The sequence below is a fragment of the Ammospiza caudacuta genome, chromosome 5 (assembly GCF_027887145.1).
Source record: "Ammospiza caudacuta isolate bAmmCau1 chromosome 5, bAmmCau1.pri, whole genome shotgun sequence".
Taxonomy (NCBI): Eukaryota; Metazoa; Chordata; class Aves; order Passeriformes; family Passerellidae; genus Ammospiza; species Ammospiza caudacuta.
The window spans coordinates 68,357,062-68,933,578 of NC_080597.1; the positions used below are offsets into that span (position 1 = coordinate 68,357,062).

Below are 576,517 nucleotides of genomic sequence, written 5' to 3' on the forward strand. Positions count from 1 at the left end.
GATATTGGTAAGGTCAACTCTGAGAGAAAAGGTGTTTGATTTCTGTGAATCAGATTGCATATTCTAAGAAGAAAAGGGCCAGAGAGCAGAGAAGGAGAGAGAAAGAAATAAATATCATAATGAAGTTATCTTCTGGATAATTTCTGTAACAATTTAGTAGAGGAGATGAAAATAACAGCATGTCCTAACAGCAATACCAGTACTGAGTTTGCTTCTTTGTGTATCCAGAAGAATTATGAATCTCAGCTCCCAACATCACTGAAAAAAATATGATTTGTCTTTTCCTTGTAAGATAAAGTCTTCGAGATCAGAAATGAAGTAATTTAACTTTTTTAGAAATATTAATCTTTGTTATATAGCCTCTTACAGAGGTTTTGGAGTGTTCATCCAAACCCAAAAAGAACTGTGATATTGTAGGCAATTTCCAGTACAGACAAAATTTCATAGGCTCGCACTGATAGAAACTGAGAGAACAGAAATGCTGTATCATGGAAGGAGAAATCCCATTCAAACTTTTGCCACCAGACTTGAACATTGAAATAATACACGGGGAACAGTGAGCAAAATAGTTTTCCTCTGTCAGTCTGCAAGGTTTGGAAAGGAGTTGGACCTTCACCACTACAGCTTTGGGAAGGTAAGAGAGCTGCAATGCCTGAAACAAAGGACAGAAATCCAGATTCCTACTCACACTTGAATCAAGCTTCAGAGGTGTCATCCCATGATTCATTCAGATGCAGACAGTATTAAATTCAAAATCTTGTTTAGTGGCAAAGAAGAAGCATTAGATTAATATAGAGGCATGAATTTTTTTTTTTGTGTAAACAAAATCTCAGAAGTTTAATTATTATTATAATAGAACCATAGAATCATTTCACTTTCATTTAAGTTACCAGTGGTGAGTTTTGAGCTGCACAGAGGTGGTCTCAAAGGTAACAAGAGACAAAACTAGTCTCTTCTTCATAGAATGGTTTGAGTTGAAGGACCCTTAAAGATTACCAGGTTTCAACCCTCCTGCCATGAGCAGGAGCATCTTCCACTAGAGCAGATTGCTCAAAGCCCAATCTAACCTGGTCTTGAACACTTCCAGGGATGGGGCATCCACAGGTTCTTGGCACAGCATGTTCCAGTGCCTCACCACTCTCTGAGTAAAGAATTTTTTCCCAACATCTAATCTAAATCCCTAACCTTTTAGTTAAAGGGTTAGTTAAAACTGTTCCTTCTTGTCCTGTCACCAGCTGTCCTTGTAAAAAGCTACTCTTTTTTAAAGCCCACTTTCAGTACCAAAGCCTTATCTTCTCCAGATTGAACAATGCCAATGTCTCAACAATGTCTGTCTTCACAGAAAGAGCTCCAGCCCTTTGATCATCTCTGTGGCTTCCTCTGGATTCACTCCAACAGATCCACATCTTCCTTGAGCTGAGGACCCCAGAGCTGAATGCTGTAGCTCAGGTGGGTTCTCAAGAGGGCAGAGCAAAGGAGCAGAATCACCTCCCTCAGCCTGCTGGCCGTGCTATTTGTGATGCAGCCCAGAATAAGGTTGGCTTTCTGGACTGCAAGCACACATTGTTGGATCATGTCCAGCTTTTCATGCACAAGAACCCCTAGGCCCTTCTCCACAGGGCTCCTCTCTGGGAGATCAATCTCATGCCTGAGACTGCCCAACCCAGGTGCAGCACCTTGCACTTGGACTTGTTGAACTTCATTAGGTGCTCATGGGTCGACTTCTCAAGTTTCTCCAGGTTCTCTTGGATGGCATCCCTTCCTTCTTTTGTGTCTACTGTACCACTCAGCTCCATGTCATTGCAAACCTGCTGAAAGGTCACTTGACATGAGTGTGTCATGGATAAAGATATCACAGAGCACCTGTCCCAAGACAGAGCCCTCAGGGGCACCACTCACCACTGGCCTCCACCTAGATATGGAGACATTGACCAAAATTCTCTGGCTGCATCCATCCAGCCAATTCCATATCTACTGAATAGTCCACCCTACGAATCCATGTGTCACCAGTTTGGAGATAAGGATGTGTGCAGGTTTATAGAAGTCATAATTGATGACATTTGTCAGTCATTCCTTGTTAGCTGTGGCAGCAACTCTTTCATAACCCAGATCTAATTGTAAAGACAAAGAGGAATACAGTTAGAACACAGAAAAAAGTCTCAGCAATAGAAGCAGAACTGTTAACATTGTTATATATGTGCTTTGTTTCTACCCCTTTCCAGATGTGTTGCTCATCCTTACCCTGCTCTTCTGCCTCCTGGGGCTGGCAGGAGCTTTAGGGAGTGGAAGGCAGTGAGTTGCCAGCATCTGGAGTCCTTTGTCATGGCAATGGTTTCTTCTTCCTCATGTAGGCATATTGGGAGCCTTGTGCCAGACTTTGAGGTGGAGGAGATGGTGACTTGGAGCAGGCCATGTGTGGCACTGCCACCAATTTGGCTTTGCCTTTATCTGACAGTACAGCAAGGAATTTCTCATGAGAACATCTGTTAGGAACAGAGTTGTTTCCTCAGAAGAAAATTATATAACATCTCAGATGATCACAAGGGAAAGCTTCTCTCAATGGATGGGATTTGCTTCACTTTTTGCAGCACTCTGTGGGAAAACCCATGAGGGATCCATCTGAAGCTGTACAGATACAGGCTGCCCAGCTTCTGAAATCTGAAGGGATTTGTGCCCTCTCTGTAGTACTCTCCTTATTCTGCCTTATGAAAGCAGTCAGCTTATTAAGCCATTTATTTTCAGGTTATACTGAGGTTGTTACATTACCCATCAGGTGCAGGATATGAATCCATTTCTAAATGTTTACTAACATCCATTTGCAACTTTCTGTCTTCATTGCTCTGCACTTCCACCTACACATGAATTTACCGTGTGCTGTGATCTTTGTCTGTGTTAAACAAAAAAAATACTAGATTTTTCTCTTTTCCTTGCTACCTTTAAGATCACCTCTGGGCAGCTCCAAACTCACCACTGGTAATTTAAAGTTGTAGGTCAAGGCAAGCCAGGGAGACAGGACACAGAAGCCTCAAACCTATACCTTTTAACCTTAGTAAAAAGTGTTAATAAGCTTCAATACTGCCTTTAAGTATTTCTAGCAATTTCTCATTAAAAAATAGACAATTATTTTTTTATTTACAAAAAATTTGTTGAAATGTAGGCTTGCGATATGTAAATATAGTTCTTTTCAGTTGTGAGAATATACTCAGAATTATCACCTGGATGACAGAAAATTTTTTTATATAAAAGAAGTCTGTGGATAGGTATCTTCAAGGCGTTTGGAATTTGTTACCTCAACCCTGTCAATACATTAGATTTCTGACTTGGGTCACTGGTTAAAAAAAGTGAAAGAAGAAATCATGGTAGATGTAGAAAATGGCATAAAAGGCAAAATAAATTTTGTAAAGATGGATAAATAATTTTGGGCTTCAGTGGACAGTAGATCCTACTAATGGACGACATGAGAGAAGGAAATATAAAACCTGGATTATGCCCTGAGCAAGATTTCATTTGAGTCAACCATTTGAGTTCTGGTAGGGAAAGGATGTTCTTGGTTGGTCTTTGAGTTTAGAAGTAGTAGAGACAAACCATGCTGCACCCAGTTTGGTGGTTTATCCTTGTCATCAAACATATGCTTGACAACCTGGGATTTGTCTTAAAAGGGATTTCCTCTGGCACCTGCTAAAAGGCAGCCGGAGTCTGCAAATAACCTGACCTCAGGTGGGATTCAGGTGATGCACATGGACATTTAGGAATGCATCCTTGCAGTGCTCCAGCTCCTCAGGACATTCCCATGTCTGAGCTTAAACAAATTTAAATCTAGAGCTCGTTTAATCTTTGATCTAGCAATATCCTTTCATGATCAAAATAATTTATCCTAGAAAATTCTCAGTTCTAAACAACAAACTGAAAATCAAAATTGAAAATTTCGGATGTAGGTTGTGCAGAAAACATTTCCAATTCTGCTAGTTATGAAACTAACAGAACTCATGTCAATTAAATGTGTCTCTTTCTCTCAAGTTCTGTAACATATAGGTAAGCAGGTTGTTGGTTTTTTTTTAAGGTTAAAATGTTCCTAAATGAACAATAAAATGAAAGGCACAAGGAAAAGAACTGAGCATGTTCAATTCATATGGGCCATTCTGATTTGGTGCAAAATGCTGGCTTGAAATATAGCTAGATTTACAGAAGAGGGAGATCTGTAATGATCTCAAGAATCCCAAATCAGTTTTGTTTTCTCTTGGTGTTTTCAAATCAATCCTGCAATCAAACATGTTTTTTCTTTTATCTATGAATGCAAAATACCTGTCTGTTCTTTCACTAGCAGTTCATAACAGCTATCAGTATTTAGATTATCTCTCTAGATGTAGTTTCAATATATTAATTAATTAATAAACTTCCACATTTACTGATGTAACCTAAGATAAAGAACAAACCAAGCCAAATAAACTAAACTCTGGATTATGTTCTGGGCATAATTACCCACATGACTAGTTTCCTATAGATAAATCAAAGAACAAGCAAGCAAACTCCCCAAACCAGAAAAATTTAAGAAACATTCAAAACTGCAATAATTTTGGGGCTCAATACTACATGGGTAGATTTTAAAATTCTGTATAGCATTGTTAAAATTTGTATTTCTGCTTTCCTGTTGAAACCACACATCCACATTTTATGGAGTTATGTCACCATCTCCTGGCAAAAAGGAGTGTTTGCAAGTAACTTTTATAAATCCAATCAAACACAATCAAAAACTCAAAATGTGTGCTTCCCCTGAAGTTCCCATCTCCAGCTCATTTCAATTACCAGAGCTCCCAATTGCCTGAGGTACATTAATGAGGGCTGGAGAAGCAGAATTATACTATCTGCAGATTTTTAATTAAAAAAAAATTAAACCAGAAATAGAAATATTAAAGAATTTGTGAAGTGTTTCAGGAACAGTTGCACTTTGTGGTCTGTGAGCAGAGTGACACATCCTCTTATTTGCAGTGTGTACAACGTTATGGTGGAATCCCCCAGTGAGAACAAACAGATTTTTTCCCCTTTTGCTTCCACAGTCAAACCTTCTCTTCTTCCTTCATGACAGCATGGAAGAGTCCAATCCACATCCAACAGCCAATGAATGGGTACAGAAAATCAGTTCTGAGGTTAGAAAGTGAGTGTCACAAAGATTTCTGGAGTCCTTACTGTTCTGCTTCTTGCTTCAGTCCCCACAGTGCACGGAACACAAGGCACAACCTTCTAAGGTCCATTCTGGCAGAAATTTTCTTTTGATCCTATGGATCCTACAACAGCATGATTCTACCAACTTATATTAAAATAATTTCTGAAGTAATTTACTTGCTTATAGATCTGAGGAAAAATATTACAGGTGTACATAAACACAAAGAAATTCATGAGGGCCTGGTCTTGGGTTAATTTTTCAGACCTAGAGGTTGCTGGCAATGTTTTGTCACATCTCCACAGACACCAGTGGTCTGTTATCATGTCATGATGATACTTGAATATAAATATGCTGAAGGACTGTCTGAGGATTTCTTCTGCTCTTTTATCTGGGCTTTGCCACAAGAGAATGAACAGCTGGTGTTAGCGATAAAACACACAGCAGGGTCAAGTATCTTCATGGAAACTACCAAAAATGCTTTTTCATTTGACTTGATTATGATCATTTTTATTGACTAGATTATTAGCAAGCAGTTAATGTTGTAATGATAATTTTTGAAAGGTATTTCCCATTATTTCTAAAACCTGATTCAGTCCTTCCAAAAATAACCCCTTCTGTGCCAATGATTCATAAAAAAAAATCAAAAAGTATCAGTTGAAGTTCAGCAGGAGTCCTATAGAGAGGTTAGTTTTGTTTAGCAGGTTAGATTTTTAACCAGCAGGTTAGGGGTTTTTTTGTTATTTTTGGCTGCACAGCCTAGGATTTCAAGAGGAGATCCCTGCACATTCCATAGGTCTGGAATTCTATAACATCACTGTTGAAAATCTTGGGCTGTCCACAGCATGTCAAGCTTGTATAATGAACATTATATGCTAAGAAATTACCTCAGAAATACATCAAAGAAACTTGTGTACTGATTACATCTTATTTATGCTAAATCCTTGCCTCAAAGTTCTTGGTGTAATGAATTTCTCGCTTATTTTAAAGACAAAGGTTTTAGAGGAAAAAAAAAATAGAGAATTAGATACACTCATAGCCTTTGCTACTTTCTAAACCCAACATTTCCTCAGCACTGACATGGCTAAGAGAACATTTGTAAATATATGTTTCCGCATAACACTTTATGTTATGAAGAAATGAATTTTTATGCTTCTGTTTAATTTTTTGCCTTAGAATTAAGGTTCAGCCTAATTAGAGTTGTTTTTCCCTCTGAAGAGGGAGAAAGTTTTAGAACTACTGCAAGTTCTAAAACTTCTCTGATGGCACTGCTGCCATCTGCTGCTGACTTTAAAATCCACAACCTTTAAAAGTCAGGAGAAAAAATACAGTATCCATTTAGGGTTAGGACATCTGAATTTCCCAAATTATAATAAAAGGTGCAAGAACTACAGCTTACAACCTTATTTTAAATAACATATAAAAATTATTTAACTGGTCTATTCTATGCAGTCACATCACTGTCATTAATATTTAAAATCTGTGGAAATTAATAGACGTTTTTGCACAAAGAAATTTACCATTAAATGGTTATTAATGTTTATTTTTAATTTATAATTTTAGAAAAAAAAATCTGTTCCCTTTCCCCCCCTAAATTTATCACAATATTTATATATTTAAAAGGTAGTCTTACTGTCCTCACCTTCAACTGATGTTTTCTAAAGAAAAATGATTGCACATATTTGTGAGGAATGCCCCAGATTTATGTAGCCCCTGGGTTTTTTTCCTCAGAGATTTTGCTCACTTGTTTATTCCTTATGCTTATATCCATGGGCTCTTTCCTAGTCAGCATTCTTCATATTCTTTTGAAGTTTGAATCAACGTTTTCAAAGACTGGCTGAACTCTATTTGATACTGGAAATGGATCACAGACCCAAGACTACTATGATTAAAAATTAATATTGAAGCCCAGAACACATGGGAACCTTGGAAATGATTAATACAATTTTTTCAAGCAAAAATAGCTATCTAATATAGTTATCATTATTGTTCAGGTTAGCACAGAATTATATCAGCAACTTCTACACAAAACCTGAACTTTCCATATACTTGCTTATTTTTACTGTCATCTATAAAAATGTGAAATAGTAAATTCTTGAAAAATATTTAAAATTTTTTACAGTAACGGTTAACATTCAATTCTGACAAAACGAATTTGCAATGTAAAAGTTTTGAGACAGATTAGTTCCTCAGCTAGCCTGGATTTTGAGCCCCATTTTAAATGCCACAGGCCCTGCTGACCTGAGAAGTTTGAAATAGGTGCTGCCACATGGGCACTGCCCCATTGCATTAATTCAACCAAGGCACTTCAGCCACTCTTCTTGGCTTCTGTCTTTAATCATCAAACTCAGAGGTTTGGTGAGCAGGATCTGCATGTTACACGCTGAGCTGGACTCTGCAAAGGATGTTTGACAACAACCTCTATAAACACCTTTAACTTTAAAGAGTAATAATTGAAATTGGAGTGACTGGAAAACACCAATCTGGTGAGTCATGTTTATGCTGCAGGAGTGTAAAGAATCTTCCCAGACTCAGCAATGCTGCAGTTCCCAGAAAGGCATTCAAAAGCAGTGATTTCTTGCCTAGCCCGTGTATAAGGCCCTGTGCCCACCCTCAGTCCTGCAGGAGGCCAGACCAGAGCACTGGGGCACAGGGCAGGGCAAGGGCCTGCTAAAGTCACCAAAGAAGAACATTCTATTTTTCAGACCCCCATGAGAAGCAAATAGGAAAGAGGTGTATGAACCATGACCCTTCACTCTTCAGATGAGTGCCTGGTTGTTATTGAATGAATGAAATAATCAACTTCTCTTTTTCAGTCCACTGTAGGTGCTAGGACAAGCAAAAGATTTTTAATTTTTACTCTTGAAGAAGAAAAACTCCTGTCACAGACATCCTTTATGAAAAACCCTTTCCTTAGGATTTTTCCTCCTGAGAAGCTGAGAGGCCTCAGGAACAAAATGCAAACAATGATTATCTGCTGCTGTGGAATGCAACAGGTGCATCTGTGATTGGCTCATGTGGTTGTTTCTAATTAATGGCCAGTCACAGTCAGCTGGCTCGGACTCTCTGTCCGAGATACAAGCCTTTGTTATCATTCCTTTTTATTGCTATTCTTAGCTAGCCTTCTGCTGAAATCCTTTCTTCTCTTTTTTATTATCATTTTAATATAATATATATCATAAAATAATAAATCAGCCGTCTGAAACATGGAGTCAGATCCTCGTCTCTTCCATCCTCCTCGGACCCCTGTGAAAACAGTCACAAACTGCCTCCCTCCAGCCTGTAGTTTAGTGCCTTAATCTTTCAAATGTAGTAATTGTTTGATAATCAAGGAATACAGAGTTTTTTAAAAAAATAAATAGTGGGGTTCTCTTTCTTTTGAATTTGAAAACATGCCACCATTTTTTCAAGGTTTTAAAATAATGTTTTATTTTATAGCTCTTCATATTGATCCACACAGAGCTTCACTGGGTTCTATGATTCCTTCTTGAATGCTTGTAGACAGAATGTGTATTACAGCCATTAAAATAAAGATTGAATTTTTGTGCAATTGGAAAATGGCATGAAACCACTAAGGACTTGTAATTACTGACTAGATTTATTCCAAGGAAAACAAGTCACTGGTGCTGTCTTTTTTTCCTGTCTATAAGCAGAGTACAGGAGTACAAGAGTAGTGTGACACCGGGGTTCCTAAGGGCAGGGATCCAAATCCTCTCTGCTGTACTGCTGCTCACTGAAAGGATGCAGCTCTGAGAGCTGGGCAGAACCTGGCTCAGACACAGCTAAGACAGAAAAAATGTAAAACACTGCATGAAAAGCACCCCATTAAGCATGGAAGCACAAAGGGGATAACGAGAAGGCATAAAGGGCAGCCACAGCCGCTGCAGGAACAAAGCAGCAGCAGAAGAAGGGGAGCAGGATCACTCCACTCCTGTTTCTCAGGCTAAGGATGCTGCCCCAGTGGCTGTGTGCAGCAGCTCCTCCTCCTCCTCCTCTTCCTTCTTCTCCTCTGATAGAGAACCACAGTTTCTCTTTTATTTCCCATTTCCAATATTTTGCTGCTGCAACTCAGCAGTCATCTCCAATGCCTGTGTAACTAGGTTAAGGATATCAGAATTTTAAACAGGTGTGTGGGCATGTGTGTGTGTGTGTTTTCTTCTTCAGCCTCCCCACACAGTAAGGTGACAGCACAGTGCTGAATCAGAGCAAACTTGGATACATCAGAGCTTAAATGAAGTCAGACAGCACCTTTAAAAATTCTGCTGCTTGATATTGTTACTTGGTGTTGCTATAGCAAGAAGAGTTTTAAGAGTCTCAGAAAAATAGAAAATACTGGTGATTATTTTCACTTGCTGCATTAGTGTCTGTCAGAGATATTAAAAACTGAAAGCATCAGTTTGAAACTTTCAGCTCTTGATGTTCTTTTCCCAAATGCTAAGCACCTTTGCAAAAACAAAAATATATGTAACATGTTTTACAGAGACTATTTCTTCTGTGTGGAACATGCACAAAGATGTGCCCATAAAATTTTTTCAAGGTAATGAAGGGATAGAAGGAATCATTTATCCCACAGGCATCAGACTTTATAATATTGTTACATGGCTCCTTCATTAACATTATAATTAAAGATTCTTTCTGTTTCTCTTGACTCTTATGTTGACCTATATACTAACAATTACTTCATTATTAATCTGATGATATTATGTGATTAAGCTTTGCCTTTGAGAGCTTTTTATAATGATAAATATTACCCTCTGGAGTTCTGTGTGGGCACATTGATTTATTGTGCCCTCAAATATTTACTATACCAAGATGCATAAAATAAGCTTAATGATAGTGATAAACCTAATTGCACCCTCACTGACACTTTTGAGAAGCTTCATGGCAGTAAAGCAACATACATAGTCTGTAAAATTGTGTTGAACTTAAAGACCTTAATAAGCATTGTGGTAGGAATGAGAAAATTGCCCTTGCACCAAACACTAGCTTTCACTCAAGAAAATCTTATGTAGTTTTGAAGCCTGATTTTAATAAGCTTTTATTGTATACAGGCTACTTTTTTTCCCCTCTAACACATCATTAGGAAAGCACAGACTTGCTTTGCTATTCTCATGTAAATTGGTGTGCAAAACTTGCTGTGATCTACATCACCAAACACTGCTCTTTCAGGGACTTTAAGCACATTTCCTTGGCATCCATGGACTACCTATTTTTTAGAGGAAAGTAATTCAGCAATACAATTCTTTCTGGGAAAACTGATTCCAGAGATAGCAATATTCAGTCATTTAAAAAAACATTTTTACTGTATATGAAAAAACATTAAAAGACATGGCCTGTTTGGTTTTGTGTGTGTGTGTGTGTTTTTGAGATATTAGAGAGTACTTTTTAGAGTATTAGAGAGGTGCCTTTTTACTATACTTGGTGGTCTGAAATATGCTCAGAATTATTGAATTATTGAAAACCCATAGACTTGCTTATCAGTGAAAGTCTGGCCTTTCAGGAACACAACAGAAAGAGATTAGTTTCAGATAACTTTGAGTGCCACAGCAATGCCCTGAATAGCTCAGATCAATCATTTTTTTGTGAGTGGTGGTAAGCAAAGTCTGTCTGTAGCTGTGGGGCTTTTTTCCCTAAAGTAACAACATAGAGTATTGATTAGTGTGCCTGTCATGAACAGGGGATTTCAAACTATGTACAGGATCTATTTTCATTAAACCACATCACTCTTTTGTGCTTACAAGGCACTGTTATTCCTCCTAAAACTGCAAACTGCTTAGCTTGAAATTTTGTGATGATAGTCACAACTTATTTTTTTTTTTACCTAAATTTAAATTCCTACAATGCAGGAGTCTGTGCTGCTCCTCTGTGGTTGAATATTGAGTTAATCCAAGCTAAGGAACTGGAGAACCATCATAAAATGTTTGTGGGAGACAAGGAGTGAACTAGGTGAGGGGATCCTGTCTGTGTGATATACACCACACCTAGGGAAAAAAACTCTACTGAGCAACAGAGCAGAAAGCACCAATATTAGCTGAATAAAGATGACATCAAGTGAACTTTGGTAGAGAGAGGGAGAGCTCTTAAAAAGTTTGCATGCCTGCATCCTTTAATCTGTAATGCAAAAATGAAAGAAGACAACAATACTGAATTCTGCTGTGCCCTGAAGTCTTGCTAGATGAAACTGAGAAAAGAATATAGTTCTAACAAAGTGAGTTTTGGCTTTCAGGAAGGTTTTTTCCATATTACATCTTCTGAATGCCGAGGATGAAGGAAGAATGAAGTGCCTCCAGGTTGCAAAGCCTTTGAATTCTCAAAGCCATTAATGAAAATGACCCTGGTATTACCACAGTGAACTAGAGCAGAGATTGCAAGAGGCTCTGAGCAGTTGCCCAAATGTGTTCAGCTCAAATTTGCTTCAAAAACAACATGAAAGCTCCAGATGCTTACTGTCAAAACAGCTGCTTAATGTCCTCTAGTTGTAGCTGCTGTTCCGACCTCCTCTCTTTAGATATACAAAATTATTCTAAGTTTATTAATTTGATTTTCAGAACACAGAGTTGAAATGTGATTTTCTTTTATTTGATTTCCTCTTCGAGGAAGAGACTAAATAAGGCCTATAATTTACAAAGGACGCATGAGCAAGTCATGATAACTTGAAAACCTTTGTAAAGAGGCTTGTAACTTTCTTCTGCTTCAGCTCCTCACCTTTAAAAACAGGAATAGTATTTCCCTACCATCTGTAGATTGAATTGATGAAATAGATGGTAAATTTTTGGTAATAATTTTTATTGTTCTTGAAAATTGGTAAAAGATAACTTTCTGAGAAATTAGATTTTCTCTTGTATTATCATAAAGATACAGAAATTTCTTTGTAAGTAATTATCAGGATTACTTTCAAATGGCCTCTGTCCATCGCTATTACAAAAGTCTAAATGTACGACATTTTGATTCCTTTATATTTTAAAATGACAGTCAAGAAAAATTAATTTAAGTTAGATATGGAAGAAGAATTGTGTATGCAAGACATTAGAGTTCATTCTTGTTGCATTTGCAGAGAATGTCTAAAATCATCTGCAAAGCCTTAAATCCTCGATTTAATAGAATTTTTCATGATAAACTGGGCATCTGAATTTTTAGTCAAAATCACTAGTAGTGTGGTTTCATTAAGCATATGCACATACAGTAATTTCAAAAAATAATTTAATAATGCACATTAAATTTAATAATTTAATGGATTTTTTTAATTATAAGGAATAAATCTATCAAGGACTTGCTATGTATAAGAGCAGTTAGAATCGCAACACAGTGGAAAGACCACTTTTAGAAAGTCTCAGAGAACTTTCAGTAGGTGTGCCATTGTGTCATTCCATAAATATTGCACCTTCTCTCATAAAAAGAGGACTAGAGGAGTTTTTGCCCTGCTCACCATAAAGTTGCAGCTCTTCTTTCTCTGCTTGACTTTTTCATCCCCCTTGTAGCTGACTGTCCTGCTGTCTGTTTATTCTTGGCTTAAAGGCTCCTTGGGCAGGAGAGGTGATGTAGGGCTGAGCAGCACCTTGGATCTCTGTGCCTTTGCCCACCAGAGCTGTTCCCTGAGGCCTGACCCTGTTTTGGAACATGGCTGGCCACAGCCTGATGCATCAGATTATTTAATATCAGATGTAGGACTTCATATCTGCCTTTTTGGACTGCATGAGTTTACATCAGCTCATTTCTCCTGACTTTCAAGGCTCCTCTAGACAGCAAGGACCCTACCAACATTCTATTGATCCCAGCTGCCAATATGTTGTCGAAGTCTTCTATCTTTATTTTAGCTGTGGCTGCTGAACTGCAAACACCAAGAACTTTCTGAGATTTGACAGTCTGTGCTGAGAAAAAGATTATATTTTGCTTTTTTACTTGTGTTTAAAAATCTTACCTGATATTGTATCACCCAAAGATCCTGATATATGAAGGACACAGCAATACAGACCCTTTGAAAAGGTCAAAGTAATGACCACTCTATTGCAGCAAAATGACCAACTTGCTCAAATTAGAAGCTATCCTCCTTCTGTCAGACCTACAGTGTCTGAGTTCTTGTCTGTAAACATACCATCTTAGCTATGCTGATACAGACTAATCATCCAACTATTACTATGTGCTTGGGGTTTTTTCCCAGTTTAAAGTGATGCATACTGGTATGATTTGGATAATTTGCTATTTTTTAACTGCTTTTTATTACATTATTTTTATTAAATTCATTAACACCCTTAACTGACAGACTGAATTTTGTGTCATGTGCATGCTTATAAAGTAGGACTGGAAAAGAAGCACTATGTTCTTTCTGTATCGTGTGTGTCAGGAAAATCACCTTTAAAAAGTAAGAGGAGTTCCCTAATTTCCCTTTATAAATATCCATGACTTGAGAGTGGTTCTGGGCACAAGGATTTGGGGTCCTGGTGGTTAAAAACTGGAGGTGAGCTGGCTCTTCAAAATGCAGTTTATTGCATCCAAGATGTTGCAGCAGTCCAGGGTTGTGGGTGACAGAGCCTGTGCCTGCAGCTGTCAGCTCCAGCTGCAGACAAGCCTGCAGACCCTTAGTTTGGGTTACAATGCATTATAGACTTTTCTTTGCTGAGCATCTTAATACAGAAGAACCAATCTATACCTTAACTTTTACCTGTAGCCTATCATAACTACTGTAATTACCATATTCATTCATGTTCTCCAATTACTTAAAGTCAGTACATTACAGTTTAAGCTAGAAGTTGCTTTTCAGTTTTCTTGCAGTGGAAAATTCTGAGACCTTTTTTCTACTTGCAACATTGGCAGTCTTGTTTGCCTGTGGTATATTTTTACTTGGTAAAAACATCTTCTTGTTTGAGGTGGGTTTATCCTTTGCTCAAAGTCATAAAAACCCCTTCTAACTAACATACCCTTTGCCTTCTTAGTTATCCACTAAGACTGGCTCAGCAATTCTTTTCTTCTATATCAAAAATTGCTTTCATTTTTATTCCTTCTTCAGATTCTACATTCAAAAATCTTTCTGCCAAAACATACATACCTGGGAGATTTTCCTGTTAAACTTTCATCCTTCCCAAAAGAAACCATTTAAACTAGGAAATAAAAGGATAGATAAAAGGAAGAATTTTTTTTTTTTTCAGTAAGGGAGATGACACACTGTAACAGTTTGCCCAGAGAGATGCTAGATGTCCCACCAGTGGAAATATTGGTCAGATTGGATGGGGCTCTGAGCACCCTTATGTAGTCAAAGATGTCCCAGCTCATGCCCCTGTCCCCTATCCTGCAGGACCTTGAAAGGTTTCTTCTAATGAAAATTATCCTATGATTCCATGATTCTATGAAAAACATAAAGCTGAAGATATATGTTGAAGATACTCTTGCTGGAGTTCCAGAGAGAGTTGTCCTCACAGCCAGAATGCTAAGCTGAACCTCCCTGTATGATTTTCAGTAACTTCTTTCTCTATGAATTTTAAGTCCAGCCTATTTTAAAAAACATTCCATGAACTTCCCAATTCCCAGTTTTACATCATAGCTTCTAAGTTAAACCCTACAAACAGCAATCTGATGAAACAGCTCATGCATACTTTACTGCACTCTCTAAGTAAGTAAATACATATTTTTTTTAAATATTTTTAATTATTTAAAAATAAGCTTATTATTTAATCATTCTTTCTGTGTCTGAGAAGAGACACAGGGATTTTCTGTCTGTAAACTAGTTTCCTAGAGCTAGATTCAGAGAAACCTACAGCTTCCACAGCAGATAATTCCAGCCAGCTCTCTCTCCCTTAACACTTCAGGAATGTTTTCTAACCATTTCCAGAGGGCCAGTGTGCCGAGCAGGAGCTCCCTCACCAAAATAAAAGAGGATGCTAAAAATTTGGGCTGAGTTTGGGGTGAAGCATTTACTGTGATCATAAGTATTTTCTCAGAGATAGGCACCCAAAGTGCCTTGAACTCATACCCTAGTGATTGAGGCTGGCTCTGGGAAGTTGAGTTTCTTTCCTGATGGGCATTAACAAAGTCAGCCTTTGTCAGTGCTGCAGTGTGAAAAAGGGCACCTCTGCTCTTGAGGCATCCTCAAAGTTCTTGTCTATTTCTCATTACATTAATTTCTGAGAAAAAGGCATCAACTCACAGAAAATAATTCTAGTCTATATGTTCTGGTGCCAGACTAAAACAATTTCTTTCACTCGGGGGACATGTTTGGAGGTTTTTAAATTATTTCTATCAAATAGGGACACTGTGCAAATATAATGAATATAGATCTAGACATGGCTCAAAAATACAGTCTCAATGGAAAAGCATCACAAATGTTACACTAGTCAGGTAAAATTCAGTACTACAAAAAATGATTTCTTAAAGAAAATTATTTCTTTTTTATTATAGCAAAGTCTAAAATATATTGTTCCTGGAAACCTTTCTGGTGGAGAAAAGAGCCAGAGAAAATCTTTCTAGGGTTTATCATATCCTTTCTTATTATGTCTCCATCAGGTACTTACAAGGATACAGAGTATAACTACATTTTTTTATTCATCTTTTCTTCACATTGAGGAGACAAACCCCTGGATATTCCTAAACTGTGCTGTTGTATGCACATATATTTGTTGTCTATATAGGATGCCAGAGCTGAAACTGTATGAATAAGCTGAATGTGATTCTGGTTCTGACTTGTTTGGAAAAAAGCTCTGATGTACCAACCATTCTTTATTTCCAAATGAAGTGTGGGAGATGAGTTATACCCTGGGTGGTTTGCTAATGCAGAAATAGGATAGAAGAGTATAGGCAATGTGCACAGCAGCACCAAAAAACCACTGTGGTCAACAAATGGGAAATATAAACCAGCAAAACAGGTTTGCATGTTAATGAGGAAAAAGAACCCAAACCACATATTTTAAATATTTATTTGTCAGACTGGGATAACAGCCTTTATAGAGCACAATTTGCATAAGTTCTCAAGATACATCCTGTATACAATCACAAAACCATGGCATGGATTTATACATAAAGTGAAAACTGGGACAGATTTACAAGCATTTTTATACAATCTCATACTGCTTTTGTTTCAGTTTTTACAACTTTTAGAACGAGTCTGTTTTCATTTTTTCTGATGATTCTGGAAGCAAAATGAAAAATAAAAAAAATTCAAAATGAAATGAATATCAACAAACCACTACCTATGCATGCAACATTCACTGTGGAAACATTATATTTGCCCAAGGACTATTCTTCTTTTTTTGTTGTTTTTTTTGCAGGGGTTCTTTTTTTGGTGTTTTTTGGATTTTTTTAAACATTGTGTCTGCTGTACATGTTGTCTGTAGCATGACAGCACACACTTTAGTCACCCATTGTTGAGCACCTGAGCACATCACTGAACATCTATAAGATACAATCAAATAAGGACACACTCACATGCTTGGATGTCAAATGGAGTTAATAATTGAAACTTAGTTTGTTTTACAAAAATGTATATTTATTTACAGGGTAACAAATTAAGAAAATGACTCTCATCAAATCATCTAGTTTTAATTATGGATATCTATATATATTATAACTTTTGAGCTCATCAATATATTTGCTTATTAATTTTTTTCAAAAGAATAAAACAGAACATATAGAAAACATTAAAATGCTTCTTATGGTTTAAAGAGAGAGTATCCGGTCACTTATTCTTCCTATTTTCCTTCTAAAGGCAATATGCATTTATAAAGAGCATTCATCCTACATGCCAGGTGTACAGAAAATTCACAGGGCATGTAGGACTAGTGTTTAAATATAATGTAGGTGGATACTTATGCTAAATTTCCTCTCTGTTTAATTACCTTTATAAGTTACACTCACACAAATTTTCTCTGCTATTCACATAGGTATGTACATATCTAGATATATACTCAAATAATGAATTTGGGACATTCAACATCGTAGCAATGAAAATAAACTAGTTAAAAATAGTGTCAGTTATGATTCAAATAATAATTTAAAAAAATACTATTAACATCTTTATGATATCTCCATGAAACTAAATCCTAATTAAATAATCTCTATTGGGCTCACACTAGCTTACAATATAATAGATGTCTTTTTCTTCATCATCATTCTCAAAGTATGAATCAATATCAGCTGGTTACCAGCTACCATATCCCACAATGTAGCCATGCAAACATCCAGCATCCAGAAAAATAACTCAAATATTTCCTAGGTCTTGATTTAAAGCCAGTTCAAGTCAGCAGATTGATTGTGACTGATTTAAACTGGTTTTTGGTTTTTCCATACAGGATCCATGTAATGTAAAACTGTGGGTAATAATAAAGAAGCAGCAGTCATTGCCCCTGGATACTATCCCTTTAAAGTGTAATGATAAAGAACTAGCTCAACATTCATCATAGAAACTCTCATGTCTTGTTTTAAACTGGAAAAAAATGAATGGCTGTTTGCTGCTCATTTTATGCATACTAATAACAATGATAATGCTATAAATCCCTGTCATTTGTAAACACACACACTGTGCTTTTGCTCATTTTTCATCTTGTTTCCACTCTACAAGGCTTGAACTAAGAAGCAGCTTCAATTTCTGTTTTCTCAGAAGATTTATGAATCAAAAGAGTTAAATGTCTGTGCTATTGCCTCCCTGCAATATGTATCTTCAAAGCAATCATAGAAATATGTGAACTCATTAATAATCAATCACTCAGAAATGATAAAAGCTGTTGCCACATCTCAGCACATTTGGCCAGATAAAATAAACAAAAATTAATGATGAAAAAGAAAAAAATACTGAGATATATACAAAAGCAGTAAAAAAATACTGATAGTCCTTGTTTGATTGTTTTTTTTTTTAAAAACATTGTCATGAGAGTTTTTCCTGACTTCATTAATCAAACAAACAAACAAACAACAAAAAAAGAAACTATGCATTCAAACATGAACCAGTGTTGCATAGAGTGATTTCAGTACAACCTAGAAATTTGGTCGAAAAAAGGAACTTGGCACACTTTGGTGGCATTCTCTGACCTCTGCATGCCGCTGCCTCAGAAAGCCGAGTGTGTGTGCCCAGGTGTGACACACACCCACCCCAAAGGAGCCCATCCCTGCTGCAGCTGGCCAAGGCTGTGCCACATTCCTCACAAATTCCACTCTTTGTGTTCCATGGCAGTTTTGTGTTCCAAAACTGCCGTTTCAACACGCAGAAACATTTCTGGGTGTTGCCCAGAGAACCAAAGATGCTTCAATTAAACCAGTGTCCGACAGCTGATTAGCCTCAAAGGCAGCTGTCCCCTCCAGCCTCACTCAACAAAAGCATTGAATAAAATATTGGGCACATTTGTAGGGGTGTGAGAGCAAAGCACGCCCGGCCGCGTTCTCAGTCACAGATGATGGTTACAGGCAGCCACAGACTGCTCCTTCCTCTCGGAAATCTCCATAGCAACTGCCAGTGCCACTTGCTGCCTTTGTAGCAAATCTTAGCAAGAGCAAAATCACCAGCAGTTTGCACAAAATTGCACACCTCGTGGCTTGCACTTCACACAAAATTTTTTTTTTTTTTTGCAGATTTTTTTTTTCAAAGTACGAACACAGTATAGTCATCAGGAATGCAAGATAACCCACCAAGAGAGCAACGCTTATGTCAAATGTATCCACACAGGATTTTTTGTTTCAGTCGGGGATTTTTTCTTTGAAGTATTTTCTTATAAAAACAGATACAACATCAAAACATAGAATTTTTACAATAACTCCAGAGGACCGTTCTTAAAATATATGAGAGGTAGGGTATCCATATACTGGTGAAAGCATAAAATTCAACATTAAAGCACACACCCTACTCCCACTGTAAGTGATGTTGTGTTTTTAAGACAGCTAATAAGATTTTGGTAAGATTGCTCTGCTTACAAGTTAAGCAGGCTACCAGCAGGTTATGAACAACAGGAGTTTCCTTGGTGTGTGTATCATTTATATAATTTTTATGTTTCTTCTCACATTCCTGTTCCATGCTGATGTTTTAAGTTGATAAACATAAACCAAAAAATCTATGTGGGAAGTGTTACCAGATTAAATAGTGTAGCTTTTTCACAGTCAATCCAGTTGCTTAATACCCTAAGCTTTATATTTCCCCTTTTTTTTTTTTTTTTTTTTTTTAAGCATATGATATTTTCCAGAAGAATATTTTCAGCTGGTCTTGCACAACCAGTGGAAATGTACTACGTATATCCAGAAAATATAAGACAACGTACGTCAAATAATATAATGAAAACTGGAAAGTCTTTTATGGGCCAGAAAAAGAAATGTCTGACATGCAGAAATTTGTTAATTTTCTTTTTTTAAGTATGCAAAGGTCATGAGATCATATTTCCAGGGAAACTACTTTTTATTGAAGCTGTGAAATATTAAATGACTTCTGAGTAACATGGGAGTTAGTACCATTGATTCTTGGGTTTTAAAAAACTTGCCATACTTTTAGGAACGAGAGAAAAAGCTCTCCTTTCTTCAAACATGCCACAAGGGAAAATACAGCAGCCAGCCTAAGCCATGGCAGGCAGCAGTATCTTCCCAAGTGAGCAAAGTGCTTGGCTTCAAACCCTTGAAAAAGGGACTTGATGCTTGGAAGTGCTGACACAGACTTAAAAGTTGCAAGTTACCTTCTTATTTATTTCTTTCCTCACCAAGAAGCCATGCTGTTGAGTGGATTATGCTCAGACATTCACCTGAGATAGCAAGAGGATATTTTTCATTCTGATGCAGCAGCATCCAGTCAGGAGCTGCCCTGCTGTCCCTTCCCCTTAGATTCCAAATGTGTCACTAGTGTTGATACAGACCCTGCATTGAGAGGGTCACTGTTGGCATGGTGGGGCTGCTGCTCCCAAGTGCCACAAAATAGCCTAAAATTCATTGTCTTTCTACAGTTTCAGAGCAAGATTGGTTGTGGAAAAATGTGAGGATGGGTTGAAATAACTGCATCAGTCCCAGTGCCTAAGTCCCTTCAATCTCAAACTGATTCAGACCTTCTGACTCAAAGGGTGGGGTGAAACACAGTGTCACTGACATTGAAACAGCATTTTATCTTTCTGATGTAGTGTAGTTTCTAACCTGTCCTTACTCTTTATAACCACATCCCAAATTATAGACCATTTATATCATTTTATTCATCACATTTTAGGACAGTGGTTTATATCCATTGTTAACACACAGAAACAAATGAAACAATCAGATCTGATTCTCCACAGCCTAGTTTTTGAAGGAAAAAAGAAAGAAGGAAAAAAGTTGTGAAAAATAACATTACCACTCTTGCAAACACCTTGCAGTTTGTGTCAAGTGGCGTAATCTCACTACAGCAAATTATCAGAGATCCTAAGGTGCAGAGGAGCAAGTTTTACACTTTCAATAAGTGAGATTTTGGAAAGTCAGTCACCCTAGGTGGTTTTGCATAAAATGATCTCCTTCTGGTTGCACAGAAAACCAGACTGCACTTCCCATCACACTCCTCCAGCTGCAGCCGAGCTCTGCGTCAGCGCCTGCCTCCAGCCTCCTTCATTTCCTTCACACTTCCTCTCTTCACAAAGAGTCCAACAACATGGAGCCCTCTCATCAGTCTTCATTTCAAACAGCCTCACTTTAACTTCTGGGCCCAGATTTTCTTCTCCTTTTGCTGTGTTTTGCAGCAAAAATAAGTGTACTAGCCCTCATTTAAGTGTGCTTTGTAGCCCAGAGACTGCTTTTATTCTACTTTGTAATCTGAAAGACTAGCTAAACACAATGATATCAAACTATATTCTTGAAGTGATTCTGTTTAGAGCAGACTCTGCATGTTTTGTGCCCTAAGCAGACAGCTCTGCTCAGTGTGTTTGTGTGGAGCTGACCAACAGTTTGTGCCAGTTTACTATTCTTTTCCTTAGATCCACTTTGTCAAGCCAGATATAAGCTTCCCCAATCAGTGTCTTTTTCATAAACTTTCCTCCATTGGAGACAAGCAGAATCTGTGAAAATAATAATGATCATCATCATCACCAATGTGCACAGTAACACAATACTAGCAAAACATTAAAGATTCAGGATATCGGGCCGAAATATGCTATGCACAGAAAAGAAACATTGACCATCACTTTTTAGAGTCACCTTTCCCTTCACAGAAAGCCCTGTGAAAATTAAATCTTCTCCTGCTTCTCTTTCCTTATCCTTGGGCATAGCAATTAGAAGATGACAATCTTGAATGTTAATGAGCAATTTGTTCACCTGCTGGTTACCAAAGATGAGCATAAGGTCAAGTTTTAAGTTACAAGATAAAGGTTTGTACAAGTGAAATAGCAGCTCCTGTTAAGTCAGTGGAACTGATGCAGATTGGATGTACAAGGCTTTCTGTGAAATGTCATCCAAGTACATATTTTCCAGCCAAAGAGGCTTGTGCCATGCAAACAATACTTTCCTGAATGGCTTGTCTCATTCTGTGAATCTGTGAATCTATAGGTTCATTATACATGTTTCTAGGAAAATGCATTTGATAATATGTATAATTCATGGCGTGAGTTATAGTTACATATTCAGAAAAAATTTTAGCATTTCTTAATTTCTAAGTAACTAAATTAACCAGAACAATGTGGGGGATTTTTAGGTTTTGTTTTTTGGGGTTTTTTTTAACTTCCTAAGTTTTTCAAAAAGAGAAAGAAATAATGAAGATTTGCATCTCCATGGCAGCATTAGCAGCGGGTTTGTAATATTTAGTTACTGAGCAGACCTCAACAAGCAACAGGCAAGGGAAGTAACTGATTACGGGAGAAGGCTGTCACTCTCCATGTGAACCAGCAAGAGAGAAAAATGAGCATTTTGTTGCATGGTTTCAAAGATCTATGCTAGAAGAAAAATTACAGAACACAAGGGTTTTGTACTGTGCTGAAACCACAAGGCAGTAGAAATGTAACAGGTCTGTAGAAGAACTAGGGTAATCAAGAATTTCACAATTTTCAAAAGGTTTCCATTCTGATTTGGAAAGCAATGTAAAAAATGCAAACTTCACAAATAAATTTTAAAATAAATTTCAAAAGGGAAGTAATTTGCAAAATGTTTTTCTGAGAAGGCTTCCTACTTCCTTGTCCAGTTTTGATATCAATCGGCAACCTGGACAGTGTAGAAACCTAATGGCTACTAGTCAAAAGGTTTGAGAAGGGAAAACTCTTAGGCATTGAACTGTAGGAAATTCCATTCATAAGAAAATGTGTCCTTGAGGAAAATAGGCAGCCTGTTCCACTGCTGATGGCTTTCTAGGTCCCTAGTTTTGGTGTTTGCTGAAGAGGGGACTGCCCAGAAGCTGGAAAGCCAAACCAGAACATCTGTGAAATTTGTTCTTCTGGGTTTTTCTGATTATCCTTGCATAGGACATTATGTATTTCTAATTGCAGTGAGCCAGGAGCCAGAAGCTTAGTGCTTTCCAGAAGGGTCCCAGGTGAGCAGCCAAGGAACAGGGAAATCAGAGAAGCAAGGAAAAAAATGCCAGGGGCTGAGGAAAGTGCCTGTCTGAAAACTGACAAAATGTTTTCCACAGAATGTTTACATTCTGAGAAAATTAACAGTTTTGGGACAGAGAAAATTTTATCCAATTTTTCATTAGTTCTGTCCTTGATCCTTCTCCCGACTCCCCCCAGATGGAACCCTAGGACCTATCTTCTCTAGCTTTTCTGTCTCTCATCCTTTGTTCTGCTGTGTTCCAGGCCTTAGATTCCAGTCTTGTTCTCCTGGATCGGCTAGTCTTAGTTTTTAATCCCCAGGGGTTTTGCTTCTTATTTATTCCCAATACTCTGTACCAGACAATTCAAGTTTTCTTAATTTTTTTTCTTTTTTCTTTTTCCTCAACAGCCTATGGATTCATTTTTATGGCAAATATTCACAATTCTTGCTGTTGATTTTTAGACTGCCATCCCTTGTCTTAATTTCTGCCTCTGGTTGATTCTCATCACTCTTTACATTGTACCTTTCATTATTATCATGTTTGATCTCATCTTACTCCCTCTCTCTGATCCTATTTTCTCCCATCATCTTCCAGTTCCATTTTTGTTCTATAAATTCTGGGTTGTTTAATTCCTCTCTCCCCTAAGTCTCTTTGGACTGTGTCCATCTCTTTGGCCCTAAATGTTCATCACTCAGATTCAGCATTCAAATCATCCAGCTTCATGCTTTGCCATGGGAACAAATAGACTGTTGAGCTTGAAGAGCACATAAAAACAGATGCATTGAGTCAGATTAAAGCTCTCCCCCCCAAAAAAATAAGTGCTTGCAAAAGTGAAGAGGGTAGTGTATAAGGTAGAATATAAGGACAAAGCAGTTAAGTAGTTTCACTCATTCAAAATACCTACTAAGCTCTGTGGACCATCCTGACTCACAGGCAGTAAGTTTGTATTTAAAAGAATTTGATGTCTTTCATCTGTAAATTTCTTCTATAATTTTTTCCAGGTACGTTTTCTCTGAAATTATTTAGTGCTTACAATATATAAAGGTAATACATTTTACAGCTCAAACTCCAATTCTCATGAAGCAGAAACACTTTTTCTTTGTTTTAAACTTTTTCCTTGATAACTTTACAGGATATTTTTATGGCCTTCATTCTCTTAGTTCTGGTATGCAGCATCAGCACATATCATAAAATCATAAAATTTTAGAATATACTGCGTTTAAAGACATCAATCAGGATTGTTGAGTCAAACTCCTGACCCTGTGCAGGGCACCCCAATAATTGCACCATGTGCCTGAGAGTGTTGTCCAAATATTTTTTGAACTCTGTCAGGCTTGGTGCTGTGACCACTTCCCTGGTAACCTGCTCCAGTGCCCAGCCACCCTCTGAGTGAAAAAATTTCTCCTGATGTACAACCTAAACCTCCCTGACTGTTTCAGGCTTTTCCCTTGAGTCCTGCCATGGGTGACAGCAGTGAACAGATCAGTGCCTGTCCTTCTGCTTCCCCTCAGGATCATGTTGAAGAACACAACGAGGTCTCCCCTCATCCCCTCTTGTCTTTATATCACAGAGTTCCAGAGGAAATGTCAAGTCTCATGCTAACTGTTATGGATATGTCACTCATTATCTCTCTCCTTAAAACCTCATGGATTATTTTACCATAGGACTCTCTGAGTTATTCTTTACTGGTCTACCCTATATGGTTTCATCTTCAAACCCCCACTGAAAGCAATTTTTTTATGGGAGCTCTTAAACTTTGGCAAGACTTTATTGATAACTTTATAATTTCCCAGAAAATGTCAATTCTCAGCATCTGAGATGATGACTATTGTGTCAAATTCTAGGTATCACAACTTTTAAAGAGGTTGGAGAAATTAAGGGAATGATAAAATGATTAAGCATTTAGGCAAAAGGACATAGCAAGAAATTTGGTTGACTCAGCCTAGAAAAGTAGAAAGGATAGGTAAGATAACAGCCTTCTTCTGTAAATCCTAACTTTTTTATTAAAAAGAAGGCATATCAGTTTTCCTCTGTACTTTGTGAGGATACTTAAGGATAAGTGAGCTTAGATTAAAAATATGACATATTTGATTTTGATATTGCACTAAAATTTCTAAATACATAGAAAACTATTCTTGGAAGGCATGTATAACTCCCTTCTCTGGGGGATTTTAAGAACAGATCAAGCCTAAACTTTTCAGGCCTGATCTATAAATACCCTTCCTCAGTGTGGTGTGATAGAGTAATCCATCTTTTAATGTCTCCTCTAGCCTGATATTTTCATTATTACATAACTGTGTTAATTTATTTGTAATTTTCCCTTTTCAACAAACAGCTGAGGTAGTAGATTGAGCTCAAAAGCCCATAGCACTGCACAGACAACATCAAAAATTAGGATTTAATAAAATGCAGAATTACCTGAAGAGAATGCCCAGCAGGACTCAAGCTAAATCTAAATGTTTCATTGAACGAAGGCTCTCGGTCATGCCTGCATACCCGGGTTTTCTTCTTAATTACTCTCTTTTGGGTCGAGATATTGACAACATACAGCTTCACATACAGGTCTGGGGAAAAATAGTTCAATGAGTTAAATACAGGAGCTTTTAAATCATCTTTGTTGTTAATGATTTCAGCAGAGGGAAATTTTTTGTGAAAAAATTATATTCTACAAAGTCATAGTCTGTTCTCACTCACATGGTGTAAAATGTGAATCCCACATCACATCCCACTAAATCTAAAGGAATTACTTTGAGTTTATAATACTGTAATTGAAGGGAAAAATACCTTGATATCTTTATCTATCTATGAAAATATCATTATGAATATGAGATTTTTGTTCGCAAAAATACAATCTTCTACTATTTATACCTGCTCTTTTATAACCTAGGGATTTATAATTTTTACGAAGTTAAAAATAGATTAATTTTTAAAAATAAAAAGTAAACTAAAAAGAAGATTAACTTCTGAGAGTTAATTTGCTTCTACAAAATGTTTTTACTTTCATTAAAGTTGGTCATAGGAGAAAATAAGTACTTCAAAAAGAATCCTGTAGCATATGTCATCCTGGCAAAGTAGCAATTTTCTGTTCCATTTTAGTGATGATGTTAAATGACTTAAGATACAACCTACTTAATGTTTTCAAAGTATCATGAAGGTGTTTTCTTAGTGATACCTGGAAGATGATCTGGAGATTTAAATTTGTATGTGATATTCCTGCACTGAAGGATTTCTACTATCAGTTGTTCTCCATCTGTCTTCATTTCCTTCTTTAACGCAATCTTGATTTCACCCATAACTTGTGTTTTACCTGGAAAAGCAGAAAAAGCAACCCTCATTATTGTGAGAGGAAACCAAATGTATCTTTCTAACTTGGAGAGAAGTAATATTTTAGGGTTTTTTTTCCTGTTTTGTTTTGGGGTTTTGTTTGATTTTTGTTTTGTTTTGGTTTTGTTTGCTTAATTAAGTTTTGGTTTTGGTTTGTTTGTGTTTTTTTCCTTATAATTTTTATAGCTATACTTATAGCTCAGTTTTCAGTCAGGAATGTAAGGAAAATGTATAGCTTGTATGAGCAAATGGTGGGCACACACCATACACTTGTATAACTAGATTATATGCTTCAGAATGTATTTGCCTCAGTGGAGCTTTTTTCCCAAGAATAGAAATTTCTCGTTATAAGTCACATAATGGTCACTGCAATTCACCTTTACAGAAACATTTACTACAAGACTCTGAAGTTATTTTGTTTAAAAAAGAAAAAAAGGAAGCAAGAAAAGAAGAAAGAGAACTTTCAATAGAGTGTTAAAAGTAAGATATTCAAAGGCAATGAAATAAGGCTGGTGAAGTCAGCATTTTATTTCACCTTCCTATATACATGGAGCAATATCATTCACACAGTTTCAAGGGAAGGGATTAGAATGACCTTTAAAATTAAAGGTAATTTCTCTGCTTATGTGGGTAGAAATACAGGGCCATTACTTCTACATTTTATGAATTCCTCTCTAAATCAGTTTAGAGATGGAGAGAAGGCACAGAAGGAAATGTAGACAAAGCTCTTTTGCCTTTCCTCTGCCTGTCCTCCCACAAGGCTTTAGAGAAGCCAGGCAGAGAGGAGCAGGGCTGTATCTCCTAAATGTGTAAGGGGTGGGAGCAGAGCATCCCCAGCTCAATCCTCTCCATGCTAACATCATCTCAGAGTGGGGGTTGTGCTTCTAAATCTATTGCCCTGCTACTGAAAATATTATTTCACCTTTCTCTTCACTTTAGACATTAGTTCAAAAGAAATCAAGCCATAAAGCAGCTGGGATTCTTTGTTACATAGCTTCTGGTGCCAGCAGGATTTAACACTTTACTGGACATTCCAGAAGCTTGTGCCAAGATGATGTAAGGTACAAAGCAACTCTGCAGAATATAAACAATTATACATGTGAAGAAGGTTCTCAATTAAAGAGTGTTAAGTTGCCAAGTGGCATGCAAAGATAACTTCTTGTATCACAAATGTATAATTAAATTTGAATAACACCCTCTAAAATGAGAGCTTCTGTTTCACAGATGTAAATGCTATTTTTTTTCTACTTAAAATAGTTTGAGGGATCATGAGTAAAAGTGTAATAAGAAATAATCACAGCTGTCCCCCAACTCCCCTCACAAACTGAAGGTAGAATTTAATTTAGTTACAGTCCCTAATGAATTTGTAATTCAGCTTCAGCTGAACCAGCACTTCTATTATTTCTAAGGTGGGAGAGGACCCTTTATGAGGCAAGTGATTTTTTCACAATATTTAATAATCAAAAAACCATTCCTATAGGTTTGAATATGCAATAATAGCATCTTTTCCTGCTACATGGTTAGGCAAAGATAATGAAGTCTTCATTTTGTGATGCCAACAGAAAAGATCATTTATAGCTGGGATCAAACAAGGAATGGCCAACAATTTCCCTGTAATTGTTCATTATATCCCTGTTCTTAAAATGCCCTTTCCCTGAAAAGATTTGAGTTTCCACTGGGCCCATCTTGGTTAAATTATGGATTTTGAATGATTTGAAAGATATACAAGACAAAATTATAACGCCTTCTTTTCTCTGCAGATAAAATTCTCAAACAATGGATGAAGATGTGACACACCTGAAAGGTATTGCTTGAATCTGAATTTGTGATCAGTATTGGTTTCTGCACTGACTCCCAGAAACATGAGAAAAGGCCCAGCGTGGAAAGTTGCAGGACAAACCTAATATTAGTTTCAGGCAATTTTTAGTGAATCACAGGCTTTTCTGGAAAATGTACTTGGTTTATTTTCTTTATTCCCTCTCCATCCTTTAAGCTCTATTTGCATTAGTTGTTAGGACCTCATCTTGATTGCCTCAGTGCCTCCTTTTTCATTTAGGGTGCATTAAGCTCAAGATGAGATGAGGTGGTTTGGATGCCACTTGTGATGCTGTGAGCCAGAAAAAAAGGATACATTCTTCCAGCAAGTTATATTTAAATAATCCAACACTATTTCTCAGCATCTGGGAATTTTCCATGGACTATTCTATATTGCCAGATAGTCTTTAAGACAAGCAATCCTGCTTCACCATTTAAACATCATTGTGGGGAAAACAATGATCTACAGCTGCAAACACATGAAGCATAATAGCTTTATTGTGCTTCCATAATAATTTTCATTTCTCCCACAGCATGAGTGAAGGAGCCTTAACACCAGGTTTATGAAACATTGCACTAAAACAAACAAACTTTAGAACCCATGAGAGTTTTGTAGACTCAGAAGGGATTCCTATTCCTTCTATTGCTTAGCTTTTTCCCCTTTCTCATTTATAAATTTTCCCTTATCATTTATAAGTTCCATACATCTCCCCTTATGTGGTGTGCAAAAATAGAGCATACGTGCCTTGTTTTGTGGAGTTGAATATTTAAATGAAAATGAGACATGAAGGGAATAGTTAATAGTGAATCATCTTAGAGCTGGTGAGAGTTCACAGTGGGCTGAGCTGGACATGAATGTGTCATGAATGTCATGTTTGGTGTGACAGAAATAAACTTCCTCAGGGTGTCATGGGATTGGATAACCTCAAGGGTTGCATTAGTGGGAATAAAACAAAATATACAGCACCCAATCACAATGTTTTGCCTTCTTATATAAGTTTAGAAAACATAAATCATAAGTGATATGAGAATGGAAATGATTGCAGGTATTTTGATACATTGGATGATGATAAATGCTACAATTCAACCCTGAAAAAGAAATAGCGCATATCATTTTAGGGAAGTACTAATATGGTTTCCCAAAGAAGTGAAAAACAATTTTTAACTTGAGTAGTAACATTTCCCTCAATCAGAATTATTTTCAGATGAAAGAGGTGTAAACCAGGATTAGCACAGTGGTAAGGAACCATATAGTAAAGCACAAAAAAATTATTGTCTAATTTAGCCTAGAAAACAAGGAGGGAAAAAGAGTTGTTCTAGAACCATATGCTAGAGTAAAAATTGAAAGGGATAAGAGATATTTAAGCTGAATTAGTGTGATATTTTACCTGTTTCATATGTATCAAGCACACACTTAGTGATATACCACATGAGGACCACATTCATGAACAGCATCACTGTGTTCACCTTTGCAACTTGCCAACTGTAGGCAACCAATTCTTAAATATATCGATATCTATACAAAGGATCAAAAACATTCATGCCTGGTTTTTTTAATGACTGTACACCTCTTTTTAGGGGACCAGATTTATTAAAAAATTATTACCAATTAAAAGTAGGTTGTCATTAACCAAATTGCTGCAAGGTATTTTAGAAGTCAAGGAGTTTAAATTTGCTGTAGTGATGGCAACACCAAAGCTGTTGTTCTAGTAAAACTGTCACACTCTGCATTGTGAAAGGTTAATTAGTTTTGCTATTAGTTTTAATTGACTGCTGTTGTAAATCACAGGATGTGTCATCTGCACTGCAGTTGTCAATTCCAGAGAATGATAAGTATGGATTGTGCTCCCATTCCTTTCTAATCAAATGCCTGCTGTCAAACAGAATTACCCAAGACAGAAGTAGCTGCCTCCCATCATTCTGTGTTATCAAGGCCAATTCAGCAAAGCATTCAATGAGCAAGTAAATCTCACTGCAGAATGGCAGGAATTTTATTCAGTTCAATTGTCCAAATGTAAAGTTTTGAGATAATTTGCACTTTTATCTTAAAATACGTTGAATGGCTTCCTGATGTTGACTATGTATTTTCACATAGATGGATAATGTATGAGTAGGTTAAACTTGGAAATTTAAATATGAGATGCCTAAATGCTGCTGCTTGATAAACCTCATACTTGAGTAATTTCCTGAGTGGATGCCAGATGGCCAGAAAACAGAATCAGGAAAATACATAAACTGACATTTTGTTTCATAATTGTGTATAAATTGGTATGGGCTCTCCTGTTCCAGAAGAGTGACTGGGGGGTGCTACAGCAGGGAAATTAAATGAAATACAAGGGAAAAAAATTAACAAATATTTCCCAGCATTCATCTTTTCAAATGAGGTTTTTAGATGAAATTATTGTTTATAAAATAGGTAGAAAATGCTCTTCTGGAGCTTCAGGAATCAGACACTTTAAGGTGAAAGATTTTAAATCAGAGGAAGATTTTTCTAAACAGCTCTCAGTGATATTGGCCTACTGAAGAGATGCATAATCTCCTCAGGTCTTTATCTGTTTTGATACACTAAGAGATTAAATTAATGTACCTCTGAGGGCTCTGTATAGTGTTTATTGATAGAAAAAAGGAATTTTTTGGATGTCCTTAACTACTATTTGTCTCATAGGTATTTCATGACTTGGACTTGGATAGTTATCTCTAACATGGTGTAATGAGAAATAATATATTCCAGAATAAAACAAATAAAATACTCCTATGTAGCTGTATTTCTTAAATAAACAAAATCTTGAATTCAGCTATATTTTTGCAATATTGAGAGAGTTAGAACATATAGCAGCATGTCATAAAATCTAAGTAACCTGAGATTCCAATCCATGTCTCAAAATCTTGAATTAAAAATGGACAAAATTACAGCTTTAAAATACGGGACATGATGAAAGACAACAAAATAGATGGGTTCAGCCACAAGACCAATGTTCCTTAGTAGCTTTCTGATCTCAGATTTCATCTCCCTGAGATGGAGTTAATAACATCTCTTAGAGTTGTTTGGGTTCAGTAACTGAGACTGGGTTTCCTGTGAGGAGAGGGACTTTGATCATGTAAATACAGACAGGACTTTGGAGTGTGATCCCAGGGGAGAACACAAAGTCTTAGAAAGGGTGATGAAGACCTTGTCACTTGTCAAGAATGTCTCCACAGTAACCCATGAATCTCGTACAGACATAATTTTCTGTCTAACACACTGATGATTTACCAGGAAACATGTTTCTGCTGGATTTCTTTAACACTATTTTAAGAATCACATGTTCATCCTCCAGCAGACAGCTGTGCTTCAGAAAAACAAGATAACATGATCTTATTGCAATAAATAATTCAGTATTACTGCAAGTAATAGGATATATAGATTAATTTATAGTATATATATTTCAGTATTAGAGCTAAACAACTCCAGCTGAAAATAAATCAAAAATATTCAGTATAATTTTAAACATACATATATCAAGAAGTTAAAATGCCAGACAAAATCTTGCATTCTTTTTTTAAGCAAATCTTTCTCGCTCTCTCTTTCTTTTTTTTTTTACCATCACACAATTTACTTGCAGTACCAGCTGTTTGTATTCATGCCTTTCATCATCTTGCTGGGGCATGAGCTACTGGCAAAGATGCTGAAAAATAATGATTAATAACTTTTATAAACAGCACATCTCAATTTTTACAGGCTTCAAATTTTTTTGTCTTTATGATTATTTTTTAAATTTCCTTCTTTTTGTCTTTTACCTTTTGCACAGATATTTCTTTCTCTATGAAAATTGCCACAGTTTTTTTTTTTCTACAGTGAGAAAAATCAGACATCTAATACAGTTTTAACAACCACTTCCTTCTGTCTCATAGTGCTTTAAATACATGTTGGGATTGCTACCATGGATTTTTCTCAATAAAAATGACGTTGAATATATTCTTAAATTTGTTGCTCCTCTCACAGCTGGATACTCAGTTTGCTCTTCACAGTGCAATCAACAGCTCATGGCACAAACTAAAGCTCAGAGAAAGAGGAACTCCAGCTGCTAAGGGTCCCTAATTTGTGTTCAGATTCTTCTCTAATCTGCCTGTGGAAAGGTTATATGCTGTTACAAAAGAAGGGCTGGGTGTTATTATGACTTATTCTGTCCCTTACCTGGCACAGGCAGGGACACTGTGTGCAGGCAGCCACTCTCCTCTGGGATGGCAAACTCAGATAAACATCTCTGGGAACAGGGATGCTCTGTGGTGGGAGCAGACAGGAACCCAAGGAGCTCCTCTCTTTTCTCCTTCCCCTTCCTTACCTTGCATTGTGCACTGCTGAGGACAGGCTGTATATTATGTATATTATACATTATGCATAATATATATTATATTATATTACATTACATTATGTTATGTTATGTTATGGTAATCTTTTACATAATGTACATTATAATTTAATATATATTATTTATAATATATATTATATTATCTCACTATGAGATGAGCAAAGAAGATCTTTCATTAATGTCTCCCAGTGCTCTCAGATGTGATGCACATGCAATTGTGTAATGGGGGAGAGGAGCAGAACTCAGCAACTTTGCTTGCAGCAAACACAATTTACAATTTTGTGGGCACTGAGGGTGGCTGGATTTGAGGATCAGGCATATGAGCAAGCTGACAGCTTTACATTGTGACTCTCAGACCTAGCAGGCTCACTGCTGAGAGAAATGTAAATATACTTCTGCAGAAATTTAGCCTGCATGCCCCAAATCCTTATTTTAAGTAAAAAAACAAAACAAAAACAAAACCCTGTTGTATGAAATATATTTTGAAAACAGAGAAAATATTTTGCCTGTTGAGATGTGAAATAGTTCCCAGAAAAAAAAAAAAAAGTAAGCTCTGTTCCATTTATTGGTCATTCTATGTGTGCCCCTATTTTGTAGGTTTTATTCGTCATTTTGAAAGATAAAAGCAAAACAAAACAAAACAAAACAAATAAACGAAACCAAAACTCACTTCTGAGATCAACTCACTTCTGATATCAACGTATAGCCAGAAGATACCATATTTGGTAAAAACTCTTGATCTGGAGTAATGTGATGTGTGGGAAAATAACACTGGTACTTCACAATATGCTCAAATATGAAAAATAAAGATGTACCCATCTACTTTCAACCAATTTTATTTCTGTTGTGTGACTTTCTAAAGTGTTGTAGGAAAAGTGAGGTGGTGGGAAGAATACAATGAAGGAATAATGTTAGAGAAGGTGAATCTGATGAAAGAGTTTCTCTAGTACCAGGAGCTGCCCAAGACAGTACCCTAAATGACAGTATAGAGAACCAGAAACTTCTCCACTAAGATTTTTTTCCAATAATCTAGCCAGACTTGTTCCTGTACCATAGAGATATCTGGAATAAATAGAGGGAAAATAATAAGACCTGTAAATATCAAATTTAGGCGATCAGAGATTACTCCACAGGTTGATTTCAACACTGAAGATGAACACAGGATACCTGTGTGCATTTGACTGGTAGTAGCTAGAGAAAGAAAGAAAATGAAGTGAGGGAAGTCAAGATATTTACACAACTCATAGTATATCCTACTAGATTATCTCTTATTTATATGCTCCACTTCTGTGGAAGGGAATTCCTGCGTTCAAAACTGATAATTCTATCTACACGTACCTCAAATACCAGATTTCCCCAAAATTTATCTCTGATTTATAATTACAAACTACTAACAGGGTTAATCATAAGGAAATGTTTATGTCTAAGGATAACTCCCTGAATTTTGTTAGCAGTAGGGATAATACCTTTATAAGCTTTTATTTTTTGGATGGATAAATGCCTTTGGAGGTAATGCCTGAATTTTTAAAAGTGTTAGTGCAGAGGCAAATTATGGCTTTCATTTAGAAAACAGATTTTTAGCCAATGAAACTAGGCTAAAAGTATCAAAATTAAAATATACAGCTCCATAATTTTCCATAACTTCAGAGAAAGCTAAAACTTGAGAGAAAACTAAAATGATGGTTGAAATTATTCTTGTGGTTTTAATTGAACTTCAAAGATAGGTGCAGCCTGAATCTGAAAGGGGAAACTAGGCAACCTCAGAAGGAAAAAGCTCTTCAGCCACCTTTGTTCCCTTTCATCCTCACCATAAATCACTGCCCAAGTCTAAATATCTATTCATAGTCTTCACAATTTTAGCATCTTACATAATGAGACATATCAGAGGCTGCAGATTCAGTTGCATAAAAGATGGCTTGCCACAGCACATCTGAAATTTTGATGATGAAAAGCACACTTTGCCCTGGCTTTTTAATATAAAAAAAAAACTTCATAAGGGAGAAGAAAACTAATGCTGTACATACAGAGCAACCCAAACCTTGATTATTTAAGCTTATTCTACTGCAGCTTTACTAAGGAGAAAATGTGTTTCTAAAGGGAGAAAAAAAATTTCAAACTTCCTGCAAAAGTCTGAATTTGACATAACAACAGTTCAGTTAAGTATTTGCACAATGCTACAATAATCTTTGTGTAACACGGCATAAATATTTTATTAAAGTAGGATGACTGAGTCTGCACCTTTTTCCCATGTCAGTATGAAAACACAAAATGGGTCTCACCTATACAAAAACAGGGAGGATTTTGCTAGATTTGCTTGGGTTCTCAATAAAAAATGATAGATTTTAAGCTACTTTCCCTCTCTCATGATAAAGACATTTTTTATCTTTTCTTAGTTTTGATATGCAAGATTTTGAGAGTTCAACAACATAGTCTGAAATGACAAAATCCCTTCTGAGACAGCCTTCACTTTCTGTGTCAAAATAATGAAAAATTTTACACCTGCTCACTCTGAATATACATATGAAGTTGAATATCACAACAGATTTATTTATTCATTGTGTCAGCTTGATTTTGAGAAATTAGACATTCTGGCTTGAAATGCTAGAAATTCTAGGAAATGGTTTAAAGTCCATTTGTCTTATGTTAAAATACAATGGAAGTACAATAGAAATAATGTGAGCACTTTAAGGGGAGAAAAATGAGTCACGTGGATAGTAGCAAGAGATAATGGAAAATGTCCTTAAAGATATAATGAAGAGGATAAAATAATTAAAAATACAATTCAGAAGTCTTATGTAGCATAAGGAGACGAAAGACTAGATTACCAAGTGGATTTTGCATTTATTGTATTCACTTTTGGGAATCCAAAGAGAGACAAGTAAATTGAACAGAATATTTTGTACTTGGGATGTAAACAAATATTCACCAACCTAATGTTAAAATACATGGAGTGCTTAGAAGATGTTGTAAGAACAATGTATTTCCTAAATAAAACCGGCTAAAACTGAAAACAACCAAAAGAAAATGTTTGCAGGTTGCATTTGCAAAAACTAGTTTTCTGTTAGGAAACCTTCTGACCACTCAGAAGTGGGAAGAATGACATGAAAACAAAGTTTATTTATATCATGTCTGCTGAACTTGTGGGTCAGGCAGAAGCAAAAACAGTCATGTTGCATTTGAATGTAAACCCAAGAATGTGTTGCATAATAGGAATACCTAGGAAATTCCCTATTTGCTTTGGCAGAGGGCTGTTTGAGCAGTGATTTTTCACTCCTTGTAATGTTTTGGACATATAGTCTAATGAAAACAAAAACAACAACAACAACAAAAAAAACTTCAAAGGCTGATGGATAAAATTAGATGCATGTCTTAGGAGAATTGATTTCATTAGAAAAAATAAATAGAAAACTGGTTCAAAGGTAAAATTCTAACTTCAGGAGTAGATGTTACCTAAACATCTAATAATCTAATACAGGCTTAGTTTTACTGGACAGACTGAAGTTTTTAAAAGCAGTAATCAACCTAAAAAAAAAAAAAAAACAAACCACTGTTTTCTGACTAAAAAATGCAAACAATAGTATATTTTGATATTTTCTGTTTGTCCAAAGCTGTCCTATCACAGGGATGCATACAGAGTGAAAAGGACTTGGTGTAAGAAGCACATATGATGTGGCTTCGTTTGGAGAGTGACTCATCGAACATTTACTGCACAGACAATAAGCACTGAGCCTGCACTGTTAGTGCAGTGGAACAAGCTGTTTCATTTCACAGCTTGGCCAAGTCATTTATAGCCCACAAAAAAATTACTTAACACATGGTGGCATACGTAACTTAATAAGGCTTTCTTTGGGAAGGAGGTGGAAGATGGCATTTGTATACACAAATACATCCATACACATACCAAACCTAACACAATATGTTAGCACTCTTTTGTGCTATAAACCTAGTAGGCACACTATCATGATAGCTGGAGATGAAAATTTTTGGTAAGAACAAGCCTGTTCACTCCTCACATCATGATTTCCAGATTCCCCCTCAGATTTATACTGCAGCTCTGAGGCACTTTCAGTGAAATATGCTGAAAGTCTTGCTCATACCTCCCTGGAGCTACACACTGGAGAGCACAGCCGTGTGTGCTGCACAGCTTGGGCACCAGAGCAAAAGCTTCTGCACTGACTGCTCATGTGGAAGACAGGTATGCTCTTATATTAATAGATTTCCTTTTGCATACTTACATTTCCTGGTGCAGTGGTAGCAGCTCGCTGTTGAGATGCTCTTTGTTTTGCATTAAATAAAAATGATTACTGAAATTATTGTTACTAATAGGACTACTAAGTGTAAGAGATGTTGCCTATTCTGTGTGACAGTAAGAGCTGTGATAATTCTAACAAAGCTCATTGTGACTAACATAGGAAAGAAAACCAAATCTGTCTTCCAGGACCATCAGAGCATTTTGGGGCTGGCTGTAGAGAACCTAGGAAATTTTAGCATAAGAATGAATGCTTGTAATCTCTACTGGGATTCTACTACCTGCATAATCTGCCCAACAGAGCAATGGAAGATGATCCTTTCCATTAATCAGGATTAATATGGAATCAGCTCAGTCAAAACTAAATAAAAACACTTGTTAATCCAAATTTTGCTCAGGAGGGAAGAGCAGAAATGGTCTGCAGAGCATTCTATAGTATTATTCAGAGTTCTATAGTCTGTGGAGGACTGATGCTTGAAAACATATCTTACAATAATATGGGCATAGTTCCTAAAGTTGCCAGTCTGGAGAAATATCAATTTACCTTTTGGCTCTTGCCTGGAGTTTTCTATTAAATGCCTTTTATTTTTTCTTTTGAGTTTTTAACCTTGCACCAGAAATCTTTACAGACTAATGTACCTGCATTTTGTTTGAATGCATACTTTACATTTTCCCTCTCATTCAGCACTCAGCAGTGCCATTATTCTTTATTTCATGCAATGCTGGTTCCCTCAAGCTGCTCTAACAGGCATCCTAAAGTTGCCATTTCATTGCACTGTTGAACTGATGTGTATGGCTAAACTCCACAGAGATATGTTTGAATAAAAAATATTATATAAAAACCTAGAGCAGAAGGAAAAGTACAGGAACAGTACAGCACTCGTGCAAATCCACTCAGATTTGTGATGAAGACTGAAATGATGGAAAGAAAATGAGAAAGGGAAAATGTGTTTCTATTAAGAGTGTTCATGAATTGGAAAGAAACCAGTTAACAGTTAATTCCAGCTAACTGGAATTATATGTAATGTAAAAAGCAATGGCAAAAGTCAACATTTTAAGTCCACATTCCAGGTGGCAAAATGATGTTACAGAAGAGGTCACAATATTCTGTAGAGGTGAAAATGCCACAAATGTTTCCGAGTTTCTGAACTTCCATGGGAAATGGGAGAGACAGTCAAAGTCCTCTCACAAATAAAGGTGACCTGGGAATCATGGATTTTAGTAAAATAAAAGGGCCTGATATTCAGGCATGGGAGGATCTGATAGATTTGTAGCAGAGATGATTTACAGTGCAAGACTGAAAATTTTCAATATGATCATCTAAAATATTTTTTCAGGACGTTTTAGAGGAAAAAAAAAGTGAGAGACTGATTTCTCTCAGATGCTGTGACCTTTCTCTGGCACCACACAGAAAAGAGGCAATCCCATCTTGGAATCTGAGGGTGTCCCAAATGACAGGGTTTGAGGTTATGATTTCTTGGCCTTCTCCTGGATTTTATATCAATTCCACCTGCAACTGGAAAACTTTACTGATGAAAGTTTTCTCAAAATGATGTGCACCAGAAAAGGTGAATAAGAAAACTCACATAGGTTGGTGTTTATATCTGTCTGGCTTAGAAACTCTCTCCATTTTCTGAAGTCACTGAAGCATACACCATCTATCTGTAGATAAAAAGAAACTCAACTATTTTGTAACTAATTGAAAATCCTTTTCTGCTCTGGGCAGTATGCATTCAGTGGAACTTTGATAATTAGCTGAATCTTTGCAAAAATTAATACAAAAGAGGATCTCATAGTGACTAATTCTCTGACATCTGTAGATTTACTTTCTGGCAACTGAAAAAGCTGTCTCTTGTTTTGAGAGTTAATACTTCACAGAATTTATGCACTGAGGCCAACTCTCATGATTTTGTCAAGAATCTATGAGATTTAATACTTCCATTTGAAGATGACTGTTGAAGTCTTGCTCATAATTTACATTTAAAAATTAAAGCTGTGCATATGGGAATTGAAAGTAAGGTTTTGCAAGACTTCACAAACAGAAAGTGCAGCATAGATTCTTTGCATGTTATTAAAAATATGTATGGTGAGTTTTGAAAAGTAAAATACCTGGGACATGGAAAAGAACCCAAGCTATTACTGTTATGTATTCATTATTAATTTGTAATAAAGTACAGCATTGCCTTTGCAATCATCATCCATGAATATGATGCCAATACCTGAAGAAATTGCACAGACTGTCTTTACAATTTCAGGGAATATAGAACAGAAAATAAGGAGTGTGGGGGGGAGGTTAAACTAAAACCAAAGACAGATTTAGAAAACCAGAACATATATTTTCCTGGATTTTTAACTTATTCAGAAAGATTTTCATACTGTAAGAGAGAAAATTGAATAAAAATCTGATATACAGGTTTATTAAACCTCCAGTTTAGGTGTACATGAACTGAAGAAAGATACTTTCCTCCCAAGAGCCACCGCAAAAGGAGTCTTGATGAAGTAAAGAATATTTAAAAACTCTAGAGCATTGCCTTTTTAGATACCCTAAAGAGACACAAGATGACTACTGAATATCTGCTTGGAATTGGCTCAAACCCAAGAAAATGCACTGTCCCTCAGGGTAATATTCATGAAGAATGATTTGCCAAGCTGGTGCCTGCCCATGGTTAGATACCACACCAGCTGGACACAGCACCACCAGAGAGAACCTTGCAAAGAACAGTAAAGCACCAGATCAAACTCCTCCTTCCTCATCACATAGAAAAACCAGTGTCAGGTTGCAATTTCAGTGCTATTTGTGAGAAATCTTATGCCCAACAAATTTTTTCTGCATCTGTCACAAAAAACAGTCTGTGATGTATATTTTCTCACAGAATATAAGTCTCTTAATTCTAGGTCAGAAAAAATATTATGAGCTGCATAAAATCTCAGAAATAATTTTAACCGATTAAAGGACATGCAAAATATTAAATGATTGAGTAGTGAGGAAAAAAAAAATTAAATACTGATTCAGTAGTTCTCATTAGGATTTGACAGTATTAATGACTTGAACAGATTTTTACTGAGTTCCCAACGAAAGTAAGAAATCACTGAGTACATAAGCATAAAAATAAAGGCAGAAATATTTAAATATACAAATATTGAGGTAGCAATATAGATTAGCTCAGGATCATTAATAAAATCACTAAAAATCAATTCAGATTATGATCTAATGTAAGTAGGAAATATTTTGCTAAAATCTATGAGCCAATTTTCTCAAATTCAAAGTATGATATCTAGATTCATAATGTAAAATTGACCTGTTTTTTCTTCCCTGAGAGCAGGATCAAGTTGTCCATCTGATTTGGAAAATATGACATGTTCATACTCATATGAATTTAAATGGATTTATTGATTCGTGGTAGTGCTAATTATTTCTCTGTTGTGATTATCATTGTGAAATACAGGATTTCATGGCCAAAGAAGCTGAAGACTATGTTTTATCATTGAAGTTATTTTATCTTTATTTGTTTTATCTTTGATGCCCAATTTTACCCTCTCCTTACTACATGTACCACAAGTGTTCCCTTGCATGAGGTTTCAGAAGCAAAACTTTGTGGATCCCTTGCTGAACCACAAGTCTCTGAGTGCTGTTGGACTCACGTTCCACTCAGTGTTGAAGTCACAAGGTCTCTCTGTTGGTATCTCTTCCAAAGAAAGAGAAGCTTTATTTACCAGAGAAGCTTTATTTACCAGCCTAACCTACACATTTTACCATCTTCATGTCTGAAATTTGAGTGTATGTATACGTTGTAATTAAGGCGAGCACCAATTTAACTTCTCTGGACATTTTCATTCCTCCTTCCCAACATAGTCTGGCTGCAGGAAAGAATGCAGACTTTTAAGTCCATGGTTCTGATCAAGGACCACCATACTGATGTGGGAGACTGCAAACTTGCTACTGAAATGGCTCACAAGACATCTAATTTATCCTGTGCAAAGCACTCAACTTCCAATTTCAAAATAAAATCCATACAATACCATTCAGTAGCACAACATAAACAACCTCTACATTAAACAGAGCTTAGCCTGAGATGTCCATCATACTGTAAGCTAATAGTCACAATTTCCAGTAAAAAAATCAAAATTTCTGTCTCAGACCTTTTGTGATAAATACTTTCAACAGCTTGCACTACTTCTTCTTTGTAAAATTTTTGGGTTTATCCCTTAATAATAATAATGCTAGTGGTATTTACCAAACCCCTAAAATTGAGAAAGGATAGTGAGACTACTATTATAGTAGATAGTGAGACCAGTATTATATATTTAGAATCATTATTTTCACAGAAATATAAGTAATTGTAAGCAGTACTTCCAATCAGAAAGGTGAGACAACTACAGTTAAAGAGAGTAATGACAACTAAATATACATTGGTAATCTTCATTACTTTTGTAAACTATCTCAGAGAAGCATATAGAGGCAACAAGATAACGAGCTTTCAATTCATGCTGAATTTACTGCCTTTTTCCATGTGACATATAGGCTCCAGCAAAGGAGTATTTTTTTTTATCAAAAATGTTTCAAGAAACATAAGGCAAGTCTGCTACCCCACTGAGTACTGTGCTTTCTGATTTTGAAAGCTGTTTGTTATGCTTTGAAAACAGGCACTAGTAAAGGCAGAATTAAATCCTCTGCTGTCAAATGACAAACTGGTGCAATTTTTTTTGGCATTGACCAAAAAAAAAAAAAAACCAAAATTACTGAGTTTTCCTAAGTCATTTACCATAAAACCATCATCCTTTCAGAAAAAGAATGTGCAAAATAAACAACCTGGCTTGGATTTTTTTTTCTGTTATTTAGCAATTTTGTTTTTTTTAATGACCCCTTATTTACAAAGCCTCTGATCAGATATTCCAGGTCTTGTTGTCATTAGGGAAAGAAAAGAATACATTAATTGTAGGCAGTTGCAGCAAGGAACATCAAGCAATTACCCGGGAGGAATTCAACCAGCTCAGTGGTTATGAAAAACACTGTGGAGTTTTTAATAAACAGTTGAAGCAGATTGCTGCTTTAAACTCTTTCTGATGAGATGTTCCCCTAAAGAAAATTACGCCATCCTCAGCACCAGTCTAGCTGAAAAGATTGTTACCTGTAACTAATCACCAAGGCTTAAAAAGCCGTGAGCAGGCGCTGGTGGTGAAGGAGCTCTCTCCAAATTCCTGCTCATTGCTTCCCACACAGCGTCCCTGACTTTGTCTCCTGTAGCCATAGCGTTTGTGCAGCTGCCTAATGAGCTCCTTGGCAGAAAGGATCCTGTCCCCTGTAACCTCACCCCCTCGCCGCCCCACCCCAGTGTCTGCATTTTGGGTTAGTCACCCAGCCTGAATCAGTACAAGCCTTATGTCATCAGAAAAGGAGAGATGAGGTTCAGGGAAAGGAAAAATGGCATTTCACAGACATAATGCTGGTTTAAAGCGTGGTTTATGAACGAATTGTAAACTGATAGAATGATTCACAGAGCAAAGGACTGCTGGAGCACTCCAGTCCAACCTCACAATCACCGGGTTAACTTCCACATTAGATGAGGCTTCTGTAGACTTTTGTAGAGAAAAACTTTATTTTATGTGCTTTTATTGGGTTTGTTGGTTTAGCTTGCTTTTTATTTTCCCTTTATTCAGTTAGAATTTCCTTTTCTTCAGCTTGTGAATGTTATCTATTTCCTATTTCTGACTGCTGAGCTCTGAGAAGAGTCGGGCTTCATCTTCTTCATACTAACCAGCACCCAGTGGAGGGGAAGAATCCTTTCCTATGACCTGCTCCCTGCATATTTAATTTTAAAGCCCTGTTTGCAAGTAATAATTATCACAAAGACATTTTCTAAATTAATATTGTTTCAAGAAAAATTGTTGCTTTCATTTTACAAATGACCTTCTTGGAAAAAAATCTGATTTGAAGAGTGTTTTAATCTCTGTTTGGAGCAAAACAGAGTGGACACTGCACATTTTGCTATGAAACCATGAAAAAAATCTATTGCTTTGTGGGGAAAAGACATTGTCTCCAATGCCAGGACTTTCAGCATTTTAAAAATTGCTTTGGGCACCAATAGCATATTTTCAGTTTTGCTCATTTTAAAGAAGTCTAAAGAATATTGAATCTGTTTTGTGGTCCTTGCATTATTTCCCAACTGTTTGAAAACAAAAATCTCTTTTTATAGCCCATCTATTTTACTGTCAGCAATAAAGAAAATTTGCCTCAGGAAAAGAGCTTTAAATATAGCTGTGGTGCTATCAACAAGTTAGCACTTCTACATGAAAGCAAGTCCAGTTCATTCCAGAGTTTTGCTGCAGGAGATAGAAATCAGCAGTGCCATAGCATGAATGCAAGCTGAGTTCTTCATTGCTCCTTTTTGCTGGAGGGAGCTGGAGAGCTCAGATGCATTGGACCACCTTTCTGTCTGATAATGTATGGCTGGGTGTGCTCCATATAAGTTGAAGGTTGGTGGTGAATCCCAAAGCTTTTTAATGCTGGGAATGAGTGTTCATGAAGTGTGCTGGACTCAGCTGAATGTGGAGTTTATCTAAAGAAAGCTTAGTTCTAAGAAGTGAGCAGGTTGGCTTTTCTCTTTGGCCCAACTGTTAGCCTAAAATCAAAAGAAGGAATGTAACAGCCTGGGAACACCTCAGAGCTTAAGGACACTTCAGTCCCTTGTTACTCTTCACTACAAAGAAATTTATCCTTTTCTTCACTCTTGTTTTGACAGACATAAGCCAGATTTCCTCATGGGCTGCCCACTCCCCAAAATTTCAGTCTGTGCTTCCAAACAGGCCCATGGTGTGCAACATTAAAATTATTGTATGACCTCTGACAAGTTCCCACATCACCTTTGTTCCCTATTTTCCAGTTTCATCTTTGTTCCTCTAGGATTTCCCAGCGTTTATTAACTTCCACCTTTCCAGCTGGTGAAGGATCCTTTTCTTCCTTCCATTAACCAAGAGTGAGTTAAAAGTCTAAATACTAAATACAGTGGGTTTTAAGCTCTGAAGAAATCACTGGAGCATTTGAAAGTAAACTTTCCTGAACTGTTGATATTATTTCCATGCCTCTCCTAAGGCCTAATTCTAAAATTATATGATGTATATATAGTTCAAATCTGAGATAGATTGAACTGTCAGTGATGATAAATGTTAGTGACACTGTCTAAAAAAAAAAGAGGAAGTTACTTATTCTATGTGTTGTGTTCTAATATAATCTACTTGTGTTTTCTGTTGTGATTTTTGCCTTGAGATTGTAACAGATTTTAGCTCTGTCTGCTGTGATTCTTGGTGAGCTGCAGGGAAGTGAGCAGGGACAGACCCCTTATCTCCACAGAGGTACAGGACTCAGAGAAGAGCTCATCTGATCTCTTTAGGCACCCAGAGCTTCTTGCCAGACTTGTCAGAGGTCAACAAGGGAATCTGCTGTCTGCTAATGTCTTTTGTGGGTGAAATTCTTTCAGCAAATACAACCAACTCCTCTGAGAGACAAAAAAAATCTAGGAGGCATTCAGTAACCGTAGATCTACAGAACTCCAGATACAGTGAATCAGGAATGTTCCCACTTCTTTCTAATGAGTTTTGTGTTAATAAATGAATCTATGGAAGAATTCTATAGGATATAATCTCTACAGTGCTGGGTTCATTTTTTAAAAATTTTTTCTAGGGAGATTTGAAAGGTGGAAAGAAAAGAGGACTAGTGTGGGGTTTTCCTCAAGAGGAGCCAAAAGAGAAAATTATTGCGAAATTGATCACTAATCCTGGCAAAATTCCTTTTGCCTTGTTAAAAAACCAACCAACCAACCAACCAACCAACCAACCAACCAACCAACCAACCATCACAAACAAACAAACAAACCCCAACCAATCAATAGAATAAATAAATAAACAAAACCAAAACCAAACAAAAGCAGCCCCATCAGACTGGTTAGAAATACTGAATTCTAAGAACTGAAAATAACAAATTATATAAATGCAATTAAATAAAATTAGTACTTGTTATCTACAGATGCACAAAATTGGTAGATTTTTGACCTGATTCAGTTTTCATCCTTGTTCTCTATAACAATTATATGTCTATGATTTCAAAGTGGTTATGTTGTATCTGAGTAAATTGTTAACCCAAAACTTCTCCCCTATTCTATTTTTCATGCCCTAATTAGAGCCTTTTCTAACAAATAAAACAAAAAAAAAAAAAAAAAAACAAAAAAAAACACCAACAAATTGACACCATCTCGTGGTTCTTGTTAATTCAAGATTAGTATGGAACTTAACACCCCAAATGGTAATTGCACTTAGTGTTGAGCACAGCACTCATTTTAGAACTTCAGACCAAATCAAAATAGCATTTTTTTAAAATAAAGTTAAATGTGCTTAAATGTTACTTCTTGATGGATTTAGAGTAATGTTTTACAGTGACTGCCACCTAACATCTGTTGGACATTAGGTAATCCTGCTGCTAGGATTCATCTGTCTGAGCGTCACTGTCTTCATATGAGGGCTTGTTCATCTAGAATGCAGTTGGTTTTACTTGCAAATAGAGTTCTAAAATAGGTCAGATTGATTGTACCTTCAGATTGGTTATTTCATTCCACTGATTATCATTTTTTTATTTAATTGGCTGAACATCCCGTAAACCCCATGATGAAATTTCTCATTGTATTACCTATTTCAGAGGTACCAGCTGTAAAAAAATATTGAAATAGGGCTTTTTATAAATAGTAGACAAAACTCCAAGTTTTGAATTAGGTAATTAACATAGAAACAGAATAAGAGACTGAAATAAAACTTTTCTATTCAGCGAAACACCCAAACTACTTAAGCAGGTCCTGCTTGCAAAATATTAAATATCAGATCATAATTTTCCTTATCCATTATATAAGATTCTAAAGAAATTTCCAGTGAAATCACTAATCATCAAATTATTGTAAATGTTTATAATAAGGAAGACCATTACAATTGATAGGTAAAAGTCAATTGTAAAACTGAATATTAATATGATTTGTTGCCTTTTTATATCAGAGCCACTATGCAACACAGGTCTAATCTTTTTTTGTTATCCACTGCAGTTAAAAACAGTGATGTTCATTCTCCAGATTACAAAAGCTAATGAAACAAAAGCAGTATTTTGAATAATGATGAATACCACAGACAGAGATGAAGCATTTCATTTAGAACCCAGGTTTGTTTTTTATTTCCAAAGAGGTAGGTAAAAAATATTATGTTATATATGTGTCCATATGTATGTATATATCTATGTGAGATTCAATAACTCATATATGTGTACATATATGTATATATACCTGCATGTGGTGGTGACTGCATTTCTATTTAATATTTCTCTCTCCTCTCTCTGCCCTCCCTACCACACATCTATTCTTTAATAAAATCCATGTTCCTGACATTGCCATATGGTCTCATTTGCACCTTAATTTGGGCAGAAGCATCTTTTGATGAGATTCTAACCCATGTGTATGAATATATGGCCCTTTGTTCAAATGTAAGCATATGAATCTACCTTGCCTCAGCACAAAGTATTTGCTTGTTGAACCAATCAATTATAGATATTTGGGCTCAAATTTAAGTTTATGAAGTTAGAGTTATGAAAGTTAATTTCAAATTGCTGATAATGGTTTTGATCCTATAATGTAGCATTATACAAATTTTCCATTTGAAATGGTTCGTAGATCCTACCTTCCCTTTCACAATTTACTGCAATAAAAAAGGAAAAAAAAAGACACAAAAATGCCATTAGTGTCAGTACAGAAACCAACTAGAGGAGCAAAAAAAAAAAAGCCAACTAGAGGAGCAAAAAAAAAAAAAGGTTTGGACATTTCTGTGAAGACAAGACAGGCTATCTGACTTCCAAAAAGTTTGTGTCACAAAGGATTCCTTACATTTATGTAAGCAACTTTCTGAAATATAGTTCTGCTTATTTAAAGTAAATACATTACAGTGAATCAGCCCTGTGATAACCTGGGGAGCTGAAGAGCACCTATACATTTGGACAAAAATGTTTCTACTCTAACTAACAGAGTAAAAGCTGATGAATCTTAGCTCAGGTTTCCTCAATGGACAGACTTCCCACCTTCAGTAATCATTTGCAGAACTTTAGTTGCTAAGTCATCTAAATGCTTCAAATTTTTTTTTTTTTTTTGCATTCTCCAGCAGCACTCCTGTATTTTTCACATACTTGAAAAATTCTCATTGTGATCCCTCTTCTTTCATGCAACTATTAGGCTGCTGAAATTTCCATGACTTTCATGAAGTGCACCCCAACCTAAACTGTTAAACATTATTAATTTAGGCCACTACATCTATTTGGCTGTTAATGTCATCTATGTGTGTAGTGATCATGTATAAATTTTATCTAATTCATACAGAAGTGAAGCAATGTTTCCTGCACAATGCAATGAAATATATTAATTTGTTTCAGAATTTATTGCAGAACTCAAATGGGGCAATACCGAATTCCAGCAGTAAAGCTTCCCTTAATTCACTGAAGGCAGCCTCTCCTGTCACAAGCATCACTTGAATTCCAAAACCTGTCTGGATAGGTGAGGGGAGAGCAGTGGAACGTTGCTCACCAGACTTCAGTAAGGTGTTTGATGCTATCTCCCATGATATCCTCATAGACAAAGTCATTAAGTGAAGGCTGGACAAAGGGATGGTGAGATGGATGGAGAACTGGCTGAACAGCAGAGCTTAGGGGGCTTTTGATCAGTGGCACAGAGACCTGGATGAAAACCTGCAACAAGTGGTATCCCACAAGGGTTTTGATACTGGGTCCAATCTTGTTCAACTTATAACTTAGATGAAAGGGTAGATACTTCCAGCAGGTTGGCTGATGTCACAAGGCTGGGAGGAGTGGCCAGTACCCCAGAGGGCTGTGCAGCCCTTCAGATGGACCTCAACAGGCTGGAGAGTCGGGCAGAGAAGAACCTTCTGGAATTCAATGCAGGGAAATGCAGGGTCCTGCACCTGGGGAGGAGCAGAGATTGCACCTGCTGGAAGGCAGCTCTACAGAGAAGGAACTAGGAGTCCTGGTGGACAATCAGCTTTGCATGTGTGGCCTGGTGCTAGGAAGGCCAATGGAAGAGCCTTCATTGCCAGCAGGCTGAGGGAGGTAATCCTGCCTATCTACTCAGCCCTGGTGAGGCCACATATGCTGTCCTAGTTCTTGCCCTGTGCCTAGTTCTGGGGCCCTCAGTACAAGAGAGACATGGAGACCCTGGAGCAGGTCCACCAAAGGACCATAAAAATGATTTCCTCTCATGAGGAAAAGTTGTGAGAATTGGGCCTATCCAGCTGTGAGAAGAGACAACTGAGAGAAGACATCACCAATGTCCGTCAGTATCTGAAGGGATGGTGATGGGAGGATGGACCGAGCTCTGTTCAGTGATGCTGAGCAAAAGGACAAGAGCAACAGGCAGAAACTCCTGCACAGCAAGTTCCACCTGAACATGAGGAAGTACTTCTTTATCTTGTGGGTGACCAAGCAGTGGAGCAGATTGTCCAGAGAGAGTGTGGAGTCTCCTTCACTATTTAAAGGCCATCAGAACAGATGGAAGGACAGAATGCCCAGTGTGCATTATTTAAGGTTTCCAGATAGAAGCTCCATCTTTCCACTTAGACTGATTTCAAATGATGTGGAAACCTTGAAGTTCCCCTGCCAACCATCAAAGGTAACATGGTACCATAAAATAAACCACTTAAAACATTTCAGTCAGTTGAGAATGTATAAGAAATCTCATTCTATCATTACAAGGGACTGCATTATAAAGATCAGGTTATTAATTCAAAAGATTCTTTAGGAAATTAAGGAAGATGTCAATTTTATTCATCTCTTCAGGAAATTTGTTGGGATTGTTTTAATTAAACAGTTAAAACTTCATCAAAACTTGTAATTTCTTTAGGCAATTTGCTTAGATAATTTTTAGGAACTTTTTTATGAAAAAAATCTGCAATGGTGTAATTTGGATTATTAACATAAAAATAATAATGTAGATAAATGCACAAAATGCATCCAAAAGTTCTGATTTCCTTTTTTACTTTAATCTGTGATCATAACAGACATTTCTTTCCTCAAGAAAGAACTTTCTGCTCAAAATTACAGAAGAAATTGGAATAATTATTACCGTTGTTCAGTGCTTTAAATATGTATCCACATATTCAGATAATCCCAGAGAGGGGCAGAGAAAAAAGGATGTGTTTGTTGTTTGTGTGGGTGTTCTTTCTTTCAGGATTTGCATCACTTCCTATTATATCCATTTTTCAAGCTGTCTTCAATTTAGAATCCTTAGCCAGTGGCAGAAAATTGTACTTGAAATAAATTAGTCAGCTTTGTTCAACAAGAAAACAGCAATATTTAATTTTGGAATTTTATTCAGAACAACTAACATAAGGGCAGTAGATGCTGCCAATAAAGAGGGAAATGATTTGTCATATTATAGTTGGATGTAGCTATGATATCACAGTGGTTTTTCCTTATAATGTAAGAAGGCAGGTAGCCAAAATAATGAGACATTTTTGGAAAGGTTATGGCCTCTTTACCTTTCCTCCTTGATAGATCTGTACTTGCATACAAGAAGGTAGATTGGACAAGACAATTTCAAGAGTCTGGGTAAAAAAGCAGTGCACAATGACACATTAGTTGCTGAGGTATTTTTTCCAGAGAATGAGAAATGTTGCTAGAAAAACTGGCTTTGCCTCACTCATGCTGCCTTTCTGCTTGCTGTTGGAAAACAGTATGCTTTGGCATTGTCTCCACTACTGAAGACAAATTTTAAAAATCTATTTCTCATGCTGCAGGATTTTTCCAAGTATAACCATTTTCTGAAGGTGAGTATCTTCAATATATCATTTTCTTTCTATAATTTTGCATATCTGGAGTAGCTCCTTTAATCAGTGGAACAACATCTAGGTAAGGTGTGGTTGCTAGGAGAGGTGAAGAGCATCTCCTAGGATCTGCTTCCTAAATTCTGTTTAACTATTGCTATGAAAACTCCTTTTGTGTCCAAAATGTTCACCAACAGGGGGAAAAACTTCTCATGTTATTTTTCTTTTATTCTTTTTCTAACACTGTTTAAATTCCTTTCTTTGGAAATGGCAGCTTTCATGTATAGATTTATCATGGGCTTTAAAAACCTGTTGTTACACTGATAGTTTCTGAATCATAATAATCTGTATTACAATTTGACAGGAATTTAGATAACTTTGCTTTGTGGATGTGTTTTAAAAAGATGTATCAAGTAGGAAGGAAGATACTCAGCGCAGATATTGTGTAGACTTCACTTTTTCAAACATAAAAATATGGGGGAAATGTCTCTATAAAGTTTGAGACTAGCATACTGCTTCAAAATATAAATGAAATGCAAAAAAGTCTTAAAACCAACATATAAACAATGAGATAAGGTGTCTTTTTTGTAAGTCTCACAAATGTCCAGAGACAGGCTGGAAAGATCCCCTTTTCTCTCTTTTACTTGCCAAGCAAAAGGAACTTTTCAGACGATCAGACTAGTCAGAAGGGCACAGCTTATAGAAGAGGCAAATAATTGCATACAGATCAGTGGGAATCCAATTCCTTCAAGAATATAAGAGAGTGTTCCACGAATTTGAATGTGTTTCTAAAAAGCTAAACACCCAGCCAGGCACAGCCAAGGCAACCAGGAGGCTGGTGGATAATGCTATAGATATTGGACGAGCAGCAGGAGGAAACAGCAAAAATCCAAAGCACACTCAGCAGGCATCAATGCAAGTTACACATGGGACTGGTAAATCACCCAAACTGACTAATTATTGTAGGCAGCATGTTAGCAGGCTTCTGAAAAGAATGTGGACTTGTAGGTACTGCAGCAGTGTGAAACGTGAAGGCAGGTGTAAGAATCAGATGTTTGACCCAGCTGATCTGCAGATTTGTGCATTTTCCAAGGCATGCAAATTCAGTCATGTTGTTATCACATCACGATCAGTCAGAGTGCAAAGCCAATATGGCAGACAAAAAAAAAAAATATCTAAAGAAATATTAAAAAGAAGGTATGACAGAAAGAAAGCATACCAAAGGGTGTTTTCAGAAAATAAAGACTTCTGCAATGGATGGCATCACCACACATGCTACCCAGACCATTTGGAGCACTAAACTCATCTGATATGGCCCACTTAAGCATTAGATAAGGAAGCTAAAATAAATGCTTTAAATTTTCATTATAATATTTTGGCTCCTAACCAAAGGAAAAGGACTGGCTGATCTGAAATGGCAGATTTGATTAGGAATCTATGGCATACCCATAACTTGCTGAAACAGTAACTGGTTTGAGGCAGAAAAATTGAGTATTTCAAACAGCAGAATACACCTATGCTTGAAGACCCTGAATCCCTTTGCAGATAAGGATAAATAAACTTTGTCTCAGGTTCTACACACAGAGTAGGTTACTTTTTACTAGATTTGTCTACTCTTCTGTCCATTTGATTCCCTTCCAGTCATAGCCTAGTAATGTCAGAATAAATAATGCACAAAAGGCAAGACCAACATGTAACAGCCTAACGAAATTACAAATGCCTTCACAGGACACACTGTTAGGAATTCTTTATAAGAAATACCCACACCAAATCCTTCCCTTAACAGACAAGCCATTATTCACATACTGCAGCAGTGGATAACACATTTCATTAGAGCTGCAAGCCTGTAAGACTGCTATCATAGGATGCAATAATGAACACTATGGAAAGCAAATTAATCAGAAAATTAAGTGGGGACACAGCAGAAGTTTCTAGCTATAGACATGAAAGCACACTCTCAACTACAAGACTTGGACATATCCAGGCATTGTCATCATAGGAAAGATTTATATTCATTCTAATGCACTGGTTTTTTAAAGCCTTCTCTCTTGGAACACAATTCACAGTCCAATAATTTTGAGGGCTCTCACATGCTAAAATGAAGATCAGCTGAAGTTTAATTTTAGTTTGCCATGTGATCCCACCTGGAAATGCTCTAAATTTATTTGCTTTTAAGGAGCATTCCAAAGTAACAGTCTGAATATCAGTCCAAAAAAGGGGTTGTATTCAAGAATATGAAGGGGTAAACAAAAAACCACTTTTCTAAATCCCTAGGATAATAGTTTGATTTCTAAGTTATAAATTAGCCTAAAAAAACTTTAAGAATCCTAAGACATTAAGGAGCTATAAAGGACTCTCTAGTATAGAAACAAGTTATGAAAATCTTGGTTTTAGGTTTCTGTAACCTTTCAAATAAATACAGCAAAAGTGAAGTTCTAATACAGAACTATTCCATAGGAACAGCTGTGTTATCATTTGTAGGCAAGCTTAGAATAATCCATTTACAGGAAGTGCTTTATAAAATATGCTATATTTATGAATGAAAGATCTTCGATTTGGATTCTTATTTCTGTCCTTGAGTATTAATTTCATCAAGCAACTGGACTAGAACATAGGAAAAACACATTACTGTTAAAGATAATCAATCAATATAACAGATAATGAAGCTGTGATGTCTCTGTCAACACTAAGAATTTTTGGCACAAGTTAAAAAAGCCTTTTAGGAAAATACTGTGCTTGAATCATTGGGATGACCTCTTGAAGCCCCCTTAACATCATTGCTACTACTGAATAGTCTATATGTATTTGAGTATTGAATATTATTGACTTTATAACAGATCTATTTTACTTATATTTTTCCCCTTGGAGCATGTGCAAAATTAAAGATCCTAATCATAGTGTTAAAAAGAAGAGATCACCTGAATTTTCCAGGAAACTGAAATTTGAAAGCCCTACTTTTTAAGTCCTAGTTTCAGTTTCATGACAGAAGAGAAACCATTTAAGATTTAGCAATTCACCTTCTATCATATTAATGCCTCAACCTGACTTTTACTGATCGTAAATGAACATTTATCCTGTAAAGTGACTCTGTTTCTATTTTAAATTTCTCAGTAGATGAAGCAGCCCTTCTTCAGACATGGCTCAGGTTCAGCTAAACACACTCCAGCACTTTCACCCTCACTCAGTTTTGGTGGGGGGATCCCTTTGCTGGCTTTCCAGTGCTGACAGTCTTCATTATTAACTGGTTATTTATACTAAATGTGCCAGGTAGTAATAAATCAGATTTCCTTCATAACCACATCTTATTAAAAGAGATAAGTTCCAGAATTCTACAGATATTTTTTAGTTCTGAAATTAAACTATATATATTTTTTAAATTTTTGATGGAATTACTAGCATTCTGATTCCAAGCGCAAACATCCTGAGCTCATTGCAACTCCAAGAAATCACAAAAAGAAGCTTTCTAAAAGTTCCAAAAAGCTTTATGTTAAGAGAAATGTATTTAAGAGCTAGGGCAATAAAAGTTATTAATAATATTAAGCAAACAAATTAACTTTCCAGGTGATTACTGAAGTATCACTTCAAAGGTGTGATATTTCGGTTTTCAGAATAAATATTTGTGCTTTTCAGATTTTTTGTTGCTTCATTTGTCTTAGCAATTTTTTAAAAATTAGATCCCATGGGAAAAGCAGAATTTTTAAAACTAAAACTTTAAAAAATCACTTTGTTTTATAATTATCTTGAGACATAATTTAAGTTCTAATAGCCTTTTAGTCAAAGTTATACAGAACTCAGAACTGCAGACCAGCTACCAGTTAAGCACAGACTCCCTGGATTATTTACTTTTGTTTTGATGACACTTTACAGTGACAGTTCAGAAATAGATTGATTTGTAACACTGTAAATTAATGCTGTTTGTGATGTTGATACAATAATACAGAACTTGTCCTTATTTTCCTCTTTTTTTTAATCTCTGGCTGTAAACTTTTTTCTTATTTAAATTCTTTCTGCTTCTTTTTAGGAAAACCAGCTGGATTATACTGGCAAGTACCTCAGGAAGGCAGAACTAATTGCTCCAATTATTACTGGAGAGTCAGGTGGGAAATTAGAATGTGGGGCCAATTGGGGATAGATAAAAAATACTTCTCAGAATTTGGAGAGGAAGCTGATAATGCTTTTGGTTTATAAGGCTGCTGTTGTTTATCTTGACTCAGTTTTTAAAGTTTGGGTTTTAGGCATTAGTAGTAAGGCTATTCCTAGCTAAAGGGGACATGTATAAAATATAGATTTCTTTTTAAAAAACGAGAGAGGATAAGGACTTCTGTCAGTGCATAGGCCTGACTCATTGCTTAAGGATCCCTTGTGACAGAAAAGTATATCTGATCTTTTAAATTCTTAAAATCAGCAAAATCAGGCTATCTGCAAGTGCTTTCAGTACTTGCTTTCTATTCCCTTATGTCCTTTCTTCTGCTCTGTAAAGTAGCAGCTGCTCATGTGAGAAATTACACTTGCTGGCATTTTCTGCTTTAAATTTTGTTGGCATTGATTAAAATTATGGTGTCAAGTAGTAGATGGCAGACCCTTGCTAGAAGATAATGGCAGAAAGCAAGGTTCTGATTTTATATTAAAGACAGTTTAAACAAAGTTAGGTTGAATTTTAGACTTTTTATATATAGGGATAGTTGAGACCTTTGGCAATTTTTCTTCTTCTTTCAATTAGATATCTCCCTGGGAAAGGATTATATTTTAATCAGCAATATTTTATTTTGAAAAAAAAATGTTTCCTGCATCTAAATCAGAAGGGCAATGGGACTACAAAAGCAGGTATTACAGACACTAAGAATGAGTTTTTAAAAATAGATTAACATGTTTATATTGCTCTTGAGCAAAGACAATGAGAATGTGCAGCAATTTCTTTTGCTATGTACATGACATGAACTCAAAACTAAAAAAATACAATTCAACCACTGTTCAAGTCAGTGGTAATCTGATGATAAAATGCTGGTAACATTTCAGATTGTTTATATTTCTCTTTACATCCATGGATCAATATCCATTAGAATCAAGTCAGTAGTCTCATACTCAATCAGTAAAAGACTCTGTTGATTAAAAAAAAATACTTGCAATTCCAGACTTTTTCCAGGTTCTCGTACATTTTGGTATATGTTAGGATTAAATGTGCAAAAATCCAGAATTATCTGAGTAGTGGGAAGGTATAAAACATCAAAGATAGTATTTGACCTAAATAGATGATGCTTCCTGTGGTTTTGAGATACCAATCTAAAAAGGCCTTAAAAAGAATTGGTTTAAGTCTTCGTCCAGAAACATAAAACTATTTTCCACCATGGTGAAAGTCACTGCTTCTGACTTGGTCATTTACTGCTGCTTTATATATTATTCTATGTCTGTTCTTTATACTGCTAGGAGTCAGGAATCATGTTACAGAAAATAAAAATTTTCAGCTTAGTTCAATTTAATTAAATTTAAGAAAAAGAAATGTGACTAGTTTATGATCTGTAGGTAAATTGAAGACTACTCCAGCATGTGAATTCACAGTTCCTCTGTCTATTCAGTCACTTCCTGACATAAATATAGAAATGAGCCATTGTATGTAAATATAAGCTATGTAAATATACTTGCAATTTTCCTTGGGAATAACAGTTCTCAGATTCTTGCTACCCAGTACTGTACATGTGACATTCTCATGTTGCTTCAGTAGTTGAAACAATGAAAAGAAACTAAAAAGTGGAATTTTCCTGGCACAGAGTTGCTGACCTATCTGTTCAAAACAAAACACTGGATGAAGTGTGTGAAATGTGGGTGCCTGATGCTCCTAATGAAAGGTACAGAAGAAGGAGAGAAATGTTTTTACTTCTGTAGCTGTCAAACACCTGAATGTACAGCAGCTCCCAGAACACCTCTCACACCAAGCAGGCATATCTGCAGTTTGTGTGTTGAGCCCTTCAAAAATCTTTGTCAACTCTTTCATAGCAAAGAGTCATAGAATGGTTTGGGTTGGAAGGGATCTTTAAAGATCATCTGCTTCCAACCCCTTCCACTAGACCAGGTTGGTCAAACCCCCAGTGTTCAACCTGTCCTTGAACGCTTCCAGGGTTAGGGCATCCATCAGTGCTCTGGGAAACCTGACCCAGTGCCTCACAAATTCAATGTAAATCTACTCTCAGTTTAGAACCATTGTCACTGGTAAAAAGTTTATTCCTTTTTTTGTAAGTCCCCTTTATCTATTTCAAGCTACAACAAGGTTTCCTCAGACCCTCCTTTCCTCCAGGCTGGACAACCCCAACTCTCTCAGCTTGTCTCCATAGGAGAGGTGTTCTGTCTCTGATTATTCTAAAGTAAGAAATTTTCTCAACTGTAGTAAACCTGCTATTTTTAGCCTGGACAAACCAGACATAAAAGTATAGATTTGTGCATTTAGAAAAGCATTTGCAAATCTCAGTAACTGTATCATAATTATCTGTTAATAACTTTCTTCATCTACCCTTTTTCTCCTCCTAAAACTTTCTAGTTGAAGGTCCAATATTAGGGCATTTTTCTCTGAACATCCTCATAAGGAATAATGTTATACTTCTGATATTTCAACCTTTGGATTTAAAAGAAATCAAAATGCTCGTTTAAGGTGTGAGATGCAGCAAGCCCTCAGCCTGTTCTCAGTCATAGTACAATGAATCCTGAGATTTAAAGAGTGTTACTCTAGCCTAATTTAAGAGCAAGTAAAAATGAATTCTTTTCTCTGAGTTTTAATTACTCTGAAGAATATGGCATTGGTTAGCTGTGCCTATTCTGTCAGTTTGTTTCATGCCTTGTTTTACTCAAGAGAGCTAATCCACTTATCACTCCTGGGTGCTCCTCTTAGGAGAAACAGTGTGAAACAGTTTGCACGACAATTTGCTCCAGGGTCTATTCTGTGCAGAAAGGATGGATGAAAATTTGACTAGGGTGGTTCAAAAAGCTATAAAGGAGCATTTACAAGCCAAATTATTCCCAGTCAGAGGGTCATGCATCCTTCCAAAATCTTATTAAAATGTCTTCCCAGCATGTTTTAAGCTTTCTGTAGAATTTCAACAATATTTGTCATAAATAAAGATTAGACTGCCTATATTAATAGAAATACAGTGATAAGAAATTAAACCATTCTGAATTTCTTTGTTTATTATTTTGGCTGATGAACCACAGAGCCAAAATTAAGAAAAAAAGGGGTTTTTTTCATCTTAAACTACTCTGAATAGATGCAATTAAATCTACAGTAAAATTTGCCTGTTAGAATATGATCACAAAGTATGTTTGGGGCTTCTTCTTTTTGTGCTTGTTTTTTTTTAATTTCTTTTAATCTCTAACTTAGGCAAATTACTAGCATGACCAAAAATAAATTTAAAAAAGGAAAACTCCTGCAAGAGTTCACCAAAGGTTATACTGAATGAGAACATATCTCTAACATATAATTTTGTAGAAATTCAGTAAATATGTGTGCACCTTTAGATTTTCAAATAATACAAAACTATTCCTTCTGTTGTCCTATGGGAATATATTTACTGTGCCTTTACTAGAACATTCTGAAAATTTCTGTTCAGGTTCAATCATCTGTAGAGGAAGACAGTTTCTTACTTAGAGAACTTTGTTCAATTACATTCAAAGTATGAGGCTCAAAGGACCATTGGAAAGGTCATAAAGTGAACCTTTGAGACATGGCTGGACATTGAACAGAAGATTTTGGTATTCAGGACATGGACTGGAGGGTAATAAAAAAAAGGAAGAAAAAAGAAAGGTAGGAAAATCTTACTGTCTTGGAAGATTTGGGAGAGGTGCTGCACTGCTCTTGTAGAAAGATTACAATTTTCTGACTGAAAATCCTCACAACAATAAGGCAAGGCACAGAGGATGACAGAAGCACTGTGAGTTCTCATTCACTCAAAAAACCCTGACACACTCCTAAAGGACTCTTTGCTTGAGATGAACCTCAGTGGTTGAGGACTGAGGAATGATTGAGGAATGATATTTTGCATGCATACGGAATCCTCAGCTGGAGAAGATACAACATTTCCATGACAATGCTATTTATATCTATATATCTCTCTCCTATTAGAAGCAATGGCATCTAGGGATTACTTAGCAAATTCACACTTATAAAATGTATGGAAATATTTTCCCCATATATTTTTTAAATGGATAAATGGTTGGTAGGTGGAAAATACCATCTGGAGCTTATTGAGCACCTGAGCAACTTCATAGGACAGATATACCAATCATGATCTACAACTGAATCAAGATATTAATCATGTGGTTTTAATTGTTAGTTTCAATCTTTACATGGATGAAATTGAGTTTTTTATAATGTCTGTAATACTTTAACCATGTTATAAGAAATCTTTGAACAAGGTATATTGTACTTTCTGAAACAAATACAGAAGTTGGCTTGCATAACTTAATGGAGACCACAATATGTATAATAAGATTTACTGAAGCTTAAGAAGTTGAAGTATTTCATCTGCTCAGGGCAGAATGCCCAGAGTAAGATAGCATGCAACAATGCCTATCATAAAAATAACTAATACAGTGTCCAAGAACAAAACTCTGATTTTTTTATATTATTAAGTAATACAGACTATTAGAAGACAATATATTCAGAGAAACAAAGATTATCATAGACAGAATCACAGTTGTTTATATTGACCATTTGGTTATGCCAGCAAAGTAATTAGCACTGTTGTCCAGTATTTACTTAAAACTATCCTGATATATGTTAATAGCACAAAAACTATTCCCAACAAAACATTAACACATGTGGACAAACAATTACAAAATGAGCATTTTTTCCCTGGAGATTCCACTTATGTAAATGCCTGAACTCTGTTGTCATATCCCCATGAGCTGAACTCAAGCCCTGTTGCTACAGTTCTGTTTCAGGCACCCAGAAACCAATTCTCATTGTCATTTTAGGATCTCACTTTTCTTTGCCTGCATCTACTGGTCTTAGAGATCCTCTGAGTCCCCTGCCAGATTTGTCAGGCCTGTGAATTACTTGGATGACTAAAACATTTCACATAGCAGTAGAACTTCACACTCAATTAACTAAATTTATTCTTCACCAAGGCTACTTTTTATAGAAGTTATGCCCTAAGAATGTCTGAAAATGTAAAAAAAAGAGTACCAGTATGAAAAAGCTTTACATGTAACTCTAAGTCATTATTTGCAAATAAGAGTACAAATGCCAGCTATGGGAGATTCAACAGTTAATGAAAAGTGGGAATGAATATTTGCTTCCACTTAACTCCAGAGCTCATCTGGTCCACAACACAGGTAAGTGAACCACAGAAAATGCATGGTTTTAAGATTGTCATTCTCTTTTATTCATCTATAGAAAGAATGCCACAATAAATCTGTAATACTGAAGTAATTCTCAGGTAATCTTGAGTTCCTCTAAATTCTGAACTACTTTCCCAAAAGATAATTACATTTACATGCTGAAACTCAAATGCTCTTGAATTGTTTTCCAGCTTTTAGTTTAATTTATCCTTTGACACTGACATTTCCCCTCTTAGTCAGCTGGAAATCAGACACTGAAATCCAGACTGCCTGCACCGGCCTCTCTCAATGGCAAAAAACACTCAATAGGGAACCAGTCATTTTATCAGACCAGGAGCTGTAACACTTAGAGCTCCCAAGGTAGCAGAGGTGAATTGCATTGTAAGAGAAAATCAGGGAATTGCAGCTCTTCAGTCATTTGCAAATTTTGAAGACAAGAAGAAACATCTTTGGAAAGGTAATTTCAGACCAATAGTTACACACACATCTTTCAGAATGTTTCAAAAGGTGGTTTGGGTATTATTTGGTTTGTTATTACTTGCATTTGTTTGGGTTTGTGGTTAATTAATAATACCAATAAGAAAAAAAAAATTCTATTTGTAGGCTCTGAAATTTAGGATCCAAGACATAACCTAAGGGGCAACTTATGATGAACAAAATAATGAAGATATATTTTTTACAGTTATAAATCTGTATAAAACTCATCACGATAAAATAAAAATTAAAAATTCTTGACTTCCCATTTTCATCCCACCATTTCTCTTTTAGAAAACAGATTTTTTAAATGCTTAAATATACTATTGAAAAATTCAATTTTGCTAGGAAGACTATCAAAGTGTTTCATATTTGATATTTTATAAAGCAAATTATTAAGTATTTTTAATGAGTACTATGTATGGAAATTTTTAGTAAAATGCATATACATGGGTAAGAATTCTTGTTTTGGAAAAGAGAACTTTACAGATCTACCTGTAAATTCTAATTTGATTTCTTCAGCTCTGTGGAACATTAGATTTCTTTTACCTCAAATATGGAAACAGCAATTATTTCCTCATGTATAGAGATTCTGGAAACCTGAAAAATGCTGATTTTTTTAAATGACTAAGCTTAAGGTCCATTTATAAATTATAAATAAAAATTTTGATTTATTAATTAATTGATCCTCAAAGCTTAATTGAAATGCATCTAAATGAAAAAGGTCTTATTTTAATAATAAAATGAAGGTCATGATAATTAAGTTTTATATTTGAGGTCAATATAAACATACACTTGAAAGAATATACCTCATATGTAAAGGGAAATGTAATTTTCATAATGTGTCCTTCAGTACAAAATATTTTCCATTTTCATGTGGTTTTCCATTATTACACAAGAAAAAGATAATCTCGTTCCTTATGAAATTATGAAAGTCATCCTGTCTGGTGCTTTCCAGCTCCAATATTACAGTGTCTTTTTCTTTCTCAGCACCACATTAATACCAAAACAAAATCACTCAGGATTTACCAATCCAATAAATGTTTCATTATAGTTCATCTGCATTAAGTGCAGCAGTCAAACCTGCTCAGCTAATATCTTTATTTTAAATTAATGTTTTATGTAAACACTAATAATTGATTTATGAAGCAAATATTCTGAAATGTTATAAAAATAGAGCCTGATAGGCATTAGACCTATTCTTCAAATCCACTGAGCACTGACTCTGCTCCATACTTTGTATGTTTTATCTGAAAAGCAATGAACATCAGAAGACAGATATTACTGTATATTATTCATTGTAATCTACCTATTTAATTACTTTAAATATACAGGTAGGACCCCATTCTCATTTAAACTGAAGAATCATTACACTGGTGTTCTGTGTAAAGGGCCTCTAGAGAAAATGAAGTTCAGGATTTCAATCTACAATACAAAGAGAGCATAGACTAATTTTTCATAGCATGACAAGTCAAAGAAATGGGCACATCCTTCCTAAAAAGATGGGGCACCACTGTGGAGCTGTTTGTATTTCTTTTTACCTTCTGAATCAGCCGCTCCCACTCCCGACTGCTTCACTGGTTCTTGTCCATTCTGGCTCATCTTCCCTCTGTGAAAAGATATGGTTGCTGTTGTCAATAAACCATAGAAAGATAAGAGCTAAAACAATGATATATCTAAGCTAATGAGGCTTGGTTATTTTAAGAATATTATATTTTTTCTCTTTTGAAGGCAGCTGCAATCACATCTTGCTAAGCCTGTACATCTTTACAGAATGGATCCATCAGGTGCTGTCTCCTACCTGCCCCACATCAGTCTGGGGCTACAAATCTCTTCTCACTTTATCTTGTCATAGTCAAAAGTGAAATATATAATAAGCAGTCATAAAAATTGATATTTGTTCTACCATACCATTACTTCAAAGGTAGGGCATACTTGTGGTTGTCACCTTCTTAAATTATTGTTTTACTTTATAGTTAGATTTAGCATACGAAACAATTCTGAAAACTCAACATTAATCTTAAAGAGAGTGGAATAAATCATGCCCTAGAGTTCACTATTTTTCTGCATTTTATGTAGAAAGAACCTGCATAAGAATCTTAATGTCTATTTTTACCCAATGAAAGTTAGGTAAAATATAAGCTATCTTTAATTATACTTGTTGCAAGCTCGAAGGCATGATTAAAATCACTCTCAAACATTTTTTGCTTCTAGTTTCCTTTTTGCCCTAAGACTCTGACTGCTGTGATAGAGACTATAAGGCATTATCTTCAGTTGCATGTGATTCCTTGGGGGTTAAAGGGTCAGCACTGTTCTTTTCTACCTGAGTAGAAAAGTGTCAACCTGTGAGAAGAAAACTTCATGTCTGAAGTTGCCAAAATTCGCAGGGAACTAAAAAATTAGTATAAAATCAGTTTTTCAAGTGATTTTACATTCAGTTTTAACTGAAAGCTATTATTTCCTTCTTCTGTAGATAAAGCTTCATAAATCCTTACAAATATGATGCAAGAATTTTTTGTCCCAAGGGTTATATTCATTATACATCATTAAATTGGTTTTCACCTTTGCATTCAAAAGGAATTTTATTTTACAGCCAATGTACTGCTATAAAGTGTTACACAACACAAAAGCATAGAGAACCTGGTCTTTATCAGAGATAAGAACATGAGTAGCTTTCGAGAATATTACAACTGGATAATAGGAGTATTTAAAAAAAAACAAATTAGAAAGACTTTACAAGATATGTTCAGATTTATATAACTGTATATAATCATTAATTTCCCTTGATAGTTATAGCTACTTAATATTGGCAAGTATTCTAATTAGTTACCTCATCAAACAATTCCCATGGTGTCATTATTTAATTAATTTATTTTGGTTCAAGACTAATTGTTGCTATGGTTAAAGCACTTGGACTAAAACAAAGAGTGTAAAACTCAGCATATCCAACAATTTCTATTGATAGACCAGAAACTTAGTCAAAGCAGAGAGCTTACAACCAAAAAAGAATTTAAATGCCAAGATGCTTAAAAATATTTAGCCTTCTTAATACTTCACATCCAAATTGTAAGCTGTGTGCTTATGGATTTGCTGAATTGGTGTACAAGGTCAGAGTCCCTGAAGTCATTATCAAGCCAGTGTGAATGCAAATGATGAGTAGAATTTCAATTATACTTATATTCAGATAAATAAGAATTTTTATACAGAATTTAAAATGGAAACAGTTATCTATTTTAAAGATTCTCTCCATGAATGATCTGATGCTAAACAGTTATTTTGTCATTCATTTTCCTTACAGTGCTATGTAAAGCCCTGGGGAACTAACATGAAAAATGAAGCAGGTCCTGTCTGTAAAAACTTTCTGTGTAATTTTAAATACTCTGTAAGCATATAAATAACTTAGTTTAAAATGCCATAATAAAAAAAAAAAAAGTGGCCTTACAAAAAATGAGACGTGGATGTATTTTATATACTTAGGTATAATTCATGAGAACAAATTTTTTATGAGAAAATCTGAAGCTGTGGAGTCTTCCTCCTGCTTTTCAGTAGAAGTGGGGCTGATTTCAGGCTTAAGAGACCAATGAGTCTGTCAGCCAAACAGCAAGGAACGGTAGGTACTGTCACATTGCCAGTCAATACACAGTAAGTGATGTTATTTGGACTCAAATTTGGCATGTGTGAACAGAACATTTCTATTGAGAGCTCCATCTTGTGTTATTGTGCACAAAGATTTTATGTATCTTTGCTTTTCTCACTAGGAATGACAGCCCAATATTTTTCTTTTTCTTTTGATCTTGTCAAAGTCCAAGTTTATCTTTTTTTCCCCTTTTAACTTAGAACAACATGAGTGAAAAATCCAATGCAAATCAAACAATTAGCACCCTACAATCTAAGCTCACATAATCCTCCTGTGAGATTGAAGTCTTAGATTTATCTCTATTTTCCCTTTAGTTACTGACAAGATGTAGACAAATACCATTGTGCTATATTTATTAAATGATAAATAGTCAGAAATATCACAGTTCTAGAGAATTTTCACTTCATTCAAGTTTTTCTAGGAAGCTTATCTCTTTTGTATCTTTTTGTTCACAACTTCAAGGGAAAAGCAAAATTTTTTTGTTCCAGAGAAAATATTGAACAACTATTGCAGACAATGAATCAATATTGACTACCAACTAATATTTTGAGAACAGTCAATCTGTAAAATTTTCAGGACAGAATCACTTAGTTAATTAGAACTTCCTTTGTCCTATTAAGGAATATAAATGAAATTCGTAAATGATGGTGCATGCTGACAGAGGAGGTGAAAAAATTCTGGCAAAACTTTTCTCTATGGAGTACTTAACTGGGTAAGAAATTTGTAAAATTAAATCATTTTATAGGATCATTACCCTGACAGTAGCCTGATAATTCCTACAGGGACTCTGTACCAAAAAGCTTTTTCCAGCCAAGAACTGAGAAATTCTTTTGAAACTCCTAAAAACTTGGGAAAAGCTGGGCTGTATCCAGAATATGAATTCCCCTTGCACTAGTAGCATCTCTTTACAGAGGGAGGAAAATCTGAAAACTTAACCTAAGCTTTCTCAATCCTACAATAATTGCACTTTTAAAACATAAGCTAAGCCCATCTCTACACACATTCATCAAGGGCTGAGACCAGCACACCTCCTACATGACAGGAAGAAATTCACAAGGTTGAGGCAGAGGTTTGATTGGTTATTAACAATTCAATGCTCAACAAAGCAGAATAAAAGTGTGAACTGTGGGGAAACCCCCCCTTTAGCTGCTCTGCTACTGCATAACTCAAGTCTGCAGAGGAAACTGCATAAGAAGATGAGTGGCACAGTGAAAGTGCTGTAAATTCTGCATGGAGGATACAATACAGGAATGGAAAAACCTTACATTCTGGGGATGGGAAATAGATTATTCTCTCCCGTGGCACTGCTGCTGCCTTCACTGTCCATGCTGTATCCACTGCCAAAGCTACTGGCTGATGAGCCAGTGGAGACAGAGCTTTCTGCAGGTCGGTGATTAGCAGACCTTGCTGTACAGGGCAGGAACATTTGGTTACCAAAAACTTGTAAGACATCAGTAGCACTGACATGAAGAAAAAAAAAAAAAATAATATATCAAAATCACATGCTGCAAACACTTTCCTTTTATATTTTACATTCAAATATTGTTTTGCAGATGAAGTTTGTTTTTATGGAGAATCAGATGCTCTAAACCAAATAATAGTACACCACCATATTTTTTTTTCTCCAGTCATGTTAATAGTTCAAATCAACAGCCTGAAGGAAAAAACAAGACCGGGATAGAATGGTTAACACTGCTTTTCTGATTAAAGTGTCAGAAAACCAGTTTTTCATCCTAAATATTTCATACAATAATCTTGTAAAAATGAAAGCCCCAGTGGGGCTTCCCTCATATTCTTTATGAAATGTTGTTTGCATTAGGTGATTTTGAGGAGAGGAGTTTGCAAAGATGTGTAAGCACAAAACCTATAGTCACAGAGAATATCCCCACCCCTCTTCAGACATAACACAGCTAAGCATTATATTTCTCAACTGCTCCTACCCATCTGGATCTCTCTTACTATGTGCATAGAATTTTAATGAACATAATTTGATGGGAGATGCCTAAATTGAATTTTATACCATTTGGTGTTAGAATACCATATGTTAGTTTTACTTCAGATTGCCTTATTTTGTGTTTTGGACATTACTGCACTACATGAACAAATCATCCAGTATTTTGCATTTTGCAAGTTGAGAAATACAAAGGAAAAAGGACACAGTGACATTACACATAGTAATTAATACAGGAACAATAGAGTAGCTATTCTCATATTGAATAACACAATTGTCTGGGAATATTAATACAGATTTGGGTTGTTGTTTATTTTTTTCTAAATGTCCTCTAGTACATCTGCTATTTTCATGTTTCATCTATTTCAACCTACTGAGCATATATACTGAAGATAGAAAATAATGTTTTGCAAAGTTATTTTTCTATGAAGACTTAATGAGATTTTATGTTATTTTGCTGAACTGTGAAACTCCTTTAAAAGTAGTTAAAAGAAATTCTTCTTTAAAAATAAATTGGACAAGTATCTAACTGGAATTTTAATAAGAGCCAGAGCCCCAACAGTGTCTTACTTTAAACTGGCAATCAATATTTTTTATGTCTGACTAACTGAATAATATTTTTGATGAAGATCGCTGCATGCGACCTGATGTGGGAACAGGAAACTGAGTGTAAGTCCTCAAACATAATGCAAAAACAGGTGAGTAATTTGAACTATAATGAACAACAAATGAAGCAATTCTCATGTCATCAATCCTTGAACAATCCCAAGGAATTGGGATAAGGAATCCTTATTCTCCGTGGTGATTCTTCACTGGTAAACCAAGTTGTCACATAACTTTTTTATCATTTCAACTCTATTAATCTCCTTTGTTCCACTATTGCCCAGAGCCAGAAGTGGAATCTGTCAGTCTACTTTGTTTTCAGATAAAATTATTCTTTAGCCCTATTCCATGACTTTACACATTGATCACAGGCTGCCTTCTTGGATGTAAACACAAAGGAATAAATTTTTAAACCATGGTGTCATTAGCAGATACTCTCAATATCTCACCTGGAGGAAAGGCACCCATGTTTTTCCAGAGAGAGCCAGGTGGGGTGGCTGTGTGCAGTGGTTGCTCTATCTCTTTCACCTGGTGGTGCTGTGAGGGAATTCCTACACCTGTGGTGTCATGTCAGCAAAATGCTGCTGAGAGGTGCTGGGCAAGAGTGATGTTTCAGAGAGGAGAGGTCAAACTCTCTGTTATAACATATCATTGCCAGTTGCCCTGTATTTAACAGCCTGAATTGCGGCTCTCTCATGCCTGTCCCAAACTGATTTATTTCCTCAGTTCTCATTGTCTTTGCAAGACCTCTGTGTCTCCCAATGTTGTCTGTTTGGAATTCTGAGTGTTCCTTTAGTTTAGGTTGTTTTGTTGGGTTTTTTTTTTTTTTTTGTGCCATGGCATGAGAAATGCCTCAAAGGTGAGTACAAATGGGAGATCAACACGTCTGCAAAACCCATGGAAGCCAAAACAATATTGTGCCAGCACAGAAAATATTCTTCAGTTCTTCCCTTAGGCATGAATTTACTTAGTGTAGCATAAATCTCCACCATAACATATGTGGCCTGAAAGGATCTTTCATATCTAGGATTTGGGTTTTTTTTACTGATTTTGCGGTAAAAACCAGTATTTCTTGTATCTTTACTGGTGGATTTCTAAAACCAGTAAGAACCTAGCATTTAGTTCAATCCAGAAAAGCTTGAATAAAGCCTTTAGAAATGGGTTAGAAGTTTTGCTTAATCTATTTATAATCAACGCATAGCTGTTTCTTCTGAAACAGCTGTACCCTGATTACACATTCAGTATGCTGTATTTTTAGTTTTTCTACTGTTTTCACCAATTTACATAATTTTCCATATTGATGTTTTTTTCCATAAGGTCACTTCACTTGGTGAATGGTTATAATGGATCCAAGTTTAGATTCATGACTGGATTTTGAAAATTCTAAAGTTTAATGTCATTCTTTTTTTTTTGCCCTGTCTGCTCTATGAAAGTAATGAATCACAGTGTCAGTTTGTGACAAGATATGAAATCCACAAATAGATTTACAGCTGGTTTCATGACAAATTCAGAATCTGGATACAGAGATCATCTCATAACTTGTGAGACACCCACATTTTCTACATGTTGGGATTTTTACAGATACATCTACACCTCTAAGTTTCTGCTGGTTATGTACAAAACTTTGGAGTTCTGATGATGCGGCAATGCTTGCTGTTATGCAATATTTTCCCTGAGAGTTAGTATAACTATGGTTATAGTTCTACTCTATGTGGAAAGATAGAACTAGTTCCATGCTCTTATATTTAAGAAACTAGTATGCACACTCATTTGCAGTCTTGCCCTTTCTTTTTGAATACATGCAAACATCATCTTAGAAACTTTAGCAAGAAAGTCAGATTTCATTCTGTTGCTCCTCTAGTCTTACCAGTCTATGTAAGGTCTGTGAAGTCCTGTCAGACCAATTTCTACCTTGCTTGGTTAATTGGGTTCATATCCACATAAAGGATAGACAACTATTGCATTATATTTAGTTTTAATTTTACTTTTAATTATGGTATTAAGGCAGGTTATGAGTTACAGAGCTTCTGCTTACATCTGCCTATGCTAGAAAATTCTTCAGTCCATGGATGTTGACAGCAAAATTCTGGCAGGAGATGCTTTGGTCTGTAGCATTTGAACAGTTTCATATGGATTCACTTGGGTCCAAAGATTAGATATTGTCATCTGGTTTCACACAGGTGCCTGAAGCTACAAGGTGCAGTCTTGCTTTACAGAAATCTACAATGTTTACCTAAATAAGAATGCAGGTGAAGGCACTTTTCATCATTTGAATATTAAGTACCCCGAGTGTTTCATTGCTTCCTTGCCCTTTGATTTTGCAAATTATTCTCTGGCTCTTAAGTGATGCAACCCCCCCCCAACCACCCCAAACCCAACCAACCCAATAAAAACCTTTTAACAACTCTTAGAAAGCCTAAAAAACTTTAAAAATACTTCCCAAAGGCAAGCTTTTTCTGTCAATTGCATATTATTCTTAAAACTTTACATTTTTAGATAAAAGACTCTTCAGGTCCCAGCAGATGAAAGAGACCAAACTTAGCTGAAGGTCATTATGCACCTTCATTTGGCCTCTCTCTGGGAGAAAGGAGATATCCCTTTGCCCCCTCCAGCCCTATTTCTGTAAACTTTTTACACACTTTATCAGGTGCTTGGCAGTTTCTAAGCACTGCAATATCATCATATCTGGGCTGCCCACCCATTTAACTGTGAAGAATAGAACTATGAAATGAAAGTTTAAAACCCTAATATGAGCTGGTTTCTCTGAAATAGGGCACAGATTTTCCTATTATAAAAAGTTATTGTTGTGGTTTGGTTTAATTTTCATCTGTTAATCCTATTTTAGCCAGTAGTTCCCTCGATGAGATGAAATGTTCTCTGCTTGGAATGGGTGTTAATGGATACATATGTCACATTTAGTGGTTTGAAATGTGGTGTTAATGCTGCCTCTGAGTGATTCTGTTAAACTGCCTGTTTTACAGGCTCTGGCATGAGCAAAATTTCAGGTCAATGATTCTAGTGAATAATATATAAATGAGTTGGAAAAGTTCTCAACTGCTTGCAGTAATTATTTCAGGTTCCAAGAAAGTGGATGATAATTTTATACCTGGTGTAGGACCAGGCTTTTAAAAAAAAATTATAATGGTTAGACTGATGCCTTTTGTACTCTGCATGGTTTACAGGAAGAAGAAAAAAATTCAACAGAATGATGTTTGAACATAATAAATTCAACCCTTATGCCTTTTTGGAAAAGAATTGCTGATTCAATAAAATGGAGGTTGGCACTGACTATCCACTATCCACTCCATCTTTTTACTTCTACTTTTTAAAATTATTATTAGTATGGAAAAAATATGTATTTGCTTATGCTTTGGCTGACTGACCCAGTTAGAAAAAAGACCTTTAGAATCAAGAAAAATGCATAAGTCATGCCTTAGTATGAAGAATATATAGTATTAAAATCAGTAAGAGAGGAAAGCTTGGAAGGCATATGATTTCACTTAATGTTTCAGAAAAGTCTTTTTTCGACAGACAACAGAGAAGATCCTTTGTTAAAACTTAATATAGGGAAGATTGATCATTCACACAAGACCTATAACCAGGAGCTACTAAATCAGTCAGCAGGAAAATGGAAACAATCCAGCACTCTCAGCCACTCCAGCCATTCAACAGTGAATGGATGCTTTTTTAAGACAAGTTGACTTTACAGTTCTGTGCTTCATATGGAGGAACAACAGACTCAACCAGCACTTTCTCCTGGTGAATAAATTTTAGATGTTCCCTTTTCCAGTTTCTGTCTAGAAACAGAATTACACAGTCTAAACACATTGGGAATGATGGTTCTGTTTGTGAACCAGACAGGAGGAGGGAAAAAAGCCTTCAAGTGTGGATTCAGGATTAAGTTTCCCCAATTGCCCTCTAATTACTTGAAAGAAATTGTTCTTTTAACTGTCCAACTTCTGAGAAACTCTGGGTGACAAAAAAGGCTGAAAGCATCACTCTGAGTCTTCCCAAAAAGATGCAAGCCCATGGGAGAAGGTGAAAACACCCATTTGCTCTGTGTAACTTTCTGATGACCAATAGACTGGGCATCTCATTCAGTGTCTTTTGGCAGAAGCTTGGCTGTCCTTCACTCTCAGTAGCCTTGTGTTTCAAGTGCTCCAACCTCAAAGTGCCCCAAAGGCCAGTTTCAAGGGTTCAAAGTGCCCCAAATGCCAATTTTCCTATTTTCATGAAGTGTTTGCTAGCATTAAAAGCAAGAGCTGCTCCAGCTAGTTCTGTTAGGGTAAAACTGTTGTTGGAACTGCTTGTCGCATCTTTTGTGAACTGGCAACAGATTGGGGATGCATAAACAACTGGTGATCAAACACATCCACCTCAGGTCAGCAGAGAAAGTTTATTTTCCTAATGGTCCCTCATACTGAACAGGACTTTAAGCCATGGTGTCACCCATCTCAGCCACAGCTGTATGTTAGACATGGATTTGACCATATACTGAGCAGGGATACTTTGTGAAAGTTCAAGACAACCCTTTACAGAGAAATTTACCATCTGAGATGAGTAACAGAAGAACAACACATTTCTTAAACTGTACTGAAGTAATTTCTTTACCCAGGAAAGCAATTTGGATGAAATAACTTTCCATGCACTCCGTAGGGTTAGTCTACCCTACAGAATGTTGAAAAAATACTTTTGAAATAAGAGTTATCAAATGAAGAAGCTGAGCAATTCTCTGAAATTGCATGTCAGTTTAAAATGGTGAAAGAGTAAATAGCAGGAATAACCAAAGCAAAATGGGCCAGCTATTAGATTGGAACAAGGTTGAAAAGACACTCTCTGCTATCTGCAGAGATTGGGGACAAACTGTTCTTGTTTTGATAATGATTCTTGGAAATGGGTTATTTGGAGCAATATGAAGGCCCATTTAACTTGGAAATTAAGAAACTAGTGACATGAGTCACTAAACAGCTTTGGGCTATAAATTATATAAGTGTGAAGGAAATATCCTAAAATAATGTAGGAAATTAAAACATGGCATTGCCTATTAAATGTGTGAAAATGGGTACAGACCAAAAGGGATCCCAAATTAGTAGGTATTTGAAACCACAATCATATCCAATTCAGAAGATTTATGTAACCTAGGAATCAATTTCCTTTCATTCCATTGTTGCTAAAGCCAGCAAATAGAACTTAGTGATAAGGAAAATTCATATAAATTTTAATTTCTTGCAGCTAGGTGGCTAGAAATTACACAATTCTGGCTCAGACTTGTATCATGGGTTGTACAGTGATGACAATGTCTTGATGCAAGCACCACATTACATTTCTGTGTAGCTTTAACCTATTATGTTGACATTTAAGTGAGCTTGTGTGCAAGTTGTTGGTTCAAGACAGTTATAAGCAGATGTGCTGCCTTTTGAACTAAAGTGTTTTAAACTGGAATTCTTTGAGATGTTTAAATTGATAGGCTTAATTGGGTACCATTCTGAAAATGCTGATGTGGAGTTTTGAAACTGGAGGTATTCTAGCTAACAATATCATCTCTGAGAGTACATCTCCCCCCAGCCAGTTAAATCCCTTGACATACAACTGTTTGGAAAAGCTGTTGTCTCATGATGGAAAATGCATAATGTAAAAGATGAAATATTCTCTATGAAATTCTGTGGGGCTCCATTTTCTCCCATCCTCCTCACCCCCAGCTCCCCCACCCCACCATTTTCAGTGACAAAAACATATAATACCAGGTACATGTGTCAGAGGATGTTTTAAGGAAATGTAATTTTAAGTTGATAGAGGTTTGACCTTGAAAAACTCTTTCCATTATTGAAAATTAGACAGAAATTCCTGTAGAATTATAATGCTGGTATTACCTTAAATTAAGAGGGATGCTTGGATCTTTGAAACACATAGCAATTTTTCTAGATCTTTAACATTTGCTACCTAGTTCAGGTGAGTATAGCAGTATTTTTATTGTGGCAAGTTGCTTCCTTTTTTGGTTGGGTTAATGTGAGCCAAATAGAAGAGAAGTTGCCTATGGCTGCCATCAGCAAAAGATATACAAGGAATGGGATATTGACTTGTAGCTTCTTTTTCATGAGTGTCTGTTGGAAAGAATAAAAAATGTATAGGCCTACAATGATGTTGAGACTTAAATTCACTTACTGAGCTATTTACTATTTAAATATTAATTCACTGTTCTTCTGTGCTAGGAAGGTTTGAAATAAATTTCTAGAAATTCTCTTATTTGGTCATAAAGTAATGGGTTTTTTTCACGCTTGGATATTCTAATGTAATAAAGGAATTGATTTTTCATTGCACAATCATTGTCCTTTAGGGGAAAAGCTGGCATCTTTTTCTCTGCAAAGGACAAACCAATCAAGTTTCTACTATGGTGAGGCAGAGGTAGTACACATTTCTGCTTATCACAGATGCTGAAGTTTTTTTTCAGATCTTGTCTTTCTTATTTACTTTATTGAAAGGTATTAAAACTAAAGAATGTTATTAATTCCTTTAAATGTATAAGCTAGGTTTGAAAAGACTTTTTATATAAAATCAGTAAAAATTGTATTCCAAATACACCTACTGTTTCATATGCATGTATCCAGAGAACTGGTGGTGTTCTGAATAATCCTCCAACTTTTCAAGTATCTGAAGAATTCTAAAATAATTTATTTTAAACATAACTGACCTACCAAGAAAATTCCATATAATGAGAAGATTCTTTTGTGGGATAAATTAGTGACTGAAAAGGTGATGGACTGATTCACACTGTTTCCAAAACTGACTCATCTGGTGGATAAACTCTTAACACACAAATTTATGTTGAAGGGAATGAGCTTAATTTTAAGTGAATATGTAATTGGGAATGATTCATATATTGCACAAAACCTAAATCAAATTAACTCCACCCGTCCTCTGACTTGGATCCCTTGCAACTTCTGCCTTCAAAGAGTTGGATCTGAAATGTTATTGCTCCTCTCTGAGGGATGTGATTGGAAATTGTAGCATGCAGTTGGTTTCTTTGTAGATCACACTCTTATCTCTCATGGGCAATGACAAAATTATACTTCAGGGTTTATTTTTAATTAACTGCTGTAGCTGACTGTTGGATTTTACAAAGGTTCTCAGCAAAACCTAATGTTTTTGTTGCATCTTTACCTTAATTTTAAAGCAGATTGACTTAAATACATTTTTTACTCTGTAAAAGGAATACAGAAACAATTCAATTCAAAAAAAAACTGATGAAAGACTTGTTTTTACAAAATATGCTATTTATGCTATAGGTTCTGATCTTGTTTGATTTCCTTGTTATTTCTCAACAGACACACAATTGATAACTGACAAAATAGACCCAATAGAAAGGGTCCTAGGAATTAGAACTAGAGAAGGAATTATCTGAGACATTGTCAGAATGACAGGATCCTTGTCTTGCTTGGTTTGTTGTTTTTTCTAGAGCCAGATCAATTCAAGAGAAAAAATGGAGCTATTGAGAGGCAAGATCAAAGGAGGACACTCTTTCTGAGGATTATCTTAGGCAAAAAGGACTTCACACACAGAATCATTTCCAGCACCTTTGTGTACTTAGCCTGAAAAAATCCAAATAATTCTTCTAAAAGGTGCTGTTATTTAATAAATACACAGAGAAATAGCTGTGGCAAAAAAATAATAATAATTTTGTGTATTATCTGTAATGGCTTCCTTAGTAAAGGGCTTTGAGACATAGTAACAAAAATTTACTAACTTGCCAAGATGACTGTTCAGTCATTAAAACCAGTTCCTAACATGTCCTTTTGCAGCTACAAATAACGTAGGGTATAATGGAAGTGAGTGCCATAAACATGCATCATCCCTTTTTGAGAATGGACCTGGAAACTGACAATGCCCTGATAGTCATAGTTCACAATGAAGGGGAAATCTCTCCTTTATTTATCATCTCTTCGTCCCACAAAGAAGTCCATAAGTTGGAAGCTGTTTTGAGTATCTTTGGCGCTTTTTCCATTAGAGGTTATAGGCTCATCTCATTTTGCTATCACAGTCCACAAAACTGCTGTGAAATCATCTTGCTTTTCATTCCTGCTAAAAGCCATGAGAGTCATTAACCTCAAAATGGTAACTAGTGGCCCACCTCATATGAATAAATTTGGACAAACTATCTTTGGAACAATAAAGAAAAGCCAAAACATCCCACAGGTCTGAAACCAGACTTGTAAACATTGTGGAAGTGACCAAGGATTGTGTTTTATTTGTCAGAAGTAAAAAGACAGAAGTACTACATGTCTTCATAACAATTTTAACCTTTTTTATATATTATTGTGGACTCTTATAATTATAATGTGGACTCATTATTTATAATGGGGACTCTTATTCCCATAACTCTTTATGATGTTTCCAATATTGCTGAGCCAAGTACATATCAGTATATATTCTTTTTTAAATTTTAAAAATAAAGAAGATAGAATAACAGTTTGTTGGCATAGGCATTTGAAGCCAACAGACTCACTATTTCTTTATTAAAGTATATCTGAACTTTATATATTCAATCTTATATCACAAGCAAAATGTTTTGCATTACCTATCTATGTGAAAAGGCATCACCACAGGGCTATGAGTCAGTGATAACACTCGACAGACACAACACCTCAAAAGATCATAAGTCATTTAGATTTGAACGGTCTACCCCCCAGGAGTGGCAGGCAGCTTTCAGACATGATGCTGAGCTTGTACCACAGCATTCCCTGGTTCTGCCTGAGCTGAGCGTCCAGATTTGAGCCATAGAGTTATACAGTGGGTGTGTGTGTGTTTGTGTGTAAATACCTGGATTTATGGAAGAATTCTAAAGGCTCTCCTAAGAGAAAAACGTTCATTTCTAAATATGCTTAAAAAGGCCTGTTACTTTTGCCCTGTTTATTTGTTGTTTTAATATCACAGTAGTTGTCTGAATGACTTGTTGCCCTTAGAATATATTGTCTGAAGTACCATTTCCTCCTTCTCTCCTGCACCCCTCAGCCAGTTTATATTGCCCAATGTGTGCAACGGTGTTGACAGAAAAACCTTCAATGCATCTTGAGAGCTTAGGAAGGGATTACAGCACAAAAGAACATCTGGGAGTTCAGTCAGTACATTTATTTGGATTATCCCTCAGATTCCATGGAAATAAACAAGATGCTCCAGAAGTCAAAAGAACAGTGGCAATTTGAACTGATTGAGATTCTGGCTCTTTATTTGTGATGAGGGAATAAATTGATGATATGTGGTATTACAGATGCCTACAAGTAGAAAATAATTTTTAAATATGCTGATACGAAAATTATCAAGAAATTGAGCTATACATGGATCAAAACTCCTTTCCTTTCCACTGGTGGTTTGAAAAATTATCTATGCTAACGACTGTTGATATGACAATTGTGTTGGAAGAGGAAACAGGAATTGTTATTGTCCCAATTACATTTTTAGAAACAAAAATGTGCAGTTAGGTTTTTGTCACAGTACAAGAAATGTCCAATCATGCTTAAGCAGACCAGCTTGGATGCATGCTTTTTATTAGGCAACAACATGAGCAAAGCTATACTACTTTTCAACAGAATTCAAAGTACTCCAGTGGAATGGAAGTGCACACATTTGTTGTCTCATAATGTTTCTTAGCACAGTTATTCATGATGGATTTATGTGCTGATAGGTGGAAAAATCAAGCAGAGTTCTTGATTCATGTTAACATTTACAGCACTTAATGGAGGGATAAAATAAATAATTAAATATCGCAATGAATTAGTCGACATGGCAAGAAGTATTTGGGATGTAGTTGGTTTCTTAACCATGTCTTTCTGCTCACCTCCTTCAGGCTTGACTGGTCCATCAGACATCACTTTCCTGAGGGCTAGTTGGCTTTGGTCTTTGTTGTCATTGGCTGGTGGAGGCAGATTGTCAGACTGAGTTCTTTGAATAGGGAGGACTCCTGCTATGCTGTGTCTGTGCTGCTTCCTGGCATGATTAGACTGACCGCTTTTGTGTGCTGCTGTGGCAGTGTGGGTGAAATGGAAACCCAGAGTATGTATCCTCAGATGGAACCAGCTTAAATGTTATTCATGCAAACAGAAGTGGGTTTTTTTTTTTTCTGTATTTAAGTAAGTAGTGTTTTCAAACACCAAAGAGACACCACATGCACAGCATTAAAGAGTATCAAAACTGGCTGTTTCTGTATTAATGACAGTGAAGACAAGGGAAATAATTTTCCCCCAGTTTTGCATTATACCATGGTGAGTTTATGGCATATCAACAAATCCTAAAGACAAACACAATGACTTCACAGTCAGAGAGATTTAATTTGCCATCAACTAAACCCTCAGCTAGCAATCAGATGATACTGGTCTGAAGTATACTCTGGAGAGTAATCTTTTTGAATGGAATAGTTTTAATTTATTTTAACCTATTTGAAGTCATCAGATGAAATCTACCTTGACCCTTAATCAATCCACGGTAAAAATCTACTTAAAAAATTGAACTCTGACACCTGACTTAGCTCTCAACTCCCTTTGAGTTTGCTAACTCGACAACATTGTTGAAATCTGGTATTGTTACTGGCTCTGTTATTCTGTGTTTAATGGTTTTGCAATTATTGTGTTTAATGTTTTTATTGTATTTCTGTTCTGCTCATCACTAACACAGTCCTATCTGAGATATAAAGAAAGTTGCCTTATATTTCCTTTCAAAAAAAAAAATAAAATAGATATTTACAGTCATGTTTCAAAAATAGAAATCTCAGCCATGTAGTTAAAAAAAAGTTTCTTTAACTTCAAATCTTCTTTTGTGTGTATAGTACTATCCTTCATGCTTGCTACTTATAGATACATCCTGTTATTAATGTGGTCTCAGTCTTGTATGCAATTTGAAGAGCTGGCAGTTGCATCTCTGCAGATTTTGATTATTTCATTGGTAGGTATTTAGTGACACCAAAACACAGTGGACTTCTCTGTGTCATGCACAACCATGGAACATCATGGACCATGAGTGAAGGGACTGATGGAGAAACAGCCAGTTTCACTGCAGTCTTTATAAAATAAACAGATAACTAAATAAACAAAAGACTTCTAAATACAAGAGTATATTGTAATTATATGTATTCACACACAGGCACACAAAGAAAGACATTGAACAGAGTGAGCACAGTGTGCCAAGAACAGAAAAAATAAAAAAGGAAAAACAGCCGAAAAGGGAAGGACAGCAGGGAAAAAGGCAACAGATGAACATTAAGCTGCCATGCTGAGGAATTTATTTGCGTCTTTTACTTGGTTGAAGGCGGAGCTGCTGCACAGCTGCTTCAGCAGCGGCGATGGCGGCCCCAGCGTCTTCCAGGTGCGTTTGGGTGACGCTGGTTTTGCTTTGGCTGCGGGAGGGACCGTGAGAGCGGAGGTGGCCTTCGGAAGAAGACTTGGAGCTCCCTGGGCTGCTGTGGGATTTCTCAATGGTGGGCACCTGCATGTCTACCAGGGAAACGAAGAAGCACAACTCTTGCATTTATTAAAAACAGACATTTTCATTCTCTTCCTCATGACTGGTCTCTCTAGCTGAATTCCAAAACAAGGAATAAAGGTTAAGCTGTGCCTTTCCATTTAAAGCATCAGGATATATCACAATTAGGAAACTCTTACAAAGCATTATTTTCTACTTCCCCACTGTTACCTGGCCCAGAGAATAATTAATTTAGTATTAGTTTGTTTATCACCTGTGAATTAGACCACCTGTGCTGGTTCAAACTGGAATGATGGAGTGGTGTTTTCCACTTTCTCTTCTGTAGTATGTTGAGGCTAAGCAGCATCACCTACACCAGCACCAAAAACTTAGCAAATACAAGTCATTTTGTCCTGAATAATGCCATCAGGACAATCACAGCCTAACTTACAATATCTTCTATACTTACCTCTAATTCAGACAGACATCTTATACAGACACCAGTCCCTGGCAAAATGTTAAACAGAGAAATAGAGAGGAGATGGAGCAGAGTCTTGTCCCCCTGGGGCACTCATTTGGATTGTAGATGGAGTGTTTTTTGCTTTGATAGGACACATAATGTGTTTTAAGAGAGCACCTGTCCACTGACTACTTAGTATAAAAAGAAGAGAGATAAATTTCTTGAACCAGGAGACACTGAGATCAATTCTGCTTTTGTAAACATTAACATATTTCTACTGTATCAGCTCCACTGATTTCCAATACAACTGAGATGTGCTACAATCCATTATCACTGACTGGAAATGCATATGCATTATTGTAGCATAATTGTTGTTCTATAAAATATTAACGTGGCATTTTCAGAAAAAAAAATCCGTAGAATATTTAAGGAACATGACAAATAGAAAGCTAAATATGTATTTAGTTTGCCCCAGCCTATCAAGAAAATCAAAAGGGCACAGAATCTATAGCAGATGTGCAAAGCACATCCAGAGTAGTAGTAGAGTCTGTATGCTGCTGTTTTAAGGACATAATTGCTCAGTAAGCTGGCTGACAAGATTGAGACAACTTAAACTTTGTCTCCAACTAATTAATCACAGAGATAAATGCATTTTAAATAAAAATTTATACAAACTTCATACCAGTATCTTTATTTTTCTATTAGAACTTACACATAGCAAAGGTTTACACATCATCTGGGAAAACATTTCGTATCAGGTGCACCAAGTCATTCCTACCCTTGGAGGGGTCCGGGAAGATTCCATGACTTCTGCTCTTGATGACAGATGGTTTTGGAGATTGCTGGCTACTCTTTTCAGAATGAGATTTCCCATGATCTATGTTTTCACTCTGTTCTTTAAGAGGATACCACCGAGGAGTGTTGTCAAGCTGAGAGATGCTGGATAACTCAATCAATACCTACAAATAAATCAAAGTATGATATATGGCCTGTACCTGACCTATTCATGATTGCACACATCAGGAGAGACGAGCTCAGAAGTTGCAGTCAGGTGTAAGAGTGAAGGGTGTAAGGCTTTGTGCTGACAGATTCAGGACTCCCTGGGCATGCTGTGACCCCAAACCCAGATTCAGTAGCATACTGATGTGCCTGAACCAATGTCTCCTCACCAGGACCTCAGTCAGGACTGTGAGCTGAGTCCCTTGGCTGTGGCATAAGGACACAAAGATAAATGGGCAGTTCAGAGGGCAGCTTGTGAGCACTAGCTTGACAGCTACAGTAAAAAGACATTAAAAAGACATCCAGCCATTCTGCCTCTGTAGAGACATTTTCTAATAGGAGAAGCAAGCACTATAATTTCCTGCCTTTTAGCAGTGCTTTTAAGGGGGGGAAATAGTTGCATATTTGCTTTTATTGAGGTCTTCAATAATATGAGGCTCATGCTTCTTGAGTCTTTAAAAAATCCACATATGCAGAAGTAGCAACAAAAAGAAAAAAACAGGGTTACTCTTGCACTTCACTAAAATAATAGAATTCAGCTGACCATTCAGGCATCCAAACATTACTGAGGGAAAAAACAGGAGGTGCAATAGTAATGTGGGAATGAAACAAATAAACTGGCTAAAAAAAGCTGCAAACATTGTAGACAAAATCTGCTCTAAGCCGCCTTCATTGTTAGCAGGACTTTGGTGAAATTTCTTAAAAAAAAAAAAAAGAGCATTGGACCAAGAAGACCCTTACTCTCTTAATAAGCTTGCAGTTGAGAGGGCCCAAGGGATGTAAAGTACTGAAATTCATCACAGAATCTTGAAGGAAGGAAGGTCAAAGATAGATTTGCAACTGGCTCTAAAGTGAGAGGGTTAAAACTAATGCCAGGTAGGGAAGTTCTAAAACTGCTAGACAAACAAAGTGTGCAATTACCCCAGGGAACAATGTTTTTGTCACATTATTACAAGACCCAGAATTAAAAAAAACCTCTTCAAGTACAGGGATGGGGAAGTCTCCTAACAACTAGATGGTTTCTAGGTTAAAACCTTTTGACTTTTCTTTTTTCCTTTCAGTTTTATCGCTTGACTATGATCTGGCTTGGTCTTTCTGGTTAGATCTATAATTAATCTTAACAGATGAATATTTAGCATGCTCCCTGTTATGGTTTTAAGTCAAGTTTTAAAAATTACTTGGAAGAGAGCATGGCTGAGGATTTTTGCCAAAGGGCAGTGCAGGCTGGGGGCTCTGTTTATAGGAGGAGAGGCTTTCCTTTTTTTCTGTTTCACTTTCCATGGATATGGACCTTGATGTGCCACATCTGATGTTATGGGGCAGGATTCCTCTGGACATCCTGATGCCAAGATACACTGGATAGTATTTTCTGTTCCTTTTTCCCTTAAATAACTGCTTTCACAATTTAGAAATAATAATTAAAAAAAAATTCTAGAGGTTGAAGAAGATTTGAAGGGGAGAGGTTTAAATCTTTATGTAGAAGCAGTTGCAGGAGCATCCCTTTTCTAAATGTCATAACAAAAACAAGGATGTAAATATTCAGTAAAGCCCTGCATTTGGAAAAACATGCTGAACTCAACAAGAATATGGACACAGGATGCAGGAAATAAGTAATCATGTAGCAGCTTCCTATACATTTATTTTAGTAATTGTTCAAATAGTGACACTGATTGCTCAGTTTGGTAGTTACAAAAGGGGAACTGAAGCTGAACTCTGTGACTTTTTTGCAGAATTCAAATGTAGAATTAGCCCAGATAATCTCAGTTACTCTGCACAAGAGATTGATTTTCCTGGGCTTCTGTTTTTAATAATAATCTTTATTTGTAATTACATCTTTAATTATTTTTATTTCATATTTATTGCTGGTAATTCTGTATTATATGTGCATATGCTTGTTTATTTGTTTTTTAAAGAGAAAACCTTTTTCCCATGAGCACTCATCTTATTTATTATTAATTATAAGATTATATTTTGCCTTCATTCATACATTCATACCAATGATATTACTTTTTCAGAATGTTAAAAAATGAGACTGATCAGCGAGACTAAATTGGTCTAATATACTTGAAGATACTTGTGCATGTGTTAAAATATGGTTTGATGGCAGAATTTAACCTTTAATCATTTACAAAGACTAATACCTCCTCAACCTTCCTATGTTATGGTAAAATCAAGTCAGGCAGCTTTCAGTCATAAAAAGAATTTCCCCTGGAGTCACTTTGAATGTTTTTGCTATCTCGCACTCAAAAAAAGTATTAATTTTCAGCAAATTAACAGTTTGTTGGGTCCTAAATTAGCTTGCCCCCAGTTAATCAAGATGAAAGGGATTTATCTTTCATGTCTAAATTAAAGAAATCATGACCATTTGTTAAGAAGACAACAGTAAAACTGGGATGTAAAAAACAGTTTTACTTAACACGTGTACCATACCTTGAAAGAGAACATCTCCACATAACAGCCTGCAGTTATTACTAGTAGAGAGGAAGAAATAAGGTACTCACTTCACCGAGGAAGTCATTTGAAGAAAATCTATCATAATCCCACACAGTCACTTCCAGCGTTTTCTTTTTCAGCTGCAATTCAAGGAAAAGGATAATTAAATTCATAAACTTCAGATCAAGTCTTTCTGGTGGTTTCTACAGATTATTTCCTCTTTCCTCCTTACCATGAAAATATCTTATCCTTTTTCATAGGATAAGGTATTTTCATGGTAATTTTCACCATTTCATCAGCCTTGTTCTGAGAAAAATAATTTGGCACTATTATTTGTTATCAATCCAGATGGGCTTGGCCCTATTTTAGGAATTCCCACAAGTTGTTTTGGGCAGAATTTATGTCCACTACAAGAGTCAAACTGATTCTTAAGGCCCCATTTTTTGTTCCTTCAGCTTTTCTCATCACCAGATCTGTCTGAACGCAGACATCTGCCTGAAGTGCATTTGAGTGTGAATTTCAAATGTATGATATCAAACACCCTATTTACATAACCTCATCTGTGAAGAGCAGGCTTTAATGCCTGCAGAATTCAGTGTAGTCAGTGAGATTCTGCAAGTGATCCAGGCATGCACAGTAGTTGTACTGTTGGGTATTGATGGCAGCTGTCAAAACCCATTATCTGCAGATCTTGTTCGGCATGGTAGCTGTGCCAAGCACTCTTCTGTAGGGCACAGTAAGAAACAAGTGATCTTTGTATGACAAGAGACAACAAGACAGAGAAACTGTTGACCAAAGCAGCTGACCTTATTGTAAGGACTGACCTGAGAATTTTTCCAGGGGTCTCTGAGGACATGTAGGGGCAGGATTGATTACTGATTTTGTGTGCTAGGACAAAAGGCTATTAGGTGGCTGCAAAGGCAGTAATAAATTCATGTGGCTTGAAAGAAAATCCTGCCGGTTGTAGGGTGTCTGCAAAGCCAGGCTGAGAAGTTACAAATGAAGAATGGAAGCGTTAGTGAGGAAAAGAGGACTCTTCACATACTTGAATTAAAGAATTCAGATGAATTCTTATGTGATAGTTGAGGTTATCATCCTCACAGAAGCATCCTGTCACTCACTGCTCTGTTAATTGGCTGCTGGTCACAGAGGGACAGCAAAGGATCAAGCCATTGCTCAAAATGATAACCTATGCCAGTCTTTGTACATATTGCATATACTTGCAATGAAAGCACTCTTGGCTATTTACAGAACCACGGAATATTCTGAGTTTAGAATGACTCACAAGAATCATTGAGTGCAACTCTGAAGTGGATGGTCTGTACACCCAGGATTGAACCCACAACATTGGTGTTATTACAATCATCAATTTCCCCCCATTGCCCCTTGTCTTCATCCAGAATAAAACAGTTCCTAGCAACCTGCAATTGCCTTTAAGTGATAATTTAATCTCATCATTATGTATTCAGAATATCATCTGCTCCCAGCCAACTTTGGAAAAATGCACAACTATGCAAAGGCAATGTCTATGAAAAGAAAATTTAAATTAGCATATCCTGGGAAACCCACACAAAGGGGAATTAAACTATTTCTAGCATCAACAATGTACTTTTTAAGCACACAACAGCACGACTTGATACCTAAGATTTTAAAAAAAAATATTTGAGAGCAATTCTTTTATTTTCCTGTTTTATTCCTACATAATTAAGCAATATTCTTCTTAAGCATTCGTTTAAGAAATATCCTGCAAGAATGAACAAAAAGATTATTTTTTGAAAATTTATTATCTATTATTTCTAAAGCTGATTTCCTTGACTGAATAAAATACCTTTTCTTTGCTGTTCCAAAACAGTATTGAAACTGCAACATGAAAAATAACCTGAAAAAGTGAGCTGAGCACCCATTGGTCCATGATGCTTTTGGCTTCCTGGATGATACAATTTTCTGCCAGGTACTATATTAAGTATATGTATTTTTACCATTTAAAAGAGATAGCACAAATACTTTTCAGAAATATATTGTCACACTTGTTGCTATTTTGAGAGATTTCTTCTTGATGACTGTGCAAGGACAGAGAGAAAAATGTATAGTTGCAGGAAATGGGGAAAAAACCCCTAAGGTTTGAAGAATTTTTGGCAGAAAGGGGAAAAAAGACAAGATTTTCAAGTGACTGGAGCCATGCTTTGCTAGCTTCTTTGCAATAATGTGATAATAAAATTGTGATGAAAACTTACAGTACTCTATACTTTTCAAAATCTATTTTAAGCCTTTTAGTTTAATAAAGCTTTTATAAAATATTATGACAATGAAAAACCATGGAGAGACCTTTGTGAGGCAGAGTGCATGAAAGGAGTTTCAAAGCAGAGGCAAATTTGCTTCTCTGAAGATTTAACTGTGTGCCACCATGGTGGCAAAGGGCACTAAATGGCTGCTGGTTTTAAAAGCAGCCATTTCACCATCCCAGTTCTGCCTTACTGCATAAGGGCTCTGCCTTTCATAAATCAGTTTTAGGATGTGAATCCTGAAGTTCTGATGCTCATCAGGAATATGACAGACAGCAATACTGAACCCTCTATCTGTCTGACCATGGCTTTCTGCAATGGGCAATGCACCAACAGGAAAATGAGTGCCACAAAAAAGAAGGAACACAGTTTCCACATATTGGGAATGTCATCTGAGCCCCAAACATACTCTGAAAAAAAAGTGCTACCAAACAATTTCAGTCTTAGCATTGTGGAAAAAAAAAAAAAAAAAAACAGCAATAAAATAAACTAAATAGAAATCCACCTAGAAGCACACTACTGCATGTGAACTCCAGTTAGCTTTAGGCTGAATAGGGACAGCCATATGTTAAAGAAAATGAAGGAATTGGCAGAAACAGCCAATGTGAAAAATATGTCTCTTTTGGAAGGCATAACCAACCCCACAGGTACAGAAGGACTTGTTCCTCATTGCAACTGTCTGGATGTTATGGATAGTGTCTGCCTGTGTAGCTAAATATGCACTAATTAAAATATTCAACACATATTTCTTGACAATTTCATACTAGGATTTGCCTTAGGAAAGAAATAATTTCAATGCCGCTAGTTCTTTCCTCTATGTTAAAAGCATACTACTATATTTACTTCAGAAATAATACAAAATACTGTAATTTCAGTCAGGATGTTTGATGAGTAGAAATTAATGTATTAGCTAATCCCTTACAGTTATTTTTCTTACATTCATATTTAACATTTTATTGTTCTCTGTATTTATGTACTTTGCTACATGGGAGTACAAAAAGGCTTTTTATAGGTCACTTAGGAACTTACTTTCTTTTGTCCTATATATTAAGTAAGATTTAAATACCAATACCTTACTGATTCATAAAAAAGATTTCCTTACTTTTGGAAATAAGACATAAGCTTCCACATCACTCAAAGATTTTGAAAATATTACTCTTTCTAAATATATTACCTTCAAATACAGACATAAGTGACAGCAAAACTATTTGCTTTGTGGAATTATTTCATATAAGTAAATGCTTTTATTTGCTTTCTGGCAAGTAAGAAGTTGAGGCAAAGAAAGTCACAGCTTACAGCGTGGTCATACAGTATACCAATCGGGTCACCAGCAACAGAACTTACATCTTTTATCATCTTCTCCTTAAATCATTCTAATGCTTTCTTTCTTGCTCTGAGTAGGTATTGGACTTGAGTTAGCAATTACTGCACAACATTTGTAATATTGTACTCAGCCTTCCTCTCAAATTTTAATTATTTCTACTTTATTCCTTAACAAAACCCTTAAATTACTAAATATTCACAGTTTATTTTTTCTGCAACTGTCAAAGCAAAATTTGCTATCTTTGTGATAAAAGTAATCATTCTGACCTTGAACAAGTCTGTTTCCTTTCAAAGAGTGATCCGTTTCCCATAATTATTTTCACTTTAATTTCAACTATTTTATGAAAGAGAAAGGGAAAATAAAAAATTGTACAACCAGCTAAAGTCTAGACAGTGACGTTAAAAGAACTATATTAGGAAATATTTAATAATGCTTATTTGCTGTCTGCAAGCAATGCTTGCTTTGATGGAGAGAAAAAAGCATGGGGGAAAGGAAATATTTCTTTGAAGAAATGCTGTTTATAAAAATTCATGAATTTATGTTTGAATGTGACTGTTAACTCTGTGTTTTACTTGTTTGGTGAACAGAACTCTCATTCTCAGTCTAATGCAATTATTGGCTTGTATTTCTATTTCTATCTGTAACTATTTTGAAATACAGATTTGTGAGCGTTATGAGTGCAAATGATGGTCTCTTACGTGGTGAGAGTTCTTCAGATTGTAGAGGACACTCATCATCAGCATTGAAGTATTTGTGATTTAGAAATGTGCTTCACTGTAGGTTCTCTAAGGCAGGGCATGGAATTTTGTAGGAGAAAAGTCTCACACACTGGTGTCATAGCATGGTTTGTCTACTTAGCAGTAAATACATGTCATGGAAAGGTATGGAAGGAAACAGTGTTCTCTGCACACAGTTCTGTGTGACAAGATGCTTGAATATAAAAGACATGTGGTTCTAAAATGAAGTTTGCACATTTAAAAACATAAACACCACATAAAAGTCTCAGAGGAAGGCAAAAGAAGGGGATTTGCAAATAGAAAGCGAAAATGCAAAGTATTCAACATGCAAGCTAAAGGCATATTTAATCAAATAATGGTCTGAAAACTGACATTAAAGATACAAGATTTTTTCTTGTCATAAAAATTAGTGTCTGGGAAATCCTATATTAATATCATTATCTATTTGCAAAGCACCAAACAGCCCCTGAATTTACAATACTCCATCACTCTTAATAACAGGTCTGTGAAATGTCACAGCAGAACCCCCAAGCAAATTAAGAAAACCCAAGAATCTTTCCTAAGTGAAAAGCTGAGTTTGGAAATATTGTAAAGACTTACCAAACCCTTTTGCCAATTGAAGAAAACTTAGGGTTTATATTGCAGCCAGGAAAACATCAGTGTGGTTTAATTGTCAAATAGCTACCATTTATAAAAGCCTGCATGAAGCAGTAAGAAAATCTCATAAACCACTACCTACAACAGGACACCTCTGAAGCAAATCTGAGCTACTGCTACTAAATCTACATGTGTAGATTACATGAGCAGCAAGGCAATTCCCTCTTTGGGAAGGGTTTTGTTCCATGCAAAAATGAGTGTTTTAATCTATGTTCCTCTCACTGGACAAGAAGAAAGAAATCCCAAATTCTAAATTGGGAAGATTGTATTGAGGTCTTGGGGCTGTGATGGAGAAGAATATTAAGAGCATTGGGAAATCTATTCACTCAAGAGCCTGGTTATTCTGGGCTTTTTTACAAGTACTGAAAGATGAAATGGCAGTGTAAAGTGAAGTTGAAAGTATCAAGAACAAAACAGAAAGAAAGGCAGAAATATTCAGGACTGCATTAAAATCCAGTACTCTATAAAACATACTTCATAATTCTAAAAAAAATGAACTGATCATTATTTTGCCAATTATATCTTTTTTCAAATTGGTTAAAAGTCCTTTATGAGAAGAGATGGAGGAGTAGAGCACTCAATTGCTTCACACTGCTTCAGAAGCACAGCTGGAGTTAGGAAGACACCAAGAAACAGAGAGACTCTGCAGACATCCTTCCCAGATGTGAGTTAAATCTTTCTATGACAAGGAAATCAAATATCTTCTAATTTTTTTCATGTGATTAATGGAATTAGTGATAAATCTAAAAATGCATATCTACATTTTATACATATTTTTAAAATAAAAATGGTAGACACTGTGGTTTGTGTTAGCTTGCATGGCTGTTGGAACAAAGAGTGACTATGATTTCTGCATCTACTTCAGAAACGTATGTCTTAATTTATTACCTTATTAATGTATTCCATTATCATTTAAATTTATTTATTTAATTTTTCACATCTGTACTTATGAGTGTAATCCCCACAAATTGCCATGTTAATGAGCAGAAGGGCAAGAAAATAGGATTTCCATAGGACGCTCTATAAGAGGCAAGGGAAGAATCTCAAATTCTAAATCTGGTAAGATTTTACAGGGTTTCAGAGAATTGCCAGTAGCACTGCTCCCTTCACAGTGAGCACTGCAGACCATGCAGACAATAAAGCAGCAAATAGCACAGAAGAGCAGCACCAGTCACGCACCTGCTCCACGGAGATATTTTTGTAAATGACTGTCTGATTCCACTCAGGATTCAGGCTTTTCTGTATGTACTTGGTTCTCCGCTTGTACTCAGCGCTGCGTTTGAACAAAGGAACGAAACATTACATTAGTGATCTTTTGTTTCTTTCAGCTCTAATACAGAAGAAACCCAAAACACCCATAAACCAAAAACCAGAAAAAGAAAAGAGCTGTATCTTTTGTTTCTGCAGCAATTCAGGGTTACGAGAGGACAATGAGAGCCTTTGGGATGTTTTCTTTGGTATGCTTTTATGAGATGGTCTTTTAAAACATCTCCTGACTCTTCAGCAGGCTTGCTCTGCCTTAAACCATTTCAAGATAAAGCATCACTCAGCACATACACATAGGACTTTGTCCTCTCATTGTAGGTATTGGGCTCTGATTCTAAATTGAGGTGATAATGCATTGATTTCTTTTCCACGACCATCCCATTAGCACTTTTAAAGTAGCACAAATTCATTATATTTATAGATTGCAATCTCTAATTACAGGAATCCCATCTCACAAACAAATTTAATGAATTCCATAAAGTAACTAATATCCTGTTAATGATTGAAGAACTAATTTCTTATTGATCATGTTCTCTGCCTATACCTCTAGCTGTACTGGAAAGAAACACAAAAGTGCATCAGGATCACTTTTTTTCTTATGTCAATAGCCAAGAACAAAGGTTTGGCTGCATAATCTGTTTTAAAAATAATTCACTAATGCTTTATATTGTACTTTACATTTCCTGAGTGTTGAGAAAGCAATACACTAATCTTAAAGAGAATATGGATTCATCTAGCTCTGTGAGCTTTGATGTTAGATTTGCTTTCATTACAATTTTAGTTTAACATAAATTTTAATGGAAAACTAAAAAACTTGGGTAGGAGAACATAAGAATCTTTTAATACTTTGAAAAACCCACAAGATTTAAGGAAAATAAACTCTTTCTGTATATACCTGCTACCTCTATTACTAAACAAAATGTTCTCAGTTTTCCAGCACTAAGACAAAATGGCACAACATAACTTGTATATGTCATATTAGACTCTTTTATGGCTCCCCTACAATAACTTTTGTTAGTGTACTATCCTCACTTCTGATTTAACTGTTGTGGTTCACACTGTGGCATGGTCCTAGACCTAATGAACTAATTCCTTTCATATGAGATTAACTGAGAAGGATCACTCAGGAACACATTTAATCAGCCAGTCACTAATGATGCACCATAGCTGGTACCAGGTTGGAACAGTTCTGATTTATGGTTATATGAAAGATACATGTGCATTACTGGCACACATATGTTGATGTGGGGACTTCAGCACCAGCAGTTTCACTCTATAAACTCAATTCTGCTGTGCAGTGATCCCATCTAATTAATCTAGTTTGCAGGGTGGCTTTATTCTCCAAAATGAGGTGGCTCCATCCAAGCTGCCTGCTAGCCTGATATCTTGAAGTGAAAGGGATTTGCAGCTATTTTTCCTCTCACTTTTTTCTCTAGTCATTCTATGTATTTCCACATATTTTCTTGGACATCTTGCTATCCACTGTCTTTCGGTTTATTGAAAAATGTGAAAGGTTTTGGGACTGGTTAAACAAAGTGTCTGTTCACTTCTGCTTACAAGAAGAAAGCAGCAGCTCTCCAGAGGTCAGGGAGTTCTATCAGCCACAGCATGGCATGGCAAGGGTGATTTAAATCTAGGGGGGGCAAAAGCATATGAAAATGAAACTCACACAAAGCTATTTCTTTGCATATCTTGGTAAGAAAGCTGAAATACAGAATCTGAATCCATTTAGAAATGAGATTTCAATGGTAAAAAGTATTAAGTATTGCAGTTAAAATTCTAAAGCACCTCAGTAGCTTTCTTTTCCCACTCTCTGGTATGAGAAAAGCATCCCCTGCCTAGAACATCCTGTTGAGATGTCCCATGACCTACTGGTTTCAGGGAACTGATTTACTTTCATTTCTTGAAGAAAGTGGGAAAGAATCCTTTGCGCACTCAGCCAAGAAAATGACACCGACATTCCCTTTCCTTTCTTGGATCTCCTTTTGCAACAGTAGGACTTCATCACCTTCTCAAAGTTTCTGATTCTTTTTTGAAGTGTGTGAGAAGGTGATTCATGCAGTGTTGAGTTCCAGAGCTTGCAAAAGATGAAATTGCTGTTAGCATGGCAGCTCTGAAATATTTCCAGTGAAGTCCATGGAATATTTGGATCTGTAAAGGGTGAGCTGAGCCCACGCCCATGTAGTCTATGGTCTGTGTCTATTGCAGAGGGAGGCAGGAGACCCTGACCTCCTCCAGGGAGGTGCAGAACCAGGCTAAGCTGGATGGAGATGGGGTTTTCTAGGCTTCTGAAGGGAAGGATCTGGCAAACATATTAAGTTCATACCCCTGATGCACCTTCCCCACAACAATTAACAGAGCAACAATTACCAGATTAATAGATGAAGATGCGTTTATAAAATGCATTCATTAAACCAGTCACTGGTATGTCACTGATTGTGAAATAATTTGCATTTGAAATTCAAAGAGTATTTCTGTGTGAAAAGATACAAATAGCATACCTGAATTATAATTTATTAACATATAATAAAATTTATTAAGTATGATGAAAAAAGTGTAATAGAATAACCATGTTAAAAAGTGTAATAGAATACACATATGAAATGTGTAATTTTAACATATTAATTGAATAATTTCAGTAATTTAAAAAGAGACAGATGATAGAAATCTGTTTATTGAAATTATTCTGCTCACTTTTTTAGTCAGGGTATTACTTTTAAACAAATTTAAAATCAGGGTTGGAATATTTATGTTCTTAGCCTGGGCTGATATAAGAATATCTTGAGAATTGAGCTTTGCCTTATTTTTCCAGGACAAACAAAGCACTCCTAATTTCAATGATTATTTTTTTAGTTTGTTTACCACAAATAACCACTTATGTGGTCAAGCAGATTTAATTATCCATCTGGGCAATTATCTAGAATTATACCTGGCTTTAATATCTATACACTGTGCAAGACAAATAGAGAAAAATATTCAGTTTCTTTACCAAAAAGAACCTGTTTCTCTTGGCTCTTGGCAGTAACACCGTTTAAAATCTGCATACAGGTTCACAGTTAATTATTTTTCAAATTGCAGTGACTGAGAATGAAGTTTTAGATATCTCTGAACTAAATTCTTTTGGACTTCAAAAGACATTTTGCTTCTTGTCAGAGTTTGGTCTCAGAATAACACTGCACAAAGGAGCTTTAACTACTTGTTTCCAGTTCCTGAAATGACCTAATTAGTAAATGAAAACCAAAACCATACCACAGTTTCATGCCATCAGAACTCACGAGAACTCTGTAGTTCAGTGCACAGGCTCACTGTCTCATTCATGCATACAGAAAATGAAAGAATAAAGTTGGAAGATAGTAGACTCTACCTGGCGTTTTGGACAACCATGACTTGTCTGCACATCCAGAATTTACAGAGTTAGGAACACAGAGGAAGCAGCGTAAGAGAAAGTGAGAACAGAGATGGAAGAAAACATGAATAATGGGTAGTTTCTAGTATCAGAATCAAAGAAAATAGAGGTATTAGGAAGAATAAAAAGTCTAGCATGGATTTAACTACAAATTAAAGTTATTGAGTAGCAACCCAAGTTCCTACTTTCCAAAAAAAGTCAGGGACTTTTAAGAAGCTCTTAATTTTCATTATTCCCTAAAGGCCTAAGTTACATGCAAAACTAAAACAGTGGAATGCTTTAAAACGATAAACCCAAACAAAACTAATATCCAATTCTTCATAACTTGGCAACAAGTTTAAACTGATATGTCATAGGATGAACGTGCCTTAGTTCAGTGTCTTATTTCCATATCAGTGAATGTACCTGCAAAATTCCCACTAAGAGTGATTTGACAAACATTTTATGAGACCCTGAGGTTCATTTAAAAACTTCTCAAGCTTTAGCACATCTTCCCCTTACATTCAGTAATAGTTTTTGGCCCAGTGCTACTGAACAATATTGAATACTGCATAGCTGGAATTAGCAAGCCACAAAAGGAAATGTTTGGCTTTATTTGTACCACTCCTGCATATGGGTGCTTGCCCATGTGCCACATGGTGAGCTGTGACCTGAGCATCCACTTTTCTGTTAGTCTGAGTAGAACAGAAGTACAGATTTTTATTTGCATTGCTCTATCCTAAGAGTCTTTTAGTATGAGCATTATTACACAAGCAGGGGAGTTTCCACAAATCTGTCTTTTCAATATAGAGTCTGATACATCAGCTTCTTTTATATATATCCATTGTGTCACTGAAGTCAGCAGCAATATTATAACCATGCATTCTTTGCATTCTCCATATACATATGACATTCTGTAAGATTAGGGCAAAAGAATAATTATAATACTGCTGATACAGAAACATATATTTTAAAAGAACTAATAATGAGCTATTTGTAATTACAGAGTCAAAAAAAATTAATGAACTGTGAAAAAGTGACTAGTGACTTGTATAGTATTAAATAAAAAATTATCAGTATTTCTAAAACCATATTTTCACTCTTTAAAAAAAAAAGCTCCATAAAATACTGATGGAGAAATTTATTTTAGGACAAGTATTTCTTGGCTTTTTATTATACTGCAACCATAAATCTATCTCAGGTACTTTAATTTTGCTTTTTTGCAAATGAATTCTAAATTCAGATTGTTTTGAGATGAAGCAACCATTCCATGCTAGACTTAACATGCAGCTTGCTGTATTACAGGAAGTATTGTGTCTACTTAGCACATTTTCATTGAGACTGTTGTTATTTTAAATATTTTTACATGTATTTAAATTTTTTAAAGGAAACACAACAAGAACCACAAACATATACCTACAGGAATAATCATAATTTTCCTAAGGTCATTAGCAAAATATGTATAGTCTCCTGGGAATAGGATCTGACCCTGTATTAAAAATCCACCCCTTTTGCTGGTGTTGAACCTGGATTTTCTATAGCAATAACTCTTAGTTTTGTTTCTTAATGCCACATAGCAAACCTAAACTGAAAGAAAATTCAAGTTAAAATTTGTCCTACACTTACCCTCTCCCTGGAAGAAGATAAACTTTAACAAAGGGGTCTGAGTAGCCATTGTTGTCTCTGGGAGCAAGGTTTCTTGCCTGAAGGATGTGGATGATAAGGTTGCCAAGGTGTTTGTCATAGTTGATTTGAAGCTATTGAATGCATTAAAACACAGTAGGGTTATTTGTTACTTTTAGTTTCTGAGTGATTCAATATCTCCTAAACCCTTTGAATGAAATGAGTTTTAGACCTCTATGTTCCCTCCAAATAAACACATTCCAGAAGTTTCAGTCTCTCTCTCCTGACTAGAATGAGATGCTAGATCATCATATTGGACCTTGAAAACAAAGGGAAACACCCATATTCCAATCAGGAAAAAGCAAAGGAAATTTGAGCCCTTGATATTATTCTGAGCAATAGCCCAATTTATTTAGCGTTAATTACACACATCCTATCTACCTGGAGGCCAAGTCTGACAAGGATGTTATAATACTATGGAAAGAATCTTGGTACTAATATAAAAGAGAGAGGTTAATCAAAGGGGAAAAATCCCCCAGAAATCTATAGGAAGTTAGGCTTCAGTTGTTTCTGCTGTTCTCTTTTTGAGTGTTTTAAAAGGCTAAAGTAAAATTACATAATTTACATAGCATAACCATAAACTTGGTAGGGCATGGAAAGACACTGCAGTACAAGAACCCCACAGCAATTCTTGCTTCAATGGAAACAGACTGGAAATTTCTAAGGAAAAACCACAATAAGTGGCCAAAGATTAAGGATAAGAATGAATTTAACTATACTTTTAGTCCCTTTGGGAGCAGCAGCATTTTCCATTCTACTGGTTTTATTTCATAATCCAACATTAAAGACGGGTGCAAAAATCAAGCACTGACTTACATTAGTGACATCAGAGAAAGGGATTGGAATTGAATAAGAAATAAGGGATTGGAGTTGAATAAGAAATAAGTTATGGAGATATTTTTGTGCAAGCTTATTTCAAAGAAAAACACAGCCAGTATCAACAACTATCTACACAGCAAAAACTACACATTTACCTGTATTTCTCCAGTGATTGGATGGGAAGCAGACTTTGTAGTGTCGGTGGGCTGCCAGATTAAAAATAAATAGATTTTCAAAGTTAACTTTTTTAACAGATGGGGCTTATACTGCTGCATTGCCACAAATTTTTTAAAAAACTGTCTCCAGTTGTCATAGTCAAAACTAATGGTTATAAATTTCAACAGCACTTAAAGTCCAGCCCAGCCCAGCCATTTTGATCAGCTTTTATGCAGGTACAGAATCAAACAACTCTAACACCAAATATTTACAGTCTGAGCAGACAAGGAGACATGGGGAGAAAAAACCACATAGCATTAACCCTGCCTAACATGAATGCTGCCAAGGGAAAGAAAGGACCATACCACATAAACACAGCAATATATTTCTGTCAATGTGAGAAAGGCAGAGAGAGGCAAAAGTTACTCTAATTAAAACTGAGTTTAGTCAAAGTGGGTAAAAAGAGTGAAAATGGTACTAAAACTAAGTGATGTATATTAAGTGGATTACACAATTGCAAGTCACCTCATAAAATGTCTTTTACTTTATTCTGTGTTTTCTGATAGTCAATTCAGCTACAACACTTTAAATTCCTCACCATACTTTCTGTGACAGGAAATTTAAATTTTCTGTCCTTGCTTTCCTCTCTCCATTATCATTAAACTTGTCTAAGTTTTTGACAAAAAGCAATAGCATCCTGAATATTTCTCTCTGCCATTTTTTCCCCTCCTGTTTGTTTGTGGAAAATAATATCACCACTGGATTAGAATCCTGAACTCACAAAAATATGCTGTTCTGCTCAATGTTGGTGGCCTCTAGACACTCTGGAGCAACCTCTAATCTGCAAGCCATCAGTCAAGCAAGAAAGCTCTGTTTCAGTAGTAGGATTTGAATATTTTTGTGTTCTCTCCATATCTTCTTCCTTGGTTGGTGCAGCAGAGAGCAAATGGTGCAAACAAGGACAAACGTACTGCTCTCAGGAGACTGCTCTTGAAGCTGTCACATCCTGTTCCTCCAGATGTGAGCAGCTGCCTGGACATTATGCCATGTAATTTGTATTTCTATCATTTTCTAGAAGAGTAAAAACCACCTGTCTCTTTTGTGCTGCCAAACACTCCAAGAAAACCCTTCAAGGCTCTTTTAAGATGTTGGAAATCAACTGCTTTAAATTAGGCCAATGAAGTTAAGGTGATGCACTGGCCTTTTCAGGTTTGTGTTGAAAAAACATTCTCTCAATCAGTCAGATTGAGAACTAACCAGAAATATCCCAGCTAAACACTAACACAATGAAAACACAGGAGAAAACTAGCCCAAATCTGCCTCTTATATGGATATATTCACAGTCTTGTTGCCTTATGCACAAAATTTACCAGAAAAACAAACAAACAAACAAAAAACAAAACAAAAAAAACCTCCAAAAACTAAATCAAACTTGATTTGTCTGTAAATGCATTTGCATCCAAGAAATAATTCTCATGAAAAATTTTATAATCAGCTTCTCTTAGTACCTTACAAAGCTTTTAAAATGTTTTACTCATCCAACGGCTAAAATAAGTCAGCAGTATTCTATAAAATGTTCTGAATCTGAAATTAGATTTTAGATTGATAGCAATATACTCCGAAAATTTGTTAGGTCCTTGACAAGACTATTCAGAGAGTGAATTTCACTGATTTTGCCAAAGACAGGGAGCTACCTGAGCATCATGCAATCTTTCAAAGTAGGGCATAAATGGCTTATATTTCTCATACTTTACCTCTGCAAATGGATTTTATTATACTTAATAGTTCTGACCTCAGGCTGTACTAGCACTGACAATACTGACACTACCAAAAATAACATGGAGCTAGCTGTGCTGTGGCTACAAAATCACTGTCAAATAGTCTAAATGCTCTCATTTTTAATAAGTTGGAACAGCAAGAATAATGATTTTGTTCTCTCTGAATGTCATGTAATATGGAATGTATGAGTATGGATAATGTAGGAGGAGTTCATAGAGAAGGGAAGGGGCGTGATGAATTTGTATTGAGACTTCCAAAGGTGGTTAAGCTGTAGTTTGTAAAGTGGATTCTGTAAAAATAAATGTGCACTTTTATGTTTCTGTACCATTGTTGAATCACTGTATCATTTACAATATTGTGATTCAATACATAAAACATTCTATTTTCTCTGATGTCAGCAGACCTAAAACTGATAATGAAGAATTACCCAAATATTTAAAAAAAACATGAATAATTTAGGCTGAAACAAACCTCTCAAGGCCATCTGGTCTAACCCCCAGCTCAGAGCAGGGCCAGCTTTGAAGCTGGTTCTGCATTGAGAGGCAGAGATGCAAATAAGGATCTCTCTTTATCATGGCCTCAGTGAGGATTAATTTGTAAAGAGGGAAAGTATTTCAGAGTTGAATTTCAAAGGCACTAAAGGATCTGAGGATTTAGGGGAAAAAAAAGAATCCATTCTTCATATTAAATGTTTCTATAGGTCATTTTTATCCTGGATGGCATCTTCACCATAGAATGATCATGCATTTACACTACAAAATAAACATGTCTGCACAAGATATTGTCAGCTCAAGGGTTCCAAGGGTTAAATCTCTCCTGTCATGGTTAATCACTTTCTATCTAATTACTGGTGATACTCCCACATGCACTCACACACATCCTGTGTAAAATATGGTATTTTGTCATGCCATCACACCTGCTCAAGGAGGTTGTATGACCATGACATGAAACTGATTAATGCAAGGCTTTGATGCACTATGCACTATCACCTTCTCTAGCAACAATAAATATGAGAAAACTGGCACTGCAAAATATGGCAGAGACCACAACAACATTTCTAGAGTGTTTATTCTATACAAAAATCCTCTTAAAAGTACTTGCTAAAAATAAAAACAGCTGCAAAAACAAGATCTAGGCAGTTTGGATATTTAGTCTGTCATGATACTTTGGCAGGGCTGCGCACAGCCTGCCTAGAAATGCTGTCAGCCCAAGGCAAAGAGCAGTTCCAGAAAGGATGAGCTTTCTCTTCTAACAGAGCTCAACACCATTATAAACTTGGCCTGAAGTCAGTGAACAGAAACTATACAAGTCAACAAGAGCTATGCTTGTTATGAAAGAAATGCCCCTGACCATGATTTTCACAAAAGAGCAAAGAATGTTTTAGATATTTACCTGACTAGTTCTGACTTTTGCATCTCCTACATAAAGGCATTAGTTCTAATAATTTTTTGTTTCATCTTTATAAGCCTAGAGCTGAATTTTCATAAAAGAATCCTAAATCCTCTGTGAAGCAGGAAATTAAATTTATGCATCTAACTTTAGGTGACCTGCTACAGTGCCAAAGCTGGGAACCCAGCCTCCTCAAGCAGACAGAATGGGGCACCTCTCCAGGATATACTGCACAGCAAGGGCTTATGGATCTCCATAAAAATATGAATTTAGGAGTGTGATTCATCCCACCAAATGTGAGATCTACATTTCAGTGAAGATGGTGGCATGTGCACTAAGAACTCTGCTCTCTGCATGCAGTGCCTGCACTGGGATGGCAGATTTCACCCAGGAACAGTGGGAACTGTACTTCAGAAACTTATTATTCAGTGGCAAAAACCATGCATATGTAAATGTATACAATATCCAGAGTATTCTCTAGTGAATCTAATTATTGACCTAAGGACAAGCAATTCTGCCACATCCCTGAATATCCATTAAATATTGGCATATGGATGTAACTTCTGCATCACACACCTGAATTGGTTTGTAGAAAGTCTATGGGTGTTATGGTAAGACAGAATTACTATACAAAGCAAGCTGATCAATAAATATCTTTCCAGTTTGTACTAAATTGTTGGATGAAAAAGATTTTTATTTTTGTGTTTCCTCTCACATGAAAGTTATGTTGGCATATGGAAGAACTGTCTGAAATGAGCAGACACCAGCTGCTGGTTTGTGCAGTACCTAACTCACCTGTCCGAATCACAGACATAATTTCAACAGCACAAAAATAAAAATACTATAATTACCTACTATAATGCAGTAGGAACCTGACAGTCCCAAAAATGAATAAAGGTGCAGAGTAAAAAAAGTTTAGAAAGCACTTTGCAATGTGAAGCACTGTAAGTGTGTCAGAAGCTGGATATTCAGGATAGCAATCAGCAGTCTTGCAAACTCCTTAAGCAAGTGCAGTCTTCAAAGAACTGAGTTTCACTTCAGGTCTTGACTTTTTTGACACAAAATGCAAAAATTTGACAGATGACTTATGATCTACTTTTCAGTTTTAACTGTGAAAAAATGCTACTAAATTCCCACTCTTCCCTTTTTAGGTGTGCAGATGCACAAGGACTTCAGCTGAGGAATGGACAGGATATGGCAAAGAAAATGAGAAATTATGCTTGGCAAGTTCACAGGAATTAGCTAATGACAAGACACATTTTAATGGTAAATTTTGTTTTCAATCTTTCCCTGGCTTTCAGAGGCATTGCTATGACATCAATATTGCTATGATTATTCATAGCTTGTGGCACTTTAAGCAGTAGTTTAGTACAGAGAGGAAAAATTATAGTCCCAGCAATATCAGCTTCTTCAGTGGAAATAGTACCTCACCACCATGCAGGATGCACTTAAAAAGCAAGAGCAACAAAGGCTGTAAAGGGCGGTTTAAAAGTTTAAAAACAGTAATACAAGGTTATTTGTTTTTTCTTTTTTAAGAGGGACAAATCTCTTGGATAAATCATGTAATCTTTCATTATGTCCAGGTTCAATATCTGAACAGTGATATTAATTGTTTCCAGGAAATGAGTTTCCCAAGATGTGCTGGGATTTCTTGCTACCCTAAAGGAGGTAAAGAGGCAGTTTATTCCTGTGATCAAAATGTTCTTGCTCTAAAACTTGTAAATTTCTTACCTTGCTGCTGTGCCGCTTTTTGCTCACTGAGGGAGAGCCGGGCTGACCAGGGCTGGGAACAGCACTGGAGGTGGCAGAAGTGGTTCCAGAGTGGGCATGAGATCCCTTTTCCACTCCTGAAGCAGCAACCAGAGGCGACTGCTGTAGAGAAACCTTTTGGAGCTCTGCAGCCAGCTGCTTGGGATCGACCCCCGGGGACTTCGCTTTATCTACTGCATTGAAGAAAGAGAGCCCTGTATTGATAACAGCCAGCACATCCAGATCCATCTTGTCATGCTACAGAGACAACAAAACAATCCTGACAAGTTTTCGTGTCATCTGCCTGTGCACTTTGAACATGCAAAATGCATCCTATGAAAAATAGATATCTCTCCCACAGCATCAACATCCCAATTCCAATCTTTGTGTGTTAGTGCTACTTATTAGTGCTCTTTACCTTAAAAGCTTTCTGAGGAGGTACTTCTAGGTGAAGAAAAACAAGCCTTGCTGATAATTTTGAGTCAAACTGGAGCAAATTACAGATAGACTGTGCTATCACTCATTGTTTGAAACTGGTCCATTTTCACTAAGTATCTGAATTTTCTTGTAAAAGTTTAAATCTCCTTTTAACTTTTTTAAAATCATCCTGGACAGAACATTGAACAGAACAGCTCCTGAGATAATTTACACAAAAATATAGAGAAAAAAAGCCTCAAAACTTTATTACCACAAATTATTCACAGAAGAAAAAATGTAAACAAATGAAGGCTGAAAGCCCTGATTCATCTTTCCTACATTACTCACACCTTTGTGAGGCATCTGTAGTAGGAGTCTGATTGCCCTCCCTGATGACCAGGAATGAGTGGGAGGAATTTGCCCTTTGGAGATAGCAATTTCTATCTAACACAGAAATGAAGTCAAGTAAGCTTCATATCTGCTAGACTGAAGAGAGTTAAAAGGATGCTAGGAACAGCTGGGTCCCAAGGTTCTCAGAAGCAGGAGAGGTTTAAAACAAAACTTCAGCTTTATCATGCCTGCTTGGCTAATTCATTTTTCTCTCAGAGAAAATAGAGATTGCTCCCTCCTAAAGCACAAAAACTCGGCCAAACCTCAGAGGTAATGGCAATAACTCAACAGAGTTGTTCCAACTTAGAAACCACTATAAGATTGCAAGACTAGGAGGAAACATGCCTGCAAGAATGGAAAAATTTTCCTTTATTTCTGTTCCTTCTCATTTTGAGTTTTCTTCATTAACAAAAAAGCTGGTTCATTCTAGTTTTTGTTCTTTCCAAAAGTGATTTCAATGCTTTTTGGTGTTTTTTTAAAAAAATGTGGGTAGATCTGCTTCAAAGCTCTGTCATACTTAGTCTTTCAGTTACTATCAATAACATCAATTTTCAACTAAAGGTAATTTGATAGTAAGTATATTAATAGCTAGGAAATTTTACATTTTTAGAAAATGGAGGACTCAATCCAGGTAATTTAGGTTCTGGTTGATAAAAGAGCAGCCACAAAACCACAGAACCCAGAGTAAACCCATGGAATGGTGAGAGAAGCAATCTTAATCTGCACTGAGCTTGCTGAGGGGGTGCATTACCACTAAAATTGTGGATGTTGATTCGAAGTTAGCTTAGATATGACTGATACAACGACTGAAGCCTGCAGTTGTGGCATTGATTGAACAGCAGGAAATCCCCCCCAAAAGCACTGCCATCATAGAGCTCACAAGACACTGAGTACTTGCTATTGCATCCCTCTATCCAGAAAATATTGGGTTTCTGTCACTTATAGCAGGCCACAACCTTTTATTAATTTAACAGGTATTTTCATTGAGGCCTTTTCTGACATTGACAATTCTACAGATCTATGAACATAGGCCTTAGGACCTGTGTGTTTTCTGGACTTGCTGCAGTTTGCTGGGAGCTTTGTTTTGGCCTCTCTGGCTGCAGTTGTCTAATGACCAGATGGCTACAACCTAAATTTGTCTGAGTTACACCTCACCTTGTACAGTGGCGTGGTATAGTGCCTATTCTTCATTATTTGCTATAGAAAGGCACAGATGTAATTGCACTGTGCAGACTGAAGTATTTATGACTCCAGATTAATAATGCAGTTTATTATTAAACAGGAGCAGAGGCCTGGGGTGGCAGCAGAAGGTTTGGACACAGAGTGGCAGATGAGGCCATGGGGACAACAGCAACTCCCTGGCCAGGTACTGACACAGGTGCAAACCCAGGGGTTTTGGGCAAAGTAAACTTTAGGGGCAGCAGAAGGAAAAAGGACAACAACACATCACATGTAAACCTCACAGCATTCAGCACCCCCGGGTTCTTTTCCTCTGGGCAGCTTTCCAGCCCCTCTGCCCCAGCCTCTAGGGCTGCCTGGGGTTGTTGTGACCCAGGTGCAGGACCTGATATTTTCTCTTGATGAATCCCATGCAATTTGCCTTGGCTCATCAGTCCAGCCTGCCCAGATTCCTCTGCAGGGCCTTCCTAGCCTCCAGCAGATCAACACCCCTGCCCAAACTGGGGGTGTCTGCAAATTTGTTGCGCGGGCACTGCATCCCCTGGTCTTGCCTTTTTATATAAGGCATGGTTGCCTTTCTACCCATGGAAATATTTGGGATGTAACACCAGAGCTTACAATACTAACATACTAGCTTATATCACATGCAATTTTCAGCTGCTAACCACCAATATCAGACCAACAATACCAAAGCAACTTCTTGTCTCTCACCTGCCCTCACTGGCTCGTGCAGCTCCAGGTGCTGGGGATTCTCAGAGTCCGAGAGCATGTTCAGGTCCCTAAAGAAAGCAAGTGGAAGCCTGAGACAAAAGAAACTCTTTCCTCATACCCTCATTACTGTATTAAGTAGGTAAATGAATAGTGGTTCATGACAGAAAGCAGCTCCCAAGCATGGTCCCTCCTTAGCTGATATATATTTGCAATGCTGTTAAAGAGCTGAGAAGAAAAGCTTCTTTTAAGGTGAAATCTTTAATGGATTTAATGCAAGTGTATGCATTTCTCATGATGCTTAAATGATTTTCATCTAAAGGATACAGATTTCACTAGTAGTCCAGTTATTACTAAAATACCTTCTTTTTCTAACATCAGTAAATTCAGTGAACTGTATGTTTGTCATGAGAGGAGATTGTGACCTGACAATGGAGTTATCATTGTTTATAAAAGCATAATTACTAGCATCTGATTCAGTTTATCTCTCCTTCTGACTTTAAGAGAAAAACAGAATAAAAGGGTCTCCCACAGTCACAGTGAATTCTTGCTTATTATTACATTGATGTTTTGTGCTAACAAAGGTTCCACCTTAACAACTGTAAATTAAAATTAAAAAAAGTTTAAAAAAAACAAAAGCCATGAAAAGCCAAAAAGAAATGGAAACAGAAAGATGGGGAAAAACTCACAGTCTTACACATATTTCTGCTTCCCCACTCTGCTGAATTATAATGCTCTGAACCTCTTCATAAGTTTTCCCAGTCAAGGGGATGCCATTCCACTCCAGCACCTGCATTCCTAAGAAGACAAAGCAGCAAGAGGTCAAGGGCTCAGATTTTGACAAAGGCATCAGTTAGATCCTTCTTGCCTTGCTTTGACAAGACAATTTCATGTGGCGTTCAGTGAATGTTGCTCAAATGGCACCAGACATTAACATTTTCACTTCACACAGATTAGATTGCTGAATGTTATTGTCCCTTCAGCTATAACTTACCTGCTAAAACAAGAAAGGAGATTAATTCTCTCTGTTTCAAAGTTTGCATGCACTCTCCATAGTCTGGGTTGCATGATATTGAAAAATTTTTCCAATATCACAACCATGCACACCTACCAGCATGGCAAGAAAGCAAAACACTCTATATACCTTCCTGGCCAGCCATGGTCTTGGAAGATAACTGTTTTCTACAGTGACAAATTGCTGCTAAGAAGCTGAGCCTCAAAATGGAATAATTTGTGAATGTGATTAGATAATTCAAATATATTTCCTTTACTTTGTCACTTACAAAAATACAAAAAAGAGAAGGCTGTTAGATTAACTATTTTTAATGAAAAACATGTGCCTCCACATTTCAAACACCAGCCTGGCAGTATTCAGGTTTAAATTTTTCTTCTGTACCTTTTCTCATTAAAAATGGACCAAACAGATGAACGTACTTCATTGTGGAAGATATAGACAGAACTATATTAATCAGGCTGAACAATACTGAATACTGATCTGATCTGCTGTGTCTTCCAAGTGTCCCAGGACTGAGTCAGGAGACTCAATATGGTTCAATGTATCTGTACAAGGAACTTTTTGCAGAGTACTTGCACAGTATTTTACTCAGTATTTGCAGAGTCAATCCCCCTATAAATCATGTGAGGTATATTCTGATAAGAAAATTTTTGGTTAAGGTGAAATGTTTACACAAAGCAACCCCTAAATTCGTATCTGGGTCTTACAATTGAGGTCCTGAGAACAGGGTTCAAATTTTGAATTAATTAGTCATAAGAACTCCAAACAGATGTACAACTGTCAAAATCCAAGCCTCTGGCTCTAGTGGGAAAAAAATTGCTTAATGGGACAAGATAATGAATTATTAATAGTCCACTAAAAGCAATGCACTGCAAAACATCTGAAAACCACATCACCCACACAGCAAAGAAAACCACAAACACTTAGCTTGCTACCACTTACACAGATAAAACCAAGTCTTCACCTGGGTCATATTTTAATCTCAAAGTCCTGTGCTGTTGCATATAACAAATGGGAAAAATAATGAAGTGAAATGTGGTGATAAACTCATATAAAAGCATGCTGCAAAATAAAATATAATGAAAAAATGTAATGGAATAAATCAGACTGAATTATTTGACAATGAAAGAATATGAGAAATAAATATACACATTTGTATTCCAAAATTTTCCACTGGATTCCTTGAATTAGGAGTTGAAATATCAGAATTGCTCATAACTGTTGTCAGCCAGAATTTATCATTTTGTTTGTAGAAGTTTACAGAAAAACAAACTTTGCAGAACGACTAAAAAGCAATGCTCAGAAGGCAGTAAAGCCAGCTGCCTAATGTCAAAATAGATTTGACTTTTCCTAAAATTTAGCCCCTTTCATTTACCAGCCATGATTCAAAAACATGATATTGCTTTTGCTTGTTAAAGCAGATTTGATTTTAAACTCAGTTCCTCTGGAATAAAGCAACAGTAATTATGAACAAATTCATTTCCCCCTGATTTTCAGTCATACAAATATAACAGCATGAGCAGGGTCTTTAGGCTTCTAGAAAGGAAGGAACTGAAGTTATTTTTGTCTTTTTTCTTTTTAATGTATGCCCTCATAATGCTATCATGGCATAGGATGTAATGTATGACATTATGAACCTCATGATTAAGAAAAGCAAAAGCCCCATTTCCATGTAGTGGCAAGGAACAAGAACAAAGGTTGAAAGATTTAGGTATTTGAGAGAGCAGCTAACATCCTTTTATTACCAAAAAAAAAAAAAAAAAAAAAAAAAAAAAAAAGCTTTTCCAACAAAATACTGTGAGTTACTTTATGAGTTACTTGAGCTACTATTAACAACTCACTGTTGGGAGAGCTTAGCTGAGTGCAACTGCAGTGCCAGGATTTGGGAACCAAGTCTGATTTCCACTGGTGAGAGTTTCAACAGTGTGTGGAGCTGTGCCACCGTCACTCACTGGTCAGAAGGGCCACACACCCACACACAAAGCAACAAACTGAAAGGAAATTGAATTTCAGCAGCCTCAGCTAACACACAGATCCATTTAGGTTGTCAGCTCAGGGGTATTTTCTTTTTATTGTGTGCCTTGTGGATCCATGAGTGTTTAAAGCAAGCAACTTAAACATGACTGAACTGATCAGACCGATAGCCCTTGGGTCTAAGAAAAAAAAATGTAGGTGAGAAGCTGATTTCTCTTTTCTCAGCATGTAAGTGCTATACACATTTTGTTAAAAAAAGGTAACATTACAAAGAAGACTTTAGAAGCAGTGCAAGTCTAATTAACAAAAAGAGATAAAAAGTATTGAGAAGTTACAAGAGACTTGGGATAATTTTTTTTTCCTAAAACCAATCACATTCTGTCACTAGTCATTGGTAGTCAGGAAATGATAGTCAAATTTCCAAAAGTTTGTATGCTTCAGGTCATCAGTACAGTAGGTAAGAAATAAAAAAAACAAAAGGAAGATGAGAAAAACCTGCATTGCTCCATGGAAACTCTGCTGACTGAGGAAGTACTGGTAATTGCCCTGATAATCAAATATATTATTTCTTCTAGCATTTTTCTTTCTTTCATTATTATTTTACTGGGTGAGCAACAACTTAATTTTAGCAATATCAGCTCCCACGCTCTCAATAAATATATCTTTCACTCCATCACCCGGGTGATAAATCTGTACTGTTTAACTGAATGTGGTTGTAGATATAACATTCCTATTGATAAAACAGCATAAAACAAATTATAAAATATGCAGATAGAATAGGTCTCTGTATTACAGTTTCTGTCAACTGGAAGGCACAATATTTTTCTCAGTTTTCACTCATATTACATGATTTCTAATATTTTCTCTCCTAAGACTCATCTTTCAGACAGAAGCTAGCAACATGATTAAAGTTGAAATGGAAAGGAATCTGAAAATCATCCAAGGGTTTGATTACTCTAAACACAAGTCTTGACATAGTTGATTCAAATACAGAAATATTAAACTGAACCACGGAACATCTCTTGAATTTTGTTCCCCTTTGTAACATAATGTAAACTATTATAAAGCTAATCTCAGTCACTTTTAATGCACTGTTATACTTCAGCTTCCCTTATTCAGTATACCCAAGGCACTCAAGAAGTGGAAAAACTGTTGTTTGCTGTGTCCCTAAGAGTTTGTAATTATTTCCAACTCTACTTGTGTATAAAACCTATTAGTTTTCCATTCATTTTAAAGTCTCAGAGCTGCTGTCCTACTGGAATTTAAAAATATCTAAATATTACAATCTCAGAATACAGCCTCTGATTTTTGTTGCACCATAGTTATACCCACAGATTGCTGGGGTTCATTCTCTGCTTCTTCATAGTCTGCATTGTTTATTCATATACATAATAAACATGTCACTTTGAATTGCATTTTTCACTGACCTAATGCTCATGAAGGAAAATTAAATTGGACTCCATAGATTAGCAATTTCAATCAGTAAAATAAAAATCAGTGAATATTAGTATTTTTCTATACCAAGTAAAAATTGAAATTCAGAAACATTACTTTGAAATCCCAGAAAGTGCTATAAAAGTTAAATGTGCACTCAGAATAAGGAGAAACAATATAAACCTGCATTCTAATACTCAACACTAAATTACTTTATGGTCTATGCTCTCCAGTTACTTTTCTTTTATTTCTAAAGTTTTTTGATGGTTCAAAATAGATTGATGAAAGTCAATGTGTTAATGTATTTCCCCAAATGGAATGAATCACACCAAAACTCATTATTTTCTGTTGGCACCTTAACTACTTCTTCCATTTGTCATTCACACTCAGGCTGAATATTTTCCACTTATTACAATAATTATTATATAGGCAACATTCACGATTCTTAGAAATGGATATGTTCTTCATCAAGTAGAAATTATATAATGGACCCTCCTATACCTTATGGCTGCTATACTACTATAAAATGACATTTATAAAAGTATGGCCAGAGCAAAAGAGGGGTTCTTGTATTTGAGGGGTACTTGGCATTTTTTGGCAGCTATACACCCCACCACTGTCTTCAGATTTAGATACGTGCTGGCACATGATTCCACAGGTCACCCTTCAGTCTGAACTATGCTAGAGCAACAAGTGATGATCTGCTTGTGCTTGTGTGACCTAATTCAAGTTCTGGCAAGTTAAATGAAGCTTGGAGTTACAGTTTATGAAAATAAGTATGATACAAATGATAAGTTTATAGTGCTTTCACCATTACTACAGCCTCAAAGATCAGTTTACATCAGAGTTGCAGACAGATGATCAGTTATACCACGCTGAACAAAATGTTGTGGTGCATTATAATTATTCAGTGTTTTAGAAAAACAAGTGGGGTTTTTTGCAGCATGGTGTTCGTCACAGTATATCACAGGAAAAGCTGGCTCCTACTGGGTAATTAACATGGCTATAAATAAGAAAGCCAACCAGCCCCTGGGTTGACAGACAGGAACCTCAACCAATTACATTCAATCCTAAGCTGCTGACATTTCACTGTCAGGGAGCTGGGTGGTGTCAAAGATCAATGAGCTACCCAGGAAAAGTCCCTTTTTAAAGAGGGGCTCAAGGAATGAGCTCTGTCTGTGGGCACATGAACATCAGGTGAGTGCTTGTCTCTGTCTCCAGACCACTCCTCTGCCTCCACAGTGTTCCCTGAAGCTGTAGAGCAGTGTATTTACTTTGTTTTCAGTAACATCATGTAGGAGATGATAATGATTTTACCAGAGAAATTACCTTCCTGTAAAATGCTCTAATTGACTTGAAAGTCTTAAACATTTCATTATTAGGCTGTATTAAAAAAAAAAAAAAACTACTCTGCTTTTAAAAGCAGTTTACTATGAATTCAGATTTTTTTAAAATTATGTAATAATATGAAGAATGAACAAGGCTGTTAATTCCAAGTCACCTTAAGATCTTAAGATTCACCTAAAGATAGTTAGCATCAAGGCTGTAGGAATTTCCCTTTACTGTCTCTTTCATGAATGGTAAATAGCTAAAACCATTATTTTCCTGAGATTTTAATGCCAGATGTGAATTTAGACTAGTATATCCCTGCCTGCATTATATATTTACATTTGTGAGTTCCAAATTCAGTGAGGTTTTTTTCTGTTTCTCTTTTTGAGGAATAATTTATTCTTCTTTACAAAAGTGCAGTTCTGTTAGTCATTTCTTTCAGTTCCATCTGTGAATGGAGTGATACTTGGGTCTGAAATTTTCCTTTGAAGGGGCAAAAATGACATGCCATGAGATGCAAACAAACAGTTCTTGTGGAAGTTACAGCGTATGTCTAAAGAATCGCTGTCTCTTTATTAGTCAGTTTCTGTTCTGCCTAAGAATTTAAATTATGACAGCAAACATTTCAAACAAAGTCTATGTAAAACACCACTCTATTGTCATCATGAGACCTCTATCAAAGATTTTTCAGTGGGCTTGGGAGTCTGAGGTCACTTGGTTTGTTCTGCCTGCAGAAGAGGGGACTGAGGGGAGCTGCAATCGTGGTCTGCAGCTTCCTCAGAGGGGAAGCGGAGGGGCAGGTACTGATCTCTCTGGGCACCAGTGATGGGACTCCAATGAATGGCACGAAGCTCTGGCAGGGGAGTTAGGCTGGATATTAGGAAAAGGAGCGGGCCTCTCATGGAAGTGGTCACAGCACCAGGATTGCCAGGAGCACTTGGACAAGGCTCTCAGGCACATGGTGTGATATTGTATTCATGGAGTGCCCCGACGTTGGAGGGCATGATGAATCTGACTCCGTGTTCTCAGAAGGCTAATTTATTATTATTTTATGATACTATGGTATATAAAATAATGCTATACTAAACTATACTAAAGAATACAGAAAGGATACTCATAAAAGGGTAAAAAGATAATAATGAAAATTCATGACTCCTTCCAGAGTCCCGACACAGCTTGGCAGTCGTTGGCCAATAAGTCAAAATAATTCACAGAAAACCAATGAAACAATCACCTGTTGGTAAACAATCTCCAAACACATTCCAAAGGAGCAAAACACAGGAGAAACAAATCAGATAATTATTGTTTTCCTTTGTCTTTGAGACTTCTCAGCTTCCCAGGGGAAAAAACCTGGGTGAAGGGATTTTTCCAGAAAATGTGAATGCCACATTGTGATGCTTTGGACTCCCCTGTGCAGGGGCAGGCATTGGACTCAATGATCTTTCTGGGCCCCTTCCAGCTAAGGATATTCTGTGATTATATTCTGTGATTCTATGAATGAAATATGAGTGGGAATTTATGTATGTAGAATTTTGCTGGAAGAAAAGAGTGATTCGTGGCACATAGGTTAACATGTCATCAAGATCCTAACTCATTAAAATGCAGTTTCAAAGGACACTTTGCTCAGGTAAGGAAAAGTAGCTTTAAAAAAGACAAGGCAGAACTGTATTTAGCAAAGCACTGTCTAAATCAAAGTGCAGCCTGAAACTTTAAAAAAGACTGGCAGGAAGATAAAGAACAGGGTGGTGACCCTGAGATAAGAAAAAAAGGACAAAGAGTAACCCAGCAAAAATTTCCAGTGTCTCTCAGGGGTATTAGGTAGAGAAACAAAAGATAACCATCAGCTTCTGAAGGTGTGCAAAAGGCACATCTGAGACCATCAGATGGTTGTCAATTTATGATCCCAGAGGGTGAGAAACAGGCTCAGCAGTTGACATCCCTTGCTCTCTGGACATAGCAATTGCACAGACACATCCTGGTGCTTGGGACAGAATGGCTATATTTGAAAAGGACAACAGGGAAAGAACTAATGCCAAAGTTACTCCTAAATGAGGACCCCCAGCATGCAGAGTCTCTTGGGGCTTCCTGCAGAGTCTTTCCTCACGCAGATCAGGGGGTCTCACCCTTGCTTGGTGAATTCCTGGCTGGTTTCCAGCAGTGTCACCACTAAGGAGCTACAGAGACCAATTCAGAAAATAACGGAATAATTAGGAATAATTAGGATAATTTAAATACTGAAAGCCTGCTAGGAATGAGCAAAGGCCATGGTTATGCATTGCATGCCAATGCTACTTAAGGTCATTTAGAAACAAGAACAGAAAATGTTTGTGACTCACAGTGAGCAAACACCACTGTTAAAGCAAAAAGTCAAGTCTTAATGAGAGTGGCTGAAGACCTTAAAATGCCAGTCTGTCACATGGCATAGAGTGAGAGCCTTACTTGATGTGTTTTAATAGGAGTCACTCTGTCAATAATCATCCTCTGTACCCTGGGAGTAATTTTACAGTTCTGACATTATGTGATTATTCAAATATAAAGTCGAATTTACACACTATTATCTCATTTGTGAGACTCATGTAACCTGAAAGCTGAGGAAAGTGAATACAAATTTCTGGCCAGTGCTATGCAGTTCTCATCTCCTGTATGTATCTATTTTTCATATAATGCATAGAATTCTCCTTTTAAGAAAAGTTTTTTGGAAATTACGCTCTTTATAATACAAGATAAAGTAATTCCATGATATTACCTCTGAATCAACTTGTTTGTGTTCTAAATCAAGCTGAGCTAAATTTTTCCATCATTGGAATGACTTCATTTAAATGATCATGTTTTATGTTTCTCTTGTAGTATCTAAATGTATGCTTGTACAAATTCCTGACACATACGTGTCCATAGCTGTAGAAAGTATGCAGAAAAAAACTGTTTGATTATTGGTTGGTTTCAATGGACCACAAGTGAAACCACAAGTGATAAAAGATATTTTTTATTATTATTCTAATTTTGAAGAGGTTTAGAATAATAAATAAAAGACCATGGAAAGCAGAATGTATGTCTGCAGGGAACAACTGTCATGCACACATGCATACAGCTGCTTTGGTTTTACCTTCTTTTGGGATTAGACTCAATGTACCAATTTTTGGCTGTAAAAAGGTAGGTGTCTTGCCTCAGTAGCTGTCTAGGAATTTTGAGTAGTTAATGAATGAAGAGAAGCAGGTTCCTCTTAGGATGGCTCATCTCAGCTGACACCTTTTTGGAATGAGATGAATCACATCCCTTCTTCCACTTATGGTTAGAAAAACAACCCATAATACAAGGTGAGGTAAGATATTTACTTTCCAGACACCTAAAAATATGTGTATTGATTCCCTCCTTTGTCACTTAAAGTGATAAATCTGTCCAGGAAAATGAAAAGGACTTTTTTTCCCTCAGTTTAGCAAACTGACAGCTGTACCTTATCAATGAGAAGAAGGAACTGAAAGACCAAGTGCATAAGAAATCTTACTAAGAGTAGAGTTGTAAGAGATAGTACTTGTCAAATAGTAAGGACTGGGTACTAACTCCCCAACTTCTGTATGCCTGTAACTCATTCATAAAGGGATTTAGTAATAAATGTTAGGCTTATGCGACCCTAAGAAGTAGAGGTTCCATATGTGCTAGAAAAATGAGAGACACTAATAATTACCTGTTAGAACTAACTGTCATTTTAACAGGAAGTTGAAAAACTGCAGAATTTCAGTTCTCAATAATTACTTGTTCTTCAGAGTTTAGTGATAAATGTGGGCACAAAGCTCATTTTTAGGAACATCTGATTAGCAACATTAATGGTAGTCCTGCATAGTTTCGGTGCTGCATTCAGAGCAAAAATGTTCCCTCATGGTGTTGAGGCTGCTCAGCTCAGCCAGGATCGATCAGAGATCCCAAGGTAGCCTTTCCTCAAAGCTCAAGCCATGTCTTGCACAAACTGAGTTAGGAACTAAAAATCAAAACAAAATCTGATTTGGTTAAATGTGGTTTGTGAGTAGCTTTTATGAGTAGAATCAGAGAGATCTAATCAATCTAGGTATGAAACTTGTGCATGGTCATATTTAAGAGTGCAGTTCAAGTGGCTGCACTGGTTTTGATGGTATAGAGTGATTTCTTCCCACCTCACGGCAGAGTGAAAGGCTGTGCAGGGTGTAGCTGCCTGCCAAGGTAAAACCACACTTACAGAACTACAACAGGAATTAGAGAAAGGAAAGTGAGCCCTTGCAATGACTGTCATACATCTCAGTGAGAATAGTCCATGATACGCTACTAAAATTGTCTTAAAAATAACAATATAAAAATATTTACATTTAATTTCAAATTAAATAATTTAGAATAATTTATATTCTTCTCAATACCTTAGAATGTAATTCTGTTGGTGTTTACACATCTTTAACATACTTGTTACTGTCAGCTGAATTTTTTTAATTGCTATCTCTTTATGCAAACTTGATCAAAGAGGTAGCATTATTCTAACAAATAGGTTCATTGTAATAAGCGTAGGATTCATGCATGACGAAAGAGCATTGCAAATAAATTATGCAGGATTACACCCACAGTTTTGCCATTCTCTGTAAGGTTCTTTAAAAGAAATTTGAATGCACAATTACTGAAGCTATTCTGTACATGCAAGGTTGGATGGTGATTATCTGGCAGCTATATACCTAATCAGCTTCTATGAATACTCACATGCATACTGATTAGCAGCAGCTGCTATTTCTTCTCATTATCTACACTAAAACAAATGATCTCTTACAGCCAGTCCCTGTGTATTTATGTGTTTCTTATGATAACAATTAAGGTACTGAATTCACCGTGAAAGCACCCGAAAGACAAGCAAAACAAACTTATGATACCATTCCTTGACTGATAGCTACAGTTGTAGAAATTAAATTTGTGCCGCTCCAGGGAAAGCAGTTTCCAGCCTCTGTGGCCCCAAGCATGACAGCAAACACAGGAATAGGAATGCCCTGCAAGGCCCTGCTTGCAGCTGATGACCACCCAAAGGAGGACAGGGCTGGTAGCTCAGGGCCCACCTTTCAAACCTCCTGAAGGCACACAAGAGCTTTTCTGCTGAAGCAGCAGCATCAAAACTCCTAAGGAATAAAACTGCCTATGAGATGTGGTTTATGGTTTTGAGATGGGTCAAAAAGAGGAGAGTTGGGCTTGATGTGGAACTAGGTGATGGAAAGGTAGGAAAGGTGCTGGAAAGATGTGTCTGTCCCCAGCCTGAGTGCTCTGTGACAATGGTGTGGTGCAGGTACTCAACCTACTGCTCCTGCTGCTGCACAGCAGCCAGAAACTGCTGCCCAAACAGGCATCGCCTTGTCCTGTAACGATAATGGCAATAAATCTGTCCGCTTTGATGCTTCCATGGCCTCCACTTAGCAATTACACTCCAGCCCTAAGACAAACTGTCCCTATTTCTTCAAATTTGTGTGTTTTAATTACATATCAAAACCACATTTAAAAACACTGAACTATTACCAAATTCCAAGCATGGCATCCTCACATTAAGTTTACTGGTACTGCAGCAGCTTATTCTCCTTCAAATATATGTCCAAGTGAGATATTGAGCATTATTTTTTAAACTGCCAAATATAAATGTTAAACTGGCATTTCATCTGTAGACTCAAGCTCAAATATATATTATGGGTCAACAAGGACAAAGGAGTTGGATCACTTCACTGCTTAATCTTTTAAGACTTCTTTCATTTCACCAAAGGTATCGAACTTGTATTTTTCCCAGGTGTCAAATATTAAAATTATTAGTGTCAAACAGTGTACAAGATTAAAACAACCATCTCTGTTTTTTCAAGTAAAACCAATAAATATTCTTTCCCAGGCAAAAGGAGAAAAAATAGCTGCTGTAATTTACAGAACAAAACTTACATATTTTCTTTATTTTCCAGAAAATTTAAGTAAAAGGAGCCTCCACTCAAAGCTGAGCAATTGCATATATAAAATATTGGGAATCAGTAGTGCAACAATAGGTAAAAATAAGGCAAAAATAAATGCAAGAAGTAAAAAAAATGTCAACTGAAACTGCAAATCCCCCAAACACACTGAATACAATAAAGAGTGAGTCACAAATGATATTGTATCCTTTAGAGATGAAAATCTTTGAGCAATTTTTCTTTGGTGAAAAGTATCCAAGGAATTGCTAAATTGCCTATGAACTCATCCCATTTCAAAGGCATTTCTTTATCTTCACCACAACTAATAATTACTTTCTCCTAAAGTAACAAAACAGATAATTTTATTTTTTTAATAGATGAAAATAAATACTGTATTTAATTATTGAATTATAATATCATAGAATGCTTTGGGTTGGAAGAGACCATTAAGATAACATAGTTCCCAACCCCCTGCCATGGGCAGGGACACCTTCCACTAGGCCAGGTTGCTCAAAGCCGCATCCAAACTGACCTTGATATATATAGAATATATTTTAAAGAAAATAATAAAAGTCCAATCCCTTTTCCCCTGTTCATTCCAGTGAATGGAAGCAATAGAAATACAGTTTCCAATCTTTTTCCTTCTTTGTTCTTTGCTTGGAGGCCTTTGGGAACACCCCTAATTCTACTATGTCTCTCTTCAGAGGCAAGTGAGAATAACCAAACCCATAATCTGTCCTGAAAATCTGCAAATGTAAACTGGAGATGGAAAATTGGTTTCATTAAGAGATGCATCTCTTCAAAGCATGTAGTTTTACAAATTAAAATTCATCAAACTGACTTTACTTGTACCACTGAATTCAGTGACAGCTGAGCACAAAGCATGATGTTCAAATTGCAGATCTAATACTAATGCTCATGTTCCAGCTAGGGATGATGCTACTGGGAGGGCAGGCTCAAACAAGGAAGAGGAGATACTGCATCTTGCTACATGTATAAACATCTATTCATACATCACAGATAAATATGTTGAATTTATCGTATCTTGTGGCTCATCTGATACAAGAGATATACTCTTATGTTTTCTTAACCTGTTTTGCTTCCTGAAGAACATGATATACAAACAGGTTATACCTAACAGCTTTTTCAGGAATAACAATTATTTGCAGTATTACTCTTTCTGGCTGTCATTGTAATAGTCCATAGTCTAACTAATTTTTGCTAATATACTCTGCAAGTGTACAAGTGATATAAACCCCTTGGACTAAATATTTAGTTGATGTAGTCAACGTTTCTACTGAAAGAGACAGCAATGTCCATGCAGCTGTAGCAGTAAACATGCTTAAGGATGGTGTAGAATAATTTATGTGACTGACAGAATAGCTAGTTTAATTTCACCCATAAACAGATCAGAACACTTAGGTGCAGTAATTTAGTTTTATGTGTTGCTATATTGCTGCAATTTAGGAAACTGTGAGATGACCCCAAGTCATAAATTTAAAGCCAGCAAATACAGAAACCTTTGTATTACCCATGGGGCTTATTAAGTCTTCACCTATAAAAAATGCATATTTCATCTGAAGATATGTGATTAAGTACGCTGAATGAGAAATTCTTCATGTGAAACATTAACAAATATAGGGAGATCCTTTTGTAGATGCCTTGCAAAAGAATCCCTGTAAAACACATTCAGAATTTGGGAGCTGGGGGCTGTCCATTAGGTGGCACCAAATTTTTTCCACATCTATGAAAAGTGTAGGCAGCAGAGAAGTGTTTATCTGCTGTAGCTGTCAGGTGCTCTCCCAGCTAGTCTCCGTTCAGAGACAGAACCTCTGAGGCAGCATTGCAGCCCGTCCATGTGCACCACTGAAGGGTAATCATCCAGATAGAGGATGCTCATGCTCATGCTCAGTAAAGCTGTTTTATCATATCTGCCAGTCTGCCTACATCATATTCAACAAGGATCACTGTTGTGCTTTAAGGTATTTTCAGTTCCTTCTTTGGATCTTCACTCCTTCCAAAACAGTGGGAAATGTTTTTCTTGTCTCATGTTCTCTACAGCTATTGAATCAGAAGAAAGCCCCTGTTTTGTAACTAATCAGTCAGCTCCTACTGTGTGAATTGCAGAGGTATTACTATCACTGAGATAGGCTGATATTTCTAAGAATACTACAGTGGTCTGTGAATAAGATGATGAAAGATTTATCTTTTCTTTCTTTAGTGTCTAAGATTAAAACTGTTTCTACCTCCCCATTAGCACCAGTCATGAAAGTACTTTCCTAGAATTTTGATTCATTTTATCCTCTCTTTCACACAGGAACTCTCAGTTCTTTCTATTCAGTGCCTTCAGACCCATCTGAAAAGTGTAATCAGTTAATGTAATACATAACTTTGCTTTAGCTAGACATAAGTCAATGCTTATTTCTACTTAGCAGTTCCAAAGTTGCCTGTATGAGCAGCAAATGTATGAATTATATGGATTGATTCCACTTCACCCACACTATGACAGAACTCATTTAGCAAGTGTAGAGCTCACACAATGATGAGCATTGCCTGGAATGACTCATTTCCTTTTGCTGTCATCTTAAAGGTTAATTTCATGGGGTGCTGTTCAGCACATTATCTATTTATTAGGAAATAATGAAACCCTCTGTTCATTGGGGTGACTGGTCAGCATCTGCCAATGACCCTGTCATTGCACATGGGCAGGTAAAGGGCACTCATCTTGCCCATGAAAATAGATTCTGTTGAACATATATCATGAATAGAAATTATGAACATGGGAGTTTGTTTTTCACCACACTGCTTTCCTCTGTTTTTGCCTTTCATTTCCTCTAAACAGATCATGCTAATGCCCTTTTTCTCTCCTTCCTGCTCTTTTTCACCTTTTGCCTGCCCATAAAGTGCAGCCTACCCTTCCAACGCTGGCCTGTCCCATATTTATTGTGCATTTTGCAATGCAATCTGACTGCACATGAGCAGTATCAAGTTCACAGGCCTGGGTTGAAGCAGCTTGGGTGCTGCTGTGCAATACAGGATCTGTTAGCTGTCTTCTGGCTCTGATGAGAAGTGCTCAGAAAGAGGAATTGCCTCTGAAAAGCTGAACCCTCATAGAACAGAGCTTGTGGGCAGTACCAAAACTAACACTGCTTTTCTGGGTATCTTTAAAGGCTGTTCCAGACATGATTCCTCCTGATGTGAGCTGTTTTGGAATGGAAAGTTAGCACATGAGCATGCAAAAAGATTGCAAATGTTTTCCCTGTGTCTGTAATTTGAGTTTCTTTTAGTAGATGTGTATCACTGTGTCTCTACTCTCTCCTTACTGATCTCTTAGCAATAAATTGATGAAAAGGAAAGAAAAACAAATCAAGCCAACAGAAAATCCTTTACTCTTCTGAAGACTAAGGAACCACTCTAGTAGAAGCACTACTACAGGATGATTGTTCTTTATCATCAAATTACCTGTATCATCTTGAAGGCCTTATGGACTTTTTAAGATTTAATATTTCTTGGTTATTGACATGCCCTTTTGGTTTGGCAGCAATGAGTCTCCAGGGAAAGGTTCCTTACAGTCAAAATGCAAAGGTATATGCACAATATTACACAGGTAACTGGATCTTAAGTGTAATTCTTGGGATTCAGAAGTAGACATAGAGCTTTAGCCTCATTATTCAGTATCTTTCTACAAACTTTCACTGAAATTGCAAATAACTTTTTTCTTTACTTCCATACTATCAAAAGGCAGACACTTTTCTCCCATGTTTTCCATGTGAAGTCTTACTATTACTCAAAAATCCAATTTAAGGTCTGAATGAAAGTATAGAGTTCTTTTATACATTTTATTTTAGACTGACACTGCTTACTTCCAAAGAGAAGAACATTTAACATGTTATAAACGTAGGAATAATGTACTTATAGATATAAAAGGTTTGTGACATAGCAGTACACTAATGAACCATCCCTTTTGTTAATGTAATACACCAAAAAAAAAAGAATCAGTTGGAATGAGGATCACAATGCTATGACTGAAGCATTTCATGGTTCCATTGGAAATAATTCTTAAGAAAGCTCCTATTTTCATAACTACATGGTTTGGGGAATAACAGAAACATGTGCAATAATGCCAGGGTAAAATGTACATGAGATCAAGAAAAAGTAACTGTGTTGCACTTCTGTATAATATTATGACAAAAAAGTACAGTTCCCAGAAAGTACCTAAATTGCCACACCAAATAATAACTTAGGCCTTATAATTTGGGAGATGGACTAGTTGGAAATCAGGAAGCAAGATCCAAGTAAAAACAAAATGGTCCCAACCACTTGTTTTTAATGAAATTCAGTGGTAAGCACCATTTCAGACACAGCTCTCCTTAGAAGCAGAAGTATCTGAGCAACTCAACATCATCTGTGTTGGGGAAGGCCCAGAACTGAGGTTTCTTCTTCCCTTGGCAGGTACTGAACCTCTGCATTTCCACACAAAAGCAGTCAGGATCAGCTGCACCATATATATGATGGCTTGGAAATATTCTACATGTTTCAAATGCAGTGTGAACCTCTGCACAGCTGCTGTGTCCTTCCAGAGGCTTCAGCAGAGCTCAGACCCTGGAGAACAGAGCTGCTACCTGCCCATGTCTGCCAGACACTAAGGCTGGCTGGCTGAAATATCTTTGCCTTCAAATGTTTTGCATTTTACATTCTAGTCTGATTTTTTGAAGGAAAATGTCAGTACATGCTGACCTAAAACTGCTCATTCCGCCACATATCATTCATGAAATCTGAGCTCCAATATGCAGAGGAAATAGCTATACTATAAATTATTGTCATCTTACTGACTTGAATTAAACTGTTTGCAAATCCTTGCATTTTCTAATCAATTAGATCCTCCCCCAACCACACCAATAATGACTAATTCAGTTTTTCCAGAAGTGATAATAAAGTACCAAAAAAAAATGTTTGAAAAGTTGCCTAGAACATGTTAATGTACCTATAAAGTAACTTCATAAGTCCTCAAATGAACCATCTTTTTAAACATTAAATTATTAACAACTCTTCATAATGATTCTTATGGTCTTGGAAGAATTTGCACACACCTACCTAGAAAGTACTTTGAAATAACAAGTGACTAAAGAAATTCTGCTTTCTGCAGTGCCTAATTCACAGGCAGAAAAATGAGCTCTCTGTAGTCCTGTTAGCTGCTGAGAATTGTGGTTTGCAAACAACATATAGCTCTTGAGAGCCACTGAAAGGGGCTGTCTGTCCACCTGAATTTCAGCAGAACAGACCCTGAGTGGGGACAATTCACCTTGGGCCCTGAATCTTTGTTATGTTTTACATCAATATAGCATTCCATAGAGTGGCCAGGCTGGCCTAATATTCCTGGAGATTCAGATTTCAGGAATGAGATTGAAGGTTAAAATTGCTACATGTAAACAAAAAATGATTCAATACACTTTTTGGAATCCAGTGGCAGGAATAATTCTCCATAAGGACATAGCTTTATTTAACCTGTACTTCAAGATGACCCTCACTTGGATTTCACTAGATTTTTTTTTTTTTTTTACTACAATCACATCAAACTGCTAGTCTGCAAGTTTGAGCCCACAGCAATCTGCACAATAGGAAATGGAATTAGGGTATTTTTAGCTTCCCAGTTCACTGAAAAGTCACTATCAGTGGTTATGCAAAAGGCTTTTTCACACTGTAGAAAGATGTTTTTTGGGAATGCCCATGTATGTGAGCCCAAATAGATCTTGTCCCTTATAAACAGCAGATAAAAATGTCCTGATTTTGTTTCATGAGATGGGGCTCAGCATGCTTGAGGTAAGCCTATAAAGTCTTAATTTTAGGTTATTAGTGAGAGACTTCATCTAAAAAACATACCTAATCTCCCTGCAGAGTGAATTGAAATGGGAGGGTGTGTTCGATGACTTCCACTGGTAAGAAAGATTTGCCTCAGTTTAGGCACTGAAGGATTTACATTTGTCTGGCTTCTTTGTAAATCTGCTGCACAGAAGCTGGTCCTTGAAAATGAAGACAAGAACCAGAGCAATACAGGCACATATCTTTGATGCTCCAGGCTGAGATTCAAGTCCCTATCATCAGTCTCAGCAAGCAGCTGGGCACAGGGGCAGGCACAGTGGTTTTATGCCTCTGCTTGTGCTATTTGCTATCAGGTATAACATGATCTAGAAAATATCTATTTTAACAATCCCAGGGAGATTTTTAGTCTGTGTTTGACTAAAGATGCAGGTTTATCCCTGAATATCTTGGAAGCAGTAACTAAACCCATCTTCTCTCCAGCATTGCCCAAACCAGAAAAGCCACACACCTCTTGCCACCTCTGCCAGTGTGTATTGGGAGTCCTGACACAGGAAATACACCTGCATCTTCTGAGGAAAACACATCCACCTGGTTTTAAAACAGTATCTTAAGAATAGTGAAAGAAGGAATTAACTCTTCTGTGGAGACAAATGAGCCTTAAAAGTACTCACAGTGTAAGAATATAGCAGAAACAAAGTATTGAAGAGTAAGACAGAAAGAGTGGGACCACCTGGATGGGTGGTATTTGTCAATGTCAGAGGAAGAACCCCAAAGCACCTGTGATGTGTGTGATCCCAGAGGACAGCAGAAAGTTGGTCAGTGCCAGCAGGAGCCAAGAAAGCTTCGTGGGCAGCCTGAGACAATGCTGCCTGCTGCTCTACCTGCTCTGCTCAGAGAAACGGCTTCAGGCACGTTCTCTGGAAGCATGGATGGTTCTTTCCCAGAAGTGGATATTCTTTCTAACAGGAACTGTTCATCAAGGTCCTGAAAAATAACTGCTGCCAAAAGCTGTGCATCTGAAAATTACAAACTGCATAGCTCCACATAAGTACGTTACAATAGCTAGTAGTAGTTTCTAGTACAATCTTGGTGGAGTGTTATTGCAAGCTAGTTATGACAGCAATGGCATTTAACAGTGATCTTCCACAATTTGTATTTAAAACATTTGATGAGTGTTTTTCTCATGACCTTTGTGATGGTTCTTAACTTCATTAGCTCTGGAATATCTAGTGACTGTATTTGCCTCTTCCCTCTGATTGAAGCATCCCAGTTATTTTTCTTGTTTCCATAAATCAGACTTATCTATTTAAGACTTAAGAAACGCCTAGCCATACAAGCGTTTTGATAAAATTATTTCTTTGTTATTAGGAATCCAAGTTCCTTGTGCAATTTGTATAATATGCCTTTTCTAGCAAAATTGATTTTCATCAATAATTAATTGTTCAAGTTATTTTCAGAATTGTTGATCACAAACAAGGTATAAACTATAGTAGTTTATATGGTTACATAGCAAGACTAAATGCAGGAGTGAAAAAACTGGTAGCTGGCATTATGCAAGGGGCCGTATTGTTACTGGCCATAATATGTTTCCATTTAATGCTTCTTTCCCATAGCTTTACAGAATTTATAAGTACACCTTAAATTTTGCGTTTTGCTTTAGATTAAATAAATAAAAAATCCTAACAGCTCAGTCCTTACAGCTGCTCAACTACTTCCTAGATGCTAATTACTCTCTAACATCTCTTAAGTGCTGATTTTGGTTGCAGAAAAATCAAGTATACAGAAATTACATTCTGAGCATAAACATTACAATCTCATATTACTTGTTTTATCTCATTGAAACTAATATTTTAAGTATACAAGAACTTTTCTAATCAAGTATCCTTGTAAAACCTCAGTTATATCTTTCTGACACCATAAGATTAAAATTCCTTAAACTATATGTTCTATATTTTCTAAAGCCAGGGAAAGTGCTATTTTCTAAGTGTGTTTCAACCACCAACAAAGAGATTTAGTAAATAAAGCTGTGCAGTGTTAGAGTAACCAGCTCTCAAAAAATTTCCAAGTCAATTGTTTATATCACAATTATTTCTACATTCACTTCCTTCTGTAAGTGCCACGCAAGTACTGAAGCAATTCTCATTCCTTCTGGTAATTCTCATTTCTTTCTCATATCTTAGCAAAAGGCCAAACAAAACTCTCAGAGCAGCTCAACTTCTGCCATATTAAGAATGGAACTGAGACCACTGTCAGTGGGACAGCATAGGGAACAGCCAAACCAGTGCGATGAAGATTTCTGCCTTTCTTTTTTCCATTCTAGCAGATATTAAGTTAATTCCAACATGTTAAATGATACACTTTGGCAGGGTGTCCTTTCTACTAACTTTATTTCCTTAAAAATTTAATTTAAAAATATTTAAAGGCATTTTTTGTATGTTGAATATCCATTGCCATACTTAACAAGAATAACCTATAACTCTGATTGTTACCTTTATAAAAGAAGTACAAGGCAGAACAAAATACATGGATGAGAGGAGCAAAACTATGTAAGTTAAGATTTACAGCTGAAGGAAGGTATTTTGGGTTTGTTTGTTTTTAGATTATGTCCTTTCTGAAGAGCTTTAGGGCAAAGCTTACAACCAAACAATGGCACTGCCTGTTATTGGATTACCTGTATAGGTTGGATATTAGGAAAAAGTTTTTTACTGAAAGAATGATAAAGGACTGGAATGGCCTGCCCAGGGAGGTGGTGGAGTCACCATTCCTGGGTGTGTTTAAAAAGGACTGGATGTGGCACTCAGTGCCATGGTTTAGTTGAGGTGCTGGGGCATGGGGTGGACTCGATGATCTTTAAGGTCTCTTCAAACCCAGTCATTCTGTGAATGCTGTGATTTATTTTTTTCACATTGTCTTTGATAAAGCCAGTTTTTGCTGGGGTAGAGAAACCTGAGCCTGTAGCCCAGGGGAGACGTTGAGAGCAAGCTCTCTTCTCTTCTGATCCAGAATAAGCACAGACAGCAAAATAGATCACGAAGACTAACACTTCAGGGAACAGGGTAAAGTTAATACTTTTTTTTCCAATGCAGTAATAAATTAAAGCAGTCAAACTGCAAAATGGAAGTAGAGGATGGAAAGATTATTGGCATTCATTTAAGACTTTATCCAGTTTTTTTGAGAATTTTTCCTTCCCTTCCTGTACTCCTTTTAATTTTGTTTCATCATTTTCCAGCTTCATTGTGCTATCTACTTTTTGCCAGAAATGTAATTATCAGAGGGACTCAAGAAGGGATGCTGGCTCTTCACTATCTTTGCTTCATGGGGACTGTAAAATCTCTTTCCATTGCGATGCTGCAATCAATGTTTCCAATTTTAGCTGTCTAAACAGCAAGCAGTGCTCCCTACACTATTTTAAAACTCAGGAAGACCTATTGCACTTCCCACAAATAGATGACCAGCCAGTGACCGATAAAAGATCAGCCAGAGTTACACTTGTGCTCATCTATAACTCAGGGCTAAGAGGGAAGCGTGACAAGGGTAGAGAGAAGGATAGTGACTTACTGCTTCTGTTCTGGTTTTCCAGCTATTTAGGTGCCCATGACCATTCCAGTCACGCTGCATTTTCCAAGCAGCTTGCAAAGCACGTCTGTGATACGACAAGAGACAGCTTTGATAAGATGGACAGCCATTACACCTGGAGTGCCTTTGAAAAAGACCTTCTGAAAGTCTGGCCTTGCTTTTCAGCACTTGATGCTATCCAAAGTAGCCAAAAAAAGTATCAAAGAACTTGTTAACAGAAAATCTATTAATATTTTCTTTATAATCTTTTCATGGACTGGTCAGTAATCCCATTGCATCCCCCTGTCCTTGTGAGAGGACTTGAAAGAAATCATGTGTTTCCAATGCCAGTAAATAACAAGCTTTAAGATGACAAGGACTTGAAAAGCTATGATTGAAAATTTATTATCTGAAAACACATGAAGGGATACATTCCCAGGGCATGGCTGACGTGAAACAGGTTCTGGAAACTACCTAGTTGTCACTTTTAAATGGAGGAGTGAGAAAGCTACCTGTATTCAAAGATGTCATTACCCAGAATTCAGAAAAATCTTTAAACAATAATTCTAATATTCCAATAGCCTCTACCCAATATTGATTATGGCCAGATTCATCTTACTTATACTAGACAACCAATGTACAGATAATCATCTCCCCACATTGGCCATCTCCTCTCTAGTTTATTCATTAGCCTTATTTACATTCTCCTCAGAGGAAGAACTATAGATAGTATAAATACTCTTTTTCTCCACTTAATGCAGACTACTTTATGCATGAGGGATTGCTTAAACACCATGAACATGTTGGCTGTCTTTCAGCTTCCATGTGCAGCCTTCCCCAGATTCAAAACTGCTACCAGAGGCTCTCATATTTCTTAGTCTCTCATATTTCACTCTCATTTCTGGGTGGTCAACTGATTGGTATTTTGTAGTAGATTTTCACCTAACAATGCAGCTGCTCTCTTTATCATCGTATATAAGTCCTTGTATCTTTATAATAATTTTCCTTTTGATTTACTGCCTGTTCTGGAAATAATGAAGAGCTGTGCTAACCATATTTGGACACATATAGAAAAGAGTCCCACTGAACCCTGACTTTTTCTTCTCTGCCTTTGAAGAAACTCTCAGTATACACTCTTCCATTATGAAGTGTGATACTTGAAGTGAACTAGGTCACAAGCCAAAGTCCACACCATGGGTGGGAGCTGCAGACCATTCTGGTTAAGGCAGGGTTCTCACAGGGCTTCCTGGGTCTGCCTTCTTCCATGAACTGAAGGTGGGGAGCTAGACTGCTCTCTGATGGAGGTTATCCAAATTCCTCTTTTTTTCCTTTCTCCTATCATATTTTGCTTTGGGTGGAAATCACTTCCCACTGGTCTAGATGTGGCCCTCTTTTGCCAGGAAGAGCATGTTTTTTGGCACACCCTGTTCATCTCATGTGTCAGTTTGGTGTGGAAAGTTACTTGGTGACAAGCAGTGAACATGTTCTCTCTACTGGCTCCAGATTTGTGAGAAAGTATTTTTGTTGACACTGTGGCTATGGTCTGTGGATCCAAGAGGTCATAAGCTGTGCCATCCCATGAAAGTCCAAAGAAAGGCTCTAAGTCTTAATATGAGGAATGATTCCAGTTTTATTTGACCCCATATTAGGGCATTAGAGAGAGTTAGCTCTATATCAAAAGTCTTCTTCCAGAAGAAAATTGTGACAATTGAAAATATAAGAATATGTACAACTTTATACATGAGGGGAAAAGAAACATGAATAAATATGGATAGGAGGAAACAGGGAGACCTCAATTTCATTTCCTGAAGGCATCCTCAAGTTCTGAGTTTGCAGTTTTCTAAAGATGAAAGAGATCTCTGGCATTCCCAAAGACCCACTCATTTAGAATGCTTTCCTAAGGGGAACCCGCCATGCGGCCTGGGAAACTTTCAGCACAATTAAAGGCAATAAACACATTTAGAAAAGCTGACCATCTCTTTCTTAGCAGGTGAATCAAATTCTAAAAGGTGCTGAGCACATTTAGGAACTTATCCTCAATATTTAGACTTTGTTGCTGAGGACATTGGATGTGCTTTTACCTACTCTTGAAGGCAGGTGGCTCTGACAGGACCCTTACAGTGTTTTCATGAGCAATGTTTCCTGCATCCTGAGAAAAGTAATTATTAATTTAGATAAAAATAAGTGCTAAAGGATTGGACTGAGGGGAGGGCACCATTAACTAAGATCACATCTAAGATGGAACTCTCCAACAGCAGTGCAGTTTCTCTGCTCTGACCTACTTAACACCTTTAATAGGTCTCATTATCTTTCAGTATCTTATGTCTATCAGGTAGTTTTTCTTCCAGGAAGTTCTATTTCAGTATTTTTCATGACAAGATTTTTGTCTTCATATATATTATTTTCCTGTTTTTTAAGCAGGATAGATATATTTTAAATGATCCATACATATTAAAAATAGACATGCACACATAAGCGCTCAGGACAGGTTAACAGAAGTCTGACTAATGCTGCTGAGTGAGGTATAAGCAAAGGCAGTAAGATCACCACAAATCAAGTTCACCATAAGTTTTTTACAGAGCTGGTTTACCAGAATTTCTAGAAGACTGGAAAGTCAGGGAATGTCTTCATCTCAGTGAGCATCAGATGACCTAACCATTGCAACACAGCTTGTCTGGATTGAAAACTTGAAATAAAGACACCTGTTATCAGTTCCCAGTTCTCTACTCAGCCTATTGAAATGGTCCAATCAGAAAACTGGAATGCCAAGGGTACCCAGAAAACTTGTAAGTGTAGGAAACACACATAAACATTTCATTCCTGCTCCTTACTCCATGTTCTTCTGTTTCTGAAAAATGCTGGCTGAAATGCCACTCACTCAGTGGATTCACCAGGTGGAATGGAACTGAACTGTTCCTGTCAGCACGAGGGGGAGCACAGACACATCCATCAAACTGACACAGCCCTTGCACTTGATGAGCTCCGTGGAATGAGTCCTCCACCCACAGTTTTTGTTACGCCAATGAGTGATGAATCAGAGATATTTTTGACATTTGAAAGCAATTCAAGGTGAGAGAACCGAGAAGAGTGGTATTTGCCAGTCAGGACTATAAATAAATTTTTCAGCACTAAGACTCCTCCAAAGCTTTTTAAATAGGCTAAAATTTTATGTTATTCCCTAAGGATAGGAATGCTATCTCTGTGTCATTTATTTATATGCAGTCATACAGAGAGCAGGTAGGAGTTTGTCTTCCTTCATAACCACAATAAATCCAACCTTGTTTCTTCAGCCTTGTTTCTTATGCTATTGGTAGGATTTTCAGACTTAACCCAGTGTTTTTAGAATTAGAGGAATTAATTAAGTTGATGGGATTTTTCAGAGTGATTCATGTTCTTAGAAAGGCTAATGAGTCAAGATACTAACTTGTAGTGACATTAGTAGATGTTTACTTGATGACTGTTTATACTCTAACTTGCAGTCACACAGCATTTCATCAGGAAAAGTGACTCATGATTACTGAAAAAAAAGTAATTCATTTACAGATAATGACATGCAAAGTTTTCTTTATTTTTTCTCTCTGTGGTGTGAGAGACAGCAAATAACTTGAAAAAGAAAAGAAGGGCAGCTTCTATTTTCAGAGATGTTGGTAAATCCAACAGTCTGGCTGGATTTACCCAGATCAATATGGGAATGATTGAAGACATCAGTGGATTTTAGCTCTTCTGAGGGGTAGAGGTTAAATGGGCACCAGCCACATTTCCACTAAGCCAACCACAACTCACAGTGAAGTAGAAAAAATTATTTGTTGATCCCTGATAGCCATCTAAAATAACATAAAAAGTAAACTAGATGTAAAGGCAAGACCTAAAGGTGAATGACAGTGAGAGGAAATGTTTTTCTTGTATGTCATAGTCAAAGTGCATTCTACAGGAAGCATTTTTTCTCTCTGAGAGAACATTTAACACATCAATACTGAAACACATTCTGAGACATTGTGTGGACAAATTCTACAGATGAAATATAGGGATTTTGATGGAGTTGATATATGCCAACTTATCCAAGTCTAGGATACTTTTATAAAGGTTGGATCAGAAACATGACTGAACATAGGATGGGAGAATGGAACAAAGGAGTAAATATTTCACTCTCACATTCATCTTCCTATAATATAAGAATAAACCTTCAAAATATATTATGTGAACATATTAAAAAGTAAATTTCTATGTCAGGTTTCTCCTGTAGTTATTGTAAATCCAAGATGTTCTTGATCACTGCTGAAATGAACCAAATATGGTGAATAGAGAACTGTTTTAAACTTCAATTTCCAGAAAATTTCTTGGTAAAATAAACCAAAAGTTTACAGATAATTCCAATCTGTAACTGCTCATTCTCTTTCTTGAAATGTCCAGTCTTGGGGAAATGTTGAATAACCACATTTTCCTCTTTACTTGCTTGGTACTGAAACAAAGCATGCGTGATCTAGCACAGTTATGAAAGACCTACTTATTTGTACAGAGGGAGCCAAAACAAATACTTGATTCAAAACACACACAATTAAGGTCAATTCTTTCATCATTCATGCACAAAAATAACACTATTCTATCATTCAATGAGTAAGATACTACCCATTAAAAATTAATATCAGAATCAACTGTATAGGCCAAAAAGAAATATATTTCTTTTTAAGTTTCTGTTTAATTTCATTGCACATTGGGGTTTGTGTCACTTTGGGGTTTTTTTTTTGTTGTATGTCATTAACATTTTGGCAAAGAAAGCACCAAGGATGTAAAAAGCTACCGGGTGAATGCAGGTGATACTGTTTTGTAATACCCACAGAATAATAAAACTATTCCTTATAAATACATTTTGTAATCAATTTACTAAGTTTTTCTGCCTGCAAAGTACTTTTGATTAAATCATGACTTTTTTTTGCTTGTTTACCATTCAGAAAACTTATGTGAATTTAATTCTGCCTGGAATAACTATTTTTCCTACTTTTCTTCTTTTGTTATTTTTCCCACTTTTCTTCTTTTGTTATTTTTCCCCGAGTTCATGCTTTTATTTAGGAAAAAAGAAAAAACATAAAAGAGTTTAATGAGTTGTACACAAATGTACTCTTTTGTTGTCTATGGACAGACTGACACTTCAGGTGCATACAGATTTGTAAAAGGGAACTAGAAAATAGCTATAAAAAGAGAAAGTTATAAAAAGAAGGTGGTATTCATGTAATCACAGAAATAAATTGTTAGATTGATCACATTGCAATAATTCTAGAAAATGTATTGATAATGAAGTTATCACTCCGTCTAGCTTTGATAACCTAAAAAATGATGTGAAGTTGAATGCAGTTTTCTAAAAGCCAATTAAAGGAGGAAGACGCTTTCAGTTCTTGAAACAGAGGTCTAAGTTAGGTGAAATAACTGCTTTTCTCTGGTTACTTCTTTTTCTCTGTTGCCTGTTGGGGCAGGTTGGATGGTTACCTTAAATTGGACAACAAACATTAGAAATGACTTATACGGGACTAAAAAGAAAAGTTTGTGCATGTAACTGGGAGACAACTGGATCTGTTTTACCTGTGCAACTAAGAAATACAATTTCAAATAGAAATTAAGTCATATAAATAATATATGAAATAAAACTAAGAAACAAAACTAATTTCCAACAAGGATACTTAGATGATCAAGATTAAAGGTTAAAGATCTTCACAATCCATGTCCATGAAATAGGATGAGGACATGTGGCCATGCAGACATCATGTTGACACATATTACTGAAGACACGCCCTAATAATGCTCATTGTGGCAACTCTCTTTGGACATAGAGGCCATAAAATCACTTTCCATCAGGCCTTTTCTGCTTTAAGCATCATGGAGGTGTAGCTCTCATTCCTTGCACAAGATTGCATCCGTTGCGCAAGAGAAAATGTGTGTTATAAATAATCATAACAAAATCCCAACAGTCCCATGGCTTCATATTTTAATAATGCATTTATCTTACCTTCTATAAGCTTCCCTGTCTGCTCTGCATTGCCCCCAGGCAAGATCTTGGCAATGTAAGCTCCAATTTCCCCACTGCTTCCTGGAATTTCTTTCCCACCTACAACTCGGATTCCCAGTCCATTGCCTGTGATCAAAAGAAAGAGAAAACTTTGAACAGAAATGAAGCAATGAATAATTCACTGGAAGGAAAGGAAGAGAACAAGACATCAGAGGTTACTGAAGATGTCCCAGATAACTTCTGTCTGTAGCTGGGAGATCAGGGTTAACTGCAGTCACATCTGATGCTCTTCTAAAGACTTAAATTTGGGAATATCTTCTTGAGCAGCTACTGCATGACTGACATAACACAAACAACTGAGTTATTAAAAATTACATTGAAGCTTATCCTATCTTCTTCTGACAATCTATTTGCAATATTAATAAATTGAATTAAATTGCTAGAAATACAAAAGAAGGGTGGATTCAAAGGATAGCCTTATCATATGCCTACAACATGCATGCAATTTAGCTGAGAAATTATAATATCTGAGCTTTTAGAATCACATAATTATGGAGACATTGACAGAGATCCTTGAGCTTGCTTTTTCAAGCAGCAACGCATGTACATTTACATGAACCTATATTGGGCAAATGCTATTACTTTTTTTCAATATTTGCTTTAAATTGACATCTTTCACATCAAAGGATGTGCAAATTAATGGTGGAAAAAGCAGACAAGAATTCTGTGTAAAGCATCAATAAATCACATATTTTCTTCCTTTTAAAAAAAGTAGAGAGATAAACACATTTTCATCACTCATTGTTTTAGCTGGAGAGAAGCAGATCACTAGCCTCTGTACAAAATAATGAGGGTGAAAAACAAAAGCTCAAAATATAAAAAAATAAAATAAAATAATCTTATGCATTGCAAATTTTTTGTGTTATTTTGCTCTTAAAAAAAAAAAAAACAAAACTTCCTAGTTAAACTATTAATTAAACTATTTTTTTCTTTGAAGAAAGTTCCATATGAGATGATTTACACTTAGGTCTGAGAATTAAAAGGCAGATTTACCCACCTTTATTGTGATGGCTAAAAATAATATTTTTCAATTGATTAATTTCATAAGCCAAACCTGCTGAGTGATTAAACTAACCAGCTGTAGAAAGGTCACCACACCACCAAAGCAAAGCTTTGTCTTTTTGGATTAAGGCTTTTCCTTTTCATAATGCTATTAGTGTTTCATAAGTCAGCCCTGAGTTTCTTTCAGTAAAAGGATTACCACATTGCATTTCTGACAGAAGAAAAGTTTCCACTGGTTTTTCTATCGCAGTTTAGCTAAATCTATATACTTTTTGACTCAGCTTTTCTCATAATTAGATATTTTCCAAATTTTTTCTTTTAGGAGAGTGATTTTTCCATTTAATTGGAACAAACTGTGTTAATATTTTAAGTTAATTACCTTATTTCAGTGCAAATTGGAACTTTTGCACTGGTAGGTAAAGTATATTTTTCTTAACTTGATATGGAAAGAAAAAAACACCATTCTAAGGATGACCCTCTTTAAAAAAATTAGACAATTCAATTTTTAAAAAATAAGTAGCTCATTGCATAAAGTGAATGCATACACCTATAAAAACATTTAAACATAAGTCCATCCTGAGAACTTAGGAATTCGTGTGGGCTGCACAGGCAACTTCTGATCAAGCAGAATGAAAAGAGTCATTAATATGTTTATAGATCTAAAGCTCACAGCTGGGAGCTATTGAGTTCAGCAAATCCAAGGAGCAACTATTCTTGGTGCGTAACACACACAAGCAAGGACACAGTATCTTAACTCACACAGTCAACACATGGAATTTTAATTACATTTTTCATCACAGATGGCAGGAACTCCTTGGAGTCAGGATTTTATCATGATGCACAGTATTGGCATTTCTACTTCCCATAGGTTATTGGTGACAGAATGGCAGAGAAGTAGTTTGTCATATAAATGAGTGCACACTTGATTTCAGAGGCATTCACATGGATACCTACGCTAGGGAACTGAAAATCTTGGCTGATACATTTGCTTAGTTTTTGGAGGGTTTTGTCCATATTACTGCTAATAAAAGAAAGTACTTTTCATGCTATTATATGATGATTTTTTTTTGTTTTATTCTAGACACTTTGAAAGTGCTTGTATTTTATGTTTGCAGGTTTTAGAGTCAAATGTATGACTGACCTTATGGATAAAGTAGAGATATGCTTGCTAAGGGACAATCACAGTAGTTGGTGTGTGAGATTGTGTGTGTTGCAAAAACACTACTAGAAAATTATTTAAATTACAATTTAAATTAAGGTTAATTACAAAGCCTTCATTCCTGGTAGTTAAAATGAATGAGCTCTAAGTGCTCTGTTCTGGTTGACAAAGAAATATTGCTTGGGTCTTGCTGTATTTTTTCATGTAAAGATGGGATTTCAAGCCTATTTATATTTTATCCATTGAAAATATTGAGCTTACTACTTCTGTTTGAAATTACATTGCCCAGTTTATAACCTTGACTGCAGATAGTTTAAAAATACCCATCAGACACCTTCATTTATGCTTTCTTCGATATCTTTTCCCTTGTTTTTATCGTTGCTTTTATTTTTAATTTTGAGTCCTAATTTCCATTTCTTCAGCTATTTTGATATAACCATACATTAATCTTTCTCATTTATATTTCCTGATTGATAAACTTCTGTTTTCTTTAGAAGACACAGAACCAGTAAACCATCAAAAAGCAAATCACTGTGATTTGAATAAGAGAAGGCACCTTTCTGAATTATGAGTATTGATTTCCATGAAAAATATATTCAGGAGAACATCTCTTCAAAGGGAATTTTGCACCTAGAAATCCAATCCTTTTTAGGATGCTTCAAAGTGAGAAGACTGGTAATTAATTAAAACAGTTTTTACTGATCTCCCAAGGCTGTGATCCTACTCTCCCATCTAATCTTAACTAAAGCTTTAAGATGGAGCATGCTAAGCTAAAAAGACACTCCAAAACCCCACCCCAGCCAAACCAAATATACAATAAATTTTATAATGCTAAACTTTGACAAGGCTGATCATGCAATTAAATTGCTTTTATACATTGATAAACAAACAAATAAAAAGGATACTAAATCGCTACAGTTAGCTTGTAAGCCTCTGATTTATACAGCTGAAATATGAACAATCAGAGTTTGAAGCTTTAGATCACCTGACCAGTGGATGATGGGAAGGTGCTGGATGTAATTTTTCTGGATTTTACTATGCCTTTTGATGCTGGATCTCACATCATCCTTAGGGATGAGCTGTCCAGCTGTGGGATGAGTGGGTTCACAATGTTCTTGGTGAAGAACTGGCTGAAGGGCAGAGCTGAAAGGACTGTAGTGAATGGAATGACATCTGGCTGGGACTGGACACTAGAAGTGTTCTTCAGGGATCAATTCTAGGCCAGATTTGTTCAATATGGGTGTCAAAAATCTGGATGCAGGAGCTGAATGCACCACTAGCATGTTTGCTCATGACAAAAACTGGGAGGTGCTGTTGACAAGAGGCCTTTCAGAGGAATCTAGATAGCATGGAACACTGGGCTGTGATTAATGGGATGAAATTTAACAGGTGGGAATGCTGGATCCTGGACCTGTGACACTGGGCACAAGTGTAAGTGGGGAAAGCAATGGCTGTAAATCAGAGAGGGATCTGGGGGTGCTGCTCAGCTGCAGCTCGGTGTGAGTCAGCCAAGGGGACAAGCCCTGTCCTGGTGGCACCAAACACAGCATCACCAGGCAGTCAAAAGAGCTGATTGTGCACTGTGCCCAGCATTGGTTCAGCCTCACCTTGAGCTCCATGCACAGCTCTGGGCCCCACAATTTGAGAAGGATTGTCAAGGTCCTTGAATGTGCCTGAGGAGGGCAGTGAGGCTGGTGAAAGAGCAGGAAGGAATGTTCTGTGAGGAGAGTCTGAGCGCTTTGCGTTTGTCAGGTTTGGAGAAAAGGCTGTGAGAAGCAACCTCGCTGTCCTCTACAGCTTCCTGAGGAGGGGAAGGGGAGAGGGAAGTGCTGAGCTCTTCTCCCTGGTATCCAGTGATGGACCTTGTGGGAATAGTTCAAAGCTGTGCCAGGAGAAGTTTAGACTGCAAAGGTGGTCAAAGACTGGAACAGGATTCTGCAAGAAGTGATCAGTGCTCCACGCCTGTCAGGGTTTGAGAGGCTTTTGAACAATGCCTTTAACTACTTTAAGTTTTTTTCCACCTTGAATTGGTCAGTAGCTAGGCTATAAGGTTTTTGTAGGTACCTTCTGACTGAAATAATGTAATTTGTATTTTGTATTTCATTGTGTTCCTTTCCGTTCCATTCCATTCCATTCCGTTCCATTCCATTCCATGCTAGCAAAGACTTCAAGTGCTTAATAACTGCTGAGTTATTTTTGTGGGAAATCCATTTTTGGCGGAAAAATATTGAATGGCCTTTTTTTGCTTTTTGGCAATTAACTAACTCTGACTTTCAAAAGGATATTTCACCTATCATTCCATATCCTTCCAGACACTATAAACTGTTTCAGTCATGCATATTCATTATGTGCATTTATATATATGTATATAGATGTTTATATTTGTATATATATTATGTATGATCAGTAACCAAGAATCTGCTACTAATAAATTGTGTCACTGGTGACCTGGAAAGCATTACTGCAAAAGCATTTTCAAAATTCATCACTCCTTATTTCTTATTTCCACCATGAAGTACTTTCTGTCCCTTTAGATATATTTATTCTGAATTTCTGTAGCTCAAAGTGTCTCAAACACTATGAAATCCTATCTCCATGTATACTTCATTGTGTCACAGTAGCAATACAGCAGAAAGACTGTAATTTACTTTGCTGGAATATGCTGACTATAACCCGAGCTCTGCAATTACAATTCAGTCCTTTTTGTCTCTTATGGAGATAATAAAGATCAGGCTGTAGCCAATCTGTCTGTTGCTCTCAGGACACAGAATATCATGAAATTTTACCATCTTTTCTCTGCTTTGCTGAGCAGCTCCATTGTAGACATTAGAGTATAAACAGTCTAGATTACCTGGAACCATTTCAGCATCCAAGCCATTATTAGGCTTGCCTTTACAAACAATTGCTGGTAACCCCATACAAAAGTTAAAGGTTAAAGGAAAGGAATAAAAAAACAAACAAAAAAAATTGAACAGCTCAAGGCCCAGCAGGGTTTTGCTGGTGTTGATGATCCTGATTTTACACAAAAGGGAAAATTAATTTTCCAGTGATGTTTTATCTCATGAAAGTAAATAGCATTATAGCAGCAAATACAAGGACTGATTATATTTAATCATCATACAGGTCCTGTGCAGTAGCAACAACTTCAAAAAATGCAGGAGAATGCTGGCACGTGACTCAGAAGCTCTGTGCAAACATTGTTCATGTGTTAACTCAAGCAAATATTTCCTCTGGGCTAGTTTTTGAAAGTATGAAACCATTTATCTTTCTAATTATATGAACAAGGAAAGTAAAGAAGGAATTAGAATGTACAACAGATTTTCAGTAATCACACGTGTTTGTGCAAACTGGCATAGGAAATTGTATGAGTGTCACCAGCAATCTGAATTTGTCACAGTTACAAATAGACCTATGTGAATTTTTAATAGACTTTAAGTGACTGAACTTTAAGAGAGATATTAAAAAAGTGCTACTGATTTTGATTTCTGAGAGCCTTAAATAATACCCTTCAAGATGGTAGCTGAAACTCACTATTTCTGTAAACCCATGGTGATTTTAACACCTTCAGATATTGTGTGCTTTGAAGTTGAAACTATACAGAAGTAAAATGGGGAAAATTGAAATGGGCTTAAATTGCAAAATGCAGGGCTACAGCATCTATCTCTGAGTAGGCTGAAATGGGAGATATGTTTAAATTTCAAAATAGAGATTAACTGTTGTGTTTCAGATCCAGGAGCCAATGCACAGACTTGTTGAAATATGTTTTTCATCACTTTCTAATGATATAAAAAAACCCCCAAACCAGAACAAAACCACAATGGTGAGTTAGGGCAAGGAAGTACAAGGGTGATCTTTTCTTTAGTCAAGGTCCTGTGGTAGCAAATGCATGAGAAGAAAGCATGCAAATGAGACATTAGGCATGAAAGACTTTGCAATGTGCCAATGTACCACGTTTTAGCAACGATCAAACAATGTGAAGCCTTTCAACACTATTTGGCTGTGAATGGAGGCAGAACATACCTTCCTCCTGTGTTCATTTACTAGACTTTATCTCCTCATTCCTCCTCCAGCCTTATCTAGACCAGACATATGCTAGGGTGCTGGTAGGCCCTTATCTGCTGGAACGATTTTACACCCTGTTCCATTGTCTGTGTGGAACAGAAGGCTCAAACACATTAAAAACATCAATGACTTCTCTTGGAAAGGTCAGAATTAAAAGTACCATGAAGAAATGCAAGCTATTTATTGAGACATTGTAATGGTGATAAAGCAATCTCAAAAGTCTGGAGAGCAGAGAGAAAGGAAATATGACAAAGCAAACAAAACCAAGTTAACTCAGGAACTTAAAAACAGCAGGAAAAATAATGTGTATAATGAAATCCAGCCTAAAATTTTATTTACATTGTTATTCTTATGCAATTCTCTGGAATACATAACATGATGATCCATATCACAGGTTGGTTGTCTATATAGGTAGAGCATTTTCAAGAGTGTCCTCAGGAGAATGGTTTTGGTGCTTCTAGCAAAATTAGCTTCAATGAAGTTGTTTCCTAGAAACATGATTGTATCTACTCAGCTATTGCATTTTTTGGCCATTGGCAATTAAGACACAAAATACACATGAAGTCAAATCAGGAGCAGATGAAATTCAGATATATTGCAGTTGTTTTAATAGCACAGCATTGATTTATATCAGCTGCAAATCTGCTTCATGCTGATGTGCACACTGGTTATCATCCTGAAGGATCATAAAGTGTTTTATGAATTAGCCTCTTGAAGCATTTATCACACATACTTGAAAACAGGATAAAAGTCTCATCTTTTTGGACAATCTGTCACATCGGAATCTATGGTGCCATCTGTGGTAGAGTGTAGCTTTAAATCTATACAATCTCTTGTGGGTACTGAGTTTAATTTGTGCTTACTGATAGACACCAATGGCTGAATAGGTGCCACTGACTGACAGCTGAACCTCCATGGAAATCTGGGGGTTTTACTGAACTCTAACATTCAGTGTTGCAGTGATCTGTTTATGCAGCCTTTTGTGCATGACAGCTGTGAAAGCAAATGGAACCGTAATATCCAAGAGACACGTTGCCCTCTCAGTTACCTCCACTCCAAATCTTCAGCTCTCTTCTTCTCAAAATCTCAAGTGTTCATATACTGCATGCACAAACAACTGGACTGCCAAAAAGATTTCGTGGAAAGTATTTTAAATACATACACTAATGCTATTCAAATGAAAATAATTTGTAGACAAGAGACATAAATGGAATATATGGTCTGTACCTCTACAAAGTGTTTCTAGCACACAGAAGAATTTATTTGTTTCTTTGGTTTTATTTAGAAAAGTTTAATGGTGCTGAGTTATTTCTAAAATTGATATTAAGACAAAACCAGACATCTCAAATGTGCTTTTATTTCCAGTCCTGTCCTCATTTGCTACCACGTGACTTCCCAGGAAAATCTCTGATGTAGCCTGACTGCAACAGCTCAGTCCCTTTCTGTTTATGGGTTTTACCTTCTGTGCCATGTCTCTGGTAAGGAGTGAGTGTTTGAGGGAATGATGACCATTAATTAGTGATTAAGTCCTTCCCCACTGACAAGGGAATATTAGATGAGAGTATTGCTTTTTTGTGTAAAGTATTATCTCAATTCTTCCCAACATTAAATGAAAGGAGTAGGATAGGTAATCCTCTGAGAGTATGAGGACAGGAGGAGGGTTGCAGTTCTCTCTCTGACTTCTCACATTGAACATAGACTGTGACTACATTTAACATGTTTTTAACTGATTACTAATCACATATTCATTGCCCCTTAGTATTTTTCTGTAAGAACTAATTTTTATAGTAGTGAGGTCTTGATACAGGAAATCTCTTTGAATTCCCTTCCTCTCCATCCAGATAAGCACTGCATGAGCTGGCACACTGCAGAAACAGCACTGTAGTGTTGTTTGCAGGAATTAGCAATCCTTAGGGAGAGTGTGAGGCATGTCTGACGTGTGCGCAACATAACAGCCACCCTGCAATTCTGCTAGCAGTTTCACTGACATCACTGCTGAGGCAGAGATTAGGGATGCGCTCTTCTTCCCACCAGCTAATTCTTTGCTGCACTACAAAGTTTGCAGATTTTTCTGAATCGTTTCTCTACCTCTTTCTTTTTTTCTTTTTCTTTTTTCTTTTCTTTTCTTTTCTTTTCTTTTCTTTTCTTTTCTTTTCTTTTCTTTTCTTTTTTTTTTTTTTTTTTTTTTTTTTTTTTTTTTTTTTTTACCAGAATTGAAGAGGATGTTCCCCAACACAGACAGTCTGGCTGCTCAAAGGTACTTTTTTTTTTTTCCTGGAAACACAGAACATCCCTGCTTTCAAAAAGAAAGAATTGCTTCTGACTCAGCCTATGTGAGGTAAAGGAGTAACAATTACTTTTGTCTGAGTGCACTCATTGTACCTGTAGACCTACTGAGATGTGTCTGCCTTGTTGGATTTTCCCCCTGAGTGTGCCTAAACATCTTCCTGATCAGGAATAACACAATGTAAGTTACCTTTGCAACATTTCCAAAGGTATTGCCAGTGCTTTCATTGCCTTCAGTAGCCACATCCTTAACTCACTTTTTCAAATATAATGATGGTGTGATAAAAAACAGAAGAGAAAATTCTGGCAGCATAAAACAGCACTTATGCTGCCCTGCTAAAGGATCCAAAAGGAACAAGGGGCTCTCAGTGAAAACAAACAGTGAGCTTCTGGAGCATTAAACACTGCTATATTATCATTCACTGAGCACTGCCCTCATTGCTTTGGCACATTAGCACATCTGTGATGCCAATTCCTTTTTTTTTTTCCCTTAATTGCAAATTATTAACCAGTTTTTTGCAGAGTTAATCCTGGGAAATTCCTTCATACCTCTCGTTGTCTGAGGAGGGGACACTGCTTATCTCAAAAAGTAGATCTGCATGCTTCTAGATTGTGGTATATAATAAAGAAACAAGAGCCTTCAAGAGATCAGACAGTGAGCAAGTATATAATTATTTTTCATTCAGCACTACTATTCTCTTGCCATCACAATTTTGGCTTGGTTGCTCAATCCTCAAACACCTCATTCACATGCCAAAATTCACATTATATGCTTCTGTGTGCAAAATTATGCCAGGTTATGTAAGAGGCATCAAAGGCATCTGTACCTCAGAGTCAGTTTTCATTAATCAAGAAAGCAAATGAACCAAATACATGCGCACGTAATACATTGTGGAAAAGCCTGAATTTTACAATATTTGGGATTAATCTTATTATTGATATTCAGAATACGACAATTTTTGCATTCATAATCAGGCAGCAAATTCTACTGTAGTAAGATTATTATGAGACCTGTGGAATTTAACTTATAAAGCTGATATTAGGATGAAATCTTGTCCTAAAATTACAGCTGCTGTGGTAGAGTTGGTTATCTGGGCTGAGCCAGCACACTGAATCATTAATGCCCAGGCTGGCCCAAGAACTCCAGTGAGATGAGATGACATGAGGTGAGATGAGATAATGGGCTGAAGCACTGGCCAGTTTCCCAGCAGAGCAGCTGGTCAACAGCTACAGGAACTCTCCAAGTGGGAATTCTGCACAGTTTAGGACATTTCCCTATGTAACTCCTGCTGTGCATTCCCCAGTTAGGATATACTGATTGTACACTGAAGGTGTGTTCATGAATGCCCTGAGGAGAATCTGTCAGCCTCAGGCATCTCCACAGACAGCTCCTTCAGAACTGACCAAACTGCACATAGATAATTTAAAACATAAGTATAAACTGCTCTTGGATGTGCAGAAATCATCACATAGGAGAGGCTTTTGTGCATAGCCAAGACAGAGGAGGTTCTGTATGCACTGTGAGGAAATCTGAGACAATGGATGGTGCTCCCACTGTTGTGGTCACCCAGGACCACAGGCCAGCTGGCTTGTAACAATCCAGCAACACAAAAATTCAGCTGAAGATGCTGCTCAAAGGGTGGTTTCAACAGCGACTGCTCTTCTAGAAAGATCTGACTCCTCATGTGAGCTTTTCTGAGGATTGTGGTTTTTAACAAACACTTCCTGTGTTGGTGCAAGTATAAATGCAGACAAAATGAGGCAAAACCTCATTTTGGTACTTTTGAGAAGAAAGAAGGGTAGGAAGAAAGAAGAGCAAAAAGAGACAAAGGGAACAAATAAAAACAAACAAAGAGAAAGAAACCAGCTGGGGAAGAAATCAGACATGCAATCTAGATGAATATCCAAAACTCTTGTAGTGAGACAACCGTGATGGTATAAAGGTATATATTTTTTAAATTTACTGATATTTTAAGTAAGTTTTGCTGCATTATAGACTTCTATGTCTTCCTCTGGTTAATAAACACAGATGTTTACTATTAGTTTGCAGATAATGTTTAATAAAATTTAAATATTTAAAACCATGTGCCTATCTCTGTTAGAGGTCATTTGGAAAGCTGAAGGCTAAGCATAATGCACTGCACATTTGAAGAGAGTTTTCATACAGGTAAATCATTCAGACACTTTAGAGAAGGAAAGGAAGGGAGGTACACAGTCAAAGAGTTATGGTACTTCAAGGATGTGTAAGGAGTGAAAACTACAACTAATTCTTCTGTTTCAGGGCCACCCTATTCTACCTTTGGCTCTTTTTTGGACAATTTGCATTTAGGCCTTTAAATACTTGTAGGGAAATCTAGGTATGCATCATACAGAAATATATCTGTGCAGGTCTCCAAGCATGTATCTGGACTAAAACAAAAATATGACTGCAGCTTGTAGACAGAGCCAAGCTTGCTTTCTCCAATTAGAATTTAAGCACAATATTATATAGCTATAGCAGTGAGAAATCCCAGTGTGGGCTCTACGACCTTATCAAGACTCTGAGTAAATTTTTGATCCTATGTGACCTCATTTATGCAAGGCATTAGTCAATGAGACGTCAATATCTGCACCTTGGGTTTGCACATCACTGCTCACAAGGCATTCTCCCTGAGGCACAGTGTGCTGCTGTGACTGCCAGCATGAGAGTTAATCAAGAATTTGGAATAGGCATTTCCCTTTGCATAAGGGTGAGTAATTTTACATAGGAAAGCAGGCTTCAGCAACACTAAATCACGAGCTTTACACTTGCGTGGTTGTAATTCCTCTTATTTCTGAGTAAGACAGCAGCTTGGATCACAGCATTACTCATCAGCCCGCAGGGCAAAGATCCCCACAAGGATGCCAAGGAGTTCCTGTGGACTGGGAGGGCCTGGAGCAGCACAGGCTGACACACAGCAGAGCTGGCAGCTCCTTTCAGGCTGGGCTGTGTGGGTGGAGGGGTCCTTCTGCAGCCTGAAATCATCGGTGGGTGTTACGCTGACTAACAAGAAAATACCTCGTCATGCATACAGAGCATTCATTTAACACCCTAAATGTGAGGTGGGTACTGAGGATGGAAATTATCAAGACTTTACTGCCAGAAGCCCTGTGAAAACAATATTTAGCAATTCAAGTAAGTTCATGCCACTTTCTGCTTAATGCTCGAGGGAACACCAGGGCTGGCAGTCAGTAATTACTTCTGTGCAGAAACAGAGTTTGACACACACTATTAGAATCTTTTAAGCAAGTTAAAAGAAAGTCTGATGGTTTCACGGAAAAACCACTTAAAGCATCTACCTCTGAAAGAACAAAACCAGTATATTGAAATAAGTTTGAGTTCCATATCAGTATTAAATGTGAGAAAGGGTGCAATTCCAGAAGCTCAGACAGACAGACAGACCCTACCTGTGCCAGGTCCTGTAGCTGGCAGCCTTTTACAGTTTGACACATGAAAATATTACTCCAGCTGTGCTCCAGGTCTCAGCCTGGGAGGTGAATGAACATCACCTCTGCTACTTTCATCTCCTTGGCAAGCAGACTCTGACTTACATGAACATTTATGTCAGTGCTAGGGAAAAAGAGGATAAATCTGAAGTCCTGTGATAAATGTCTCCATGTGAAGATATCACAGAAAAACGGGATCTGACTGTTCTCCTAACCCCCTCTATGGGACGAATGGGGAGGGGGACCAAGGGGAAGAGTTCCAGAACAGAAAAAATAAAATTCTCAGTTCTGTACATGTTGAACACCTACACAAGCTTATTTTATAAGGACTCATGCAGAGAATGTAGAGTTACATAAAAAGCAACAGCAAAACAGACTGTTCATATGATAACACAACCAATTTTCCTCTGTTTCTAATGTCTGTACAGCTTATATATCTTGAACAGATGTCGTGACCTTTTTTATGCACTGCTGCTTTCTGTTATAGCTGATGAGCAAGATTTAAAATGACCACTGAATTTCCTGCTGCATAGACACAGGAACTATTTTTAATACTGGAAATCTGTTGTATAATTCATGCTAATCAAATTAATTATCATGACTGATAGAAGGTTTTTTACCTGAAACTGTGTGGTCCTTTGGGTCTCTCAGTAGTTTGAGCCTTGTATGAGGGAAAATGTACTGCAGGGGCTTCCCATTTATCTGAGGAACACAAATATGCATGTCATAAAAAGATAAAGCAACAACAATTGCATAAATAATTTCAAACAGTTGAAACAGAAACAAGCAAACAAACTTATTTCATCCAGGGAAATATCACAACTCCTCAATTCAAAAACTCTCCCAAGTTTAGAGACATTTGTCAGACTGCAAATTCCTTTCACGGGGTAATGAATATTTGCTTTCATAACTCCAGATTAATTTCAAATATGGCTTTAGTTATGATTTTTCTGAGTGACTAGAAAGTGATCACTCTCTTCTGTAGCTTCTTTTAATTTTAATCCTTTATTCAAGCCATATTTAACATAAGAGAGAAACAAAACATTATTCTTGTATTTTTATAAAATTCTTTTCTTAGACATGTAAACAAAATGTTTGTTTAATGTGTTACCATCCATGAGTTACTGCTTTAGTTTCAGCAAAACCACATGGCCCAATGTACCTCTTGTCTTCAAATCCCAAAAGCCATTTGAAAGACCCAAACTAAGACTCGCAGGACTACATTGTCTGAAAATATGCAACATTTACCTGGGCTTATCCAAGAACACATCAAAGCTGAAAGTAATGCACTCTACAACAAACTCTACAGAGCCAGATGTCCTGTTGAAACGATCCCACCTGCCCTATGGTTAGGGCATAGGAGGGGCCAAGCTGCAGGGACTGACTCACCTTCCAGGGGTGATTGTCCTGAGCCCACACCAAAACCCCTCTGCAGAGTGATGGCTGCAACACACCCCCCACAGCCATCACAGCCCCCCTTTGCCTGCAGTTTTGGTCTTTTGGTAGCAAAGTTGTGTAGATGCCATGGGACAGAGAGAGAGAAACGGCAAGCGTTTCTCACAGCGGCTTGTGAGAAATTTTAGGGAGCTAGAAAGATGTGATAACCTGTTGACTATAAACAATTTTCAAGTGCTATTTTTTTTACTTTATTTTTCTGTTCCTCTCAAGGACAGTGTGTAAAAAGATGTTTCTGTTAGTTAGTCAATAGAATAGAATCTATCATCCCACTCTATAAAAACTGCGCGGTTCTTTTGAATAAAGCCTTCTTTGCCTTTTCTATGATCCTGCCTCTCGCCTGTTCCTACCACGACCCCGGAGCACGAGTGACAAAGCTGAACCCATCACTTCCCTGCCTCTGCATGTTGGTTCCAATCCTGGTCAATGCACCCAGACCAAGAGGAGGGAGCATGACTGAGCCTGCTCCAGGATGGGACCTCAAGGAGCCAAGGGGGACAATGCTATTCAGCATGGCAATGCAGCAGCTTGAGTGCATCAGCAGCCTGCTGCCAAGGGTTTATTATTATTATTTAAGTAGCATTTAAAGGGATTAAGCTCCTCCTGAGCCAAGCACTTCAAACCTAGTTCTGCCCTGGAGAGTTTGTGAAGTGAATGGATAGCACGTATAAATGATGGGAAGGGAAACTGAGAAGTCAAGGGACTTGCTTAGCTCAATCCCACAGTCAGCAGAAGAGTTTATACATCTGTTATCATAATTCAGTTACTTATCCAGTGAATGATGTTGCATCTAGAAGACTCAAATCCTGCCCAAACACAGTGAGAGTAATATTGATTGTAATTAATGTCAGACATAAAGGAGATCATGGATTTGATATCAGACAAGTGCTCCAGAATAAATCAGAACATGTGATCGGGCAGACATTTGAATTTATCGTGGAATTGTGTCACAACACAGAGTCTAATACTACCAGGAGTGTATAAAGTTCTATGAGGCTTCCACACTCATTAATGGCTAGGGAGAGTGTTATGTTTTAAATGACACTGCCAGAAGTGTCAAATTTTATATAACAATAAAAGTTGTATTCAGCAAGTTTTATATAACAATAAAAGTGATGCATTTGTCACAGGTATCTTACATAAAATTGTAAAAAATCTGGAATAATGCATCTAATTTTATTTTGAATTAAATTTTAAAAAATGAAATATTGCAGTTTAAAAGTGTGTGAACACATTTGAATAGATCCTTGGCTGGGATCCATTTTTGTGGGAGTAATTCAATTTACCTGAGGAATGCTGCAGCTCTTAAACTTCAATTAATATTATTTTACTTGCCCTATCTTATTAATTTTTTTAATAAATAACAATCCAAGAATATTCAATGCCATATTGTACATGACTGCTAACAAATACATCAGAAAATATAGACTGTCTCCTTCATTAATCTTACTTCCTCATTAGTTCCAGAACTTTATGAGAAGAATAAATCTTTGTGATTTATATAGGTCTGAATAAAAGCATTAAATTTTATTAGCATCCAGGGTAGTATATTATTTTTTATTGTTGGTAGCTATCAGTACTTAAATGGAACATGTCATTAGGCCTTTATCTTCAGACAAGAACATTTCTGAAAGCAGCAGAACAAATAGGAAAAAAACAGAGCTTGCTGTAAATAGATAATACCAACAGCAATTAAATTGTTCTTGATGTTTTGCTTTAATCATCAGTGAGCATATTTATCTGAAATTTACACACATTCTGAAATTTATCTGAAAATTTATCTGAAAATTTACTAGAATATTTCAAAACCTGTAGATCACAAATTATTTTGTGTTTCCAATTGTTCACATCTTCTTACTTCCACTAGAGTTGGTTTCCCTTCACCTGAATATACGCCAGGAATCCCTCCAAGCTGACTCAGTTTCCCCGGGGAAGGCAGAGAGGGACCCCACTGAAATCACCCAGCTGTGGCAGTGTAAATCCAAACTGGTGCAGAGGGGCCAGCCTTCCACTGCACAGCTGCAGGAGTGGAGAACAAGTCCACAAGCCCAGACTGAGGGCACAGGGCAGAAGTTGACTTGATCCCACATATTTGGTACAAACCCCAGAGATTTCTGCCAACTGTCCCTGTCATCCTTCCTCACCTCTTTGGGAGCATTCAGCACACTTGATTTGCAGTTCAGCACTGGCATATCACCCTCTTCCTCAGGAAATGTAAGCTCTGGTCATGTGTTTCATGTTATTAGTCAGCTCAAAGGCCCTCCAAAAATGGAATGAATGGAAAATAATTGGGCTGAGGGCTTCTGATAGAAGATGAGTTTAAAAATGCGTTTCATTTCCCGTTGTCTTTAAGTGTTTTGTCTGATAAACAAACACTATTGGAAGCCTCATAAAAGGCAATATTATAAGTTAAAGAGGATAATCAAGAAGAAAAAAAATTCCCTAGTGCTGTATTTAAGTTTAAAAAATAAAATTAATGAAATGTATTTTTATTTTCCAGGCCAAAGCCACACCTATAATGTATCAACTGCTTTGGATTGGATCAACAAAGTCGTTCCTGGTTTTAAATGTTGCCACATCTCCTCTTCCAGCGTTAGACAGGGCCTGATAAGGCGACTCTCAGCAGCTACAGATGGTTTTCCTCAGGGAAATACCATTTTCAAGGCAAACTTTACCTCAGGTGGATATCCAGGAAGAAGATGGTGCATGCTCAAGGTGCTGGGTTAGGCAGTATCCGTCCTCATGTCTGAATACCACACGGACTTGCATGAGCACACAAGGCCTGTGCAAGCTGGTACCAAGAATTTCTCCAGTGTGGTAATTCTGCACCTTTGAACCTCTAAATTTCCTCTGTGCAGAGCACAAATGTTGAGTTGTCTCAAAATCCTCAAGGTGGAAAGTTCTTTCTGCTGGTAGATCCCCAGTGATGGAGATAATTTCCAAAACACACACTGGATAAAAACTTAACAAATATGACGTTCCTGCTCACTAATAAATTGCATAATGAGTTGCATTTTCTTCTGCAATTAGGTAAACGCTGACCTTTGCTCCAGAAGTCATTCTGGCATGCAGAGATAAAAACATTTCTGAGTGACTAAGAAATGAGGCCAGATAAATTCCTTTGTGAATTACAGTAAGGGGGTGGCTAACAATGCACTCTTTAGATTAAATATTTCAACAATTATAGTAAAGTTGGAAATTTCAAATTTATCCTCATATTTCCAGAGAATCTCAACCACAAAATGTCCCCCCCCACCCAAACCAAGTCTCTAACAGAAAACAGTTTACTAAAATTCAAAATAAATTCTCCTCACTAGTTGGAAAACAAACAAAACCAAGTAAAATGTGGAACAAAAGTTTGCAGGTAGCCTTCTGAATATCTGTCACAAATGGTATTTTCTCATTTTAGCCCCACTACTCCCTTTTTGATCCATTTTTTTTTAATTTCTAATTTTCCAAGTGCCCCTTAAAAGGCTTGACTTAAATTTCAAGAAAATGGTAATAACTCATGAATGAAGAGAAAAGCATTTTTTTTTTTTTGGTGTTTAGAAATAGGGGATTGCATTCAAAAAATTTCATGTCTAGGACCCTTGCCTTCTTTCTGTGATTAGAAAACTGTTGCCTAAGTGAATTGATAGCAATATACTGCTATTACAATGAATTTATGGTTTTATTATTAATTTAGGGCTTAAAAGGACCCACCTATAATCACTGGAAGTATTTAAAACCCCGCACTGAAAAACTACTTATAGCCTCTGAATATCCTCTCATTGTCCATGCCCTTGCCATGAACTTTTACTGCCCTGACATTTCTCCTACTGTTCTTTCCCAAACTGTTTCTAACAGCCAGTTTAGTTCAGGATATGCAAATAATTTTCACAAAAAATAATAAGAAAAAAAACCCTCTTCATGTCAGGAGGCTTAAAGAAGTTTCTGGTGAACTGGAAGTGACAGCAAACTGTTGGGGTCAGCAGAGATCAGTGGGAATTCTACAATAGATTATGTATTGATAAGGTTTTACCCTCCTCAGGGAAGCAGTCCAGAGTCAATAGATTGGGAAATGGCTATTAAGATATTTAACTGAACTGCAATTTAACATGATTTCAGAATACTAAATAGCACCACAGAAGTTGCTATAGAAACAAATATATTTTAATATTTGTAATACATATGTGAGCTTAATCTACTGGGCTATAAGAAATCCATGGAAACCTGGAGGCTCAGGGTTGTCACTCCACTGCATTCTTGCTTAAAAAGCTCAGGGTTGTACTTTATTTATTACCTTCAGTTATACAGACTCTGTGGGATGTAATCAAGCAGTCCTGATTTCATCTAGTAAGAAAATGGATATTTCACATGTGTGAATCAAAATTTTCTGGAACACATGTATTGCAGTGGTCATTAAAAGATTTTCATTTTTTAACACAGAAGATCCTAAAAATAACAAATTTAGAGCCAGCAAGGGTATTTGGAAACACTGACTACAAGCAGATTAGTGCTATTGATGCAAATTATTCTTTCTGTGGCGGGTTTGTGCTCAGTAAGGGATATTAAGGGCATTGTAATGGCTTAGTTCCTGTGCTGACCAGGAAACTTCCCTCCTAACTAATTTCAGGAAATCATCTGCAGCAAAGGAAGCTGTGGGTGAAGGTGGATATGTTCAGATGGTTCTGGATGGAGAATTACTTGCCATTTTTTTACGTTTTGGGTACATCATACTTGGGCCCTACAGGTTCCTGTGCAGTACTGAGGTGTGGATACAGGAGACAGACAGCATGGCACAATGAACTCAGCAACCCTTTGATTACACCCAGGGCTGAAAAAGCCCTTAGGGAGTGATTAATTGGCCTCATCACTCTCATTGCCCTGATATGGTTTATTTGCCTTCATCACTTGAAAATGTAATATTAGTGCTAAAAAATAGAGATGTTAACAGTGATTTACTTTCTTCTATTGCTAAATATTTCACAGCTCATCATGGAGCTAATGAAACTTTTTTAAAATATCTCTGGCCCTTTTTATCTTGTCACAAAGCAATTCAATTTCTGTACGTGTCTGAAAATATTTTTAAGTTATCTTAAACAAATGTTCCCAGAAGACTCTTAATGTACACAAGCTCTGAGTAACATTTTGATTAGGTAGATGATGTGGAGTTGGTGTGACCTGGCATTTCTGCAGAGTAATTGACACTATTTTGTACTGATGTGTGCCTGACAGTAGCTAACCTGGATGGAAAGAGAAGAAGAAGGAACTGTTGTAAAACTTCTCCTCACACATCACTTCTCTTCTGCTGAGGCTTTACATGGCATCAGATAGAATTATTTAGAACATGTTCACTCTCCAATTTACATCCCATATTTCATAAAACCTTAAAAAAAATTCCTTTGGCAAGATTTTGATGCTGTATCTCTATTTCCATATAAGCATGGGGATATCACAACAGCTTGAGGGAGAAAAAAAAACAAACTATTTTCTTCCTGGAAATATCCAGGAAAACAAGAACTCCCAGGCCTTTCAACCTTCCTGCTGAAATTTTTGAACAAATTTTTTCAACCAGTCCTGGTGTAGTGCTATTTATTTGAGGGAAAAAAGCAAAGATCAGATCTCTGTGACTAAGACCTTGCCTTGAAACTGTTTCCCAGGACAAAAGCTCTGGAGCTCTAAAAGTTAAATGTATCTTACTAACCACCTCCTCATCACAGAGCTCAGGGTAAGCAGTAATTCTTTTGGACAAACCTGATTTTCAAGGAAAATGTTCCTTTTTACCTCAGAAAGCTGTACTGGTAAAATACAGTTATGTATTCTTAGAATAATTAATGCTTCTCATGATGATTAAAGTGCTCAGAGAGACAGGTTTTTTAACTATTGCTAGTGATATTAAGAGATGTTAAGACTCAAAAAGATCCTTTATTATGCAATTAAATTGATTCATAGAATCATAGATCTATTTGAACGGATAGCTGTAAGAATTATATCATGTAAAGCTCTTTTTCTCAACAAGAAATGAGTAGGCTCAAGTACAACCTAGGGTGTGTAAATCTCAATATATGCTAGGGATAGAAAAGGAGGGAGAAAAAATGAAAGCTTGGATTGTAAGACATTTTAACACTTCATAAAATCTACACTGTTGCTTCATAAAACCTACATTTAATTGTCAAATGAAATGTCAGTGAAAATGCTCACCAGCATAAAACTTTTTTTGAAGAAAGGCTTCATGACAGAGACATTCCTGTGTTGTATGCTATCTGACAAATTAACTGAGCAATTTAAGCTGTTAAGTATCACAAAGGGGCCATGCAATACCTTCTCTCGGAATCACAGGATTGTAAATATCTTGGAAAAGATGTCTAAAGTGATCAAGTCCAACTGTCAACCCAGTACCACCACCATGCTCACCACAAACCATGCTCCTCAAGTGCCACATCCATGTTTCTTGAACTCTTCCAGGGGTGATGTCTCCACCATTTCTCTGGGCAGCCTGTTTCAATTCTTGACCATCCTTTCCATGAAGATATTTTTCCTAATATATAATCTAAACCTCCCCTGGTGCAACTGGAGGTTATTCCCTCTTGTCTTGAGGAAATGCACTCACTGATTTAATTGGATCTCATGTAAAAATGTAAACTAAATCAAAACTTAAGAATTTGTCAGGATATAATCTAAATCAATCAGTAAAAATGACAACTAAAACAAGCAACTGAAGACCTTAGAGATTTGAAATATATAAACTTTGTTAATAAAAAGTGGAAATAGAATGGTACCCTAAGATAAACTAGATTTTAAAACTGGCAAGCTTGAAAAAGCAGACTATGGTATTTTTCTTTCTCTCTCTAATAAATGAAATATTTTAAGTATTTGATTGATAGAGTCTCTGATTTATTCAATAATTAATCACAGAATTTTGGGATTATACTTACCAACTGAAAGTGGAAAAAATGTCAAAAGGATAAAGGAATTATTTCCTTCAACTACTAAAAGAAGGGACTTGAATTTGGATGAGCTAAAGCTGGTAAGGGAAAATTAGACTAATTGTTGTCTTTTTTTCTTTTTTTTTTCACCAATAGGAATACTTGAGGTACAGATATTTTCAGGTATATTTCAGAAGTCAAAAGACAACCTGAAAAATTAATACTGAATTGTAGAGGAAAGTTAATCTAATTTCACCATCAAATGTTGATGATGAATACAGGTTCAACAGCACTTCAGCTGAATGCAGCTGGATTTTGAGTAATCCTGCAGTTCCTATGGGAACTGTTGGACAGCATGATTAAATTACCAATAATTTATAAAACTAGAGGCACATCTTATTTGACAGCTTACTTGATCTTGGTGTTGACTTAGTGGTCGAGAGTGTGGCAGCTTCTCTGGCAGCCTTCTGTCAAGGATGTGTCCGTTCTCCAGACGAGGCTCTCTGGGCTTGTCGAACCAATCTGTTTCTTCCCGGCGGAGATGGTAGGCTTTGAAAACCAAGGACAGGTCAAATGCTCTGGTCCAGTGCTGGGCAAAGGGCAAGAATGGGCATTGTGCATAGCAAACATGCAGAGTGGTTACTAATTGGCCATGCAGCTAAAGCAAAGTTAGAGGTGAGACTTGAGACATTGAACTTGAGCGTTATTTAGCTGTGAGACAGCAAAGGGAGAAGATTCTGTTTATGTCAGAACTGTGGGTATTAAATACAGGAGAAATCTACCAAGTGCTATAGCCACTCCCTCCTTCTGGCAGCTAAGAAATACACTGCAGATTTCACATAACTCTAAAATGTTTGTTGAGAAAAATTTAGTCATATTCTTCTTAGACTAAGAAGAAACCCCAAACTCAGAAAATCCAAATCATAATCAATCCTCAAATTGCAGACTCCACTAATTCCCAAATTTCTGAACTGAGTACTGTTCAAAATATTTTGGAAATAATCTGGAACTACATATAAGAAAATGACAACCTCTTTATGAAATTGATATCAAACAAAATCATAGAAAATAGGGAACCAATCTATGTAACTGAAATTCTAAACAGAAATATTACAGGTGTTCTCATTTTTAATTCCATCCCCCGATTTTACAGTACAAACCTTTATGTATGGATTTTTAATGTTCTTTCTGCAAAAATTCTACAAGACTAATATTACTCTTCACAACAGTAAATGTCATGTTAGGCATCTTTTGGGGATCAAATAACATCATTTCACTGAAATCAATTTTGCAAATGGATATATTTATGCTTACTGACTATTGGGACATGACTGTCACTCCTTTGGGATCAGAATCATGTCCTGTTTTCTTCTATGTTGCCAATCAGTGTAAACCAGGTAATTCAAAGTAGAATGTAAGGAAAGTTTGAATTTTATGCATTATTAAGCAAAATAAATTTGGAAATCAAAGGAAGAGAATATTTGTTTCAGCGAAACCACAAGGAATTGCAAAACTTAAATAAAACCAGTTTTTGCTATAATAAGAGTGAATGAACATGAAACAGAAAATAATTAAAAGGGAAAATGGTAGTGTTAATAATCTTTCCTATTTAGTTGTGAAAATAAATATTACCTATTTGGTTTAAGAAATAATTTTAAAGAAATGTTAATGGGAAAAAAGGAAGCTGTGTTTTTTCATTACTATTTTTTTAAAGCTTTCCAAAAAGAGGAAAAATATATATGCAGGATTTTTTTTTAAAGAATACATTGTATGTGGTAAAACCAACATTCTATATAATATAATAAGCCTTCACATTTTTTTAAATCTTGATTAATATTATGATTGATATTATACAGTCTCTTCCTTCATGACTGTGCACCAACTTAATCTAACATGAAATGGTTTATTTAATATTATTTAGATAAGAATGTATGAATTACCAGAAACATTATTAGAGGTTGATGCTTCTCTCACTACTGATTAGTTATTAACTGCTCTCAATAACCCAATTGATAGCAGTTATGATCTAGCATGCAAAATTTCATGCTTTACACATTTATGCCAGTTGATCAGTACCTGCACAAAGCAGGCTTCTCCATAACTCATCCTGACAGAACTTTCTGAAGCTTGCATGAAGAACCTAATACATATTCCTGACCCTAGATGCTAATGCTGGCTATCACAATCTGTGTCATCATCTGAGCAGATGAAAGAATGATTTTGTTTTTCCTCCTGCCTCAGTTAAATAACATTTCCTGGATTATAACTCTTAAAAATGTAAAGTTCCATACTGCAGTTCAGACCAGCCTATTTTTCTTTTTCTTTTTATGAAACTGTGATGAATGTGAGTATTTTATTGAAATTTAGGAAGTTATAAATATTTATTTATACAGACACAAACACCCCCCCCCACTCACATGTCCACACACACCCCATTGGTTTTGGCTTGCACAGCTGGGATTTGTCACAGCTGGAAACCTGACAGCAGCCAAGATGAACCACTGACAGAGAAGTCATCCTTTTATTCTAAGGCTATCAGAATGCAGCCAGGTGGTTCCAGCCAAACAGATGAACCAGGTGAGATTGAACTTCAGGCCGTGAGATCCAAGAAACTCAATCAGAGAAGTAACAGTGATCACTCTAAATCCCACAGATAAAAACTTACAAGGAATCAACTGTGTTGATATCTTGATGTCTTGATATCTCAATTTTAAACTTCTAAATTCTGCTGAAAAATTTCCAAATTAGCATATAAAAGAAAAAAATATACTTGAGGTGAGAAAAGGTACATTTTATACCTTCTGAACAGCAAGGGCTATTTATAGTCATAAAATTGAGTACTAGCTTCAGCCTTGAAAATTATTATCTTCAGCATAACTAAAAATGTGTGGAAAGTGGCAGCTGTGGGGTTGACAGAGATCTGTTTGCTGGATCAGAGTTTTCATGGTACTGGGAACCCCGAGAAAATCCCAGGTGTTTCAAGATCTCAAAATGCTGTTTATTTTCAATGGGCACCTCTGGACATTTTGCTCTTTTGACACTAAGGCTTTTTTAACCTGTTTGAAGTTTGGAAACCCAGTGTAATCACTACTTATGTCCTGAAGCATGGTTTTAAGATTTGTTACAGTATGTACTTAGTGAAAAACAGAAGGTTTGGACTCAAAGTCCTATTTGCATTCTCTTCTAGTATTTGTTATGGGATGTCACCTATAAAAAATGAACAGAAAGTCGTGAATTTCTCTGAATTTGAACAAAAGAAAAACAATTCAAATTTAACATTTTAGCTTAAATTAATTTTTAAATGTCTTTTAAGATGATAAATCAAGTTATAGCACAAGAAGATTTTTCTTAAGACAGTGCTTAAGACTAATTTTTTTAAATGAAATGTCATCAAGACCACGCAGCAGTTGCTTAAAATAAAGAGAAGCTGCAAAGCAAATTGTGCTAAAAGGCTGGACGAAACATGCCAGAATAGCTGTCCACTGTCTGATCATCAGATCACTACAGAGAAGAGTGCAGTCCCTAATAAAGAAGGCCATGAGTTTCTGTAGAAATGTAATTGCTTCTTTTGAAGACTTTTTATCTTATATCCAAATTATATTAATAATTTTCAATACAGGTTACTTGCGATTAGACTGCATATTTGAAAATAATGTGATGAAGCGTTTTGGTTTCCCAAGAAATGGGCCATTTGTGAAGATAAAATTTGATATAACTTAGAAAAAGGCTGCTGAAAGGGGAAGCCCTGAGTGACATATCACTCTAATACAGATTATGGGAATTGAATTACAATACACCAGAAAGGGTCTAACTAATCAGAGACTGATTTAAAACTGAAACATGTTCAACTTGAAATGTTGCATGTATGTCTTGTACAAATATATATGAGAACTATAATGCACTGTAGGGCAGATATGTAATTCCCTATGACCTGTTCCCATGCAGTAGAATAGCATCAAAATGGATCTTTTTGGTTCAGGTTGGTTCTCCTCAGTTTTCAGCAGGAAAAGTCCTGTATCTTTCACAATGTGACTCTAGAATGACCGACAGAAGTCACAAGCTGAGAGGAGACAAGATAGCATCTGCTTATTTAGGAAGAATGATATGAGTTTCAGGGAGTTTCTCTCAACTGCTTTCAGATTTAATTATAGGATTCTGTGTGCTAAGAATGGAAGGACAATAAAAACTGTTAAACTTCCAATAAATATCAAAAAAAGCTGATGACCCTGAGTCTCTCCTGAAACACAGAGTTCATGAGGGGGTTTTAAATATCTAAGAAATATAAATAAAAGCTTAGAGAACAAAGTCCTTAGTATGAAGTATGAGAAAGGCAAAAAGATAATTTTTTCTAATGCTTATGGAAGATTTAGTATGTGTAAAAAATCAATAATGCAATAATGAACGGAGGTTAGTAGAAATGTGAAAAATAAACCATACTACTTCATAATCATGCAAATATGTCTTTTGAGACAATCATTGCCATTTACAGACAATAGAGCGCATGCAAAGTCTCTTTTATTGTGCAGTAAATACACATAAGAAAAAGTTAATGGAGTGCATACAATTTTGAACATATTCATTTCATTTGCCTTCAAACTGTCTTTATGATTTTTAAACAATTTAGAATATATTAATTCTGAACTGACTCAAACAAAACTGATACATAATTTGCAATTATCAACTTAACATCAGCTTTAACATTCTGCTGTACTTATTCAGAAGCAGCATTTTTAATTGCACTATTTATAATACATCAGAAAGGTTCCTTTCATGAACTTAAGTGAGACAAACTCTTGTGCTTATTTGGCAGACGTGTATGGGGTGCATATAAAACCAGCTACGCTGCATAACCCATCAACAGAAGTAAAATACTTTATGTGTTTTATTGAAGTATGAGATTGTCTTGCACCATTCAAGGACAAATTATCTTACATAATCACAATTCTGAATGCACAGAAGTCCACATGACAGGATGCTTTCAACAAACCATATGTAGAATGTTGTTTTGCTATCACGTTAAGCTCTATATGGTTCTAACATATGATATGTACTTAATGAACAGACTATTTCTATATAAACACAGATCTAAATTGGTGCATCGGGAGATGGAATTATAATTTTTTTGTGTTCTATCATGAAATTTCATGCACATAAAATTACTGGAGTTTTTTAGAGATTTGGGAGATTATTTCCAAATCCCAATAAAAACGATTGCAAATAAGTTCAATGATTCACAGTCACTGGAGAGAGCTGCACATAAAGACTGATGGTAGAGTCTGTGTTGTACATGGAATGTTCTACACAGTATCATTGAAAGGTAGACATAAACAAGTGAAAAGGAAAATGCATAAGCAAACCAAAAGGAAAGCAAATCAACAACAATATAGTAGCATGCAATAGTAGCTTAACACCATTCAGAAACTGTTAGGGTAAAATAAAAAATATCAAATATGACAAAACAAATCAACCCCCAAAAAATGTAGATACACAGAAGATGCACCAAGGAACAGAAAAAGAACAAGTCTTTGAAGTGTAACAAAAATCAGACACATGCATAGAAATGAGGATTTGCGTTGTGATAGTAAGATACCAGTCTGAGGCCTAATTTACCTTCACTGTCTGACATGGCATGCTGGAAGTCATCCATGATGAAGGCTATATCTCGATCATAGCCTCGAGTCCGTGACTCCTCCCTCATATGCTGCTGGACCTCAGGTAATGAATGGCTCGATCCAAACTGGTCCCTGGTATCTGCAGATATTGGTGGCAAGGGTCCAGCTGCTGCTCTTGCCATTCCCATTGGCTGTCCAACAGGACTTAGTGGGCTCTCCTCCTCTGAGTTCTGTGCTACTATTGGGATCCTTCCCCTGCTTTGGCTAATAGGCAGACTGGTGGGTTTGGTTCTTCCAGAAGGTGCTGCATGGCTAAAGGAAACATCTAAAGGTTCAGCTTCTTGGGCTTTCAGTCTTAAAGAAGAACTGGAAGAATCCCTTTTCAATGACAGATCGAGCCCGTACACTGAGGAGGGCCTAGATGAGGGCCTAGATCTACTACCACTGCTATAGGACTTGTCTGCTTCATCTTGTAGAGCAGATCTCATTGTTGGGCCTAGTGCAGTCCCAAGGCCTGCTCCAATGGATGACGTCAGTGGTGGCCCCATGTACTTCTGTTGGTCACTGATGTTTTTTCTAAGGCCATAAGTGATATCATCCTGAAGAAGCCTTGCCCTAGTAGTGATTCCCCCAAGTGTTGAAGTGCTAGAAGTCATATAGCTTGAATAGTCAGGCTCAAGGTCTCTGCTTTCTTGGATAGGTGAAAACTTTGTAAGTTTGGGGTCTATCAAGGCTTTCTTGTGTTTTGACTGTTTCTGGTAAAGGAGGGCTGCTGGGAGCTGCTTAGCAGCCTGCTTCTCAAGAGTAAGCCTACCTATGCTGTATTTTTCAGATTTTGGAAAATGTCTGTAGCTGCCCTCTCCATGGTAGTACTGTGATAGACCAGCTAGATGATCAAGACTTTCTGCACCTCTACGGAACTCTTGCTTTATCTGGTGTTTCAGAAGTTTGAGCTCATAAGGGTCCTCCATTGGGTCTTCATCAGCTTTAACATAGGAGTGTAACCTAGAGGAAGTCTGCAGTGGTGCCAGGAAGTCTGACACTTCTTGTGCTCTCCTGGCCTCAGTTGTGCGAAGAAGTCGATCTGTTTTGGTCAGATCTTTCTCATGGAGGCTAAAACTGGAACCAAGAGCTCCTGTTCCTTTAGTAAGTTCTCCTATATCATCAATCAGCACATAATTTCGGGATGTATGGTGGTGGTCTATATCTGCATAGAATGAATCTGCAGATATGCTTGATATAGGGCTGCTTGCTATGCTGTTTCTCTCATCTAGTCCTATCCTCAAGTCCAAGGTAGAGTATTTACTGCCCAGCTGGGAAACTGCATAACTATTGTCAGTTGACACTGGTGCTATCATGAGAGGCTGATTGCGAATTACATCATAGTTTGTTGTTATCTTAGGCTCCATGTATAATGTGGTCTGTCTTGGCTTTGGCTGTATCACCATCATCTGTGATGGGAGTTGATAGGATGGCTGTTGAGATGGTGGAGGTTGAGCCTGTGGGGTAAAGGACATGGTGGCTCCTGTTTGGAATGCTGTCTGGGTCTGATAGGGTGAAACCTGCTGGTGATACAAAGGCTGCTGTTGTTGGTAGTGGGACTGCTGTGTGAACTGAGTCGGTGCTTGAGTTGGCAGGGCAGGAGATGAATACTGATATTGAGCATATGGGCTTGTAGCAGGGGCAAACTGTGTTTCTGGCTGGGTTTGTGGTGGCATAAACTGGTTAAATTCTGTCTGGGGTGCAGTACGTGGTCTTTCCAAGCCATGCTGAGTTTCTATTCTGGTTGACCTGGTATTATTAACTTCACTGTCTGACATATAATCACGTTCTTCGGCTACTCCTTGGAGATAGGCACGCTCTCTCTTTTCTCTTTCTTTTAGCAGGGCTTCTTTCCTCCTATTAATGCCCATTTCCAAGTATCTCAACTTGGCATCTATTTCTTTTTCCTCCTCATCTAGCTCTGCTTGCTTCTTCCTAAGCTTGGCTGACTCACGTTCGACCAGATCCAATTCCCTGTCTATATCCTGAAGAATTTTGGCTCTGGCCATAGTGGTGGTCCTACAAATCCTTCTCCGTGAAACTGATCCCACAGAAGCATATGGGGACTGAGTTCCTGCTGTGGCTTCCTCTGGAGGTGGATTGGGCAGAGTCCTCTTCACCTTCTTCTGAGTGCTGGATGGAGTCAAGCCTGAAGAACCTTTTGACTGCAATAGAAGAAACAAGGCTCAATCACTATCCTGAAGGGAAATTAATCACAAGTTATTTAAATTTTTTCAGGGTATGGCTTCGTAACTTAACCACGTTTTCTTTAAGACAGAGGAAATTTTATATGTGTTATGAAGCAGCAGAAAATAGAAAGGAAAATGGCCATCAGTCTACTAAAAATGAGCAATCTAATGCAAAAATAAGGGTGACACTCACTAGGACTTTGTTTGGCCTAAGTTTAAAAAATCTACCTTATATTCCTAAAGTTTAATCTATAATAATTTATTTTTTTTTAATTTCTACATGGTTATACATAAACATAATGCATATGTGTGTGGGAGGGGAATATATGTATATATACACCTCCCTTTCATATAACATTTAATTTAATAAAAACTACATATAATTATAAATGTACTAATGTACTTATATAAGCATTCATAATTAAATTTATATATAATCTGTACAGTCAAATAGATTACTCTGAGCCAGACACTGAATGCATACCCATAAACTATAACTTCTATTGAAATCCAGACAACAAAGCAGAACTTTCTAGTGACAAGGCAGATAGTTCTTACATGATCTTGTAATTTTTTGCCTCATAGTTGATGCTATATATGCTTTTTTTTTTTTCAGGAGATTTTCTTGTCCTTTACAAAACTGGTGTAAGCTTTCTTCAATTCACTGAAGTCTTTCATAAATGAAATTTGTTCCAGTTAGGAAGCTACAGTTTAAAACTTGAAAAAATTAAAAAGTATAAAATTACAGCAATTTAATTCCACCCAGATGTCCAGATTTCCCCATATGGTAGAAGAGTGATTTATCCTGATGTAGAACTATCTACCTTAGGCTGATAACTAATTTTTTTTGAGGTGCCAGTGTCTCTTCATCAGCTAGGAAAGTAGACAATGCAAGTGGTTAGATGCAATTCAGTTTGCATCCTAAATCACTAATGTTTTTGAAATATTTTTTTAGTTTTCAAGTTTAGGCTTCCACACTATGTATACAGATTAAGAAGTGGGACCTGAATGATTTTGAAATTATATCCTATCTCCCTTAAAGCTTCTTAGAAATCTTGCCTTAGCAAAGGAAAAGAGATTGATCTACACACATACACTGAAACAAAAGAAAAATCAGCTCAGTGATTAAGAAATGCAGACATGTTATTACCAATATATGGAAACATTTTAGCCCAGTTTAATAGAAGAATAAAACCAATTTGGATCAAATTAACTCTCCTGCCTCTGCAGAAAAGGAAAGCATTTCTGCAAGGATTAATGGCTTTTAATTAAAAATGACATTTATTTTGAAATAAATGCTACTTCATTCAGATAGGATATAAATAATATTAACTTTAAGTAGGAGTTTATAAATCAGTATTTTCTAAGTTTATTTTGATATGGCATCAATAAACTGTACAAGTTTTTAAGAAGTGTTGACAATTTCCTTTTGCTGGTCCTCTGTTACCTAGCTTTGAAAAATTGCAATAATCAACACATTGTTTGGCACAGATCTTTAAGGAAACATTCACCACCTTTTCAAGTGCCATTTAAGCTCTTTTATTCTCCTCATCTAAATTCCATCAACTTTTGCATGTTTCAGATTTCAATAAAAGCGATTTAATCTTTTCAGCTTCCTGTGGCTATTTCACAAACCCATGTTGTGCCAACAAATCAAAGGAGCTAATTTTATCTTGCTCAGTGTGCACTTATAAGCAAAGACAAATTAATCATCTACAGTAGGTCTAGTTGGCTAATATTTTATATTGTAGAATCAGTGTAATACCACTGATATTTCCCCCTCCTGAACTGAAATTGGGATCACAGATGGTGAAGCAGTCACAGATGGTCACTGGTATTGGGAAGTGCTATTAATAAAACAGTCATTAAAAGGTCTACAATACTTTATGGAATTAATATTTTCAGATAATAGTTAAATTGCTGATACATAAATCTCAGTGGCAGATTAGTATCAGTTTTAACAAAAAAAAATTGCTTTTAGATCTCTCTGTATATGAAGAAGCTTAGACTAACAGATATTATAGGAAGATGTCACACTTGCTTTTGAAAAAGTATTGATAACCTCTAGCTTTAGCTACTGTTCTCACAAAAGGAAGGCTTAATTGCTTTTACTTGAGATTTATACTGAGACAAGAAAAAGAAAATTAGTTCTGTGATAAAATGTGTGTCTTTTTCTTGTTCCTGTATATTTCCATCATCACTTATGTTAGCATGCTCCCTGGGAACTGGGAATTGAAGGAAAGTTCAACTACAATATTTTGACAGAAAACTTTTAAGTAACTCTTACTAGTTTTTGCATTTCCTTTGAATTTGTTAAATAGCATAATAAAAAAAAAAAAAAGGAAAGCTAGGGCTGATCTTTGCCAAATTCTAGTTTCTTTATGAAAAAGAATTGGGAGGGGAAAGGGGTAATTGTGCTGTCTAGTCCTATCTCTGTATTTTTGGTCATTGTCTCATATTTCTGATGTATGCTCACTTTACATTCGAAGTACCCAAAGAAAAGATGGGGCAAAAACCTTCATGAGACCACTCTGGAGCCACATAAACCTATCAAATACAATCAGGCATTCTTAGACCTTACAATCACTGGTTAAAAGTTAAATTACATGTCAGAAAGGTGACCATAGCAAGCTCTCTGACTGAATAAACAATGAAGTTTCTTACTATATTTTACCATGTTTTCCACCTTAATTCTAGTCAGTTTACTTCTAGCTAACTATTAGTATCCTCACTAATTTTTAAAATAATTTTTGTTTAGCAAACGACCACTCCAAATGTTGAGTGCAACTTCCAAAAATTAGAACTAAATTATTCTGGCTTTTTGTTTTACCATGATGCTCATAAAAATGCTATTACTTTATTGCTGACTCTTGTATAATTTTACACTAGTCTGGGATATCCCTTCAGAGAGGATTTAATGGTAATCTTATATGCTTCTGAGGCAAAGCTGACCTTGTTAAAATAAGGCCTAAGCTCATGCTTGAAACAAAGCCACAGAGAAGTTCTCCACAATACTACAAACTAAAGAATGGAGAAACAATCTTCCCCTTCCAACACCACTCCTTAAGCCTAACAAAGTTTTAAAATAAACATAAGAGGAAGTCTTCTCAGCCTTGCAGTTCAGTGACAAGATGACATCACAGTAAGGAAGTCAAAAGACTGAGCTGAAGGTTGCATGCAAACGGATTTAGCAAAATGTTGCTTTTCTGCCTTGCCAATACACATTTGTCTTGATGTGAGTTTTTGTCTGAGTTTGGATTTAAAGAGGCCATCTGGACAAAGGCTTGTGAACACCGTTAAATTAATTGTGTGGTGACTTTGGAATAACTCTTTTGCAATGACCATTCTGTTCCTTGTGAATCTTTCTAAAAATACCTTCTTCTACCTATTTTTGTCTCTTTTAATTTGATGTCATTGTTGACAAAGCCAGCAAGACTCTGACAAGAATCAGTTACTAGGAAATACTAATATGTTCTGCTGCTTTTTATCTGTTTTAAAGAGATAGTTTACTTTGGGGGACTGAATGGCTCCGAATACCTGTAATGAATTTCTACCTCTAAATACTGTGTTTGATTCTAGCTACACAATCTTTCTTGTCCTCGTCTCAGCTGAGTTTTTGAACATGATATGCTGTTCTCCATTCAGGTAGCCATGTTTGGATATTAGTTTCATTTGCTTAGAAGTTTGGCTTTGACATTTAAGTATAAAATGCTTGCATACTTCTTGCATGCTTTGAGTTTTGCTATAAAAATTTAATCCTTATTATTTATTACTCTTTTAAAACTTTCTGTGATCACAACACCAACTTCTTCTTTGGTCCCCTTTAGAGCTTACCAAACAGATTTGCACTTATATATCTATCTATCTATATCTATATCTATCTAGATCTATATCTAGATAGTATAAGTAAGGAAAAAGTCTGAAAATTATGTATACAATATGTATACATATATGCATTTGCAGAAGTAAATTACAGTTGTGATGACAGCATCTTATTAGTTTGTCATCACCAGGCTATAAAATAGACACAGTGATGTCAGACTACTACAGCCTGTGGTGCTGTGAAAAGCAATAGTAAAGTGGATTATAGATGATGCTGCTCCTCTGCCACAATCCCCAGAAGACTCAACAGCATGGTGAAAATCCTGTTCTGTACTGCTAAAGAAAAAAACCTCACTTTCTGCAGGGCTAGATTCCCTGAAACATTTGATGCTAATTTCCAACAGACTTGAAATGTCAGCAGAAAGTTGGCTGCATTCTGATTTTTCTGGTACCAGAAAAACAATGAAAATAATATTTTTTGTCTTCAAACAAGGACCATGCAGTCAATAAACTGTCTCAGAAAACTTATGACTAGCATCAGGTTGAGAGATGAATGCTGATGTGTTAATGAAATTACTGGGAATAAGCTGTTTTAACCAGATAAGATGTCAGGTAGTGGAGGGATAGAAATTATTTTCCCATTCAGAAAGAAAAAAATCACCCAGGATTGGGACAAATGCAGATTTTTAAGGTGAAGCCTGTGCTGTAGCTCACTTTCCATCTCTCATATCTTGGATTTTTCATGTAACAAAAACCTTCTCAAATGCAACCCTTCCAAAGCCCCAATATGCACAGCTAAAATTGCAATTGTAATACAGCTGTTCTACTTAGAAAGGGTAGGAATGAGTTACTCAGTACTACAGCATGTGCTCTTTATTGTTAGAAATGTAGCAGAAGAGTCAGAAAATTTGGCAATTCATTATTTTAAACATTTCATTTACTGCAAAGAATCCATGGAAATCTGTTATCATTCATTAAGGACTTCTCGGTAATTTAACAGTATCTTTAAAACTGCTTGCAAATGAGACCCGACTCCTAAAGATATTAACACTAATATTAGATTACTTCATTTTAAGTATGGAATCCTTAACTTCATCTTCCTATAGGTGCAGAAGTCCTGAACAATGTTTTCTAACTTGTCCTGTGCAAAGAAAATTTCTCATGTAAGTTTTTATGGACACTTCTGGACTTATTATCTATTATGTGGTAACTGCTGATGGGAAGGCACCACCTTTATTAACCCCTGGTTAACAAATTTTAGAGCAAGAATATTGAGAAACTTCTCTCCACTGGCTAAGGATGACATAGGGACACTTCTATAGAATCAAGAACCACAGAAGGTGGGAACCTTCCAATGAAGCCATAAGGTTAAGGAGAGCAGATTAGTTGTGTATGGTAAGGAAAATATATAGCAACATGTATTTAATAAAAGCTGGTCTCATCAGCAGTGCTGAGAGTGGACTAATATATTCTCTGAACAAATTCTAACCCATAGTAAAGCCTTATCATACAACCAGTACTGCCTTGGCTTGTGTGCCATTGCCAACAAGGGCAGTGCAAGAATAATTTGATGAGCTGAATTTGGCCTTGTATAGGGGAGTGAAATACCCTGCTTCATGAGTGATATACTAGAGCTTTCCTTCAATGTAGCTCCTGTCCTTTTCTTTCTGCAAGTATGTTGCTCTGGGGACTGAGCAGTCAGGCAGAAAACTAGTTTCTAAATCACTACACAGCAGCACTGAGATGCCAGTCAGTCTGTTTTTCTTTTTTTCCCCCCACTCCTTTGAAGGCCTATAAAGATAAATTTATTTTCTGTTAACACCAATATACAATTTTTAGAAATAGTCTATTCCAAAACAATTAGATTTTTTCAATTTTTTTTTGCTTTCCTTCATGTCAGTCAGAGTCGTTCATTCCTCAGATAAACACTTTTGTACTTTCCATTCCATTTCTCTCCTTCATTTTCTCTGTGAAATTGTTTGAAATTGCCATTTTCACTTCAAATGCAAGGGAGACAGCACAGTGCACATCACAGCTGATGTGAGATACCAACTTCCATCCTCAGTTAAACACATAAAAGCCCATATGCTTCTTTTGATCATGAGGGAAGAAAGGAGAAATTCAAAGGAAATTTGATATGCAAACTACAGACAGATGTGGCCCTTACAGAGTGATTTTCAAAGGGATCTAAATCTACATTTCATCTACTTTATGAGAGTAGGTGTAATAGTTGTTCCCAGTTGTTTGCACAGAAAACAGTTTTACACAGACTAACTGATTTGGGATTCATTTGGAACAGGACTGACAAATTTGCCTCTAAAGGGTAATGGGGCAATTCCCTTCTCAATTTCTAAAAATGAGAAATAGCAGTTTAAATCAGCAGTAATACGTCATTGAAAAATCAGATTGTAAGAAAAAATGAAATCCATTGTTTTGAAACTTTGATTTAAATAGTGCAATTGGAACAACCTTCAATGTATGTGCATTGAAAGGATTTTAGACAACATAAACATTATTCAGAAGCTTACATTTTAATTCCCTTATTTTACCACTGCAGATCATATCTATACTGTTTGTTTTTTCTGCTCACTGAAAACAGTCCTTTTTCCCAATTGCCTAAGTACAATTCATTACTTTTTAAAATATTTTTTTCTTTTATAGCTCAAGCCTTATGTGAAAGGGAAACATTTCTGGTTAACTCACAGTGATATTACCATCAAAACTCATTATTTTCTTTTTTATTCCTAATTTATTTTCCCCCTCTGCTACCCTTTGCTATTCATCTTTTCAATAATATTACTTCTATTTGCAAGATGTACTGGGATAGCAGTTTATGTGAGAGATTCACTGTTTAATTATATTAAATGTATAGAGAATTACAGGTATTTCAGTTACTTTGCAATGGAGAAAAATCTCTGGCAGATTGATTCAGACAATGGGCATCTGCCAAGCCGACAGGAAGAGTCAAATTGTCAGAGTTGAGTTCTGCTCCTGCATTGGAATCTCTTTACCAAAGGGGCTCATTATTTTCCCTATTATTCAATCTGAGAAAGAAGAGAAGTAAAAATGAGGAAAAGAAAGGGAAAGAGGGAAAGGAGAGAAGGGGGAAAGTCTGTCCTCCAAAGAATTTCTTTTCTGAATGACCAATACAGATTTCATACTTTGCTATGAAAGGCTTGAAAACATTTCAGGAAATATACAGCTGCTATGTAGGCAATAGCTACAGATGCTTCCTAAATGCCTTTCTTTAGATGCTTTGTACTAAGACATGCTAAATATTCTCAAGTATTTTATTTATATGTCAGTATACTAAAAACTATTGAGGGAATTCACAGAAAGAAAACACTGGAAAATTCTACCCTTGTTGCACTGCTGTGTTTTCAGCATCAACTCCAGCTCATACTCTGAGAGCTAAAGTGCTACAGCTCTACTCCAGGGCCAAAGACTGATAAAGAATTTAAAAAAAACCCCTTTGTCTGTGAATTAAAATCTTTCCTCATTTGCTAATTACTTTTAAGAAGATATCCAAGTTTTGTTTAAAATAAAAAAGGAACAAAATGAATGGATTTTCCTATACACTGTCTTCCACGAGACTCAAAAGTTTCTGAAGAGGAGAATTCTTTAACATATTTTGCTCTGACAACCCAAAAGATTATGATATAAATGACTAAACAGAGGATAAAGAGTCTATGTATTGAATAACAGTAACTTGAAAAAGAGGAAAACTCACTATATAAAGGAATAAAAATGGCAAAACTAGAATTCCTCTGAGGTAGATGCTTAACAAGATTAAGTCAAAGCCTGGAGATTCATGGTGACTGTACTATAACATTTTATTTTACACTACAACATAATTAGTGCTTCTTAATCATCCATCACTTCTTTTTCTCCTCTCTCATGTTTCACTGACAGTTTAAAAAGAATTTAACATAAATACAGAAGTGAAAATACTCCAAACTTCTCTGCCAAAATGTTATCAGAAGTTATCAGAAGTTCTATGATGTGGATGGACAACCTGATGCCTGTGATAGATTAAGATACAGATATTGTTTGCACAAGATGAGCCCTGTCTCCAACACAACCCATTTTTGGATTTAACTAACTGATAACAAAGAACTGTACCTTAGTAATGTGTTTCAATACAGAGGCTATGTGATTCTGCCACTGGTAATTTAAACAAGCTATATTAAAGGATATTGTACCAAAATATTAACTGCTGGCTCTGGGATTTGTTGATTGCAAAGCTACTTGTGGCAATAGAGAAAGGCATCAGTCAACTTTATCTTCAAATAACAAAATTTTTGGAATAAATTTTTCTGCATGTAATGAAATAGCCTTAGCATGGGCTCATTCACTAATAGAAACCAATAACACACTATTTCCTATCATGTAACACACAAATCATTATGTGTCATACCCCTCAGTCAGAATAATATATTTTATTTGAAACTCAGATCTCATCTATGGAAAATTTTACAGGATTATAAAGAATATTTTCCCAGTAAATGAGAATATACTTTAATTTCTTTTCCTTAGCAATCTAACTGAGAAGCCTGGCCAGAAAATACTCGTGAGAAAAATTCCAAACAGTTTATACTTATCAGTATGATATGCATATGCTGAATTAGCACCATCTGTTTTCAACAGATATCAGGCTACTTTGCAAACCATTAAAAAAAAATCTAAAAAATACTGAAACAATCAACACTAACTCCCCTGTTATCTTTGAAAGAAAGAATATATCAATCTTGTTTCATAGGGAATGAAAACAACAACAACAAAAAAAAAACAAACAAAAAACAAAAAAGAAAAAAAAAAAACCAGAAAAAAAAAAAAAAAAACAGAAAACCAAACAAAAATGGTGTGAGAAAATCTTGGCTTTTTCTGCCTCTCCTTCACTACAAACTTCCTCCACAGGATGGGAGCTGACGAGACACCACATGCTGTGCCACAGCCCTTGTCTGTTCAGAGTGAGTATTCATCTGCCCAAGCACAGGCATCATGTGCAGAGTTAATCTGAGCCAGTCCTCCAGACTACTGAACTGCAAGAAAGTGCCATTTCTCTTCAGCTCACTCCATAATCACACCTGCTCCTCTAGACAGCCGTGGAAACAGCCACGTGTAACACAGATGCCCCCAGGAAATGTCTCAGGACAGGAGGTCATTCCCCCTCACCACAACTTGAGCAGTTTCAATTCCTGCTTTTGTCTCCTCTGCTTGAAGCAGAGTTTTAATTATTTTGGGGTTTTTTTGCAGGAATCTCACCGCCTCTTCAATTCTTCAGAAATTACACCTCTCCTCAGCAATCAAAGGTTCTGGGTTTGGCTCAGTTTGATCACTGAGGCAATATTTACTTTGTTCTGTACTCGTGATGCTTTACTTCCCCAGTCTAAGATTAAAGGTGGCAGAGTGAGCAGAGCCCTGATTAACCACTTTCTCTAAAACGTGGTTCATGCTGGGGAGCAATGGCCATGCAGCTGCTGCTGTAAGGCACAGATTAGACAAACTCACCAAGTGCCTAGTTCAGGTCTTTCTACATCCATCACAGCAAACCCTTCTTTTTGTTCTTTCTGCTCAGCCCTGGCTTCATCCATACTGCTGTGCACCTGCAGAATGATCTGCATTGAATTTTCCCCCTCTCTTTCCAAAAGTGTCTTAAAATTACCTATACAACACATTCTGTTGGTAGAAAGCATATTTCTGACTCAGCTCTAGTACTATATACCATGGTACCAATATTACACCCTGAGAACAGAATAGAATAGAGTAGAATAGAATAGAATAGAATAGAATAGAATAGAATAGAATAGAATAGAATAGAAAGTAAAATAAGCTTGGGAAACTCTCCTTGATTGCTGAGACTTCTCTACCAGGCTTCAATCCATTCCAAGAACTCACCAGCTATTGGGTCTTGCAGTAGACTCTGCAGAAGCCCCTCTGCCTCAGCTAGACAAGTTAATTTCTCCTTCAGTTCATGTTGTAAATATATTTCTCTGTCTTCTCTGCATTTCTCAATGTCAGTTTCTCAATGTCCCCCTTGAACTTCCTTCTGCCTGAAACTTTTCTTTCCTCTCCCCCTCCATCCCTCATTTTCTGAAACATAAAAATTCCCCCTAAAATACGCTCAGTTGATCCCAGGGCAGGCGTAATCCTCACACCTTTTAGAGAAATGTAGTTGAACCTGACAACAAACAGAGTGGATCATCTGCCACAGATGGCAAAACTTAGGAGGTGTGAAAACTACTCACAGTATGTCCGGATTTTCCATTACATTTTTCTACAGTGAGAACATGCACTAGCCAGACCACACAAAACTCCATATTCCTATTCTTATTCTCATATAAAAATGGCATTTTCAGTTTGATACAAATGCATTTCCAAGTGGCACAAATTAAACAAAACCAAATATACCTCACCCCTAACCTGCAAAAAGCCAGCTCTTTAAAGAAAGCATTTACACTTGAATAAACACATACAGAAATCTGTTATACTGATACAAAAAAGAGCATCTTCTTATGGAAGGAAAACAGCTTTCTCTGTTTAAACAGATACCAAAGGGAAACAGATTACCTGTCTTTTTTTTTTCAAAAAAATATTTTAAACGGTATGAGACCATTTTTCCAGAGTTTACTTTTTGCTCGGGTTTTTTTTGTTCGTTTGTTTACTTTTATATGTATTCTACTCTCTGTGGATACTGCACCAGATTTAATCCGTGCAGCTGGAACACAGAAGTGACAAATGCTTCATCATTTGTATTTAAAACTAGATTGGACATCCACTCCATCTCTTTATCAAAAAATCCAGACAAGGAACTTGGTTTGATCTTGATTTGCTCAACTGAATAAAAATGAGTTTTTAGAACATCCTCTTTTTCTTCTTTAAAGGCATGCATGGGGATAATATTTAAATTTTATTATTTTACTAATTATTAAATATAATTTCTCCTACTAGCACTGTAATCTACATTCATCTTCAGAGGAGGAAGTATTCCACTCCTGGATAAATTGCATCAGATGACAGCCTTGTATGCAATGTGATATTTAATGCAACTGTGTAGGGCTGAGGAAGAAGAAAGCAGTAACCTTTTAATGGATTTTCTTCCTACTATTTTAATAGCAATTATGCTATTTCAGAATCATGCCCTTCCTCTTCCCTTTTCTGCTTATTGTGACAAGCAGGACAGGAAGACAGGAAGTTGACAAAGACTACTTTTTAACACTAATGAAGCTAAAAATTAAGATAAGGAGATAAGGCACCAGAAAAACCAGAAGTTAATGTGAAAAAAATGTGCCATTTGCAGTTTCTAAACCTACATGTGTAACAAAGAAAAAAAAAAATAAATAAAAGGAGAAACAGAATTTAATGCAAGAGCAATATTTCAAGACATGAAAGAAAAATGAAAATTCTTATAGTTGGCCTGGAATTTAGGATATATATTCACTGCATGTACAAAAGCAACAAGGGTCTTTTCTTCCCCCTCATTTTCAGAACTCCTATTCTTGTTCTAAACCATTCTTTGTCCACTGCTGCCATAGGTAAAAAAAAAAATCCAGATAAAAAATAGCTCAGCTTGATTATATGCATATGGATTATACCAATCACCCTAAACAGGCAATATGACATTTCTTATCACAGAAACACAGGAAATAATCATTAAAAATGTTCCTAGGATAATGACAGATTTAGGTTGGTTCTCTTCTCTGTTTTTTTAATGTGTTTTATTCACTGTTTTAAAATTTCTAGCAAACACAGAGCATACAAAGAAAAGAAAATTAATGAAACCCTGAAATATTTTCAATCATCCAAATGTACATTCTAGGCAAATGGAAGAGTAAGAGCTAAAAAACCATTGAAAACTAATGCCTACTGAATATTTTAGTGACATCTCATCTTCACAAAGCATCAGGCTTTGCAGTCATGTCATTCAGTGTTTTTTGGGTCCAGAGATGTTAACAGAAAATCAAATGATTGTTCTGAAGTCTCAAATAGATCAATGCTCACCGGACCTATAACAGCCTGAGGTACAGAGTGGTGATACATCCCCTTAGAGATAAGAAATGGCAGCATTGATGGGTTCAGAGCAGAACTGAAGCCATAAATGTGTGAGTGGGATTTGTCAGAGATGTGCTCCCAAAGACTGAAAAAGGCAGGAGTGATTAATGGTTTTTAGCTGGTGAGGATGTCAGAAAAAGATGTCTCTGGAGACAGTTCCAGGACAATAAAACTTTACGAAAACAGAATTACACAAAACAAGAACAAGTGTGGGCTGTGGTGTATCAGGATGAACATGACAAGAACACTTATTAGTTAGTATTTAGTCAGAAAACAAGAAAAACTGGCTAACCATGAAAATGGTTCTTCTAAACATTCATGGCACAATGCTGCCACTGAGAACTGCAGCTGGGATGGAAAGACAAGAAGCACAAACTTTAAACAGTTTAATTCTGAAAGTCACCCTCCAGTAACAGGCCATAATAAAATGTTTAATAGCTCTATAGAGATGAGGAATGCCTACTTGGAACACTAAATAACTGGATGTTAGACAGTGTCTGATGTAGAAAAATAGTTTTGGTCATCAGTTCACCTATAAAAAATCAATGGTTGCAGAGATTTTGTTTCAATTTGTCTCATTTTGAGTCAAATCTGATTTTCTGGGCATCCTAAGACTATTAGCAGTTTATGAGCACCTAGATCTAAATGAGAAAATTTAAAAAAATATTTCTATTTAATATTTTGCAAATTTTGAATAATTTTTGCATTAATTTGGTACTATTTAAAATAAAACTATTGTATATTATTTAAGTGAAGTAACATCTCTTAGTTGAAATGTTTTATCCCGCAAAGAAGTTAATGTTTAAAGGGTCTCAGCTTTATTACCCACATATTTATTTGTCTGTGAGCTAAGACTGACAAAAAGATATTGTTTATCATCAATCCTGCACAGATTTTAGAGCATTGGAAAGACTAGGATAGTGAACATCAAGTGATCTTCCATGATGAACAGTGCTGTTACATAATTTATAAGTCATCAAGTCAAGTATCTATATGATTTTATTCCATTTTCTGATGACAATATTGATGTTCATAGATCATGGATAACTATAAACAAAAGTCTTTCTATAAACATTACAGAACTCATAAAACTTACAGCAGCACCAGCTGTTTGGATTTCTTCAGGAAATATGAAATATTTCAATTTTTAGATTCCTCTCCTGAAAGCACAGCAGTCATTCCAGTACCTTGCTGTACTTCTAGCAGCCAGGAGCCAGGCTGCTGAATAGTGGTGAAGATCATCTCTAATGGCATTTACCTCAGAATGCTTCATCCAGGAGCTCTGGGTGCTACTGTGCAATTCCTTACTCTGCTGTTTGAACATCATTTTACACATAAACATTAAGTACTGAATTCACAATGAAACATTTTTCTTTACCTGCCCTGCTCTCTTTCTGGAAAACATTAAATCAGTTTGTATCAGTTGATGATCTCATTTTTTACTGAAAATTTATGACTTATTCAATGTCATGGAGGAAAAGCTGAATTAGGTGCATTTTGATCTGAAATTGTGTTGCATGTTTTATTGTCATGAAATTGATTTCCACTTGTTGAACTGCATGGGAAAACACCAAAATAATCTAAAACCTTCAACTTGTTCTTAAGTCTGTTCTTTTTCCTGTCTAAGCAACTCAGGAGAAATTATAAAACACAAATTTCAATTTGCTGTTTTTCAGTTGACCACTAGATTTCCAAACTGTGTTTAAACGTTGAATATTCTGAATGGCAAGAAATATATTTGTAATATGCTTTTTAAAACGTGCTTTGAAGTTTAATACTAAATTATTGTTAATCCTGTACGGTCAGCAGAAAACTCACAACTGATGACAAAGACTTTCAGAAATAAGGATCAGAAATATTTGAAAGCATTTACATGTTTCTCCCCATTATATAATTACAAAATATTTAGGACAAAGAAGTTAAAACATGCTTCATTTAATATTTCTACTTTTTTTGAGGAGGACACCTTTCTTGATTAACCTTATTTCTTAATTTATTACTAATTTGCCTGTGTAATATATCAACATGGTTCAGATACACATCAAAATTACTAAAATGAAAACAGAATCAAAAATATGATGCAAAAATGAGACTTCCAGAGTCTCAGCTACTCTACTGATCTCTCCAGTTCAACGCACACATTTAGAACTTTTCAATATATCAAACTCTTCCAGGCTTTGAAGCAAATGGAGCTGATTATCACTGTCTGTCACTTTCCCCATTGCACCATTCACTTTATTGACTGTACTGTCCATACTTCCAGAACAAGTCAGACAGAAAATCCTTCTCCGTTAATAAAAACATTCTTTTGTTGTTGTTGTTGTTTTTTTCAAAATATTTCCATTAGGAATGGGTAGTAGAGGGAAAAAACTCCATGGTTGTCTGGTTTTTTGATTTGGTGGGGTATTGTTTTGATTGGTTTTTTTTGTTTTTTCTTTTAAATGACATAGGAAAAATGTGTTTAAAGAGAATCACTACCTATTTTTTCATCTTGAAAATGGTCTGGTCCTTTTTTTTCTTTCTCTCCAAAAACTATCACTGTATTTTTTTCCTCTGCCAAACAAAACTCCATTCTTTCTGTGCAAATTTTGAACTTCTTCAAAATAAAATTCAGATTTAAAGGTTAGTTTCCACTATAAAATTTCCAGCAGTAATATTTCAATCATTTAAATGAATAGCCTTCCTTCCTGCTCCCCACATTCTGTCAATTTAGGGGTTCCATTTTTTATAACAACCAGAACTGAGAAATTTTGTTTTAAAGAAAGTGCAAAAAGTTCCTCATATTTGAAATAGTTGGAATTAGCAATCCAAAGAAAAAAAAATTCTTCAAGGCATGATCCACAGCTGACTGAATTAACAAAGTGTATCACTAATTTTAGAGAATTTTGTATAAACCATCAGATTAGTGATTCTACAACAGAAACAGAAGCCTCTATAGTTTCAAAAGTCAATGGAAATACTCAGATCTGAGCATCACAGTAGATTCATCATGATAGATCACAACAGGTTCAGCAGCAATGTTATAAACATTTTTTTAATCTTCCCAAATAGAGCAAAATATTACAACATGAAGGTAGTAAAATTCATGTTCTAAGAAATTCCAAAATAAAATCATATTAATGAGTGCCCACTAGAATTTGGGATTCTGAAGTAACTTAAGTGTTTTGACAGTGCTATATCCTTCCACTTATCCTTCAATTGTAGCTTCTTATTATATTTGTACAAAACACAGAAATATTTTTATGCCACATTTTCTGAAGAAGTATTTCAGAGAGAGCTTTTAGAGAATATTATCACTGGATTTTTGGAATTTTTTTTTTTAATTAGTTACATAACATTGGAAGGAAAGACATTTTCTAATCTATGAGTTAAAAAATCTAAAATGCATTTTTTAAAATTTTCTATGTATAATAATGATATTAGTATCTTAGAATGTATATATCAATTATGAACTACATGCACCCCAAAAAATACTAGGGTTTTTTTTGAAACAATGATTTCTTAAAACTATTTAAAAAATCTAGATAATTGGAGGAAGTTCTAGTGGAAAAAAATCCCATCAACCCAAAACTCCAAATCCAGCAATTTCCCAAATTACTCTAAACTAATTACAGGGCTTGAGAGCTTAATGGGGGGCATAACCTAATGTTTCCTGAACTTTACTGTGTATTTCTTTATAAAGCTGCATAGGAAATGCTTTAGGAAATGTAATTTTTTTCTGAAATGAAGCAGCACAGGAGCTCGAGTGTGTCTGCACTCGAGCTAATGAGAACAACAATTTTAACTGGAAGAGAAGGACTCAGATGGGAGAGTGTCCCAACACTTCCTACCCTGTTTTATATCCACACAAACCATTAAAAATGTCATGTGGAGATCCCAGTGTAGGCCCAGTAACATGGTCAGGGCTTGAGGGAAAATATCTGTTCAAAGGAGGGAAGTTAAGGGAACTGAGCTTGAATAAAATCAAATTGTTGTCCTCCACTCTAAAATGAAGCAGCACTAAGACAATCAGATTCTTCTAAGGGATGCACAATGAAGGTCCAAAGGAAAAAGTTGCACAAGGGAAGTGAAGCACTCTTTGACATGAGAGCAGTGAATTCTCTGAATAGATTGCACAGAGGGACAGTAAAATCTCCATCCTTAGAGATTTTCAAAATTCAACCTGGCAAGTCTTGTAGACATCTGATCTAACTTAGAAATTAGCCTAGCTTTGAGGGCAAGGTGGGCTGTATGACCTCCACAGCATCTTTCCAACCTGACTTTTTTGGCATCTGTGATGACTGAAGAGTTTAGAGAGGAAATGTTTTTAAAATATTAAACAGACACCAACATCTTAATGAATATACTGCTATTATGCTGTGTAAGGAGTGAAAGATTAGGGACTTCAATATTTATTTTAATTAAATTAAAGCTTTGATGTCCCATAACTGCAGAGTGTCTGAGATAAAAATACCCTCCAAAAAAGCCATTTGCTTTCTGACATATATGTATGTGTGTCTGTGTGTACACATTTGGTAAAAATGCTACTTCTCTAACATTGTCAAAACTTCTTGTTTTCCATCATGAGTTTTTGGGCCAAATGATGAAGAAACAGGAAGAAAAGAGATAAAATGTGTTCCTCTTCCTAGATTATCATTCCTCAGACAAGCAATGCTCAAACAAGCTGTAAGAACATAAGGACTCAGAGCAGCCTACACCACCACTGTCACAAGAATCACTGTTACTGCCTAAAGAAATATCAGAATGTATTACAATAAAATTCTCTATACTACAGTGTGCCTGATCAAATGGGCAAAGCACAAACTCACTTATTCCATTCCATTCCTCCTAGAAGACCATGATCTTGCTGCTGTTGGTTATAACTTAGGAATCATAAAAGGACCATCAATATGATGTGATTAACCCAGACAGTAAAATTTCTACAAAAAAGACAGCACTTGCTTCTAATGTCAACTTTGACAAGAAGCATAATTTTATTTCACTGTTGACCTCTTGCATTGTATTTATACAGCAAAAACACAGCTATGAAGGAAGTTACAGAAAATGTATTCCAGAAACAAATGAAGTAAATATTACCTCCAAACTAACTTATGACTTCCTGAGTCTTATGCCATTGTGTTTTGATAATGCTATACAGCAGCTGAAAATAAAGTCTCAGTCTTGAAATATTCTTCCCTACATTAAATTTTAGGTGGGTAACTCTCCTTCTGATTCTCTCCATCCATCACCCTTCCTGACTATCTTTACACCTCTGGCAACTGCTGGCTGTCTAAATCAAGGAGTTATCCAGACTTAGAGAAACCAGACCTGTTAAACTCCTCATCCCACACACACACACTAAAGAAATCCTCAGCATATAATCCTCCTTCAGACCTTCCTCCATACTAGCTGTTAAATTTCAAAGCCTGCCTTCACTCTTGGTTGCTGGCTGGCCCCTTTAGCCTGCTTGGCCATAATGCCCCAGGGAAAGGCTTGCCAGGCAGTGTAAGAGCACCAGCACACTCAGTGCTTGAGCTGGATTTGGCAGCAGCAAACAGCTTGCAAAGTGAGTAAGGTGAGATAATCAAAGCTGTATTTTGATAGGAGCCACTTAGATTGGATGAGAGAGAGTCTGAGAAAGACCAGCTGGGAAACAGAAGCTGGGTTTAGCAAGGAGATTAGAGGGAAGATATGGACAGATGGAGAATGTGAACAGAAATTGAACTAAGACCTGAATTCATGATGTACAAAATGCATGAAGTTCTGAAGGAGAGCCAAAAGGCAGGCTTCCTCTGCAGTCTCACACCAAGGGAGAAATTTCAGGCTCTGCATCACAATTTCACAGGGATGTCTAAGCCATATCTTGTGACAGACTTACCCCTGTATCTGGAGTTTCTAAAGAGTTGACTTAGGCAGCATAGCCCGAACCAACCTGGCTACTGTTAATCCCTCTCTCATATCTTCATTTTAAATGCAGGGGCTGCAAGCACTTACCATGCCATTATGGATTCCACTCCCTGAGCTGAACATTGCAGCAGGTAAATCACTTTTTTTACCAGAGTTCAGCTGCTTCTTGGTAACAAAATTGAAAGTTATTTTGAGAAATTGAACTGAGAAGATAAGCAGAAATGAAAAACTTGCTCTCTCCAAGTGAGCTTTGAGAACTGTTGTCAGGATAGCTTCTGAAATTCTGAATTGGCATCAGAAGAGTCAACCTTGCCCTGGAAATATGAAGTTTGTCTGCTCTATGATGCCCATTTATCAGCATTCATCTTAAAAGCATGCTGAAGAGACCAGAAAAGTGAAAAGACTTTATATAATGTTTCAGTGAACAAAATGAAAGTTATTTTAAATTAATATTTTTAAATATTTTTCTTTAATTAAGCTTTAGGACCTAGAAAACAATTTATAAACCTATCTTTAACTGAATCATAATTTTTTCTGTGCACAATTGATGAAAGGTAACTAGCACATAATTAAGAAATTCACTGTTTTGAAAGAAAAAACAGGAAATAAGAACACAGAAGAATCACAAGACAGGTTTTTTGAGTGACCATGGGACCAAAAGCAGTCTCAATCATCTAGAATCTTAATGTAGTCATTTGAAAAATGAGTGGGATTAATCTTATTCTAAAATAAAACCATAAAATAAGTGGATTAACTACTGTTCCCTTGGAGAACTTCTGCCTGCAGATTATAACAGGAATATACAGTGACCAGATCAGGTGGGACTTTTCACCACCAATATCTAATGTTAAACATGTTATTTCCAGTCCTTCATACCTTAGGCTATGTTGTGTCAGACAAGGAAAACAAGAGACTTCCAGGCTTCAGAAGAGAAACTAAAATAAGAAGTAAATGCCACTTCAGCTAAGGGATGGAAGGAACAAAACGGGGGACATTTTGGCTATTTGATTATACCTGTCCCATCTTTTAAATTAATATTGAATTAATTTAAAAGATTAAATTCATATTAATTCATCCATATTATGGAAAGGGCCATATATATCTGAGTGGTTTGTTTACTCAGCATTCTGTGGCAAATGCTGCATTGATACAAATTAACAGCAAAGATGTGCATGATATGTCAGAAAAGCCATAAATACTAAAGAAAGTTGTATTTAATTTTAGAATTTAATTTTTAAACATAATTTTATTACTCATAGGGCTCAAGGTATTCTTGTCTTGGAAAGGAAATCAGTCACGTAAGCTATCTAACCCTTTATGGTATTCCCAATATTTAGTTTCACTAAAATATATCAGTTCTAAGGCATCGGTGCTATTGCAGTTATAAAGCTCATATCTATTAAATATCCCAGGCCACAGATTGAGATAATCTACCCTGTGTCTCTACTGGATGTATAGAGTGGTTAATTGTTGGAGAATTTTGCTCAGAAATGGCTTATAGAGTTTTGTTCAGACATGCCATAATCATATAGAGCTGATGGAAAAGTAAAGGGCAGCCGTGAGGAGCAAATTCTCACAGCCTGTTTCTGTAAACAACAAAAGTTCTCAGGCACATTTATGTAAACAGCAGAGGTTCTCAGGTTGTTTTTAATAACAAGTAAATATCTTGTCCTTGGATAAGTTTTGGGAAAGCAAAAGTTGACAAACATGGGGGCCTTGAGAACTTTCATATCAGGGTGAGAACACAAATCTTGGTTTCAATAACAAACCACAGGTATTGAAAACAAAAGGAGGGGTTAGTGTGTAATCTGTGACCTATGGTGAGCTCGGATTTTGTCATATGTATAAGCTTAATTAACACCACTATAAAAGTGTGTGAGTGAGATCAATAAATCGGAGCTCGATGCTGATCAGCAAAGATGGGTCGTCTCCCTTCACTTCAATAGTTAATATTTGTACTATTTAAAATAATGTTTAACACAGTGAAAGACTCTTATCCTGACCAGCTTTGGTCTTCTTTCTAGATCAACACAGCCAGATCCTTCAGACAGCTAACTAACATTGTCTAAACCTTTTATCCTTTCTCTTATGCTCAACTTTCAAACATCTCATCCTCTAACTCTTCAGGGGTGCTCAGCTAAACTTCATTTAGCATTGAAGCTGAAGTCTCACCAGCCACTGCAGCACGTCTCCTACACAGGCACCACTTGTCAGCATTTCCCAAAACCACCACTACCTTTCCTGCATGCACTTGATATTTTTAATTCATATTACATCTGAACGTTTACTGGTACACTGGACCATTTTCACTTCTGCTATTGCCTAATTAGCAATATTCCTGTTTTGTTTTGTTTTCTTTTTTTTCTTCTTTACCTGTAGTGTCTGTATCGTTATTGAAATTTTGGAACATTGCTCTGAATTGCAATTCTGCTTTCCAAAGTAATTGTATTTCCTATATTGGTCTAAAAATGCTATGAGTCATTTCTTCATACTTTAAATTGCAAATTGAATTATTAAAGAGTAAAGCCTAGGACAAGTCCTTGTTTGATACAATTGAGACTGCTTTCCTGTTTGACAGTGACCATATTGACCTAAGATGTTCACTTCTAGCTGGCAGATAGAAAGAAAACTTCCATTTAAAAATCATTGAAAAAGAATTAGCTTAGCAGTAATGTTGTGTTGGAGTAAGAATGTAAAGAAGTGCAGCAGAAGGGACTACTTTTCTTAATATTTAATAATGGAATTGGATCTTGCAGCAGTAATATGCAAAACCACGTGTCTATCTTAACAAATTATTTTTAATATGAAATCACTGTCTCAGAAAAGCAATGCCTGATTAGAAGGATTTTGAGCCTCAGAACAAAAGTAAAGTTAGAACTAACATAGGCAAGCCTTGTTAATTTAAAAACTAAGAAACAAGCAAACAAACAGTTAGTTGCTATTAGCAGACATTGCATTTTTAAACACTGATAGCACAAGGGGATCTGGTCTAGTCAGGATTTCTAGAGATAAGAAGAAAACCTTCAGAGATCTGGTATGAATTTATGAATCTAATAATGCTGTGAAGAGTATTACAAACACAAACACATCCAGCTCAAAGATTACTGGGCTACCTTCCTGTCATCCTTTTGTAATTTTTATTTTTTGGGGTGATTATATGGGGTATATCTAGTACAGCAATTATTTTTCATATTTTTCCTAAGGGAATAATAGAGAGTTTTGAAATTTTAGTATCTCATATGCTAAAAATAAGTTAGGAATTACTATAAATAAATTAGCCTTCTTCTGGAGAAAATCAGTAGTAAGCTCTGTCCTAAATGTAACTCAAACAGGCTCAAGTCCCAGCAGGGAAAACCAGTCAAAACCCATGACTGGCTCCTTTTGGACAAAAATGCAGTACAGCAGATAATTTACATCAGCTAATTTGATCTGTTGTTCAGCTTCTACTGCACCAAACAACTTGCTAATAAAGCACAGATAGCACTTTCCTTCTAACAAAGATTTTATAGACATTGTTCTTCTGCTCCTTTTGGAGAATGCGCATTTATTTTATCAGTATAGTTTTCAGAGCTTCAAAGATGCTCATTAAACTGTAGACAGAATAAAATGCAGGAAGCCAGAATTATCAGGAGAGCATGTGAAAGAAATCCACTTTTTTATTTCAGTCAGACAATTCCTCTGGTAGAACTTTTACCCTCCTATTCATGCTAACTACAGTAATCTGTGGCTTGAGAGGAGATGAAGGTCTGAAGGAGGCCAAAATTTGGTCATGGCTATGTGCCCCTCTGTCTTTCTTCTGAGCCTGCTTGGTTCCACTGTATAAATTTATATCCAGTATTTATTACTTTAAAACAAGGAACATGATATTTACCTATTTCCACACCAAATATTCCAAGTATTCTTAAAATGGATAACCACAGTAACCAAGTGAACCAGAAATGAACATAATGATAGTATTGTACCTCTGTTTTTCTTTGTATTACTGTAAGATAAAAGACTGAGGGATGGGAATCGTGGCTAGGGATGGTTTTCTTAATGTCTATATAAGAGCCAGCTTGAGAGGAAGATGGATAAACTGAAAGCAGGTGAGAAAAGGCCCAAGTGACATAAAACCAAGGCTCTTTGTCAACTTTGCCATAAATCTCATGCTTTATGAAAGGGTGTTAAGGAAAAAGAGTGAACACTATAATGATTTTCTATTATGCATGAACGTCCCTTGGTTGAATAGAGAAGGTGTGAAACCAACGAATACAAAAGTATCAGGCAGAAAAGACTGACCCAGATAAATGTGCTTTAGAAAATAATGTTAATATGACATGTTGCCTAAATGTGGGATATTCTGTCTTTTTGGAAGACCTGACAGATGGAAAAAAGATGCTTCACTTCAGTCACATAAATGTTATTCCAAAGGATATATATAGGAAATGCTTCACAGGAAACAGTAGCTTGAAATGTTAATAGGACTCTAAATTGCAAATAATTCAGACCACTGGTGGAAAAAAAAAATTTAAATCTTGCTAAAACCACATGGTTAAAGGAAAAGATAGATAGATCCTATTTTATTATTTACACAGGAATAAGATTGTTGAGAATTGTTTCTAAATGTGACAGAGACTGTCTTTGTAACTCAGTTCCCTGTGAATTTGTTTGAAGCACACAAAGAAAGCATGTGAAAATATTAAAGCACAAAAGAAAATTGGTGGGGAACATCTACACCTTCTCTGGATTGCTGGCCTGAATTCAGGCTCAGGACAAGATTTCCCATCCATAAGCAATGGATCAGCATTCAGGCCTAAGTGTAGGGCCTGTAAGACCTCAGTTGCTAATGTATTAACACAATTCCAGGCATTCCTGAATGTGCAGTTCACAAACTGCATGGAAGCCATATGAAATTATTATGCACGCTCAAAATGAAGGACCAATTGCCACCAATGTCTGGAAAATTTTCATTAAACCACAAACCAGCAATGTCACTTAGAAGCAAAGCTAAAAAATTAAAATTTAAAATAAAAATTTAAGAATTTAGATTCTACCAAAGATGGTTCCTCACTCAACACCCATCTGTACTGAAACACAAATAGCAGCTGTTTCTGCTAAAGGTGATTCTTCCTTTATATGGAATTATAGATTTTGCAGAAACCAAAATGTTATTCCCTTTTTCTGGGCTGAATCATAGAACTAAGATGGAAAATTAAAAATCATTGAATTAAGGCTTTTGCAGTACAATGATGTGACCATTTATGTCCCAGACCAAAAATCACTTCTGAATATTTTACAGTAACTAAAAGAAATATAACAAAGTTCCAACCCTTGTTAGCTGGAATTAAGCTCAGATAACAGGAAACCAAGGGAAACACCTATGTCTTGTGCTTCAGCAGTAGAAGAATTATGATACCTGGCATTCTGGCATGACATTAAGAAATGAACCTACTCCCTGCTTCTGAGGAACCTAAGCAAACAGAAATATCCACCTTCAAACAGGATAATTACCCCTGCCTTTTTCTCTCTATTCATTATCCATGGAGAACACTCCTTGCTGAACTACAAGTCTGGTGATCAGCTTAGTCCTGAATAAACAAGCAAAAATCAGATCATGGATATGATGGATGGAAGGTCTTAATTCTACTTGGAACAGCCACCTTGTTTTCCCTTTTCAGTGCTCAGATGTACAGCATGTCTGACCCTGCAAAGGTCACTTGTGGATGCCCCATCTCCCTGGAAATATTTAAGGCCAGGTGGAATGTGGATTGGAGCATCCTGGCATAGTGAAAGGTGTCCCTGGTGGCAGGGAATGTTGGAACTAGATGAATTTTGGAGTCCCATTCCAACACACATCATTCTGTGATTCTGTGAAATCGTTAAGTTTTAATATTCTCGTTTTAAAGTTGAAAACTTCAGAATACCACAGAAGATGATACACATTAATGTGTTAATAAGCCATCTAAAATAAATTCCACTCCTAAACTTAGTATAATTGTGCTCTTAATATAGCAATAGAAGAAATCTTGCATTTCTTATGTAAAGGCACATTTTGAGGGCGTTTTGCTGGAAATATTTTTTTTTTTTTTTACTACATTATGAAGACTTGAATTTTTTTTTGCCTTACAAGTATGGTAAATCACACCAGATGAAAATGTCAAGAAAAGTCTCTCTTAATAAACATATTGATAGGATTTACTCTAAGTGTTAAAGCTTAAATGTACAGTTTCTACCCTAAAGCTGACAGGCTGTTGACAGATGTGTCTTTGCATTAGTTTCACGAATACAAACACTTCTGCTGAGTCTGTGCATTGCTTAGCTGGGGATGCTTTATGTGTGTGACAGGTCAGGTGCAAGACTTCTGCAATTTGCCTCATTTTAGCTGAACAGACATTTTGCATCCAAAGGCAAAAGGAAGACAACTCCCATCTTTAATGACACATATGCAATCTGTACAAGTGCCAAAGATGACTGTGACTGGCATGTGACTTGATTCTGTGGCTCACTGGTGTAAAGCTGGTTCTTTATTATGTTAGACAGGTACTCACAATGTTTTTTGTTGCTGCTGAATGAATGAATTGCAATCTTCACTTCCAGACTCTATTGACAGCTCCTGGTGCTTTCATGGAAACCATTCCTGTGGCTATTCCCTCTATTGAACCCTACCATGCTGGACAGTCTAATAAAATCAGTGCTGGGGAGTTCCCTGCCACAGGGAGTGCAAGAGACACAAAGCTCACAAAACAGCAAAATTTGGTATCTTTGCAAAATGTCAGTTCCAATAGGTGGCTTTCACAACTGTTTTTGCTGCTAACAATTTAGCATTCCTAATTTTTTCTTGGCTCAGCTATACTTGATTGCTAATATATATCACAAATAGGCAGCATATAAAAACTACAAAAGGGAACATAGTGGCAAGCAATACTTTTTATTTGGATGAAGAGGAAGGCACCATCTATATTCTTTCTAGTGTTCACATAGAGACAATGGCTATGACAGACAAGCAAGTGGAATTGTGACATAACCGCACAGCTTGTTGTCAGAAAATTAAATGTGCCACCACTAAAAGTAATGTTACCTGGAATTTTTATTATGTGATTAGCTAGCAGGTTACTTTTCAGCATTTCACTTATACTAGATTAGATAAAATGTTTTAATGATTTCCTCAACAAGCTGCCTTAAAGAAGAAAATCATATTTAAAGTAACAGTTCTAAGACATATTTAATTGTCTTAGTCAGAGTCTCCATAACCATCCTTCCCTGAAATGTTGTAAAAAACCATTTTCTATTGGAAGAAGGGCATGACTGAGGAAAGGGCACTGTCTGAGAAACAAGTTATCATTTCACTGTAAATCTTCAAAAGAGATCAGTTTTATTCTTACTCTTTTAGTCCCACCAATTGTGTAAGGATCAACTTTTTTTGCTCAATTGTCATGAAAAAAGTGCCTGTGAATCATATACATGAATACCCTTTTCACCTGCAATGTTTATGAATGCAGACAAAGACATAACCCTGATTCATGAACTATTAAAAAAGTGATAGGATATTCATCCATGCAAAAAATATTCATATACACATTCAATTTCCTTAAGGTAGTGAAAGATCAATCTTTCATTTCCATTTTATTCTTTTATGTTCAGCTCTAGTAAATTCCCCTTTTCAGAGTGAGCTGTTTTGGAAGTTTTTCTATACTGAACTTCACTCTTTTGAATGACATAACTGTCCCCTTCTACCTTTCCATTTTTTAACTAGGAAATTAGAAACTCTGTGTCAGGAGGCACAAAAGCATGCACAGATAATTAACAAGGACCTTAGCTGTTGTGGGCACTGTACATACAAAGAATTAATAGAAAACAGTCCCAGTGCCAAAAATATTTCAAAGTTAAGGCAGCATCTTACTTCCACACTTAGAAGGATGGTCCAAAAGTGATCCTATATTTAAACTTAAGTATAGCAACACCATGTGGCCCTAACAACAAAGATGTATAGTTGAAAAAATGTCAACAAGGTTCACACTTTGCCAAAAATGACACTGTGTGTATGCTTTCACAGAACTTTTGAATGTGATAAAATGTACAAAAACAAATCACTGTCCAGTCTTTCCTGTGCTTCAAGATGATACAGCCCTAAACCCATGGTATAACAAATGGACATGCTGTAGGGAATATGACAAGTCTTGTGGAAACTAGATAATTTAGATCTTGTACTGTAGAACTGTCCTTCATAACATAACTTGAATGAATAATTGAGAACTGAAACTGATATAGAAACTGCTAAAGCAATTTATGCCCCTGTTTCCAGATGCTGATGAGGTCAGTCAATTATATTCTTCAAGGATCACTGTAAATTTTTTATTTCTTGCTGGTCATGTGCCTTTTTTCCTCCTTGAAACTTCATGTACCTGACCTCAGCATAAGCTAACTGAACCTCAGACACATTATGAACAAAACTCCATCAGACAATAACAAGCTTAATTCTTGATATAGCATCAAAGCTGCAGTCAGCCATGATGGTCATGGGAAATTTGCAGAGCAGCTTCCTCACCCTCTACTGTATGGCCCAGTTAATGCAGTCCATTTTTTATTCATGGAAGTTTTTTTAATTTCCTTGTGCTTGTCTGCTTGCACCCTACCTTCCATAAAAATGCCCCACTACTTTATTTAGGTTGCAACTACTTTGAGACATGGATTATTTGCTGCCTGATAGCTGCACACTAGTGAAAACCTTATAGCTCATTGCTGTTTGGGCTCAAGGCAAAAGCGTAGAGAACATGTTGGTACGAAAAGAAACAATGGTGTACAAGCTCTTTGTTTTCATGTCTCACTAAAGAATAATGTATGTGTTCAAACTCCACTACAAAGACCTTTAAACAATGAGTTGTTTATAGAATTCATCATCCATCATAGAAGGATACAATTTATATCAAATATATATGTCTATCTGTAAAATAAGTGAACTTCTCAGAAATAGTTTTACTATACTTTTACAATTATAATATTTTACAGTATTATACCTACTCTCCATTATTAAGTAGGACCCAATACTTTCTTAACAATCCATGAGCAATGTTCTTCAAGATGCTGTTCCAACTCCTCTACATGAAACTTTAGTGCTCATGCTAATTTCCCCCACTGTGCTTATCATTCATTAGTGAATGATGTTTATACAGAGCACCAATGCCATAACTACGGCTTTTCCTTCAAACTTCCAAATATGTTTTCCAAGCAGTAACAGCATGGGAAGCATTTAATACTGCACAAATATGTGAAGCTCCAGGAACTACTTACAGTGAGAGCCTTGGAGGGTATTACCAGATACGTTGCATTTGAAAGCCACCACAAATTATCAGAGAGAAAAAAATCTCTCGATCCTATCCAGCCTGTACTAACCACTGGTATTCACAGATAACTGAACATGATAGACAAATATTGCTGAATGGCAACTCTTCCAGAGTTCTGAAAATACACTGATGCATCAACTGAGAGAAGGGAATGGTCTCAGATAAAAGGACAGCCAAGAACATATTATATTATATTATATTATAAAGATACTTTTTTTTGCCAAGACTTATTTGTCTTATTCATAAATATCAATCTGATTCCCAAATATGAAATCTTATTACTCAAGGAAAAGAAATACTGCAGAAATGAAAATTTTGATCCTACTGAAGTCAGCCTCCTCTGACCCCTATAAGAAACAGCCCTCATTACTTGCATAACTTCCTGATAATCTTCCTTATCCAAAGCAAACAAATTAAAAATGGATTTTTGATATGAGACCTCTTGGTCTGGAAAAGATAAAAGATGTACACACTGGGACAGAAGATTATCCATAGAATCACACATGGCTAAGAAACCTCATGAGGGTCAAAAAGGACAACTAACTAAGGCAATTATAAATCTGGTGTTATCTGCCTCTCAGAAGGCACATGCAGTAAATTCAAGGTAAATGCACTATAGGCTGTGCCACAAGAGCTGGATGTTGTATGATTAGAAAGGAAATGCTTTCAATTTTCTGAAGCATTGCCAGTAACCCCTACACTGACAATGAATTGCCATATAAAGCACAAAATGCCATCCAAATTCTGAAATGAACTTCTTGTATTACTTCCTGATTATTAGTAATATGGGCTTCTCTGTTTCCTGGCAAAGCAGTGAATGAACTAACCATTGCTTTAGACAGCAGATATTCCTCTGGACTTTTCAGCAAGGTGTTCAAAAAGACTACATACACATGTATTGGAAATGAGTGTGTCTGTCCTCATGCTGTACTGATAGCTGCAGAATTGCATATTATTAAAAAAAAAAAAAAGCAAGCAAATACTTCTTACCATAAAACCCTCAGTGTACTGAAACTGAGCTCTGGAACTGTCTTCTGCTGTGGGACTCAGGGGCTTAGGATCAGACATAGAGCGTTGCATCATCTTTGCTGTCTTTGGGCTTGATGGAGGAACCTTGGCCATGTCAGCATGCAGCATCTTCTGAGGGCTGATGTCATCAGTCATGGGCTTTTCATAAGGTACAAATGCTGACTCTATAACTTTGCTTGGTGAAACGGGTGAAATGGGTGAATAGAGAACTTTGGGAGATTTGGGAGGGGAAGGGACTACCTGTAATGTGGATTCTGGGCGAAGGTGGGAGGTGTAACCTATCTCTAATGGTGTTGGACGTTTTTTATCTTTCTGAGGAGATGAAGCTGACAGATATTGGGGACTCTGAGTGTCTGATGCTGTCTCTGTTTGACATCCCAGACTTTCTCCTTTGTATGTCTTTTCTGGAGCTGAAATATGCTTTATGATTTCAACCTTAGCATCCCATCGGGCCCTGATGGAAGGTGTTCTTATTGTTCCTACAGGTTCTGTTTGCACAGAAATCTCTGCCACTGTCTGAACTGCAATACTAGATACCTTGGAGAATGGTTTGGCTTTGTCTGCCTCAGTGGTGCTCTCACTGAACTTCCCTACACGAGGCTTCCTTCTGGATCTGCTGGAAAGATCCCATTCATCTTGATCTTCATCATCGGTCTGAACACTTGTATCAACACTCTTCTTGGATCTCCGTCTCCTGTTGGTGTAACCTCTTTCTGCTCCATCTTCATCATCAGTTTGCACTCCACTGTCCACTATTTTTTTGAAACACCGGGGCTCTTCCAGGGTCTCCTCAAACTCCTCATAGGGACCACGTAATTTTGGCATAGAACTTCTCTTTTTCAATTGCTTCTCCTCTCTGACATCAATATCCTTAAGAGACATTTCTGAAACTGAGCTTAGGATACCAGACCTGGGTATGTATTGGGTAATGCCATCAGACTGAACTGTATACCATGCTTGACTTTGTGGAATTTCAATACCCAGCACTCCTGAAGCTGTAGTGGTTGTGTCATCAGTAGGCCAAAATTGGCCATTTTCTGTGCTTGCATACTGTCCTTCCAAAAGTGTTTGATCTGTGGTAGTCTGTGGTGACCCAGTTCCTGACGGGTCATAACTATACTGATAAATTTGACGAAGTTTTTGCTCCTCTAACTGCTGGTGAAGCTGTTGTTGGAGTTGTTGGAATTGTTCAAGCTGCAGCTGCTGCTGGGCTAATGTCTCTTGTCTCATCATATACTGAGCTTGCCGTTCCTCCTCCTGCTGAAATAAGAGATGATGTTTCATGGATTGCAACTCCTCAAGCTTTTTCTGCACCATAAACTTTTCTTGTTCCCTAAATCTTTGAATTTCCTGGCGTTCCCATTCCAGCTCTTCTGCAAAGCGCTGCTGCTTAATTTTCTCAAGCTCAAGAAGTTCCCGCTCCAAATCAAGCTGCTGCTGTTTGCCTTCTTCAGGAGCAATGAGAAGGGCAACCTCATCATCAACTACATCTGTGTAAACTTCAGATGCTGTAGTTAAAGCAGGTATCAAGCTGGTTGGCTCAGTGGTAATAGTTTCTATAGAATGAGGTGGCAACCCCGTCTCCACGCCAATGGCAGTAATTGCTTTATCTTTTTCAGCTGCCACAGTTGTCAAGAAACTATATGATCTTGGGAGCGGTTGAGTCTGTTGCAAAGTTGATAAAGAGGGCACTGAGTCAATTGTTTGGAGAGTAGGTAGATCTCTGACACTTGTACTGAAAATAGAACCGGGTTGTGTGGTGATGGCAAATGTGGATGGGATTGGAGTTGCTACTGAAGAATAAACAACACCATTGGATGATCTTAAAACACTTCCAACGCCAAACTGGGGACCCACAGTGGACACCATTCTTGCTTGGGAATACTGTGGTGTACTGAGCCCGAGGCCAGAAATCTGCCGAGTCTCTGGATATGGACCTGTAGTCTTGCTTGAGTAATCCATAACCTCACCTGAAATTACAGGGCAAAGTTACAGTCCAGTCCCACAAAAGAATGCTGCTTTGCGGATTCTGAAAGTCATCCCATCTTGATGAAATAAATGGGAAGGGGAAACTGCATGCAAATCTTCAGGTTAATGATCTACTTTAGATGTGAAGGAAACAGCATTTCTGAACATGCAGGCACATGCAGGCACCTCTGTGCAAACACATACGTAAAATGAAGAAATGAAAAACACGTGTAATCCGGAATAATTTGTCACACTGTCCAAAAGAAAACAAAATAACAGAAGGAGGGGAAAAAAACAATAAAAAATTATCCTGAAATGAGGTGAGGAACATCAAAATTATATTTCAAAGAAAGATCTGCTGCTGTGTCATACTGACCTGTAGTTACTCTTCCAGAAGTAAGATCTACTGCTGTATCAGTTGCCCCAACTCGATAATCAAAGCTATTCTTGCTTCTGTATGCAAATAGTCCAGCTTCTGATAAATTTGTGTCAGACATAGATGGTTTCATACCTCCAATTCCTCGGTAACCATACGACCCTGAACGATCATACTGATAATGGTCATCTCTGTAGCCAAAGCGATCTTCAGGAAGTGTAGTAGAAGGCTGCTGAGCTGTACAGCTCCTACCAAATGGCAATTTATAAACCATATCACAGCAGACAGCTCTTCTCCCTGCAGTCAGATCTACAGGCTTTTCATCATCTTCTATTACCGTTGTAATGATACCTGAAGCAGTTTCATCCATTGTTACTACTGTTCTGTGGGATTTTGTGGTGCTAAGGTCAACTGCTCCACTCTCTGCTGGCTCCTGAGAAGTGGAGAGATCAGTCCAACCATTTGTAACCCCAACAGGTGGCACAGTAACAGGCTTTGTAGTAGCCCATGTCACTGCCTGTGTTGAAGTACCTAGTGATAAATTTATTGGCACTTCATCTCTACCTGCAGAGAAGGCCTGGCTGCCTGTTACTCTGTATGCAGGCTCAAAATGTTTTGATGTTGTTAGCTGCAGCGGCGTTGTCATGGCGTGCCCCAGATCCACAAGGCTGTCTGTGCTGGTGGTGTAGCTCACAGTGGCAGTGCAAGTAACTACAGTCACCGTCTCAGTGACTGCAGGCAGAGAAGCATCAGCAACACACGCAGTGCTAAGATTTATTATGGATGGCTGGACAGTACTTACTGGCCGTCCACCTGTGTCACTTGCTGGCATTTGCCTTCTTACGTCCATGGAAACAGCAGAGAGATCCATACAGCTGTCCCTCATTTCAATGTCCATCTTAGTTAAAGTGCGAAGGTCGATGACATCGCCCAAAGGATGGAATCTTCCATTCTCTCTGTATCTGGGCTGGTCTACAATGTGTAGTGGCTCTGGAGGTATAGTAATAGCAACACTACCTAAACCATAACCAGGCACTGAACCCTTAACCACAGACACTGTGGTCTTGGTTATGTCTGTTGTTACCACTTCTGGTTTTGAACTAGGGATTTTTTCAAAAGTCGATTGTGTTGTCACAGGAATAGCTTGCAGTGCACCTGAAATATACATACTCTGACCTGCCATACTTTGAATATCCATAGTTTTCATGGATGTAGTAAAAACTGGTTGCATAGGTTGGGGAATCTGTTCTTTAGAAGGTGCTTCTAGAGGCCAGCTGGTAACAGCCTGGCTAGTTATAGCTTCAGTGGGAGTTCCAGGCTCAGATGGCAATGTGATGACAACATAGGTTTCCTGTGAGGGTTTTGCCAACCTTGGTGAAGATTTGTTAGAGTGTGGAGACAAAGGGGAAGTGGGAGATGGTATTTTGTATTCAGCTGTGGTTACCAAATTCAGAGTCATACTTGAAGTCAATGCCAAGCTTACTGGTTTGGGCTGTGTTTCTGCTGGCTTATGAACAGCTATTGGGAGTGGAGGAATTGCTGGTTTAGGAGCAATTGGAGGTTTAGTTACTTCAGGTGTCCTGTGACTGAAAACAAGCCCTGCTGGAATGGAGGATGGTTTGGGTGGTACAGGAGGTGGTGTTGGGGTGTATGTTTTTGTGATAGGTACCACATGATCCTTTAATACAGCTGTGGACTCTAGTGTTGGAACACTTGTGACTGGAGGTACCACTGTGGGAGCTGTTGCTGCTGGAGCCTTAATCTGTGGCTTCTTTTTGGGATAAATGGCTGGCTTGGGTAAAATAGGTGGTGGTGGTAATGGTGGTGGAGGAGGTGGTGGAGGAGGAGGAGGAGGAGGTGGGGGTGGAGAAGGATGAGCAGAAGAGTCCAAAGAAGAGCTTCTAAAAAGAGAGAATACTTTGGCTGAAACAGCAGGAGCTGAGGAAGGCACGGAGACCATGTTGGTCTTACTTACAACACTGTGAGTGAGTACAGAAGATATTTCTGGTGCAGGGTCTGTAACTGGTAGTGGTACTGGTGCTATACATATAGGTGGTTGCTCAGATGCAGCACTAGTCAAATCAATCTTTTTCATATCAACACCCAATTCTTTGCGTGGCTCTTCATGATGAATTTTGACACTGCCAGCCTCTACCGTACTTTTAATTTTTCTAGCTGCTTCCTTCTCTGCTTTGGATGTATCAAAGGTAATGATGTCAGCTGCATATTCCTTGGATTTTGTAACTGTAGTTGCCACCGCTAAAGGTGCAGTTTCAGGCAAACATACTGCAGTTTGCTCCACACTTTCTGCATCTGATTCAAGAGATGGTTTTTTAGTGGCTCCGGCAATAGATTCATAAGGCATGCTCACTTCAGAGTATTCTTTTGCAGATGTTAAGGGAACCTGTGTTACTATCCTGACACCTTCAGAATCTGCTGGTTTACTTACACCATCTGATGGGCCTACATAACCTGTGGTTGCACTATCTATGGGTGAGGAACTATCTGTGGTAGAAACTGAAGATGTAGATGATGTTAAGGAAGCTGTATCAGAAGGTAAAACTGATGCAGCACCTTCTGGTGTCTCAGAGTAGGTCAATATTGATGTTTCATGAGAAATTATTTCTTGAATTTCTCTGGCATAATCTGTTAAGTATTCATCTTCAATTTCCTCTGCTGTGAAATGCTGTGTTATTTTAACATCTGGGATAGAAAGTGTTGTGCTACTGACAGGTGACACATCTGAGATTGCTGAAGTAGTGCTTGATGTTAAAGATGTACTATCTACTATTTCTCCACCTCCAGACACTTTTGTATCAGATGTGGGAATGAAATCTGAAGCTGGTTGTGTTGGACTAGACCCTGGGGTTAGCTGCATTTTCTGCCTTTTCATAAGCTCTTCATAAGCAGCTTCTGCATCTAACAAATGCTTTTCCTCCATGGTGGAAGTTACTGTGCTGTCTAATACAATTATTTCATGACTTTCTGGGATAATGTAAGAACTAGAAACAATATCTTCTTGAGGCACAATAGTATGTAAAGTCTCAACACTATAGTAGTCTTTCTCTAGATCACTAACTTTCTGTGGTTCATCATAGACCTGTTCTGAAGCTCTTGCTTTTTTCTCTTTTCCTCTCAGTTGTATATATTCACTGCTCTCATCTTGTCTCATAACAAGACTAGTATCAATAGTTCCATTGTAAGAATCCTCTACTAAAGATTCATAAATATAATCCTCTATTAGCATTCCACCATATAAAGATTCTTTTTCAAATACTTCATCTTTTTCATTTGACATTTGAAATGATTTGGACTTATGCATCATCTCCTCATATACCTCTTCAGCACTTTTCAATGTCTTTTGACCACTCTCTTCTTTTGGGAGTCCAGTTGGTTGTTCATCTGTTGGTGAGTATAGAGAGACGGCAGTAGGCAATTTGTAAACTTTTTGCACTTCTATTATTTTTTCCGGGCTGATTTCAAAACCTTCAGGTTCTGACTCAATGCTGGGTGAATATTCAGAACAAGAAGATCTGTGCAGCTCTTCCATTTCTGCAGCCTGTCGTAATTCTTCTGTTGGAGATGCATCTTCAATGGGAGAAAGATTACTTGGTGGAGTCTTTGGACGTTCCCTTCTTCTCTGGGCTCTGAGCTCATCCTTGTCCTTTTTAGATTTTTTGCTAGAACTTTTTCTTTGTTGCTGTTCTAATTCGCGTTGTTTCTCTTGTTCCTTTAGCAGTTCTTCCTCTTCCCTTAGTTCTTCTTCTTCTGAGGAATCTTCAATAGTGGGAAGAAGAGGACCGTGTGTCCGATGCCTTGCTTTGCGCTGTTGCTTGCTCTCCCCTCCCAGCTTTTTGTGACTAGGACTACTGTCACTGTCTTCATCAAGTGATGACACTGAAGTAGGAGATGTACCAGGTGTGAAACTAGAAGCATGTAAACTAGAAGATCCTTCTCCTCTAGATCTATCTTCTGGTGAATCTGTAAGACTCTCCATCTCTAGCTCAGGCTCTTCATCAAAATATAAAATACCTTTTTGTGGTTCAGATACTTCAGAATATTTGTTTGTTATTGTACTGTTTAGTTCAATTGTTTTGAAACGCCGAAGGCCTCCTCCTCCAGATACTGCAAGTTCTTCACTGTCTTGACTTTTACTTTCCCTGTATTTTGGCTCTGGGCTTTCATCAAAAGTCTCATCATCATCATCATGCCATGAATGTCTTCTTCCTGCATCCTCATCATAGCCTGCACTACTTTTCCGTGCCATTCTTCTGTGTTTCCCAGCTGTTCCTTTGGCTTTGCTTTTCACTTCTTCTTTCTTTTGGCTTTCAGCTGCACTGATCTCTTTGAGTTGATTTCTTATGAATTCATCATCTTCAGAACCTGAAGCATCTTCATCCGCACTCATCTCTATAATCTGTTTTCTAATGAAGTCTTCCTCATCACCTGATCCCTGGCTGTCATCTCGTTTGTACTCATCACTGCTTGAAGAACCGACACTAGTTCTTCTTTTTCTCCTTGGGACAGGTGAGTTTTCACTCTCACTGCTGTCCTCCACAGAGTCATAGCGCTGTTGCCTTCTTGCTGATATGTCATCTCCTTCATGCTCTTCCTTGTACTGTGCCTGGGAGGAGGCCGTTCCTTTGCCCTCTTCTACAATGGTTCCTTCACCTTCTTTGATAGCTTTTAAGTCTTCTTCATCTGAACTGTAAGATTCTGGAGTGACGGGCAAAGGCTTTGTTTTTAGTTGATCCTTTGTCTGTTCACCATATGTTTCAGAAAGCTCTTTGCTTTTCACAGATTTTTCATCAGAAAGAGTGCTTGCCTGAGCTTCTAAAATTGAGAGTACAGTACTTTCCAATTTAGCTAGATCTGAGGGGCTTGGTGGGCTTTCTTGTGGAATGGTGTCTTTTTTACTAATTTCTTTGTGTAAATCCTTTTCATCAGTGGGGATATGACTTGGAATTTCACCAAGTGAACTTGATATCCCATCAGAAGAATACCCGGTGTCACTCAGACCTTGTGGACTTTTCTGTTGCTGAGAGCTTGATGTGTCTGATTTGTCATCCTCCTTTTCCTAAAAAAATAAATACATAACGCGTGTGTATATATTTATATATAAATTCTTAATGTCTCCTGGCAATTAAAAAGTGATTTTTTTTTTCTAAAGGATGAGTTCACACCTCAGATGAAGACTGAACACTAATTTTGCTATTCAAAGCTATTAGAATAAAACAAAAAAAAGTTCCTCAAATCTTGATTTTTTGCATTGACTCTAAGCTTTCCATGGCTGTCCACACTGGCAACGAATTTTACTGGTTTCAAGACGTACTTCTATTTTTCAATATAAAATTTAATTGTTTTAAGAACAGTTATTAATGATAACCTGCCATTTGATCACACATTCATGGGACAGCTTGCCCAGGGGTATATTTATTTGAAGATTTTATTTACCGTTTTAAAGCTGTCTACACGGTTTTCAATACAAAGTAATATAGCTTGACAAATGTCTGCAGAATTTCTGGAGTCTGCTCCTTTCTTTGCCCATTCAACATTTTATAATTGGCTAGAAATGTGTTAAGTTTTGCACTCATGATTTGATTTTGTTGATTGAAGTATTACACATTTCAACAGGCAACAGAATACATAGAGCAGTGAAGCATGGTTTAATGACATTTGGAATGTCCCCACATATTGGAACGTCCCCTACAGCTGGGCACTGTACAACTATTTTTTGAGAACCTCATGAAAAAGAAGTTTCTTGGTAAATTGGTCGTGCAGAGTAATCTGCTGGTAGGGCAGCGTAACTGCAGGGAGGAAAGCACGATGGTCAGCCATCGATTAAAGGAAGCCAAGAGGGCAGGCAGTCCTGACTGAGCATCAGAACCAATGTTCTCCTTCTCATCCCTAATGAAGCACCCTCAGTCATTCCAGATTCTTCTACCTCATTCTGACTGACAAGCATCTCTATCTCCTTCTATAAATAACAAAAACACTAAAAATATCCTACAGAAAGTATTTTTCTAACAATTTCACTCTTGCTTCTCACAGCTGTAGAATGCTCTGTACTTAGTGAAAGTACCTCATTATTCAGCTAAAACAGTTCACTCTCCAAAATACAGGTCACCATAGCTCTGCTTTGGGCTGACAATTTTAGGAAGTGTCCCCAAATCCACTGGCAATTTGAGAACAAGCATCCCAAAGCCTCATGATTTAATTAATATGATGTGATCTTTTTTTTTGTTAGGGCTCTCAATAATAGGTCATATTTACCAACTTTGCTAATCTAAGTCAGTGATTTCTGAAGTAGAGCAAACCATTTTTTTAAAGATTTAATTTATGGACTTCATTGGTAACATAATTATTTGAAAAGTAGTTAAAAATACTGTGGAATAAATATACTAGAAAAATTATCATGAGTGTTAATTATAATTTTAAATTACATTTACACTCAAGTTGCTATGAACTACAAGTACTTTCAAAGTTTATTCACTCTAAAGTTACATTTAGGGTCAAAATATCAAAACCCAACTATTTTTTATAGTCAGTCATATTACTTTTTATAATGAATCAGGTTTAGTTTTTATTTACATTTAAGTTATGCGTTCTTGCTTTTAGCCATATCACTTTGAACACAATCCTACACTCAAACACTGGTATTTATATTAGTATTAAAGTATTTATATTATTATTACAGTGTATACTAATTAATATTTTATTAATAATACATCCTTCACAGGAGTGATTTATTAAAGAGTTTGCAAAATCAGACACTACATTGAATACAAACTACATTTGTTCTTATCAACATTATAGCCAATATTGCAAATTCAAATATCTGCTGTCACAGCAAAATCCATTGCAAATAAAAATCCAATGTGAAAACAAATATTTCTAAGGACTTCTTGAATGATAAGGCTGTGATTATATATTAAACATGGAGAAACCTGCAGTACTTACAACAGCTTTGGAAAGGCATCACCATTTGAAGCCTACAGCTCTCAATATTCTGAAGAATCTAGTCTTGGATATTATCTAGCCCTTAAGGACAGAATTATGTATGGTCTTTACAAAAAGTCAGCAATGAAGCAAAATTTAAAAAATCAGATTTTGTATATTATATTTACATTTTTGTCCCCTTCATTAAAGAAGAAAGTTCTTAAGGGAAATCTATTTTGTTATGTTTAAAAAATACATATATCATTAAAATCAAATTGTTTTTCCCTCTATAAATAGCATGTTCCTCACTAAAACTTCACTTGACATTTGACTGTTATTTTTTCATTTATGACCAGTATGTTTACAGTTATGAAGACACACCCAACAAAAATCATTATGATCAATTTAGATGAGCTACTAAAAATGCAAACATCGCTCAAGCTCAGGAGGTTTCCCAGGAGCTGATGGACAGAATGCATCCATCCAGTGCAAGTGAACCTCTCAGAACATGGTTCTCCAAGATGATGTGATACTGTTGGTGCAGAGCAGAGACAGAAGGCATTGACTGAGCAGTTAAGCACAGGAAAAGGTAGAGAACAGCTGCTCATGGAACAGCTTCAGCCTTTGTGTGTGTCCTTTCAGCTGAGCCCAATATCTAATACCTACCGTGACCAAACCAGAGGAGATGGCAGCTGTTGCCCACCCTGGTGTTGAACCTCAGTGAATGACACAAAGGACTGCTATGGATCCCAGGAAACTGAATGTGAGAAAGTCTGCTGTTGGTACAGCAAGGAGAAGAAAAAGATCTACATTGAGGACTGACTTCATTTCTCACTAGAAATAAAAAGGATGAGAAAAATCCAACTTTCTTTTAAAGGTTACCAAAGTATGAATATATTTTCTAAAGTTTTTTGTTTGTATCATTGCCTTCACCATGGTACATGCAAAAATTATGCTCCATATCATGTTTTGAGATCGATATGCATGTAACTTACAATAAGCAATACTTACAAAAAAGCCCCTGGGCTTTTATTCCCTATTTTGTCTGAGACTTAGGATATTGTCAGTAGCTACATCTATTCTTCAAGGACAGATAGCTTATTTTCTATGGTGTTGGCTATCACATCCACAAAGACAGCATTATTGTTAAACTTGCAAACATATCAAAAACATAAGATTTTTAGATGAAAGACAAAGTATTGCCAAAACAATGTTGATAAGGAGCATATATATATTCCACACTCTTTGAGACTGAAAAAAAATGCATCTAAATAAAAAAGACTTTTTTTTTCTCTTGTAAATTAGGAAGTACTTTGGTACATGTCACAGTACTGGGCTTTTCTGATTATTTCAATGGCATTTCCTCTGAGTTTGCCTACTGTGTGTTTTTAATACTGGACAAATTTAGCTCTAATACAGACATTGATGAGACAAACTTCTTGAGAAATGAGGAAGAAGGAGACTTGTAAAACCTGCAGTCTGGATAAGACTTTAAAAACAGCAAATGCAGCCTCTCTAACTGATGCAAAAAATGATCTAATTCCAACTGTATTTGTGCTATTTCAGTGGCTTTTCTGTGATGACAGAGTCAATTCATTATACAACTATTTTGTATTAGAAGTTTTAGCTTTATAAATATTATTTGTTTGTATTCTTCCTCACATTTACTTATTCTTATTTGAAAATATAAAGCTTACGGTTCAAAAAACATCTGGATATGGTACTTATGGGCACGTTTTAGTGGTGAAGGTGGTAATGCTGAGCTAATATTTGGGCTTCATCAAGAAAAAAAAGGTTTTATGATTCCTTAAATCACACTTTGAGATTCAAGTATTTTAAAATGTTTCAATATTGAAGTCACCTTTTTTTTTTTTTTTTTTTTTTTGGGATTTTTTTTTTTTGTTTTTTTTTTTGTTTAAAGGATAATAGATCTCTAAATTCAATTGATATCTGTGATTTGTCCTGAATCTGAACAGAGCAAATAGTAAGAATATTTAGAAGAGCATGGACAGGATAATGCAAAATGGCTTCACACTTACTAAGGGCAAATTTAGATTAGATATTAGGAAGGAATTCTTTATTATGAAGTTGTTGAATCACTGGCACAGGTAGCCCAGAAGAGATGTGGATGTCCCATCCAGGGAAGTGCACAAAGGCCAGGCTGGATGGGGCTTTGAGCCACCAGGTCTAGTGGAGGATGTCCCTGCCGATGGCAGAGGGGTTGGAATTCAATGAACTTTAAGGTCCTTTCCAATACAAACCATTCTATGATTCTATGGTTTCCCACGGATTATTCTGTTTGTACTGAATCAGAACTTTGGCCTTTTCATGCTCCAGGGACTTATTGCTGCCTTTTTTTAAGTGAAAAACAGGATATCAAAAATTGCTTATCTACTATTGGATAGCTAGAAGAGTTAGTAACTACCATTTCCACAGAATTTAATATAAAATGACAGTAGTTTCTCAAGTGCAGAAAGGTTTTCCCTTGCATCCCTAATTAAAAATATACCTAGCTGAAATCCTCCATATGATTCTGCCCTGAAATACACATAAATTATATTCTTCAATGTGTACATGTTGTCTTTTACCTAGTGAAATGGAAGCAATGTGTGATATCTAAATTGGCATCACCTCTTCTTCCACTTTTATCACACCCTCTCTTGGGAAGAGCTGTGCCTAGCAATGTTTGATGAACAGCACAGACAACACTGAAGTACTTCAATAAAGAAAAATTAAAAATAAATCAGAGTTAATTTTACTAAGCACAATGTAGGTGAGAAACCTTCTCTATTTTTAATGCTGAACAATTTGAAACAGGATTTTCCCAGATCTCCTTTTTCTTTGGTCCAAAAGGTAGGCTTTCTGGCTATGTTAGTCTAAGCATAATTCAGGGATTCCCTCAGTACAATCATACACCATAACTCTTGGTATGATCAACAGCAGTAAACATAACGTGTAATAGGAGGTTTATTTCAGGCAGGAGACTTCGTTCATGAAAATAGTATTTTCCAAAGCAAAATTTCTGAACTGGAATATTTTTCTGTCCAGATATCTTAATTACCACCAGGAAATACATAAAACAAAATCAACCAAATCCTTGACCTAGGATTATTTGAAAACATAATTCTTGCAAAGGTTAAATACTTTCCCTAAGCCTACTCCTACCCTTGTGGCAACATTTCTCTTCACAGAGAAAAGAAAGGCACAACTTCCCAAGGATATTTTATGGGAATCACAGTGAGGAACGTCAGAGAAAGAAAAACCAATTCTTATCTCATTTGCTGCTCCTCTTGTTGTGCTCATGTGGGAGGTGTTCTGGAAATTATTTAGCTGAGGTGACAAATTGCATCCCCATGTGTGTGTGTTGGGACTGTCAGGGGACAGTCACAAGATTTTGTGGAGTTGAGTGCTTGTGCAGTTTCAGTTTAGATGTATTGCAATATAGTATAGAATAATATAGTATAATAAAGTAATTAATTTGCCTTCTGATATCAATGGAGTCAGATGCATCATTTCTTCCCTTTGTCGGGGTGACCCTGAGTTTACAATATACCCTCATAACATACTACTTTCATAACATAATAATCACTGCACCTAATCTGCAGTGCTAATACAAAACCCCTCAACTTTTCATTTCTCAACAAATTGTGCATGCTATTCTCTTCAGCTGATAAAGTGACTTGAACTCTAGTACATGCTATCACAAACTCACCCATTCCTCTGACTTGAGAGCCCACAAATACCCTACCTGAATGTACTTGTCCATGAGATAAATCAGCTAAATAGTAAAAAGATGTAAAGATTGCATACTTTCATGTACCATGTTCAGGCATCACAAAGTATTCCTAAAATTTATATTATATTTTATTATTGCAAAGCACTGTACACGTTACTCTCTCAGATTATTCCCTTTTGGGATTGAGAACTGTGAAAACACTCCAGTTTCAACAGTTAATCTTTGAGGTCTGAAGAGTCAAGAGATCAAGGTAAATAAATCTGTAATATTGGAAAAATTATTGAACAAGAGCTTTGCCTTAGTTTCAAATGCTTAACTGCTTGAGACTTAAAAACAGACAAGTACCTTGAAATGTGCATGTAGAGCATAAGACTAACTAGTGAACCTTTCACTAGATGGAAGTCATTGATTTTATAATTTAGAATAATTTTGTAAAAAGAATAACAGTAAAATAGGAAGGAGAGGGTCTGGATTCTAAGGTGGAGAGAAGGAAGTGGGAGGCAGAAAAACACTTACTATTTTTTCTCGCACTGCTTCCACATGGTCAGCTCCTGGCAAAGGTGCTGTTTGAACAGGAATTTCTGCTTCCTGAGGTTTTTCAGCTTTCAAAACCTCTTGTGAAATCCCAGTTGTCAAATCCTCCTTCTTAACATCTTCTTGCTCCTTAGCCTGCAGTCCCTTATAAGGCGCTTCAACTTCTGCTTTCTCTTCAGCAACATGGTCTTTAATCTCAGTTGTAATTTCTGCCTTTTTGTCTTCTGGATGTGGTGTGCTCTTTTCTGGGAGCACAGTTTCTCTATCTTCTTCCAATGTGCTTAGGGGTATCTTTTGGTCAGCAGTTGTTGTTGCAGGAATTTTATCTGCTGAAGGTGTCTTAGAGAGTTTCCCTCGCTGAAGTTTTGTTTCTTCTTTTTGACCTTCCTCTTGGATTTTATCCACCGATGAAGTTTTCTTAAGTTTTTCATGTTGAAGTTTTATATCTTTCTGAATTCCATGTTGGATTTTATCAACTGAAGCTGCCTTTGGCAATTTTACCTCCTGAAGTTTCGTATCTTCCCTCTGAGCTGCAGGTTGGATTTTGTCAGCTGACAGTGCCTTTGCCATTTTCATCTGTTGGAGTTTTGGGTCTTCTTTCTGAATTCCCTGTAAAATTTTGTCAGCTGAGGGTACCTTTGCCAATTTTGCCTCTTGGAGTTTTATGTCTTCCTTTTGAACTCTCTGCAAAATTTTATCAGCTGAGGATGTTTTTGCCAGCTTTGCTTCTTGGAGCTTTTCATCCTCCTTCTGAACATCCTGCAAAACTCTGTCATAGGAGGCTGTCTTTGTCAATTTTGTTTGCTGAATCCTTGGGTCCTCCTTCTGAGAAGCAAGCTGGATTTTATCAGCTGAGGGTGTCTTGGCAAGTTTTCCCGGTTTAGGTTTTGCATCTTCCTTTTGAATTCCTTGCTGGATTTTATCAGCTGACAATGTTTTTTCCAATCTCCCCTGCTGAAGTTTCGGAGCTTCCTTCTGAGCGCCTGGTTCTTCTTTTGGCTTTGCTGCTGCTGGAGTGGGAGGTGTGGAACTCTTCTGAGGGGAATGGGAGACAGCAGGCACAGGACGTTTCTGAGGAGAAGCAGCTGGTTTGGATGTTGGTTGTGAAGGTCCTGTTTTCAGAAGTGGCACCTTGCCCATATCTCCAAGTTGTCCTGACATTGCCCTTTGGGTCTGGCAGTTTAAGCACAGCCATTCCTGTACCTGTGACACAACAAACATATGAAGTTACTTATTTGAAAAAGCAACAATAAAATCATACAGTGTTTTCAGCTGATACAGTTAAATTCTTTCCATCTGAATGCTATGTATCCTGGTGTCGCAGACATCTTTTGTGGAAAATCCTTTCCGTAGGATTTTTCCTCCTGAGAAGCTGTGAGGCCTCAGGAACAAAATGTAAACATTGATTATCTGCTGCTGTGGAATGCAACAGGTGCATCTGTGATTGGTCTCATGTTGGTTGTTTGTAATTAATGGCCAATCACAGTCAGCTGGCTCAGACAGAGAGCCAAGCCACAAACCTTTGTTTTCATTCTTTGCTATTCTATTCTTAGCTAGTCTTCAGATGAAATCCTTTCTTCTATTCTTTTAGTATAGTTTTAATGTAATATATATAGTAAAATAATAAATCAGCCTTCTGAAACATGGAGTCAGATCCTCGTCTCTTCCCTCAACCTGAGACCCCTGTGAACACCATCACATCCTGGTATTTTTTATTTTCTTTCCTTCTCTTGCAGGAAGCTCCATAGCACCATTCCAGATATGGAGCATATCAGGTTCCAGAGAGCCAAGATGAACAAATATAAAAAAGGCACTGTGAAAACTAACAGCAACAATATTTTTCCAAAGCATTGATGACCTATATGTGCAGTTTGCTGACATATTTCTAACATATATTTCTTTCTAAAGCCTCTATAATGTATCGTTAGCTCCCTATAATTTTGCTAGCCTGAGAAAAAGGGAACCAACTGGCACTCATGGCTGTGTTTCTCTCAGGAAATCCTCTCTTGAGGCTTTGTACAGGTATCTGTATAAATTCATTATGGCTGTAACTCAACAGGAAGATCACCTCTCTGCTCACTTTACTGCTAAATCCCTGCTGCACACTGGCTCCTTATACTTTTCTTCCCAAAAATCAGAAAAAGGACAAGTGCTTCTCTCTGTGCCTAGCCAGTTGCCTAGCTACTACATGAGAGGAGTAATCACACTGTTTCCAGTGGGATTCAGTTCATAGTTCCTTTAAAATAGCAAAAGAAAATTTTAAGCACGAAAGGAAAGAAAAACAGTCTCTTCTGGGTACTAGAATTGCTAATGAAGGTTTACTTCACTAGTGCAATATGAGCTTCACTGGTGGACAAGTGGTGTATAATGTGCAATAAAATCTACATTTAAAAATAGCTGATCAGCAATTTTTATAAAAGTGATATATAAATTACAAGAAACACAGATGACATGACAAAAATCTTAAGTAAGAACAGCTCAAATGGGCTAGTTTTATGGAAATGCAACTAAGGAGAGGCTATTTAAAATTTTGGTTAAGGCACAAGCAAAGCAAGAATATATGCATTTCATTCAGGTCACCAAAAAGTTATCTTTTGTATTTATTATTCTACTTTTATAGAAATCACCAAACTAGTGAGCATCCTAGTAATTGACACAAAAACATTTAATAATAGTACCAAACAATATTGTCCCAATAAATGCAGTTTATCAGCTGAAGCAGTAATCTCCCCTAACACTTACTATATCCTTTGCAAATCCCAGCTGAATGTGGCTCTAAATCAGACTATTAATTATAATTAAGGTTTAAATTATTTTCTGTTGAAAAAAGCATTTAAACATGATCCTTCAGTATCCATTATTCTCCTCCTTGGGAGTTAAAGTATTCCAACCACACATCATTTGTTGAGGAAGCACTAATTAAGAAATACAATTTATTTTTTTTAAATGAATGTGCAAAATATAACGCCTTTTTCTTGCAAATATTTCTTTTTTATGGGTTTATCTGGAATTCTTAGCACAGTTTCCTCTCTTTTCCTATAAAACTGTATTGGAAGCCATTCATATGTTGTGTGCTGTATTTTATAAATTTAAAATAGAAGCAATGCTCCAAGAAACAAATCTGCCCCACAGAAAATCATTAAATTATTATTAGAAGTCTGAAATGGACAAAAAATGCTAGATAAGATGTAGCATAAAAAGACTACTGAAAAACAGATCCGATTTCATATTAGCTTTGATTGTTTTCTCATAAAGTTTTGAGGATCAATATAAAAAAGTTGGCAAAATAATTATCATAGTTTTTTTTTTTTTCAATTTATTGGAGGGCTGAAAAGATTTTAAACCCACAAAAAGGGGGTAGATTTTGCGTTATCCATTCAGTCTGAAAAATGGTCCTTTCCCAATGTAAGCAGAAATAATGCCATTATTATTTGTGCTGATATAGCTTCAGTCAGCACAGGGCATGAGAATAAGACAGTACTTGAATGTATTAAGCTTTTCAGAATCTAGCCTTAGCCATCTTTAATTACATAAAAAACATAATGAAGCTGTTTCTGCCATGAAATAATCCATAGTTTAAAAAACTGCTGGTACACAGATATTCTCTATGAACATGACAATTTATATTTTAAATTCACATGTTCTTTTTGCAGTGCCATTTGTTCGACCTAATTTTTTTTTTTTTATTTCTTTATATCCAGTTTCTAGGGCCTCTATGTTTGTTTCTTTTCAATCTACATTTGGAGTACATCTACACTTGGCTCTCCTATCTCTGCTGTTGGTGCAGATTCCATCTCGTATCTCCCAGCTGCAGCTACTCACTGCTCATACACTTGCTCCTTCTCAGATTCATCATCACTTCCCTTTCCCTCATTTAAATCCTTCACAGACTCCATTCTCTGGATGCCTATAACGACTTCAGCAACTTTAGTAACAGTATTTAGTATTTAGTTACCCAGTCACTGTTTCCACTGCTTGCTGTCTCTATTTACTGTCTTTTCCCTGGAGTAAATTTCTGCAACTCAAGGGCTATGCTTTGTGCTGAGCACATGGTAGAACTCTTAAAAAGGAAAATAATGACAATTAACATGAAGAAAAGAATTTGATGATTAGCAGATTGGTAAAATGCACTAAATTTTATCAAAAGATGGAACTCCCAGACTTGTCTCTCTGCCATAATGGTGAATGTGATAGTAGGCAAATAACCTGGAATTGTCCAGATATCCAGTGATTTAATGAACCTTGCCATTGTCCTCTTGGACTTCTTCTATTTCTGCATCTATTTAACACTTTGTTTATTAGTGCTGCTGTATAAGCACTGCCCATACTACTCCCAAAGCTATATGTTTCATATAATGTTTTTTCATTACCATGCAGATATTTGGACACAAAAGAATGTACAAAAATCATCTTACAGCACCAGGCCTCTAGCTCCTGATTCTCTGTCAGAATGGTTCTCTGTAAAATCAAATTTTGTACCATGAAGTCATATGCCTCAGTCTTAGACTTGTCTTTTCCTCAGTTAACCCCATGCCCTTAATGCAAGATTTTCCCTAAGGCTACCTCTTCAGTTAGCCTGTCAACCCAAATTTATTAGGAGTTGGGAAATGGACATCATCTTCTTTTAGCAGTCTTCACTAGATAAATCTTCTTAGTTCCTTACAGAATTCTTCACACCCTTTGGTCCCTGAATTGGCCATAGACATTATGATTGGCACTAAAGTGATACAAGAGCTTTAATACCCTGAATCCACAGCTCTCCCTGCTTTCAGCAACCCTTACAACCCAATATTGCTGAGCAGAGCAAAATAGCTCTGTCACGATGTTCTCTTCTCATGGTTTTGTAATAAACAAATGCCATTATGAAAAGGGCACACGTCTAACATGCATTGTCAATGTCTGTTTTTCAGTCATCAAGCAAGAGCTCTGCCCTGCTTGTTACAGAATGGCCCATCCTGCAAACTAAAGGCGTGAAGGAGCCCTTGAAAGGCTCAGCTCAGACTTTCAGGTGTCTGATTCAAGGCCTAGGCTGGTACAGCACAGCTGAGAGTCCTCATCTCAGTTTTATTGAGAAAAATGCTGCTGAGATGGTATTTTAGAGAAAACCAGGCAATAAAAGAAAACTTAAAAAAAAAAAAAAAGACTAAAGCCACATAGTGTCACAGGGAGAAAAATTCAGGAAGAAATATACTGACATGAAGAGGTACAAAGCCAAAAGGAAGATACAGAGAAATGGATGGTAACAACCCAGCAAGCGCAAAGGTAGGTTGATATGTTCCAAGGAGGTGGAGAAGTTGCTGCTGTCTGACCTGACTGATGACTGTCTGGCCAGCAGACACTATCTAAAGGGCTTGCTGAGGTGGTGAATATGTTAATATTAACAACTCTTCATTGGTATCTACCTGCTGTGTGTGTTCATCCACAAATTGCTCTGTACTCCTCAAGCCTGTGCATCCTCCTTGCTGGTGTTTACTCTGCCTGTGGTAGACACTGCCTGACCAAAATGCAGAGGGAAGGCTACATTCCCATCTAGAAAGGGAATGCTGGCCTCAGCAGTTCTTTGGGGTGTGTGATCTACAAATTCAAATCCCACACAAACTGAGGACTTAGATCTCCTACCTCTAGAAGAAATATTCAAATTGCTAGATCTACATATAAAAAAGTTACCACCTATGCCACATAGATTGATAAACATAAATATTCAGAGCATGACCACAAAGACTGTAGATCTGGCAGAACAAAAAAACACAAAAATAAAATACTAAAATCCCACATTTTCTCTATCTAAATAGTGTTAGGCACTGTCTAAATGAAGCCAGTTTGGCAGAGACAGGGTCCACAGTGAAGCCTCTATGGCATCCAGAATTAGAAAAAATGCAGATAGGTTATCACAGATATAGTGTCTGCGGAGGTCACAGGCAGTTTTCCAGGCTCATTCTCCTGAATTTACACATCAATTTTGTCTAAAATGTCACTTAGGAACTTAAACTTATTTTTGGATTCCACCTCAAGTGGAGAAATCATGTGCAAACAAATGCTTAGTCAGATGGTTGATTTTTGGAGAAGAGGTTAGAAAAATGTGGCTAATTTAACCTAGGGAAATGAATCTCACAAATATGACTTATATGGCAGAAAAGGTATATTGGAGGCAAACCAAATGGATATTAATGGTCCACGGACAAATTTAGCTTTAAAATTATAACACCTTCCTTGCCAGTACTGATTTGGAGTTTGGAGTAGAATACAATAGGAGTGTGGTACAGAGAAACACATTTAATTTCAATATGTGATGTGATTGCCAGCAAAATCATTCAATGATTCATGGAATCTTACCAGTTTTAACAACTGTATTTCTCTAATAGTAATCATAAGAAGAATGCATTATATCATTAGCATTAAATAGATTCACAAAATTTAGTTGACTTTAAGCATCAAGGTGTCTTCTAGCCACTAAAGAGAGATCATGGAACACCCCAAAAACTGATTCAGATGAATTTAAAGCATCACACAATAAAAACAAAACAAAACAAAACAAAACAAAAAAAAAGTAAAAATCCCTGCAGAATAAAGAATTTTCTCAACAGGAGGAATAAGGGATTACCTTTTCAGTTTAAGAAAGGGGTTTTTTTTATTTGCTAAAGTTGCAACCAAGATGAAATTGTTTTCTGAAAAATTGAAAACAAAATACCGTCTTTTATCTTTTTCTCAAACAAAGAGTTTCAGTATGTGATTGAGGAAGTCTAAGTTATCTCAGCTTGTATTATTGTTACTAATTGATATGATTAGCTATAAGCCATCACAACTATGAAATAAGTTATTTTCAATGATTTCTTCTTCCACACCAAGTGATAAAGTTGTAAATACTGCAGCAGATCAGAAAAGTAGACAGGAATTGGTGTTTCCCATGTGTTAGGAATTATCTTCTCCTTAATTCAATAGGGTTGGGACTGCTGAATATTTCACTCCATTATGTACAGATGAGATACAGAGTATGACAAGACAAAGATGACCTACTTCTTCAAGTGATGACAATTCTGAAAAGTGTGTACCCTTAGCTTACTTCAAGATATATCTCAGCACCTTCAGAAAAAGCTCAAGTTTTGTGTTTTTTCAGCAACTGCTCTGTTGTATGGGGATTTTTATTTTAGCCATTAAATTTAATATATAATGGGATTTTTGTGTGTATAGTGTCTGTGTATACTTTAATTTCCCTTAGTTATTTTGCTGAAATCCCTTAGAGGCTTAGAATTATGCTGTGAATGCACAAAAATTTATCCCTGGTGTATATACACCATTACTGATGCAAACAAACCCAAACTGTGGAAAAATAACTTTTCTATTGAGGAGGGGCCAGCATCACTGTAATTGTTTTTACTCTGCATCTAACTGCACTGTGATATGTTTGTTGCTTTTTTCATGCATCATTATAACAAGATCACTAAAAGCCCTCCTGTATCTGTATTGGCAGGCTGTAGGGTTGCTGTTGCCCAAAACAAAGGCATGATCCTGCCTCCTCAGTTTTACACAGAGAAATTCCCATTGAGCACTTAAGTACTCCTGGTGACCACTTCTGCTAGTGTGGCAAAAACGACCCCAGTGAAGGAAAAAACAAAAAAAAAAAATGGATATGGGCATCATTCAAAGGACAACCTTTTGTTTATAAAACATTTAAGGTATTTTTGAATACTGACTTCTACAATGAAGTACACATGAAAATCAACTTTCTCTCCTTACATGTCAATTACTATACAATTGTCTTATTAAGCAGTCTTCTAATCTGCAAAGTCCATCTCAGAGGGGCTTTTGTATTATTTTTGGTTTCTCATTTCACTCACAAAAGCCACTGCAGACTGAGAATTTACTGGCAGGATAAGAAAATAACAGTTACATTAATAAACATATTTCAGTGTATATCTGACAACCAGAGTCAGGTAAAAATTGTTGCAGCAACATTCTCTTTCCCAATTAGACAACTAAAAAAATTTCTGTTTGTTTGCATACGTAAAAAATGACCACACAGTTGTGCATGAGTGAATAGCAGCATGTGACCTCTATTAATGCTATTCTTAACTTGCTTTGATAGAATGGTAGTGCCTAAAGATTTCTGTGCACTCTATGGACAAAGAAATCCAAGGTTGTGTTAGTGTCTGAAGTCGTAATTTTATGGTAAAAATACAGTTTTATTACATAGTTATTTTATAAACCAGTTTAGTCAGAGCTTTAAAAATGTTAGGCTATTGTAATCCTTCTTGGCTATATGTGGATTTTGAGAAGCCTCACTGTGCTCCTTTGTACCCTTTATTACAACAGTCCCAAAGAATAAATGTTTTCTGTGCCTCCTAGCAGCTGAATCACAATTTCCCACAAACTGGTCAGCAGAATACGTGAGTATTCCCATCCCACCATAACTATTATGTGTTCTGAACTGACAAAATGTCCAGTGTCACAGATGGCACTAAAACAACAAACAACACCATCCCCTGAAGATTCTGTGGTCTATTCAATTCTGTGTTCAATGCTGACCTTTTACAGACAGTATAGAGAAAATTGTTTCTGTTCAAAACCCAGATCTTAGCTATGGAACTAAGTTCCATAGCAAAAAGGAGAACTGTTATTTTTTTATTATATCTCACAATATGTATTTAGTTATAAGCTGAAAAAGCAATCTTTCTACTTGAACCTTAATGGATCATATATATACATATACATATATAACCATTCTTTGTAAGAACTTTTTATTTTGGTCATCCCTAATAGAAATACAGAGACAACTGATATACATCATTGCTCTTAAAAGCCATTTTGTATTTTGTTTGCTCCTGCCAATAAGATAATCCTAAAAATAACAATGCAGTTCACCCCACAAATATGCTTTGAAAAACCAAAATTCTCTGCTAAGAAAGATTGAAATGCGTGTCTTTTGTCCCCATTTTACCTAATAATGCATTAATTTTTAATGAAGAATCTGTATGCTTCATGTGAAATGCTATCAACTGAGATGTAAATACTTAAAGAAAAAAAGCTGATTTTTTTTTAATTTTTGTTTTTTAGTCCTAGCTCCATCCAGTCTCATCTAAACTACATTATAAATACTTAACTGAGGACCTAAATTTATGACCCCAGCCACTGAGATTCACTCACCAGGCTATGGGACCTTCTCTCCTGATATGAAGTGTTGGTGGCCTGACTATTGTATCTATTCCTGATTAGGGAGAGAGCCTGCAGCAAGCTGTGCTGCACACAGACCTCGCCTCAAGGACTGAATGTGAGACTTGCTCAGAGCCTACACTAAAGTCCAAAGATAAACCTTTCCCAAAATAGTAGCCTGAAGAAAAGACCTAAATCTGTAATCTGATATTTAAATAAATGGTCTGATATTCAAAATCTCTAAATACCTGAAGACAGTTCCACTAACTCTTTTCCACTTTTCAGTTTGTCTCTTCTGTTTGAATCTTTTAAATCAGAATCACAGTGTACATATCTGTTTTATCAGTTATTTTTATTTTACCTGGCTTTATAATTTCAGTTTATTAGCAATGGTTTGCATATAATGTTTGCTTTCAATGTCATGTGAAAGCTATCTGAATCCTTTAGGTGCCTGAAAAATTAGGGGGACAGGCAAAGAAACGAGTTTACCAAAAAATGGGGGATAATTCATAGTCAAGGCAACACTCTATTCTCAATGAAGAGAACACAGGTCCAGCAGAAAGGGAAGTCCCTTACCTGGCTTTGGAAAATTATATTAATTATTAGCTACAGATACAGGAAGAAGTTTGCATGTAATTGATTTTCCGACCTGCTGGCAGCTGCCGTGGCAGTAAAGAGATAAAAGAAATAAACAAAGGAAATGGATGTGACACCTGTGCAGAACGACCATGGCTTTGTGTGACATGGTACGTGCTGAGAAGCACACAGGCCTTCCAGCAGCTTCTGCAGCTCTTCCCAATGGAAATCTCTCCTGAACGCCCAAAATGAGGAGGTGAAAAGCAAACTGCCCTCCCTGCCAAGGCAGCGTGCAGAGATGGCAGAGCACCACAAGGCCACTGCCTGGTCTGGCAACACAGGAGCAGAATGACACCTTATCAGCAGGTGTGACCATTTCTACTGATAAGAGGCAAATTCCCAAGCCCCGAGGCAACGCAGTGCAAAGTCTGGGGAAAGGAAAGGGGAGAGATGAGGTGCAGGTGCAAAAGGGAGAAACACAAGCTTTTTAGTCTCTTGGCTTCATCCTCTTTTGAGGTTGCTGCTGATCAGCTCTCAGGGAGACTGTGGTGACACGTTTTGAGTGACAATAATCTTTTCTGTGTGTTCCACTCATTGTTTTGACCTTGCACTTTCCTGCCTACAATTTTTCCTTTGTGCCACCACATAAAGAAAATATTGGAAAAATTGTCAAAAAATGGCATGTGCCATTTAGTCAGCAGGAAAATCCTGTCAAAAATTGTAGCTCAAAAATGTGAGCATGCTGTGTTCTTCCACAGTTTGGAAAATATGTACAAGAAGAATTAAGAATAAAATACTTTTTTTGGGAAACTTCAAACCAATATTCATTAAAAATTCTTAGTATTTTGTAAAGAAATATGAGTGCAATCTGTTTAAAAGTAGAACATACTGTGATGCTAGAATATGACTTAAAGCAGATGTTTTCTTGGTGTTTAATGTGCAAATAAATCCTATATACTCCAGCAATCACACATAATAAGCTCAAGTTTACTTTCAAGAGACACATAAACTATGCAAAGAAAATACCAAATAATCTAAACCAATGTAAAACTGCCCAAAACAAAAGTACTGCTAACTCTCAATATAAATATTAAATATAAAAGGAAAGTACAGTTCTTAACTGCTAGAAAAAAAACCAACAAAAATAAACAAACAAACAAACCAAAACAAACCACAAAACAAAACAAAAACCTGAAACACAAAACCTGTGAAATCTAGGGCTTTATTTTTCTGTCTCATTAGTGTCAATAAATCTGTCATGACTCCTTAGAAGTAAGAGAAAAGCCCCAAAATATTCAATGATAGTAGGAGTACTCCATTTCCCAATGGACTTGCATTCAAGTAATAGACACATTATGCTTGAAAATTATTTGTTTTCTCCTTCTAAAAATAATTTTTTTTCATATCTCAAAATACACACTGTACTATAGAGTGAGGAAAAAAACCCTACAAAAAATTAAGTGCTTCCAAAATTATCTCCTAGCATTCCTTAGTTGCATTTTCACTTCTTGTTGCTGTCTTCAGAAGGAAAAAGAATCCTCTCAAATCAACTAGTCACCTCAGGTCTCATACTTATTACACAATTACTTATATAGTTTAGCAGATTCAGAATTTCTCCTTGATAAGACAGAGGATCCCTCCATACATCTTCAAAAATATTTCAGGGAAAGGGCAAATCCATAACTGTTCAATTACATTTGCATGAATGATACATAGATAGACATCCACACACATACAGAAGAACTCAGGAAGCCAAACAAACTTTATACATACAGTTTAGTGTCCAGAAGGGGCCATTATTTTTAACAGATTTGATTCTTTAATGCCAAAATCCTTCTAGTTTCACAAAGAGCTCTCTATTCTCAACATTTCAGCATTTCTTAGAAAGATAACCAAATTTATGGGGGGAACTTCTCTAGCTTCAAAGATTATTCTTCCAATAATTTCTCTATCCATTTAATTTTTTACATGTTGGCTCTTAGATGGCATATAAATACAAAACCAAAAGCTAAAGAAGATATGAATTTTAATTATACTTATGATTTAAAGAATATTATTAAAAAATTAAAAATATAACCTGTAAAAGGAGCCATGCAAGACCAAGATGCATGTGGTGCAAGCTCAGCACCTTCCCACACCATGGAGCTGAAGTGTAAATGGGAGTGATACTCACAGTCTCTTTTGGCAAAAAGCAGCACAGTTGCTTTGTCATGAAAATAGCTTGTGGTTCAAACTGCCTAACACTCTACAACAATAATGCTAAAAATATAATAAATATGGCTCTACTGTGAAATAACACATTTGCCATTTGAATTTTTTCTATTCTTATTATTGTTATTATTATAGTTATTATTATTACTACTATACCTCATGTATTCACACTTAATAGTTTTGTACCTTATGTCACATTTGTCAAACCTTATTCTTGCAGTTAATATTTATATCATTCTTATAATGACAGCAGAACCTGTACAGAGCTTAACTTTTATCTTGAAAGCATGGTCTGTCTTGAGCCAACCATGTTTTAAAAGGGTATTTGATGCTCAAGTGTCTTTAGTAAAACTTTTAGATAAATTGAAAATTGTTGAAGAGTTTTAGAAATATATTGAAATACTTTTAATATAAAGAGTTATTGAGTTCTAAAGCTAACCGCTGTTTTTAGTCTGTCATTTTGGAAACACACAGTTCTCTTTCTTCTAAACCCAAAATATTAACATCTGTCATAAAAACAAACAAAATTTTTAATTCTCCAAACCTTGGACTGAAGTCTATATTTTCATCCATTATTAAAAAACTCAAAATGGCAAAAAATAACCCTTAACATAAACAACAAACAAACAAATAAGAACATTCATTTGAAGTTTTATGTTTTCAAATGTGTTACTGTTATTCCAAATAGGCTTATCTTATTTTCTCATTAAAAGTCAATTTTCAAGTCTTAATTAAATTTGAAGCCTTTGCCCAATCCTTGAAACCCCTTTAAAGAACATGTTTATATCATAAATAACATGATCTAATCCTCAGTCTTCCAGGATAAGTGATACTAATGTCAGCTTCTAATTAATTTAATTGTATGTTCTCTTATAAGTCAAGGACAAACATCTGGAGATAAAAATGACAGAGAAGTCAATAGCTCTCAGTGGTTTGATGAAAAGTGAAAAGTAAAAAAACCCAAAAATCACAAAATGAAAAAAACTCCCCAAAAACCAGCCCCAAACCCCAAAACTTTCTGCTTATCTTGGTTGTCTGGGCTATGAAATCCCTCACGTGGTCAATGGGATCCTGATGATTAAAATGAAGTAAGGAGCTCACCCAGGCAGCCTCCACTCTTCTGAGTTACAATCCTCAGCAAAAAAGTTACAACCACTTTTATTGCTCTTTTATTCCTCTTCAGAGACAGACCTGCAGCTTTCTGCTACTTACAAGTTCTCCACTTACCTCAGGATACTCTTGTAAGGAATGGTCTTAAATCAATGAAATAGCATTTTACAAAAAAATAAATAAATCCCAAAACAAAACAGTGGGATGGAATTTGTTGGTGATCTCTAAATCTCCTTATTTTCCTAAAATTATCACAATTTCCACCAAAAAAAAAACAAAAACAAAAAGACTGAAGAAAACCAAACCAACAAATAACCAACCAAACCACTTCAAGCCAACCAGACAAAAAAAAACCCAAAACAACCCAAAGCCAAAAACCAAAACAAAGCAAACAACTACAACAGCCTTTTTAAAAAACTGTTCAAAATAATTTATTTATTTCTTGTTTTTGTGGTACCTGAAAAATTTAGCTACTTCATTCTTACTTTAGTTCACAATTTATAAAACCAGGATATTATTTGGGTTTTTTTTCTTCTAAAGAAATATTTCTTTAGAATAGAAACTTACTCATAGTTTTATTACACTATAGAGCTTAAATTAAGAATTTGCATTTATATTCTATTTTTTTAATTGTATATATCAGGTAAGCCAATAAAAAAACCCAAACAAACCAAAACCAAACTTTTAGTAAAATATACATCTGCCTGAGTAAAAACAGAAAATAACCCCAATTATACTATAACTTGATAGAAATTTTAAATAACCTCAGAAAGCAAGAGCCTTTGTCAAAGTGGGTTATGGAGAGCTGCAGATATAAAATCATGAAGAGTGTATTACAGAGATCGTAACTGCAATGTATGGCCCAGAGAATTCAAATTGCATCCTAAAACACATCAGAAATTATCATATCTGTATTATAGTCCATGTAATCAATTCCCAAGCTTTTGACAACAGAATAACATGCAGTCTGCTTGTAAAATGAACCATTTATGGAGCTCTTTTAAAAAACGTCTCTAGGCAATGAAGTGGAAAGTTCACATCTGTCTTCAAGGGCAGAACTGGAAGCAGTTTCCAGTGTGCAGAAGTGAATTTCTTGTACATCAAAGCAGTTAAAATTATGTCCTGCAATCATCTGCATTTAATATAAACCCAGTACTTCAGAAAGAATATTTTTTCTTCAAAGATGGAACTTGGATGCAATCATTTTAATTATTCTGCAAAAACAACTAAGCAGACTTTTTTTTCCAAAAAAAATCTTGAGTTTCTATTGCTATGTTTTCAGATATGATGTACTATAAATTTGAAATTGTGCAAAAGAAAATTGTGTAAAATACATTTTATTGCACTGAAAGTATTTATATTATGCCAGTATCTGCAGAAAACACCAAAAAAAACCCAAAAAAAACCCCCAAAAAGTGTAAATGTGTAAATACTAATTCACCTGACTGTACATTCCACGGCGATGTTTGGGAAGTGAATTCCTACCCAAAATACCTACCAAGATTCAAAAAATTTGCCATCTTAAGAGATCTTATTGTGGATTGAACATTTACCTCTGTAACTAGTCTGACAAATTAATTTTATTTTGCTTCATTCACTTATTAAGATTTTGCTTCAATCTCCCAGATTATGCTTCATTGGCACTTAGAAAAAACATTGTCCTTCAATGCTTTATTAACTACTTCTCCATCATAGTTAAAAATGTACATTACATCTATAATGTATTATAGTCAGTGTGTAGCTCACTCAGATAGTACCAGCTCTTTTCAGTTCTCTCTTTTAATAGAGTATTTGCCCAATAAATTCTTCATGGGACATTGCATCTTAGATAACTAATTTGTAGATGGTGCATAATATTGCCAAAACATTCCTTAGAAATGACTTGCAGGAATAGCATTGCTGTCAATAATCATTAATGAATTTAATTGGCAGTGTTGATCATAGAAGTAGGAAAACAAAGCCATATCTGCAACAAAATTGAGTATTTAATGACAAAAGTTCATCTAGGAAATTGCAGAATAAACTGTGCTGAACACATGAAGACAGAGAAGAAGTAAGCCTGGTTTTGTCTGGTTTTACGTAAAAGCACTCCTTGAATTAAATCAACAAGCTACATGAACTAATTTAAAAAGCAGATACACAAATAAAAGTAGGAAATGGTTTAAAAGTTTAAGAAAAACTAAAAAAAAATCCAGAAAAGTCAATAATTACAAAATTGTGGAAACCAGACTGTACCACAGTGCAAGGCCTGACAGGACGAATGCTCACAAACAGGCATCACAAAAAGGAAACCCAGCTGCTGGAGGAAAAAACACAGCAAAACCCAGAGGATTCAGGGGGTACAAGTTTACAAAAGACACATTTTACTCCCATTCCACCAATAAAGATCCTTCTCAGAAAAAACCAATTGTTTAATAAAGAGGAAATGAGTGCTGCTCTATTTGCCATGGTCTGGTAACCACTTTGTGTTATATAACAGCAGTAAGCATGGTAAAAACACACTTAAATAAAAAAATGCTTCTCTGTAGGACTGGCTCATCTGCCTTTAGAGATCCCTCTCTAAAACCTGATGAATGCTCTAGGAAGCTGTATCTTTGCTGGTTTGATTTGAAAAACATGTCATTGTTGATCTGTTGCAAAAGGATTCTGTCTGCAAAAGCAGAGTTTGAATTATTATCGCAGAATCATGGGAGCCCAAATATAAATTTTAAGAGCTTATTTTTAATATGAATCTATTTTAATCAATATGTCAGAAACTGAAACCTTTTTGTCAAAAGGACTATCCAGAACATGTATTCTTGATAGAGCCTTTTGTGCCACCAATTAGGAAATTAACTCATCAAGTTTCCAGAATTTCTGAAGATCAAAAATATGTCCCACTGAGTCTTAAAAAAGCTATAAATAGATAAAATACATACATGAAGTTCTAGAAATTATTAAAAATCATATTAAACATAATGCAGTATTTCAAACTCAAGCTACTTTTCTTAAAGCCCACTCATTAATGTGAATGCAGTTTATATTTGCTGCCCCAAACCACCCACAACCCTCCTCAAGCTGACCCAAATCAATTCTACTTGGTTTCAACTCTCCCTGCTTAGCTGGAAAGTGTCAGAAACTTACATATTTTTACAATGATAAAAGACATAAAATATTTCTAAAATTTCTTGTGAAAAAACTGCATGACCACAGTACATTTTTATAATCTGTGCATATTTTTAATAAGCCACTTAGAAACAGCTAAGGGAACAAAAAAACCACTGTAGAATGAGCAGACTAAAAGAACCATTTAATGGAAAATGTCATTTGAGGGCAACAGAAAGATCACATTTTAGGAAGCTCAGAGAAGTGGTACCTATTTTGTGCTACTTTCTGTTCTCATTACAGCTTGATGATTTTCACAAAAAAAAATCGTTTGTGATATTTTTTGTTCTCATTACAATGTATGTGACAAGAAGGCATTATGAATTTGCCATTTTCTATCCCTTTGACAATCATTTTTACAGGAACAAATAGTACTGGAATTCATGGTTGACAGTTTATCACTCTGAGCACAGATCCACTAGATAGGTAAGCAGTATCTGATTTTAATCTCACTTTTACCTGGTGAGATTTACAAATGTCCTCTGTAAGACTGAGATCTATGCAAATGTCATGTCAGATACAAGTAAACATGAGGCTTATCTAGAGTTCAGATGCAAAAACCCCCAGCAAATCTGGTGCCACAACAGGTGAGGTGCAAATATTTATATTTAAATATTATATAAATATATTTAAATATTCACATTTTTTAGCTTTTTTGTCTGATTTAGACTCCTTATTATAAGATCAGTTTTTAGAGACCTGTGTTATGTTTTGTAAAATATTATTCCTTTTTCAGACTCCACCATTCTCTTTTCTGTCTTACACAGATAAAGACAAGATATATTTAGATAGGTTGCTTGTTTCTGGATGCCAGAGTCCTGTTCAGACTTTAATTCACAATGCTCATAAGAAAAAGAACTATTAAAGCATTCTCTGTAAGCCAAGACTTTTGACTAAAGTGTATTTGGAGAATTTATGATTTATTTTAGACCGTTTAGCGAACCAGACACAGGCCCAGCAACTGATCTTTGGTTTAGTGCCTGTATTTCCTTTTGCTCCTTGCTCACATTAATTTTGAGGAAATTAAATTTTATATTTGTAGAAAAGAAATATCCCAAAAGTTTGATGATCAATGTTATAAACTCCTGATTTCTATGGTATTCTAGAAAAATAGCAGAAAAAAATGTATAGATCATTTCTCATCTATGAATGGGAGTCCTTCTAAGGCCTTTTAAAAATTTAAAAACACATAGGGACCATGTGGAAATTATGAATATCAAGATTATAGAAAGAACTTGCACACACTCCAGTTAGCTTTCTAAAAGTGTTGGAATACAATTATTATTTCACCCCCAGAAAAGATTTATGGATGATAAACACTCTCCAGTCTTGATGTAATAAAGAGCATTTGTTGACTTATGCAATACACATCTAGAAGAGACACACAGACTGTTGTAACATTCAAAAACTGTTAATGTGCTTCAATGCACATCAATACTTGCCATTGGGAAAAAAAAGCAACAAACAAACAAAAAACAAAACAAAACAAAAAAAAAATCCCAACAGGTAACCTGAAATTATGTGTTTCCAATAAAATACTTCTGAAGTGTTAAAGATTCATTGTGATTTAAGAGAGGTCTGTTAGAGTTGATCCTAAACAAATGACTTAAAACTAAGATATAAAATGTTTTTAAGGTAATCAAATTTTTCCTGTGTAGAACCTGTGAAAAAAAAAGGATAATTTGAACTGCAGAAGGATTAACTATTCCTTGAATATAGCAGACTTTAACTAAAGTTAATCATATCTGTTCAGCCCACACTAGCTAAAGAGAATATTTGACATGCTTTGGGTGGGGATATGTATGTTGGTTTACCTGCAAATTTAAAGTTTCTAAATGTGAAGTCTAGCAGTATTCACCACCCAACCTTGAAATACTAAATATTCCAATACCTGGAGTCATCATAATCTTAATTGGAATGAACTCAATTTTATAAATAGTTAATTTGGCAGATCATGCTTTAGTACTTAACAAAAAAGATGATGGAAACTATTTGAAAGTACTAGAGGGACAACTTTTGAAGGCTGCTCAGCCTCTCTTCTGGAAAAGAGAAAAAAGAACAAAGTCCAGAACTGTAAAACTATTTCTCCCTTTTCAAGTGTACAAACACCATCTGGGATAAAGGAGAACGGATGTCAGTGGAACATTAATCTCACCTGTCTTGAAATACCTGACAACATACCTGGGCTGGGTACAACTAACCTTACAGGGCATGAAAGAAGCATGCTGCTCACAAACACAAGTCTTATTTACCTGCCTTAAAATTGAATACAACACAGGCCTAACACATTTTAAGAGAGAAAATTAGATGTTAAATCTGTACCCTGCTTAGCCATTACAGCGTTTCCTCTCAAGGTACAGGTTGTGCTGTTTAGGGCCGTCAGCCTCCTTAATGGGCAGGGCCCCATGGCCACATCCTAAAACAAATGGGTCAGTGTTTGTTCTCCAAAACTGAGTTCAAGTGGCACAGCAGAGCTCGTGCCTGTAAGCCTTTGCTGGCCCTTTCCCCTAAAAGCAATTTAGCCCAAACCAGAATGACTCCATCCAGACTGGCTGTGGCACCATTTTGCAAGTTATTATGAAAATTATGACCATCAACTGACCTGTATTATTATAAGTTGTTGTGTGCTGAAAACATTCCAGGAAACATGCAGATCAACAGTATAAGCAGTTTCAGTCTATAACTTGTTCCACAACTCATAATTAGTTTACTAATAGTTTATATTGCTTATGGTCTCATTATATCTATTGTGTTGGACAAAAACATAATTTCAATACAGCATTAACACTTTTTTTGCACTATTCCATTAAATATTTCAATGTGTTCAGGAGAAATTTATGTTTTAAAAGAGACTAAAGGAAATTGTTATATCTGATCAGCTTAAGCATTGCAGCTGAAAATAAAACAGATAGATTCTTCCTTCTAACTAAGAATAGAGTTTAATTCTGAATGAACACTATGAATGAATTCACTCATATTTAATTTGATACAAATTAATAATAACCTCTAAAATAGCACAGCATAGATTATTTGACTTACAGATAAGCACTTAAAAGAGTGTAGTTTGGTCATTACTACAATTTGCAAATTCTTATACTTCCATGTTGTTCAGTCCTGTTTAATTCTGCAATTTACGCTTATGAACAACGTTTTGCAATGAATTACAATTTAATTTTATGTCCATGACAGCTTTTCCATGATTTTCTGACTCCATTTTCATGTAAGAGCTGTAAGTGTATTTTTTATTAAGTTTATTATTTTAAATACCTATACTGAAAATAATATTACAATTGGCTCTTACTATAATAACCTCAATTTGAAATCAGGATTCAGATTTTCTGGACATAATCTGTCTATAGCACATGTAAATTTATACCACATTCAGGAATATAAGAACATTATGAGAGAAGTACCAAATGTAAAAGGCAAACCATGTTGCTTAGTTTAGCTCTCTAATACATGATAGTATAGAAGAAATTCTATACATAACTTGCACAATCAGAGTTTATATTAGAAATTCTGATATTCAGGAAAAAAAACTCATAACAATCCATACCAATCAGCCCCTCCCCTCTATCCAACAAAGAAACAAGCAAACACAAAAAATCCCAAAAACGTGAAAAAGAACCCCAAAAAATAATAAAAAAAACCAAACATAAAAGCCTACAACAGAAATCAACCCACAATGAAGAAAAAAAAATAAAGATTATAAACCTGAATACCTGCCTGAATAAATATACAAGAGGTAGAGGAAGTCTTCAGTAATACCTACATATAATTTGGAAACTTTTGACTGTAAAGAGTGAAAAATCCAATAAAACAGTGATTAAACACTTTACAGTGTCAATTACTGTACATGAAAGCCTAAAAGCAGGAGGATAATGTGGAGCTGAACAAGTAAATCCAAAGTTTTTGAATTTCCAATTACAGATATTGTTTTTTTTCCATTTTCTATTGATTTATTTTACCATCTTAAATTATCTTGAAAAATTAAGGCAAACAATATTTTAGAATCTCTTTTTCAGAAGCATTCATACGTCATTGCAAGTCCAGGAGCCTTCAACCTCACAACATATCTGTAGCATAGGACATTTCTCTAGATGGAAATTTTATTTTATTTTATTTTTATTCATACTTCTAGGATAGCAACCTCCTTGACAACATGCTGTTTTGTCAGGTTAGCCATGGCCCATTGAAATGAAGTTCACTGAGAAGTTCAGAGATCACTGAAGAGCAGAGAGTCAAACGTACTTTGTCAACAAAATTGATTCTGACTGAAGGTAGAATTCAAATCAGCTTTACAAGTATACTCAGACACATACTCAGACACACAGGCATCAGCTGTATTTTATGTGGCTTTACAAGAGATATAACTATGCTCATAAATCATACTTTAAAAAAAAAAGTAAAAATCTATAATAAGCATGCTCAAATTTACTGTTCTACCTTATTATGTTCCCTTGCAGGGTATACATTTTAGAATATATCATTGCCTTGTCTAAGTAGAATAATAAATGCTGAAAACATTTGAATATTTACCTTTGTTAATCTGTCTGCAAACAGCAGTGTGAATGTACAATTCCCATTACAAATCAGAGCTAAACTGGTATATTCTTACAGGACAAAACCTGCAGAATCCAGTAACACTCACGGCATTCATAATCTAAGGTCTATCAGGATGAATAAAAGTGTGATTAGGCATCTTTGAAAACAGTTTGCACATGCATGGTGCCTCACTGAGAGAGTGCACTGAGTCTTTTACGTCTGACGTGACACAAAATGCAATTTCCCAGTAAATCATAGGAACAGAATGCTTAGCTTCAACAGGAAACACTCCAAAGAAATAACTGGATTCCAGGGAGAGATTAAGGTTTAGCATCTCCTTTGTTATTGCTCAGGCAAGTTAAGGTTTTGGTTTTTTTAACACCTATAGAAAGTGATTGTCAGGGGCAGGATTTCACTGTTTTAGCCATCTGCTGATATGCTTTTAATGAAACCTGACAGAGTCATTCCCACATATTTCTTGCTGTTGAGACAGGGTCAGAGGAAATCACTTCAGACTACAGAAACTTCTTGTTCACTTCTGCAAGAGGTAAATTAAATCTAAGGTTTCTTTGAGGTACCCCAGGACTGGAATCACTGCTCTGTTCATGGAGAGTCACAGGGCCTGAGCCTGTGACCCACATGAATCATTTAAGTGTTACACCATAAAATGTTTACTCAATTATATGTACAGTAGTCTAAATGGGTAAAAAAAGGAGTATGATAAACATGTCTCTCGTTCCTATAGTCTAAAAGAGACAAACGGTCTGTGTGATAAATTTTTCATAAAAAATTTTGTCACCACTTGCTGTAAATGATTAAAAGACTACATATTAATGTAGCCTTAAATATCAAAGACCTACACTGAGATTTTTGAATATAAATAGAAGTTTTAAACTTATTTTTACAATGTTATGAAACATATATGAAAATTATAATCCTTTAAAAAATTTAGTTAATGTACCCCAGACTTTGTGGAAATTTGAAGAATAAACCTTCAGTTGAATCAGATAGAGATTAAATATGAAATTGTCTCTTCTAAAGCATTCCAGAATATCTAACCTAGGAATACTTTGTAAAAATCTAGAGATTAAGGTAGTAAAGGTTTCTTTGCCAGTTTCAAATGAATCTTTCTCCAATGTTTTTGTCATGTTTAAAGTTTGAAATGGTTTTTTTCCCACAAAGTAATTTCTTATAATTACTGCCCAACTGTAATTTTACTTTCTTGTTTAGCCAGAATTCAGAAAATGTTAACTCACTTCCACTCCAGAAAACTTATTTGATGTTTATTTAAGCATTTAATTTAATTCAGCAACATTTCCCTTAAAGTCTTCACAGTCTCTCACTGACATGCACAGAAAGAAGGAAGAAAAGAGTGAGAGGAAAAGATAAGTGCACTAAGAACTTCCATTTTCAGAAGGGTGTTATGAAAGGCACTGATTAATTTTATGTGTCTGAAGTGACAGCCAATGTGCAAAGAAATGATTACCTAACACTGATAGAAGCTGTCAACCAACAGGACACTTAGGGAATATTTTTGTGGTGCTCAGAGATTAACTGACAAACTATTGCATAGGGATGGGAAATGCCTATGTTCATGAAAAGAAATAGGGGTTTTTTTTTTGTGTTGAAACTGTTTTGAGTGATTCTTTTTGGGGGAAATACTTAGAAATAAACAATGATAATGTAATTTCTTCATATTGCCAGAATGTGAAAAAAGCCACATACGTAAAAGCACAAGACACCACATTCTACTGAGAAGTCTTTTCACTTAAAAATATGCATTAACACTCCAAAACACAAGAAATTAGCTGGGAGATATGAGCCAGTATCTACAGAAGACCTCTGCTTTCTGTATTGCAAACAAGCAATAAAATAATGACACTCAAACATGCTTGAAATGGTATCAGGTATTTATGTTTAGTCACCTCAATCCTTGTCCAGTCCAGAGTTCTGAGTTCACATTATCAGGAGCTCACATTAAAGTGTATTTTCAGTAGTACCTCTCTAGGATACCCAATTCCCTCTCTAGGCTCCATCAGGTGCTTTGACTGGATCTTCACTTACTGTAATAGGAGGGTGGACACCTATTTGTAGTCAAATAAATTTAAAGATAGTAATCTTTATCTGAATCCCACCCAGTCTCAGGGAGCACCAGGAACAGAACAGGAAAACTCAGATTTTTATCCAAAATCCTTGTCATTTCTTCATTGAACTTTGTATTAAAAATGTACATTTACTATAGTAGAAGCTGTGACTTCAAATTCTTTTTGAGGTATTAAATGAAAATCCTAATAATGCTGAGTTAAAAAGTTCAAATATAATTCAAAATAACAACAAACAGACTCTTGCAATGATCCTACAAACATGGTAGAAAATAAGTGAATAGAAAATAACTAAAATGCAATCTCACAGGCCTTATTATTCTTTGGTATAAAAAGTAGTTACATTTCTACTTCAACTTTTGTTTATGAAACAGTAATGAAAAACTTGTTAGAAACATCCTAAGTAGTAGAAGAAAACTCCTATAAATATTTATATACAAGGATTCACACACATCAGTGAACACAATCATGATATGGAGCTTAATGAAGAAGCTCTCATTAGGTAAGCTCATGTAACTACCAGCATGTGCAGTCTCAGCCCACTGCAGTACAAATTAAAAGAGAATAGTTCCTTGTGATTACACCACTTCTACCAATGTTTAGTTAAATGCATTTTAATACAAAGTAAGGATAAGCTGAGAGTATTGTTATAAGCAATGCAGTTATTGCTTGCTGAACCTAGCTTCCAATGTAGCCCCCCACATGACTAAATGTTAATTCCCATTCTGATTGAATTTTAAAATGTGTTAGAGGCATATCTTTAGTCACATTTATAACAAAGTTGTCTTATCATCACTTAATGGTGTTATGATGACATAAGCTAATTCATTAAAAAGTCACACTAATTCTCTGCAGACATTTAACAGTGGATATTCAATATTGAATCATAGAAATGTTCAAGTAAAAAAAAAATACCTTTAAGGTCATGGAATCCAACTGCTAAACCAGCAGTGCCAAGTCCACCACTAAATTATGTCCTCAAATGTCACATCTAAACAAATGTCTTAAAAATCCCTCCAGGCATGTTGAATCCAACACTTCCCTGGACAGCCTGTTCCAATGCATGACAACCCTTTTGGTGAAGGAATTTTTCCTGACACCCAATCTAAACCTTCCCTAGTGTAACTTGAGGCTGTTTCTTGTAATTTTATCACTTGGGAGAAGAGACCAACCCTCATTTCACTAAACCTCCTTTCAAGGAGTTGTAGAGAGTGATAAGGCTCCTCTTGAGCCTCCTTTTCTCCATGTTAAACACCCCCAGATCCCTCAACTGTTCCTCCTTAGACTTTTGCTCCAGACCATTCCCCAGCTCTGTTCCCCTCTCTGAACTCTCTCCAGCCCCTCAATGTCCTTCTTGTAGTGAGGGGCCCAGAAGTGACCCCAGGATCTGAGGAGTGGCCTCACCAGTGCTGAGTACAGGGGCACAGTCCCTGCCCTGCTCCTGCTGGCCACACTGCTGCTGATACAGCCAGGATGCCATGGGCCTTCTTGGCCACCTGGGCACTGCTGCCTTGTGTTCAGATGGCTCTCTTCCCAAGTCTTCTGCCACCAGGCCACTTTCCAGTCACACCCCCAAGATTGGAATATTGCACGGAGTGCTTGTCACCCAAGGGCAGGACCTGGCACTTCACCTTGTTAAACCTCAGTATCACTGATGCTAGCCCATCCACTGGAATATCAACATTCCCCCTCATCTTGATGTCATCTGTGAATTTTCTGAGGGAGCACTCACTCATCAGCCAGGGTGGGTACTTTGGCACATGGATAGGTACCAAGTGTCGCCACATTTCTCTTCACAGAGAAAAGCAAGGCACAATTCTTCCCAAGAATGTTTCTGGATTTCACCTTCTCTGAACCTCAGAGAAAGGAAAAATAATTCTTATCTTATTTGCTGTGCCTGTGTTGTGCCAAAATAGAATGCAATGTGGAGATTGTTTACCCAGAGTCATGATGTTTTGTTTCCTTGGCTTATCAGGGCCAGGTGTGTGTGTGTGTCAGGACTGTTGGGTGACAGTCATGAGATTCTGTGCAGTTCTGTGCAGAGTTGAGTGCTTGGCAGATTCAGTTTAGATGTAATGTAATATAGTGTAATATAGTATAGAATTATACAGTATAATAAAGTAATTAATTAGCCTTCTGATAAGATGGAATCAGAGGCATCACTACAGCTCAGCTGATCTTTGGTTTGTCAAGCTGCTACCATTCAACTCACATCTGATCATGTGTTTGAGCACATTTTAGAACTTACTCTAAAATAACTTAATCCTTTACCAAACAAATAGTAAACTGATCAAGAAAAGGAATTGGCCAAGAGAAAAACTTAAAATCAACTATAAGAAATGTGGTGTAGTACATCAAAACCACTATTTTGTGATGAAATTGTAAGCAAACAACTGCATGGTGATGATCCAGACTTAGTTATCAAGCCCCTTGAAGTACATATGTCTTAATTAAGATAGCTACTGAGCCTAGGTGACTTAGGCTCAGTGACTTAGGACCAATACAAACTTTCTAGAACCAACAGACTTACTAGCTGATACTGAGTCATAAAACTGTTTTAAAAACAACAGCAAGGTGATTCTGTATTTGGAAAAGGATTTGATCTCATGAAACATATCTGTTGCAATTAATTTTTCAACATACACAAGCAACAGAAAGGTCCATTTTGTACTTACACGGGGTTTTTTTTTTGGCATTTTAGCATCAACAGATGTCATGAGGTGAGGAAGCATGTGGCATCAATGTGGCAACCCTCTCTCAGAGCAGAGATAGCCTGCAGAAGAGCTTCTGTAAATGTCTAAACCCACACTCCCTTGGCACCCTTTATCTAGTGTAATGGTCTGACCAACTTCTAAGTAGGAATCGTGCCATGATAACAGATGGATGGAAGTGTAGGCAGCAATAGGAGCGTGTACCAGCATCCAGTATATTTACTGAGACTTGGAAAACCTATCCAGGAATGACTCAAGTGACTGAAATAAAACTCTATGGTCAGAATGGTTTGCCAATGGCAATTCATCTCTTGCCTCAGTTAACATTTCAAAGTGCATACATTCTGCCCTTTCTAAGTTAGGGATAACACGGTAGGAAAACAGGCTTTACAGTAAATATAAACTATGTTTTCAGTCTTATCTGACTTGAGGGTATTGCATTGTGCTGGCAGGTCTGGGACTGTTGCTGTAGTTACCCCACACAAGATTGGGACAGCCTTGGAGATCTTTATTTACAAGACTCCTTAGGGCGAGTAGTGCTGTTTTATCAGCACTTTAGTCTTCACAGTAATTGCTGAGCTGGCCCCTACTGTGCTGCAGATGAGGAAGGAAGGTTGCTATTTTCAGAATTCTCTGAAGAGGTATTTGTGCCCTTTGACAAAGTGGTTTTCCACCCCATTACGTAAAAGCTTTTCAGACCAGCAGGAGGAAGCCTCTAATAGCTCTTGAGAGACACAACTGGCTGGTTTGTCAATAGGGTAAAGGGTTTTCTACTCAGATTTTCACAGTCTGGTTACAGGAAACTGCTACAGAAAATTTTCCTGACTCTTGCATCCAAGGTTTCAACATTAAATCAAATAGGACTGTATCCAGACAAAGATCAATCGATTAAGCCAAAAAGAACCCATGCAAAAAAAGCTCCTCAGTAGTGTCTGCTCAGAGGGCAGGCAGCTGTGGGGTTATCTCTGCACAGGGAAAGTGCTTGCTTTTTTCCTGCCAAATGCAGATCACGATTCCATTATATGAAGGAGACCAGCTTCCTGGTCTCCTTCCATAGTTATCAGTCTGACAGCAGTATATGAAAAAACAGAATGAACTCTGCTCTCAAAATAAGACTCACAGAAATTAAATCTGTATATACCTCAGCATACAGTGCAGCTGAAATTCAGTTTCTAATAAACCTTAACCAGAACCCCACAATAATATAAAATGGAGCAACATGGGACAGAGGAAGGAAGAACAAAAGTTATGAAAACTCTTGTACCAAGTAATGTTTTCAAAAAAGCATAGAGGACATTTATTTAAAAAAAAACAAACTTGCCTTCCAGAAAGCTTTTATGCTACATCACAGACTCACCAAGTCTTGTAACAATAAAGATATGACACATGACATGATACAACCAAATCATATATTTTAGTGTAAAGCCTAAAATGCCCTCCTGCAAACTTGAAAAAAGCTCCTGTCTTTTAGTACTAGGAAAAAAAAAAGCTTTATATAGCTCCTGTCTGCAAGTATTGAAATGAGAGACTTCATTTAAATGAGACTGTAATACCTTCTATGATCTAAAGTTCGCTTCTGTGATGTGGGGTAATACACATATAAAATAAATAAAATATATACATGGTATTTATTACCTATACAAGGAAATCAGTTGTTTTCAAAATAATATTAGCACCATGTTTGTGGTGCTTTTCCAAGGGTTAGACTGATTTAATGTGAAGAAGAATGTAATATTGATGATGCATGTGTTAGGCTAACAGTTGGAGTTGATCTTAAGGGTCTCTTCCAACCTAAATAATTCTGAGTCAATAATACTTTCCCATATAAAATAGTTACCACATTAAGTTATATTACTTAAGAATATTATAAATCAGATCCCATAAGGAACAGTACCACTACCTGTGAAATATCATTTTAAGTGAACACATCATTTTAGAGACATGGACACTTGACACCAGGTGGTAAACCAGGTATCAAGCCTTGCAACTTTCTAGAAAAGCTACATATTTCCTACAGATTGGAAACGAGGGAGACTAGGACCAGAGAGAGTAACTGTGTGAAAATTAAGAATGCCTCTGCTTTTCAGGGCATTTCAAAGAATCACAAAATATTCTGAGCTGGGAGGGACCCACAAGGATCACTGAGTCCAGCTCTTAAGTGATGCCATACAGGGATCAAACCCACAGCCTTACTTGGCAAATTTATGTTGATTTAACAGAAATTCCTTCACTCTATGGAAAGTTTTAGAGAATACAAGTTCACCAAGTTTTTCTGCCATGGGCAGCAGTTTGCCATGTTCAGGTATTTGTGTCTGCAGGATAACAGCCCCCACCAAGCGTTACAAGCCCATCTGCCAGCTGAAAGACTGCTGTGAGATCCAGTCCTCACATCAGGGAACGCACAAAGGGTGATTAGGCAGGGAAGGACTGCAACAAGGTTGTGTGGCATACAGGGCCCTGGGTCCTCAGAGAGCTGCTAGTGCAGTGAAACTCATGCAGAAATGGTGACTTTGGAGTTTCTTATAATGCAGGGCTGTTTATGAAAAGGTATTCTGTTATTTAAATAAAGTAATATATTGGTAAAATCAACGAAGTCCTGAAATGCTCCTTTCTTTCTAGTGATTACAGCACAGAGAAAATTCAAAAGCACATTTGCTTTAAGTACAATATGTTGGTCTAATGCCAACAAGAAAAAAACCTTTTCAAATTCTGGCATTGGTTCACTTTCCTAACTCTGGGATTCTTCCCTAGATATTTAATCTCATAATGGCTCAGTAAGTGATTTCTTCCATTCACCTGATGACAGCTTCAGAAAGCCAGTGCCTGTGTCCTGAAGGGATCCCAAGTGATGCTCTGAGAACACAGAAAATGACTAATCTCTTTACTTAGTATCAGGCAGCTTTTGAGAGCTGCAAAGGCAAGCAGCCCAGCAAGCACCTTTATATCTTCTACAATATATCATACAACACATGCTATGAGAGATATCTAGTCACAGTGGCATGGCTAAGAAGTGTCCCTCCTATTGAGCTTCTTTTGCATTCTCTAGATTCTGGAGCACAGATGAGGCTGATGCATTTAAAACCAAATTCATTTGATTCTTAAGGATCTATTCAGAGTCCTGAGGAACAGGGCAGGCAGAGGTTATGTCATCAGTAGGAAACAACTTGAAATTTTTGATTCGTATGTTCTAGACACTTGATCATTCATTGAGTACATAGTCATATGCACAAGATCATGAGAGATTGAAGATAATCTACATCACCCAGTCTAGACAAGGTTTTCTAGACATTAAACATTCATATTTGTGCTGGTTTGACCAGCTGTGCCAGGCCTAAACCATGACAATATTCTTCACAGAGGTTCAGCTCACACAAAGGTGAGACACCTGGCCATTAGAAAATTGCTAAAACAAACATCATGCTTGCCTCCACTGTCCCATGAGTCCAAAACCTACAATCTTTCATTGGTTATGGCAAAACAACTATGTGCTTGGCCATAAGGCATAGCTCTCTCCTGCTGCCATTCTGAAATCATCATAGATGTAATTCTTTGGGAATTGAAAGAAGAATTGCTCTAACATTTATTCTGTCCAGGTAAAACAATTTTAAAAAGGTCTCTCATTGTGCTGTTTTGGAGTAATTCAGTCAGCTTCCAAGGATGAAGCATGTCTCCATGCTGGATCTGCTCCATGAAGAGATGGAGGAAGACAGAGAGCTCTGGAAGTGCATATTTGGAGTGACCAAATATGAGTGTCTAATACTATCACAAATAGTGGGCTGTAAAAATTTCAGTTTTGAAAGAAAAAATGGGCTGACCCAGACTGTAGTGTCTCTCTTCCTCCTAAACATGTCACGGACTGGACATAAAGAAAGGCATTTCTTGGGCCAAGAGAGAGGCTGTAGGTTTGGGTTCCTATCCATATGCAATCCATATGCATCGAATGTAGATTATTTCTGCAGCTGAAGCTGAGTCCCTCTGTTTATTCTGTCCTTACTCTGCCCACATCACCCCTTTACATCAATATCAAAAGGACAGCAGAGCTCTGCCATGATCACAAGAGAATCTGCTGTGTGACACACTACCCATTTCAAGCTACAGAGCAGGGACAGCACCTAATACTCGTGGTCACACATCCTCCTCCTGCTTTCCACTTTGTGAGGAACCAACCTCAGAGTCCCCCCACCACAATCCCCTGTCACTGCCACACCACCTGCCCTGGAACTGAGTGTACATGTCAATCATCCTTCCACAGATGTTTCTCAGTCAGATGGGGCTAAGTGGTTGAGATACTTTAAAAATAAATAAACCCCAGTATTAGCACAGGCTTCTCTAATTCATTTCCTGCAGTATAATAAACATATGTGTAAACTTTGAAGTCTTGAACTAGATTCCTCAGGAATGCAGCAAGTATTAATTCTGATTTAAATCAGGCATGTTGCAAACACAGGTTTTAGAGGGAAGAATGTGCCAAATTTGGGGAAAAGGGAGTGATTTGGATTGTTTCCACAAGAACTCCCTACTTAATTTTAAAACAAAGACTGCCATTAAATGTGAATACATGCTAATCCTTAGCTGAGGGAAAAAGAAAATAACTTTAATTATCTGTGATGATACAAGATACATTCTATTGATTTGTTCATATATTTATAAGCTATTTCTTAGCTATTCAATATTCATTGCCTGCAATGTTCCCACCAGAACAGATATAGACATGAAGTTCAATGTTCCAGTGATAATTTTTCAGGAAGGAGAACCTTCTATGCATGATAAAAAAGAAGAAAATTGGATAAATTAAATAAAATTGCTGTGAGACTACAGATTACTGGAATAGGTCATTATATATTTTTTTCCATGTTAGGAGAAAAAAGAACCCACGCACAAAAAAAGTGAACTATGGAAGAAAAAAAATAATAGATCCAACAACACACAGTATCAGATCACCATATTAACTTGAAAAATTAAGCTTGAAGAAACTCAGTATAATTGTGGTTGCACTATGAACCACTTGGTTACAGCTGACAATAAAGCAAGAAATAAAGCAAGAAACTATAGAATCATAAAATAATGGAATAATTCATGTTGGGAAAGACCTTTTAAAATCATGAAGTCCAACTGGTAATCTAGCACCAGTGGCAAGTCATCAGGGAGACCTCTAAATTTTTGTTGGCTTATGTTTGGCCCTTTCCTGACAGCAGATGGGATTAAGATCACTTTGCTCCTGTGACTTTGATTTTCTTGTAAGAGGAAATTTCTGTATCCTTTAAATTTAGCCTTCTGGATACTGCAGCATATGCTACACTGCCCACAAGACATAATTAATCTGAAATACACAGAGCTCCTAATCAGTGTTCACTTAGTCTTTCACTAGACAGAAATCATTATTGGATATTACATACAATTTGGAGAAAAACACTGCTTCTGAAGAGGGCCAGATGTTCTTTTCTACAGCTACTGCTTCAGTCTCACTGCATACAAATACCATGCACTCCCAAGGAAACATTTTAGAACCTTGCAAGAAAGGGCTAGAAAAATGCATCTGGTATGTATGTCAGGTGTAGATGGAAGAGTTAAAAACTCCCTTGTGACCTGCTCTGGACCTCTGCAATAAATTTACTTCTGCTTAATTTAAGACCAAGAAAAGGTAGAAGTATACATCCTGGCACACACATCCCTTTTCTTGTGCTTAGAACACAAGGCAAAATTCCCAGGAATCAGCACTGTTCCTCATGTTTTCCATATGTATGAGCATTACCTAGTATGGCAGAACTGCCATATGTGTTACTGCACGTAAACAGAATGGAAAAAAAGAAAAGGTCAAAGTTTCTGCTGAATTTTTCCAAGTTCTAACAATAAAAACAAACACACAAAAACAACAACAAAAAAAAAAAAAAAAAAAAAAAAAAAAAAAAAAAAACCAAAAAATCATTGTGTATACCAAATCAATAAATCCATGTATAGACACAGAAATATATATATATATTACATATACTTGCATCAGCACCTACACAGAGCTCTATAATTTCTTAAACACAATAGGGAATAGAAATGAAAGAAAACATTAAGTACACTTGCATATATTTCTTGAATCATAATGGCATGGGGACAATTTGCCTTTGTAGCTGAACAAATGTAAATTTAGAGAAGCACTTCTTGAACTAGTAGTTTTTACAAAGAATTACCCCAAGTGGTTTCCACAATAGGAAGCATTCTCAATTCCTTTGAGTCCTGTGTGGCTTTGTCAGAGGTGAAATTGCCCCCACATTCAGAAGTTAATAAGGTCTGAGAATTTTTTATTTCATTTTAAAGAAGAAAGTGATAAAGCCCTGAATATCACTTGTACTATTTTCCCCACCTGTGTAAATCTGTTTGAGTTTTATTTTTCATTCTATGGTATGTAGCATGACAGGGGAGCTGGGAACAAAGAAATTAGTTGGGTTTCTATCACAGTCTAAATCTAGGTACTTGACTGGATTGCAAACTAACTGCTTATATTCTGAAAATGTGATGCTTTCTGGTTTCCTGTTTATTTCACATAATTTGCTGTAAAATGTATTATCTCAAGTTAAATGTTATTTCAGTGCATTTACCAGATGTATTCAGCTGAAATGCATTAGAATGTTACACCATTCAGTGCTTGTATTTTTTCATATTTTGGCTCAAAATTTGCAGACAGATGTGTAATCTATAGAGGATCCACTCATAATCTTTTGCAGTAAAGTGTTTTTCAGCAGTTCTGAAACCCTTGAATTTAACATTTTTCATTGGTTCTGCTATTCCTACAACTTTTTTTCTAAAGACCCTGCTCTTTGTCATCTAATGCTGACAATATTCAGCCATTCCCTTCAGTTGACCCCACCCAAAATTTAATTTTCCCTCTCTGCTCCAAACTCTCCCTGTTAATTCTAAACAGTAATCACATACTAGCTTTAATTCAAACCCATAACCTGGCCACTGATATCAACACAGAGCTAAATCTTTAAATTCAAATCATGCTTCACAGAAAGAGCATCCTCTACAACCTTTAAAGCAGGATGCAAAACTCTTTGAGCCTAATCCAATCTCCTATGCTTTAAAAATTTCCTTTAAAAAGAATGCTAAAATAATTAGGTAATGAAATTTGATAGCTTTCCAAACCCTATTTCCCCGCTATTCTAATATTTTTGCAAACAGATGAAATTTTTTCCTAAATACAAAAAATTCCTTTCTATCTTACTCTTATAGCAATAGATGGATTTCTCTAGAATGATCTTCCACATTTTGGATAACAGTTGTTGTATCTCCCTAAATCTTCTGTATTTTTGAGCAATACAGCCTAATTTTTTTTCCTACAGGCCATTCTTGTTATTTACAACTGCACTACCTTTCAGTGGTCTAGACCATTCTTAAATCAGATTTGCTCAAAAGAGGGACACAAAACTCTAGCTGAGATCTTAATAGCAGTGAATGCAGACATAATAACAACCTTCTTATAAAGTATCTGTTAATCTAGGAAAGAGATTTGTCTCTTTTGAGACCATATCACAATGTTAATTTACATGGAGCTCATGTACATTATAGCCTCAGACACCATTCTTTTGTCATGTATTTGTGATATTTCTTCCTATTAAAACTAGAGCTTTGGTCTTGTCTTTACTAGACTTACCTTGTTGGTTTTAGATAGTACATTTTTATCTGTGTTAGGAATTCTATGTTCTTACAGTATTTTCAATTCTTCTTAGCCTTACTCCACCTTCAGTTTCACACCTGTACCCTCTCTATCAACATCAATGAGGAAAATACTGAGATCCATTGGAAATATCCCTCCCTATGAATTATGCTGCTGCTTCTTCAGTCCTGTGGGATTTTCCCTGTCCTCCCCAAAGTCTCACAATAGTCATGTAAAAAAACTGGTTTGGGTGGATCTTTAAGTACTCTCATCAGATGTTTCACCATCACTCACTAAATGGAAATATTTGTATTTTCCTAATTGTCTCTAACCTAGTCCAGGCTTATTCATACTGGAAATTAATGTGTTTGTATTACTGTGGGGTTTTTGTTTCCTTGTTTGTTTGAGTTTTGGATTTGTTTTTGTTTGGTTTTCTTTTGGTTTTTTACCTAGTGTGATTAAGCCTCTGTTTGCCACACTTGTACAAGGAACAAAGAGAATTAATGTGCCACAGATTGCTCAATATATGTCAGGCCAAAATAAAAGGACTTTTAAGCCATTAAAAACCAATACAAACTAAAATAATTTAGTCACAAAGGTCTGCAATTCCATGTCACTCCATTTCTTTGACTTCCATGAAGGCTGATGCTCTTTATTCCCTACTCCTTCCCCAAAAGAATGCATCATTATAAACCTTTTGACCATGGTCTCTGGTTTCACCTGTATTTCTCTGGCAAAAAATACCAGCACAAAAAGCCTCTGCCTTCTCATCCATTTACTCAACATTTTATGAAAACAGATGTGAACCTGACTAAGGAACTAACATGGCAAAAAATCAAATATTTCTCAGGCTTAACTTTTGGACACACAAATAGTTTGACAGCGCAATTCTAAGAGTGGATATGGGACAGAAATGAGCAAAAGGGAACAAATGTCACTTAAATCACTGTAAATAACTCTGCCATCAAATACAAACTCCTTCCTTTGCTTAGCAGTTCAGTATTTAAAACAGGATATTTAAAAGAACTGGACTTGATCATGCTAGGTTTGCTTTCAAGACAGTGGAGAAACCAAGATATTTCTAGCACACCATTTTTTTATCAGTGGAAAAAGGCACTTACAGAGAGGGTTTAATGAATAGATATTTAAAAGTATCTGCTTTTTTCCATTTATGTCATGATTCACCTGACAAAAAGTGGTTTTGAAGTAGGCATGTTCGTGGGAGTTAGCAAAGGCACTTTGTGATTCTACCAATAACCTTAAATAAACGTGATATTTGTATCCCTGTAGTTCTAGAACTTTCCTAAGTTTTTGTTATTCTTCATAATTTTGGTGGTTTTAACTTTTGCCAGAAGTTCTATATTACTAAATCTGTCTTTGTTTTTTAGTCATTGGCTGAATTATTTCAAAACCTCACAAGTTTATTCCATTATTCAGTTATTAACAGTGCTTTAACTGAACAATTTACTATTTATATAATCAGATTTGTGCCAAACTACTGCATATAAACATAAGGCATTTAAGGAAATTAAATTCCAAGCATTTAGTATGGTTCAATTCACTGGCCTCAGTGACTATTCAACTAATAGATTTCAGTGCATATGAACTGAAAAACAATTATAGTTAAATCAGAGAGCAGAGAACTGATTTTCAAACCTGATATTATTCCTATAGCCTTTTCCTAGGTACAGAAAAAAATTCAACTTTTTAGGATTATAATCAAGCCCATAGACAGAAGAAAATATTTTGGCCTTTTTGCCTCCCCATTAAAAAAATATTATTCATGTTTTTCATCAATAAGAAAATCCTGTAGTTGTTATTCTTGGAAGTCTTAGAAAATAGAAATGTAGAAACAAGCAGAGCTAGTAAAATAATAAAAGCAGTTAATTACTGTCCTTTAAAAATCTAAATTTCCTGCAACAAAATTTTAAACTACACTGCTTTAATTAGGAATAGAGAAAAAAATAATATTCCAAGTTAATTTATTTCTGTACAATTAAGTGTATTTCATTTCATATTACTTTTTCAGTCAGAGCCTGACTTAGCAAGAGCTGATCATGAAAATCTCAGTTTCATGATGCCTGCAACTGTATTCCATCTCTTTGTCCCATATTGTGGAAACTGATATAAGTGTAATTCTTCACGCAACGTAATTTTATTTTTATTTTTATTCTGTTAAGTCAACAGCTTTATTTTTAGTTTAACTTGCCTCCAAGTTGTCACCCTGGATCTAATGCAGTCTCTTGGATGAATTCTAATGAGTTCAGATGCTCCTTCCTAGCCTCGATGGTCCCATGGGATGCCCTTCCTTCATAATGCCAGTGCTTACCACAGCCTCTCCTGAAAACCCCACTCCACGTATCCTACAGGAAATGCATTCCAAGGGGAGATCACAATACAGAGCTAATTTGCAACCTCTTAGGAACTTCTTTGGCAAGGTCAGATGAAAGCTGAGAACAAAAGAAAAGTGCTAATAATCTGAATACCAAAATGAGACAGGATCTGGAGACAAATCATCTTTATCTCTGGTTTCTCTAGTTCATACTGTGTGAATTTCAGGTTTTACAATGCATTTATTCTTTGATACAAATGGCACCCATATTAATTTCCCTTATCCATCCCAGCATACCTCACTATGAAAAGTACCCAAGAAGTCTGAGATCCTCCTCTCTTTCCTCAAAAATTTCAACACAGTAGAAAAACTGTGGCATCACACAAAACTGATGAATCACTTTTCAGTGTTATTCTTGTACTACATACTTAAATTACTTTTGCATATAAAGCATATACTTACCTATGTTCTGTACTTTATGTACCATTTTGTCACATAGAAGACATAGCACAGCATATTGCTTTGAGTAAAACGCATAGTAAAGAGGAGATTCATAAATGTTACATAGAAATGAAGGCTGGTTTTGTTCCTTTTTTATAACTGCCTGTTGGAATGGTGCACACTTCATGTCCAAAAGAACACTCGCTCCCATAAAAAATCAAGGTTTTTCTGGTTATTCTTAATGCATCTAATGTAAGAGGAATTTTCCAGATTCTAATAAATATAAATAAATTCTGTTCTTTTTCACTAATTCATCATGTTTTCCTATGGGGAGGGAAAGGGTGAACTTTATGAATCTGAGCCTTAGACTCTGAGTTTCTAGGTTTTGGAAAATGACATGTAAGTTACCTAGGTTTCGTTACCATATTTTATCTATCCTAATCTCAATGAAACATATCCATTCAATGCCTTAAATATTTCAGAAATAGAAGCTGGAATAAATTTTATTTTCCCTAGGGATAGGTAGTAGAAAAATATATGAAAGCAGCATGTATTAAAGCTGACAGTTTGAGTTATATTGCACAAATACCTTACTGCCAGAAAAGGATTAAGGAAAACAAACAGGAACAAGAAACACATTTACATTTTGTGTTTATGTGCCTATGAACACTGCAGGAACTCACAGGTAGCAACTAATTGGAAAGCAACATGATGTTTTCATAAACTGCAATCAGAATAAATAAAATTTATAAAGCAGCAACTTCTCTGTGCCATTCCTTGTTCGCAAGACTTTTATTAAGGATAATTTTCTGTTGGGTGATGAAGCCTGAACTTTTTAGTGAAGGAGCTTGCTGAATGTTTCTAAAGCTTCATCTGTGTCATGATTTTTCAAAAGTTTATGAATGGAACAGATTTTCCAAATGAGTTTAAATTCCCCATAATGAAACAGACACAATATTTGTTGCTTACTCTAACCACTTCCAGACCTCTGTGAGATAAAGGCAAAACCAAGAGTATCTATGAACAAGATCATGAGTAAATACAGATAAACAGGGTCCAATTAAAGAGAAAACAAAATAATAATATTCTAAGATGGATTTTATAAAAGCTTTTGCATTTGCATTCATAAAAACTACTGCAGAGAAATAAAAACATATTTCTTAACTAAAAAGATATTAAATAATATACACATTTTGGGATCCAAGTTTAAAGTGATATAAATAAAAGCTGCTGGTCTGTGAATAACAGAATCTCTTTATTTCATGATAACAATAAAGAAATATGAGAAAGTAAAAAAATAGGGGTCCATCTGTGTAACAGCTTTTATGTTTTGTATGAACTGAAATTATCAATGTTCTGATTTTATTCTGGGTTTACTCCTCATGTGCAGTTGGCAAATCATTTTGGCTGATGTATAGAAAAAGCTGAAGCAGATTTTAGAACATTTATTTTTTCAGTGGTGGGAATGAACATCGCTGAGTTGTGTGCACCAATGGCTCTCAGATTTTTTACACTTATGCTTTAATCACTAAACATGTTCTGTCAATCACCTTATATCTCCCTGTCAAGTTAAAACACAGTGTAAAGAAAGGAAAAGATACAGCTCCAAAGAGCTCTCTGTGAGCAATGTCTCGAGGTGCAGACTGGAAATTTTGGTTCAGAGGGGTGGAGTTGTGCAGTGCTCCCTCCTCTATGGACCAGAGCAGCTTTGGGAAGGGAATGAGGGAATCACTGCCTGCCTCTGCTCTGCACTAAAGTGCACAAGCTACAGCACAGCTCCTGCCTGCTGAGACTGGGAGATCTGACCAACGTGGTTTGTTTATATCTGTTTGCTCATAGTTTGGCTTGCTGTCATTTTCTGAGAAGGATGGTGCTAAGATCATATTGTTCCATATTATGAATCACAGATAAGCATATGAGCATTTATTTTCCTGCTGTTCATATCTGCTTTTGTTTCATGAGTAGGCAGAATAAGGACATTTACAGGCAGACTTCTGCAGAGATTGAAGGACAGACACAGGGAGAAATGCTACATGGTCACACACAAAAACTCATCACGAGCTCATTGGGCAGCAGCCCAGTAAGTGCACTGTCGCAGACATCTTTTATGAAAAATCCTTTCTTTAAGATTTTTCCTCCTGAGAAGCTGGGAGGCCTCAGGAACAAAATGTAAACAATGATTATCTGCTGCTGTGGAATGCAACAGGTGGAGATCTTTGATTAGCCCATGTTGGTTTGTTTGTAATTAATGGCCAATCACAGTCAGCTGGCTCGGACACAGAGCCCGAGCCACAAACCTTTGTTATCATTCTTTGCTATTCTATTCTTAGCTAACCTTCTGATGAATCCTTTCTTCTATTCTTTTAGTATAGTTTTAATGTAACATACATCATAAAATAATAAATCAAACCTTCTGAAACATGGAGTCAAATCTGCATCTATTCCCTCATCCTAAGACCCCTGTGAACACCGTCACAGTGCACCACAGCACTCAGCTTTCCATCCTTTTTAATATTCTATATGGAACAATAAAACAGCAAGATTTTTTTGGTCTAGCAAAATTACATTTATATTCAGAAAATGTTTATGTCCTCTAGGATGCAGAAGAAAATAAATTAATTGTCTCCCACACTTGGAAAACTTATAAGTTTTCAATATATTGTGGTGAAGCTTTGAAAGAAACCTGTAATATCTTACAGATAAAATATTTTTTGCCACTTTGCTTGTTTCCTTTTATGTTCTTTGCCACATGGAGGTTATGTGAGATTAAAATGAGACAATTTCATGATGAAGAACAGCATCAGTGACCACTGCTCAGATTTCAAATAGGATGGGTACTGACCTGGGTTAACTGATCTAGCTAAGAACATGGCATAAATTACTGGCAAAAGTGGAATAAAAATATTCCACTTTTGGTTTAGCACTCCAATGAACAAGGTTACTATCCAGGATCCTCTGACTAAGTTCAATATTGACTCTTCTTGAAACAAGACTTGAGCTGGGAGAAATAACTGAAAAAAGAAGAAAATGCTAAGTGCATGAAGGTCAATGGAAGGCTGAACAGAAACTTTCATTTCTGCCTGGGAAATTTCTTACACAGAAGTCAAAAACACAATAAAATTTTCTTCTCAATACTCGCCTAACAAGGATGAATTTAGTCCTTTTCATTTTCAAACTGCTTTGCAAGCATTAAATAACTAGTAAAACATGAAGATCAGCATTTTAAGTAATAAGCATTGGATGAAAATAAAACAAAAAAAATGCAAAGAAAAAGACACCTTTTTCTGCAGTCATCACATCTGACAAATAGAGGTGATTTTTAAGTACAAAACTGCCTAAGGATTCCAAATTACCACGTATCAGTGATCAAACACCTTGCTCTACTGGATCACAGCAATTAGGGGAAAATATGGAGAGAAGACTTTTCACATATAGTTCACAGGTATTCTAAAAGTGTTTGTGACTGCTTGTTCCCTACTTCCTTAGTAACATTTCATCACATTATTTTATCATTTAATTGATTTAGTACAGCTGCCTAGAGGAAACAGGAATTTTATAGGTGACTGATAACCTATTAAAATTATATAAAATCATAAGGTCTAGGAGACCATAAAAACAATTATATAAAATTACCATGATCTATTGAAATTTATTTTTTAATGTAAATTTACAAAGCTCAAAGAACGCACCCACATGGAAGCAAGGGGTTGCAGCCATATTTTATGTATAGCAAAGCAAATTTTCATACAAATAAACATGAAATCAAATATTGTTGCAAAAAAAAATATTAAAATATATTTTAAATGGATTTTGAAATTAAATATTTTAGTCAAAAGGTTAAAGAAACAATATTTATAATTTCTTTTATTCAGTGAAAAAGAATGACTTATTATTACATTTATTGATAAAACCTTTCATTGTCCCCCAATCCCAATTACGTCCTTCTCTGCTAATTAAAACTTGAAATAAAACATAGCTTACAACTTCAGACCAGAATTGTTACTACCATCATGCCTTCATCACATAACACAAGAATTTAAAAGTAATGTCAAGTTAATTATTCACATGTTGGTGCTTCTGGTATGATCTTGGTGCTCCAATAAAAGTTATAATATACATTATGTTCACACAATCAGTAAGTAATTTTTCGTATTATCATCTGTGCACTTCACTAACATTCTAAAAGCTTATCCTTTTTTTTTGACATGATTTAATTTGATTGTTTTCCCATTTTTAGCAACTGATTGGAACAATGTGGATTCAGAACTGTGGATCAGAATTTATTGTGCCAAAACTATACTGAAAATGCTCATTAAGAAATGGACTGCTTTTCTGACTTGCTTTTAAAATTATTTCATCTCCACTCTTCTTTAGTAATCATTTCGGTGCCCACTTTAGCACATGCAACCTGAATTTCTTGGGTTTACATCTAATACACATTGCAATTTGGCACTGTCTCACTTGGCTGACCTGTTAGCTTCTTATGACCACCCACCTCTATCTTTTGAAAATAGTTTGTGGGAAAATGAAATAAATTTAAATACAGCTATTTCGAAAATGGTGCCATACTGAGATGAAGCTTTAAAGTGTTGTAATTCTAGGAGTTTAGGAAACAGACAAAGAAGGACTCAAGTGCTGAGAAATAAATAATCAGACCTTAGTGGCACTTCTCTTTTGGTGTAGTAAAATCAGTCCTAGCTCCATAAACACCATGTCCTTCAGCTGCAGATATTACACAGCCAAAATGTGGGTGGGAGCTCATAAAGAGCAAAAACATTTGAGTTATTGCCTGTATAATCCTGCATTTATGATTTAATAGAATTCTACAAAGTAAATGGATGCCTGTTGCTATTCCAGGATGAGTCCAAAGAGCAGAATGGACAAGAGGCAATGGCCACAAGTTTAAGTGCAGGAATTTCCATTTAATTATAAGCAAAAATCTTTTTATTGTGAGTGTTGTTGAACATGGGCACAAGCTGCCCAGAGAAGTTGTGGAGTCCCCCTCATCGGAGCTGTTCAAAACCTAAATGGACATGGCCCACAGCAACCTGCTCTAGTGATGCTGCTTCAGCAGAAGGGTTGGACAAAATTACCTCCAGAGAGCCCTTCCAGCCCCAAAAACTCTGACATTCTGTGTGAGAAGGTGTTTAACAAACAAACAAACATGAAAAACCAAAAACAAAAAAGTCACCAAAAAAAAACCCACCAAAAAACCCCAAACTACGGAGTCTAGCAGTCTCTTCTCCAATAAATGTTGGGATTTTTTCCAATGTAGGTGAATAAGGGGAATTCAAGGGAAGCACTCACAAAAAATTAATTACTTACAGGAATTAATTTTTGGCAGGATGAAGATAGGTTTGGGACTTCTAGAAGGATATTGAAAATGGGATATTGACTTATAAAATAACTTCTCTCAAGACAACCTGCAATGCCAAAAATGGAACACATTAATAAGAAAACCATTCTGCAAAAAGATATTGGTCCCTTGTAACAGTGTAAATCCAAAATAACTTCAGGCAAGTCAGGTAAGATATACAAATGTGAAATTAGGTTAGTGTCAAGTATCTTTCTGCAGTGCACAAAGTTTCTCATCACCTCCCAATTCAGTGCCCAATGGATCCTTCAAAACTCTGGAAGAGTGACTTGTCTCTAAGAAAGTGATACCCAGGCAGTGGGATCAGCTCAGGTAGTTGGTTTCCAGCTGGTGGATTGAAATGAACGTGCAGTCCAGATAAAAGGGAGAAGGCCAAATTCATTTCCCTAAAGACAGGATGCTCCCAGAGGAACCAGCCTTACAGCATCCTGCTGGAGAGGGTTGAGGGATCACTGATGCTGAGTGACAGCAAGATAAAGTTCCTCTGCTGCTGTAGTTTACTGCTCAGTCTCTTGTGCTAGATGGGAAATGAGAATTGACTGGAGATTCCACATTACATGACTGGCTCAGTCCTCCATGTCAGTACTCTGGGCAGGATTAAAGAAAGCACATCTAAATCATAAAACACTGAGAGAAAAGCAGAACTCAGATGTGGTCTTCTGCAAAATATGTTTCATGTTTCTCTGCAGATTTCAGTTTAGCTCTCAGTTATTTAGCACATAGAAGTCTTTAAAAAACCCCATGGTGTAAGTAACAGCCATGGGAACACTGAAAGGCTGAGGACTGCATTACATAAAAGTTGGCTATAACATGAAAAAGCAGGTCTCTATGTCACTCTTACTTTTAATGACTTATACCTTGAGATTTTTAGACACCTGGACTTTCTCTGCTTGTGGAATTATAATTGACCCAAAGCATAGAGACATATGTGCTTCTCTTCACAAGGACCAAAACTTCCAGCTCTGAAGCATTCATAGGAAAATGTCAGATTATCCATGACTGAGCAAATGCATGTGCCAAGAGGCACATGTATTTTTAGTTTTTCTGGTATTTCCCATACCACCTCCCCACTCTCCCCAGTTCTTTGCAAGAAATATTTGTCATAAATAAGCAGCAAATTAATTTTCTTAGATTAAAGGATTAACCAAAATGCATTGTATCAGCTAGCCTCACCAAATGCAGCTGTTTGGACTAAACTAAAATGTAATTTTAGAAGGTCTTGATAATATAAATCGATAGAGGTTTGCCCTTAACAGATGAAGCCACTGCTGAACTACTTTTCATTGTTTCTCACACACAATTTGCAGGTGAGGTGTGGGAGCATGGCAAGCAACTTTGAAGTGCTAAAAATACAACATCTTGGCAGAACTGACAGGTTCCATGCTGGAATCCATGATTTAATAAAATAGCTTGCACTTCCTTGTATTCATGTTCCAAGGGGAATAGAGTGCTATAATACAAATCCATTTCTCATATAGTCAACATCCCTCCCTACCAAGAACATTTCTGCTTTCAAGCTGACATCTTCTATATTTGGGAACATCAAAAGCGACAGCAGAAAGCATTTGCAAGACTGCATTTCCTCAGTAAGCTTTCTACAGACTTTCTTCTGAAGCACAACAAGTCTGCATAAATCTCTTGTTTGATTCAACTCAACAACCTATTTTGCAGTTCTGCAGGTTTAAATGTGTGACTCATTCAGCAGCAACAGAACAGATCCTACCAAAATGAGAATCACCAGAGTCAAGATTTATATCTTTGCTTCTTTTTTGTTCTTCTTTTAAAATCTTATTTTTATTTTTTACCACTGCAAAACTAAAAGGCACCCTTACTGTCAAATCTATCTTTACATTCCACATCTCCCCACCCTGCCAAAAACTAATATTTCCTTGAGGCTGGGATCAACTTTAGATGTGACAGTTAATCAAGACAGCAATAAAGAGGATTAATGTAATTTCTGTCACGGGGGTGAAGTTATCTTGGATTGTGGACATCTGAGTAAACTTCAACTTCTGCACAAACTTTCTAAACAAGTCAGAAGCTTTATCAAAGCTCCAAAGGCTTTGACCATATCAAATTAAGGAGAGCTAGAAGTGTCTTCAGGCACAAAAATTCAACACCTGATGTCATTTGAATGTTAGATCACTAGCCTTGGTTTCTTATCATGTAGATAGCACCCTCCCAAGCAATCTCCAATGACCAGACTGTGGGAGTTTGCCTGGGCCTGGTATGGGTGTGACCACTTACGTTTTTTGGGTGAAACAGTTTAATTATAGGGGAGCATATAGTTTTCTGCAAACAAGTCTCAGCACCCTCTGGAGATACTCAAGTCACCTGTATAAATGTAGATGAAGAACTGACTCTTAATTAATTCTTAACCTTGATAAAGTAGTGAGGACTTCTGCCACAGAAGATAAAAGGCTGTGATTTTAGGCTTGCCAGGTATCCCACAGTAACAAAAGCATCCAGCTCCCATCCTACACTGAGACCCCATCACCCTGAGCCCACAGCCTGGTGTCACTGCTCCTGAGCCCTTCTGGTGTCCCCCCTAAATTGTGGATCAACTGTGGCTCATCTGCAGCACAAAGAGCGTGGAACAGGCACTGGTGGTCCACTGTAGCAAAAGGAAGGTCCCACAAAAATGCACATTTCCCCCACACTTCCAGAGTGAAACACCAAGGATGCCCAAGTGCCATCTGAGGATGTGCACTCCAAGTGTCTGGACTGAGCCCTGGGTGTGCTGTGCTGGTGATTTGGCTTCAATGGTAGAGACATGAGCCAGCTCTCACCCCTGGCCAGATGAGAAACATTCAGGTACGAGATTACTCAAAACTTGAAGGATCCTCATACAGCAGCTTTCTGCTCAGCAAAACCAGATCCTTAAACTTCCCCACTGTGATAATGCACTGGGAAACCAACTCAGACACTCAGACACTGTGTAGAGTTTTTACATAAATAAAATTAATTTATCCAGTAGCATTGAATTAAGCCACTTGACACCAGTGTCAAGGGAACTTCTTATGAATGACTAGATTTTGCAAATTAGAAAGGAATAAACTCAATTTAAAAAGTGGCTATCACAAATTGTGCTGTATTTATTTGACAAGTCATAGCTCAGTAATCTAGCAGATATATACTAAATGCAATCAAGCTTTATTAATATGAAACCTCACTACAGCATCTGCTCTTAAGTCCTCACCAAGGTCTTTAAAAAAGAGACAAGTATTGTTCATTTTTCCTTCTCTTTTTTTTTGTAAGATTATTAAGTGAACTGCTTAATGAAGTGCAGATTATCACTGATTTACTGAACATAACTGTAACACAACATTTACATATAATTAATTTATCTCTGACTTTCCCAGCCATAAAGAAGCTCAAAATGCAAGTGAAAAGGATAAGGCACAAAGGAGAACAGAAATAAAATTTGGATTTCTTTGCTATCTTTCATGGCAAAATGGAGGGAATCCTTTGGAAAAATACCCAGAGTTGTTTTCTGGTTGCACAGTGAACACAGTGTTGCTAAATATGGCTCTGAACAGCAGGCAGAGAAGTTAAAACTGTGCAACAAATCTGTACAACAGTGCACAGGGAGAACGCAGCTGACAAGGAAGCAATGCAGCCAGGCCTGGATCAGGCCAGCATGGTCAGCTGGCCAATTCCTTTGTCATTCCAGTCACTCACCCCTATTTAGAAAATTGATAATAGAAGAATGCATCTGGTTTTTTGTCATTTCAGTATCTCCTATGTTGTCCAATCCACCTGATAATCAGAATCATAAAACTACCAGATGACAACCCCAATTCCAATTATCAATGACAAAAAGCAGAAGTTGAATTAAAACTTCTGAATATCAAGAATGAATACTAAAACAAATACTTCTCTTATTTACATTCTTGATTTCCCATTATTAAACTGGGATTACAAATAATACGAATAATACAAATAAGAAGGTCAAATTCAGTCTCTTGGAAGCCAGATTTCCCTGGTGCTTCCCAGAACCTGCAAGATATTTTTAGCATCCCTCAAAAACGTTGTCCCAAATGTGTTTAATGACTGTAATTCTTGATTCTCTATTGAAAACTAGTAGCAAATTAAAATTATTTTTCCCCTTTACACTATAAAGACAGAGAGAAAATCAAAATCTGTCTGTTTAAAGTGCTTGATGCCAAGATGTAAACCTCATCCCATCAGACCTCAGAAGAACCTCATGTTTCTTTCACAGTAAGCCATGTCAAATTATAATTAGTTTAATAAAATGTGTGTTAGGTGTTGAATTTTTTTTTCATAAAGAGGTTGTTCCACATCTGTCTAAATTCTCATTAAAAACTAAGTTTTCTTGTCAGTGAGTTAAAAACATATCTCATGATTCAGTGACACATTTATGATCTACAGGACACAATTATGGGAAGAGTGGATGTCTCATTGCATTGTAAGGGAGTAAATAGAAAAATAAAACCATATTTGCTATTACATGAGCATCACTTCTCAGGGTGGAGGCAACATTGAGATGAGATTCATTGATCTCTGAGTACCAGTTGACACTGTGAGTGTTTTTTCAGCAAAATGAAACAGAAGAAAAATGACATGAAGCTAGACTTGAGAACAGGTAGCCTAACAAAATTGAAGCAGCCTTTATAGTAATCTCTATTGACATTAGGAACTAGCCAGTGACAGATTTCAAAAGTACTGCCAAAGTAAGGAAGTATGAAAAGGCTGGGGACCAAGACCACAAGTTGATAGTAGAAGCACTTAGTACAGTTCAAGATAATGTGTCTTTAGCTTTCAGTTGTATACAAGCACAGTTATGGATGCAAGCAACAGCAGCTCTGATCATACGGGAAGGGGGTGAAGGTAATTTTCCAGCTGAAATTCGAAAGATTGTGTGGATAATGCAATTGATTTTGAAAGGAAGTTTCAATCCTGGTGGACTATGGTGCATTTCACCTATGATCCTGTTTCTAATGTGGCAACTGCCTTTGTGCTTACCATACATAATGCCACTGTTTATGTTATCCATCCCGTCATTGCCCTAGGATTAAACCATGAAAAAACAATACTCTATCCTTCAGAACATAGAGTGTGGGCACGAAAGATGAATGAAAAGTGGCAGACAGTAAACTTAGAATCCTGCATTACTAGAGAACAGATGGGAGTCATTTGTGAAAGCAATACTATTAATGCTCAGGATGTGTGTTTGGACACTGAACAGAGTATTTGCCACTTTGAAATTCATCCGGTAACTGACCAGAAAACTGTGCTCGTATACACTGGAAAAGGGTGTATATGTCTGAGAGCTGCCTGTGCTCCTGTGCTGCTGTAAAAATTGATAGCAATGGTTTTATTCTGTCTAGTAGAAATCATTCTAATTTCTGTATTTGTAATTTTGTTAAGATTATCGGGTGTGATTTTTCGTACTTGGCCCCAGTGACATCCCACCAGCTGATTAAAGCTAACTACATGATGTATCACAGACTACCACCTACTCATATTGGGATGAACCCTACATTAGTAAAACAATTAATTAAGCACCAAGGCCTATTGGAGATCTTAAAGGAAATCCAAGAAAGCGGAAAGGAAACCTTAATTACTGTCCAACATGATACAAAGGAGATAACCAGAGTTCTACAAAGAATAAAACAATATATGGATCATCACTGGTGGGATGTGATCTTTGGATGGTCACCAACTGCAAATGGAATCTTTAATAAGTTGTTCCACCCCATTGTAGTTTTACTAATATTAGTTGGGATAAATTTAGGATTATCTATTATATTGTTAATTTGGGACTGGAGAATACACCAACGAATAGCTGTATTAACCTACTTATCAAACGTACATGATGGAGCTTTAAAAGACACTTATTGTCATGAGAGTTTTCATTAAGTAAAAGAATTTACTTATTTCCTAGGAAAGGGGGGGATGAGACAGAGTAGAGATCCATTCTGAATTAGGTGAAGTGTCTAGGAGAGGTGAAAAGTCTGTGAGGCCAAAGCTGAAGGAAAAGTCAGATGCCGGAGACAGCAAGACGACAGAGAAAGAAAAACAGAAATGACCACAAGGTCAATTTGTCCCCACCTAAGAATTCCTTTGATAAAGGAGAACTGGCGATAAATGTCACGCGGAATGAATATGTATGAACCTATTGTGAAACTGTATGCATATGCATTTGGAAGGGGGATAAAAGGAGACCTGAGGTCTTCAGGGGTACGCTTGCCTTTTGGGGAGGCTTGCGTCCCACGCGCGTCGTAATAGAGGCATACCAGGCTTTATAACTTTTATAAAGTTGTGAGGTTTCTTCTTTTCTCCGCAAAACAGCAGGAAGGCCATCTGTGTGGATGAGGAAAATGCCTTCACAGCAACTACTCCTGTGCTTCATCTTCCTGTCAAATCTCTCCTCCAGGGTGCTCCACTACTTTTCCTTGCCTTCTTTTTTTGCTTCTATTGCCTGTTTTTTGTCCTTCCTGTGGGTTGTGAGAAGGGTAACACCCAACAACAGCAGCACTGTTCTCCAGGTGAGCAGAAAAGGACACTTCTTGCACTCCTTGGTCCATCTCCAATTATGCATCATGGAGGAGAGAGAAGGAATCAGAGAGAAAACTGTCTCAGCCTCTCAGGGGAAAGGAGAAGTGAGTGGAGCTGCCACTGAGCTATTTTACATCTGCTCCCCCTGGCCTGGTGTTGGGGAAGGTGGAGGCTCACAGCTAGAAGGGGAAACAACACCAACTACTTCACCTCCCAAAGCAATGCTAATCCATTGCTGCAGGCAAAAAATCACCCAGGAAAGAAAATTTTAAGGTCTGTTCTTTCTTGAACCATCTTGTAATTGCTTTTATCCTAATAAAGAAATGTAAATAAGAGAAATATCCAGCACAATAAAGACTTTCCAACAAAAAATGAAAACTAACTCTCCATCTGTTGATCTTTAGCTTAGCAGGAATATGAAGAGGTTTTGTGGTTCTACTTTGGTTTCTGCCCACATGTGCAAAGATTTATTTCTAGCCCTACACAGTTGAAGTAGAATATCCACTATGTGAATTCCCAAGATAGTTCCAGGAACACAGAAGAGCAGGTCATCACACTATTGTTGCACAGAATACTTCATAGAGGACAAATTAAAATATGGTTGGAAAAAAAAAACTTCGGAAACTTTTTTTTAGAAAGGTCTTCCCATCTAAAAGCACAAAGATGGAATAGGAGGTTATGAACTGGTTATTTCTAGTTTCCATCTGATTCTTGAATTTTGCAGACATAAGCAGTATAATAAAGGAGAGGGTGAGGCAATAATGCAAGCTTCTAAAACCCACTTTTTTTTCCTGTCTTAAATTATCCAGAAATCTAAATATAATAACATATGGATTCCCTTAATTGTAATTAAGAGGGCAGAGGTTGAAATTAATAAGGATGTAATTACTGCATTTTACCAGAAGAACACAAATGAGAACAACTTGAAAAGAACAGAAAAAAATAAATATCACAAACAAAACTGATTAAAAAGAATGTAGAGTACTATTTCAGTTTGACAAAAAAATGAGAATGTTAATTATAAATCATTCAATTGAACGGGAAAGTCCAGTTCACACTCACACTAATTAAATGATGTCTTACTGAAAAATCTAAAAAGTCAGCTGAAATTAAATTATCTTAAAGGATTAAAGTTGCAAAAGCAATGACAGCACTTAGACCAGGGCTGCAAACTGCCAAAGGCACATAATGTTCCAAAGCAATGCAGAAAAGAGAAACATGTCAGAAGCATTTACTTTTTAATTCTGTATAAACAAGCCAAATTGGAAGGCAAGATACCTTCCGATTACCCTGGCACATGGTGTCCATAACCCTCTATTTTCACTCAAATACTATAAACCGTTACTACTTAGTGAATTAGACTGTTTCAGATAAATTAGCAAAGTCAGGTATTAAAATTAGACTCACTTTTCAGCTGGAAGACTGCAGCTAGACACCATAATGTGTTCTGTAAGCACTATTGCACTTTTCAATAATTAAATATTCATTGCACTACAGATATAGACAGACTGACTTGGCAAGCCTAAGGGTTCAGAGATAGGAGATCAAAGCTCATACCTTTGCTTCAAATAAAGCTTAAAAGATATTCGAAGGTGGGATTCCCTCTGTCCTGGGGAATGCCTAAGTGCTTTCTATTTGGGACTATAAAGTGAGGCAAGAGTGTTATTTCAGCTCCTGAGAGCAAATCAGCTCTTTCTCCTGAGGGACTGAATCTTTTAAAAGTTAGATTTCCCACATATATATAATTTACTGTCAATATATTATTGACACTGCTTCTAGTCCAGTAAAGCTAACAGGGGCATGGAATAGACTCAGGCCCATGTCTCCCACCCATTTTTGCTGTTAGCATGCATCCTGGTTTGGTATTACCTCTGTGAAAAATCGGTCAGTCAGGGTGACTGTTAGACAGACCCTCATCACTACAAGGCTCCTTCCTGCAGGAGTGTGGGCAATTTTAGCTGTAGACATTAAATTTGTGCCATGCAAGTCCAGACAACAGGCTTCAGTAGAGCTACTTCAGAGGCCACAGCACCAGGCAGAATTTCTGGAAGCATCAAGATCAGCAGTGGGATTCAACCCCACAATTGGTACACTCACAAGGAAAATGCCAAAGAACACTGGAAGGATTTTACAGCTAAAAGTTTGCCCCAGCACTAAGACTTAGGGAATTTGGAAGACAACAGTAACACAGATGTGACCAAAACAGTTTCTTTGGTTGCATGGGTCACAGCCAGCACAGGTTCACGAGGGGGAAGTCCTGCTGGTCAAATTGGATTTTCTTTTATGAGAAGGTAACACTTCTAGTTACCAAGGAGAGCCAGTTGATGTAATCTTTTAGTATTGCAGTCAAGCTTTCAGTGCTGTCTCTCACATTATCCTTCTGGAAAAACATTTCCAGCACAGAGCTGAATAAACACATCATGGGATGGGTGAGCAACTGGCTCATGGGTCTGGCACAAAGATAGTGAATGGGGGACATCAGACTGAGGACCTGTCAGTAATGGGGCTCCACAGGGCTCTGCCCTGTGCTCTTCAACATCTTCATTACAAACTTGAATGCAGGATTGGAAGGGATTCTAAGTTTGCAGAGGATAGAAAATAAGGAGGAGCTGGTGACTCCCTCCAAAGCAGAGAGACCCTGCAGAGACACCTTGACAAATCAGAGGGATGGACAATCACCAACCATGCAAGGTTTAACAAGGGCAAGTGCCTGATTCTGTACCTGGCACAGGGTGTGTGCTCAGGCTGGGAGAGCAGCAGTGAAGCGGACCTGGGAGACCTGGCCAATGGAGAGTTGAACATGAGCCAGGAGAGCCCTGGCAGCCAGGAGAACAAATCCTGTCCTGAGGGACATCAGGCACAGCATTGTCAGCCAGGCAAGGGAAGGGATTTTCCTACTCTGCTCTGCACTGGGGCGGACTCCCCTCGAGTCCTGAGGGCAGTTTTGGGCACCACAATATAAAAAAAGACATTCAGTTATTACAGAGGGTCCAAAAGAGGGGAATAAGGATGGTCAAGGATATGGAGGGGAATCCTTATGAGGAGTGCCTGAGGGGATTTTATCTGCACAGCCTGGAGAAAAGGAGTCTGAGAGGAGACCTCAGTGTGATCTTCAGCTTCCTTCACAAGGGGAAGCAGAGGGGCAGGCACTGATCTCTTCTGTGCAGTGATAAGTAACAGGAGCCAAGGAAATGGCCTGAAGCTGTGTCAGGAGAAGTTTGGGTTGGATATTAGGAAAAGGTTATTCACCCAGAGATGTTCAGACAGTGGTCACAGCATCAAGCCTGCCTGAATTCAAGAAGCACTGGAAAATGCTCTCAGGCACACGATGTGACTCTTGGGGCTCTCCTGTGCAGGGCCAGCAGCTGGACTTCCATATTCCTAAAGTGTCCCTTCCAACTAAGGATATTCTGTGATTCTGTGAATCACTCATCCTCAGCAAAAAGGGAGGATGTCAGGAGAGCCTGATGTCCCATAACTGCTGGTTTTGAGAAAGACAGCCAAAGAATTTGCAATTTGATGTGGCGTATGATACCCCACATGGAATCTCATCTAAGTTTAAAAATTACAGTCTTGCAATTTGCAAAGAGTAGATAAATTCCTAATGAAAAAAAGAGGTTATGATTTAGATCAGTAAGAATAAAAAGAGTAGTTAGAATTCTTATAATTAACTCTTGAAAGAGCAGACTATAATTTTCCAAGCAAAAGAAATTGTCTAATAAAATGAGGCTTATAACAAGTGACAAAAGAATTGCATGATATCCAAAATACTAAAGGAATACAAAACAAAAGAACCTGCGGCAGTAAGGCAGAGAGAGTTCAAAGCAGTAGCACAGCAAAAACAAAACACACAGTTGCATGCATTGTCAAAATGAAAATAAGCCAAAAAAATGCCCAGGAGATACAAAACTTTTGCAAATGCAGCCAGCATATACATAGCAGAGATGGGAAAAAACCCACTCTTTTTGTGATCAGCATTTTTGGAAGAGTAATACCTGATGTTGTGAAGAAAGTGGAAAGAGAAGTGAAAATAGACAAAAAGGGGATCTAAGCTGACATCTCTCAGGCATTTGAATCTGCCATGTTTTCATAAACATTTGATAATGTGTGTTTGTAATTTGGGAAGGTGCAGCAAACACAGTTGCTGACAAAGTGGACAAAATGGCAACGCTCCTCTTGTAACCGCAGAGGAAGTGCATGGAGGGCCATTCAGCCTACAGCTCCAATCTGGGACATCTCACTGACCACAGCAAAGAATATGGAGGCACCAGGGTAAGAGGATGCACAAACTCTTAACATGTAATTTTCTAGAAAAGACAGCACACAAGCCAGATTGCTTTAAAAATTTATCAAGCAACATTTGTGAGCTGAAGTCAGGGAGCTACTTGTATGCTCCTGAACTCGGATATTGCATTTGTTTGATCTTTTCCTTTAGTTTTTTACTTTTATGAATTGACCTCACTGGACACAACCAATGAGAGGCGTTTTGAGGCTCCCGTGGGCATTTGCAGTCACTGAAATGAGAAAAAAATGTGGTTTTTTTTAAAGGTAAAGCCCAAGGTGCATCCTTTGATGGCCTTTTTAATAAATATCTACTCTATTCCTTCAACACTGTCTAGCCTCTGTTCAAGGTAGCCTCTCAAGGCATCAAAGGAAACCTGAACAGCACTCAGGTAAAACAGCTTCAGGAATTGCAGTAGTCCATACTCTGACTACACAGGGTGCGGAGGCTGAGAAATGGCAAGAGCCACCTACTAACTCATTCCCTGCTCTAGCAGTGTGAGACTCTAACTGCAAGGATGCTCTAAGGAAGCTCCCTTTATTGAAAATAATTCTTAAAAAATAAATAGCAATACTAAAAAAAAAAACCCTTGCAAGTACTTTGCACCCACTTTAATGTAGTTTAGCAATTACTGAGAAGCAATTATAACGAGGTATGCTGCTGTTTACTTCTCTGGCATCTCCCACATTTTTTCAATTACCATTAGTAAAAGATAAGCAGAAGAAATGTCTGGTGCATGAAATCCACACCTATATTCCAAAAAGTTCCAGTAAGAGGAAGAGTCTTGGCTTTTCCAACCTTAGAAACAAAAGCATTCCAACCTTAGAAACAAAAGCATTGAAATAAACAGTTGTGGTTCCTATTCATAAACAAGAAGAACAGCTATTGAAGGAAAATTCACTCTTTTATGGTTAATAATAAAGGTAAACCCAGTTTTTTTCAGTATTTGTAATTCTTTAGTTTCCTTATTCTCATGAGAAAGCAGTCTGTAATTGTAAAATCTCATTGCTCTTTCCGGATTATGGAAGTAATTCCTGAATCAGGTTACAATGGATTAATTTCACTTTATTTTTACAGCATATGACAGGCTGCAATGGATTAATTTCACTTTGTTTTTATAGCATATGAATGCTTTATATAATGTTACACAACATGACACTGAGTATTTGTTTCTTCATCTTCTGCCCTGGAGTGCAGTGGTGCCTTGTATGGCTCAGACCACATATGTGAGTGTGGCTTTATATTTATATTTAAAAATATTTATAAAATATTCATATTTATAAAATATTTATATTTATATTCTAGGAAAGGTGACACAATAGGAGGCAAGAATTTAATTACTGTGGACAATACTTCCCTGTTGTCCAGTCATGGCTTTAAGAAACGCAAGTTCATGTTCAGGAAATATATAACTAGGTATAGAAACAATTAGTATATCACAGGAAAGAAAAAAAGAGAAGATGTTGATATCAATCACCTCTGTCCTTTACTGATTACCAAAATATCTTTAAGCATAGCACATACAAAAATTTTCCCATGGAAGCATTTTACCTTGCATGGTTATATTGGTTCTTCAAGTATGCTTACACAGAGTTTGTGAACAAAGCATACATGGTGCTGAATTTTTACTTTTTGTAGAATTTTAACATAATACAGTCTGATTTCTACTAGCACTGAGGTGAAGAAATGATTTCCAAAATTAGTCTTTAGTAACACCATGACATCCCACTTGAAGTGAAATTCAAAATAAATTTTCCTTTGTTACAAGAGAAATTTATACTAATATTATTATTAAATATATTTTTAAAAGATCATGCATTTCAATTAAGGAGATTATTAAAACAAAGCTACTGAATCATAATTTACATTTTGAGTCTTTTAGATTTTACATTTTGGCTTAATTTTTATTTAAGACAAATTTCAATTCCTTATTAATAATAAGAACATTGAACTGTCTGTTGCTCTGTATATGCTAATGTCAGGATAGACCAAATTCTGGCTTCATTAACTTTCCTATATCCCCCAAATTTCATCCCACTAGAGGCTAATGAATTCACTATTATTAACTTTTAGTAGAAAATGCAGACATCAAATCTAGTGCTATGCCACTGTAGTCACACTCCACTGTTCCAGGACATGAGACTTCATTTTGGGACTGGCTTTATCCTCTGCAAGAAAGATTCCTAAAAGAAAAGAATTCCTGCAATGGCTTCATCTGCCCAAAAGTGGAGCATCAGAGCTACATTTGATGCCCCTACAGTCCCTGGAGAGGTGTGATTAATTCAACTGATTTTAGATGGCTGCCTCAGGGTGAGTGAATATTGCACTTCTTTAATGAAATAATATGCAAGGCTACCAAAAGTTCTGATTTATTTTAGCCTATGAAAGTTGATTAAAGGTACCAAACCTGACAATCATTTTACAGCAGCCCACCTGTAAAACAGGAGCATTTAACATGAGAGTTCACAGCGGAAATTAAAATCCCAGCCAAACAGGGATAATCTGTGCTATGGAAGGTGAATAGTTCAATATTTTTATTTTTACTCAGACTAGTAAAACAGAAACAAATTTTGATGTAAGACTTTAGTCTGCAGAAAATTTTTTTTAGACCACAGCAATTTTTAATAGCATTTTAATAATATTTTCATTTTGTGAAAAATAAATGTAATGCCATTCTAAAAAAAAGAATTTTTGATGCTGAAATGAAAGAATGGCTTTTTTATTATTCATAATTATTAACTACTCTTTATCTCCCTTTACAAGTAATTTTCAATGATAAAGAAAAGAGAAGGTTTTATTTCTAGAAGAAAGCACAGAGGCTTTATAATGATTTTTATTTGATGGGTAGACTCCTAGTGCAGTCAATGACAATTCCATACACAGGGTTCTGACATCATTAAGGGAATTAAAAAAAAAATTAAGCTTATTTTATTTCTGGTTTTCTTTTTGCAAATACAGATTTGTAAACCTTTGAATGGAAAAATACACTACTTGCACTGCTTTACATATTTTCCTTAGCACCATTAAGAGCAATCAGATTCTCAAAGTGCATAATTAAATGATGTGTACATCTTTGCAAAGTAGGGCCATAAACTAATTCATCATGGAAGAATGGAGAGTTTTCCTCCCAGGGAAAATCAGCCTCTCTGATTTTGCTTCTGGATGAAAGAAGTGTTCAAACCATGAGGGAGACACTAAAAATTCAACTATTCAGAATGAGAAAGTGCTGCCAAAATTTTGCAGAAGGGCATAAGACTCCACAAAATTTGGGCTCAAAAGTACTTCTAACAGTAGAACAGAAATGGCTCAGTACCTGGGAAGCTACACTAGAGTGGTTGCATCATCAAGAAAGAATAAAAAGATGCTTCTTGGTGATCTGAGAAGTGAAAGATATTCTAAGAATAAAATAATGTTTCAGGAATAATATAATAGTTTGGGGAAAAATAATATAAAAAAAAATTTGGACAGAAAAAGAATAAAAGAGACACTGAAATTTATGCATCAAAACAATATGCATTTCTTTTTGAATGACCAGGAATACAACTTCATAAGCATTTTATGACTTTTTTTCCTAAAATAATGACAGAAGTCAGAGAACTGAAGCTTTCAAAATATTTTATATTTCCTTATCTAGTATCACAGAGTCTTGTTGCAGCACAATAAAAAGTAACATCTTTGTTTACACAAACTGGCTTATTAACCCAGCAGGCCTCACAATTTTCACACAGCAACATATTCTTATGTGTTAAATGTGAGCTGCATGTTATTCTAATTCTAATTTCCATAAATCCAAATAGATTTCTTCAAGTCAAAACAAAAAAACCTTTCCAACACGCTGTGAAAAATTACAAAGTGATTTCAAAGCAGAATTCAATAGTGAAGTTCATTTTGAACTCTCTTCATTAAGCTTCAAAAAGTGATGATAGCAACAGCCACCTGCAAATATTTGTTTCAGTGATATGCTAGTAAAAACTAAAAGCTAAAAACCATCATTAGTGTTTTTGTACCCTCTAGCTAGATATCTTGGAGAAGAGGCATCACAGGCAATCTGTAGACTAGATCATGAGAGAAAGGATAATTACCAACAAGAAGAGAACTACTGGAATAATTGAGTGTTCTTTGAGACATTAATATAGCAACAGACAATTAAAGTATTCCTCTGTCTGGTTCCACAGTGAAAACACAGCTTTGCACATTAGCTGTGTTGGTAACCCAACGGGCTTTGGTGGAATAGAGATATCTGACTGAAAACATCATATATATGTTCATGAAATTCTATCTCATTTTCTTAATTTTTATGAAAAATTTTAATGAAAATTTCTCATCTTCATTTGCAAAGTTAAATCACTGCTACATGAAGTATGAGATAATATTTCCAGTAGGCTTTGAAATATCTCTAAATTAGCAAAGATATTCTCAAGTCTTCAATGGACAGTCAATTAAAACTACAGTGCTGGTCCAGTGAGGTAGTGTGATTTCCTCTATTCTTCTTTGGAAATAAAAGAAAATTATAATATTTGTTTAGGGAGCTGCTATTATATGTGAAAAAAAATGCCTGTGGATCCCTATATCTGATATAAAAGAAACAACAAACTCATTAAATTACCTTTGTCAATTACCTTGTCAAACTTTGGGATTTGCCCATAGAACTTCTCTTCCCCCAAGGGATAAGCACTTGCTGATCTAAAATGACTTGAAAGCTAAAATAAGAATTTATTCACAAAATGGCAATTCAGGCTTTCACACTGTTGTTCTGAATGGTTCATCACCTTGATTGCTTAGGGGGAGTATGGTATCTAGCATAGTTTGGTGACAGTGTCTCCATTTAATCACAGAAGAAAAAGTGCCAAACAATTAAAATTTAGGCCTTGAAGGAATTCCTTTGGATACACATGTGCATATCTTACTAATAAAAACTGCTAGTGATCACAGCCTGGTGCTGTGCAATGCCAGGACACCGTGCCCAAGATGATGGAAGTGCAGAGGAAAAGGAAAGAAAAAATAAACTCTTTGGATGGATATTTTCTCACTTTCTTGTTTTACTTGTCATTGATCTTCCACTACTGGCCCTTCAATGGAGAAACCAATGGATCTTTCTTTGTGTTTTCCACACTTAGCCACTATACTTTTCTCGTTTAGTATGCTCATACATGACACCTTCTTTAGCAACCTATTGTTATTTTTAAAGTTATTTTTACATTTCTTAAGAACCTTTGGCTTCCTGGCTTCTCCTCACTGAAAAGAAAATTATACAATTGTTTATTATTTTTGCATTGGCTTAAGAGTTTTTAATTACATTTCCCTGGAGCCTTTTGTTTTCTGTATTCCTCACTAAACACCATCTGCTCAACTAATTTGATTGAACACCCGATCCTGGGGTCTGGGCCTCCTCTTGTACCTTTAACACTCTTCTGCATCTCTCAGATTCAATGGAGATGCTTTCCTTTGCAGTGGAATTATTGAGAGCACAACCCTAGGAGATGAAACATTGATTTATTAATCTATCCTGTTTGGAGTTCTTCCACTTATGTATTCATGGGACTAGAGAATGACTCACAAGCCTAGAAAGGCTCATACTATGTCACACCATAAGAGACAGGACATGTACCTTCACATTTCTGCCAGAGAAACACCAACACAGTCCTCACACTATGTCAGGTACTTGGAAATTAACAGGAAGATAAAGATCTTAGTTTTGAAACAAAACTTTTAATGAGGTAAAATGGTAGAAGTGATTGAACCAAAGTCTTTAGGGGTACAACCTAACACAGCAGAGAAAAAGAGATTTCCTGAAAAAAAGTTTCACTTCTCTTTCACCAAAAGGTGTCAAGGTAATAGTAAAAGATACTAAATAGTAATGCATCATTATCCTATTTTCTGAGAGTAAAAAACATCAAGAATATCTTGCAAAAAAAAAAAATTGGCTTATTTGGTTGAGCTTGTTTAAAAGTTCTGAGTACTCCTTTTAGAATTTTTAATTTTTTAAAATTTTATTTTAAAAAACAAGCAGGTTAAATTTCACCAAGCATCCAGAAATCAAATAATCATTTTTTAAAAAACTGATTCATTGTTTCTCCCTTTAAAATAGTTTGATTTTCACTTTATACAGATGACTGTATGGAGCATTTTACTGTTTAAAAGTTAAAGGTTTTGCTTCAGCAAACCACATAAATTGAATATGACAAAACTGAGAACTGTATGTATATTCAATAATTTGCTTCCATTATGTCACAAAATAGTAAGTTAGGGAGTAGAACAATATTTTCCTTAAGCAAATCACTTAGTGTTTTGACATTTCTAAAATGGGACAAAACAGAGAGTAATACCACAGAAAATATTCTCACACAACAATAATCAAATCAGAGGGAAAATGAGGTGAAGTGTGAAGGTCTCAATTCCTGATTTGTTTAATTACATTTTTTATGGTCTCCTTTTTGCTGCTCTGCCAGGCTGTATAATTTCTTCATTGGATTTTACACATCAAACTGAGTTTACATGTTAGATTGGTCTCAGCAGTTTTCCTCTAAGAATGCTTGGTTTTAGCCCTCTTTCTGACAATTCTGCAGTATATAATGAGCAAGGAATAATGGAAGGAAACTCAGGAGTGTAAAGAAAGATGAATGAAAGATGGGAAGAGAAGGAAATAAATTAGGGACATGCAGTTAAAAGGGGACAAGGGCCCAGAGAGATGGGGGTGAAGGGGTGCCAGATAACTTGCATAATGGCTCCAACTAATGAGCATTTATTGCTGTGTTTCACCTTTAATCTTGGAAGCTTACAAAAGTAGGGAATAGTATGAATTTGCCACCAGCAGGTTTTAATTACAGCTCATTCCACCCCAGCCTACAAAAACACCTTGCTAGCTGTTTTTGTCTGAGCAATCTGATGGATGTACACTCATGACCAGTGCTTCTGGAGAAATCAGGTGTTTGTGAAGCAACATGTGCAATATTGCAGCAACAACAGTGATTCCTAATGCTTCTTCATCTTCATTGAAGATGTAATGACACAAAGTGACTAGATAGGTCCAGAAATTATATTTCACATATTGTGTGTGCTGTTGAAAGTACAATATGAAACACCATTAGAAAACTATAAAGTTATGAAATGCAAAGAAAAACAAAGGAGCAAGAACAAAACAAATCTTGAAGCCGAGATTAAATACACTTCCAACAGTTGGATGAATTTCACTGATGAAAGCTATCACATATGTATGGTATGACCATGAGGCAGCATCTGCAAATTTGCAGGTTATTTCGTAACTATTTAACACTTTTTTGTCAAGTCACTTATGAATAATGTACCATTTCTAACTAAATCACTTATAAGATCCTCAAATAATTACATGCAAATAGAAATGCTCCAAGAACTCAGTTTGCCAAGATTTAAACTCCCTTGAACAACCAACTGTAGGCTTAGGAATTTTAATCTACAAGAAATGCCACAGGACAGACCCTAGAAAAAGATAAGGAAGGCCATATCCAGTTTCAGCTGCAGAGGCTTATTTATTATGCCTAAATTCTCAAAGTCATGATTTTCTCCAATTTCACAGACATAGCTGCAGTTCTAATACAGGTTTTGTCATGGCTTATTTTCAGGTTCATAGTTCTGTTTCATACAATCTGAACTTCTTTTAAATTTGTTTCTTCCCTTACTTTTTTGTTTTAGTTTAATTTCTCTGATGTTGTTTCTAGAAAACTGGCATATTATGGACAGGTATTAGTTCTAACCAGATTATTTCGTAATAGGCTAAGAAGATTGGCAATGCCATGGATTTTGCTTCCTGGGAGATGCAGTTCTCACTGGCTTTTCCATAATCTTGGGCATACTTCCCATTTTCCAAGCACTGGCTGAGTTCATAAACAGCAAGTGCTCATGTAATGTATATCTGCAATTTCTGAGGGAAAAAAAATACAGACAGAAAGGTAAAGGAGAGTTAAAAACATTGCCTAAAGCAGGGTTAGTTCTGCTTGTTTGTTCAAAGCATCTGTGATGATTAAGGAGAAGAGCCAATTAAGTGCAGAACAGGTGACTCAATTTACCCTAACTCCTTGACTAGATATGAGGAATGAATCTTAAAAAGCCCAAAAAATTAAAAGGCAATTGAGCAAGATACAGGATGCCAATTAACAGAAATAATATAATAGTGTCTAAATACAACTACAATACTGTGTGTGGAGAACTTGGGGACACACATGACAATAAGGAATGCAAAGAGAATGGAGAACATGACTTGCACATAAACATGTGAAGAACACATTGATATTAGCCATCTACTTATTTCCACTAACACGCATACATTTGTTATATTTAAATATATTACATATAATAATAAAAGATTTATATGTTTGGCAAAATTAATACTGATGCATCTAGTAAAGGGAAATAATTGTGAAGAACATTAATGAAACAAGAGGTGATAGCAGTTGCCTGGGGATCTGCAGTTGTTTCACTCCCTAAAGCCAATCAAGGTTTTAATATATACATCAATTAGACTTTGATTGTGATGATAAATATTCAAATACTTCCTCCAAACATGTTAATGTAAATATTACAGAAAAAATTCCATAATTCTATAAAGTGGGGCTAAGACAAACTATCAACTATTCAACACCTAAACAAAAGCCTTTGCTTTTCAGAAGAGTTTAAAAAATCCCCTCAATTTGAAGTTTTAAGAAGGTCAAAACATTTATTTGGAATTGACGGAAGATGGACAATCTAGAAATTGACTTGTCTGAAATTCTACCAGGAGGTACTTTGAGAAAATTACTTGGATATTCATCTGCCCCTTCAGAATCAAATAATTTCGGTTTATTTTGTTTTTGCTTTTATCCACCTTCATTGTACCTTTTTATTGCTAACACTCCAAATGACGCATTATTACTTTACCTGATCATACTGTATCACACTCCTTTTCCGCAAGAAAACCTAATGACTTCTCTTGACCTTCTTGCCTGTCTGAAAATTCAGCTAAATTGTCATTTTAAGTTTGAAAGAACTATATTTTCCTATGGAAAACAGATATTTTTCTCCAAAACAGTTCTAAGGAAAAATAGAGAAAGATACTGATCTATTATGGGACAGCATCTCCACATAGGCTCTTCGATGTGAAGCAAAAACACTACCATAAAATTCACGCCTGAAAAGTTATAATACATGCTATACCATAAGTTTTAAATATTATATATGAGTAGTTATATCTACATATAAATCCTGTAATCTAGTTTGTCCCAATACCTATCATTAAGTATTCCAAATAAAATTTGCATGTTTCTTTCTCTTAATACGTTTTGAAAACTAAGAAAGCAGTAATCTCTAAATATAGAAGAAGATATTAGATAATAATTTTCAAAAGCATAAATTAAAGGACCACACATTTTAAAGTAGAAAAAAATCTTAGCAAGTTATCTTCTTTAATCTTTATTTTAGTTTAGTGTGAACACACTGGTGGAAGAACAATTGAATATATAAAAAAGTCCATTTGCTTAGGGACTCTCACTAGATTTCAAATCTAAGAAATAACATTTTATTGTTTGAGAAGAAATAAAAAGCAAGCCCTCTATCTTTTAAGTTGCATGAAGGAAAAAATCTTTGGTGAAAATTGAATTACAGTTTATCTCACATGTCACTGAGTCCTCAAATGATTCACTATTGTTGGAAGCATGTAAAAGCTTGTGTGGCTTTCATACAAATGACATGCCACTACAACAGAGCTTGGGCATGAAATAATTTCAACCTTGCAACAAAGGAGACAACTTTTTTCTTAATCAAGGTGTCTAAGTGATAGTACAGAGTATTAAGTGTTAGTTATTGAGAAGCAGCACATTAGAATCAATGCTACAAGCCAGATTTTAAATCCCAGACAAGAAGTGGCAACCTTCACAAGGAGCTGTGTGGTTATTGTTGTGTAGCTTCTGTGGTCGGTGACTGAAGCTTCTCACAGCAGATTCTCATCCTGGTCTTCCACTAGAATCACTGCCTGAAAATTTGTCAGTGAATTTGATGATTTAAAACAACTTCTCCTTCCTGTTTAGCCAATGGGAAATTTACAAAAATTGGCTGTATTACTATTCTGGGTATTTCCAAGCCAATTCTTACATGGGGAATAATAAAGGAAAACCATATTCAATTAATCTTTTGCCTATAAAATTATACTCATTTTTTATTATTTTTGGGGATGAGCTAATCACAAGAGAAATCAGGCAGTTTTTTTGCTTTCAGTTATGTATTTATAATGTAAATATGTGAATATCTAGATTAGCATCCAGACAGAAATTAATGATACATTCTTTGTGCTGCTCCTTAAATTTATATCTAACTTAATTAGAAACAATATTTGCTTTCTGTATTATCAGGAATCTGAGGAACTACAGTTGTACCACATTTTTGTTACATAAGAAATATGAACAGCCAGGTGAGGTAGTTCAGAGAAAGTCACAGCATACTTGACAAATTAATTCCTTGTTTTGCTTTGCGTGAGTGTGCAGCTTTTGCTTTATCTATTTAACTGTTTTTTATCTCAACCCATGAATTTTTCACTTGTGGTCTTCAGACTCTCTCTCCCCAGTCCTGTTGGTGGGGGAGTAAGCAAGGACTTATGGGGGGTTGAGTTTCCAGTTGGGGTTAAACCACAACAGCCACCCTGATTTACAACCTGCCACATGAAAATTCTATATATTTAATTGTTATCCTTTAAATCTTTCAGTCCAGAAGAAATCAAATTTTCATGCTAGAATCAATCAGCCTGATAAGTATTTTGCAAACCAGGCATTCAGATTAGTGCAAACAATCTTTTCCAGACAACTTTTCAAAGAAAACCATAAAGATGCTATACGACATTATCTTCTAGATTATCTTTTGCTTTCTCTTAGCAATTGTTTTTCTCTGGAATATTTCTCACTAGATTAATCTTCTGGGTTATGCTCTTTAACATGCTATCAAGATCATCAATCTCACTCTCAAGCTGCTATAAATGAGTAATTCACATTGGCACCACAGCATCTGCCAATCCTGTATTCCTCCCTATTGTTAATGTAACAGTTTAAGGTCAGTAGCACAACCTGAACAAAAGACCTGCTGGCCTAAAAAGAAGTGCATATCTTACAGAATAAGCATGGAAATATCCAGTCTCCATATTGTACTAGAAACAGGAATCTTCCCTAGCTATTTTTTTTCTAGAAGTTGGTCAATTTTGTATTGGGTTGACGAACTTCAACTATTTCTCTCAGAGGAAGACCAAATTTCCTCTAATTTATTCCATCAGGCCCTACCTCTGCTTTGTGTGTAAATCTAAGAAGAATGAAACCCACTACTTTAAATAGAGCATTCCATGCATAAGTTATCATGACAGCCTATTTTACCCAGAAGTGTAATTACAGAATCTCAGAGATGCTAACTAAGAGGAAAAAAGCTGCATAGCTAAACAGATGCTTGTGCATCTTGCTAAAAAATTTCCTCACGTTTGCAGAATCAAACAGGAGGGAGAGAAAGACAAATCAAAGGAAAACAGGTCATGTGCATGCATGTACATGCATCCTTTGTACCCCAGAACCCTATTGTGCTTTTATGTGCATCCTTTGTACCCCAGAACTTTATTGTGCTGCTAAGGCAGTGCCCTGAGCCAAACAAAAACCTGCTGAGTATCACAGAGCCTTTTGCCTCCAGTAAGCAATGACCTAAAAACTTCCCAGTGCTCTTTCTTGAAAGGCTCCAGTGTCCACCAGTGTCCACCAGTGTTCTAACCTCATTTGTCCATGCTTTAGAATGCCCATGCATTTAATGCTACACTGTATTTCCTCTATTAAGAGCATGATGGTGATACAGCATCTGTCAGGACAGGATAAAGTGTCACACTTACTATCATCTAACCAAACTTGCTTCCTGACCAAGCCAAACCACAAGTGTAAACCTAAAATTAAAACACAAATAGAGACAGAGAGATGGCACGTCAGACAATTGCTAATTTACACCAGTTGTGTATCGGCGTAAACAAACCCTACAATTCTGAAGAACCCAAGTAAAAGTCGTGATCTAAACCCTGACAGAGAGTTCGTGATCCAGATTCTATGAAAATGTTCATTAAAAGCCTTACTCACCTGGTATTGTTACCATGGCATCCACCTCACCCACAGGTCTGAGCCACTTAGTGATGTTGTCTGGTGTGGAAAGGAACTTGAAAAATGTCTCTGGAGAGGGCTGAGAGGCAGTTTTCAATTTGCATAAAGCAGTTTATCTTCTTGCTTTCCTCATTCTTAATCTTAAACTGAAGGACTATCCACTTATCCCAAATCATATTTTTTTTCCCAGAGGTGATACATATCATTACCTTTATTTGACAGCTAGGTAAGTTACTGTTCACACTTTCTTGTGGAGGAAAAGGAAAGGTATTAGCACTCTACAGGGTGACACAGAGGAAGAGCTTACTTTTGATACTCTGAATCTTCCTGTGTTAGATGCCTAGAGTCAATATCCTGAAAATTTGTGCTCTAGATACTATTCAAGCTCTAATTTCATGTGATGATGCAGGGGTATGTGAGAAAGCAGGCACATACAATACACCACCCTTAATCCTGTGATGCTGAGGATACAAGGCCAACAGGACATGTCACTGTGGTACAGAACTGATCAGTGTTCTGCACTGCAAACCTAAAAGTACTGAATATATTCTTCAACTATAGAGAAAAACGTACATGGAAAATGTAGCATTTTTTCCTCACAGTTTTAATCATATTTATTTTGGACGAGGCTCGACCACAATATGTGGACAAATTTTCAGTTTCAGAAAGATTTTTTTTCATTACAAAGTTTAAATAAAGAAATATAACAATAGTTAGAGAAAAGTTTAAATAAAGACATAAAACAATAGTTAGAGAAAAAAGGACTGAGAGTATCTCTGATAGGAGTCCTCAAAACTGTTAATAACCTTTGGCAAACCTAAAAAAATCAAGGGAAAAGGGTTGCAGCATGTAAATTTCCTAATGTGAGGAGGATCTGAGCATGTAAACACCACATCATAAAACTCTGCAACACAAAACTGACAGCTCATGTAAACAGTGTTGCCATCTAAGGTTTCTTCTCAGTAAAAGTTTGGCTGCATGCAAAAAACATTGCAATATCCTTAACATAAGAATGCTTCAGAAAGAACTGAGAAATGTTAAAGAAATATAATAAGTCTAAGAAGTTTTGCTATATTATTCTTCATGGTTTCCCTTTCAGTAACAGGGAGGGAAAAAAAGATATCTGAAGCTGAACAATCACATCTTGAAAATAACTGCTTTCATCAGCAGTGCCAGCATTTATTTGTGTTCTGTGACTCCATTTTTCTCCGTGAATGTGAACTCATTTAATAGTTTGCAGATCTAAGCTTGCAGGACCATTCTGAATCAAGAGATTTGCACTTTATACAGACTCTCTATCAGGCAGCCGTTCTGCTGATAGCAAAACATGGACTAATAATGGGGACTAATAGCATTTATGAAGCAACAGAACAATTCCTATACCACCTGGATTTCCCTAAGGGCTGCCCCAAAACATCCTTTCTAAAGGAAAGAGAGATGAATTTGATGGCTGGATTCTTTGGTAGATGAGGAATTTGCTGGATGGTTGCGTCCAGACTGTAGCGGCTCCATGTCCCAGTGACAAATGGTGTCCCTCAGGGGGCTGTACTGGGACCAGTGCTCTTTAAAGTCCTTGTCAATGAAAAGGGGGATTGAGTGCACCCTCAGTCCATTTCCCAAAGCCATCAACCTGAGTGAGGCAGCTGACACACTGGAAGGGTGGAATGTCATCCAACGAGACCTGGACAAGCTCAAGGAATGGGCCCATGACAACCTCATGATGTTCAACAAGGTCAGGGGTAAGCTCTTGCACACAGCTAAGAGCAAATCTCTGATATCAATACAGGCTGGGGGATGAAGGGATTGATAGCAGCCCTGCTGAGAAGGAACTTGGAGGTGCTGTTGGATGAAAGGCTGGATATGAGCCAGTAAGGTGTGATTACATCCAGCTGTGTCCTAGGCTGCATCACAGGAAGCTTGATCTGCTGGTCAAGAGAGGTGATTCTGCCCCTCTGCTCTTGTGCTACCACACCTGTAAGACAAGTCTGAAATCTTTAGCACAGGAAATGCATGGGCCCACTGCAATCAGTCCAGTGTAGGACTGCAAAAAGGATCAGAGGGCTGGAGCAGCTCTTCTGTGAAGACAGGCTGCAAGGGCTGCTGTTACTCAGCCTGGAGAAAAAGGCTCCAGGGAGACCTTGTAGCAAACTAGATGACCTTTAAAGGTCCTTTCCTGCCCACAGTATCCTATGATTCTAGGATTATGAAAACTTCCACCTGTTGTTGAATGGCACAACTTTCCAGATGGCTTCAACAGCAGGGTTTGTGGTTAAGGTCATATCCATGTCATAAAAACACACACCAGCTGACTCCTTATGAAGCAACCTGCAAATTGATATCTGAGCCAGTGAACTATCCTAGAGTTAGGATCAGTCATGCCAGGTATTATCCAATACTGTTGTTTACCACTGCCCCTTGTGATAGGTGTTCATTCAGGTGTATCCACTGCAGTGCCCTTTACTGTGCTGCAATCATGCCCTGAAGTGTCTGTTCATGCTAGACACACTACAGGATTCCATTTCTTGCCTCAGTTTTCCAGGTGACAATTTGGCCTGATAAATCAGTTTATTCATAGGCTTGTGACAATTAGTAAATGTATTTTCATTCAGGAGGCCTCTTCTGACTTGAAAGATTTTGTTTAGCCAGGGCAATTAACTTAACCTGCTCTGATGGTTTTACTATTTGAGAGCTAGTGGTATTCTACTGTTGTCACAGGAATTTTGTAAGCATTTTACAGATCCTGAAAGTACTCAACTCCATGTTGAGTATTTTCCCATATTTCAGTGGAACTGAATATTTTTTGCTTCCTGTTAAAAGTGTTTCTGGTTCCATTGTTCCACACTACAGATGCTGCAATCATATGAATATGTTCTTGTTCTTGTCTTTAACATCATCACAGTTTCAAGATTTTAGTTATCTCTCTGATGTGCATCAACAAGCTGCCCACAGTGATCCAGCAGTCACAGCTTCTCTTCATTCCAGAGAGGCATGTGAACAGAGGGACTGCGAGCTCCATGATCACAAACCCCAGCAATTCAACCAAATGGACCAGCACAATTCCTAACCCACAGCACTGATGGTGGACAATCCATCCATCAAAAAGACAGTCACAGAGCAGTGTGGAGAGCAATTGAACCCACATCTCACCCAGTGGCCATCTCTGGCAGGGCTTAGACTTTCTTCATATTATAACTGGTGGCCTGGAAATTCCCTCTGTGCTGATCCTTTGTTGAGTTAAATTTTCAGAAGCTTATCCTTGGGCAGCCAATCTGCTTCACCACCCAGAGCACTGCAGTGCCTGGGGCTGGTGGATAACCATTCACCTCCCAGAGGAGGAAGCAGTGTAGATGCAGGGGAATTTTGCACATCAAAGGGATTAAAGCACTTAGCAGAGGATTAGAAACCTGATTCCAGACTCTCCTGAGCCTACTGTCTCCAAATCCAGCAGAATGTACTGGCCACAGCCATAAAGAGGAGGAAACCCTCTGATTCCTCTAGGCATTTCAGTCGGCCTTTGTTAGAGGTTTACTGGGCTTCTCCCAGATGATTTCTCTGAGACTATTTACCACATTACTGTACCCTGCCCTTTGCTTAAAGTCCTAAAAATGGAACACAGCATTTTAGCCAAAATCTTATTATGGACAAATGGAAAGACACTATATATAAGGATATAAGAATTTACTGTTAGTTCAAACAGTTACACCATCCAAAATTATCTGATTAACACAAAAAGAAAACCAAAACAAAACAAAAAACAACCTTAATCATAGCTATACCAAACTCTTGTAGGATCTACTAATTTCATTTGACATATTTTTCTATTCAATATTCCTCTTTTTCTTAGGGTCAAGACCTACTGTCTTCCTCAAACAGAGAGAGGGGTAAGTTGAACATGTTGTGAACAACCTGGGATCCTTGCTGGGAGTATGATGTTCACAGTTGTGGGAGTTTCTTCCTTTTCTATCCTGTGATATACTTGGAGCTCTATTTATAAGTCTTCTCATCACACTCTGCCTCCTTCTCACTATTCCCTGCTGAAGTTTGATCATTTCCCTCCTGGCCTCAGCTGACACCAAGGGCTGTTACTTGCACAGCAGTGCTGCCCCAGATCAGACACACCTTTACCTTACTCATGGCATTCACAGATCCTCTGCCCACACAGAGGGGAGGCAAAAGTCACTTGGACTCACTTAGAGCAATCTGAAACCTTGCCAAGACAAACCCACTCGTGCTGACACCCTGCACTGCCAACTCAGTTCAGCACCTTCAGCTTTTTCTCAATAATGGGAAATTCATGTTTTCAGAGCTACAGTAGCAAACATTCTGACCTTCTGACCTTCCTCCTCTTCCTTCTATTTAAAATACAACCTCCATTTATTAAGTGCACTTGTCTCCCTCCATATGTGCATATCAGCTCTGGAAACAAGATCCATTTATGCTATGCTGCTCCTCCTCACAATTTGTATATTACAAATTTGGAGAAGACAGCCAGGATTCCATCAGGGAAGCTTTATCTATGTAGAGGAAATAAACCAGATATTTTTAAAAAAACAAACCAGTGCTCTATCAGATTTTCCTTTATTCCTTCAGCTGGACAGATGGGGTGGAAAAGTGTGCAGACCATTTTAATTACAATGGTACTTAAACTTTATTTCCCTGGTTGCTATTCTGAGCTTGACTAAAAAAAAAAAAAAATTACCAGAGGAAACTGGTTATCTGTACTGTGCTGTAGGTTAGTTCTGTGTGTTTATAACAATGCTCTCGGACTTAAATCTTTAAATTTGGAAATATATCTAATGCAGCATTGTCTTTCTTTTCTCCTCTTGAGATCATTGGTGAAGGAAAGTGTAGAAACAATCTAGTTTATAGCATATGCTTTTGATAATGCATTACCAGAATTCTCTCTTTGTGGAGAGTAGATAAGAATGATATCTTCAAGTAGGTTACAAACAGGTTACAAGTAGGTTACTAAGACTTTTCTACAATGTGCAAGCACTCGGTAATGCAAATAGAATTGTTTCTGGATACAAAATAAATGACAGAATTCTTAGACTGCTATTCCTTTGTCCTCTCCATTCTTTTCAAAAACTGCAATATGAGCAGTATTTTGATGCACAATAGTGTCCAATTTTAATTTTATTCTAATTCTGTAAGTAGAGGAAACATCTCTGTCTGGAGATATTTACAACTACCATCTACTCCCTTAAAAAACGGTTCTATTAAGAGAAAAATAATGATAAAATGGTTTACTGATTTCACAAAATCAGTTTTATTACCCTTCAAGTAACAGGCTGAAGGAAATAGAAATTTTAAAACAGAGTAGAAAAGCAATTCTTTGTAACCTAAATGATCAGTTTAGGGTTTTGTTAATTTTTTGAAAACTAACTGGAGTTTATAAAATGAGTGTGCTTCAGAGGTCCTGGATATTTTATCATTAGGAATCACAGAACAGCTCAGCTAAATTTTAATATTGTAAAAGATACACAATAATCTTATAAAATTAAAGGGGTTTAGAACAATTACTACCTTGCTAGCTTGCTATAACCAGAAAAAAAAATTCTGTAGATATTTTCACTAAATATGACAGGAAGCAATATAAATGACCACACTTGTATCTTAAAAATATTAACTGAACTTTGAAGAAAGGGAAACAAACTGAAAATCAACACTAAAAGAACAACACAACTCCAATCTTCCTAAAAGAGACATTTTTCAGCTGTCACCACTTTTCTTTGCTTAATTTAGCATGAATTGTTATTTCAGGATGCCATGATTGCTGTAGAGTGGTTTATTATTTAAATCACTGTGGTATTTGAATGAAACACTCAAAATCAGAAGACCCTGAGAGCATACATGGTGTCAGATGTTCTGAATCACAAGTAAGCATCAGAGACTGACACCAAATTGTGAACAGATCCTGAATCCCTAAATGAACTGCTGAATATCTTCAAAACCCCAATTAGACTCTTACTCATCACATTTCTTTAATATTCTGTGTAATCACCCAGTAAAAGATTTCATCAAGGGTAAACTAAAATTGTGCTTCCAGGACAAGGGTGAGGGAAAGGACTCTGACACCCCCTTGAAATATGTCTGTAGGAGCTGGAACCTGCAGCCAACACATCCTATTGCTGTTGATTTATATGTACAAAATGTAATGCTAAAAAGCTTTGCATTTAAATTAACAATTAATAATATTCAAGTAAATCTTGGAAATTATCTTGGCTTTGGACAGTGAAAGATTAAACAGAGGAACCTGTGCTATTTCAAAATAATAAGATATGTAATGGTTTGGGCTTTTTATTACATTGCCAAGAAAAGCTCATATTCTATTAGTCTTCCCTGCAGTTGCTCTATAGAAGTGTAATTGGCTCCTCATCCTTCCCCCAAGAAATAAACAATTTTTAATCACTATTTTAAAAATGCATACAATACTCCACATCTTCAGATTTTATATATATATATATATATATATATATAATCATTATTTACACTCCAGAACAGTTCTAGTTTACTTTTCATGAGCACATGATGTGTTTAGAGCAACTCTTGAAGGGACAAGACTTCCCTGGACCCCAGGAGCAAGGGGCGCATTGTCACAGCAGAGCCGTTTCCCTGTTGTCATCTTCCCCCATTAAGTTTTTGGGTAACAAGACTGAGCAACCTTCTCTTGACCCCAAACACTCCATTATGAATTTTTTTCATAGTTTTCTCTTCTAAACACTGAGGGCAAAACTGGGCTGGACACCTCAGCAGCGAGACCCTTCTGCCTGTGACTGAGCCAAGGCACTTTCTCAGCCCAGCTGCTGCATGGATTTGGAAGGGATGTGATGTGGCTGCCTCTGGGCCAGGCTTAGCACTTCAGACACTTCTCCTGGAGTAGAAATCTCTCTTGCACAACATTTTTTAATACTTTAAGCTACTGCCTACTTTTGTCATGCCTAAAACCATCCCTCATCTTCATACTATCTTCAAGAGCACAGCAAGGTCTCATTTATGGCTAGGACTATTTTTGCCTTATATTTATGCTAAATTCTGTACTGGGAGCACTGAAATTCTGTGTTTTGTGATTACACTTGGGCATTTACAAGTTCATGGACTGCTATTTAGAATTCTACTACAGTGAGTGAAGACCCAGATGTTAGTGGCCCAAAACAGGTATCAGCGGAGTGTTAAACCAGTGCCAGCAGACATTCCCTGAGAGATCTGCGTGGGTGGAAGGCAGGGAAAACACTCACAGACATCCAGTACTGGGTGTCACTGCTCAGGCAACTGAGCAAAGCCCTGGTCAATACAGCCAATAAAATGTAAAGCACCATCCATCTCAGCAAGTACTGCCTACTTGAGGAAGCTTGTTAAATTCCACACAGAGTGCACTGAACAGCTCTCCACTGACTGCAAAAGTCCCTTGCAGACACAGTCACTGAACAGCTAAATTTACCAGAATTCCATCTCATTTGAAAAATATGCCTACATTTATGAAGGACAGTACCTCTGGCAATATTAACGTGAAAAAGTAGCATTTTTCTGATTGCAAATGGTGCCCAGGAAAAAAATCATTTTTAAGGCATGAGATCTTTCCACCAGCCTTATAAAATCCAGAAATAGTGCACTTCAAGTTAAATATCTCAGCACTAATGACAGGAGAACAAAGTTTGAGGGGGAGAAACAAAGGAAATAATTTGGAAATGACAATATGGGAAAAAAGTGTTGTTAGGGGTTTCTTTTATGTTTTCTTTGGTTTTTTATTATTTTGTGGCAACTTCTAGTATTATGAGCTGTTTTAAATGTGAGTTTTTTCTTCCCTTCATCTTTTACACAGTGTATTCTCAGAAGGAATCTGAAGGTATCTGAAGGATACCTCATCATTTCAAGTGAACAGAAATTCCCATATATTTATGTTTTATACCAACACTGGGAAACGTTTTTATTTCACTTCATCATATAAAAAACCCCAAATCCGGAAGCCATAAGACTGAAAACATAATAATACAAACTTACGATTCCCAAGGTATGTTGCCTATTTATAGAGTCCCTAATATAAATTCTTATAAACCAATTCTTTTTTGACATTAAGTGCTATGTTCCAGAATTAGACACAGCTATTCTGTCTTCTCTTATATATATTTTTCATTTTATATTGTTTCATTTGGCTTTTGCAGCAGGAAGGATTTTCTTTTTTTTCTACAACATGCTCATATCTCCTTACAGTCAGGGAAATTCTGTGCTGGTAAATTATGAACAAAATCAAATGCATTTTTATGTTTAGGTTTTAAAAGACTGGGGAGTACTGCTTCCATAATTTATAACACATAAACTGCCATACATTAATACTTGAGCATTAGACTGCCTGTTTGGGGCTAAATATTACACCAAATATTTTCTGAAGTTACTACTCTAAATCCAAAAGGATAAGGCCATTCATCCATGGATCACAGTGAGGAATCAAAATTTTGCCTCTTGCCATATTCTATTCTAAATTCCAGCCAGTGAGTAAATTTAGAAGTGATTTTCAGCGAGTGCAGCAACCACATTGTTGTTCATGTTAAGAATTGACATAGAAATACACTGATTTGAATGATTTACAGTGTGGACCAAGTCCAACATCTGATTTTCTCCATTCCCCATGACAGAAATCTCATTTCTGCTATTTTCAGTTTTAGGTAATTCCCAAAATATAGGAGTTGTATTGAACTCTGAACAAATGGAATGGCTGTGGTTGACTGTACTCTTCCTTAAAAAAGATTATCTTTATTTCTGAGAAAAGAAAACCAAAACAAAACACAAACCTATCTGGCTGTTACCTAATGCCTACTTATCCAATTTCTTATGGAAAAGTAAAGTTCATGTTCAAAGAAATAAAGAAAATGAGGACCTGACAAGATGCATTAGAACTGTCCTCTATTCCACCAGAACAAAGGAGTGCCATGAATGATGAGCACTTTAGCTTGCAAAGGATAAATCCATTGATCACTCGGAACATGATTTAGTAAGTTTTCAGAGCTTGATAATAATACAATGCAGAAATGTCACATCGAGTTACTGTTATGCAGTAAAAAGAAACTGAGCACTGTGCTTAGACTATTATCTTTCAGTAAAAAACTACTTTTGGGCAGTAGAAGCCAAGAGATTTTAAAGACAGATATAATTAGTTTTGAAGAGAATTTTCTGGAGGATCTCTGAGCAGAGGATTTGCTATTTTCGTTAAAAAATTATCATGAAGGAATCTAAGGCAAAAACCAAACAAAACCAGAAAAAAACAGGTAAGGACTACAAAAGACCATGCAACTGCTATTCTGAAAATATTTTCAAAACAGTAATACATAAAATTAATGAGCTAGAGTTGACAGCTCTCTTATCAAAATGAACAGGCAAAAGTACAACTTAAATTTTTAAGTGAAATTTCATAAAACTGTTAACTTTCCTTCAAAACACTCCAATCATATAGATACATCTTTCATTATTAATATCATAATAGGTTTTTAAATGCTAGAGATTTGTGCTTTGACAGGGATATTTTATGGAAAACTTTGCAAATTTCTACTGAAGTTGATGAACCAAACTTCCTCTGCAGGTAGTACAACAACTAAAAAAGAGGTTGCAGCAAGGTGGGGGTTGGTCCTACATGCCCTGTGAGAAGTGCCAGGACAAGAGGAAATGGCCTGAAGTTACACCAGGGTACTAGATATTACAAAAAATGTCATCAGCAAAAGGGTTGTCAAGCATTGGAACAGGTTGTCCAGGGAAGTGGCTGAGTCATTATTCCTGGTAATTATTTAAAAGACAGTAGATGTGGCAGCTGAGGACATGGGTTAGTGGAGAATCGGCAGTGATGAGGTAACAGTTTGATTCAATGAGCTCAGAGGTCTTTTCCAGCCTAAATGGATCTGTGTTTCTGTGATTCTGCATGGGAAACCCAACCTGAATTCTATTGTACCTCAGTCACTAACAGCCCTTCTTTCTTCATGCTGAACCAAGATCCCCACTCATTTCTATCCATGTAACCCGATGAGTTCCATCACCTTTGCATCCACTGACACACAGTTGAGAATCTTCTGCCTTCCTTGCAACAGGGTCTACAAGAAAATCAGTTCTGAGCAGTGAGAAGGAGCTGAGGGACATCTGGAGCAGAGGCTGCTTCTGGGGAAGCAAACAGCAATCCCTCAAAACCTACAGGGAGATTATCGGGAAGATGCTTCCAGGTCCTCACAGCAAGGCCTGGTGAGACAGTGGGGTAAATAAATAAATAGAAATGGGAGATATTCAGAATGGATGTGGGGAGAAACTTCTTCCTCAACACTGTCAGAAAGTAGCACAGATTGCCCAGAAAGGTTGTGTATGTTTTAAGGTGTTCCAGACCAAGTGGATAAAGCCTTTAATAGCCTGCTCTGGTTTCAAGGCTGACCCTGCTATAAGCAAGAGGTCAGACTAGGTGAAAATCTGAGTTTCCATTCAATACAATTTATCCCATGATTTTTATGGTGAGTTCCATTGTGACAGGTTTAACATATCTATTTATGAGTCCATACTGCTGAAGAAAAGAGCCGTCTTATAAAGTCATTAAAGTTTTACCTAGGATGTGTGTTTCTGAAGCAGATACTTCTGATATAAAGTTGGACATGTTAGCATGAAATAGTTGAGCCATCATCATGTGGTTTTGCCATTATTATTAGGCCACACACTTAAATACAGAGAAAAAGAAAAAAAGGAAACAAAACCTCACCAGTTTTGGCTTTTTTGTTTATAGATGCACAGAGAATGAAAATGTCCTAAAGAGAGATTTTTGAATTTTGTATTTTAAGAAAGGTTTATGACAGCTTATGGACTGCAAGACCAACTGTGTTAAGTTGTATGTAAATTATATATGGAACTGTTCCAAAGTACTTGATCTGTTTTGTATTAAAAGATTTCTTAAAGTTTAAAAAAAAAAAATTAAAAAGGGGAAAGGAAAACAAAACAAACAAAACCCCCCAACAGTTCAATTTTCACATATTGCAGATCACTCACAGCAATTCTAGGAGCCTGGAAGTATCATTGGTCTAGACACTTGAGTTGCTCAGTGGATTACAACATACTCAGAACTTAGAGATTCTCTTGTAGCAAATCCTCTTTCTTGATGCAAGGATGAGAGATTAGCCCATTAATTACAACCTTAAAAATAATGCTTTCCTGAATCTCTCCTCCTGCAAATATCTATAATTATATATTGCAGACTTTAGTCAGGTAAGTATTCTGAAAGCTCCTGAATGATGAAAGCTAAATGAGTGTCCCATGTAAGACCAAAATATGCAGTACAAAACAAGAATTTCTGTGGAGGAACCAGCTTTTTCAGCAAGCAGACACAAGAATTCATGAGTAAAAGATGTTGAGAAAAATAAAAGCAGTGAGCAAAATTTAATAGACCAGACTCTTTACTGCTTTTTGCCATATAAAAAATAGAAGCATATTTGGAAAAATCCACTGATTTGGCAGCACTTGGCATCTACTTTGCATTCCTGTCATACAGGTATAACTGATTAAACTGAGAGCAAGTGAACAGGCTCTAAAAGAAGTCAGTTTTTCATTTCACAGTGTATCTAGACAAGGTGCAAGAGGACTAACATTCCAGAAAGCAATGCTAACAGAATTCTAGACGTTTGAAAGATTAATTTTTAATTTTAATACCAGCTTGAAAGACTAGCATTAAATTTACTTAAAGATTTAATAGTACAAGATTTAATATAAAGATTTAATAGTCCAAGTAGGATTCAACTGCTTCATATATAAACTCATTCGGAACTGTTTTAGTTTCTTGAACTGAATTTATATTGTTGTGGAACTATTTACTTTTCAAAGTGGCTTCCAAAGTTATTATAAGCACCTCCCTGTTCAAAACTTCTACATTCAAACTTTTAGAGCCAATATCCTCACAAGAAGTTATACACAATTTTGTTTCACTCTGGCCAGGACACTTCTCTTCATTTACAGCTGCTGAGAAGGCACACTGGCGAGTAATTTCACTGGGAACACCTATAAGAAAGTAATTTGAAATCCCATATTTTGTGGGGTATGAATCATTTACATTTTAAAGGTTCCTTCTTTTTTCAGCCATGGCATCTTTAAGGACTACAGTTTCACCATAGATATAGTTTAACTCTATCTACCCGTAATCTTCCCCCACAAATAAAAAACTCCTACTGTAACTTATCATTTTTACTTGCTTCTCTTGAATTGTCTAATCTTCCATAAGAATAAATTTACAATTTGCAAATTGTCAATTCCTAATTTTAATTCCATTTCATTGGAGTGTTTGAAGAGTTAGGTGTGATTTAGGAGAAAAGTGTCTACACAAAGCTTGAATAATACCTAAACCTGCTGTTGTGACTAAAATTATGGAAGGTAATAAACTTGTTATATACAAAAGCATACATATACTGAAAAGAGTCATACACAAAAGCATTTACAAAAGTCACTCTCCTGTAGGCTTTTTTCCTGCTATCTTGTTTCCTAGACATGCATCCAAATTTCCCATAGACAAGGATGCTTCTACTGCTCCTAAATACTGTGACCATGGCTTTTCTGAGGCTGATCCAAAACAGGAATAGTAAAGCAGATTCTGCTTCTCTCTCACCACTGACAGAGATATGGAAAAATGGAACTGCTTATATGAGGAGAGGCTGACCAGCCAGTATGGCAAATCCCCTATATAAACTAATCAAATTCATATGGCACCTGCCCCAGGAGCTGATTTTGCTTCCTTTAGTCCTGCTACCAAAAACATTGTCATAAATTCCCAGCTAGAATTTTCATCTCAAATGAATAAAGTGAAGATGCTTTAGGACCATATTTTGCATGCTTGAATATATAAAAATACAGTGAAAGAGAAAATTGCAGTTATTTTCAGGTCCTCCCCATGCAGTCATACCTCTGAGGACATTTGAACCTGTTGTTTGCAATACTCTAAACAAGAAACTTAACTAAAACCTCAATTTGAACTGAATATCAAAGGATTTAATCAATCTTATATGGTTCAGCACAGCACAAAGTTTCAACATGAGTTTAAATCTGATGCCATCTGGTAAACTGCAAAAAGGAATTTCAAGATCAAGAAGCACATCTGACTTGAAAGATATAAAATGTTCCCCTTTCTATATACCCCTAAAATATCTATACCATAAATATCAGAGATGCACAAAAAGCTAATGCCAGCAAGAAAAGCTGAATAAGGTCTGAATTAATTAATTAATTAATTAAGCAAGCACTACACTGTCAGATCATTGTTTTGCCAGACCAGTCCTAACAATAGATGACCCTTGAAAATGGACAATTTTTCGTGGGGTTATATAAGGAAGATATCCTAAGAAGATGATCCTGTAGTTACCAGGAAGGAAGGAATGTATAGCTCATCTATTAGCTACCAAATTTTATGGAGTTAGCTGAGCATCATTTTCATTATGATCCTCTGTTAAATTCACACACAGTAATCCAGTCTTTCATACTAAGATATGCAAATAAACTGCAGAGATATTTGTCCTTGATCATGTCTCAAAGAAGCATCTCTGTTGCTCCAAAACAAATTAAAACAAGCTTTCTGACATTTTAGCTTTTAGGAGGGGCAATTTATATTTGCAATTATGATCAAAGACTCCATTTCCTTTCCCATGAAGAGCAGACAATTGCTCTCACGACTCAAGCTCATTAACACTTCCTCAGAACTCAGAGCCAGACTGTGGAACTGATGCACAGATAATAGTGCAGCTCAGCAGCAAAGTGCTCCTCTGAAGGGTGCACAGGTGCACACAGCTCATTGGTGTGACTTCCAAGCATCTCACACTCTATTCTGAATAAGAGAAGTGTCAATTTTCACATCTTCTTTGGACAGCGCTTGAGCAGACAGAGGTTATGTGAGAGTGCACTGATAAAAACTGGTGTAAGAGAAAAGCTGAGATGAGACCAAGCCCAACCAAACTGCACAAAATAACATCAGCAGGTGGGTACACTCCACCCTCTCACCAGGCAAGCACAACGGAAGTTTCCACTGATTTTAGGATTCTCAAGGCCAGGAAACAGGCAATTAATTTAACCCAAGGCAGTTTTTCCTTCAATGCTTCCTAACATCTCCTTAGAATATAAGCTCTGCCAATCAGTGTACTTGAAACACTGGACGAGAAGAAGTAAACAACACTCAAATAGCCAACAACTTAAGTGATCATAAAGAAATGCCTAAAAAGACATCTGATTTACAGCATCTGCTTCATCAAGCATCTCCTTTTTTAAATTTATTTTCATTCCCTTTTTCAATCTCTGATATTTCTCTTTTTAAGAGGCAATCAGTTACTGCCCAAAGGTTGTGCAGGCCTTGGCAGTTTTCCAGACAAGGCTGGATAAAGCCCTTAATAACCTGGTCTGACCTGAGAACTGATCCTGCTCTAAGCAGGAGAGTGGACAGCAAAATCTCTGGCAGTGCCTTCCAACGTGATGCATTCACATACAGAGCTTTAACAGAGGTTTTGTTTCAGCCTTTACTGAGAAAAAGTCATGAAATCAAATACTCATTACTGTTGTGCGGTTCAGACAGCTATTCATTGAATCAAGTTTATCATATAAAATAAAGTGTGATTAGGAAGAAGGCAGTGCTTTAATCACACTTTCAAAGAAATCATCATTCACTTACAGCACAAATGAAAATGTTTATCACTAAAGGAAAAGTGAAAGCAGTGTTGAAAACAAGTTATCTATTTACTGAATGGAAGATATTAATAAAAAAGAAGTGTTAATCACTGAAAATGCCTTTTTAAAAATGAAATTTCATGGTGAAGAATCAAGGCTATTGCCACACAGGACTGCACACAAATGACAGCAGCATCTTAGGACTAAGATTGACAGCAGCCCACAGGAAAAGATAAATCCCCATAAAGAAGGCACCAGATCAAGCCAGGTTTTCCTAAAATCCTACAGTCAAATATCTAATTCTAGCCTTTAGGAAGCAGCAACAGTTTGTCATAAGCAGCCAAAAAAAAAGAGTAATATATATTAGGTGTAAATGAACCTAGCAGTATTTGAGATAGCATGACAAGGGCTAACAGATTTATGCTTGTGCTGCCTGTGCAACGAGCATGAGATGGCTTCAGCTCAGCTGTACAGAGCCATGTCACTATCCCAGCATGTCCCAGCAGGGAAAGAGCTCAAACTTTCTCAGGCTTGGAGCAGCACTTGAGATGAATACTTGGCTTCAAGTCTGGAGGTGTCTTATCTCTGAGCAGCGCAGGAAATGAGACAGCACAGCTGGTGTCTATTTGTACATGTTCCTGTAGCTATGTCCTTTGTGCTCTGGTGATTAGGAATATATTGCTCCTACAACACAGGGAAATCTGGGGTTTGGTTGTCATGCAGCAATTGTTGGCAATTGTTGTCATGCAGTAATTATTGGTAAATCTCAGGTACATTTTTTAAGTGGAAGGCAGTATCTATGACCAAGTACTTTGATCTCTACACACTAGAAAAATATTGAGTAAAACTCCTTTATGTGACTGCAAGCAAACAGCTTTGTGAGACTGTCTTCTACATGTTCAGGAAAAGTCTCTTACAACCTGTATCACCTGTGGTACTATGAAGAGAGGTGAAATATGCAGCTCTCCCCACACAAGGCAAGATAATTTCCTTGATTGTCTTGAGAGTTGTGTCCATCCACAGATTCACAGACTGACACATGAAATGTTTCCTCTTGACCCAAGTCACGTTTTGTCATGATCTATAAGGTCCCTGCTATGTCACTGAATAGCACAATCTAAATACTTTCCCTTCTTTACAGAGAAACTACTTTTTCATGGACACTATCAAAGCTATTTAAAAACTGTCAAACTTAAAACACTGTCAAAGCTACTAAAAATTTACCATTAAACATTTCAAAAGGGGTTCCTGAGATCTGGATGTAAAGCAGAAAAAAACCAGCAGATGAAAAGAAACTGACTCCAGAATACTAGGTGGAATCATCCTCTGGGAACATGTTCTGTTTAATGAAGATGACATAGTGAATTTCTATGCTCCTATTGTCAAGTCAAAAATAGGCAGTGTGCTGATGTACTTCAGAATGTACTGACATGACAGCCATGTCAGCCATGTCAGTCACATACTATAACTAACAGCCATTACATCCCTCTGGAACATAATTACCAGGCATAATTTATAGCAAAACCCATAATCTGAGCCAGAACTTCAGTGTCAGAAGATGTAATGAGACAACCAGGACACTTCAATTCTTCTTAATATGCAGAACTTGAACCAAATACAATACTGAGGTGATAGCTCTCCATTCCTACCAGAAAAACAAACCCTGTCCTCTGCAGTTCTCTCCAACCTCTGGAGTGCTCTGCTTCCTTCTCTTTAGCCCCATTCCTGCACAATTCCCTTTATGTTCTTCATCAGCTCTCCCTGGCAGCAGTGACACCTTCCCAGCACATCCAGCCACCATTTCATGCCTGTACTCTGTAACTTATTCTGGGCACTTAACCAAAGCATTTAATTCCTTGAACTGCTATGAATCCAATTTCTTTATGTATTTAGAAATCAAACCTATGGGTCTGGTTTATCACTACTACAATTACATTCAACTGGCTTCATCCTCTTTCCCAGAGGAAAACATGCATTTGCTCTATTCTAATTCTATTCTAGTCAGCTACATGCACATTGCTTTTAAAGCTTTCACAACACTGACTAATTGTTAAGGAAAACAAACAGAGTGCAAAGAACATAAAGTGTAGAAGCAGCTAATTATAGCATTATATTTGACAAAATACGATGTGTTCATTTGTGAGGTGACCTTACAGATTTCCTCTGTGAGCTGCCCACAATGCCTTAGCATACAACCACATAACAGGTGAGAAGAGACAAATAAAGATACCCTCTCAAAAAATCAGTGAGGCTGAGTCAGTACCAACTATTTACTATTTAGCAGAAAGCAAACAGCTGTTTTACACCTTTGTTTACACCTTTTAGAAAGCAAAGAGAAAACATTAGCAAAGGTGATACAGCCTAAGACAGCAAATGTAGCGTGGGTAGCGCAAAGTTGCTGGTCTAATTTATTATGTGCATGAAATCAGAATTAAAAGTTGGTACCTTTACATGGAACCACAGAATGGCTTGGGTTGGAAGGGACCTTTAAAGGTCATCTCATCCAAATCTCTCTGCAATGAGCAAGGACACCCTGAACATTTCTCAGAGCCCCATCCAACCTGACTCTTAACAGATCCAGAGCAGGGGTTCTTCTCTGGGCAATCTGTTCCAGTGTTTCACTGCCCCCATTGTAAAAACTTACTTCCTTATCCCTAGTCTAAAGCCATGCTCTTTTAGTTTAAAAGAGGGTAGATTTAGTTTAAATCCATTACTCTTCAGTATAAAACCCTTTTTTAGCTTGACACCATTACTGTGTCTTATCACAACAGACCCTATTAAAAAGTTTGTGCCAAAATTCCTTATGACCCTTCTCCATTTTAAGTACTGAAAATCCACCTTATAAGAGTCTCATATAAGAGCTTTCTCTTCTCTAGGCTGAGCAACCCCAGCTCTCTCAGCCTGCCTTCACTGGAGAGCTGTTCTATCCCCTGACCATTTCTCTGGACTTGCTCCAACAGGTCCATGTCCTTTCTGTGCTGTGGACCCCAGAGCTGGATGCAGAACCCAAGGTGGGCTCTCACAAGAGCAGAGCAGAGGGGCAGCATCCCTTCCTGACCTGCTGGCCGTGCTGCTGGTGATGTGGCTCAGGACTGGGTTGGCTTTCTGGGCTGTGAGTGTACATGCCCAGCCAGGCAGGGAGTCACTGACCACAATAACACTCTCTGGCTACAACCATCCCAACAACCTATCCACTAAAAATGCACGGTGATACAAGCCTAACAAAATGCATTCTTAACTCTATACCCCTGATCTGCTGCCTATTTTTATTCATAGTCCGCTATGTTTATTTTATTTGCTTTGCTTTGTTGTATTTTTGGGGTTTTTTAAAAGATCAGTTTTTGTTCCCTCGTTTGACATGCTTCACTGTAAGTAAGGAGCATCCACTTTTCACCTACAGCAGGGCTCCGGGGCTCTCCAGTTCAAGCAATCTGTCACAGGTTATTGCACTAAAGTCATGAGATGCCTGGCAAGAAAATAAAGGTCACACTTCACCATGAAAAATTTATATGAACCATACCTTGCACTGAATATGCACCCTAAAACTGGGACATGGCTTCCCTTCTTAGGGTGCAGTGTAATCATTACAGGGCACCCCTCTCAGTTTGCTTGTTTATAACTAACCCAAAACCAGCTCAGAAAGGATAAATGCAGGGACTCCTCACTGACACCACCACAGATGGTCACCATTGCCTAAATTAAACCTGGTCCAGAGCAAAGTCCCTGGCCTACACTTGTGCACACTGTGAGGCTGTTTGAACAGTTTTTGGCATAGGTTTCACCTGGGTCACTCTCAAACCATTCTAAGGCAAAGCAGGGGATCAGTCTCTGTGCATACTGCAAACTTCACCACTCCATTTTAAAGACTAAAAGATTTTTAATGGCAAAGATAGAAGCAGCTCCTCTGTGGATGGGCTCTGCTGCACAACACAGTTATTAGCACAGTTAATTACAGCATAAGAGATAACCGTCTTAGACCTTTTTTATTTCTTTCACATAAAATATTTTGAACTTATCTTGTCAGCTGAAAGAATCCCAGTTCACAGACAACTGAAGGTTACTGAAGGATGGGGTGGAAAACTCAGACAAGGATGTTACTTATAGCCCTTTGCCTATTTGGGAGCTCTGAAGTGCCAGCTTACAGTAAATAAACTGAACGGTGAAGATGTGATGTTTCTCTAATCAGCCTGGCAGAGGTTTTTGCTTTAATCTTTATGTCATTCTGCAAGAAAAATTTGATAGCTTTGTGTTCATGCCATGTTTTTTTTCTATATACAGTAAATAATGAACTAAGTCAAATATCGAAAATTAAAAAGAAAAAATATTATAACTAATCCTGTGGGGTGGAAAAAACCCCCAAACAAACAGAAAGTTGCTACATAATTAAATATATTTTACCTGGGAAGGAAGGAAAGTGTAAATGAAGATCACACTTGTCACCTAAAGTCCTACAGATCCAATTTTTAAGTGTTTGACTTTGCAGCTTGCAATACACTCTTCTCATTCTTTAATTTCAAAAATAAACAAAAATCATATTGACATGACTGATCAATTCTGTTGGAAAAAAAAACCCCATTTGATAACAGTATTTTCTGACTGATAGTACTCCTTCAAATGGAAGAAAAATTCAGAAAAAAGTTTGATTTTAGGAAAATTCTGACTAAAAGTTAACAGTTTAGCTGAAAGGACTGTCGCAGACATTTTTTCACAGAAATCCTTTCTTTCAGATTTCTGTGTCTTCTGGAAGGCTGAGGCCTCAGAAGAGAACATAAACAATTATTATCAGCTGCTGGGGAATGCAACAGGGGCACCTATTTTGATTGGTGATTGGTTCATGTTCCCATGTTTATAATTAAGGGCCAATCACAAAGTGTAAGCTAGGGACTGAGTCCTTGGCCACAACTTTGTTATGGATTCTTTCTATCTTAGCCTAGCCTAGCAGGTCTGCAAACCTCTCTCTATATTCTATTATAGTCTTAATGTATTATATAGTCTTAATGTATTATATATGATATCTCAATAAATCTTATTGTATAGTCTTAATGTATTATATATGATATCTCAATAAATCAGCCTTCTCATTCAAGAAACAAGATTCACCGTCTCTCTCTCACCACCAGCGACCCACTCAGGTGCGGTAATAAAGGACTGAAAACAGACCTTTAAAAATACAAAATGAAAGAAGACACATGGTAAAAACAAATGGAATAGATGAAGAGAAGAAAGAGACCATGAAGATTGGCAACATGTGCAGAACGCAGATCCAAAAGCAAAGGCCAGAGAAACCTCAAGGGAATTTGAGAAAGAGAACTTCAGTCTGGACTCAAGGGAAGCTTTCAGAGCCTAAATACGTATTATTAAGGGACCACTGCCTACAGAAGTAGAAGCTATGAGAGTATCAGGGGAAAGTATAAAATATGTTTCCCCTGTTCTCACTTCTCCTTTGGTATCTGTTGCTGATGGAAACAGAAATTTTTGCTCTGCGAACCTTGGTGTGGCTCAACACTGTCACCCTTATGTTCATACAATCCCAATGTACACAGGCTAAAAACCAAAAAATGGAGTATTCTATACAGAATGGAAGACTATGTCCTATTCGGAGATAATAAACAAAGCAGCCAGACATTGTCTTAGCCAATTCTTCCGGGAATTAATTACTAATATCTTGAGAGTGATGAAAAACTACACAGAATTTTCGCTCCCACAAGCAAGCACAAGATAGATAAGTGAACAGGTTCCCTACCTTTAAAATGAAGACTATTGCTTGAAAAATAATCTTCATGCTTCCAACCTCAATGATTTTCTCAGTTACTCCATTTTTCCTCATCCTTATGTGTGTGTGCAGATACACATAGATAAAATAAAATATTTAAAATGTTTGTTTAAAGTTATTCTCAAAAGTTAGATAAAAGCCAATGAACACGTTTGGGATTTCTAGCAAGGTTACCTGATGCCCACTCTTGGTGGAGTTGGAGACCCGACAGCAAAGATTCAGGTGTTGCTGCACTTTTCCAGCTGACTACTGGGAGACTCTGAGAGTCTTTTAGATTGTCTCAGAAAAGGCTGGGCACTGTTCTGACAAGCAAATTCTGTCATCCTGTTTGTAACAGATGATAGAAAAATTTGCTATTCTCACCAAGCAATAGTCAAAATACTAACTTTTTTGTCACTCAGATTTTCTGTTGCTATTTCATTTTCAATCAATTTTTATGTATTTTTTACTAGAGGATCATTTAGTGACTAAGAGATAATGTGCTCAAAATATTCATCAAAGGGCTCTGCTCTGTTTTTAGTCACATTCTTGGCTGGAACAGCTGTTCCAAGCTCATGATAACTTCTACCTTCCTACCTTTAAACACATGAGCATTTTTTGCTTTGTAACACATCAGTTATATTCTCAACAGAATTGACTTCCGTGGACTAGAAGTGACATTCTTTGGAGATGGACAGACTTCCTGCAAAAATGACATCTTTCCATTCAATTCACACAGGGAGCCCAAATGAATAATTTCAGCATCGTGCTTAACTTTTTAATGACTAGAGGCAGAAGAGATTAATCTGAGCATCAGACAGTAAGAGTGACCAGACTGCAATGGGGAATTAAGTCAGTTACCAAATGGCTGCTGTACCAAAAGTTCCTCTTGTAATGCCTTCTGTTACAGGCTTACCTTGCAAGCTCTGTTTCATGTACAATACTTAATTTTTGCCTGTTTAATAAATTAGCAAACTTTATTACACTAACTTTGAATTCTAGTAAGTATTTCTACACCCTGGACAGATGACCATGTACATTTCTGAGTATGCATGAAGCTAAATATGGGAAACACACAGGTTCCTTCCCTGATCTGAAATGGACATATTTTAGCTCTAATGTCACAGTACGGGTAGGACAACCAGAACAAAATTTAATTCAAGGAACCTGTGACTAGTGGTGTGAATATGCTCATCTCTAACATTGTATATCTAGTTCACAATATCCTACATTGGTCTGTTCTTCATAGCTGTTACATTAAATGGCATTTTCTCACTGCTGTTGCAGAACAAAAAAGGCTCTGTTTCCTTCCAGAATAGCCACTGTACACAATTTTGACACTGGGTTTGCCTGAGCTAAACAACCAAGAGGAAGGACACCTGCAGGAGGAAGTGACTGCCAGAATGTCACGCAGAGAAATGACATTCAAAAGGCAACTTGTCAACAGCTCTAGATGGCAGACAAGCACGACACTTTAGGGCATCAACAGCACTGCCTATCTCCCCTGAAGGCATCACTGCCAGAACATTACCTAATTTTAAAACAAGGAAAATCACTTCAGATGCAGGACAAACTCCAAAAATCTCTGAATCTAATCCATAGCTTCCATGATTACCCAAATCTATGTAAAATTCAGACTTCTTTAGGGAGATGAAAAAAACAAGTGTGAATATTCTCACAATTCAATAATTACTTTTCTCATTTATTTTTTCAGTATTTAGAAACCAAAAAATTACCTAGTTTTTGGAAGTAGAAGAAAAGCTCTGCCTAGTTCCCAAATGCATGCCTTTCTCCCCAGTGTGTGTTTGTATTGTAGAACAGTAAATTAGACTAATAACTTGCTGTTCACCAAGAATCTACCAAGTTACAATATCACACTGATGCCAAGATGAACACAGTGGGCAAGGTACCTCAGCAGGCCTGACTCTTTTATGTATCACACTGGTATTAAAATTACAGAGAGGGGCTTAAGTAAGAAGACCACATGATAAAAGCAAAACATAAAATGTGTATGTTCAGCTGGAGAAAAAAAAAAATATTATATAGTACAAGTCTGGGTTTTTTAAAGGATATTGCTTATGAGAAAAACATTCTTTAGGAAAAATTTCCAATTGACCCATCGCTATTAATGTGCACATTTAAAATGCAATCATCAATCTTGCATGTATGGGAAACATCCACTTTCACCTTACAAATTTAACACTTACAGATACATATTTGTTAGTTGATTTATATTTTTTATAATTTTATAATATTTTTTTATTAATTTTTTTACTTGATATCAGTTTGTGTTTTGGGAGAGCTAGTAAGGACAACTAGGATAAAGCAACACTGCATCACTTCTGCTTGGTGGTTCCTATGCTCTTATGAAACGATCATCTGTGATTATCAGTCTGTTTATAATCTACTGAGGGTAGGATGTGATTTGCAATATTAAATGGGATCAGTGCAATCATGTAGCTCAATTCCCATGTGCCCCTTTGAAAATCTGCTCATTTTTGTACTTAAACTCCTCTTCCCCTACAGAACAGAGCATTGATTCCTCTTCTTCAGCGAGACGAATCCCTTCCCACGTGATTTCACATGTCAGTCTTTTCTAATCACTTCCAGCTGCCTCTGCTCAGCCAAGCACAGCGCTGGCATGAGACAGGGCTATGAGATCCCTTCCTTAGGAATCCCACTGGATAGGGAACAGATTACTTTGATGACTCTGAGATGCAGATAAGGACAAGATATTTCTGATATGTTAACCTCACGTTGACAGAAATTATACCAAAAACATAAATGGTGGTGGTATTGTATTACCTTCTAAATGCTGGTGCTTTCCAAATGCTCTTTTCTTTGACTGATTTACTGCTGTCAAGAGGAAAGCCAGTGTTATTTCCCAATGTTGAACAAGGTCAGGATTCAAATAAAAACGTGGGGAAAAAATAATCCCTTGGATTACATGGGAGCATGCAGAACCTGGTATTGTGTCTGTGGGTGCACACTCTCTGTTTCTGTGCACACAATTTCCTCATATGCAATAATAATTTGATATTTCTGAAGGTTTTTGCTGGATATATACATGTAGAGTACATACAAATACATACATAGTTTGCATGTATATACATATGCACCTTGCATATATACACATATACATAAACACACAGAGAACACTTCCCTGACCTCAGTCAGGCAGCATTTGTGAATGCTACTTATTTTGATATTTACTACTTGCAAGTTACATTTGCATGCTCTATTGCAACATAAATTAATATATAAAATTAAATGTTGCCCATAATTCCCATTTCTGAGAATTAACAATAAAGCAGCTGTTTTCAGGATTGTATCCTACCAGTTTATTAAGAATGTTGCTGACTCTGCTTACTTCTATGATTTAACATCTAAGTTTTTATTTTTCTTCCATCTCCCAAAGGGTCAAATAACAGTATATTATGGAAAATGGGTTTGCTGTCTCTATGAAGACTGTATATTTATTTATTCTTTAGTTCTTTTTCACTAGCACACAAAACACACTATGAATGTATACATACTATGTATACACTGCCACATATTATGTAAAATGGTATATTACATATGTTGTATATATTTAATGTATGTGCATGTACATGAGTTTGTATAAAAAAAATATATATTTTTTTTTACATACATGTACACACAGCAGCAGTACACTGCATTTAATTTTTTGTCTTCATGGATTTTCCTCAGACAAGAAGAGAACCTCACTACAGTGTTTCCATAACTGTTTTTTAAATGCACAAGAAGTTTGGGCACAGGCAGACAAGGAATGAGAACACAGCAGGGAAACTTCATCTTGGATGAGCACAGGTTTTGGACATGAAGGGAAAAAGAGATCCTCCTCTGATGTAATGAATTCAGCTCCAAGAAAATTGTGGATTGATGCCAACTGATGATCTAGGACATTAACGTTGATACAAGGGAAAATGCTTTAGCTCTGATATTCTTTAACTGAAATAATTAATGAAATAGATATGAAATTTAACTACTACCAAAAATTAGGCTAAAATCACTAATTCAGTTTAAGACAGTTTTTCTACATTTATCTGTTTATATGGTAGCTTGTACTCCAACTTTAAATCTTATGTGTCCCAACTCCTTATTTCCCAAAAGCAAAAGAACAGTAGAACCTCCCAGCACAGCTATCATTTGAGAATTACATAAACTTAGATATTCAGCTTAGAAACTCCCAGCCTGGAAAGCAGAGACTTTATATAAAGCTACCAAAATCAGCTTGATCTAAAGATGTTGCAAACATGACTACTGAAGGCCATGCCATAATCCCCCATTTTAGGGAGCAATACCCAGGCACCATAGGTCTTGGTTATAACAGTATTGGCATGTGAATCTGCACAGCTAATCTGTACTGAAGCCAAGGAAGGGACAGAAAGTAGCTAATCCTCTATTTAAACCCATGAAGGGCTTGAGACAGTGTGCCTTTCAGAGGAAAGTTGGAAACTCAGTGCAAATTGCAGTGGCATTTTGTGTCTTCTTATGTAAGACCACAAGAGTGGAAAAAAAAATAAAAATCTGTAGTCTCCAGTTTTATGTAATAACTGCTGGTTAAAACACTTGCACACTTGATATGGGTGACCCAGATTCAATTCTGTTGTCTGTACAAGCAGACTCAAACCCACAGTAACAGAAACTCTCAAACCACAAAGCTGAGTGACTGTATGGGGTTACATAGCCTAGAGTTTATTGTCAAAAAAAACAATTCCAGGAGTCAGAGTCCAATCTCAACATGGCCCCACTGACACTCAGCTAAGAAAAAGTGCATAAGTTTGTCTCATTTTCCTGCTATTCATGTCAAATTCATATTTAAATCTTAAATGACCTGCCCAAGACCACACCTCCAGGCTACAGAAAGTTTTGCTTTTACTTAAGTGCTACTGCAGCAAGCTGTGGTACAATAAATGTGTTACAACTTTTCTTCAGCCTCTCATATTGATTGCCACATTAGAATAATATTAATGACGGAAATACTTACAACTTATATGTGTAAACACATGTAACAACACAGATAATACACATCTGACCTGTTCATCCTAAATATCAGTTGTTATATATTATGTTACATATCATACTTTCACCATAAACTGATCCATATAATACAGCAATGGTGTGGTAAATAAATTCTAAATAATTCAACACTGACAGCAAATAATTAAGAGATCCAAAGAACCAATTATATTCCCTTGCCCTGATAAGAATGCAGCAATTTCTTTGAAGAAACACAAATTTTCAAAATAGAAATACTAGCAGGCCAGTCATGTAAAAGCTTTACTAGGCATCTGATCTAGGTACAGAAGTTCACCTAAGTGTTTAAATCCTACCCATCCCAAAGTATAGTGCCCAAATCCAAATTCATATTCATGAAAACTCAGCAACCACAGAACTCCAGAAGAATCTCAATGTTTATGTAGTCTCTGGAGAGAGAGGCTTTTAAATCCCCCAAGAAAGACAAAGGTATAAACTGGAATTTGGTGTTCTCCAAACCTGAGCATGTGTTGTAAAGGGCAGGCCAGCCTGATTGACTATACCAGCAAGAAAGAAGATTGAGGGGAGAGAGGAAAAGCTGGGGTGGGCAAAGGAGAGAGGAAGAATTAAAAAAAAAAAAAAAAAAAAAAAAAAAAAAAAAAAAAAAAGTGAAGATTTCCTGCCAGCTGCAGATTTCCAGATTTCCTTACTCTGTGCCTTTAGACAACACACACACACACAAATTAACCATCCTACTGTAAATGGTTGAAAGCCAAGGTGTAACTTTCATGTTTCTCTTTACCGATTTATGTCCGGAGATAGCTCCGGGACGCCACTTGTAAGTTTTCTGTTTCTGCTGTTTAGGCTGTTTAGGTGGCCTGGAAAGGCCCAGGGATGGCCTTGAAGAGCTGACGCTTCAAAGGACGAGGAGAGACTTCTGATCTTGTCTCGGTCTTGGTGTTTATTAATTGTTTATCTAAAAGATTTTCTTTCAGCCCGACAGAGGTCTGCACAGCAAGTCAGCCATGGGCACACTCCCGAAGCCCCTGGGCGGTCACTTATCTTTATACCCGAAGTTACGTGTACAATATTTATAATTTTTCCCCAATACCTTCTACCCTTATTAACCGGTGCACTTCTAGTAATAACCAATCCCCAAGTGCCACCATCACCACAGAAGATGGAGGCTAAGAAGAAGAAGAAGGACGGGACACGCCCCAATTCCTCCATCTTACTTCTTTAGATCCCCCTGTACCAAAATCCTAAACCCAGTGTCTCACACTCTAATTCACTCATCCCTTCACCATTCACCCAGTGAATTCCTCCCAGTCCTCATACAGGTGTCGTCTCCTGTGTAGGATCAAAGTCCAGCCACCAGACACTTCTGGCAACATTCCAGGACTCCCGAGCCCCCCAAGGGTGGTCTCGGCCACTCTGCACCTCCATCCTGAGGTGCTGAGATCCCACACCAAGGTACACATTTTATTTCTGAAGTATCTCTTCATTTGACAAGACAGTTGTGCTGCTTAGTATTTAGCCAGGATCCAAACTCTGTTCTGTCAATTAGGTTGTGGACTTTTTCTGCTTTTTTTCATTTAAAAAGAAGAAGTCAATTTTCTATCTCAGTCATTTGTTTTCCTTCAGCAGGAATTCTTTGTTTGCAGTAACACTTGGTAAATTATTATTAAGCACATTCACTAATGGATTGGAACAGTGGCGCAGAAGCAGAAGTGATTTTTAAGTGGGTGTAATTATGGTTAAGCAACTCCAAATTGGTTTCATCTTCATTGCATCCATGCGTAATGGAAAAGAGGTGCACCTTGTGCAAGCTAACATAAAACCTCAGAAAGGGCTGGTACACCCTGAAGCTATTTGCTTTTCTCCCTTTTCCAAGTGACATGCAGGTTTTGCCACTTTGGTCTCTTTTCTGATGAGGGACAATTAGGATGAGTAACTCCCTGCTAGCAACAATTGCTCTCAAGGGTGGATTTACTGAAAGGGCAGCAGAGCAGAGTCCAGCTGTCCATGAGGTGTTATATTATGGTGTGGTCTCTATGTTTTGCATTCTTCTGGAACAGGAATAAGTCCCAGATATTTTCCTTTGATCCTAAAATATTAACTGTGGCTCCCCAGCTTTGAAAGCCAAGAGTATCACTAAATCAAAAGTTTTGTTTCATCCAGTGCCTCTTCTTGTTCATCAAAAGAAAGGAGAGAAAGTGACTGCTTGGGATAATCTTTCACTTGCAATAAATCTAAATCAAGAAAAAAAAAACAACTTTAAATTGAACTCTGGAACACTATTTTTTGTTAAAACACAGCTTCTTCTTCTGCATGTCACATTAAATATACTGTTACATTCGCCCTAAGAGATTTTATCACTCTTTATGTAACTACCTGCCAGTTCACTAGATATTTCATCAAACATACTGACAACGAAAAAAATTTTCAAGAATGCCTTAACAAAACCTTCAAAGATTTGTGTTATGATCTGCTATACAACTATAAAGGCTACAACACACGATTATAAGTGCTGTGGGGAATCAAAAACAAAATACGCAGTCACATTGAATTTAATGTCGTAATAGTCTTTCAAAAATGTCAATATTCTCTGGGTAGGAACTTAAATTACTTAAAATTCTTTCATGTCCCAAACTCTCAAATGGCATGAAACAAAAGCTCTTTCCTTTATGTGAATAACTCCAATGAGTAAAGCAGTGTTTCAGCAGTCAGGCTGAATAAAGTTTAGGAAATTTCAGATTATATTTGCATTGCAATTCTTTTTAAGAAAAATCCATCTGGTTAAAAGTAGTTTTTGAAACACAAAGACAAAATAATGGCTTGTTTTGAAAAAAACCCAAAATAACAGCAACAACAAAAAATTGAGGAAAAAAGGACCAACATTTCTTTTAGCATTTTCACCACAATGTCACTTATAAATCCTCTTCAAAAAGAACAGATTAGGCTATTCAGAGAATCTAATGCCACCTGTAATGATCTACACCAGTGAAAATCTGGCCCTTTGCTATTGCACCTGAACTTCAAGATAACTATTCTACTACGAAACATCTGCTTCTGTGTTTATTTGCTGTTAAGAGGGAGGTTTGAATATGCTAATTTGTATTAAAGAAGGGCTTATCAGCTATTTATATCAGATTTGTACTGCACATTGCATTATGTGATAAAAGATGACACCTCTAAGTTGTTATCTTATTTAACATGATAGTTACATTTTGACAAAAATTAAGCAATTAATTTTATCCTCAATTCACAAATTTAACACAGAATTTTCCCTCTTTCCTCTGCTCCTTCATACATGCCTATCACATCTTCCTCAATAAGCACAAAATCTATTAAAGTATACTTACAGTAACATAATTTATTTCTACAAACTCATTGCTACAAGTATTTCAGACTATTTTACTTGATAATTGTAATTTTTTCATCTTCTGTATAAAAGATATTGTTTGAAGAGAGAACACATCTGGTGCTAGAGTGAAATGTTTGCCTTCCTCAACTCAGTACCTGTACACTGAAAAAGATCCTAATACTAAATAAATTTAACCCAAAACTCTGTGTTGCCACATTAGAACCTTAGTTTATATTCAGTACCCTCTATTTATGAGTAACATGTATTTCTTTATAAAGTAATTTCAACTTCAAACATTTTCATTTCAGAATATTTTCTTTCTTGACTTTAAAAAAAAAATTCACCTCAGAATTATGAGGTCAAAATGAATAGCTATGCCTGCTGGCCACTAAAAATAAAATTAACTTTTCCTTTCAGAAATGTATCTAGAATACCTGCTGGTATCTAGAATACCTACAGGCAATGCAGTAGTTCTGCAGGTTGGTATTGCTGTAGCTGTTTCTGGCTGGGGTGGCACTCTCCCTAAACTGTGTTCATACATAATTGCAATGAAGATTTTGATTTGATCTTTCTTTTTAAATCGCTGAGGAATCTTCTCTTAGAATGGGGTCCTAATCTGTTTTCAGTGTTATCATGCTCATTGTCAGATACAGAATTAAATAACCTCATTAGTACTTCATACACTGAATAGTGGAAAAGATACTGATCAGCTTCTGTCTGGTATTTTCCCCTTTCCTCAGTCTTGAAGATCCCAACTCACAGCCGTGGCAGTTCCTGTCCTGAGAGACAAAACAAGTTTTTCTTGGCCAGACCAAATATTCCTAGAGCTGGGAGTGGTAAGGAAAAAAGAGGAAGAGGGGACTACCTAAGTGCAACTGCAACAGCTTTAGACATCATGCTGAAGTTCAGCAAACACTTTACTCGACACAAGAAAACATATATCATTCTCTACCACAACCTTCTTAAGTCTTTAAAAAGAGCTGTTAATTTAATTTAATTTCACCTATTTATAACAACTTTATGCTAATGATAACAGTTGAGGGGTTTGATATTTGCCTGATGCAATTTCAAGTTTCTTTTTCTCTTTCAATCAAGACTGATTTATTTATCAAACTATTTGATTACTTAAAACCAATATTTCAACAACTGTCATCTACAAAATCATTCTGTAAATAAAGTAGCTCTTACAACATCCAAGGAAATTATTAATGGAGCTATTTTTTACAACTGGAACTGTTACTTCTCTGCAAGAGGTAGGTGTCTACAGAAATATTCAGTCAGGTTTTTTTCTCTGTTTTTGAGTTGTATTCCTTCAAAAAACAGAAAATTAAAAAGATATTAATATTATCTCACATAACTCTTCCACTTAATCTTCTGGATTGGGGTGCATTCTTAGTGTTTGTGGGGTTGGTTTTGTTTTGGGATTTTTTTTTTGTGACTGTGAAAAGCAATTGCAAAAATCTATGGAGCCTCGACCAAAAAGATAGATTTATTAACATATTTTTAGTGGAACAAGTTTACCAAATGTTTACTAATTAAATAAACTCATCAAAAAGTGGGAAACCTTTCTCCTTCCCTGGCTCTTAGAATGAATCATTGCATGCTTGACCACGTGATTTTTAGTGAAACCAATGACACCATATTTCAGCATCTTTCCTTTTTTTGATCTTGTGTTCAAAGGGGGAAGTATCCAAGCCTGGCTCCAGCCAGCTAAACCCCACCAGATCTGGGCTCTGCCTGTTCTTGGGTGCACAAGTTTGTACAGTCTGTAGGAAACATCTCCCTCTCACCGTGCACTGTCCAACAGGGTCTTTATCTCCAGGACAGAAGCAACACTTATCAGACAGCTGACACCAAGCCACTGCACTCAGACCAAGCCTCCTGCTACTGCTTTAAAGGAAGGTTTTTATTGGTTTGGTTGAGGGCTTTTTTTTTTCCTGTCTTTTTTGGGGCTAGGGATAGGGTTTTTCTTTTTGTTTTTGTTGCTTAATAAAAAAAAAAAAAATCCACTGATTAAAAAATTATCTTTTTTTTTTTCAGATTTTCAAATGCTGACAGAAATGTATTCAACAAGCGATGCATGATTCTGAGGAAGCCTCGAAACCACCCCAGCAGCCTGTCAGGCTCAGTGTGAAAACTGAGCAAAAAGCACATAACTATTTCCTTAACTCAGCTTGTATTACCATTATTGCTGGTAACCATTTTGTTGTTTGCCATTAACTTTTACAGCAATGTATGGATATTTAATAGAAAATGAAAATTTATCTTAATTCCAACAACATCGGAATAAAGATATTTATGAGAGAAAATAGCAACATTGCTGGAATTACTCACAACTGCCTCATCACAAAGAACTCTGCGACAACTGTAAAATATCCTCTCATCCTATCTAAGATACTGGACTGGCCCCTATCACACATTTCCTTCAATAATTTATTTGGTTTAGATTAAATCGGATGACCAGTACAGAAACATGATAATCATGGAATCATAGAATATTACCTAAGAGATCCATGATCTCATTTGCCACAAGTTTATGGAGAAAAGTCATATCATCAACATTCTGAGATGTTTTACTTCTCTTTGGGATTAGGCAATAAGTAGTTCCTCTTCAACCTAAAACATCTCAACAAATACAAATCCTGTCAAATATATAACTTTTTTTCTGGGAATAGACTGTGCAATAAGTATTAATTGTAACAAAAAAATTACAGAAGCATGTTCCTTAATAAAACAGCAGATTATGGCACAAACTATCTTGGATAAAAAATATGTAAGTAAAAAGTCAATATAATGTATTACTGGGATTACAATTCATTAAATATTCCTTATTTCAGTACCTTGAGTACTGTTGTTTCCCAAGCATAAAATATTGTAGTCATCCAGCTACAATTCTACTTTGATGTCAAGCACCTCACTTTCCTGATCTATTATGCAAGTGTTAATAATTATTTACTTGATAAATGCTTCAAATTTAAAATCATACTACCTATTTTATTAATTTAATAGAAAAAACGTCTATCTCCATTTTTATAGTTTAGATTGAGAGAAATCAAGGAAAGGAAAATATGGCAGCATAGCACCTTGGCTGTTTTCTTGCCAAGAAAAATATCTCTGTGCAATATAAATCACTTTACTCAGTTGTTATAGCCAAAAGCAGGTAATGTAACTCAATAATAAATCATTCCATGGCTGATCATTTAAATCCACTTATTTATACATGTCCATATCATGTTATTAAATGTCAAGTCAGATATACTACACATACACATAGTCAAAATTTATCTCCTAAAAATAATTATAACCCAGTGAGAAATGTTTTTGTGGTAATCCACCACCTAATTACCTACATGTAATTAAAGAAAAAAAAAAAAAAACAGGGGAACATCTAGTAGTTTTAAGGAATATAAAACTACATTTTTGTGCTCACTTATACTGTTTTTTTCATGTTTGCAAATACAAAATATATAGTCAAATGAAATTTGGGATTTCAATATATCCCAATCAAACACTACTTTACTTCCCTTCTAATCACATCATGGAAAGGCTGCCAGGCATTGCAGAAGGACTTAGTAAAATAGAGAATGCAAAGTAAAAGGAAGTTTACAGCACATGCAAGGACAAATCTGTTCTTTTCATATCAAATGAAAACTGCATCACCCAAAACTGGGAGCTTAAATATCAAAACCATTCCAAAGGGGAAGGGCAGTGCTTACAAGGTGCAAGTCAAGATAAGCAAATCACTGATTTCCAAATCTGTTCCAGAATATCCCTGAAGATGGTGCAGAATAAAATAAACGAACATTACCAGGCTTCAAATAAATTTTAAAACATCCAGAAAATAAAGCTGAAAATTAGTAAGGGCATCTAAATTATTAACCTTTCCCTACCAGTGTTTAGCTTAAAGGAACAAAACCAAAACCTTGATGCCAAAGCTGTTATAAAGCCGCAGATAACACAATTGGAGACATTAAAGGCAAGGAAGACCAGCACCTGAAAACTCCTGACAGCATTCTGGGTTCCAAAACAAGGAGCTATCAGACAATAGCTCAGAAACTGGGGGTTATTAATAATAAATTTTCAGTGGTTGTAAAGACTCCAAAAGACAGAGCCTGTGATAGGGTTGGGATTGGTCAAACAGGAGCTGAGTAACCCCATGTACACAACAGACACAAAATGATCCACAGAACAGTCAGACCCCACTCCACAGGCAAAACAAATGGTTGTCCTTGGCAGGAGGCTGCCAGGAGCTGCCATGTGGACGTGGAGCCCCTGCCAGTAACCTTGGGCCACAACCTGGGCAAGTCAGGGCTACAAGTGGTGCCCCTCTCCCCCTCCACACTGGCAGCAGCTCCCCTGGCATGCAGCACATGGTGCTCTCGCTGCCCCCTTCTCTTCGGCCTTACTTTCCTAGCATGGAAAAAATCATTTGCATCCATACTACAAAGCTGTCTGTAGCTTATTCTAGAGGAAAAAGAAAAGGGGGAAGGGGGAGGAAAGGGGAAAAGCAAAGGGGGAAAAGCAAAGGGGGAAGAGCAAAGGGGGAAGAGCAAAGGGGGAAGAGCAAAGGGGGAAGAGCAAAGGGGGAAGAGCAAAGGGGGAAGAGCAAAGGGGGAAAAGAAAAGGGGGAAAAGAAAAGGGGGAAAAGAAAAGGGGGAAAAGAAAAGGGGGAAAAGAAAAGGGGGAAAAGAGTGCTGCGCAGACTAATTTACACTTCATCAAAATAGCAGAAATAAAGGGTCACCTCATGAAATACAGAACACAGCCTCGCCCTGGTACTCAGAAAATTTCAAAAAGATAAGGTAGCTAATACACTAGCAGAGGACAGTATTGAGCTTTAAAGAAGATCTTTACATGCACAAAATATTAATTTTTTTTTCCTGTTCATTACAAAAACAATGTCCACAGTGAGATATAAATTCTGCTAGCACAGCCTCAAGCTCTTCACTAGCACATGTGATCTAGAAAATTCATCTGTCCCTGATGCACAGGGAATTCTGCAATCATCCTCTCAGATGAAATAAATAAATACAAATTTCTTAGACCCTATTCTGAAATACCTGATAGTAGCCAAGATGAGAGATGAGTCACAAGCAGGGATATTTTGTTTGATTTTTTTACTCCCTAATTCGACACAGAAATCGCATAATCTTTTTCATTTCTGTTGCTTCTTATTCCAGATTCTCTCCCACTTTACTGCTTCTGTTACCCACCATTTACATAGCCTCTCTCCCATCTCAGCACACTCCAGGCTCTTTCATACTTCATCGATTAGGCCAGATTTGGTTGCACACTGAAGGAGTTAGAGACCAAAGGCCAGGGGTGCACAAATTAATTTTCAGTCCAAGATGTATATGGCATATCCACCTGCCTATCATCCCTACCAAAGCTGATAAGTGTCTCTAGGAGATAATTAGGTTTCTCAAACTCTAATTATACTCAGAAATTGTTAAGATGATAAATGAAATAAAGGAGGTTCTCAGCAGAACTAAGAGGATGTATTGGGTTAGTATGGCAAGGTCTTGGAGGAAGGTGGGGGCTATGGGAGTGGCTTCTCCAAGAAGATACCAGAAGCTTTCCCCATGTCTGATAGAACCAATTCCTGCCAGTTCCAAGATGGCCAAGGCTGAGCCCATCAGCAACAGGAGTATGGTATCAGACAGAGCCTCTGGGATAACATATTTAAGAACAGAAAAAATTACTGTGCCAAAGCCACTGCAGCCAGAGAAAGAAATGAGAATATGTGGGACCCATGTGGGAGCGGTCTGGGGAGGACTTCTCCTGTGTGAGTGACCCCATGCTGGAGCAGGAGAAGGGCGAGAGATGAGGAGAATGCAGAGAATGAGACAATATGTGATGGACCAAGCACAACTCCCATTCTGCATCCCTCTCTGTCATTAGGCAGAAGAGGTTCTGGAGTGAAGTTGAGCCTAGGAAGAAGGGAGGTGTGGGATAAAGGGCATTTTTAAGATTTGGGTTTCATTCTCATTACCCTACTCTGATTGGCTGCTAAAAATAAGACAGAGTTGGTTCAAAGTACACTGCTTTTGCTAGGAACCGAAGTTCCTTCACTGCATCTCCCCAGGAATGGTAAAGTCTCAGATACAGACATCATATGCACAAGTTCAAAGCAAAATTTCTGTCATCAAAATAGTCTAGAAATAGGATTTTGTCACTTTAAATATCAAAGAATTGAGTTTTATTGCTCATTTGGCCTTGAGTGTCCTCCTATTTTTTAAATTGAAACACTGTACATTGTAGTATGTATGCAACAGAAGATTAAGCATATCAGTGCTCCTTTCATGGTGTTTGAGTCATTATAAATGCATAAAAATGAAAAATATTTTAGGGAGAATACTGTTCCCTCCATTATGCACATGTATACATAAGCATAACCAATCTGTATCTGTGCAGCTTTTTCTATGTCAATCCCAAAAATCAATCCCAGGTGGCATTAGTTATTTAAATGCCATTGACAGCTCCATGAGAAATTCACAATTGTGCTCACAGTGAAGGTAGGCTCCGTGTGAGTCAGATAATGCCTGAATTTTGAGACAGTTGCTATTTGACAAACCTTTTTAATTAGGGACTACTACGTCAGACAGGGAGCTTCTCCTGCAACACTTTGCCTCCAGAAAAAATAAGGCAGATTATTTTCTACTATGAAAGGACAAATCTGGTGACAAATTTATAACCTGACCTTAGGGAAACAGACAAACAGAAGTAAAATAACACTGAAGCTTTCTTCAACCACGCAAGGTTCCCATCTACAATTTCATAATGCAAAGAACTTTTACACTTATGTCCTTCAAGCCTGTAGCAAAGCATACATTACTTTTTTCACCATTATATTAAATTTATGTATTAAGGTTATCTACAACAACTCAGGAAAGCAGCCTAGAATTACTGAATACATCTGGATGGATTTTATGGACATCAGCAACTACAGTTGCAGGTAAAACAATAAATTGAAGCTCCGATTGCAAGCCTCTGCTCTTCACACATCTTCCAAAGCAACACACAATATTTCAGCTATTTGGTCTCTCTAAACTCAATGATTTATAGGAGAATGCATTTAATCCAGCAATGGTGAGATACTGTTGTTAGCTCTAAGCAAGGAAAAAGACACAGTACTTACTGTGTTCTGAGTTGGAGACAAAGGATAGGCACTATCCCAGAGCCCTAGGCAGGCTCAAAAAAGTTTTATTTCCATACCTAAGACCCATACATTTGAATAGTACAAAGAAAAATTCTCCCAAGTGACCTCTTTGATGCTTCCAAATATCAAAACTCAAGATTGGTGTGAAATGTAGATGGAATAAAATAGAGATGGGATATGGAGATGAACCAGGTATCACATCATCACTTCTACAAGCTGCAAGAAGCCACAATAATACAGGAACTGGGAAGTAGAGGGAAGAAGCATTGACCTTGTTCAGACACCCAAAGCTGTCAGCAATGCTGTCTAAGCTCAGCTGCCTGCTGTCACAGTAGAAACCTGCAGAAACTGATAATGGAAGCCAAATCCCTGTCTTGATTTCAATATCACAGATCATATGAAGAGATGCTGCCAGGGGAAAAGGCCCTGATGTGGAACTTCAAGACATCTTTGATTTCCTTTACTCCTTCCTTAATCCAAACTAAAATGGCTTTTATACTTCTGTCTGTGACTTATTCCCATATTGATAAATTATAATTTTGACTGAAACACCTGGAACAGCAGTAAGAACAGTTGGGGAATTTACCCATCTGCTACAGATTAATAACCATAAATAGGATAGTGCAAAACCAACTACATTTAAGTTCATACTACTTCTTAGCTAAGATTGTACAAAATTCTGTGTAAAAGCTGGCAATAACCAGTCCTCCCTATATGCAACCTAGAAGAGCAAGACAATTTGACTCACAGAAACAGAGCACAGAAAAATTCAGGTAGAGTAAGAACCGAGATGTTATTAGATATAAAAACAAGCCCAGTCAAAGGGTAAAGAACATGAAAATGTTCATGAAGAGGAAAAAAATAGATTTAAAGAAACTGGGACAAATCATAGAACACTATTTTTAAGGTTTTTTCAACACTTGCCACATTTGAAGTGAGAATGAAGCAAAAAACGAAACATCCCAAAATAAGCTTACATTGAAAACTTCATGTGAAGACTACTTTTCTGAGAGATATGCTATATTCATATTTTTCTAGATGCTTCATGTACACAGCAGATAGGATGTGGTCAATGACTAAAGCAAGGGAAGCAAACACAGAAAGACCCCCAGGATTTCTGAAATTTCCATGAACCACACTGATGCCCTGAACACAATGACAGCTGATAGTCCACTTGTCAGAACTTCAGCTGCATGGAAAATATACAAAATGCATTTAGGTGGTCTCAGTCCTCTCTAAATGCAAGTCTTGCTTCATATTCACAATTATATAATCATTAGTGGAGCTGTATTGGCATAAGGCTAAGTTTAAATGAAGATTAGTCACTCTGACTATGCTGAAGCATCTGTCAAGGATATAATTTCATAGTTTTTCTTGGACCAAAGCCATACTTGCCACATTGGCTAACAAGATGGCTGAATTTAAAGATCATATTTCCTTGCAATTCAGTTGCAATAAAAGAGATTATTTTTATAAATTCACTGGTAAAGCAAGGTATAAATTGTTCTGGTCCCATCCCACCACACATCATAATTATCACAAAAGAAGAGATGTTTTGCAAAGGTTGTTTGATAATCCAAGGTAAAACTACATTCCTAGAGCCAGGAACATGGTCAAAGGCACAGGCAGTTGATATGGTTTAGGAATCTCCTCAGCAAACAAAAGAAATGAGAAAATTATCCACTACCACATTGAACTTTCCTAGAGTTTAGACACATTGGCAGAACAGCAAGCAGAGACTAAACTAAAACTACACCTGACCAGTCCCTATGATACTTAGTTTAGCCCCATTCATATATTCAAGCAAAAACAAGCTCTTGTATGACAGAATATTCCTGTGAAGAGCCAGTGGTTTTAATCAAAAGAAGCAAAAAATTAATACATCCATAAAAGCTTTGAAAATCGCTAGCATGAAACCAAGATCTGACAGTATGCAACAGTAGGTACAAGGAATGTGATAAAACAGACTGAATATATCCTGTGCTGGAATACAGTGCAGTGACAGACATAGCACAGACACAGCAGAGGAAGAGTTATTTCGAGAACTTTCCTCTGAGCCTTGGGTTTGCAGCTGAACTGGAAGTTAAAGATCCTTACCTAGATACATAACTTGGCAACCAAAACCAGTAGTACAACACACAGAAGTAAGTTTTTAAAGTGGGTAAGTGATTATCAAAAGCTCAGTTTATACATTAACATAAATGAAATTAGACAAATGAGAACAGATGTTGTCTTGGGGCAACTATTTACCACTGCTAAAGCATAAAAGTGCAATAAATGTAGCTATTAGCACAGGAATGCTTTCATCCAGCTGAAATTTCAACATCAGCTAAATTACAGGAGAAAGTAATAAACCTGAAGGTACCTTTTCCTTCTCCACATTAGAAAAACAACATACAAAGTGGAAGCAGAACACCAGAGAAAGAAACCTTTTCCTCCACAGCCACATAGAAAGAAGCAGTGCCAAGTACAAAGCTTATATTTCACTCTACATGTGAACTTAAAAAAAAAAAGAAGGGTTCAGATCTAGTGATCTGATTACAGACCCATTCTGAAAGTGATTCATTTTATTTGACCTTAACATCTGGAGTGTAAATTTCCTTTTTCTACAGCTAGTTTTGTCCTATTTTGTCAGAAAAAAAGGCAACAACAAGACTTTGCAACCTATGGAAGAGGTAATATTAAGAAATGGGGGGTTTTTCCAAGTAATTCTTGATTTGCTGATTCAATGAAAACCCCTTCTGTTTTCCAAGTTGTTTTAATTAAATTTAATTTAATTTATATGGTATTAGGATGAGTGCTATACATGGTGTTGAAAATGGTCAGTGGTCAGCTGCAGAAACCTTGAGTTCCATTTCTCATCTTGAGGCTAGACTAAATCTTAAACAAAGAGATTTAAATAAGAAACTCTTTCTTTGTGTGATGATTAGTAGGTAAAAGAATGGAACTAGATGAGGAGTGCCTACTATTAATGAGGGGAAAAACAAAACAACAAACCCAAACAACAGTGTCACCAATCAAAATTTGGTGGCACAAGAATCTTCAGAACAGTAACAGGGAAAGTGGTTTGCTCATGAATCTGACAGTCTTTACTCTACAGGTGATGGCACTTTTCTGCACTTTGCTCAGCCATGTGCCAGAGAAGATTTAAACTGAGAAATCATCTTCAATTACACTGTTCACATGCAGGAGAAATCACTTTTTTGAATTAGTTTAATGCAGCATTTAACACAAACCACAGTCTTACCCAACCTAAGATAACCTATATTACATAAACTGCATCTATTTTTATCTTGATTTCCATGGCATTTCTGATAATAGTTCCTCATGTCATACAACTGATAAGTAGCATGTTATCACCAATTCTCAGTACTTTGTTGCAATAACCAGCTGTGCTCAATCCTTCACCTCTTTTGATTGCCTAAAATTGACTATGTTCACTTTGCAATGAGAATTGCTTACCCCAAGAGGTCTGTGCTATTTATGTTCAATGGATACTCCCAGAATCTTACAGAAGCTGATCTTAAACTCTTCCTCATGAAAGCAGACAGAAATACCTTTTTGTCTATTTCTGGAGGTCTTCTCTTTGTTTACATATAAAGTAATTGTTAAAGCTTCTTGGGAGCCTTCCAAAATATAAGTCTATTTTTGAAGCACAGTAACAAAAACATATGTTTTGTGCAAAACAAGAATAAATTACCAAAGACTTCTTGGCCTTTCAGTCCATCACTATGGCATTACAGCACACCAGAATTCTGGCTAATCCAGGATTCATATGCCCACTACTTTCTATCCCAGGGAGTGTGCTAGAATCCATGTCTACAGCACAGTAATTTTTAACTAATCTAAACTCCTCTTTTTGACCATTTTTTCCCTTTTCCAGCAAGCTATTTATTGTACAGCATCTCTTCATGTAGAAGAATTATAGTATCCAACAATGGGAATAAACAAACAACAGTCACTTTAGATAAACACACAGGATGAAATTCTAAAATAAACCTTTCAGAAAATCTACAGACATCTTGGCTCTACAAAATAGAAGTAGTAATCTCCCAAAGACAGATGCCTAATAATTTCTGATGATTTACATTCCTAGTTGGGTCAGAGCAGGATGTATGGAAACAAGCAAAAATATTCTCTCTACTGAGCATGAGGCATCGGGCATCAAATATTCTGTATGCTGATACACAAGCAGATGGAGACTTTCTGGAGTTTAATAATTCCTATTTTAAAAGCTGTTGTCATCATTTATATTTCAGCATCATTTAAAAACCACATCTAGGATTGTGCTGAGCAAAAGGGAAAGCAAACAGAGCTGGCAGACCAGTCAATGACTGGAAAGAGAAAATGAAAAACATTGCCCAAGGATGGTCAGTTTTAGAATCAAGAGTTCCAAAAACACAGTTCAAGTTCTACCTACAGCTAATGTTATGAGTTCCTAAGGCTGCAGACATCCACTTGGATGAAAAAGATGGCTTGCCTTAATTCAATGATTTAAAGTTGAATTCCATTCTCAAATACACTGGTAAACATGAGGAAAATTCTACTGTGTCAGTGCAGCTACTTCAGATTCCTACTGATTAAATGAGAGCAATGATGGGCTGAAATCTGCTGTCTGACTTTAATAGCTCAGAGAGTCACACAGAAATGTTATGCATCTTTTCTAGGATAATTCTAATACCTCTCTTCTTGCTTAAAGAAAAAATATCTGATAACATAAGAGGGAAACTTTCTGGGGGGCACAGATTTGGGGTACCTTGTCATACCTGCTGACCAACTTCTCATTGTCTGCTGCTCATAAGTATTCAGGGTGGTCTTACCTTGTACAAGCGAAAGATGGTGAACAGTTGCCAAAGCAATTTGCAAATCTAATCCTGGGACCATATTTGGTGGGAAATATGCCTTTAGCTTGTGTCCTTCCTCCAGCTAAGCTGCAGCAAAAATTGGTGCTTGGCTGTGCCCTGGTGTGTGGAGGGATAGAATGCAAGAAAATAAAGATAGTGCAGAAGGCAGTCTCACACCTGAGGAGCTGCAGCTGTGCTGATCACCAAAGATCAGGAACAGGCCTGCCCTTAACAGCCACAGCTGTGTCCAACAAGAAGAAAAGTGCTACAAAAGAGTGGCTTAGCTGGGTGAGGAGAGAGCTGGAGTTTGTTGTCCGTACTGTGAGGAAGAAGGAGTCAGTGCTGTGAGGATCTGTCCATGAGAAATCACTGAGAAAGTATGGGAGCTTTGCAATAAGATGAAAACACTGGTGCAGGAAAGACACCCAACTTTTGAGCCTAACCAGACATTTCATTCCTGCTCTGAGTCAGCAGCTTCAGCCAAGTGGAGCTGGACTGGTCACAGACCTTTAGGGAAAGGACCATGGATGTCACTGCCACTGGCTGTAACGCACAACCCAGCCCCCAAGACTGATTCTAATCTGTGATTTAAATCTCAAATTAAAGATATACTCTCTATCCACACAGAAACAGCAACTTCTATTCAAACTATTCCTACAGACCAGTAATACATCAATGCTTCCTTCTTCACTGTAGACAACTATTAAATCTTCACTAAACATCAAGGTATTTGGGTTTAAATAAGAATTGGGGGGTTTTTTGTTTGTTTGTTTTTTCCCTTTCCTAAAAATGAGCCAGAAAATCTCTTTGGCTTGTCAAGATAATTTTGTGTTTACCACATTAAAACTGTCTCTTTCACAACATTGGTTTAACATAATTTTTTCCCCCACCATGCTATGTCATCATCTATTAGAGATAATGAAAGAACAATTGCAAATAAGCAGTCATTTAAAATAGTAACAGGCAGTAACACCTCTGTCAGGCAACCTTGGCATATCTGTCAGAATTTTAATCATACATTATAATAGGAAAGTAAGTATTGTTATGAGTAGTGATAAACACAACTCACACTACTTTTAATATTGAAGGCCAAACTCTTTGATATGGTAAACCAACCCAATCTCATAGCAAAGATGCCATGCGATGTGTTGATATGCTAAGTTTGGCAATTCCTATATGAAATAAAGTTGAAGATGAATACATCTTTATTAAATGTGACAAATACAATGGTGCCAAGTAACTCAGTGCTGAAGAACAAGACATTATCATAAAGTTTAGATGGGCAACTGCATTAACTTTCAAGTAAATTTGACTCACAGTGGCAATAGCTTTATCATCTCTGAGAAGCTGAGGTGGTTTCTTATGGCTATCAGAAATATAAACTGCCATAATAGGCACAGTCTATGCCTGGACTAGGAGACTGTCAAAAAAGATTTGCATTAGTATATGTAAACATTAAACCACAAACAGCACTGTAAAGGGCATATTTCTGTAGTTCTTTGCACTTGCTAGCTGTCTTCCAAAATATTCCTGCATATAGTGTTTACAATAGGATTATATCATTCAAGCAACCAGCTACACACATGGGACAGGATGCCTGAACCTCTGAACCCTGCCTCTACTCCAGAACCAGCATTCTAATTAGGCTACAAAGAAGGAATTTAGAAACACTCCACAACCATCTGTCTAGGAAAAGCACAGCTTAGCTGGGATTGAAACTGGCAAGGGACATCAAGGGCAACAACAAGAGTTTCTATGCTAAATATGCAAGGAAAGGTCTGGACAACAAAAACATGGGCCCACTAATAAACAGGGTGGATATGGCACAGTTGTTATAAAGAACATCTGAGCACCCTGGGCTGTTTAAAAGGCTCATAGCCAGTGGATGTGAGCCCATTAGTTATTAGACTGCATCTAACACACTACATCCTGTGTCAATCTCCCAGTACCAAAAAAAGAGTGACAAGCTGCAGAAAGCTCAGTAAAAGGCCATAAAGATGGTTAGAAGCTAGAAAAACTCCCTTGTAAGGAGAAGATGAGGGAAAGAGGCTTGTTCAGCATGCAGAAGTCTGCTTTTCAGGAAACTAACAGAGACCAAAAGAGGAGACCATTGAGAAGACAGAGCCAGGCACTTCAAAGTGATGCCCACTGAGAGGACAAGAAACTGCAGACTGAGGTTTAAACTGAATTATGGAAAACTTTTTTCACCCTGAGGACTTTGAAGAATTGGAACACTCTGTCTACAGATTTCATGCAGCATTTTTTTGTGGAGGCTTTCAAAACTAGATGTCAAAGTCCTGAGCAACCTGGTGTGGTTTGTGGACCGTAGTTTGGACAGAAAGTTGGACTAGATGACATACTGATATATGTGTTAGATGCAGTCTAATAACTAATGGGCTCACATCTAACCTCAGTCATTCTGTATCTGCAATTTAAATGTTTGTGTTAGTTGTCTACCATCCCATGTCCCACCTGTTCTGCTTGCCCTGTTCAGATGCTGTTGCAGTGCACACCTCAGCAATGAGTTCTTGCTGTTGCCCTCAACACCCTTATTTACAGAGCCTGGTCATGTTGGCTGCTGACAGAAATCAGTAGCATCACCACTAATGGAAATGGAAGTACAAATGATCAATGTGTATTAGCACTGACTCAGACTCTTGGTCATCTTGTTGATTTATTCAGGTTCAGCAATCTATAGAGACACAGGTGGTCTTCAAAGTGCAGCTTCAAAATTTATGCCTTCAGTAGTGCTTCAAGATGCCATTCCTCCAAATTATAATCTTTTTCTCCTCCTTGAAATAATATGCATAGACTAAAACAGCTTTTAATATATTTGCTTATATGAAACCTGCTCTGTTGTCTTAAAAAACAACTCCCCCTCTTCTCAAATAATTGCCCATTTAGAAAAGCCTGAGACAAGACTTTGAAAGTACTGAGGGATCATTTAACTGCCTAGGACACGTTTTCTGAATTTCACCATAGCAGTTATGGGGATGTGACTAAAGTTTCTAATCACAAACCAATTACATATTTTCAAAACTTCTACATCTAGGCACAAAGAAACAGAGCAAGTACCATGAAAAACCAGCATGCATCACTTCAAGTGGTTGTACCACATTAGTCACCTTCTTAAAAGATTTCATACATCATCATGATTTTACTCAGGAAGAACAAAATCTGTCACCTATTTTCTTAATAAGCTTTCTCTTTCTTTTTGAAAAGCTCAATCAAATGAATGGAGCTGCTCATAGAATAAGTCACTCCTTCAAAGGAGTGAGACACAGCAGGACCTTACTCATAACCAGAAGGCTGAAGTAGATCAGATTACTCATGTGAAAGCTCTTTACTTGCAAGACTAAGGCTTGAACTGTAAGTTTCTGATATTTCCTGAAAATCCTTCTAAGCCTGGTGAAGTAATGTTTAGGGTTCTAGTGTTATATCTTTGAACATTTCTGGAAATAACTACTAATGAGAGCTGAAGTTTCTCACTTAGCTAATCAGTTTAGAAGATCAAGTTCTAAAATCCTAAATGCCACTATGAAAATATATCCCCACAGACAGAAAGCAAACACTGAATCTGGTATTTAGTTCTGCTTCCTAAGGCTGACTTATTTCAGTCACATCCTGACAGACAACACTATTTGCTAAAACCAAAAACCATCTATTGATTTGAACAGTTGCTGCATGATGCTGATTGAGCAATGCCAGGCTACCTGAAATCAGAGTAATTTCCATCAACTCTTGAGAAATAAATCAAGGAAAATGGCATTTATGTTACCTATTTGATTAATTTTAGAAAATACTTTCATCTAAAAGACATCACTGTCTTGTAACTCCTTCTGTTATCTCCCCTTCCACATTACTTCAGCCAGCTCAACAGGACTATGGTGACAGACAGCTTGTCACAAGAGTAGGTGCTGTGGAACTCCAGCACAGGCAAAGGACATCTTCTTCTCATGAAACAATAAATGGAGAAGAAATTACTTGTGCTGTGCCTTTGCCTTCCATTCATACACACTCCATAACTAAACACCCTTGTCTAGTTTGCAAGCTGTTGGTTCCATAAATTTTCCACCTGTGATGAAGAACGAAAGCCACTGCAAAAGTTAAGGCAATTTTCCTGGTGACCACCCTCCATACAGTACTTACAGACTCAACTTTCCCTTTAAGTAGCTTCTTGTATGAAGAAATTTTAAAAGCTGGATAGTGTGAGGAAAGCCTGTCCTCAAGAACTGAGTTTGTGAATTTCATAACTGTTAAACTTCACTGAGACCAGGGGAAAAAAACATGATTAATTCAAGTGATCAACTTGTAACTGATCATTGAAATCCATTCCTGGTACTGAACCTCTGTGATTTTGTGTCTTTATATTTGCAGGTTGTGCATAATCGAAAAACACATTGCTTTCACTTGCCTGATTTAGAATTCCACTGGAGTGCTCATATGGGGTCCAAATCAAAATCCTTAGAAAAACTGACTGCCTGTATTCTCTTTCTATGCACTACAAGGTCCTGATTTTATTCTGCTCATGTATAGATAAACCCTTCAACATCAAGCATCCAAGCATTTAATAGATCAGACTCCCAGCCTTTTTGATTGAACAAGGAAAAAAGTTTCATCAAAGTTATAAAGAAGTAGTGATAAACTAAGATAATGATTCAGAGTCTTCATTGGAAACCAAATGGCTCACAAAAGATACATATAGGTCTTTGAATGAATCACTTGCAATGAATCTTTGCACTTCCCTACATTTACCCCATCAAATGTATTCTAACCATCATAAAATCCAATATGCAAAAATATACACACCATCTGCAGATACATAAGGAAGTGAAATCCAGCATGAATCTATGCATTTGAATCCCTAAATACTTCCATTATGTTTTATGATGCTAATAATAGACAGCATAGGGACTGAAGCCCAAAACTAAATCATGACGGAGATAATGTAGAGCCCTTCTTTTTAATACTTGCACAGAAATAATTCCATCTGCCAAATTCTGCCATGCCGAAGAGCTGGCTTCTGGTTTGGTACATTTAGGAGATATAAGGAATATAACTGCAAGGAAATACACTTTTGTTAACTGGACTTATTAGTTTTTATTTCACTAACTTGCAAAACACTGTCTTTTTGTCAGAATCTTCTTTCCACTTGCCTTGTTTCATTTCTCTTAATGTTTTAAAAAATGGATCTTACTTTTTGGTAGTTAAATATGACAATCACATAAGAAAGACTTCTTTAAATGTCTGAAAATAAAAGGTGGAGAGAAGAGAATTTTACTATGGCAGTGCTAGTTTTACAAACACAAAATTCAAGATGTATCTCCTCTCAGACAGATTTAGTACAGCAGACTTGAAGTCAAGTGCAGAGAAATAAGTGATGCCAAGCAAACAGCAGATGAGACTTGTCAGTAGAAATAAATATTTTTATGTGAACAGAAACTGCACACGAGGTACATTCAAAAATGTGAAAGAAGGTGTGCCAGGGGAATGACCAGTTTCTAACCAGCACCTGACCCTATTTTATCAGCAAGTACACATTTTTTACTTAAAAATTCAAAGTATCACCTTCTTAAAACTGTGTCAATCTACCGACTTGTATAAATAAGATTCCAATGCATAAAGAGAGGAACCTGTGCAGAGGAAACTGAATTGCCATTGCAAGGACACCTTGATTTCTCCTGTTTTTTACTACAGATATACAAACTTTAGTACTGAAAGGAACTAAATGCTTTTCAGTCCATTGTTCAGTGATTTCTAACAGACTATGAAGTCATTTTTTGTCTATGTAGGCAATAGGAAACTAATTAAAAGGGACATTAATACCCTGCAATGCACACAGAATTAACCCAAGTCATAAGGACAGAGCATGTGAACTGGAATAAAGCAAACAGAAGGGAAAAAGCCATCCAAGACATGCAATCATTATCATAGCTTCAGACTCAGAAACAAAACTAGAGTAAATTTTCCTTGACACGCTCTGAAAATTATATCCTGCATGCTGATGAAGACTGACCCAAACATTTCAGCCTGATTCCTCTTTTAATTATATCAATAATTGTCTGCTACTAATAATGAATTTATATCATCTGCTCTAGTATAATTTCATTCTAGTGATATGATTTCTGATGTCATATCCCCAGACCTCAAAGAAAAATGACTACTTATTTTTGAAAAGCAAGTTAAGACCAAGAAATATAGATTATGTGCTTGTATAGAATTATTAATTCTATACGGACAAGCCATCCGAACAAAATTTAGAGAGCATGAAATACCTAATAAAAATAATAAAATCCTATTGGAATATAGGGATTAACCGTTTTCACATGCATAGAGGTTCAGAAAATAGATCATTACTGATTAAATTTTCATTCCAGCATGCTTCAAAGCTCTGTAAATTACAGGGTGTTTTTAAAGCCTTACACTTTACAATATGCATCCTGATTCAAGATGCAGCAATAGAAGTTCTGCACCTGGAAAACCAGCTACTAAATATTGAAGTTACCCCATTAACCTGAATTTTTTTCTCCTCCACTGCTTGGAGCAAAAAGAGACACTTATAAAATGAAAATCATTAATGTAAAAGATGACAAGACAAAGGAGACCCATAGTTAATAGAAGAAGATAATTTTAAATACAAATAACAACACTTTCAGCATGTATAGAAAGGGAGTTGATTTGGGAAGAGGAGACAGTGGAAAGTTACATTCATCTAAACTGATTCAGATATAAATATTCCAGACATACAGAAAAGGTTCAAAGTTCAACTCTTGGAACATCCTATGAAATTTTAGCTTGGATTCTATCCTACCTATTCCTTCCCTCCAAAACAGTATCTATGCCCTTTGCTGTTGAGCCTGTTAATATAACTTGGAGTAGTCAATGCACTCCTGCCATGGAGAAGATCTGCTAGGACATATTTAGCAGATATATCACAGTAATCCAAAATCTGCACTTTATAGAACCTCTGTCTGTGTGAAGTTCACTGATGTACAGTGACTAATGGCCAGTTTAAAGTTAATATTCCTTAGCATGGACTGATCATGGACTGATCCCTTCCTCTGTACCCCATAAATTTCAATAATACGTATAAGTTGTGTTTACAGCAAAGTGCTTCACTTCACCCTGCTGCCATGGTGCTGGAGGACACCACACATGTATTCTGTACCCTTGAGCATGGAATGAAAATAAGGGGAGGCACTGAGCAAAAGCCAGGGTTAAACACTTGTAACATCCTGGGCTGTCTTAGTGAGGAGCATAGCTAGCACGTCTAGGAGGTGATGATTCCCCTGTGCTGCTGGGAGAGTTCTTTGTCTAGTTCTTAACTTCCCAGTAAAATAGAGACATGGAAATACTGGAGCAAGTTCAGTAAAAGGTCATGAAGATGATTAATGGTCTGAAGCATCAATCATATATGGAGAAGCTGACAGAGCTGGAAATTGGAAAAAAAAGGAGCCTAAAGAGAAGGCTGAGGAAGGTTGCCTCAATGTGTGCAAATAGGTGAGGGAAGAGTGAACAAAAGATAAGGATAGTCTCCTCAAAGGTATCCAATGAACAGAAAAAAAAATTAAATTAACATAAATTCTAGCACTAAGCATTTAGGTTCATTTGAATTCAACTTCTTCAAATAAATACTAATTTAACAAAATACTTATAAAGAAAAAAAAGGAAGCTGGCCAATGATTGTCTAAAAAAGGTTGTGGAGTCTCCGAGTTGGGAACCAATCAAATCCTAACTGGCCCTAAGAACGTGCTTCAACTGACCCTTCTTTGGGCAGGGATTTGGACAGGATGGTCTACTCTGATTTGCAGGTAGAAGGAGTTTCACCTTGCCCTTTACAGGCACTAAAGACATACCAATCCTTACAGCATCAAATATAACTTCCTTTTATCCTGGAAAGACAACAAGGACCAAGCTCAAAAGAGCTTAAGGAACTCATCAGGGAAAGTGCATCACACCTTAGACCAACAACACCTGGAACAGGCCAATTTACCACATCAAAGCTGAAGCTTTCTTGATTCCAGTTACCAATAGCATAGAGAATAAAGCAAGAGAAGGGATGAGTATGAATTTCACCGACGTCACTAATTATGTCTGTAAATAATTGCAAAACATTATGTATTCAAACATAAGTTCCTTTAGCTAAAATGTGCATTCATTGCACCTCATGAAAAATACATCGATCAGATTTGTCATTTGAAGGGTGACAGAGCAGTAGCACAATTCTTATAGGTCTGGAGAAGAAGCAGCACAGCTAAAGTATTCAAAAGGGTGACATCAAATGAGAGATCATGTTTTGATCAGGAGATCCTTCTGATGATAGGTGATGCAGAAGAAAAACAGTAGTGCTCTTCCTCTTTAGAGGTCTGGCATAACAGAGTTTGAGTCCCAGCTATACTGGGTACATGACTTTAAAAATTCACTGCACAGCACATTACAAGTGTTCTTGGCTACAACTGTCAGGAAAAAACAGAAGTGTGTTGTGGGTCGCAAAAAGGTGCATGTAGAGAAGCCCATGAAAGAGGTTTAGTCCTGATAACTTATTCTGTAATGAGTACAAAACCTACACTTTCTCAGTCTTACAAATGTCACACCACATCAAACTTGAGCCACGTTAAGTAGAAAATACATAGTGCTTAAAAAAAACAAACAGACAAAACTAAGCAGAGTTTGGTTTTATCCTGAGTTTTTCCCTTTCCATAGGTAAAGTTAAACTTTACAAAAATCAAAATACTTTTAGAGATAGTGCTGAAACTTTAATGTCCACTTCTGACTTTTAAAGAAAAATAGAAAATTCGCCTATGAAACACCAAAAACAAGAGCCAGAAGGCAGAATATGCTTAAACTTTATTGTTTTAGCCAATTTTCAGTCTCAGACTGACCTTTGAGCAAAAAAAAATATTTAGCGCACATTTCAAAACAAAACTAATTAAGAAATAACAGACATTTCAAACACTCCAGTCTTTTTCCTCCTGTTTTTCAAAAGCAAGAAGAGAGCATCTGAAGTTGGGCATGTGCCCAGGCTGGTTCTCTTGTACTGTGTCAAAGTTCAATGTTTCAGTGAAAATTGCCATGGAATAGATGTGGGTAAATTACATTTATGTAGAAATTTAAGAGTTGGTGTGTTGGTTTGGGGGAGGGTGAGGAACAAGCATATCTGACAGCTTACCTGGACAGTAAAGGACCTAATATCCTGCTCTAAATGTACAAAAATACAGTTACCAACTAGTATCCTGAAGAAAATAGCTAAGAGTTTGTCAGCAATCAGAAAGAAATACATCTTTTTCTTCTTATATAAAAGGGAAGATACAAAATTTGGGATCAATTAACAAAGTGGCACTTAAAAAAAATCAGATATTTGTATTGACATGATGAGAATCAGAGTTATGTCAATGTCTTCAGCAATTATGAGAATGCCATTGCAAAACGAAACAAAAAAAAAAAAAAAACTCACAAAAGTATACTCCTTTTGGATGTGAGGATAGTGGTCAGAAATCCCTCCATAAAATTAAAATATTATAAATACATTGGCAGTCTTTAGCACAATTATTAAGGTAACTACAAAAAGTAACTGAAAAAGTAAATGCATGCACTAAAATAGTACGCATAAGGACAAGGTTTCATATGTTCAATTTCTAATCTCTGTACATGACAGCTGGACCCTTTCCAATGTGAAGGCTGTTTGCTAAGGAAAAACAAAAATAAAGCCCAACAACAACAAAGAAATTTACCAACCTAGAAATACTAAAAACAGAAGACCACCAGATGGTCTTTCAGTCTTGTCCTTAGAAGCCTAAGTTACCTCAGTGTTTGAGTAATTTCATTAACCTCCAAACACAGAGGTAAAACTAATACACCTCACCATTCTCCTCAGTGAGTTTTCTGGTCTAATACAACCTACTGGCTCTTCCATTTTTTTTCCCTAGTGATGCGAAAATACATATTTTTCCCCCTTTACCCCTAGTTCAACAGCATTTTGTGTAAAATCCAGCCAGAACAGTTCAGCAGCAGCTAATCCCCCTCCTCAACATGAGTCTGTGACCTCCTGTTCCAAATGCTGCCAGACAGCATCTCCAGCAGCTTACGGGCATGAATCTAATCGCCTTTCCACTACTACATAAGGGCTTAGGTCCCCTCTTAGTAATACTGCAGAAATCAATTTAATAGATACATAACATTCAATCCAAAGTCACATTTGTTCTCATTCTGGTCCACTGAACTATATGTATTTCAGCAAAATAAAAATAATTATTGACCACTGTCTCTTTTAAATGACTCAATCTTTTCATTACTCAGGGAGAAATATTAATGTGCAGAATACAAACAAAAATCAGGTAAATGCTGCCTCTTCCTCATTTCATATTTTCCTTTACATCTGAATTTTTATTTTACAGCTGGCCACACATCTTGCAAATGTCAAAATTAGTTGCAAAATTACTTTGATTACACTCGTGCCATCCCATTAAGTTTAAAATCACCCCACAGTAGTGGCAAACAAGGGATTTTATTGAATTTTTGTGTGAAATGTTGACCTTTCTTTACCAATATGCTGTTGTGGTGTGACAATATTTGGTTTTTGGTCAGCAGAAACATGACATGAAATTTTTAACATATGCAGGAATTGGAACTTAACTGCTTTAATATAAATAGCTTTGCTCTTCAAGAAATGAGACCACAAAATGTATGCAAATATTTAAATTGACAGCATATTGTCTTCTCAGAATATTATTAAATACTGCAATATCTATTTGTCCTACTACAGTTAATCACAATGACAAATATTCAGGAAAAAAATCCTGGTTTTAGACATATAAAACCCTCTGATAATTTTCAAAATGCTATGATAGCACTTATTCCTTGGAAGAGCACCAGCTTTTCGTAGTCTTGGAATATTAAAAAAAATTAATTTGAAGCTCCCCTCTATTAGGGAATCCATCAGAACACTAAAACTACATGAGGGTCCTTACAAAAAGCTAAATGCTTTATATTTTTATGGTCACACAACTTATGACAGTGTCAGCATGATCGGATAGCATATAATGCCTTACTTGGGCACCAAAAAACCCAAATAATTAAGGCGCTTAACATACAGTAGATTTTGCTTGTTTGCTTAAGAAAATCTGGAAGTGGATCACTGGGTCTTATATTGACAATAAATAAAACTCACAGCAAAACATTTAAAGTCTCTAAAGTAAGCATTTTTGTTTCTCAATAAAGCATGAACAAAAATGTATTATGCTGTAATGGAAAAGAAAAACATTAAATACCTTTATCTCAAGAAATAAATTCTCTTTAAATTACTATTATAAAGTTGAGTAGAAAAATTCAAAAAGTTGATACCAGCTTAGCTTTCAAAGGACTTCTTCCTCATTCAATAATGGGACACCAACCAAATTTCTAATGAAGTAACAGAGAAGAAAATCACCTGGCTCAAGGCCAGGTCAGTAATTTTCCTGATAATCTGTTTTACATTTGTGACTCCAGCTTGACTGTCTCTAATACACTTGTCTATAAACTATCTGCACAAGGAGAAAAATAAACCACACACAAAAATCAGCACTGAAAGCTCTGCATTAATCACTCACTTAAGAATTTTATCTTTCAAAACTGCAAAGGCATCTAAGATAGAATAAATGTATATAAGTAAAGACCTCATTGCAAATGAATTCCAAGTGGATGAAAAATAGCCAGATAGAGAGGAGCTGTGTGTGCCAGCAGCAGTGCTGCTGCAGACATCCCTTTGGATTTCACACCATCAGTGGCCATTACCAACATTAATAAAAGCCATCTGGCCTTACATGGCTTTATGTCTATATCTCACTGTTTGTTTCAATGCAGTTCTTTGTTCAGAGCAGCAATTTGGAAACTTTTTGAGACTAGAATTAAGGAAACAAATAGCAGGCAATTAATCATGGTAATAGTCCTTCCAAAGGTCACACTTTTACTTTGAGCAATGAGACCAATCTTCACTCCTTGAATTTAATTTCAGGGGGAAAAAAAATAATTTTATGGCCATAAATACTGGAAGGGAAAATCAACAAGAATGCAATCTTGTAACTCATGCCTTGACAAATAGCCACAGAGGTCTCAGATGCTTTGCTTTCAAACATTGTCCCAAGATCACATTCAGAAATAACCATCAAAACCTGACTGCCAAAAAAAATGAAACTGCATTAGTGTAAAAATTGCTCTGGACCAAGCAGCCCCACTGAACTGCAAGACACCTGTTCAGAGAAAGTTGTGAGAACGAAAGGATGTTTTCATTTCCCTCTACACTGACGGGGAATTCAAACAAATCCATCACAGGACATCTACTGAATAGGTTATCTGGATGCAGTGGTTTACGTTGTTGAAACTTGAGTGCAGAATCATGGGGTCTGGAGGAAATTGGGAGACAAGAAGCTTGGCTGTGCCATGGCAGCAACAGGCTTGAGACGAGAATGAGAGTCCTGAAGTCACATGTCTATTTGCAGGTCTGCTTTTTGCATTTAATACCACTGAAGAAGAAATAAACTTGGCAAACCACCACCACACAACACTTGGGCATGATCAGGCTTTATTCTTTTAATTAATTATTAAAGTAGCTGTAGCTGGTATGCTTAATGCCAGGCAGTTCTGCCTCTGGTTGAACTATACTCAAAGACACACCAAAATCAGACCCCACAAGAGGTTTCCATGTCTGGACTTCAAGGGGTTTAAACAGAAGCGAGACACTGCCCAAAAGGAACAGCTCAAGCCATGTGCACAAGACAGAAGTTCAGGCCTCTGTAAAATCATCAGGGCAAAGCAGAGTTTTTGGAACAGGTTTAGTTGAGGCATCAGAGAAGACGTGAGCTCCTAACATCCTTACAATATCTGTCTATACTTAACCATTTAAATACCTCTGCAAATGTGAAACACCAAAATCTAACTTTGTTGAAGAAGCTTAAGCTCTTCAACCTTATTTTAAAAGTGAATTCAGGCATTAAAATTTTTAAAAAAATATTTATCCGTGTTCAATTTTGACTAAATCATCCATCAAAGAGTGATTCCATATTAGCCCTTCTATTCTGTATATATACACAATATATGTGCTTTACAGGAAAAATGGAAGAGGTGAGTCATTCTGCTATGAAAAATATTTCCATTTCAATATTTTTGTCTGTCATGCATATTGAATAAGTTAAAAAGAAAAGTAAGATACCTAATGAGGAGTGAGATTAATTTCATTCTGACAGTCAAGAAATACAGTGGGGTTTTTATCATCTAACATGCACTCTGTTTTTCAATGCCAGATTTTATCTTTTAAAGTAATAATTAGCAGTAGTTTTAATATTTTCCCAATTATAAAGAATTATCATTTAACGGATAAAATTTCCATAAATGTGAGGGAGTACACTGTGTTAGCCTATTATGTTCTGTATTATTTAGTTACTTTATTAAACAGTAATAGCATTCACTTTCTTACAATCAAAATTTTAAAAGGTTCTTTAAGGGGAGAGGGAAGAAGCAGAGAAGATAAATTATGCAACTGAAAGGAGTGATGTTTTTCTCTTTGTCTCTTTAGTGCAAACTCCTCTCCACTGTGTTTCCCAGACACCATCTGTTTCCCAAACAACTCATCACCAAACATAAAAGAGAAGATACGAGTTCCTTACAGGAGCTAAACCTGCCAGTTTGCAGAGCAGTCTGAGCTTTTTCAAGCAGGAAATACATGACAGTACAGAGCTGTTAATTAATTAAAGATAGGCAATGGGTGTCACCTCAGATGGTGCAGTGCACTATTTTAGAGATTTTCAGTAGAATAATACATGGATTATTACTTTTTAATGTTGCTGCGCACAGTTTTAAAAAGCCCAAAGCACATTAGGGCATTTAACAGCAGGGTTTGATTCACTTAGATAAGGTTTTGGGGTTTTTAAAAATTATTTTTTAAAGCCTGCTTGTGAAGCTTGAGTATTAGGGCACACTTTCTCAGGCCCTCAGTCCATTAAAAATATCAGCGAAGTCTTGGAAAAACAGAATCTAGCAGAATTATTTACACTGGTTGCTCACCCACCCATGCCAGTTGCCTTTCTGCAGGATTTTGGGAGGAGGTAGAAAAACCCAAGATGTGTCCAGGTACATGACACCACCCTTCATCTCCAGAAAGGCTTATATTAGTTCCAAAATGCTATTTACTGCTACTTCTAGAAGTTCATACTGGAAGAGTAAGGTACTAATTTTTCACCTGGTTATGATATGGAGTTTAATAATGACACTGTGCTTACTTTAAAGAAAAAAATCATTTATATTTTTTCTTTTCCTTTTCTCCATAGTCTGTGGGAACAAGAAAAATTATTTGCTTAAATCTAATAAGTAGGAGTGGTAAAATGAGTTATCAGAAAAACATGTAAATTCTTTTGGCAAGTTATACACCTATTTATAAAACAGAGATATATAAGAATATATATTGGACAGAAACCATCAAGCTTTATAGATTCCTGTTATCATATCCACAAAGACAAAATAATTTCATACAGAATACATGTGTCATAATAAACATATTAAGAAATATCACTCTGAAATTGTTTATATTATGTATTCTGATCATATCTCTAACAGATTATATCTTTTTTAAACAACAAATCCTTACCAAGTCAGAGATATGATGTCTCTTCTGCCTTTCCCCACTTCTCCCTGTCCTTCAGCATCATTCCAAACTTTGCTCTCCTTTCTGTAGCCCCAGTAATTTATTTCAAACATGGAGCATTCTTTACTTCCCAGTGCCTTTCCAGGTAATTTTATAGCTATCAGCAGACTAAAAAGTGCTTCTGTTGTTCTCCTGGTATTTCTATTAAATTAAATCCATTAGCATGGTCACATATACACACTTCACATTTTCAACTCTTTCTGTTCATAACATGATTCTATTAAGATGTTATCCTTCATACTGCCCACATAGAATCTAAAAATCTGGATGGTCTTATTTTTCCTTAGTTTAGCTTTTAAACCATTACTTTTTTTTTCCATTTTATTACTGCCTTAATTTATTACAGGTTCTACATTCCTGACCTCAACATATTTAATTACATTATAGACAACCATCTCTGCTCCTGCTTAATATTCTGAACAGTTCACTGAGTTTTAAATGCACAAAATGGTCGTTGCCACACATTTCATTTCTGGCTTCAGCAGTTGTGATCTTGTGCTTTGTTACTAAAAATAGAGCTGCTTCCCACTACCTGAGCTGGAAAGCTAATTACAGAGCTGGTAAACAGTTCTCCTCCCCATTGAGCAAATGGCAGAATAAGGAGGCTGCTAATGCACCAGGGCTCCCATGGTCCTGTGGGTCTCTGAAATCTATCAAGTGTCATTTATTTAATCATTTGTGGCTGTTTGCATCATGGATAAATTACCATTTAAGTAAATAACTGTTTGACTGTTGTAGCAACAAATCAGGGAGAAAAAGAACAATCAGCTCATTTTAAGAAAATGTATTCTGGCCTAATTCTCTGCTTGCACAAATCAAAACAATTTCACTGAAGTAAATAGCATATTGCTGATTTTGACTAGGTAAGAGTCTAGTTATATTTTCTGCAGTAGAGGGGTTATTAGAGGACTGACTCTTTGCAGCAGCTTAAAGACTTTTTTCATAGTTATTTCTGTCACATACAGGCAAGAACAAACAACTGCCACTGTAAGAAAGCACTTTCTTCCCCTAAAAGTACTCTCAGCCCAGTCTGCAGCACAACAGTACATTGGCTGGAAAAAATTCCCTGCTGAGAGATCTTAAGGTAGAAGTGCCCATGGGGTTTAGATGCTCCTCTGAATTTGGCAATGAAACACTGGCTTCCCTGTTCCATTGGACTGATCCTTATCATGTAGCCTAATAACAAGCTTTGTTGGCAACAAGAGTTCAGCCATCACTCAGTCAATAAAACTCCACTCATTTGCAGCCATTACTGAGGGAACAAAATGTAGACAACACTTAAGCAACTGTCAGAATAACTGTGATTCAGCTGCAGACCCAAAGCAAAACTAAGATTTTGTTTAAGATGCAGTATATTTGTTCATTCAAAATCACTTCTGGGGCCAAGATAGCATATAGCTTCTGGAATTACATGTTGTATCTGAATGCACAGTATAGGAATAAAAGAACTAGGTAGAGAACCACTAGAAAGATTGATTTTAAAAAGCATTTCTATTTCTCCTTCCTAACTCCCAAAGAAAGAGACAAGTAAATAAAACCTCCAAGACAGTACTGAACACATTAGAAGAATTTGGTGGACAAAAAGAGTATGAAGTGAGCATAAGCTATTTGCTCATCATCATGGTTCTGTCATGTAAAAGGTATACACTATATACTGTGCATCCAGGGACAGAACTGCTATCTGGCCATAAATACCTTATTTACACAGTACATTGGGAGATGAAACTATGAGCTCCCTGTTCTGCCTGTCCAATCTTCATGAAAAGGAAAGTCAGGATGCTCTCAGCCACGCAAACCACCTCCTGTTGTGAAGGAGAAGTACATTGCCACTTTCTAGCAAAAGTAAGTGGGAAAAAGAAGGCAAGACAGAAAATGTGGACAGAGGTGGAAATGTGTAGTACAAGGAAGAATAATGTGCAAGCAGGAGCCAAAAGAGAAACAAAGAAAGGCATGAGGAAGTCAAACTAAGGAAAATCATTCATATTTCAAGCTCTGGATATTCTAAAGAGCAGAAACAGAGGGAATCTTCTAAAAAAACAGTGATGGAAAAACAGAAACAGAGTACCAGCCTTTTCATCTTAACCAGAAGAAACCAAGGTAACATGTCTGCACACCACAAGGCAGTCCCACACCATCACAACTAAGCCAACACTGAGGACAAGTCATGCACCAGGACTTGAGTAGCTGTCATATGAGCAAGGTTTCACCAGAACAGACACATCTTGTTTCCATGGTACTCTGTGTATGCATACCAGAAAGCCCCTAGAGAAAGTTGCAACCATTTTTCACAATTAAATCCATATAATTGTGTGTCTGTATTCCCAGAGTTGGATAATGATGGAGTATATGTGTTTGATGGTATTCAGTGCATAAACAATGTTACAAATCAATTGAACTCCAGTTTTCAATCCCTGATCAATCTTCTTCCTGCATTTTCAGACATTTCTTTTTGACCTAAATGACCACAAATACATTAGACAACATATTCATGTGTTGGATAAAATGTGCTTATTATATTAGGAAAAAGACCTCTCTAATGATAGTATATTCCAGAAAATAATACACAAAGAAAGGCATGTGCAAACATCATAAGCAATATTTTCCCTGCTATATGCTATTTCTTCCCACATTTATTCTCACCTTAAGACAAAGATATGATATCCTTTAACCCTGGCAGTCATTTGTCATTTATTCATTCAGATTTCAAAGACAGAACACCAACTGCCACAGTCCTCATGTGCTGCACAGACCAACTTAAACATTTCAACCACTCACAAGTATTTTTAGTTAGTCTACTTCTGTTGAATTAAACTTGCCAGATTTATAGGGCAAATAAGATGTACCTCCACCTTTCCATTAAGCTAGTATAAGGTTACTAATCCCTTTGTAAAAAAAAAAAATTGGAGAAAGATAAAAACATGCAATGTGAGGAAACTGTTGAAAATAAGTTGTGTAATTCTTTTTTTAAATATGATTAGCTGTCTCAGGCAATCACAAAAAAAGCACTTTCAAAGTTACAGTTTTTAGTGAATGAAGTTCCTTTCTAAGCCTTGTATTGTTCTTGCCAAAAAATTACATCTTTCACCACACAGATATCACTCAAACTTCAACCTTCCTAATGAATGCATCAGCATATGCAAAGACTCCAGAGCCAGAATGAGATTAATAGAATGAATTTATCATGTATTAACAGGAGGGAAGGGCAATAATTAAACACTAACACACTTCTTCATTCAAGAGTTTTTTAGATCAGAGGTACTGGTTAAAGAAGCACACATTAGGAGACAACACTGAAGTATAAGAAAAAGCTTATAACAGACAAAATACAGTAGTTTGCTGTGTCATAGTAGCCCCAGTTTCAAAGGAGTTTATAACCACATCTGCTTATGTCTTAAAGCCCTAGCAACCACCTCTACAAGACCTCCTTAATACGCCAAAAATTCATCAGTGCTGACAAGTGACAAAGTTTCATACAACACAAATACTTAATTTTAAAAGACTTCAGATAATGAAAGGTTCAATAAAATTTCTTAAAAATTCAATAGCTAAAAATCAGCTATTTATGTTTCCATAGCACAGGGAACCTGTAGGTAGGAATACAAGGCAAATATAGACTCCATCACCTTACCTCAGCTATGTGTGGCATTGGGTTAAATCCACAGAGATTGCACACAACTTTCTTGCACTCAGTGCAGGTGTTAAAGTTGGGGGGATCCTTAGAACCAATATTTAGTGCAGTTTTACAAAGGGGACAAGACATTTCAGGTTGGCTAGCTTTCTCTGGTTTCGACAGCCCATCGGGTTTCTTAGCTTCAGCAGCTTGAGGCTTGCTATCTTTAGCCAAACCAGGTTTCTTTTCTAAATCAGATCCTTTCGTTAAAGCACTATCCACTTTGGATGGCTCTGATTTTTCAGGAGGCTTGGCTTCTTTCTTTACAGGAGCAGCTTTTGGAGGAGGCTGAGCCTGAGCAGCCTCTTTGGGGGCTGCTTGAGGGGCTGCAGGCTGTGGTGGAGGCTGGGGCTGCTTCGCTGCAGGAGCAGGTGGAGGGGGGCCCGATGGCTGAGACCCTGTCTGACCCGCTGTGGAAATCAAATTTGAGGCCTGGCTGAAGAAAGAAGCTCCAAATCCAAAGAGTTTCCCAGTAACTGTTTCTTGTGGTGTTGTAGGCTGGGGCTTAGGGGTATCAGTGATGCCTCCCAGGTTAAGGCTGAAGCGCCTTGATTGCTCTGGGGTTTTCTGAGGTGGCTGGGGCTGAGGTGCTGGCTGTGCTGGACCTGGCTTGGCTCCTGTCCCTGCCTGTGGGCCCTTGGGAGCTGGTTTTGTATCAGGCTTTGGGGCTGCTTTTGTTGGTAACTTTTTAGGATCATCTTTTGTTTGCGTTGGCTCAACAGGCCTTTGAGCTTTAGCATCTGGTCTAGCCCCAGGCTGAGCTGCAAGCTTGGGATCTGACTTCTGTCTGGACACTTGTGGAACAGGTTTGGAATCTGGTTTATCCCCAGCTGGATGTGTGTCCTGGGATGGCTTTGCAAGCTCAGGCTTTGGGGAGTCTGCCACTTTCTGTTGAGTTGGTGGTCTGGGGCCTGCCAAATCCTGCTTCTGCTCTGGTGCTACAGAGGTAGATACAGTGTCTGCTGTGGGCTTCTGTACACTGGGTTGTTTTTGCTTATCTTCAGCCTGTGTTGGCTTGACTTGATCAGATTTTGGGGTGGCATCTGTCTGCTGGGAAATCTCAGTGGGTTCTGCACGGGGTTGTTTTGATTTTACAGGAGGAGACCCAGGCAAGGGTGTTTGCTTTTTTTGTGGAGGAGGTTTTTTCGAATCTGCTGACTGTGAGGGATCAGGTTTTGGAGTTACATCTTTCTTTTGAACAGGCTGTGGCTGGGGAGATGGTTTAGCTGTTGAAGGTGGAATGGGTGTCTTCTGTTTGGGTGCAAGTGGCTGTGGCCCAGGACCATGACCTGGCCCTAGGTCACCTCCTAACGTTCTTTGCATCTGGCAGTTTAAACAGAGCCATTCGCTGATCTGGGGAAAAAAAAAGGCAATTATAATTAAGATAAGACAAAGTTAATAAAAAAACATAATAATAAGTTATTCTACTATAGGACTTGCTCCAATATTTTAAAATTCTGTGTAAAAAGGGAGAAATACCACTAATAATGTTTTGCAATTAACATGCACAGCTGATTATTTTCATTCTTCTCCACATCACTGTGAGTCAAGCTATCACTGAGCCCATGATTCTAATGGCTTCACATTCAGTTTACACACAGATGAATACTGGAGGATAAAAACCCATCAGAATGAAAAAAATGCATTGGAATTTCATGGGACCCAGTGATTCATTTACAGCAATGATTTGCCAGAATAATGACAAATACTGCTAAAATAGTTTAACACATCAAGTCTGCTGACAGAAAACAATAATCAGAATTATTAAAACACAGTAAATGCATAATTATCTTTAAGCATACATCTATCAAGCTCTTAATGCAGCTTATACTTTTGGTAATGGTTTAAATTACAGAGCACAGGTATTGGCAGCACATATGTATCCAATGAATTAGCCACAGAGATGTTTAAATGGTGTAACACAGACTTGTGAATTACCACCAATTTCAGGGGGTAAGTGTTCATCTAAAATCAGTGATGAGCTTTGCCTGAGTCTTGATGGTATTTAAGAGCCATAATAAAGTTCCCCAACTCCTTGGATAGTAGAAGTTTCTAGGGTAATTACTCTATACAACAGGGCCCTCTTGTCATACAGAGAAGAAGGAGTAATGCAAATAATGTATGTTTCTCATCAACTATAGTACCTCACAATTTTAAAACATTTTTATCATTCCCAAGCAGTGTTATATGAGAGGGAAACCATATTTCTGATAAGCCCAGCTTCCCCATCTGAGAAAGGATCAAATTGCCTAAAACATGTGGTCACGTGCTACTTTCCACACTTTCCATCACTAGCAGAAACATTATAGGCAGCAAAAATGCCATTCAATATGGTAGAGAGTCTCGTGGGCCTCCACCTGCAAACAGATATGTAACCAGGTCACCTTTAGCTCTTCTCCTATTCTTTAGTCCTTGTGTGAAACTCAGAGTGCCAGCTACAGCACCACTGCAACAGAGGGAACGGCAAGTAGGAGAACACACAACATAAGTCTCTTTTCCCTTAAGGGTGAAGATTCCTGGATGCTGTTTCTCACTCAGGACTTGATGGTCTTAGAGATCTTTTACAACATAAATGATTCTGTGATGCTATGAAATCTCTACTATTCACCATGGAACAAATCTAGAGGCACCACATGCAAAGAAAGATTTTGTCTGTGTAATATCAGAGCTCACTGGAAGAAAGGAGTTCTGATATCATGGACTGAGGCAGTGAATTCATTACTTTGGTGTACCTTGCCAGCCTTGTGTTTTTGCAGCAGCAAAAATTAAGAGTTGGATGCAGCTGCCTAAAACACAGTTATTTGAATTATTCTGATAAACATGATATAAACACACACTCTGGAATATAAGTTCACTATTACTAGCAGCTTCACAAAGCAATGACATATTTTGGCCTCAGCTGTAAAGTTCCATTCATAATAAGGTTGCACTTATCTTCCATTTTCAGTGCAATTTTTTTAGACTGTTTAAACAATTCTCTGTTCTACTGGCAAACCATATAACAAATGATTGTTAAAAAGTGAAAACAACTGAAAAAAACCTGAAACACATGTTTAAACTCTGCTTTGAGTTATGAAAGGAATTAAGTTCAGACCTGTACAGAGGACTTGAGCAAGGATTACATTTAGCTTAACTCCCATTTTGTTTGCTTAATGATCGCTTCCCTTACCTGATTTTAGATATTAGTAACATAATTTAATTAGATACATACTAATACCATTTCTGGATTAATCCTTAAGGGTTTTCTAGGGCTTAAGTGTAATCAAAGACCAGGCTGCCACAGTTGTCTGGCTTTGGCAAAGTAACTAAGATTTCTTATATTAGGGAGGTTTGCTCTGCTCTACAGTGGAGAAAGACATGATCCTGTGAGGAGTTTTTTAATGGACTTAAGCAAGGAATGGCTTTTCCTCCTATTCAAAGGATTCCTACAGATATTTGGAAAAGTTGCTTTCCATAGGGATTCACTGCTTCTGCTTCTTTTTACACCGTGGCAATAACAGGTGCCTCCCTGTCCTCATTCAGCCTCCAGGAAATCTAAATTTAAGTCACTATGATACCTTCAAAGCCTCAAATGAAGAAGCTGCAGAGTTGGTTGGGCTATGCAATGAGTCATTTTAATAATTATTACATTTAAGGTTTCCAGAAAGAAATTGTACTTATAAGCATTTAGGTTTGTCTTCAATCTGCAGCTTGTCCATTCTGTTTCTGTTATCTACTTGGAGTCCAAACAACCATTACTTTTATGCTACAGATTTCAAAACAACCTTGTGCAGAAGACAAAAGCTTAACCCTCAACCACTAATTTTTTCCTTGTTATTATTAAAAAAATTATACATATACACACATGTGCATTCTTGGTATGAAACTGAAACCTCCAAAACCAAAACCGAATTTGCAACTCCTACAGCTGAACTTAAAAATGAAAAATATACAAAGTTTCACTTCACTGTATTATTTTTTACATCTTTCTGGTTTAAACATAAAATTCCTCCCATGCACTTTAGTGGGAGGAATTAAGTGCCAAAACGCTCAAGTCATTATAGGTTACACACATCTTCAAACAAATACAAAACTGCACAAACTATAGTCCTGTGATTGGAACAGCAGGAGTTCAAAATGAAATGTGCTATGTGATATAGTTTTCTATCAAACACTTCCTGTTTTTTCTACCAGAATTACAGAGATTTTCCATAAATTTTGACAGGAATGGGCCTCCATTAAATACAGATGCTCTTACACACTATTACAGATGAAGTAAAACTTAGCACTGCTGCAGATAACTTAAATGCAAATGTTTCTCTGTCCTTACAGGTGTTCCTAGGCAGAAGTTCTGTGATCTCCTAGTTTCTTTCTCCACATTTCTAATATCATTATGTGGGATTAAAAAGCAAAAGTTTCCAAAAGAACTTTTGAGCTTTCACTGTTCCTGTCTGTGACAGAGATTCCTCTTTGATGGTGAGAAACCCAAGCTGTCTGCTTTTTACACCAATATATAGGGGTGGGAGCTGGGTCTTATTTCTAGAAGAAATCTGTGATTTTCTTCATTCTGAGACCCCTACCAATAAGTGCCATAACTAGGACAGTAAACCTGGCAGATTCCATGCAGCATTTTTGTTCAGATTTAAACTCAAAGAAAATTGCTGCTTTGTTTTCTAACTGCTTTAGAAACTATATGCTCTCAGAACAACAAAAAAGTAATTAAAATGTATTTTATATATTTATCAACCGTTGCATCAACTCTTCTAGTTTGAAGCACCAAATGAATTTATTTGGTATTTTACTAACAACGTCCATGGAGAATTACTTTGAAGAAAATTAAAACACTACATTTCACAGATTATGAATGCATAAAGAAAGGCAAGCTAACAGTTGACACCAGTAACAAACAGCAACTATAGTTCAGTCCTTCTCCCTATCCCAAACAAGTTGAAGGCAATTCAGTGTCTGTTCCTTTCTTCAAAAACTGTTGAGATTTGTTCTAACAACACAGACACATCAAAAGCAACAGGAAAGCTGTCACCAAGTGCATTGCCTGGCATGCTTAATTTCTATCCCTGCAGATGATGTAGAGGAGGAAGAGAATCTATCTTGATTCTATGATTCCAGAAGTACATGAGAAATAAATTTTGACTTGCAGACTGCACATATTGCATACCAAAATTACTGGCACACTATATGAATGTGGCTCTCAAAAGCTATGTTAACAGTCCTTGTTCAGAGCAGAGCTACATTTCAAGTCAATGGGTCTCATTCTCATTTAGAACAGTCATTTGTTGCTATGAAAAAGAACTTAAAATATACATAAAATATTAACATCCCTTTACATTACCACAGGTATGTAAAATTGCTGACACTGCTCATCTCCAAAGCTTTATTGACAAAATCAGCTTCTAGTTTGAAAACACATTAACTTATTTGGTCTCTGACAATATTAAAGAGCAGTGACGAATCCAGATTTGGCCCTTAGCAGACAATTTTACCAAGATGATGTGAGAAACATGAAAAATAAAGCGCTCAAGCACGTGATTTTATGCAGTGTGGTGGAATACTCTAAGACAAGAAGCTAAATCAGAAAATCCTGTTATGAAAAAAAACCAAAAACAACTATCACAAACCAAATTAAATTGGTACATCAACATACAAGTTAGAATGTCTTCTAAAGAAGCTTGTGCAATCCTGGAGACAAAGTCTTTTCTTCTACACCATTCCTTTATTAAGTTCTCAACTGTTCAAAGTAATTACTCAAAACCAAACATTTAGCAATTGTACACAGTATGCAACTGATCCTCATTTCAGGCAAATACATCATCACTACAAAATACATATTTACCTTCCCTTCAGATACATGATGAGTTTTCCAGAGAACAGACTCAAGATGCTCACAAACCAGACACCAGATTCTAGCCAGCAGCATGGTCTATGGGTATCCTTCCACAAACCACAGCAATGGTTACAAGCTCTGTAGCTTGGTGCTAAACCAATGCTGGTGCAAACTTTGTAAATAGACATATTGAAAAACCATTTCTAAATGTTACTTAGCTGTTCTAAACCTACCGAACACTACAGAATTAATTATATTATGCAGTTAGCATAATCTTAAAACATACTCCACTACTCTACGTAAATTATCAATACAAAAATCTATAGTTTGTATATGAATTATGAATGTTGGGGGAACTATTATTCTATAGCTTACGTAATTAGAATCATAAAGCAAAATCATGAACACAACCTTTTGAAATTTTTTTTGAATGTCAGTATCTCAGGATATCTAAAAACCAGGTTTTTATAGCCAAGGATATGATTAAGCTGCCTCATGCACATAGCAAGGGAAAAGACATTTAAACACAGCTCAGTGCGCTGCATCATGCAGTAATGCAACAAACGCTCATTGCTTTCATCAACTGCACTGAGATTTAATATGCCAGAAACACGAATGATTGACAAAATAAATCTAACTGCAAATCAAGAGAGTGGCAAAGAAGAGGTTAACAAAGTTCATCTGAGCTGCACTGAGAGAATCATGGAAAGGATTAAGCTGTCTGGTGAGAGCAGGGCTGGGCTGTGCTGCCTGCCCAGCAAACACCATCCCACATCACATGGCCTCACATAGTAGTAAATTACAGTTGCTGAGCAACAGCAATACTGGCACAGATGGCTGACTGCAGTTGACATCTTTAGCTATGCAGATTAATTTATTATTTACTTGTGTTAAAAACTGTACAGGCCAGCTTTCTGGACTAATGAGAAAACACTCCAACATATTGTAGAATATTGCTCAATTAAATTATTGGGACACTATTCCTTATATAAAGGGGGTTTGCCTCTATGTTCTGCTCCTTATGTAAAGAGAAGGAAAAAAAAAAGAAAGAAAAAACCACAAGGCATCACTGCTATTTCTACATCTAATCCTTAAAGTAAAGCAGAACTGTAGGCACACAGCCTTCCTCTAAGACAGAAACAATGTGGGAATTTGTTTAAGAATATTCCATGGAGAGAAACAGTATCCTGTACTTCCATAACCCTTCTTCTTGAGGACCTTTACAATTTTCCCAAATGTCTGTGCAGAAGTTGTGGCTAGGGGCAGAACTATAGGAACTATGCTAACTTCAATTCATCACAAAAATTGTGAATAATCCCCATTTGCATAGAAATTGCAGTGTTAGTAACACTGGAAGATCCCAAGTACTCTTTGTACTACAGCAAATATTTCACACTTTTATGGCTTTTAAATGGCAACTAAACAAGTCTTGTTTGCATCTGATCTATGATCAATTTGAACCCAGACTAAAGTCCATCAGTTTTACCCAACTCTTTTCACCTCATTTCAACACAGTTAAGAGCTGGTATTTAAATAACTACTTTGAAAAATGTTTAAAAGTCTTGGGATTTGCTGGAGTTTTTTTAAACTCATTTCTATACAACTTATGATGGCTATAACAGCTGATAATTATATTTAGGTCTTTGATTTTTTTTCTATTTTTTTTCTGCTTTACTTATATAACCCTTATATCCACCCCACCAAGTTCATATAGGGTGTACAAACTCAAAGCTATTTTCCCTGATATCAAAACACTTAAGACTTTATTGCATGTCACTACCCACAGTGATGGCAGTTTTACTCTTGTTTATATATAATTTCCAGTCCAAGTTGCATTTTGGTTCCCATGTACTGCTAAAACACAGCAGGGTCTAGACTGAAAGCCACAGGGAATACTTCAATCAACAGCTTCCTTTACTGTCATGTAATCAACAAAGATTTAATAGAGTAATTTCTATTAATTTTATTGTAAGTATAAGCAAAAATTACTTGGATTCACAAGAATTATATTCATCTTCCTTATTTTAAATTATCATATATTGTTCTCCCTATGCAACCTAATAATAATGAAAATAACAAAAATTAATGCCTTTCTGACTGTTTAAATTCTGTTTAATTACTGATCTTACTTAATGCCCAAATATGTTTAGGAGATTTAGAGCTGCAGGATTTTAATACAAACAAATACAAATACCAAAAATAATTATAAGGATTTGAACTAAAATATTATATCTTTAAATCAAATCTTGTGATATGATTGTAAATATAAAGAGAGGGAGAAAGAAAGCAAAAAAATAAATCAAGGCAATAATATGTAGTATAATTGATATGGAAAATTTCTATCCTATCAAAAAAAAGTTTAAAAAATAGACATGCCCTCTCCCCCAAAAAATTACAATAACAAAAAAGAAAATATTTCAGACGGAGTTTAAAAGTTTTCATATTGAATTGAAAAATAAATGTGTAATCCATTAAAAAGTTCAACTTGATCAGAAACCATACACTCCACTTTGAGATAGTCAACTGTTTGGTTTTTCTGATTCCTCCTCTTGGAATTTTTATCCCTCCTCTTTTTTCCATTATTAATAAGTCAGCTTTGGTACAGACACATTATTTGGAAAAAAAAAAATCAGAAACCATAAAATATTTTTAAGAATTCACTTTATCTCCACCCAGAAAAACTTTTGGATAGCAAAAAAGTCCTGCATCAATACACAGCTTCCCATTATTTGAACGTACAATTTTCATTAAGTATCTATGTATAAAATTATACCTGGCCTCAAGATTGATTTCAAATGTTCTCTTTAAAGAACTACAGAACAATGGATGATCTAATGTATATAAAATTCATGTAGAATAATCCCTCCTCAAAAACCCCCAAGAAGACAGGCATCCCCGTGTGCACAGACACACATCCCAGGGGGGCTCCACACACAGCCAAGGGTCCAACGTTCACAGCTCTAACACTCCACTTGATCACCAGCTCTACAGATGACCATCATAAAGAATACATGACTTTGTTATTACCCTTTAAACCCTTCTCAGTCTGTTTTGCATGCATCTTCCAATAACTAGCTCACAGGGAATGAAAATCTACTCCAGCTGCTGAGCGTATGCGCAAATTTAGATTTAACTATAGCAGTTCGTGCTTTTTGCCTTTTTTCCTCAAGATGCCTTTGTTCATTTTCAGAAAGCCTACTCCTACTTGAATGCTCTAATGGGCTGAATCTTTTTCTGGGAAGTGCTGCTTTCTGTTGCCAATGGCTCATGGGAGTGGGTTTGGGAAAATAAAATGGTAAAAAATTACAAAAATAAGTCACCACGTAGTAAAAGATACACTTCCTACAAGGTTCTGATGTACATAAGAGGCAAATGGAATTGAGTACCAGTCCTCAAACCTGCTTATATAATTTTTTCCATTACTTTATGCAACTGTTGCTAGGCAGTCATGTGCCATGGTGATGAGTGGAGTATGAATACCTAGACAGATTAGAGAGACATATGTTACTGAACGCTTATGTGTGATGCCTGTTCTCTCCAGACTGCTGTACAAAAGCAAGACACCAACCATCCTTCTTCCCCAGGAGGACTGCAATGTCAGAAGGTTCAGAGAAACAGTTCAAGGGGTCTGACCTTGTGGCAATACAGGTATCACTTTCTGCTCTTAGTTACAGAGTTCTCTCTAGTGAGTTAAAACAGACAGAGTGCATGTACTACTGAATTTTAAATGGAGGTTTAAATTAATAAAATGAATTAAATTTTTTTATCTGCATTTTATAATGGTTTTACAATGCATGCAATCTACTTCCTAAGCCAGTTTTTCAAGCTTGTAAAATTCTTTTCAGTATCAGCTAGAAATATAGAACACAGAAATTTAGAAAGATCTCCATTGGGAAAATTATTCACTTGATTAGTTTTGGAGACTGAGCTACCTTGTAAGAAACTTGTAAGGAGACTGTCTTAGGAAAGCAATTCCAGAAGCTGCACAAAGGGAAAATTTTAGAGAACAAAAGTCTTTTTTTTGTTTTTCTAAATAAATGCCTTCCACTCCCCACATCCAGTTTGAAATTATTGCTTCCCCATAAGTAATGTGTTTAACATAATCAATGAAATCAGTAGTTATACAGGACGTGGGAAAAGCACAATGGAGGATTCCAGAATCATGAAACATGACAAAAAAAAAATAGCTAAAGTAAAAGAGTAAAGTCACTAGGTGCATGGGTAAGACAGAATTTTGGTCAATAATACTTCAGGAGAAGTTAAAATACAAGAAGTGAAAAGAAAAAAATTGCACCATAAGCAAGAAAACTGACAGCCAAGTCACAATCCATGATGTTCCTGCTAGTTGGGAAGAAGTGGGTAAATTAATGTAAAAAAGTAATCAGGAACTTTTGTTAATAAGCTAAATACTTAAAAGAAACAGAAAGTAAAAGGAAAACTTGATAATAACTCAAGTGAGAATCTTGGCAGCTGAAATGAGCGAGTTTTTTGTCCATGCTGGAGCAGGTTCTACTGACTTTGATCCCAATGTTCAGTAATAAAGTCAGGTGTGATTTTTGTCACACTTCAATGGCAGACTGGAGCAGGACACCCACAATGAAGTTTCAGCAAGACAGCTGGTGATGCAAAACTGAGCAAATGAGAAAAGCCTGAGTGGGAGTCAGGAGATTGGAACTAATAGCTGAATAAATTAGATGTCCAATACCTTCATTTTCTGAAATGATTTTATCATGAAATAAATGCATATCCTGTGTTTATTTCAATGTCTAATATGAAATTCAAATTTGCTTTTACATATGTATGCAATCAGTTAGTCTTAAATGCAGCTGTATTTATTGTCTAAAAGTCCTGAATTTCACACTTACTGAGTACCCACTTCAAAAACTAGTAGTTATTCACAGAATTTCCAAATACTTGGAAATCTTACATAAACTCTCTCTCAAAATCTGTTTCATTTGAACACACCAAAGTTGTTGACCAATTCCACAGGAAATCTGGAGCTTTAAAAAGAAGACAAACTTGGGACTTCAAGAGACTCCAAGAGCACACTACAGACATGAAAAAACTCAGCACTGACAAATAAATGTAAGAAGTTCTGGCCTAAAAACATTGGCATAGTTTGAAGGCAAAGGTTTGCAATAAAACTTCCTTGTTGACTTTAATATCAATATGTCACGTTTCTTGCCTGTTATATATATATTTTTTTTACACTAACAGTCCACAATGACTTTTCCTCGTGTAGACCCTGAAATATTGACACCTGCTTAGCTGCAGATGCTCTGAAGCTTCTGCACACAGATGTTCAGGTCACTCCTTTCCCAGTCCAGGCTTCACTGCCAGCTATCTCAATCCTCAGTTTCCCTAAACTCAAAGAAGACATCACACTCCTAAACCAAGCAAAGTGCTACCAGTGGTTACTGTTATTACTCTTTCAGTCTTAAATTTTCAATTTTAACAAAAAAAACAAAAAATATCATATTGCTGGATGCAAAAAGTCTGCTGTTTTTTACCAGGTAGCCACAAATAAATATGTGCTGGAAAGAAAACCAGCAGCTATCAATGGCCTTAAATCATTGTGATACACAATGTGTACACAGGTTTCCCAGAAAGGTTACCAGGCTCCATCCTTAAAGATATTCAACACTGGCTAAACCTGCTTTAGGTGACACTACATTGAGCAGAAGTTTAGACTACACCATATCCAGAGCACCTTTCCAGCTCAAGAAATTCTTTGATTTAATTGTAAAGATACAGGTATTATCTATCAGATTCAAAATACAGTAGTAGCCTGTACTTCTTCCTATGTTCATCTCAAATCAGCTAAATTAATACCACAGCAAGATAAAAAAAAAAAAAAGTTTTCCAAATATCCATTCTGATTATCACTAGTTAGCCTTTGGCGCCAGGTCCACTCTCTTTGAATTTCCATAAATTGATAAAAGTGTTGGTACTGAAAACAAACCCCAATTACTTTGCAAATTTAAAAGTAGCATATCAGGATGTACAAGAAGCTGAGCAAACAGTCACATAAAGCCTTATTCCCATGCAGAGCAATAAAGGATATGTAAAAGCAATAAATCAAGCTACCACAAACATCAGGTTAAAATAAATTCATTTGAAGCCCTAATATTGCTTTCTATTCCATTTTTATGTTATAGAATTACAGCAAGAATGGTAATCAAGGTTAGAAATAGTCCACAGAGATCTTAACATCCCACAAGAATGAAATAACCCACGTAGCACCAAGGCAAATTCATGACTCAGGCTTTCAACTAACATAACTGAACACTGGCACAGTTGTAAAGCAAATCCACTCCACACTCCACATCCTTTCCTAAGTCACACATTGGAGCTATGAAGACTGATTTTTTTTTTTAGTTAGTTCTTATAGCAGAAAAGATTATTTATCTATAAATGTATTTGCACATGAGTATTGTGGTCAGATTATAAACATAGACACCAGGTCATTAAGAACAATCAAAATGAGACAAAAGTCACACTAGGGTCTCTCCTTTTTTTATATAAAGAGATGAGAACACATTTCTAAATCTGTATGAGCAGAGAACCATTACCTTCTTCTTTTTCCTCCAGTTTCACCCTGTTTTACTCATAAGCAGTTATCTGAAATATAATTTTTTTACTGAACTTGCTAAATTATCACAGTGGTACATCTGATTTTTCAACACAACCAGGGCAAACTGAATTCTTAGTGAACATCAGTTTGAAAATTACTCACCTCTGTGATATGAGGATTAGGATTGAATCCACACAGGCTGCAGACCACAGTGTGACACTGGGTGCACGTGTTGTAGTTGGCCTTTTCAGGAGTGTGCAGCAGCAGCTCCGTGGTTGTACAAAGAGGGCAGAGGGTTTTCTTTGGGGCAGACTCAGTGGATTGACTTGCACCAGCTTGCATTTGCTGTGGGGGCTTTTCAGGCCCTGGTTGCTGGGCAGGGGGTTTTGTAGGTCCTGCTTGTTGTGCTGGGGCTTTTGTGGGCCCTGCAGTCTGAGAAGGTGGTTTCGTAGGCCCTGCCTGGGGTGGCACTTGTTTTACAAGCCCTGTTTGCTGCGGAGGTGGCTTCCCAGATCCAGGCTGAGGTGGCTGTTTTGCAGGTCCTGTTTGCTGAGCAGATGGCTTTTCAGGTCCAGGTTGCTGAGAAGGCTGTTTTGGAGGCCCTGTCTGCTGGGGAGATGGTTTGACAGGACCTCCTTGCCGTGCAGGCTGCTGCGATGGTTGTTTGGCAGGTCCTGGCTGCTGCGGTGATGGTTTTGTGGGAGGTGCTGTTTGGGACGTCACTTTAGTGCTGTCTGGTTGCTGTGGGGATGGTTTTGTTGGGCCTGATGAAGGTTTTGCAGAAGTTTGCTGTTGAATGGGTTTTGTTGGTTCTGATGGTTGTGGCTGAGATTTCTGTGGTCCTCTCGGCTGGGGTGGTTGTTTCGCTTGCTCTTGCTTAGCATCTGCTGGTTGGCCATGGCCTGGTTTCTGAACTTGCTTTGGTCCCCCAGGCTGCTGCTGCTGTGGCCCTGGCTTGGAAGACTCAGTTTGTTGGACAGTAGGTCTGGCAGGTCCTTGTTGTTGAACAGCTGGCTTTGGAGACTGTGGCTGAGCTGGATGTTTCGCAGGACTCCTCTGCTCCTCAGGTTTCCCTTGCTCTTTTGGGGCAGCTTTTTGTTTCCTACCGGCTTCTTCATGAGTTGTATCTGAATCCGATATCAAATCGAAAGGATTGAATTTGTTCACAACTGAAGTGACTGCGCTCAATGGATTGGCTTCTGAGAGAAAACTGGGCATCATACTTGGCTTCTGATCTTCTTTAAAATCAGTCCTGGACTTTGATTCCCGTAGGCTGAGAGTAGAAGGGCTCCGTCCAGGCGCCCGTTGTTCTGTCTTCAGCGCATCTACTGTTCTGCTTTTACTTAAACCTGGTGGTCCTGGATCTGGAGGCTTACCTGGTTGTCTGGGATGGCGGCTTGTATCAAGTTCAGGATGTCTGCAAAGAGAAAATGTAATAGGATTAAAATAATGCACGATACAAGAAAAATTAGATAAAATAAGATGGATCAGTAGCCCTGGAAGTGCACTGGTAGCAATGTGAAGTTTCTCAGTGCCTAAGCATTTTAAAGACCAAGGCTTATAATAAGGTGCATGTAAAAAGTATTTAAATAATCACTATTCTTTAAAGGCTTATACAGGTGTTCAGTCATAGACTGTTTTATTCTTTAGAAAATAATCTAATACAACAATATTTAACCAGATATCCTTTTGTTCAGAATTCTGAAGAGATCAAAGCTAGAACTTCATATTATACCTATATACAAATTATTAACTCTACACCCTGATCCTCGGGACATGAAAAACAGGGAGATAGAAGACTAAAAGAAACAGAGGTGTCAAACTTAGAAGATCACAGTAGAGCCATACCAAAAAAAAAAGCACAATGCAATATGCTTAAGTACTTGTTTTCTGGATACTTCTACAAAATTTGAATATATATTTACAATTCAATATGCAGCAGTGATTTAAACTCCTAAAATTCATGTACGTTTAAAAGTATTCTTCTTCTTTGTAAAGTATTTATTTTGGCACCCATCTACTCACAAATCAGAAGAGTTCTCCATTAAATAAAACAGATTTCAGTTCACAGTTAGCCCTGGACCTTCTTTTTTCCTTCTTTGCAATAGCTACCATAATCCTTCTCAACATCATCTGAACAATTCACACTGACCAGTATTAAAAAGAACATCACCTCATTACATGAGAGAATTGGGAAAAATCCATGCAACAATATTTTGCTGTATGTTCATACAGGAGAAAATGAAACCAGGAATGTAGGAACCCAAATCAAGATCATGGCTTTATACATGGCATAGTATTTCACTTGTTGCTATACTTGGCTGTAGCACAGGAAATAATAGTGTTGCCCAACAATATTATAATATTGTTGCATTGCTGCCAATGCTCAGGGATGTAATAAAATATTCTATTCAGTGTTACCACTGAGCTTCTGCTGGAAGATACTGGGTTCTCTTCAGTGTCACAGAAATGTTGCAAATATAAATTTTTCACTTTTTTACTTTGAGAGAACCCGTCAGCTGTGATCCTAGTTTGCCAGACATGACATTTTTTTGGTGTATTCATGAGCAAAATAAACAATCACATATTAGATTTAACTACATTCCTTGACTAATAAATAAATAAATGCACAATTTAAAGAGTCTTTTTTCAGAAGTCTGCAGAACCATCTACAATAGCCACATTAAAAAATATCTTTTACATTGTTAATGTCACCATGAGTTTAGCAGTATTTCTGATTAGTGTTTAGTTTCCATTACATGGCTAGCAATGGCAATACAAAAGGACAAAGCTAAGTGCTAGACTTTTCTGTGTAATTCTCACAACACAGGATTTCTCATAATCTTATCTCTGACTTTTTCTGTTAATTAAAAATTTCCTCAAGCAATACTTGTTATTCCCAACCTTCCACAATTCCATTTATTCTTTCCTACTCCTATAAACTTATTGACCACAATATTTGGAAGCTTATGACCCTAATGTGCAACCCACTGAAGTGAGCAGGTGTTTTTCCACTGGCATCAGTCAACATTGATTAATTCATAAAGAGGATAGTTCAGAAAAGCCCAAAGATAATCTAATTCTTTCAAATATTTGGCATTTTTACTTACTAAAAGAGCAGTTTTATACTGTTGAGTTTTAACTTTTTTTTGTTAGGTTTGGGGTTAAATGTGTTAGATGGTATTTTTTTTGTTTGGACTTAGATGTTTATTAGTTTTTATTTATGTTACAGTTTTACAAACTGTGAGTTTCAAAGTATTTTACTCTAACAAACTAAAAATAAATGGAACGATATCTCTCTCTCTATAAGATTTCTTAAGGATAAACTCTTTCATTAAGAACTAACACTTAAATTATTTTTATTTTTAACTCAATAACTATCTGTGCCCTGCAATGCAGATTTTTTAATCTAAATATATAATGTTACACAAACTTGTGAAGAAGAAGGTGAAGAAGGACAACCTTCTGCTCACGAAGCCTTATTTTTAATATATTAATATACTCTAAAATTTTAAATTTAAAAATTTCTACTATGTGATATTATACACTTCTATTCAAACTACACACTCATAATCCTAGTTCTAGGACTTAATTTTGGAAGTTTTCTCTATGGCCTCGGGTCAAATGTAGTGTTTTCTTGAAGGTGTCAACAAAATCAGCACAGAAAATCAAAATTTGCCAGTAACTAGGGTTCCAACATTATAGTCTGATTAGCAAGGTAGGTCTACCTGCAGTTCTGTTTCTCATTATTTAGATAAGCACTCTAGGTTTATCTGAGGAGGCACTGTTTACCATAGAAAAACATTTCTACTAGTCCATTTCAACTAGTGGAACACCTCCAGCATTCATGTTTGTAAACGTTCAAACTCTTGGAAGGCTTTATTCAACAATAAGAGTGAAAAGGGAGGGGGGAAGAAAAAAATCAACAGTGCTATTGAAATTCAGGTCCAGAAATAGGGTACCATGCCCAAACCTTACAATGTGAAGGTAGAACAGAAGAGGGGGATGGGGGAATCCCAAACAAAAACCAAAGCAAAAAAAACCCAACCATTTTTAAAAATTCAACTTGGAAATTAGCAAGAAAAATAACTGGATTGGAGTGGAATTTTGCTCCAGCTTGCATTTTTATCAAATGATGTGTTCCATAAATTTCCACCTGATCAGATATCAGGCTTTGAAATGAGATTAAAACCTATGAATCTAGGAAATAAACTCAGGTGATTCTCTTCAAGGCTATAGGTATATTCTGAAGAGCTGACTTGTCTTGCCTTTGTACATACCAATGTTTCTAAGCAATGGAGACAGCGCGTGATTAACTAGTGGAAGAAAAAGCCTTGAAAGGACAAGCTTCTTGAGAAATGCTACCTCTGTCAGAAGCCTGGACTTGTTTCATTCAGCTTGAGGTACCCAAGTTGAAGTCTTCTCTTCTACAACCATTTTACAACGAACTACAAACTGATACTGAAAAACTTTAATTGAACTGGAGAATCAGAAACCTCAAACTAAACCTTGACAACAATTTTCTAGCTTTCAAATCTTTTGAATCATAAAAAAGCCTTCAAACCAGACCCAACATACAAAATAATTTAGTTCTTCCTCACATAATGCTTTTCTTTGTGCTGCTGTGTTTCCTCTCACTTTGGTCTTGACTCATGGAACTCATTTCTATTCATTTACATATTAGAGCCCAATCAAAGCTTACTTTGGAGTGAGCAGAGATTTAACAAAAGGACTATTAGTCCAGTTCTTCAATTCCATAACTACAAGCACCTGTTAAGAAGGCGTGTCTTTTCCCCATTCATCAGTATTAATAGTTTCAAAGACAAATGCAGTAACAATGCAACTCAAAGGTAGTTAATTTTTTTAATATCTACAGAAAATATATGTACGAATTTATGCATCCTCCAGTGGCTAACTTTTTAAAAATATATATAGTTCTTCTAGAAAATACACCATAAATATACTTCAGAAGTGCGACTCAGCAAGTGCGACTCAGCAAGACTTCTTAGCATTTCTTATCAAAATCCAGAAAAATTTATTTTATTTATATCTATTCTGACCAACTTATTGAACTGGGAAAAAAATGACCAAAAAACCCAAGCAGCTGTATTAGATGATCATATATTCAGCTGGCCATCTAATCCTTTCAAATATAGTGTAATTCCTCAGGAAGTGAACACTGGCACAGTTACAGAGTCATTTGATGAAGCTAGAACAAATGGAACTTGCTTACAAATTGATTCTGCTTGTTTCAGAGAAATTTCCCAACCATGAATTTTCTGAAGACAGATAATTGAAAGTGGATAGAAAGATTTCCACAGATCCTAAACATCTTACTGGAACCTTGAGAATTAAACTCTCATTATTTTTTTTTTTTTAATAATAGGACAATTATTAGACAGTTCACTTTAGGTGCTCTAGATCTAAATGCATATATTGCAATTCACAAGACTTAAAAGCTCAAAGCCTACAGAAGTTCTAGAATGTACAGCTTTCATATTAAGGTGGTAAATGTGCAACTATATTACCTGGCACATATATTACTTACTATTAAAAAGCCTGTATTTGCAAAAAATATTACCTTAGAGTACTAGCAATCATAAGGAATTTGTACACTTTAGGGTTATTTTGGAAGCAGCAATGAGAGCATTTAGAATAGAAAATAATTGATAGACTCTAATGTTAGAATGGAAATCACAGAGGAAGAATCCACTTAATATGTTAAAAATTAACAGATGCTACAATAAGGACACTGCCAAAATGCAAAGCTATACAGACTGAAAGCCAGAATTCCTCCTTTGATCACACTCTGTCACTTAACATTTGGACTGGAAAGAAAAAAAGAAAAAAAAAAACTATTTCCAGTTTTAGTCTGGAAGAGGGTGATCTGTAATCCTTAGGAGAGTCTTACTCCAAGGGTTTTGTTTGTATCAGGTTCTTGATAATTACTGCAAACATTCTTGGTAGCTCTCAACAGCAAAGAAAGCAAAGAGCAAGAGGAGCAAATAAAGCCACAAACCAAGAGACAAGAAAAGTAGTAACTTCATTACAGTGGAGAGGCATGAAGATACTATGATGGGAAGTGCTATAATAGTCAAAGCTAACATTCTGACGCAAGGTAAAAAGCTGTAATTCACAAATTTAGAGTCCCCTTACTTTAAATAGGGGTGGAAGTATGGTATGCTAACAAGATCAAAGTAGCTTCTGAAATAAATATGTTTGCAGGAAAGCAGCCATTTATAAATGCAGATATATTCACATTGCAATGAGTTCAGCCTAATCTAATGACTTCCAAGAACATTTATCTTTATTTTTTCATGGTATTGTTCCAGTAAAAAGTAAGTTTCAAAGTACTTGAGTGTTTGTTCGTAGATGATTATACAAAAGGGAATTTTGAGTTTAGTTTCATGGAACTAAAGAATATTTCTTTTTCTCATTAATGTTTCTCATTAACAACAGAAGCTGCGCAGAGATCTAAATTGAATGGAAAATTTTATTTTACATACAGTGCTAATGCCTGATCAATAATTAGGCAAGACATGAAGATTTGACTTCCAGTTTCAAAAAATGGAGACCATCATCTCAGGTATAATCTCAGTGACTCCAATAATTGCCCAAGAATTAATTTAGTCCCACCCTCCTTGCCTCTCTTCTAGAATTCACTTATATAAACCTGACATTATATAAACTGAATATGCATGTACGGTGGGGTGAGGTCAATGCACCGTGAAACACTCGAGGTGGCTCCTTTCAGCTTCCTCCTTCAAGACAAACAACACACCCAGCCCCGGAGTCGGAGAGCAACAGAGGCGCCGGCCTCGGGTGATGGGCCGGGCCAGGAATGGGGTTCAGGACGGAGGACAGCGGCACGGGGCCGGGCCAGGAGAGGGTTCAGAACCGAGGACAGCGACATGGGGTCAAGCCGTTTAGTGGTTCAGGACCGAGGACAGCGACATGGGGTCCGGCCATTTAGGGGTTCAGGACCGAGGACAGCGACACGGGGATGGGCCAGGATGGGTTCAGGACCGAGGACAGCGACACGGGGATGGGCCAGGATGGGTTCAGGACCGAGGACAGCGACACGGGAGCGGGCAGGGCCGTGGTTCAGAACCACGGACAGCGGCAGCCCCGAAGAGCCGGGCGGGGAGCGGGCTTGTTGCACGTCGGGCTGAGAATTCGCTGAGAGGCAGGCAAAGAACGGGGAAGGAAATTACCCCAGCCTTCGCAAAAGCACAATGAGGTAAAGTCATGACTCCAGAATGGTGAATACCATGGTGAATACCATGAATAAATGGCAAGCAATTTAATCTATTTAGCCTCTTCCCTCCCAACTAATACAGGGGAAAAAAAAAAAAAAAAAAAGAAGAAAAACAAGGGTGAAAAAATAGGCTGAAACAGACCTCCTCAATCCATGACTATTTAATGAAGCCGAATGATAGTTGTAGAGGTTCAGAATTGCCAGAGTAATGGCCAGCAAATGTATTATGCCCAAAAGCCTTGGAAGATTCAACAAGATTCTCTCTCCAGACGCTTGCAGAACCCATCCGCTTCCCTGGCTGCTAGCAGAGCTGTGGGGCATCCAGCCCCGTGAAGCACACACCCGCACACAGAAAACCACAACGGTGTCTGCACATCTCTCCCCGCCCCGACACACAAACTGCCCGTGCTCCAGATCAGTGCAAGGCAGGAAAGGAGGGCGCAGCCCACGGAACCGGGGACCGCCGCTATTATCAGAGACCGCTGTAGTGGGGAGAGCCAGAGGGTGCGGGCTCCGTCCTGGTGTCCGCGCCCGTGCGGCCACCCCTTCCCTCCCTCTGCCAGCAAAATGGAACGCCGGCTCCGGGTGCGGCGGGCCCAGCTCGAATTGCCACTCGCCCCCCGCCCCACCGCGAGGAGACGGAGAAGGGGGAAGGGAGGAGCGGGAGAAGGGAGATTTTCCGTGCATGCCTTTGCATGGGAGGCGGCTCCGCGCCGGCGAGGTTCCCTCTGGGCAGCCCCTGCGCCCTTGACATGACAGCGGCGATCTGCCTCCTCTCCTCCTCGCTCAGCTGGCTCAGGTCCGCCTCCACCCCGGCCGGGACCAGGCTCTGCAAGGGGGCCGCGGAGCCGCCGCCATCCCCGGCCGCCGCCGCCCCTTCGGGGAAGGCGCCCAGCCCTTCGCCTCCTTCCAGGCTCGCCTCGTTGCCCATGGCCGCCGCGGCTCGCCGCCTCTCCCGCCGGGCGCAGAGCGGGCTGGGGAGCGGCTCGCAGCCCCGCTGCCCCGCGGGCGATCAATCAGGGCTCGGCGGCCGCCACCACGGCCCCGCGCGGCGGCAGCGCCGGGCCGGGCTGGGCTCGCTGGCCGCCGCCGCGGCTGCCGGGGGAGTGCGGCGGTGCCGCCCGCCGAGCTCCGCCGCCCCGCGCCGCGCATGCTCCGGGCGGGCGGCTCCCCCCGCGCTCCGGGCCCGCCCCGCGCCCCGGCCTTTAAAGGCACCGCCGCCCCCGGCCCGCGCTCCCGCCGCGCCGTGAGGGACCGAGCGGGAGCCGAGCCGCGGGCAGCCCTGCGGGCGCTGCTGCCTCCCGCTCGCCTTCCCTCCGCGTACAACGGTGTGCGGGTAAAGCTTGAAGGAGCGTCGCTCGCCCGAAGCAAAGTAAGAGGGGATGGAAAACGCGTCTGGAGGACACCCCATCCAAGAAACCCCTTCAGGGTAGAGTCAATGAGGTCGGATTGCTCCATGCCCTGAACAGCACAGTTTTGAATGCCCCTGTCGATAGGGATTTTACAGCTTGCCTCGGTCTGTGTTTCAGTACTGGACTACCATCGTGATGACTGTCTCCACCATATCAGTGTCATTCCAGGACCAATTAGTCCCAAACTGGACACTGAACTCTTAATGCAGTTTCACAACTGCTGAATATATTGAGGAGAACAACCTTCTCCAACCTTCCAGCCACACTTGAGGTGGCAGAGGAATGCCAGTCTGACTATGGTGTTCTTCATCACAACCACATACTGCTGGAATGCATTTCACCTGGATGTTTGCTGCAAAGCTGCTTTTGGGACAGCTCTCCTGGTGCACTCCTTCCCAGATACAGAATGCTCTGCTTGCCATTCTTCAACTTCAAGGTGTTCCTGCCAGCTCATCTTCCCACCTGGATGGAGCAGAGTGGCCCTGCTCTTTAGTGTACCTACTTCTCTCCCAGCTGAGATTTGCAGAGAATGTATTCTATGCCTTGCTCACATCAGTAGCAGAGACATCACATACCATTAGTCAGAAAGATACAAATAGTAACACGCCAGCAGTTGGATGTGATGCAAAAAACTGCAGCTGGTTTGAGCCCGATAGTTCAGTCCTCTTTTTCATCCACTGTACAGGTCTCACTAATTTGGCTATAAGGATGTTATAGTTGATCATGCTGAAAGCCTGATGGAGTGATTTGCCTGAGGTTAAACACATGCTGTCTGTTTTTAATAACCTTCCTGTCTTTTGTCTGCTTGGACATGGCTTCTAAGAGGACTTACTCTGTAACTTTCCCAGGAAGGGTACTGGCCACATTTGTCAAACTGTGTGGTAGTTCTCTTGTGGATCTCCTTTTTGAAGATGGGTACAGGGCTTGCTTTTTCCTGGTCATTAGGAAACTTTCCCAGTGACTTTCTGAAGATGACTGACTTTGCAGTAGCATCAACTCCCTCATCACTTTTTGACCCATCCCATTTAGTGCCATAAGTTTCTGCATATCCAATTGGTTTAATTACTCTGTACCACAGGTCATACTTTCCCTCAGAGACCTGGGAGACTACAGGAAAAACCCAATCCATAAAAGCCACTAAGTACCTTGGTCTTTCTATATCTTTTCCATTAGTTTTCCTGCCTCATTGATCAGAGACAAGCTTTACCAAATCCTTTCTAGAGATCTTACTAAATTGTGGCCACATTTTTTGTATTCAAATGTGTTTGTTAAGCAACTATATCTTCACAAATATAATTTGTTTTAGTGATGAAGATGTGCCAGCATTTGGTACTCTTGCTTGTCTTCTTCTTTAGCTTCATCAGTACTTTGCTTCAGACACAGCTGTATGCAGATGAGCTGCCAAAATGACCTATATAGGGATGCTGTACAAATATTTATAGTGCTCTTGTAGTGTAGCAATCAGAGATCATTTTTCCAGTACTGGTTCACAGTAAGTGATGAAACTAGTACCAGCTGGGGGTTTACTACTTTTCTCCTGAGTGGCTACAAGGAACACATCAAGAGAAAAGCTCAGCAGAGAACATGATGAAGCAGAGAGGATAAACTGTCTTAGTGGAGAAGCATGACATGAGTGTAAGTGGTTGCCTCTTCACATGGTGTCTAGGTAAAGATATTAGAAAGGCCTGTGGGGGAGGCTACACACAATGCAGTCATACCTTGACATGTAAAGAAAAGACAAAGTTCAGTTAAGGGGGTTAGAAGGAAACAAATACACATCCCGACATAATTTTTCACAACTGAACATCATATATGTATTTACAAAGAGATGTGCAAAGTGCTGCTGCATGGAAGAAGACAAGTACAAAACAGAAATATGGGGAAAGAGGGATTTAATCAGTGTAAACATTTGGTTTTCTGATACTTACTAATGTGAATATTCATAATGCTCTTAAATATTGAGGATTTTGTGGAGGGCGGTATTTCCGTCCTTCAGTTGGATAGTCTGAAACTTTATAATGTTCCCAAATGAAAGTTTTAAACAATAAGCATTGGCAGAAGTCTTGTTTCCCCACTTTTAATTGTTTTATCATGTGAATTTATTTATTCAAAGCCAAATGAGTGACTAGTTCTTCTGACTCAGACCCAGAAGTTGTCTTATGTTTAAAATCAGATGGCGTATTTATTTTAAACATAACACAACATCTTGGTCTGAGTCAGAAGAACTAGTGAGTTTGAATAAATAAATTCACTCAATAAAACAATTAAAATTGGGGAAACGAGTTCTGATGAGACTTAATATTTAAAACTATATACACTGCTTCTGTTTCACTTTTAATCTGTCCTGAGATAGAAAATAGGAGGAAGAGCCATTAAGGCCTAAGGAAGTAAGATGAGCATAAAAAAGAGGCAAAGGATGAGAAATGACCTTCAGTGGGAAGTTCATTATTGGCTTCACTGGAGCCAAGGATTTCACCTTAAAAATTATGATTTCAAATATCTTAGGGATTTTTGTGGAAACAGTCTCTTTTCACAGTTCTGTGACATTTACCTTTTCTTATGAAAGAGCATGAAATCAAGAGCTATCTGTTCCAGAAGTCCTGCTGCAGGTCTGTTTCCCCTACATCCTATAAGTTTTCACATCTTTCTCCCTATGTACTTTATGGTCTGTCCAAAAGTGACAAGAACGCTGTCATTTTGGTGTTACCAATCAAACTCACAAACTAATGAGTCTTAAGATTCTGTTGCAGCAAGGAAAGAAAAGTTATCAAATTAATCAGCCCATTTGCCAAAAATTGTAATATCTAACTTGCAAGAAACAGCTCACTGGTGCCAATATAAAACCCTTATAAAAAATTGCTTAATCTCTTGCACAGAAAAATATGATTAAAACCTTTTTAGAGATAAAACAGTCCTTTTTAAAGTGCATGCAAATTAGCATTCTTTCTGCAAATTTAGAGGCAGAGATAGAGAAGCAAGTTACCTTTTCTTTGATACTAGGTAATATAAAAGGATAATCATGAATAGCAGCAAATCAAACTGCCCTTTGAGGACCTGCTCACAGTTTTTGTAGAATCTAATTGTATCTATTTGAATCCAAAATAGACCAGCACAATCACAAATATTTTTATATTTTACATTGAGGCCATACATGGCGTCTTTATCCCTGCAAAACAAAGGCACCATATATTTGAAGTGATGCAACTTCATTCAGACTAAACACCGTGCTTTATCAGTAATGCAGTACCTTCAACAGGGCCTGACCAATTTGGTATGCAAACTAGATACATCAAATCTTCAAAGGAGCCAGTCCAAGGTAGAGCTGAGTATGCAAAAGCAGCACAAGGGCACTGGTTCTTCTTTTGCCAGTGCTGAATCCGATCTGAGGCAAGGGAATCTCAGTTAAGAGTGTATCTGCAGCACTAAAATGAGTGCTAGAAGTTAATTTACTGATTAAAAACATTGAAGACATCCAATTTTTTTTCATCACCAGGCTGCTTAGTATAGATGTGCTCTTTACATTTTACAGTTGAGAAAAAGGCATTTAGTGCATAGAAGTTGGAGAAGTAATGCTAAGATCACCAGAAGAAAGGAAGAGGTCAGTAACACCTTGGCATGAACTAGCAAAATGGGAGAAACTTTTATATCTTAATAATATGCCTGGCACTGTGCCCAGACAAAAGTGAAGAGGGTAGAGTTGTGTTAATTGTTAGTGATTACCAGAGGCTGCACTGATCAGTACCACAATATAAGACAGAGGAAGCTAGAAGAGGAGCTAGAATTTGCATAAATGTATTTATAAAATTTTACACATTCATATTTTTTCATTCTAACTTGTACAAATACTTGGGTAAATGTTGCAGTGCCTCTGTCACATTTATCTACCTCATTTCAGAGATACAGAGACTGTGGAGTTTAAAAGAGATGGCTAAGATGCATCCAGCAGTTAAGTCCATCTGCTATACAGAATGAGCATTCCCTTGTAATGAGAGCTCCCACCAAGCAAGGCTTGTCTCACAAGTTCTAATTCTGTGTCAAACCTACACTCATCTACATGCCAACCAAAGTTTGGCTAAATACTGCGCAGCAAATGTTCTTGAAGATCCTGACTACTCTCCAGTCTCACCTGAATTACTGGTCACCAAAACAACCAATAAATGATGATAACAAGGTACCTTGCAAAGCATTGTGTGGTTTTGCTCTTCTGTTCAAATATATGTAACTCTTCTCTTACTGCATAGAATTCTCTACTCCATTTCTTTGTAAAATGCAGGTTGAGAAACTAGTGGAATAGTGATCTACCCTGTTTCAAAACTCCTTCAAAATTTACCTTTTTAAAGGAAAACAACCCACCTAACCCAAAACTGAATACAGCATAAAACTGAGGGTCTGGTCTTTTGGGATACCATGCACTCTGATATAACAGCATTACTGTTACAGCATCATTTTTAAGATTAAACAAATCACTTCTGAGAAGCCTCTGCAGATATTTAGCCTCATTATCATCAGTCTAAGTGAAACAGGATTAGTACATGCACTTTACCTTACTGAATAGCCAGTGCATGGGCACCTGGCTAAGTTTTCCCAGCAATCTCACAACCACATTTTCTTACTTCAACAAAACAAGGTCTGACACCTGAGTTCAGCATAGGAATGCTGATATGCTCACATTAGGAGCATAGTATAGATTAGTCACAATGTTAAACATAATTTTCAATCACTATTTTTACTACCCAAATAGTGATTTGCATCTTAAAGGGAAGAATGGGAAAAATATCCACTAATCTCAAAGGCTGTGTCCTAAACAACACTCAACAGCAATATTGTTGTTCTATCCTGTTGTTCTCCTGTTGCTTTCTTTAATATGAGTTAATTCCCTTGCAGCAGTTGAGTCCAATTAATAGTGGTAGAGATACCACCACAAAGAGCTCAATTTTTGCTTGTTTATATGGTGAAAGAGTCATATGTGTAATTATTACAATTCCAAAGCAAACCCAAGGAAGAACCTAGGGGAACATTGGAGCTGTCATTAGCAAGTTCTGATAAATCACATTAAAATAAAGAATTGGGTTTGCACCACTGAGCATAACAGTGAGACCCTCAGGATCTTTCCTTAGGATTTTAATTGGTAGCATAAGAGTGTTGAAAGTTCTCATTCCCCTAGCAGTTATCTCTTTCATGCTGAGAACACAGTAGGGAGAACTTCTTAGCCTAAGCAAAGTCTTGCTAGTGAAGTGCACATTTAGATTATATGTTCAGCTCCTGCCTATGCTACAGAGAGCAGGTTCATTCTAAACATGATGTTGCATATTTTTTCCTTCTAAATGAATCCAGAGGGTTGGGGGAAGGCGGGGGTGGTAAGGGGTGGAGGGGATATTACATCAAATGTAACTCTCTTGTATTACATGGATTTTAACTAAAACCTCTAAATATTGGCCAAGATTACCTTTTCCAAGGATGAGAGATTAAAGTTAAGCACCTGTGTCCTTCTGTAGGAGCTCACATGTAGAATGATAACAAGAATGCAGAGCACACATTTCCAGTGGGTTCTGCCCATTGCGTACCACATATTGAGTGACATGCTGTAGACCACGTTAAATACACTAACTAGGTGCTCTGGCATGAGCTACCAACTGTCTCCGTGACAGAATTAGAGAGAAAAATGTAAAACAATTATCTTTGTTCTATAGTCCTTAGAATGGGCTCTGAATGTGCTCATTTCAGGTAAAGTAAACAACAGTCTTTATCTCAGAAAGTGTATTTCTTCAGGACTAAGAAAGTTTACCCTTCTCTTCAGATATGTACTTAGAGGTTTTATACTCTTGGCATTGGAAATAGCTCCTTGTTCATAATGGCACCAAACCAGTCATATATCTCAAAGGCCTTGATTTTCATTTTAGTCCAAAACCAATTTTAGAATGGGTAAGAAGTAACCTTTGGAGGTCACCCCAACCAGCTACTTTCTCAAAACAAGGCCAATATACATTAGAGCAATTTTCAGTCAAATTCAGTCAAATCTCTCAGCCTCTCCTCAGAGGACAGGTAGTCCAATTTCCTAACAGTCTGGGCAACCCTTCATTGGACTTGTTCCAGTTTGTCAATCTCTTTCTTATGCAGAGGAACCCAAACCTGGCTGCCGCACTCCAGATGCAATATTGCAAATGCTGAGTACAAAGGAATAATCAGTTCCCTCAATTTCTTGGCTACAATACAGCCCAACATACTGTTGACCATCTAAAGTGAAGGTCTTCACACAAATCCCTCCTGAATTTCAATGGGTTCATGTCTGCCCATTCCTCCAGTCTGTCTACATCTCCTTGGATGCCAGCCCTACCACAGAGCACATTGACCTCATCTGCCAGTTTGGAATCAAGAGTAAACTTGAGGGTCCTTCTCCTCCAGATCATTGGTAAAATTATTAAACAGGTTAAGGGCAATCCAACTGGCCAAAGCATGACCTCCATGTTGTACATGTATATTGGATATTTTCATCCACCACTTTCTTCTTCACTCGTCTAGAAATGGTTTACAACAGGACTCACTCCATGATTTTTCCAGGAACAAAGGTGAAGAGGACCTGCCTTTTATTTACTGGTATCATTTTTAGTTCTTTTTGAAGATGGTTGTAGCATTTTCCTTTCCCCAGTCATCAGGGAACTCCCCCAGTCTCCACAACCTTTCAAGGACACCTTTCAGACTTACCTCATATGACATCGGCCAAATCTCTGAGTACTCACAGATGTATCCCTTATATTCCTGTGGATCTGTATATATTGAGATTACTCAGATCACTGACTCTATCATCTTCCACTGTTTGACCTACCTAACACCATCTGTACCTACCCAAGCAATGTTTCTAAATTCCTCCTTAGCCTGCTTTACTCTTATAAATGTTCTTTTTGCACTGGACCCCAGCCAGGTCCTTGTTTAACCAAGAGAGACTCCTGATATATATACTAATTTTTGTGAGAACTAGGATCTTTGCTTTGTTTCAAGGAGACTGATCTTAAAGATCTAACTTTTGTGAGCTCCTTTGCCCTTCAATACTGCTTCCCACCAGATTTTACTTCCCAGTTCTCTGACTAAGCTGAAATCTACATTCCTGAGATTCAGGGTTTGGGTTCTATTTCTTGCCTTCCTCGGGAATCCCCTCAGGATCTTGAGCTCTGCAATTTCATTGTCACTGACCAAGCCTGCCTGTCACTGACTGTCACATCCCCAACAAGCTCTTCAGAGGCCATGAATGTCCAGGAAAACATCACCTCTGCTTGTCACACACAACATTTGTATTATGAAGTTGTACATGACAACCTCCAGAATTTTCTGGGGACGTGTCCTGCTGCACTGCCCTTTTGGCAGGTGTCAGGGAGGCTTAAATATCCTATAACAAACAAAGCCTGTAATACAAAGAAGTTAGTCAGCTGTTTAAGGATGGCTGTCTACTCCTTCACTCACAGAGTGTCTGAAACACGCTCGTGCCAAATTTCATGTTTACTGGCCTCTCCTCTGACCCTGACATGCAAGCTGTCAACTACACTGTTGCCCATGCCACAGAAGAGCTGCTACTTTACATTAGCAGAAATTCCCTTTCTCTTTACCTTTATCTTTATCTTTCTTAAAGACATTCTTTCCATCCATCTCAGCACAGCAGGCACTCGAAGGACCCCACTAAACCTCAGACATACCTGGGATCTCAAGAAATGCACATCTACTCCTGCCCAAGCTTGTCCTTTCCACCAGGAGGGTTGAGAATAAAACCTCGACTCCCATGCTGTTCACCACTGCCCCCAAAGCCTTCTAGTCACTTTTGCTGGCCTCAGGGTCTTCCCTGGCAGTGTCATTGGTGCCCATGGGGATGAGCACCCAGGAATGCATAATATCTTATGTCACTATAGGACACAAAATAAAACAACGCGGACACGCAGCTCTCCAAGGTAAAAAAGAGCGAAGTTTAATTTCTGACTCCAACATTTACAGATTTCCAAAAGTGACAGCGGATTCGAGGCGAAAGTGCCACCTCTCCAATGACACTGGAAAAACCAAAAATCCATCAAATTTCTCCTCCTCAATAAAAGAATGCAAAACAATAACTTATTTACATAAAATGTGTGAGAAAGTTTGTTACAAGAATGTAAACATCAGAAGCTTAGAAAAACTTAATAAAACAAGGTGACCATCTTTCTCTCATTTTTCATAGGTCTCATACCACACAGTATTTCCTCATAGTACCCAGTACCTGAAAATGTAAATTACCATTGGTTATATGATACTTATCACTGCCATGTGCAACTTTCATTAGCCTCTTACAACTTCTGCAACAATATAATTCCGCATGGTGCAACCTCAACTTTAGAAACAGAGCTTCTCTTATTAAACATCTAGTGCCTTTGCAAACAAAAAAAATATTTTTATAATTTTTTGCCTATATGCCAGTTTTACTATAATGAAATAAACAACAATGAAACTCAGTACAGTCCAAAACCCCCAAGCTTACTATATTCAGTACACTTTTCTAACTCTTACAATATCACTTTCTTAATACCACTTTTTTTAGATAATTAGGCATGTTGATGTGGCTTGGATCATCTGGAAGTGTAGCAGTCTTTTTCCTCAACAAGTTGCTAAACCTAAAAGATAATCTACAGTTTAAGAAATGAAGACTTCCTGTTGTAAAGAGGTTTTTTTTTTTATACCTGTAGGTAGCCACTAGAAGATAATCACTTCTAGTTATTAACTGTGTACCACTGGGTAGGAGGCTTTCTTGTCTCTTATATGGGAACAGTGACACATCGTACTCTAACAGAGGTAATTTATGGGTTTAAGAATTTAAATACGCACAAGCCCTAGTCATGACGTGCAATAAAATATCTCATGACTTTTTGTCATTTGCAATTCACAACTTCATCTGCTTGCTGTGTCTTTACTCAGAGAACAACTGAGTGTGCATATGTGTGTGTACTGATTACACAAGGTTTGCCTTGCTACTGGGTGGCTTCCAACAGGGAACCACAGCAGTTTTATCTCAAATGGCATGGCAGGAAAATTCCCCTGGTCCACTGCTCTCAACAGCTTTTGCATTCTCTGAAGAAGCATTCCGATTTTCAGAGTCCTTACCATCATTTTCACACTAAGCAATTGGATTCTAGAGCAGGATTTAACTAAGTTAAAAGGATGCCTACATTTAAATACCCACAAACAAACTCTACATGTGAGCTGAGTGTTCAGACTCCTATTGCAGCTGGATTAGAGCCAGTCCATAAACCATTAAGGGGGACTCAGGTGAATAACAGATTGGATGCAATTGTATAAACATGTTATATGCTACTTAAGACTCCAGCTGCCAGTGCAGGGAGAAAGTGATCTTTTATAAGATCTATAATTTATTTTATAAATTCTCAGTCATATCTGCCAGCCCCACCATAAGGCACATTAAATGGCATTACATACCTTCCTGTGGGCACATAACTTAAGGCAGCAGAGCATACCTCATAAAGTTAGACAGATTTGTGGGAAACCACAGAGCCAGCTTTCTTGAAATTTAGATGTCCCCATGTCTACAGCTGAATCTCAGTTTTAGTGTGTACTGGAAAGGTAAAGTTCATAAGCCTTTCCTAAATGCTCTCTTCCTTCACAGTACAAGCCCCTGGCTGACAAGTCCAGTGCAAATAACACCTGCAGTTAAGATCAAGAACAGTTTCTAAGCCTCAAGGAAAAATCTTTGTAACAGCTGGAGGCATGCAGAAAGAGGGGTATGAGAACTCTTTCAAATGCTATTTCTGAAAAATGATCAAGCCTTTTGTAGGCCTGAAGTATATTTTTACAGATTTGGTGGAACATTTGCACATTCACATAATGACTCACTGGCTGAGGTTGGAAGGAACTTCTGCACAATCCCATTCAAGTCCTCTATTCATGCAGGATCATGTACAGCTGATTGCCCAGGAGCATGTACAAACAAGTTTGAATACATCTAAAGGTGGAGACTCCACTGCTTTTCTCTAACTCAATGGAATGCTGCTAAAAAACTTGCTGTTTTGCAATAATTTAGCACCAAAGTTACACATATCTGTGATTTAATTCAGCTACAGGGTTTCCCAAAGCAGCACAACTAACAAAATGCAGTCACTTCTAGAGATTGTAGAACAGCAGCAAGTACACTACGAATGTAAATACCCAGCCCATTTCTCTTACCAGCTTTACTGTTAAATAAAATATAGGAACTAGCTGAAAAAATAACTCATAAAGAATTTTAAAATACCATTATAAACTCATTAAGCTTAAAATAAACCTCACCCATTTGGGCTTGATTATTTTTTTCAATTGCATCCATTGATTTTAACATCCCAGATTAACTCTCACCAGCTGAAGGAGAATTTCCACTTTTACAGAGTTCATTTATATAGCACAGAGATACTCAGAGTTGTAGCAGATTTAATTAAGTTTCTTAACAGTTCCTGAAGTCCTTTGGACTAATTCACACAAAGAAATTCTGAGGATATGATGACAGATGAATCTATAATTTCAGCTAAAACAAGGAAATATTCCCTCCCACATGGATCCTCTTCCTTCTTTCATCTCATCTTTCCTCTTCCCCTGCCCTGAAGTATCTGCAAGTCATCATTTTGTCTATCTATAATTCCCTTAACACCTGTGCTACATTTAAAAAATAAAAGTAAAAATAATCAGCTGTAACTCAGAAGGCACACAAAGAAAATCAAAGAGCAGCTGAGCACTCCCCACGGGTTCCGATGGGAGTGGGGGGGTATGACCTGAGTTCTCAACTTTGCCCATTACCACAGTGTCTTTGATAGTCTTATGACTGTAGAGAAGAAAAAAACCTTTTTTTTTCATTAAAGAATGGATTTATGCAAAGATTAAGAGGAAATATGCATCTACAGTGCTATGCTAAATAAACGGATGTTCTCTTTTCTCCTTTATATTCTTTGTGTTGACCTAGAAAAGTGACTTTGAAATCTAAGATTCATCTTTTTTAAGTATGATCTAGACACTTTTTAGGCCTTCCACTGGTTTACTTTCTGAGTTTACCTGAAGCATAATATGGAAGAAGAGTTCTATACATTAAAATGTTTTCCTCTGTGTTAGAGGTAACTCTCCCCCAATATAATTTTCACACCAAAATTTCACAGACAAATTCTATTACAGAAATGTTTGCTATTGACTATGCTCCTTGGACCTAAAAATCCACAAAATAAAATTAAACTAAGGAAATATACAACAGAGCCAAAATTCCCACTTTTTGAAGTTACCTCCTTCCAAAAACAACTCAAGAGCAACAAAACAAAGCTCTTAAAAGGCCAAGATTTAATAAGTCCCACCAGTCTCAAGTTTGAACTTTGAGCTGTTTCTATATTATCTTTCCATAATCTTGACTCAGTTCCTCCCTAAGGACTAGCTCCACTTTAAAATTTTATTTTGTTTTTTCAAATCCTTTCCCAGTTAAGTCCCTTTGTAACTCCTCACCAGAAGTTCCTGAATCATTTACTTGCCTTTGGTAAATCTATGAAGAGCTGAATTATTCAGCTGGTAGAAACATTTTTTACTACTACCATGAGGATCACACAAACACCAGAGGACCACCACCTCACCTTATTTGTTGCATTTTGGTCCTAAATTGCCTAGGACTTCATTTGAGAACTTATTTATTCTCATAAAAAGAAAAAAAAAAACACAGTAGCCCATTTGCTAAAAATCAGTGCATTTGGACAAAACACTGTATGCATAAGGATAAAATTTCCCTTACAGTAGGAACAGGTTTATATACAACATTAAAATAAGAGTTTCAAAGTCCTGTTCAATTTTAAACTCCTACTGTTGTCACTTGGTTTCTATTGATCTCTACTTGAGAATTCTTATTTTATATCTACATTTAGGATTTTTTTCTCTAAATTAATTATAAGTAGCATAAAGATTCATGCCTTTAATAAATTTTTGTCACAATTGCATTTTTCACTCATATTTACTGCTTAAAATAATGATAAATGTCAATTGCTGTACCTCTTCACCAGATATTTTTAAGACCTAGAAATTTCTAGAATTAGTAAATACAGATCACAGTACTTTCCAAAAAGATCAAAATAACTTACTTGAAGCTATTTTTAGGACCATTTTTCCTACATGCATGAAAGTTTAGCAATGCAAAACAGTAGCATTTAGCAATATGACTAATTTGATTGTTCCCTTCTCTGTATGCTTGCAGAGTATTATACAACAGTTAAGACTGCAATAGTTGGATTGAAGTTGTTATTTTGGATTGAAGGTGCTATTTTTCTTCAGTTTTTACTCCCATTTTTGGTAATTGTTCCTTCTTTCTCTTTTCCCTTCCTCAAGTAGGCATTTGAAATACAATTATTTCACTGTTTGTGAACATCTCTGCGAAACACCACTCTCTCCATAATGTGGAGTTGCTGTTTTACTGTTTATAGGTTGTATTCATGATGTTCTAAAGCTCCTCACAGGACTCCTGATACCACTGATGGAGACCACAGCCAGAAAAGGGTAATCCGCACAAGAATCAGAAATTTTAGCATAAGTCTTGCAGTTTAGTATGTGTTTCTAAAATACTAAGAAAATAAACTAGAATATCTCTCCTGTTGGGACAAGGGAGAAAGCCATAAAAGCGTTGCTTAATTAGATGCTATCTACTATTAACCTATTTTGTAAAAACTAATTATGATAAAAGATTATGTTATATAATACTACATTTTCCTTTAACATATGATTTTATGAAAATAAAAAAATTATTTGTGTGCCTTATCTGTTTTCCAGCATTTGGTTTTTATGTATCAATGGAGACTTTTGGTATTTTTCAAGGAATAAGCATCTCCTAATACTATTCTAATTTTTACCACAGTACCTTTATTATCGCAATTCCAAAATGTTGAGATCAACAGTTCTATAATTCTGGAATTCCATGGAGGAGATATAAAACAAAAGGTGAATTAGTTGCTGCTAGTAACTATTTAACCAGTGCAGTTCTTTTTATTTTTCTAAAAAAATTATAGCTGGTAGTTTAATTCACAATTCAGTATGGAAAATCAGCTCAACATGGAAAATTATAACTAATAAAAGAGTTGCTTACCTTGAACTTCTGCTTTCCTTATAATCTTGGTTTCTTTTTGTTTGTTTTGATATCTAGTGGCTCCAGAAAGCAGCAGAATGAGAATTGCCTGTGTCCCTGTGAATGTCCAGAGCAAAGAGGTTAGTCTGTGATATATTAGTCTCTCTAATCTCCTCATATCCTCCCTGGCACAGCTGAGTATTTTGTGTAGCCCTTAATACTGAACACAGACTGCAAAATCAGTGATTCCAACTCATCATAGCAGGAGAGTAATTCAATTTCACATACTGTTTTATAACATAGCCATCTTATATAAGGTTTAGTTTATCCAAGATATTTTCATTTAAAAAGCTATTACTTTCAGGGCAGGAATGTGTCAGTGGTATACCTTACTTCATTATGCTTTTTTTCAAATAGTCCTTTTTCATTTAGAAAACTGTCAGTAATATAATTAATTAAATTATAGGTAGCAGTGAACAAACTAGATACAAAGCATAGCCAATCCTGATCCAACACCCATTTGCCACGTGCCCTGCTCTCACACACACAAACCCAACTCTGGACAGCTGCCAGTTCACATTTACTTTTCCTGTCTGAGCTGGGGTCTTATCACTGATAACCACCATTCCTCAAGCAAACTAATGGGCAAGGTGGGATTTCTCACTTAGTTAGCAACATATTTGTGCTGACTGTTTTTTTATCACTGTTGTATTTTTTTTAAAGATTTAATGGAAATACGAGTAAAATCTGTTTTCTTCACAATAACTTTTCCAAATTTCTTGCTGATTTCTGCAAATTCTTAAATGTATCAAAGGGGTAAAAATTTTTAATATTCACAGTCTAGTACTTCTTATCCATTTCATTTTCCCTTTGATTCTGAGCTGGTAGAATTGGAAAGAACAAACCTAAAGCATAACTGGAATGAGCTGACCCAGCATGATTTCTGCCGGTAGACCAAAGCACATTACATCACACAAGGATTATAGATTAAGATTACTTTGCTGTTTCTGTGAATGTCTATGAAGAGCTCAGATTTTTTTCTTTACTGTAGCTTTAACATTTGGGTGGGCTCATTCAGTGTCTCTTCACATGTGCAGCTTCATCTGTGCATTTGCTATGTCACGTTTTAGGTTGAATGAAAATTAGTGTGACAGCTGTTTGTTTACTCCTACCAGCTGCCCTTGTGCACATGCATAACACACATGATGTGTTCTAGATGGGTCTTAAGAAGCTGCTTTAGACAGAAAAACAGACAGTACTGCAATGAAAGTCCCCAAGATAAGCTTCAAATGAGGTATCTTCTGTTTCTACTGTGACACAAAACTGCCCACATGACCAGTCCCTAATCCTTTAGACACAGCTATCCTATTGCTGAAATACCTTTAAAGTCTCACCCTGCTTCATACTATGCTTCAGTATAACTGTAGAAAATAAAAACTTGCACTGCAGACACGTGCAACTAAACTATCCATTTATATATTAAAAATCTCATTTAAATATTTGAAAATTTCTGTAAAAATCTGTTGTATTTTCCCTGATCTCATAATCATATAGTTGAAACTTAGACCACTACAATGTTGGAGTTCACATTACAATGTTGGACTTCTACTTTTGGTTTTCTTTAACTTCTGTAGTGACCTGTGTATTCCACTGTCGCATGCAAAATGAATTATGCCAAAATTTATGTACATTGGGCGAGGGAAATGTCCTTGCTATCTGCAAGCAACAGTTCTTCCAAATCATGGTGCTGCATTCATTATCAATGTCATGTTTTAACACAGTTCAGCAGCTGAGTAATAGTTTGAAGAAAGTTTCTGATAGTCCATCATTATTCATGCCAGGTAATTGGTTGTCCCCAATGACTGAAGCTATCAACAGTGGATTGAAAAGCTGAAACTTCAGGTGACATGTTTGCACTTCAACAGCCTGCTGGCCAGTTTCTGAGGTCTGTGTGGAAACTAGTAACTTTGAATTGGTTTTCAGGATCTGCTGATTGCCTGTCACTGGGGTTTGTGTAAGGGGGTTTACGCATTTTCCTTGACTCTGGATCAATAGTAGAGCTCAGTGTGAGGGAGCTGCCACCTTGACCCTTCCTGATTTGCTGTGGCAGTGATCGACTCTGTCACACTGCCATTTTCTCCAAGTCTCTCTTTGCACTGTAACAGTTGTAAGAGACCCCTAAGGCAAGTCGGAAAAGAAACTCCCAAATTAAGAAATCAAGAAGTGAAAAATTTAGTTTCTGTCTTCAGCTCATGACTTTTGTTTAAAATTTTAAATTCTCATGTGTTTCTATTGTATGTGATCAGTCGAAAGTTGCCATTCAGAAATGTTAATTGTGCAAACACAAAATATCCAGTATCTTCAAACTTCTGAAGATTTTGTGTAAGCAAAATATTTCAGAACCACCATAGAGTCTGTGTACTTTTTTCCAAGAACTTTAACTTCAAAATTAACATACCTGCTCATTTAAATATGGAAGAGAATAGTAGGATTAAAGAGAAATAACAATAATAGGATTAAATAGAAAATGCTGAATTCTGTTACTATGAAACTTACTGTGACATACAGTGCATCATATTCAGAGCTATATCCTGATTTGTTAGATTATTTCCATCAGTTCTAAAAGGCCACTTTCCTCTGCCATGCCTTACAGACCTTTATTTTCCTTTAAAAATACAGCTGTAACAGCTATAACTGTAACTAGAACTAGAACTGTAACTAACTGTAACTATAACTATAAATGATATTTTTAAAAGTAATTGCTTCATTTATTTTCAATGCCATACACACCTGTGTGGGATGAACAGCAGAAGTGCAAACAGATCAGGGGTCAGGGAAGGGGCCTGACCAGGGCAGGGCTTCCTGGCAGCCCAGGGAGGGAATAATGCCAGAGCAGATATCCACATTGCAGCCCATGGAGGACCCAGCAATGGAGCCAGTGAATATTCCCTGAAGGAAGGACCTACACTGGAATAGGCTCCTGACAAGAATTTGGCTGGTGCTGTCATTATTGCTCCCATACTGGGTACTTTTTCCTGAAGGCCCTATGGGGTTATCAGACTGTTTATTTTATAATTATGTAAATTATATAAATTACAATTTATATACCTACATATATATAAAATTGTATATTTCAGCTCTAATATAAATGATGAAAGCAAACAGGAAGTTTTGTCATGTATCTGGTATCTGATTACAAATTTTCTGTTACAGATAGAAGCAAGAGCAGAAATTCTCTGTATGCAAATGTTGCTCCACATTATCTCCATGTTTGTCTTAATCTTGCTGCAAAGTTATGTCTCTGGATACAGATGGAGGGAGAATACAAGGTTAGAGGCAACTGCTACTTTTCTGCTTCAATATTAAAAAAAATCCTTTCCAATCCAAGGTAATTTTTGCTCCACCTTCACAAGAAACAGTGATTATCCTTGCACTTGAATAAAGAAAATCTCGGTAACCACCTTAATTTCCATCTCATTTATGTTCCCTCAGATGACATTTTCCTACTCTTCTGTGATTTTGCAAGGAGGTGGTTTTTGTTCCTGAAATGTAGGGGGTCGTTTGGCAGAAAGAGCCTTCTAAAATAGCCTTTAGTGTTTTAAGGTTAACTGTGATTAAATTGTTTTGTTACTTCTGCAGAAAACTGCAGAAAACAGATATAAGATCCTCTGAGGAACAGGAGCTATTGTTTCTCTTAGTTACATGCATAAAAGCAAAGGCCTCTTTCCACTAATGTGTATCTCTCCTGACCAATGCTTCTGCTTCTTCATGATGTTCCAAATAGCATATTAAAAAAATAGTATTCATTGATAATCTCTTCCAAAGATATCTCAGTTAAGAATATAGTGTAACATTTAAAGAGTGGTATCTCCTTGCCAACGTATGAAGCAATAAAGCTGGTTGAAACATTTCAGAATTTTGATTATCAGAACACGTGAAATAAAATTTCACAATTCAACCACCTTAATGTCTTTAAGGGTCATATATTTTTAATGTAAATATCCATTTCCCATTTTTATTCTTAATTTAGCAAGATTGACCAAAATATATTCATTGAGGTTATAAAACATAGAGAATAAAATTATTAGCCGGTTGAAATTAGTGGTTTTTTCATCATTAACTTATGAGCATGCAGTATATTTTTCTATTGCATCCTCATTTTAATCTTTCTTATGCTTATTTATGGTAGGAAGCATGTAATTATATAAGCATAATATACATGTGATTAATCTAAATTTTGAAGAAATTTTGGAAAAAAATTATTGTAGTTTATACATTTCTAATTGGTTATTTCTATATTTCAAGCATCCATTCAGCCTGTAGACATGAATTTTGCAAATAATTCTGAATTATAAAGACATTAGTATTTATTTTTAAACATCCATCTGTAATTTTATTCTTATATCTCAATACTTGAACTAAAAAAATCAGAAAAATGCCAACAGATATCTCTGCAAATTTGAATGGTGCATACCCTGTATCACCAAATGCTTGCTGATTAATGGCAAAAATAGGAAACACAGACGCTGTATGTGTTAGTAAAATAAGGCTGATTGAACACATTCATTTCTCATGTGCTGAACCTCTTAACAGGTAATTGGATTGACATCTTCCCCAAAGGGACACACCAGCAGGTGGCTTTTGAATTCCATGGAAGTCTACAACTGCAAATCATTGATCAGTGAAAGATCCCACTGACTCCCTTTAGTCCTGCATCAAGACTTGCACTGTCTGAACACGACCATGATTTGTGAGCCCTGGTACAGAGCCCAGCGACCATGGAATATCCACTCACTGTGGAAGGGGTCATGATTTATAGAGTGATTAAACAGCAGATAATTGTGGTACAGAAGAAACTATTCTTTTTTTCCTCTGAAACACACGGGGATCTGTTCAGCAACCTTATAACCTCAGCCTTAAATGAAATCACACAATTTGCAGGAATTAGTTATGGGGTAACTTCTACCATAGATTTCAACACATTGATGCCATGGGACTGCACCAGGAGAAATGAAGCTCGAATTGTGAAGCACATTTATGCTCAGCCACAATCCTATTTCCTGCCCTCAAGCTTGAAGGTGGAACTTTGCCTTTTATATCCATTATAAATCATGTTTCCTTCCGTTGCCTGCAAGCTTGCTAGACATTTCCACAGGCATAAACAGAAGCAAGCCAAAACAACTGCTTATGCTGTTAGTACAAATGCTTTTCCTTACTTCAAACATTTTAACTCCTAATTAACAAACTCTTTTAAAAAAGATTCCATTCTCTCTTCCCAAAATAAAAAACATATTTATGACTTATTGTGATATAGCTTTGATGGAAGTTTTCCTTTAGTGGAAAAAATTTATGTAAATGCAGTTTATTACCTTGTTCCTAATACTTTAGGCAAGTTCTTTTACCTGTGATTGTCAAATTCAATATGCCTTCTGTAAAAGTATATCCTGAGTTAATCTCAGTCAGGATTGGCTCCTGCACAGTTCTCCTAACTTTATTATACTATAAAAAGCAAGAAATTAAAGGTTTTGCTTGTCCCAAACTGTGGTAAAATACTCTGAATATTCCTAGACAGGATTCAGGGATTTTTCTGTCAAGTTATGGTGAAAGATATTACTTTCTTCAGCTGTGGAGATAGAATTTTCCCAAACTCATTACTGTTAATTGTCCTGTGACAAGAAAAGTAATGCTATTTCCAGGGCTGTGTGGTCATCTGTGAGAACAGCAGGTTCAGTTCCATAACACTGATGAGAGAAATAATGACAAATGTTAAAAGAGTCCCTGAGACCTCTACCATTTAGAAAAGAGCATAGATTTGACTGTGTCTCAAAAGTTCACTGTGTTCAGGAGATATTTTTGTCTGCCTTATTGTTGTTCCGACCCTTTCTATATACACTTTGCCATGTTTTTCAACCTTTCCTGCAACTGAACTGTAATTACTGGAAATATTGCTTATAGTTATACAGATTTCTAAAAAGGACACCAAATGTACTACTGCTTTCATAAGAACATCAATCTGCTATATAATTAACACTGTGTGGAAGAGGGAAAATGAAGTCCTCAGGGAGCATCAGGAGGAGAAAACAGCACATTTAAGTTTCTTTTTCCAAACTCCACTCAAAGGTCAGAAGTATTTAACTTCAATAATCTAATGATACAAGTGTAAAATGCAGACAGAAGGAAAAAAATCATAAAGAAGAGGACCTTTTCATTTTTTCCTGTAATAAAGTTTTTCTTGCAGGCACTTTACAGTTGTAATTAATTATTTACTTTGTCCTTTACAGTGCAGGACAAACAACCTCTAGCAATTTTCATTATCTAAAGAAATTACTGAGATTACAGTCACCTTGTGCCAGGGCTTCTCCTTCTCTGATATTGCCATGCTGCTCCCTTGAGCTGTGTCCCATTGCAGGGCACAGAAGTGCTAAATGCTGACAGAGGTCACCATGGCTGCATTGGGCAGAGAGTTCATGCAGTTTTTACTGCAACACAACTATTCACATAACTATTTCTTTATTTAGTTTTATGGAGTTTACCATTGCATATGGTAAATTGACAGTTCTGCAAAGTTTCTTGAGAAAATTCTCTAAATGCTACTGTTGCTTATGCACAGGCAGACAAATGTCTTAAGTGTTTAGAGGAAAGTCCATAAAAGCACACAGACGTCAGCATCAGTGAAAAAAATATGTAGCAGATAAAGGCAATTTTACATCACTCACAGCCCAAGCAACAATTGAAACCATCTTAAAAAATCTAATCTAGGAGCTGACTTCTTCCTACATGTATTCCTATTCTTTATGGTAATTCACTGAACAAGAACGACATCCAACACTGTTCTTATTGTTGAGAGCTTAGTTTATAAATATTTTTAATCATTTTAATAATGCAGAGTGTTGAGGGAGGGAAGAAAAGGCCAGGTCTTTAGAAAGAGATGCAAAGTATTATGAGACTTTGCACAGAGAAAATGAAAAATAGTGCAAACTATTATGAGACTTTGCACAGAGAACATGATGTGTTATGCGAAGAGCAACACATTACACAACTCTGGTTGAAATCACTTGCCTTTGGGTTGAAAACATTTCCTTTGCTTTTTGGTCTGCAATGTGCCTATTAGGTCTAGTTTCCATACATATAATACCGCAGAATAAAAGTTTGCAGTGGTAATGATTTATTGCCTCTAGTAAGAAGCAGTCAAAGGTTCAGAAGAGGCCAGAGCTAAGCTAAACTTAATGCTAACACTTAATGCAGGACAAGACAGAATTTTTGAGAAAGGTTTGAGGTTTTGTCTCTTGTTTGTTTTTTCCTTTCCTTTTTCTTTTCCAGTCAAGCACAGGGAAGAGAATGAACAAGAGAATCAAAGGAATGACCCTTTGCATCTGTTTAGCTGGCCATGACTAGGTATTTCTTTTATCCATAAATTGCCAGGGGTCACAGCTTTTACACTATGAGCATCTGTACATGTCAGTAGGCAAGAATTATATTTTCTAAAGATGCAGCAAGTTGCCTAACTACGAGTGATTTCAGCTTGCTTCTCAGGCTAGCCCCTAGAAAACAGGGGAAAAAAGGGGGGGTGGGGAAAGGGGAAAAGGTGGGAATGTTTCAAAGATTTTTCATTAAACCGGGGATTAAAAAGAGAAGATGACCACCATGGTAAAGGACACAGAAAGATATTGTGGTTGTCATATTTTTGGTTACTAACAGAAGAACTTTCTTGCAGATCAATAGTTTATACCTCTCTGTACACAAAACCACATGTGCATTTCCTTTGACATGTCTCCCTCACGATTCACTCTCAAGAAGAGAGAAAGCAAGGTAACACTCCCAAGTTTTCCTTTCATCTAACAAATTAATTTACCATTCCAGAACCTTTTTGCTCCTATGAATGCTGAAAAAAATAGGTGTTTATCTGTATATATTGATGTAAAAATACATAAAAAAGAATGAGTTTACTGGTCGAGATTAACATAAATTTTCTACTGATAAAAGACTGAATTTTTATTTTCCTTAGAAGTTGGGCACCTCTTACCTATCTGGGCATCAGTTAAATACCTGAGATAGTGCCACACTGGTGAAAATTGGATAATATGGAGATATTTGCATTTGTGGAGAACTGAAAAGCAAGAAATATAGAAAAGCACAATAAAGAGCAGAACAAGCTTGGGGAAGGCTTACAAGTAGATTTTTTGAGAACTGGTCATGAGGTTAATCTTTTTAATATGCTATCTGATGTCCTTGGCACAAAGTGGAAGAGTGGGTTAATGAGATTGTCTGATTAAAAAGAATTGGAGTCATCATCTGTACAGAAAAGAATTGAAAATTCTCTTCCATATAGGAAAAATTGGATGACCTTGAGGATGGTAATAATAGAAATGAAGTGAAATTCAATAGCTTGTGAACTTAAGGCTAAACAACAGGAATTGTTGCCACAATGCAGAGGGCGAGTCTGAAACAGGAGAGGAAAAGAACATGGGTAAATATATCAGTTACAGGATGACTAGAAATCATTGATGCGAGAAAGTTCTGAAAAGCAGCAAAGACAATTTGAAACTGTTTCAGGCTTTGTATTTGCAGTAAGGAAAGAAAGTTTTTTATGTCAGTATGAAAGACCTTAAGGTCTTACTCCCATCTGCAGTGCTGGTTATATCAAGTATTGTAGCTCTGGTTCAAGAGAAAATATCTTGAAATAAAGCAGATAAAAATTTCAACCAAGAGTACCACAAGGCCTGTTTTAGGAGTTGGTGTGAAATGAGTGCAGTTCTTTAAACCCTGGTAAAGTGGAAGCTGAAAAAGGGATATGATTGTATGCCCTTGCATCAGAAAAACAAGCAAGGCAAAAAATTGAAGGCAATTGAAGGCAATTGAAGAATCTACAGGACAGTGTTGACACAGGAACAAATGATACGCAGTCCTTCAAATCACAAGCCTTGCCAGCAAAACTCTCCGGCATGGGCTACTTACTTCAGGGCTCCACAGGTCCTGCCAGGAGATTGCCTCCAGTGTGGTCGTCCCACAAGGACACAGCCTGCTTGGCCCCACACCTGCTCTGATGTGGGGTCCTCCATGGGCTCCAGGAAGGAGGCACAGCTGTCCCAACACATCTTCCCCGTGGGCTGCAGGGGAATCTCTCCAGAATCTCTGGTAGGAGCACCTCCTGCCCTTCCTTCTGCTGGCTCCTGTGTCTGCAGAGCTGCTGGAGCACCTCCTGCCCTTCCTTCTGCTGGCTCCTGTGTCTGCAGAGCTGCTGGAGCACCTCCTGCCCTTCCTTCTGCTGGCTCCTGTGTCTGCAGGGCTGCTGCCCACATATCTCACTACCCTCTCCAGCTGCAATTCCTCCTGCACAGGAACTTATCCCCACTGCCACCATCACAGAGGTGATGGGGAATCTCTCCAGAATCTCTGGTAGGAGCACCTCCTGCCCTTCCTTCTGCTGGCTCCTGTGTCTGCAGGGCTGCTGCCCACATTTCTCACTCCCCTCTCCAGCTGCAATTCCTCCTGCACAGGAACTTTTCCCCACTGCCACCATCACAGAGGGCTCGGCCCTGGCCAGCAGCTGGTCTGACTTGGAGCTGGGTGTCTCTGGCTCTGTCAAACACAGGGGAAGCTTCTGGCAGCTTCTCACAAAAGCCACCCCTGAAACTGCTTTCTACCAAAACCTTGCCATGCACAGCAAACACAGACCTAATATTAACACTTTTATTTTCAAATGCTGAGATCTAATGCTTATGAAGCATAAACACAAACATTTTTTGACCTGTATATACAACATTTAAAGGTTGTTACATTTCCATGGAAATATCCATAGCATGATTTTCTGCTTGAACAGGAACAACAGTTTATGTCATGACACTCAAAGTAGGTATGCCACACATTAAATTGCACAAAGGCTGACCAGCCAGCTTTAGAGAGAGCTTTCACTGGAGTAGACTACACACATACATAATCAGGAGGGTATCAAACAGCAAGATATGCAGCACCTACCTATTTGCACAGGAATAACTACTATCTAGGAGTGTATTTAATCATCTGTGACAAACAGTACATTTTGCATTAATAATTAAACTGACATTTAAGTGTTCACAGTTAGCTTTTAAGTTAATCTTCTCTGAGACCTATCCATGTATCTCTGTTGTAATTATAGCACATTTCCTTCATTTAATTGATGCTTTTAATCTAAAAGGTTATGTTTTAAAACACTTTCCCCCAAAACACATAATAGGAATGAATTATTGGCAGGACAGCAAAATTGTTCTGAGGACCATAAATCAACAGAACATTAGAGATATTGGGCACTGATATTTATTTTAAGATAAAGTTACAGAAAAAAGTTACCTTTGATCGTGTGTCTAAATGTTCTAATAAGAGATCTGTTTTCAAAAGGTACATGAATGGAGGGACTACAGACAACTATTAAGGAAAATCAGCATTTCAAGGAAAAAAATCAATTTGCCAGGTATTTATTTTACTCAGATAGATTTGGACCTAGCTGTAATCAAAGCCAACTGTAAAAACATTTTAATGTTATTTCAATCTTAGACTAGATAATGAGGCATAGAAGATTGATTTTCATCATGCTTTTTATAAGTTCTGTTCAAATTCAGTGGGATTTAATTCCCAAACCAAGACCCAGTTGAAAAACAAATTTTGGAAATGTTTTAACAACAAAAAGTAATTCACAGAAGCACAGTCTGATACGGTTGGAAGAGACCTCTGGCATCATTTAGTCAAATTTCTGCTGTTGCAAGGTCAGCTAGAGCTGACCAGGACCATATCAGGTCATTAATATCTACAGGGTAGAAAACTTCACAATTCAAGGCAACTTCTTCCAGTCTTTAGTCACCCTTACAGTAAAAATTTGTTTCCTGATGTTCATATGGAGCCTTCAGCATCTCTGTGCTCACTGCCTCTTGTCCTGTCCCTGGGCACCAGTGAAAGGAGTCTGATCTGAAAGGAGTCTCCATCTTCTTTGTGCTCTCCTTTCAGGCATTTCTATACATTTGTAAGATCCCCCTGAGCCTTTTGTTATGAACAATTGCAGCTCATCTCTTTTTCATAGAAGGAATGCTCTTAACCATATTTGTGACCCCTCACTGAACTCTGTCCAGTGTGTCCCAGTATCTCTAGTACTGGGGAGCCCAGAGCTGGACACAGGACTCAGCTGTGACCTCACTAGAAATGAATAAAGAGATGTTTATCTTGATACATTGATATATCAAGACAACCTGGGGGCAATGCTTCACTAGACTCTTTTTCTTCCGGGGTATATGCTGGTTTATTTCCAATTAGATGTCCACCGAGGCTCCCAGATCCATTTTCTGCAAAGCTGTGTCCCCTCTGATTTGGCTGCAGCAAGCACCAGTGCCCAAAGTTGTTGTTTCTCCCCAGGTGCAGAACTTTGCCCTTCCCCTTGTTGAGCTGCATGATTGATTCTACCAATGCACCTGGGCTGTGTGTTGGGTAGATTCTATGTGAGATCAATTAAGGGTAAAGGCATGACTGTGTCTCTCTGATCAGAGGAAGGGACAAACTCCATTTCCTCTGCTAGAATAAAGAATGGGGTACTTCCAGCATTGAAATGAAGAGTTTCAAAATCAAATATTATATTAATAAACAGAGAAAGATGTTAGAGATTAGAAAGCCCTTTCACATGCAGAGGAAGAGGTAGATGAATCTCACTCCCCAATATGCTTGGCTGAATTTGTAATGTCAATTCAGTGGCAAGATTGTTTATTTCCCCCTGGGCATTTTTAACATTTTACAATTAAGATGAATACTTACTGAATCAGATAATAAAATGTGAATTTAAAAAAAAAGTAATTCTGTTTTGTCTGTCTAAACTGTTCTATCCTCTAAATGATATTAATGCTACACATTTTTTTTTCTCAACAAATATTTATCAGTGCTCATAAGCAACCTGTCCTGTTGCTCACCAGACTAGCAGATCTATATACTTTTCACTTTTAAACACATTCTAGGTGTTTCCATCTTCTTCGCTCAATAGTTTCAGTAGTAAAAGGATTCTGAAGTACAAAATGCCTTAGTAGAAGTTTAAAAGTTTTATGCTTTTTAAAAAGAGCATAAAATTTTATGAAAGCAACATAAGAAAATTAAAAGAACTGTTTTTCTGAGTATTGAACACTATTACATTATTGTAACAAAACAAATTATTTAGAACAATTAAGTTATAGCTAAGTAAAATGTTGATTGTTTTTTCCGAAAAGCAATCAGATAGTTAAATGAGAACCTGAATGAATAGGTAGAAAGATTTTGACAGCTGAGTTTTAGAAAGAAAATTGAAGGAAATGAATGAACAATCTATATTTAACTCTGCTGTCAAAGCTAGACACTCAAAAAATCCAGGCACAATAAGTCATGAGATTCTTGGGGAGAAAAAACAAGAGAACTCATGAACTCATTAATTTTAAGGCATCTTATAGATTGAATTATTTTTATTTCCCATCTGATATGAATGTGTAAGAATGATGATCTTGGGTTTTCTCCACAACCTGAAGGGCAAAGGACTGGATAAAATATTGAGAACTAATAGCATTATGAATCCCTTTACATGCAATATTTTATTTAAAACCTTCATTCCAAGGAACAAGCTAAGAATCTGATCCAACTAATTTCTCCCAAGGTATGGAACTTAAAATGAAATATCAAAAACCTGAGAATCAAGAACAAATAGTAAGAGACAACGTTAATTAAAAAACCAAAACACTTGACTTCTTTTTGTGCCACATCAGTATGAGAGTATTTAAAGGTTCCACTGAAATATTGTGAAAAATTTGCTGAATTTTTTTGGTTTTGCTATTTATGTCACATGAATAAAAGGGATTTTTTTTTTTAAATGAAACTATTTTCATGCAATCTGACAAAAAGATTATGGGCAGTTTTTATTGTCCTTCAGTGAGCTTCAGACAAAAGGTGCAAGGCTTCTTCTTGGAAAACTGCAATATTCAAAGAGTCTGCAAAAACTGTGCTAAAAAAAACCCAAAACAACCAACCAACCAACCAACCAAAAATAAACCAAAAAAAGAAGAAAACACAGGCTCTTTTACTATGCTCTTAACATCTTGTCTTCTACTTTATTTTTTCTCTAATAACCTAGTTATTAAAGGTTCTGAACTACTTTCTAGAAATAAAACACCTGCAGTCGAATATGATTTTTTTGTCTCCTATAGGAAGAGGAAAGCCCATTCTCAGGTGGATATTTTTCTGTTCCTTCTCTGTGAGGATTGCATTTTATTAATAAAATGAGACTGCAATGGAGATAATTTATTCATTGAATAGCATAATTTTTTGGAAACAAGATAAGGTTGACATTTAAGAAATAAATAAGCAGAATTCTACTATATGGAACTCAAAATGGCCTTTTCTTGTTAATTGTGATGGTAATTTCATTTTTTTGCTATATGATTGTTCAGAATAACCTCTATGTACACAAGTGCCAAAGAAACTGGTTTACATACAGATCATTGACAAATGAAGGAAATTGCTATAAAATCAGGAGGTATTTTTCTACTATCTTGGAGAAGACTCTGTAGACACTGCTGCTCTCTTCTGAAATCGTTACCAGTAATTTATTACCCTGAAAAGCAAATGTGCTCTCCTGGAGTCATAGCTTGTCCTTTCACTATCTGTTCCTTGGCAGAACTACTCATAAATAAAGGAGTAGGCTTCACTCGCTATGGGGGTCAGGCACCAGCCTGACTTCTACAGATGAATTACACAAGACCTGAGATTTTAGAACTGCTTGAATTTAGATATTGAAGTGACTTATTTGCCAACATGCAATTGTTTCGATATTTTTCTTTAAGAGAAACGAGAACAATATAAAAGCGCATTATTACCTAAATTGACTTTATATACTAGTCAAGCTTAAAATAAAAATAAGAGCTTTTATTTTAGCAAAGTTATGTCAACTTCTTTATTGCCCTTAGCCAGCTGGACAGAGTGCTACAGAAAAGTAACAGAAGAAAATATGCCCTGTCATTTAATTCTAGTATCCAGCATCTTGGTTTAGATGATATTTGTTACTTTATTTATTTACAAGCTTCAAGATTTCTTGAAGTTTACTATCAGCTGTAGAAGCCATGATAACTACCTAGGTTCACCCTATCCCCAGGCAATGCTTTTCAGAAACTAAATCAAGGTTAGAGGACCCATCCACATCCTTTGATGAGACTGCCTATGAGGAGTCTGGGCTGCTTCTCTTTGTTCCAAATCTGTGTTTTCCCTTTCTCTCCGATGTTTTTACACCTCATCTGAGGAGGTGCTGCCATACAATGCAGACATTCTATTCATCTTTCCTAAATCTCTCCATTCACAAGCTTAATTTGTTTTTGCTCAGAATATCCTCCTAAAAGAAATTATATTCCAGCTAGTCCTGGTCTTTTCAGGAACATTTGCTACATTTTAAATATGTATTGTTGAAAAGTAATCACTCTACATTTCATGTTATCAAACTTGCAATCTCTGGTGAACTCATTGTAGAAACTACAATTAATTATGTTAATTTTCAAGGTACAAAGGAGGGGAAAAGTCAGAAGACAGGGAAAACTAAGAATGGCACAAAAAACCCCATCCGTAGTTCCTTTCTGTACCAATTATCCATTACTGGATAGCTGTGAGGGATTTTATTTAGGAGAGGCTTCCAGTCAGCTGAAAAAAAGCAAAAGGAGTGAGACACTGTGAGAAGATGAAAAGGCTACAAAACAAAGCTGATTTGTAGAGTCTAAATAAGGAGGAAAAGTGAGTTTGCTGTAAACCACATGTGGTAGGAACTGTTCAATCATTGCTGCAGGAGGTTTTCAGAACAGTGAAGTTGCTTTATTGTTCAGGTTTGGGCTATAACTACAGTGCTTTTTTTGGCTGTTTTTGTTGGATATTTTTTGTTTGATTTATTTTTCTTTAAGTTTGGCTTGGTTGGTCTTTTGTTTGGTTAGTTTTTTTGAGGGTTTACATGTTTGGTTTTTGTTGGCTTGGTTTGGCTTTTTTTTTTTGGCTTTTTTTTTTTTCCTGGAAGCAACATCTGGGAGCTGTGATGGAAAGGAAAAGAAAAATACCTGGTTCCTACAATTCCATCAACAGTAGAGTAAATTTGCTCTATTTTCCATATTATGCCTTATGTTATTTCATTCATAATCCTTTTTAAACTTAAATTAGATATTTATAATATGGCAAATGTATTGAAACACAGCACTGCAATTCTTTAGCGTTAAATAATTTGTGCTAAGTAGGACTTATTCATTTTAGTGTGCTTCTACAATATTAGAAAATTAATTAGTCATTTCTCCCTAGAAAATATTGAGTCAATTCGCCAGGAATTATCAACCTTTAAGAAAATTAGAGGATATTTGTAAGTACATAGTGCTAATTTAGAACATCTACCAGAGAAGCCTCTCAAAGGCCTTATGAGCACCACTAAATTTAGAATCTCAGAATCCTTCAAGATTACAGAAATATAATTATTCCTGATTTAAAAAAAATTAAAACAAAGAGATTAATTGCCAGACCAAAGTCTCAGGCTGGCATGGGGAAATTTAGGTCTCTTTTCTCTGTCGTCTTTGTCTTTGCTCTTGACTGCCTTTAAACTATGCAGTTCCCACATTCACATTTCTTATCTACCCAAATAAATTAAATGTTCCCAATTAGTGACGACAGATGATCTAAGAATTTTCTAAATCGCCCATCAGTAGAATATAAGAGCTTCACAGAAAATGAAACTTGCATAACTGAGAAAATGGATGAACTTTATAGCTTTCAGCTCTTCTTCCTAGTATGCTCATAAGTGTCTTGATTTCAGATTTTGTTTTCAGTAAGTTTAATCTGCATGACAAAACAGATATCAGAGCATAAGAGTACAAAGAAAAAATCCTGGTATTGCTACAAATATTCATCTAATTTGTCCTCCCAACTATGGGCAATTGTGATAGCTGTTCCCATTAAAAATACTCTTAAAGATGGTGAATGATTATTTATGATACGGTATATTTCATGTCTTAGCTGATTGTTTCATGTTTAAACTTGTGTTATTAAAATTTACTGAACCTTGGAACTATTGGAACCACAGCAATTGCATGGACAATTAAAGATTTTTTGGTAACTGATTTAGGAATCAGGAAAAATAATGAATTAATAAAAAGCTAGATGCAAATCAAATATTATTTTATGTAAGTTATGACCCATTATAATTAGGATTAAGAAGTTTTTTGCAAATTCTCTGTGTTTTAGATTGAGGTATTTCAGCTTTTGGGCATTCTAATGTATTTTAGTAGCAGTTTTTAAATTCTTACTTGGCTTTATTCATATGGTCATACATAATCAACCTTTTGCACTTAGCACTTTTTGAGAATGAAATTTTCTTTAAAATATTTTAAATTATATTATTTTGAAGAAATATCTCTTTACTTGGACCAGATACTCCTGCTTTTCTGCAATGGTGTAAGTATTCACAGGAAGATGTCCAGCGAATCCTTAGTTCAGTTTTGTAAATAAGCTGAGTTAATTTGTAGCTACAGGATCTCAAGCTTGTTGTGGGGTGACAAAGGCCTGGCTGGGTATTTTTTTTTACTGGCAGTCTGTGGTTCAATCATTGTCTTTTCTTTCCAATTCATATTTAATCAGAATTTTTTTTCTTCCTGATAGTTTCCCACTGGAGGAGACAAAGAGTGGGAACTCAATTATTCAAAAGTCCTCAGGTCCCTAAGGACTAGAACCTGAGTGAAGATGTAAAGATTTGTTGACCCAAATCTTCCAATTCTGGACAAGAAGAGGTCAGGAAGACTTTCCAAAAGACTTCAAGGTTTCTACATGGTATCTGAAAGATTTGCATGCTCAGACATTCCCACAAGAGTAACAAAAAAAAAAAAATAACATACTGAACTTAATTTTTAAGAAAAAGAGTGCACAAAAAGAAAGAAAAATCATGGCTGTATGTTTTAATACGTGTTAGTAGAATTTAATAATTAATCCAGGTAGTAGAGGCAATATTTCCCAAACTTTTTTGATACCTGAGACAGATGATTTTCTTTGTTAGAATTGATGGCATGAGACAGATCTCCCTGAGCATCTTCTGCCCAGTACAGCTCTGACCAGCTGCTGGACTTGTCATGCATGATATTCCACTCCCCAGGCTCCCTCATTCTTTCCAGGCTATTTAGAGTGGTTTCAGGGCAGAACGCACTGGCCATCACATTATACCTGCGGGGAATTTTTACCATAAGGCATCAGAAATATAAATAGGAAAACAAGTTGATAAAGACTGTAACTTTTTATTTTATTCACAAAACCAGAGAGAAATCCTGGCCAGAGTGAAGAGGAAAGGAAAATATCTTTTGATATCTATTCTCAACTTCAGTGATTTTTCTTATACAAAATGAGAGAAAAAAAATATATAGCTCAGGGTTTAGAAGCTCTGAAGTTCAAAAAAATTCAACATGTTTTTTCATATCTTTTGAATTTTAGGTCTCATGTAGGAAAACTATCATATCCAGTCCTGCCAATGGATTGTAATCAAAGAATACCTATGTATTTACATCATAAATGTTATCAGGTAGGGTCTTGTGTGTGTGTGTCTGTGTTTTGGTGGGGACTTTTAAGGGGAAAATTCTTTTCCTTTTCACATTTGTGCTTGTTTGTTGGCACTGTCTGGCTTTTTATAGTAAATGATTTATGTTGCTCTTTTGTATATCTCTGATCAAGTCAAACCATAGTGCTTTACTTCTCTTTGTTTGGGGAGAAATACTAACTGAAGCCCATTTTGTAAATTCACAGATAACCTGGCCAACACAGTGTAGTAGGGTCACAGCACAGGAGGCTCCTCACTTATGATGTCCAGAATTAAATTGCTACAGAGAACAGATGCAATAGTGAGGAAAGGAGACTGGCTTCTTCCATGCTGAATAAGTGCACTGCAAAAATCTCTGTACACAAGCCTTGTGAGGATGGTGATGGAGAAAAAGAGGTCTGAGACAAATATGGCATTCATAGTAGCCGAGTTCCTGTAACTCCAAAAAATATAATGGGTGAGTTACTATATATAGTGAAGAACCATGTATGCAGCACAAGGGAAAGCAGAACAGCTGAGTATTCAGCATGCCAAAAATGATCAGGACCTTTACTAGCCCATGAATATCTTTGCAAAACTGATATGAACATTTTGTATTATATTAGTTTTCTGAGCATTTGTCAGAGAGCGTCTGGATTCACTTCCATAGAAAAACAAATATCAGTTTTAAATGACAGCCAGCCAGTCTTCTGTATGGCAGCTTAAGCAGAAAATAAGAAAAAGCAGCAAATCAGTTTAATAACCCGTTCCTTACTTTGCTGTTTGGATAGCAAAGGAGATCAGGATGCAATGCCATGGGTCAGCCCTTCTCCCAACCATCCAGCACCCCATTTCTGCAAAGCAGGGCTTGGGACCTGCTCTAGAAAGTGACTGTGACAGGGAAAGCTCTGGGGCCACCGTCTAAGCTTTGCTCATGGTGAGCGTGCTCCACCAGGCAATGTTAAACAAAACTACTACTTCTAGAATTAAGATGATGCTGAACAAATCAAAAGATGTCTCAGCCCTCAGGGACATGTCTTATCCCTCTTAAAGGAGTATTAGCTGTTAATTTTCTGCTAATAATTCTTTGTGCGGAAATGTAAACTACCTTTGTTGTTACAGTAGCAATAAATATAAATGATGACAGAGAAAGGAAATTAGGTTAAAAAAAGCAGAGATGGGTAGAAAGGTTAAAAAAGATCCTGAGGGGAAAAAATATTAAATAAAACCACAAAAAACCCCCAAACAAACAGAAAACCACCAACCCCCTGCCCCACCACCACCAAAACAAAAAAACCCCACAGAAACCCCCCCACACAGACACAAAAAAATCCCCTCCAACAATCACAACACAAATGCATAATAATATGATAATGAAAATTCAGTTTGCTTGCAAATCTTGACTTGGGATGAGTGTTAAAGATCTGCAACCACCCCAATTCCTTTTTATCCCTTCTAAATAATGCCATTTAAAACACAAATCCTTTTCTACTCTCTGGACCCATTATATCTCTTCTCTCTATTATAGAAATATATATTCTCTATATTTCTATTATAGAAATTGAAGAGAAAATGTGAACAATTAATAGCAGCAAAAAAGAACCAGGATTTAATCAGATACATTTAAGAAATTCTGTTCAGCTTTTGGATCAAACTTCAGATTTTAAACTCTGTTTTTCTGCTCTCTAAAATCCTCTGGACTTTGAAGAAGTTTTTTCTTGGGATGGAATGCCTTCAAAGTATAGCGTGACATTTAAAGTTCAGTGTAAAGCAATTGTGAAAATTTTTTTCTGCATCATTTAATCCAGGAATATATGTTATTTTACATTTTTGTAATACGAACACATTGTACTGTATGAAGATGGTGAAGGACATGAGTAAACTGAGTGGAGAAGTTTTTGCCATCTCATTCCTCTTCAGACAGTTCTTTGGCAATGAGTTTTTGGCTGTTTTTTGTCAAGGCACTGACAAAGCGATTCTGAACATAAATTGGTGGCAGTAGTTTAGTTAATTATATTAAATATATTGATTTATGCTTCTATCTGGGATTCTTGGGACTTTCTAGACCTTCTTTTCTAAGCCCAGCTTTACAGTATGTGTTTTTTGGAAAAGTAAAATATATTGTCTCGGGCACCTAAATTCACCTCAGGAGTGAAAAATTAAACAGATTATATTTGGGTCTATTAAAGCCAATTCAATTTACAGAGAAACTGGATTTTCCCTGCAGATGCTGGAATTCAAGAGGGCAATGTGAGAAATTACCTAATGTATAGACACATAGATATGCAGTGTGAATACCACTCATTTTAAAATCAATTTCTCTTGACTTAAAAGCATACTTATAAACTAAATTCCACAGATATTATTTTGACTGTAGCTGTGGCAATTTACCTCAACATATTCCACGGTTGACTTGAGATTAAAGCTTTGATTGGGGCAAAATAAAACCAGGCACAAGTGTCAAATTACTTCTATTTCACATTAGAGTGATTAATTTATGCCACTTTTTTAACCTCCTTTCTTCCTTTATGAAGTTTCTAGAGTTTCTCTTAAAGCATTTGTGTTTTGATCTTTGTAGTTTGATCTTTGGTTCATCGTCATGGACTACTCTCAAGATCATATTTCAATCCTTCCATATTCCATGTACACATGGTGTCGCAGACATCTTTTCATAAAAATCCTTTCTTTAGAATTTTCCCTTCTGGGAAGTTGAGGCTTGAGAAAAAGAATGTAAACAATGGTTATCTGCTGCTGTAGAATGCAACAGGTGCACCTGTGATTGGCCCATCTTGGATGTTTACAATTAATGGCCAAGCAAGGACTGAGCTCTCTCGGACAGAGTTGGAGAGAGCTCCTTTGTTATCTTTCTTCTCTATTCTTAGCTTAGCTAGCCTTCTGAGAACTTTACTCTCTATTTCTTTTTAGTATAGTCATAATGTAATATATATATCATAAAATAACAAATCAAGCCTTCTGATCATGGAATCAACATTCTCGTCTCTTCCCTCACCTGCAAACTTTTGTGACCAGGGTCACAACTTGGGACATACCTTCAGCCTTGAGAGTGAGCATGTCTTTCTAAATGTTTGCTAGGTCAAGGCTTTAGGCATATTTGAACAGTGGGTGTAAACTGTATGATGTTTATTCTGGAAATGAGAACAAAAGAACTTTTCTGGGCAAAGTTATGAATGCCCTATCCCTGGAAGTGTTCGAAGTCAGGTTGGATGATGCTTGGAGCAATTCGGTTAAGTGGAAAATGTTCCTGACCCTGGAAAGGGAGTTGGAACTAGACGGTCTTAAAATCACTCTCAACCCAAACCATTCAATGATTCTTTAATTCTCTGATTTCCAAGATTACTGTTCTGGCTCCCTGAAGTGAATTCCTTATGGTGAGGCCTGACCCTCCTCCTTCCTTTGACACGCACAACTCCTCTGCCCAAGGAGGCTTTGCCTGAGCAATGATGAGGAATGGGAAGAGGCCTCTCCTTCCTCCCTTGCTCTAAGGAAATGCCCCAGGAGTGCCCATGTTCACATCAGATTGAATGAACGCCCCACAGTGGAAGCTGCTCTGCAGCACATGGCGTTGGAATTCATAAAGTTAAAGGGTTTTTAGGAAATGGTTAAAAAAAAGTATGTAGGCCTTAGATTGGAGTTTTGTTAGCATTGCAGAAAAGTTTCCCATGCAAGCAGAAAAGTTTCCCAAGCAGTAGAGCATACGTGACAAATAACAATAGGCCTCTGTAGAATTGGCTTTAGGATGGCAACAAGGTTATTTAATGTATATCTTTAGAAGGTTAGCATGAATAGAACTTTGTTCTTTGTCTCTTATGCATTAGTCTTTGTTTTAACTATCATTGCGTGTGCTTTGTGGGATTGGATAGAATGCTTGTCAATACGTGTTTTCTGTGTCTGATTGGCTGAATTCTAGTCTGAGATGATTTTATGTATTTCTATACCAGCGCTGCTGTCATGTCTCCATTTTGTATTTTGAGACTGATGTGCTGGAAATAAAAGCAAAAATCTCTTCACTGGTCTGGTTACAATGTTATCCATATTTGGATATTTTGCTGCGGCCTAGTGGTTCCTTTTTAAGACGTGGGTTCCTGACACAATTGGATTTATACTTACCCCGTCCCCCGCACATGGGAGAAGTGAGTTTTTCTTCCAAAACTCCAGTATCACCTTGTCCAAGATTTAATAGCATTGCAATAATAGCTAATACTGCACTGATAACTTACATGGGCATGTTTGGAATATTTTAAGAAGCACATAAATAATTTGTGCATTTAATTCCTGAGTAAGTTCATGTTTAATTTTCATCTAAATCCATTACAACTGATTGCCTAGATGGCTCCTTTCTAAATAGTCACTGGTGCATGATTTCTAATCTTCTTGTGTTGTTTTTCATCAATTTTGCACAATTCTTTTTTGCCACTGTGTTATGGTGCTTGGCTTCCATATTGCCTTTCTCCTCTCTTCTCACAGCACTTTTTATTATAACTTGGGATGCTAATTTTTCTGCAGATATAATGTTATTTGCATTTCTCTCTGGTTTAACAATTAATCTAAGCAATCCAGTCAAAAAACCACTGAAAATGTTCCTATTACCTCCACCAGTATCTCAGAGAGATCAAAGAAAAAAACTAAGAAAATATTATTTCAGTTATTAGCAAGGATCATTGTAAACATTATTTTTTATCAATATATTACTATTTCCTACACGGGCTTCTTATTCACTTTGATGCATAATATTATCTAACAATTCTTGACTACAGTCTTTCTAGAACCACATAGACTCTTTGTTGTAAATAAAAAGTGTTCAGATCATGATTTTTATGATATAAAGATCAAGAAATATTTTAATATATTTTGCCTTTTGTAAAAAATTACCCTAAAAAATTTAAAAAAATTACCAAAAAAAATTTAAAAATTATTTAGATAAAAACTAACTTAAATATAGTACAGATAGAAAACTATTATTTTTTAAGGTTTTGAGTTCCCAAGCGTCTCATTTTTGTGGCCTTGGAATCAACATTTAACTTCTCTATGACTTCACAACATCGTCTGTATAATGCAGATAATACTCATCAGGCTGGAGCAAAAAACATTAGAGGCTACTTAAATGCTTGCTCTAAAGACTTGTTAAACTAATAGATACATTTCCATCTATTTTAATGACATTTATATCAAGCTGTTAATTCAGAGGATTACATTTTCATTAAATTTTACAAGAAAAAAATGTCAAAAGATGAAAAACTTTTGCTCAATCCACAGTTCCTCGTAACATTTACATCCTAAACAATGCATCCATGTGGTAATGCCTCACAAATAAGTGATACTGCTCAGAAATAGGACTCTGCCCACTTTGCTTCCTCCAAAATGGGACTCTATCCATGTTGCTTGCATGCTAAAGCATGGAAACTGAAAATATTATCGACAGAATAAATGGATTAAAATTTATAAATTATAAGTTCTTCTTAAATGTTGAAAGTACAGTAACTTCTGTGGATATCCACAGGTTAAAGAGGAAATGTATTGGCATTGTCCTCATGGCATTTAATTTCATCACTTATTAAAAAGAAAATCTCTGTGTTCTCAAATCTCCACGTTTTGCTTTAGTGTTCCATTTCACATGTCAAAAAAGACTAAAAATGAAAATGCATTAAAATCAAGACATCATGCAGCTCAGCACTAGTGATCAAGTAGAACTTAGGTTCAACTATCCAAGTGTCCTAAGGGCCACTAAAACAGCTTAAACAATCAATATGTTGGTTAATAAAAATAGTCTTCAATGTGATCTTCAATGTTGTGTCTCAGGACATGAGTCCATCTGAAATATGAATGTCTTTCATATATCAGAGAGCAAACCACATGAGACAGGGAAAAGAATGGTTATTAATTTTAAAATTCACGATTCTTCTCTATTTACTGAATTAATTTGGCTGAAATAAGTCACCATCTTTTAGAAAGTGAAATAAAAATGAGTCAGAAGAGGCACAGGAATGAGGCTGAGACACTGACCAAACCTCCAATCAGACTGAATGATGCCTAAGTTCTTTTGACTAATTATTTAACAACTTTCACATCCTTTTCTCTTTCCAAATGACAACTGATTTTTTTTTAATCAAGCTATAAGGAATAAAAAAAAATCAGAGTCCAAACTAACACTTGCCTTTAAAGCTGAAAAAAACCCCAACAAACAACATATTAACACCATTTTCTTAAGAATCTTTTTCTGTAAGGTATCTTACTTAAATTTCTCTCAAAAATTGACTGTTATAAAATCATGGTTTAATACAAGCAGCATAAGGAAATTGCTGTGTTTTGTAAGCTGACTGCTCAGCTTGTTGATTCTGCACGCTGAGGAACTGTGAGCAATGATGCCTCTTAACATAAAAAGGCCTTTGCAAGAAGACATTTTCAACAGAAAAATGAATCTCTTGTTAAGCTTTCACGTATTTCACCATTTGGTACTGAGTCACTGAAGCATCTGGCATGAATTTCAGCACCTTTGAACCATTTATGCACTGCTAGTGTTGATACACACTTCTTTGTTTCTGGAAAAGAAGATATGAATACATTCATTACTGCTTATGATGGAGAGGAAGGAGAGGAGCTATCAGAAGTAAACAGAAAGATTTAAAATTTAGAAAAGTAAACCAAGAGCAACAGGCAAAAATGAATGTAAGTGCTGCATTCATTTTTGGGAACACAGCATCTGAAATCTTTGCCAAGGTGATGATACATCACTTTCCAGATGGGATGAAGTTGAGGCAGCCAAGAGAAGCCTGAAGGAATTACTGTAGAAAGATATTTTCACCTAACTGTTAATTTCCAAATGACAGTGTTTTGAAAATAATGGCTTTGAATCAAAGTTGAATGCATTGTTTGGGCTTAGCACAGCCAAAGAGCAGGGAGAATAATCTCATTAATAAAAGCAACCCTGCTTCTGCAGGGAAGTTAAATTCTCAGCTGAATTTTCACAAACTGAAAGCATCACGAGCATTTGGGAAGACATGGTTATCACAATTAATGACAAAGCAACATTTTGTCTACAGCTCCTCCACCCCCACAAGATCTCTCACCCCTTCTCCAAAACAACCTAAGTACCATCATCTGTAGCTGTGAAGAACATATTCCTACTAAAAATGTAAATTATTTATAAGAAATAAAAAATCCATTCAAAATGTAAATTCATGAGATCACCACTTAATAATTTCTAGAAAACAAAGACCTTCCTTATGTATTTTACAGTTATTTTCAATAGTAGCATACTTGCAGATGTACAAGACAAAAGGGAATTTGGTGGTGCTTGATAATGACAGCATAGACCAAATTTTTATAGGCTTTTCTCTGTTTAGTTCACCGAAGTACTGGTGTAAATGAAACCAGAATCAAAACATTTTTTTTGGCACTCACAACTCTCTGAGGAAAATCTTTTCCACATGCAAATGCCTCAGCTTCAACCTGTCTACTTGGAAAATTTAGATGGCTGAACAATTGGAGTCCTTGAGCATCTCTGAATTTCTCTGTGGTTAAGTTTATTCAGTAAATCTTCTACAAAATTTTACCTGCTTTCCTGTTATTCTAGTTCTTGGATCTTCTTTTTGCTAATCAGAAAAACAATGGAGTCTAATCAAAGTATTTTAATCACCCAGGAAAAAATGAAATAAGAAGAACAAGTAGAACCTGGCACATATCAGACCCGTGTAATTGTCTTCTATAACAGTAGTAGGCCTTGCAGTTGGGAGGAAGAAGTAGATGTTCTATTTTGAGTCCATTAAAGCTCATGAAGTAGGAAGGAAAACAACACAAATAAAAGTGTTACAGTTGAATGTAATACTAGTTAGATAGCATGGCTGCAGAACAGTTATAGGTAATGCCCTGGCAAATAATGAAAAACAAATCAAGCCATACTGCATAGGAGCCTGTCTTGAGATTATGGAAAAAAACTTGTTAGCTTTTATTGTTTTCTTATTATAATTTAGATTACTTTGGTCCAGAGGAGACTATGAATATACTGCAGGAAAATACTGAGGCGTAACTTTATTACAGTGAAAAGTTTAAAAAATGTCTTGATAGTTATGGAATTCTGTAGGTAAATAATACAATTTACTTATTTGAGCAAGCCCATCCAGTTAATAAAACATAGCCTGAAGAATAACCAGGCAGGCAGGCAGCAGACCAAGTGTGACTGTGGTCACAGGAATTTTCAGGTGAAGGTAGAGATGAGAATATTGACTCCATTTTCAGGAGGCTTGATTTATTATTTTATGATATATATATATATATATATATATATATTACATTACAACTATACTAAAAAGAAATAGAAGGAAAGGGTTTCCTAAGAAACAAAGCCAGCTCTCAGACTCTGTCCGAGATTGATTGGCCATTAATTATAAACATTCAAGATGGCCCAATCAAAAATCCACCTGTGGCATTCCATAGCAGCAGACAAACATTGTTTACATTCTTTTTCTGGGGCCTCAGCTTCCCAGAAGGGAAAATCCTAAAGAAAGGATTTTTAGTGAAAAAGATGTCTGCGACAACCAAGATTTGAGGTTACAGTGGACCAGAAGCTGCACATGTCAACAACACAATTTTGACAAGTCAAAGATTTTAGTAGCACCTAAATAAGAACAGCCTGTAGAGTATTTTCCACTTTTCAATGCAGATGGATTATCCCTGATGTCTTTTTTTATTCCAATGTGGAAGAGAGATGGACTGTGTAAAAATGAAAAAAGAGAATGGAAGTTGTTGAATATTCTAACTGTGAAATGTTATCTCATGATAGTTTTTCTGTGCTAAGTACAGACACCCAGGAAGATCCTAAGTAAACATTTGTGTTTAGCAGTAATTTCTCCAGAAGAGAATAAATGTTTTAGTGAAGGAGAGACAAAAGATGATACAGTATAGCAGATAAACTTGTCACTGAGTGAACAGCATTACTAAGTAAAGTACAGACCACTTCTGTGATTCTGAGTTCTTATTGGACATCCCCTCTCAGGAACAACTTCAAAGGTGTTAAATCATATATATTTTAGTCACTTAAATACTGATCTATACTAACAAAATCAACATGGTAAGCCAATATTTAGATTAAGCAGATTCAAAGAATTAAATTTGGATGAGTAAATCAATCTTTGGAAAGGCTTTTACCTAATCAAAGAAAAAATAGCACCTTATTAATCAGATCTACCCACTAGAAAAGGAATGGGAATATCTCAGTATTCCTTTTCAAAAAGAAAAAAACCAGCCTCCAATCTCTCTGTCTTCTCTGAGTTGGGAGAGAAGGCTGCTCTCTGGCACTCTGCAGGAGAGACTATGGATCTTCACCCTTGTATCTGAAGCTACACTGAGAAAAATACAGGATCATGGTAGTCAAGAACTTACATATCGCTGGAATCAGCAGCTCTGATCAGCTGGAAAGTTGCCATGAAGAACACAAGCTATCAAAAGCCTACTGCTATCCCTGAGGCTTTTATGACCCATAAAAACATACTTAGGTGCATTAAAAATTAAGGAATCATAATATTATATGGTTTCTTTGAATTGATGACAAAGATATACTTAGAGGAACCATAATGAGTGCTTGAGTAATAAGTAAATAAACAATGTCACAGTAGGAACAAGTAGCTTGTGATGCAAATGTTATTGTTATGTCTTACGGCTTTTGTTCCTTTATACTTTAATAATTTTGGGAAGAAAAAAACCAATCATATTAAGAAAAAGTTAGGCTTCAAGTAGCATGTAAATTACATCCTGAGAGATGTTCATATCGAAGCACTTAATCTTTCAGAGAAATCCTCAGCCATCTGTTTGCCTTAGGATCAGAGAGATGGCTGAAAAGGAGTAGAGAATGCACCTCAGATTAATTTACAGTGCTCCCATTTGCAATCAGACCCTAATATGCAGCCCAAATGCTTATGCCTATTTTCCTACCCTAGAAAACATACCCCTAAATCAGAAAACAGTGAAATTTCCTCTAAGAAAAAACAAACCATGAAGTCTGTGTTCACAGATTCAGAACACTAGATGAGAATGTTTGTTCTCTCAGCACACATCTTTTATGCAGCGCATTTTTCCTACACTCTCACTTATCTCTTGCTTGAAGACTGCAAGAGAGTACTCAGTGAATGTCTAACACCAAACTTAGCATCACAATTACCTTCACTAGAAGCCATTTTATAAAATTTTCATTAATCAGCACCACAGTTTCTGTTGCTCTGGCTCCTGTGAAATTTCAGACTTTATTTTCTTCTCCTTTTAGAGTGAAGTCACATAGTTCATAGGGACACTGTGTGAGAAAGCCTAGATTTTCCCCCAAATATGCAGGTAAATCTAAGAAATAGAGCACTGTACATGGGCCTAGGCTATCCATATATTCCACTGAAAATTGTATGCAGTCATGTTTTCGTTCAAATATTTGTCAAATAGTTTTTCCTATATTGAAAATAATGTTCAGCAGAATAGATAAAAGAGTTGTAGTCTGTTAGATCTGAATCATGCTTCCAAGTAGGTTTGAGGCACCTACAATTCAAATATTAATGTTGTCAGCACCTAAATACATTAAAACAAAAAAGATTAAAAGTAAGACAATATGAATATATATATCACCTTACAGGCAGGAGGAAATGCTAGGTGGTCTTTTACTGTTTTATTTAATATTTTTATTGTGAAAACATAAATTACCCAAAGTCACTTTGATGAGAGAGGGCTTTTAGAGAAGTGTTTAACTTCAAGTCTGATTTTACACTTACCAAAGGCACCTGTCAGCACTTTTATGAATAACTATTTTATTATTTTTTTAAACTATTTGATTTATTTTAGTTGAGCTATTCTTTTAGTATTCCATTCATTAGAAGCAGATAAATTCATTATTAAAATGGAAGGATCAGTACAATCATCTAGTTTGGTTTCTTTTGTGCCTCCCAAACCAATGAAACTTTTCGATTTGGAAATTGAACACAGAAGAATCTATTTAATGTGCAACAAACATTTTAGAGGACAAATGTTTTTACCTAATGATAAAAATAACCCGTGATAGTGATCTCAAATTGCTTAATTGTTCTTATATTTAGAAGATAAATGTTTAAATGATACTTAAATGAAAGAAATTCTCAAATGCCTTATGAAATAGCTTTGACCTTTATGTTAATCTGCCACTCAAGTCACTGTCAACCTGAGCTGAATCAGAAATGCCTCCTATTCTAGCAGCTAAAGAAAGGCTTCTATGAAATTAATAAAAGTATTTACCCATTTCTTCACAGAAAGGAGTCTTAATTTTGCTTTATTTTATTTTTTTGTTACTATAACAAGTACCCTTTTCTGAAGCAAACAGAAGAAAATGGAAATTCAAGCAGGGAAAACTCAGAGGATAAGATCCTGTAGTTCCACACTGCTTCTCACAGCCTAAAACAATGCTTAGCTACCGAGAGTTGCAGTATCATTACCAGGTAATATTTATTCTCTCCACATAGCTTCGTTTTGAAATTAATAATATGTACTGCCATACTCTTTTTGTGCTTAATTTGAACTGGAAAACAATTTTTATATGATCTGAAAGAAGAGTCCAAAGATTTATGAACTATATTATATATTTATTAACTGTATTAACTATTAGCTACAAATATTATTTTTCATAGATCTTGAGCACTGTATCATTTGCATAAGATTTTACATCCATGCAAATATGCCTTGAGGTAATAATCAGGACTAAACTGTTCTTATGAGAATCCTTCATTCCCTGGAAGGAATAATTTCTGTGAGGAAAGAAGCTACTCAAGGTTATGTTGAATGCAGAAAATTAATAACTTTCTATTTCAATACAATTTAAAATTATGGAATAGCATTATTTGTAAATTGTTCTGTCAAAGAGAGCTCAATCATAAAATACTGTAAAGATAAAGATAAAATTAACATTTACTATAGCATATTTAATAGGAAATTCACAGTCTACAAACTGTCTTCAGAAGTGTGCTACTGTGGATTTTACCTAAATAATACTTCAAACATATACTTCAACAAAAAGAAACTTACTGAAATTTATGCAGTCAGCTTAGAAATTACACTGAAAATTCACAAAAGCTGAGTCACCTCCAAATTCTCCTTCCAAGTTGCATCAAAAACCCCAGAACCAAACATGTAAAAAAGTGCAACGAGGATGGGTGCTAGAACATTGACTTCAACATGCTATGAGATATTCAATTTTGCTAAACAACAAAACAGTTTGAGAATATCTTAATTTAGGTTTTATAAGAAGGTAAGTAAGTTAATATATCATTGAGATGACAATTCGGAGCATCGGTACTTTAAGTAATCCCTTGACTTAAATATAAATTCAGTAAAAACAATAATAGTGATGAATATTAATACTAATAACAAAAATAACAAAAACAACAATGAAAATAATAATGATAAAACTGTTTTTTTCAGGTCTAAAATCAGGGGGCTAAGATCAGGAATCATCAGACCAAACCCAGTAACCCACAGCATAATGATCTTCCCATGGGTTAGTTGTTTTACCCCTCTCTATATTCAGTGGAGAGCACAAATGTTCTCAGGAACTTGATTCATCTCATCTCCTGAAGCTGCTGTCTAAAATAGGTTGGATGAATCATGCCCTAGATGTTTGTTTTTCTTAGACACTTCTAAAGGGCTCTGGGTTACTGGCTCAAAGGTAGCCAGATGACATCAGACTGGGAGCTGTGTCTTGTTTCAGCAAGTGTGCCCTGCAAAAAGCAATAATCTTCCTGGTCCACAAGTGTAAAAGAAAATCATCAGCATATAATATTGTTAAAAAGAGAGACACTGCCCATAAAGCAGTTGCAGAGGCAGAAAAAAGTAGCTCACCACTTTGCTGTTGACATATGTTTGAAAATAATACAAGTAATTATTGTAAATGCACAGCGAGCCCCATGGCAGGGAAGAAAGATGCATCTGACTCCATCTTATCAGAAAGTTAATTTATTACTTTATTATACTGTATTATATTAAAGAATACTATACTATACTAAAGAATACAGAAAAGATACTTCCCGAATGCTAAAAAGATAATAATGAAAACTCCTGACTCTTTCCAGAGCCTCGACACAGGTTGGCCGTGATTGGCCATTGAGTCAAAACAACTCACAGCAGAATGCAATGAAACAATCACCTGTGGGTGAGCAATCTCCAAACACATTCCACATGAGAGCACAACGCAGGAGAAGCAAATGAGATAAGAATTGTTTTCCTTTTCTCTGAGGCCTCTCACTGCCTTTCAGCTTCCCAGGAAAAAACCCTGGGCAAAGGAATCATGTTCAGAGAATGGGAATGCCACAGATAATAATACTGGAAATTATGGCATAATATGCATTTATTTTTCACCTCTGTTGAAATGCTCTCCCTAAGTAACATCATTAAAGAATGTAATTGCTAAATGTGTAACCCTGATATGCACCTTCAGCTCTGAGATGTGACATACCCACTGCAGCAGTGGTGTGACTTACAGGTTGGCTAGTACGAGTTTAAGTCCTTTTGAAAAAGACTATGATTGTTGTGGCATTCACATTTTCTGGAGAAACCCTCGCACACAGGATTTTTCTCCTTGGAAACTGAGAAGCCTCAGAGAAAAAGGAAAACAGTAGTTATATGATTTGCTTCTCCTGTGTTTTGCTGCTTTGGAATGTGTTTGGAGATTGTTTACCCACAGATGATTGTTTCATTGGTTTTTGCTACTAGTTGTTTTGACTCATTGGCCAACTGGGGCCAAGCTGTGTCAGGACTCTGGAGAGAGTCACGAGTTTTCATTATTATCTTTTTAGCCTTCTGTGTGTATTCTTTAGTATAGTATTCTTTAGTATAGTATTCTTTAGTATAGTATTCTTTAGTATAGTATTCTTTAATATAATATACTATAATAAATAATAAATTAGCTTTCTGAGGACATTGAGTCAGATTCATCATTCCTTTCTTCATCTGGGGGGAACACAAATACAATATGATTGTAACCATGTTGTTCTTGATTTCTGGCATTCACTCTCTATGGTCTTGTGTGAAATGTCATTAAAAGCATTGAAAGGACCTTTCAAAAAACCTGCAAAGTCAGATCTCTGCTTGTTGCTATTACATAACAGATCAGCACTCTGAAAACTGACACAGAAATTGCTGAAATACTGCTTGATTTAAAACTTTGAAGAAAGTTACTTGATTACGTATAAGTAAATGGTAAAAGTGACTTGTTTTAAAGTCATATTAGAAAAGCATAAAAGCATCTAATTAAGGGTACTATGGCAAGGACTCTTCAGAGCTAAACTGCTTGTGATGATCAAACACTCAAGAGATCAGTGGCTAAAAACTGTACTTGTAAATTTATTCCTGATGCTGTGGAGATGATATCAGCTTGAGCCATACAGATGAAACATAAGGAGGTTCCAGCTTTATAAACAAACAAGTGAAAAAGCAAACAAATAAATAAACAGGAGAAGCTGGGATCTGTTTCATCATTAAAACTTAAAGTAATGCAAGTTGTGAAGGAGCCAATAAATCTGACAGCACACCAAGCAGAAACATTCAAGAAAAATGCTAAAATGTATGTGATGCCTCTAAAATCTACGAAATAAAGATCTATCCAGAAACTGCAGGAGATCTCAATGGATATTATGTATTTCCTAGACAGGGAAAATGTGCTGATAATACAAAGACGATACCATCTAAGTTTAGCTGTAAATAATACTCCCTAAACCTTCCACAGCTGAATGAGGAAACTCATTACTACAAGCTTAGGACAGTTTTACAGAAACTTCTTTTCCACTTTGCCCTGGAATTTCACATGTAGAAACCAAATTACAGTTCAAATACCACATTTAAAGAATTCCTGATGTCGCTCCCTTTGAGTCTGATATGTCCAGGGACATTAAATGAATAACATTCAATAAGTATAGAAAAACAATTGCCTTATTTAAGAAAGATCACAGAATTACAGATTAATTTAAGTTAGAATAAACATTTGGACGTCATCTGTACCAGGTACAAGTCAAAGCACAGCTAAATTCAAAACCAGGGATTGCTGAGGGCTTTGTCCAGTAGATTTTAATGGACTTTCATGGATGAAAAGGATGAAATCTTTATAGAGGAATGGTTCCAATTTCTGACCACTCATTAACAAAAATTCAGCCTCATAATTTTCTGGTACACATGCCTTCTGTAGCATGTGTGTTGCCTCTTGTCCTTTTCATATGTGCCTCAAAGTACTGCTTCCTTATTGTTATTCTTGTTATCCTATCATATATATCTTTGAAAATTTAATTAATTAATTCTGGGGACAGCTGACCCAAGTATTTTATATTCTCTTCAATTTCTTCCTGTATAAAAGATACAGTTCTTATATTTTTTTCATGCACCTAGGTATTTTTTTCCATCTTGCATTGAAAATTCAAAATAATGTGCTTCTGAAAAGTTTACTTCATCTCTACAGGACTGACAGGACTTGGTTGTTGAGCATTCCTACATTCTAGAGATAATATTTATTATTTCCTGATCTCTCTCTAGATGAAGCTGTTTACTCTACTTGTTTGGGAGTGGATATTTTCACCTCTCTTATTTAAAATAAAAGCTTCATGTGGAGTTAGCTGCTTTAATTTAACATCAAAGGTTTCTCCAAATTGAAACCTACAGCTGCTAAATTAGGGAAACTTCATTTAAAAACCTACATACATCATCAGAATTTACACTTTTTTAAACTGTGGAACATAAAGATCTCCTAGGTTGTGTTAACCAATAATCCACTCTCTTCTGCCACAAGCTGGAGACTAAAAACTCATCTTGATATCAGACTGTTGCTTCTTTGTTTACCCAGTGCAAGAAATTACATTACTCTGGTGTATCAGTAAGCAAAAATACCCATATGGCATGGCCATGCAGCAGATAAAATTCCAAACTGGCTTCATTGATACACAAGTCAAACACAAAATACAAGTTATCATGATAATCAATATTGTTATGGTCATATTATGCCATTTTTGTGGCTAATCATTATTTTTAAAAACTAAAAGTTTATCTAAACCATTATCCTAATCTCTACTGCTGAGAATTTATTTATATTTTAGCTAATAGCAGCAACAGTGTCACATATCAAAAGTGTCCTTGTTCTGATTCAATGATTTTAATCTGCTAACTTAGAGATTTATTTATATGTTAAATCCCAATTTACATAGTTTTTAACTTAAACTCATATTGAATGATTTGAAAAATCTGATAAAATTCTATTTCTGACTATGTTTGACAAGCAGACCTTGTAAGAGAACTTCATTTTTTACCAGAATCAACTCCCACCCAATGCTGCCTCAGGCTGGTTAACAAGTATTTAGTAGGAAATGAGAGCAATTACATCCAGGGATTGCTGTGCCCTACAGCATTAGCAGCCTTTCATTCCAATCAGTATCTCAGATTTTACACCCTCATTATGAGAGAATTTCTGATATGATTTGTTTCACTAAAACCACTGAAGAAATCACTTGACTGACCAAGTCTCAGTCTGACCACGGGAGGTCCACAGTAGATTTCTGAGCACAAACTCAGAACAATTGCTTATAAGCATCCTTTCTCAAAGTAATTTTACTCAGAGCCAATTTTTTTAATGCTGATAGGTACAGACAGTCTACCAGCCCCAAAAATGGAACATTTTCCATGACAGTCAAGTCCACTTAACTGCGTAAAAACATTTCAAAAAGTAGATGTTTTTTCTTTCTGTGTGTGTGTGTGCCAAGACTTTTTGTATATATTTTTAATTTTTGTTAGCTTCATTTTTAACTGGAAGTCATTAAGAAGGATAAAGTGCTGAAATTGGCAAGATTTTCCTATATATTGCACATATTGTACCTGCCTAAATCTACCTTCTGTTTCAAATGAATAAAAAATGAATTGTATTGTCTATATCTCTTTTTTTTTTTTTCTTTTTTTTTTTTGTGTTTTTTTTTGTTTTTTACCCCTGTGGTGTGTTTTATAAAATGGGAGAAATTTCAGACAGTGAGAGTACAGGAAGAGGTAGTTTGTAGTTTTAGTGCCACTTTGGTTGGAATTAACCCACACACCCTGTTGAGAAAGTCACACATTATACCAGTGAAACTACTAAGAAATAAATATGCAAACTAGAAGGAAGACTTGGATACAAGATCTAAAAAAACCCTGGGAGTATGGTGGCATCTAGTTATTTTTTAGCTGTGTTGGGTAGAATGCATCTTGCATACCTAAACACATACTTACAATCTCAGAATTAGTTCCCAGTAATAAGTGACAGCAAAGGCTTTGTCCTCTGCTAGAAGAAGTCAGCATCTGGATAATATTTCCTGAGGCCTTGTAAGTCTGCCACTAAAGGAAAATTCTGTGCAGAGCAGGGGCCTGTTTTTAAATCAGTCTTCCTATTCTTTTTTTTCTTTTTTTTTTAAATTCAAACTTAGGAGAAAGTCATCATGGGAGTCATGCTTGGGAAGAACCATGAATTAAAAGTTACAAATCTGATTCTGTGTACCAGTCTGTGCTCACCTGCTTGTCCCCACCAGGTGACCTTCAACATGGAGTTTGCTCTCTGTCTTTTCCCACAAACCATCAAGTTAAAACCTGTTGAAGTACAGAGTAATTACTACTAACATTACAATATTTACCTGTTATCCAGCAGCAAGTATCTGTAGTACTGTTTTCATCAGTTAAGAGGCAAAAATACACTTAAAAACACACATGGCATTGTGTGCTTTGTAAAGTAAAACCCAACATTTTCTCTATGATTTACCCAGTCTCATCAGATTAATGTGTGGTGCTGGGGTGTCGGGATCTCTAGCCGGTCAGAGTGACTCCAAGAAAAGTTTGAAAGTCTCTTTTCTCAGCCTGGCACTCAAAGGAGTCAGGGCTTTTAATTTCTCAGCCTCAAGGTTATTTATTGTATCTTAGCTATAAAAAATTTTCTCCTGCCCTGCTGAGGTCCATCCAGCAGGACAGTTCCAGGCATTCTGACTGCCCCTGGGGTGGTGTTATGTCTTTATACTAAAACCTACATATACAGTGTTGACAATTATTTCCCACTACCTATCACCTATGTTAGACAATGAGCTTCTACTCTAAACCAATCTGTAAGTGCCACCATCAAGCAGAAGTTGGAGGCCAAGAAGAAGAAGGAGAAGGGCTGGACATGCCCAGATCCCTCCATCTTGCCTCCTGAACCCCCATACCAGGAACCCCAAAATCTACTTTTACACCCCATGATAACTTCACTATTATTCTACCTAAACTGTTGTGGCTTGCTGATCTTCATATAAGGTTGGTAATTTTCTCCACGGGTCATAATCAAAACCACAGGTGTTTTGGGCTCTGTGCCAGGGCTTCTGAGCCCTCTGGCAGGGGTGCTGGCCATCCTGGACAGCCAGAGGGATGCTCTGGGTTCCCACACTGGGTTCCCACACTGACACCACAGTATTTCTTTAAGTAGCTACTTGTATACGTGCTGTTCAAATGTATGTTGTCTGCATCCAAAAGAGTTGATGGGGTGGGACTGATGTGCTGTGGGGGTGCTGGGGAGTGGATGGGACTCACAAGATAGGGCTGGTGTGGCTGCAAGGTGGTTCCAGGAGTCTCCCAAACCAGCGAAACAGGCTCAGGGACAATCAGGAAAGCGGCAGCTGCAGGGACAGACACACACCTGAGGGACCATGGATGGCCCAGACAGGGCAGGGACCCTCTGATGGGCTGTGGCAGCACGGGTGTGAAACACTTCACTGTCTGTGGCCTGGGGCAGGATGCAGCTCAGCATAAATCAGGATGGCAGGAGTCAAGCTGCAGGTGTTGATGGGCTGGAAGTGAGAAACAGGAGATGTGACCCCAAGGAAAGCTGGCAGGGTGAAGAGGAAAATTGGTAGGGTCAAAGCGGCACACAGGACTCAAAACTGAGGAAAACAACCTGTTGACAAGATAATAGTTACTCAAAGAGGAACTGAAAATAAACAATCATGAAGTAATTAATACATAAGTGAAGAAAAATTGAACAGCAAAAACAGTGTTAAAGTTAGATAAAAAGGGGAATACTGACGCAACTGCAACAAGTTATTTACTATCAGACAGAAAAGCTGCTTTACAATGTAGGGATGATCTGACAAACGCACACCACCGGTTCCTTTTCACATGGGTCCCTTTCCCAAAGCTCTTTTCCCCCATTCCAATGGGGCAGTGCAGGGATGCTCCCGGGCATCCCTAGGGCCTGGCAGGCTGTGCCACCCGCCTGTGCCTAGCACCACGCAGTGAGTGAGCCCCGGCCGGCTCCTCCTCCCAGGATGAAAGCACTGAAAGTGATGTTCCCGAACTTTCAGCCCGCAGAAACATTTGGGGAACAATGCAGATTGTTCTCTGACACTTGAATTAGGTGCAGGAGGAAGACTCTGTTCCAGGTGACTTTTGAGGATGCACATCTTCCCTTCTTTCAAACACACACCTTATCTGGGATAAGGAGCAGGGCAGCTGTGTGTTATAACAGCAGGGTGGTTATCAAGATGTTCCTTGGATGTTAAAAGCTCTGTCTTAGCTCTAATAAGCTAGCTTGAGTACCTCTCCTTTTATTACTATTATTGTTTAATTGGATTGGTGATTAAAGTAATATTTAGTCTGCTCTTGTGATTTTTTTTTATTCCTTAGATATAAATCTATATTCTGCTTCCCAACCAAGATGAAAACTAATTTATAAAATACTTACAGTAACCAACATTTTCCTGGAAAACACAAATTGGTTTGTCCCTTAAAAAGTTGCTGCAAAGGGCAGAAAATCTATTATTATAATAATATCAGTACAATTACCACGCACTTCAATCTTCGGTACTTTAGGAAATTAGGTGCATTTGAGGCACATTTCACTTGGATACAAAGTGAACTTAGAGAACACTTTATTATTAGTCAACTACAAATGAGAAAACAAGTTTCAGATCTTTCAACTATTTGCTCTGGATGTCTAATATCTTATTGAATAGTAAAAGGTAGAGTCAAGAAGAGGAAAGGTCAAGTCCAGCAGGCACCTGGAGACAAAATGCAGTGATTCCTTCATGAGATCCATTAACTGAAGGACAATCAGAGGAGGAGTATTGGTGTTATTGAGGCTCTACTTTTCTATGTTGCTTTCTGATAATAAACTTGATATATTTCCGTCACTTTCTTTCTTCCATTCCCTCCTTCCCTCTTTGAAACGTTGTACATTCAGTAAAAAGTGTGGAGACCTTAGGGGCATCCATAATTTTGTATTTTCTTTGAAAATTATTTGTCCTTCTAGCTGGGTTTTTGTACTGTGCTCACACTACCAATCTGTCTTCAGCACATTCATTCAGATAATCACTGATGCAACAAAAAATGAATAAAAGAAAAAAGTCAAGGAGCAAATTCAGGTTTACATATGCTTAAAGTAGTGTTCAGTACTAAGAGATAAGTAATATTCTAGAGGTAAAATTTAATGATTTTTGGATACATTAGTATAAATTACATGGCATTAATGAAGAATTTAGTGTTTGCTTAGAGAAAATAAGGCTAATTTTGGGGGATATTTCTCTCTCAAAAAATGTTCCAGTTACCCCTTAAATACCTACTCATTAGTTGTTTTACACAGTCTGACTCCATAAATTTAGGTGAAGAAAATTTAAATAGAAGACTTGTCCCCAAGTAGATCAAATGAAATCCAAGTAGATCAAATGAAATGTGCAATGGATTCGAGGAAAGCCAGGGTCTAATTTAAAGCTACCAGACATAGCTTTATCCAACATATATATATATATATATATATATATATATATATATGTGTGTGTGTGTGTATGTACAGATATAAGCACACACAGATATAGATGACATAGACATCAAATTTCAGTTCAAAAGGACCTGTTTCCCCCTGCCCCAGAGACAAAAGAATTTGAAAAATATACTGCATCCTATATTTCTAAAAGTATACTTTATTTTTACAGCTTCCAGTGTTCTTTCACAAGAATAGAGCTGCTGAGAATCTGTCACCTTCACAAATCTCACCAACAAGAAAGGTAATTTCAAGAGGCATTGAACAAATCTAAACCCAAACTTTGAAGCTGGCTTTGATTTATATCTCTGAGTTAAACACCTAATGTTCCTTAATCAGTGCCTGGAGGGAATTAAATACCGCAAAATAGAATTCATTATCATTTCCTTAGCAAGTAACACGAAGCCTAAAACAGGGAAATCTGGGAGGGGTGGAGCAAAGACAGTACCTTTGTGGTGGTGTGGCAACTAAATAAAGATTAGAGGGGAATCCCTATGTTGGATCAAAATCAGCAATAGCTACTCTGATTCTCAGGAGTCAATATCATCACTTTTCAAAATGTGGAGCAAGAATTTTTATTTGAAGTTTAAGGGATTTAAAATATAAAACCTAGAACTTATAACAACTTGCACAGGACTTTAAGCATTAAAAATTTCTTTTTTTCATAAATGTATACATTTTAATTAACTCTTGGAAAAGAGACTAGGATTTTCTCAGTTACCTGCTCCTGACCTGAGTCTACAGGAAAAAGCAGATGCGTTCTTTCCCTGAAGCAGAGGTATCAGATTTTGGGTACATAAACCCAACCTCTAAGGAATACTAAGTTTGCCGACAACACTAAATTGCAAGAAGCTGTCAGAGCAAGGGGGCCCTGCAGAGACACCCTGACAAATTAGAGAGAAGAACAAACACCAACCATGCGAGGTTTAAAAAGGGCAAGGACCAGGTTCTACAGCTGAGGTGGGGATGTGTGCACAAATGAGGGAGCAAGAGGCTGGAGAGAGCTGCAGAAAGGGACCTGAGCGTCCTGGTCAGCGCCTGTGGAGGCACAGAATGTAAGAAAACAAGGACACTGCAGAAGGTAATCTCAATCCTGAGGAGTTGTAGCTGTGCTGATCACCAAAGATCAGGAACAGGCCTGCCCTTAACAGGCCACAGCTGTGTCCAATAATGATGAGTGCTATAAAAGAGTGGGGTAGCTGCGTGAGAAGGGAGCTGCAGTTTGTTGGCTGTGCTGTGAGGAGGGAGCAGTCAGTGCTGCAAGGACCTGTCTATAAGAAATCACCAAGAAGGTATGGGAGCTTTGCATTAGGATGACAACAAATGGCAAGTTTAATATGAACTATCAGTGTCCTGGTAGCCAGGAGGGACATCCCTGTCTTGGGGGCATCAGGGACAGCATTGGTAGCTGGGTAAGGGAGGGGATTGTCCCTCTCTGCACTTGAGAGCTGGGGACAGTTTTGAGCCACAATGTAAGAAAGAGATTGAGTGTTAGAGAGTGTCCAAAGGAGGCCATGAGGATGGTGAAGAGTCTGGAGGTGAATCCTTGTGAGGATTGGCTCAGATCACTTGGTTTTCTCAGCCTGGTCTGACTGAGGTCCTTCCTCATGAAGGGAAGAGCCAGGTCTGTCTTCACCTTCCGCATGAGGGGAAGAAGAGAGGCAGACCCTGATTTCTTCACTTTGGTGCCCAGTGACAGGACTTAAGGAAATAGCCTAAAGCTGAGTCAAGGGGGTTTATGTTGCATATCAGGAAATTTTTCTACACCCAAAGGATGGCTGAGCCTGTAACAGGCTCTCCAGGGCAGTGGTCACAGGACCAAGCCTGACACAGTTCAAGAAGGTTTTGGTGTGATTGGGGTGTCCTGCACAGGGCTGGGTGTTGGACTGGACTCCATGGTTCTGATAGGACCCTTCCAACTCAGCAAATTCTATGACTCTAAGACCTCACCACACAGGTGGAAAGCTTTTCCTTACAACTGGCTGAGAGTAGAGGGAATCTCTTTTACTCCCTTTAAACTGGAGCTTTTGAATTAAGAAATGGATAGCAAACATCATCTATATAATTATTTGAATAGAAGTTTTGTTTAGAGCTTAATACAATCATCACATAAAGGGAACTTTGAGGACAAATCACATATTGATCTGCTTCGTAGACAGAGAAGCACTCAGTTTAGAGATCTTGAATGAGTCAAAGAAATTGTTGAGCTGGTCATGCTTACAAAAAAGGCACAATTTTTAATTACATACAGAAGAAAAACTGTGAATACTTTTAGAGACTTCGTAGAGAAAAGCAGGTTAAATTCACAGTATTTAACTTGTAAATAATTTCCCTGTAGGGTGGCTGGAGAGTTAAGCATGTTATGTTCTTTGAAGGACCAATATTTTTAAAAATAGAATTATAGAATGTATTGGGTTGGAAAGGACCTTAAAGACCTGGCATGATTTCTAAAGGCTTGACCTTGCAAGGTGTTACACCTCCTGTTGTCTGAGTAATACCACTTAAAATGTTGTATGACTGCCTCCATGACAATAATGAATTCTAAAAAAATACCCATATCTTGAAGAATAAAATGAGTGCCTAGGTCTTCCAAGAGCTGGACTTACAAAAGGACAAGAAAACATCTAAAGTAAATATGGCAGAGAAATATAATTCCTGTGTTACAACATAAGACCTGCAAAATGAAGACAGATGGGTGAATGGCCCAACCCACTCAGCCATCCCACCCTATGTGCTGTCCTGAGAATAAATAAAAGGACAAGTGCTGCCCTATCACTTCCTCGTTCCTGATGAGATTGTATTTATCAAGTGCACTTTATATGTAGCTGTGGGTGTTTGCTATATGTTAGGGACAAGAAAAATGAATTAGTAGGCCAACCAAGCAGCAATACACTAGTTAAAAGCATTGCCATTTCAAAATATACTCATGGGAGCTGAAATTCAACATCATATAAACAAATACAGCTATGTTCTACAGCCATATCTCAGCTTGGTTCTGAGACTGAGTTTCAAGATATGGCTTGTTAGATAAAATACTAGCAAGAGAGATAGACTGCATGCATAGAATTAAAACATGAATAATAATGAACAGGAATAACAAGACTATAACTTAACTAATAACTGATATCATTTAAACTAATTTTTAATGGTCTAATCCTCCAAGTTATCAAATTGAAATTTATATTAACAATACACTTAAAATCATTACACAGAATCCATATTCCTATAACCTAAAATCCTTCTTTTTTGCTCACATTATGATCCAATGCCCCTCCTGTCTTAAGCTTGACAGTTGTATCTTTTTTCAAGCAGGAATTGGGGTGATAGCTGTGCTGAGTTTTCTGCCTTTGTTTGTCATTTATGATGAATTTAAGTAGGAATTAAACTGAATCAAATAGAATAGAGTATTTGCGGTGGAAGGGATGTGCAAAGTTCATCCAGTCCAGCTGCCTGGCTATTTCTGGGCTGACCAAAAGCTAAAGGGCATTGCCTCTTGAACACAGACAGGCTTGAGGCATTGCCCACCTGTCCAGGAACCTTGTCCCAGTGTTTGACCACCTTTCCATAAGAAATGCTTCCTAACTTTAATTCTGAAACTCACATCCTCTCCCTATGTGATGTTCACAGTGGATGAGCGTTTCTTCCTCATTCCTCCTGGGGTCCATTTAGAGTTATATTTAAATATTTTTGTATTGTAGTTTTCCTCTTCGTTGTCCTCTTATTCCCTTGCTGACATCAAGGACTGTTTCTTGCAAAGCAGTTCCTCTCCAGCTTTGCCAGACTTTTACCATTCTTGGTGTTCACAAACCTTCAGCTCATACAAATATGAAGCAGTAGTTATTTTGCCACCAAGTGAATACAAAGCTCAGCTGAAACAAAGCCAAAGACAAACAAGTTTTGACATCCTGCAATACATATTACTTTGACTCTTTTGCTGGTTATAGAAAAAATCATATTTCCTGGGTTACACAGCATTTTTGACAATTCCTGACAATTGACTTTCCTGAAAATTTTCATGATCAGCATTTTATTTTCTTATCAAGATAAAATATCTGATTAGGAATTTAGTATGAAATGCAGTCTTCAAGTGGAGAAAATTTTCTCTCTTGCTCAAGAAGCAAGTTTCCACTGTTTTATCTCCAACCTTCAGCTGTAGGTCACTGGGTGTAATAATATGGATGTGCAAAAACTAATGACTGTGGATGCTGAGTGTCAAAAATGAATATACAAGATTGAAAATCAATGTGATGGAAATACGCAAAATTGCTCTTTTCAAACTGAAAATGCTTTTCAGTTTTTAAGCTCTTTGAGAGGAGTTTCTAATCAGCAGCAAGGGAGAAGACGTGCTTGCTTATAAGTGAAAAAGAATATAAGGTCCATTCACCTTAGGACTAAAGCAAATTCTCCTACCACATGTCAGAGCCTAAAGATAGCTCAGATTTTCTGTGGATGACTCAGATAATCTGGTAGATTAACCCAGACAGTTCTGTATGTATTGTCTTGGGCTCTATTCATCCTGCTGGTAGATGGATATGTTCATATTTATTGATTTTTTTTCAATCAGTATACTCATCCTGTATAATGCATAAAATATCAAAACATGAGCAAATGAGCTGCATGGATCTTAATTCTTAAAATTTCTACTTCCACTATATTTATAGTAAGGAAGTTATTAGAAAGTGAATATTCATACTTTTCACTGAGTTGTCCCTTACCTTCTTGAATAAAAAAGTGCATTTTAATTCCATCTATGTAGCCATGATATTTTCTGAGAATCCTTTCCTTAGGATTTTTCCTCCTGAGAAGCTGAGAGGCCTCAGGAACAAAATGTCAACATTGATTATCTGCTGCTGTGGAATGCAACAGGTGCATCTGTGATTGGTCTCATGTGGTTGTTTCTAATTAATGGCCAATCACAGTCCAGCTGGCTTGGACTCTCAGTCTGAGACACAAGCCTTTGTTATTCATTCTTTCCTATTCTATTCTTAGCTAGCCTTCTGATGAAATCCTTTCTTCTATTCTTTTAGTATAGTTTTAATATAATATATATCATAAAATAATAAATCAAGCCTTCTGAAACATGGAGTCAACATTCTTGTCTCTTCCTTCCTCCTGAGACCCCTGCAAACACCGTCACACACCTTAGTATTAATATCACTACTCTTGAAGCTTCAAAGACAAAGTCAAGATTCCCAGTGAATCTGATGGGGATCTCAGGGGCTTCCAGGTCAGCAGAGCCTGATGCCTCAGCCTGGGTAGGCACAGGCTCTGGCACCAGGCTCCTCCCTGGGGATGCAGATTTTCTGGGGCATCAGCTGAGGGGTGGGAGTCAGGATCCCGGCTCTGAGACACAGGGCCGTGCGCTCCCACGGCTGTGGCACTGCAGGACCTGAAATTCAGTGGGAGGCAAAGAGAAGAGGCTGTGCTGGCCTGAGACACACCCTGACAGTCTCTCTCTCATAAGCCATCCCTCTTGATAGTCTCCACACTAGTGTTTTCCTCACAAGTTGTAAGGGAGGTAGTGAGAGAAGCCAGTAAAGCTCCCAGCTGTTGGAAACATCTGTAGAAGCCTCTCTGGCAGAGCTCCACTGCTGAGGTGAGCCCCCTGAGCAAAGCAAAGCTCTACAGAGGTGGCATTTGGTCACTGATGTTTGCAGCTCACGTAAATGTGCTCCAAGGCTGCTGAGCTCTGAACAGCCCCTTTTACTGACACCACTACACTCCTTAAATGAATTTAAAACAACAGTATGTCCATATATATCCAAATATCTGCACTTGCAGAACTCCAGCCAGACCATGGCAGTAATTCCTATCCTGAAACTGGAATTGTTACAAGTAGCTGTTCATAAATAATGTTCCAATTGGACACAGACCATGAGGCATATCTTTCTTTTGCCCATTTTGTTGCCAAATGGGCTGTGACTATTTGTAGGTATAGAGTACACATTTCACACACCCACTAACACACAATAAAGTAGGATAATTGCACAACTTACCTGCTAGCAGAATCAGAATGTAAACACAGGAGGAGAATTAATTTGAATCATGTAAAACCAGAACTGAAAGATTATTTGTATTAGCCAACATACTTTTCCTCTTCTTTTCTAAGAATGTATCAGTAAACTCTTTTTTTTTTTTTTGTTCACGATCAAGTCCTGTACCCTCAGTATCTAATAAAATTAATGAGGCAATGATTTGGCAAATAAAGGTAACTTAATAACTTATCCATTAAGAGTAATTTAATAAATAGTCACACCTTGGACTTTTTTAGGCATTAATTCAGACTGTATTTATTGTAAAGAAATTCAAGAAACCCAAAAAGACAACGGCTTGGAGAAATTAACCCAAATATATTATACCTAAGCCTCACCACAAAACTCTAAGACAGCTTCAAAGATAAAGTTTGAAATTTAGATTTCAAATATGTGTGTGTAAAGTGATCTAATTTTCTAGGAGCACATTAAGAACATGGTAAGAATAATAAGAAATTGTACCAGAGCTAGTCAAATGCTTTGGAAAAAAGTGTCAAGCAGAAATTAAACTAAAAAGGAAAGATTAGGTGTTCAAAGGGTGCTGCCTCTGTTCATAGATAAAAATAATTCCCAAAAAATCATTCAATGATTTCTGGTTTGATTTTCCAGTCTTTGTTTATTAAATTGAATATCACTGGGGCTAATAATTTTAGCTACTGAATACCAACAAACATATTTACTATTTTGGGACAATAAAATAAGTAAGACAGAAATGGTGTGAAATAGACATTATAAATCTGGGTGCCTTAACTTACAGTCTTGGAGATGCAAGAGCCCAAGGAAGTCAATTCAGGCTGAAAATATTATCCTTAAGTCATTTAGTATTCTTTTTTCCAATGACTTAAGAACAGATGGCCAGCCTCAATCCAAAATTTCTTTTCTGATTCAGCCCCACAGTACAAATTGTAATTCATGTTTCCTGATTAATTTTAAATATTTTTCAATGGAAGAATGAGCTTTGATCTGTTTTCAGGACATTTACATCTTTTGTATGGTTGCTCTTAGAAAAAATGTAAATTGATGTTATGCAGGATACGCTGTGGTAATTATGATTATTGTAATTGGTTACAAAATAAGAAAAGAGGAAAGTGGGAGCAGGAATTAAAAACTAGAGCAAGAGGGAGAATCTCAGCTTCTAATGTTATAGATACAGAATGTGTACTTGGCTTGCAAAAATTTCCAGATGCTTGTCAAAGAAAAGTGAAAACAGGAAACAGACAATCTGGTAGATTGTAAAGATAGATGCAAAAAGACTGAAATTTGAAGATTAAAATGATTAAAACTATGCAATCCTGAAAGTTTGAGCCATCCTGACCAAAGTTCCTGAACAGAACACAAGAGGCATATATTCTATAAATAAAAGTAAGAGCCTCCAGAACTCTGAGGACTAATTTGACTCAGGTCTGAAAATCGAATCAGAATGCAAGGAACAGCTTCTCTTTACTCCAGTCATCTTTCGCAAAGACAGATTTCCAGATTAGAGAAGATTATTAAATCATGCTGCCTTACTCAGCTTCACAGACTAAATAATAAACTTTCAAGTACAAAAATAAAGCCAGGCTTTAAACCAGTATGCTTTAAGAGCAGTTTTAAAGCCTCTTATAATTGAAGCAAACAAGTATATTTCCTGCATCAAGGGAGAGAGGGAAAACTATTCTCACCCTGTTATTTGATAAACAGCTTTGAGTTTTAGATTTGGAACTTTGTCAACTTCCATCTTCCATGTAACTGCTGGAGAGAGGAGTTCACCACCAATTCTGCTGGAGGAAATAAGCTAATTCAGCTGCCTTTAGTCAAAGGGGGACTGAGGGGCTTCTCAGGGACAGCATTTTTTAAATTCATCTAATCACTACCAGTTTAACAAGAATTAGATAAATTGCAAATGTGCACACTTTCCTAAGTCTATTTTCTCTTTTGCAATTTTCCTAATGTAGATTAATTAAGAAAATTGAAATGTCAGAAGGCCTAGAATGACTATTTTTTTTGACTACTTAGACAACTTTGGTACATGGAGTTTGATTTTTGGTCAGGTGATGGATATGTGGGGAGTAGAACAGTTGCATGCACAGCTCAAGCCATAAATTTATATAGTGAAAAGAATGAAAATCCTTTTGTTTGATATGAATACTGCAATTCAGGAGAGACAGTAAATTACATTCATTGTCAAAACAAATATCTTTGGTTTGGTTTTTTTGTTGTTGTTGTTAATTTTTTTTTTTTTTTTTTGTCTTAGATAGACTTACAGGGAATTTTATTTCTTTTAGAAAAAATGCCACTTAACTAATCTTCTAATATGAGAATAGGAGGTGGAATGCTAAAATAAATGAGGACTCAAACTATGTTTTCTCGCCAAGAATATTAAAAAGCAGCTTTGCCAGATTTTCTCAAATGTACCTTTGGGCTTCAAAAAGCTTAGTTAATTTATATCTTGTTGATATAATTTGCTTGATCTGCACCCCATATTCCTTGGGTGTAGTCAATCAGTTAGAATATTGCTATTGCATTTGATAGTGCTTATGGTGGAGGAAGCAGAACCCTCTTGCGCTGCTTTGAAAATGGAGTCTGTTAGAGAAGACCCTAAATCAAAGGGTCTGACACATCCTGCCATGCATGTGAAATAATCCCCTGCCAGAATGCATTAGTGATGAATTATGTACCAGTGCCTTCACTACAGCTAGCATTAGAGTGTGACTCTTAGTCTAATTTTCTATATTTTTTGTTACTTCAGGAACAAAACCCCTGCTTTTCCCTCCTTCACGAAACTCCACAAAACCAAATTAATAAGATGATTTTATATCTGAGTCCAGTATTTTTTATTTATTTCAGGAGTTCTCATTTCAATCCTAGATTGGTGCTTTGATTTTAGATACTAAAACAAATTTAATTGTAGCTGTTACCTGCACTGAAAGCATTAATTAATGAGAATAGTATAGGGAAATGTGTGATGGCAGTCAAAGTGCCTCTATTTTTAAAATAAACCCAGATGAACACACTTGTATGTCACCTGGTTTCCATGTCTAAAAGCCCTGGGATTTCACTCTGTGGTAGCTGTGAAACAATCCATCAAACAGATTTCACAAAAGGCACCTTAATGGAAAGGCCAGTAAATATATTTATTACAGGTCTTTGTTCTATGGCAGGACTTGAAGGCTGAAGCTGAGGGCAGGATCCCATTTAGAATATCCACTGCATAGAAAGGGAAAATGCTGTCCTGAAGAGCTAATGAAACAAATTATGAAAGAAAACAGAAATGTCCAAAGCCACATGGAAAACTGGTAGCGGACTAAAAGATTTTATCTTGCTCTCCCTGTCAGATGTTTTTCTAGTCTCACGGACAGAAGATGATATAGTCATAAAGATGATGTCAGGGGCCTGACTTTGGCACTTGCAGGGTCTGTGGTTTCCATGACAGAAACAGAAACCCCTGGAAATAACCCCATGGTCTGGGCAAAGCATTTACACCTCACACAGACACACATTGAGAGTCTCAACATAGAGCAGTCCCGTCAGATCAAAATATAAAAAATGGATGCAAATGTGTGCAGAAACACTTTACTATAAATTGGAGCTCCAGCTCCCAGCACCCTTGTGACACAGTAATGTATCTTTCTCTCTGCTGTTATTCCACAGACACCCATCTTGTAGACATGAGAAAAAGGAAATAATGTCCCTGTTGCTGCTGAGTCACTCTCACTTGCCTATGTTTGTAATGAATCTCAATAAGGGGACATGAGGGGAGCAAAACGTGCTACAGGGGATAACTGAAGGTGGGTTTGTGGAAATAATGCTGGGCATCTTTCTGAAGGGAATATTTCAATTTTGACATGCCTAGAAAAGCTTATCAGACCAAAGAAAAGTCATTCATCTGGTTGGGTTTCATAGAGAGAAATGCAACAGCAAATTAAGGCAAAATAAGTCTGATCCAAACCATGGGACACACCTGTCTTTCACAGTGTGGAAAAGGGAAGGACTGAGAGCAAAACCAGCAAACCAATCCTTCTGAATCAGGCATTGCTGGAGAATATGCCCCAGGAGACAGTGCTGTGTTTCTGAGTGAGGCTGAGTGACCTGGCTATAAGTCTTTCATTGTTGCCAGAAATATATATATATAGATGTTTGTGACACCTTTAACAGGAAAAGGGCAGGCTTGGATGACTGATTTTAATTTTGGCATAGTGCAGTGAGCTGGTTGTTTCTGTCAGGTGGTACCACGTCTGGGTAAAAGGCCTTGCTGTGGATTGGTTTTTTGCCCTTCAAAAAAAAAAATTCTTTTTTCTGTGATTCTTAAGCTATATTAGAGGTTGGAAATGCAGAAGAAATTATTAAAATATCTTGTAAATAGAAAAAGTATCTGCATACCCTGCTTTTGCTACTCTCACTGAGAATATTATTGTGTTTTGAAAATCAGCTGGACAGGTTTATAAGCTCCCCACAAAATGAAGGATTTTCAATATCTTTATTTCCAAACATCCAGAGTGAAAGCACAGACATTTATTGAAAGAGTGGCTTGAGTTCAAATTAACCAGAATAACTTGGAAATCTCAGTGAAAAACTTATTAATTTTAAAATTTCCCGAACATCATTGTTTTCAGATAATTGGGTGTGACAATATCCCAGTGGGCAAACAGGACCACTTTGCAATATACACTTGGCCCAAAACTCAAAAAAGTCCAAGTATAACCATGTTCTTCTGGGAGCTCACTAAAGCGATCCTGGATTCTGGACTGCTTTCACAACTCTGTCCTGTATTTGACATTAACACTGTCATTTTAAAATTTAGAGCAATGAGGAAAATACTCAGCTGAACTCTGTTTCCAGTGTTTCAGTGATCATCCATCTAGTGGAATTTTTCCCAGGTGGTCTTGTAAACTTTTTTGGCTTAGCTGCATTAATATGTAAATTGGGAAATACTTAGACCATAGCAAATGAAATACGGGGAGATGTGAATGTGTCTTTTTTTCTTATTTTGTTAAGCAAACTGTTTATTATTGTAGGTATAAAGTCTGAGAATGTTAAAATAGCCCATATGTTTTCTTCTGACAGTCTTGGATTGGATTAATGACATTCAAAGCCAGGGCATTTTAACTGCTGGACATAAACTTCATGGACTTGGTTGTTTGCAGTACAGCTTTTTTAAAAAAACAAATTATCACACAAGATATAAGCTGGGTCCTGTACCTGTCAGAGGTACACTGGATAGGAAATAAACAGTCAGGTAGAATGTAGGGTAGGGTTAATTTACTAAGAGAATTAACCTGTATTAAAGGAACTTGCTTAGAATTAGTAATAATGAAATGAGGGAACTTAGAAAATTTTCCTTTACATTACATCTTTACTTAAATGATATTCACATCCCAGCTATTGTTTCCTACTATATGAACAGGTTATTTGCAATGGAGGACAGCGCCTTGCTTCACTGTAATAACTGAAAAAAAATACTGGCTACCACCTCCAATAATTCTAAATTCATAGCTTGGTAATAATTCTGTTTCTGCATTTTGCTATATCTTTGCAGCACATTTTGGATTTTTTACTTACTTTCCCATACTTAATCCTTTGTTTTTAAGATCATTTTTTAATCATATTGATTAAATTGTAAATTCAGTTGTCTTGAATTTACAAGGCAACTGAGGAAGTTTTGCCCGAACCAGTATACAGTGATGTTTCAGATCTATCCTCTGCTCGGGACATCAGGCTCCCTCTCTTTCCAGACACCAGATGTTGCAGAGCTCAGACCCCTGTAGGTTGCCTGTGTAGCCAGACAGGGCCTGACAACCGGACAACGCAGAGCAGGTGCACAACAGAGAGTTATAAATTACCATTAACAGCAATTCCAACCAGAGGTGACAACTATAAGTGTCCTGAGCCTACCCATATGCATTAAAAGCTTAATGTTTACTTTCGGAGTGAGGACAGCCAAAGATCTGTCTGCTCACAAGATCCAACATTCCCACCTGAGTTTGGCATCCACTGATCAGGGAGTTATACAAAACAGGATTGTCACATCAAATGGATTTTATAAGCCCTGCCTTTCTGGCAGTCGAGTCATAGAATTGTTTGGGTTGGAACAGACCTCAAAGATCCTTGAGCCCAGCCATTAACCCAGCATTGCCCAGTCCACCACTAAACCATGTCCCCAAGTGCCACATCTTTTAAATACTTCCACAAATTACAACCTTGGGCAGCCTGATCCAATATTTGATGACCTATTAGGTGAGGAAATTTTTTTCTGATGTTCAGTCTAAACCCCAGCTTGTAACTTGAGGCCATTTCCTCTTATTCTATTGCTTGGGAGCAAGGCTGGCCCCCACCTGGCTACAATCTCCTTTCAGGTAATTTTAGAGAGCAACAAGGCCCCTCTGGCCCTCCTTTTCTTCAGACTAAACAATGCCATTTATTTAACATGTTGAAGACATAAAAGCATGTTTCTTCTTAATCACATTTGTATGTAAATATACAAAAGACAGATTAAAAAGTTTTTAAGGGAAGAGAAAATCTCACATCTAGCTCTAGTGGAAGAAATCAAAGTTAAATAATAATTCACAGGACAACCTGGAAAATCAGCTATTTTAAACAGACAAAAGTTCATAACGTTCTCACTGTGGTTTATTTTTTGACTCTTGTGTGTTTGGCATTGCTTTTCACATCTTACCTAATCAAGAAATACTGAATAGTGCAGTGTGCTGTATTGTGCAGCAGCAATACCTGAAGGATTAAGTAAGGGCTTGTCTTCAAATTTAAATGAGCAGACAGTGAAATTAATATGAATTATTTAGCAGTTAGAAATGTAGGACTGACTTCCTCCTAAGAGAAGAAAGGTAGATAATTTACAAAATTATATGGTATGTGCTTGCAATGGGTTTATCTGAGCATGTCACTACTTGTGTTGCTGCTTGAAGGAAAATCTGCCATAAACCTCTGACCATGGAGTTAGACTAAACAGCATATTCTGGATCCTAATATCTCACCTGTGTTTGGAAGTCTCAACCATAACTTGGCCAATGTAAAAGGAAATAGTCACGGTAATATCCTGGGGGGTGCTTCAAGGTTAGCTGAAATTATTGAAAGAAGAACCACCAGCTTAATGAGATTTCTTTTCAAGTGACTGGGTTCAAAGAACATATTAGACTCAATAGTTAGAATTATAAATCACCACAGTATGATGTTTAGTCATTGTATGATAATTTCATTGTCAACCCTATGGTGATCAAGGCTAACCCATGTCCATTTGTCCAGTGTTGTTTTTCATTTTCAAATTCAAGACCATCTGTACTTTATACCAAAAAATCCAGTTAACCCAGGAGCACCTTGCAGCCCTGTAAAATGTGAAACCTCAAAGCTGGGTAAAAATGCATCTAAGTACTCCCAGCAAAGCTTGTGTTTGCTCTCAGTCATCCAAGTGACACAAAATTGTGTTTGAAATACAGTGTTCTATCCCACCACCAAGGTTAATGTGCACACTCATGCCTCACCTGATTTCTACCAGATTTCTGATGTGACTGCCTCTACATACTAAATGATAGGTCCTTTGCATTTCCCAGACATTCCAATCAATCACTTCCAGCTCTGCAGCTCACCTTTCTTTTGCAAGCCTGGTCATTCTCTCTTAGCTTGCTGTGTCTTTATTAATCACACCAGCTATCAGCTCCTTAGGTAAAAATAACATTGACAGCTGTGGTAAAAATAATTAAGATTATTACAGAGAACCAAGAGAGAAAAATCCATCTTAGAAAGATTGTAAGCTAAATATTAGTGGTCGTTCTATACAGTTGTCACCATTTAATGATTTAGGAACAGATCCTGGTTATTTTGCACAAGCTCTTTCTGCTACTCCCACACACTTCAACCTTTAAGGTCTTTTTTCACTTTCTAGAGTGCAAAACCACCCATAATTCCTTTATTACTTCTTTTTTTTTTCTATTTTTTTTTTTCTGACCCATACTATGTGTCTTTAGTGGAGAGGAAGGATTACTGCTTTTAAAGAAGCACATTGAAATCACTGCAGCTATTTCCTGATCCCTGGTTAAAAAAATTTGTTTATAATTTGCTCATAGTGGCTCCAAACCAGTTCCTACCTCTGCCAAGTTCAGAGAAATCATGAGTGTTTATCTGTATTGATTTTGATCTGGCACCACTACTTGAATGGAGAAAAGTTATTGCCTGTGAACAAAATCATGTAGAAAGTAATTTAAAGGTATGTTCTGAATTCTAATCGTACTTGAATACAGCCTTTCACAATAAGTTACAACCAAGTGAAATACTCTACTTAAGAAAATCTAGAAAGAATATAGCTGGATTGCACTGCATAACTTGGAAATAAAAGTATCACTGAATATATGGAATATTGTGGACATGGAGAATGTTGGAACAAAATCAGTCTATCAGTTCCTATTTAGCTGAACTTTATTTAACAGTCTGGATCAGTAGAGGCAAGGCAGGCAATCAGAGATTTCTGTGTGTCAGTCCTGATTCTGACTTTTGGCAGGTAAATTGCCTGTGATTGAGATAATGGCCACTAATTCAAAAGAGCTGTTTCCTCACCCTGTGGTAAGTCTGTTATGTATAGAGAAGAGAAATTAACATGCATTTTATGTGAAGAGTGGTTTGACTATAAAAATATTCTGTAGCTGATGCTCAATATGAAAGAACTCACAAGCAGATTTGAAGAAATAAAATCCTATATATAACCAAACATTTGGTGTCTAAGAAATCTAAACATTTGAATATATGAAAAAAGGTATTTCTGTGGTTTGGCAAGATCTATAAATGGAGTACTGAGAGGAAAAAAATGGTGATGAGTCAGAAAAAAGTTGGGAGAGAAAAGAAAATGTATGAAAGAGATAAACTGACGTGATACACTGACCACAACTCCCATTCCCCCTGCAGTGCTGGGGAGCACAAAGTGGAGCAATTGGGAGTAAAGTTAAGCCTTGGGGTGAAGGATCAGGTAAGGTGATTTTAAGATTTTTTTAATTATTTTTTCCTATTCTCCTGTTACAATTTGATAATTATTAACTTCACTTAGTCTCCTCAATCTCAAATCCCATAACTGCTGAGTGATCTCTCCCTGCCCTGACCTCAACCCACAAATCTTTTGTCATAAGTTTTGTCCTGCTGAGGAAGGCAGGGACGAAATGGCTTTGGTGGGCATTTGGCATCAAGCCAGGGTCAAACCACCACAACAGTGCATGTGGGGTCATGACCAGAATCACCCTGGATCAGTTTAGAGGCAACATTGGTTGGAGAGGGTTATTTTTCCATTAAGTGTGATTTTTTGCATTTCTTAGCCAAAAAGAGACTCACCAGTTCCCAGGTAATTTCACTCTCCATTTCTTCTGCACCAATCACATTGATATAGTTCTACATTGACAAATACTGCAATAAAATGTGAATTTTTAGCTAGAATTTCAGAATATTCACAGAAAGTACATTTTGAATTAATAGATAATAGCTCTTATTTTAGAAATGTGATTCTTGAACTAACATTATAATATACAATCAAGGAAAATTAAATAAGGTATTTGATTATTATAAAGTACTAAAAGTTATGGATTTATCTTTAAAATAATTAATTGTTTGAAATACAGAAACAAGAAGAATTGTTAGCAAACCTACATTTGCTTCATGCTTTCTGAAAAATATCTTTGAATTCCACATTTTCACATTATTTCAGTTTTATGATCCAAATCTTCATTTTCAAAAGCATATTAAAAATGTTACAGTTTAAAATTACTTGATTCCATGATCTTCCATTGTAAAATGGCAGATGGTGGTCCTTGGAACACTTATCAGAGGGTCTCTGGGTTTCCCACAAACAAAAAAAAAAATATCAAGAGATATTCTGTAAGTAATTTGCTGGAATTTTTTTTCATTTATTTTTAGAAAAAGACCAAAAGGTTCTCAAGACTGTTCTTACTGCTAAACTGAGTGTGAGAAATGGACTCTAATTCCCTCATGACTTATGAATTATTGGAGATTCTCTCCCCATAGCAACATTAATACATCTCAATTTGTGTCACTACCTACCATCCATGTAGCCAGGTCTGTAGCTTTTTAAAAAAATTACAAAGCTTATTCTCCCCCTTGTAACTCACTTGTAATGAAAACTGAAGAAAACTAGATGATTACAAAGTATCCCCAATTCACTACTTTAGATAAAACCTACCATTACTCCGCTTCAATGTAGTGTTTTCTTTGAAGTAATATTTTTACCAATGCTATCCATTGCCTTCCTTGAAAAACAGTTTAAAAGCCAAGGACTGTTAGGAAAAAAATTGAGCCATTAAGATATAAGTACAAAAGGAAAGTTTTCCAAAGCATTTCTAAGGGAAGTAAAAACACAGTTAGAGAACTTACAGTCTCATCCCTTTTTATTCTTGCACCTCATTAAATCTGCAAGGTACCCAAATCCTGCATCCACCCTTCCTAAACACAAGATGTGTGCTACCAACCAACTTGGAAAACGGGTTTCAAACACTAAACTTTTCTAATGCAAAAGGTTTCATTAAGTAAACTTTGCAGTGTGACTAAGCATGAGACTCTCAGGCAATCACACTCCTGAGGGCAGAGGCTGCCACTCTGGGGAATGAAGTCCCTCCACAGAGGTGGTTCCAGTGACCCAAATGGTCCCTGCTTGGCCCCCCACACTCCCCACTCACACAGACAGATAATTTCCTTACTGGCCCAACCCCAGGGCTCCCAGAACAGTGTCTCAGATGATTTGCTCGTTAAAGAAATTTATTTACAGTGCTGTAACACAGAAACAACTCAAGCTGGTGCCTCTAAGGAGGGACCCCAAACAAAGGAATCCCAGGGTTTTTATATCCTTGCAGCACAAGCAAGTCAAGGAAAGCAGTGCCATGGAAAGGGCCCTGGGGGTCCTGGTTGATGGCAAGTAGAACAGGAGTCAGCAGAGCCCTGGCAGCCAGGAGGGCCAAACCTGGGGCTATCAATAATAGAATCACCAGCCAGGCAAAGGAGGGGATTGTCCTGCTCTGCTCTGAGCTGGGGTGGCCTAACCTCGAGTCCTGGGGGCAGTTTTGGGCACGACAGTATAAGACATGAAGCTGATAGAACCTGCGCAAGGAAGGCCATGAGGATGATGAAGGATGTAAAGGTGAAGCCATAAGAGGAGTGGCTGAGGTGACTTGGGCTGTTCAACGTGCAGAAGAGGAGACTGAAAGGAGAACTCATTGCAGCTTCCTTGAGAGGTGAAGCAGAGGGGCAGCACTGACCTCTTCTCTCTGGTGAACAGTGACTGGATCCAAGGGAATGGCCTGAAGGTGTGTCAGGGCAGGTTTAGGTTGGATTTTAGGAAAAGATTCTTCACCCAGAGGGTGGTTGGGCACCAGAACAGGCTTCTCAGAGAAGTGCTCACAGCACCAGCCTGACAGAGCTCAAGTGTTTGAGCAATGCTCTCAGGCCCAGGGGTGAATCTTGGAGTGTCCTGTGCAGGGCCAGGAGCTGGACTTTATGATCCCTGTGGGTCCCTTACAACTCAGGGCAAGCAGTATTTCTATAATATGAACAATGTCAGCTTCTTCATCTCAAGCTGTCTGGCAGTTTGGAAATAATTGAATGCCAGACTATAACTGCAGTAAATAAAGTAAGCAGCAGATAAATACAGGTAAATACAGGGCAATTTTTCCATGTGTGTTTTTAATTTGGTTCATGAATCTTCTTCCTTCTTTTAATTCTCCAGTCTTTATTAAGCAAGCCCTAATTTTAATTGTACTTCTGTTTTCCTGCTAATCTTTACTTTTAATTTTGAAAGAAATAAGCAAAGCTAAAATACATTGTTATCCTGCTGGAATGCAATTTTCTGTTGCTACGGGCAACAAAGCTCTGTTTACCTAATGGGTTGTTTTGCTACAAAGGGGAAAAATATCCCCTGGGGAGCAATAGAGATTGTGTCCTCTACTGTCACATGTTATGACAAACAGAGGCAGAGAAGCTTCCAGAGGTTGATGAGCTTCAGTTATCAAAGGGGTTTAATTTGCTCTCCATTCTCTCCTTTTCATCTTCCATTTCCTCACAATGAGCACATACAAGTTTTGCCTTGTACTGCAGCATGTTCTATCACAATGCTGAGTTGTCACTGAAGGCTTTCCTGACTGGTGTGTTTCCTATTATACTGTTTCTCTAAGAAGGTTATTAATGAGAACAGGGGATGGCACAATATTAAATCACTATAACAGTGGGAATGAGACACAGACACATTGTCTTCCCATTGTCTTGAAAATGTGATGGGTAGAAGGAGGCCAAAAATAGCTTGAAATGTCCCATGACAATGTGCTGAGCAGAATGAGCAACAAGAAATCATGCATTACACTTCATACTGCTCTTAAAGCCAGCAGTGGCAGTGCTGTAAGAGGTGACACACCGACCATTGGCTGTGCTTATGTGACTTACCTCTTCACAGCTCTGCTACCTTTCTGGCCCGTTTGACATGCTTTTCACTCTCTCATTTATGAAACAGGATGTGTTTAGGCTCTCTGACAACTGCACAAACCAGCCTATTTTGTCCCACAAGTACAAGGAATCAGGAGAAAGGACTGAGTCAGACCTGCAATTTCACCTGACAATGGGCAGCAGCTTCAACCATTGAGATTTCCTTTGCTTGGCTATCAGCAAAATCACAGCTACTATCAAAAATTACATTTGTTTTATCTTTTGCCATCATTGAAATAGCAGCAGAGCTATATCTACAAAGGGGCTTGCTGATATTCTGCTTAGCCAGTATGTAAATCTGGGTTTTCACAGTACCTTGGCTTTGTAGCTCCAGTCTGCAGTCTGTAGTTGCAGGTTTCCAGCTATGCAGCTTGAGTGCAGAGCAGGAATGAAAAGGTATAGAAGCAGAAGTTACCTGACATGCCTGAGGGCTCTTTCAAACCAGGGAATTAGGACACACTGTCTCATACCTTAATGCAGAAGCATGGAGGTCTAGTGTTTTATTTGATCTACAGTCTGTGTAACCCAGTAAAATAGGCTGGGGTTTCTGCAAACTGCCATATAACTTTATTTTTAAAATCTGCTATTTTAATATAGAAAAGTGATTTTCTTTTTCTTATTACCGTGCTTTCAATAAATTTTTGAATCCTTTTTTGAAGGATTCTTACTTTTTAACACCACTACTCCTTTACTCTGATTTCCGCAGTGCATTGTTTTCTGAAGACTATTAAAACTATCATCTGTTTATTTTTCACAGTAGTTGCATGATAGAATTCCCATTATTTATATTGTATTTATAATTGTTCATACTTCTCACACAGAGTTAATGATTAGCTGGCTAGTACAGAGAACAGAATGAAGGAAATCAATATTAAATCAGAGGAGTAAAATAACCTGAGTAGCTCACAAAACCTGAAAAGGAAAGCAAACACTCAGATGACATGGTGATTAATGAAGTTTAATAGCACAGAAGAAAGGCATGGCTTATAGCTCCTTGCCCCACACTCCAATGTGCAGTGTTAGAGGGCTGTGGCTTTGCCTCCTGAAACTGGAGCTGCTGCTGCTGCAGAGGATGGTGTGCTCAGTGCTAGTCTGAAAAAAATGCTTAGCAATTGATACTGAGCTGGAAACCAACAGCTCCTCTAACCTCCTCTAACCTCATAAAAGGAAAATTAATTCCTGCCCTGTGTGTGTCCTCAGACCAGACCAGAACACCCCCAGGCAGTTGTGATTATGTTGATGCTGTACTTGACCTCACATTCAAGAAACTGAAAGCACAAATAATCCAGGTTAGCACAAGAAAAATCACTTCTCTTTGTTTTACTCCCCAGTACCAGAATAAAGGACTGCATTTAGTGCCCCTACCAGCAGGCTACAGGAAAGCTGAATCATCTTCATATTTTCCCAGTATTAGAAGAATTCACAAACTAGATGTATGTAGGAAAAATGTAGACTGGGATATATGATCAATTAAAGATGTTCTCCTGTTCTATAACCAAAAATACAGCAATTCACACTTAGACACAACCCACTGTCCTAAAGCACAAAAATATGCTCTCAAAATAAAATTAGACCTATTTAAAAATCTTTAAGATGCTCGAGTGTTAGCAGTGTCAGAGTGCATGAAAAGATGTTATATTTGAAAAGTTTATCATATTTTCATGATGGAAGAAAGTCATTAGAGAAGGGTAGAAGTTTTCAACAAAATCAATATGTGTGACCAAGCCCTTCCCATAGGACTTGTTCTCACCTGTGACAAATTTTGCATCACAGTTTTCAAACTACTTTTTATCAACTTTGTGACTATTTTAGCAACTTTTGTGGCTATTGATAAAGCAAGAAAGATCGTAGATCTTCATATTTTCAAGACTACCTCTTAGAGGTTGTCACTACTGCTTAAAATACAGTGCTGTAAAGATGGATGCTCCAGTAATAGAAGTAGATTCCTCTTACAGAAAATTGTGCTCCTTGATTTTCAGGACTGGATTGAGAAGGGCTTCTTTTGAGGAGAAGGAAAGAGTATTCTTTAATTGATTTGATCCTTTAAGGTAATGCTTTTTTTTTTTTTTCTCTGTTAACATTACATAAAGGCCTCTACAGTGGTGAAACAGAAGAATGCCCATAAATATTCCAGCAATGTCAGACTGTGTTAGCCATTTTGGGCATCTGTTTTGGGGTAATCCCCATTTTTGCCATGATATCAGCAACACATAACTAGTCTAACAAATACTGCCCCTAAACATATCAAAGAACAACTATCAGGAATGATGTGGTGGCTTGTGTTTGCTCTTTTCCAAAACATGAATTTTATTATCTCTTCTTATCTCAGAAGTATCAAAATGACTTAGCCTAGATCTGTTCACTTTCAGGGACTCTCTGAAGTGTCTGCAGTCAGGATAGTGTTGCCCACTGCCAAGTGCTGCAGATACAGATTTTGGTTTTCCAAAGGCTCTTTGCCAGCACAGAGAGGAGCTGTATATTCCTCTTAGTCCTACCTTACAGTCCTACCAACTCATGTGGTTTATGGACAGAGGAACTTCTTTTCTATATAGGTCCTCACTTTAGAGCACGATTTTTCAGGATGTGACACTTTTATTCTAAGGCTTTTGCATAGAAGGAATTTTGAGTTATTTCCCTTCATGCATTAAATATTAGACTTGTGATTCTTGCTTCACGAAAATCTGAGACATTCAGGGAAATTTTGACAATTCAGCTATGTAACGTCTGCTCCTTATGTTTCTGTGAGTGCTTCTTACACCTTTAGCACTGAGGATGACTCACCACCCGAACACAGCTGGAGTGAGAAAACCAGTTACAGCCAGGGGACAAAAAAAACAGAATTAAGAATCAGCTTTTCACCCTGCCCAGCTGCAGGGCTGTTCTGTGCTCACATGGCATGCACAGCTCCTCGACAGGGCCTGTAATGTGGCGTGTGGCTGTGGTGGACATAACAGATGGTGACACGCTGTCACATTAAAGCCGCTGAGCTGAGTAACAGGGTCTGTGGCAGGGACCTGAGTGCAGACACTGCCTCTCCAGAAGTTTGGTCAGTGATGGTGGAGGTCAGCTCTGATATGGAGCTGATGTGTAAATTTGCTGGTTTGTTTGAAAAAGAGGTCTATTGGCCCTTTTCTTAGGAACTGCATTTAAGTTCAGAACCTGTCCTGGGTGTTATGGTCATATTTTCTGAAAAATCCCTTTGCCAAGATTTCTTCTCCTGGGAAGCTGAGAAGCCTCAGAGTAAAAGGAAAAGATTATTATCTCATTTGCTGCTCCCTGTTTTGCTGCTTTGGAATGTGGTTTGGACATTGTTTATCCAACGTGAGAATTGTTTTTTACTTAATGACCAATAATTGTCCAGCTGTGTCAGTACTCTGGAGGACGTCACAAGTTTTTCATTAGTGTCTTGTTAAACCTTCTGTAAGTATCCTTTTTCTATTCTTTAGTATAGTTTTAGTATAGTATAATATGATATAATATAATATGATATGATATAATATGATATGATATAATATAACATAACATAACATAACATAACATAACATAACATAATATAATATAATATAATATAATATAATAATAATATGGTATAATAAAATAATAAATTAGCCTTCTAAGAACATAGAGTCAGATTCATCTTTCCTTTCTGCCACTGGGGACCCTGAAAATACCACTCCTGAGTTACACCTCAGACATGCCTTGGGTTTGCTGAGCCTGACCCTGGTCCTCAGAGCTGACTTCCCACACAAATCTTGGACTTTCTGCATTGCCATGCTCACCTGGGCTCTGAGGGGCAGTGGGACTGCCTGTGCTTGGTGAGGCCACTGCCCTGTGGACAAAGGTGGCACGTCCCCATCCCCCTTGCTGCTGCCTGTCAGTCTGCTCCTGCCCGCATGCTGCTCAAAGCTGCTAGGAAAAAAACAAAAAACAAAAAAAAATTTTAAAATTAAATCCTGAACCATCGGTATTGGAGATAAAAGGGACCTGAAAAAAGGACTAAGATATCGCAGCTCAATACTATTTAATTAAGGTGGCAAATAACTGCATCAAAATTTAAAATACTGCCCCATCCTGACTTCTTAGTTAATGCTCAGAGGTCATGGAGCATGTTTGAGATAAAATGATACGCTTTCTGGAAAATGATTCCAAGTTATCAGGAACAGCTAAAAATGTTATTTATATATATTAAGCTTTTAATTAAACATTTTTTTCAGTAAGATTGACTTTGACTTTTCCTCTGTATCTTTAAAGTGTTAATGACATATCAGAAGTCTTACAATGAAGTGATAAAATGAATACTTTGAAGCTTTTTCAAATCAACACTGACAAAGAGGTGAACACTGAATTTCTCTTCCAAATCTGATCTAACATTTCCCCCCACAAAAAATCAGAAGGAAGATTAAGATGAGCAGTGCCCACATGCAAATATTAAATTTTCCTCAATAACGAGAATTCATATTTTATGTAATAATTTGTGCTATTTTTAATGTAAAATTTAGCATTTGTATATAAAAGTCATGATTTGTGTAATTGATTTTGTTATGTCCATTTGTCCCATCCTGAACTTGATTCTGAGGATGAGAATCTGTTTGCCAAGATCAAAGAGAAGACTTTTCCTCTGCTCTGACTATAGAAGAAAATGATGAAAAATTAATCTCTGGAGGTCAGATGGTTAATTCAGGTTCCTCTAGATTCTCCACAGACTCTTTGAATTATTCTCATAGCTTTTGTGTTAACATTTATATTTTATTTCTGCTGTTATTATTTTCCTACTATTATTATTAGCAATTGAATGCAACTCACAGTGGAAAAAAATACAGTCACATCAATCTGAAAAATCAGTGGTTTAAAATTTGTTCTGAAAGGCACCTCAACAGAGATAGACAGTTGCACTAGATCATGTATTGTACACAAACAAATAAAAATATTAATTAATAATAGTAAATCTAACAAATAATTCCAAAGAAAATAAATATCATGTTATATTTGTAGCTTTAATTTGATACTTTCATGCATAACCACTCTTTAAAATGTGAAACAAAAAGAAATCATAGCTCTTCCAATAGGATTCCTCCCTTATTCAGGGCACCAAATGAACAATAAGTTATTCAATATTTTGCTTGTACTGTTTATGCCTTACTACAGTATTATTGCTGTATTATTTGAACACATGTCCAAGAGCAAAATTTTTCATTTCTTTGTTAGTCAGGTATCTGAGTGCATAATTAATGCTAAATGGTTCATTTCACAAAGACCTGCCCCCAAATGTAGAAGGATTGTTGCACCGGTCAGGAAATCCCCATCGATTCCATTTTAATGATTTTAAGAAAATGTCCCAAACACTGGGGAGTTGATGAGTGGCAAGTACACCTAGTTCAAGGGTCAGATAAGGCATCTGTAAAGCACAGAATAGCCTTCCCTGTTTTACTGGATGTCAGCCTGCTCTCCATCACTCACCCAGGGAAATGATTATCCCAAAGCAAAAGGGACCAATCTGCTCATTAGTATAATAAGGACTGTCAGCACAGCTTTTTAACTTGTCTTTTTTCATCATTATTTTTTTTATTTTTGTCTACCTTGACCTGGATTGAGAATCTTCAAAAACTCGTTTGGCAAAAATGATCTGGCCCAGTTAAGCTCATCCAGGCACAGAAATAAGTGAACTGAGAAATAAGTTTGTCACAATGGTCAGTGGTGCAGTGATTTCCAATTCCAGGATTAAGTGTGCCTCTCTGCAGTCTGTATGGAGGGAACAGACTCTGTCTGTCTGACAAGGAGCTTGGCTTTTTCAGGAATCCAGAATGAGATGGATTCCCTTCTAATTGCTGGGAGAGATGGCAATGAATATTTATGCTTTATTGCAGCATTACTGGAGGATTTGAAAAGAAATTCTCTTTTCTCTGACCCAAAGATCTGCTAGGACAAGAGTCCTTAATGGAGGATTATACACCAAAAATGTGTACTTCTATGCCTCAGACAGGCTAAATTTTATTTCAATTCTTATTTTTTTTTCTCTCTGTAACAGATGGATTTAACTTTTTGCATTCCCACAAGAGTACCTTCATTTGGATACTTGAATTTGGACAACTTCCAGGCCTGAGATTCAGATACTCATCCCTTTGAATGGTAAAGAGACAAAGGAGGAAGAGGCATGGTAAAGGCAGCATCTTTTCATGATCCACAGGCTCTTTGAGAGATGATCAGAGGGTGGTCAGATGTTCTGCAGAACATGCATGCCACAGTTCCTCCTCTGCATGGACTTGCACGTGGAGTGGAAGAGCTTTTCTTCATTCAGGGCATCTGTGGTCTTCATACCAAGGGACATCCTTGCAAATGGATCTCAGCATTCCCACTCATGAATAATGACTCCACACAGCTGTGCCTCAGCAGCTGCACGCTGTGCATCGCTTCACACCCAGCCAGGTTTGGAATGGATATCCTGCCTTCCACCTTGATTCTGAGCAAAGGCAGCAACACAACTCTGCTGCTTCTCACTAGGTCATTACCAAGTTTCTAGGATGCTTGCTAGCTTTTGGTGTTCGATAGCAGATGTAAAATAAATTTTTAAAAGACTGCCAGGACATTGATCATGGTGGAGCTTCCTTCAGTAGCTTCCAAGATATTTTGAAAAAAATGGAAAGTGGAATGAAGTATAGACTAACCCAATATTTTACATCCAATTTATAACTTTCAATGTACAGGGTATTTGGTTTTTTTTAATTAAAAAGAAAATTAAATGACTATTAATCACAGTCTCCTCCACACAGAAGACACAACCTAATGTATGTTTTCCACAGATTAATTAAAACTACTGACAGTTCTGTTCATTGGTTTGCTTTTTGTTTAATGGTAGATAAGAGTAATACATATTTTGGAGTTATCCATAAGAATGAATGTCTTTTTTCAGACACATGGTAGAAATTCATTAGGACCCCTATCTACAAATGTATATACAAATATATTCAAGCATTTTATATAACTGTATATAAAACTATGTTGATATATTTATTTATATATTTATACATATTATATCTCTGTAGATATAATATTTTTCTTGAATAATCTTCCTCAAATGTTTATTAACACATAATATCTCCATTGCAATACTAATAATGGGAGAAAGAAATAAAGCCTAATGAAAACAAATGTTGCACAATGCAATTTCTCACCATGCACTGAGCAGTGCCCAGCCTGTCCCCAGGCAGCTCCTGACCAATTCCTCCCAGTTTCTGCACTGGACATGGCACTCCATGGTGTGGGGTGTCCCTTTGGGCAGCTCAGGTCAGCTCTCCTTGTTGTAGTGTGTTTTTAAGTTTCTCAGTTTGCTCCCCCATTTTATGTATGCTCCCCATTTTGTTCAATGTCAATGGTTCCCTCCTTCCCAGTTCCCCTCGCCGCAGTTTTGTTACTATGGTTACACCCGCCCTCTTCTGCTGTCAGTCTACTAAGTTATATAATTTCCCCTCCCATGCCCTTCCATATAAGTGAAGTGTTTCTCCTCCCTGGGCCCAGTCAATCACCCTCCACTCCTCCCAACCTTCTAGAACCTTCTTTCAGCTGGGGGTTGTGGTTGGCTGTGGTCCTGGGGCCCCTCCTTTGGTTCGTATTCATTGGTTGTTACTACATGTCAGTTAGGTTTGATACCTCCCTTGATATGTTCTCATTGGATAGCTGGGCTTCCCTCCCTTCTCCACCCCTCTGCTTTAAAACACTGTGTCTCCCTTTATTCTGTGCCATTTGCTGCTGGTTCTTCTTCCCTCTGTTGGTTCCTGTGGATCATCAATAAACCGACTGTTAACCCCAGCAAGTGGTCACCTCTTCTTCTCGTCTCTCCTGCGCGATCTCCAGCTCCGCCATCCAGCCCAGCCCGAGGCCAGGACGGCAAGGGGGGCTGGCACTCCTATGCGTGGAGGGTGTCGGCCATCTCTCACCTTGACAGCTAGCCGGACCTAGGGCCTCTCACGCCCTCGCGCATCTCCTGGCCATGCTCCTCCTCAGATTCTTGTGCACCTGCCCTCTGACAGAGCCTGGGAAACTGAAAAGTCCAAATGCTTCTCAGCAGCTGTGGTGGTGTTCATGAAGGTTCCAGGATGAGGGAAGAGATGAGAATCTTGACTCCACGTTTCAGAAGGCTGATTTATTAATTTATTATATACATTATACTAACACTATACCAAAAGAATAGAAGAAAGGACTTCATCAGAAGGTTAGCAAGGAAAGGAAAATGAAAGGAATGATAACAAAAACTTGTGACTCTCAGGGAGTCTGAGCCAGCTCACTGTGATTGTCCATTAATTAAAAACAACCACATGATACCGATCACAGATGCACCTGTTGCATTCCACAGCAGCAGATAATAATTGTTTACATTTTGTTCCTGAGGCCTCTCAGCTTCTCAGGCAAGAAAATTCTAGCAAAAGGATTTTTCATAAAATATCATGGCTACAAGCAACAACTAAAACATCTCTGTTAGCAACATCAGTAAGCAGCAATATTCTCAGTCTGAATCAAAACACAGCATTGTACCTGTTAGCAGGCTGAAAATAAACTTGATCCAAGCCAAACTCAAGCAGAATGTAAGTGCTTCCCCTTTCCTCTTTCATGATTCTGGCTGCTTCAGTGGCCAAGAGTATTGTCTTTTATATTAAGGCAAATACTTAGTTTTAAAGCTCCAAATTACGTAAGAAATGTAAGAGCACAGACTTTAATTTGTTCACTTCATCCTCCCAACATCTGCTTGCTTGGACTACTGTATTGAAAGGCAAAAGATTCTTCTTTGTCTAGTACATGAAATTTGGTCTTCTGGCAACTTTGAAGTTTTCAAAAAAGGGATAAATTTCAATGTTTCAGAGCATTATTTTTTTTTTTAACTTACAGAAGATAAGAAAGAAAAATGGGGGGGTTTGTACCTCTCTTTTCTTTTTTATGAAGCAATATCCACTGCAAGTGAGCTCATCAATTATATAATTGGTAGACAGGTGCTTTCAGCTTGCATGGCCGTTGTTACTTCCCATGACAAATCCTGGTCCAGCATTCCAATTACAACAGTGTTAAATTTAAGAAGTGAAAATTCTGAAAACTCAAATTGTGAAGTGCAGAGATTGAATCAGGTTCTTTCCTTTTTTTTTTTTTTATACTAAATGATGTCTTGTTATACTGTTCACCAAATAAAAATTGCTTTCAAACAGACTATGCAGAATTCTACATCCTTTCTGGTAAATCAGGTTGGTTTCTTTACCATTGGTTACCTCATTGCTTTTGTAAAATACACAGCAAATGGCAATTCATCAGTTTCATCTCCATGTTTCTTAAGGATTTTTGGGTGGATGCCAACCAATCCTGGAAAATTGCTGCTTTTCCTTGCACTCATTTCTTCCAAAATCTCAAAAATAAAAAAAAAGAAGTGAAAAGGGAGATACTGATGTCTGCTCCCTGGTATCCAGGGATAGTACACATGGGAATGGTTCAAAGCTGCATCAAGAGAAATTCAGACTTGGCATTTGAAAGCATTTCTTTGCAGAGTGGGCGATCAGACTGGAACTGGTTTCCTGGAGCAATGGTCAATGGGGGGTCAATGCCCCAAGCTTGCCAGTGCTCAAGAGTCAAGTGGACAATGCCCTTAGAAACACACTTGAACTTTTGGTCAGTCCTGAGCTGGTCAGGCTGATGGACAAAGATGATTGTTGTAGATCCCTTCTAACTGAAATATTCTATTCTATTCTATTCTATTCTATTCTATTCTATTCTATTCTATTCTATTCTATTCTATTCTATTCTACTTCTATTCTATTCTATTCTATTCGGGACAGTTGTTAATCTCATCCTCTGTGGAATATGTGTGAACCTTGTTCAGGAAACTTTCTAGACTGTGTCTATTGAACAGTACATAAAATTAATTTGGTTTAGCTGTTTTTCTTATCCTGCTAAATGCTTTTTTTAATGGTATCTTCTATCAGCCTTGCAAATTCTCTAGCAGGTTTCCTTCTTCTGATGTATTTGAAAATTTTCATTATTAGTTTTCATGCCTCTAGCAGATTTCTCCCTAGAATATTTTTTTTCTTTCTTTTAAAATTCTTTTCTAGTTTGCCTCATTGCAGTTTTATATCTAATTTGACATTTTATCATCTTCTGTGTCTTTGTATTACAAAGCCTCCCTTTTTGGAAAGTTGATTTTTTTTGTTCTTAATACTTTTTTCTTTACTATTTAACCATAATATCTGGCTTTTGTTTAGTTGTGGCTTTTTTTCTTTGGTTGTGGATTTTTTGTTTGTTTTTTTCTTTGTGTGTATGTTTTTGTGTGTGTGTGTGTGGGTGTTTTCTCCTCATACATTTTGTTTCTCAACTGATTAGTGGCATAGTTTAAGGTTCGGTATCTATTAAGACATTTTTAACCAATTTTTCTTGGAAGTATTTTATCCTGTCAGCAGTCTATTTTATCTCATTCTAACTTTCTTCATCCTGCATGTATGGATTCCACATTTATAGAAGGAGCATCCTCTAAGGGTTATCAGATTTCAGTGCTGTATGGCCCCTGCTACTCAAAAATGAAACTGCTGATGCATTATTGCCACTTCACTCTTCTTTCCTGAACCAGGATGGCACTGATGTAAAAGTCTGAAAGTAATTTGGTCTCTTGTGAATGCTCTAACTACTCCAATACACAATAGCAGTTTTGAAGTGCAGTTTATACACCATGTTTCCCATGTTCACTACGATTAAGAAGGGTTCACTGAAGATGTACACAATTCTTGTTTTAATTCACAATTATTATTATAATATTTTTCATCATTTTCAGAGCACATTTTTTCCTTTTACAATTTGGTCTGTCAATAACTCTACTATTACATTTTTCCTAATTCAAGCAGGAATTTCAATCTATGAAGACTATATGACACAATGTGACAGCAAAGGCTTATTTGACTATTATTTTCTGACATAACCCCTCTCCTTTTCACCAGTGCAGTAGATTCTCTCATTCTGACATTATTGAACTACAATAACATACAGCATAACGATTATTTTCTTTCTATCAATTTTCCAACTGGCATATTAAATATATATTTGTCTTACAAAAGTGTTATTCATCATAAATAAGTGTTATTCAAAACTGAGTATTTTTATCATCCAGGATTTTGCAAAAATATAATTACACAGTAGCATTATATGAAAAGTAATTTAATGTAAGCTATCAGTACAGATAGTCTAAATCCAGGTGCTTATTTTTATTTCCCCATTAAACTGAATTTTATGCTTTTAGCATTTATTTCCCTCCTTGCCTCCTTTTTTTACTGTTTTTACAGCCTTTTCTTTATAGCAATCCTTGCAAGGAATCAATTACCTAAATCTTTTTTTTTTATTCCTTTTTGGTTATTTATTTTTATCTTTATTGATGCTTAGTTCTAAAACTTCTTTAAAAAATTAAGTGCAGGCAACTGAATGCATTTTTCTCCAGATTTCATATTTCATGAAGAGTTTTCACTTTTTTTTTGTCAAATTTAAACAATTTCTCTTTATGTGAGGGGACTGTCTTTCTGCTTGCTTGCCTGTCTGTGTATCCCTGTGCTTAGAATAATATTTCAAAGAACACTGTCCAGGAAATTCTGATCCAAAGTCTCCAGACAAAAGTCTACATCTGCCATCAAGAACCTCTGTGGTATCTGCAGGAGGTGCCAATCACCAGCCCCCCTCCTGGACTCTTTAAAAGGCTGCTCCACTCTCCTGTGCCTGCTTTGCATTCAATGGACTCCAGAATCAGAATCCCCCTGAACACAGTTTCTTTTTAACTTTTACTCCTGCTCTCCATCCCTTGTTCTGCTCATCTTGAGCCTCTCAAGCGCAGATCTGATAGAGGTAGCACGAACACAGCTGTGGCTTGTTCTTTGACACCTTTATTTCACAGCTCTCCATCTCCATGTGAATGCCAGCTGGGGATTTGTGTTCCTCCCCACAATTCATAATTCACCTTTTTAAGCACTGCAAAACGCATCTTCGTGTACACATTAGGGTTGGTTGTGAGAGTAGAGAGTAAACAGTACTGAACATGAAATCACCTGTGGGTTCCAGATGTTCCTGGAGTTTTGCAGCTGCAAGTACCATTATTTGTGCCCTAGGAACAGACTGTAAATAACTGTAAGACAATAAATTATTGCACTGCAGAGGTGAAACGTCTGCAGGCCACTTGTCAGAGGTAGAAGCTTTTGGTGCAAGAAACTTTTTCTTGTGTAAGAATCAGAGCAAAGAACCTTGCATTTTGGTAAGAGGAGATGAAAACAGGCAGATAAAGTGTCCCATTTTGGGAGCTTTCTGTAGGGGTAAAGGCAGACTTGTACTCTGTAATTGATGCAAATTCTGGTAATTTGCATTTTAAATATATAAGTTTTGTTCCTGAACATTTCAGTTCTATGTCTTCCTCTACTTACAGTTCAAGCTGGAGACACTTTCTTTTGTGTTTAATTGCTCATAAAATTCAGCTCTTCCAGACAGATACAAATGTGGGTTTTCAGTATTTTTAAGAAAAAAAAATTATTTGAAAACTGTTCACTCTGATTCTTTTTCGGGTTTGATATGTTTTAGCTGTACCAACAGAGTCTAAAGGGGCCATATGTCAGAAGGTTTTCTGAATTCTCAGTTTCTGGACTTACTTTATCCAGATGTTGGAACTTTTCCATCTATTAATGAAGGTATTTATGGTGCTCACTCAATGCAGCAGTGAGAGCAGCCAGGCCAGTTCATGCAAGTGTCAGACACTTTTAATTTAGAGAAGTTTTAACTTCTTAGGCTTAGCTTGTAAACACATATTCTACAGCAGTATTTGCTAAGAGGTGTAGTTTGTATTACATTGCACATATTTATGTGACTGCAAATCCTCGGATATGTCCCTAACTCATACATGGAGGGCAACACAAGAAAATTATTGAAATGGTTCTGGAAATCAAATGGCTATCAAACAAATGTGTGAGCTTTCTCTAAAAGAAAATGTTTCTCATACAAAAAGAATTTGTAAAATGGTCATAGAGCTTTTGTGCAATAGGAAATTCAGTTTACAAATAATTTCATGCTGTTTTGTTGTTATTTATTTGTTTGGTTGGTTTTTTTTCTGTTCCTACTCTTCTTTGACCCTCCTGTGCCTCTTGCATAACTATATGAGTTTATGAATCCTTGGTCCCCCTATGGAGCCCCACAAACCCCTGTTCAGACACAGCTGAGAATGATACTCAGGGGAAGTAATGAGGGGTCAGTGCTAGTGTAGTTGGAGGGCAAAAATTACTCAAGAATTGAGAATATGATTATGGAATGAAATGGGGTCAAAATTCCATTCTCATATAAGTGGCAGAGTTCATAACTATGCAGCTTGTTTTACAACTCTACTGGTCTGCAATGTCAGGTAACAAAAGTGTCATTATTTGTTCTTTTCAAGAAGTAGGACATATGTTACTTATTTGCTGAGCAGCAAAATTGCATCTTTGCCATTATCTCAGCTATGTGCAAAGCAATTGAGTTGTGCTGCAGGAATGAGAATTTGGAAAAAATGTACAGTAAACAAATTATCTGAATGTGTTTGTCCAGATCTCTTCTCTGTATATTTCTCAAGATATTTAAATATTTGGATTTTTTTTTTAAATTTGAACCCTGCAATCTATCTAAATAGCAAATGATGTATGCATGCAACCTATTAGCATAAAGGAAAACTTAATAATGATATATTAGGGTAAAGATATATTAGGCTAAGATATATTAGGCTAAATATCTTAATAAAAATATATGAGGATATATGAGGCAGTTTTCAGAATGGCCAATGACTTTTTCCCAAACTGATTCCAGTCTGTGTTTGTCCATGACCAGACACATTGCTTGGTAAATCTCATCCAGTGCTGATATTTCTCTTTTAATAATGTTAAGCACACCAAGTGTGCTAATAGATTGGTTTCAAGTTCCTCAAGCTAAATCCCTGATCTGAAGAAGAATCTCTCCCTGCAAAGAAGAAAGTCTTTAGCTGGTATCTGTGAAGTGCCTAGCACAGTGTTTGCTTCTAAGCAATTGTATTTTTAAATACAGTAATATTTTAAAAAATCTTCGCTGCAGATACAAAGGGAACTCGAAAGACTGCTGATGCAAGAAAAACCACACTGATACAGTAAGAGATTTGAGAACACAGTCACAGCAGAAAACTTCTAGCATAAAATCCTCATTTTCTGGGAAGAGAGTGCAGGTTTTCATTTAGAAAATCCAAATTATATAGTTTTGCAGGTAACTTGAAAATATTTAAAAATGATGACATGAGCAAAAATGGCAGGACTAGGAAAATGTCAAGGTACTAATAGAAATTGCAGTTGTCTACAGGCATACTACCATGTGTAGTGATGTTAATTATCTGTTAATTCAGTAGTCCCTGGCAGAATGACCTGATGTAGAAGGCCTCTGTGAAGACCATGTAGTCCAACCCCCCCCACCAGGGGCAGGGACAGCTTTCACTAGATCAGGTTGATCAAAGCCTTGTCTAAATTGACCTTAAGTACTTCCATTGATGGGGAAATAATTCTCCAGGCAACCTATGTGTCTGAAGTGTCTCACAAAAAAAAAAAGACAAAAAAAAAAACCCCAAACCACCAAACAAACAAAAAAAAACCCTCAAAAAATCTTCCTTTATTCAATCTAAATCAAATCTAACTCTACCCCCCTTCTGTTTAAAATCATTAGCTCTTGTCATGTTACTATGCACCCTAGTAAAAAGTCTTCCCCATTGTTCTTATAAGCCCCCTTTGTATATTGACCAAAATACTGTTTCCCAAGAGCCTTCTCTTCTTCAGGCTGAACTCCAAGCCCTCTTCTCAACCTGCTCCAACAGGTCTTTGCTGTGCTGGGGACACCAGGGCTGGATGCAGTACTCCAGGTGGAGTCACTCAAGAGCAGAGTAGAAAGTGATAATCCGCAGGTCAACATGGCCACGTCTTGCTGAATTTTTCTTCTCCTGATATCCCCAAATACTTTTCTTAACCCCATCATGCTCCAATCTGTCCTGGTGCTGGGGTTTGCCCTGACCCCAGTGCAGGGCCTTGGACTAGGCCTTGTTGAACTACATGAGTTTCTCATGGGCCCACTCCAGGTCCCTCTGGCAAATAACTTCACCACTCAGTTTGGTGTCCCTCACATGCTGAGGGTGCATTCAGTCTCACTGTCTGTCATTAATGAAGGTGTTGAAGATGTCTCAGTCCCCTGAGGGGGGCCATTTTTGACTGATCTCCATTTGCACACTGAGCCATTGACTGCAACTCTTTGGGTGCAACCATCCATCTGGTTCTTTTAGGAACTTCCCCAGGAGAAGAGGGGGAAGGTGTGTGTGTGTTTACCACTGAATAAATTGTGAAGGGGAGGGCCATTGGCATGATAAAAAGCACCATCCCACCTTTCAGGATCTGTCTCTTATTGGTCTTAAAGCCAAGTTTGTAACCTCTGGTAGTGATTGTTCACCCCATCTGTCTAATGCAGACCAGAGTCTCGTCATTACCCACCCAAAAACTCACCTCGTCCCTCTCTGGGGGTGCAAACATGGCCTCAGCAAAGAACCCTGTGGTTTGTTTTTTTTTTTGAGTCATTAACATTTCAGTCTCTCACAATAGCCAGCTCTCGCTGAAAGAAACAGAATAGTTTGTCTCCAAAGAAACCGAGAAGAAACTTCTTTAATTCTATTGCAAAGTAGCTACTGATTTCAAACTCATCAGGGTGGTTTTACCTATTTCAGGTAAAAGTCTTGTATGCATTAAAGAAAGACACACCATCTGTGCTGCATAAATCACTGCCTTGGCTATGCCCTTAATTATTCAGACCTTGGTCTTTTTGCCTGCCTAGATCTTGTGTGAGGGAACAGCCTTTATTATGCTGATGACAGGAAGGTTCAGTTTCAGGTAAGAAGAGATTTCCCACAGTGTGGCTTTTGTTTATGGCCACAAAAATAGACTAATTGCTTCATTTGATACATTGCTTTTATGTGGCTTAAACCCACAAATTCTTATGTAGAAGATGGACTAAATATGAGACAAGAAAGAGATCAGTCTCTTTTTCATCTCTCCTTCCTTTTAAGTCCTTTATAGCCTTATGTCTAGTGAAAGGAAAGCAAACACACTTCCTCTAGAGCCTGAATAGAATGGGGGCTAACATGATTATTCTGCAACCTTTGAAAGTTTAGCTCATGTTCATATTCAGCTCCCACCAAGTTAAAGATTGATATATTCTCTTTTTCTTGTGGCCTTTGTGCAATTACAGTGTTGATGGCCGTCTCAGCTTTGCAACTGAAAGCTCTGTGGAGCATATGGCATCTGCTGTCCAAAGATGCCATTCACTTAATTTTAATTCTGTGAATCTGGCTTTCCAAGAGGGAAAATTCAAACTACAGAAGGTGCTAACAATTATTTCTTTTTTCTGCCTCTTTCCCTGCATTGCACAGTATCAAATGCAGTGAACTGTAAATGAGAAAGGCTTCCCCTCATACCAGTCTTCCCACAGCACCTTTGCTCCTGCCATATGGCTTTTGCAATGTCCCCACAAGACTTCTCCATCCATGTGCTGTCTAAGGCTGGATGTAGGGGTTTTGGGCAAACCAGCACACTGGATCAGACCAGAGCTGCACAGCAGCACCCTGAAAACAACCAGTGGCAAAAATCATCCCTTTGGGGATGTACTCCCTTGCACAAGCAGGGGATGTGGCAATCCTCTTGGCAGCTTTAGCCAAACCAGCAGCTGTTGAAGAGGATGGAGTTCATACTGACTCTCTTTTCACCAGCAAAGACACAGACCAAAGTTAGAAAGGCCACTCTTGCAATTCCTTTTCCTCTGTGGTTTCACAATTTGCACATTTTAGGTGCTTTGAAAAGGATGCATGGGATGCAAAACTTTTTCCTTTCCTTTCCTTTCCTTTCCTTTCCTTTCCTTTCCTTTCCTTTCCTTTCCTTTCCTTTCCTTTCCTTTCCTTTCCTTTCCTTTCCTTTCCTTTCCTTTCCTTTCCTTTCCTTTCCTTTCTTTTTCTTTTTCCAATAAAATGTGTTTCTGCCTTTCTGGAACATATTATCTTTGCAATTAAAAACTTCTCCACTTTTCATAATCCATGCAGGCACAGGAATGATGATAAAAAAAGTCACAACTTAAAATCTTTCATAAAAGCTTCTGCGGGTGAGCAGTTCTTATAACATTGTAGACACTAACCCCACACCAATATAAATAACTCACAGCCAAATATTCACCTGCCAGCTGACCTGTGACAACTGCAACTGCAATTTAATGAAATTCAGGAAACAATGACACAAAAGTGTGGAAAATAGTCAAAAAGTCCCAGCACAGAACAGACAGCATGATGTTGTAGGCTGGGGGAGCCATAATTTTATATATTGGAGGTTAAATGAATTTTATTTCCATGTACACACTCTAAAAATGTCAGTGCACATTAAAAAAAGAATACTATTGTTTTCAGATGATAAAAAAATCTCATCTCTGATCTTTTCCAAGATGATTAAAAGGCAGAATATAGAAAGGCAGATCCTACTTGAAAATTATATTTCAGGTTCATTATTATCTGTTTTTTACAGAAATATGGTGTAAAAGTGTGCCAAAATTTAATTTCCCAGATTCTAAGAAAATATAAATAATAATGGTTTCTTAAAATTAATCTCTAATGAAATATGATCTATGAGAGATGAGAGTACAATTTAAAAAAGTCCCTCTGAATAAAACTGTTGTGCAATATATATTTTCTTGTTGAATGCTGTCAATGTCACCCTCTCCAGTGACTTTTAGTAGTTCTTTAAGTCAAAATTGCTGAGAAGTTGTTACCATATTTTCATATATATTGATAGCTCTAATATTTTTGAGTATTTATTTTGAGACAAAAATCACCTTGAAATAATTTTTTTGTTTACCTGAAATGTAATCATGGTGGAGTTAATCTGATGAATCCTCTCTATTATAATGAACACATCTTAAAAGGACAGATTGCTGTTTAAAAATTTATATTCCTTTTTCATCAACAGTTAGAATGGAAGAACTTTTAAAAATACAACCTCCCAAACATACAATCAAAATCTCATATTTTCCCCCTTCTCCTCACAAAAAAAAAAAAAGAAAAAAAGAGAGATAAGTAAGAGATAAGGGTCTGTGAAGAAGACATCAAAGGATGCAAAAACATATTTTCATCCCTCTGTTGGCTATTGTGAAGCTAAGCTGACTTCAAATGTAAAAAGCACTATCAAATGTTGATTTTTTTTTTAATGATTGAAGAGTAATATTGTATCAAGTAAAACATTTAAGCAGAAGAAAATGCATTAAATTAAATACTAATGTTCTGTATGCTTGAATTAAAGCTACAGGTGGAATATTTATATTACCTTGATTATGATAAGGTCCACAGTGCATTCTTCAGGTTCTGATTAACAGCACTTTTTAATACACCTAGCAAATTAAAATGCAGGAAAAGTTCATAGTGCATTAATCATGTGCACTAGTCTGCCAATTTCAGCTCTTATTATTGCGAAAGGGAGAAGACAGTGAATTATAGCTGTTGTGGTTTATGATGATAATGATGGTTATTGACATTATTATGTGCCTTCACAGACATACTTAAAGTCCAATTGAAGGGACTTGGCAAATGTGATTCTTCAAAGTGAGAAAAAAATCATCATGAGCTGCATGTATGATGGAAATGCTGAAACCCAAATTGGCCACAGATATTCTGGGAGTTCATAAATTATAAGCAACAAATGCAGCCACATTAAATGTAACCCTGGACTATTCTTAAAACAGCTTTCCAAAGATGTGCAAAAACACTTTCAAAGACATGAGATACTGCTGTTGAATTAACTGACGTTGCAAGTAAAGAGATGTTTAGTTTCAATGGAGTTTTCTGCGTGTTGCCATTGGGGAAATCTGCTGAAACAAGTTCACAAAGGATCCTTAGCCCACAGGTGTCCTGAAACAGGATTTGTGTTGCACAAAACCATTTATTGATCCAGGCTTCTCCTCCTGCAACCACATGTGCTTTTTCTAGATGAGCATCTCTAAGAACCTCAAGAAATCTAGGAATTAGGCAGATGAGGCTTCTGTGCTGTAAATTTGTTCAATTGTGCTCTCCTCTGCTACTCTCACTACAGCAAATTGTAAGCACATGTGCACAAATGCTTAACAAAGTATTTCCTGGTTCAACACTACATGAGAGCCATATCTCAAAGGAGAAAAGCTCTTTTGTGAAATGCAATTGCAGTAATGGATTAGGTTGATGTTGGGAAAATGCGTTCTTCAATATGTCCATCACTGTAGATAACTGATGAATTCATAGTGCCAAGAGGTTTACTTGACATTGCTAGCTCTGCCATCTTTATAGTGCTAGTTAGATAAACTATTTCCTCAAAAAAATTAATAATAATAAAAAAATCATTCATTGAAAGTATAAAAAAAATATCTCCCAAAGGGAAAACTTGCCAATCATGGCTTCATTTACAATAAATACTCATGTCAGCTGAACAGGAATTCTCCAATAAAAGCAGTAATTTGGTGAAGTGAACAGGATTCCAGGGCTGATAGGAATTGCAGGCATCCTGCTTGGTTACAGCTGTAAAAAAGCTCACTTTCAGTGCCTCTTATCTGGACAGTGCAGGTTTCAGAGGCATTTGTGCCTTCTGGACTCAGAGATATAAAGTTGCATAAATAACTCCAGCCTCAGTGCTCCAAGGTAGAATAAGGAGATTACTGTTTGTTTGGGGTTTTTAAAGAGGGAACCTGACTGACTGACATTTAGGAGAAAATTGAATTTTTTTTCCCCTGTCAGGGTTAAGAACCAGCCAGCTACCAAGCCCCAGTGCAGAAACTCATTTGCTCTCAAACCAGCAGGATCAGGGAGAGAACTGGAATGGTGAAACAGAGAAAACTTGTGAGTTGAGGTAAAGAAAGTTTAAGGGAAAGCAAAAGCCATGCACACAAGCAAAGTAAAGCAAGGAATTAATTCACTGTTTCCCATCTCCAGGAGAGCAGGGCCTCATCACACATAACAGTGCCTTGGGAAGACAAACATCATTACTCCAAATTTCCCCCAACCTCCTTCTTCTGCTCACTTCCTAAACTGACCATGATGTCACATGGTTTGGAATATTTGTCTGGGTCACCTGTCCCAGCTGTATTTGCCCCCAACCTCTCACACATCCCCGAGTCCCTCACCAGTGTGGCAGTACGAAAAGCAAGGAAAGGCCTCGGCTCTGTGTAAGCCCTGCTCAGCAATTAAAAAAAACAAAAACAAAAAAAAACCCCAAACATAAAAAACCCCACAAAAACAAACAAACAAACAAAACCAAAAAACAAAAAGCCAAAAAACCCCAACAACAACTAAAAAAGAAAATTCTTTTGTTAAAACCCTCTCTGTATTATGAACCCTGTGTTCAGAACAAATCCAAAACATTTCCTCACAGCAGCCACTGTGAAGAGAAATAGAAAATTAACTCTACACCAGCCCAAACCAGAATATTCTTGAAATTTAAGAGAAAATAAAAGAACAAGAGAAACTCTATATCTATGTTAATTATATTGATTCAAGTACTTTTTCAAATATGATGCTTACTTGTGCCATTCAGGTACCTGAATAATTCCCTTTCAGGGCAATTATTGTTCTAGATTGCCTACAGAAGGAGATCTGTTTCATGCTACAGAACAGCAGTGAATATCCTTAAAGCCCATTTTGAGATATTCAAGGCACGAGTTGCACATCAGGTTAAGACCCCCTGGCCTGATGTCCCAAGAGAGTCTGAGAGCACAGCAGTCTGTACCAGGTGGCAGAAATCTCATTGACAACAAAGAGCAAGAGCAAAGCAAAGGAAGTGTTAATCCAAGTGCTCTGGATTTTCCTTCACCATGAAACAGGATAGAGCCCAAAGCTTTATCCAAATTGTGGCTTCTCAGTGAATTTCCATTGGTTAGCATCTTCTGGGCTTAAGTGACCATGTTCCACTCTCAAAGTACATTCATGCATCAGGCAGACTATATCTACTCATTACCCTGTGTGCCACATTTCCCATTTGTCAACTCTGTACATACATCTTGCTGTCCTTATCTGTGGTCTCTGCTCATAAAATGCATGGTGAAGGACATCTGAAATTAACAATGTGTGACTAGCGAGCTGCAGATAATCATGCTGTTTGGGGAAAATAAATTATAAGAAATAATACAGATTACTTCAGCCAAATATGGTTCTTAATTATATTTATAATTTGACCACTTCATGCACATACAAAATACATCAAACTCATAATGATAAGAAGCAGACAATGGCCCCCAAATATACAAAGAAGCATTTTAAATAACGTTGTGCTAAATGCACATTTGTGCACATCCTTCCAAAATACAGTCATGCTTTCTCTTCTTCCATAGATGTCTGAGCACTCTTTGAACAAGACCTTGTGGTTCTGAATTCTCACAGGCATTGCAACCATGAAAGGAACAAGGTATAAGACAAAAATGTAAGTTTTAAAAGGAAAATAAAAAGATAATGCAATTCTCCACATGTAAACACTGAAGGGATGGGTAGCTAAAAATATACACTCTCATATTAAATCAAGAATCCTGATTTCCATATAAGATGATTTCCACCTGAAATCTCACAGAATAAAACACAAAGTTATATTTGGTCTATGAGGCTGAGATGCTGTAATTCCCTTCTAATCATTCATTAATGATTTAGCACTAGATACTTGCAAATGAATAAAGAAATACAAATAAATCACATTGTTGTTTAAAAGAAGGGAACTCCATAATTCATGAGAAAAGGATTTTAGTAGTGTTTTAGAAGTTTTTCACCAAGGGTGTTAGTGAGGTTTGTATAGGGCATTAAGTTCAGATCAGGGATGCTTGTTCTGTGTTCTCTGCCACAACTCACACTGCTGGTGCTTCCCATACAGCTGTAAACAAACAGGAGATCCTCCATGCAACCAAGACCCATTTAACTGTCCCAGAAACACGAGTTCATCCAGTCTCCTCTCTCAGACCAAATCTAGCAACTGCATGAATTCATGCAAGGATCTGCAGAGTGTCCAGTCCCATCTCTTAGAGAGATATTGTAGCTAAACAAAGTGCAAACCCCCAGATACCCGATCCCCCTACAGGCTGATGAAGATTCATTCACGTTATACCCACACCAGGTGAAACCCTGTGTTTTCCTCACACTCTGGCTGCCGACAGTGTGCCATGTGCTCCTTCCAGAGTCAGTCCCAGCTCCCAGAGGAGCTCAGCAAAGCTCACTGGTCCTGTCAGCAGCTGTGAGCTCCTCTCACAAACAGCCTGCTTGGAAAACTCTGGGTTAGCACTGATTGCTGCCCTTGGGAACACAGCAAACCACAAACCTCTGCTACCCAGGCTGCTAATTCTCACTCTTCCAGGACCATGAAACTCTTTGTAGGTGATGAATCCCTTGTATATTTTCTTCATGGCATAAAAATTTGGATCAGCTTGGCTACTCCCCCTACTGGCATCATGTTTTTATTTTAGGAATAAACTAATTTTTTACTTATTTGTGTTTAAATTAACTTGTATTTATTCTTAACTTGTGTTTTACTTCCCCTTTTTATTTAAAATTTTAATTAAAAAAATCTCCAATCCAATTCATGTTGTAATATTAAATTTCTCAGGTATTAAAATACTGGGTGTTCTGCATTTTCGGATCTGGTTTCTTAAAGCAAGCTTTTCTTATATATATAAATATATATGTATATATACACACTATTTTATATATATATATACACACATATATACGTTTTTTTAAGTCAATCTTGTGAGACCTAGATTGCAAATGACTTAGTTCTTTTGATCTCCTTTCCTGATATCACTCACAAGAGGAGCAAAGCAGCCCTTTCGAACAGAGATCACACATCAGAAAAAGGTTTATGTGGACCAGATCCTGAAACTGTAGAAACACAGCTGCATAATGCTGGCTTTGTTTTTAATCTGCATCCTAACTTTTTATGACTGCATTTTACCCCAAAAACATATTATCAACATAAAGCATCACTTATTTAAAACGCTGCCTTCCCAGTGAAAATTACTTCCAACGCTGTCTTCTAAAGCTGTGGCTTTAGCACATGGAGACTAAAAGTGTCTGCTGAAAGCAAACCAGTGGGGATCTCAGTAATACTTTGCTTACACATATTTCTTCAAAAAAAAGTAATTTAAATATCGTGTTTTGCTTTCTATAGCCACAAGAGGGCGATCCCTTAATTCGTGTCCACTAAGGCAATGTACAGAAACAAGATGGACTCGTTTTCTATCTAAACCATTATTTCAACTTCTTATGTAGATAAATTGATGAATTTCATTCTGTCTGTGTTCTCAGCATGCATGTGGCTTACATGAAGTTACTAGGCAATATCATTTAGCTGTGGGAGCACACTGTGCTTCATAAATAGCTGATACTGAAAAAAAAGGTGGGAAGTAAATAGAATTTCCCTTCGCTATCTTTACAAGTAGCAGTACACTGTATTAACACATCTCATTGTTCTCAGTGATGAACTCAGACAGGTCACAATCAAAAGGAATAAGATCTTAAGACGTGCTGCTTTCAGAAGCATGAGAAATTTGTGAAAGAAAAGATACCTCTTATCTTACTTTTCATCCACTTGTGAATGTTTAGCTATTTGAATTTGTTAAATATGCCATCATGTGCAACAATATACAGCGCAAGCACGATCCACACAGGGAACTGATTCAAGCACTCAAAACCTGAAGATTGTCATGTCTCCCTAATGCAAAACTCTGCATTTACTTAGAACCAGATAGTTGGGAAGATTTTGTTTAAAATGCTTCTAAACAGTCATCATGAGTGTACAATATAACTTACCATAGCATTTTTGTTTTCAGTCCCAATATTTTACATATATAAACCTGTGAAATTTACTCAAACCAACACTGATTTCTCCCTCTTAAGTCCAAATAAAATTTTGCTCAGAAACAGTGGATAGATTTTGTCCATCAAGAGTCAGCTATGTTCCTGGGCAGCCGGTAATGTTCTGGCCTGATCCTTGCCTTCTTCTCCTGAGGGCTGGCATATTTCCACTTGGATGGAGACATTTTCAGCTTTTTTCTCTTCTTATCTGTACACCACACTTTTTCACAGTATTCTTCCACCCTCTGGAAGTTGCTGTAACCTATCAATTGAAGAAATTCCTTATACCATGGCTTTGAAGCCTGAGGTATACTGCTCTGCATTGGGCATGGCATTTTGTGAGGGATCTCCTCCTCGTAGTCTTTATTGAACATTTCGTCTACACGCTCCTCCTCGACTATCTCCAGGGTGATTTTCCTGACAGTGTGAACAATGCTGTGTTCCACTGTCTGACAAAAATAAGTCCCTGCATCCAGTCGATGCAGCTTCAGGAATAAAAGGCCAAGGTCCATTTTTATTATTCTATCATCAGTCTTCACCTGGAAAAAAAACCATAAAATGCAGTTATAGAGCACAGGCCTTTGCTATTACATTAAACCAATTCAATTATTTCTGAACTGTACTTTCATGACTGTAATAATAAATTTTGAGAGTAAGATTAGAGATCTACAAATTTTTAATTCAGAGTGTTTTTTGTAATAACAAAAATATTTACTTGAAATAAAGAAGAGATTGAGTTGCAAATGTAGAACAATCTAAAGAATCTGGGAAGCATGGAAGAGCATATAGTGAAGCAGACAGAGGGAAATAAGTTAGAAACATGCAAATTATCCACTGGATGGAAAAAAAAGGGCATTTGCCAGCTGACCTTTGATAAGGATCCCTGTGAACTCTTTTATAGACTGGTATGCTTTTGAGGAGACATTCATAAAAGTATTTGCATCTTTAAAAGCAGGACCATTGTGATCTTAAAGCCCCAGTTCTGAGTTTGCTGTTTGAGTTTTTCCTACAGCTCCTGAGGGTTTCAGAATTGACTATGAGACATTGCTAGATGTTGGCAAGCAGGGAGCTCTGAGCTGTCTAATCCAGCAGCAGGAATGGCTAGGAAAATGGTATCCTCAGCTTTCCATTTAACAGTAAGGTGATGAATTTAAGTAGAAGTACTGAGTGATGAAGGGATCCAAAGCAGCCCTGAAGAGAATGAACTCAGGACCTGGCAGTACTGAAGGGTGAGGAACTGGATGAGAGCTGGCCATGTCCACTTGTAGAAAACCAACTGCATCCTGTGCTGGATAACAAGAAGTGTGGCCAACAGGCCAAGGGAGGTGATTCTCTTCCTCCACTCTGCAGTGATAGCTACATTGACATGTATCAGAGAGGTATGGAGGAATGAATATGATTGCACTTATGAAGAACTTTCATAATGGTAAAATACACCTAAAAGGAGCAGAGAATCCACCAACACTCATTTGCAAAAAATTTATAATAAATGGGTGAGGCAGCAAGAATGAATAGAAGTTAAGCTAGACTAACACTGGAAATAATACATACACATTTCCTACCTGCAAAAACATACCGAGAGAAGTGATGGATTTTCCTTTGTTTTGAGATCCTAAATTAGCTTCACTACATGTTTAACATCTGCATTCAAGATGTTGAATGCAAACACCAGGTGAAATTCTCAGGTCTATTAACTCAAAAGACCAGATGAACATAGTGATTTTCCCTGGCACCCATATACATTTCAGCAACTGGTGGCAGAAATTCAGTGAAGGTGTAATGTTCCTAACAAAGGGCTCTTTTGTTGAAAAAAGTTAGTCTATAAGAATATTTCTACCTCTTCCTTCTTAGTGTCATGTGCTCGCTGGACAAACCAGATGACTTTTGCTTGCAAGGTCCGAGGGGTGCACTCCAGAAGGGTGCTGTTGTACTCTATTCCATAAACAAGTCTTTCCTCAGTCTTCTCCAGAACTTCACCTGGAAGGAAAAAAATGTTTCAAAAATATGTTACTGCAAGTACTTGTAACACTCAATGTACATTTGCTTTTAGAAGTGAAGCTTAATTCCAAGACAGCCAGACAGTGACTGGAGAGTAATGTCTAAGGAAGATCTGACCTGCTAAATGAACTTTCCCATCATCTGAGGCTTTCACACCATCTGACCAAATTGTGCTGACTCACCTAACATTACAGAGAAACAGATCTCGGCCTTTCACACTGCTAATTGCTTGCACCTGGTTCTTATGAATAGTTAATTTCGTTTTCACTCAGTGAAACAGAAGGATTCAAAACATGTTTGAATATAATAAAAAAAATTTAATTTTTTAGGGATATTTACAGCACATAACTGTTTGCAGAATGATATTATAAATACTCTAACCAATATTTTACATATCCATGCTATACATGTATTAACTGAATGTACAGTTTGGGCCCAAGGGTGCTAATAAAAACAAGGTGAAAGAATAAAATCAAAACTCAAATCTGTTTTCAATCCAACAAAACATCTGGAGGAAGATAAACTAGTTGTTACACTGGACAAAACCAACTGCTTCATTAATGAAACCATTTTATTCCATAATAGTGAAAAAGATTCTTGAGCCCAAACAGCTTTATATCTTAAAAAAATACACTGTTTTATATAATTGTGATTTCTCTGTTGTATTTTAAACTTGTGGAAGAATTAGCACTTAATATTGGAACATAATTTTCCAGCATGTACAATATAATCCAATGGATATATAAATTATATATATATGTAAAAATATATATATGTAAAATATATATATGTTAATATTTAAAATAGTGTTTCTCTGAATATTACTATAGAAGAAACTTTAATGTTTTTTTTTTCTTCTATAAATGCATTGAATATTATCCTGCAAATTACAGAGCATTTCCACGCAATTGTTTTATTCTGGTTTTCTATTCCTAATACCCATGCTTGAAATCCTCATTTATCAAGGTTTGGATAACAGTACTCTGTCTTATTTTTTTAAGAGAAAACTTGATCATAAATACACATTTTTATTCTGTCATGTCACTGCTCATGGCTGTTCTTAAATTTTAAGTGTCCTGACTACTTCATGCACATTTCAGAATGCAGCTCTATTTATTGTTTATTATTCTTGCCTCATCTTTCTGCTTTTCTTTTTTTTTCCTGTTGGGAGCCACTGGGATGCACTCTGCACATCTTTAGTCTGCATGTCATTGCTGCAGCACCACATGAACGTTTGGGGATGTCACCCACTGAGACATGGATGGCAGGGGCTCAGCCCCACGGCTCTTACAACATGACAGGAACATGCCAGTGAAAACAGCAGCTGAGATCATGGTCTGGCTCATGTTCCTGGCAAACCCTGTGCTGGCTGTTCCAGGCCTTTACAAGCGTTTGTGCATTTGAACAGATTACCAATGAACTGCTGGCCGAAGCACTGCTGCGCCGCGTTCCCGTGCCGAACGTCTTGTCTGCGGAAACGTCTGCAGGGAAAAAAAAAGTGCAGTTGTTTAAGACAAAACGTTTAGCTTACATGTTGTTTGGCTTATGCTAAATTAGCCTTCATTAAAAACTTCAGGAGTTAAACCTTGATTGCTAACAATTTACCACTGTTGTGAGAAGTGCCTATTTATAAAGCAGTATTCTGTCTCCACTCAGCCTACTGGGAGTCGTGTGTCTGAAAAAAACATGCTTGTCTGGATAAGAGGTACAATTATATATAAAACTATATATGTGTCCATTTTTTATATAACTATACTAATGTTATAAATACGAAAACAAGATCCTTTGAACTGACTGGGTAACACTCAGTCATAGGGACCTTTAGCCTGCCTTTGCATTCTCTCTCTCTCTCTCTCTCTATCTCCAGAAAGGAAGGAAATTTTCTTTAATTCAGCACAGTTTCCCATGGATGTGATGGTACTTCTTTTATCCTTTACTCTCATGGTTTTTTGTTTGTTTTTTCTTCACTTGAGAGTCTCAACGTGTGGAAGAAACACTTTATTTTATTTCACTTTTGTACCAGACAGTTACTGAGCTCGTTTTTCTCAACAGGGAAATATACAGATTCATGAATGACCATGCTTAGAAAGTGAACTGGTGGAAGAAGAACTGCAGTCAGAACATGTGAGCCCTGTTTTTGACCTGGAAAAAATACAAGTCCTTTTGAAAGAAAAATCATTCTGACTTTTGAGGTTTGAGTTTTTTATTGCATTTACAGAAAAAAAAAAATTAAACCCATTATTATATAGTGTATTCCCAAAATAATTTTGCCTTCATATAGCATTTATTTTCTTTGAGTGCCTTGATAAATAAATCTAGGATTGTTTACCTGGGAAATAAAAGAGCCTATAGGAATGCTGTATCTTGCTACATTAGTATGTCCAACAACCTCAAATGTAGTTTTTCTGAGGATACTGTTCCTATATTTGCATAAAGAGTAATTCTATACAGTATTGCCAATGCCATACATAAGACATTAACAGAAGAAATGTGCAGTGCAGCAAATCTTACACAGTAAGTATGTGTACAGTAAAAATTACATTAGAAACAAACAAAGTCAAAGAGTTCTGTTATTCTTTGCATTTTATTAGTGAAATAAGGTTGTTCTCCAGTTCTATGTAAACCCAAAAGATAAAATTTTAATTTTTCACAAATTGAATTTACAGAAACTATTTAGATTTATACCACCTAAAAGTCTTGTCCGTGGATGTTACTAATTTTATTTTTAATCTGGCTGTAGACAGTGATTATTTTCTGAGTTTTGTCACCCATATGATCCAGTGTTCTTGGTGGACAAAGATTAACCTCCACTGATATTCAGAGAAGAACCAGTGTTTTTCCATTGTTGTTTCAGGGGAATCTGGAAATTCAGTGAAGACTGCATTGGGCTTTTAGAGAGAAATGCTAACAATACTTGCATCCTATTAAAGAAAAACAGAGGTAGCAACTGGGCCTTATTCTGCCCTGGGTGTTGTCATTGCATTGTGTAGTGTCAGTGCTGATAAATGTTGTCACAGGTTTGCAAGTCTGTGTGTGTGGATTACTCAGAAGAGACATTCTGCTGCACAAATGTACACAAACACTATAGGATATGCAACCATCCTGCTGCTGTAAGGTCCAACAGCCCTATCTAGCAGGAACAGGTAGCAAGTAGGTTCTATTTACTCATGAGTTCCTTAAGATTACTGTAAAGCTAACAAAAAATTAGTTCTGTAAAACAGGATTATTTCTCCAGTTGTCAGAATCATTAAAGAAAAAGAAATGTTTGCTTGATGGAATTTTACTGTTGCAGCTGTGAAGACTGGGGAAGATACAGTGCCTTCACTTACTATTTTCAGTGCCTTCACTTACTATTTTCAGTGCCCTCACTTACTATTTTCTGAAATAGAAGGCAAAAAGGGAGAGGTGCTGAAAGAGAGGGAGATGCTGGGAGATAAACTCATCTCACAAATACTGACATAAGCCTGGTATTATTTTTTCTTAGAAATTATTTTACTCAGAATAATAGATTATCAGACAATGCCTGAGATAAATTACTGTAAGGAACAATTTTCAGTGATTAACAAATGCAGTGAATTTTGGGAAGTATCTTTTGCAATCTATAATTTCATTGATTTAGATTTCAGCCCTTAACTCTGTGCTTCCAGAAACCTAGTAAAAATGATCTGCAAGAAAGCAACACAGTCATCATCATCATTACCATCATCATAATTTTCATTTTTCTTTATTATTTCCCAGGAATGTATGAGGCAAAATCAAGAAGTCTTGGGAAGAAAAGGCACCACTATGTTTACATAAGTAAATCAGTAGACTGCGTGCCTGCTGGTGGAGTGGGTGATGGAGAAAGAAAACAGAGAGGGAGAGGAGGCAGGGGAGAGACTGTCAGCTTCTAAAAATTAGCTAAAGAATCACACAATGCCTACCCAAGTTCAAAGACATTTTTAAATTACTTCAGACCTTTTTCAGCCTGGATGGTGAGCTGATACATCAAAGAATCTCACTCGTAGAATCTGGTGCTTGTTTAGATAAAAATTGAAACTGACTAAATCAGAATGCAGAGCTAATAGTGAAGTAAAGCATTTAAGTTCTGGACCTCTGGTTTCTCAAGTGCACTTCATGAAATTTGAATGCAGTAGAAATTCCTTCTGCCATCTGAGGTATTTGCAGTATTCAGGAGCCACACACCTGTAATTAGCATGGAATTGTGCTGTGTTGTGCTGCCTTCATCAAAATATGGGATTTTGGACTCAGTTTTTATTTTTTCTGATTAAATCCCACATTTAATTAGTTATTCCAGGATATACATGTACAAGGATTTTCACAATTTAAAAAATTAATACCAGAGGCCAAGCATAAGATTTTTATATTTATGCTTCACTTCTCTCTACATCTGTTACATGCTTTAGTTTACAGACTTCTATTTAATGTTACTCTAAACACTGTTGTACCTTGGAGGCATCAGCATCTAAAGCAGACAGCATTTGGACCAAAGTGGGGAGGACACATTGTACATCCCTGCCCCAATTCAATTCTTCACCAGTAGGACTGGAATTAAAAGGAGAGCTTTGAGCAGAGCCCTTACCCACTAACAGCACTGCTCTTACAGATCAAAAGAACAGATAAATGTACAGAATTAAGGCCACATTTGAGCAGAGACAGGTGGTACTAGGGTCAGCTCAAGTGTGTTGCAATGTAAGGCACAACTCTATGACTCCAATAAAGGGACAGGTATCAGGAAGAGGAGAAACAAGTACTCTCCAATTGCACTTACATTACTTGTATTACCATGTACAGATTGAGCAGAAATTTGGAGCCTTGAGACAAGGCCAGACTAAGACATGAATGCTCGGGGATGTGGCATGAATTAAATTAAAACCCATGGCAGGATTATCAACCAGTCAGTGCCTCTTGGTATCAGAGAGCTCCACACTCTCTGCCGGGACCTGCCTTGTCCCCTGGTACTCTTCACATGGTAGAAAGCAACCTAAATCAACTTCCATACACATGTCCCTGGTACCTGTCCCTGCCTCTCCCTGTGCCACACAGTTAGTGTAAGGCCTTAAATTTAAAATGCTCTGAGCTTCAGCTGTGTCCTGAAGTGAACAAAGCAGATGCCATTCATGCCTCTCAACACTGTTAGTCCTGATGGCTGTTTTCCCCAGACTCTGATATGGAAAACAAGTTTTGCAGACTTCAAGAACATTCAATTGAGTGCAAATCCCTTCTCCACTGCTACAGTGCTTATCTCAAGAGAAGGAGGGAGATAGCAGCAGTATTTTCTTCTTTTAGAGGCTGACCTGCTGAATGTTGAGGAGGTAAGGCACAGGAAGGTGCCTGGGTGCTGCCCATGTCACTCCACCCTGGATAAATGTGTTTTCAGGGAACTTAAAGGGTGTTACTCTGGAAGGTGTCTTAGGTGAGAAACATGTACAACAAAGTCCAGGCCTCAGAGAGTTCCTTTCATCTTTTCTTAGTCAACAAGTAGCCTGCACAACATAAATGGTGATACTGCTAGCAAGCTAAAATGCTGCTGGGGAATTTTTAACTCCCCCTTCCCTCCCAAATGACTTTTACATCATCAGATGAGTAACCCATATGCTTTATCATTATGATAATCCAATTTCTACTTATACTGTAGGACATTAATCTCCCTGGCCCACTGTATAGCTGCTCATCTTTCTTAATCCATGGCCTGAAAATTTTAACCAGACTCATCTCACCCTGAGCAGTCAACCAGAGTCCACATCTTCCCTTCCCTATATTCACAAAATGCACAAGAAAACGATGCAGTCCTGCTTATAAAAGCTGTGTAGGTTTCCTGCTTGGTTTAACACATGCCTTAGTGCAGTAAATCCAAGAGATTCTCAGTTAGGCTGAGTCACACACTGCCTTTCTCATTTGTCTTTTTAAATGTGTCTTATCCAAAAAATGGTGCTATCAAAGAGAAAATCACTAGATTAATTATCTTTTTTAAAAAATGTATGGAAATGTCTATTATGCCTGACAATAGTCAGCATACATTTGAGTGCATCCAGGTTCATGGAAAGATAAAATATGCCAGATGAAAAATAACTAAATACAAAGCCCCATATTTCAGATTTTCCTTAAGAAACAATAATATATTTGGGATACTGTGACTTTGTTTGGACTTAAGCATCTCCACAAGTTTTTAAAACTCTCTCTGGAATTTATTAAATTTATGATTATAGTCCTTGTAGGTCTAATATAAATAAGGATATATTTTTTAAACGAGTAATTGCTAAAAAACCACAGAAATTATTTGAACTATGCAATACCAAAATTTTGCTGATTAAGGGAAGAAATTCCTCTGTATAAGTGGCAAAGCTGACTAATTTTTGTGAAAAGGTCTGGATTAAAACATGCATGTTATAGATACTCGACCTGTGTAGCTGAATTGCAGAACCTGGATTTGAGAGGGAAGGGAGGACAACAGGTCCCAAGGAAATCATTGAATGAAAGAGTGAAGGTCAAGAACCAAGAATAAATGAAGGGTGATACAGAGAAACTGTCTCCACAAGGAAGAATTAAAACACCCAAATCAGTTCTGTGCTTTGAACTTGCCTCTAGAGTAATTTGCCTTTCAATCCACTGCAGAAAACCAAAACGTAGCTTTTGTAGAAAATTCGTTCTGGTGGATTTTGGTTGGTGAAGGTATATTACTAATTGCAGCCATGATATTTTCTGAAAAATCCTTTCCTTAGGATTTTTCCTCATGAGAAGCTGAGAAGCCTCAGGAACAAAATGTAAACAATGATTATCTGCTGCTGTGGAATGCAACAGGTGCATCTGTGATTGGTCTCATGGGGTTGTTTCTAATTAATGGCCAATCACAGTCAGCTGGCTTGGACAGAGAATCCGAGCCACAAACCTTTGTTGTTCATTCCGTTCTTTTTCTATTCTTAGCCGGCCTTCTGATTAAATCCTTTCTTATATTCTTTTAGTATAGTTTAAATATAATATATATCATACAATAATAAATCAAGCCTTCTGAAACATGGAGTCAGATCCTCATCTCTTCCCTCACCCTCAGACCCCTGTAAACACTGTCACAAGTACTAACAAAGCATCTTCTTTGACTTTTTCTTAGAAATTCTGTGGTATATGTTACTGAAGTGTGATATACTTGTATAACACTACCAAACCAGGTCTCTGATGCTGCAAAGACACGGAAAGATGTTTGAGGAAATCAGGGTTTACCATGTGATGCAAATAATTATGAAATGACTTAGCTCTAGTCATAAAGTTTTTTTTTATTATTTTTATTTATTCCTGCTACTGCAGTTTATGCCTTCCTGTGAGTTTGGTTCCTTGCAATCCCCTAGGGTTCTGCTGAGAAATTAGAAGACGACTATGCCTTAGTGCAGTGCAACGTCTCACTGTTGGGTTATGTCCGAGAGGGAGATGAATAAGACAAATAAGTAACGAAGTACTCTGCGTTGCAGTAGAACCTGTTGATGTAGATATTTACAAAAAGAGTGCCAGGGAAGCAGGGCTCTCACCTCTTTGCCTGCACTGCCGTGGGGTAGTACCGGGAGCAGGCGATGCCGTCCCAGGCGCAGTAGGGGTCCCGGGCCAGGCAGCAGTCGGCGCAGGCTGTGCCGTACATGTCGCACTGGTGGAACTTCACCTGGGCTACGAGCGCCTCGGATCCCACGTAGAGCTGTTGCTGCAAAAAGAAGCACCACACGGGGTTCCTAGAATGCCCACTAAAACTTCTCTTCCCAAAGCAGAAATTGTTAAATTAATCGTCGCTTGTTGTGCTTCCAGCCTGTGACCTGAGGGAGGCAGAGTTACTCTGTAGGAAAATATCTGGTTACAGATTAAACTCTCTGACTGAGGACAGAGAAACAGAAAGAAGGCAAAATGAACAAGGTTATTTTGGCATTTCCTCGCTTCTGAAGTTTCAGCTTTGTGTTTGAATAGGAAAGGGTTTACATGTCTTTTTTTCATCAATATATTTTCCAATGTCTCCTCTTTACACTTGTCACCTAACTAATCTGCAAAAAAACCCCAACTTGACACAAAAGACTTTAAACAAAGAAGTTCGAATATGCAAAGGTTACAAGCAAACTCAATTTTAAAATGGGAGTTTTCAAGTAAATTTAACTCTTGATGTAGCTATTTAGAATATGGTCACATATTTACAGGCACAGTAGTGCTATGATTTGTATAACTTCTCAGTGCACAGGAGATAGATGATAGATAGATAGATAGGTAGATAGATAGATAGATAGACAGACAGATAGATAGATAGATAGATAGACAGACAGATAGATAGATAGACAGATAGCTATTTAATTGTTTTCCTGTTGCTGCGCAGTCTTTCCTTACAAATTAACATGTCGCTATCTTCTTTAGTATTTATTTACAGGGTTTGGGTGGGAGTTTTTCAACATTAACATTCATTGTTTGAATCTTTTGAGCTCACATAGATGTCCTTTTCAAATCAAATAAAAGATAATAAATTTAATTCTTCAGACACTTGCACAATAAATTTGGAAGAGAATAGCTTGAATTGAAAGCTATTTGAGAAAATGTCTTGTTGCTGATGAATGCAAATTTTCTGAACATAGAAATATGCACTGTGCACTTCAATAGAAACTGCTTATGCACAGCTCACTTCCACAGTTTTACCAGTCAGAAAAAGGATTCCTAAGTTGTGCTCATCCTAGTGGCCAAATTTAGTCCATAATTCCTACTCTTTGATCAAGCTGTCAAAATCTGGTATTTTGAAGTTACTTAAAGCTGGAAAATACTGACATCTTATTGAGTCTATCACAAAACATAAATTTTAATCTGGATAGTCTGTTCTTTTTCCTTATTATACTTCTTATATCTCTTTAGATCATAGAAATCAAACTTTGAGAGATGCCAGGGGAATAAACTAGGAGAGGCTGGTAACAGCAGTGCTTTAAGACTTTTTCTGGTGAGATAAACCAGATGATAGTAGCAGGAACTCAATCTGCCAACTGGAATGAAGAGAAAACCTAGGATACTTGTTTGAAGGGAATTCTTTGTCTGCAAGTGCTGCAGTGTGATTGTCCCAGAAGACATGAACAACACTTTCAATGAGACATATGAGAAGAGATTTTCTCTTTTATCTTTTAGCAGGGGTAAAGACTTCCTTAAGTCTTGGTAAATCACAGGAGGGAAAAGAAGCATCTGATATCTAGCCAAGTGAACATCAAAGAACATTCTTTCCCAGTCTCTGCAGATAACAAGCTCAGGCCTGAAATGCGATATTTTACTGTACCACGACTTGGTGAAGACTGGTCAGTGTTATAAGATATGGAGACATAGGTAGCAAGGAGATCTCCACAGGCTCAGTAACTCCAAGTTCAAAAGAGATCAGTGAAAATGCTTGAGATATAACATTTTTTTCATATATGCTCAACTATGTTATGTTCCTGCTGATTTTAAATACAAAATTACTTGGTGTCAACTCTGACCCTAACATATATTCCAACATTTAATTCTCCTCTGTGTCAGAAAACTGTATTCTATTTCAAGAATAATTTTATCTACATTCAACAAGCCGATCTTGGTTTTTTAATCTGATATTGCTTTGCCATCAATGTTTAAGAATCCTCATATACGCAGTAGGAAGTCACTTCACACAGTAAAATATACATGACTCTCCTGTTCTCTCTCAGTCTTCTTTTTGATCTCTTGAAAAAGTAAAGCTACTTTTACTTCTCACATTAAGTTTATTCTTCAACTATTGGGTTGCTCTTGTGTTTTTTTTGCAGATTTGTCCAGATTTTCTAGGTATGCCTTGAATTAGTAGAGTTAGCATATCTCTTGGGAGATTAATATAATGGATGAATGCTACTTCATATTTTATGATATCTGTTTTACTCTTCCAACACAACCCTTTAACCATGACAATTCACTGAGAGTTAAAGATAAGGCAAACATCTGAAAAGACACCAAGTCTTTCTCCAAATAATCACTTAGGTGCAGTGCTGGATAATCTAGTCTCCAGAGCTGCTTTCACAGTCTGTGGGAAAAGATTGAGGCAGGAAATAATTCAAAATCCTTCAACCCAAATCCTTCTCTGAATTGCCATCACAGGACTTTGACTTTCTGCGTTATGTACAGGAATATTGCAAGTTGATTGGACACCAAGACTCAAATAACCCTTTGGGGCACAGTCACACCTCCTAATAAAGTAGTTTTCACTCCTTGTTACCCGTGTTTCACTGTGTCTATGTGCACCTACATTGCATTGGATGTCTAACATCACTGTTGGACATGTTTAACATTAAGATATAACTATCCTTGGATGTTTATAATGGCTCCATGCTGAGATGATTGATATGATTGATATGATATGATATGATATGATATGATATGATATGATAGAGAATCTACCCACAAGAGTAATAAATTGGGTGTTTATATCAGCAGAAATTTTCAGAAACTCAAAAAGAACTCAGATCCAAACAACCCTAAAGGGCAACTGAGTATGTGGGAGAGCCAGCAAGGCTTTTTTTGCTGATATCCCCATGGGGCTGAAGTCTGTCTGCTTTTATCAACATAGAACTTTTCTGTGAATTGCCATATCCACCAAACTAATCCCTACTGTGATTAGTACGACAGTAACTTATGAAAAAGGTTTTCACTTGCTTTGATATTTATGGCATTGTGAGCTAAGGATATTTACCACTAGAATTGAAAAACATAAATACATGATAAAGGAACAGAGCATATAACCATAAGTTTATATTACAGAACAATTACAAGTTTATATTACAGAACAATCACATGTATACAACCAGATCTCATTATAGATGATGTACATCTATGTCCATCTATCCATGCACCCAGCTCTGTGCAGTTTACAGCTTCATTACATTTGAGTCACAATCATCACATTTCACACTTACAAAATACTTACCCTTTTTGAAGAGATTTCCATGGAAATAATAGGAACTGGCATCTAAAAAATAGGAGATATTTGTTTGCTTAGAAAAAAGAATATATTTTTGCTATGAAAATAAATCAGGTAAAATAGTATTGGTATTTACTTATTACATTCAGCTTTGCTAGATACTTTGACTTTCTTTAAGAAAGATGTGAGGAAATAGTGACTTTCAGAAGTATTGCTTTAAAACAGTTTATTTGGAAACAAGCAGCCAACACTTAATTCAGGATTATCAGAGCTACAGGAACACTACAATTTCCCTGTCAAACATGACATTAGCTCTTGTCACCACTCAATGTCTTTTGTCCTGCTTGAGAGTGATAAGTGGAGTGTTCTTATAACAAAAGTGGAATGTTTTTATAACAAAACATTCATTGGAGATAAGACGAAAATAGCAGGAATTCCTTCTTTTACCATTGTCCTCTCTGCCCTCTGCTCAGGTTTCTTGGAGCAATGCACAGCCCCTCATAGTTCTATTGAAAACTAGCTTTATCAAGAAGGGCAAATTCTCTGATTTTCTCTACAGGCAACAATAAATAATAATTATATATTGTATTTATAATTAAAAAATTAGTTGCACTGCCTAAATTCAGATACCAGATTTAAATGTCCAACTTTTGATATTAGGTTCTCCCTATAGCTTGAAGCAGGTTAGCCTCCTGATTTATTTGGCTAACGTGATGTCATGATACTCACTGAGAGAATTTCATTATGTTAGCTTTGTCACATGCCAAGAACTGAGCTTTAGTCATAGATTATTCTTTAGGAGAATGGAGTTCTGCCTCACGAGGACCCATGTTTTCCCACTGTAGAGACAGGTTAACTGATTCAATCTTTCTGAGTGGACTTTTTCTACCTGGATGTCATTTGAAGTTCCAAGATTGTAGCAGGCACATTTTTATGTGTGCAGTTATACTTTTTTAATTACTTAATTGGATACAAGGGAAAATTAAACAAAATTAAGTAAGTTTTTAATTAAAACTTGCACTCCAATGTCCAAGCACATAAATATAAAGGCAGTAGTTGTGATTTGCTTCAACATGCTTTGGTACTTGGGACATTATAAAAACTTCATTTGAAAATGAAGGTTTCCTATAATAAAATTGCAAGATAATTAGAAAATTTCTTGCACATGAGTATTATACATTTGACTATCCTCAGATTTGTTTGACATTTTAATTCTGCAGAAAATTCAAGACTTTTGTATATACTTCATATACAACACAGTTCACCTTGAATACTTGCAGCTCTTCAAGAATCACTTCTTCCATTGATTCTGTCTCTTGATTGTAAATTGTTATGACTTTCAGCACAATACCATTATCTGGACACAAATTTAAAACAAAACAAAACAAAATTAAAGGTTATGATTGGTTGAAACATTTATATGGCCTTCAAATACCTGAAATGACTTCTTCAAATTGATAATGGATTGAAATTTATAAATGTGAAAATTTAGTTGCATTGTGCTGTCATTAATAAAGATTCTTACTCTTAGAAAATGAAATATATGACAATTTGTACCTGGCAAATAAGAGTCAATTTAGACACTTGTATGATACATAATTAATTGTATTTTTCAAACACTGGGTCATAACTCATTGTGAATAGCAAAAGGATCACAACCATATTTCAGAAAAAGAAATGGAAGTAGGTGGAAGCCTAGTGCATTGAGGCAAGCAAGTGTAAGATAGCTTTAATTATAGGATCTGAGTGTTTAGACTAGACAGCAAACTACTAATATGCTTAATTGCTAACAGCAGCTCCATTTCCCCAAGCAAAAGTATAAAAACTTTCAGGGGCTCATTGTGCACAATTCTTACCCTTCTCTAAGGAAACACTGAGCTGCTGCTGAGCTGAAGGTGTAGTCAAAGGGAGATTAATCAAAATACAGGATGCACATTCAAAAAGACACATTGGACTTAGGTTTATCAACCTCCGTCTGCAACTCTTGCAGGAAAGCAAAACATACAAATAACATCTGGTCTTCCACCACTTTGGTTTTGCCTTGTTGGCTATTTATAAAAAAGCCTTCATGTCCTTAATCTGAAAATCTGTCATCAACAATGGCAAATATCACTTCTTTTCTTCTGTTATTTTCAGTCACCTTTGATTTACAGGGGACATATTAAGCAGGGAAGCACTGGAGAAAATGTTCAGCAAAAGATCAAAGGGTGAAACAAAAAGAGGAACCATTAAACTGGGGTCATACACCATTTTTCAAAGAGACTATGTAATCAAAGGCAACCATTTTGTAGTAGAACAGTGAAAATAATTTGTATTCTGAGCTGTGATTTTCATAAGTAAGTCCCTCTTCAAATCCTGCTGACAGACAAGTGAAAGCTCTGATGTTCAGACTTTGCCTTTGATGAACCTTTCTAACCTGCACTGCTACCCTAAGGAAACTTGCTCAGCTCTAAGATGCTGCTCACTTATGTTACACAGCAGGTGTTTGACTGGGATTAAAAAAATATATATCAACCTTTTCTAATATTATATTGCCCAAATAAGCAGTGAGTTTTCTGATGGGAGCTTTGCCGGAGTAGTGATTGCAGGTTTCATTTCAGAGCTTCTAAACCCCAAATTATTTTGCTGGAATTTCTTGTCACCTGAGATCAGACAGCCTGAGAACACTAGGCAGCTGTTGGGGGCCAATCCAGCACAGCTCTAAAGCACACACTTAAGCCACTCTGGATTCAACTTTGCTGAACAAAAGACTTGTGTACAAGAATATTTGTTGCAGTCACAATTAAAAATGCAAGGATAAAGGATGTAGGACCTGCTGCAAAATCTGCTGCAGAGAAATAAGTGACACATAATACAATATTTTACAGACCATGGTTAAGTCCATTAACAAGACTATTACAAGGCTATTTAAAACCTTAGAAAACAGCACTAATATAAATAGGGCTTTGCTATTCTATTAACATGATTTTTTTTAATGTTCTCAACACTGAAATGTACTTATCAGAGGAATTTCATTAGTAAAAAATAATTCACTGGAACTGCTTTCCTAGAAAAAATGGTCAAAATTATTTGTGATACCACTCCTGTTGTTAAATTGATTAAATGCGAATGTAAGAATCCTTGTTTTTTTTCCAGACAGATTAGATGTGACTTAAGTCTTGTGTAGTTCCAGCCTTTCCTCTTGTTTTCTTACATTTTTCTATTTTTCAAATACCATTACGTTTTTTTTTTTCCTCTGCTTTCTTAGACTTGTTGCAGCTATATGCTATATTTTTCCTTTACTGTGTTTGTTAGGAAGATGCTTAAAAATTCTTGTTAAACAATCTCTCTATATTTAAAAAAAAAAATGGCACAGAAGAAAGACAAGAAAACTTGGCAGGAAACTTCTGAAAGTTTTGGGTTTTTTGAAATTGGGCATTTCCTTCTTCCTTCCTTGATCTGTGTTGAAACCCAAATCTGGAGGCTGGCAGGTTTCTTTATTGGTTTCAGCTAGACTTGTTGTCTCCAGAACTGGGGAAAAGAAACTGTGGAATAAAGCCAATAACTTGAACAGATATTTTTGGAAATCATATCACCTTTGTTTCTCTCAGGTCTCCAAGTCTCAGCTTAGATACCTGACAGTGTTCTGAAATTTAAAAAATAAGGCTGGTTTTTCTGCAAATTTTTTATATACTTTTTTTGAAAAGAAAAGAAATTAAAATGGAATCCTATACTTCTTTCTCTTGCTAGTTTTTAAATAGTTCCCTATCATTACTTTCCTGTATGTTAGCATCACAGTGAAGCACATGTCTGGAATGAATAACATCCTCTGTAAGGTGAAGGCATGAAAACAAAAGTTGATAAAAATAAATGTTGTATTGATTTGCTTCATCCTGGAGAAAAAAGACAAAACAAAACAAAGCAAAAAAAGAAAAGAAACAAACAAAAAAACCCTTGCAAAATCATAAATGTAAAAATTCTTTCTTGCTTTCTTTATTTACCTGTTCCAATGAACAAAACATCATATTGGCCATCTTCAGCTTCCACTCTGTCCACTGCTATTTGTTTAAGATTGTACTTTCCATCTGTTTTAACTAGTATTGGTCTCTTATGAACAGGCCTGATGGGCTGATACATCAGTGGATGACTCCTGGCAAAATGCACAGCTTCATCAGGATAGTCTTTAGTGGTGGTGTACAGCCCTCCATTCACCTTGCTGGCACACTGCAAAAACACAGAACACAGATTGTCCTGAAGGTTTGCCCAAGAAATTGCCAGAAAAGGGGCTTATTTTCAGGGATAAAGATAAATCTACAGAAAACCAAGCCCAGAAGACCACAGTGGAAATTAGGACAGTGAACCCTGTACTTTATGCGTGTGTGGATTATTAATCATGAGAAGAAAGGAAACGCTGAACAGTGCCTTGGCATTGTCATGTTTAAGAAGCAGGAGTTCATCCCTCTTTGGCATACTAAGACAGAATAAAGGATAACACTTTCAGATTTTGACAAATGTCATAGGGCTTATTTCTTCCTCCAACTCATCTTTTGATGTAATCAAAATGGCCATGGACAGAGTAAGAAGAAAGGGCTTTTCTATCCCAGTAGAGAAATAGCCATGCAAAGTCAGCAGAACACTAATGCTTGAAATCAATCTCTAGTTTTACTATTTTTTGATTGCAAAGCGTATTACCATAAGAAACTAAACACACTTGAAAATTATGCCAATAGTAATTCTTGATTTCAGGCATTCTAATAGCATTATGTTTGATTCTGATTCCTAAATCTTGATGACAGTATTATATATCACAGTTTAGCTTCAAATACCAATGTTTGCACTGATCAATCTACCAGTTTGTAAAGCAAATAAACTTTATGTCAATGACTGATTAAAAGAGGCTTACTCCTTCAGTTAAATATGCAATTAGAGATAATTTACTGTGTTAAAGAGAGAACTTAATTTCAGGATGCTTTGTGAACAAGATAATGTTTCCCAACTGAACACAGACCCTACATTTCCAATTTGCTTCATGATGTCTAATTGAAACCATTTATGATTGAGTTGGAAATATCTCAGTAACCATTTACTTTCTCTAAATATTCATAAGACAGTGTGGTTTTAAGATGCATTTCAAGCAAAGCCACAGTAGCAGCCTTTCTCTATTTAAATTGGATTTTTCAATCAATAAAATGAAATACAATTCTCCTTAAGTTTACTGGAAACAGTAATTTTAAACTTGTGGTCAGCTGTAATGGACAATAACAAACTCCTGCACTTGTCAAGCATGGGCAATGTTTGTTTCCACTTTTTTGGGTTTAGCTACAGGAATGTATTTGTTCCCTGTTGACTTAAGAGTAATTGTCTAATCAACCTAGTGATGGAATTTTACCGGCTGTTTGCAATAAAGAGACAGAGCTGGAGCACGAAGACAGGCTGAGCCTGTGCTTCCCATGCACTGCACAGCATATCCAGTGAATAGGCATTGCCAGGTTCCCTTTGCAAAGTTCTGGTCCTGGAGAGATTTAATAAAAATAATCACTCACAGGCTTTTAATTTCAATTAAATAAAGTCTAGTAGTCTAGAAAGGAAACAGTAGATGTAGCTGTCTCTGAAGTCCATCAACCCCACTTGATGGAGCTGATGTCATTTCCAGAAGCAACACAGCCTAAATGAACTAAAAAAAGCAGGAGAGACTATGGCTGAGGATTGTGAAGTCTGTCAGAACCTGTGTGACTCCTAACAGTGGCTGTTTATTTAGTTTTAAGCTCTCTCATTCCCCATAGACTTCTTTACTCATTTAATACCTAAGATCAATGAGTGCTGACTCTCAGAGACACCCATTAGTAGGTTACTTTTTGCCTCTTGTGACTGTCACTCCTCTAATAGGAAAGGTAGTGGGATTTAATTTACCAACATGCTGCTCATTGTTGGGAGTGGGAACCCTAACACTGGGCTACAGCCTGCTACACAATTTCTCTTCATGCTACTGGATAAACATTCAAAAAGAACTCCAAACTGTGCCCTAAATGAGTAGCCAAAAATGAATCAATTAATGCTCTGTAACCTGACAGAGCCATCTACTTCAGCCTCTGATGTGCTCTGCAACATACGAAGAAATCCACAATTAAATCTATTAGCACTCAGGAGAGACCTGCTTCCTCAGCTAATTTTTCCCTGATATTGGGAAATTATTGGCACTCTTCTGCTCCTTTTTCTGTTCCTATGCCTTGCCCTTTTGGGGAGGTGACACTCCAGTCTGACCCAAGCACGGCCAAGGAAGAGAAGCATTGGAAGCAAGTGGAACTTAGGGCAGCCTTCCTATAAATCATTGTCAACCTTGCTGAAGTGCTGGCTCTGAGTTCTCTCCTTCTTGCCAAGAACACACCATTTAATCTTCAGTGCTGGGGGATATCAATGTAATAACTGCAGTCATTAACACTGAATTAATGCCTGTGTTTAATGCTAGTCCAAATAACATATGTGAGGTGTTCTACTGCCCAGAAAAAAAATGAATACCACTTGAAGAACTTGGATTGTATCACCTTTGCAAAATATACAGCTATTCTGCAATCCATGCACAGTACAGTCTCATTATTTGGTAAAACTGCAAAACCCATACCTTTACTATACAAAATATCAAATAGGAAACCAATAATTCCTGTGAATTCAACCATTTTTCCTAAAATCTAATAATTTATTTACCTGTTTTTCTATCCTGACTCAATACTAATGACTTCGATTGATGTCAAACAAGCAAAAAATATTTGGTATTGATGCCAGCACTGATACAGTGGTAGCTCATTGGCCAAGATGGTGAAATCATATTCATAATGTTTAAATCCTAGATAGTCTTTTTTTTTGAGTATCTGCTTCTAAATTTTGACTTATGTCTATAACCCCAAGCTAAGTAGAGAAAAATATTAATTTTAAATTATTAATTTAAAATGAGAAAGGGCATGCATTTGAAATCATACAAGAAGGAGAAAAGTATCACTGCAATTGAGCAAAGATAATAGGCCCCTCCACCTCTCATTCATGAATTAATTGTATGTTATTTATGCTTACTTATTTATGCTTACTTATGCTCGTATGTGACTTACAATGCTTATGGAAATTACTGCTTTTAGTATAAAAGGGAATATTGATTCAGATAGCAAAGGGAAAACAGCACTGAAGGGAATGTCCAGCAACTTTACACCTTTAAGTTCAAGAGAGTGAGCCCCAAGCCTGAGAGGAGATTAAGGGGCAAAGTGTGAAATCTGGGGGGTGGATTTAAGAGCTATAAGACATGTCTTTGCTCAGAGTTAGAAATCTGCCCAATGCTGACATGACGATGGGCATAGCTTCATGAGTGTAAACAAAAGCAGATTTGCAGCACGTGGCAATCACCACGCGTAGTAGGTAGCCGTAATCCCAAAAGGATTAAAAGGATTAGAAGGGTAAAACAGAAATGCTGGATGTTGTGCTTCCCTGAGTTAGGCTGGCATTGCCTGCCCCTCCTGGAGGCTGTGCCTGCCCTGTGAGATGGGGACAGGCCCTGCAACGCAAACGGCACTTTTGACCTTCCTCATCTCTCAAGTGGTGATGTGAGCACCTGGCACAGAAACTGCAGAAACACCTAAAAAGACACTGGAACAGGAAAAGGGCTTGAGGTGAAGATTACTTGGGACATCCTTGAGAAAACAACATAGCAATTCCTTGTAGCAGTTAATTATTTGTCTCTTAAGTCATGAGTTTGTGATTTCCTCCAGAAATCTAAGTACCAGACAGGAACAGCTCCATACATGACAGCACCTCTATAGCTGCTTGCTACAGTAATTCCCATTTAATTGCATTTTCAAAACACATCTTGTTTCTTCCCTTCAGTTAGTAGCCACTGAAAAAAAAAAGTTTATAAAAAAACTTGTGTGAAAATTTTCAAAAATTATGAGTGATTTTTATGAGGCTTTTTTTTTCCAGTGTTGTTTTAATATTTTTATATTCTTTGTAAATGGTACAGAACAAGAATGTAGATAAACTCAGGAACCCTATTGAAGGGTAGAAAAATCTCACTCTGTGATGTCTGAAAGGAAATCAATGAACTGTGAGGGTATCGGTCCATTGCTTCCAGAAAGAACCAATCTTGAGCAAAGGACTTTGAATAATGGAGAATTTGCTCCTTATGTACAAATGCATTTATTCTGATTAGTCAGTTTTATTAAAATATGTCTGATTTCTTACCTGCTCATTGATCTAAATTACAGAAGTATTTAAATTTGATCCTTTTGGAAAATGAGGTGGAAAAAAGGAACGAGAACCTCCTGAAAACTATTGAAATATTGAAACTACTGAAATAGTGGATTCTTTTGGGGGTAGGGGGGGGCAGTTTCTAGTTTTTGAGGTTTTTTTTCCTTCCTTTAGCACTTGCTAAATGTCCAGATTTTAACACTTTAAAGAAAGAAAGAGAGGTTCTTTCACAGGTAATGCACTTCATGTTTCTGAATGAAACTGAATGCATCTGATCTGACTCCTTCTATCCCTTTTGCCTGAGGTCCTAATTTTGGGACCTTAGGACCTTTACACAATGTTGATTAAATCATGTCCCAACAGGATTTTGAAAAACCTTATATATTTAATCCCACTATTTTCCTTTGGGAAATGTATGGTTCTAGTACTTGATTAAACCTATTGCTGAGCCATTCCACACTTTTCCAGGAATAGCTGGAGTATATAGATATTTAAGGAATATCCTGGATTTGTAAATCAGCAGTAATCTACTTTTTCTTTCCAAAATCATTTAGATAGCAAAGCAGTGGAAAATAGACTGTACTTACTGAACCAGGTCTAGGGTAAGGTACTTTTCTTTCATAGAGAGCCCAGTGGTATTCAGGTCCTTCTTTATGAGCATATGGTCCATTGAAAGCTGCTCGGACACTTGCCATGTGGTAAACACATATAGCATATCCTCTGAATATATTGCTACGAAGCAAAATTTAAAGACATCATTAAAGCAATATGTCACATTATGTACAGATAATAGTGGCATTGTTATGTAATTAAAAAACGAGTCACATTTCAACAGCATTCAGGGAAAAGACACTTATTCTTTCCTGTATGCTTTTCTTCTAAATACTGCATCCAATGTTCTTCAAAAGTCTTTAATTTATTTGTATTCATAACAGTTCTCCAAGGAAGCTCTCTGTTGTGATGCCAAAATTTGATGATAGTGTACACAAACTCTAAATTGCTTGTTTACAAACACATAAAGCAAAACAGAGTGAACTCAGGTCCTGTATGTTTTTGATTAGTGACTTAAACACTTTAAGATTTTAACATTTTTCCTACTGCTTTTTGCTTGGAAAGATGGGAACCAACCAATGCTAACTAAAATAAACAGTCCTAAAATGATTCTTTTTTGTATTGAGCAGGAATGTCGGTTGGTATTATCAGTTAGATCAGATCACTTTATGTGGAACAATCCAGATAAAAGTTTTTATTTTTTTATTTGTTTTATTTTGTTCCAGAAGAATATTTTTTAGTTTTTTGGGTGGTTTTTTTTTTTTTTTTTTTTTGTTGCCTTTTTTTTTTTTTAAGAAGCATGAGTGCTCTCTACAAAGAAATTATTTCTGAAGAGATCCAGAAAATCTCAATTTGGTGCCCAACTTTCTCTATTGGCATCAAGGGCCATGAGGAAATGCCAGGTGTTTGCAACCCTAGAGGGTTGTTTTTGTTACTGAAAAAAAAAAAAATCAGGAGAAAGTGGCAAAAGCATAGGTGCTCTTTTCTACCAGTTACATCCCAAACTAACAGTCAGATTTCCAAGCTGAGAGTACTGAGTGCTTGCACCTGAGCTGGGCTGCAGTGGAAAAGGAAAAGGAGGCCACCAGTAACATTGCAGCTGCTGCTTTAGGCTTCACTAAGAACTTCATAGGAATTTAAGCTGCTATCCACTTAACCTTGAATTACAGTGGAGCTCTTAAAGGGAGACAGGTGGCTCTGGGATGCTGCTCTTATAAGCATGCAGATGTGCATTGACTTCGACATAGGAAATTGTCAAGCTGAGAAACACTTAATTAATTTGTGATCCAGATATACTGAATCACAGAATGAGACTGCAAGCCCCAGAGTGTTATAGAGAAGTTTTTACATTAACAAGGAAACCTGCTGTGAGTAGAACTGAGATAAAACTGCTTACTATATAGTTGCTAAGGGATATGCATCATCCAGTTTCTAGCTCATTAATAGACTGTTCAAACACTCCTATATGGCTTTTATTATTTCTTCTAGTTGTTTACCTTGTGGTGTTGAAGAGGCCAAATATCACTGGATTTTTGTTATCACGAGTTTGCAGCAAAAACACATCCTCTGTAAAATTTAAATGCAATGTTATTGTTAAAAACCTGCTTTTCTCACCCACCAAAAGAAAATTTATTGATTCTTGAAAGCATAATCATATTTTACTCATTTATTCCATTTAATTTTATGCAGATTTTAATCTTTTAAAAACAATGCAGTACATAAAGGAGTAATTGGTGATAGTGAACTCCACATGTGTAGAATTTCATATACATTGGAAACAACACTAACCACCATTCCCTGATAATGAATCCAAGTGCAATATTTGACAGGAAGATGTGTTATGATGAAGGTATATGCTTTTTTCCATTATTTCTAGTTGTTTGCTGTCTAGGATATTTACCTAATTCATCAAAATGTGTATCAATTCCATTTTTCCCAGGCACAGAGCAAACTAGTCTGGTTTTGAGGAAAGTAGTCCATTTATTGACGAGCACTCGCTGGCCTCCCATGTCATTCTGTGCAGAGAGAAACAAATGCCAGTGGTAATATGAATGAGTAAGCCTAGAAGCACAAACATGTCTGATGAATTAGCTGCTCATTATATTTTCTAATGTCAAAAGCATCCATTTTGAAACCACATTTCCATTACTAGACTTATTTCTCTGGAGTCAGTTTTCAAGTAGGATTGCACTGATCAAGTCCAGGTCTCATTAAGATCTGTGGTTTTATAAGAATTTTTTAATTCTGCACCACATCTCTGGATAGTTTTAGCTATACAGCTGTTGCAAAGCTTTTTTTAATTGCTCATTTTTGCAAACTAGATATACTGAGTACATTACTGAAGTTTAGCTTTGCTTTAAGAGCACCTTTCAATGTATCTGGAAACTGAAGCCCTGAATATATCTATAGACCTGCTATTTACATGGTTTTCTAACAATTTCACCAACTTTAAATAACACCTGCCTTGCTACGGCTGCCTCACCTTTTTCTTGCTCTTGCAACTGTTGGGACTTTCAAGAAAAGGGAACATTTAGCACTACTTGCTTTAGGATGCATCCTCAATCTGTGGTCTTAAATTCAAGACCTGTGTAACTGGTCATCGAAGGCTCTGCAACAGGCTTGATAAACTCCTCATGCAAACAGAGATCTGTTTTCCTTAGTAAAATAGAAATATGCAGAGTACATGCCTCTGTGTTACAAAACCTGTTACTTCTCAGATGAAAATGTAAAATCTGAGGGAAAAAGCCAGTTCTTGAATCACCAGCTCAGTATTTTTTGTATTCACTAAATCAAATCTGAATTATGACACACAGCTGTGAAGTTAATGGCCAGATAAGTTTTGGAGAAGTGGAAGAGAAAGGTCAGTGGGATTCTGGTTTAACCCATAGCTAGAGATAAGACTTCATGGTGGATATATTGCAGAGTAGGGGGAACTATTAAAATAATCTATCCAGGCACATATTCAGAACAGAAGCCAAAGTATTCCAGCTTGGATCTTGATGCAGGTTGGAATCCAGAAATCCAAGTGGCTTTGTGAACATTAATGTTTGAGGCTGCAATTTGGTACTTTGCATACATCAGATGTTTTTAAGTTATATAGGAGTATCTAAGAAAGTTTAAGGGGCGTTATGCTGGTAAGCATACATGACAAATTCCACTTACTGAGGTGATAGAAAATAATTAACTTGTATCTTGCTCTTTGCTCAATAGTTTTAGGAATCCTCTGAACTATCCCCTAAACTGCATTCCCTACAGTTAGGAGGGGGGAATACAAACTTTTTTTTAAATCAAAATCAGGTGTAAAGAAATAACTTTCTCCTTCCTTCCTTTAATCAAGCTGTTGTAGTCCCAGCGGAAAAATGGGAGAGCTCCTCTCATCAGCCTTACAATAGCTGGTTATTAGAAGAGGAAAGCACCCAAAATTCCTCAGTGTTTAGAGAGCACCAACATGGGCAGCTGGGAGATCGTATGTTAACAGTGCTCCTCTCCAGCAGCTGTCCAAGACCTTAGTGCTGTGTGTGGGGCCAGGGAGCCAAAAAGGGATGAGATCAACACACCAGGAGGAGGCCTGAGTGGGAAATGGAGTATTGAACGGAGCAGTTCAGGGAAGCAAAATCTTTCCTCGTGATCTTTCTGCTCCTGGTAAAACTTAAGTCTGTTTGTGGTAATGATTTGCTAGACAATTCGTCCTTTGTTCTAGTTTCTTATCTGCACAATGAGAGACAGGCTCTTACCGCACATACACGTCCCACTCTGGTATATATGGCATGAGTGCTTGTCTCAGCTTCCAAAGCTTTCTCAGTAAAGAAGAAATACACTTTGTTATCATCGTGGTCTTCATTGTCAGGAATCATGTATGAGCCAACAAATTTTGGTTCTTTAAAAAAAAAAATAAAAAGGAGTTGATTCCAGTAATTAAAATACTGCCTTACTTTTTCAAGCCTTATAGTCAGCCTACAGCAACTCAAAAATAAAACTAGAGGTAAGATCTCTGTCAGTCAGAGAGCAATAGGGTGATAGTAAATAGTAAAATAGTTACTAGCAAATAGTAAAAAAGGAGAGGGTTTAGTAGAATAGATAGATGATTAAGATGTAGATTATTTATTAACCTATTCTACATCTATCAGATGTAGATCTAATAGATGTAGAATACATTAATGCTGAAGTATATTTATACCTTCAATTGAGAAATTAATATCCCTTTGTATTTTTGCCAAAGACAGTTTTCCAGTCCCATTCTCTGTGTTTTACACACTTTAATTTGAACCAGGCTAAAACCAGGCTCATATTTGCACAGCAATCTGTGACCCCATGCAAACCAGAAATGGTCCAGCCATCTGGAGCAGCCGTGGTTCCAGCTCCCTCTGCCCCCAGACCTTTGAGCAGGCGCTCGTTGTCAGGCTCGGTGCGGAGATGCGCCACGCGGTTCGCGGAGCGGAACACGGCCGCGTCTCTCCCCCAGTAGTCGCTGTAGAGACCAGTAAAAAGCTCACCACCTGCAGGCCAGACATTCAAATAAAAACCTAAAATGAAACAGTTTGGTAATAATCTACAAATTAATTTCAGTTCATGTTGTCGGAACCACATTATAAACATGGTATGCGCTAATTATTAGGCTGAGAGGTTTTCCAATCAACCTACTGGAGCTGTTCCACTTCACCTGGAATAATTACAGTTTGGGAATAACTTGCTGGCTGAGGGCATTCTGTGTTCAGTGAACACAAAAAAAGGCACTATTTTTCTCTGGTCCAGCAATAACTTGTTTTCCTAGCATTGAAATATTTACCAGCGCAAGGACAGAACCAGACTTCATCCATCCTCCACAACTGGTGATTAATAGTTCTTGAAAAATTTATGAAGGCAGAAACTGGGTCTCATTTTCAAAAGAATTAGATGTTATTCACAAACTAAGAAGTCATCAGAAAATTTAGAAATAATACACTGAATGGAAGATACTGTTGAAAAATAAATATGTATATAGGTACAATTTAGTATGTTCAAAAATCAAGCCTGCCTCCAACCCCTTTTAAATTGTGATATTGGATATATTTTACTTTGGGAAAATGCCATCCATACTTCAACCTTTCAGTATTGCATGGAAAATATTACCCTTAACTGACTAAGCATAAACAATAACTTATTTAATATCCTTGTGGACTTGGATCACAAATTTTTTATCCCCAATTTAAGAAGCAGAGAGCTTCAGCAAGCAGTTGTCACTAGGTGGCAACCTTATACTACAAAATAACGCAAAAGGAATTAAACTGCACAAGGAGAGGAAAATAAATGATTTCCAGTTGAAGGCTAATCTGAGTGGAGGCTTCAGTGACACAGCTTCCTGCACCCTAATCCAAATAAACATGACTGATACATCCAAATAACGTTTGCTGGCACTTACAAAAGATTATAGCAGAAAGCAAGAATTTTGTTCGCAGGTCTCCCGCCAAGTGCGAATTTTGTTTCTCTTAAGAGAGACACATGAATTGAATGGTGGTATAATTGTGAATGATCATTCTGAAAAGTTAATATTTTGGCAGCTGGGGCTGATTCCAACACCTCTGCTGAGCCAGAGCTGAGCACAGTTTTGCCTTAGGCTTCATCACATACAGAATGGTTATTGCCCCGGAAAATACATGGTTGAGATGTACTGTAAAATACTGGCAAGTGAAGCAAAAAGTATAAATTATAGCATCTGTAGAAATGAAGGTTGCCCAAAACTAATAGAGAACTTTATTTTTGAACTTTATTCTACTAAACTGTAGAATTTGTCAGTGTCTTTATAATTTTATTTGTTATAAAAATCCCTAATTAATTAGTTACATTAGTCATATATCCCCTTTTGGGAATTCCATTGGAAAAATATATCAGACTGGTTGGTATTCTTTTCAGTTTAGGTGGTGTGTAATGAAAAACAGGACATTTTATTTTTCAGAACTATAATGTATCTTGGAAAATGCAACAATGTGGAGTAAATGATCCATCACATATTGCCAATGATCAGGATTGACATCTGTGAATCCAGATGTTCCCAAGTTAAATATGAAGTCTATTCCTTCTGTTTGACATAGGTACAAAATGTTGTTATAAATAAATAACTTGCTGGTATGGCATTCTAGTGTATACTGAAGAAATTATGACTGATTGAATCTGTGAGATCCTGAGGGGAGAAAATGGAAGTCCCAGTCCTGGAGAGATATTGTTCCATATTTTACAGATACAGAAATTCAATCTGACTTTTACCTTGAGCTGTTACAAAACTAAATATAAGTATCATGTGTGAGCAGATAGGTCACTTCACCTATGAACAACAATGGGACAGTACTGACAAATGTGACTATCAAATATCTCAGCACAAAAACATTCTGCATAATGTTGAATAATAATAATTCCAAGATATTTTGCACTTTTGACACTAAGAGGGTCTTATCTTGTCCTTTTCAATACTCTTTTGTATAAAATGTAAGTTACAAATTTTGAGCACTGCTAGGTTTTTACAGGTGCTAACCAATTCCAGATTTACAGATAACCTAAGATTGAGGCTTGAAGAATTCTGGAAGGATTTCTACTTTTTTCTCCTCCCTTGAAAAACTACTATCACATATGAATTCAATCCTTTCTTGGTTGCAGGGTTTCATATTGCTGCACATCACACTGATTAACCTCCACCTTCCCCTAAAAATCAGCTGAGTAACTTCAGAGAACTTCACTACTCCTCCCCTCTCCCAATCTAACCTCAGATTCACATTAAAATGCTACAATATAAGTTTTGTAAATCAGGTTAACAGGCTGGTTAATCGTGTTCTAAAAAGAATAAAAAGTTTCTCCTTTCCTTATTTAAGCAAACAGAAAACTCCCATGGACCTCAAAGACCACTTTTAGCTCAAGTGATACACATATACTTTTTAGCTAGCATTTTTTTCATCTTTCAGCTAGCATCTTTTCAAGCTAACAAATATATCGAAATTTAATGGTGACCATTTTAAAATACCTTCATTTTGCCTTTTATTCAAGGCAAATTATTAAAAAATTAAAATGCAATCTTTTTCTTCTAAATCCTTCAAAATTCCTAGATGACAACCTTAAAGCAAAACAGATTGAACCATTTAAATTAAATTACTCATAGAAAAGATTTCTACTATAGAAAAGATTTCTATAAATTGGCTGCTACCACCTTAAAGGTGGTATGGTTTTTGTACCTGCATGAAATTGGAAGGTATAAATGCAAATATAAGCTATTATTCATCAGTGTAAAATACTATTCATTTGTGTAAAATGGAAAATTTATTTTATGAATAAAGCATTAGAATGTGTAGATGTAATGAGTAGAACACAAACTGCACCTTTCATGCATTTCTTTGACTGTCAATCAGTTATTACTCACGTGATGAATAAAATCAGAAGACTAATTCACATTTTAGAAAAATGATACTTTTGGCACTATGAAAACAGAAAATTTTAAAAATCCCTGTTGTTTAACTGGTAAACCAGTACCTCTATATATTTGTATTTTCTGTCTTTCACTCAAGTATTTTGTCTTTTGTTTTGAGAAAAATATGTATTTTGGTCTGGACTAGAAGAAATGACACAAATACCTAACTTTTAAAACTGTAAAAGAAGAAAATACTTTTGGAATGGATTCCCTGGATATAAACCTATTCAGATGTACTTTAGGATTTTCACCACTTTCTTCTGATATATTGCAGGTAAGAATATGTGGACATAAACTAATTTCTCAGCTAGTGTGGTCTAAGTTAATCAGTGTGCAAGATCTGGTATCAAAAATAGATTTGGCTATTGAAAACAGATGGAGGAGATCATTAGGAATAAAAGTCCAAAAGTTTTATATACCATTGAGCTAAACATAAACATTTTATTCAGCCTGTCTGCCTTCCAATTTCCATTCTGTTTCCTGATGCTGGCAATAAATTAATTGTTCATGTATTGAGGAATTCATCACAAGCTACTTCACTAGTGGGTAAGATAACCTACAATAATGCTTACAACAGCACAGAAATTTCATTTTAAAGCCAAGTCACAAACTGTTTTCTTGGAGTGGGTATTTTAACTCTTGTGTTGAAATACATACAGAGATGGGGAAAAGGGATTATCTTTCTTCCTAAATTAATCCAGCTAAATCTGGTCCTAAATGGTTATGGGGCAAATGATCTTTCAAGATCATAATTTTAAAAGCTTTTAAAACTTTATGAGATGCATGTAAAGTTCTCTTTTTAGCCTAATCCTCACTGTTAGTCAATGGCCATGCTGGTGTAGGCGCTGTGTTAATGTGAGGGGCAGAGGTGGGAGAAGGTTTTGAACACTTTCCTTAGGAGGAAGGAGGTGCTGGGGTGGGCTTTGCTGACAGGTTGGTATAAAACCTTTCCATGGATGTGCACATTGGCTGAACCTGCATCTGAGAGTGCAGACAGCTCTGGGCTGCAGCCTCCAGGACCGTGCTGACTTCATACCTGGAGCAGATTCCACTGTCTAAGAAAACTGAAGTGCATGAAGAAGAATTAAACCTCCAAGCACAGGAAGAAAGACTGGAAGAACAGTCCTGGGAGGTGCATGGTGCAGTCTGCATCTCCTACCATTGGTAATGTTCATCATGAGCCGACCTCAGTGCCTGTCTGAATGAAGGAGCATCCCTTCCCTCTCACTGCATTTGGCATTAGAAGTCTTTTCCTTCTCAAATGTCAGTTAAAAGATTATTATTCACTGCGTTTGCATCTAGGTCTTCCAAACTTTTCAACTGGCTACCTGCAGAGACAAAGGACATACATCCTGGAGTCTAAGGTGCAGCATTTTATTCTGTGTACTGCGTGTCTCTGGGTAGTAGAAGTTGGTAGAATAAAATAGAATAAATGGAAATTCAAACTTCCTTAAAGTATTTTTCCTAAGTGTTGGAAGTGTTCAACCCCAATAGTTAAAATATGAAACAAATAATATAATAAAGTCTTGGAAGAATTTTCTTATGCTTTTAAAATATCATTGCATGATAACTTGAAATTGTAGAATTTCCTAATGGATAGCTAGAAAAACAGCCTCTAAATACTTTCTTAGTTTTGATGAAGAGGTGAAAGTTAGTCTGGTTTTTTTGAGTATCAGTGATCTGACAAAAATATTATTTCCTCCAGTTAATCATGCTATATTACAGAATTTTTAGCTTTGTCAGATATCTTTGCCAAAGGACCCCCAAGACTCTAATCAGATTTTACCAGGGAAGGGTAAAGGAATTATTTTCTCCTTCAGATAAAAATACGAGGATCCATAGGACCTCCCATAATTCAGGCAAACTCCTAAAGCTCAGTGGGACAATCTGGCTTCCATTTAAGCAAATAAAATTCAGATTGATCTCACAGTAGGAACATGATCAGGTTAATTTATTTACTTAGTTCTATCTCAGGAAAGGTTGAGAAGGACTTCAAGATTAGACCATGAGGTTTCAGGGAATTACAGCAATTCCATGAGTCTTTGTTCCCAGGCTAAGCTGAGACTGGAATCTGTCAAAAACTGTAGAAACAATTTAGAAATAAGGGTGGGATAAAAGCATGACAATCTGTGATTCGTGGATTTTGAAGGGTCAGGCAAAATACAATATGATTTTCTGATTCTCCTATGACCCAATAACTCTTAAGAATTAGAGGTCTAATTTACTTTTTTCTAATGAAATTAAAGGATATTTTGATGAATTCCTGCAGTGTAAAAGATTTGTCATTACTGCTGAAGATTCTTCTTTTAATTAATTTGTTGATGTAAAGGAACAAATAAACCTAGCATGTAAAAATACAACTGTCACTCATTACCAATATTTCATCACCACCATGGATGAGAAATACCACTGTAATTAATCATCAGAGAATTTAATACCCTGATTTTAAGATGCACAGACAAATGTAAATATGAAAAAGGCCCTAAAGTCCTCTTTTTTATCCCTGAAAAATAGAATAGTTACTTAGTCTTTAGCTTTTTTTTTCTAGCTCTTTATTTTAATCTATATGCCTTTTGAATGCTCAGTTTCTGTTCATGTTTTCTAAACCCAGAAATGGTTGTGCTGCTCCCTAACTCCATCTAGCTTTTACCATTTACCTGCTGTTCCAGGCTATTTTTAGTCACTGTACAGTCAGTCAGTAGTGCCAAGACTGTCTTTGCTTCATCTCACAAAATGTTTTAAGAAAACATTTCTTGAGGAAAGCCCATATGGTTTGCTATATCACAGCTCCAAAGATCCCAGTCCTACAGTGCTACCCTTCCCAGCAAGGCCCAGAGGAGCACTATCTCAGCACAGCTTCCTGGCAAGGCAGGACTTTGATTGAATTCTATTTTTATATATTTTGAGCATAAGATCAACTCTTCTAACACAGAATCACCAGTTTGTGATAGTTTTGTTAGAAGACAGCATTGAAATGAAAAAAAAAAAGAAAATTTTAAAATTTTTAATTTATATAATCAATAAAGCTCGATATAAAAACAGTTAAATTCACATTTTTGCAGGGTGCTTGTTGCTCAGATTAATCTCAGTACATGAAAACAAAAGCGGTGTAAATGACTAAGCCAGTCATGCTCCTTTGCTTTTAAGGAAAGCAGGAAATGATTATTTTCATAATTACACAACAATCAATTACCTCCAGGATGGCACATGTCATTCAACATTTCCCTTCAGTGAGCCGCCCTTGCTGTGGGTAATGCTGCCTGGAATGCAGTATTAACGTGGGCAGCACCACGAGGATTGAGTCTGACATGTGGAGGATTGCAATGAAGGCTGACAACACTTTCTGTGCTGGAGAAGGAGACCCAGAGTGACAGACTGACAGGACTGTGAGGCTCGTGACATAAAGATCATTACCAATTAAGATGGAGGTGAAGGAAGAGCTGGGGTCAAAAGGGCACCTGCCTCGTCCTCTCTCAAATTTGTGCGATTCCAGTTGAAACAGATGATCCTTAAATTAAAAACAAAAAAAAAAAAAAAAAAGACAGAGAACACCGTAAACCCTACAAGCAAAGAAACACAGTCCTTAGTGACAAGCTTTAACTTCGTTATACCTTTGTAGAGGATTGACTTCATTAGGGAGAAAACACGATTATGGTTGCTCACTGATGTACTGGTAAAAATTCTCTGGGTTTCTACAAATCACCTTTGTTGTGCACTGCCCAAAAAGAATCAGAAAGATATGCACTAAAATTGCACTTTTTTAATTTCTGTGGGAGTAGGGAGGAAAGATACCTCTATCTTTTCTCCGAATTATCTAAACATTAAATAGATATCTCTCCATGGAATGTGTTTTCCCCCTTTAAACAATTTTTTTTTTCCCAGTAGTTGTTAAATATATCAGACAGTGTTATCTTCTCTTCATAGTTTGGAGATGTTTATATATCTTCTTCACAGAAGTATGTTTAGGAATGAATCCCCAGTTATGGTTTTCAGAGCAGATGTGATTTCTTCAGTGGATTTAACAGAATATCGGTATAAAAAAATATTGGCAACTTGGTTTAAGTTGTCTGTATAAGGCTGTAAAGACTGAGAAATCATTTACAATTTAAATTTTTATTTGCAATGGTACTTTTGTCTCAGCTTTCACAGAAAAGCCCATTAATGTCTGATTAAAATATCAAGTGAGAGCACAATATTTTTAATTTAGATATTAACAGAAAAGCACGCCAAAAACAGAGAAAGGGAAAATAAAAGGGCAAATAGATAGAAAGCTATGAAAGCTAGAAAAATATCTGCCACACAGCCATCAAATGTGTGACAAGCAAATATTTTGATAATTTAGTAGTTCCAGTTCTGTGTAAAGTTTTGCTCAAAAGTCCGCTGAAATGCAGATTATATCAATATATTGGATAAATGTAACCTACCTGTTCATTAAACTAAATCTCAGGTTCATGTTCCTAATATATGAGGCAAATATTTTGTGAGGCATAAAGTTACATGCAACAGGAAACCAAATCCCCGAGAATTTTGAGAAATATTTGCCTCAGTCTCTCCCATACAGAACACATTATCAAAAACTTCCAAGGGACTTTTTAGTCATAAAAATCAAGTTTTATTAGACTGGACTTTTTACATTTTTATTACACTAACTCAGAATTTGCACAGAAAAAAATCTTGATCATCTAAAACATAAAAAATTCTCAAGCAAGTGCAATTGCCCCAGAAACTAAATTAATATTCTCTTCAGGTGACTTCATGACAGTTATGCTCTTCTGCATAAAAATCCCACGCTAAAAAGACAAGGACCAAAGAAGCAGAGGGTGGAAAAATGAGAGATAATAATACTAGTAATAAAATAATACTTTAAAAGGACAGAAAGAAAAAAGATATTAGGAAAATGAAAAGTTGTAGAGCTCTTAGTTGCCTCTAATTGACAAATAATTGAATCTTTATGTGCATTTAATTTAAAAGAGTCTATCCTAAATTTATCATAAGCGCCTTGACTTCAAAGCATTATTCACATCTTAATCCCCAGAACACACAAGCTGATGTACCTGTCCTCCATTCTCAACTGTCTAAATCATACATGTCATTTTGCTGCAACTTCTGGTCAAAGAGAAATATTCCTAGTAGTTAGAGAGCTTCTATAAAAATGGGATACAACTCAGAATGCAGTTCTGCAAAAAGAGGACTTTTGTTTAATGTGTACTTGCAGTGAAAAAGTAAAATAAAATGAAATGAAATGAAATAAAATAAAATAAAATGGAATAAGGAAAAAGCCATACAAATTTTAGGAAATGGACCTAAAACTCATGAGGTAACCAAGCATTTTTAATCTCACCTCTCCAGAAGTTTCTTTTTTGGCCTAGCCCTGGTTGTTAAAGCTGATGTAGCAGAAAATAACTGTCTTGGGTAGAGACTTATGGTGTAGGAATATTGTTTTATGCTGTATCAGCAACAATTTCACATCAGTAGTAACTATTCCCCCTCTGCTGTGGGTAAATGTCAAACAATGAAGAAATATTTCCCTGTGTGTGGAAATCTCAGTCCCATTCCATACTTTTCAAACATCACATACCATGTATTTTTCAAAACTAAATACTGTAACATTTTGAGTCAACAATGGATAAAAAAAGAGTGAGGTGAACTCAGGAAGGAAAAGAAAAACTTTCTGAAATAATGAAAAAGTACTTGGGAGTCATAATGGCATAAAAATTGCTGTAAAGGAAATATTTCTAAAAACCATCTGAAGTTAGGTCTTCTCTAGTTGGGTATTCAATATAAAGTTACTCATGAAAGAGTTTCTCCTCCAGGACCTCAACTAAACTATTTGTCAGTTAATTGGTTAAATAAAGATTTAGAAGCAAGTGGAGAGACAAATCAAGAGTTAAAAATTGATAGATTATTCTGCTCTTCCTGGTCTATAGTTTGTGGCTCTCATTCTGTCCTGCACAGGGAATAGAAACTGAAAGCTGTCCTGCTCTTGGAGGAGACATGATCCCACCAGGTCATCATAAAACACACTTCATATTTTGGTCTTCCCCTGACGAAATGCCACTGGTCCTCACAGCAGGGAGATGTGGCCAGCAGGGGATGTGGCCATCTCCTGGATGATGTAGAAGAATTTTCATCACTGCATACAAAATTGTACCAGCACAATGAAAAAGCTGCTAATGTAGTTAATAATTTCTCTGAGAACCAGCATTAAATCAATGGTAAAGACAAACCTATCTCTTTTAACATTTATAACATGAATGGGTTTAGAACATCTAACTATGTGACTGTGGAATGAAAACGCTAAACAATATGCATATCATCTATTAATTGTCTGGAATTTATGAATTAGGATTGTAGCCTAAATATATAATGTGTGAATGTGTGTTAACACTATGAATATAATGTAAACACTGGGGGTAGAAAAAAAAATTGGATTTCAGTGCAATTTGGAGGAATTTTTAAGAGGAGGTCACTAGTTTTGATATAAAGCAGGATGTGCAGCTCATAAATGCTCGCAGACACATGTAACTGTCTGAAAAGTTGCTGAAAATGTAAGCAATGACTCCTCCAAGAGAGATTTTCCACCTTCAGATTTTAAGACAGCATGCCAAATATTCCATGGTTGCAATAAGTTATTCCTGTCACTGGAGCAAGTAACTGAAGTTCAGGTGTAAGATGTGTCAGCTTCCATGGGATGCCAGTTTAAATGAAATAACCATTGCACATTAATAATCAGCTTTGAAGGCTAATTCCATAATTCTAACCCTCCTTGCAGCTTTTGACATTGAAATCCCTTGAGAAACATCAGAGTAAAACTGACAGTTTCCTCACAGATTATACAGCCCATCAATTCAACATCACAAGTTATTTTATGGGCATTTTTCAGTGGTTGGGGTAAAAACCATGCAAAAGCACATATGGAGGGCTGGGAGTGGAATTTCATGTTTCTACATGTAGCTTGGGAAAAGAAAGGGGCTTCTGGGTTTGATTTATGATACCAGTGACTCAGGAAATATAATATACTTTCAACTATTATTAAAATAATAATGTTCTTTTAAAGAAATAGAAGATATTTTTAAAGCATCCAACATTTTGCCACTAACTTGATATGAATTGATAATTTCAGGCAGTGAAGGCTAGAATAATGTGGGCTATACACAATGGTGAAAGAAAAGGTCAAGCAGAGGCATTAAAATTTAAAGACTGAATTTAACTTTTGTTGCAGAAAATTGCTTTCACTAATGCCAAGTGCTGCTTTGCTCTGGGTCAAGACAACACTTATGCATGTGATTAATTTAAAACATATGCTTACTTCCATTGCTGTTCAGCAAAGTACCTAAGCCTATTCTGAACATTAATACAATAGCTGTATCTTTTCCCTAAACTGGGGACTTCAAGATACAGAGGTTTTAGTTGTGTTTTCCTAGGATATTATTTTTATGAGAGAAAAATAATTTGATTTTCTGCCAGAATTTGTGGTGTTTTGGTTATTTCACTTTAAATTTTATTATTTTCTACACAACAAAAAAAAGTGAAACATATCGTATAGGCATTTTTTAAAGGAGATTGAAACCTTTTCATAATCTTTAATTACACCCTTAACTGTGTATGCATTTGTTGCAACAGTCATACTGACATGCTCTGCTCTCAAGGAGGCCTGTGCATTTTTGTGGTTGGTAGAGTTTTTTTTGGTTTGGGTTTTTTTTTTTTTCTAGTGTGTGGTATATTTTGATTTGTGTTTTGCTTTTTTTTCCCTAACAATTCCATATTGTTTACCTTGCCAGGTATTAAATCATATTTAGAGTACAGTGGGGAAAGTCTGTGAAGATTTTTTAAAGTATATTTCTAGACACAGGCTATACAACTTAGTACTGCTCTAAAGCACTGGAAAATATTCTTTCTCAGCTTTAATGATCTCATAGTTCTTCAGCTTAGAGTAAAAATGACATTGCATACAAGAGCTCTTTGTTGCTATCCATTTCTAGGGGTCATGTAATTTATACTTTTTTGAAGATAACTAGAAAAAGGAGGTTGAAATGGAAGGCATAAAAATAGACAAAATAGAGATTCTCTGCTTTTGCAAAGCTATGAGAAATGTTCTTTTAAAACTGTTAATAAAGCCACATGGTGCCAGTGTCATACATGTTGCACTCTTTTTTATAATCAAGTAATTCTTAAGCCATCAAAAATGGGAGTGTACATTGCACTTCAGTTTTTGTCATGATCAAAAAATTTCTAAGCATTCACTTAGTATTCAATCACTCACATGAGAAAAAAAATCCAGTTACACCAATGAAATGCTTTACAAACCTCACCTTGATTTCCATTCTCTTTCACACTATAATGGTTTCAATATCAATTCACAGATAAATTTACTTTTTTTGCAAATATTCTTTTGTTTTGTATATTCTCAAAATAGTATTTTTCACATATTTTCTCTTTCTTTTATACTTATCCTTACATTTTTATTTCAACATAGACAGACACACTGATTACACTGTGCAGAGGCTTCTTTTAGGAAGGTTGAACCTTGACTTCCCCACTTAAAAAAATAAGCTGAAAGATCACAGAACATGTCTGTAAATCAGCAGAAAATACAATTTAGATATAAGTTTCCAAAGTGAACATTCAACTCTACGAGCTGCCTTAATCTGTACACTTGCCTCATCAAGAAGGCAAGTGGTAAAAGAGATTTACAGGAAAATAGGCTGTCCTTGTATAACAGCAGAAAATAACTTACTGGGTCAGAAAAAGGTGTCTCATATAATTTAGCCCTTTGTATTTAAGCAGACTAAATTCTGTTGTTAAGAAAAATGTGCATTAGCATTATCTGATAAATATAGTCCAAAAGATTAGCTAGGTGTCTAGTTCCTACAAAGCCAACTAATTCATTGAAAAATTAAAAAACTAAACCCAGTGGAATATAATTGAGTCTGTATAAAGGAACCTGTGCTCCGAAAACTTACAATAATACTAATAAGTTCCTATTGCAACACACTGCCCTATTTAAGTCACCATAAAACAGGCACACAGGTATATGGGTGATCAAGACAAGGATGCTCCAACAGGGAAAGAGCTTTTCATGTAATACCTTCTTGAACTAATCCAAACATTAATTTTCAAAAGGATCTAAGCACTGGAAAAAAATCTCTTCTTGTTGTCAGAGGATTACTAACTTTTAAAATTATACCTTCAGCATTCGCTCAACTTTATTTTCCAAGCCAAATGGGGATACAATATTAGGAATAGAGTCCTCAAACACTGTCTGCAATAGTCAGGTCTCTGCTATTTGACATAATTAAGATTATTTGGGAGGTATTATTTCTTCTGAGGATCTGTTTTCAATCCTCTTTACTATCCACTGACATACTGAAAAGATCAATCGCCCTATGGGATGAGAGTGCATAAAATATTATAGACATTAAATCCTCCCTAAAAATTCAGATGCATTTTTCAGGTCTGTGCATTTTATTCCACAGTCAAATGATTAAGACATATTGGGCTCCAATCTGAAAATGTGTTTCAAATCTGGAGCTATGTCAGACTGCTGTCTGAGTTTGCAAAAGGATTAGCAATTTGTGACTTGTGTCAAAATATCTGGCCTAAAGTGACAGAAATAATATATTTTCCTGACTTAATGAATGTGAAAAAAATCTGGCAAAAGAAAAAAAAAGATCCCACCACAGCACACATAGAAATCAGAGGTATTTATCCTTAGCAGTTCGCAGTGTTTCAGCAGAAGTGATTGCACTGATCAGAATTTTAGCAGGGACACCTTTGTGTGACCTTGAACTGGTCACATAAACTCATTAGGGGTCTTATGGCAAGGAATGGAGCCATTAGAAATGCTGATTACATTGCACTAATGTGATAGTTAATATGTATGAAACGGTCTCTAGAATTAAAATGTATGAGTAGCTGTATATGGTGATATAGTCTTATAACCAAGTGAAAGAGAAGGTAAAGAGTCCACAAATGCTGACAAAAGTGAATTGATTTCTGTGGGGAAGTGCAGAGTCTTTACACAGAACCCCACTAACCAAGGCTTTTTCTCTTCCATGGCTCTGACAGACTAAACCTGTGCTGAGATTGTGAGGGTCATATCAGAGCAAATACCAAATAAACCCCTCTCTAATGACCTAATGTAATGATTGCTATCATAACAACTGGGCACGAAGGTCGTGAAGAAATAAAAAAGGAAGGATGCAGCTCTAAGGTTTGAGCTTCTATCTAGGCTTTGGTGGTGAAAGGAGGAAGAAATGTGTTGGACATGAAAATTACAGCTACATTAAACTGGGAATGGGGTTCAGAAGGACTCACATACCCTGTTCCATCTGTCTCCATGGAGCGGAGCCTTAGGCAGCCAACAGCCCTTTCGCAGAGCTTCAGCTGGACTAAAGGGCCATTCTATAAAAAAGGGCAGAGGAGTGGATCCACTGACTCCCAATGACACAGATGAACTGCTAGCAACATTTATTTTTACTTTCTATATAGATATCAATCCAATAAGAAAAAATATCACTTATATATCATAGGAGGATTATACAATATTAAGAGTTCATCTCATAATGTAAAAATATTACTGATTTTTTTTCCTTGTTTTAATTATGATAACACCTTATTGATTAGTAAGTCTATTCTTTAAGCAATGATATAGACTTCACCAGGTGTTGTCACTTAGAAAAATACTTTATCACACAAATAACTGTGGCAGAATCTAAAAATCATTATAATGAGAGCTGGAACATTTTAGTTACCCCCATCAAATTACCACACAGGTGGAAGATTTCTTTCTCTGTGGGATAACACTATTATTCCTCTGTATGGATTCATTCTTCCTGGACCATCTGTGTTTAATCTTGCAAAGGGGCAGGGGTAATATGATGGAAAATCCATTTCATATGGCTGATCAATTCACATACTCTACCAATCTCCCAAATTGAACTTACACTTCACGTATGGCCATATTTAGCCAATATTCAAAAGTAATGAATGTTATTCACCTCATTTATGGATGGAGAGCACTTTCAAAAAACTTGCTGTCTGTTATAAATGTAAGAATGATAAGAGCAACTGTGCTGTTACAGAATACCTGACTTTCTCCAGAGGATTTCACTAAGTATGTAGGTATTTGATAAACAATGTGCATTGCAAAATTGTTAAGAAATACCAACAGTCGACATATATTAAAGCACAGTTCTTATGAGGTATCATTGATGAATCCTTTTACTGAATGTTTCCCTAAGTTTTATTATTGCTAGAAAGATTATTTTTTAATTTAGCAGTGATTTAAACAATCACATGATTTCTTTCCTAGTAAAGTTCACAAAAGTACTGAGGAGGCCAAAACAAGAAAGAGAAAAGGTTAATGAGAGCTCAGGTTATGGAATGCTTGGAATACTGAGTTAAAGGTCAGAAGCTTGCTAAGTAGATTTTAACACAACCATATCTAAAGTGTTGCATCTTGGAATAGGGAACAGAGTTTGTATCTGAAGCACATCAGAGCTCCCTAGAAGGTGGAAGTTCAGATCCTTCTTCAGGCTGCTTTCATGCATTAGACTCAGGTGCCTCATTTAGGATCTTGGCCATCCCAATGCCTTATTAAATCTGACACTGAGAGGCAACACCAGCAATCTTTTCATTTACCTTGATATACAAGACTGATAATTAAGTGCCCCAGAAAAGTGTGTAACCTGGGATAACTCTGTGCTCAAGTGAAGAACACTGGGTCAAGTGCAAACTGCTAAAAAGAGATTTCTCATTGAGATACCGTGCCAAGAACTCAGCACTTGAGTCCGTGAATGAGGAATCTCAAACAGAGGTGGGGCAGCGACCTTGCCTGCACACACACCATGGAATAGCATGTGTGATTCTAGTGTCTGCACTTCCAGAAGATGTGAAAATACTGCAGAGAGTTCACAGGAAGGACACAAATAAGACTGAGGAGTCCTGGTGATAGGAGGTTTAAGGAGCTATATTTATTCAGCTTATCAAAAAAAGTGAAGAGGTGGCTTGATCTTTGTGCATAGGTACTTACATGAGGAAAACGTGGAAAAGATAGTGGGAGATTTTAACTTTGCTATCAAAGGAATATCAAGGTTAAATGACAGGAAGCTGAAGTTAGACAAAAAATTGACCTTAAATAAGTGGCTATTTCCTAACACTAAAAGTAATTAAATATTAGAACAGCTAATATTGAGGTCAGAGAAATAGTGGTGTTATGCCTTTCCCCCTTTTGCAGCACAGCACCTCTGTTGTTTGCTGTGAGCATATATGTTGTCTTCACCATTATTTTCTGAGTTAGATACCATTTTACCCTCTCTTGAAATGTATGCATATTCAACTTCCAGAACATGAAATGCTTTAACCTAAAAAGTGTGGGGTGTATCGATGTTTTGGTGCAATTTGGCAGTCTCTGGTGTGAGCATGCAGACCAGAAGATATAAATGAACCCCTCTGGTAAAAGATTTTATGACATGTGTCACCCACTTGGATGAACTTCATATCTGTTTAGTGGATGGTGCTCCAAATGCTGACTTTTCACCCATGCAGAACACTGTGTCTCTGAGCAAATATTTTCAGGGCAAGAATTTGTCACACATTCTATCTGATGAAGAGATGACCAACACCCACTTCTATTTGGTCAGTGAAACCAAACCAGATGTTCCTCCCCCTTAATCCTCTGAAAACAGTGTGGAGATGAGGTAATAGGAGCAAGCATGGAGCGGGATCAACTTGGCAGGTCATTGCTTGTTTTGATTATGAAAATACGTCAGAAACAACTTTATTATTGTAAAATAATAGATAGAAATATGTCTACAATTTTGCTTCTCAACAAAGCTGGAAGAATAATGACATTATCATGTGCTGGTCAAGAGCAGAAGATTTATGTCATGTCAAAGATAAACTGAGATCTGGCATATTCTGTCATGACTTGTATGTGAATTCACTCTAGTTTGTTAAAGCAAGAGCTGAGGAGCTCATGCTGCCTGTGTTTGGTTGGTGTAGAGGGGTAAACAGAAATCTTATTGCACAATTGAACCTTGTCTTGGTTTTTCATTGAATCACAGAGCGTATAGAAAAAGAAGTGTCTTTCCCCACACTCAACAAAATATTAAAGGCAACATAGATTAAAAAAAAGGTTCCAACTTGACCAAACTGTCTTCCAAGAAAAAAAAATACAGCTGCTGCTTACTAAAAGCAAGTTGTCTCTAACAGGACTAAATACTCAGATCTGGTCTTCCCTGATAAGCAGGATCTCAGTTGGCAAATTGAGGAGCAAATAACATAATAAGGAATACATTAGATTAGGAACACCTAGAGGAGAATCCAAAAACCACCAGTGCATTTTGTGGAAAGGGTGGCTCAATCCATCAGCCTTTCAAAGTGAAGAAATACAGCTGGAGGCAGTTTACTGAGTTAAATGAGGCACTGAAATGGCACCCTGCCAGCTTCATGTACATATTAAAAATTTACAGTGTGTTATGGAGGAAAAATTCTTCATGCATAGTTCTTTCTCATAAATTTAATTCCCTCAACAGGTTTTGTCATGCAGAGATGCCTTCCTCTTCAGGAATCAGCTCTATCTTGTCCCCATGTAGCTTGCAAAAACTTGGGGTATTGTTTCTGCACAGTTTTCTTTTGGAATTTCTACTAATTTTGCAGGTCCTATAGAGGCAGAGTAATTTTTTAGCTGTACTTGGTGAAACTCCCACATGGACTTGTTAAAGGTGTTTTGTGAGTTAGTGAATAAGGCAGAATGGATCACTGGAAAGCCTCCAGGACACCCCTACACCTGCTGCTCTACTGAACAGATAACTCATAAAGATAAATCATTACCTGACTGAAGATAGGTCCTTTGATTTATCTAAGGTTCATTAAAACTCACCCAGGCTATTTCCAGCTATGCAGAACAGTGCCAGAGGACTCTTTTACCAGCAGCTAGATGTGGAGAGACATAGACTGAGACAGAAAGCACTTCCTTGTCACCTGCCAAAACTGAGAAATTTATACAAATGCAAAAGGAAGACACTAAATGCAGGTGCTTCCCCTTTCCTCTGCCCCACCTGGTTTGCTGGCATCAAAGTCAACAAGAGAAACAAATGTCAATTTGGTGAGAATCCAAGCAAAATAAGATTTTTTTCTGAACATTTCTTCATCCTCTATATCTTGTTTGAAGACATATCAGACTTTATCTCACAGAGTATATGGGAAGGATGCATGTGCATTTCCAGATGAAAAGGCTGGGGTTTTTCAGGGTCTTTGACTGTTGCTTTCTTCAGGAAAAATAATCTTTATTTTAATGGATGAAATAAAAAAAAAAAACAAAAAACACAAAAACCTGGAAGAACCCAATCTTTTCTGACCTGCACTGATTTTTGACATTGGAAGCATTTCATGAAGCCAGAAACAATGAATTCATTTACTGCCTGGCTATGTTTTCTTGGACAAGACTTTATAACATGTTATGTTGCAAACACCAGTAGTTGTTCTGTCTGCAAAGTCAGCACTACTACTTTTCCTAATTTGTAACTTTTTTCTAAATGGCAGAAAAACATTGGGTATTTTGCTGAAATGTTTAAATTTGGAAAAGCAACATTGATCAAAGTAATTAGAAATAGAGAAAAAGATAAAAAGCTGCAGTCAGTGACTATACTTATATATTTTTAGACATATAGCAACTGAAACAGCTTTATGAAACTCAGCAGCCTGGAATTCCACAGTGAAATCAATTACGCTGATATTGGGATAGAGTGCAGTAAACCTTTTTATATTTAATCTTTCAAATGGATATATAGTGTATAATAGAACTTATAAGTAATTTGATTTAGAAAAATACATTTGGTTGTACTCTGGTGGTACAACATAAGTTTGATGTAGAATTAAATAAACCAACATTTATTTCCTGTTGGTTTCTATGATCAACATATTAAGACAAAATGCACGGCATAATGAAATTTCTAGAACCACAGAAAGCACAAAAGAAGCTGTAATGCATCATAGCACAATGTGCATGTGAAAGATTTCAAAGCACATTTCATGCACTACATTGTAAGATTAATACCTTCTACAGAGACTGGCTGAGGAATGGACATTATTGCTGTGTTTTTCAAGAACATTACAAATTCTGTTTTAAGGCAGTTCCATAGTATAATGACCTGCCAATGAAGCAATCAAATTCTGCCTATTTTTAGAAATCTCCTTTTGGCTTCATGATTTCTTGACAAGAGCTCAGTGTTCTGCAAGACACAGCTCAAACCTGGTTTTGATATGAAAAGATGAATTTGTGGTTGTACAAGTATTTAGGATTTTTTACAGGAGGCAGAATGCTCCTTTTCACAAACTGTACTGCGCCTCACAAACCCATGCTAAATCAGGATGCCATTCAGTGTGCTTGTGATCATGGCTTTGGAAAATCTCCACTGTTCAAAGGAAAACCAGCAATGCTTCATTTTCTTACCAAAGGGCTATTCAGAAATGGATGACTATGTAAACTTTTGTTGGAAGCCAACTACAAAGTAAATGTAGTCCTGCAAAAGTCCCTGCAACATGGGATTAGTGATCACCAAGACCCCGAGCCTTAACTGGATGTTAGGTTCCAACAGGTTCCTCTTTGGCCTGCTCAGTAAATGGGAAGAGGCAATGTTGCAGAAGATACAGTGCTGCTGTTCTGTCACGTGCCTAAATGCCTCTCTAAATTCATCTCTAGGTTACATTTATATATCATTAATAACTTAGGAACCCTGCAGTTTTTATTGAGACAGTGCCATACTCCCCACTCCATCAGCTCAGGGGGCACGATTGAAACTTCTAGTTAAGGTCCTTGACTACAGAGCAAATATTTTTCTATGCTGATACTGCTGGTTAATAATTCCACATGAAAGTCTGCATCTACCTTCATATGCTGCATTAGTTATATCTGGATACACAGAAGTTTGCCATAAAGGGCTCCCTCCCTTCCTTCATCCCACACCTTACACCTCAACATGTCTGAGAAGTGACATTGCTAAAATATATACGAGCCTCAAACATAAATTGTGCTACTCAGGCATGAGGAGGTGTAAAGAGGTATACAGTCATACTTTAAATACTGTTTCATTTGCTACTGTCCTTTCCAGGACAGTCAGACAGTGAGAAAATGGCAAGAGAGATGAGTGGAAGAAATAGAGGACAGTAATCAGATGTTTTGGGAAGAGGATACTCTGACCAAATAGTTCAGCAGAGACTGAGCTGCATCTTTCTGCAGAAGGATCTTGTCCTTTCACTTCCTACAGTTGCACCATGTCCTTATCACTCAAAAAAAGCAGGATTAAAGCAGGATTACAATTTGCCCATTCAACCACATACCATGTGCTATTTTTAACCTACCATATAAATGGCATCTGTTTTTCTAATCCTGATGGTCAGCTTTTCAGATAACAGGAAAAAGTATAGCTACTTGTTAGTGTAGAAAATATATTTCCTGTCTACACAACGAAAACAAAAAGAAAAAAAAAGGAAATTTTCCCATGATTTCAGTGTGGGTAAAATTTTAGAACCTCAGTGTGACAAGGGAGAATAATAAACAAAAATAAGGGAAGGAAGGATAAGATAAGGGGATGATCATGGGTCACCCAGTCTTATATATATCTTGTTTCTCTTTTTTTTTTTTTTTTTTTTTTGGGTAGGCTTCTATTTTTATTAGTCTGTTGTTTACCCTTTCTAAAATAGTGTTCCTACACATGCAGCCACTGCTTCCTTACAAACTTTACTGGGAAGCCTGACAGGAGGTTTGTGAGAGGAGCAAAGAACACACACATCCTCCTTATTTAAACATTGCTTATTATCGAGGTCCTTCCTTAACATTAGAAGACAGTGTGTTTCTGCAATTCATAAAACTCTGAATCTAAGTGCTGTGCTGGAGTCCTAATTTCTGAGATTCTTCTCATTTTGACAGCAGTTGGAGGTGCACAGCATGGATTGGATCCTTGGAGATTGATTCTGCTGATGTTTTCATTTGTTTTGTCAAAAGGATGCATTATCGCTCAGAAAAGATTAACCAAAAACATTTGCCTGAAGTAAATCCCTTGATTTCTATGAGTACACTTCAAAAAAATTTAGATATGAAATTAATATTTATTTAAACCAAGAGTTCCTGGCCATAAGGGAAAGCAAGAACTCCCTTGGATGGTGCTGTAGCTCCATGACAAGGGCTCAGCTCCACCAGGAGACATCACGTGAACCAACCAAACAAAACTATTGACCAGCAACCCTTCCTGACACCTCCACTTAAAAGCAGTCTTATCTTTGGGTTATGGATCATCTCCATCTATTAAATCCCACCTCACAAAGTGCATTTCCCTGGTTCACTTGCCAAAGCTGTCATCACACGTGCCTTCAGCAGCCTAGATCTGATGCCCAAGGAGTTTTACATGCTAATTTAAAATGAGAGGTTGGTACTTCTTCCACTGAGTCTTTAAACCTGTTTAAAATAGCTGAGACAGAAAGGATCCCAGTGCGTGAGATGTCCAGGCAATTTCTATTTTTGCATAAGAAATATATTCAAAATATTGATGATATGTTCTTCTTTGATCTCTGTAGTACTGTGACTCAGCTGTAAGGATCATTGAGGAGCTTACATGCACTTGCTGAACAAGACCAGTATGAAGAAGAAGAATTTACCAAAGATTGATTAAAAAAGTCAATCTCCCATCAAACTAACACATAGTTTGATATATGGTGTATTTTTTAAAAATAAACAAAAAAAAACAACAACAAAAAAGTAAACCCCAACAGATTTAGCTATAACTCCCTCAAAAATTTAATATTTTTTCTTAAGAATTACTTTATCAGCTTATCTAGTGAAAAACACACCAAAAAACCTAAGATGAAAAAGTCTCTGGATTCTTTGCATAATTCTCCAGTATATACTTTCAAATATTAGTGAGTTCCTCTGATCATAAACTAAATTATAGTCCAGCATTACATTTCATCAGGGAAAATATCTATCAGATGAGAAAGGTGAACAACTGAACTTAAATATTTATTTTAAACCACAGAGGCTTTGCTGGAATCTAGACTGAAAGAATCAGTACTATAAACCAAATTTCTTACCTCTGAAGGATGTCCAGCTCTTATAAACGTACAGTGTGGATCAAAAGCTCCTGTTCCACAAGCCAGAAGATGGGTCCTGTTGTATCGGTGAAGGACACGGATGTAATTGGCACATTCATCCTAATTTATGTAAAAAATAAACACAGGGAAATATTATCTTTTAAATAATTTTTTTAGTACCATATGTGCCCATAGGTGATGTTCTAATATTGAATCTTTCTATTCTATTTCATTTCATATTACTAACTCTGCTCCATAAGTTTCATGGGTGGATATTTTTACATTAAAAAAGCAAGTTTAGAGCACTGATTGATCATGTTCTTATTGAAGATGCTTAACCAGTTAGGAGTTACTAAATTATAAAAACTTTGTGCTTCTTTAGTCATGGAGATATCTGCAAATCTGAATAGATCTTTACTATGTACTATTGGATACATAAGACACAAACATAAGATTCAGAGCATCAGATGTGAATGGTCAGCAAACAGCTTCTCTCTAGAGTTAAATACTTTATCACTATACAAATATAATTTTTAATTGCACCATTAATTTATTGTATTATTAATTGTTAATCAATATTTTTATATTGTATAGACACATACTTTGTTTGTTTCCACTGTTTAAACCCCTTTGAAAAAGAAATAGTCATTTCCCCCAGGGCAATACTTTGGGACTCATTAGTGTATTTGCAGCTTCATAAATATTACAATTAAAACATTTTCAAACATTCCTTTGAGATGTGGGGTCATTATTCCTGTGCTAATAAGAAATGGAGACAGTGAGATAAAAATATCCCTTGATTTTGGGACTCTTGGGATTCCTGGGATTTGGTTTTAGAATTTTTTTTTGGTGTTTTGCAATGGTTTCTATTAGTGGAGCAAAATTACTGTTCATTTCAATTCATTGCTCAGCATTTCTGCAACTTAGAACCCTGAGCTTTAAGAGTCACATCAAGTTTAAGACATTTAAAATGGAATTAATCCCAGCTAACTTTATCCTGGCATTTAGACATGTAATTTATGGAATTCTCTCTGGGTTTTTCAATAGCCAGTGAAGTAGGCCAGATATGTCCAAAAGGCAATCCTGAAATGAAAATACAAAACAGAGTGAGGGAATTTCCTTTTTTGAAAATTTCCAGTGTTTCACTGATAACTACTCTCATTTTTGGACTGCTGTATTTGTGTGAGAACAATTCTGGATCTTATTAACAACTGCAAGAACTTAATATCAAAAAGGAAGGGTCTTCAGGGAAATCATGGGCAGAATTCAACACTTGCAAATCCACATTAGGTTCAAAACTAAGAAACCATCTTTCTTCTTTCTTCAAATCCCTGAAATCATTACGTGTAAGCCTTCCATTTGCTCCAGCAAATAAAAAAGGAAAGAAATCTCTCCCTCTACTTCATTCTCCTTAATTGTTCATCCTCAGGATATATCATGCTAATTCATAGAAGTAGGTACCATACACAAGACATAACCTGTTGTGTAATAAATATTATGCATATACAGAGTGCAAACCAACCTTTTAATATCTTACTTTTGGAATGTCTTGATTTGTAACCAATTTGTTCCTTTTCTTTTTTTTTTGGGAAATAGAAAACTAAGTCAGATGAACTGAGAGAAGAATGGGGTTAAACAAGCAGCATTTGTATGGATCAGCACTCAAAGACAGAAGTGTCCACTTTTTATGTTCATTTCCCAAATGTTTGCTGACTTGTGGTAGCAAAATGCTATTTCATAGGTGTTTTATGATGCCATGAAGTTTTTGAATAGATGCTTTACTGGGTGCTGACGCTGTTCCTGATTCTCCCTCTCCTCCTTCCTGACTTATTCCCTTTGTTTGCTCTCAGTGGTGATCGGTTCTTTACTCCATGGTTTCCTTTTTTATCCATATACACTTTCAACTCTTGATCTTTATACCAAAATCATTTTAGGGATTTAATTTTTTTTTAAATGGGAAAAATCTGCACTTTTTTTTTTTTTTTTTTTCTCTTATGTGCCTTTGAAGGAATGCCTGAAAAAAAATCTGCAAAAAAACCCCTAGGATGTGGAAATACCAAACATAGAAAACATATTCAAAATGGCCAGACTTGGTAGTTTATAAACAGATGACAAAAGGTGCTGTTCTGGGAAGTGTCAGGCAAAAAAGCATTGCTGATAACCCTACTAATAATGTACTTTACACAGAGCAGGGAAGAGATGCATCATCCAAGGGAACATTGAAATAAGACTTCTTTATACTATATCAATTAATTAAATACTAGGGTTGTCTTTATGATGCTCCACAGATAAATTAATAGATCTGTGGAACTTTACTAATCTGAAACTTCTCAGTGTGGAGGAGTGAGGCATCTCCACAGAATATGATTTATATCTGAATGATTTCCAATTCTGATAAAGTAATTCAGAGTAATTGAAAACTCTCACACTGCAGGCTAGCAGGTGTGATTCCTGGCACACTGGATGACAGCTGAAGGATTTTTTTTTTCTTTGCCTTCACTCAAATCAGGAAAGCATGGCCTTATTTTAAGAGTATGCACGTGCTGTTAAGAAAAGCCTTTTTAAATTGTCCTATTAAGTCTGTTACAAGCTCTGGAAATGTTTATGACTGCAGTACTTGCCTTTTTACTGCTACAACAAGAACAGATAACTTTTTAAGGTTATATAAGCTTGTAAAAGTTATATTTTAGAGAAAAAAAAGTTCTATTTTAGAGAAAGAGGCAGCACAGTACATGTGAAGTGTTTCAGTGCTGAGAAGCTTATTACAATATTATCAGTTCTTCTTAATAATTAGCCTTGGATAACAGATCTTTTGCAAAGGAAAATAAAAAATAGAAACAGCATGGAAATAAGCAAAAAAGTTTGAAATACAGAATTTTTTTCCTAGACTTTGTAGTGTGAAAAATAGCATTAAAAATTAAAATTGACAAAGGGTTGAATTTAAGACATTATGTTATTAAGTCAATATTGGTTTATGGCTACAAAAAATAAGGGTGAAAAGAAAAATAGTAGGACAGTTTTTTTATTCTAATTTAGATTACTTTCAGGTTGAGTAATTTATCTTACTGAATGCTGAGCATGCTGATGAAATTAATAAGGTTTCTTGATATTAATTAGTGTAACTCCTTCACATAGTCCATACATAATGGTCTTGTGTGAGGATCAAAATATTGTTTGGTATTACAATATTACAAAATTTTAAAATTTTAATGTATTTTTCTTAAAGGGTCTACTTCTACAATCTTGTGATTATTTAAAAGTTCTGGGTTTTTTCTGTAAAAGCAGTAGTTATTCCAAAGCTTCATGTTGCAGAGAAATGTGGGAAACACATGAAGCTCTTTAAATTATCACACTCATAGAATGCAAATCTGAGGAATTATAACAACAAACTGGATTGCAAAAAGGTTTTGAGTTTTAAGGAAACATAAGTCTGAGGGAGCTATCTTTGTTTTGAAACAACAGTACCTATTTCTGCATTTTTTAACAAAACAGATATTGTCAGTGTATCAGAAAATATGTAGTGGTGGAAGAAGCATGGTAGAGCTTTAACTCATAAAAGTCAATGCTTAGAGGTAGTATCAAATAAAAGCCAAATAATTTAGGTTTGGGATTCATTTAATATGACAATAAAGTTCAGCCATTGAAGAAAACCACCATTTTCAACCAAAGGCACCTGAAATTATCAAGGATATAAAAGTAACCTGAAAAAGTAGAATGAACTCGTAAGTTCAAAAAGGATCAGTTCTAGACCAGGTGATTGTTGGAGTATTACTATTATTATTATTATTATTACTACTACTACTACTACTACTACTACTACTACTACTACTACTTCTACTACTACTTTTATTTCTGGCTCCAGTGCCTTAATGTGGACAGTTCTCAAGCTTTTACTTCAGAAGAAATATTTATAGCTTCCTAATTTACTGGGATTTTATGGTGGTTATCGTTGAGGCTGCTGTTTGCTGTGTTTCTGGGCAAACCTTGTATGTGCCTTTCCATGTCCTACATTCCTGTCACTGTTGCTGTGAAACTATCATAGTTTTCACATCCCTTGGTTCAGTGTGAGCTCTCGCAGCTGTGGGATTTATTAGGTGCCCTCTCTGTGTGTTTATGAGGTGCAGATAATGAGCTTGGTGCACTGCAAAATTAAAGAGAGCTCCCCTCCAGAAGAATTTTCATCCTGTGGTGCCAGTGATGCCAGCTGCTGTGTGTCAGTGAGCTTTCAAGTCTTTTCCCAGGAAATGATTACAGTGAGGGCATTGAATCACAAGAACAGAACAGGTCTGAGGTTCATTAAAACAGTATTTTTATTAATAGAACAAGAAACCTATAGGCAAATATAAATTACAGTGTATTTTATAATTATTACTAACTGCTTTTTTGAATGTATTCTAGTGAACATGAATTTTAAATATAAACTGGAATGTAAAAATAGAGAAGATAATCTGTGTGTATGAAAAGAAAAGAACATAGTAATGGAAAAGGAAAATTATTAAGGTACCTTCTTTGATAGCATCAGAATAAGAATTAGAAGAAAGTTCAGGCAATGAAAAGTGTTCATTGCCTGTTTACGAATTGGTTTGAAGAGCAATTAAACTAATAATTTAATGTGTTCACAGTAGTTACATGTTTTTAACCTGCAACACTTCACTTTATATCTGTGCTTTAATCTCTCTTAAGTTAGGGATGCCTGAATTCTTGTTTTGGACCAGCCACAGGTATAATTAAAGTATATTTAATCTGTAATAAGTGATACTTACAGCATCTCTTCCTTTAATTATGCATTCTTCTGCCTGCAGAGGTGTACTAGGCCAATGGATCTGAGGAAAAAAAAGAAATTAACTGTCAGTCTGATCATGGAAATCCAGCTTTTCCATTATTTCTCATGTGAAATATTCTCAGATCAGAAGTACAGAATCATAGAATAGCCCAGGTTGGAAGGTGCCTAAAAGATCATCTGGTCCAGCTTTTGGTGGGAATGAGAGCCCAACTGAGATTATCTATCACTGTGTCCTAGACATCTTTAAATGATGACAGAAACTCTACCACGTCCCTGGCTCCTTGAGAAGGGAGAGCCTCTTTCCTCTCTGAGATGCCTCTTAAAGTATTTAAGCACTGGAATACTGTGATGAGTTCCCCCTGAGCCTTGCTTCCCCTGAGGGAAAGGACCTTCAGTCTCTCTTTGTGGGAACACAAATGTCTTGATTAGGGCAGCACAGCAAATTTATTAGCAGCCAACAGAATTTAAAGGAAGTTAATGTATGGAACATTTTGTACAAATTCAGTAGAAAAATCTGTGCTAAACTGTCAGTGAGTTTCAACATAGTTATTAATCTTGAACTACTGATTTCCTGCTTGAAGTGACGCTTAGGAAAGAAAATGGCTTACAGTGAAGTTAATAAGGGTCAGCAATTAACCTTATGGGAATAGGATTGGCTCTTCACAGTCAGTTACCAGAAGTGAAGCCAAATTACACAAGTGAGTTTTTCTTCAGCTATCTACTGTAAAACATTTAGGTTTAATCCCAGATGCATGATTTGTTTGGATGAAAACAACATTAAACAATGATTGATCACACTGGAATGATTACTTAATTTCTTACAACATTTAAAAGTGAAAACAAAAACATGTTCACATCAGTGATATCAGGCTTGGCTGAAACCAAGTAAATATCCAAAAACTGATGTCATCATTAAGACATTTTTGTCATTAATCCAATCACAATTTTTTTTTTCTGTCTGGAAAACATTTTTAAATTAAATTCTTCTGCTAAGCTTTTTTCTTCCCCCCCCCTTTTTTTTTTTTTGGTAATTGAACTGTCTTAAATTTTCTTGAGATAATTCTAATCTGAGAAAATGATAGATTATTAGAAAACTTAATAGCAGACAAGTGGGGATAAATTATTTATCCTAGATTCCTGGGGCTTGAAAGTAAAAGACCCACTTCCCCTAATATCTTCCTTAATGAGATGGATGTGGAAATCAAAGAAATACTAAATAAATTTGCATTATACTAAAATGGGAAGAGCTGTTGACTCTCAGGGCCAAGGCACTGCAGAGACCAGGACAAATCAGAGGGCTGGGCAATCACCAAATATACCAAGTTTAACAAGGGCATTGTGCACCTGGGACAGTGCAACCCCAGCGCTGTGCATGGATCAGGGCTGAGAGACAAGAGCAGCAGCAGAAAGGGACCTGGGGTCCTGGTCAGTGGCAAACTGAGTCAGTCAGCAGTGCCCTGGCAGAGTTTAGGTCTCACACCATCTAAATCCAAGTTGATCAGAACATCTGTTTTCAGTCAGATGGTCTTGTAGTCATCTATGAGAGATGAAAAATTACTCTCATCTAGTCTCTACATTGCTGCTGTATAGTCTGGAAAGCTATCTAAACTCTGCTGAACTCCCATGAAGGCACTCATCCAGTCATCCTGATCAGACCATTCCTGGTTCACTCATTGCAAAACTCAGGGTCCACAGTCATTTATTTTAGTCACTGGTCAGGAATTGCATGAAGCTTGGGTCAAGCCTGTCCTTAACCCAAAAAAACTAGAAGTTATGAGATCTCTAAGATCTCTTGAGGCTAAAAGTATAAAAACACAGCTCTCACTTCCCAAAGACAAGTTCTAACTAGCAGGCTAAAATGAGAGCTTTTGCCCACACCAGGTGTAGGTGGCTGTTAGGAACAGAGAAACCACAGAGGGAATAAAACACTTGACTCTGTAACCTGATATTAAATACACTGTGTGTAGGTGATTATTTTTGCATTTGGAGACTTAGTTCCAGTGCTGCTGAAAATACTTTGATGTACATTTTCCACTTAAGATCTACCAAATTAAATAAATATACAGAATTAAGAGAAAAAAGCCAAAGAGGTAACCTAATGCTCCTGCTTTGTCTGGAATGTCAAAAAGCAGCTGCAGTGGAGCTACATAAATTTGGTCCTTGACACAGAAAAAAGAATAAGCCATGGAGTTGGAGAATGGTTTGGGTTGGAAGGGACCCTTAAAGACCAACTAGTATAACCACCTAATATAGTCAGGGATCTCTTTCACTGTTGCTCAAGGCCCCAGCCAGCCTGACCTTGAACAGTTCCTGGGATGGAGCATTCACAACTTCTGTGTGGCAAATTGTTCCAGGGTCTCATCATGTTCATAATGAAGAAGTTCTTCCTAGTATCTAATCTAAATCTACAGTCTTTTATTTGAAAACCTCTGTCTCTTGTCCTGTCACTACAGTCCTTGAGAAAATTCTCTGTCTTTCCTGTAAGGCCCCTTTACAAATTGAAACTCCAGCATGAGTTTTCCCTAGAGCTTTCTCTTCTTCAGCTGAACCCCAATTCCCTCAGCCTGTCTTTATAGGAGAGATGTTCCAGCTCTCTGACCATTTTTGTGGCCCTCACAAAATTACTGACTTCTAAGGCAAGTCCATGTTCATAGCCTGAAGTGGGCCTGAATGATAACTCTAGTAATAGATATATGTCTCCTGGAGAAGTTTTTCTATCCAGAAATTATTTTTAAAACTCATAACTCTTGCAAGGCTCTTGAGTTTAACATAAATAAGTATTAAGATTTTAATATCTTCAAGAGTATTTTAGAATCAAGACTAAAAAATCTCTGCATGTCAGATTTTGCTATCATATCAAATTTAAAATTAGCATAACATAGGATGAGTTTGCACTGCATGAAAATCCAGATATTAATCAGCTGCAATAATAGTCTTTAACCTGCCATGTATTACTTTTCTTGATGTTTATGTTTAAGAGGTGTGACAATTACCAGCCTTAGTTTTCAATTGGCTTTCTGCTGGGATTGAAATCATTTGGCGAGCTATCAATAATTATTTTGGGAAATCTGCCTGGGTATGTAGACTGTGCTAGCATCACACTGGCATACATCCCACTAGCTGCAGTCTTGACATAACTATTTGTTTTAACATAATTTTTCAAAATTTTTCACAATTTTAGATTACTGTGAATTAAATTTTAAATTTGCTTGCTGAGTGATGTTTTCTCCTATTGTACCACAGTATTCTCATCCTTGACCTTGATGATGTAATTTTAACTCTTTAAAGGGTAAAACACTGTAGGGAAAAGATATTTTAAAATATATTCATCATGGGAAAATAATTGAGTTGTAAGTAAGTACAGATATGGGCGAAACTTTAATTGGAGCTGGAATGCTAATTAGTGTCTGAAAACATCCTCTCCATTCAGCCAGTAGCCTTAAAAAACACGATGGTATCTATACTGAAAAGTAATTTAAAGAAATTATATGAGCTTTATAGCACTTCAGGCCTAAACAGACCACTGTGTGTTCTAGTCTGAACTCTAATGTGCGACAGGGCAATTAAGCAATTCAACCAGCCTGTCCCCAGTTTAAGTCAATAAATAGAGCTTAATTAACAGCTAACTTGTGCTTGGCTAAAACATAATTTCTTTAAAAATATCTGCTGATGACTTAATATTGTATATATTTATCAAAAAATAACCTCTTGGAAGGTTATTCCAACGGATAATATGCACTAAATTGTGTGCCTCTTATTTCAGTTTACATTAGTGCACATTCCTACATGGTATTTAAAAAAGACTCAAGCAAGCCCTGCTCTTGCAGACTGGTGTTCAGCCAGCTCTGGAGTGAAGAAGAGCTTCACTAGAGGCAAGATATATGATGAGGTCTCTATAGTTTAATATAGCAGAGATATAAAACCGACTCTGGAGCCATCTCACACTAGGTGAGAAACAGCACAATTTAAATCTGCCTTCACAAGCCCACTTACAGAAGTGGGAAGGTTTCTGTTCAGACTCAGATCTTCCTAAGGCTCTTGAAGTAGAAACTATCTGTAAGGAATTTGTGGGCAAATAGGAAGAGCAGTTTATTTTCACTCCAGCATGAGATCAAAGGAGGAACAAAGATTCCCCTTTAGGAGCTGTTTGACCAGTGGTGATGAGCTACTGGCACTGGCTCACGTTTGCTGTTAACAGAGATCCTCTCTGGCACCCATTACAATAAACTGCAATGTTTTTAAAAACAAATTTGGCACTAGACACCAAAGAAAGTTCTCCATCTTTTAGATCACTACAGGCTTGAAGGCTTTGGACCAAATCTCAAATATGAGTAAGGATTTATTCCAAAAGATGGTGTCAAAGGGAATGAGCTCTTAGGGAAAACAAAGGTTAAGTGAAATGTGCCTACAAAGCTTTGTCTTTAACCAAGTTTTTGAGTTCTTATATGGCTCTAATTCTCTGGAACCACTGATACTCACATTTCATATTCTCCCTCATTCTTAGTGTAAGGGCACTCTTCACACAGAAACAAGACATCTAAGTAATGTTCAAAACCATAAAGCATTATGTGTTACATACTCTAAGCAAGAATATAATACACTCTGTATATATTAAATGAGAGATACAAAGAGCAAAGTAGGCAAAATAAACATTATTAGACAAATAGGGAAGTGAGGGTCTTTCCTTTTCCCAGGTGACATGGAAGGTTTTTGCTACAGTTGAGAGCTCAACCAAAATGTCTGGATTCCCTCACCAATGCAAGAATGACAGCAGTAGTATTTTTTCCTGATGGCCTTTTTCCCCAGTTTTTTTTTTTTTTTACGATTTTTTTTAGTGGATATGAAAAATTGGTGAGGATAAAATGTATTTAAAATAATTTGGTAGACATTTATATAAACAGCCATTAGATTACATGAAAAAGCTATAATCTATCCTACAAAGTGTTGCAGTGTCTTTGAAAGCTGAAGAGAATCGAACCTGAAGAAAACATGTAGTCTATTACACACAGATTTATAGGAGGCATACCTCACATGCATCACAAGTTAAGTTTTTTGGAAATGCTGGATTACTTTGGCAGTAAACAGGTCTCAGTGCAAAAGCATTTTATGTCCACTCAGCATTTAGTGGTTTTTCTTTGGGATAACTTCTAATATGCTGGCTAGAACTGAATTCTTTGGTCATTTTACAGCAAAAGGCATAAATCTCTAGTTGGGAATAGATTTCAGTTTAGTTTTTAGACAGCATATTCATATTCTAAATTGTTGAGAAAGGGATAAATATGATTTAAAATACATAAACTGTTTTCTGGGTCACAGAAGATGAAGATCAATACAAATCTTCCCAAAACTTCATGAAGACTTTCTTTTGCAGATAGTGAGTCATCCTGGTTATCAGAGAGAGAATGAAATCCAGGAACTTGCCTGCACTCATACACTTTCAGTGTATTGCAACTTCCAGTTTAGATTAATTAAGCTAAACTCTTCAGTCTGAAAGAAAAGGTCAAAAACTAACCTAGACACAGTTAAACATCAATTAATTAAGAACTTTGGCAATAATTAATCAACCACTCTCTCAACTCCAGGAATGTATCTCCAATGTATCTCAGCAATTAAGGATTCCTATAACAGAAATGTCTCATTCCACATTTTTGCTAATAAAGTTGTAAGACTATCATACTTTCCTTAACTATCCATGAATGAGATCTGCTCTGAGTGAACTCTGGGAAAAAGAGAAAAAGCTCATGCCATTTGTACAGTGAGATTGCACCATGTTTCTAAAGGTGCCAGGCCAAGCTTCATTTATTTCAGTTTCTCATCTTTAGCATTAAAAAAGGCAAGAAGAGCTTTCATCACTTTGCCATACTCTACACAGGTCTCCAGACAGAGAACATGGTTTCAGAGTAAATGACTGATATTCCACTTAAAAACAAGAAGGGGAGCAATGAACTTTGAGTGTGTCCAAATGGGATGATGGTGGTTGGACAGAAGCATGAAGTGCTCTATCCTATCATTCCTCACAGATCTACTGCCAAAGAGGGAAGAAGAGAGTGGAGACAAAAAGCTTGTTTTATAGAAAAAAAAATGCTGTTCTAAATGTTTTTATATCTGCGAGCTCTAATATCTTGTCACAGGATAATAATAATTTGTATCAAAGTGAAAAGGAATTAGCTTATATCTCACTGTTGAGGAACAAAGCTCAGTATGTAACTCGGCCCCCTGAGGAATTAAATTCTGGGCGATGTTTTTTAATGTAGATAAATTCTCAAAGAGCCTCCCTGAGCAGATTCATATCCCATAACAGTAGTGGAACATGCTAATTATGCTTGGAGATAAGTAAAGACACTTACGGTAAATATGGTCAGAGTGTTGACATAAGAATAGTGATATTCACTTTAAGCAAGAGGGCAAGAAAAAAAAGATTTTGAAACATCACTGGCCAGTGCAGTATAGAAATCAAAAATATTTCCCCCAAGTGACTTTATTTTATTTTACTCACTTTTTATTGCAAGTAAATGAAAATACATCAAAACACATTGGGAAGATTTTAAAAAGTAGATAAGGAAAACACTGAAATATTTCAAGAGATCATCTATCTGCATTCCAAATGGTTGAACAATGGAACAATGCTCCTGCCAGCTTCCCTTGCCACTCTATTTTCCAAGGGCAGAAGTGAGTAAGGAATCCAAGGCTCACATCAGCTCAGCCTCCAGCCTCTCCACTTCAGTTGTTAGTTTGCCAATCACTTGTGGTTTCCACAATGTTCTGAGCTCTCTGCCAGGATTATGACTTAACCCACCTTTCTCCCACAGACCACTGAGTAGCCTCCAAATGCCACTTTCAGTCATTACGTAATAGCACCCCTGGCTCAAAGCAATGCAAAATCCAGTTTCTAAAGGTTAAAAAAAACCCAAAAAACTTTCAAGGTTTATGCTGTTATTTAAAACTTTTTATAGTTTACTATAAGCTATTTTTTAGCATATAGTATGCTATATGCTAAAAATATAAAATCTAAAAATACTATGTTATTTTTAATTAATGCTATTTTTTTTCCTTCAAATTTTATCTTCTGAAACTCCCCAGAAATACCAGGGAGATATTATTCCTCAATAATGTAGTCAAGATAAATCAGATGTCTACAAATGCGACGTCCTCTAAACATCTGTAACCATGCTGAAATTCAGTGAAAAATAGTAATATGACTCCCAGTCTTTTCATACAGAGTGAGCCTTATGGGTGAAGAGGGGACAGAAAAAAATGTAATTAGTGCATTTTTCTTAAATATAAATATGGCCTTAGAGTTCATGCACAAAACACCTACAAAAACTACGTTACCTCAGCATGCAAGTTCTAATATCCTGTGCTACGTGTTGCGACATGAAGTGACTAATATATATAAATATATACTATAAATGTACATATATGGCTTTTTACTCCACCTCTCGGTAGTTGTCGCTGATTCGATCCAAGCTGAGGGAATACAAGAGGTCTCTTCCTCCCACGAACAGTCGCTCTTGGTACTCATCCAGCAGCATTACGTGAAGTCCAAGATATCCAAACGGGCTACGAAAGACTGACGTCCTGTTTAAATCCCAGAGCTCTGAAACACAATCAGAGTGCTTGTGATAAATACCAAACAGCTTAGCTTTCATGGCTTCATTTTCATGTCCTACTAGGGAACTGGGCGAGAAGTTGTGGGACATTAAAATGCTAAACGTATAATCTTTGAGTAAGAAAGAGACACGAAACACCCTGGAACAAATTTTAAACTAAGCCGGTTATACAGGAGGTTTGTCTCTGAGTTTTTCCATCATAATCTTTATGCCTAAAATATGCGATAGGGAGAGATGAAAATTAGTTTTATCCTATACATTTTCTGAAAAGGAAAATGTACTTTGTGGAATTCACATTCTCTGAACAAAATCCCTTCACCCAGGATTTTTCTCCTGGGAAGCTGAGAAGCCTCAGAGAAAAGGAAAACAATTCTTATCTCCTTTGCTTCTCCTGTGTTGTGCTCACATGTGGAATGTGTTTGGAGATTGTTTACCCACAGGTGATTGTTTCATTGCATTCTGCTGTGAGTTGTTTTGACTCATTGGCCAATCAGGGCCAAGCTGCGTCGAGACTCTGGATAGAGTCACAAGTTTTCATTATCTTTTTAGCATTTACTAAGTATCCTTTCTGTATTCTTTAGTATAGTATAGTACTATATAATATAATATAATATAATATAATATAATATAATATAATATAATATAGTAATAAATTAGCCTTCTGGAATATGGAGTCAGATTCATCATTCCTGCCTTTGTTGAGGCATTCCCTGGAAATACAATAGTACTTCTTAGAACAATAACTGCAAATGGACAAAAACTGAATGAATTCATGGAAATTGAAAAAAAAAACATATTGGAAATTCTGTCTTTGTCTTTCAGTTATGTCAAACTCCAGGTTTTCAATGTATACACTATTTTTACCTGGGTTTGTATTTTTAGGAGGATGGCATTGTGGGTTTTAAGCTTAGCACTGTCTTCACTTAGTTCACTGAGTGTATTGCCTCTACATTCAGTGAAAACAGTATGAAATCTGTGAAATGCATATGAATAATTTTCCAGCACTGATTTTGTCAGGAAATGCACTGACCTGATAGGGGAATCTGAGGTTTAGCTGTACATCAACTAGGCTAAAGCCAGTTCCACTGAGAAAAGGAAATTCATTCTGGGTAATGTTGCAGAAACTTGAATTCAGGCCTCAGAAAGCAAGAAAGAGGCAAAACATGGGGATCTCTGCACTGTGATGCACAGCAGAATCTGGCTAGCAACAGGTCAGAAAGGCTGAAAATAATTTTGTTTTCGAGAAGCCTCAAAAGGAGTCATTTGAGAGAGTACCCCCAGACTCCCTCCAAAACAACAGAGCTTGGACTGGGGGAAAGCAACTCTGCTCTTATGTCTGTACTGCGGCAAATTGTTTTATTTTGAAGAAATCACTTGTGGTAAAACTAATCAAATATGCTTATCCTCTCAACTTTCCATAAGCATATTTTTTTCAATTGTTTGCTTGTGGTACTGAAGCTGATGTTGTAAGAAGTGGAAATGTCTTTGAGCTAGAGAAGACAAATGAGCCCCCATCCAATTTGGAGGCTCCTGCTTACATGCCACACCAGCAGTTATGTTCATTTGTCCATGTTTCATCTTAACAGCAACATAGAAGACACAGCTGATGTTCTGTAAGCAAGAAATTTAATGCTCGAAAGGGTATCAATATAATCCAACAAATTGACAATATTTCTATTTTTTTTTTAATTATTAAGTATATTGTGTGCACGATTTCAGTAATAGGATAAATATGTTTTACTCCATTTACTAGGTAGTCTGAGTTCAGGTCAACAGAGGGTAAAAGTAACTAGTTTCTGAAAGTTGTTTCCTCAGATGATGAAATTTACATCAAAGGAGTGTACTAAAAATTCAGCCTCTCATATGATGTCTTTCTCTAGTGATTTTCAAACAGAATCTATTAAATAGTTGTACCTGTGTGTGACTGGCCTCACTTAATGAAAATGGAAAACCAAGTCACAGAGAGGAACATCATGATGAAGAGAACAAGAGACTTTTTTGTCTAAGCATTGCATACTAACCAATGGATAGATACACATTTTTTGACAGTGACACACTCAGCACACAGCTGCACAGCAATGTGGAAATGGCACTTTCAAAGCTTGCTCTTGCCAAGCAAATGAGCAGATTGCTGTTTTGGAAGAACATCTCTTGTTTCTGAACAGATTAGAAATGAAATGAAAGCAGAGCTAGAAATACACTTTTGGTCCTAAATAATGCCAGTTTTTATTTGCAAGAATATAAATCATTCAGTATATTTTATTTTTAATCAGTCTTGGAGTGAAAGGAATTGCATTTTAATTCTAGTTATATACAAGCAACAAAGGGTTATTGTGGTAGCTTCCTCTGATTTATTTTCATGTTATCCTGAAGGCAAATTGTTCATAAATGAGACAGTATTTCTTTACATAGATCAGAGATATGACTCATGTGTTCTCATAATGATGAACAATTCTCTACCTGATCACATAAACTGATAACTGCTCATATAAGACTCAGTCCCACAAAGCACACCTGCAAATCCTATTGTCTTAAATGGAAGTTGAGAATATTAAATATCTTTCAAGATAGGGACTTGCAAAAAGAGATGTTTCTAAGGCTAGGTCCAGCAAGCTACACAGACATGGGGTTGCTGTGGGGGTAGAGAAAGGAATAAGAATGAACCCGCCATCTGAAAGGGCTAGAACCCAACAAGTTGGGTTTGGTGAGTGATTTTGTATTGAATCACAAATGTAGCAATATTATGTAGATCCTTTGATAGGTGGTAGAATTTCCATGTGTTATAGGATACATGAGATAGGATAATGCAGCACATCCTGAATGCCTAGAGGATGAATTGTATATCTGGGAGCCTAAAACAGCACTAGAAGTTTGCCATTTCTAGGCAAGTGAATCTCACCATGCTGTGGTTTGTTGTAAATGACACAGGTTTTTGTGCTATGCCCCTTCAGGAAAGCTGGTTGGCTTCAATGTAGGAAAGAAGCTGCACTGCTTCTGGATGCGCTGCTGCCTCCACACATAGCACAGCTTTCATGCTCACACAAATGCATTGTTAGCTCTTAGAATCACAGAATGGTTTGGCTTGGAAGGGACCTTAAAGATCATCTGGTTCCAACCCTCCTGCCATAGTTTCTCCAAGACCAGGTTGCTCCAAGTCCTGTCCAACTTGGCCTTGAACACTTCCAGGGAGGGGGCACCCACATCTTCTCCAGACATCCCGTGCCAGTGTCCCAACACCTTCACAGTAAAAGATTTCTAACATCTAATCTCAACCTAAGTGTCACAGACATCTTTTGTGAAAAATCCTTTCTTTAGGATTTTTCCCTCTTCTGGAAGGCTGAGGCCCCAGAAAGAGAATGTAAACAGCGGTTATCTGCTGCTGTGGAATGCAACAGGTGCACCTGTGATTGGCCCATGTTGCATGTGTACAATTAAGGGCCAATCAGAGACCGAGCTCTCTCTGGGACAGATCAGAGAGAGCCTCTTTATGATTCATTCTTTTTCTATTCTTAGCTTAGCAACTTCTGAACTTTTCTCTCTATTCCTATTAGCATAGTCATAACGTAACATATATCATAAATTAATAAATCCAGCCTTCTGATCGTGAAGTCAAGATTCTCATCCATCTCTCACCCTGAAAAACCCATGCAAGCCCAGTAACACCTAAGCTCTTACAGTTTAGAGCCATTACCCCTCATTAGAACATGGAAAAGTGAAAAGCTGTGAAAAGTTCCACTCCAGCTCTCTTTAGTCCCTTTAGATACTGAAGGCTGCTATAAGTTCTTCCTAAATTTTTCTCTTCTCCAGGCTGAACAGTCCCAGCTCTCTCAGCCTGTCTCTATACTAGAGGTACTCTGGTGCTCTGATCATCTTCATGGCCTCCTCTGGACTTGCTCCAAACAGGTCCAGATCCTTATGTGGGGACCCCAGAGCTGGACACACAGACCACTGCACTTTGCAGCGCTGAGTTGCACTCAGTCATTGAAATGACAACACAACTGCGGGTGAGGCACTTGGATTCAAAGTTTTGAGCAAATTTCCTCAAAATCTACTTTCAGTGACTTTGAAGAAGATTGAAGTCACCTTGAAAAAACAGATTCCTTGAGGTGTCCACAGTTACACTCCTGATCATGCTGATACCCATTAATTAAAAAATCAATTTCTAGACAATGTCTAAACTTGATCATAACCTAGAAAGACATTGTTCCTTTACCTAATATTAGGATTTAATGTCCAGATTTATCTGGGCACATCTAGCACACTTACAAGGTGTAAGCACAATTTTCTTCAACAACCCGGCTAGAGAAAATATAGTGCTATCTAAAATTTTAAAAATATTCTAAGGGCTAAGTTAGTCACCTGAGGAATAGCAGACATGAGGTCAATTTCATTTTCTAAATGGATTAAAATGAAGGTTTTTCTACTTCTGTAACGAGGTCTGATTACAAGTTATTAGCTACCAGATTGGTAGGGAAGGATGGATGCTTTCTCCATTTCCTGTTGAAGCTGTGCAACAAAATATATAAATATTTAATATTTAATAAATGATGCAAAATGTTCCAGCCCATGGGTTAGAAACCCTTGGCTTCTCCCTCACGTGGGAGTGACTAAGGGTTTCAGTTGAGCAGAACCCTGCCTTTTACTGAGTTTCTATAGGTTTCAGTGACAAAAAAAAAACCAAAACCAAAAACCCAAAACTAAAATAAAAACAAACAAACCACCAAAAAAAGTTACTTCTTCTGTAAAGATCTTGCATTAAGAAGCAAAAAGACAGAAACACAGAGGATGAATTATTCAGGGTGAATATATTGCTAGTATTCAGCACATAGAAAAAAAGAGAAAAGGCCTTTCCTATTTTTTGGTAAAAACAAATCTTCTGGAGTACTGATCCATAAATTTGAGCAAATGTTATCTTTTATGCTATAGTGCTTTTCCATTTTAATCTAAACTCTCAAGACCATAACTAAACCCACCCCGTTGCAGTACAAAGAGCATTTTACTCAACAAAGGAAAGACTACTTCAGTATTTACATACTCCTATATGGCACTTCACTTTACCTCTGAAAGCTTTAAAGCAAGTCTGCACTGCTGAATTACATTTCATAAGAGAACAAATCTTATTTCTTTCTGTTTTAAAAGCTGAGAACAAACCTGATGGTTTGCTATCTGTCTGACAGAGCTTGCTGGCAAATGTTCAGACTGATCTTGCTTACCACACCATCCCTTATAGCAGATCTACTTTGGTGAATGTATTCATGCTGTATCCTGTTTGACAAAATCTATTCTATTACACACTGGTCTAACAATGTTAATTATATTCCTAATAGGCAATTTCTTGGGTATTTCAATGAGTTATTTTATAGTTCTAACTTCTAAGATTATTTTAGAGCAGTCATTTCTTCAATTAGAAAAAAAAATGTCACTCTATTTTTGTTAAAATGTTTTTTAAATAAAAATTATTGATAACTTAAATATCCCTGGAAAATTAAATGCAAAAAAATCTCAATGGTGCCCCACAGCAACCAGATTATAGTGCCATTTTATTTATAACACATTCTCAGAATTTAAGCATATTGTGAGTAATACATAATTTTGGACCTTCAATACAGACAAATACCATTGCAAATTTTTAACCTTTTTTTATTTTTCTCGGGGAGTGACAAATCTGCTGTTGCTCTGCTCTGTTCTTCATAGCATTACATCATCACAACTGCACATGTCTATTGCCTTTGCCCTTTTTTGCCCTCATAAAAATCTTTAGCTCCCCTTTTACATTCTTCAGAAATACAGTCTCACCTCCCACACTAGTTCATGCTGCAGATCATTCTTCCAGCAAAGATGTTTTCCAGATGCAGGGCGCTGACAAATGAGCCCACATAAGGTGGATGTCTCAGTGCTGCTTTACAGGAAGAGTTAATGGCTGGGGTTGCCTTCTGTCCCCATCAATAATGTGAAAGGCCACTGATATAAAGCCTAGGTAATGTGAGCACCTGAATGACATCTTATGCTTCAAATTATTGGCATAGTCCTGAATACAGATACTGCAGTGGAACAAGTTTTACAAGAACTTTGTCAACCTTATGTAATTTTAATTAATTTAGCTTTTTGCTATATTGCTGACAAGTGATAACAAAATCTGCTTACAAGTGGCAAGAAAGAGACAGAAACAAAAATGAGAAAAAATAAAAAGAGGCACAGAGGAGAACCTGAAATATCTGTGACACAGTTTATGAACTACAAGTCAATTGTAAGACCAGGTAATATATGTATTTTCTGTTATAAAACACTGGTACTTTAAGGCACATATTTATTTGAGGGTACTCTAAAGACTCATCCATCACAAGGACAAAAATATAAACTTACAAGTGGTTGAATCTTTTTGGACAGGGTTAAGGCCTCTAACTGGCAATATTCTATATAAAACTAATAGGAAGCAGAAGATTTCTTCCCAGGGGAAAAAAATAGAGAATAAAATTCACCTAAACCCCCCAATTCTGCTGAATATGAGATTGACAATTCTTACTTTTCTGTGCTTACATTCCTCAGTCAAATATCACCCTGTAAAGTAATTATAGAATCACAATGGGGATTGTCAGGTAATGGAAAGTTGCATTAACTCAGGTCAAACAGCAAGGAGCTGAACTGGTTGGGATTAGGAAAGGGAACAGTGTTAACTGGCCAGAGCTGGCCAAAGTAAATCCTCCTGCAGGAGAATTGGTAGCAAAATCTGGGCTAAGAACCATAATAGCAGAATTAATTGAAAATAGTAAACAAGCTAAAAAATCCAGGATAGTACTAATGCTGAAAGACACCACCGTAATTTTTAAATGCTTTTCTTAAGACAATTTAGTGTTTTACTGGGAGAAGATGAATCAGCAGGAGATAGGATTAAAAGTCTGTGAGGGAGACTGAAGTATGAGCTTTCACTGCTTGAGGTTTCACCTATTTGGCTGCCAGGCAGATGCCTCAGAAACTTGGCAGAGAAGGAGACAGAAAGCAAACTCCAGTAACAACAAGCAGAAACCCATTATTCCATAACTACTTTCATATCATTCAACCTCTGCTCTTAACAGCAGGTGAGTTTGGCTGTTGAGCTTTATTTGGGGGATGCAATTGGTTTCATGAAGGGAGCTGGTGCAGCAAAGCCCATGAATAATTTTGCTTATTTGGTTCTCTTCCTCTAAATGTTCTGGATTTAGTGATGAAGTTTAAATTATAGTCAAAACTTCAAATAAAATCTATGCCTGTCAGTCTGTCGAAATTACAGAGGCAAAAGTTTCTGAAATTAAAAGGTACCATTTGGGGAGACAAGAATAGTTTCAATCTGTATGCAACACAAAACACTCTTCTGGATTTTTTTCATCCTAAGAATATAGGAAAAACCTTAAACTGGAACATATAATAAATCATAGGAAATATTTTTGTTTCTTCTAATTCTACTCAGATAATGACAGAAAATATTCTGTGTAGCTTGGAAGTTCTTAACACAGCTAACCATGACAGCTCAAATCCTAATCCTTGATATTTCCATTTCAAACTATTATATGCCACATACATACTGTGATATACATATATTAAGTCACATCTGGCAAATACTTGTTTTTTTCTTCCCTGGTAGCAAAATAACATATTCAGCTAGCAACACTGTAGCTGGTTTGGCCTTAGTCACTTAATAACAGAAATAGAACCATTACAAAAAGACCAGGGTTTATAGTATATGAATAATATAGTATAGTATATGCTATATTTATACATATCTTTTTAAAATTTATTTATTTATATATATATATAATATAGTATATACTGTTATGTATATTACATAACAGTAAAAACGTATACTTACACAGCATTTTATAATATTTTTAGTGCTTGCTGGAAATTTCTATGGTGTACATCATTTTAAGGGAAATCACACACCATCTTCATACAAGCTGGGTTTGCACCAATTTTAAGATACATTTCTAGATTTACATGCTGGTCCAATAAAAAATATCTGATGTTCAATTTAATGTTACTAAGGCTTGAAAAGAAATTAAATTTATTGTAATAGAAACTTGATGGTTTGGGTTTTAATTATGTCTACCTAGAAAAGATGGATGATTTACAGATTTTTTTAGAAGAAAACCTCTTGCTAAGTCAAATGAAAGCAGTTACAGAACCTGCTAAATAGTAATGTATGTTGAAGTTACATTTGTTTTCTGACGTTAACACATTTGACCCTACCAATGTTTGGACTTTACAGTTGTTTTTTACAGCAGTAAGATTGGATGGTTTCTCATAGTAGGCCTAATTCAGAGCTCATCTGCCATTTTTCCCAATTAAGTTCATTAATTTTCACCTAGGTAATCACACCAGTATAGATTAAACAGATGTGGAGCAGTATAGGGAAAATAGTTTTCTTTCTACATTTTATCTGAACCTGAGAAACAGCAGACAGAGAATCACTCAGAATGAGAAGAAATTTTCATAATTTCAGTGTCAAACTACTATATAAATGATGCCTACCTTTCATTATGCTTTTGATGATGGTATTTAATTTTCAACAATAGTAACAATTTAAAATATTTTAAATTAAGCTTACTATATTTTTTCAGTATCTGTTTCCTGTTAGAGGGATATTGCTTGCAGAATGGCAAAGATTTTTTTTTATTCATTTCAGTATTAGATAGCAAATTTTGGCACTCATTCAAACAAATTTTCTATGGTAAATTGACATACTCATTATACCATTATACTCTATTATAAAAACATTTGTTTAGCTTACCAGTGGGATTTTTATTGGAAAAGGTACATGCATCCCCAAAATGCCGTCTGACAACACAGTTCAGAAATGTGGTTGTGATAGAAAATATCAAACAATTGCTTATGCAAAATGGTATAACACTGTGGCTATTATGAACTCCCAGGTCTCAGTGACCTGCATAATGTGGCTGCCTAAAATTTTCTAGTGACTTCAAATTCTAATGATCCTTTCTTAGTGAAGCATTTTACGAGGTGAAAATATGTGATAAAGTTATGGATAATAATATCTTCATCAATATTATAAATTTCTTTTTGAATGGTAGACTGTATGATAGAAAGGTTCAGAAATGTGTTTTCCCATTAAAACACATTTCTATGTTTTAATAGAAAAAATAGCAGAAATATAAACTGGAATTTTTTATTGTGCAATTATTCCAACCTATGGAAAACACAATCATTAAATATTCTTTGTGAACTTTATGCACTTCATCCAATATACCTCTAAGGAAGTAAGCACAAAAAGAAAAGTCCTTTTAAAATTCTACTCACAGAAGATGTTTTATATTATGTATAATATCTTAATAGTGTTAACAAGTGAAATAATTGATTTATAAAACTTGAGTTTTAGAAGGTACATATGGTTCAAATAATCACAGACCTCTGCTGATGAAACACAGACAGTCCAGTCTCTTGAGGACCTGATTTATTAAGGTGTACCACTTACTACATGGTTATTACCACACCAGTATGGGAAGAGGAGAATTCTTCCTATGGAGAGATCCTGTGTTTTGACAGAAAGAGAATCTGGTGCTTTCATTTAAAATGAAGATGCCAAGAGTCAGGGGTTTGTGCTATTCAAAATGACTGTTAAATTGAATTTCCCCTGTAAAAGATGGATTAAAAGGAGCTATCTCATGTGATTTTCAGCAGCATATGCTCTTGGGCAGGATGGCATGTGATTGACAGTGTATGTAAGGCTATCTGGAGTCATCAACAGGAAAAGAAACAGAATTGAGGAGAAAGGAGGCATTGTGAGAAAAGCAAAAGGCAGAGGGAAAATCGAAATGGAAATAACTAAAAAGATGAAAGGAAATTTTCAAGGTATTTTTTTCCTGTGAAATAAATTACTCACAGCATATGCATAGTTCAAGACTGTATTCCACAGGTGAGTTTAGAAAGATTTGCTACAGCTCACACTCTGAAATAAACTCAATTTTCCCTGAGCATAGAAACTCTATAAACAGAGTGAATAGAGTTCTCTAGAAATAAACACTTTGTTAGTCCGAAGTTTGTTCTTTTAATTGACCAGAATATCCTCTCTGGAAAGATTTTACTCAAAGAAAGGAGATGTATTCAGCTGTGCATCAGTGTCTTTGGAAAGCCTACCTCACGTGAGTTAACTGGCACTAATACATCCATGCTTTGACCCTGCTTTTCCTGATCCATCTCAAATACTTTTAAATATTAATGAAAACTGAATACACCAAAGATCTTCTTGTTGTCTTTGTTTTAATTACCTTTTTTAAAAAAATTATGACACAGAGCTTTATGAATGAATTCAACCTCATATATTGCAGGGTTGGATATGTCATATTCAGCTTTTGTTTTGCTCAAAGTCAGGTGTCTAGTTTAAGGTATTTATCCAGCTGTCTTTTTTTATCAGAAAAAAGAAAGAGGTGTTCCCAAACTGCATTTTAAAATTCCTGTAGAAGGGCATTCAAAAAAATATAATCTGGAAGCAGTAATTTCTATAATTCAAATTTTAAGAAGGCAATCTAAATTTTAGATACATAATGAACTTCGAATAGAGTGGATGAATTCCACTCCAAAACGGATTCTATAAATTAAACCAAGGCTATATTTTATCAGCGTTTGCAATTTTAATCACTGCAGCAATGGGCAACACATGGAAATATCTATCTTTGTTTTCTCTTCCATTTCTCCCCCCAGTATGCCTAATTTTCTTTAAAATTCTGGTTAAGTAAATGCCTTGGAAGAGAGAAACAGAAAAAAAGCTTTATTTCAATAGTATAGGACATATTTGAAACCTCTCAGAATCAGCAATGCTTTGCAAATATTAACAGACAAAACATTCTTCAGCCATTTGACTTGGAGCTGGTAGAACTCAACACACTTGATCTTAAATAGTGTAACTGGAGAATAAAAGTTAATAATAGGGAGCTATTAATGGTCATGTAACTATTATAAACTGTACTATTTACTGTTGCATATTATCCTCAAACCTTCATGGATATGTCCACCCATCCTCCCTTTCCTTTTCCCCCAACACTATTCATTTTTTTCTGGTGGGTTTTGCAAGACAGAAAAGTGATAGTTCTTGTTTAGAAGTTTATTGTACTTTGATGTAAACATTGTCATTCCTCATGCCACATTTGATTATCCAATGGAGTCATACAATAGACTGTACTGAATTCCAGCTGTTGTTTGTGCTCCTAAGCCTTTCAGATGCTTTTAGAAAAATTCCCAATGATAACAAAGGCCCCTCTTACAGTGAAGAGAATTCTATGATACAACAGAGAAACAATCTCCTGAAATTACAAGTGACATCTCTATATCCTTACTTGACTCGATGGTAATCATAAAAAATCTCCCATAGACCTCTCCCACTTCAAAATGGAATGTTGTCTCAGTATTACTCTGTCCTGAATCATTTTGCACAGGATGTAAAAATACTACACACTTATGGGTGTTCCTTCATTTGTTCTTTCTTTACTGTAATTTAGAAATTCACCTTCATCTTGATTCTTGATTTAACACTGGGGCCTAATTTCAGATGTTTCGGGGTCAATCTGTCGTTTTTACTTATAGCTGGCTTTTCAGAAGGCAGAATGTGAGAAAATTTCACTAATGTCCTTTATTTCTCACAAGGGCTATTGATGTTTAGAATTATAGGCATAGTATGAAAATGGAGGATTGATACATCTGATTCATTTTTTGTATACTGAAGAGTGGTGCAGAAGTTCATAGGGATCTAGGGATTAAATCCTAGATACAGAGAGAGCTTTGGGTTGGAAAGAGCCTTCAAAGATCATCTACCACAACCCCTGCCAGAGCTAGGGACTGTCACTGCTTCCACCAGCTTGGTAACATGAAAAAATAATAATTTCAATATTCACAAAATTCTCCAGGGTTTGAATTTACAGTGAAAATCTACATGATTTGCACTGATCACTCAGCAAGTCTGCATAAAACTGCTGGACAGTTCATATTTTGAATGCAAGTACAATACAAGTCCTGAGAATTTGCCCTCAGAAAAAAAGGAGCAGAACACACAACACATATTGGAACTGGGAGAGAACATTTTTCAGATTCTAAAAGGATTTTTAAAGATTTTGGAAAATGTTTCCATTCCAAACTGGAGTAAAAACTTCAAATACAGAGCATTTTCAAACAAACAAACAAAAAAATCCAGTCATTTTCCCAAGGATAGAATGATTTTGATAATTTTACATATTTTATTTTGATCAATGCAGTCCTCTGTTTTTATAGTAAGTCAACTAACATTTCAAAACTAAATGTTCTTAAAACAAAATAGAAGTCTTAATTTAAAACACACAAATGTCCCTTTTTTTGCCAAAATATTATTCAATGGAAAAAGAATTAAATATCTGTAATTTCATAAGGCTTCACAGAGGAAAAAAACCACCAAAATCAAAAACCAAAACTAGAATCTGTACAGCTAGCAAAGAACTTCTAGAACTTCTGCATACCTTTAAAGTATCTCTTATTATGCCTTCTCTAAGAAGCTGTATCTTTAATAAAATTTAGCTATCTCCAAAAGCTATAGAACTTATGAAAAAACTGCAATGGATTTTTCATAGTAGTGTGTACAGATTGAAAGATGTAGAGAAAAATTAATATAGAACACAAAATTCAGAATCCTCTCACAAAATTACATGACAATTTCTAAATACCAGCTTTTGAGGTATGCTGGTTACATCCAAAATAATTGTCAATATAAATATGAAAAATGTGAAGATATTATATTAGACTATAGATCCCAAGTGCTATATACCTAATCTGACAGCAATATTCTTTCTTAGAATAGAATAGAAACAGAGATTTATAATTTGCATATTATTTACAGGCATGGGACTATCTGAGGACAAATTAATTTTTTAATACCTGCTGCCTATTGCATTAGTATTTATACATCAGGATACAATTTTCTATGCCTGACACTAGGCAAAACATGTAAAAACACCATAATGAACTGTATGAAATAACTTGTCACAGAATAATATATTTATCAAACTGTCAGAAGTAAGTACACCTAGGAATTAATAGGTCCAAAAGATATATTATTTAACTGAGAGCTATTTAACTGTTTATATTATTTTTCATAAATACTTTAGAGGAAAATGTTACACTTAAGTAGTTCTGCCACTTATTATATAAGCTTAACTAAAGTTCAAGGGAATTTTCTCTGTTTAAGAATTAAAGAATTGGGTCATATTGTGACACTTGCAGAATATTATAAAATAGTGTTTGATCTGAAGACAATGCGACATTTCTTTCAAAGATGAAAGAAAGGAGGCAAAGCATTAGAAAATACTCATACATGTAAATGAAAGTGCAATATATCTGATTTGTTTCTGCCAGTGTTAATCACATAAATACCTATTACTTTGTTTCTGATTTCAACAGGCTCTCCTGCAGAAGGAAGTATTTCTCAATAACAACATCTCATCTGGCAGCCACTGTGACCACACAGGACATGATGTGTGCTGTAGGTATAGCACAAGAAAGCCCCCCAAAAAAATTTCATTGCATCTTTTGCAATCTCATTCACTTGTCCAAATTTGGTGCATGATAAGTATCAAACATTCCCTACCCATTTTCCACTGCTGGAAGAAATGGAAGACAAAGTTGTTAAAGCGCAGATCAATAACATATATTTGTTTTCTAAAAAAAAGAAAGGGAAAAGTAAACAGCAAATACTGCAAGGACAAGACAAGGCATTGTGGTGGGTAATTTAGCAATAGGGATATAAATAATGTAAAAGTCAGATCTATTAGTTCCAGAATAATCTGCAAAGGCAAGTGGTGGAATTGCTAGTAGATGAGCCAATCAAAAAAGATAGGAGGAAACAACTGACAATCTGTTCTAGTTAGTGGGGAAAGGATTAGCTATCTTCCAGGTTATTTTCCCATCTTAATTTTTCATAATATAATTTACTAAAGAACAAAGTTTTATACTAGCACAGGATGTTGATACCGGATCAGCAATTGGATGTGTCACATTTGCAAGTAAAATATTTCTATGCAGCAGTAAAATTAAAAAAAAAAAAAAAGAATATTTACATTCATCTCCTCAGAAAATATTCATCCAAGGAAAATATTCTGTGCCCCATAGAATGTGTGTTTTTGTGCATGTGTGCAGGTACATTTATATGCATACACAAAATGTTATTTCACACAAAGATCACATTTTTTAAGAAAGCATAGCTCAGCATCTGAAAGTATTCTAATAAAGGTAGCAAAATTGATAGCTATAATGAGAATCTATCTTTCCAAAAGCAACCTTGGCTTTTCCTTTTCCTGTTTCAACTTCTAGTTTTTTGGGTTTTTTTTTTCCTTTTGAAAAAAGTCTCAGAGATACTAGTAGAAAAATAAAGCTCTACTCTAACATTTGTTAAAATGCTTATTTATACCTACACATTCCTATGCACGTCTAGCCTGGTGCTGCTATTAATGCCACTTGACAGTAACTATTTTTTTCTGTTGTTATGTTTTTTGTCTATGCCCATCACCATTACCTGAATAGCTTGAAAAATGCTAAACAGGTATTGGAAACAATTACTTTTTCTTCCCTGTAGAATTTAGCATTTTGATGATTCGTAGGTCAGATAGTCAGTGGAATTTTCAGTTTTCTTTGTTGCTCTATTTAGAAGGTTTATTAATATCAGAAGACAGGTCCTTTAGAAGGATTTATTGTCACTGAGCATCTGTTGGTGGTTTACTGATAAGGATTTACATGTCCTGCTCCAGTAAAGCAGCAGTGTGGATGCTGTCTGTGTTGAAAACTGGAGCTGTGGTGTTTATGCATAATGCCTTGATTTTGTCAAGGCAGCTGTGCCTTCCACCAAGTCAGCTGCCCCTGTTCTTGCATTTATACCAAAAATATAAGCATCAGCACCTTAACACAAATTACATGTCTTGAAATGCCATCGTCTGCTTCAAGTAACTTGTACTAAAGACATCTAAGGAATCCCTTCACATTAAATATTTACCTCCTTTTCACATTCTTTTGTCAGAGAGCTTTAAATGAAGAATCCAAGTAGGGCAGTATTATTCTAATACTAGTATACTAATAATGTAAATAGTCAGAAGTTCTATTGCACAAGAGTTCTAAGAGATTTGGATTCATTTTTGCTTAAACACCTTTGGTTTTTTTTCAATACAACCTAGTTTGGGCTTTTAGTCACACAACACAACACACAATTTCATATCAAGCTACAAACTCTATGAAGATGCAGGTAATTTTTCTTGAACATTTTCTTTCTGGAGGGAAAAAAAATAATAGAAATATATGTGTTTAGAGAATGGTGTAGCAAATCATACAATGGATGAACTGAACATAGGTAATGATTCAATTTCAAATGTGCTCTAGTGTCTCTAGAAAAAGACCATAGTAGCCAAAGAAGATGGAGTAACCACTGTGCAAAAGGCAGCACTGTAAATTGATCAGTGACATTTCACTTATTTATACCTGTGTAGAATCTTGTCCTTGAAGCACCCTATTGCTGTTTCTGAATTATTTATACAGTCTGTTGATCTAAATTACAGAAGGAATTATCCAGCGCTAGAAACAAGAAGATGTGATGCCTACTAGGTAAATCCAAAATACATTTGACGTATAAATCAATTTTAGGCTGCATTTAAAAATGTGCATCCAGGCCTACTAGTAATGTTTGCAGCCCTTTCTATTAAGACTGCAGGGAGCTGCAATGGCATTCCACCAACAGTGTAACTTTCACATCAGATGCTCCAGTTCCTTGCATTCAGACTAAAGATTGCACGTTCAGTCTCCACAGAATTTGGCCTCTCCTTACACATTGATCTTTTGTAATAAGTGACAGAAGCCTTCAAAATGTATTAACACAGGTGGGCCTCTGGTGCTTATTTGCAGCCCTGTGGAGTAAGTGTGCTTCAGGCTGTTTGCACAGGTCCAGTAGCAGGGTTAGAGCTCGGGAGTGATAAGGTTACCTAAACTGTAGCACAACCAAAGAAAGTCCAGCCATCCAAGAAAATCAAGGTTGATTTCTACATGTCACATTTAAAAACTAAATATGTGTATTGCCTGAGGAATGCATTTGAGACAGCCAAGCCTGGTAGGAAAGAATGTTTTCAGAGCACTGTTTCAACAGGAGTATTTCTACTGGGAATAAATAAACTGCTGAACGTGCCTCATTTTTTAATGCTCCACAGATGTAAACTGTATTTGATTCTATTGTCTATAATTTAATTTAATGCTTGGAATGTTGCAGCAATAACGAGTAACTGATATGCCCCTTTGATTGAGAAACAGCTATAGCAAAAAAGTTTATATTATTTTCCTGCTCTATAGAGCCTTCTTATTATAAAGAAATGTTCATTTTAGCACACATTTCTATTATCCAATCTTTATTAGAAATGACACACAGAGCTGAGAGCATGACAATGCCTGCTTTATGTCTCATTAATTGGAAAGTTCTTCTGTTCTAGTTGAATGGGATTTTTCTTTGTGCTGTTAATTGCGAACAGTATCTCAAAATAGTGGTTCAATAGAGGTATTGGCTGACTAGCACTATCATCTGTACTGTGAAATTCTTTTTGTGAAAAGTTTTCCTCCAAATGTTTTTTACATATCTTTATCCTCATTCCTTTTAAGCACCTCTAATTTAATATACAACTTTGTATTCTCCATACAAGAAAAATTTAAGAGAATCAAGAAATATTCAAAAATACTTTTCTCTTTTAAGTATTTCTAGTCAGAGCATTAACAAATATTTATATTAAATGCATGGCACTAAATTATGACTCAGGGTTTTAACAGAATTTAAATGTTTTACTCTGTATTATTTCAACACTTTTCTAATACATATAAATTAGCAAAATAGTTTATATTGACATGACAATACTTTGGTTTCTTTTCAAATCACAATATTTCTGCTGTTTCACAGCCGTTCTTCAGATGTCAGGCAGATACACAGTATCTATATTTTAACTTTTAGAAGGGCTAATGGAATATTTATAATGCCAAAGTTCTTAAAAGAAACAAAAAGTGTCTTTAAACATATTTTTAACTGGTTATATATAACTTTTTTTTTAATAACCACAGCCTTATCACAGTCTGTTAAGACACCCAAAGGATATCTTAATTTTACCATAAAACTAGACCTTGACTATCTAGGTCAGCTAGTGCTTAGTTACACTGTGTATTAGATTTTGTTCTCCTCTGTATTAGATTTTGTTCTCCTCATGAACTAATTTTGACAGAAGCAACAGACCTTCTAATATCATGATTAGTTATGTGCAAAGTTTGCTTCTGACAGAAGCAATTGCATATGAGGCTGCAAACATCTGGAAGCCGGTTGAAAGAAAATACATTTAGTGGTTCTTTCCACCATTGATAGAAAGTGTGAAAAGAGGGACTTACATTTTTGTCCTGTTTATCACTATTTGAAATGGTAACTAGGTGAACTAACCCATCTATACACATCATATGCTTTTTAGGACAAATCAGCTAATAAGTAATCAAGGTCTAGGATTTGTATCAGTTTAATGCTGCAAAAATATATTATAAAGAAGGAAAGATGGTGGTGCTAGAGTGCTTATTATTTGCTCATGCAAAAAATCCACAGAAATAATATACTGATCATTTATTAGCAATTTAAAATAATCTACTTCCTTTAGAAGAATTGGAGATTGTTGAAAGCTGAATCACTTGCTGATAAGGATTCCTTCCAAATATAAATATTTGCATTCCTTGGGGGATAGTCTTCTCCAGAGGAACAAGGAGCACTTTGCTTTGGCCTTCTGCCTAACTACACACCTTTAATGTGTGTTAATCTCAAAACTCTTGTACAGCATATTGTACCTCCAGGTTAAGTGTGGCTTGTTAAGCAGAGACCAATTTCAATTAAAAATGCAATAATGGCACTAAAATATGCACTGCCATAGTCTCAGTAAGGTCTCTTTGCTGTTACTGTCAATAGGAGCTTATTGGGTTTTGTTTGGTTCTGTGTGCTCAGGGAATGATATAGTTGCTAAAGGTGTGGACAGTGGCTACTCAGCTGCATTTCAGAGAAGGAAAAGACCCAGGAATTTAAATTTGCTATTCACATTATGGCACTTCAGCCTGCATTTGGGAGAGTGTCTGGTTTTACTTTCAGACTACTTAGAATCTCCAGTCCTTTGCTGGCTTACTTGAAGAAGGAACATCAAAAAAACCCAAGAGATATATTTGGTAATCTTTATTTATGACAAATTAAATAGCAGAAATATGTTTAAATGAACAGAAGAAGCATTGCCTTGAAAATCAATTAATTATAAAGCAACAATAGGGTTGCTGTGCTCGATAATTACACAGGCCCACACTGTGCTCAGCACAGAAAAATCTGACATTTAGACTTCGTGAGCTAACAAACTCTGAAAATTATCCCAGCTTATTTAAAAGTGTGTCTTGAAAAGGAAACTGATCCCACAGTTGCCAGGTTACTTGCCAGGTATTTTATTCACCTCTAAGTTCAAAAGATATGAGCCTCTGAGCTTCAAGGCAGGGAGCGCAACTTGCCTTTGAAAAAGCAAGGGGAACAAGTCAAGAAGAAGACTGAGCAAAACTTTTTATGTCTAAAAAAGAACTGACTACTGGGAAGCATCAATTATTAGTGCTGGGAGCAATAACTGCTATAACTAATGAGCACCCTCACTTAGAGATATGGTGACATCTTTTAGGAGACAGATTTGGGGGCAGATTTTTAATGAGCTCTCCTTATACTTACAAATACTTTGCTGTTCCCCCACAACACAGAAGAGTTTAATGTCTTTTCTCATGAAACTTAAAACTAAATTAATTTTCTTACTCTTTCTGTAAAGATCTCTTCCTCTGAACTACTTGGTGAGCTGCATTAATTTTGTCAATGAAGTTCTATTACAGATTTTGAAAAACTCTCAGGCCTTCCTCTTTCACTGTACATCACAGAGCAGATTCAGTGTCTCAGTGTCCATGTGGAAACCAATGATGAGTGGTGTTCCTCAAGGGCTGGCACTGGGGCTGGCAGGGTTTAACACATTTACCAGTGACATGGCCAGTGGGATTGAGCACCCTCAGCAGGTTTGGTGACAACACCAACCCCAGTGGTGTGAGTGACACTCTGGAGGGAACAGATGTCATCCAGAGGGACCTTTACAGGCCTGAGAGGTGGGAATGTACAAATATCATCAAGTTCAACAAGGCCAAGTGCAAGGTATTGCACATGGGCCAGGGCAATATCAAGCACAAGAACAGGATGGGTGGAGAATGGATGGAGAACAGCCCTGGGGAGAAGGACTTGGGGAATTTGGTGCATGCAAAGCTTGCCATGACCTGGCAATGTGTGCTCACATACCAGAAAAACGCCTCTATCCTGGGCTACATCCAAAGTAGCACAGGCAGCAGGTTGGAGGGTAATTCTGCCACTCTACTCCACTCTCATGAGGCCCCACCTGCAGGGCTGCATCCAGCTCTGAGATCCCAAGCATAAGAACATGGACACATTGGAGCAAGTCGAGAAGAATCCATGAAGATGCTCAAAGGATTGGAGCATCTCTCCTTTGAGAGATAAAATGAAATAATGGTTTAAGATGACATTTTTTCTTCTGCTTAAGTGGCTACTTATTGTACTTTAACTGATTTATTTTCTTTTTTTTTTTTCTGGCCTATACTCAAGCCATATACTCTATTGCTGGACACTGAGGTTGTTTGTCAGATACAAGTTTAAGATTCCACCACTATTGATGTTTGTCATTATTTATTGTTTCCCCTGAATGAACACTATTAGTGCTTGCATGTCAACTCAAATTCAAATTGTTTTCATTACATATGAAATGGAAAATAGACCAGCAATGTCTTTTTCTGTTCAAATACCTTGCTAACATCACACTCCATATAAGCTGTAGAATGAAAAATAGTTTGGCCAAGAGAGATGAAAACTGAGTGTGTGGTGAAGAAACCAAATATTATGGCAGAAGTGTTTAGTGGAAACACTCTCTGGAAAGCCAAGTCTTTTTGGTGGGTAAGTGACAAAAAAAGGTGACTAACTGGAAGGATGATTAATCCTCTTTTGTATAAAAATGTAAGAAAAAATTCTTGTAAAAGAAGCAACTATCTACAAAAGTCAAGTGGGAGATACTATGATTGCATAGATTAATCAAACTAGGCTATATCCCATTAATCACATATCTTGAAGTGGAATAAAAAGAGCTTTACTTTACAACTTTTTCATGCACTGTTGATGAACTTTATATATTTCTGTGAAGTAGCCAAACTGTCAGCTTGACAAATGTTTTCATGTGATGAAAACCTCAAGGCGGTGTTATTTCTCTAGCATGCTGATGACTGCAGGAAAGTACAGCATAAAAAATTTCAGTGTCTGGTCTCAAGGATGACTTTGATTTTCTTGGCAACCAATTTTATGATATTTAACAAAAAATTTTTGGGGGAAAGTCACTCTGAATAGTGTCTTCCCTATTCTTTATTCCATTCAACTATGAAACATAAATGAATTCAACCAAGAGATGGAATTCAGAAGCAGAATTAAAATTTATTTGTACTGAAAAATGAACAACAGTGTATTAGCAGATTTAGGAATAAAACTAATGAATTTTAGTTCATACTTGTCAACATTATCTTAATTGCATTCAGCCACTTTTATCCTCAAATAAGATAACAAATAACATCAACACGAAAGAGCTGCAGCTGATGCAACTACAACACAACCTGGAGAGGTGTGAAACTTCAACCACCTCTTCTTTTGAAAAGTAACAATTCTTTAATAGGCCCTGCTAGTGTGAAAGAATATGGTTTTCTTGGCTGCAGAGGTATTACTAAAGAAAATCATTTTATGTCTCAGAGGCCACATGGCATACATCCATGAAGCTAAAATGTTCCACTGTCTTCATCTCCAAGCAAGATAACGTCATCCAACCCTCCTAATGCAGAATAGCCCTTGTATTGTTTCCTGAACCATGCCCAAGTATTATTTGGAAGAGTACTGTTTTTCAAAGTTGCCAAGAAGAACATCAAAAATTTAAATACTAGGAATTATCACATTTCAATGCTTCAGTGGTGCTTGTGCTCTGGATTTACCTTTTAAAATGAGATGTAATCTTTTCTAAATCGACTCTGATGGGTTTCTTTCCATTTGGCTAATTCTTTGTTTTATGGCATGTCTATTCTGTTCCAAAATGCATTAATTATTATTGAACTGATCTATTAGAGCAGAGTTGGGAGAACTGAGAAGAATTTCAGTTCTACCAGACACCTCACATGTGTACAATAAAGGCCCAGTCCTTTGCCTTTGAGTTAGACAAAACAGTAGGGAAATATTCCCATGCTACCTCAAAGCCAAGGAGTATTAATGAGAATAAGTCATGCCACCACAGTAATGCTGATGAGCAGTGGTAACTTCAGCTACCATCAACAACATTTTAAGAAAAGCATACCTGAAATCTGTTAATTAAAATTTAGTTAAGAAGCTGCTTTGACATACTTAGGTTTACAGCATAGCTCAATATTAATAATCTTGTTTAATCTAAGAAGCATTTGAGTATGGAATGCAAAATTAAGACATAAGAAATTATTTTAAGAATTTCAAATTTCATTTGAAATAATCCAAATGTCATCACAGGGAAATATCCAGTCCCCAGGAAACCCGTACCACAGGAAAGGTCCTAGGATCTAACACAGCAATCTATTTCCCAGGCATGATATGTGAAATAATTGCTTCAAATTATGGAAATTGTAATCACATTGAAGACAGTGACAGGTCACTTTTCCCCAGCATGGTCTGGTCTTCTCATCAGATAAACACACGTTCTACAGTAGATATGTATTGATAAATCATATTATACTGCACTTAGGCACAAACTCTTCTCTCTAGGGAAAACAGTGAAGTTGCATGAACAATGCTGGTTTTTATAAGTAACTTAGCAACTGCAACTTGTTCAAGTGCCAAGAACAGAATCTAAGGGTTTTAGTCAGAATTTTGCTTCAATTCTTTTTCTTTCGATCATCAGAGTCTCCATATCCAGACATGTAAGGACTATGTGCTCCTGATATGGAAATTCCTCCTTAGAGCTTTAGCTACGCTACTCAGCATAGGCAGGGAGCTGTCTGCCACGTCTCCTTAAGAAGTAATCTACAAATGATTGCTATGATTATAAATATATTATTTAGAATTTCACTCTTTCCTCTTTTTAATATGGATATTTGAATATAATCTATGTTATAAACCAAAATATTATAACTCTGCCAGCTCCTTACTCAACTAAAGCATGAAAGAGTTTCATTTTCATATGCCTCTACTAACCTTTGGCTTCTCACTTCAACTATGTGATAAATCACCATCTTGTGATGAAAAGCCAGCTTTTCTCATTTAAGAGATGAATAATAAGCTTGAGTGCACTACGGGATCTACCTTCCTGTGCCAATATTTCCTCACTCACATTTTGCTGTAGGCACAGTGCTACATTTTCCGCTCTATAATGTAGACATGCTGAATTGCATAATCCAAAATTAAACAGTCTAAACTAAAAAACCACATCAAAGTAACACAAAAGGAAGGAGACATTTAGCCCCACAATAAGATTACAGATATGTTTTCCGCTGCCTCAAGTCCACTTAGATAATTATTTCAAAATATTTTTCTGATTCTGAAAAGACAATGCAAGATTAATTCTAAATTATTTCAATTGCTAATATTGACTAGCAATTTTATGCTGACTCTGGCAAAAATCTGATGACACTGGAGTAATTCTAATACTGACCAGGTGACATAGTACATGTGTCACCCCACCCAGAGTCTTCTGGTATATAATACACATGTAGAAAAATGAACATGGATTGCTATTATCATTGGTGAATAAGTATGTCAATAGTATTAAAATTTCATGGCTAATTCAATCAGTACATTCAGCTGTATAAGTAAAACAATCCATTCTCTAGACTGCTGAAAGCACATAATCTTTTTAATGTGCTTCCACTTTATAATGTGAATATTATTTTAAGTAATATTGTATATTTATTTTCATATTCAGTTGCTCATAGTATTTCAGACTTTAAATTCTTCCTCAGCTCTGTTGTGTTACATTTAATTTTGTCATTTTTTTTCCATGTCTAACACTTTTTTTTCTATGTCTATAAATACATATATTTGTATGGACAAGGCATATTAATATAGCATTTAAGATATTTATAAATGCTGAATTTAATTTTTTTCATTGTTGAACATTTCTGGATTAGAACTTTATAAAAAAGTAAGTATAATTGAACAAATAAAATTATCTCCATGTGTTTCAATAGTTCCATGGCTCGTAAGTTTGTTAGAAGGCTGAACAATTGTTATTTCTTTCAAGAAGTATACATAATATAAAAACCTTAAATCATGTTTCTCTCATTTACTTTAATATGTTTGAAGATCATTCTTCCAGGATAAGAAATGAATGAAATTAATTGCAAAAACACAATATTAACAATGTAAATGAGGTAGTATTCTGTAGAGGTCTGATGTATACTTTTTCTTATCTTCACTTACCCTTCATTGTTTTAAAATCTGTTGCCTTGTTTGAAGCATAAAGGAAACAAGAAAAAAGATATAAGGTTCTATATATAGATATTTTCCTTTTCTTTACACTAATACTTCCCACTAAGAATGCATTCAAGCAATTGCATGAGGTAGAGGAGAAACTGTAGATATTTAGGACAGAGTATGTTAAAATATGTAAAACTTATTACACTTAAAATGACGAGATATATAGGAAAAATTATTACATTTACAAGCAAAAATATACAGGAGAATTCTCTCTAAAAGTCAAAGACAATAAACACAAACCCACAGAGAACAGCAAAGGCAACAACATAAAGAACAAAACATTAAAAAAAAAGAAAGAAAGAAAAGGAAGAAAAATGGGGAGGGGAGAAAGGAAAACAATGACTACAAAGAATCTATCTCATCTGCTGCTCATTAGTGCACAGTTACTCACAGATTAGATAAGCATATGATAGGAGTCCCTGCTGTTTATACCTCATCATTGTTGGATGGAAGTATGTTCTATCAGCAGAAATGTGGCTGCATTTCAATCTGGTCACACTTTGGTGGCATGATCATTCTGTATCTTTTACAAGGCCTGCTGATGTCACATGGAAATGTCTGGAACAGTCAATTTAGGGACAACACAATATATTTGCTGCATAACTTCACTATTTGCCTTGTCTCTGGATACATTTATACAAAAGTACTTTATTTGTCTACCAAAATTCACTTTTTTTACCTCTCCTGATTATTAGATGAGTAATGTTTCTAAATTTATAGTTTTGCAGCTACTTACTACCATCTTGCTACAACACTACTACTCAACTCAAAATAGGATTTTCCTATGGCATGAGCTGTGATGAGTGGGAGAGCATCTGTGTGGAAGGAAAAGGAAAGGACACCCCGCCACACACTCATACTGAATTCCATGAGCCATCTGCACCACTAACCTGAGAGCTCTTTCAGATCATTCAGCTTTTTTCCAGAGTAAAAAATTAAGTAACTCAGTCCCCTGAGCTGCAGCAGGGACACCATGTGTTCACAGAGCTTTGCTCTGGGTTCTGGCACCAGAAGGAGGAAGCTGGAGGAGTTTTACAGAGCTGTACAAGATTTCTACCTCCTCACCGGGGAGCCGCAGTCCCTGGTCCTGGGCGGTGATAAAGGAACTCTCTCGAGGCTCGATAGGGGAAATTGTGCTCAGCATCCTCACTGCTGCTGGGCTGGCAGATGTCTGCATCTTCCCCATGCCTTTCCCAGTTCACAGAACTGTTGCATCTGTGATTTTATGACCGTCTTACCTAATCATTCAGTATTTCCCAATTCCACGGAAAACACTTTGCTTAACAGATTCTAGGAGCCTCTCTTTCTTTTCATGGCCAATCCCACTGCTTAGCTAATAATCTCCCTGGAATCAGCTCTTACAGTTCCGTTTTCTTCCTCCTTCTGGGTCCCCAAAATCTTGGCTGCAGCTTTTAACAGAGCCATTTGTTATGGACCTTTGTGTTCACATCCAAACATTCAGTACTATTAAAATTTCATTTAGTTTATTTCAGTCTAACGCTTCTTCCTTAAGGTCATCTATTTTGTTCATTATCTGCTAATTTCTTTAGCAAATTGCTTGGTTTTCTGCCAAGCCTATAAATGAGTCTATTAAAGATGATGCATTCCATGAATAACCCTCGTGGAATTCTGAAAAAACCTCTCTTCAAATAGAGCTTCTATCCTTTTTTTGTTGGTTTTTTTTTTTTAGTTTTATAAGGTGTGTGCTAATACCTGTCCAACCCCAACCCCATGACCGACTAATAGCATCTTATAGCATTATATTAAATGTTTTATTGGAGTCTAAACACATTTTCCCTACTACATTTCATGTCTGAAGGAATTAATCCTATATTAAATAAAAATATATTAGTACAAGTAATTGCATTTATCTTTGATGAAACTGTCTTCGGTATCATCTTGCTTTCAGTTAATTCTGTTTTAAGGATGGGTTTCTTCCTTTAAATTGAAGGAATATTCTACCTAAATTTAGCAAAACATAATGTAGGCATCTGGTGTAAAGTAGCCTTTTAGGTTCCAAATGAAAGATGTAAGCATATGTGAAGAATAAATCACTTCATACATTAGCACTCATACACGTACACAGACATCTTAGGAATTAAATGTGATACCTATTTTCTCTCTTGAATGAATTAGGATCCACACTTTTAGATAGCTCAATCAGCCTATAGCTGGGGCTGAAGAAGGTTATATTTTCTGACTTGAAGTTGTGAAAACCCTTATAGCTTTTTTTTTTAAATCAAATAAAGACACTTCCCTTTTATAAATCCATTTGTTATTTTCAATTTTGACATTATTTCCCTCATTGAAAACAAATTTTTATCTAGTTTTGGCTCATTCTTAGATCATCCCTAAGTTCTGCCCTTATTGAAGAGTTATCTAATTGTCTTCTCCTTCCTATTATCTCTTTCAGCTACATAAAGTTCTTACAACTGCAGCCATAGTAGAGACTAAGATTTCTAGATGTTTTTAAAAAATACATTACATAAGCACATTGAATGTGGTGCCAGGGAAAACAAAAGAAAAAAAAAAATCAGATTTTATTCTGCTTTTTAAAGAAAAAAAATCCTATTGATTTTAATTGGCATGACTTAATGGACCATAAGAAAAAAGCAGTGGTGTAGGCAGCAGACTTGTATTGTACCTATTTCCTCAAAGCATGTCTGGAAAATCCTGGCTCCCAGCTCCAGCCCCACAGCCTCCCCCGATGGGCACAACAGCATTACTTGACTAAGAACAGTAGCTGGACTGACAGCTTTTCATTCTTTTGCTGCTGCATTCTAACATGACCACCACAGACAGTTTTTTTCTGAAATCCAGTTGAGGGTGCCAACTCTAAGGATACTACTCTGAAAATAACGTGGAAAAAAAAAATCTACTTCTGTGCTATAAACATAACTATACCCTTATGTCAATGTTATTTTTTGTGCTTTTTGGTGTCAAATTGGACAGCAGCAACACAAAGCCTGTAATATGAAGTAAAATGAATTCCAGATGGATTGCCCCAGTTTGTTATTTCAGTAGCATTCAGAACAATTTTAATTTATTTTTACTAAAAATTGTAGCTTACAAAGATGCCTTTGATGGTTTAGCTCAAGGGTGTAAATACATAAATACATACTTGTGCTTTAAAATGAAGACCACAAAGTCCTTAAATATCAGTAACTGTAACAGCTAGTCAGATGCTGCAGCGTATGGGATTTGGAACCTTTGGCAGTGGTCTTCATCAAAAATACCCTATAATTATAGAATTTTATTAGTTTTTAATATATACATAAAATGAGACACGCACACCTAAAATATAGCTCTGAACTTGCTTTATTTGGATTCAGACATCTGTATTTATCATTAACAATCCATCAGAAGACTTCAGTGAAGTGAGTTTTGAGGCAGGTGTGAGTCAGTTGGCTAAAAAGGGAAGAGGGACAGGGCTTGTTCAGACAAATGAGCAAACAGGCATTTTACTCCTGCCTAACAGTTAGTTCATTATCTTGCAGTAAAGACTCTAAGGTTGTGATTCCTGTTTCCCAGGAAGATTATACATGTCTTTCAGGCCATGAGATATAGGATGCAATGACATTTCTTGGTCAATTGAATACACTCATCTCAAGTTTTCTGTTTGGAATTTAGATGAGTTATAGGTCTCCAAAGGCCAACATATGTCTAGTTGAGGTACACTGAGCCTCATTCTAAAAGGTGAAACAACTGCAATGGATAAACATTATTGTCTGACTTGTTACATGCAGTGAGATTTCTTGTCATCAAATGAGAAGACAATGAAGGCAAATTGAATATTGATTGAACTTGGTTGTTTCTATAAATTAGAAACTATGCATTATTTCACACGTGACGTCCCATATGAGAAAACTGGTTCTTTAATGGTAAAATTCAAGAATTCAGTTACTAAGACAAATCAAATGCTTCAGGTTGAACACGGCAATGTTAACTGGGTGAAGTTTGCCATACCCAACACTAATATTGGACTGAATATCAGAGAAACTCCAAGAACAATAAAAAAGCCCAAATTCAGTCCTTCAGATACTTTATGTATCATTTCCTTTATATTCTCCTCAACAATATTTTTATTCATATGGATTTGGAGTCATTCCACCCAAGTAAAATCTTCGGGGCACACAAGGTACAAATCCAGTAACTGAAATTCCTAATAGTTAATGGAGACAAGTATGATCCTCCAAAGAGTAATTTAGCTTACTGCAGATCAGCCTTGCCTTCTGGAAAGGCCCATCTTTTTGCATTGACTGCATGAGCTGCTTACTAAGATCAAAATATTAATAAAAGCATTATAGGTGCCTGAATTTAGATAAAATGAACATATGCTTTGACTCCTACAATGAATGTGGTGACACAGATGTGGCTAGGATGTTATAAATGCTGGCATTTCCATCCTGTTTCATTTACAAACATCTTGCATTATTGGTGTAGTATGTGATAGTTTGATAGTCTTTGAGCCAGGAAAGTTATTTTCAGTCACAATGCTGGTACACGATGTATGGTGGCAGTATGTGTAGTGGGTAGTGGCAGTAAATATTTTCCTGCCTTTGCTAGTTATTTGTCTTAGCTCTGAACTGCAGAGAACCACCTACTCAGCTGCAAGAATAGTTCAGTCCCTATGCAATTGAGTCTTCACTGGAGAATCTGGGACCACCAGGAAGGTCCAGATATCTGAGCTCCAGATTGTCTACACAGTTTGCCAGTTACTATTTACTTGCTAGCCAAGTAATTGCATGCTTCATGGCTTGTAATAATAGAGATATTCAATCCTATTTACTTCATTTAAAAAGAAAGAAAGAAAAAAAGTTGCAGCTAACATTCATGACAATGTTATTAGAATATATGTCAATCAGGGTTTGGTCCCAGGCCAAAGAAAATTACAGATACACTATTATTTCTATTAATTGCAATTTAACTGCTTTTCAAAATCTCACTAAATGCCAAGGAAATTGCCATCAGAAATTGCAGCGACAAGGCTTTGTAGCAATTGCAATTCACTTGCAATTTCAATTGTTTTCAGTCAAGTGCATTAGAAACTGCTAGGGTTGCAGTTAAGGCTTCCAGGGAAACAGGCAATCACAATACTGGCACAGTCAAAGAAGTCAGGAGACTGGGCTCTGCTTTCGCTTTCTCATCTATAAAATCATTCCTAACACACTCAAATTAAGATCTCAGGGCCACATTTAGAGGACAGGTTAATGGCATTGTCCTTGCATAATAGCCTGGAAAATTCAAGCTCAGAAACATAATTTATTTTTCACAAAGATGCAGATATATGGCTAACACCTTATAAAACATTGAAGGTACCATATCCAACTCCAGAAATCTGATATTTAGATATGTTCTAATCTACAACAATGTGAGTCTTTCTAGGAAGACAACTTTTCAACTCCCCATTGTACAAGTCCAACATTGCTGACACAAATTGTGCTCTAGAGGTGGTTATTTCTCTTCACTGGTATTAAAGGATGCTCACAAGACAAATTCAAGTAGAGCTGTTGGTACAAGAATGTTCTAATCCTATATATAGGCATATTATTGATAAAATAGGTTTCATTGTTCCCAATTGATCTAGTTCACTTGCAGTTACAAAGTTAAAAACTGACTTTTAAAGACTCTTTATTTAATAATGATGATCCATCTGTATTTAAGATCTTTGGATTTCAGAGACTGCTACCAGCCTGTTGATGGGATCATTGCCATTCTGGTACACAGACTAGGTTTTTGATGTTTTTTTCTCCTTAGCACTCTCCGTTAAACACTTTGGATTTCCTCTCCAGATCTCTCAGATTGCTTACATTATCAAATCAACACTTAGAGAAGCTACAAAGCATCTGAATAATTTCCAGTATGATTCTGTAATAAGTAAACAAATGTATGCTGTCTGCCACATATAGATTATATTTTGGGTTTTACCCAAATGCCCATTGTCACCTTTTCATGCATAGCTGAACTTCACTATCATCTCCTTAAAACAAAATCTCCAGATCCCTTTCAGTTACTTTGTTAAAACATTTGGCACAGTATGTCTAAGAATAATGTTTTACTTCCATGTTTTCCTAGTAGTTAGCTTAATAGGTTATCTGTAGATCAAAAGATCAGAAAACATGAAGATTGAAATTGAATAATAAATATCAATCTGCCTTTCACATTCATGCTTCAGTTTGCAGTATTGTTTGAAGTTTTTAATCCAAGAAAACAATATGAAGGGCAGCCTCCTGTTTAAAGCTGGGCTTGAAACTTTTTTGTTTAGTATTTCTTAACTCTTATTTTGGTTGTAGGATAATCTTCCAAGGAAGCATTTGAAAGGGTCTTGCAGACCATCTTCCAAAAAGTGTATTTCAAAATTCCCTTGACAGAATATTCAGATTAACAATGAACATAATTATTACATACATGGTGACTTTATACTGTAAATCATCAATTGATGATGACTTTTCAGATCACCTTTAATGTCTCAAATCTCATCAGAGTAAAAAAAAAAACAAAAACATTCTCTTGGTTCAGCAGTCACTAGGGGTAAAAGGAATCACTGAGGCCAATGCTAAGCAATGTCCCAGTGAACGCTGAAATTCCTCTCACAGCCACAGCTCCTGATGAAACCACATGGTGTGCTGAGGTCTGCCCATGGCTGGTTCATATACAGCAAAGGGGATGCTATTGGAACTGTTGGAAGTTTGGATGATTATGGAAAATAATTGGTTAAAACCCAGTCTCCCTCAGTGCCTGTGAATAATCTATTATCGGTGAGGAGCAAATCACACAAATTCATGCAGCCCTTCAGATCTTGGATTACAATTTTCCAAGTCTTCAAAAATTAGGCAACCTATGAAAGTGTTCTTAGCAAAGTCTCAATGAGAACCATTGCTTCTGAAGCAGCTGGAGGTTTTCACAAGGCTTCCCTTTCACCTGGCCTGATAAAACCCTCCAAACTGGCCTATGAGACATTTCCAGATCAAACTGCATTTTCTATCCTGATGCAGCCTATATATCCATGTGGGTTTTAAAAATAATGAAATCTATGTGAGGAAAAAGTAAACTAATGAATCTTAAGAAACAAGGAACATCAAGCCCAGCAACAAATGTTCTCATCTAAAATGTTGTGGCCTCTTATGTAGAATATTTACAATTATTACATAAGAAAAGTTAAAGTATCAATTTCAACCATTCCTTTTAATGATCCAGCTCTCTGAAAAAAATTTATTTCATTTATTTTTCAAATCAATGTAAATCTATATTTATGGTATCATGGCAATTCTTGTTGGATTTATGGCCAAGGTCATTCTACTCTGCAAGAACCCACTTCAATGTAGTAGTAATTTTGAACCAAACACAGTATTAGTTTAAAACACCAAAGGGATTCTTCGGATCATAAAACATATCCAGTCATCAAGTTATTTTTGAGAAGGATTCTTTTAGTGGACTTAATTCCTTTTTAATTTTGTAGGTCTGACCAAGATATTAATAACTATAAATTATCTAAATAAGTTTATCATTAAGATTTAAATTGATATTTTCTTGTTCTTCTTGTCAGAATGCATTTACTTCAGAGAGAAGGATTTTTGCAGCTGCCTCACAATTTCTCTTTTATTATCACATTAATCTCAAAACTGGAATCACTGAGGCAGTGGATTCCACTAATTACTGGTATAGACATACTCATGGAAATAAACTTATATCATTTTAATAGTGCAAAGCCTGTGCAGAAATCGCAAGTTTCACTTCATTTTATTTAGTCAAGACCAATAATCTCATAATCCTTGGGAGGCTCTGCAAGCACAAACAGAAGCAGCCAGCTGTGAAGGAGCTGTGCTGAAGGAGCAGTGAGCAAACCTGCCACTGAAATACCAGAATGCTTTCCCCAAAGCCTTCAGGCAATTTCTCCCCTTTCAGGCAACCACTTAGTTTTGAAATGCCTGCTTTGTGCTAAAACTGCCATATCATTAAATCAATCTCTTTTCTGGTCTCAACTATTCCAGTTATTAAAAGATATAATCAACATCTTTGATGGATTAAGTAATGATCCAATAAAACTGCACTCAGCCAAAAGATAAATTTTAACCATGTAACTCCTGCATTGAAGAATTCCTTTATGACAAAAAGGAATGCAAAATATACCAATTGGTTCTAATTAGTCTATACCTGTTGCAAAATGCTGTGAGATAATCTCTCTTATTAACAGATGGTGAATATTTAAGATTTAAATCCTTCAAAATACAGGCTATTGTAGGTATCACTGTAATCAGAAGCACATGATGATGGAGAAAACCATATCCCTAAACTTAATTAAGTATAGACATAACAAAGAAACATTTATAAAAATGTTTTGTTTTTTTTTGCTTGAGGCACTAAAATTACAATAGCAATTACAACATATACCTAGCAACTGTCTGCTAGTTAAAGTGGATATTGCAAACTGTACCAAATGCTTGCCTTTTTGTCTAAAGAACAAGCTGCCTATTGGACTGCAAATGGGTCTTTAATAAATGAGAGTTTCCCCAAAGGAATGAAACATATTGACTCCTTTTCTAAAGGGATAAACCACTCTGTATGTTTAATTAGCATTCTGAAAGTTGAGAAACTGAAAAAAAAAATAATTAAACTGAAGCAGAGTGTAAAGCAAATGTGATTAAAACTACAAAAATATCTTTTCATGATACCAAAGGAGGTTTAAATTGCATATGAGCATAGTTCTTTTCCTTAATTTTCCTTAATAACTTTTCATCTTTAAATCTCTTGTTAGCTTTAATTTGAAGAAAACTGAAGTTCTATTATAGAAAAAAAAAATTAAAAGCATGTGCATTGACTAATATTAGCTATATAATGTGACTTCATCATTCTTTTCAAATCCATAGGCTGTCTTGGATGTGTAGTGCTGCATTTCTAAGGTATTTAAATTACCTTCCATATCATGTCAAGGCAAGGAGCATAACAACTCAACTACATCTCTGCCTTTCCAAATTGGGAACATGTATGACCCTCTCATTACTGCTCAAGGAGGGACAAGAAATCAACACAGAGCCCTTGGCTGCCAGAAGAAATCGTTCATTTCTCCCCCACAGAGCTGAAGGATGAACAGAATGAGAAATCTGCTTCTGAAAACCACGAAATGCCATGTGGCTATTATATTTTCTACCAATTTTTAATACAGGGTTCAAGCACGTATCTGCAAATTCCATTATGGTATTAAGTCATTGAGCTACCATAGTAAACTTTGCACTCTTCCTACTTTCACCTCTGTTCTTATGCATTTTTAGGTGTTAAAATCCTGCTAATCTCATCAGAGGGTGAGTTAATAGAGGCTTATATCTCTTAGTATTAGTTGTCTAAAAATTAGATGTGAAGTCTAAACAGGTACAGAGGGATCTTGCACTTCTCTACATTTAATAACAACAGGAAGCCACTTGGAGAAGGAAATTCAACTCAACTCTCACATAAATTAGCTTTGGAAACATTTATTTTTTCCCACAGGCCATAGAGAAAATCTGAACTAAATGGACACTTAAAGTTAGGTGTGATGATTATGAGCCTTAGTTGAATATATTTTGAAGTAGGCCTTTTTTCCTCTATGTGTTTTATAATTGCTTTTGACAAGCTTTATTTTCTAAATTATTTTCTTATTATGCTATCCGCAAATTTTTACTATTATCATTAAATAACATTTTGAAAAATAATGGGTTTATTAAGGGAAGTTATCTTCTCCGACACGCAGATAATGGCACTTTTTGAATAAGCTTTCTTTTTTCACATTTTCCTGCTTTTATGAAATGCACAGAGCACAGTTTTCTGATAACAGTATTACTGCAGATGGTGTAAATCTGCAAAAAAATTAATCTACAGTATTTAAAGAACAACAGTTAAGATTTATGATCTCAAGTGCATTAAAGTCTTGTCTATTACTGAAACAGATCCTGACACGCCTGTGATTTGACTGAGAACATTATCTCACAAATTGGTCACTAATTGCTGTTGAAAATCAATTCACTGAAATAATGGCTTGGAAGTATTGCTGAATGGTTTGTCATGAAGGATATATATGAGTGAAGATAAAATGCTTTAATTTCAGCTGTAATTTATAAGTTATGTCTGGGCTGCCAATCACATCTAACAGTCAGGGCCCCTCTTCCAGTGGTCGGAAATCCTGTCAGCATTTTCACAAGTGGGAAGTAATTGAATTAACTGCAAAATGCTAACATTATCCCTTTTCATGTGCACTGGAAAGAAAAAAGAAATTACATGTCATAGAATGACTGAAGTGTTTTAAGACAGAAGCAATTAGGGGGCACAACAGCAGGCTGACCTGCTTTCTGTTCTAGATTGCATGGGTCTCTCTGCTACATTATATAAAGAAGCTAAAAATATAGGCATTAACTTGCAAAAGAATAAAAAACAGCAGGGACTTAAACCTGGGTCTCAGGGAAGTTAAAAGGGTCTCTAATTGACTAGAAAAAGATCAAGATCTGCTACTCAGCACACAATATATAAGTGTACATATTTTATATATATATCTTTAGATACACACTATCATAATATTCAATATAGTAAATACTATATCCCAGAATTAAGTAAAATCTTAGCAGGTTCATTGGCAGTAGTGTTAGTCATAATGAGCTAAGAAAAGTCAGATGAACAGATGCTAAATTTCCATAGGGACATTCAGCTGTTTTCTCAGCATGATAAAGAAGGTACTTTTATCTTTTCTGTCCCTTAATAAAGGCACAGTAGAATAAAAAATATTAATTGCAATTACCATAGCAAAACCATAATAGGTGTGTCCCATTGTATCCATATTTCACTCTTCTTCATAACACTTGATTACATAGCACAATATATTAAAAAATAAATTACCTAAAATACTTTTTTTCTGCCTTCACCTAACATAAGTAAAAGATTTGTTTGTAATTTTATTGGATGAAAACATTTTCTTATTGAAATCAATAGGTCTTAGATCCTATTAGGATTCATTTGACCACAATTTCACCTGCCACTGAGGGCCAAAAATGTTTTCTGTGACTGTTTATTTTGATGTCTTTCATTACACAGGGTGTAAAATTTAATGAAGTAATTTCTGCATCAAGCCTAATAACTTCCTGATGAGCTTAAGTACATGATTTAGAGAAAAACTCACTCAGCTATTGCTGCTCCATCACTTTGGTTGGAAAATGCTCCCAACAATTAATTATTCTTATTTGTTTAAAAAATGTCAACATAATTTCCTATCCAAATCTATCCTACTATGCCTTTGTCTGTTACATTGTGTGTTTTAAAAAGATAAATTACTCTGTGATGGCAGTTTTGGAAGGATTTCATATGAACTCAAGGGAAACAGTACTGCTTTTTTTTACTTTAACTTTACGTGGCCGTTCAGGCATGGTGATGGGCAAGCTGCCATTAGATATTTTCCTAATTAACACAATTTAGTTGAAGACATAAATGTTCTCTGAAGCAAAGATGACAAAAGCAGGCTAAAAGAGCAAATTACACAAGTGAGCCAAATTGATTCTTAAGGCAGAAGACAAGTTGTGTTTGTCAAATAAAGTGAGAGGCAGAGAAGCCAGAATTGCTTATTTCAAGAAAAGGAAGAAAAAAAGAACTATGCCTTTTCAAGTAAAAAAGCACCATAAAACAGTACTCCGGCATGGACCAAACAAACTCAACACAGGTATGTCTTAAAATATAAGGATAGACTAAACAGCAGAATCATCACCATGATTCGCACAGATTAATAATTTCCTAAGGGGGAATCTGGATTAAATATTTATATACTTTGTTTAAGTCACTTAAGAGATGGTAGTAGTTATAAACATTTTCTCATTCAGGTTGCCAAATACGTTAAGGAGTTTACAAATTGGTTTGCAAGGGATTTGATCACCTTCAGCTCAAGGCTAGCGTATGAAAAGGATGTTTTCATGGAGAAAGAGAGGGAAAGAGAAGAAAACAGATGCTGAGAAGAATGAAAAGGGAAGTTATCCTGTGTTTTTCTGAAGCCAAGGACTAGTGTTCCTTGACAGCACATCTGTGACATGACCTAAGTACTCTCCACATAGTCTAAAGAGATCTGATATTTCTGATTTTATACTCCTTTTCATCAGAAACAGGGGGTTTAACTTTCTTGCACAGTCTTCATGACAATTTGTCCTTGTCACCTGTTCTTATTTTTCTAAAAAATAAACTCCTTATAAAGCAGTTTCAGACAGGAGAGATGTGAAAGATTTGTTTACAAGCTTATAATCAGCAGCATATGAACTCTACAGTGAGGATAGAGTTACACATGCTAACCTCTTGCCTTACCCATGAAGATCTGAAGTTTGGCCTGTGATATAAAGTCTCAACATGAATGACCTTGTGAGCCATAATTAAAATTCCTTGAAACAAAGGGTTTTCAAAAAGTTTTAATAGTTTGCAGCCCTGGCATGTGTAGCCCAGGCCACTGGGACACTGACTTAGGTGAACTGACTATAGCTGGAATCTCACTACAGCAAAATGTGGGATGAGATACAGAGATTTTATGGAATAACTGATGCTTTTCACCCATTAGCACCAGTGTGAGTTGGATTTTTTGTTACATCTAAAGAAAAAAAATGGAATTATAGTTTCCTTTCCTTTTATTCTTTGAAGGCTAATGAAAATTAATCTTTACACAAATATAAATGAAAAATGTAGACTTGGTGATTCTGTGGTGATTCTGTCCTAGTAAATCATAATACAGAAGACTTTCAGAAACTATATCCAAATAAAGGGGAGTACAGCTGATCTGATTTCAGGAAGGGTGGAAAACCTTCTCTTTTGGAAACATTTTCATGTGTATTAATACCACAAACAGAAGCTTCTTTCTACTTTCTTAAGGAAGCTGAATGTTACATTTGAAGCATACTACACAGAATTTAGTCTATGAATGCATGTATTATCCTTTCCATTTCTCCAAGAGAAGAATTTTTTCCCTTGGAGGAGTATGGGCAGTCAAAGCAAAGCTGGCTGAAACCTCAGTGCTGGGGAACAGAACCCTGTTTTAATGGAAAACTTCCTTGTAGAAATGTCAATTTCTTGCTATGAATGTCTGATATATGGGAAACATATATACTTTAAAATAATGTCCATAAAGAAATAATTGACATTGAATTTCTGTTCTTTGTGTGAATAATTTCACCACATTGGTTTCTTGTTTTGTTTTTTTTATTAAAGTACAAACATGTGAATGATAAAAAGGGTAACTAAATAGAGAATGCCTATTGTGCACTAACTAGTGAATGAAAATGTCTGTACAAGTTGTGCAAGGGATTATAACTGAGCAAATGGTGCAGTGCTAACCTAAAGCACAGGGACAATTACTGAAAGGGGTTTATGAGACATCTGTATTTACAGAAGAACAAAACTTTATAAACCAAAAGTGTGGAGATGTGTGTATGCACATATACATGTATATCTGTGTAGAGACACATCAAAGAAATGTGTGTCTATATACACACTACATCATTTTATATATAAACATGCAAACTTGCCTCATCCTAATATTTATTGTCACCTTACGGTATCTGAAGAATATATGATCACTGGAAAATGAGGCTACCAATTAGTTCACCTTTTTCAAATGCCAAGCTGCTGTTCTTAAGAAGGTTCACCTGGAGCCCAGTGCCACACTGGTGCTGGCAAAGTTCTCATTGAATTTCAAGGGCATAAACTTTAACCTGATGCTGGATTGTATCAGTTTAAGGATACACTTTCCTACTCCTTTATTAAAACCACTTCTGAATCTTTAGGGATCTTTCCGCAAACCACTGAAGTTTCAGTGCTACATCCAGTAGTTCTTAGTGTGGTGGCTGTCCAGAGTGTGATCACAGTGAGAGAGAGCAAAGCTAAACCACTTTTTCTGTTGATGTAAAGCAGCAGACCAGGTGCACAAAAGGAGTAAGCTGGTTTTCATATTATGAGATAAAAACAATTGAATGAAGAGGCATAAACTCTTACGCATTTTGATTCTTTCACCAAGGCAATTATTGAGCAAGGCAAATAAAAAGATTGCCACTGGTCTTTTGTAGGTGTATACTCTGATTTGTAAGAACATTCTTATTCAGAACACAAATTAAGCATAATTGCTATCCTAAGGAAGAATGGATTAGTATTGAGCTGAAGGGATTTATCATGGATAACTGTGGGACTAAAAAGTATTTCCACTATAGATGTATTTACAGGAATGTTAACATTTTAGCTTTATTAGAACATTGGAACATGAATGCATTTCAATAGACCCTGACATATAGGGACACGTGAAATTCTTCACTGGAGAGGAGTAAAGCTGCAGAAAGAAGTTTTTCTGCTCCTTGGAATCACCCAGCTGCACTGCCACTGAGTGGGTGTTTAAAAGAGTTTCACCAGACAGGTATCCAAGAGTGAAGCTGTAAAAGCCTTCTAGAGTAAGGAACCACACCTTTGTATTTCTACTGTAATGTGTACAGTTTCTGTTGTATTTATCACTGTGAGATTCATGATGAACGCAATGGAAGGAATGAAGCAGAATCATGATCTCAGATTTTCTAATTACCTCATCAGAATTACTTTACATGCCCTCAATTCAAGCTGAAAACACATGAAAATACAAACCTCATTAAGAAGCTGCTCTTTGCAAAACCAGACATGTAAACTCCAAACTCCAGTACTCACTTTGCTGTTGAAATAGATTATTCCTTTAACTCCAAGTAGGAGGCAGCATGTAATTCCTGGGTAACCCAGGGAAACACTGGGAGTCACAGACAACCATCCCTCTGAGTCATAATTCCTCCCTTGCTTCCTCCCTTCACCCTCAGCCTTTCCATTTGCTTGTGGTCTTTTCCAGAAATAAATTCCTGTGCCACCTCCATGCCAGCTCAGCTGCACTGGCCAGCGTGTGGAAGAACTGAGCCAAAGGCAATGTGAATTCCCTGTGAATTCCCTGTGAATTCCCTGCGTCCCAGGGTGTTCCCCAGGCTGGGCAGGCAGCAGAGCTCCAGGCAGCCCTGCCAGGCTGGGAGGCTCATGAAGGATTACAAAGCACTTGTGGGTTGTTCTGTGTTTGCCCTTTTATGTGGGCATTTCACTCTTACTCTGAACCTAACCATTCTCATTAAGACCAGAGATCCAGAACCTAGATGAAACCCTAAACTGCACGCGGGTTTCAGTGATTCCAGAAGTAAAAACATTACTGATATATAAATAAACAAGTACAGCTAGCTACTGGCAGCAAGTCTCTTAGGGACTCATATTGGCTAAATAGGCTTCCAGATGGAAAACAAATTTAGGGTCCAGGCATTGTCTGATTTAATACATTTATCTGTTGTGTTTTCTCATTTGTCAGCAAAAGCAAACTTTCTTTTATGGAGCAGGCCTGTGAAAGCTGAAAACCTTCAAAGCAATTAAAACTGAACTTCTAAATCACCAAATCTGCATCAGTTACAGAGGAGTAGGATCTGTCTCTCCCAGACTCATATTTTCACTGCAAATACTGATTTTTAATGCTCTGAGAATAAACTTTTAGAAGCACTTATAATACATTAACTTTCTCACATACTTTTAAATTACTTGGCTCCTGTTCAGAGTTAAAAATAGAAATTGATGTGAGAAGCAAGGCAGGGTTGCAGCAGTCTCAAAGAAAGTTAAATTCAGTGCTACAGTGCAGTTTTTATTAGCTGTGTAATAAAATTCTGTGATGAAGATAACATTTAAAGCAATAATTAGAAATTCTGTTTGAAACACTCAAAATTAGTATGCTGGCAACTGCCTAAATATATGGAGGATTTTGGGATGTCCAGAATTTCTTTATCCAGGACACTGCCATAGCTTTCAGGTTCCCATTTGCTGGCCTTACTCCCACCTGTATCCTCTCCTTAATGTCTTAAATGTTTCTTTAAAAGTGAGAGCTGCAGTGGGAGGACAGACAAGGCATCCTAACACAATATGGAAATTCTCCACTGAAGGTGAAGGATAAAAAGTTGTATTGCCACCAGCAAAGACAGAAGTTGAGTTCAGACCTCTTACCTCTCAAAGAAAAAATGTTCTACATATTAAGTTAGGTAGGAATGAAGTTACATCAAGTGAGAAAAATTGATACCCCATCTCCTGTTTCAAAAGCAGATGATTACTTTTAAAAAGTTTTATAGTTCTGTCTTGTGGATATCTGAAACTCTCTGTTACATGACAACTGCCACTATAACATTGCCCCTTTCGCGACTAACTGGTAAAGTGCAGCTCCTCAGTTTGCTCCTGACTTTAAAGATTATACTTTGCAGTTGTCAGTTCTCTCTCTGCCTCGACACAGAACTTTCAGATGTAGGGGACACTGAAGAGAGATCCAGGCCCTTAGTGCTCATTACAGAGGACAAGAGTATCAGTGAAGCAGTGGAGCACCTGAATTTTTCTTGAATCAGCCAATATCTTGAGATGCCTTCTTCCTCTTTCTGGTCCATTCTCTCGTATCTCACCTTGGGGAGACAGCAGTAGACATGGTTTATTCCAGTTTTATTTCATTTAGATTGTGACCAAGACACAGTATTTGACTTCCTCATTTTTCTGATATTATCTCATACTTGCCTAAAAACCACCTAAAATCAAGGTCATAATTGTTGCTCATCCTAATGAGACCCCTGCTTATCAAAGTAAGGATAGATTGGACAAAAGAAAATTCACCCTAACATTTATTCAATGATACTCCTCCTTACTGTATTATATTTTAAATTTATTTCTTTATAGCACGTTACTTGCCAAGATTATGCTCACTATGATAAATTTTTTTCACATTTCATCTCTCCTCAAATTGTTGATTATTTGTTGATTGCAAATTGTTCCTGATTATTATTCAAAGTTGAAGGGCAAGTAACGTAAATAAACACAAAAAATCAATAAATGGCATATAACCCTACCAAATATTTTCCATGTCCAATTTTATGCAGAGATGTTGACAGAATAATTTGCAAAGAAACAAGGATGCATTTTGGACTTTTTTTTAATAACACTTTTTTGACTTAAAATTTAATATGAAAGCCATCAAAGAAATGAGAGCTATAGCTCTTGAAACTGGGCTGAGACACCATGAAACATCTCTCTTCAATATTTTTAACAGATTTCCTAAAGCTGCCCTCCTTGGCAATGCCTGTATATTTTTCAAACTGGAAATAATTGTATCGATGAATGTAAATGCTCTGCTAGAAAATATTTCTGTAATAAGAAACATACAGGCTTAACTCATTGTGTGTGAAAGTTGTGGAGCTTGGGGAGATCCATGGAGTTGAGGCAATATTGGGGGAAAATTTCATGGGCTTCAAAGTTGTTTAGCAAGAAGGGAAAGGGACTGAGACAGAAGATTCTCAAGCTCTTGTCACTTGTCTACAGAAGTTAGAGGCTCAAAATGTTTGAGATGTGGCACCAGTATGGGTAGCTGAAACTGACTGACTTTTCACAGGCACAACCATGCTGTTGCTTGACCTCTGCCTTGAAGAGGGCACTAAAAATTATATAAATAATTTTAGCAGACACATGTTGGATTTCCAAACGAGTAAACCGGGCAGATGGCTTATTTAATGAGAACCATATCTTTAAAGAGCACTGTACATCTTCTGCAGTGCTCTGACATCTCCAAGGGAAAAGCAAAGTCTTAATACAAATAATTGATACGGGAATTAATAGCTATAATAGCGAAGTAAAATTTAAATCAATTTAATCTCCACTGTCACTCAAATAATGACCACAGTGTAGTGCTATGAAATATTGGATTTTACTTCTGACCATAAGCACTCCTGTCATTTTGACAGCATCAAATTTTCAAATCGTTCTCTTGCTTGAATAAGGCCACTTATGTATAATTTTACACTTTCATTTTATATATTCACTTTTCATATGAACTGTATTTCCATTCAAGATAGATTTTAACCACAGTAAATAGTCTTTTAAAAATATTTTTTCTCTCTTGTTGCTATTTTAATAGGTTGTTTCTTTCAGATATAAGGAATAGAACTTGAGACATGTTCCTAACTGTTATTTCTATCAAATAGAAAGAGTAACTTTCAGATCTGATTATGAAGGTAAAGAAAGAACATGGCATTATGCAAAAATTGAATGACTCAAAAGTCAATGTGGGTGATGTCAAATGGCTGTCTCCAAGAAATTTCAGACACCCATACATGTGATTGTGTTTGCCCTTCTGTGGTGAGCAATTTCAAATTCAGAAACTAGATTTTAAACCCTATTTTATCTCTATAAAATCATATTACATAGCACTCATGTCTGTGCAGTAGTATGTGCTGCAGACAACTCAACTGTTTTGCAGAATTATTAAGCCAATATGAGTAAGGAATTTGACCTTTGCATATAAAAACTCAATTAAATTCTCAGAAGAATAACATTATAAAGCAAGGTTTCCCTAGATTACAAGATCAGAAAAATGAGAGACATCTCATTAAATCCTATGGAGGATGCCAGAATAGTAGTAAATTTCTCTAATGCTTATTTTTCCAGGAAGAAGGGGCAGTATAAGGATATGCAACCAAAACTGAGTTTAATACCACAGATATTTTCAGACAAAAAGCAAACTGTGCTCCCTGGAAACAGAACAATCTTCCTACAGATTTACATAAATGTCACCTTAATCTCACTCACATTCATACTAGATAAAGGCAATAATGTATTCAAAAATATTAATAACTAAAGATACATAGATATGCCAGACTGTTGTTATTAAAGTAATATTGGAAAAGCATTGTGTTGTGCTTGAAATTGGTATGTTTATGAATATTTGATACAAAATGTATATATATTTTAATACATAAAGCATTTAGGGAGAATGATAAATAGAAGCTGTGCTGGAATATATTGCCAGATATAAGTGCAGCAATGTTTATAGCTGCTTTTTATTAATTCATATTTTTTACAATAATGTTTTTGTACTTTTCTCAAAAGAAGATAATTAAATATGTTGTTAAACAGCTCCCATGTAGCATGAAATTAGAATTATACTGCATTAAAAAAACCCCACAACTTTATTTGAAGAGTTAAGAAATATCACCGAAAAATCACCTGTTGTTCTCCTTCTCAAAGTCTGTCAAAGTGGTCCATTGTGTGCCATTTGAGAGATACATGGGTACTTTCAGAAATACCTCATTAGGAGAATTCAATAGTTAATATTAGAATTTTCAAAGGGTTTAAAGGGGGTTATATAAGGACTTGGTCACTGAAACCCCACAACCTTCATTGAAAATGTCAGCCAATGTGAACCTTTCAGTGATAAAGTCACACATAGAATTTTCAGTCACTCATTTATGGTTATATTGTATTTAGTTATAACTTATTTGAACCACACACTAATCTGAGCATTCAAACAGAGACTTCGTTAAAAGTGCAAGTCACCAACAGGAGGAGAAGGTTAGTGTTGAATTGAAACTAAAATGGCAGAGTTAAAGAAAAGTTTATGTTGTTTTCAGGATACATTTGCCTAAAAAGAAACAAGCTCTTCTAGTTGCTTTTTGAAAAATATATTTATTAGTTTTCATTAAGTAAAAAACTTCCATGAAGAATTCCACTTCTCAGGTACTTCCACTAAAAAATATGCTTTCCATGAATAATTGCAAAATCAATTCACATTAGTATTTACTTTATATGAAGCTTTAGATCAGTAGGGATGACCCCTCTAACAGAGTTATCAGTGGATTATAAATGTAATATAAATGGATTGAGTGGAATTGCTAGTTGAAATTCTGTGATATTCCAGACATGGCATCTTAAACACTGCATTTTCAATTATGCCTCTGTTTATGTAAGACTTTAATTTAGAACATAATTGGGAATTATGCTAAAAATATTAAAGCATAATGGGATGGATCACAGAAAATTCTTCAGTTGTTACATCAAATATCAAGTCACACTGATGCTTCATGAAAACTGAATGTCTGCATTGTTCCTACATATAACCAAACTATTAAAATGATAGTTTCTTTTTTGAATTTCAAACTAATTGCTCATTATTAAATATCTCCAAGTATCTTAATTAGGCATGCTTACATATGTTTCTAAAGAAAATATATTGTGGAAATCACTATCTTTTAAAGAAAGGAATACTGCTCAATCCATGCTTCTCTCTGGCCTCTTTTCTAAAGGCTTTTTGTTTTTAATAAAACCGGTGTGCTGTGAGTTTTGTTGTCAGTGTGTAATTTTTTCCATTTCCAATGCTTTCTAAAACAGTGAAATCCATTAGAGTCAGAGAAAACATTATTCTATACATAACAGGGTATCCTTTTTAACCAGAATTACTTTCTTTTTTCCCTGAGGATGGAAAAAATATACTGTGGATAAACACGATAAAACTTCCTAATTTTTTTCCTTTCTTTTTAAATTCAGGCATGCAGTAGCAGCTAAAATGATATATTTCATATGTTTGCCTGAAGTCCAATGAAAAAAAAAGTGCATCAGATCAAAACTGAGCATAAATGATGAAAGAGTATCAGAGCTGCCTTTATAAATTAGGAGTCTATTGACAGTAAAATTGTATTAAGTTTGTAAATGCCTTTACATTCAAGAGAGCTGGACTGAATTATGCCAAATAAGAAACGTCGCAGAAATTGGAAGGATAGAAGAGAACATTATAAAGATCTACCCTGACCCTCTGTGCAGAGTACAGGCAGCAGTATTTCAAAAGTCAGACATATGAAAAGACCCTTTCTTGAACCAGAGATATTCTCATAGGAAATGCCATATTATAGGCGTCGCTAAGTAAATATTGGTATTTATACATATATGTCTGTTGAGAAACCTTTATATTTATTTTAAAAATAAATATATATATAATACATGTGTTATAATATTATTTAACTAAATATACATAACGAGAGACCAAAGACAGAATGATGTCCTCATATCAGCCAACAGAAACTAACTACAATCTCTTTGGGCTCTTTATGTGAAGAGCAACAGGCATGTATTGAGTTCTGCCATGGGGGGGGGATGAAGAACCAGTTGAGTTCATGGGTAAGAATTAAGGGGCAGGATAACATGGGTGACACTGCTGTGGGTGTTTGCTAAAGGCCACCTGAACCAACCACCCTGGTATCTGCTCAAAAGACATCTCAAAGGCAGCGCAAAATCAGTGCACTGAACGTCCCGGCACACATGGGCCAGGAAGTTCAATGCACTCATTTTAAGTAAATGTAGAAAATTAACCATACAAAGTTGGTTTCATGAGAATTGTTCCCTGTTGGATTAAGGAGAAGGGCCAAAGATTGAGTGGAAATTACAAGCACAACACTGAACCAGGTAGCCAGGTGTGCTGATTGCTTTGCTACAAGATAGTTTGGATACCTCAAGCAGATCCCAGCCATTAGGAGAGGTTGTTGCTGATGATATACCACATCCCAGAGAGAGCAAAGGCTCCACTGGCTCCTGCAAAACCTCATTTGAATTTATTTAGCTAATCCAGAGCAGCAGCCCTGCATGCTTACCACTTCCACTTAATTCCCATCCACCACTACACATCTGGGCTGACCCAGCACATCTCCACAAGCCTAAGAAAGCTGTAGACAAACTGGATGTGAAGAGCAGTGAAATCAGTGTATATCACTGAAGTTTTGGGTGATAAATCGATTTACACTGAGTTACAATGTAAACTGCAGTGGATTTAGAATTTGAATGCAATCTGGTTTGCACTGAGTGGCAAAGAAAGTGAATCTATTAAAACTGGATACTGGGAAACTCCAGTATTTGGCATAAGCAGAGGAAGTGTAAGTAGAAACTTATGCACGTGCAGCATATAAAACAATGAAAACTTTAATTCCTGGATTATTCAGTATCTCAAAATGAAAAGCTACTCTTTCATAGAGGAGAAAATTTTGCTGCTGTTGAAATATTTGCTTCATGAATATGCATGTAGTCACTCCGGAAAAAAAAGATGTTTGAAGTATGATGATTGAAATGCCAGGTGTAGACTAGACTCATTTTACATAATAGCATTCATTAAGGAATAAAACTATCATCATTGTCATGATCAGGCCTAATTCCTCCTCTTCTACTGTGAACTTTACATTGATTTATCACACAGAAGTTGTGAAACTCTGTTTGTACCAATACTTAATACAATTTGCCTCAGACTTTTCTGATTTCTCTTCAGAAACAGTACAGAAATGGCCAGGTGTGGATAAAATTTGCTCAGGCATTATTATTTCTCACTTGCCCAAACATCTGTTTACAATCAATCACTTCAAGGTGTACAAGTTGAGACAAGACATACACTTATTGAAACAACTGCTTCTGCAAACCAGGTTTTGCAGTCATCAAGACAAACTCCAAATATTGATGTTTTCTGCTCTGATGATCCTACTTTCGGATGGCTGTGCTGGAGACTGCAGGAATTCAAATTACTGTTGTAATAATTCATCTATAACAAACTGAATAGGCTGAGTAGGAGAAAAGTAAACAGTGAATAGCCTTTTTTAACTGTAAACATTATGTTCTCTCTGAATATGTTCAGCTACTGACCACTGCAGGTGAATAACAAGAATTCCTGCTGGTGAAAGGCATATGTTATTGAAATATAGGGTGAAAAAAATATTGTTCCACAAGATGTGGACAGATGTGTTTTTTTGGATCTGTAAGAATGATAAACTGTCTAACTGATTCATAGTGAAGTAGAAAACTCTATCCTTTCCTTAATTAATTGACCAGGAAACTGCCTATACTCCATGGATCTACTCTCTAGCAAGCTGAAGCACCAGGGATCACTGATTCTCAATCACATGTAGTGAGTGCAAGATTTTAGCATCCTGCAGGCTATTCAAACTCAAGTCTTGAAGACAGAATCGTTGCTTATGTCACAGACTGGCCTCCAGCATCTTTTTAAAGTTTGAAATCTTGGCCAGTACAAAAGTTACTGAGCCAGAAATGCTAGCGTCCATATTGTAACATTTATCTGTTTTTCAGACAATCCCACAGGATAAGGGAATCTGTCTTTAGAACTTCAAGAGGTATTCAAATGACAAGGAAATCTTTTTTGAACACTGAGACATGGTATTGAAATATTGTATTTACCTATATAAGTATTACCTATAGCAGAGTTTTACATCTCTTAATATGGCCCTAAAATCAATAAGCAATTTATAAAGCTACTTAGAAGAACAGGAAATCAGCTATCATGCTTTATAAGAAGAAACAAATTCAAAATACAATATACAACAGAAAACATAAGATAATTACATAATTAATTAAATCCAAAATGTTGCCAGAGCCAAATAATAAATAACAAGGAACTCAGAACCTGTGCAATATATATATAGACTTTATCTATGAAGATCATTCCCATAATGTGAATAGTGAGAATGGTTTCTACAACAATATATCTATATTTATCTTTATTATATCTTTGAAAAAGAAGAATTATTAACTTACAACAAAATGGGTATATTCATTTGAGCAAGGATATAGCTTTTTCAAGACAGTATCCAAAAAGTTCATGCAATCTACTCTGTTGCTGTTCATTGTTATTTTCCACAGCCCGAGCAATGTATTCACAAGGAGAAAAAAGGCAGAGATACATAAAAGATACAGAGATACACACACAATCCTTTTCATCTACCTTCCATCTATCTGGGATCAGATTTAAAAATTTCTGCAGCAATTGATATTGTTTTAAACACTACTAATAATAATAATAATTAGTGACAGGACCCAAGGAAATGGCGTGGAGATGAGCCAGGGGAGTTTTATGTTGGATATCCAAAAAAAAGTTTTTTCCCCAGAGGATGGCTGGATATTGGAAGAGCATCCCCAGAGAAATGGTCACATCCCCAAGCCTGTCAGAGTTCAAGAAGAGTTTGGACAATGGTCTCAGGCACAGGGTGTGATTCGGGACATGTCCTGTGCAGGGCCAGGAGCTGGATTTAATGATCCTTATGGGGCCCTTCCAAATCAGGATGGAATATGATGATATTCAAGTAAAGAGAAGCCCATATCTCCTTTACAAATGTAAGGCAGCTTAAAAAAGGGAAAAAAAGAAATTTTTAAAACTTCTATTAATCATAACAAGTGAGAACTTGGCATTTAAAGTTGTTATGGGTGTAAACCATAATGCAACATAATTCCTCAGTTCAAATCTGTTCTCAATGTGCTCATGTAAGTCAGCCTGAGATCACCAACTATAGATGTCAAAAGGCTGAATTGAATTCCATTCCAACAGTTCCAAACAGTCAATTTGTCCTAAAATTGCTTACCCGAACTGTATTGGCAAGTACAGAACTAGCAATGTTACAAAAATCAGAGTTCTTGCCCTTCTTTAAGATGGAATGAATGTACAAAAAAAATCATATCTGAGGGATTTTTTTGTAATTCTCTATCTTCCTTAAGAATATAGTTACATTTCCATTTCTGATCCTAGTTATAAATACAGGGATAAAAACAAGGCACGAGGGAAATAGCACAGATATTTAAATAAACTATCTAAATATTTAATATCCTAGAACACTGCTGTTCGTTGTTTTGTTTTTCATTTCAACAAAGTTATCATTTTGGAGTATGGCTTATGTGAATCTTTGCTAACAACTGGTTTTAAAATAAGTCAGTCACTTCCCACATTTTATTCATGGAGTCTGGTTGCGATTTTCCCAAAATGTAGGTAAGGAAAACAGAGGCTACAACTTCTAATGCCAAAACATTTGGAAAAAGCAACGAGTTTTCAGACACAAGATCTTTTCTGCAGGTAGCTCAGATGTTACATCTCCCCCTCAGATGTAGGATTGTGATCTCACATCATGACAATTAGCATTTCAGTTAGATTAAGAGTGTCCTAATGAGGAAAATACCCCAACTGTTCCACTGATTGAAGATCTGGAAGAATAGGAGGACCACCCATTTCTTCAGTGGATATATGTCTGTAACTGCAACAGAGGACAGCATTTAAAAATGCAGCATGCACAGATCAAGAGTAGGAAGATTACTAGTTTAGATAGAACTTTAAATTTCTGCTCTCTTTCTACTGTGTTGACATGACCTGTAAATAATAATAACACTGCAGATTATCACAACAACCTGTGAATAACGTGTCCATCAGCATTCTGGTTGTAGCATGTGGGTGATGGGGCAGGCCTGATGAGGCAATATTTTAAACTCATGCCAGAGGAAGTGTGTCACAGCTTTACCCAATTTCAGCACATTAATCTGCACCATCCTGAAGCCAACTCCTGTGGTTTTTTAAAGGTGATGTCCCTGGTTTGCAGTTTTTTTAGGGGGGTGGAGAAGAAACATGATGGAATAATTTTCTCCTTTTCCTTTCATCCTGCCCCACTGAAATTTTTCAGAGGGTGCTCGTGAATATTCCTTTTCTCCTATAAGTCCAGCAATAGTCCTAAGAGCCAATCACTATAGGAACAGTTCAAATGGACTGAAGAATCATAAACAACCAAAAACTGGGCGTGGATACATATAAATCTGGAAAAATTACTTAATCATACTATTTTATGAATTAAAATGGAATATTCTACACAAATATGATTAATAACCACCAGAGCCTAAAAGCAACTTAAGTTCCCAAACAACAGAAATTCACCAGCATATTTCTAACACCTCCAAGATAGTTAATTGTGAACAGAAAGAAAGAGGTAACATTTGAAAGGATCACACTTCATGCCTCTTCTGCTTCTTCACTAATGTGAATGTGGGCTTTCCCTAGGTTCTCATTCACACAAGAAACCTTGGGCTAAGTTCAGGAGAACCGCAAATGAAGTGAAAGCCCAGTTTGGGCTGTGGTATGTGAACTAGTTCTGCCCTGATTTTGCAGTGAGGATGCAGTGAAAACAAAACTAATTCAGCTTCCAAACTCACAAGCTGCCTCAAAATTTGGAAAAGATCACAAGAGACCCAGCCAGCTGAAGCACTAGAACGTCAGAGGGCTTGTTCACAGAAGTCCCAAACACATGTTCTGAGGATACGCTGAACTTGAGCTTCCTCATGTGATATACAGCTCAAATCTTGTTCAGATTGACCTTAATGCATACAATAATTAATATGAATGGGATGTATATTTAAATAGGAAGGTCTTGTCATTTCTCTTCCCCTTTTTCTATAGATTATTTTTCTAGAACTATTTAATCAACATCTGAGAGACAAGTTAAACTTAAAATTCCATAGAATACAATGCATTATTCATTAGATATTTCTGAATTCATTATGCACTGATTTTAACAACTCGGAACGAATTACACATATTCTTATAGCATCAGTCATCATTAAAAAATCTTTTAGGGAATCTATGTTTTTAACACAGACAACAAACACAAAAGAATATTCAATTTAGAAATGCTCAGCTTGGGAAAACAAAAACACACCACTTATTCAGTAGTCATGAATGATCTATTGTTCTGCACAGTTATGTCCCTCTTTCTCCAGATTATCCAAGAACAGAAGAAAGTTTCATCTGTTATTAAACTGTGGATAGCCTGAAAAGTACATCAGAAATATAGTCTAGTAACTTAGCCATATACGATTCACCCAAGAATTTATTACAGATTGAGACGTTCTTATTAAGTCAAAAGTTGAATCTTTTCAACTATGGATTCAGTCATTGGTTGTCCATGTCTCAGAGTTAACACAGAATTTATTGCTACTAAAATTCTTTAAACTTTTTCCAAGTTGCAGTGGAAATCTAAAGGAGCAAATAAAAAAGTAAAGCACATCTCTTAAAAGGTTGACAGCTTTGGAAGCCAAAAGTTACACACACAGTTCCACTGCCAGCAAACATGTTGTATTCTCAGATTAAATGTTTTAAATAACAGTCAAATTTCCAGAAAATTTGTAGAGTTTTCTCCTTATCCAATTAGGTTAACAGAATTACAACTGCTGCTGCTCTGAAATGCACACCAGCCAGAGTTTTTGATGTCTTCTGCAGTTGAATAACAATTTGATGTCTCTGTTCTCATTGCCATTGTCAATTCTTATTGAAATCCAGCTCCACAAAACTAAAAGTAACTTTAAAACAAGTATGGGGTTTAAGAGGACTACAAGGAGTTACTGATATTCCAGACATCAGTACAAGTTACAGAATTCAGCACAGTTTCCAACTTCTTATAATAACCTGAGCACCACAGAAAATATTGTAAATAAAAAAAATGTCAAAGAAAGGCAGTTAAAGCCCATTGCCAGTCCTTGTTAAATTATAGTGTAAGCACCAGAAAGGAGCATGAGAAAAACTGGAAATAAAGGAATGTTGATTTTGATAGCAAACCTGGATGTCAGTTTAATTATGGGGTTTTTTGGATACAATAGAAGGATAGAAAAAGAATATTATAAACAGGTATCTGACCATTTTATGACAAGAAGAACATGAAGTCTGCCTCTAGTTTCTGCTATTCTACAGGAATTATTAGAAAATAGGAAAAAAACAAGCTAATAAACAAACAAACAAAAAAATAGAGGGGAAAAGTAACTTTAAAACCCGCATCCAAATTGTCTATCAAGAGACAAAAGACATCCATTCTCTCCTACAGAAAATACGTTCTTTCCTGAATGGGATCAGGACCAGGTTGACAGAGTTGAAAGAAACGGTGGACTTGTGTCTTTTCAAACATCGCAAAACACAGAATCATAGAACCATTTAGGTTGGAAAATGCCCCTGAGATCCTTGAGTCCAACCACAAACCCAGCACTGCCAACTCACCCCTAAATGTAAACGCTCCATCCACACATTTCCCCAGGCAGCCTAATTCAATGCTGGACAACCCTTTCCGTGTAGAACCTTTTCCTAATAGCCAACATAAACCTCCCCTGGCACAACTAAATCCTATACCCGGAGCTGAAAATTTAACTGTTGCTTTCTGTATTTTCAGTAGTTTTTTCAACTTAAAAAAAAAAACCAAACCGACAGGCAATACAAAACCTCCTCTTTTTGTAAAAATCTTTAAGCATTTCTTCATCCAGAGCTCCCAAAATTGAGAAAGAGGCATACACCACAAAAGAATGGGTGAAAATGCTTCCAGGGTATAGAAACAAGAACCTATATCTAATGCAACTGTTGGAAAAAAGTACACGTATTCTAAAATATGAAAAGTGCATTTATTTCTCAAATTAATGTAGAGTACACAGGGAGAGGCATAAAGATATGGTACTACTTCTACTGGAAAGAATGTTACAGGCATGGTCTTGGCCAAGATTAGTGATGATATAGAAAAGAGTAAGATTACATTAAAACATATCTTGGACATCTCTTTTGTTAATTATCTGGCATAATAAAGAAAACATCTAAAGAAATTTTATTTTGCATGTTAAATGATTCCTTCTTGGAATGGCTTGTTTTGGAACATATAAAAGGAAGTTTTAATCAAAAATAGAAAAAAAAAATATACTTGAGATATTCAGTAACAGTGATCAAACCAGAATTAAATTTAGTTCTCTTAGAGCAGCAATAATATAAAATAACAAACTAAAAAAAAATTAACCTAATATATGACATTTCAGAAGACTGTTAAAACCAAAACAAAAATTAAACTTATACCAAAAATAACTGGAACCATATAATATGAAGTTAACTTAAATCCTTGTATTACTAGCTGGAAGCTGCATAAACACATGATACTAATCACAACTATTTCTGGACCTTGAAGAATCAGGAAAACGAATTTTAAAAACTCCACTAGCAAAGCAAAAAATTCTTGGACTCTTTTTTTTTGCATTAAGCAGAAACCTTTCCAAAATAAACAAATAGCCCATTGAGGCCAACAGGAGAATCAGCCATGAACATGAACTGAGGGGGATTTGATACTTGACCAAGTTATGATGAGGTAAAAGTTAGCATGAATGCCTCTGAATCAAGAAATTTTAGCTTCAAATTACCAACAATGCTGTGAAGTTAGTTTAATTTATATTTTCAGTAGGCTGTATATGTGCACTTAGATGCTACATGATTTGTTAAACCACTGGAAACTCTTCTCTGCATATGTGAATTGCAAAGTTCACATCAAATCTGAAGAATCTGTAGAAAAACCCCAAACCAGGGAAGCTGTCTACAGAAGGATCCATGTCACCAATGCTACTTTAGAATAAATGAACATTTGCTTTGTTCTTCATCACAACAGTTTAATGAAATATCCTTTTCAAGACTTGTTTCAAGTAATGATGATAAACCTCTGTCCTAGAGAAAAAGCATCATTGAAAGTCACAGAAAATGTGTTAAGTTTTTAGTGCTTATTCACATTCATCCAAAAAAAAAGGAATTTTGCCATCTTGGGATCTCTTATAATGGCAGATGAGATTTTCTAGAAAAGCTTGTAATATTTCCAGAAATAAGTGCAAAGCTCTTTCAATTTACTGTCCATTTTTTTTTCAATATTTGAAACATTGAAAAGATATTGTTTCAAAGAATTTTATGCAATTCTGAGCACTATAATTTTCAAAAATGACTTATTCTTAAGAACGTCTCATTTCAAAACCTTGGACTTCAAAGAAAAATGCTGTATCTCAATTTATTAAAATGGCAGTCATCACAAAATCAGTTCATATGAAATTTCTGAATTAAATGCTTATCTGTGAACAAAACTAAGCATTATTGTGGAGTCTAAAATTGAAAGACAACAGCCATTTACTTTTTCAAAGCATTGCTACTGTTTCTGACAACTGAAATAGGCCAAGGCTCCTTTTAACATTCCTAAACTATCTGTAAAATTGAAGTTAATTAACAGTATCTAGATAAACATTACAAAAAACAAATGGCAGCAGCTTAAGGAAAAATTTGGTTTCATCAGCACACTAGAATTTTTGGAATGCATTTACAGCACAATCAATACAAGGAAAAAGGTTAATTTATCTAACTTAGTATCTCAAAGCACTTTAAATAAAATGTTTCACTTACAAACTTTAGAGTTTACAGATTAAAAAAACCTGCTTGTTAGCAAAGCGTATAACAATTTATTACTAGTTTACCAGTCTGAGCTGAGAAGGACACCATCTAAAATAATACAATGTAAATACAGAATGCCTTTTTGTTATTACTCCTAAAGCAGAATGTGCTAAGATAACAATAGATTATTTTTTAACTTGCTTGTCTAATGCACTTTCCAACTGCCAGCCTGATCCTTCTTTTCTTGAAATTTTCATGTTAGCAAGTCTTTTGGGAAAAGATTGCCTGTGCTGATATAGTGGGTTTGATTTAGGTTAAATGAAGCCCCATCTCACTACCTCAGTTACATGGCCCTCTCTAAACATCCAGTGCAAATGTTTATCTAGTGAGGACTCTCATCTTTCAGTCATATAGAATTTATGTGGTCTTTTATTCCAAATGTTCTTTTCCTGTAGCATTATATTGATGTGGGACACCTCCATCATTCCTTGGCTCCTGGCTTTAATATTCGTGCTCCAGAAATCTCCACATGTATGTACATCCCCAAGACTCCCCTGGGAATAAAAGTATGTCAAAATCCTAGAGGAAAGTGCCAGGATAATAATTCTAACCCATTTGAAAGCAAGGAGTAGAAACCAAAATAGCTTCCAAATACTCATTTATTCCACTGTCCTCAATTCACTGCCAAAAAAACTTCAAAACAAATCCCCATGTTTCTGTTAATTTTAATTTTCTTAATCCTTAAGAATACAGATTTAGTGCCTTTAATTCATTAAACAAGAAAATACCTTCAGGGTAAATAATTATTAGATATCATGTAGATTTCACAGGAACAGCTACCTGCAACACAGGAGACTGAAATTTCTATAGGAACCATTGGAAAAGATAATTATGTTGCCACAGAAATGTCAGTAGTTATCTGACTTCTCTATAGAATTTATCAGTTTGGAAGGGCCAAAAGAGAGGAATCATTTATCACAGTAAAAATTATTTCATTGCCTTTTGATCTAATTTCCTTAGAAAATCAGGCGTTCTGGAACACTCTGCAAATTGGTGACACAATCCTTGTTCTCTATGACACAAGAGATCCCACTGACCAATTTTAAATTTTGTGGGAAAAGAGTGAGAACAAAATCATTAGATAACTAATACAATTAGCAGGCCAATTAACTGTCAATTAGCACTTGCAAACTAACTGGTCAACAAGCCCATGCAGAAACAATCATACCTCGGCTGTTTTTGGCCCACCTAGAGAGCCAAATAAGTGTTTAATGAATAAAAAGGGTTGGAGAAATACTGCAGAAGGTTCCATGGGAGGGATATGGTTGCTATAAGGGAGACATCAGTGCCTGGGATGCCCTTATATCTGCAGTAGGAAAACACTAGGGATGAGGAAAAGTGAGTATGACTTTGGAAGAATTAAGTGATTGAATAAAATTGAAGATGTTTAAAAAGCTAATAATAAAGAAAATAACATCTCAGAGTACTTCAGTAGAGGAAAGAACAGAAAAAAAACTCAAGGCAGATGTGATATAAGGATATGGGAGTACAGAATACATCCTTCATTTTCCAAGTTTATCTTCTTTAATGATAGCCTGCTACTGAGGCATGCTCATATTCCTTATTGCCAGTGTCACACTGCTCAAAGGTATTTCAGTCTCTTGAGATAAAACAAAAGATAGTTAGAAGGAAGTTTTAGTCTCCATGTAGGTTGTATAATTCTACTGGGAAGCAAATTATGAGGTTTAGCAAGACTTAAATATATCACAGGAGCTTGCTGAAAGTTTTCCATGTAAAATTAAATGAATGCAGATTGCTAAAATATTACTGGGGTCATATATTATTGGTGACTGAATAAACCCAACAAACAAACCTCTCGGCGAAATAAAAGGCCTTGACTTTCCAAAAAATAAATATCTTAATTATAAAAATATTTGGTTTAAAGACAAGTTTCATAGGTACTATAACTTCTTTAAGCATCATATCAGATGTCTGGATTTCACCATCCAAGATAGACATCAACCATCAGTGGTGAGGTCTTTATTTAGGTTCATCCTCTATATTTTCAGCAGGTGTGAGGTCTTTTTAAGGATTAAAAATCAGTATATGTTTAGGTTAGGAAGGGACGGGTTAAAAGCAAGTCTTGTCCAATCAACAGCATTAAGATCAACACAACTTTAAAATGCCATTACAGAACCTGCTCTCTGGATCTACCTCCACACTCTAGTGCTCTCAAATGCATTTTGTAAAGTCTGTGAACAATTCTGTAGTGAGTAAGCAGCATCAGCATTGTTACAACTCCTGTGAAACCAACTGCAGGACTCGAGATGCCAACAGAAACCTGTTCTCTCCCTGTGCTACTGTGATGTGTTTGCAGCCATAATTATGGTTCTCCTGTCGATGCTGTAACAGCTAACCTCTGCCATCAAAATTAAAATGCCTGGCAACAGCAGACCTTGAAGACTGAAGGACCAAACACTTACAAAGCAAAACCAGTGAGACAAAATTCACACAGAAATCAACACCTGTAGAAACTTATCAGCATGTTGTGAGCAGCTGAAGGCAGAGGCCAAACCACTCCAACAAGGCTGAAGGCAGGCTGCAGTCCTGCATATAATGTATGACTAGTTCAGAAATCTCTGGAGCATCTTTTCATCATAGGTTAGAAACCTACCAGTTAATTTATAGTATACACCATTTAAAATCTAAAACATGCTAAGACATGACAAGTTTAACTCTCAGCTTTTCCCCACGGGTGCTGCAACACTCCCAGGCACTGGTATCAGATATCAGGAAATGTCAATATCTCTGTTACCTTTCAACAATCCCAAGGTAAGGCATTTCTATGCTGCTATCAAATTCACAGCACACTTCAGGAACTGTTTCACAAGATGAACAAACACTAGTTATTATTATTTTCAAATCTCCATGCTGCAATTTTTTCGCTTTGTTTTACTCTTAAATTAGAAGTACAAGGAGTTTTCAACAGCCCAGGCATCTAATTTTACAGCTCAAGTATTTTAGTGCTATTACACGTTAAAACAGTAAATGTGAAACCACAAAAAAGAAAAAGAAAATCCATTAGCCTGATAATATGAAGTAACTTGTTTCATTTTCTAAGAAAGTAAGGGGTTGTTCCATGTCAAGAAAATTACAGAGACCACATATAGCACTTATAAAATTTATTCCACAATTCTAAATGACATGTACCCACACATATTACAGTGTTCTAAAATGCCTGAAAGAATCATCTTCTGCAAATACAATTTTCCTTATGACAAAGGAGGGCAGTAAGTTGTAATTCTCAAGATTTTCTGTAAGTGTTTAACTGGAGAATAAAATAGAAAGTGAAATTTTACACATAAATCAGAATTTTCAAAGTTTAAAGTTGCTTTGTAATGCCTGGGGTATGGGCAAAATAGAGCAACTTTTGTCATTGATCCTAATGGATCACACTACAGGGATGGCCTCAAAGAATCCATGCCATAGATTTTGATCTTGCAAACAAACCCCAACTTAACTTTCAATCAAAGAAGCAATTTGTATAATTAAAAGTACACACATAAGATCAAACACTTATAGAACCATAGCTTTAGGATGCAGTCTTTAAAGCCACTTTTTGTGCAGTGGAAATAACCTAGCTTGTATCTAACCTCCAGCAGATTTTTACTGCTTCTTTGCTGAGGAGTGGCTGAGCTATGGCAGACAGCTGTGAGTGGCTCACCTATTTCACACAAAAGTACATCAATTTAGCTTAAACTGTTCTGAAAGCTGCTTAACCGAAGCATGCCATGCTCAATCTAAATCAGCACATTGTGCATGGAAGCAGGTGCAGAGCACATCAGTCATGACTGTGGTGCAGAGACAATTGTGTCCAGCAGCTCTGGGAGCAACTTACACTGCTCAAATGACTACACCTCCATCCTCCTCTTCCAGACCATTATTAGGTCAAAGACACACTACTTAAGAATAATATCTTTACTTATAGTTTATCAAGGCAACAGTACTGCAGCTTGCAAACTCTGCACTAAGTCATTCTCAGGCAAAGGGTTTTATCCTTGCATGTGCAACATGCTAGACCTATCATCAGACATTCTTCCCAAATTCATCTTACTTACTTTTATTGAAATGTAAGGACTCTGGCTTAAGCTGACCACTATTCTCCCTCTAAACTCAACAGAGGCAGAAATACACCTCCAGGTGAAACACAATCACCAAATGGATCACCTCTTTCAGAGAGTAAGGTCAGGAGCAAGCAATATGTTAGATGCATGGGCAGAATCAAACGGGATGAACTTCAATAAGTCCAAGTGCCGAGTACTGCACTTCGGCCACAATAACCCCCTGTACCGATATAAGCTGGGGACGGAATGGCTGGATAGTGCCCAGGTGGAAAGGGACCTGGGGGTGCTGGTTGACAGTTGATTGAATATGAGCCAGCAGTGTGCCCAGGTAGCCAAGAGGGCCAATGCCATCCTGGCCAGTATCAGAAATGGAGTGGCCAGCAGGAGCAGAGGGGTCATTCTTCCCCTGTACTCGGCACTGGTGAGGCCTCACTTGGAGTATTGCATCCAGTTCTGGGCCCCTCACTTTAAGAGGGACGTTGAGTTACTTGAGCGTGTCCAGAGGAGGGCAACGAGACTAATAAAGGGCTTGGAGCACAAGCCATATGAAGAGCGACTGAGAGAGCTGGGGTTGTTCAGCCTGGAGAAAAGGAGACTAAGGGGCGACCTCATCGCTCTCTACAACTTCCTGAAGGGTGGCTGTGGTGAGCTGGGGGTCGGTCTCTTTCTCCGGGCGACAACAGATAGAACTAGAGGACAGTCTCAAGTTGCGTCAAGCGAGATGTAAGTTAGAATTAAGAAGCAAGTATTTCACAGTAAGAGTGGTCAGATACTGGAATCATTTACCCAGTGAGGTGGTGGAGTCATCATCCCTTGAAGAATGCAAAAAAAGACTGGATGTGGCACTTGCTGCCATGATCTAGTGAACAGTTAGAACATCGACTGGACTTGATGATCTTATAGGTCTCTTCCAGTCTTGAACTTCTGTGATTCTGTGAATATGCTGACAACTTTGTAGTCACAAAAGTTTATGGGAGATTTGCTATTGTAATTAGTGAAATAAGCTCTCTGTTTAACTTTTGTATCAATTATTCTGGTTTTGCAATAAAGGTTTCATATATAGCAGCAGAATTTAAGGACAGTGTACTGCATTCAGAGCCATTGTTGGAGAAACACTTCTTTACTGACTTCTAAATATGAAGCATTCTATTTACAAAAACTCAATTCTTCTAGAAATGAAATAACCACTGCAGAGCTTGAGTGTTAAACCATAGAAGCTGCCGTCACTCAACAAGGAATACTATGGAATCAGTAAAGTGCTTGGGACTGTTTACAGCCTGGTTATGAGCTATAATAAGTGCTGAACCTAGTGAATACTTTAGCACCTTCTCAGCAGTGTGTTTAGAAATGACTGCTATCCCTGATGCTTGTGTAACCTGAAAATATGCAGGAGGACATGGCCATGCCTAAGATAAGCAGAGAAGAGAGAATAATGACTTAACTGCACGTAAACACGGGCACGTAAAGACAAGACATTTTATCAGCAACAACATTAATAAGAACAAGATCTCCAAGAGGGCTCATGTCTTTCTGGGCTCCCAGACAGGACATACTTTTAAGCTTTGCATCATACCATTCTCAATCAACTAGGATGAAATATTTAATATATAAAGGAATGGGTTTATTTTCCTTTACTCTTGGCTTTTACCACACACCCACAGGAGAGCACTTAGCTTAATCATAAATAAAGAGTTGCAGGAGCTCATGGAATTGAGCAACACTTGCTAACCTTTAGCTTTCTGGATGAAAAATGACCTTCAGCGATGACCCCAGTGAATAGTGCTATCTGGAATAGTTCCCTCACATCAAGAAACCTATTATTTTGCTATTATTAAGTTTTAGTAACACTGCTGGGAGAAACCATCTGTTAAAAGAGAAACAAGGTACTAACCCTTAGGTATGTGGGGTCTGTTGTTTTCTGCAATCAGTTTAAGGCACTTTTCATTCATTTTGTACCATTTCCTTTCACCAGTGTCAGGAAGATCAGAATAAGAAAAGACTGAAATCCTTGTGATGTTTATTGCACATCAACAAATAAAAGATATATTTACAGCTGCATTCACCACTTTACTAGGCCTATTAAACAAATGTGTTGTAAGAAAGAGCTTATAAAGCAAACTTAGCAACAGTAAAAACCCCATTGTTTGACTCCCCACAGAAGCTTCAATTGCTTCACAGTATGAAGCCAGGAATCCTTTAGATGAAAATAAACACAGAAGTAGAGAACAGAGACATTAAGGATGTGAAGAGGAGTTAAATCTTCTTTCACTGAATGCCTATCTTCCAAGCACCGGTCCCTTCGTTTAGAGAATTATTTTTGGGGAAAAAAAAAAAAAAAAGACCCATCATCATGTTAGAGGAGTCTAGCATGGGTTGAGAATTTATGTTTGCATATAAATTTATTTTTGGGGGTTAAAAAAAAAATAGGGAAGATAAACCGCAAATGCTGAACAAGCAAATCTCCTAAAACCTGAAATTCTTCATTACTGATGTAGTAAAAATGCTAGCAACGTGATTTCACAAGGACCATAAACAACCTTTTTTCATATCTATTCCTGCCAAATCACAGTCTGAAGAGTACTGTATATTGCCTGTCATCAAATTCTTATAAATAATGAACATCTTTTGCTTAGGCCAAAGGGATAGGAGAAGCTGTCAGTGATATTTTTCCTTTCTCCCATTTTTGGCTACTAGACATTTTTTGGTTGAGTTTATGTTGGTGAGTTTTTTTATTTTTCATTAATGAAATTTTTAGCCTTTATTTAGCGTGAAAATACAGAAAAAAATTATTCATAAGGATCCTTTGAACTATATTGCAGTAGATCCCACAAAGCAGACAAGTCTCATGCTTCTCATATAATCTTCCTTGACAAGACAGTTTCCTTCACAGTTAGGAACTTCTGAAATGAAAATTCAACCAAGAATGGTAATATAATTTTGAATGTTACACTTATATCTCAAACTGGTGTTGCCATTTGACCATTAGAAGGTTTCTTTTCTTTTGAATTGACTTTGTAATGTGCAGAAATTTACAAAACCAGTTTTTAATCCATTCCTTGATACGGGAGGTCTAAGTACCAAGAGGCAATCAGCAGCAGGCAGGTGAGTTCCAGAGGATGCTGTGGCACTGTGCTTCCCCATGGAAAAGCAAAGACAACATGATGGATTATTGCTGCTTCCTGGTACACAGAATTGTTTCTGTTCTTCTGGAGTTTATGAGGGAAAAGGTTGGCACTTCCACAGGGCAAATGAAGTTTCAGTCTGAAACACAACACTGCATTCAGCAACAAATCTCAGATCATTACATGTAACTGGAGGACTCTTGTTGACTTTTAATAAGAGTTGAGCAGATTCTGATTGACAGAAGAGGCAATAAAACACACCAGGTACTCTAGCGAGACAGGGCAGAAAGACATGACATAAACAACTGCCAATTCTCTGCTTTCACTTGAGACTAATAAAAAGTAATTTAAAGATGAGATTCAACTTTCATTTCATCAAACATTATTTTGCAGCCACATGAGCGAATCCAGTTTTGCATCTATTGGCTGCACACACAGGCTCGGTGTCATGCCAGGGCCAAGATGTTTGGCAGGCATCCCTTTGACAACTCTGTGGTTGCAGACCTCCTGTACATACTTGCACAGAAACTGTAAAAGGAACCTTTGACATGCCATTTCATTCTGGAGGTCCTCTCAATTTCAGGTAAAATAAGAAGGGGTAGGCCAGAAGAGGAACAAAGATTCATCACTAAGATTATACATTCACCAAGAGCAGTGCAGCTAAAAAGTGCATTTGGATGCTTGATTGTAATGTGCTGCAATTTACAAACCCTTTGACAAGGTCTAGCATCAAAATGCCACAAAGAACCCCTGAGACAAATCAGAGAAACCACTCCTTCTGTTTATAACATTGTGTCTTAAAAAATGAAAAAACCCACCAAACTAAACTTATCTTAAAATACTTTTGCTTGGGTGCTTTTTGTAAGTATGAAAATCATCACAGGGCAAGAAAAAAACTGAATACATAATGGTACAGTCCTGCTTTACATTGTTTTGAAAGGGGAAAAAATAGTCTTTAGACTGCTATAAAATAGTTTGCCAAAGGGATGCAGCATGAGTGAAAGCATATCAATTTATAGCTTAAACTAAGAAAATGCTTAGAGGAAATGCACATTGAAGTCAGCTTTCAATTGAAGTCGTTAACAAGGAGAAATCTCTCTTCCAAAACATGAATTTGTAGCCTTGAGGGTGATCAGAAGAACCAAGATCAAGGGAAAAATGGAATTTGTCAATGTGAGATAAACACATTGGTTTTGAAATTGGGCTCTGAGAGAATCATGATGGTTTCCTTTGTTTTAATATATACAGTAGGCTCAGTAAAATCAGTTCCTCAAACTGAATCTTGGTGTTGACATTTCAAATTTTTCACCAATTTAAAGATTGAGTTTATTTTTAAAACTTCTCAAATATTATTTCTTCAAAATTATTTAAGTCCTTTCTTAAGAGGAGTTTGAAATTATGGCTAAAGTACTGCATATGTTTATAATGCAATATTTTCATTCTTTTTCAACATGATCTTTCATGCTTAATCCTGAATCCTTAACTGATTTAAATAAATGCCAAACATTAACTAACCAACACAAAACATTTTAAATAGTATACTCAAGAGGGCTTTTTTCCCTGTAAAACAAAGATTGTTATCTTTATTTCTACAGGCTATGAATTTCTTCAAGAAATGATGATTTTTGTAATTACACTGTCTGCATGCTATAACTTCAGCACATTTGCCTGGCTACAAGAAGAAAACCAGGGCAAGAGTTTTAATAATATATAAAATTCCATTGCACACTTTTAGTATATTTATTGATCAAAAGTTCCTCAAAAGGCCTGACACAGATGCTCACCCTTGCACACCATCTGCAAATCACGTAAATAGCATTAATCCTCTTTTCATTTAAGCAAAATATAACGCCTGCTTTCAGTGAAATAATGATGAGTACGATATCTGATGAAGAGTTTAAAATAGCAGATGGTGTTATCACTTTGAAAGCAGGGAGCTAGCTGCAGAGAAGCAGCAACATGCAGGATATTCTGATCTTGCACCTTCAGATAGTGCTTTAAAGCAGGAACGGGAGAGTGATTGATGTTAGGCTGCAAACCGTCTGCTCCTTGCATCCCTGGCGTGGCACTCATCGCCCCAGAGCTCTGCTACAGCAATACTCGCAGCAGCCTTTGTCAACAAAGTGCAGTTATGAAAGGAACTAGCATAAATTCTCTGCCAAAAAATCCCTATCTCAGTGGGCAAGGCACTCTAAGGTTACTTGTAAGCACTCCAGAACTTCCTAGCAGTCACCCCTTGTGATATGGGTAGATAATAAACCTGAATTTTGTCCTGAATGTTGGTAGACAATCAGTTGCCTATCCAGTGGGAGGTGCAGAAGCTGTCCTCTCTGCCTCATAAGTGGCCTAGAGATGCTTGTGCATCTTTGCCCAAGATATTTCTAAGCTGACATTGAGTTCTATGTGGCCCTGAGAATTATAGAACATTACTCATCACGTGTTTTTTCCAAACACTTTTAATTCTGGTTATCAGCCCTTATACCCAAGCACATTTATGTGTGAAGCCATAATAAAAAACATTAGGTTCTAAACCCTTTGAATTTTACTGCTTTTTAATTCAATGTAAGAAATACAAAAACTTCAATCTGTTATATACACATACACATATTTTACAGATACATACATACATATATATAAATATATATATATAATTTATATGTATATATGTGTGTGTGTACACATACACAATATCCTCTACTTTTTTTTGTACACCGACCTCTCTGGACTACATATAAACAAAGACCACAAGTCGGCTCCTTATCTTGGCACAAAGTCAAGGTGAGTTATATCAAGCATGAATTAACATCTTTATTGGATTTGAATGTGCTTTGGTAGGAAATCTGCTCTTTCCTAATTCAAAACCAGTGAAAGCTGTTAGAAATAGAAAACATTTTCATGTATGAAATTGAACCAGTCATGATTCAGCTTTGGGTTATGTGGTTGGTCATTAATTAGCCATGATTTAAGTGGCCAGGTGATACTAATTGAAAATACTATACTTTGATTAAACATATTTGCCTACTTTAGAATTCGGAAGTGACTATCTAAATGTGCCCTACATTTTTGTTACTCAATGTAATTGTTAGTCCCTGAGTAAATTTTACTGCCCTCTAGCTACAGAACAGAGGAAGTTATCATGGATAAACATGGTGAAACTCTTAGTCTTAATTACAATAAATTCTAAATTGAAAATATCAGGGAAGTTAAAGTAGGCATGCTGAAACCAGTTCCTGCAAATGGCAATGAAACATTTTTTCTGCTGTAACAGACCTCAGCAGCCCTCCAGGATGACTAGTCAGCCTCAAAAAAACGAAATTCTTCTACATTAAATGTTTTATATTACACATTTTATATATTAAAATATTACTGTGAGCATGGAGAGTATCAGTTTTTGTCTGCAACATTTCATCTCTCCCTTCCTTAGCAGCATGTTACTATTTGAAATATTTGTGCTTGGAGAATACATTTTTTTAACCCAGATGATTTCCTTCTAAGTTCAGTGTGCTCCTTCTGCCTGCTGCAGCTTGACTCTACTGCAGAAAGTTGCAATCAATTCCAACAATAGGCAAAAAAGACATATTTCAAAGGGTAAGGCAGGCACAGCTGGTTCTTAGCCAAACTTTTCCAGACAAGAGCAGTGTCCAGTGCATAGCTGCACAACCTGAGTGTCAGGTAATGCCAAAACCCCTCAAGCCACTAAAGAGAATGCAGTGGGTAAAACAGAAAACAGATCCCTCAAGATGTGCAAATTGCTGCATTTAACTGCACCAGACCCCATCGCTGCAACAGAACTGTATGGACCACTCTAAAGGCTCAACATCTCATTTTCATACTGTATTACCTTTGTTCTTTACCATAATTATGAACTAGGAAAAAAATCCCATCCCAAACCAATTAGAAATACAAATAAAACCATGCATAATGCTTGAATTAGACAATCATGTCCTTCATGTGCCTTTCATGACCACATGCTTCCAGTGTAGCTCTGTTAGGCTTATAAAAATATATCCCTCCTGTCCTCTGGAAACTCAATCCATTTCAATCTGTAATGTAAATAGTTTCTTTTTAACACCCAGTGTGTGCTGATTTCACCTTAATTATATATTTCCCATTGCTCGAACTCAAACTGTGGGACACTGGGAAAGAATTTCACCAGCAGCCTATAAAGAACAGGGGCTGAAGCTTGGCTTCCATTAACACCTCATTAGCCAGAGTCTGTACTGTATGTAAAATGAGCTAATGATTTTTAAATGAAGTTGTCAACCTATAACTTAATAATGCAGAAATCTATTTCTCTGTAATATTGACATGCTATACACATGTTTATCTCTACAAATCAACGTGACGATATTGGAGTACACAGATCTTGGTTGGTCATCTTCAAACACTGATCTTTAGTGTCTTTAATACCACAAGTGGTACTGATTGCAGTATAAATTTCCTAATGGACACAAGATCATGGTTTGAGGAAAACACCTTTAAGTTCTGGATATAAACTTATCTCAACTTACTAGAAATGAAGTTAGAACCATAAAATGACTGCTAGGTGATTATAGGATCAAGTCACGTCTGAAAAAGAAATGGCAACAGGCACATTTGAGCTTACTGGGAATTGAGACCATCACCTGCCTTAGCAAAAATCACCATTACAGTTTGCATTGGCTTGACAGGTTTAGCAGTAGTTCATGAATGCAGGACTTCCATTAACTCCCACTGAAGCAGGGTAAATGGCCATGGAGTCAAACAGGGGTTGCACAATACATCCCTTAATTGGCAGGGGGACTGTGGTATTCCAATCCATCAGGCGACCCCTCTGCAAGGGTTAGGACCTGATCTTGCTGCTGTGGGTTTGGAGACGTGTGCACTGCAGGTGAAGGTCTGGTTTGCTGGGAGAGCAAAAGGTTCCCCTTCACTGTCAGGCCACTAACTCACTTTCACTGAGCACCACTTTAAAAGGGATTTAAAGAGATAATTTGTGAATTGTTAAAAATCAAAGGACACTCTTAATTCGTGCAAGTGTGCTCTTGACTGAATGGAAACAAGACTTTAAAATGGACTGGTTTTAATTATTCTTCCACAACAACAACAACAAATCTGATGTCCATAACCTCGTCATACTCATCACAGAAGCTTTCAACTTTCCAGTCAGCACTGACCTTTCTTGCAAGGGCCTGAATCCCAATTAGCCACCAACATCTGCAGTTCCAAAGGGAGGCAGTGAGCAGGCCTGCTGACTTCCATGTTGCAGGGTCTTTGCAGTGAATTTTTTATCTGAGCTGCACCTACTCCACACTGAAAATTTGCACATATGGGCTTCATCCTCTGTGCCACACCAGCAACTCACAGGCTGAAGCACCTTCATACAGAGGGTACACACCCACATCTCTGTAACTTCCCCAAGCTCTCTGGTACCCACAGCAGCCTTTCTCTGGAGCAAATGCAATTCAGATGAGGGTGCCTCCTGCTGCTCCTGTTTGATTAGTGAGGACAGCAGTGACATTTGCTCTCTGTCTTCTTGCTGGGTCGCTACATTCTTCTGGCAGGGCGGGCTGCAGTGGCTGCTCCCAGGGTGGCAGGCAGGTATGCCATTTCCAACCCTTGCCTGGGGATAGATATGTGCTCAGGCACTCCCTGGCTGCAACGCTGCTTGTAAAATCAGTCTCATTTCCTAAGGGTGAAAAATGTGACGGGGTATTGTACAAGGTGAAACATAACATGGTGATGTGTGTGACTGTGGTGGGGAATTTATGAGGACAGATCTTTCTGTGTTGCTGGATCTGAGGGAACTACCATCAGGCAGGTAAGGTTTGGCCCTCTGTGAGAAATTGATGTTTTAAGATCTCTTTGAAGATACCAGAGTTATGATGTGTTATGGCCAAATTACTGGCCCACTGCTGAAAAGAGAAGTCGTATGCAGTGAAATGTACACTAGTTCCAACCATTGGACAGCAATTACTACTACAAGTGAGCAGAGAAGCAGTTAATAGTCACAGCACCACAGTGGGGAGCTTGCCAAAATTTTCAGCTAAGCCAAAGTCCTGAACCAACATAACACTTGGTCTATTTGTCTCATTTACTGTGCTTTTCTCATCCCCATAACCCCAACAGAAGCAAACAAATGTCAGTAACAATTAGAGCCCTAGCAGTTACATCTAGAAATAAATCAATATTCAAATGCACATTTTCAACAGTAAGAGATGTGAAAGGATTATACAGTCAGCATTTGGCACTCATTCCTACTGTACTCTGAAGCCATAGGTTAAAAGAAAAGCGGTTTATATGTTAAAAGGGGTCATATAATTTATTTCATTCAGAGCAATTAATTGTTTACTTACAAGACAGCTTTCCATGAAAAATACTTCTTTCTCTAAACCATTTCATAGCCCTATAAAAGCAAGCCCCATTTCTTATAGCTTCCTAGCAAGACTTTCAGACCAATTATCCTATTCAGATTCTCCCTTCCTTATAATTGGTAATTTAGCTTGCTATATAAAACACAATTAAACCTTGTTAGGAGTAAAGCTGTTAGGAGTAAAGATACACATGGATCTCTAGATGCTGCTAATTCTTAAAACTTAGCCATTCTTAAAATAGGTATTCTAATGTACTTCACACTGGTGCAGCTTAGAAATCACTTGTATAACCATTGAGATGTTCTTGAGTAAATTGGAATTTGCTCATTCCCAACTATGTCAGCAAAAAAGCATTTTGTTTTCATCTGTACCTAAGAGGTGATATCCAAACATTACTGATTGGCCAATCATCACTTTATCTTGCACATTTACATTTCTTTCTCCTATTGCAATGACCATCTCTCATACCTGTCTAAGTATATAATCTACAAATGTATGCCCTGCTGCAGAGAACTGAAATGCCATGGCTATGCACAGGTATTTTACATATATACAGCATTTAACCCAAATCATAGAGAAGAGTTTAAATGACATTCAATCCAGAACAGAGACACTGAAGGAGCTAAGGAAGAATGGTTTAGCCTTCAGGTAACTGAGACTTAAATAATTTTAAGCAAAAATAAAAGTTCTAAGTATTCCATATAAAATGTCAGAAAAAATAACATTTTTCCTGTGGCTAACTCAGTTAAACAGCAAGCAGACTTACATTGGCAGGTACTCATTTTAATTATAGTGTGATGACACTTGCTAGTTTAGAAAATGAATCATATGGTTGCACAGGAATTCAGTCCCTTTTGCCTTAGCTATATTTGTAGTCAGATAGAATTCTAAAAGTGAAACAGACATTTAATTGTTTAAGGGTTACATGATGCACATTTATTCAGCAATAATTTCAGGTTATCTTCTCCATTTCTTTCCCTCCTAATAAGAGACATGACAGCCTTCTTACAGCATGGAGAGTAAGAGAGAATGACATGCAAATCTAACACACTTTCAGGTAGAAGAATATTTCAGCAGTCTAAAATCATCACTGTAAGTACCTTAAGTATTCTAGAATTTGTAAACTTAATCTAGGATGCAGCTTAGCACAAGGAAACAATTCACAACATTTCTGAACAGGAACACTTTATCTATCAAAGGACCAAAATTTAATCCCGATGCAATGTATTCAGTGAAGGCAGTGAACTTGCAGAGTACGAAGTCTTTAAAAACCTGACACACTGACCTACCTTTATGTGACAGACGTAACCTCGGCTGCCTCGTATCTGCAGCGTGACATCCAGCCGGGAGCTCCAGCAACAAGCCACACAGTGCCAGCATCAGAAGGTCCTGAGCAGATGCCATCCTGCCCAGGATAAATTTCTTGTTCTCTTCACTCAGTGCTGCTGTTTGTCTGTTGTTCTGCTGGGGTGTTTTTAAGGCTCCAACTTCCACTTTGCCAGTGCAGTTAGATCTCTCTCTCTCTCTCTTTGGTCAGTTTGTGGGGTGCCTCTCTGGGAAATTCAGCGTTCATCAGAGCAGCACACAGCCTCAGCTAGCCATTTGTCAAGCTGTGCAAATGTCATGTAAAAATATTCCCCTCCCTAGGACAATTGTTTATAAAGTGCAAGGACATTCCAAGGCGTTACTCTGCAGTGTTGTGTCTTGAGCTGTCTTTAGTAACTCTGCCAGTGGATTCAGGAAGAAGCTGTATTTTCAGTCCCTCCTGCAAGGCAATTCATTCAGAGGAGGAGGGAGGGAGAGGAGAAGAAAAAAAAAAAAAAAAAAAAAAAACACGGAAAAAAGGAGAAAGCACCCTCCTCCTTGGTGCTCCTCAGAACTCAGCCCCTTGCTCTGACTTGCCAAACAGCTAGCTTTAATTCACCTTTCACCTCTGCTAATTAAAAGCAAGAAGTGCCCTTGCCTCCTGGAGTTGCAGGATGCACCCGGCGGGAGCCGGGCTGTCAGGCTGCTGTATTCGCCGGGAAAGTTCAGGGAGGGTTTGGGCAATGCACGGTCCTGGCTGCTCCCAGGAAGCGTTTAATCCACGTGCCGTGCTCCGATTCCTCAATCGCTGTGTGGTTTCGCGTTGTAAAACGCCAGGAGAAGGGGCAGAATTCCTCCTGTCCCCTCCCTCTCAAAAAGTCATTTCAGCTTTTGTTCCCAGCTCAGTTTTAGAGGAGGATCAACCCTTGCGTTAACCATTTAAGTACATTGTCACTTAGTGTCGGTAAACAGCATGCTCCTAAGTGGATCAGGGTAAAAAGAGTCTAGCTGTATACACTTTCTCACTTTAAAGAAAAAGGATCAGCTTTTTACATTTTTTCCCCCTTATGTGCTTTTACACAGTAGCTTCTTCCCTTTACATTTTAAATGTCTCTGAGTCTGGAACCTGAGGTCGTCTATATATGTCAGTAAAATTATTTATCTGAAATCTGAATACATACCTGTAGGATTGGGCAGTATTTTAAAAAAATATAAAAGCCTGATCCAAGCACTGTGATGATTAACAACATCAGATTTAAAAGTGCAAGCAGCTACCTCTTACACTGCTAACAAGTACCAGAAAACTTCATCTCTTTTTTGCATGTGTGACTTAAAATATACCCATGGCAAGAACTAGGTTTTTATACATCAAAACTACAGATGTCTGGAATACATTAATTAAGGAATAAAGTTCACTGTAATTAAGATCTCATGCATATAATAATTTAGGATTATGCAAGGTGCATTTTAGACATTAACAATTGCACTATTTTAATAGGATGAAGCATTAAAGTCACGTTAAGTCTTTATACTTCTCATTGTTTTTTACAGAAAAAGAATCACAAAGAAAGGAAAATGAAAACTAATATATGCATTTGACAATAATGCACTCAAACAAAATTGGTAGTCAACCAGAGATAATAATATCTAGAGAGAAAGATTTAATAAGACATGTCTGTATGCCAGCAAACTGAAAAGAACCCAGAACAATAATATAATGAAATGCTAATAAATGTAATAGCAGGATACATGGATGGGAGAGGACAGATCTGTTCCAGAAGAATAAAATATGTGAACTACTAGGACAGAGGAAAAAAAACGCAGCTGTGGTGAAAGGACAGAAGTAAATCCTCAGAACGCCCAAGGACTCCTGGAGGCTGCTGTATAATCAGGAGCAGGGAGCAGGTCATGTGTACCTGTTATTTCTCCAGGAGCGGGTCATGTACACATCCCTGGGCTTGCTTTGAATCAGCTGGAAGCTGTGCCAGCAGCACTTGAACCTCGGCAGCACCAGCTAAATCCCTCACAGCCATTTGCTCCAATTCTTGCACACAATTGCAGGTTGCAGTGGGTTTTATGCTGACGTGCCAGCTGTCTGGGAGCAGCTCAGCATGAGGACTGGAGATATTGTCAGTGGAGAAGGCAATGCAGGCTCAGCCCTCAGCAGGGATGGATTTGTGTCCACCTGATGGGATTGTTGCTGCTGGCACCTTTCTGTGCTGCTGAGGCACACAGGTGTTCTGCCTTTGGCCGTTGAAGGCTGCTGTAAAGCAGCATGATCTGGTCCCTGTTGAGGTCGGTGAAGATTGAAGACTCCTCTTTGGTTGTGGTACTGTGAGTTCTTACTGAAATATTTGCATTTTCCCTAAAAGAAAAAAGAAAACCGAAACCACCCCACAAATGTACAATTAAGACATTTCTCAAATACTCATTCTCTGTCATCATAAGCTTGCAAAATGTAAGCATTTCTGATTCTGAGGTAGTCCAAATGGAATTTTTCTCTTTGAAAGATCTTGTTGTGGAAAATTTAATACTTTTTTTTTAGTTATGAGGTGTACTTTCAAAAAGTGCGCAAAAATCCAAATGTGAGCTCACACTATGAAAGCTAAAACCATATTCAGTGAGTAAAGCAAATATTAGTGCAATATCTCAACTCTTGTCTCTCTCTAGAATTCCCCTCCAAGCTGCTATATGGTGTTATTTATTACTTTTCCTGGGCTTCAGCTGGCATCTGAGATGCTTGACAGGCTGAATAGGTACACTTTGGCTATCCTGAGATGGTACCAAAAAGGTTAGCGTGGCAAATTCAAAACAATTTCCCCAACAATAAAGTTCTGTTTTCATTTTCCTGCAGGGGAAAGGGAGCTGGAGGAGGGAGCACAAGGGAGCTGCTAGAAGCTCTGTGGGCCTTGTTTTGTGTTTAGATAAGATGTGGGGTGCAGCAGGTCTATTCAAACAAATACATGCATACAAATAAGGGCAATTCCCCCACCAACCTGAGCTTGCATGCGCTCACTTGCATTTCCAGCCCCACATATCCCAGCCATTACACAACTGCTTGGCTCTCTGCAAACACAACGTGACCCAGGGCTGGAGCTCCAGAGGAGTCAGAAATACCCAAACAAGCTGATTTTCATATTTGTGCCCAAGGACAAAGCTTTTTTGTCTGAAATCTGATTCTCAAGCAGGGTGGGCTGCGTGGGTGCCTCAGGCTCCTTCCCTGCCTGCAGAGGGAAGGGCTGGGGCAAAGGCAGGGAGGCAGGAGCTGGAGCTGCTGCTCAGTGTTCAGGCTTTGGCTGTCAGCAAGAAATCTGGAAATGGCTGCTGGGCATGCGGAAAGATGCCTGCACTCAAAGTAACCTAACAACAGGAAAGGAAAATTCACATACAGGTACACGCAGAAGATAGATTTTATATTTTTCCCCCTAAGTTTGTGTTCTCGCAGGGTGAGTCTTCTCTTTATAATTCACAAATTGCTGTGTGAGGATTGCAAGCCCTTTCACCCTTACACAACGTGATTTGTGGCAAAGCAAGTGGTGGGAAGGTACACACAATTTCAACCCAAGAGAAATGTGTGGCCTCAGGCAAGGCAGTCAAGCTCTATACCTCAGCATCTTTTCAATTTAATAGGGACACACTCCTGCCCCAAGGGGTTAGACTTTTTCCTCCGCAGTTTTAAATAGTAGGTAGAGGGATGGCAACACAGATGTTCAAATATTAGGATTCAGGCTTAGATCAGTACAAACACAAAGCCCCAGGGCTATGGAGCCCTCATGTAGTACAGTACAAGGATCTCTGAAGAGTAAACAAGGTGGGTTTACTCCTTATTGTCTGTTTAATAAGGCAAATGCAACAGATCTCTGTCAAACCTGAGTTTGTTTCAGTAGTAGAATTGCCGTTTAAGTAAATGCTGACAGATAAGTTTAAAAAACATGCCTGCAAACATGCCTGTAAGTAAAGAGCATTTGAAAATTGAAATGCAAACCCTGTATTTGATTGCCAGTGTAGAATGCCTATAATTGCACTATCCTAAAGAGGAAGATGATGAGTTTTTACAAAAGGGAGAAAAAAAAGGTTGCTGTGTGCATATGCAGTCTTTATGTATAGTAAAAAGAGTCCATTAAAAGAACTACAAATTAATTGAGAGTTGCCATGTGAAGTCTGTGAACCATAGTTTGATTTGCTACAGCTGCTGCAGATCCAGAGCAATCATAATGAAATTGTTGAGCCTGTAAATCTAAGAACTCTAACACAAAATACTTCTGACATATTGTGTGAACTGGTTTAAGTGATAGAGTGAAATGTAAACGCAGGAGCACGACATAAATAAGTAGATCTGCAGCTACTAGTACTGGTAACAAACTGCATTATAACCATAAAGCAAAATGAAATGTTTAGAAAATTTAAAGCAGGGGTGGTCCAAGATTTGCCGTAACCATAAATGGTTTAAACCAGGTTTAGAATTTACAAAACTGCTTCTTTCTTCTGATGACAATACGCTGAACCAAAGCAGGAATTCTCTCTTTTTCCTGTCTCTTGACTGTGGCTGCAGATCTGAGGAAGGTGAACAACTCCAAAAGGAGCTGTGTGGCCTTCACCAAAGTTAATGGTACCTGTGTTTGCATTAGTACAGTACCTGCAGTAGATGTAGCACACAGGTAATGATCTCTCCATTTATTTCATACAAAAATATTTAAAAGGCTTAGATAACAACTTATTTTAGTTATTTAAATCTTTTTATGATACTTTATCTACTGGGCATTGCAGTTCATATTGTCACGTTGACTTTTAAATTCTGTCACACAAAATTCTTACAACACATGTAGGATTTGAAGGAAAGATCTACAATACATCATATACATGTAATTCTCTGCATTTTCTTTGCCTTTGAGGTGGCAATTCATGTCTGCTCCTGTCTCTGTTGCAAACTGGCCTCATGTGAGCTGTACTGGGAGAAATTATTACAGCAAACTGTCAGGTACTGCAGCATCCTAACTCCCAGCAAACCCCTAAAAACTCTGTTAACATTTGTTAAGAGTGCTGGCAAGACACAACAAAAAAGCAGAAATGCTGATCCTACAGGTGAGTAATCACTCAATAACATCTTCTAGAATCTCTCTCAAGGAAAAAGGAGCAGAGCCACCACTTCAATGACCCCACTGACCACTGGCCCTCAGGAGGATATGCTGACTGATAGCAGAAGAATGCTGCCAGATCTTGCTTGTTACAAGGAAATAACAGTAAATAATAATAAGGCTTGGTCCTCTGTGGAATTTTCCGACTAGAAGTATTCTGAATCTATGCTTTTGTCATCAGGAGTTGGAACCTAACCCTGTGTGAAACTAGAAGTGTTTGTAGGAGATGGCTCCAGGACAGGGAAGTGTTATTCCTGTTGTTTTATACACAGTGCATTCACTTTGATGCAAGATAAAATTTAGACAATATTCATTAAGCAAAAGAGATTGGCTGAACATGAACCTGTACTTCAAAATAGCCACAAAATTACACGATAAATTAATGCTCTGGAAGAAGAAAAAGTGTCTCAAATTAAATTACATTCCTCAGCTCCAGAAGGACAGGGTTTTGGCAGGTAAATATAGAAAAAGGCTGTCCTTGGAACATTATTGTTTGCAGTAACATCATTTCTATGTGTAATTACAAGTGAATGTCAGTACTGCTTGGGACATAGATTGAGTATTTTGGCTAACTTATAAAAAACAGGAATTTTTTTTTTTTTCTTCAAATTCAGACATCTTAACAGATTTCTTTATAACTTGGACTAAAAACCAGGCATATAAGTGTATCTTATTCCTGAAATCAACTCCATGTGCCTGACTTACCATTAGTACATGGGTCACAGCAATCTGTATGGTTAGTTGTGGATGAAAATCAAATTACTGATTTCTCTAGAGGAATTTATTTTTGATGACATTTTTGCTACCAAATAATTATTGAAGTCTCTCAAAAGAAAAAATATAAATGAAACAGTTAGCTGTTTGTTGAAGATGAAATGCGGCCTGACATATTTTCTATCCTGATCACTGAGCAGGAAATAAATATGTAACGGTCAAAAGTCTAATATAAACTAGTTATGTCTATCAGATATTTCCTATTAATTCAAAGTGAGAGATATATTTTATTAAAGATTAATGATGACCTTTTTTAACCCAAATTATCAATGTGAATACCATTTAATTCTCCCTTTATATGATTTTGCTTCCAGTTGATTCCTTCTTGGTGCTTCATTATTTGAAAAGGAGACAAAACAACAAACAAATAACTAGTCAAGAAAGGATGATTTTTTTAGTGACTTAAAGATGCCATTTCGTGGCCTCAGTTCCTAGCTATTAATTTCTGTGCAGAGAATAAGTGATTTGGCCATTGTTGGAGACAGTTGTAGACAATATCTTTCTTTCCATGATCAGACGTGCAAAACTATAACCTACAAATTTTCTATCTGAAGCCTGTGACCATCATTTAGTGCAATTATCATCTTAAGGTGAAATGAAGAGCATTTGTTGAAAAATTAACCATTTTTACTATAAATCAGTTGCAGGTTTTAGTGCTAAAAATACATTTTGATGCAGAATATTTAAAAATCAATACCAGTTTTATTGCCCACTTAAAGATTCCACATTCCTATTTGAGCAAGGTGATGACATCATCTGTTCTGGACACAAGTTCTGGGCTACACTTAATTTGCATTTTTACTCCTAGAAGTGGAAGACACATGCCATGACAGATCCCAGACACAGAGAGTTGGTGTATGCTATGGCATTTTCAGCAGTGGGACATAATCTGCTTTCAGGAGTGTATTAGATTTCTTGTGACAGCAACGTGGGTCCAAAACCTGAGGGAAAAAAGAAGTAAATCTAAAGAAATTCTTTTGGCTTTTGACAGAGGGTGTGCTTGGAAGTGAGCTGTCTGTATTCAGCCTCAGCCCACAAAGAAGCTTAGAGGATGTGCTTCTGTGTCACAGTGGTTAGAGCATTAATTCTCCCCACGGCTTAAAGATGTTCCTAGGTATATATCCTGCTTTGAATCCCTGCACAGCTGTCAGGCAGCTAACACCCAGGTGCTGGGATGGCACTGAAGCACCAATGCAAATCCCCAGTGTTTTGCAGCAGTTCCTGGTGAGCAGCAGTGTCTGATCCCGGTGCAGCCATGGGGAGCTTTGGGAAGGAGTTCCCGAACCTTTCAGACCGTACAGAACCTCTCCAAGGAAAGAACCCCCAGCGAGGTGAGAACTGAAAAATCTGTTTCCCTTGGGGTCTTCAGAAATCCCTGCATTAACCAGATAATAGCTTTCAAAGGAGAAAACCACAAAATCCATTGCTGTGTTTCTAACCACTTTACTGTACTCACACACCCTCCCTGAAGCCACACTCTGTGTAAGGGAACTTCTGGTCTGGCTGACTGACTGACTGCCCATTGCTGCGTGACAGCTGAAACAAAATATCTGGATCTATATTCAGAACTTGGGTGTTCTTTACACCACAAATATTTTTTTTTCATCTGCTTTATTATTACTATCATGAAGAAAGTCTTTATCATTGGATTTTGCTTTTGACATCTGTCTAGACAGATATTTATTTCAACCACACATTCACTTAAAGAAAAAGAGAAAAAAAAGGAAACAAAAAGACCCCAAAACCAAGCGCTTTAATAAATTTTCTTTATTGAAGAGCCAGCAACTTCAGCTTTCAAGTCTCTCGACAGGGTATCAAACAGCATTAAGTAAATCCTATAAATTACAACCTTGAGGAAGTGAAAGAGAAGTTTCAGGCTGTTTTACAACTAGGTAAGTGAATTGTTTATCTCAGGAAAATATGTTATCTGTCTGTTAAGGTTCATTGATATCATTATTAAGACTGTACAAGTATTACCCTCGTCTACTGACATTATGCCCTCTTCATAATCACATTACATTGTTCCAGTAGCAAAACCTAGGGTTGCAGTCAATACAATACTCAGAAATCCAGTGCTGTAGCTGTGTAGTGAAAGTGCAATAGTATTGCAAAATGTGAGAAAAACATCAAAAATCCAATCCTGAGGCTCTGTTGGCTGATACAGAAATTTCATCTAAACAAATTTCCCCAATTCAAAAGAACAGTAATGAGGTAGTAGCATAAGCAGGAGGTGAGCAATTGTCTGGATGTGTAAGGCTGTCCTCAGGCAAGGGGGGTTTGCTCCCTTTCCATAGCAGGGCTGAATTCAAAGTCAGAGGCTGTGACACAAGCTCCCAAGGAAATCAAGGGCAGCTCCAGAGCAGCAGGATGAATGAGGCAGAGCACTGGCTGCCTCGGGATGTGGTCAAAGCCATGTTATTTGAGGCATTTTTAACTAGGCTGCCCTGCCCTGCTGGGAGGTGGACCGGATGATGTATTAGTTGTTTTCCATCCCTGCATGCCATGATCTTATAAATGTTGTGGCTCAGGACCATGTCTCTTTTGAATTTACAAAACCACTTTGTATGTAGTGGGCAAGGATTAGAGAACCAATTAATTACACCAGTACAAGACTATTTTTACAGGGACAGACTGTATTGGGTGAAGGCACAGTGAAAACCACATTTCTCTGGTTAATGTCTCTGTAGGGATTCTCTGAATCATAATTTGTTTTTATATGTGACCATCTTCCTCCAAGACCAGAGAAGGGCACGACCTAAAAGGCAAAGTCACCATAGGCTGTAGTTTAGTCTGCTATGGCTTCCCTACTCTAACACAAAGCACATGTTTAATCCTCAAAATAGAAAAGTTAAAGTAGGCAAAACCAGAAGGACAGACAAATTATGGCTGGCTGGGGGAATCCCTGATTTACAATACAGCAAGTTGTACAGGCTGGTGTTGCTGTGCTAGTTGATGCTCAGCATAACTACCATAGTAGTTGCTCTAATAAAGTTTTAAATATAACAATAATCAAAATATTATTTGTTGAATAATTTGGAATATGGAAGCACTCTGTAAAATGTGGAACCCTCTCATTTTTGTTCCTGTGTGTCACTCCTGCAGTCTGTGTAGCTCTTATTCCTGAAGTTAAATTTTCCTATGGATTCAGAGCCAAATTGTTGCATCATCAGAAAGGCCAGAAACAGGATGGCCTCATTCTCTGCTTGTGTAAAATGACTTGATTCAATTTCTATTAATAGGGACAGCTAGGAACACCAAACATCCTGAAATTATTACTGTTGATGAGAAGTGTGAACATGATATTACATTCATTCAAAAACCACTACTTTGTGCCTTAAATTCACAAAACAATTTTTCAGGTTGCATCAAGTTAGTTGCAGCATTATTGTGAAAAAATGAAAACACTTTAGATAAAATATATTTCTTCTGTTCCAATAATCCAAGGCAACAGATTTACCCTTCTGACTACAAACAGTTCCACTGATTTTAACAGTGGCATTCATGTGCTTTAAGTTAATGTTCAGTGACTTGCTGGGTTGGGCATCAAAGTCTTGGATTTTTTTTTAGTAACAGAAAAATGGGAAATGAAACACGAAAATTTTGTTCCCAGCTTTAGAAAAGACCAACATGTTTCTTAGTTTTAGACCTGTTTATCCTGTTTTGGGAATTTCCCCAAAATAGATGATCATTTCTGTGAAACTGATTCCAGATAAAGATCCAGATTTTGTGTGTGTACATTAAAAAGTGTTCCAAAGTGAAAAACTGAGGTGTTGGTTGGACAGAACCAGTTCCAGAGATGTGAGGACAAACAAAGGAAGGCCAGGGGTGCAAGTGAGATTGGGAATTATGTCTCCAGTGCTAAAGGAACCGGGGGATGTTTTTTTGTCTATAAGAACCTGTGTCCATACAGCTTAGGGATAACATACCATAGAGCAGATTGGTTACATCCACTTACAGAAAGTGTGGAACTAAGGTTTCCCTAGAATCCTGAGGTCCTGAGGTGTGATTATCATCCTCTGTATTTTACCAGTGTCAAACTCTGATAATGCCTTGAGAGCTGGGTTACACTTCACTAGTTTGGCTATTTTACAAAACAAAATTAAGTTTCTGTGATTTCATGTCATCAGGTGAGTTACTTAGTGACTAATCAACACTTACTCTGGGTAATTTCTGGTCTCAAGGTCAAAGCATGCTCAAGTTTGAAAAGATTCACCTGTAGCCTGTATTAAAGTGATGGTTATGATTTAAAAAAACCAAATTGTTAGAGAAGGAAAGGAAGTAAGCAGTATAACCTGTGGAATTTATACTCTGTTTTGACTGCACTAACACTTTACCTGGGGAGAAACAGGATAGCAGACTCAGTGAGCATCTGTCCACATGAACACTTTTGTTCTGATCCAGACTATGACTTTTGAGTGAATTTTCTGATTCATGCACCACACCTTGGTTTAAATTGCACAGAAGTGGGAGAAGATACAAAGTGGATTCCTTTGGGATGAAACCAAACTGGGAGATACATTTGAATACTGTACCCAACATTCTCCTGATGTTGCTGGGCACCAGTCCATGGTATCAAATTACAGCTATTCCAAAATTGAGCACCTGAAATTCATATAGATGTCATAGATGTCAGGGCTTGTTCATGTTATAAAAACTGGGCCCAGTGACTGCTGTCTCCCGACTGCTGGCAAATTCATATTGAATTCATTGAATGATTTCAGATGCAACTATTTTCATGGAAAAAAGCTAGGAAGTGATTAGGCTCATAAAACTTTTAAAGCAAGAGTGTGTATTTTCCCTATTCTAATCCATCAGTGATTAGATACTCACTGTTGAGAGATCTGACTGTGAACTATGTCAACATTAAATTAATAAATATGAACTCCTCTTGGTTTTGTTGTTTGTTAATTTTCTTTAGTATATCAGTGCATAAGGTTGATCTGTGGTCCAGTATTTTTGCATTCCCACCTCGGACAAGAGGATTATCTGACACAGATCTGCTTGGACATTTCCTCTGAGGTTCACTATGTATGTAATGTTTCATTCTGCAAAAACATTTATTTTAATGGAGAAAAAGAGTTTGCATTCTATTCAACTTGAAACTCGATTTTCATTTTTAAAGTACCCAAAGCTCATTTTCACTTTTCAAGTACTGAAGTACAATTATTCACATAACACTCTTCACAGGACCTCCCCAGATCTGGCACACAGTTCCCATGTTCAGACCCTCAGACTAAAACACTCAGCAAAATGGAAGCCTGTCTGAGAAAGATTACTATTACTTGTCACTTTTATGGAAATGTGCCATTTTCTTCTAAAAGAGGGGTGTGCTTGATCAAGAAAGCTTGCCAACTAAAATTATATATTTATAAACACATACATCTTGATCAGCCATAGCTGGGAGTTTATTTCTCTGTGGGCTGAACACCCAATAAATGACCAAGTGACTTCTATGTTTGAATAGCTGTAAGATGGGAGGAATTATTTGGTACTAGAGGTCATATTTTATTTATTTCAGTTCAAGGGCCAGTAATTTTCCACAGCTTATATCCTGTTTTTAAAATATCTTTAAATTATTTCCCTAAAAATAAAATTGCATACTCACAGATGTCTTTCACTGCCGCTAAACTTTTGGAAAGTCTTAATTCGAAGCTTGTGTCATTGAACTGGTTCTTTCCAGAAATGTTCCCAGGAATTTCTGTTAGGGTAAATTTTTCCATGAGTATTTTCTCCCAGATTTTAATGTCTCAGTACCTTATGATTATTTTCTTTTAATTTCTGTAAAAGACCCACAACCTGAACTCCCAAACCCCATGATCTGAAAAATGTCTTTCACTGAGAAATAATTCACCATGATCACCTTTCCCAGTCTTTTTTTGTTTGTTTGTTTGTTTGTTTGGTTTGGTTTGGTTTTTTTTTTTTTTTGTGGGAAAATAATAGTTATGAAGAGGACTACACTGTGTGAAAGAAACAAGAAATACGTATAGAATTCACTAGAAAATGGTCTACATTCCTTTGGATAAAGAAAAGAAGGAGAGTGCCTTAGTGCCAAAACCAATTTTCAAGCTATGTGTCAAAGAGGAGCCAACACAGAGCAATGATGTTGGAAATTGAGAAATGTTATTTCAGGTACTGTGTTTTTTGGACAGGATGTGAAAACATCCGAAATTGAAGGTAAGACTGCAAGAGAAGGTTTCAAAGGAGCTAAGAAGAACAGAGTCTGTCATGGCACTAAGGTCCCAGTAAGAGGATGGACACAAGTGGTTCGTGTCTGTGGATCCCTTCAGTTTGCCTCCATAGCCGCAGCAGTGCAAGAAGGGATCAGTTCTGTTGGGCTTTCATGTGCCTGCATTTAATTTCAGAAACAACAGAGAAAGAGAGAGAAAGAGAGAGAGAGAGACAACATATTTTTGTTCTCAAGTGTACAATAGTATTGATGAAAAAAAAAGCCAAACACCATCAACCTTGTCCACACAGACCACATGATTCTCTGCAATCAAATCTATATTTGTCCTGTTTTCACTGAAGCTATGACAAGATGACATGTTCATTTTAAGGTATTAAATGTCTCTGAAAATGGGACTCAGCCCAAACATGTCACACTAACCACTGGTCAATAAAACTAGAAATCAGCCTGTTGTAGCTGCTAATGCTCTGGAAAGGATTTGGCCTGGAACAAATCCCTACAACTGCTGGTGCTCTGAAAGTTGTGAATTCAAATCAGAAATTATATTCTGTACACAGTATTAATTTTGGAACTATATTCTCCATAAATTTGTGAATTTATTCTATGTTAATTGCAAGACAGAGAATGCAAAGTATCTGGAAAGAATAAAAAATTAATAATACATAACAATTTTGAAAACTAGTTTTAGTTTGGATCTCCTCCTTAACTTGGGCAGCCCTTCATCCCTGTGGAGTCTTCACAGCCTTACCTATTTAATTGCTCCTTGATAGCAAGAGCTCATTTAAATTTCCTGATCTTTAATCGACTGTAAAGGCTGATAGCAACATTTAGAATGGTGACCATTGACCAAATTGCCTGAAAATGCAACTTTTTGAGGGTTGGAATTCCTAACTTCTTTCCACC

General features: G+C 36.8%; 2 protein-coding genes across 2 annotated transcripts; both read right to left on the reverse strand.

Annotated features, from left to right (window-relative positions):
* Positions 1 to 20,985: 20,985 nt before the first annotated feature.
* Positions 20,986 to 341,324, reverse strand: PCLO (piccolo presynaptic cytomatrix protein). Its single transcript, XM_058805751.1, has 26 exons — positions 341,083 to 341,324; positions 333,298 to 334,552; positions 320,699 to 322,093; positions 197,352 to 198,572; positions 186,161 to 191,237; positions 183,778 to 185,786; positions 153,475 to 155,683; positions 148,277 to 148,413; positions 140,122 to 140,203; positions 127,468 to 127,593; positions 101,111 to 101,219; positions 100,425 to 100,492; positions 97,710 to 97,921; positions 92,810 to 92,860; positions 91,779 to 91,909; positions 90,132 to 90,158; positions 86,681 to 86,774; positions 80,570 to 80,641; positions 77,848 to 78,028; positions 76,447 to 76,641; positions 74,994 to 75,176; positions 63,876 to 64,017; positions 60,515 to 60,582; positions 25,762 to 25,896; positions 25,008 to 25,153; positions 20,986 to 21,126 (listed from the first exon to the last, which is right to left on the reverse strand). Exons 1-26 carry the CDS (start codon positions 341,322 to 341,324, stop codon positions 20,986 to 20,988), a joined length of 15,708 nt encoding a protein of 5,235 aa, XP_058661734.1.
* A 91,669-nt stretch (positions 341,325 to 432,993) lies between these two features.
* On the reverse strand, positions 432,994 to 563,720 carry SEMA3E (semaphorin 3E). Its single transcript, XM_058804628.1, has 17 exons — positions 563,503 to 563,720; positions 495,009 to 495,169; positions 487,553 to 487,612; positions 482,790 to 482,909; positions 468,114 to 468,207; positions 461,647 to 461,766; positions 461,005 to 461,147; positions 459,171 to 459,285; positions 458,767 to 458,836; positions 457,306 to 457,450; positions 452,494 to 452,716; positions 449,779 to 449,870; positions 448,520 to 448,561; positions 445,119 to 445,285; positions 439,012 to 439,079; positions 437,438 to 437,577; positions 432,994 to 436,139 (listed from the first exon to the last, which is right to left on the reverse strand). Exons 1-17 carry the CDS (start codon positions 563,615 to 563,617, stop codon positions 435,687 to 435,689), a joined length of 2,328 nt encoding a protein of 775 aa, XP_058660611.1. The 5' UTR covers positions 563,618 to 563,720; the 3' UTR covers positions 432,994 to 435,686.
* Positions 563,721 to 576,517: the final 12,797 nt, after the last annotated feature.

Excerpts from the sequence above, each read along its gene's own strand:
- PCLO (XM_058805751.1), bottom strand. The coding sequence starts at position 341,324 with ATGGGCAACGAGGCGAGCCTGGAAGGAGGCGAAGGGCTGGGCGCCTTC. Across the intron at positions 334,553-341,082 it reads GAGCCGCCTCCCATGCAAAG|ACATCCTGAACTTGATACAA; the intron begins GCATGCACGGAA and ends TTCTCTTTGCAG. Across the intron at positions 140,204-148,276 it reads TAAGTCAACACCAAGATCAA|ATAAATGGGAAGCCCCTGCA; the intron begins GTAAGCTGTCAA and ends TGTGTTCCTCAG.
- SEMA3E (XM_058804628.1), bottom strand. The coding sequence starts at position 563,617 with ATGGCATCTGCTCAGGACCTTCTGATGCTGGCACTGTGTGGCTTGTTG. Across the intron at positions 458,837-459,170 it reads TACACATTTTGATGAATTAG|AGGATGTGTTTTTGCTGCAA; the intron begins GTAAATATCCTA and ends TAAATTTTACAG. Across the intron at positions 448,562-449,778 it reads AAGAGCTGCAAGTATTCAAG|ATGCCAGTTCCTATTATTTC; the intron begins GTGAACTGTGTT and ends CCTATTTTTTAG.